Here is a 573,377-nt window from a genome sequence, read left to right as displayed (position 1 = left end):
CCTCTAGGTAAAACAGGTAAAGAGGTACTACAACAACATCTCTTTTACATCTTTGTCATCTTACCATAGATGAGGCCCCTGCCATTTTCCTTATTTAATAGCCTTCTTTTTCTGAAGGAATAAAGAACTTTAACACTTTGCAGTCTTGCTAAGACCGATCTTAAAGGGGGTTGTATTCAGTAATCATCCCCACTAAACTCAACAAAAATTAACTGAAAATAATTGCTTGGGCACTGATCCTTAATGTTTTCCAAAGCAGTACTACTGAGAGCATCACTGATTTTAACGTTATGTCCCTACATCTAGAAGCCACACCCCACTGCAAGAATGTTCTTAACTTCAGGTTTGATAACTCTTCTGGTGCAGCAGAAACTCTGACTTCTTCACTGGCATTTCTTACCTACCAAGGTTACCGTTGCATGGCAGTGAGCTGTGAGGAACAGCCCTTGGCTGTTAACGCATGCCTTCAGCAGCTGGGTGTGGGCAAGATCACCACAGTGCTTGTTTGTATTTCTGAAGTACGGTATAATGAGGGTAATTTCCTGCTCTGTAAGCACCTGTACAGGGAGAAGACAATCTTAAGGTGAACACATAGAAGGACTCACTGAAAGGAGTTGTCAGACATTTTTATTACTGTTCACTTCAGAGTAACCTCTAATAAAGCCAAACACGTCTTAATGGTGCCATCTCTAGTGTACTGTTTCAGAGTAACTTAGTTCTTACGTTCTACCCATCTGAGTCTGTGTGTGTCTTAGCATTTTAGTTCAGATTATAAGTGTGTTTTTTAAAGGGAAACTCTGGGTAATGCCCATGTGCTGTGCCTTAGTTTGCTTAGTGGACCAGTGTGTAAGCTTCTGAATTAAAGTATATACACTGTAATTACTCCAATGTAGTCCTATAACTCTGTGTCCTCAGCCAACAGGACTAAACTAGAGATGGTGTGAAGTAAAACCCTCCAAAAGGCAGGTAAGTTCACTGTTGGGTCCTTAAGGTGAATCACAGAATCACAGAATTTTAGGGGTTGGAAGGGACCTCAAGAGATCATCAGGTCCAACCCCCCTGCCAAAGCAGATTAAAATCCTTCTACTCCGTAGTTACGTTGGGCTGCTTTTCTCACGAGAATATGCATAGGCTGTGATAGAGATACTGTTCTTCCTGTTGTGTGCAGGTGCTGACAAGTTTAACACGATTTTTATTATAGGTGATCTCTTTCCAAATAGCATGTTCCTGTGGAGACAGTGACTTTCAAGGACTGGGGTGGACAAGTTGTTTGCTACTGTATTTTTGGTATGTGAGAAGGCAGCAAAAAGGGAGTTGGTGATGAAGAGACCAGTAGGACATGTTCTTGTGACTCCAGTATAGATGTTCTATAGGCAAACAAAAAGAGTAATAAATAATGGCTTATAAAAATAAACAATAAATGTTTGTATATGTAATCCTTATAATTCTACTTTTACACCATTGTTTATATGACTTTTTTTAATGTCAGACAAATGTGGTAGTAGCCTTCTATTCCTAAAGAGCCTGTTTAGTCACTTTCAATTATATATCACTTCCTAGTGATGCTCCTTCAACCTTGTCTATGCAGTTGGTTCTTTTTGTCTGTTTATATATGTGAGAAAAGCACTTATTTTTATTCTAATATCAGATGAATTGAATGGAGATACAGGTGAGCTGGGATATCAAGACTGAGTTAAATTTTGATCAAAGGTTTAAGTTCCCAAAAATTAAGTTAGGCAACTTTTAAGGCACCTTTTTGCCTGCCCAATCCTGAGTTTTCTTTTCCAGAAATTAAGTAAAGCAGAGTTGAAGTTAGTGGCCTGCCCCAAGTTAGCTCTGCACAAGAAGTAGGGTGGGGGAGTCTCCTGAAAATAACTTCACTGTTCGGGGTTCCTTCTCACAGTGACTTTGAAGAATCCTTCTACATTTCCAGTCTTTTAGCCAGCTATAAGAATCAATGCAAAGGGAGAGTGTTACATGCTGATATATATATATGTATGTATATATATATGTATGTATATGTATATATGTGTATATATATGTATGTATATATGTATATATAAATCATAAAATAATAAACATGGCTTAGTATGAGTATCTGTGGTGGCTCTCGATGTTGGTTGGCTGCTAGGCGCCCACCTCGCCTCCTCAAGAGGACAGGGAGAAAACCGTATGAGAAATCTCATGGGTAGTGTAGAGATGAAGACAAGGCGATTCCTTACCAGTTACCATCACGGGCAAAACAGACTTGACTGGGAGAAGATCAGTTTATTGCCAAATAAAAACAGGGCGGTGAGAAACACAGGCACAGCTCTAAAACACCTTTCTCCCACCTCCCTCTTCTTCCCAGGCTCAACTTTACTCCTTCATTCCTGACTCTTCTGAGTGGTACAGGAGGGATGGGGAATGAAGGCTGTAATCAGTCCACAGCACTTCATTTCTTCTGCATCTTCCACCTCACACTTTTCCCTTGCTGCAGTGTGGAGTCCCTCCCCTGTGACACAGTCCTTCAGAAACCGCTCCAGCATGGGTCCTTCCCATGGGCTGCAGCTAAGAACTGCTCCAGCATGCGTCGTTTCTGTGGGCACAGTTCATCTAGAAAAGGCTGCTCCAGCACGGGTCTCTCAAGCCACAGTTCCTGCCGGGAGGCTGCTCCAGCACAGGCTTTCCACGGCTGCATCTTCCTTCAGGACATAACCACTGCTCTGGTGTGGGGTCCTCCACAGGCTGTAGCACAGAGATCTGTTCCGATGTGGTCTACCACGAGCTGCAGGGGCAGAGCCTGCTCCACCGTGGTCTTCACAGACTGCAGGGCTCTGCTCTGATGGTTGGAGCACCTCCTCCCCCTTCTTTTTTCCTGCCTTGATGTCTGCAGGGTTGTTTAGCTCACATTTTCTCACTCCTCGTCCTCACAGCTGCTGCACATTTTTTTTTTTACCCTTTTGTAAATATGTTTTCACAGGTGCAGCCAGCATTGTTAATGGGCTTGGTGTTGTCCCACAGTGGCTCTGTTTTGGAGCCAGTTGGAACTGCTTGTGTCTGGCAAGGGGTCGGCTCCTGGCCTCTTCTCACAGAAGCCATCCTTGCAGCTTCCCCACTGCCAAAACACTTGCCACGTAAACTCAACACAATATATGTCATGCTTCCCCATACACGATGTTGATTCTCTACAGTTTTACAGCAAAAGCATTATATTGAATTGCCAGAGGGGAACACGTCTCTGTTTCACCTTTTGTGTGTTACAGTCAATTGATTATGAAGTTTTCTTGTTTGGGCTCTCTTCTTCAAAGCTGCCATCCTCTTCAGCTGCTTTATACTCTTCTTTATCCAGACTGTCTACACGTGAATCAGTTTGGGTCAGACAGAAGTGCAAAGTGAAAGTACCTCTGTCTCTGATAAGGTCCAAGTAACTAACTCTGTCTGCAGCGCTTTCAAAATATCCGGGGTTGCCCATTAAACTATTGCATGTGTGACCCTGTTGCTTATGCTTCATAAATACTCCAGTAGTCACAGCAGTCTGCAGGCATTGTCTGCCACATATATTAAATAAAAGCAATAGTAGGTGACTTTTCGTAACAGCTTAGCTCATAAGGACCAGCCCCAGTTGTTCCCAGTTACAACAGTCTGAACACCCTCTTAAGCTGCATGGCTTAGAAAGTTGTAACAGCCTCTTCGTAACGCGATTGCATTCATTTCCCTTGTAACTCCCTCCCCCCAGATTTCATTCAAGTTTAAAAAAAAAATAACCTCACTTTTCTTCCCCACCTGCATGAACTCAAATGCAGATGATAAGCAATACAAAAGAAACATAAGAAAAGCCCTTGCCTACCTCTAAGTAATTATTTGTCAGCAAGTATAGTCTATTTTCTATTTTACAGAGTTCCCTGGGTTGTTACCCATGTTCTTGACACCAAGTTTCAAAGAGACTGTATTCTGTCCCTGTTCTCACAGGTAGTCCTACAGAAGTATGAGGGGCGATGCACTTGAGTAAAACTGCGTCTTCTACAAAAAGTAGAATTTTGCACATGGGTTTTGATGGTCACAACCTTCACTTCAAACAACATAGATTTAGTCTGACTTGATCACGTTTCTTTTGGTCACCTGTTTGCTGTTCAGCATGGAAGAAAAATCATTGCAAGGAAAGAGATTCTTAATGTCTGCCAGAAACATGATTACAAGCCTTGCTTATGCCCCTTAAATATCCCCTTGGGCATACAGTAGATGAGTACCTTCTTAAGTGACCAAGGTCACTTGCCTTCATGCTTTAGTTGCATTTTCTGGAATCTTTTTTGAGAAGTGAAGGGATCCTTTGTGAATTCTTGGGGCTAATCAGCAGGTGAATCTCATAGGTTTCCAGCGTCTGCTCCTTGAGACGTTCCAGTTCTAACCAATTTAATATTTATATATATATAAACATACATGTTTGCCTAATGTAGAATAATCATACATTAAGTAATTTTGTTGTTGTTGCAGAATACCTGTTTTTGATGAGGCAAGAATTAACATGAAAACAAGTATTGTTAGTGTAATTATTGTGGGTCGAGGCACTCTTTTCATTTTTTTCTTCCTGAGTTCTCTTAGATATGTTAGAAAAAATATATTCATTTAAAAAATTCCTGACATTTGAAGTCAAAACTTGAAAAACTATCTAGTTATTCTGAGCGGCTACATTTTTGAGGTGCATTAGAGACCTTTGTTTTCTGAAAATTCAACACAGCTGGATAGTGTGCATCCAAACAGGAGTTGTGCATTGAAAATCTTTGTCTTATTTTTCTTTGCTTATAATACGCAGCAGCCCACTGGGAGTGTATTTCTTATTTCAAAACAAGGTATCAACTTAGCTTCTTTTCTTTTTGATGTTGCCAGTCCCTAGGTGAGCCTTCCTTTCTGAGAAGAGGTTCTGCATGATAAAGCACATACCTGAATTGAAACACAAAATTATGTCAGAACAAAGGAGGGGAGACCAAACCAGCTTTAGTTCATTTAGGAGGAACAGTATGAGTCTTTGTCTGGCAACCCTGAACAGTCCCTTCTGTGAACTGAAGAACAGAACACTACTTTACAATGATGAGATTATTCCAGTTAGTATTAAAACGAATGACAGAACAAAGGCTTGGCTGTAAGGTTAGTTGTAGTTCAAATTTTTCAACAATATATGGTTGAAAAGGAGAAGAGGCCTATTTATACACAATTTGGGGATTTCCTTTGCCATCCCTTTGATGGTTAAATTGGCTGTAGAAGTTTTAATATAGATGTAAGTCTTCATTGCCAGCTGGGAGGAATGAGTGGGGAAGGGTAGCATAGAATGAGCATATGACCAAATGGAAATTGATTAAAAAAAGACTTCCATAAGTGTATGTCGGGCCAAGATCATTAAAGTACTTTTATATATATACATATATATTTTATTTTTATCCCTCCAACACAAACGCCGTGTTTCAGAACCAATTATTTGTGTTTGAAAGGTATCAGAATTCAAACCAGCTGGTGATGACCTTCCCTGCAGTACTTGGTAGATGTTGCAGAGAGATTTACAGTTTCTGAAAGGAGCTGGGCTGATTTGATTTTGATTTTTAGTTGTTTTGCAGCTGTATTGCAGCTGTGTTGCGAGTTGGCTTTCTGGAAGATGAGATACTTACCTATAAACAGTACTAGCAGGTACATTTTCAGAACATAGGGGAAGTAGATTGAGAAGGCGAATGGTAATGGTAGCTTGATGGAGTATGTGCCAAAGGTTTCAAAATAAGGCAGCGATACATAGATTGCAAATGCTGTAACATAACAGAGTAAATCTTTAGTCAAAAGGAGGTGGAAGATCATCAAAAAGCTTCATGTAAAAAAGTCAGTTACCTGGAAGGCACAGATAGCCGTATTATATACCGAATTTAGCATGTTGTTTGTATGCATATGTACATGCTACTTTCTCCTTGAGTTCAGTTTCATAAGTCTGCGATGTTAATTGCTCTTAACACTAGAATTAGCAAAGTTTACTATTCAATAACAAATTCTGCCACTGCCATAGCTGCACTGTTGTCAGTTTGATCTCAGTGGGGACATTTGCTGGTGTAAGTGTGATAAGCAACTAAGCATGGCCTAAGCTGCTAGTGTCAGGTTCAGTGGGGGAACAGGCAGCTTTGCTATTTGCAGGCTGATGTGGTCTGTCTGGAATGGGGAATTTTTCTGTCTTTCAAGGAGCTATTTTGTTTATCCAGAAAGGTAAGTGTTTTCCCGTACTGTTAAAAAGCAAACAGAACCCCAAATAAGGAGAAAAAAAAAAAGTAGAGAAAAGAGGCAGATAGGTGATACAGAGGTTAATAAGACAGTGCATAAACATTTGTAAGTACTTCAGCAACACAAAATATCTTAAAAACACAGATGACAATCAAACTGATCAAATTTTATTGGAGAAGATTAACGAAGCAAGTGGTTGGTCCCCTTCCCATAGAATCACCTTCCCGTAGAATCACAGAATCATTGAACAGTTTGGGTTGGAAGGGACCTTAAAGATCCACCACCAATTCCAACACCCCCAGGGACACCTACCCCTAAACCAGGGGCTCAAAGCCCCATACAACCTGGCCATCTCCTTACCTTTAGCCAGAACTGAAAGGGGATAGAGCAGGATGCACAGTGAGAAGTTCAGCCATGTCAGTGGTAGGTAGTATATTCCTGTCCTTGCTAACATGTTGTAAGTGTACCTGCAGCAACAGGAGAGCAGATGACTCAGAAGGAACAAGCATTTAAAGAATGTTTATTTATAAGCATCTTTATAAGCTTCTTTCTATTTAAAGAAATGCTATTGAAAAATCTGAGGCAGTTGCAGAAGAGCGTGGTGGTGCCCATCTGAGAATCTTTCAGAGCAGATCTGCAGAAATTTTGTTCATGCTGGCTGGTGTTCAGGTCTGAAAACTGATGATTCATTGTTTCAGAAGCCTTGTCTGCGGTGCTACCTAGAGCAGGCAGACAGCAATATGGCCATCCAGCCCAAAGGTGCTCTCAGAAAACAAGAAGATTTCACATCGGTTCACCAGAAAACAGATTTCAGATAGGGATGTTACAACTGAGAGGGGCACATAGAGTCTGACCGTTGCTTGGGATTGACAAAATGCTCATTTACGACTGCTGAAATGGCTAAAGCACTAGTGGAGGAGGCTAAACAGTGAGATAGTAAAAGGTACTCACTCTTCTACAGCACAACAGCTGCCCCTCCTCCAGGCATCAGAAGGGGTCACTGGTTAAAAAAAAAAGCAGCTACAGTCCAATGTATTGCAGCATTTTTATTTTTTATTTTTTAATGTGGGTGTTGGTTTTGCTCACTAGGAGACCAGAATGCCTAGGATTTCAGTCTCCAAAGATGATCTAATGCTAGTGAGCCTGTATGATCTACAAACAATCTAGTGGCTTTCCAGATACTGGAGAAAAAAAAGATTTGTAAGCCACTGTTAGCCAGAATTGTTTCTGACAGATAGAACCAACATTAAAAAAACTTCCTGTACATGCCTTGTATTTGTTCATTTGACTAATATTATATTATTCCCAGATTGTAGAAGAGGAGTTTGATAGGCTGGAAATGTACCATCTTCTCTCAGGCTTGCCCTCCACAACCTCCAGATTGTCTCAATTTTTTTCATTCGTGTTTTTGTTATAAGCAAGAAAGCTCAAATATGGGAAGCTTCACAGTATATGCCCTCAGTATATCATCAGCCATAATGCACAGGATATGTATGTCCCTGAAGAATGAAGAATTTATAATACTTTAAGACTACTATGCTGACAGATGGGATAATTTCCAGCATACTTATAGACATCTGTTGCTTTGGTTGCTGGGGCTCAGCACAGATACTGTAAAATAAACCAGAAATGATTTCTAATTCAGTATGAGTTATTTTATGTGTTCTTGTTTGAATTGTTCATTTGCTGCTTCAGACCACAGTATCTTGCTTATTAAAGAGTCACTGTTATTGCTGTGATGTTGGACCGTGTTCTTTAGCAAAGATGGAAAATAATTATGCATTGTCAGGACTGAACAGCTAATATTATTTACACTTTTGGCTTCTCCGTATCTGCACAGAATGTTTTCATTTGAGATTAAGTTCTACTTTTTTAGCTTTATAAAATTCAAAAAGAAATGGAATGGAATGATAAGTCAAATAATTAAGATGTAGTAATTTATTAACACATGTAGTACAAATAGTCTGAAGCTGACTTAAAACCTTTCTTATCAATCCTAACAGTCATTTTCCTTTTTCAGCTCTCTTTTGTAACACACATTTCCTCTGCTGCCTAAATCCATATTCCCCAGTCAGTCCTGAAAATAATGTATTCAAAATAGCAGAGAGCTATTTTAGCAGGTGGTGTGTAATACATAAAGATATTTGCTTCTGTATGGAGGTTGTCATAAGGGCTGTGTCTTGTTTGAACAGTTCTTAACTTCATATGCCTTCCTTGTAAGTCTACAAACTGAGATCCACAGAGGCTTAAATAACATTTGAAAAATGTTACTGACTGCAGATATCAATGCAAAAATCAGCAAGATAGAATTTTCACCACCACATTTTACCAGGGAGAGGTACTGGTCACCCTCCACTGTACAGAACTTTTGGGATAAAAATCCTGGACTGTGTTCCTATCTATTTTGCCTCATGTGAGTTCTCTCTGTGGTGTGATGTATGTCCAGCTATACTAAAACTCTCCCTCTCTGCAGCAGGTGCTCCTTGGCTGTTTGAAAAGCACAGTGTAATTAACCAAGAATAATCTTTTGGTCTTAGTAAGAAGTTCTGCGTGTGCTGCCTTACCGTGCTGTCAGTCTTGCATAAACACATGATGTTAAAATAAACAGGTGTGCTCTTAAATATTAAAAAAAAAAAAAAAAAGATTGTAAATCAGTTTGGAAAATTACCATTCCTGAGGAGATAGTTGTGATTTCCATACACATTTTTGTTAAGAATGTCAAATCCTTTGAACTAGAAATATTAATGCAGTGATTTACTTGTGTAAATCACACTGTCTCTTAGATATGCTAATTATTCTAAAAATCAATAGGTAGCTTACGAGGTCCAAGTTTTTCTTTAAAATGGATAATACACTTTTCTGACAATTTTGATAGAGTGAAATGATGAGCATGAAACATGGGTGGGGGGGAAGGGGGGGGCTCTGCTTGCAAGAATTAGCCATGTTCCCTTCACAGTTTCACGATTGACTTCTTACCTGACCACATCTAATAAATTCCAAAGGAAAAACAAAACACACACAATGTATTTCCCTTGAACTTCTTCCTGACTGTTGATCACGACAAATAAAACAATTATTCTCTCAGTGATCTGAAAGGGAAAAATAATTGTGAATTCACATGCCATCTTTTGTAGCTCTCATTTTTGTGTCATTTTGGCAAAACAGGAGGACACAGGTGAATCTGATTTGTTTTACACAGGCTCCAATGAACATTTCATTTCTTGTCATACCTTTTGTTCAAGAACCCATGGGCCCCCATCTCAGGGCAGTGTGATCATAGAAGCACAGAATATCCTCAGTTGGAAGGATCATCAAATCCAACTGCTGGCTGTGCACAAAACCACCCAAAAATCAGACCAAGTATCTGAAAGCATTGTCCAAACACTTCTTGAACTCCGGCAGGCTCACTGCTATGCCCACTGCCCTGGGGAGCCTGTCCCAGTACCCGACCACCCTCTGGGTGCAGAACCTTTCCCTAACGCCCAGCCTGACCCTCCCCTGTCCCAGCTCCTCCCAATTTAGTGTCATCTACAAACTTACTTAGTGTACCTTCAAGTTCTACAGTCAAGTCACTTATGAAAGTTTTGAAAAGAATTGTCCCTAAAATGGAGCCCTGCAGATCGCAACTAGTGACTGTCCACCAGCCTGATGTAACTCCATTTACTATAACCCTTTGAGCCCCACCCGACAGCCAATTGTTCACCCCATCGCGTTATGGATTTGTGTAGCTGGATGCTGGATGTTTGGTCCAGTAGGATACTGTGAAAAACACTATGAAAGCTTTGCTGAAATCCAAAAAGATCACATCAACTGGCTTCCCTTGCTCAATTAGTTGGGTAACCTTGTCATAAAGGAAATTAAGTTCGTTAAATAGGACTTTCCACTCGTGAACCCGTGCTGGCTGTGACCAGTGACCGCATTGTCTTTCAGGGATTTTTCTGTAACTCCCAGAAATATTTTCTCCAAAATTTTACCAGGCACTGAAGAGAGACTGACAGGCCTGTAGTGATACATCTACTACGGTAAGGGTGGAGGTTTGCTTGCCAATGGGGATGACTTGGGTTTGTAGCCCAAGAAACCTGTGGATGAGACAGCTGAATTTAAAATAAGGTTAAAATGGTCTTGCTCTTGTGAGCAAGGATGATACCTGCTGTGCCCCAGTGCCTGTGGGGCAAACTGCAGCACTGACCTCCTTGCGTGGGGACTGCCTAGGAGGCCACAGGATGCAGAAGACCCTTGGGCAGACATTATGCAAGAAAGTGGTAGTCTCACAGTCCCAGCCCTGCTTTCCATAGCTTCGAGGTTTGGATCCTGAGGGATCTCTCTCACAGAAGATTTGCAGAAGGTAGGAAGAAAAGTAGACACTCTTGGTTTTCTTCCCTCCTTATTCCTGGCCAGAACAGATGGATTTCAGCTTATCATTTATGACAGTTGCTGCCATAATATTTGTGTTACAACATTTTCCTAGTGGTTGAACCTTAGCTGACCCACAAGGTGTGCCTTTACAAATGAAAAGGTAGAAAGATAGATTAAAAAGCAGCATCCCTAGCTTAAAAAATATTTAGTCAATACTAGAGCTCAAGAATTTAAAAATAAGCATATCTTTTTGCAGCTTTCTTGGGCAAGTTTCATATCCATATTCATGCCCTGTCCTGTAAAACAAATATAGCTGTAGTACTCAGTACTGCTGAGAGTGTCCTGTGAAAGTATCCCTGAACCACTGGTTCAGTCTGATTTACAGTCTGTTTGAAAGTGTTAAAGGGGAAACATGCATACGTTCAGCTGTTTTGCATCAGTATGGCTTCATTTTTTTTTTATATCAACTGGCACATGGAGTCACGTTTTCTTTAACCACCTTAGATTAGAATGATGTTATGAGTAAGACGTCAAGCCTCTGAAAAGTCATGAAATGGAAACCAATTAACATGGTGATTTTTCTAAGTGTGGTCATTCTTCTACACTGGTTTTCCCCTTCCCATCACTCCTTCCTTAAACTAAAACAGGAATCAGCCTCTTAGCAAGTTTGTGCAGTAGTTTTGCTGCATCATGTTTACCAGTTCTTGTGTGGAACATTTGGCTACAGACTATTTTTTTATTTTTATTTTTTGCAAACCACATTTGTCAGATAAAGAAGACACAAAAATATACAGCTGTCACTTCACTATTCAGCAAAATTACGTGAATGCAGTTTTTCATACAGAAAGAGAGCATATCCATCCCCTAAAGATCTAGTTCCTCATCTTGGAAAGAACTGAGAGACCACAACAGATAAAATGGTTTGGCAACCTCTCTATCAAGTCTGTCATCTTGTGCAGCCAACCCCTGTTGGTCCCTAACTCTGGAAGTGAATTCTAAGAAGGCAGGGTGTTGACAGGCCAGGAAACAGAGTGAGAGTTAGTAAGTCCTGTGTACACTGAGGAACCTGGCAAGAAAGTGGGGAAACTGGAAGTCCTGCTGCAGGATCTGAAACCAGTTATAACAGAGATAGGAGAAGCATAGTGGGACAACTGTCACAAGAGGGAAGTTAAAACAAAGGTAAAAATCAGTGTGAGTATTGACTGGGATTATGTCCTAGAGAAGAAAAAAAAAAAAAAAAAGAATCTGAGTTAAAAGGACTTTGGTGAAAGATGGTACAGGAGTGCAGCGCTGGCAGTGGAGGCAATTTGTTACAGACCCTAAATTCAGATTGGGCTGTGGAGGGAGAAATCTGCAATTCCGTTAGTGTTATAGATATTTCAGGGAATTGTCTCACCTGGAGACAAAAGCTATATTGTGATAATGAAAAGGTCAGTGTATTTCTTTGATGTGAGAGCTGGCAGATTTTTCAAACAGTCACTCGCTCCCCAACAGGTGGTTCTGGGCGGAAAAGTGCTAGAAAACTGTAGGATCAAGTGGTTGGGAGCTGATCGTTATTTCAATGAGAAGGGAGGGTGAGCTGTAGAAAAGTAACTACCCTCCGGAGTTTCAAAAGGATGAGCTCTGGCTGATGAGACGGAGCAGCTGTGGAGATCCAGGCTCATGGCCTGGGAGCGGGAGAGGCTGCAGTGTTCCTTCTCTCCCCGGGCACAAGCAGATGCACAAGAGGTGGAAAGTACCGCCTGTCTGGGGCTCTGCAGATCTCCTCTGCCACAGGACTCGTGCTTGGACAGGGCAGTGGTGCAAGCAATCAGCTGCATTAGTTGCACACAATTAAGTCAGAGATCAGACTGTGTAAAGCAGGTTAAGCACCTGCAATAGCAGGGAACACAAAGTAGGTCCCCTGCCGGTCTTTTTGCTCCTGCTAGACTGCAGCCTCAGCCAACAAGACGTGGGATGCACTAAGCAGCCACAGAGACTGAGGCTGAACACCACCCGTGACCTTGCTCCCGAAAAAACTCTCTGGGCAGCACGCAGGCCTGGCTGCCCAGTGCACATGTCATGACTTCACGAGGATGGACCGTGGCATCACACCCCCCTTCCATCTAAATTAGGAGGCTGCCTGCTTGTTTACCTCTATTCGCCCTTAAGACATTGTGACCTTTTTTTTCATAGCACTCACACCTTCTCTAACTCAGAGAAATCAGAGGTAGAAGCAGCTCTTAGTGAGAGGCTGGGGAGCTTTGCAGCAAGGGTGGCAGGCTGTTGCCTGGAGAGGAGGAGATTCCAGTAAACGTCCTTTAGTGTTATGCCCTTAGAGGCACACACATGCAGGCTTGTGTATACACCTATGTTTACATACACATATATATGATCCACTAAGCTGCAGCTCATTTTTTTATCAATCATCTGTCACTTGCACAAATGAAAATATGGTATTATCTGCCACTACTCTCTTGCTTAAAAAAAAAAAAAAAAAAAAAAAAGAACAGAAGTCCAGTGTTTTCATGTTCATAAAAGGAAGTATGTGCTAACACCTCACCAAGCATAAATACAATGGTTTCATTTTTCATTCCTTCTTGATCTTTGTGTTAAACTGGAGTTTCCTTCCCCTCCCAGCACTGGTCTCTCACAGGATACAGCAAGTGCTGTCGAACAGCGTAAATTTCCATAAGGCAGCCGGCGCATTTGAAGCAAGTAAGCGAAACAGAACAGATCAGACTAGCTGAGGCTAGGGCAGGAGCAGGCACATTCACTTCCATTTTTTAGTAACCATGACTGTGCAGTATCATAACTAGTATCAGAAACCCTTATATAGCGTGTGGATTTTGTTCATAAAAACACCAGTCTTGCATCTATAATACTCTCTCCCTTGCAGAAGTACGAGTGCCATAAGCTTTTACTTTCAGACCAGAACACTAAATTTCATTATTCTCTGTTTAGGCAACTGTAATGACGTGACACTTATTCTCTTCTCCTGGCCTCCTCTCAGTCATTCAAGCTGCAAATGCTGTGAGAGTCACACCTTTGCACCAACTTCGTGCCCCTCGTTTGGCTTCCCTTTCTCCAGAGCACCCATCACATGAGACTTATCTTCCTTCTGCGGTGTGACTTGGCCTTGGCCTACCTAACTCTTCTTACAAGTCTGGTAGCCTGATGCTGTTCTTCAATGAGGCTGTCCCAAGTAGGTTTTCCTGAAAACACCTCTGAGCTTGCTTTTCCACTACCTGTTATGTGTATCTCCAAGCTGATGAAGCAAATTCTTCATCCAAACTGTGCTTAAAGCTTCTCTCTGCTACTGTAGCTACAAAACAATCAACTGTTAGAGGGGAGTGCTTGCAGCTTGTTTTATTCAAGGTGCCATTACCTGCATCCCTGTGTTTCCCTGGCATGGCCAGTCACCTGTTCTCTCTTCCTAGTGATCACCTCTGAGATGAACTTCGCTGTGAATGTGCATGAATATACATAGCCCAAGGGATGCATCAAAGGGTTTAATGCCCAGAGTCAGAAAAGTGATGGGAACACAGAACTGGGCAACCACTACCAAACTATTGCTAGTGCCCTATCTGCAGTAGTCCAGTTACCAGGCTGCGGTAAGATAAGCTGTGTCCTTTCCCAGTCTGTTGTTGAAAATGTATGTATTCTTTCCAAGAGACATGGAGGAAGGTGTGGCAAGGCAGAATATATATCCAAGAGCCTGTACGTCTTGCTTGGACAGCATGAAAACGATGATAACATCAAGGTAAGACAGATGGTTTTGTGTTGAGACAACACTTAGGGAAATAACCAAGTAAGGATCCAAAGCTGTCTTTGTTGTGAGGTAAATGGGAGTCGCTGTGCCGAGTCCTTTCCTGACCCAGCTTCTCTATGCTTCCCTTGAGAGCACTGCAGTAGTTGCAGTGCCCAAGACACGGCCTTGTTCAGGTTATCCAGTTCACATCTAATGCCTTTTGTGGTGGCACAGAGCAGTGTTTGTGCAGGCCTCCCTGATCTCTGCTTCTAAAGGCTTAGGTAGGAAAAGTACAGACCACATCAGGGCTTGAAATGCATAAACTCTGCCAGGACAGACCTTCTTTTAGGTCTGTCAGCCCTATTGGGCTGGTCTTCCCTCCAAGAAATAACGTGACATTTGTAAAAGGTTACATTAGATCTAATGCTTTTTTTTTTTTTCTTTCCAAATCCAGATTTGTGTAAAAGTATGTAGATTTAAGCAGGGAAAAAACAGTAAATTGCATTTTGACAAATTTGATACCATACTTGGTGAGCAGCATGAAGAACAGAGATCTCTATTAGTCAATCAATTTCTAATGGAGATTTAAAAAGAGGAACATCTTCACCCCTGTAATATGTCATTTGACAAAAATGGGCTACCCAGAAAACTAAAAACACAACTAATTACTCTTATTCTTCTACTTTCTGACTGCTGAGAGCAACACCAGTTTCACCATTATTCAAATACTAAGGATTGGGAAGGTTTGAAGGTAAATTCAAGTAAACATTTTTACTTTTTCCAATGCATTAATAAAAATACCCAAACCCGTGTTTAACTCCAACAGAAAACAAGAGTGTGGTAAGGAAAAAGTCAGAGAATCATCTTGTTTTCTGCTATAGCATCTGATCCTGAGGCTGGTTTTCTGCCTACAGTTGAACATACACCCCGAAAACCTTTAGCAGCATGAGAACCTCCATATGCAGCCACAATTTGCATACGTATGTGTGTGTGAACCTACAGCAGGAACACGACAATTCTCCTTTCTTCCCCCTCCCAGCATTAATTCTTCTGTCCCTTAATTTCTCTTTCTTGTTCTTAACCAGTTCTTTTCCTTTCACTCTCCATGAACTCCAGCAAACCAAGTTCCCTCTCTAGCAATTCAGGAGGTTCGAGGTGCTGGTGGTTTTCCCACTGGCACGTCTTTGCTTCCGCACAACGAGTTGTCTTGTGCTTGTCTAAAAATAAATATCCACATGTCAGTGAGGAAACAAGCAACATGGAAAAGAACTAGCGAGTAAAACCTAGTCTCCGAGCATGTTGCCTTCTGGCTGCAGACATGTTGGCCGGAGAGGCCATATCCCCAGCCACCTGTGGCACCCTGCATATCCCCAGTACCTGCGGCGGTGGTGGGGCACTCATTACTCGGTCTCGTTCAGAAAGAGTTACGAGAGCAGCTCTTTCCCATGCCAGCTCTGTTATGAGGGGAGAACTCCCTCATATATAACCCTTGCACTTAGCAAACAATTAGCAGGACCAAGCTCCCTGAGGAAGGGTGCGAGTGGACCATTCAGGGTAGTTCAGCCTGGCTTTGTCCCCAGGGCCAACTATGGCCAAAGTGTGTATGTTGTGGAAGGAGGGTCTTGAGAAATGGACATACCTGCAAAAACCTGGGGAAGAAACGGCTTTTATCAATGCCGATGAGGATGTGCAGGATCTCCAGAACAGACAACAACTGACAAAGGCGCATCACAAGTCCTATGGAGTAAAACGTGTCGGCCAATGAATCTACAGAAAAAGTGTAGAAGAAAATTAGAGGGCGGTTATACAGTAAAAGTCCAGACCAACTGCTGAGTTTGCTCTTGCCCTGTTGCCCCTGAAGACAATAAAAAAAATAGAGTTCACAGAGTACTGAACTTTTGGGTAGCAGAAGCAAAGATTTAGGGAGGAGAGGAGGCATGCCACTGTGTGTGTGTGTGCAGCTTTGACACAGGGGCAGGAAGCTGCGAAAAGAACGGGGGTGCCTGTATTTGATGCATTGGCAACCATTGTGCAGGATGTGTTGGTTTAGGGATATCCCTTTAGGATATTTCTAAATATGAGGAAATGCTGAGGAAATGCATGAGGAAGGTATAAAACATGAGGAGCTGTGGCAGTTCTTGCCTGTATCTGTTCCCATGACACTTCCTAAAACAAGTAGATGACAAAATAGGTATGTCATGTGCCTTCAGCATCCCACCATCTGTAAATTATTTTGAATTTCCAGTCATTAGTTTTCTATTTTTGTGCCTTAACTCCAAGCAACTGAAAGAGAAATATGTTGTCATATTTTGGGAGATAAAAATTTGTACTCAACAACCACAAAGATATTCTCTCCTAGTGGCTTCAGTAAGACTAATATTCACCATAATGACTCAACCTACTCACATTTAGGTCTGTGTCTAAATCAAATGTTGCTGGCACACTACTGAATATTAGAGCTCATTAGTAAAACAAGAGCTTCATTTCTGATGCAGTGCAGGCAGAATGCAGGTACCAGCAAATTGTTCAGCCTTTTCAATAAAAGAGACAGTGTTTTTCTCATTGAAATTACAGCCACTGGTGCTGGACACACAGAGCTATGTATGCCCTATTCATAATCCTAACTTTGTCTATGATTTAATGTTTCTGTGTATCGCTGCCTCTTAAAATGTTTAAGAAAAATATAGAAGGAATCCTACCTTTTCCAAATGACATGAACCTGATGATCATATTTGTAAATATCCAGGAATGTCCACAGAACTGCATTAAGTCATACACAAAGAGATAGGTGTTCATGGTAATGCTGTGGAGGTGAATGTGATAAATCAAACTGTATTATTTAATAAAACATTCAGACATTGTGATCTCTAGATATTGCACCTTCTTTGGACTTGTGAATTTATCAGAAAACAAAACAACACAAACAAAAACCAAACCAAACCAAAACAACTAAATTGTAAACAGATCGATGAAAGCTGGCTGTGTCTGTCAATAGTCACAGAACAGTATTCTCCCTCACACATCAAAAGCTCTCTTCATTAGTATACCTAGGGCATGTCCAGAAAAATTTACTGAGCTTCCACCAGTGACTGGGAAGATCTGTGGCCATACAGTGAAATTTGTGTCTCCAGAGGAGAGAGTAACAAAGCAAAGACACGACACTGAGTGATGGATTCGAGCCTAATCCCCCTCAGGTCTTGGCTCTGCCTTGATGGACCGGAGGGATGGGCAGGATCACACCCACCATGGCTCTGCTGTGGGAGCTGGACTCTTGCAGGCACCAGCATGTGGATTTCTGCATCTGGGTGATGTTAATCCTGTTTTTCCCTGAACACATGCCCCTAGCATGTGCTTAGGACAACTTAGAGTACAACACAAATAATTTGCAAGGTCCTCAGCACACAGTACAGATGCAAGTGTTCATAAAAATGCAGGTGAAGAAAAGGAAAAGAAAGCTACATTTCAATCTGTTTTTATTCAATGCAGCCTGAAGGATATCTGATCTTCTGTTTTAACCAAATTGCTCTACAGGTTTTCCCAATGCACATTAAAATGAGATATTTGTCTTTCTGCACAATTCATGTTTCAAATTGCATTTAACAAAGTGCATTTTCTTCTGTTGAAGCAGACTAATTTTTATGGCTATTCTGATTTAATTTTAACAGATAATCTGACTTTCTGCAGAATTCTGTGGGTTCTGGAGAAACTTCAAGATTTCACTTTCCCATGCATATATTTTCTTTTCATTTATTCTGGAGAGAGAGGTTTGCATGTCCTTCAGCTATAAAAAGGCCTGTCTACCTTTTTTGAAAATGAATTTGTTAATTTTGTACTATAATTAATCTCCTGTGTTTCACCAATTGTTTCCTGTCCCAACAAGTAGTAAGATCTCTTTAAGTTGTCCCTTCATACAGTGTGTATGTGTCAGCATGATATGTCTCTGCCACCAACCCTTTTTTCATTTGTATCTGCACATTATCAAACACATCGACTTTCTGTGTTTAGAAATATGTGAATAAGATAAATGCACATACTTCATTCCGAGCATTGTACTAAGACCATGTGCTTTTGCAAATTGACCTAGATAAACTGATCTAAATTTTTAATTGAAATATATGCTAGGGATGTCATAGAAAATGCCTTTCTTCCTCTCTTTCTGTTATGCAGGACGACTGCTATTCGTGTAATTACTTCTATAAGCACAGAAAGGTTTGTTGGCTAATTTACCTCCTAAGAGACGTCAATGCTCATTGACACTATGACAGTAAGACATGAAAACCCTACAAGGGACAATCCATAAAAATTACTTTTGGAAAAAGTATGATACAGCTGAATTGGACTAAAATCCAGTGTGATCTATAAATATTGACCCAAAACTCCATCTACTCTGTTGCTGAACAACATTTTCTCTCTTGTGGTAAAATAACAACAAAAACAAACAACAGCGAAACACCAGATGAGACACTATACATTGCAAAAAGGAAAAAAATAAAAAAGAAAATTGTTGTGATTTATTGCCTTATTACTGGAGCTTGTAATGGGTAGGAAAGTTACAGGAATAGCTGTAAAAATCTTCAGGCTTTCCAGTCAGCATCTCCACCAGCCCCTTTGGTCAGATGTTGTCATGTTGGCTTTGCACTGTATGCAAGCTGAGTACACAGTTTCTCTCTTCTTCTGGAGTCTATTTTGCTACATCTGTCTCTCTTCCTCAGAACTTGTCTTTCAGCAGTTCAGGCTTATTTTCTGAACCCTTCCTCCATCAGCTGGATAGAAAATTATCATCTTTGCAATTCTTAAACTGCTTAATCTTAGCTAAGCAGAGTGTAACCAAGAGGATGCTTGTAATTGTAGTTCATGCTAGTGTTTAGCCTGTTTTATGTTAAAATTCATGATCTTTTAAACGTACTGGTGACTTCTGAAATGGGCACATGATGTTGTAACAGACTACCCCAAACTCTCCATAAGTATAGAGATGTGCTGGCACGCATCATAGAATCATAGGATGGTTTAGGTTGGAAGGGACCTTGTCCTGGTTTCAGTTAGGACAGAGTTAATTTTCCCTCATAGTAGCTGGTAGGGTGCTATGTTTTGGATTAGGATGAGAAGAGCGCTGATAACATGCTGATGTTTTAGTTGTTGCAGAGCAGTGCTTACACCAGGCCAAGGACTTTTCGGCTTCTCGCTCTGTCCTGCCAGCGGGCAGGCTGGGGGTGCAGCAGGAGCTGGGAGGGGACAGACCCAGGACAGCTGACCCAAACTGGCCAAAGGGGTATTCCATACCATCTGGCGTCATGCTGGACAATATATAGGGGTGGCTGGCCGGGGTGGGGGGCCGGCTGCTCGGGGGTAGGCTGGGCATCGGTCAGCGGGTGGTGAGCAATTGCATTGTGCATCACTTGTTTCTTACACATTATTATTATTAATACTATTATCATTATCACTATTATTATTATTATTATTATTGTTATTATTATATTCCTGTCTTAATAAACTGTCTTTATCTCAACTCACCGGCTTCACTTTCCCGTTTCTCTCCCCCATCCCAGAGAGGGAGGGGGGAGGGTGAGCGAACGGCTGTGTGGTGTTTAGCTGCCAGCCGGGTTAAACCACAACAGCCCTTAAAGTTCATCTAGTTCCAAAGCCCCCTGCCATGAGGTGAAACACCTCCCACTACACCAGGCTGCACAAAGCCCCATCCAACCTGGCCTTAAACACTTCCAGGAATGGGGCATCCACAACTTCTCTGGGCAAAATTTCAATATCTTTGCCATTATATTAAAATGCTTTTAAAATTCATGTTTGACAGAATAAAGTACTACATCGTGTTTCTGAAAGGGTCAGGGTTACAGCTGCATGCATACAAATGCATGTTGACTGCAGACGTTTCCTCATACAGAAAAAGCAATCTGTCACTGAATTTGTTCTCTAAATCAGATTGGAGCTCTCTCATGTTCAGAGATGGAACAGAAAGGTTGAGGTGACCTAAAAGTTAATAACTTTTGCTTTATTGTTGTTGTGCCAGCATTACTCAGAGGACCAACTTCTCATACGGTGATGCTCTCCACCATGTGAAGGAGTGGCCGGATCTCCAAATGGGGTTTCACCCTACTGTGTTAATCCTCGCACAAAAGGTACCCAAAACCAAAGAGAGGCCTTTGACAGAAGTGAAGGCTTATGCAGAGAATAAGAGGTGATTTCAGTGTTATCACAGGAAATGGAAGTGTAATTGTCCCCTATGGTCTTTCTCTTCCCCAGTGAGTTATGGCTAGTCCATTTTCGTAGGTAGCCAGGAACAAACTGAGGTTAACCTGTTTCCCAGTCCTAACAGTCTTGCGTCACAACAGAAAGTTCATCCATCTGCTTCTATTTGAAAGGTCACTCCCACAAGAGATGGGCTTTAATTACATTTCCTGCTACCCTCGGCTCACTGCAGGCATGGGTGCACATTTACCTCGCAGAGTCTGCCTCTGCAACACTCTTGAAGGGAAAACACAGACTAGCAAACGCAGCAGCTGCCTGCAGATAGCAGTTCAGTTCACGACCCTGCCCCAGGCTGGCTGGCTGGCCTTGCAAACCTCACTCAGCCTCCCCAGTGCCTGGTTTACAAAACGGGATTGCCGATGACTGTATTCCTTGTAGTGTGATGTGCTTCAGTGCTTCCAAATTGATTTTAATGCCGTTCGGATTGAAGGCATCGCGAGAGCACTGCACACTTTGGTACTCTCCTGGTATTGCTGACAGATGAAAGAAGCAGGCACGGGACTTGCAGCAAAGGTACCCAGAAGGCTGGACTTGCTCTCTGTCATTTTGGTTCTCAGTTCCACACAACTTACTATGACTGATTTTATACCAAAATGCCAGTGGTCAACCTTGCCTAGCAGAAACGCTTCGCTTTACCCACTTCACTTTACTCCCCGAGCTGAAAGACCTAGGCGCCTGTGTCGACCACCAGTCCGCCCGGGTCTTGTACACACGGCAGCAGAGGACGTTCCCAAACGTCCCCTTCTCCCCGTACTCGGCAGCAGCACCACGTCCCCGCGGGCCATGGCCCCATCGCGGGGTGTCCCCGGGCGGTGTCGGGGTGCAGGCCGCCGCAGGCGTCCCGCCCGTCCCACACAGGCCTCTGTGGGCTGGGCGCTCCCCGGCCGCCACAGCGACCGTGCTCTCTGTTGCCCGTCAGCCCGTGCTGGCTGGCCGCGCATGAGGAAGCAGCCCTCACGCTGAAACCAGAGAGCGACGTTCCTTTTTTTTTTTTTTTTTTTTTCTTTTTTTCTGAAGGGCAGGTCTGACAGAAAAGCCCCTCAGCTGACACGGTTTCCTTTTAACTCACACTGGTCTGAACTTCTGCTCCTTCCCCGTCCCGCCCTGCCACAGGCTGCAGGAGAAGAGCTGCAGAGAACCCGCACCAAAGATGTGCTTTTCTCTCACAGGCACATCCCACCCCGCTTTATTTCCCCTTGCTTTTCGGATTGAGCTGCCTCGGTCACCTCCACTCCGGGGACGTTACCTGTTGCAGGGGTTGGATCGCCGCGGCTGCTCCTGGTCTTTCTCCTTTTTTCTCTTCACAGCTGCAGCAGCTGTTTGCTGGGAGATCACCCCTCCTCTTCCCTCTTCCCCCACCCACGACGTCACCGTGTGTAGCACCAAGCAGGAACAGTGCTGCAGTGCCCGAGAAAGGAGTTTCTAACCCCAAATGTCTCCATGCTGCATGACATGCTCCTCACCCAGCCTAGCCTAGCCTGATCTAAGCTAGCCTAACCTAACCCAGCCTAGCCTGACCTGATCTAACCTAGCCTGACCTAACCAAAATTGGTTTCTCGCTTTTGTAAAAATAAGCTAATCTGTAAATCCCACTAACTTTGTTGCTTGAGCCAGTACAATGTTTTGAGGGATAACTGGAGAGAAGAAATGCAAAACTACATTTTTTCCCATTCTGGTTAAATCATCAGTGTTACAACAGTGCTGATAACACAGTATTAAATACTAAGGAAGGCTGGGAGCATAGCATCAAAGAAGCACTTTAAATTACTTGAGATAGAGGAAAGAGTTTTCCACTTCTTACCAAGAAATACCTATTTATTCGTGCCCCTGTGAAATATGGGCACTACTGACAGAGTACATTCTCGCAGCATTCTGCCCTTAAGTCTTTTGGATATTACAATATAAATCAGATGAAGAAAAAAGTCATTGGCAACAATAATACTTATATAAACTGCTTTCTGCCAATAAGTGTTTTCCCATTGACACACATGTTGAAAGCATGTCCCATCTTACAGGAGGTTTAAAATTTAATGCTATGACAGAAATAGTCACCCAGAACATAATGACCGACTGACACGATGTCATGCGAAAGTACAAAACGTCAGGGGGATAAAACATGCCTTCCTGGGTCTCAGCCCTGTTGCAAGTGGCGTGGAGCTCCCAGCCAAGCCACCTTTACCCTGCAGTGCCCTGGAGGGGTGAGACACACCTCCCTCCTGACCAAGTGGGTGATTTGATGATAGAAGCTTGAGAAGTGGGCCCATGTGAACCTCAAGATGTTGAACAAGTCCAAGTGCAAGGTGCTGCACCTGGGTCGGGGCAGTCCCAACCACGAGCACAGACTGGGAGAACTCACTGAGAGCAGCCCTATGGATAAGGACCTGGGGGTTCTGGTGGGCAAAAAACTTGACATGAGCCAGCAGTGCGTGCTTGCAGCCCAGCAGGCCAACTGTGTCCTGGGCTGCATCAGCAGAGGGGTGGGCAGCAGGTGGAGGGAGGTGATTGTGCCCCTCTGCTCTGCCCTTGTGAGGCCCCACCTGGAGTGCTGCGTCCAGGGCTGGGGCCCCCAGCACAAGAGGGATGTGGGGCTGTTAGAGCGGGTCCAGAGGAGGGCCATGAAGTTGATCAGAGGGCTGGAGCACCTCTCCGATGAAGAAAGGCTGAGAGAGCTGGGGATGTTCAGCCTGGAGAAGAGAAGGTTCCAGGAAAACCTCATTGCAACCTGTCAATACTTAAAGGGTGCTTACAAAAAAGATAAAGAGCAACTTTTTGCTCAGGCAGATAATGACTGGACAAGGGTGAATGGTTTTAAACTAAAAGAGGAGAGATTTAAACTAGAGGTTAGGAGGAAATTCTTCACCCAGAGGGTGGTGAGGCACTGGCACAGGTTACCCAGAGAAGCTGTGGATGTCCCATCCCTGGAGGTGTTCAAGATGCTCAGGCTGGATGAGGCCCTGGGCATGTGGCATCCCTGCCCATGGCAGGGGGGTTGGAACTAGATGATCTTTAAGGTCCCTCCCAAACCAAGACATTCTATAATTCTATGATTTCCCATGGTGGGACGCCTTGTTTTTCCTGGCTGCGTCTCTCATGCAGTACCTCTGTGACAGGGTTATGCAGGCACACAGGGCTTTCCTGCTGGTGTGGCACTCACTTCTACAGCTTGAGAGCCATGATCTTTTTCTTGGCTCAGGAACATATTCCTTTCTTAGGAGGAAATAATAAATCAGCACTAAATAAATGGTTAAGCAAACAAACAAATGGTTATCGAAAGGCTCAGCCTATGGCTCTTGCAAAACGTCTCTCAACTGCGTGCCTCTGGGAGGACGACTGGTGTGACTAATCCTGCCAGGAGATGAGCTCATGGCTGTAATAAGACCCAGCAGAACAGCTCTTTTCAAACATCAGGCGAACATGTAAAAGCAACAAAGGCTCTCCCAGCCTCATGATGTGCAAAATCCCTCGTGGGCAGCCGCCAAGTTAGCACTCCCACAGAAAACATGGTCACCCCTGAAGGCTCGGGGCATGGGGCACCCATGTTGGTGCCAACTGCCCCCAGAGCAGAAGCTGTCAGGGGGTGGGGAGTGGCCCGGGACAGCCTTGGCATCTGCAGCCCCCTGCACAGTGAGGCAGGAACTGGGTGCCTGTTCCTTCCTGGATCAAATCTCCTGGTGTGATTGCATGTGAAAGGAACGATATTGTCCTCTGGTGCACTCCGAGCCTGCCCCGCAAAGAGGAACAAGGCATTGCAAGTGGCAATAACTAGAAAATTTTCTTCAAATATGTATTTCTGGCATGAACTAAAATGCTATTATAAACATACGTTTGAGTGGCAATGCATTGCAGTGACAGAGCCAAGGCATGGGGCTCATAAATCCTATTATAAAAACTATTACAGAGAAAGTCAAATTCTTCTTTGGGAGATATAGAATACACACCAACCAGTGGGTTTTAGATCTGGCCAATGAGGCCTGATGCTAGCCCTTAGGATCTGTTTCTCACAAGAAAAAAATCTTCTTTGAAATACAGTTTTCTTCTGTGCACAGCTTGCAGTTGGCAATGTACGTAAGGTCTCTTTAGTTGTGCAATTTGTAGTGGTGTTTATGTAGTGTGATGGCCTGAGGGTATGAAAAAGGAAGATCAGTAGCGAGGTAACACCTTTTGTTAGATGGAACTGGGATCAATTCCAGGCACGCAGGTTTTGGAGAAAGTCTTTTATCCTTAACTCATTCAACGATTTTGTAAGCTGTAAAGACATTACTATGAAACCAAATAGTAAATAATGCTACTGGAACACATGAGCTGTATGTGGGAAGACTAGGTAAATCCCAGAATAAAAGTAGTTTTTATTTTTGGAAAATATTCTTTCTTATCTGCTGTAGCTACTTCTCTTGCAGACAATTTTCTTTCTAGGACCTACTTAGCTGGCATGAAAAAATCCTTGTATAAAAACACCAGCATCTTTTAAAACAAGCTCCGTGACTGCTCAGAATGTGCTACTTCTGCGTCTCATGGATTTCTCAAAATCTAAACAGATTGTAATCGCGTTTGGTTTCTCTGCGTCACGAGGTGGGAAAAACACGTTCTCTCTGGGCACGGTGCTTGTGTGTGCAGGAAAGCGCTTTATTCACAAAGTTAATAGCAGACCTGTAATATTTCATGTGATATGGAAACAGTCGCACTCTCTTTGAATGGGAAACATCAGCAGAATAAAACATCTGCTCCTTTTATGCATAGCTTTTTTTTCCAAATCCTTGCTATAAAAGCAGTATGTAGATGTGCTTTACGGAGAGAAACTGTATGCCTTAGGATTAGTTTTCTTTGTTTGTAGTCATTAACTTTCCAGCTCCTTTCCTTTATAATTAGCACTTTTGGCCACCTAAATTCAAGCCCATGTTTCGGCCCGGGGATTGCCCTAGTTTAAGCACTGGCAAATGACATCTCGTAAACACACAGTGAGCTGGAGGCACACACTCCAGTACTGCTGACCTCAGTTAAAGCAGGCAACCACTGTGCTGCCGCAGGGCTGGTGCGGTGTGGTACTGGACAGCCCTGTGTCCTGCCAGCAGGCAGAGTGTCTGCATCATGCTGGTTTGTTTCTATGCCGCGTGGTCACGACAGAGAGTGAGAAAAGGAAGGCTGTGCGGAGGCAGCAGAGGAAGCAAGTCACCTCCACACCGCACGCAAGTAGTGGGGAAAAGACTCAACGTTGTTGACTATACTCTTGAGCTGGGCAGAAGAGGAAGCAGCAGCCTTGCCAGCTTCATCCTTCTCACACCCTTCTGATTCTGTAAATTCAGGAGAGACCCTGGCTTGCCAACAGGTCCCGCCTCACAGGCTCTGACTCACCGGCCTCATCTAACAAAACAAAATGAGTCACAGCAGGCGAAGTTCCCGATTGCTTTAGGGTGAGAAGAAGTGGGCTGTGTGAGCCAGTGTTGTGCCACAAGGGTCCACCAAGCAGATACAGAGGTGGTAGGAGGTTTAGTCTTTACAGTTTCATCAGGTGAAAAACGGATGATGTTTGGAAATGTATTTGGAGGAAAAATCCCAGCCCATCAATTTGGCTTTGGCCATATAGGAGTGACTTTTTGTATCCACTAACCTTCAGGATGGTTCTGCTCTACTGTAGGCACAGGTATTTCAGAAAAAGCAGGCTGGTGGCTTTTCTTCCCCACTGCCCCGCAGCTGGAGCAGAGAAAGAGGAGGGAAGAGGGAGACCAGACAGGGCCTCCCAGCAGCTCGTGTCCAGACCTCCCAAAATGTCACTTGGAGGAGATGTGCCAGCCTCACCCTCCTTACCTGCCTTTTTTTTGGAGCAGGTGGTCTGGCACGCTAGGCTGACCTTGATACTCAGAACCTTCCCAACAGCTCTGTGCGAATATGTTGACTTGAGGGATTCCTTATTTTCAAGCATTGACCCCCCAGGTGGAGGTGATCAGCAGAAAACTTTTACCTACTCTTTCAGCATAGCAGAAAAATGCAAAACATTGTGTTTCTGTAATACAGTGCAATTCTGTGTTTCAAGAAATTATTTCTACATGGAAACAACTTATTTTTATAATGCAAAAGATGACTTCTTTTCAGGCTGATTATTGAAACCTGTTCTTTCTGTTCTTAAAAAATCTGCATATTCAGGGACAACATCATCTGTTTATAGGGGATTTTTTTTTTAATTTCATTTTCTTACACGTGAGTGTTGTAAGTATCACCCCTTGTTTTACATTTTTTTAAAAATATCCTTTAGCAGGTTTTCCTGTCCTTCTTTCTCATTCCCAACCTGTTCCTTTTCAGCAGAAGGGAAAATTCACTGGTTTTGCAAAGGGAGGCAGTGAAAAGACTAACTGAATATCAAAGACATATCCAGTTTTGAAATAAGCCCTGCTTCTAGAGTCTCTGCGCATCCCAGCTCACTGCACCAACTGCCAGATGAGACCAACAGGCACATCAAATATGCCACTTTGATAATCAGGAGAAATTAGTGCTCGATGGACATCGGGAATTCCCTTTTTTTAGTGTTAGCTACTACTAAGTCACTCATAATGGAAGTTGTGATAATAGTTTCCCACCGTTTTAAAGCAGTTTAACAGTGACTGTTACCCTGCTATGGGGAACTTGGAAGGAAAGAGAGAGGTGCTCTATTTTTCTTATAAAAAAAAAAAAAGAAAAAAAAGAAAAAAGGGTTCAGCATCTTGAAACAGTGCTTGTTAGTGACCAGTCATCACATTCAGCACAAGCCCTTTTTGAATATCCATGAACAGCTGTGGCAGGCCTTGATGCTTGTCCAAAGGACAACAACATGAATTCTGCTACAAGCAGCAGAAATTTATTTTTAGCTATTAAAAATCAGCCAATTACAATAACAGCCAATGTGAGCTTTACCCAAAAAGTAGAGACCAGAACAGAGTACACCTCTAAGGCAAAGACTTGAAGAGGAAGTGTATTAATTTCTCAAAGAGAGAGCAATGTTTTTACAAATATTTGAAGTCAAACAGGCATTTTTGTTGTTGTTGCAGAAGAAAAGCTTTCTGTCTTATATAAATATGTCTGTCAAGATATTTCCTTTCTGGGAAAATGAACTGTACACACAGTACTCCAGCTCGGTCCAGAGGAAGTTGTGAAGGCTCTGGCCTACCCAGATAAGAAACTTGGGGAATACAGCAGACAGTAGGAGCTAAAGTGAGTAGGCATTGTGGTAACTGGTGAGCAGGGGGCAGATACACTGCTTGGAATCTCAGTATTTCTCCTCCCTAGTCTGGTTTTTGACTTTGCAAATGTATTACCATGTTTTAACAGTTATTTTACGGAGGTGAGCATTAACTGTGTTTAATCCCACACTTTCAAAAAACACATCGTTATTTGCTCAGAGTTTTGAATTATTAATTGGCGAAGCTAATATGTGGTTTTAGGACCCTAACTGCATTTGGGTTCAAGAAAGTTTGCCCTGAAGAAACAACCAACCTTGCAGCCTTTCACATGCCAGTTCACATGAGCTGGGGATTTTGGTTTTAATGTTGTAAAACATTAAGAGAGAAGAGGCATTCATCCAGGATGCAACTGATGAGGAGCCTAAATTATGTTTGGAAACAAAGCAGGCTCAGCGGTGTGTTGGTGCAGTAGCAGGGCACCACTGCATGACAGCAGCTGCCCTCCAGTTTGCAGAGCTGGCTCCAGCCCTGGGATGTCTGCAGGCAGAGAGGAGAGATGGTCCTTGCTTTCCCTGTCAGAGTTTGCTCCTATGGGAGCCCTCAGTATCAAAAAAGCCCGTGCGCCTTACCAAGATTTCTTGGTATCAACAGAAGTGTGGAAAACACTGGTATAAATGACTCATCATTGCCTGTATTAGGAATAATAGAAATATTTTTGGGTATCGAAAAGCACAGTCACCTTATTGTAAAGAATCAAATTCAGTCTTACTTTTTCACTTTTTTTTTTTTTTTTGCATTACATTAACTTTCTAAAGCAAAGTTCATCTCCTCATGAGCCGTTCCTGATCCTTTCCTAGCCCACACCCCTCAACGCTGGTGTCGGTCCGCTTGATCCACCACAGCCCTTGCTGCAACTTCCCTACAGCTGCTCCGAAGGAGGACTCCTGCTGTCCTTCCTAGCAGCAAGGGCTAATCGTGGATGACTGGGAAATTACTTCCGCAGGCTTTTGTTCTGTTTTGCATTGTTGTTTTTCTGGTTTGGTTTGGCTTGTTTTTTTCTCTCTCTCTCTTTAAATTTAAAAAAGAAGTAAAGCCAGAGCTAGCAGAGCACACCAAATCCATGGAAAAATTGCTTTGGACAGCTGTATTTGACTGTGACTTGTGAATAATTTTTTCCAGAGTAAAGTCTGGAATAAGCATTCTTTAGTTCTGCTGTAGCTATTGTGAAGGTTCTTGTTGGATACAAAGCTTTTGAACCCAATCCTGTAAATCCATTCCAGAAAACAGCCTCTACATAGATGAAACCCTATCAATTTTGATGAAGTTTCCCTAAAAGTGCAGCAGCGCACATGTAAACAAGATGCTGCGGGACTAGCTATGAAAAACAGCCATGACTGGGACTGGGACTGGGAACGGGACTGGGACTGGGACTGGGACTGGGACTGGTGCATAAGTCTTATGCTTTTTGGTCTATGAGCAGTCCTAGCCCGGAAAGATTTTGTTTTATCTGTGTTTAATTTTCTACTTGGATTTGAGACTCTGTGTTCACTATTTTATTCATTTCCATTTGAAAATAATTTATGTCGAAAATTATATTTTGCTGCATATGTTTTAGTTTCTAGAAAAAAATACTAAGTGGAAGAAATACTGGAGAGTTTCAGCTGGCCAAGGGCATCACATACAGCTAACCTGGTACCACAACGGTGACAAAATACAGCTCTCTCCAGAACATTATAATGGCAAGGGAGAGAGAAGATCTTTACCTTTCTTTCTTTACCTTAAAGACTCTTTATCCTTCTTTAAAAAGTAAGAATAAACCAAAGAAATATTGTAAAGGCTTGCCTGGTATTTGCTTTTTCTCTTTTACTTGTTCAGCACCCGTGTCTGTTCCAGAGTCCCTGTGCTTGAGGGTCTTTTAGATATTGTCTCACTACAAGCAATTTCTACTACCTCACAACTGAAAAGTAAATGAAATCAAATGCTGGTTTATGAGCCATTGTCTCTGAGATCCTCTTCCTTTCCTCAAAAACTGTTCATTTCTTTAAAGTCCCTTCTGTGAACCCAATAGCAATTTATTGATAAGCAACACAGTCATAAAAAAATCATAAAAAGTTGAAATGACGTCTTGCTAAAATATTCGTTTTTATTCATTTATTCATTCAAAACATTCACCTGCAGTTCTTACACTTGTCTATAATCTCACTTTGCCCTCTAGTGCCCATTCTGTTGTTTCCTGCACTGTAAAGTGCCCTGTTGGCTGAAATACTTCAAAACATATTTTCACTTGATGATGAGATTGTTAAGGATAGTTATGAACCATAAAGGAAGTTTTGGGGGATGAGCTTTTCTGAACAATCAGTGATCCGTGATTTAACATCTTCCCACTTCCAGCAAGTGAGGCAGAAAACCCTGGGATCCTTCATGAGAGGGCAGTTGAAAATATTTCGTGTTAAGTTTCAGTAAAAATGGGGCTGTTTCAATATGGGTTTACTGCATTTCAGAAGTCACCTAGGATATCAGAACCAGAAAGCTCAATAGGCTGAATGTCCTTTTATAGCACGGGCTTGCAGAGGTGCAAAAACAAACGAATAAACAAACAAAAAGCCACCCCAAAACAAAAACAAAACCAAAAACCAAGCAGTGGAAATCAGATTTCTAACAGTCTGACAGACGTTCCAAGTACTGTTAGTTACAAAGCACAAGAAATACACTTCAGGCTATAATACGTCTGGTGGGATCTCACCAGGCAGAAAAATGGCTCTGATTCTTTTCTTTTTCCCTTTAGTCTTTCCGGTTATTCTGGATCATGGTGAAGTTGTTATCAGGTTGTCTGGTATTTCAGCTTCAGACCTGGTATCCGTTGCTCTCAACACTTCCTTTACCTCGCATCCATGCTGGCAGAGAGGAGGGCAGGTATACCCTGCAAAAGAGACCTGTGTCACAGATATGGTACATGACATCTGGACTACCATTGCTATAGCTCTTACCAGTCCATTTTTGTATAGATTCACCCTTGCATTATCAGTGCTTTGAATAATACTGCTACTTCAAATGGCTAGAGACCAGGGAAAACTTTAAAGTGGCTCCTCGCTAGATGCTAGAAGCAACCCCTAGCAATGTCAGCCCTTTGTGACTGACATTTCCTTTCCTTGGGAACTATGGCCATGCCAACTCCGCCCTGTTTCTTTATGCTGGAACCAGAAGCCTGTGTCCAGAGTTCATCAGCTTTGGCTACGGGAAATAGCAGCTTTTTTTTTTTTTTTTTTTAAACATCTTTTTACCATAATTCAATTGGTAACACAGCCTGGATGTAACTCTTCTCCCTCTGACTAACAAATAGCAAGAAACTAGGGAAAACACAATCATTTGAAATGGAGTTAACCAGGGACAATTTCGCAAGGGTAAAATCCTGATTTGGCCTTGCAGAAATCAGTGGACTTTTGCCAAGTATAAGCTGGTTATTTCAAGGAATTTGTTTATATTGCTAATCGAGGCTCTGTGGTTTGGGGGGAAAATTTGCTGGAATACATGTTTCTGTGGGTCAGTTTATGAGCAAAGGGAACGAGGCAGTAGATTTCAAGCAACAATAAAGGACAGTACTGAATGGAAGTGAATTGGAATGGAATCAAATTTGAGAAAGCAGTTAAAGTGAATTGGAAACATAGCAGGATGGAAAGAAAGCCTTCTCCCCAGAAAGTTAGATGAAGGAAAGGTACTTTAATTAAAAGTAAGAGTATGCAACTGAGAAGTTATTGCAGAAGCTATAGTTATTGCAAACAATTTATTGTGTGGATAATTCCTTCTAGAATTACTTTACCTCTTTGAACAAAGCAAACTTAGAATGGACCAAATGTATAAAAAGATACATTCTTAGAAAAGAGCATACAGCACTTGAAAGAATAATAAATAGTATCTACCTAAACCAGGCCCATTTAAATAAACAATACACCACTTTATTTTTGATGAGGACTCATTCAGTACAAATCTAGTAATTCCTCTAAAGCGATGATGTGTAGTCCTTTCACAAATAAATGATTCTCTGTATATCAGTGAAATAGAGATGGAAAGGAACAGCACATTTTCACAGCAGAAAACACCATGCAATAACCTTATTTGTCATAATTATCATCCTTTCCTATGGAGTAACCCTCACTGAAAAGTCATACAGATTATTTTATAGGTAGTATATACATCTTGCTCACCAAATAAACTGACATCGAATAATATATTACATTTTCAAAAATAAATATTAGCAGCACAATCATTTAAATATGATTAAAGAGGGCTAGAAGCTTTTACACAAGATAGACCATAGAAAAAATATTAAATGTAATTAATTTTAAAGCTAAATTATAACAGATCAAAATCTTTGTACCTTAGTTGTAAAGCTTCCTCACGACTTTATCAATCAATTGAAGACATCTCCTCATTTCTGCACGGCTGATCTCCCAGGAGCACAGGTTGTGTTGCTTGTCTTTAAGAAAACAGTCTATCTTTTGGAAATACTTTTTCAGTTTCAGCCTGTTGACTTCTTTACTCCAAAAATACTGGGTCTGCTTCTTGGTTACACATGCCTCCAATTGCTCAATTTGATGATAAAGTCCATTTTGGAATTGTTCTAGAGCTGCCCCATCCCAGGCAGCTAGAGTTAGATTTTTGCTAAAGATGTAGAAGATGTGTTGGAAGATCTCTTCAATGGCCATTTTGACAGTTTCTTTCTGTTTGGGCTTTAAAACCTGCTCAGGAAATCTGAAGGACATTTTCTCTCTTAGACACTGTTGAGGAAACTTTTTGCCCATTTTGTCCAAAAGTTGCAGGCTGTTCTCAATCACTTTTCTTTGCTGTAAAGGAAGGTGATTACAGTTAAGACTTGACATGGTGGTGGTGCACAACAGAATGAGGCCAATTTGTACCAAGCCAAAAGTGTTCATGGTACAGATAAGCTGCTATGCTTCTCCTTTCCTGTGTATGAATCCTAAGAGACAGGCTGGATTGCTTTGAAGGTTATTAATAGGCGTCTCTGTTTCTTCAAAATCTTGAAATTTAATTATTCTGTAGGAGAAGTTTTCTTTCATCATTTTTTGGTTTTTAAGGTCTTCCCCCTTGTGTATGCTTTTGACACTTACCACTTTCATTTTCTGCTTTATGACTTCATTGTCTTTTTTTTGCCACTTTCTTTTTATTTCAGCTGGATTATAGAATGTTATGTATATCTTAGGCTGTATGTGTATCTTAGATCCCTCTTCCTCAAAAATTCTGTGGTAACTGTACTGAGAATTTAAAAGAATATGTTAGAGAAATATCCTTAGTTTCTTAATATTTTAGCAATGGGAAAACATGTTGAAACACAACACTGTCAATGATGGGCCAGGGACCTGCCAAGAACTACTGTTAGCCTCTCTCCTTGACAGGATTTACACTCCCAAAATTCAGCTGAGCTTTCTCTACCTATTTTTATTCAGGGAAATTATTGTCTTTCTCTTCACCTTTCATCCGTTTAAATTCAAAGGACAATAGTCCTTTGAATATATCACTAAAAGACATGTATATATAAAAATATGTGTATTAGTATTAATATAACTATATGTATGTTGACACATGTATGATGGTAATTATACGGGGCCTTTCAGAGACTGTAAGTGCCATGAGAATACAAATATTCACATGGAAACATGTTAGATACTTGGATAAGACACACTTTTTTCTCCATATGATCAATTGAGTAATAATATCAATGCCAGTAGTGCACAAGTCTGAATTCTTATGTTAAATGGAGAGAGAACAAACACAGAGACAAAAAATGCTCTAAAATTCAGCCATTCACTTTCTTTAGCCATATAGTAGAATAGGTCAGCACTATCACAGCACATTGTGAAATCTTGCTCCTGCCTTTGATTTTATTTTGATGAAAGCAAGTCTTAAATTAACATTTAGCCGTTTCTCCAAGCCTTCTGTACAAACATAGCTCACTACAAAGGCAGCCTACAAAGGCAAGTGGATCATCTGGATCAAGACGTCCAGATAAACTGATTTTTTAGTCTGAGATCTGGCTCTGTATTTCTGTGCAGCTGTTGCAATGCCACCCATCACTATGTGGCTGGCTTCATTCTTAGTCTGGTAATCACTCTGAGCAGATTTATGGTACTGTTTTAGGGCTTCCTTTGTGTTCAGCACATATGTATTTGGGAGGCTTTGAAATGCTATAAATTAAGATGAACGCAATTGTTCGCATGAGGAAAATCTTTTGATTTCCTCCTGTTACTTTGATTTCCTCCTGTTACTTAAGCAAGCTTGAGTTGGATGTACTGCCACTGTGAAGAACAAATGAATCCCCTGTCATCACTTTGGAATGGCAGTATTAAACAAAAAGGGTAAGAACAGCCAAAGCAGGACATAAAGTGAGTAAAATGGGACCAAATCTTTTCACTTAGTGGGAATGTTCAATACTTGGAAAAATAGGCCTAAAGTGCATTGCTGTCATTAGATACAAAATGGCCATGGTGACATATTACATGCAAAAATACAGCTGTAGAAGTTATGTACATATTAAAATCATCATTAGATCAATTAAAAATGTACCTAGTTTAAGAAAAATGTTTCATACTACTACAGCACCTTCCGTAAGTTAACTCAAGTATATTTTTCAATGCTATAATCATTATATGATCTTAATTCTTCTACTGATGTTAAACAGACAAACTCGTTCACATTTATTATATCTCCCAGGTACACAAGTTCTTTCTTTCCTCTTCCAAAATACTTTTTACAGGTTTCCCTTTGTACGAAGAGCTGTACATGCCGTTCCCATTTTGTATCTTTTATAACAAAAAATTGTTCTTCCCCACTCAGTTTCTTATCTTTTGTACTGTGCAGAGTAACAATATTGCGTAACTCATGAAAGTCTTCTCTAATCATCCATCTTTATTGCTTAATTCAGAAACAGTTCATTAAAAGTAATTACTGGAAGAGGCAGCTGAGTGCTATGAAGCTGCAGCACAGAATGCTTTTGTTATTTCTCTGTGGTTGAAGCAAAGCCCACTCTAACCTAGAATGAAAAGAGGAAATAGGTTTTCAAAGCACAACTGTATTTCCAAGTAGACCTAATAGATCATTCGTGTAAAAAGATTACCTGATCTGTGATTCCATGCAAGCAACTCTGTCTTAAAAGGTCATCTTGCTGCATGTATTCATTGCAGGAGTGTAAGACTAGAGATAAAAAATATGCACAATTCTGTGAATTTCTACCACCTTCAAATTGCCACAATTCACTTCCCTAAAGGAAGTTTGTGTAATGCAATGAATATTTGGGATGACTATTTGCTGTCCCTTATTACATGGGGTCTTTTACCTCAGGCACCAAGGCAAGCGTTAAGTCTAAGCTACATTTATGCTGGCAAATGGAGCCATGCATGGGAACATTCCTGCAGAATAGAAACGCTGATTCTCCAATCAAAACAACCAGTTCCTCTCAACATTTCATCTACTCTCAGTTTCCTTTCTCCTTTACCTCATTCAAAACACACTGATTTTAAGAGGTCAGCATGCCACCAAGGAATCCAAACAGGCTGAGCTTGTCACCACACACAGTATCTTAATAAGGGAATTTTACATGATTAATACCATCTCTGGAGCCGCTGCACAAGGATGGATAAGGATAGGAAATTTATGTACAAAATCTGCCATATGAGGAATACGTTAGGTAGTTTTAAATGGTTAAAACATGGTTAATTTAGCTTACATGCTACAATTTAATTCACAATCAATATCACAGTCTGCATTAAGAAGATAAGATCTAACTCAGCTATGTGACCTTCCCAACTTGCCATACCATGTAACTGTTTTGTCTTATGCTGGAGTAATTCACATAAGTAATTTGTGTAGTAGATGCTTGCTTTTGCAAAGTATTGTTTCATAAAATACGATTCTACAAATAGAGGCATTAACTAATAACTAACAAAAAATACTACAAATAAAGTTTACCAGAAAAGAGATTTAACAGAGCAGTCCTCAATGAAGCAGCAGCAAAGGGAATTATCAAAACCTACCTTTTAGAAGCATGGTAAGTTAAAAATAAAATATTACAATTTCCCTTTATGACACTAAAGATTTGTTGCCCTACTTATAAAATATACTGTGGGTTTGCCAGCATTTTTTTTTTCTGCATAAAGAGGAGCAGGACCTAAACTCCATTTTGTAAGAAACTAAATTAACTGGAGTATATTTAATTTCTTGTGTTGACAACTTGGACACCAGCACTCACCAAGGGTGTCTTTTTGACCTCACTGAGGCTCTTGCATCTTGCTACATGAGCAGTCAAAACCACTGGGCATAGACAGGGTCTTTGGCTGCCTTGCTGGATGTGCCTTGATTTACCAGGCTGAATGGGCATTTGCTGTGTAGGAATACTCAGACTTAAACTCCTGAGTACACATGGCCTTCATTTTTTAGTAAGTAAATTTTTAAAGAATTACCGGACTATGACCAACAGCTGCTTTCATAAAATAGAGGAACTCTCACACTCATTTTATACTGAGAAAAATTACAGGTCATAGAATCATAGATTATCCTGAGTTGGAAGGGACCCACAAGGATCAGTGAGTCCAGCTCCTAGGTCCCCAAAGGACCACCCAAGAAATCAGACCATATGTCTGAGAGCACTGTTCAAACGCTTCTTGACAGAAGCAAATGCACAAGATAAAAACGATTTTAAAACTCTTCTATTTATCACAAAAAGTCAGACACTATCAGAGATAGGTAAGCATGGGAATAGAGCTTTTATTGAAATCTAAACAGAATAAAGGCTGCCCTGGAGAATACCATGACAAAAGCCATAAAAATATTTGAGTATATAAAAGAAAAATGGGAAAAAAATAAATCCATATATAGATAAAACACTGAAAAATAACCTAAAAAAAAAAAAGGAGAGGCAAGTATATAAGCAAATTCGCAAAAATACCTGAGGCAGATGGAATTTTACAGTTACAGAGACAAATAGCAAAATTCAGCTCAGACCATTTTGGCAGGTCACAGGCAGTTTGTTAGCATGATGCATTTAAAGGCCAATTTTTTCCTTTCTATAGCATCACAAGGGTGATGAACACCAAATAGTGTCCCCTGCAGAAAGTTCTGAGGCAGCAGAGCAGGGTAGTTGGCTCCTGGAGGTGCAAGTCTGGGCTGAAGGAGTAAAGAGAACCAGTGTAGGGCATGGTCCTGAAAAGAAGAAACATCTGGGAGAGGAAAGGGAACCAACTGCAGCCTTAAGAGTATTTCCAAGGGACCCAAGCTCCTCTCTCGCCCATCTGCCCTGCTGCCCCAAGCTGTAGCTGACCCTCTGCACAGCGACAGGAACAGAATGATAGCGTCCATTAACATGTGGCACCGTGACTGGTGTCATCGCCAAAATTTCGGGTTCTTTGGCGACAGGAAGCCTTACATGACACCAGGCTTGCTGGCTTCGGACGGGATTCATCTTTCCCAATGGGGGAAGAGGGTCCTTGGTCATGAGCTGGCAGGGTTCATTGATGGGGCTTTAAACTAGATTCGATGGTGGAGGGGGATATCATCAGGGATGCTAGCGGTAAGGTAAAGGATGACATGCCATCCCGCTCACGCCAGCTGAACACCAGAGCCAGCAGAGGATGCCCAGAGCCTAGAGAGGGAACAGAGTTTAACAGGAGAGCTGCTGTGGGCCCACATGGACGAGTTATAGTTGCCCCATCCAGAAAGGCAGATGCATTGGGAGCCCAACTCAAATGCCTCTACGGAAATGCACGCAGCATGGGGAATAAACAAGGGGAACTGGAGGTGTGCGTGCAGTTCCAGGTCTGTGATCTTGTCGCAGTTCCTGAGACAGGACTGGACAGCTCTCATGACTGGAATGTGGCCATGGACAGCTTTATGCTTTTTAGGAAGAACGGGCCAGGAAGGTGAGGTGCTGGAGTTGCTCTTTACATGAGTGAGCGACTGGAATCTATGCAGCTCTGCCTGGGGGGTCGAAGTGCAAGTCAAGAGCCTCTGGGTGAGGATTAAAGGGCAGGACAGCAGGGGTGACATCGTGGTGGTGGGTGTTTACTACAGGCCGCCGGATCAGGAAGAGGAAGTGGATGAGGCCTTCTACGGGCAGCTGCAAGTTGCCTCGCATTCACAGGCCCTGCTTTTTTTGCAACCCTGGATTTCAAGAGAGCAAACTTTGACCTCTTCAGGGACCTAATTGGAGGACTCCCTTGGGCCAGGGCCCTAGAGGAAAAGGGGGCCCAGGAGAGTTGGCTAATAGTCAAGCACCACTTCCTCCAAGCTCAGGATCCATGCATCCCTACAAGGAAGGAGACAAGCAAGGGGGGCAGGAGACCTGCGTGGATGGGCAATGAGCTCTTGGGAAAACTTAAACAGAAGAAGGAAGCGTACATGATGTGGAAGAAGGGACAGACCACGTGGGTGGAATATAGGAACATTGTCAGAGAATGCAGGGATGCAATGAGGAAGGCTAAGGCCTGCTTAGAATTAAATTTAACAAGAGACATCAAGGATAACAAGAAGAGCTTCTTCAAATACATCAGCAGTAAAAGGAAGACTAAGGAAAACATGGGTGCGCTGCTAAATGAGGCGGATGCCTTGGTGGTGGCGGATACAGAGGAGGCGGAATTAGTGAATGCCGTCTTTGCTTCAGTCTTCACTGCTAAGGCTAGTCCCCATGCACTACCGGAAACAAGAGAGAAAACCTGGAGAGAGGAAGACTTTCCCCTGGTTGAAGAGGATTGGGTTAGAGGTTATTTAGGCAAGCTAGACACCCACAAATCTATGGGCACCAATGGGATGCACCCAAGGGGGTGAGTGAGTTGGTGGATGTGATTGCTGGGCCACTTTCTATCATCTATCAGTGGTTAGGATCATCCGGAGAAGTCCTGAATGACTTGTTAATGTGATGCCCATCTATAAGAAGTATTGTAAGGATGAACTGGGGAACTACAGGCCTGTCAGCCTGACCTCGGTGCCAAGAAAGGTGATGGAGCAGATGGTCTTGAATGCAGTCACACGACACATGCAGGACAACCAGGGGATCAGGCTCAGTCAGCATGGGTTCATGAAAGGCAAGTCCTGCCTGACCAATCTCATCTCCTTCTATGACCAGGTGACCTGCCTGGCGGATGAGGGAAAGGCTGTTGATGTAGTCTACCTAGAATTCAACAAGGCCTTTGTCATGGTCTCCCACAGTATTCTCCCAGAGAAGCTGGCAGCCCACGGCATGGACAGGTACACTCTTTGCTGGGTTAAAAACTGGCTTGACGGACAGGTCCAGGGAGTGGTGGTGAATGGAGTGAAATCTGTCTCGCGATCGGACACGAGTAGTGTTCCCCAGGGGCTGGTGTTGGGGCCCATCTTCCTTAACGATGATTTGGACAAGGGAATTGAGTGCTCCCTCAGTAAGTTTGCAGACGACACCGAGCTGGGGGGAAGTGTCAATCTGCTGGAGGGTAGGAAGGCCCCGCAGAGGGACCTGGACACGATGGGTTGATGGACAGAGGCCAATGGGATGAGGTTCAACATGGCTGAGTGCTGGGTTCTGCACTTTGGTCACTACACCCCGTGCAACACTTCCCACCTATCTGATGCTTTGGAGGATGTGTGCAGATCTGTCAGCTGAGACTAAAAGGGATGTAGTTTTGAGAACTGGCCCTGGCTAGTAAGCCATCCTCCTTCTGTTGGCACAATCCTCATGGGAAGGGTGATATAGACATTTAGAGGAGGAATTTTTCCTACTACCAGAAGTTATCTGGACATCACAAGCTAGCAGCAGTGGAAATAAAATGGATGAGGAAATGATGAAAGGGGGACTGTGATGGTTCCTCTTCCTTTCTTAGTTAAGTCCCACTTTGGGAAGCAATAAATACCAGAAATGCAGGGGGAAAAAAAAAAAAGGAAAAAAAAAAAAAGCCCTTGTTAAAGAATTCTTGCAACTACCTTGTGGGTGATCTCTCTCCATGCCATTTGTCATTTTCCTTCCAGCTAACTTGGGGAAAGTCATGTGGACATCCCCTCCATGCACACGCATGGAGAGAGACTTCACCTGTCCCCCTGTGTGGTGCCTCAAAAAAGCTCCACATCAGCTGGGTTCTGCTTCCCAAGTGGTGGTGTCGTGCTGGCTTCCCACCATATACTTGGGTTCCTAGGGCATGGTGGGGGACTCTTCACGCCCTGACAAAATACCTCATCCCTTTCATAACATGGCCAGTACCACCTAACACACCTGGTCCTGGCTAGGTGTCCCCAGGTTGCCATCAGACCATTTGGTTCTCCTGAAACCACAATGTCCCAACAGTATTCCCAGCCACACCACAGTGAGGACTTCCTCCAGTACCTCCCTACACCTGAGGAACCTTGGGCCACCTGACACCTCCACAGTCCCCCATGTCCTGACTGCCCTATCTGCTTCCAGCTACTGTGAAACACCAGTGCCCAGTTCTCAGGTTTGGGTACCCGCATGAAGGTTGCCCACAGCCCTTACACATAGCACAAGCCTTCACATGTGTGTGTGCTTCCACATGTCTCCCACAGACTGGGCCAGAGCACCAGGGTGCCATGTGTCTGGCAGAGCAGAAGACTGTGCTTAGGAGGGCACATAGGACAAGGAAAGGCTATAGCTGATCCTCTCTTTTCGCTTGGTTAGGAGACACCCCTGGAGCTCACAAAAAGTGGCAAGCCTGACAAAGGCCTCTGCTTGAGGCAGGCAGAAACTGGCAGCTCATAGAGGGCTGGTGAAATGACAGCACTCTGTACCACATTAACAGACACATCCCACTGCTCTGGTTTTGTTGTTGTTGTTGTTGTTTTTGTTGGTTGGTTGGTGTTTTTTTTGTTTGTTTTCTTGTTTTTTAATTTTAATTCTTGTTACTAGAATGTCCCGAAAGGTTCCTGCACAGCGGCATTTTTTTCGATTATCTTTCCATGAATCTGCACCCAATAAATGCAGGTATACCCTGCTTTTCCCCAGTTGCTCTGAATGACATATACTTTTTTCATATACTGAAAGGCACTGGGGGTCTTGTTCTGCAAAGTAAAGAGAGGAAAAGTGTCACTCCAGGGCTGGAAAGAGCCACAGTGGTCTACAAGTGTCTTCCTCTGCCAGCCTGGCCCCTGCTCTGGGACCAGCTCCCGCCTTGGCTGAGGAGATGCTTTCTCTCTGCTTCCCTTCTCCCACACCTGGCCTCTAGAGCAGGGTGGGCAGGATCCCTGATACCAAGGGAAACAGGGCCATGGGAATGTTTTGCTGCAGAGCAAGGTATTAGCTGTCCTCCCTGCCACCTCCTGACCAGCTGGTGCTTGATCCCTGTCCTGCCACCCCTTCCCTTCCCTGTGTCCTCTGTGTGGGCCATGTGGCTGTGGACCACTCCTGCACATGGGGTATCTATGTGTGCTACTGCGAACAGTCTCGCCCTGCCTGTCACTGTCTCTGGTTCCACCAGTACACTTCTGAGTTGGATTGGCCCCATGGCTGCTCCAGTGACTCCAGCTGATACGTCCAGCACATTTACACTAATAACAGCAGCAGGTGAATACTCACTGAAAGCAGCTATGACCATCAAGGAGAGGACTGTCATGGTCCTCTTCTTCAGCGTGACAATATCTTACTGGAAAAGGATAGACTCCTGATGTTACCAGTGCTCAAGAAGTGTGTTTGACCCCTTTAGGGGGTATTTTCTCTTACAAACTGAGAATGAGTAATTTTTGAAGTCATCTGCTGTCAAAGAACTGACAGAACAGACCCCAGAGGTGCAGGATTCCTGTCAGCCCGCTTCAGCATGTCAGGCAGAATGGGCTGAGAGGAAATGCTACAAGAGCACCCTCAGAAAAGAGCACCCTCAGAAATTCGCTTTCCTCCTCTGGGAAGAAATCAAACAGAACTGTGAAAACCTAACCAGGGAAAGACACACTTGGGCTGTCTTTGTGGTCCACCTGACTTCTCTTTTGCTAAGGAGGCTGACTGTGTAATATTTGAGAAGAAACTCTTCTTGTATTGGTGTGTCCTCCACAGGGCCGTGTGTAGCAGCAGCCATTTAGTATGCCTCTCACCAGCCTCTGCAGCTCCATACCACCTCCGCCAAGCCAGAAGCCGGTAAAAGCAGTGGTGAAGCCTCCCCCGGCAGGGGCCCAGCCCTGACACCAAACACTCCTTAAGCTACGCTTAAGTTAACTCCCTGGTGGCTGAGGTTTTGGCCAATGACCTATGCACACAGAGATAAACTGCAGCCCTGGCAGCATCCAAGCTGGTGCCAGTGAGAGCCGTGGCCTCCTAGTGGGGAGCACCGCCAGCCTCCCCTACCTACCCTGACCCAACTGGCATCCCCGACTCTATGGCAACTTTGTACAGGTACTGGACTCACACGGTGGAGATGCTGGTGCTGATGCGTCCCTGGAGGTAAACTGGGGCAAGAGTGTGGCGGTAACAAATACAGAGAACCATTCCTGGCAAAGATGCAGAAAAAAAGCCTGAGGATACTTCTCCAGGACACCTGCATGGGAATGAGTCAGACCCCTGCAGGGAGCTGGGCCTCAAGACTCGATCTGGCACTTGTTTTCCCAAGAGAGGAAGACCTCCTCCAACCTCCACAGCACAAAGACTTTTTGCTCCTGATGTCTCTGCCTGGCTGCCAGGGAGGTTAGAAGGACCCACAGCCTCCCCACACAGGCCTGCAGGCTAAGCAAGGGATTTGGGGCAGGAGGAGAAGCGTGGTGGGGAGAGCTTCTTTACACTGACTGGTATGCAGGTAACAGGCCTGTGGGGCCATGGGAGCTCCTGCCCTGAGCGTCAAAAAAGGAATGCTGTGAAACAGCTCTGTGTTGGCTCCCAGGCCAGGTGGCATCTCTTTGCAGACAGCAGGAGCTCCCTCAGTGGCAGAAGTGGGAGATGGGAAGGGCCCCACAGGCGCTTCAGCGGCTCCCCCTCCTGCTGGAGCTCCCATCCAGTGCATCCATGCTACTGCTTGCAGCGGGCGAATACTCACTGAGAGCAGCTGCAAAGGTCAGACAAAGGAGCGTGCAGAGCCTACTCTTCCTTTTGGTCATCTCTTTCCTGAAAAAGGGAAAGGGAGTCCTGGTGTTCCCTGTGCTCAGGTTTTGGAGCAGACCCCTTTAAAGAGGAAATGACACGTTGAGAAGCAGCAATTTTGGAGGTTGGCCACTGACAAAGAACCAGCAGAGCATCCCCCCAAGCACCAGGCTTTCTCTAAGCTACCTTCAACACCATGAGTAGAGCTTGCCAAAAAATTTTTCCAATAGCACCTCCAGAAAAGGCGTTGCAGTAATCCAGGGCAGAAAGCAGGTCTACCAAGGGAAAGCAGCTCTTGGTCAGGCTTTGTAGTGTGCTTTATTTTTCCTCTGCTACGGAGGCAGACCTTGTTATACTTGAGATGAAACACCTCTTGTTTTGGGACATCCTCCACTGGGAGGGCGTAGCAGATGCAGCCATTTACTGCTCCACTACTGCAACTCTCACAGCCCCCCACCCTCACTTCCCAGCCAGAGGCCTGGATGATAGGTTTTGTCTACTGTCAAGTGTGAGTATGAGGACTTGGCTCCCATTCTCTCCCAGGCAGCTGCCATAGTCCTACCGGCACCCAGCCTGCTGCCAGTGAGAGCCACAGTCTCCTGGTGGGGAGCACCGGCAGCCTTCCGTACCTGCCCTAACACACTGTCATCCATGACACTATGGCCACATCAGAGAGGTGCAGTACTCACACAGTGAAGAAGCTGGTGCTGAGGTGTCCCTGGAGGTAGACCAGGGATGAAGTTGGAGTGTATACAACCCAGAAGACCATTCCTGGCAAAGATACAGAAAAAAAAAGTCTGAGGATCCTTCCCAAGGACACCTGTCTGGGAATGAGTCAGACCCCTGCGGGGAGCTGGGCCTATGCGCAGCCTTCCAGGGGCAGTGGCAGGGGCAAGGGCAGGGGCTGTGGCAGGGTTGTGGTTATGTCCTGGAGGGCTAGCAGCCCGGCAGTGGGGCACCAAGGGCCAGGCAGGATCCCCTCACAGGCATTGCATTGATGGCATGTCCTGGGTAAGAGGTCAGCTTGAGGCTTTGGCCTTGCAGCTCCTGTAGTACTTGGGTACCCCGTGCTTGCTGCACCATCCTACAAAGCCTTGGCAGAATGAGGCAGCGCAGAACTTACCCTGAATTTCTGCAGCGTCACAAGAGCAGCTGGCTTGGCCTCGCTGCATCATGCCCTGGGCCTTCTGAGCATATGTGAACCTATAGGAGGAAAATGACAGAGCCCTGCTGTGCAACGTCTCAACGTCATGGGAGCTAAGGCAGGCTGAATCGGCAAGTGTGGAGGCGCTGGCTAGAAAGCACATCTTAGGAAGTCTCCCAGGAGATATCCCCACCACAGTGAAAACTGGCAGAAGCAAGAGCAGCCAGGCAGCACCTCACTCCATGTTCCCTTGGCACCCTGAGCCTGTGCCAGCAGCAGCACCAGTGCAGTTGAGTGAGGAACCTGGAAGTGCTTTCAGCTGAACTTCTTCCCTGCCCACAGTAGGCTTCCTGGGAAGACCCATGGCTGTTGCTCTGCACCGAGCCCTCTTGGCAACCCCGCCATGTCCTGTTCAGCCGCACCGTATCTCTGCTTGTGCAGCCCACCAACTCATGTCCCCAGGATTAACAAACCCTGACAGGGTGCTGACAGCTCCTCTGCTTGCTGGGGATCTCGGTGCCCCTCATGTTCATCCCCTGACACCTGTCAGGGAATGAGTCAGACTCCTGCAGGGAGCTGGGCCTATTCACAGCCTTCCAGGGGCAGGGGCAGGGCTGTGGTTATGCCCTTGAGAGCCAGCCGCCTGGCAGTGGAGCACAGAGGGACAACTCATGTCTCCAGGAGTAACAAACCTCCCTCCTACCTGCTCTGTGGAACCTTGCAGGTCCTGGTTTCTGCCCCTGCTGGGTTGCTGCCAGCTCCTCTCCTTGCTGGGGATCTCAGTGCCCCTTGTGGTCTTGGGGGAGCCTTTCTCCTCCCCAGGGCACAGAGAAACCAAGCTCTCTCCCAGCTAATGTCACCTCCCCTTCAGCTACAGCAATGTTGCTGACCCAGGGCAAAGACACACAGCAAAAGCCCCAGACCAATCCCCAGAAAAAGCGCGCCTCCCACGGGCACACAGCCACTGGGACAGCACGAGCTCCTCCACCAGGAGGAGCACGGTTCATGACACCGTAGTAATTTCAACTACTGCTAAACAATGCAGTGCTTCCCGAGCGCCAGGTTTCCCTGGTTTCTCAGTGTGCCCACTGAGGAACGTAGTCTCAGGGTAGGCAAGAAGCTGGGAGAGGACAGAGCTGGCACAGCTGACCCAAAACGACCAAAGGGCTAGTCCATGCCATTTAATGTCTTGCTCAGTGAGACTGCGGTTTTAGTCCTTCCAAATTGGCCATTGCTTGGAGATTGCCTGAGCAGTGGCCTGCTTGTGGTAGGTGCTGAGTGTCTGCCATCGCACTCTTTTTTTTTTTCTTCCCTGTTTTCCTTCACTCACTAAACTGTCTTTATGACAGCCATCAGGTCGTCTTGCGTTTGCTCTTACCATTCCACCCCTCAGCCCGCGGTGGGGGGAAGAGGGAACAGCTCTGCGGGTGTCCGTTCAGTCTCAACCCCCTTCACCTGTTCAGGCGGGTGTTGGCCTCGTGCTGATCGCAACTGGCAGTGCTGTGGGAGTGCGCAGGGTGGGGAGGGGTGGCGTGCTGGCAGCGCAGGAGGAGTTGGGGGCTGCCCTGAGCCGGTCACAGCAGTGTCCAGCTGGCTCAGCAGCAGACACCACCAACCCACCACTCTGAACGGGCCAGCAGGTTTCCTCCTCCAATGCTCAGGGAATGAATGCCTGGGCAGGTCAATGGCAGGCACCCTCCACACCTCCTTGTGCTCCTGAGGGCCTCCTCACACCTCTCGGATCCCCTCAGTGCCCCCCCCCGCCACCTAACCCAGTCTGGGCCCCCTCCACCCAGAGTCCCCTGTGCGGCTCGGGCTGGGCAGAGATGGAGGCCAGACCCTGTGAGTAGGGAGGGCACCATAAGGTGAGGGTGTGGCCAGAGGAGGGCCTAAACCTGGCCCTGGCCCTGCGGTGCCAGCCTGCCTCCAGCACCAGGGGCTGCACAGGCAAAAGCAGAGCCACGGCGCCCTCTGAGGGGAAGGGGGCATTGCTGTGAGGAATCATGGCCTCCAGATAGTGACTGGCAGCAACGCCATCCTGGGGCAAGGTGGGGGCACCTGGAGTGCCAAAATGTTAGCGTTCATGAAGACACATAATCCACAAAGTGATTATATGAAGGTGCTTTATTAGGCGCCGGAAGTTAGGGGCATGCCTGCCCAAATCTAACTTCGTCTGATTCGTTCTCTTAGTTCTCTTTTATCTCCTAAGATATTGTATATGCATTATGTTTCACAACTCATCTATGCATGTTCATTTCCTAGCTCCACCTAGCCTCGCTTCATATGGTAATTATCAGTCCTTCTGCGCTTGCATACTACTCTCTGGTGGTCGTCCGGGTGGTCATTGGGATGAAGTAAGATGTCTTCATCAGAATTGAACTTTTTAAACTTTTCTTCTTACGCATGCTCTCTGAGCCCTCGGTCTAAGTCCAAACCGCAAGGTTGGTTTGATCCAGTTCCCAGGGTCCAAGAGACCCCAGTTATCTAGATGTCTTGCAAATTGGGCATTCTTTTAATCCTCCTTACTCCTCATCATGAATCGGTTTATTCTCTCATGCTACCCTTGCACATATATTTTGTATCTTCCAAGCGCAGCCCCGGAACAGTACATCGCAAATGTAACATATTAAGCAATATTGTATTATTTCATCTTCTATTACTAACAAAAAGACTAAATGTCTTTTATGTGTCTCTTATGGCAGCGTTGTCTCCTTTAGTTACATTCGGAGAACACTCGGGGTCAGAGTGAAAGTGAGGAATTTCTGTGTCAGGCAGAAATAGGCTGCTTGGAGAAAGCCTACGAAACAGTAGTGCTCTGCATCACATTAACTGACACATCCCACTGCTCTGTGTTTGGTTTTTAATTCTTGTTTCTAGAATGTCCCCAAATGTTCCTGCCCAATGGCATTTGTTTCCATTATCTTCCCATGAATCTGCACCCGACAGACATGTGTACACACGTGAAACAGCTACGTCAGACCCAGCCAGGAGAAGGGCCCTTGCAGTAGAGAAGTACAACCAGCAGCCCCTGGCTAGAGGCTGACCATGTAGTACTTGAGAAGAAACTCCTCTTGTATTGGTGTGTCCTCCACAGGGCTGTGTGTAGCAGCAGCCATTTAGTATTCCTCTCGCCAGCCTCTGTGGAGGACTTGTTAGTGTTAGGTCAGAGGTTGGACTAGGGGATCTTGTAGGTCTCTTCCAACCTAAATGATTCTGTGATTCTGTGCCCTTGCCCTGCAGAGACAGCACTCCTGTAGCTGAAGGGGAGGGGACATCAGCTGGGAGAGAGTTTGGTTTCTCTGTGCCGTGAAGAGGAGAAAGGCTTCCCTAAGATCATGAGGGGCACCGAGCACAAGCCTTTCTTTGCACAAGCCTTTTTTTTAGACAAATTATTTTCTTTGGAACAGTAAAAACTTGCATCCCTCTCTTCAGCTGGTACAAGAACCTCAAGGATATTCTTAGTGTCTTAATTTTGTCTGCAAAATATTATGTCCAGCTATTCATCAAATCCATTAATTGGATCTTAATTAATTGGATTTTAATCCAATTAAATCCAATAAAATCCAACATAAACAAACAGCCCACTATCTTGAAAAGCAAAGAAATGTTTCCTAATGCCTGGCCCTCCCCTGGCACAGCTCCGTGCCGTGCCCATGCACCCTGCCATCAGTGACCAGGAGCAGAGATCAGCACCTCCCTGCTGCTTCCCCTCCTCAGGGAGCTGCAGGGAGCCGTGGGGTCGCCTCTCAGCCTCCTCTTCTCCAGGCTGATCAGCCCGAGTGTGCGCAGCCTCTCCTCACGGGCATGCCCTCTGGGCCTCCTGCCGGCCCTACTGCCCTCCTATGGACACCTTCAAGTACCTGAACACCCTTTTTATGCTGTGGAGACCAAACTGAATTTCATTCCCTGGAATTAAATTAAACAGGTTTGAAACCCCCTGTTAAAATTCCAGCCTACAACCACGTTCAAGGGGAACTAACAAAGAAAATTCAGTGCTGCTTAAGCAAGTGCAATTTCTTTTTTTTTTTTCTTTAATAGCAGCAATGAACTTACGCATGTTGAGCAGCACAGGAGCAAATAGTTTTTAAGTTTGGTTCTATTGAGTTATGTCACAAAATATAACTTAACTAATCCAGAACCCAACAAAATAGGACAATAAAGAAAGAGCTACTTTGTCTTACGCATTCTATCATGGCATAGAGAAAGCTGGCCATTCCAAGACCAAAGTCTATTCTGTGGATGCTAGCTGCTATTTGGTTTCTCTTAGAATTCAGACAAAGGAGGTTATACTAGCAAAACTGAACAGACTCTCCTCATCCTACGGAATACCAAAACATTCTTTCAAAGTTCAGACACCCTAATGCTCCAAGGAGAGCAAAAGCTGAACATTTCTCCCTTTAACTCCATTGTTAACTTGTAAAGGAGTAGTACTTGTTCTGTGTTACATGGCACTTCAGAAAGTTCCAACACCTGCTACTAAAAAATTGGCTGAGTGAAATAAAGCCACATACTGCCAGAATTCTTTACAGACTGGATTCCAAACTCAAGAGCAGGTTAGGAGAAATGGCTCTGTCTTCATTTCTGCTTTGCCACATGAACTCTGAGTCAACCCATCCCTCTACCACCAACCCTCTGGACCACTCTTCCTCCACAGGGAAAGAATAAAAGTAGAAGAAGAAGCAATCCTGAATTTTCTCTCACTCCTACAACAAATAAGGCAAACAGATGAGCTTCACATCAACATTTAGTTTTGTGTGTCATCCACAAAAGAAGTTCTTCCTCATATGGAGATGAAACCCCCTGTGGTTCAATGTATACCCATTAACCCCTGTCCTATCACTGGCCACCACTGAGAAGAGTTTGACCCCATCCTGTTTATATTGTCCCCTCAGGTATTTGTAGACGTTGGTAAGATCCCCTCTCAAACTCCTCTTCTCTGAGCTAAACAGGCCCAGATCACTTGGTCTTTCCTCATAGGACAGATGCTCTAATCCCTTAATCATTTTTGTGGCTCTGTGCTGGACCATCTCTAGAAGTTCTGTGTCCCTCTTGTACTGGGGAGCCCAGAACTGCACGCAGTATTCCAGGTGTGGCCTCACCAGAGCTAAGTAGAGGGAGAGGATCACCTCTCTCGACCTGCTGTCCACACTCCTCCTGATGCAGGCTAGGATCCTACTGGCCTTCTTGGCCACATGGGCACACTGCTGGCTCATGGTTAACTTGTTGTCCACCATAACTCCAAGGTCCTTCTCCACAGAGATGCTCTCCAGCAAGTTAGCCCCCAACCTGTACTGGTGCTTGGGGTTATTCCTCCCCAGTTGCAGGATCCTGCACTTGCCCTTGTTGAACCTCATGAGGTTCCTCTCCGCCCAACTCTCCAGCCTGTCCAGGTCCTTCTGAATGGCCACACAGGCCTCTGGTGTGTCAGCCACTCTGCCAAGCTTTGTGTTGTCTGCAAAGTTGCTGCAGGTACACTCTGTCCCTTCATCCAGGTCATCAATGAGTAAGTTGAATAGCACTGGACCCAGTACTGAGCCCTGGGGGGTCACCTAGCCACAGGCCTCCAATTAGACTCAGCACCATTGAGCACAACTCTCTGAGCTCTGCCATCCAGTCAGTTCTCTATCCACCCCACTGTCCACTCATGGATCCCACACTTCCGGCACTTGCCCAGGAGTATGTTATGGGAGACAGTGTTGAAAGCCTTGCTGAAGTCAAGGTAGACAACATGCACGGCTCTCCTCTCATTCATCCAGCCAGTCGTCTCATCATAGAAGGCTATCAGGTTGGTTAAACACGACTTCCCCTTGATGAATCCATGTTGATTGCTCCTGATCTTTTCTTCCATGTGCTTAGAGGTAGCCTCAAGGATGAGCTGTTCCATCACCTTTACAGGGATGGAGGTGAGGCTGACTGGCCTGTAGTTTACTGGGTCTTCCTTCTTCACATTCTTGAAGACTGGAGTAATGTTGGCTTTTTTCCAGTCCTCAGGCACCTCTCCTGTTCTCCAAGACCTTTTGAAGATGATAGAGAGTGGCTTAGCAATAACGCCTGCCAGTTCCCTCAGCACCTTTGGGTGCATCCCATTGGTGCCCATAGATTTGTGGGTGTCTAGCTTGCCTAAATAACCTCTAACCCAATCCACTTCAACCAGGGGAAAGTCTTCCTTTCTCCAGGTTTTCTCTCTTGTTTCCGGTAGTGCATGGGGGCTAGCCTTAGCAGTGAAGACTGAAGCAAAGACGGCATTCACTAATTCCGCCTCCTCTGTATCCGCCATCACCAAGGCACCCGCCTCATTTAGCAGCGCACCCACGTTTTCCTTGGTCTTCCTTTTACTGCTGATGTATTTGAAGAAGCTCTTCTTGTTATCCTTGATGTCTCTTGTTAAATTTAATTCTAAGCAGGCCTTAGCCTTCCTCATTGCATCCCTGCATTCTCTGACAATGTTCCTATATTCCACCCACGTGGTCTGTCCCTTCTTCCACATCATGTATGCTTCCTTCTTCTAAGTTTTCCCAAGAGCTCATTGCCCATCCACGCAGGTCTCCTGCCCCCCTTGCTTGTCTCCTTCCTTGTAGGGATGCACGGATCCTGAGCTTGGAGGAAGTGGTGCTTGACTATTAGCCAACTCTCCTGGGCCCCCTTTTCCTCTAGGGCCCTGGCCCAAGGGAGTCCTCCAATTAGGTCCCTGAAGAGGTCAAAGTTTGCTCTCTTGAAATCCAGGGTTGCAAAAAAAACAGGGCCTGTGAATGCGAGGCAACTTGCAGCTGCCTGTAGAAGGCCTCATCCACTGCCTCTTCCTGATCCGGCGGCCTGTAGTAAACACCCACCACCACGATGTCACCCCTGCTGTCCTGCCCTTTAATCCTCACCCAGAGGCTCTTGACTTGCACTTCGACCTCCTAGGCAGAGCTGCATAGATTCCAGTCGCTCACTCATGCAAAGAGCAACTCCAGCACCTCACCTTCCTGGCCCATTCTTCCTAAAAAGCATAAAGCTGTCCATGGCCACATTCCAGTCATGAGAGCTGTCCCCTCCTGTCTCAGGAACTGCGACAAGATCACAGACCTGGAACTGCACGCACACCTCCAGTTCCCCTTGTTTATTCCCCATGCTGCGTGCATTTCCGTAGAGGCATTTGAGTTGGGCTCCCAATGCATCTGCCTTTCTGGATGGGGCAACTATAACTCGTCCGTGTGGGCCTACAGCAGCTCTCCTGTTAAGCTCTGTTCCCTGTCTAGGCTCTGGGCATCCTTTGCTGGCTCTGGTGTTCAGCTGGCATGAGCGGGATGGCATGTCATCCTGTACCTTACCGCTAGCATCCCTGATGATATCCCCCTCCACCATCGAATCTAGTTTAAAGCCCCATCAATGAGCCCTGCCAGCTCATGACCAAGGACCCTCTTCCCCCATTGGGAAAGATGAATCCCGTCCGAAGCCAGCAAGCCTGGTGTCATGTAAGGCTTCCTGTTACCTAAGAACCTAAAATTTTGGCGATGACACCAGTCACAGTGCCGCATGTTAATGGATAGTATCCTTCTGTTCCCATTGCTGTCAGTACTGGGGAGAATGGAGAAGATGACTTGCGGACCCAAGTTCCTGATCATCTGTCCCAATTCCCTGAAGTCCCTTTTGATTGCTCTCGGACTATGCTTTGCCATTTCTCCTCCCAGATGTAGGACCAGCAATGGGTAATACTCTGAGGATCAAACCAAGCCGGGAATTCTCCTGGTGACGTCTGTAACCCAGGCCCCAGGAAGGCAGCAAAATTCCCTTAGAGGATGGTCCTTCTGTATGTTGGACCCTCTGTTCCCCCTACCGTGGAATTACCACAACTAAACCCCACCTTTTCTTCCTCCTGTCTGCAATCGTGATACAGGGGTTAGCCTTTCTGACCCTAGCAATATCTCTGGTGCAGGGGAATCATTGCTTTCTCCATCCATCAATTGCCTTTCAGCCTCCAGGGCCTAGTACCTGTTGCTCAGGTGTACATGATAGGGTGAGATGGGTGAAGGCGGATTTCTCCTGCCACCTCAAGTCTGGACTTGTTTCCAGTCGTTCACATCTTTGCAGCTTCTGCCTTGTGTCTGCTGAGGGACGGATACTGCATTCCCTTCTCGTTGGGGAATTCCTGGTGCCTTTTCTTGTTTAGAAGAGGCCAGAGCTTGGCACCACCATTCTATCTCTCTCTTTGTATTCCAGATGCCCCTCAATTTTTGCACCTCTTCTTGGAGCTCAACTACGATGCTGAGCAGGTACTTCCACCTGCTCACATCTCATGCAATTGCTATCTCTGCAGCTGCCCTCAGCACTCCCTGCAGCCTGAGACTGGACTTTTTCAGAAGCTCAGTTTGGGTCCCCACCTTCTTTTTGGCAAGTGTGATCATGCATGGCCTTTTGCCGACCAGTTTCCGTGACCGGTCTCTCACAGAAACTCACCACTGTGACCTAATCACACGAACTGCCACGCAAACTGCCATGCCGTGCTATGACTGCCCCTGTTTATGCACCCTGGTCCAGGGGCTGCCTTTGTACAACAGAGGAGGGGCCCTCCTGGCTCCACCAACACCTTGTCAGCCACCCTTGCGAGAGCTGCCAGGTCCTGGTGGTTCCCTCAAGTGGCCTCGAAGCAGAAACCCCCCTGCCCGCCACGATCCCCCGCTGTGCTGCAGGACACGTCTGCCACGCAGCCGATCGCCTGATCATAAAATGATCGTGACTCATTTTAGCATTCTTATACTCAACCAAGCTATTAGCTACAATCTGATGTTTGCAGTACATAACCATTGCAGAGACAGAGTTGTGATACGGATATTTAGGTGAACCCACATCTAAAAACAGCTGATACAAAAAATGTTTTAATGTCAACAAATTCTCTCGAGTGTAAAAAGGCTTAATGAAAGTCAACTACGGTGAGCAGCCATTTCCTCGTCTGAGATGCATCTATTCCTTTGTTTCAGCAAGAAAATTCTACCCTTTGTACTTTTTAAACAGCATTAGGAAACCATGTTTTCTATAGCGAGTAAAAATAATTTTTCTACAACCTTTTAAGAAGTTCTGTTCCATATAGCAAATTAAGGATTAAAAGAAGGAAAGGGGAGGCAGAAGTTAATATGCTAAGAGCTAAATGTCATAGTTCTGTGTTGGTATTATTTTAAAATAGAAAAAAAATAGATATGATGCTTCAAAACACTACGAAGATATATCAACAGTGCAGTTTTCCAGTTACTCGAATAGCAGAAGACGAGACCTGGAACCGAACAGTGCACTGCTGCAAATACATTTACAGAAGTCAGAGGTTCTAGCAGACTAATGCTGTTCAGAAGAAAATTACGAAACACAAGATTTGTCTAGAATATATCCTTTATTATTTGCAGTCTGTGAAAATTTTAATACATGATTGAATTTCTACATCATTTTCTCAGTTTCAGCACATCCTGGTCTTTTCCAACGAACCCAGTCAATTGCACCTTTATTATGTACAGTCAGAATTTATGACATATTGCATATACATCTACAAACTTAGAAAAACAACACGAAAAGTAAATTGTTGCCATTAAACTGATAAAAAAGTTAGGTAAAAGAGTCAATCCCCCTTTAGTGTGTTATGACTTTGCACAAGTATCAGATGTCAAAATGCACAATTTAAAATGCTTCTTGTTAAAGGCACTTACTGTTCTTTAAATACACTTTCAAATTTAGTTCTATTGCATCAAAAAGTGTATCTCCTGGATCATACTTTCATAACACAGCAGAACAGCCCCAAAAGGCAGCATTAATAAAAGGAAAAAAGAAAAGGTTTTCATCGTGTTAAAATATTAAAATACTAAGAATTAACACAAAGTTTTAAACAGGATTTGGTCCTTGTAAAACAGGCAACAGCATTTAGGCAATAGTGATTTCTTTTCTTAGATGCTAACGAAATAATATCCCCAAAAAACAAAGTCTTCCAGTTTCAGTGTATGGATATGTCTAAGTTGTGTAGCATACCTACTAATGATCCCCAACAAAAACATAGCTTCTCAAGACTAACTACTGCTCCACTTTGGCTGTGAGAGAAGAAACCTCAAAACAGTGTTATACTTCACATACTAGAAAGCCTACAATTCTGTGTCTCTGTATCTGGATGGCTGTCCATAATACCCCTTTATAGAGTGGTCTGATAGCTGCCGGCGGTACTCTTCCTCCTCCTCTGCATCGCTGCCACAACTGCCACGATTCTCTAGGTAAGGTCTGGTAGGAGGTTTCTGTGGTTCTGGAGGTCGGCAGCTAACACAGCAAGACAAGAGAAAAAGAGAGAGAGTGTTTACTTCTATTCTGAAAAGCTGAAGAAAATATATATCCAATATTGATTTTACGGCCACATACAACCTAGAAAGGCACATGGAGCACATGAAGCCCCTCCTAGCCCTTTTCACAACATCATTTGCATGGCCATGGTAAGCCTCCACACAGGGGCATGTTATTTCCAGCAAGCCAGAGCTTCATGTTCTGATTTGATCCACTCAACATGCCTGGAAGAATGACAAATCTAAAAGTATTAACTGCTCCACCCCTCACCCACCCTGTTCAAGAGCTTTACAGTGCTTTATTCCCTGAGCACAGAGGTTTTCAAGCTCCTGCTGCTACCCCAACTGACTGACATTTTCCTCACACTTTTTTGCACCATTCTTTCTATGCCTGCTTCCTTTTTATGCATCTTCAGTCTCCTGTCTCAAGGTCTGAAGACTTCTTGCGTGACATTTCTTAACTTGACAGACTTCTCTCTTCATTCAAGGTTCTTACTAGGGCTCTTATTCTTAAAAAATAAGCAGAAATAACCCGTATATTTGCTATTTATACATTGCGATGCTACCCATTTACTGTGAGACTAAGCAGATATACATAGATAAAATCTGCCAAGGAAGGGCATTTCCCCAGTTTCAAAAGCCATTATTTTTGCAATTCCATGCTGTACAAAAATAATATGTTGCCCTCTTTCCATACTGCCTCTGTGCTCAGACACTTCTTCAAGGTCAGTCATTAACATTTCTCCAACATGGCAGCAGCACTGATTTCTGTAATTAAGCAAATAACTCTGGATATGCAGTTAAAGGTGACTTTTTTTTACTACTTCTTAAAAAACTTGTAAACCTACATAAAAAGCATGCTGTTTTGAATCCAGCAAGAAAACCTGTAATTATTACTTTGTTTTCAATTTTTGCATTTTAAATTATATACTACGACATCAAAGGATTTGACTCTTTAGAAAGAAAATGTCCCACTTCTATTGGTTGTAACTAAGAAGCAAGAGAAACTCAGACCTCTGCAGAGCAGAAAACAAAATCTATCACACAGTGTATTAGCTCCTGCATAGGTGACTACCCAGGGGTAAACTGACACCATGATCAGCCGATCCAGAACTCACTGAATTTTAATGAAAGACTCTCCAACTTTCATGAGACTCCAGTCAGATTCAAAAAAGAGAGTTCTCTCCTCAGCTGTACCTAGATGACTGACTTCAGCAAGGTTTCATCCTTGGTTTCCTTACCCACACAATAAATCTGCAGTTGACTAAGCACTTAGGTAATTAAGCATTAAGTAATTACAGTGTTTCTTCCTAGGTAATTCAAATACTATGAAGAAACTAAAAAAAAATCCTGAAAACAAAAAGTTCATTGAAGTTTTGCCCCACCTATACAGTAATCTTGGAGGCACCACAACAAAGCAATATACCAAAGTAGGATTGTTTTTTATGAAAAAAACTGGCAAGATCAGTTCCTTCTTGCTGGTGAAGTAAACAATTTAGACAGAATACTACAAATTGGATATACCTTACCTCATGGGCTGGGGCCAGTTCTGTTCAGACTTCTGTGTTTTGACAGGGACAGCATAAATATCCGGGTGCTTCTGGGCTATTTCAAGCTTTAAAAAAAAGTTGGAGAAAATAACTGTTCTTTCTTAGTCTATCCATTAAAGAATCCTAGACTGTAGGTCTAAGCAGGTCACAGCAACATCTGAAACAATTAAAGCATAAACTGAAAACTACTCCTTTTCATATTCCTACAGTTGCATGATCTTTTGCTAGAGTACTAATTAAAACTACATGTGAAAATGATGGAGTGCCAAGAGCAGCAGGGTTTTTAAAAGACAGCTTGCTATAGCTACAATAAGAGGCCTAAAAAAATATAGCCTCTTTTTAAATCCAAATCTTTATATTCTATGAAAGAAATGATACTTCTAGTTGTGTGGGTTACCACACTTCTCCCCCCAGCATCAACACAATGCAAGGGCAAGATTTTCATTTTCAGGATGCAGGCTGTTTTGTATGCTGGAAAGTACAGCAAGGGGAGAGTGCGTCTCTTCATACCCTGGCATTCTGGGCCTCTTGTAGCTCTTGCATTCTTTGCATCCTTGCCTTATGACCCATCTCCTCAAATATTTTGACTTTCCTCAGCACAGATTTTGGAGTATTTTCTTGTTCACTTCCTTCCTCTTCCAACTTTTCCTCCTCTTCCTCTGCAGTTGGGACTGCTGGCTGAGTGTTTCTCAGGATGGGCCGTCCAAAAGCAGGTTTCATAGAAACAGGTGGTGGTACTGCTTTAGCTGATGCAGTTGCAGTCTCACTGCTGGCATTGATGCTACTTGTTCTGGAGTCAGAGTTTTTGGGGAAGTCATATTGATCCTCTTTGTTTTGCAACTTCCCCTAGAAGTATTAAAAATGCAAACTATGTTTACAATAGCAATTTCATGATTTTTCATTGCAAATGAAGGCTTTAATCTGAAATTAATCATTTTCCCTATGTATTTAACAGGTCAATTTTCATCCAAAGTAACACTTGAAAAGGTACTTGAACTGCTGCAACATTTTGGCCATACATTCATAAACTACACATCACCCCATAGAAGAGTAGCACATTTAGATTTGTTTGTACAGTTCTACGAAGATCACCAGAACTATAACATGTCACAGAGGACAACACAGAGAATATGGACCTCCCAGGTGATTTGTCCATGCTGCCTAATGCAGAATACCATTCCCTGGAGTTTAGGAGTGCACAGAGCCTAGCCTGTTTTCTGTTCCACCATTATTTTCCATACATGTGTCCAACTCTGCCCAGTCTCCATTGTCAAAGCACACTGAATATATTTTGAATGCAGACTGCAAGGGCACCCACCCTCATAAAGAAAAGACTTTGGAGTAAGGAGAAATCAGGAGTTGAAGGAGTAGAATTAGGACTCCAAGCACTGTTTTTTTTTTTTTTTTTTTTTTTCCATGTATCATTTTGGAGCAAGGTTTGCATAGCCAGTTAATAATTTTTAATGATGGAGACTGATTTAGTGATGGAGATGGTAGATTTTAATTTTGTACTTCACAATAATGACCATCAGATACACTTTTCCTGATGATTAGCTTAGATTTGTTTTTGCTGTTCTGAAAGAGGTGCCTTTCAATTAATTAGCATAAACAAAGAGGAGTGTAGTTCCTTTTCCAAATAGAGATCACATGTATTTGAAGACAACTGTAATCCCTTTTCTTTCTGCTAGGCTCTGCAACCCCTTCCTTCATTTTCTCTCTCTCTCCACACTTTTCTTGTTTTCTAGTATCTGATCATTCTCCTTGCTTTTCCTAATGTGCCACCCTGGAGTTTCTCCAGAAAGCAAACTCTGTATTCAGATCTGGTTCTTCAAATTTACCTTAGGTGGTTCTGGCTTGAATGCTGGAGGTGGACTAGGTTCTCTAAGGATCTCCCTGCTACCAGCTTTCCTCAGCTGAGCTCTTGGTTCCGAGCTAAGTTTCCTTACGTTCTATGGAAGAAAATAAGAGGTAAAATCACAGTAGTATCCAGTACTCAACCATTTCTGGTCTCTCTGAAGTTTACTATTTTGGGAACGGTAACTGAGAGTCAGATGACTGACAGCCATCTGATCACAATCACTGCAGATATAATTGCCAAGTTCAAGGTGATGAGACATCATCAGGAAACCTATACAGTTAGGCAGAAAAGCAGACCTATTATTAACTTTGCTCTACACTAGGTACTTCTGAAACACTACTACATAATGCTGCAGTTTAAAGAAACTGCAAGAGAAATCTCCTTTTTATTCCTACGCCATACATACTGGGCTTTCATGAAGTCCAAAACCCAGCCTTGTTGAAAATCCAGGCATCTCACCTCCTCGTGATGCGCAGGTTCGGAAGACCGGCTAACAGATGAAATCCTTGGTTCGTCCAAGGTTTCATCCAGTTCATTGTCAGTGTATGCACCTCCTTCACCATCTGTATCTTCTAAGTCGCTGATCAACCGACTATCACAACTCAAATAGTCAGCACCCATGGCAGTAAGGTAAGACATGCGATCATCTGCATCATCTTCCATGCCATCCATCTACAGAAAAGTCATTAAGAATTAAGGAATAAAGACTAAAGAAGTAAGAATTAGAGTCTAGTTAGGTCTCAACATCATGCTGAACAGCTCTTTAAAAATGATCTTCCAAAACCAAAAGAAATCTTAATGTAGAATCTTAAAGGAAAGACCTGTAAAAGTCCTCTTTGCCACTTTCCCTTAGCCACAGCATTAGTGGTGAAAGCTCCAAATTATAACAGAAAGAACGATAATAGATCATTTTTGGTTACAAAGACAGACATTAACCCACTCCTTGTCCAATTTATCCAGCGTAGGCAAACAAAAATTTGAACAATTTTTCCCTCAAGAAATTATCTTGAGACACCTGTATTGCTTCGTGTGGACTGGCTGCTTACCTTTCCTTCTGATACCCATACTGCTTCACCTTGCTGTTGCTGAATTGTGTCTTTCAGACTACCGTACCAGCTGTCATTGGCTGAATTCAAATTGATGGTGGCTGTAAAAATTGAACGAAAAAGTATTTATACACAGCAAATGCAATGTGATCGTTTATTTGGTCTTTTCTGTTTAACTTTTTGTTTTAGTAAGGTGAGAGTGTTAAACAGATACTTCATTTAGATCACTGACTTAAAGTATTTTTATTTTATTGTTTGTCCACACCCCAAGCTTATTAACTGACTTGCTCATCGCCTTTGAATGACAGTATGCTGATTTTCAATTTCTTTTGTGTTATAATTTGGCAAAACAAGGATCTCTGAGAAGAAGTCAAAGAAGAGATTGCTCATGACTGTACTTTCACACCCATTTAGTTCCAGCCCACATGTGAGTTAATATACAGAGCAGTACGTGGATGTCTGAGACTTACACAGTTGCATCCACTATTCTCTTGGTAAACAGGTTTGACACACATTCTTCCTTACCTGTGAAGAGGTGGGAACAAGTTTTCTTCAGCTTGTTTGCTTGCTCATAAAGCTTCCTTGAGCTCTTGTTAGATGTGGAACATAACCTTTGTCTCATGATTTTCACACCCTGCTTACTGTCTGGGTTAAAGAAGACTACAATTGGAAACCACTGGGTATAATTTAGGAGATCCACTGCTTTAGGAGTCACATCCAAGAGAGCATGTTTATCCTGTAAACAAGAAAGCTCAGTCAGTGTTCTGCCTGTGGGGAGCAAAGGGCAGTGAATGGCACCCTAGGAAAACTAGGATGCTTTCCTCCACGAGGCCATAACATGTTGGATTTTTTCCCACAGTTACATTACATTCAGAAGCCACAGCAGGCAACCTTTTACCTTCAGCTCCATTTTTCTGAACAACTTTTGCCTGAATGTCCACATTCTTATGTTAATTAACTAACTCTCCTGTTAAGTTAAATGTACATATTCCACCATATATATACATATATTTTAAAATAAGTTGTGAATTTACTAGCTTTTCTCTTTACCTGTCCATACCACAGCTTCCACTGTCACAACTCTTCTGGGTACTTACTGTGGAGTTTTACCTACACTTACTAATTGAGGTAAATCTCATTTTTTTTTCTTTATTAGCCTTCTCAGGTACTTCTAGTGTCAAGATGAATGGGATGTGTGCTGTGGTGGGGCCCAAGCTCTGAACAGACTTCTGTGTGACATTTTAACCCCTTTGGTACTGCTTTTATTGGGCTCAAGGCAATAAGCAGCAGGGTACATTCCTTAGCCTACTTTTTAAAGTGATTTGATTACAACCTACCTATTTGATCTCTAAACAGTATTATTAAAACAGTCAGTGCAGTCCCAGTAGATGTCACTTTGCTTCCCAGTTACCACTGTATGAATTGAATGGGAAGTGATTGTGATAGCTATATAAAATGCTACATTTCTGATGACAGTAAGGCCAGCCTGGCAAATTCAGGAAGCATACAGTACAAAGTAGATGTCCCTCTGCTCAAATTTAGAAAGGACTGAAATAGGAGAATTTAATTTCTAGTGTTAGGTTCACCTCCTCATTTAGAGGACAGCTATCAGAATCATAGAAATTGTTCTTGAACACATTTCAAGACAGCCCTATCGTTAAGCCAACTCTGCTTATCAAAGAAATAGGTGTAGTGAAGATTTGAGGTCTCTCAAGTTTTAGGAGCAAACAAATCAAACAACATGCCTTTAAGTATAAGCATTTTTCATAGAGAAATACTCTACCTGTTCAATGATTTGCCTCACAGTGTTCAAACGCACTACCCCAGTTGACTTCTCTGAACCTGCATCTCTGGGCTCCGTCTCTGCAAAGACAACATTTCAGTTCATCTATAATAGCAGGGAGGCTATGATTATCAAGTTACCCATTCTCTCATTTAAGGATGATGAGGAAGCTAGGAGGAGAGCTTACTTGCTGTCTGGTATAGGTGAGGCAAGTCATTTGACAACTTCTCCATAGCAACATCTGCAATAGGGCCAAATATCACAACAGGTCTCTTAAAACCAGCTGAAAGAAAAATATTTGGAGAAAAGATAAGCCTGGTAAGATTGGTTTGATACCTACACATAAAGCAGCAAGATCCTCAGCTAGTACACAAGGTTAGGAACTCATTGAAGATACCACTAAAAAACATGTAACAGATTTCATTTATTTAGTCTGTGCAACAGTATAATTCATTTAGAAAGCTATCAGCTGAGAAAGCATATTTTAATTTAACAACTTTCTTATTTCTCCTAATGATGACAGTTTGAGAGGATTCTACATTCTAAAAATACAGTGTATCTTCAGCTATCTTTCCATCCAGAAAAATAGCACGAACCTTGACCTAGTGGAATTTGTGTGAATAAAGATACAAATGCTATATCAGGTGCAGAGTAGCCTAAAGAAGCAAAAGAAATGCATAATTCTGTTATATTTATGTCAAAACAACTGTAAGCATAGTCCTTACAAATTAGTGGGTGAATGCCATTCCATTACTCAGTCTTCATCTTGACATCTGTAAGTTTCTTTAAAATGTTTTACTGTGATTTTTTTTCCCCACAATACTATCATGTGCAAATATCCAGGAAATTATCTCGACTTGCCCAACATCACTAGCAATATAGCTAATTTAGAATGAGAGCATCCAGAAGAGATGGATGTCATCAACCTTAATGACATCCGGACAATCTACTAAAGATAGTTGGCTTTTACTTTCTCTCAAGATACTGTTAAGCGGTGCTTATGAGCAAAGTAAAGATGGTGATTCATCTCAGGCACATGGATGGTACTTTCCAAGATAGACACACAGAAGCTGAGGAAACAAACAAAAAAAACCCTGCTTGTTCCTTCCCTTATTTTAAACCTTTAAATCGGCATGTGTAATTTAGAGTCAAAGGAGAACAGCAGTTTAGAAAACCTAGAAAGCTTTCTTCCTAATGTAGTTAATAGCATCCAGAAATCTGCAGTCTGATAAGAACATTATCCCCTTCTGTGGTTCAAATCTAACACTTAAACCTAAGTTGTTCCAAATCACTTATTTTGCTAAGCAGACATTTGGACACTAAAACAGCCAGCAATAAATAGGCACCTGGTTCAGAGCAGTCTCACTTACCCTCACGCAACTGAACTCGCTCATAAGCTGGGAATTTTGTGCTCACGGATACAATAGCTGTCAGATCTTCACGACTCTTCCTCAGATTCTTTTTCACTCCAGATCGCTGGCCACGCGTTCTCCAGAAGTCTGCCCTGTCACTTGAGCCATCTTTTTGAGCATTTTGAACACTGGCCATCTGCTCAGCTCTGACAGAGAAAGCACAGAGCTCATTTGTATGGATCTAGTCAAAAAGGGCAAAGGATCTTTCACTGAAGAGCTGGGTTTTGAACTTGCAACTGGTAATTTGCCAGCCATGAACGGGAAGTAGAAAAATACAAGAATTCAGGTTCTTTTGCCTTGGAACAAACCCAGTTAGAGTCAAAATGATGATCCAATTTGCCGCAGCTACAAGATTGCTGGATCAGCTCACAGGTCTTAAACTGAAAACTCATACAAGTATAAATAAAATACTGCAACAGTACAGAACTGGTGAGAAACTGATGGCCTAAAAAGTTACTGCCATTATTCTCTGCTCCATTAGACCTCTTAAGTCACTGCAGCATAGAAATAAAGGCTGGTTTGGTAAGATCAATTACCAGCAAGGACAGAATTTACTAACCAGGAAAGGGGCAGGGGAATCTCATAAGAAGCATATTTCAGGAACTTCTGTATGACACTATTTAGAGCTTTTATTTTTTTCCCCATCATAAAACCATGACCATACTCAAGGACTGAAAGCCTGCAGTCTAAAAATAGCCTTACTGATTTTTTTGCTGAAGAATTTTAAATCTTTACTCAATGCACAAATTATGGACACTTGTTTTGATCTCACAGTAACTTCTATTAGGAAAGTATCATTTAAGCAAAAACCACTGCTGTGTTTTACTCTGTACTTACAAAAATAAGTACTATGGTTACCAAGAAATAGTAGTTTGGAATACATTCTTGAAACATTTTCCATAAGAATTAACAAAAGAAGTTCAAGCACTAGAAGTTCTTCTAAGAGATTAATTATCAGAGTATCTTTGCAAATACAGTAGTGAGAGCTTTCCTTTTTTTTTTTTTTTGAAAAAAAAGGACCCTCTACCCATTTTGTAGAAGAGGAATTGAAGCCAAAATGGCCAAATGGCCAAAGATTGACTGCTGAATCAGAAGCTCTAGGTCTGTATTGCAAAGATCCAGTCCAGTGTGCAGGCAGCACAATCCTCTCATCTTCTCCTCACATAATACCATGGTTCTAAAATCTACAGTTTTGCAGGCACAACTATTGTGAAAATACAGAACAAGTTCTTCGTTCTTGCAAGGAGGGAAAAAAAAGAGGTATGACATAGGAAGCAAAAATATTTTGTAAAAATATTAACAAAATTATTACTTGACATTAATGGTGACAGACATTAACAATGACAGAATGTTTACTTACCTGCTCTTATTTGGAATGAGGCCCTTTTCAAGTTCATTTCCAATTCTCACAGCTAGCCAGCTTCCCAGTTTGCCATCATACAGTGTATCAACTACTCTAAAGATCTCCCCTCTGGTGAAAGCTAAGCTCTGTGGTGACTCTTTATCACACTCAAAGTGGCTTCTGATGAAGAACGAGTCTCCTCTGCCACAAGCCATGATGTCTCTGTAGACTGAAACAGGAACTCAATTTAGTTTATAATTTTTACACTTGAAAGAAAGATTAACCAATTATTCCAGAGAAGAGTTTTGAACTTCTTCCACTCCAAACAAAAATATGCAAAAATCAGCCTCCACATCCATTGTTCTTCACGAATATTACCAAAAATGTTCTGTATTTGTACACATATAGCCCTTATAGCAGAACTTGCGCCGTGACAGAGCAAAAGGCAGCTAGAGTACTTCAGTATTACAGCAGGCTATGTCTCCAAACAGGAAAGCAAGAGGTACTGCTTGTTCCTTAGCCATTTATCAAATTGTCCATTTGCTGCTGCCTGACTGTGAATACCTTATGACTGCCAAGGCACAGCTGAAAAGGAATGTAAACAGCAGATCTCAGGCCAGCTGCTACGTGCAGAAAAGCAGAAGGAATAAGTACTATGTTTGGAAGATTAAGAAGAGATGCTACTTGCTAGTAACAAAAAAGGTAGAGAAATACTCTGATAAACATATCACGTAGGCACCTCTATGACTCTTGTGGTATGGAAGACAGCTATCTTCTAAACTTCTGAAAAGGAGGGTGACTAAAATGCTACTAAGAATAAGCAAGAGAGAATGTATTTGTGGTTTCAGTGACAAAACAGAGCTTAACATCCTCCTGATGACTGCAGAAGCTTCATGGATATACATACTTTTTGTTCAAAGCACCTACCTTCATATTTGCTTTGAGCCAGAATTGTCACCGTTTCACCTTTGGGAATTTCTAAGAGGTACAAAACAGCATCTTCCCGAACAATGCCTCTGAAGTCTTGAGTGTTTACCTATGTATAAAAGAAGAAAATAACATCTGAAAAAAACCCAACAATTTAAAAGAAACACCCAAAGCTTTGTTTCACTTAAAAAATCTTAAATATTATCTTCCTTTATTTTATATACACACACATTATATATATAAATATTTTCATATAATATAATATAAAGTCAATACAGATATTTTATCCAGCCATTCACAGTAATCTTTCTGAAATAACAATGCCCTGGATATGCACTGCTAGACTGTTTCTTCTACTTGAACAGTCTCCATAAGGCCTTTAAAATAAAACCCATCAAAAGAGAAAACAAGCAGAAGAGAAAATTTGATTAGCCTCCTATTTGAATATTAAAAAAAAAAAAAGAGGACAAAATGGCATACGAAAATAATTCAGAAACTGGGAAAATTAAATTGCTGTTACCCAGGGAAATTAGAGAAAGATTTAAAAGAATACTGGCCTCATTTTTTTCCCTCCAAGACTGGGAGGGAAAATTTATTCTCTTCTATCTTGGGACTTTTTTTTTTTTGATTAATATTTCTCCTATCTCCCCCTTCCACAGAAGCTTACACAAATCTATACCTGATATTTAATTTGAGTTGTCCTTCAAAAGCTGATTTCAGTGAAATCTCTCTACCACACATACACGTATCAAGAAATAACTTGCCTGAGAACATAATTTCTTCCATATTTCCACTAAGAAGCACACCAGAAGAATACAAAAGTGGTCTGAATTCCAGGAACACATACCTTAAGAATCTGATCTCCTTCCTGCAGTCCTTCCTGATCGGCTGAAGTCCCTTCTTGGATTCCAGCAATAAATATCCCAACATCATTTCCACCAGCCAGTCGTAGACCCACACTGTCCCCTTTCTTGAATCTCACCATTTTTGTATTAGGACTACAAGATTTACAAGCCAGAAAAAGGAAGTAAGGCCAGATGTTAGGCATATGACAATACTAGGTTGTCAAGAGCAAAAAATTGCAACCGTTTCAACAAAATCATATTAGTAACATTCTTATCCCCTTTCTCTCATTAGATAGGCTACATTTACTCAGGTAATTCTTCAGAGAACAGAAAGCAGAGAATTTGCATTTTTCAAAGTGGAAACTTAACTAGGAAGAGAGACCAGGTGACACACACAGACTTGACAGAGCAGGAAAATGACTCTTAGTTCCTGAAGTCCTGAAATCATTCCCAACCTACTGGATCTTCTCTCAGCTGAGCAGCTTGGTTTGTTTGGTTTTATTTTGGTTTTGTTTGTGAAAACAGCCTGAGTTATGAGTAATCACAAACAGTTTTTTCCTCTAAGCATCTGAGAAATGTCATACAAATTTACACCTATTTTCTTTGCAGTTTAACATTTATTAGATTACATGGAACTCTTCAAGTTTTCTTGTACAGAGAAATACTTCCAAGTATATTCTATTGCTGTGTTAACAACCATACCTTTCATATTCCAGAGAGGAAGAGGTTACTGAAATAGGTTCAGTGTTTTTCCTGTCAGAAAAGCTGTATGCCTAAGTGACCTTCCAACACAGAGGATAGTACTTATCTGTCAGCCTTTCTCAGTAATACCCTAAGCCTGTATTATAAATTCCCCTTCACCAAAATAATCACTTGATTAATTTGTACATCAATGACAACACATGCAAGGTCCAACCTCAGGAAAGATCCGAGGGGAGAATCTATTTGAGAAAAAATCTTCAAGCTACACAATCTTTAGGCTTTCGCTTACAATCCTAGTATTCCTCTACCTTTAATTTCGGTATTTGGAAACTCTCAAAGAAAACATGTAGGTTGATTTCATATCAATACAGCACGTAACTTTTAGTATCTTAACTCTTATGGAATCAACAGTACCAGATTGAATTTACCCACTTTTAAAAAACATCACATATGCACACCCCTTGCGAGTAATATTTCGTTCATTTAGAGCAGAGATTAGAACTGCAGTATGGCCTGCATAGGCTTGTGCAGAAATGCAAATTTCTGTATACAAGTTTCCAGCTTTTACAGAAACACATATATGTTTGGCCTTCTCTTGCAATAGACTTGTTTCCAAATTAAATAGAGGACATTCTTTTTGTATATTAGTATTAAGAGAAAGAGGAGGGTTGTCTTTTGTGCATGTATAAAATAATGAAGAGGTGTAAAATTCTTTTTATGCATGCCATAGCATTGCGCAGGTTAGAATGGACCTTTACTCAAAGCAGTTTGTGCAGGGCCTTGGTCAAATAAGCTTCTGAGTATCTCTGGTGGTTGACATACCACAACATACATGGGATAGCTGTTCCAGTGGTTAAGCACCTCATAATAAAAAGTTTGCCCCGTTATATCAAGCCAGAATTTCCAGTGTTCCAACTTGGGTCTGTTGCTCTTCATTCTACCACTGTGTCCCTCTGAGAAGAGTCTGGCTCTGTTTTTTCTACACCTATTCATTATGTAGTTGCAGACAGTCAACTTTGCCTTCTGTTCTCTCTTCTCCAGGCTTAACAACCCCTACTCCCTTAGTGCCTTCTCATATGTCATACGCTGAAGCCACTGACTCTCTTGATGGCTCATGGGTAGACTCTCTCCAGTATGTCCATGTCTTTCTTGGCCTAGGGAGCCCCAAAATGGACAGAATACTCCTAATGCTGTCTAATAAATGCAAAGTAGAGAAAAAAATATATATACCATTTTGTCAGTTCCTCTGCAAGCACAAAAGCACAGGGTGTTTCTATGCCTTCCAAGTAGAAGGCAAGTCCATACCTTCTACACAGAAAATTCTAAAATGAAGTTCATCCCAAGTACTGTCAGTTAGAAGGTACATCATCTCTTCTCAGCATTAAACTATGAAGGATATCACTCCAAATGGGCAAAAAAAGTCCAAACATACACAATCAAGAAACGGGTGCAGGTAATGAAGAACACTGAGTGCAAAAGAATACAGCAAGTGCCTCCTTACCCATATATTGCTTCATCTTCAGGGCTGGGTTTAAGAATTGTTCTTGCAACTGGTTTGGGTTGAGACACTGTATATAAAAAAAGCAAATGGAAGTTATTAAGCTATTAAAAACAAGTTATAGCAGGAATTTTTAGTGATCAGATAGCAATCGATCTCCCCCATGCCAAAGATTAATACAGATTTTAATGTAAGGCTTTTTTTTTTTTTTTTTCCCTAGAATTGATTTACTTTCCACCCATCCATTTCCCCCCCTTTTTTTCCCCTCTAATTCTTGAAAATACAAATAGGTCAAGGGAGGAATATAGAACTCTCAGGCAATCCAGATCAGACTTCAGAAATAGCTTCACTTGGCTGTTTAGGGTACCAGGCTACAGCAGAAGAAGATCTAGATGAGTACTTGCTTTTAGAGGTTGTAATTCTAATAGACAACTGCCTTCAGGTAATCTCAGGTGTTCCTTCCTTCTCTGCACCACAAAGCAAAGACAGACTTCTGTGTGCCAGGATGGGATTAACACGAAAACTACACTAAACACGTGGATATGATTGAGAGAATAGAATTTTGTTGTCACGAGATGAAGACAAAGGGGGAAAAGGAAGAGAAGATGATGAAAGTGAAGGCAAAGGAGAAGGAGAAGGAGAAGAAGAAGTAGAAGAAGGAGGAAGAGAAGACAAAGATGAAGGAGAAGATGAAGACAAAGCATGAGAAGACGAAGGAGAAGAAGACAAAGATGAAGAAGAAAAAAAAGAGAAAGAAAACTTCAACTCTGACCTGCTGCATCATCTTGATACTTTGGTTCTTTGTTTGTGTCTACAACTGTGACAGCAGCAGTAGCAATGTCACCAGTCGATTTAAATGGTGTAGGCATTGCTCCCATCCTGGACATCCTACTGGATGAATCATCTTTTGCACTAAATGAGAAAAAAAATACAGTTAAACCAGTTATCAGTGCATGTATTTTAAGCATTTCCTTGACAGGCAAAATACTAGAAAAGAACACTTCTTACTTTGGTTTCTCTTTTAGTTTTTCATTGGATGAATGTGAATCTACATCAGAATGTTGTAATCTGTCATCTTGAGGGGAGAATGATCTGTTTGACTCTATTTCCGAAATATCTATAAAAACAGTAACAAAACAAGAAATGCTTGTATTATCTGCGCATATAATCACCACATTTATTTACAAAAGCTTTCAAATATAAAGTAAGTTGACACTTCAAGACCGTTTCCTTTCCAAGTTGGATTTGTCTAGGATTCAAAAAATGCTGTATGCTTTTTAGTGTTTCTTCCCCCTGGAAAATAGCTCAGGAAGACTTCACACAACTTTTGGTAAACATGGACACACCACACAACACCTATGACCAGAAAATAGCCTGATTAGCTAGCGTTAACAGACGTTTATTTGAGCTCTTCTGGAGATACAGAAACAGAAGACTACATTAACCACCCTTGTTACTGCTTTTCAGTCATGAAACAAAATGGCCCTCAGATTCAAACTGTATCTGTCATCACAGTAAAACCTATGAAGAGTTGTTCTGAGTATGCTGACATCACAGAAGCAAGTATCTTGCATTATTTAATATAATATCCTGCTCCCCCAAACATCCTGAGGCCTTCCCAAAGCAAGATTATGTTGTGAGATACAGCTCATGCACTGTCAGAGATCACTAGTACGGAACAGATCCTGGAAATGGAAACCAGTTGTCCAAGGGATTTAATTTTCTTTTGTCCTGACCATTTTTCCCTCCCATTGAACGCTGTAATGAATGTTAATGCCCTTGGAAGGAGAGACCAGTCCGTTCCATTTGGTTCTGAAACTAAAGCCTTTTATTAAAGCAGCTGATTTGAATGTTATGAGAACAAAGATTGATTTTGCCTGATCACCATTGCTTCTTCTATCTCTGCTCCCACACAAAATGTATGATTACTACAAAATTCTTCTTTCACCTGAAAGGAAGTTGGCTTGATGCTTATTTGGATAGTATTTAGTTGTGTATGCATTCAGTGTTTTTTTATTTTTATTATTTTATTTATTTATTTTTTAAGAATCTCATGTCACTATATCACAGAAAAACACTAGACTCCAATTTATCCCTGTAAAGAGACAAGAACTTTTTATCCCCATTAAACCTCACCATCCATTTCTGAGTCGCTGTCATTCAATGAAGGAATGTTGAGCAGTGTTTGCTTTCTGTCCCTGAGGACAACCAGCTGTAGCTTTCCCCGTGACTTCTCAATCAATTTTCGGGCATCAGATAAAGACATGTTTTCTGTCACTGTACCATTGATCTGCACATAAAAAGGCAACAATAACACTACAAGTAAACAAAAAAGTCCATATTGCACTGAAGTGAACTTGACTATAAGATGACATAATCCAGAGAAGCCATTTTAACAAATAGCTTCTACATAGCTAGCAGTTTAACCAGAATGTACCTTAAGAATGATATCCCCTTCATGAAGGTTGCCGTCTTTTGTTGCTAGGCCAGTACTGGTCATTTCTTTTATGAAGATCTGACTTCCAAGCCGAAGACCATATTCTAGAATCAGGGAAATAACCCGCTGTAGCTTAGATGAGCAAGAATGCATTTTTCAAAACAACACTATGTACATGCAGTATTATACCATGAGAAATGTAAATGGGGACCCATTAAACCTACTTAACCTCAAGCTTTTTCCTATTTTAGCACTGTCACCATAGCACAAAAAATCAGCAGCCCAAAAACAATCACACACGGATGACTAGCCTGCACAGTCAACAGCAAAACAATGCCTTTGTTGCAGAGGTGCTCATAAACACACTGGACTAGATTCTCTCCATATCATATTTTCTATGGTGTAGAAAGGCGTGGTAAAGAGTCAGAAAGTGCTAAAAGAAGGCCTGGTTCTTTTACCAGTTGTTTCATGCAGACCCTCTCCTATCTGTAACAACCCAATAACATGTCACAGTTGTTTCAGGCAAAAGGAAAAAAGAAAGATAACATTGGTTTTAAAACAAGCATGCCCTAGAGCATTAAAGGACAGAAACACAGTCACCTACTTGAAAAAAAAAGTCACCATGTTTGAGAGAATCTGCGAAGTATCCATATGAATGGTAGAAATTATTACAGAAATACTGGCTACATGTTGAACTTTTTAATAAAGACATTTTAAATTTTTCCTTATTTGTATACTTATCTGCATTATCTTTGCAATTTTAAACATTCTGTGCACGGGAAGAACAAGAAGGAGGGACAAGCACCCTTGCCATAGTTGATTAAAAAAATAGAGAATAGCTCCTGTGTACAAAGATTACACCAGCAGAAAATTCTTCCAAATCACAACAGGCACATTTTAAAGGTATATAAAAAAAAGAAAAACAGCAGCACCAACACTCAGAAAAAACAGAAAAGGTGGAACAACCTAATCTCAGATATGCTTTGCAGCACAACAGTCTTTCTTTCACAGCACATTATAAGATCACACTTTTGGCCGCCATCTACACACTCCAACACTCAACAAGGAAAGGCTGTTCCAGTTGTTGCTATTTCAGTAACCATTAATTACACTCTGAAGTATTCAGAAACAAACAATCCTTGGAACCACTTCTTCCCTTCAGTATAATTCAATTAAATGCTCTATTAAAAGCAGAGCCTACTCTTCACCCTTTACAATTACCCCTTTTGTAGATGTGCCAAGTGTAATCTGAATCATGATCAGATCCATGTTTCTCACCATATTCAGAAGAATAGGGAGGAGAAAATGGAAAACCAAAGGACACAGAGGCTCGAAAATACTGAAATTATGTGGGTGAGCAGTTTATTGTTCAAAGGTGAAGTCCACAGTTCTGGGGAAAAAAAAGCACCCAAAACCAGTCATGGAAAACGAAAGAACAACTTAAGCAACCAGTGAAAAAGGCCAACATTTACATTCAGTGCCACCCCTGCCCCCAGCAAAATAACACGCTGCATTGAAAGCCAATTCCTCTATTCCCCTCCTGTACCTACCTTCACTGTGTTTGCCTTTTGTTAAGAGAACACTGATCGGTCCATTCTGATCCTGCGGTCCTAGGTACTCATGTTGATGGTGCATTTCCGGCGAAGGACTACGGGAATGAAGCCTGTCTCTGCTTCGGCTCCTCACCTCCCTTGCATATCTAGGATCAGGTTGAGATCCATGACTGTAACTGGGTGGGCTGTAGTCTCCTCTGTAGTCCCGTTCATAGCCACCATCTCTGTCGATGCTCCTTCCCCTGCTCCGATCTCTTCCATAGTCTCGATCCAAGCTTCTGTCAACACTCCTACCACGACTGTGATCACGGCTGTATTCCCTACTATGGTCTCTGCTTTTGTTGCGCCCTCTGTCTTCATCATCTCTATAGCTCTGATCCAGGCTGTTTCCCCAGCTTTGGCTGCGCCCTCCATTGCCACTACGCCAGCTTCTTTCACTATAGCCACTTCGAGCGCTTTTGCCATCAAATTCTGCATGGTCATCCATTACATCTAAAGCTCTGTCCTCATAGTCAAGGGAGGGGCTTCTCCTCAAAGCAGCAGCCGGCACTTTCCGTGGTCTTTTCACTACCTGTTCAAGGCAGGATGAAACAAACAAACAAAAAAAAACCTCCAATGGTCAGAATGTGACATTTGACAAATTCTTCACACTTCAAACAGAGATGGGGAAAAACAGAGAACCTGAAAACCCTGAATCACTGCAGGAGTGTACTTATCACACTGGAAACCAGTCTATTTACAGAACAACCAGTAGATGAGATTATTTAGATGTACAGAAGAAATACTTACTAACTAGGAGAATAATAATAGTAGGAGAATTAAAAAAAAAAATAAAAAAACAGATCAGCAACCACGTGATTTTACCTCTGCAACAGACACACTACGGATGTTTTCTCTTTCTCTAGATGACTTCTAAAAATGCGACAGCCCCCTCCAAAAGAGATGTAGATGCATCTCTCAGAGAAAGCCAGTCTGGACAGCAAATTCTTGGACAAGGTCTGTGTATGCTGGACATAATTTTACTCAAATAATTTCATTTTTTTCAACTACCACTCATCATTCAGTAAAATTAAAAATTGAAGACAAATTTTATTCTCAGTTTTTCAACAAGATAACTTTGTGATGCTGTAATTTAACTTCCATTTGCTTCACCTGTATGAAGTATGTCTTTGCTTTAGTTTATTTACTCTGTATGTTCTATTGAGCAAATGCTTTGCTTTATGCATTTATAGTCCATTTCATAGAAGAAAACCAAAATCTTGTTTGGTTACACAGGTACATACCACTGTACAGTGAATATATTTGTATTTTACTTACAATGGTGGCCACTTTTCCACTTTTCCTAAGCTGTTGGACTGCAAAAGAATGTGGAACATTTTCCATTGGGGTCCCATTAACTATGACCACCCGGTCATTTTCTCTGAAAGAGGGGAGAGAAGAAAAAATAAAAAATAAAAGTATTTAAGAGAGGCTTTCATGAAAACAGCAAAATGCAATTTTATTTTTTTCTCAGGGATGGGGGTGAAGACAGACCAAAGGATTTCATTCACTTTAGGTAGCATTTTTCACAGCAGCATAAGGATTTCAAGAGAGCTTCAAATTGCTGCACACCATAGTATTCAGACAAATCCCTACAAAGTACCACTGTACCACACAGCACACTCTTCTGAAAGACTGGTATTCAGGCCCCATCTACACTGGAAGAACATGATTGGTCAAAACAAAACCAAACTCCCCGAAAGCAAAATGAAATAAACAGAAAAACAAAAACCTAAAAAACAAACAAAAAACACCCAAACAAACACAAAAAACCACCAAACCACACAGACCAAAAGAGATTACAGGTTCATCTATTCCAACCTCCTGCATGTCTAATAGACCATTAAGACAGACTTAGCCACCCCTAAGAGACAAACCCATAATACATGATAAATTACAAAAAAATGTTTCTTCGCAAAAGGATTTCTGCCCCCAAAGTACAGGAAACTAAAAAAAAAAATAAATCCACCACTCCTCATATTAGTTTGTTTTGGTGATAGCTCAGTTACTAACCTTGCAGTTAAAGCATTAGTCCGAACAAACACTGGCTACTGTGCCTTTTTCTGCTAGGTAAGAGAAATGTTTAGTACCCATTATTTTCTCTTAACTGTAATCAAGTCACATCACAATCTTCTTTTTAAATAAGAAGATTACTTATTTTAAGCCTCTCTCTGTAGGGCATTTTCTCTAACTCCTGATTTTTGTGCGTCTTTTCATAACCTTCCAATTCCTCTTACTGGAAAAGTATTCCAGAACAGCACACTATATTCCAATATCAGTTTAATCTGCACATTATGCAAGTTAAAATAGCTCTCTTCACAGTCTGTGTACCCAAATATAACACTAAATAATGTTACAACACTACATGGAGAGCCCACATGTGGGTTCACTCTACTCTAGCAAGGCTTGCAAGGCTGTAATACCCCACACCTTGAAGGTTGGGCTTACATACCTTAAGTTTGCTGGAGGAACAGCTTAACCTTCAGTTTTCTTTAGAATGTGTTCTGTCTGCATGTCCACAAATTGCTTAGTATTGCCTTGTCATCACCGATTTACTTACGATCACACATAATTTGCGGACATGATTTTATTCCCCAGTCATAGATGATTATGGATCAATATTTATTATTGTGGTGTTGTATAGGAGTCACTGTTTTAGATGAAGGTTTTGCAGGCTTATGTTGAGAACAGTTTGTTACATGCTCTGCAATACATCTCTTATCTAGTCCTTCATTAACTACTCAGTCAGTCTTTTCATTACCACGCCAAATTTATGTTTGGCTAAATGGCCACAACCCACCCACTCTTTTGAGTTACTATTACTGTGGAATTTCATCATTCTTCCAAACTGTCTAGTCCTTATCAAGGTATTCCAGGATGAAAAACTGATCAGCAGAGGACTAGAAATTGTTCATCTCAGCCTACAGATTTCAAAATACTTGTCTGTGATAGATGTTGCCTCACCAATGAATGCACTATCAGAAGGACTACCTATAACCTGCATTTTCATATTTGTTTATTCCAACTATAAAATAAACATTTAGCAAAGGCTTCTGTTTCTCTTCCCTGCCCCATTATCATGCCCAACATGATAAAGGTTGAGACCTGCTGTTGGGCTCTCTATCCAACTTAACGCCATTCTCTTGAAAAGTAATGACTGACCGATACGTTTCCTGGAGGAAGAACAGGAAGAGTGTTTTGAGATGCTAAGTATTTCCACGGTTCATTTAGAAGATATACAATCTTAAGAGAGACAGAGCTGACTACAAAAGCTTTTCAACACCACTGAAATTTATTTGCTTAAAAATAGCAAAGAAACACCCCCATGGCTTTTTTTTTCTTTTTTTTTTTTTCCTCCCATTTAAAACAGACATCTAGGTCTTCAAGAAATTATCACATCTCAGTTGGGTTAAATCAGCAGGATGTCAACCAAGCCCGATGAAGGTTTTACGTATTCTACAGCCATGACCCTCAAAATACGTCAGACAGAGAAAAAAAGACTTTGCTTACTGAAGTAATCCATCTGCTGGGCCACCTGGGAGAACATCTGAAATGACTATCGAGGTTTCACCATTTTCAAAATGTGGGTTATCTCTGCCACCAGAAACTGCAATCCCAAATCCTCGTTTTGAATCCTTTGAAAACAAACAACAAAATTCAATTCCATCAGAAGGCATTTTGATATAGAGAAAGAAGAGCAGCATGATTGTTCTATGATGGCACTCTACCTAGATAGTATTTGAAATATGATAGTTACATGCTGAGTTGCAGAAATAGGCAATACCTCTAGATTTAAAAAATAATGGATTTATGTAGCAAGAAGACATGTTCTTGCGTTCCAAAACCTCAACCTACAGCCTTGTGATGGTTAGTAATTAAGCAAAGTTCTCACTAACTTAGCCTACATTTTGCTACATCATCCCGCTGGTTATTCATGCCAAATTTATTGTTAGATATATGACTCTATTGTGTTTGTGATGCTTGGGGAAACCAGAGAAGCATATTCACTGTCTCGCCTTCATTACAACTGCTATATAGTCTTTAATAACTACTTACTCCTCCGTCAGTATAATCAAGATCATGGCTGACTACAAAAAGCAAGCAGTGAACTTGTGAATGGTCTGTAATTATCCTCTCTCACAATCAAGCATTTTAAATATGTAATTCATGTGCAACCTGCCTTCACAGAAATGTCAGATCTATAAACTCTTATGTTTTGCATTCATAACATTAAGGAAGTACATGTGAAGGAAACATGCTTGTAACACCAGACCTTAAGTGTTAGTACAACAGAACTGCAGAAAAGGTGTCCACAAAACTGCATCTTTTTAAACACAGATTTAATGTTATTAGCTATTCAATATAGACCTTCTATCACTAAAAACAAAACAAAAACATAAGCACAAATTATGCCACATTTAACACTTAAAAAATGTTTTTAACTTACAGATGAATTAATACTCCAGGTTAAAATAGCACTTTTCCCACAACTCAGCATGTTTATGTCATCACATGCTAGCTTGTGCTCCACTAATTTCAATATTAAGTGGGTATTTATTTGAGAAGGTAAAAAAGCAATGCTTCACACTTGCTGCACCTTAGTTTTACAGGAAGCAGACTGACACTTCAAGCCAAAGCAATATAGAATTAAAAATAATGGTAGAACTCATCGGTAGTTGAGTTGGACTTGACAGAGGAAGTCCAATCGGCTCATACTGCGTAAGTGGCAAAGGGTTATCTCTGAAGCAAAGAAGTAGTTTACAGGTTATTCAAGATCTGAAAAGTTTGAAATTACAACAACTAAGATCTCCTTCTGCAGTGTTTTCTCCTGTCTACCTCTGCAAAATGAAAAACAGTTTTTCCTCAAAAACTCAGCACATAAGACAGGTTCTGTAGGCAAGATGACTGTTTTACCTCAGGTCGTGGTCATCAAGGTGATTTCATTGCAGAACGCATAAAAAAATGTTAACAGCACAGGAAAACCTACTCATCGAACCCAGATCATCAAAACAGTTGGGAAGACCACCACTGCTGCTGAAGGACACATCCTGTACTTTGTTATGGTGGCCTAGCCATGACAGAACTCAGAAGCAAGAGATGTACTTTCTTTAACTCAAAAGGACTTAGTATACATTGAGTATAAATTCATCTTTTCTTAATGTAACTGTTAAGGTAGCATCTGTAGCCCACATATTTTAGAAATTTAGATAACAGTAATTTTCCACTAGATTCTACACTGCTAGATATGAAAGATATGAACAAATCAGAGAAAATGTGTTTAGTGATAATTATAAAGCTTGGACATTAACCGCAACTGCTTGATAAAGCCATCTGCTTTGTTTTTAAGGTTATTCAATGATGAATTTGGCTTTGTGGCTGGCATGTGGTATATTAGACTGTCATAACCAACATGAAATAAAAGCAAGTATAGCACTTAAATGGTTAATTTAATTTACTCTTAACATTAAAGAGTCACATTATAGTATGAGTAACTAGCAATTAAGCTTTAAAATAGAAAAGATATCTGATTTGCACAAGACATTAATCATATTCTTGACTCATATATGATAATGACATTTATAGTAAAACATATTTAGACTACTGCAGTAATTGAATATTTGAAAACCAAAAATATAACAGGCGCTCACCTTTTGTAAGGTCACAGTGTACTGTTCCCATATCAGCTCTTCCATGCCTGGGGCCTGTTGCACACAGAAACCAATTAGCAAAACACAAAGCACACAACAATCTAAACTGTGAAATACCCCATTAAAACACAGATATAAATATGATAAAAATAAATATATATATTCTAAGCATTTGGTAGAGTTAGTATGAAGTGCATGTATTTAATGATTATTTATTTAAAAATGGAAAAAAATGTTAATAGACTCAGGTTGGTAGACTGTCTTCAAATTTCACTGGTTTAACAGTTCATTTTCTGGAAACGTTTCATTCAGCGTAAGCAAGTCATTCAGATTACACTAGCATTATATAGTCCTGATTCAAATAACACAAACTCCCTAATGAAGATCTCTGCATACCAGTATACCATTCAGCAGTTGAAACTGGGATCTTCAAAACCAATAAGCCTTCAGATCTGTTCCTTTTAGTACATGTGGATTTAACAAATGCTAAATCCACCCCAAATTACACAATTAGATATTTTAATTCCCCTTCTGAAATTCAGTTTTACAAAAAACAGTTATCACTATATAGCACTGGTATATCCATTTCTATGACACTTCTCAAAAATCCTTTTTTTTCCCCTCCCACGTTTCCAGTTAAAACTGATCCAGAACTGACCAGTTTATCTTACATGATATAACCTGAAATCTTTCCAATATCATAGCTTAAAATACAATACAGAATAATCACCCAGCTGTGATTCATCATATAGTAAGTACATAGCCAGCTTCTGGCCTTTAAACCAGGAGAAAAAAGGAACCACTGTATTTGACACTGAAAACTTTCACAAAGCAAAGCACACTTTTGCAGAAGAAAAATCCAAGCACTGCATGAGTATGTGCATGCATATACTCAAGCCATAGATTTATGTGTTTTTACTGCTGAAAGAAGACATCTTTCTTGATAAGGTAAGAGTTTTGTCAGGAAACAGAAGTTCAGACAGAAGCTTGCTTTTGACTTAACGGCCTTTATAAAGGCTTTAAAGGGATTACTGGCAACTAAACTCCAAAGAAAAAAAAAACACAAACAAACCAACCAACCAACCAAACAAAAACAGATAAGAGATGTGACACAAGAAGAGTATGCCTGTTTTAACAAATCCATTATTTTTCAAGAGTAAATGTTTTCTGGCAGTCAGCAACTATTTAACAAGCCATGGAAGCCATTTATCAAATGCAAGGAACACCACAAAGTATTCTCCCAATGGATTTTGAGCACTCCAAAGCAGAATGAAGTTTATGTTTTCCATTGCACGGTCACCACATTAAAAACCAAACATCAGTGTAAGTCCTGCTTGGAGTTCCTGAAGGAAAATGCAAAATATTCAGCATTCTTATCAGCAAGTTCACAACACTGAATGATGTTAAATATGCATCAATACTTTTCGCCCAGAAAATGGACAACACTTTCTAGTTTCTAGGACCCTTCAGGTATAATTAAAAACACATTTCACATGGCTGTTAAGAGAGGACGTCGTATTAAAATTGACACAGGTAAGTATTTCTAAACTTCTACTTGTCTAGAACAGGTAAGAATGCGTGGTGTTTACAACTTATTAAAACATACATGTCCTGGATATGTTAATTACTCTGTTTGCTGAAGCACATGGTGAAATTATTTCCTCTGATATTTCCATGTTAGCAGCTGACATGTCTGACCCTTCAGCTTAGCTGACACTGAACTGTCTCACTACATACATTCCCTTACATAGAGGATGTCTATGGTAAAATAAAAATAAGGTAAAAATAAATAAATAAATTCCTCCTTAACTACATGCTTATTCTGAGCCACTGTGATAAATAGAAGTGACTTGGATTGCCTGTTTTGCTTGTAAGAAAATGAATAGTTTGCCTACTAGTGACCCTTGGTTACGCCATTACTGTCCTACTTTTCTATATGGTATTTTTAAGCTTTGCAGAAAAACAGTCTGATCTAAAGAAAGGCCTCAGTGTCATTTAAATTCCAGTTGGCTTCACTGAAGAGAATTTTAGAAATGAAAGGATGAAATGATGGGTAAAATTTAAAGGACAAGCATCTGGGTTCAAATTTTGCAGATGCGGGTTAGATGCAAAATCTTTTCCATCCATCTTACTGTACACAAGCCCAAAACAACTTACAGGTGTGACAAGAACTTCACGTGTATTCAATTTGCTCTGCCTGCGGACCTTACCAACACGTAACAACCCAACACACTGAGACCAGCTCTGCGCAGACAAAACAGGGTGCAACAGGCAAGAGCTTGCTGCCCTTAAGGGTGGAGAGCAGCACCCTCACCCTGCTCTTCCAGCAACTCTAACATCAGGTCTTTGATATTCCATCTGCTAAAGGACACTCTGAGAGAAACGACTGCTTATTCAGTACAACAGTGCAGCAAAGGGACTGAGGAAAGCATAGTAAAGATACTGGAAAATGGATTTATAGGTATGAAATGGCTAAGCTGACAAGAATTTCCTCCAAGAACATGATGCCTCCCATCCGTAGTGGCACAAGTAGAACCTTCTACACAATGGAAGAGATTCATTGTGTAGTAAGTCAAAGCATCGTAACCTAATGTACTTAAGTTTATTTTGGTCTGACAAGCAAGTCTTGCGGTATCTGGAAACAAAAACAAGTAAAAGAAAGGAAAGGAAACTACTGCCTCTACGATTAAGAACCTGCAAGATGTTGAGCAGACAGCATCACGCATCTGTACCTTGAAGGAGTTCCTCAGAGTATCATTTATGGTCTTCAAGTACTTCCTTTGCAAATTTGGGGGAGGGGGTGTATTTTTGGCTTGGAGCTGTTAGTAAGCATCAAACAAAAGCCAATTAAATAATTCACTTTGTAATTTGTAAGCAATACATTTTTAGAAACTGCTCCTCGGGAAACTGCCTCCCAGTTGCTGTATGCTATATTACTGAAGGAAAGTACAGGATGTACTTGCAAGCTGATTTTGTGCAACATAATTACCAAGACAACAGGACCAGCTCTGCCATACTGATAAAGCTTTGCAGGCTATGTAACACAGTTCAGAGAACTGAGTGGTCACCTTGGAAGCCCGTAAGGCACAAAACACATCTGTACTCCCTCAAATCTCTAAGCAATAATCTCTTTAACATCATAAAAAGTACTGCTGCTTGCCATTGCCACGATACTAACCCATACTGACAGATTAATGGAGAAGATTGAGAGGGAGGGAGAGACATGTTATAAATCACCAGTTGAGGACTTCATCAAAACCACAATTAAAGTCTCCACCACAGTAACAAAATTCCTGTTATTCCACATCTAATAATGCCTCTCCTCTGAAGGCACCAAGTGGTGGGTTACAAAAACCCCCACACCCTTGCCAATTTCTTCACACTTCATCCGCAGGATAACACAAAGGCATCCTGAGCAGCCTGGATATCCTTCGTAGCATTGCCACTTTGCTGCAAGACTGCGCATCAGAACACTGGCGAGAGAAAGGCAGGCTGAACAGTAAGGATCCCACCTCCAATTACCAACAGTAACTGCTTTGCAAGGTTTCACACAGATAGCAGCTAGCTGCAGCAAACATAAATTACTGCAATTAGCTAGTCTATATTCATTAGTGACTAAAGTCAGTCCACTTCTAATTAGAACACTGTGCTCAGGATTTGCTTAAATCTGCCTAATTCTCCTATACCCAAACGATAGGTACTTTCTACGTGCCCAGAACAGACCGCTTAACCGAATCTCTGGCAGGAAACAATGCAAAGTGCTAAAATCACCCGCGTGCTACGAACAGGCAGCTGTTGCAACTCCCACTGACAGTCGTCAGAGATTTATTTATGCAACTCCTTGCTACTGAGAGATGACCCAAGCCAGCTTCTTTCACAGTGAAAGAAAAACAGCACCAGAAGACCTGCCACTGCAGTCATCTGGCTATGAAAGTGAGTTGGAGCGGGAAGGAGCAAGGCACGGGGTGGGGGGTGGGGGGAGGAGGAAAGACCTGGAGCAAGATGCAACAAAAAGCAACTCACGTGCCCCCTTAAAATCCTCAACTTTTTGACTGCATGTGACCACATTCTCTGCAGAGCTTGAGCCGTCTTCATTGTTGCAGGATATAATCTGTTAGGGGACGCCGTGCATCCCGGTCTTTTCATCTGTTTCTACCACTCAACGCGGTTATGTAATTCTAATACAATAGTGGCCTACATACTCAAACAAATCCTGCTGCCCGTTTCGCACAGAAACACATCAAAAACACAGCAGGGAAATCTGCTCGGAGTTTCACTAACTCTCACTTTCAGAGGCCCCAGAGAAACCCACGAGCATATCCTTACGTTTAAAAATAATAAACGTCATTATTATTTTAAGTGTCAGGAACAGATCAATATGTAGCAAGATATTCTTCTTGTAAGCACATATTGCCCTCCCCCCTCTCCCCCCCAAACCAATCTGAAACTTTAAAGAAACGGGGTACTTGCAATTTCAAGAAAGACGTGTGGAGAAGCACAATGCAGATTACCCGCAAGTTTATATTCTGACTATAGCAGTTCATAGTAAAAATTACTCAAGTTAATGGAGTGAAGGGTATTTTAAACTGTATTTATCAGCCTCTATCAATTCTTAAGACTTCAACTGCTGAATCTGGAAGTCCTTATGCAGAAATAAGTGTAAATGTGCAAGTAATCCCTTCATCTGGACATGTAAAATTACATTTAAACATGGGCAAGACTGGTGACATGGCTCCAGAAAGCAAAAAGGCACAGAGCAAGCAGTTTAAAATGTGAAACAGACAGGAAGCCATGCCAAGTGCACAACACTTCTCCGTGCAAAAACCCATCCACAGACCGCATTTTTTCAAGAGCAGAGGAGTTTTAACTGCTGAAGATGGACAACAGTGGAAAATGTGGAGTTTAAGGTTCTTCCATTAAAAGACCAAATTCAACTTCTGGCATTTCAACTGTGACCCCATTGACCTCTTGCACTTCCTGGCACAAGCCAGCAGAACTGGAGTGTGCAGAGCTTTGTGCCTGAGCACTCGGCTACCGAGGGCAAACACTATTCAGGGAAGTGCACTGACACCGGCCTCTGGCTGGGGGCCCCCGGCTCTGGAGCAAGTGTGCTGATGGAATACCGTCCCGGGAGCTTGGTGGAAATAGCTGACATCATCGCTGTATTGCGTTTACGTGGTAAGGCTTCGGCAGCGGGGGGATCCAGGGGTGGCCTTTGTGAGAAGAATCCAGCAGCTGCCCCATGTCAGATAATGGCCAGTTTCAGCCGGCCCCAAAGGGACCTGCCACTGGCCAGAGCCAGCCAGCAAGTGATGTTGTTTGCGCTTCTGTGAGAGCAGATTTAAGAAAGGGGGAGAAAAAAACCTGCCGTGCAACAGCAGCCGGAAGACAGAAGAGTGAGAAGCAGCCCTGCAGACACCTGCGGACAGTGCAGAAGGAGAGGAAGGAGATGTTCCAGGTGCCAGAGCAGTTCCCCTGCGGCCTGTGGAGAGGCCCCTGGTGGAGCAGGCTGTCCCCCTGCAGCCCATGGGTCCCACACGGAGCAGATCTCCACGCTGCAGCCCGTGGAGGAGCCCCCGGTGGAGCAGGTGGAGGTGGTCTGGAGGATTTTTTTTTTTTTTTTAAATCACTGCCCCAGTAGATCCATGGTACCTACTTCTAATGGTACAACCACCACTGTCTTTTGACTTTACCTGCCTGACTCTTTGCAAAGACTAATGGAAACTATCTAAAGCCTAACTTCACACACAGCACAAGATTACAGTTGTAATTACAAGCCTTTGACATTCATATCCATTTCCCAATTATCTACAAACATTAGAAATTGAAGCTCCTTTTGAAGAAAAGCTGAACTCCAAGCAGTGAACCACACCTTGGTTCTTTGTCTATCCAGAGTCTATCCAGAGTTTATCCAGACAATAAAGCATTTGTGATTCATGTGGGGAGAATAAATTAAAAACTAACCATGATGATCTGTTCTAGAAACCGGGACTGTGAGAAGAGAGGCAGAACTTCGAGAAAACTGCAGAGTAACCTCAGAATGTCACAATGTTCTGGCAATAGAGGCTTTTCCAGTCAATCACATGAGCAGCTGAGTGGAAATATGCCATAGCTGTTTCAAGATGTCAGCAGCATTCCTGGCCCCAAAGGCTGTAGACTGCAGCAAAGGATTGAGAAACTGCCCACATGTTGCCTGCCTGTTTCAAGGCAATTATATGATACAGAACTGGATTACACTAGATTTATGGGCATTCCAAGATTCTGATCCGCTTCTGCTTCTGGAGGACCCCCATGAGACTTCCTCAACAGACAGTGGAGGCTGAGTGAAAAAAAGAAGCAAGCTCTGTACCGGTTTGTGGTATAAAGGTTCACACTTGCTCTCTTTCAGCAGGAATTTTGTAGGCTGTAGCATTCTAGGCTAATTAAAGTTGACTATGAAAAGACAATCAGTTAACACAAATAGCGGATCCAGAAGCTATCAAGCGTTCTGGATTACCACACTGAAAAATGACTGAAGATGAACTGCACCTTCACCAGGCCTTTCATCCTGTTGTAAATAATGGTACTCAAGCCACTTTGAAGTAAGAAGGCTTCAACTTAAGTGTTTTCATTAAGTATCTGCATATTATACAGATGTATGCGTAGGATCTAGGAGGATGAGAAAAATTATTTATCTGTGGATTTTTATAATAAAGGCAACATCTCACAAAAGAAAAAAAAAAGAAAAAAACACTTAATTGAAATATTTCCTACTTTTTGTGTAGGAATAGTGCAACTCCCAAAAGAGCAACGGATTGTACTTAAAAAATGGGTCTCCAGAACAGTGAACAGTTCAGATTAAGGGAAGAGAAGTGTTAGAAGGTGGTTTGCAAAAGATAACCACTAGGAGTAACACTAAATTGCTCTTCATCAAGGCAGAAAACCTTTTTTTTTTCCCCCCCCTATTGTCATGAAAGAGAAACACACATAAGGGGTAACTCCATGTTAGAAGACACTCTGTATTTAGGAACATCAGTCCTACTCCCACATTCGAGTAAAATCAAGATGGCTGCTAGTGTCAAGATGGGTATGCATCAGGATGCAACAGCTAAAAAAGAAAAAAAAAAGAAAACGCAAGCCCTGTCACTTACTGTACAAGTAAGTATACCTACAGCTCAGCACTGGAATGACATCTTTTGAAGAAGAAAAACTCTTTCAAGAGGAAAGAAGCACTGTAACAGTCTCATCTTCCCCTTACCAGTTAAAGCCTATACATTCGATATAGCTTTGCTTTTTCCCAGATTACTTGACAAAAACAAATACTTTGCAACAGGACACAGCAAAGGTAACTTGCTTGTAACAAGCAGACTGATCCCATATTATCAGATTTTTATTTACTAGGAACATGAGCCAGCAGTGTACCCAGGTGGCCAAGAAGGCCAACAGCATCCTGGCCTGTATCAGGAATGGTGTAGCCAGCAGGACCAGGGAGGTGATCGTCCCCCTGTACTCTGCTCTGGTGAGGCCGCACCTAAAGTACTGTGTTCAGCTTTGGGCCCCTCACTACAAGAAGGACATCGAGGCCCTGGAACGTATCCAGAGAAGGGCTATGAAGCTGGTGAAGGGCCTGGAGCACAAGTCCTGTGAGGAGCGGCTGAGGGAACTGGGGTTGTTTAGTCTGGAGAAGAGGAGGCTCAGGGGAGCCCTTATTGCTCTCTACAGCTACCTGAAAGAAAGCTGTGGGGAGCTGGGGGCCGGCCTCTTCTCACAGGTAACTAGTGATAGGACTGGAGGGAATGGCCTCAAGTTGCACCAGGGGAAGTTCAGGTTGGAAATGAGGAGACATTTCTTCTCAGAAAGAGCAGTCAGGCATTGGAACGAGTTGCCCAGGGAAGTGGTGGAGTCACCGAATCACCGTCCCTGGGGGTGTTCAAGGAAAGGTTGGACGTGGTGCTTGGGGACATGGTTTAGTGGGTGACATTGGTGGTAGGGGGATGGTTGGACCAGATGATCTTGGAGGTCTTTTGCAACCTTAATGATTCTGTGATTCCATTGCAGAACTGAAGAGACAAATGGCAACAGTACTGTTCACCACACTACTTGTAACGCTAAGTGACGAACACACATCCCGGTCCCATTTTCAGTGTAGCCCTGCTACTAATTCACACTGCAATGTTCCAGATCTTCTAGTACACAATTACTACTACTTTTTTAAAAGTCAAAGGAGATGAAAAAATTGCATACGTGCACAACATCTCCACTGATCCAGAGCTCTGATAAGTTGTGTGCTTTTTAATTCAAACTGTATCACTTAATCCAGCTCACAGTGTGTGAGTGACATATGAAGCTTAAATGCAATGAAGGATATCACACGATCTGCCCATTATGGCAGTCCCTGCACTGGAACTCTTAGAGTGGTTCACAGTGGTGAAATCAAAATGGTTATCTTCAGCTCAAAGATTTTTTTGCAGAATTTTGCCTGGATACAGTTAAAGCTAGAAACACAGGATTTGAGTTCTGCAGGTATTTAATTACTCTTCAATTCCCTATAATAAAGGGGATAACAAATAGCCTGGATGCTACAAAAAAGCCACTACAGAATGTGGTATTAGAAATCCTTTTGCTGGATTACTGAGTAAAGCACATAATCTCCGAATAGTTTTATTGATTTTAATTATGTATTAAAGAAACTCCTAAAAAAAAACAGGGAGGTTGTACATATAATTGTCTGTGCAATGCATATGTCAGTCTCATTTGGAAAAAATATTAACTGTTTTTTTGTGAAACTTTTTTTTTAATCTGTCAATGTCAAAAAGATACTGCATAGGAAACTTGTTTCCCTAACATTTAAAGCCTGACACTCACCAATTATCTTGAAGACTCTCAGAAAGCAGACTAACCATTTTGAGGGAAAGAAAGAGGAGTATTAAGAATTTCCAAAAGCACTTTGAGTTCCGGTCACTTTAGAAAAAGCTAATAAAACCCCCACAAATATTTTTGTTCATTTGTTTGCTTGTTTTCTTAAGATGATTTCTTCTACTCAGGCCCACCAAGGTTTTTGTTTCTTTGCCTCTAGAAACGAGCATCTTTGGGAAATTCATAGAAGACAAGCTGGCAAGTTATTTCCTCAAAATGTCGACAATCCATGCACGTTGGGAAAACGCAGAGCACAGACTCAGTGACCGATTCACAATTAATCCAGAGAGCCACTAGGTGGTGCGGTGATGCTGTAACAGAGGCCCACGCAGTCCCCCTTGCTGCACAAAAAGTTAAGCACAGCAGTTGTTTCAAGTTCTCAACTTCAGACTATCACTTTCGCACACAAAATGGCAATTGCTGTGAAGAGCTGGACTCATTATTATACAATATCTTACTTTTCAGAATAGTTTGGCATTTGAGCGATTTTCATAAATACAATCTGTATAAATAAAATAAAAAAAATCTTGAGAAGGGCCCAGTATCTTTTTAGGCTGAAATCCTACTTTGAAACTTTTATTTCAGATTAAAAATGACAAGAATCGCACAGGAGAAGAGCACCTGAAGAGTGGCACAAAGGAATTCCAGCCACTCCAGCCAGCTTCCTCCGGGCCCGACTCAAGATGTCTCAGTGCTAACACCTGTAGCACGGGGAGTAAACAAGGAGTTAGAGATGTGCACGCCTGCAGGGCTATGACCTCATCGACATTACGCAGAGGTGGTGGGACGGCTCCTGTGACTGGAGCGTTGGAATGGAGGAATACAGGCTCTTTAGGAAGGACAGGCAGGGGAAAAAAAAAAGGAGCAGCTGGAGTGCGTGGAGCTCTGCCTGGGGATGGGTGAGGAGCTGGGAGAGCTTGTGGGTCAGGATTAAAGGGAGGGCAGGGACAGGTGACATATCCTCTTGGGGGATCTTCTTGCTAGAACACTGTGGAACAAAGCCCTGAAGGGAAATAGGGCCCAACAAAGCCGGTTAATATTCAGGGATTACCTTGAATATTCTGGTGGCCTGTGACAGGGTTACAGAATTGGTGGATAGGGAAAGAGCATCTGATGTCATCTACCTGGACTCGTCCAAAGCATTTGACACTGTCCCCATGATATCCGTGTCTTTAAACTAGAGAGACATGGGTTTGACAGATGGGCCACTCAGTGGGTAAGGAATTGGCTGGATGGTCGCACTTAAAGAGTTGCAGTCAGCAGCTCACTGTCTGAGTGGAGATCAGTAACAAGTGGTCTTCCTTAAGGGTCAGTACTAGAACAGGCGCTATTTAACATCTTTGTCAGTGCCACAGACAGCATGATCGAGTGCACCCTCACCACGTTTGCCAGTGACACCAAGGTGCAGTCAACACTGAAGGGAAGGTATTCCATCCAGAGCAACCTGGACAGGCTTGAGAGGTGGTTCTCTGAACTTCTTAAACTTCTGGAACTCAAGAAGGTCAACAAGGCCAAGTGCAAGGTCCTACTCCTGGGCTGGGGCAATCCCAAGCGCAAATATAGGTTGGGCGGAGAAAGGATTGAGAGCAGCCCTGAGGAGAAGGACACGAGGGTGGTGCTGGATGAGAAGCTCAACATGAGCCGACAATGCGCACATGCAGCCCAGAAAAACCAACTGTATCCTGGGCTGCATCAACAGCAGTGTGGCCAGCAGGGTGAGGGAAGTGATTCTCCCCCTCTGCTCTGCTCTTGTGAGGCCCCACCTGGAGCACTGCATTCAGCTCTGGGGCCCACAGCACAAGGAAGACATGGACCTGTTAGAACTAGTCCAGAGGAGGGCTACAATGATGATCTAAGGGCTGGAGCACCTCTCCTACAAAGACAGGCTGAGGGAGATGGGGTTGTTCAGCCTGGAGAAGGCTTTGGGGAGACCTTACAGCAGCCTTCCAGTCCCTAAAGGGGGCCTACAGGAAAGCTGGGGAGGGACCCTTTGTCATGGAGTGTAGTGATAGAAGTAATAGTTTGAAAATAAAAGATGGTAGGCTTAGATTAGATATAAAGAAGAAATTATTTACTATGAGGGTGGTGAGGCAGTGGCACAGGTTGCCCGGAGAAGCTGTGGATGCCCCATCCCTGGAGGTGTTCAAGGCCAGGCTGGATGGGGCTTTGGGCAACCTGGTCTGGTGGGAGGTGTCCCTGCCCATGGCAGGGAGTTGGAACCGGGAGATCTTTGGTTTGGGTTGGAAGGGACCTTATTCTATGATTCTAAAAAACTAATACCTTGTTTTAACAGATTTTTTATTTATTTATTTAATCTCAGTTTTTAGGAGCACATATTCTATATTATCAGGCAACCATGCTTTTTTTTAAAAAAAATCAGCTTTGTTAAGTCACTTTCTTCCGCAACTATGTCATGGATTAATCGCACAGATTATATAAAAGAAATAGACACGTCCCCCCAGAACATTTATGTTCTGAAAAGGGAGAAACATTTAGTACTCTAGAGATAAACCATGCATATTGCTTATCAATCCTACCAAGACCCCATGGAAATGAGTAGCAGAAAAATTCTGAACAAGAATTCTAAACCAATACAAAATGACTCATATAAAGTTAGCAACACCACATTTCAGTACTAACAATAAAAAGAATCACTGTCGTGTTTTTGGAGTAAAGCTTTTTATTCTAGCCTACTGTTTGACCTGAATGCAAGTAGTTAAGTACCTTTACACTTGCCTGCTCCTACTTCTCATCAGCAGAATGATGACACCTTAAAGGACTTCAGACACAGTTGTAATTTCTTGTTAAACTGGAAAAGGCAAGCAAAACACACACAGGAACTTTCTAAAGTCCATTCACTTATATTCCACAGTATTTGTTATCTCTGCCAGTAAGAATGAGAGTTAATCATTCCAATTCAGTACCTAGAAGCTACATAGGATTATATGGTGCTTTTTAAAACTATAATGTTTATTGCACAACTATGCTTTTAACAACTGCTCCTTCTGTAACTATTAGAAGAGGACAAATGCAAAAACAGCCACCTGAGCTCTTCTGAGAACACGCTACAAAGAGCAGTCCTTATTTAGCACTGTCATAAGGAAAAAAAGATGCGAAGGGCAAAAAGAGGTATATTCCCAGTAGACTGTAACAAATTCAGAATGTAAACTCATGATCAGTTTACAACCTTGGCATGCTACACCAAGAATATACATGCAAAAGTTCTAAAAAGCCTGGGAGGGGGGTGGAAAGGATGAGCAGAGTAGACTACTTTTCTTACAACTGAATTCTGTTGAGCTTAGATACATACACACGCATCAAAGAACAGTACAGTATCTCATTACAAACTAAACAGAAGTCTATTCAAGAAGAAGAAAAAAACCTGATTGTAACCAGAATACAGCTTCAAGATCCACAGGTCATACCTACCAAAAACTTAAAGACTCTCAGAAATACGGCTTAGATCTATTTCAGGAGCAAGTCCCCTCAAGTATCTTTTGCCCAACAACAGTTCTGTCATTACCCTACCGAAATTATGCAGCAATTGTTCTGGTGCTTCCCCCAACAGGAAACAACCAATTGTTCAAAATTTGTGCAGGGAACAGCTTCAATTGAAATACAAAATTGCCATTTTGGAGAAAACATATCCCATTTCCAGGGGGAAAAAAGAAGAGCAAAACTGTATTAAATTATTTTCTTCATTTTTCAGAAAGCGATTTCTGCCTCTTGAGAAATAACACTTTGGAAACTAACATTTTTTCCATCAGTTTTTTTCCCTCTTTTTTTTATTTTTATTTTTTTAATTTTTTCTGTTCATGTTGTTTCAGAGGAACAACAGAAATTGCTTTCCATTAGTGTTCTGGGACGTGCAGCATCGCTCCAGCAGCAGAGCCCTGGAACGTTCACTTACTCTCCCACAGGCACTGCAGGGGTCCTAAAGGAAAGCACAAGCCTCACCCCTCAGCTCAGTGCGTGCTCAGTCTTGCAATGAAGTGTTTTTCCCCACCACCTCTTTTCAAAATAAATGCTTCAGGACATAAGAAGCTGCAAATAGAGCAATTTCAGTTGAAGATCAAAACTAATCTAGGTAAAAGGCCGCTAGATCAATAGCACTTGAGTTTGCAGCATATATATTACCTTCACTTTCCAGGGTGTGTGTGTGTTTATGTATATATGTGTATATATAATATACACACACGCACTGTTTCTTTTTCCAAAGTTTTCCTGCACTTTTGCTTGTAATACCGTATGGAATAAGGTGCTGTACACATTTTTTTTCTGAATTCTACAAAGAAGGTAACGACAGACAGGTCGCTAAACTTACAGTCCCCCTAATCCAAAATGGCTTTAAAGGTTGTCTGACTTCATCACTTCTACTTACTTTAACTGTAAAACCTAAAGCATTTATTTCCATTCACATTGTTGCTGTACTTTCTGCTCCTTAAGATGCTCATGCAAACAAAGTCCAAGAAACAAAATGCAGTAGCAGTTTGTGCACAATCTAAGTTCAGCAGGACACTTTTTTCTTAGCAACCATAAAAAAACTCTTTGTACTGATGCACCTGTGGGATGGGGAGGTAAAGCTCAATAGGCATAGACAACCAGTTTCATTACACTAGGTAAATTAAATGTCTTTTTATTAGCTTAACTGAAAAATGTAAGTACAGCTGCTATTACCCAAGTGTCCCACTTCAGAATCTGCCATTCTGCGCAGCCAAAGTGTACATTTTACACTTGCATGTTAAAAATTTGAAAGAAACAAAACCCAAAGATATCCATCCTGTGGATGGATACAATTTACAATTTTTATTCAACTTCAGTGATGGACCTTCTACTGCTATTGTTTCTGAATGCTTCTGCTCCTGGCACCCATATTAGAACAGGAAATCAAGGCCTAGAAGCAACCGATTCTAGCATCAAGCAACTACTGCTGCAAAAACCTGTTTCTGCTATTCCATGACCCTTATAGACTCTGATTGCATGAATGTCATTAGTTATCCAAGAAAACTCCCAAATTTGAGAAAAACAACCTGGTTATTGGTCTACTGCTTCATGTAACTTGTTTGTTAAAAGATCGATGCATCGCTGGGATACAATCCAATCAGGTCAGCATTTATATTTAATTATCCAGTCATAATGCAAGACAATTCAAACAATTGTACAATTGTTAGCTGTTGAGCTCAGTCCCAAACCACATTAGATTTTCTTTCCCTGTTAAGTTTTCTAGTTTCCTTTTTTCTAAGTCTATTAATAGGAGAGTGATGCACCATATTCTTACAAGCATTTTGCTTTTGTTCAAGCATTCCTGTGGCAGTACAATTATGTATGGCCACATTAGCTTCTTTTCTTGTCTGGCGGAAATAAACTTGAATAAGGTTCTGTATAGTGCAGAAGTTTTGATGGTATATTGAGCTTTAAGACTACATCCTACTACTACCACAACATAAATGTAAGAGAAGGTCACTGTCACACAAGGTAGATTTAAAAAAAAAAGCTGCAACTTCATTTGAATGCCCATAATACTAAGAATATAATTCAGACTTGTTAAAAAATGTTAGAAGTTAACAATTAAAAAACTCAAATCTCTGTAAAATGAATTCAGTAGTTTTGAGTGAAGTTGTATTTTCAGTATCATTCAGATAAATACTACAATGACTTGTGTATCTTGTTTCTTACCTAGCTCTTACAGAGCCACTAAATTTCTTAATCACCACACAGCAAAATTATTGATTGTTCTGCTGCCCTTGTTTTAAAACAGATTCCCACTTCTGATATTCCAGCTCTCAAAGAATTTTTACAGTTCTGTTTTCTAGTCCCACTGCTCAGACCTCTCCTCCTTCCTCTCCTTCTGCCACCTCACTCCTGCCCCCAATGTCTTAAGCAACCCACCTCTCCCTCTCAAGATGTCTCAACAGCTTACTCAGCCATGCCAGAAAACATTGCTGAAGTTCACTCCTAAACTTTAACATATCTTGCTCGTATCCAACACAAGGCCTAAATCTGTTGCAAAAGGAGTTCAGCATTTTTTCCTGACATCCATACAATGTCTCCTGGGATTGCATTTGAAGGGTTGTAAGTCTCACACTGACACTCCTCCCAGTACATGTGGAAGAGGAGGAACAAACAAACAAACAAAAATATCACTCAGTTTTGTCCCAACGCGTCAATTACCATGAGATAATAGGTTAAGCCAGATGCACCTGCTTAGCAAACCACATTCAGAATCCCTTTGCTCACAGCAAAGTTTCCCCCTCGGGGCCTCCTGAGGACTATAATTGCTTTTTCAAACAGTAAAACTAAGCATAAATACTCCCCTCAGCTCTGCATATTTCTGTGCCAATTCCTCCAGCACCCTATGATCCCATACAAAATTGCGTTACACTGAACCTCACCACATACCTGATCACACTCATAGAATACTTTAAGATAAGAAAGCAATAGAAGGGAAGATGAGGATGGAAAAATTTCAAGTGCTTTCCATTCCTTCTCCCCAGTCCTTTGGCAAGGGAGGATGTGAAGCTGAAGTGTCACATGCAGTTATGGACTAGCACATGACATTGCTAACACCCAAACACATTGACATAAAGAACATTTGAACCCTCCCAGCTTACGTAAAATACCGGAGTGATTTCATGACAGTAGTCAATCAATCACAGGAGGAGGGTGGGGAGGGAGGAAGAGTGTGGACTGAAGTCAACCACCCCTTTTTTCTTCAGTATCAAGCAAGTAACTTCCACTTGGCTGATTTGTTCCCATAGCGGTAATCTGAGTTTATCTGCAGCCATTCTTGCTTCACTTGAAAGGATGCCAGCAGAACAATTTGAAACTACAACCCCTTGATGAAATCTTTCTGCCCAGTCAACACTTCTCTTGCATGCAACGTCAGTGTAAGGAACTTCAGGCATCTCTCCAAACGTTAAGTGAAGCCAAACTGTCTCACCCCTACAAAACGGTGTCATTTCCACTGAACTGCACACTGAAGTGCACAAAGGATAAACTGACCAGAACTGAATCAGCTGAGTGACAGAGCAAATTTTATTCCTCCTTTCACAACTACTAGTCTCTCTCATAAATCACACGAGGCTTTGAAAGAACCGGGAAAGAGCGAAAATCTTTCTGCGCATGTGGCTAAAAGGAAATTGCATGGCTCAGAATCGCCAGGATCAAGAAACGCTTCCATTCAGTTATTGCCTAGAGCAAAGCTCAGTTCAGCAGCAACTTCACTCTCAACCACGATTCAGAACAAAGAGTTTTCTTCTTGTAGTTTGATCCACATAAAAGAATATTTTACGCTCAAGGACTTTCTGACACAACAAGCAGGAGCAAACCATGATGAAGTGTTCTGGTTCCTCCCCTCTTAAGAAAAAAACGTTACGTACCTGTCTATAGGCAAACAAGCCTTATAAGAAGGCAAGAAGAATTAAATCCATTTTCAAATCATTGTGACCCATGACTTTTAAGTCCATCCTTACTGCTGCAGAAAACATAAGGAAAGTATTCACTAGCTTCTACAAGGTAAAGCAGGAAAAGAAAACTTAGAAAAGAATGGAAAATGGAGTCAAGTTATTACAAGAGGTGGGAAGTTGGTAAATGAAATTTAATGAGTGCAATTCCATAGTTTAACACCACAATACTGTTAAAATGGCATCATAACAACCTGTCAAATTAAAAGGTAAACAGAAAACAACAAACCATGCACTTGAAGCATCCTTGTGTGTCAGGCTGGATTATAAATATTTCTCATAAACCCAAGGGACAGCAAAGGCTGATGTACCAACAGTACGCTGGTACAGGGTTTTTCCACATTTAATCAGTAGCTTGGCAAGTGTGTCCAAGGCATGTGACAGAAAAACTCCCCACCTTCTTCCTCCATCTTCTGTATCCTTCTACTTTAAGTTCACTGGGCACTGTCCACAAATAACCAGGGGAGCGCAACTGCCAAAGGATAGCTTTTGGAAATGCCAGCAGGCATCCATCTGCAGTCAACGCTCTGCATTAAAAGTCTGACCCCAGGCCTTTTGCAGCCTGACCTACTGTAGTACACCAGCCACGCCGAGATAGAGCACACACAAGTATTTGTCAAGCTGGTCAGCAACTGGAGGGGAGTTGCTGCCAAAGAGCAGGGTCAGGAACAATATCACCCCCTTTGATGCTGAAGAGCAAAACATTTTCAGGAAATGTGAAGTGCTGGAAAACAAAAATTTACAGCCAAACCATAACCACTACATAGGTCCTCAAGCAAAACAATGCTAGTACAGATATACACAGAAATAGGAGTTCTGATGGCACCCTCTAAGGAACACATGTGCACGCATTACCGATCAGCTATGCTACTGCCACTTTGGTTGTTTAAAAACGTTCCCACCCAACTCTTTGAGCAGAAGAATCAAAACCACTGACCATTTTTTCTACTTATGGAACATAAAGTTACGTAGGAAAACAAACCAATTGATAAAGTAAACTGTTATTCATTCTGTCCTGCAACTCTTCAAAAAGCCTCTGAAACACTGTACAGAAGAACCGTCAGCCCTGGCCACTAGAAGAAACGCACATTATCCAGCAGATTCTTGCAGTGCTGGGATGCAGAAATAAGTGCAATCGGTGCCAAGCGCTGACCCTGGCAGCAAGCTCTGTAGCTCAAAGGCCAACAGTTTGTCTCTGAGAGCTCTGTTTGCAAAGCCTGGAATGACAGTCTATCTGGACGTACCACGTTCTCTGCAAAAAGCTCATATGGGCTACATATCCTAAGGAGCAAGCACCTGAAATGCTTTCCTATCATCTACTAGGTATGCATGTGCAAAGGAAAGACATGGCAGGCTGAATAGATACATTAGGAAATCATAAATAATAGGTGTATCATTTCTTGTAGATACGTAAAGATGTCGTTAGATCAGAGCTGTGGTTCTGCAAAGCTTTCTTTTTTTGGTGCTGTTTTGTTTCTTTAAAAAAGAATCATATATTGAAAATTCAGTGGTGGAAACACTAAGCACTGTTAATCAAATCTAGAGACTCCACCAGCAGAGTATGTAAAAAGATACTGCTCTCTGCTTCACAGGACATGACAGAAGGCACAAACATACACACCTGGAAAGCTGCTGACAATCATCTGCCTGCCAAATTAACTGCTACAAGTGCAGGCCTTCAAGGAGCATTTTCATCTTCATTGTAGTTTTAAGTTACTGGATAGAGGTGCCTGGAGGGTTCATGAAGGCATCTCCCTCACTGTTAAGGAAGTTAGATGATACTTTATTCTTGCATAGCATCAAATGTAATTGCATATATGTATTAGTTTCCATTGTACATTCCATCTAAGATGTGTTTGGGAATATAATGCTGCCTTAAGGCAGATACTTGGAGTCCCTGTCTGTGATCAGCCTGGGTCACATAAAACTCTTATCAAGTTCTGCATTTTGATGATAAGAAATACATTCCAAATACAGGTTTAAAATACAAAATGATTTTAAGTTCATTTACATTTTAAACACAGCCTTGAATTCCACTATATTATTTGGCTTGTGAGCCATATACAGCTCACTTCATTCATAAAAGAGTTCTGCAGCATCAATGGCATTAGCTTCCCAAGAAAACACTAACTTAGTCCTTTGTGTAGTAGAAAGTGGTCTTTAAAACGTTTCAAGTGTCAGTTAAATCTGCATGTGCCTTACCTTTCTAATAACCATAAGCTGTGAAAAACAGAATTCCTAGAAATAAAGTCTCAAACTTTGTATTGTTGGAATAGCCTCATTAAAAAAATATAGCAGAAACTAGAAGTCATAGCTGTAGTATCTCGCTAGATCATTTTTCTGTCTTCGACAAAATAATGAAAAAATTGTTGTCTTTATAAAAGAAACAGAATTACGGACTGTAATAACCATAATATAAAGAATATAACCATTGGAGGAGCCACACTTACAATTTCTCCCCACCAACGTTCAGCACACTTAAGAAACTTTAGCTCTTTCACAATCTCTAACAATAATAGGAAGGAGAAAAGATCAGCCAGAGCTCCCTTTTTTGTTAATATAGACACTGCCACTGAATTCACAGCCAAAGCAGACTAATTCCAAACTCTTAAGGGCTTACAGCTACCCCCCCCACCCTGCCGCCCAACATTGACAGAATCAGGTCCAAAAAGCAGCAGCCATTTGGAGGTAAGGAGAAAGAGACTGGCAACAGGTCTACCAACCCACCCTGTGCTGAAATACACTGCAAATCTTCCACTTCGGAAACAATTCCATTTTTCAAGTATTCACTGAAATAAATTGATGGTGAGTATAATTTAAACAATAGCCCTCTAAAGTGTTTATCTGTAAAAGCAAAACTCTGCTGTAGCTCAGGCAGTAACTGCACAGTGTCAGCCTCTCCGCTCACCTCCGGTCAACATGCTTCAACCCCGTTCTTGCAAAACCCCTGCAAAGCAAGTCACCAAAACCTACTGCCGTGGGTATTTCATGCCAAATCTCTCTCAACAGAACCACCAGCACACAGCTACTTATTAGATGCACTGCAGCAACAGAAATGTTCAAGCACCACGGGAACCACATCAAAAAGCCAACAAGATGGATTCAGAAGAGGCAAAATGGATAAACACAGCAGATGAGGAAGACCACAGAACAAGATGGGTGGAATAGGAGTGGGACGGTTACCCAGACTGACTGTGTAAACCTTTCTGTAGGACTTCTTTTGTTCCCCAAACAAACACACAAAGCATTAACAGGTAGTTCACTCCAGGCTAATAAATACCCATATCCCACCTAGCCTGTGTTACAGTTAACACAGAGAAATACCATACACAAGCAGTATACTTACAGTACTAATTGTCCCAGAAGCCACAAAAAAAAAAACCCTGTTGTTTACCGTGGTTTCCACTCACACTTTTGCAGAGTGAACGTGTGTGTGTATGGTGGGCTCTGCTTTCTGCCTGCGCACCATACCAGGTCTGCCGTCCTGCCAGGCAGCCTCCGCTGCCCTCGGGTGCTTTGCAAGCATATCAACTGCTTCCCTTACAAGACAGGTGTCAGAAAGCATGTTTTCCCACTAAAGCACACAGCCCTCTACAGACTATTAGTAGGGGCTCGGGAGAAGGAGAAGAGATTGATTTATTTTACACTGTGGAGTTTGCTTCTCCACAGAAGCAGGATTATTTTTGGTTAAAACGCTGACCCACGCCCCCTGAGCACAACCAACGTCTGAGACACAAAATTCCGCCCTTGCCCTCCCACGGTGCGAGGAAGAAGGCAGCGCCCCATGCCAGCCATGGCACACGCAGCCGTGCCCCCAGCGCTCTTCGCTTCTGCTCACCAGCCTGAACCTCCCAGCTCCGATTTAACTGGGGGTGCATGGAAAAACACAGAAAACGGGATTTCCACGGTCTCTCAGCCTCAGCTGGCCAGCTTGGGTGAAGAGTGACCCAGCAATCCTCCAGCCCACCCTGCGCAAGTCCTCCACGTCGGCTGCACGTGTGCTGCTAAGCGGGACACCACGGCCCACGACAGCAGCTACCAACACCCGCTGCACCCGTTATGTGCGCGTCGGGCGAGGGGAGGCTACCGACCTGCTCCTCCCCTGCAGCGGGCCCGCGTGGCTCTCTCCCGGCGGAGCCCTGCGTCGCTCCCATGGTGACATGGCCGGGCCACCCGCTGCCACAGGCGATAACGGCCGAGCCCACCGCCCCGCACACCCCCGCCAGGAAGGGCTGGAGGGAGCTGAGGGGAGGTGGTGGCGGGGGCGGCCAGAGCCCGGCACGGACAAAGCCGGCACTGAGGAGCCCGCCACAGAGAGACTTTGTACCGCCGGGGCCCAGCCGCCCTCAGCCGCCGGCCAATCCGGCCTGCGGAGGCCCCAGGGAGGCGAAGAGACATTGTCATTCTCCCTGGGATGAAAAGAATTGTTATTCTCCCTCTACAAAAATATTTCTTGTCTTCTTGCCCTTGGCAGCTGCCAGTAGCTGACGCGTGTCACGGGATAAACCAGAGATGTCCTGGGTTCAGGCCTGGGTGGGATTTCTGGAAGTAGTGCAAAGCTTTTGGATGGCACCCACAGACCTGCTTTATCAAGCAGAAAGGCACCCATCACTTCTACCTTTTCGGTCCATATGCTTCCTGAAAGAAAGCCCCCCCCACACCTGCTGACATCCCCAACCCCACAGCCTCCATCAAGTACCCTCCCATCACCTAACAATCTTTCCATATCTGTCCCAAATACAGCAGTGCTGCAGTTAATTCAGAGGCTGGATTGACCATGTTGTTTTTGAGGCCATTGTTACATTTTTTTTTTTTTTAAAACGCATGCTCTTGAGGTAACAGAATTCTCAAGGGCTTTCAGAAATGACTGGGCATTAAAAAGGAGAAGACTGGCAGAAGTTCAGCCGCACTGTTGTATTCACAGACACGGATTCTTTTCCCAGTGCTACTGTCTTCCTGGGGCTGCATTATTTTGGGTGGATGAGTCAATACTTGAATCAACTCTTGGAAGGAAGAAATTAAGGAGGACAAACCATCAGAGAAGAGATTTCTTAAGCCAACACTTTAAAAAAAGAATGCAAACAGCATGTTACTTTGTGTGGCCTACCCTCAAATTTGGAGAGAAAAAGGCAGTAAAATGCCAGAGCATTAAGTTGGCTCTTCTTTCATCTGGTTTCTACCCTCAAGTTTTACAAGTAACTGACACCACCCAACTTCTGTTGAAGTACTAGCAGTCCAGTATATGTGCAAACATCAAGGTCACTAGGAAAATGAAGCACAGAGACCAGTCTCCTCACATAAACAGGGTAGAGTGAGATACAAGAGCAGCATGGGGTAGAGTGAGATACGAGAGCAGCATCTGGCCTCAAGAATGTCTTCGTGAGATGCAGCAGGGCAAGGCAAACCTGCTCTAGGCACTGCTGAGCACTTCTGCACATCTCTGAAATTGAAGACAGCTTTCTGAAAAGCTAGCACAGGCTGGCAGTATCAGCATAGGACATTATGCCACTGCTTCAGCAGGGAAAGCCACTACCCAATACACACCTCCCTGAAATGACTGGACATGATGACAATTATATGGGCTAGTTTTTACTTTGATAGAATACAGTAGGATTTTGCTGCAGATAAGTAGACAGCTTTAAAAGCAAGAATAGTTTTAGCCTGATGGCAATGTATTCTTGCAAAGAAAACAGTTGACAGGCACGAAGTGGGACAGGGGAAGGAGAAGCCACGAGATCACTAACGCATTCTCTTAACACACACATATCAAGTTCATGGCAGCAAAAAGTACGGCACCAGCCACCTGCAACTGCTTCCCTCCACACAGGCTCTGGCAGGGGACGAAGAGCCAGCTCTGCCAGCTCCCCCTCTTGACACAGCCCCCTTGGGAGTGCAGGCAGAGCATGTAAGCCTGTCCCATGGCACGACTGACAAGGATTGCTTCTCATTCCATGCAAAAGCCACGGCTTGGCCTAAAGCCTCCTTTTATCATGTTTTGTGACTATCAAAGCAACATGGTGTTAACACTAACAGTGAGGTTATCTGACTTCACTTCCCTGAGCTGCAAGGCTGCCACCATGGTTAACACACTTCGCTAGCCTGAGGTAAGTGCAACACAAATGCAGGAACTGACCACAGTTATGCAAGCAAAACAGATTTGTTTTTAATCCTTTACCACAAATCATCACCTGGGAAGGGCCTATCGGTTTGTCTCCATTCAATTTCCTGCAATAACAGATGGAAAACAATTCATTTGGGCTTATAAGAATATTTCCTATGTTTGTCCACAACAGTATAGTGGACATGTAACTTTTTCTGCTTTTTTCTTTTCTCAAACCAAACAGCTACCCTGCCACGATAGGCATATAAATTGTCCTGTAACAGCCTGAAAGAGTGAGCAGTGACTCCTAGTGCTCAGGCTCACACTAGAGCTTGGCCAAGTGCCCAGATGCCCATACTGATGTGACAATCAATGCAATCACAATTTACAAGCTATTCATCCTACAATTAGTCCACAGAGAACAGACTTTAAGGCCTTCCTGGGTGCTTTCTTCCCTTTGATGGAGCTATCCTCCCAAGGTGGGTATGTGGTTGGGCCTTAGGAGGGGAAGATGATGCCACTGAAACCAGAAATGGAAGGATACAGTACAGCAGTCTAACCAGTGACAAGAGCTGTAGGAACTACTCCTCTGGCACAAGTTACAGAACTCCTACAGCAGGAAAAGGAGAGCAGGTACTCGAGGCACCCAATTGACCTAACAGCTATTCCACTGGAGGACAGCATCCCCATTCTCCTCCCTTGTAAGCTATAGGGAAGAAAAAAAAAAACACAAACCTAAACCACAGCTCAAACAAGCACATCTTTAAGTGTATAATTAGATACACCTTCTCTTCCTGACTATTTGTACTGAAGGCTACAAGACCCTGCCCATCAATCATGAGTGACTACACAGAATATGTGCAATCTAGTCAAAATTAGCTTGGGACAGCAGCACAAGCAGAAGAGGAGCCAGAGACCCAGCAGGACAGTCTGTTCTGTCTATGCAGGTCTCTGCATGCTCAAGAGTGAGTGTCTGCAGGCAGGGCTGCATTCATCTTTCACTCCTTCTACTTCAAAGAGAATATCTAGGTGCAACTGAAGTCAGTCCTAGAAAGGATGCTGTTTCATGGAAAGTAATGGCTGGTTATCAATACCACGTCAAAATTACATGCATCAGACTAACAATGTGCAGCTCTGTTCTCAGCAGTGTTTAGGACCAGCTATTCTGCATGTGCAACAACTGTAAACGCAGTATTACATTCCAGGGATTTCATGAAATGTTACATAGTTGTTCAGAGAGTTTACTACGAACTTCCATGGAACAACTAATCATTATTAATTGTATGAGAAGCACGGAAATAACTTTTAATGACCACATTTTCCTACTGAGACTTTCAGCTTAAGTAATCAAGGCAGACATTGTTTGCCTAGGATCAGATTCAATCCACAGTCTGTGTAGCGCTAATTTAAAGAGATTGCTTCTGCAGCTTGAGTCATGTAAAACCTAGGATGTATTCCATAAATTATCTAATTTTACTGTGAATGCAGTGGTTGTGCTGCTTCTACCATCAGCAGAGGGAACACCCTTTTACCATTACACGACAGGATGCAAATTTAAAACAAGCAGCAGCCTCCCAGTTACTCCTGCCAACCAAACAAGGCAGTCCAGCAATTTGCCTGCAGCAACCACGAGCGGTTACGGTGTTGTGACATAGGTGATCTCTGCTTCCTTCCCATCCTCTCCACACCTCCAATCAAGCCTTTTAAGTGGCCCCTCTGACAATCATACATATTTAGTTATTTGTTTGTAAGCAGAGTTCAACACTGAACAGTGCTAGACAGCATGTCAAACAAGCAAGCTTAAAGAAGTGGGAACTGTTTTCAGTAAGAGACACTGGGAATGTACGCTGCTAGTCCACCTATTGAACTGTCTGAACACAGACATCAGTTTTGCTTTTGTTTTTAAGCATGATCTTTTTAAGCATGATCTTTTAATGAAAGGCACTGTAGAAGTTTCTAAAAATACCATGTTGCCAAACAGCCTTTCCCCCTTCCAATCTCTTTAGACTGCTTTTTGTCATCAGTCTGCAAAATCACACAAATCAGTCAGCCCAGTTCTACTTAAATGATTCATAAATCCAATTATGCCCACTTCTTTATATAGCGAGCTACGCCCTAACAGATTCAACCTTCAGGATTAGAGGATGTGTAGGTAGGTGACCTCTGACTCTCTACCTGCTCAGGACATACATATGGTTCAAACAGCTCTACACAGCAGTTAAACCACATGAATGGCACAGTAATCTTAATCTGTCTTGAGGGGACGGGAATGCTGCAAGAAATGCTGCCCCGAACTTGTTACTGTGTGTAGGAGTGAATCCAGTGGCATGCCACCAAGGTGGTGGGGCTGAAGAACTGACCCTGCAGCTGGAGGCTGTGGGAGCAGGGCTCGTTCAGCCTGGAGAAAGGATGGCTGCAGGGGCACCAAGCAGCAGCCCATCAGCACCGATGAGAGGGGATCGAGGAGATGCAGCCGGGCTCTTAACATTGCACATGGCTGGAGGACAGGAGACAATGAGCAAAAGCTCAAACAAGAGAGGTTGGAGCTACAAGCTATGCAGCTTGTAGAGTCAGGAATGTTGGCCACCTCTGGTCTACTGTTAAGGATGCAGAAATATATGTGCTCTCCATGTTCCAAAGCAGTAATTCCAAGGCTCTTATTTTAGAAAGCATAGGTGTCCTTGTAAGAAACATTGCCCAACTTAAAACTGCTCCTATGCTCCACATGTATTTTTTCTGAGGTAATAACCAGTACAAAATTATTCGCGGTTCACTAAGCCACCTCTTTCGACCTTCATGTGGGATTTTATTTTTTGCAACCTAGACATACAGACTTAGACATTTTGCAACCTAGACATTTCAAATCAACAAAGCTTAAAAGACATTGGTAAAGATTTAGAGTAAGATGCAGCATCATTCTGAGCTAATGAAGTTCAAGTTCACAAAAATCGGAAAAAAGTACTGTGACAGATCTGTTACGTGATCAACAACTAGGACTAGGAACAGTACTACAATATTTCTTACTGTTAATTTCTGTAACATATAGTATATTTTTCTCAACGGTTTTGAAATCTTGGTCTTCAAGTCTACTAGATGTCACACAAAGATTCTAGAGGTTTATTTTGCTGAAAAACAGCAGAAGACCCTGCTTGTTTTATGTTGCCATGTCTTTGAAAAGAACATGTGAATTAGTAGATAGATGCACAGCACCTTTCACAGGATAAATAAAATCAAAACAGCAAAGGCATTTGGTAACAGGCACTAACAGAAATGATACCATTGAAAATAAACAAATACAGCTTCTATTTGTCCTAAACATGTTGATACAATACATTTTCTTCTCTGCAATGTTTTAAACTGTACAGTGTGTTCAAAAGTATACCGGTAAGCAAATGAAATACTGTGACATAATGCTAGAGCGTGATGCCGGGATGTAGCAGTGACTATCTCAAACCTTCTCTCTCATCCTTTATAATAAAATAAGTTTACCAGTAGAGTAAGTAAAATTAAAACAACTTCCTCTGGCATATGCACTTCGACCTCTATTAATTTAAGAAGCTAGTACTGTTATTCTAAAAAACAAAACAACAAAGTAGTTTAAACAAAGTCAAACCACATAAACACGCACTGTGTTTCTCTTCGAACATCATACAAAAGTGCATATCAACACTCAAAAGAATCTCTCTTCTTTGCCCTCAACTTGCTCATTTTACACAGAAGGCATCACATGAGCACATTCTGGTTGAACACTCATTTTGCTTACATCTCATTTCCTTCCTCTATCCTCCATTTTCCTTGACTGCTCCTTGCAAAGCAGTGAAACAATCTTCTGCTTTTAGCAATTTATCTGCCTTCCCTCACTAGAAGTCAAGCCCTTACAACATCAAAAACTTTACCATGGTAATCAATTCTTATGGCACAAATTAAGACAGCACAGTAAAGAAAGATCCATTTCTCATGCAGCTCATTATACGTATTAAGAACAAGTAAAAAATATGCAGAATGCACAAGACATAACAACATACTCAAAACATTCTTGTCCATTTTTTTCCTGATACAGAGGTTAATTTAAAAAACAAAGCTCCAGACAGCAGCTCTTCAGCCAAGTTCGTTCTTTAGAGCACTAAAGCTCTGCTTCAAAGCTCTGCCTCTCCCTATCCTATTTATACTGGCAAACCTCCTGCCGAAGAGCTCGTTAAGAAACAAAGCAGTTCTGCAGCCCTATTTAGTAATAGCAAGGTCGCACACAGACTGAGGTATTGTGACCACTTTCTGGGTGCCGCTTTTCAGGAAAGACTGGAATTAGCTTGAAATTAGTCCCCCTACACTGAGAGTCCAGGGAAAAAGAGAGAGAAGAACCATCAGTGACAAGGCAGATGGACACAGCCACCCCAGTCATTTGCTTGCCTATTCTGTAACTCCTGGAAGCTCACAAGCTGGGTGGCCGGATGCAACCTCTGAAGCATCTTTTTCTAGGGGATAACTGGTTCTGGAATTCTGCTCAGAGTTGTGCTTACATGTACCCAAATCCCCTGCTGTAAGGCTTGCTTACCATTCAACTTGAAAGTTTTTCGTTTCAAGGGAACAGTGCTAAAGAGTCTGCTACAGAACCCAGCTAGAACATTCCTGCCTATCCATGCTTCAGTGACATTTTCACGTCATATTTTCCCCCACACTGCTCCCTGTCAAAACAGGGCATTGTATAAAATAACAAATAAGCAAGCCAACATCTTATCTTTTTTTTTTCCTTTTTTGTTTGGTCTTTCTATCATGTCTTTAGAGTCTTATTAACCAGCATCCTCTCCCTTTACTCCCAGAACATTAACCAAAGTCACTCATCTGTTAGTTTAAGTATATCACAAATTAGGAAGACCAATTAATACCCACATTTCCAAGTAAGTAACTAAAGGAGCAATAGCTATTCATCTCTCAGGAATGAAAGATAAGTCAATTTTAGCTTCATAAAACCAACATAAAGATCGTTTGCTCTCTTAAAATTGTCATCTGTTAATGACTTACAAAAACAAGCCAAGCGTGCTTGACTGACACATAAAAACTAAGTACGCATTTTATATTCTCTCTGGAAGCACTTGAGAAAACGTTTCCAGTGTAAGATTAAGATGCCAAAAGGATTATATTTACCTTAATGATGTACTATAAGAAAATATGCAGCAAAACAACTCTCTTTGTGTGTGGCTATTCTGTTTCCCAGGACTCTACTGAGTCACTAAGCAATTCCCATTAATATTACCCTCTGTGCTTAAAGTAATTTATTTATTCCCAAACCCACGCTAAATATTTATATTTGCTGAAGACACCACCATAGATTAAATCCATTCTTTACCAATGTTTAGCTAAGAGATGAACTAGTCCAGGCCTGTGCGTTAGTATTTGCATAACTTTAGCACAATATTGAGTTCATTGCAGAAGTCTCTCGTCTTCTGGAGGCCTGTGGTACATCATCAAGCTTTCAGAAAGTGTGCGTGTGCTTGTTCTATGTTGCTACGGAAATCCAGAAGAACTAGTTCTGATTTCAATATATTACTTACTCTAGTGAGTACTGCTTCATAAAACCTTTTAAAAGCATAGCTTAAAGAATGAACGTGACAGACAGAGAATGACAAGAATCCATCATTTCAAAGTAATGACTGGTTCTTACGGATGTAACTTGACCACTACCTTGTGAGGAATGTTGATTTTTGGGAGTCTTGGTCTGCTTGCTGTGAGATGCTTCGGGCGTGATGTACAGCCGTGCTCCCAGTCCCACTCGCAAGGAGATGGCAATGCAGCACTGTGCTCCCTGAAAAACAAAGCCTCATTTTAGTTTTGTGTAATCACAAGAGAACAGACTGAAAGCCTGGGACACTAAAGTCCTTGAGATAAAGAGGATACATTTCCCCGGTTGGTTTGGCATGCTTTAGCTTCCCTGGCAGTCGGGTTGAAGCAGTGCTCGAATGAGGGAGATGTCCATCCATTTTACACTTGCAGCAACACTATGAACTTCAAGTCAAGCACTGTTCCCCATCAGGCGCCCACACAGGCCTGCACACAAGGAAAAAATGCATTCTTGCAAGCTAAATAAGGTACAGACAGGAAGCATGCTTATTTTCCATTTGTTGCACTTGTCTTCTCCTTAAGGCATTTGGGCCTTTTGTTTTGATTTATTCTTTAGTCCGATTGCTTTGTTCACACAAGATTGTACAGAGCTAAGCTAATAACAGCACTCTGTCCTAAGTATAACCTCACTAAAAACAGATGCATACGCTCAAGTTATTTCAGTTGGTAATTTAACAGCTCCACTTGCCAATTGCAACCTCATTTTCTACTCCTTCCCCTCCCAGGACTGCTTAACAGGCCTCCGTTACCCCTCCGCCGCGCAAGCCGTGTGTCAGCTTCCACTCAGCATTCCTGCCAGAGGGCTGCACCTCTCCCCACCCCTCGTCACAGCCCTTCATTATCCTGTGAAGGAGAACTGAAAAATGAGTGGTTTAACTACAGTGAAGGACAGACTTTTGACAGGAATAGAAACAGAAGCTAGCAGTTAGAAATTTCTTTTTCCCGGCACATCTCGATTGCCTTAATTCCTCTCAAAGAGCATCTTTCCAAAGTGTCCCACCTTCAAAGATATACCCAGACTTCCTTAGAAGCATATTGTATTTCAAAAAAAAGTGTTTTGTTTTTTTTTTTGGTTAATAATCCATAGCTGCTTCTGTATAGCAGGAAAGCCATAAGAAATATGATGAAGGAATTTTGCTGAACTACAGTCTACACCACGTTTTATTGAAGTGTCTTCTATGCAGCACCCACTTTTCCCTGAGTACAACCATAATGAGGTCCCAGATTCAAAAAAGGACACTTCAGGCATCTAACATTTTTAAAAGCTACAATTGGTCTCATTAACTTCTTCAAAACCTCACAAATGCAAGCACTTGCCAGATGTCGCATTGTCAAGCTAAAATGTTGTTTTCCATCTCTGCTGACTTTTCCAGCATAAAAGCACCTTTCTCAAAGTAATATGCTACTCTTTTTAATCAAGGTAGGATTTCTGAAGTCACAGAAAAACAGAATGCTTAATATTAATTTCTATTATCACCAAAAAGCAACAAGAGCTACACATTATGAACAAACATCAGCTTCATTGTTCCAGTCTTCATCATTCCAGGCTGTATGCAGAATAAATACTCTTTTGGAAGCAGCAGGAAAGTTACACAAGGAAGCTAAAACTATACTACTATTAATGTTATAATTTGCCTCTCTGTGAAGATGCCAAAACTTGTAAAAAAAAAATCCATCTGCCACAGAAATCACATCACCATTCCAAGCAAAAAAATGGAAATAGGAAAACATACTTTATAATGCCTTTGACACGGAAATGTAAATGAATACCTTAGCAAAATAACGTATTTCCGTTTCACAACTTTCAAGTGATAGCACTGGAGCTGGCGTCACATTCTAATGCTAGCTTTTGTCTTAGGAATAATAAGAGCAGTGAAGGAAAAATTTAAGTTAGGAATGCACATGAATTTGTGCAGTAAGGAGTCAGATGAGGATCTCTACACCTTACATTCAGTATTAGCTTTTGGAAGCCATCTCATGATCTTAATATATGTATAACGTAATTATATATTATTATTAGAAACATATATATGCTTTTAAAATGCTTATTTTGATTTTTATATGAACCTGAGAGTACCTCTAGAAGCTGAATGAGAAGCAGATGTTAACAAAGTGAATTATTAATTTCCTTATTCCAGTTGTATAGAACAAGCAGTCTGCAGCTACAAAAAGATCGGTGTTTTTTTCTTGAACTTAGTTCACTTTGCAGCAATAATTTGTCGCTAGCCTTTAGTTCCCTGAAAGATTTAATGAAAACATAAAAGAGATCCCGATTACAGTCCAATGACAACAGCTTTTCTGCTTTTGTGAAACAGTTGGAATAGCAAATCCAAGTGTAATCCAGATACATCTTAAACAGCTTGGAATTCGAGGCATATATAACAATTGTATCGACTAAACCTCTCTGTGAAAGGAGGAGATGCCTGATTAAGGACGCTGGAAAGAAAAACAAAGATTAACAGGCTAGTGTCTTTTGCACTTTGATACTGACGGTCAGTAGCAGGTGAAAGAGAAGCAACCCCATGTTTGAGTTACAAAACAAAAAATAATGGGTGCCAAAGTTAGCTAGTTTCATTTTTGGACTGCTTGTTTCAGGCTGCGACTCTGGCCAAACAAGCCCACTTGAAAACAAAGAGGAATTCTGCAAGAATGTACTGCTACCTTCCAACACAATTCCTCACAGCATCGAGAGCAGTCATGTAAACCTTTCGTCAACATGCAAAGAGAGGCTGAAAAATTCTAAGAGATTGGCATGCAGATAACTTACATGAAACAATCAAAGGAAGTCACAGACTGGGACACTCCACTGTCCCATGTCCAAATACACTGTACTAAGAATCCCTTTTACCAGGCAGATTTTATATACATATATATGTATACAAAGCTCAACTACTCGTTAATTCAATACCAAAACCCTAGGACAAACTTGCAGAATTCTTGTGTTGGTAAGAGCCTGGAAACTGTTGGCATCAGTGTATTTTCTAGACTAGTTTTTGTGGGTTTGGAGATACAACTGAAAAGTCATACCGTGGTCTGTGTTTGAACTGCTTTTACTGCTGCTGTTACTGTTAGAGGAAGTGCTCTTGTGGAAAAATTACAGGAGAAATCTGAGTTCAGTCACAGCCAAATAATCACATTTTTACTTCAAACTTGTGTTTGAAGGCTGGCTTACACAGAACTATCCCAAAACAGTAGAAACTTATCTAATAATTGGTCTTGAACAAAAGCCTGCTGCATCTTGCACTGTGCCTGAAAAAATGAAACAGCCTTCTGATGCAGAACAAGAATATGGGAGGCTACAAAGGCTGTGACGATGCCCATCCATCGGCGCTACTTATACTGGGGCAAGTGGGAGCAAAATATAATCAACTCCCTTTTCACGCTATTAGTTTTTGATAGAAACAGTGATGAACAAGATAAGTCTAATACTCAAGTTGTGTTGTACAAGAAAGCATTCTATACTGTTACATAAAAAAACAGAATTGTCTGTATTTCAGAGTCAGAATATTTAATACCCTTAAGCGATATATCTTTTAATAATTAATGCTTCCCCCTCAGAAAACCGAATTCTTAAGTATGAGCAACTCCTGTTTCCTAGCAGAGAAGGAAAGTTTTACACATGCAGAAAAATGTTCTTCTCCACTTTTACAAGCTGTTAGTTCTCCCATAGGTAAGACTAAAATACACTTTTTTAAAAAAAAAAAAAGGAATGGGGACAGCAGACGGACATCCATACAGCAGGTTTAGTAGTGCCCAGCAAACACAGAACAACTATTTTGTTTTCTTTCTGATGAGTATATACCTGTTTATCTTTTCTGTTCTCAAGCAAATTCCTGATTTAGAAATAACGTCTTCTCCTGATTATTCTGCCAGCCAAGGACAAAAGGTACACAGAAATCTCAAGCAAAACCACAAAGTTTAACTACAACTGCAGAAAACAGATTGCTTGGAAGCTACAAAAAAAGATTACCTGTTCAATGAACGATATACCTCTTTTCGGATGAAAAGTTTTCAAAACTGCAAGGCAAGCACAGATTTTCCCATTATTATTCCCTGACAGTATTTTAACACTTACCCTGGATGTTGCCACAGGTTTGCATGTCTACCCTCAGGAAGCAGCTCCCTCTTGTTAAGGGGAGTAATTCCTATTGCTGCTTCTAAAATAGTTATATATTTCTTGTACCGCATCCTGCCTCTCTCAGGAGTTTCACCACGCTAAGTTATCATCCAAATGCAGTTTCTGCAACTGAAGTCATGCCTCTTCACTTATCTGAACTGCTGTTTTTCAAAACATGCTGTGAGTTTCAAGCACATAAACAATGCTTTTTCCCCCCTCTCCCAGGCTTGGAGAGTTAGCAGGAGAGAAAAACCAAAGAAAAACTCCCACCAGATTCCCCTGAAACGTCATTGTTACATAATTCGATCTTTGAATAAGACACTAATGAAAATGATTGAAGAGACAATCACGGTTCTAAGCCTGGCCGGATAATGCACACTCTTCAATTGACTAATCCTTTGCTAAATCTCTGCTGCCTATAATCTTCCAAGTACTAATGGAGCCCTAGGTAACTTCTCTGTCAAATCAATCCAGGGAATGAGAGAGATACGCACAGAAAACTTGGGACATTTTTTAGACACTGGAAGACAAAAACAGATTTTTTTTTCAAACTTTCTCCTCGCCACCAGAACTCAATAGAAGTGATATCCAGTCAGAAAAGACACGGATAAGCTTTCCCTTTCTTTACTTGTTGCAGAATTAAGAAAGCTAAAGACTCCATTACAATACCTACTAGTCGTTCAGATGCATCTCACACAATGCCTGTCGCCACTTTCTACGTCAAAACTGTTTTAGCCATGAGGTAGGTGGCCTCAGGTACTAACTACAAAGGCGGATGTGGATGTACAAATCGCAATATTAGTGATGTTTTGGAAGTGCTGCAGCACCGCCAAACGACAGTATTAAGGAGACTTTGTGGATTGCAAGAAGACCAGCTAAGGAACTATTTTGATGCTATTCAGACACTAAGAGAGTAAATATGAATGTTTTGTATATAATTTTAGTGTATTAACTATATTACTACAAAGGTGCATTACTGTTATACAGAAATGTTAAAAGAACAGATGGGACAGGAAGTATTTCTTCTAAAGACTTCAGCTACAACAACTCCCTCTATACACTAAGTTATTCTCTATTCTCTTATTCCTTCAAGGGTCTGTCTTGGGACCAGACCTGTTTAATATCTTTATCAGTGACATAAACAATTGAGTGCACCCTCAGCAAGTTTGCAGATGACACCAAGCTGAGTGGTGCAGTCGACACAACAGAAGGAAGGGAAGCCATCCAAAGGGACCTGGACAGGCTGGAGAAGTGGGCCCATGTGAACTTCATGAGGTTCAACAGGTCCAAGTGCAAGGTGCTGCACCTGGGTCGGGGCAATCCCAGACATGAGCACAGACTGGGAGAAGAGCTCACTGAGAGCAGCCCTGAACAGAAGGACCTGGGGGTTCTGGTGGACAAAAAGCTTGACATGAGCCAGCAGTGCGCGCTTGCAGCCCATAAGTCCTGGGCTGCATCAGCAGAGGGATAGGCCGCAGGTGGATGGATGTGATTGTGCCCCTCTGCTCTGCCCTTGTGAGGCCCCACCTGGAGTACTGTGTCCAGGTCTGGGGCCCCCAGCACCAGAAGGACGTGGGGCTGTTAGAGTGGGTCCAGAGGAGGGCCATGAAGTTGATCAGAGGGCTGGAGCCCCTCTCTGATGAAGAAAGGCTGAGAGAGCTGAGAGAGCTGGGGATGTTCAGCCTGGCCTCTCACTGAGGCCTTTCAATACTTAAAGGGGTCTTACAAAACAGGATGTAGAGGGACTCTTCACTCAGATAATAATGATAGGAAAAAGGGAAATGGTCTTAAACTAAAGGAGGATAGATTTAGATTAGAGAAGGAAAATCTTCACTGTAAGGATAATGAGGCACTGGCACAGGTTGCCCAAAGAATCAGAATCATTAGGGTTGGAAAAGACCTTCAAGATCATCTGGTCCAACCATTGCCCTACCATCACTATCATCCACCAAGCCATGTCCCCAGTCACCATGTCCAACCTCTCCTTAAACACCCCCAGGGATAGTGACACCACCATGTCCCTTGGCAACTTGTTCCAATGCCTAACTACTCCTTTTGGGAAGAAATTTCTCCTAATTTCCAACCTCAACCTCCCCTGGCCCAACTAGAGCCCAATCCCTCTAGTCCTATCACTAGCTACCTTCGATAAGAGGCCGAAGCCCAGAGAAGCTGTGGATGCCCCATCCCTGGAGGTGTTCAAGGCCAGGCTGGATGGGGCCCTGGCCAGCCTGATTTAGTGGGTGGCATCCCCGTCTATGGCAGGGGTGTTGGAGTTAGACAATCTTGAAGGTCCCTTCCACCCCAAGCCATTCTATAATTCTGTGATCTCAAATGAATACTAATAGGCTATCTGTGGGACTAATCTTAGAAGAGCAAAACAAAACTAAGCCTTTTTTAGATTCAGGGAGTACAACTACAAATGACTGACAGAAGGAAGCATTCAGTTTCCACCTACCTACTTGCATTCTGACTTGTAAGAAATATGGAGTCTGAAAATTTGTGATGTATTAAGAGAGATAATTAACATATTAAGTACACAGAAATGAAATTAAGAAAGCAATTAACTTTTGCAGGTCCCAAAAAAGCACTTAACTACAACTTCAAACATCTGTATAGAAAGTATTAAGAAGCTTAAGAAAGTCAAGTACTACTGGAAGTCTCTAAGGACAGTTAATATCATTAAGCTTGCATGCATCCTGGCTTTTGATAGCTTTGTCAGATCTATTGTGAAAGCAGTATTGACTAGGAAAGGAAAAGACAAGAAGGAGGCAGCAATTCCATCTTTTCAAGAATCTTCTAACTGCAGTAATCTATGCCAATATCCAATTTTTACTAGAACACAAAAACAGTTTGATCAAACCCAACCTTCCTTCAAAGTCAGTTTTGTCATCAACATCAGTACTACAGCAATTTCTCCTCTGAAGTGCTGTTTCTTCTTCTTTCTGTCCTCCTCAGCACTTTTTTGACCCTAAATTTTTCCCCTTATAGATCTAAGGAACAGATCTCCCTTACAAAAACTTCCTGAAAGTGTTTTTTAAAGCCAGAGCCATAAGCAAAGTTTAGAAACCATTCAGTGCACCGTTGGACCATTCTTTGACTCGCTGGGGAACTAAATCTGACTAGAACAGGTACCTCACAGTTAGCCTTGTGCAAAGCTCACAACCAGACTCCTACAAGAAGCACAAGCTTCTTCCAAGTAAAGTATCACGAAATCTTCAGATATCTAGAGGGAGTAAAGACTGACTCACCGCTTATCAACTTCCTTCAACTTTGTTTGAAAATAGAAATTCAAAGCTACTAGTACACCCATTGTTATTGAAGGACTGCTTTTGCAGAGCAAACAAAAGCTTTAAAATATACCTTCATCCATTGTTTCCTGTTGAGGAGTTATCATCCACTCCCCTTCTTCTGGTTTAGTATTTTTTTTCAGGAAAAAACATCAAGTTTTATTGAAAGAACATAGCACATTCTTCCTAACTGGGAACATACAAGTGAACAAACTTAATCTAAGAATTAAGCTGTTAAAGAAAAGTATGTGTCAACTTCAAGAACTCATGGTCCTCAGCTATATCCACACAGATAACAGCAAACCACCTCAGAGTTCAGCTAAAAAGATTATTTGCTTACTCAATGTATTTGTACTCTGCCAACCTTCTCCCCATAGATTCCACATTAATTACTTACTAATCAGTTTACAAAATAAAGAAAATCCAGTAACATGCACTTCCATCAAATGGATACAGTGATATATAGTGCCACAGCGCACTGTGGCACTGTATCGAGGCTTGGAGCCCGTCACTGTCTTACCAAGCTATGCTGCTATAGGGAACAAGGACGCATGCAAACTTTAAGCTTTTCCTATACCTGTTTCAAAGTCCCCTACTCTTTTCTGTCCTCCTTCTGTACCCTCTTCTGTGCTTCCTTAGCTGCAGCAGAAAAAATAAACGTGCTGGGGCAGTGATTTCCACCCTGGTGAACTTCTACAGAGGACTTTTGCAAAAGCAGTTCAGAGTATTTTCATTGTATTGTTCAATGTATTTTCAATCATCTTAGAACTGAGTCTAAAATTTTTGCAGTGGATGGTTTGGAAACGAAGACATATTTCAGGGAAAGGGGAAAGAAAGATGAAAGCTCTTTTCTGCATTGAAGAAACACTTAAGACATCAAAGTGAAGGCATCCTTTTACTCTAATCCACACTGGATGAAAACGAGTCATGCTCTCTTAATTAGATGTAGCGCATATTTCTTGCAAAACTGATGACAGAAGCATGATCATATCTTCAGTCACTTCAGACCCAACCCCAAAGGAGACAACAGTTGTCCACTGAAGCCAAAAATTACTTTGGAAAGAAAGAAAATTCTTTTTTTCCTCATCCCTCAACAAAACATCTCTCCAACACCTACAGATCAAAGAATTCTGTCATGAAGAGAGCAAAAAACCAAAGGTCTTCTCCTACGCGCTTATTGGGTGACAAGAATAACAACAACAACAGACAATAAGCTTCCAGAGCAAGTGTTTTGTTTGGGCTACACAGCTAAGAAACAGCAAGAGAAACAAGTCAATGCCTATGTAAAGCCTGATCTGTGGAAACAACCTTGAGGCAAAGGAACATCAAGGTTCAGATTTTGTATTTCTTTTTGGGAAGGGGGTCATAGGGGAAACAGTTTCATGGAAAGAGAAGAGGAGGACTTGGAAGCTTCTTTCACACAGCTTCAGTGGCTGTAACTGCTTTTGGCCCCTCCCTGGAGAGCATCCCTTGCCCAAACAGCCCATATGTTCCTGGAGATTCTCAGAATCAGCTTATACAAAGTTGTGCTAAGGAGGCTAGAGACACCAGCAGTCAAATCTGCCAGCTATTAAGCAGAGCTAGATGATGAATCAGATGTTAGAACAGAGAGAGCATGCTGGACTACAGACAGCCGTGCTGTCAGTGACGTACGGGAGAGATTTATCAGTTTTATCTAATGATCTCTCACAAAAAAAAAAAAAAAGTACTAGCAGGGCAAAGCAAACAGCAAATAGGTTGAACAAACACATGAAACCTTGGTTTACATGAACCCGAAGCACTACTGAGCTCAGGCTCAGTTTATCAATACAAGGGGGGCTGATGTTAAAGAATTAGTTTGGCATGACAGCGAAATGACAGCAAAAAGATTCTGGGAGAAGTATTACTGAGCCTGTCTTAGGAAAAATACAAAGTGGTCCAAAATATCTGATCTCATGCCTGGCTTAGTGGAAACATAGCCAAACCTAAACAGAGATCTGAAATCTGAAATTTCATGTGCATATAGACCACGCCTGAGATAACGTGCATGCCTTGAAGAAATAAAATGAAATTTCTCAAAAGCAGTTCTGGATTGCTAGTCCAAAAGAGGTGCAGGCAACAGTATGGAAAGACAGCAGGCTCTAGGAAAAAAAATCTGAACAGAAAGGGATTCTCAGACAGGCTAGCTTTATATTTTTCCTCACATACCTCTTACTGACCCTTAATATCGCATCACACAGCATTTTTGTCTTATGATGTTATACATGTGAAAATACAACACTAATGAGTTTCATTCTTTCCACGGCTCCAGATTAGGAACTGCGGTTATCTCTGAGGTTCCAACACTCAGATACACAATGACAACCTGACCTAATTTCAGGAAGCCTTGGGTAGCTCATGTTTCCTTAAAACAAAGCATGCAGCTCATGAATATACAGCAGGGTAGATGCCATACAAGATATCAGGCCAGAGCTTCCACAGCTCTGTGATTTTTAAGATCATAAACATTTCAAGTACGCTCACAGCTGCAAGAGTCATGTAATGCTGGACAGAAAGGAGAAGCCACACTCCACATTCTCATTTGAAACAGAAATACAAAATATCACCTAACATCATGCACTTTCAAAAAGCAATTATCTAATTCAAAACAAGAAAACACACACTAAACTATTAATGTTTGGGCTGTTTTTTTAAGTTGTAAAGTGATCTGTAGTGGTCTCAAGCAAGTTATAAATCACAACTTACATATTCACCCCCCCCCCCCCCCACACACACACCCAAAAAAAAAAAAGAAAAAGGATTTACTTCTGAAGTGTGACCTAGCTGTAAGGACATCCTCAGTACTGGTGAAATATACCAACCATTAGAGGAGGAGGAGAAGCTATGGAGAATCTCCGGACAAGGAGCAGACATACTTGAGAAGGGAACTGGCACAAGAGCCTAATACAATGCTGCTCTTTCTGAGGAAGAGGGTAGGTTCAGATAGTTGAAAAAGCAGATGGTGGTTGAACAGTTGTATTACGGCAAAAGCATCAGGGAGAGAAACCTGGGCAGAAACGATAAACGTCAGTACTTCCCTGAGGACTGACAAACAATTCAGAGTACGTGATCATGGGACTGAAACCAAACATTTAACTGTGAATGACGACATGCACCGGTGCACTGCGTCAGCGTGGCCATGCAAAACCAGCAACACCCACTCGGGTGCTGCCGTCTTTATGGGAAACTCCCCACTTCCAGGCATTCTCCACTACAGCAAGATCCACGGCAGAAGACAGACTTAAAAATTATGCCCTATAGTCTCACTGTCGTAAATGTTTGTTTTACAAATCGATTTTCTCATTTTCAAGAAGCCATTCACAGAAATTCACTGCAACGCAGGATTATGATTCACAGGCCTTAAGCTGCTGATCTTATCCAAGATCAACTATCAGATTTAATACATTATTATTTTTTTTCCCCAGGAAGGAGTGTTTTCACACCTGCTTGAAAGTAAGCCAGACCGGAAAATTTCTAACTTCATCAAACTGTACCTGCTATACCATGTCAGTGCTTTCTTTTCCCCTTTATTGGAACAACTAGTCCCAGGACTGCTACAAAAGCATGAAATCAACACAGCCAAAGCCTGATAAAAGCTAGACTGTCCTTGAGACTGTAAATGCTGTTATTTCAGCAATTAAATGAGAACAGTCTTGTAACAAGAGTTTCCTTTGCTGTACAAGGAAGTTTTGGAGACATACAATGTTGGTAACTCAACATACACGTGCACACACAGACGCTTACTGTTGCCAAAATTTGTACCAAGCTGAACGCTGGTTTGAAGGAGTCCTGGAATATTTTGTCATTCCCCACTTGAAGATTACTAAAATTCAGGAACTTTCAGATGCTTTTACGCATCTAGATTTTGTAAAGGTATATCTCAGCTTGTGAGCTATGCCAATGCCTCTATGTTATTTTAACTACTAAGAAAGATTTCCTGGTTGTCCTTACAAGACACTGAACCAGGAAAGGGGGGCAGGGGGAGCTAAGCAATCAAGAAGTATCAGAAACTTAATTACTTTGATGCTTCATTCTGAAGAGCTCTACTGAGATTATAGTTCATGAAAAGAATTGGGATCACTCTAACCCTCCCGCATACTTCCAAATACTTGTCTTTAGTCTCACAAAAGCCCTGCGCAGAGGCGCTGAGTGCAGCAGCGGTTGTTGGCACTGTAATTTGGGGCAACGCAGAACGCAGCCGAAGTTGGATGCAGCTTCTCCAATGCCCTGTCAGCACCTCTGAAGAAGGGGAGACCCTGCCGCTACTTGAACACTAGGCACAGGGCATAACAAGGTGTTTGCATATAACAGTCTGTAAGCAATTATAACTGTAAACTTACCTAAAAGTCAAATACATGCAGAAAGCTTCCTCAGAAGCCTGATGAAAGCCCTCCTAAGCACTAGTTTACACTAAGTACAATCTTCCTGACTGTCTCTAAATGGCACACGTGCTTGCAGCACGCGCAGCAGCTCAAACTCTTCTCAAGAGCCCTGATGTCCTATCGGCTGATATGAATATGCACACACGAGCTTCCCGTGCTTCCTAATACCTGATCCCGTGGATCCTGACAGGCGGTGTTGCCTGGAACAGCTCGCACACGAAGCCTTGGGCTACCAACACTTCAGGAAAAAAAGAGCAGCAGTTTTATCGGTCACTGCATACGTGGTTGTCGCTTTCTTTTCCCCCCCTCCCCCTCTGAATCACAGCCCTGAACAACTGCCTCGGAAAAAAAAACAAACAAACAAAACAAAACAAAACAAAACAAACCAGATTTTGCTGCATAAAAGAGAGGCTAAGCCACTTTAATTTGCCCCGATCCCACCCTGGTAATCACACCCCAAGTTGAAACCCAAGCAGACCTCGGGTGGCCCCTGCTGGAGCCCAGCTGCGGGGCGCTCACGCAGCCGGACCCGGCGCCAGCCGGCACACCGCTCCCGGCAGCGATACTCAGGCGCCCGCAGTCGGGAAGCGACACGGGGTGGGGGGGGGGGGGAAGCGAGAAAGTTTTCCGATACCCGACCCCGAAACTCCTGCGCGCCCGGGCAGCCCGCAGCTGCCTCCCCGCCGAGCAACACACCCGGGGAGGCAGGGCTGAGGCGGGGGCGAGCCGGGGGGCGACCCGCCCCGACGCGGGCACCGGGCGCGGTGTGGGTACCGCGGCAGCCCCGGGCTGGCCCCTTTGTCCCGCAGCTCCTCTCCCTCAGACCTCCCCCGACCGGCTCGGCTCGGCTCGGCAGGACGCACCTGCCCGCCGGGGCTACTCGCCTGCTCGCGGAGGTCTCCCCGGTGCAGCGGCAGAGGGCGGCCGGCCCCTCGCCTCACGCCGCCTCCCGTCCCGTCCCGTCCCGTCCCGGTGCCGTGCCCGCCGAGGAGCGCGGCTCCGGCTCCGCTCCCGCCCCGCCGGGCGATTTCCTGCCGGGGCGCGGGGCGGGCTCCCGGGCTCCCGCCCCGCCGCAGGTGCCGGCCTCGCCCCCAGGTGGGGCGGGGGGGCCGGGCTGGGTCAGGCCGAGCCGTGCCGGTGTAGGGGGGGGGGGTGCGAAGCGCGGCCCCACCTGCGGCCGCCGCCGCCGCCCCTTCCCTCCCCGCCCCGCGCCTGGCGGGGCTGCGGTGCCGCTGCCGCCCTGCCGGCCCCGCGGCGGCGAACAGGAAATACCGGCCCCAGCCCGGCTCCGCGCCGCTGAGTCACTCACGGCGGCGGGGCCGCCCCGGCCGCCTCGGCCCCCGGCCTCTCGCCGCGCCCCCCCTCGGCCCCGCGAACTTCCCCGGCTCGGTGGCCTCTGAGGGAGCCGTGCGAGGAGGCGGCGCGGCCGCCCCACCGCGCGTGGCTCTGAGCGTCCTCCTTGCCTTTTGTCCTGGGAGAGCCCCGGTGGAGGTCCCCCGGTGGCGCTCGTCACCCTGCGAGTCCTGCAGTGCCCCCGGTATCGGCTTTCTGCGATCGCTGCTGTCCTCCTGCAGCGGGAACGAGGAAGGCAAGACCGAACAGCCCTAACTGGATTCTTCGGAGTCGTGTTTCTTCTCCATTGTGCAGCACGAAATGTCACAAAGAATTCCTTATCTGCCCTCTGCCGCGGTTGAACCCCACGCCAGCTTCTCCAAAGTTAAGCCGTGCTCTCCCTCAGTGTCAGATCTGAGGAACAAAACCTGCTCGGAGCTCCTCTGGCTTCGCGTTAGCTGCCCTTGAGAAAGGGCAGATGGTTTTTCTAGTTGCTAAATATTCCAGATTCCCAGAGCATTCTTAGTTCCGACCTAGTTTCTTCCTCGTTAAGCAGGTGAACGGCATGTTTGTGCAGCATGCCTCATACAGAAACCAAGATAAAGAAGGCAAACAGTGCTCTTCGTGAAGGCGCTGGACTTTGGAAGCAGGCCCAGCGAGCAGAAAGAGCCCAGTTTATTGATACCAAATACCAGACTGTGTTCAAATGTTATTTTGAAAAGTCCTGCTTGTAGCTACAGTTAATAATTAACATGCATGCGCATGCTGTAGTCTTTGACTGTTCCAGTCTAAACGCCCTAAACGGAAAAAAAAAAAATAATTAGAAAAAGGGACTTCAGTAACTTGATGTTTTCTGTCAGCTATCGAGAGGATCTGGGATCAGTAAGTACTACAACATTGTGTTCAAGCAACCCGAATCGAGGCTTAAGGAGTGGAAACTTAGTCTGACATCCAGGTATGTGTCAGACTATTTGGTTTACGCTGTGCTCGGTGTCTACTTCCTTAATGAATGTTTAAAAAACTTCATTTGTTAGTTCTATAAATGTTTTCCTTTTCTGAAGACGCTTTTCTAACAGTGGCTTTATGATACTTAGTTAATGGCTCTGAAATGTTCTGAAGAGGAGTAATAATATTATCATACTTAATGTATTCCTTTTTTTTTTTTTTTTAGTAGGACAGTAGAGAACACCGGCGGCTTGTACAAGAATATACATCTGGAAACTAACAGTGTTTACAAAAGTACTCATTGTAATACTGACCACGTAGCATAACTACCATGACACAATTTTTAAAAATTCAGCAAATTGGAGAGGGCAGCAACGACACTATATGGCCTGTTTTAAACATGTATTGTTTCCTCATCTAAACTGTGTCTATCGTTCCTTAAGCTGAACTCCAAAAAAAGGTTTGTAATTAATAACTGTTTGAAAAACTGTGTTTGTTCATAGCTCTGTTTATTCTTCCCCCAGGAAAACAGTCTCCAATGCCTGTCTCCTTTGGTAGAGGTCATGAATCTCGCCTTTGTTTTACGATGGCCAAGAGTACAGTTTACATAAAAGACAATTTGGGATAGAGAGGAACATAACTCTAGACAACATTTTCTTATCTTTAAACAGGAGTTAAATAAAAAGCCTCAATAGCAACATGGACTGGAACATCTGCTTGATTGGTTACACTTGTAAGTAGTGGTGTGCAGCGTGAAATTAAAATATCATCCCCTAAGGTGCCACAACATGATGTCGCTTGCCTCTGGTCTCTTCGCTGCCCTGCCACCAACGTCAGCCAATGTGCACAGTTAATCTCTTCCTGATAGCCTTTTCTTCTGCTCCTCCCATGCTTCCTTTTTTATTTTGAATGTTCTTCCAGGTATTTTGGCAAGCTTCTGCCTTCCTTCCAAGGACTCACTCCTGCAAGACTCCCACACATTCCAGAACTGGTTACCACAATCACAGAGTTCAACCATTAACCAGAAACCAAAAGTAATCAAACACTCCCTGCAATTCCCCTACCCTTACTCAGCTATCAGCTCTTCGAGACCGGTCAATAAATCCCGTTTACTGAAGCTGCTAAAGGACTTAGGGAATTTTAAGGAAACAAGACAGGCTGATTTTGTCATATGGAACAACCTTGCAAGGAAGAGATACCATTGCTTAAGAATTACCACAAGCAGAAAGGAAAATGAACCAAAAAACACCAGACAAGCACTTAGGCACGTAACTCCTGCTGAACACATGTAGCATTTCATGACCACCACAGATGGGGAGCAGTTGCTGTAAGCTTAGCTGAACTACATGTATCTATCAAGATTTCCAAAGAACTCCTTGGCACACAGGAAACAATTTTAGCAAGGTTAGAAATGCTGGGACTTTGGAGCTGCAGGACAGAAGCAGACAAACACAATCACTGACTGCACAAAAGGGCAATTAGGTATTGGTGAAAACTCAGATGTACCTTAAAAAAGAACACGCCTCACTTTCTCTGAGTATCGAGTATGGTTTCAGATGTCAATATTCATCTTTCAAAAGCACTCTGTGCTTTCCTTCACTGAAGACAGAGCAACTGTCTTGTGGGGAAAAAGCCACCAGTAATACACCAATTCTTACTGATATTAACCGTTCATAGTGAGTATCAGAGGATTTTCCTTCAGCTATTTCGCGAGGAGTGAAGCAGGAAGCAATTGACATGATGTCTGTCAGGTTTGTAACTGTGGAGCAATCTGCTACTACAAGTAAGTTACAGAAGTAAAAAATAGTACAGAAGCCCTATTTGTCTTGGGGCAATATGAAGTCTGTCACCAGGATCTGAACTCCTCCTGTGCCTCCACTGCACAAGCATGGTGACTGACGGAGTACTCATCCTTACTTAGGATTTCATGCAAGTATTAGAGCACAAATGAATCATGTCTTACGATTCATTTTGTGTATGGGGATAAAAAAACCCTCATTCTAACAAGCTGATGCTATTCATCTTCCCCAGTTGGAATAAATCCAACTGTTACTCAGCTAGCTAAAACCAGGAAATTGTTTGCCTAAATAGCAGTAGCATTGTGGATGAAAGGGAAGGCACTTCAAACATGAAGGTTGGAGTGCTCTTAAAAACCCACCCTGGCTGGCCAAATTCTGAATAGAATCTTTGCCGTAAGTGCTTTAAGAAACACAAATAATCCAGCAGCACAATACGCCCGACCGCGGTCTTTATTGTCATAGTGGGAAATCAAACTTTACACAATGAATTCAGAACTCTACATGCAATTTTATTTTGGTGTGAACAACTGTGCCAGATGAAAAGGCACAGAGAATGAACCCCAAAATATGAATCAGATGCATGTTAATGAATCAATTGCATGCAAATTTCTTGAAATAATTTTTGGAATTGTCAATAGGAAAAAATAATTACACAAGTTATATATGATCATGCAAAGAAAGAAGCAAGAGGAAGTATCCTTGATTCTAGTATCAGATAATTAACATCTATCCAGATGTATCTAAGTAACTTTCTCAGTTACTAGGAGACTGATTGGAATACTATTGTTTTCCATGTGCTGTAAATTATTTTTACTGTTCTAAATTCAAAACAGCAAAAACATGTTCTGTCTTTAGCTTTCATTTGAGGGGAAAAAAAAAAGCCTCTTTTATTCCTACATTACTTCCTAGTCATTTTATTTACTTCATCCAGTAGAGTATATATTTCAGATAATAGTGACCATGTAAAATTTTGATTGAAAAACATGTAACAGTTTGCACAATTAACATGATCACAGTTTGCGCACTTAATCATGATCTGGTTCCAAGGAAATGGTATTCTATAATTAACAGTGGGAAATAGCTAGTAACAACATATATTTTAAATATAAGTACTGGACAATGATGCTATCTAGCTATTGTTCTTCTGTAGCGGAATTAATCGCACCTGTAATAATTCCAGCTAGCCAGAGAATCATGACAAACTAATCAGAAGTGTCAGAGGAACCACTAAGAAAAGTAATTTGCAGTGAACATCTTTTCACCCCATGATAAAAATATGTTTACAATATGGTATAAGTTATCTCAAGAATCAGACAACAACTTTGTGCTCCCATTTCATAGGCAATTCAAGAATAATCAGTGGCAATAATACGGATACTCAATACAGCAGTGCAAGTGTTAGTGTTCTTGTGGTTCAACGTTTTTAAAACTTTTTGGTGTAAGATCTGGAGTATAATAATTTATTTCATTATCTCTTTCTTTTTTTAAAAACCTATCTGAAAACCCAAAGGGAAATGTTTCTGCATGAACATGGTATTAAGGGAAGTCTCATATAATGGTTAAAAAAGATAATCCAAGCCCACTCACCTAAGAAATGCAGTGGTGCAATTTTTGCTATCATGAAAGGATCTCCATTTACCTTAACTAAAAAACAGGCAATAAATTACATCTTTTTACTCTGTGGAGAGTAAAAACAGGAAGAGAAATTCACAGTAAGAGAATAAAGTATTTGCAGAAAGATTGCTGCACAGCTTAAACATTACACACCAGCCTTTTTGAGTTCATATGATGCTTACAACCATACAGACCTGTTGATAGTTTTAAGTTTAGCTCAGAAAAATATCCCAACATAAAAGAAATGAGAATTTGGAGAAAAGAGCAAGTTCTGCAATACTGAGAAAAAAATTACATCCATCACACAAAATGAAAAGTTTCCATCTGTCACAGTCATTTCCTTTATGACACATTCAATTCGACTCCTATGCCTTATTTACCTGCAGTAACATTAAAATCCCATCAATAGCAGCAACTTTTACTTCAACGCATCAAAGTACCACAGCTTACATCATTGTAATTCAGAGGCATTTCTTGGTTTTGGGCTAATGTCTCAACAAAAAAGTTTGACACTTGTACGCTTGTCAGAACTCACCAGGCAGGCCAGTCCATGCAAAACTACAGACAGTAAGAATCCACAGCTTCTGCGGTAAGAAAGTAAGAAATGCAGTGACAGGAAGGGAGACCTCAACCATGTGTTCAACCATGGGCATAGATTCAAGCACTGACACAGAAACCCAAATGCTGAGCACTTGAGAAAAATGTATTATTTTCATATTGCTGCACAACATGGTGATGTCAGGAAAAACAGTAAGCTCAGGTACTCAGAGAACAAGGAAGGGCTTGTGCTTAAAGTCTTTAAAGTTCCATGAGGTAGAATATCATCAAGTATCTTCTTTTCCAGAATATATTAAGCAGGACAAATCCAATTTAGTTTTTAATGCTGTTGAAAACTCTTTTGATAGTAGTTCATGAAGGGATACTCTATCATGAGAATACACCCAATTCCGTCCAGTCCAGTCATAGCGCTTGGGCCCACTAGAAAGCAAAACACATGCTGTAAGTACAGATTATTCATGGGGAGCTGCTGGAAGCACGTATTTACAATGTAACCCAGAGAGTGCCCACGACAAGGAAAGAGAGTGGAGAAGGATTTGTGTGGGGAAGCGGAGCAGCAAAGGCCAGACCTGCCTGAGCCATCTAACAGACGTATCTGAAAGGTGACACGATCTTTCAATATTGACAAGCAGACACATGCTCCTTTCCTTCTTGCTTTTGGCACTCACCTCCCCACTTTCCTGCCTTACCCCCCTTCTTCCCTCGCCCACATAATCTTCTTGCACACAATAATTACAAAGGATATTTGTGTGAGGCTGAATTAATGCTGTTGATTAGCTGATACAGCAGAGTTACATGCAGATATTCTAAACACAGCAGAACACATACCACCAATCTCACTTTCTTTTTGGATGCAATAAAAGAATTTACCATCTGAAAGCACATACATTGCCATGTGGGAGATTTACATGAAAATTCTGTTTTCCTCTATGCTATCATATAGTTTTTGGCTTGGTTCTTCAGCCTTACATTAAACATCAGGAAATAACTTGAACACCTGGGTTGCATTACAGACCTTTGTATCCACCTAATTCTCCACATCTGAAACAGGAGCAATGACTGACAGGTGCTCACTACTGTTAACATCAGCTACAGAAGCTAAGAAAAGAGAAAGGAATGGTATGTTCAGCAGGGATAAACATCACTCTTATCCTTGAACTTAAACTGATAGGACAAAATGCCTTGGAACTCAGATGACTGCATGCAAGGTCTGCTAAGAAGACAGACTACACGTACACGAGGACAATCTGCAGATTCTCTACAAACATAAACACTAACCTGAACCTCAAATACCCTGAGTTATTCACCGTATTTAAATGACGAACTTTCAGACCACTAACCAAACTATGAAGTCACAGATGCAAACAGAAATCAGAATGACTTCCACTGATGTCTCACTTGCTGTACGTGAACTGGGAACTGTTCTGAATTGGGATTACGTGCTCCAGTCACTTTACCACGCATTTCTCACTTGTCTTTGCAGAACAAGTATATGTTTATACTGCCCTACAGCCAGAGAGCAACGGAATGGGATGCAGCCATTCACGAAAACCAGGCTAAGACAAACCGTTGAATCAACGAAGGCAAAGAAAAAAAATCGGTCATTTGAACTATTTTTAAATGTTACTTAGTAACTATTAGTGATAAGGTCGACATATGAAACACCTCCACAGTTCTCTGACTCTTCAAAATTCTGTAGAAATGCGATTTTTTCATTTACATTTATCATTTAATGATCTTGTGAGCACTAATAAATGCCTTCAAAGGCTAAGTATTAATTTCTCTCTCAGGGAAAGTCTGCATACATTTAAAAAAAATAAGACAGAAGAACCAAAATATCACCTTAAGGCATTATTAAGGTTCAAAATTCATTGCAGTCAAGGGAGCTAAAAGAAATTACTGCAGTTGCACTGCTGGCAAGTTACAGAGGCATCTTTTTTTTTTTTAATTTGTCAACTAAATTAAGCTATGGAAACTCAAGTTCATCTGCATGTATGATACATGATAGCAAACAGAAGGTCAAAAGGATACAAAAAAAATATTTCTCATATCTTCAGAATTTGTCTCCCTTGGGATACATTCTCAAAGACTCAAAATTCTCCATTCACTGTACAAATTTCACAATTATAATATCAACTGCAAGTGATCACTAAGAGTAACGTTTGCTTCTTCCCCCTCCTAGTATATTGCATTTTAGCAGTACGTCACTCCAGATCGTACAGTATTTGCTGGAGTTGCAACATGTATTTTCAGAGGTTAGGAAATAAGTGAACGTGTGATCGTATTTCAAGAAACACTACTGTTTACTGTATTACCAGTTAAGCAAGCACAAAATGGAATGCTCGTTGGTGAATCATTTTTCACAACAGATGCTGAAAAACACCATCAGAAAATTTTCAAGTTTCTTGCATGTATTTTTATTCACCAGTGGAACAACCAAAGATACTAGCACTTTAACACATATTCATTCACAAATACTCTATTCTGGTGCTTGTACATCTTTGCTCACAGAACTCTCTGAATTTTGGTTTCCATAAATGGTTGAAAACTTTGTGTCAGGGACCCGAAAGTCCTCTTAAGCAGAATCCAGATTCAGGAATTGTTTATTGCAAAATATATGAAATGAATGAGTGACACACAGCCCGCATTTGTCTGAATGATACGCTTGCTAGGCCAGTGCCTTAAAAAGTAACATGCCTGTTAAATACATTATTTTTAACAAAAATGGATTCTGGGACTGGAGAGGAGGTTAACAGTAGAGAAAAATGACTAATAAAACGTGCACCAATCAGTACTTAATTACCCTAAAGTGAAATTAAAATTTTATTTAGGTAAATTTTTTATCTATTAAAATAGATTCTCTTGAAATCTTAAATTCCCTTGAGCTTCTCTCTTTTTTTTTTTTTTCCCCCATGCAAACCCTACTACGACATTTTACTACTGCAAAACCATTCCCGGTTTTGCAATTACTACATTCTTTATGAACAGCCTTCAAGAAGTATGCCTACGTAGTTACTGGGTGTGCTCATATTTTCCAGCTAGCTGGTTCCTTCACCAGTAACGGTGACTGACTCCCTCAGTTCTCTCCCTGGGACAGTGGCAGAGGACACATTAGTTTTTGAAGGGGGAATCAGCTTCAATATTTTCCCACATATCTGGCTGCCCCGGCAGGTGAAACCAACCAGAAAACCTACAATGGATCAAAACATAGCATTAGAGAAGGCAGAGGGCACACCTAGCCAAGGCTTCCATGAAGTGCAGGAGCTTGACAAAAACAACTAGTGGGTGAGCACATAAACATATAAAGCAGGAAATCCCACAAGCTTGAAGCGGAAGGAGCCACCCTGTTTAAATACAAAGAGTAGTTTAGATTATAACATCATCATTTCTTTTTCCAACAGAAGTTTTTGTTTTCCTTTTTAATCATGGCTGTGTTATTTTTTATTTTTTATTATTATTATTATTTTTTTCCTGAGTAGCCTATATTCCTGTAGATAATGGCTTTGGACTGGAACAGAGTATGAAAATTCTGTTAAGCATTTCCTGGATTTGGGCATATCAGTATACTACACCATACCCCACACCTCAGTAACAAAATCTTAGTGAACATTTAGATTAAATCATGTTTTGAGTATATACTGGAGAAAAGAGCTATTTATGGCATTACATAATCCATGCAAAGCTAAGAAAAAAGGGAAGAACATTTCTACTCAGTCTTCAGATGTTACATACCTTACACATAACTTACCTAGTGGGTGAGGACAGCCAAATCTGCCGGTTTGGTGTTTGTTTATTGATTACATATGTTCCCATGTCTCCACCTAATTTAACTGTTAAAACTCCACTCTTAAATCACAAAGAAAATAGTGAAAAATTTAAGTTTGTATCCTGTTACTTGACAAGAGTTACATGATCTGCAGTTTGTAAACAGAAACTTACACATCTGTATCACATTCCCAACTATTTTCCAAACAGTAACAGCTTGGAAGAATGATTGTTATGAATCAACAACGTGTGACAATACCTCAGACAACCTGCATATCTTCGAGCCTGACCTAGACTTTAAAACTTCTGGTTAGTTTGATTTAGTGTGTTTGCACCATTCACAATAGCACTACTTAAATAATACTCTTGAGCTTTGACCTGTCATCTTGAAACTGGTAGTTTATTTTGCAGTGACTAAAACATCACTCAAACCCAACTTTTTCTACCCATGAACTGGTGTGGTTCCAAATCAAGAAGATTTATCTGTCGAGACTAAATTCCTGATCCATCCGCTTTTACCTAACTTTTCTTTAAGTAACTGTAACAGTTTCCAAGTGAATAAACACAACTCTTTCTCCAGTAATTCTGATGAAGTGCCTAGATCCTGAATCATACCTAAAAAATGTTCCACTTCTAAACTCCAGGTCTGTTTTGTTTTAGTTATGCCAGCTTCAGACCATTATCCTAGTAAGCATTTCTGTTCTCTATCTTACTCACATTTCTTAGTGACAACATGATTCGTATTTCTCTGACATTTTCACAAGTGTGTTCTGAAAAGCAGCTGACAAAAATGTTTCTGTCTGAAGGAGCATAAAAGAGTAACAACATTTGGACCCGAGTTAACCTACAGATGATTTGAATTTATGCTGGTTAAAAATGGCATCCCTGCAGAACATAATTTTATGATTCAGTTAATACAGCTCCTCAAACACATCACGCGCTATAGCACAAAAAAGCTTCTTCGGTGCATCCATATTTTTCACACCTTAGAATATATTACTAGAGCTACTGTCGCTACTAAGGCTATTACCTATGTAAAAACACTTAATTGTGGGCAAAAACATTTTCATTTGTGACTGCCTACAATCTTACTTTGTAGCCGGTGCAGCAGCTTAGAGCCCCCTTCTCTTACAAAGTAATTCAATGTTACTGATTTCTGACATATCTTGAGGTTTACCAGCAATGAAATAATATTCTCAAGGTCTGACTTTTCTTTACTCCAGTCTCCACGCTCTTACTTGTACTGCTAGATTACAGATTTACAGCTGTGAGCAATAAAATATAAATAAAGACATCCCTGATTAATACTGCCATCAGGTTGCCTTGCTGGTTATGTTAATTCGGAATTGGTTTAGAAGGGCAAGAAGAGCCTACTTCTCTGGTTGTCATCAGTTCAATCTCTTCTATATATCATCAGTCTTAGATCTGTAGATAGACAGCAGAGTAAGAGCACGTTGTGCCCTGAATACAGATATAAAGGTGTCAGTATTCTTCTGTGCGTTCCTTAGTGCCATATATAAGTATTCAGCATGATGTTACGCTGTATGCTACAAAAGCACTGAAAATAAATTGGTTTCCAAAGAGTTAACAAAATTTTATATCATCGCTTACATTACGTGTCAGCTGTGGCAGAATACTGTTGCTCTGTCATTGCAAATTAAGTAAAGGTTAACTTCTAGTGCTGGGTTTTTAAAACTTTTAACCATACATGTGGCAGTACTTTTGAAATACTAGAAAAGACAACTTGAGCTGTCAGGAACTTTAAATGCAAGATACTTTGATCATATTTTAAGAAATTCTACCGCATGTGTTTTTTACTATCATATGAAAGTTTTGGGGCTGCTGGTAAAATGTATATATTCCTTAAAAGAGACTTTTTATTTTTTTTCTCCTCCTGGACACGAATATATAACTTGTGAAGAAATGATAGGTATAGGAAGACCTTCACCGCGTTCGCCACCTTGTGGCTTGCTGCAGCACTAGCCCTGTTTGTCTGGAATTATCCTCGGTAAACCTGGCACTATTTAACCCTTAGCTCTGAACAGAAACTTTCAAGGCAGTATGTCATCGTACAGTCTGTGCAACAAAGGGGTACACGTAAAAGTTAGGATGGATGTACAAACAACTCTTTAGAGCCCCAGACGGAGTCAATGTCAAGCACAAAACACTCTGCAGTGCCTGGAGATAAAATTATGGCAGAAAAGAATTCATAACCTTCAGATAACAAACTGTTTAAAAATACTAAAGAGGTTAATGATAATCTTTTTGCTAATGTTTGTCTTAAGCTCTTTAAATCAGTCTAATAGATGATAATATGCTGAAATATACTGAATAGTAATGGTTAAACAATTCATTGCTATTCACCAGAAAAGTAATTAGACATAACGTTACTACACATTCGATTAAAGCAAGGAATAATATTTGCTAAGTGCAAGAACAGAATCTAACAACACGTTACTGTTTATCTTAGCTATGAAAAATAAATAATAAACATTATGATGACACAAAGTTACACAGGAGAAGGTCTAAAAACTACAGTTGTGGGTTTTTTTTTGTTTGTTTGTTTTCCCCCAACCCCTGTACAACCCAAACCATCTGGTTCAATGTCCTGAGCATAAAACCTTAACTGACAGAGCTGGAAGAAAGCAATCTCCAAATGGTAAGATATGAACAGGGCGCAGCAGTTATGCAAAATAATAATTAAAAAAAGCTTTATGGAAAGACCTATGCTGCAGACAGTGGTGTAGGGAGAAATGCAGTTTCCTCCAAGTCATGTGTAAGACTGCACGATACAACCCATTTCAGGAATTTTATATAAAACTAATAAACTCCTTAAAGAAATACAATGGCCATTTCTGATCTGTCACTTTGTAAAGCAATTTGAGTGGGTGACCTATTAAAGGCTCCAACTATCAGGCTATCAGATACCCAGCGTCTCATGTGACCGGAGCCTATTCCCTGTGCACGCTCACTTCTCAGTTTTGCAACAACCTGTTGAGACATCCTCTGTTGCTCCTCTCCACCACAGGCTCAATCTTCATCAGCGCCAGATAAAACATAATCTGTCATGGCTGTTGAAGGCACATGCTCCCTCTCAGTACTCATGGCCATCAATGAAACTGCTCTACCAGTAACATGATTTACACATACTACACCACATAGGCCTGCCCTAGCATCTACCTTGAGGGAACAGGTTGCTGATTCCAGAAGTCAATGTAAGGTTAGAAAAATGTAGAGGACACTGTCGAATCAGAAATCAGTTTCTATCTCCTCTTGGGCTCAGTCATTATTCTATACTATGCCTTTCCCTACAGACTAAACATTTTAAATCGTCAAATCAGATAACTGCATGTCACTTCTTACCAAAATAGTCAGTAAAAGAGGCGTATTTTTAGCAGTAAAGCTGTAAAAGAAATACTTTTTAAGTTCTGTCCCTAAGGTGACTAGTTTAAAATTCTCTTTCAAAGAAAAAAATCTACAGTAATTAAAAGTATTAACAGAATCTTTAGAACATACCCCTAAAGAGACATCGTAATCTTCTGGGGTAAAAGGCTTATCTGTTAGGTCCTCAAAGAAATCTGCTAAGGAGTCCAGTGTTTCTTCAGCCAGTTTTTCGTAAGTGGTCTCATCTAAAGAGCTATAAACAACATACAATCATATAATTAGGAGGAAAACATGGACTTTTTCATATAATTTTGCATTTTCAGAATTTTCATATAATAAAAAATACCAAGACTGTGTCCCTGGAGGACACGGAAACCACGAAACAATCACATTAAACAAGTAGTTATTTTTCTTAAGGTGATGTAGGTAGGTAACAACACACCTTATAAATGGAGGTGGAATTTTAATATTTGGGTAGTAGAGAACTCCAATTAAAGACCGTGTACTTCTTTTTTTAGTGACCTCAATATTAGGAAGATAGAGTTAGGTGTCAAAATAAGGCATCTTCATAAAAGGACTTTCTGTAAGAACTAAGCCATAGTTACTGTTTGAAACTCTATGGATAGACACAAGACCCTCCTGTTTAGAAGCACAAGTAATTTGACTATAAAGAACCAAATGTAGCTACAAGCAGAGATTTAGGAACATCAATGTCAAATGTCACATCTACATGCAGCATTTGATTTCTCCCCTGGAGTTACCAATGCAGCCCAGTAACTGGATATCATTTAAAATGTACACAGGAACTAATGCTTTTACAATTAACTTCTTCTTCAGCGTCTCAAAACACCCTTGTAGCCATTACATAAGGCTTACAACACTTATGAAACCGCTTCTGTTATCCTCTTTAAGTCAGTAAAAAAAAGTTAGTGGGAGCAGTCTAGAAATGCAATCAAATCACCTAAGTTTTTCTATCTGTGGCAGTGTCAACTTTTAACTGAGTGTGTAGTTGGTATCTCTGTTAACAGACAATTTGGTGAAATCATTTGTTTTGCTAAGAGATACGGCAAAACAGCAGTTACTGTGATCTATGGGGACTCGGTATCTTTCACCTGATGTAGAATGTACTCTTTAAAAACGTTTCTTATTAGTCAATTACCAAAACACACTCCACACCACTTATGTCAGGGATACCACAGAAATACCTAAAGTTCTGGAGAACAGAAGGCCTTAGGATTAGGCAGGACTCATGTACTGAGTCAGGATGCAATTCAGGTACTTAATGGTAAGCGCCACTCTAGACATCTTCACAATAGTTCACTGGGCCTCCAGCTGCAGCACTGTACAGGGAGAAGTCTCTCATGGGTACCGTGTCACGTCCTGCCTGTGAAAGGCACAAATTTCATGTTCCCTGACATACACGAAATGGTGCTAGACACCCACCTTCAGGTACAGGAGTTGTTTCCTTCCCAAACTCACACAAAATGATCTTCCCTAGAACTATACTTTTCCCGTGAATCACCATATCAACATTATATTAATTTGATAGCCGCACCATGTCTACAATTGTTTTAAAATGCAAAGGCAGTATTTTCATATGAATAATATTATCTCAGAATATTCTCGGAATAAAATTTACCTTCTGTCATTCAGAGTTCCTGCATTTCTTATATTCATAAACTGAACAGTCCTGCTCTTCAGCTCTGAAGCACATTGTAACTGCTGTTGAAAATATGTGTAAGTAAAAGGGAATTAAAAGTTAAAATATGAAGATTATGAGTTACATACTGGTCACACAAATTAAATAGGTTGGAAGACCTTGCCATCCTCAAGTAAAATATTTACATTCTGTATTACAGAGCTAATACAGAAAGAATTATGCAGCTTTAGTCCCTGGATGACTGAGCCAATCTATAATATCCTTGTTTTCTGTTACAAGCTAGTGAGAAAAAAATTAATTTTAAAATAGCTATTTTCTATCGCTATAACACAGAATTACAGAGGAGGCTCAGACAACTGGTTTAGGCCAGGATTTCTACACGCATCAACTACTCGGACGCTTCACTGTCAGCACCCTGTGTCCCCCTGCCAGCAGCCACCAGCACATCCAAATGAAATGCACAGGAGCCCCGAGCGCTCCTCGCTTACGGACGTTAAGAGCTGACTTTCACCACTTGCCATATTCCAGATCTCTTCTCTGCAACAAGCTGATTCATTTATAATTTCTCTCGCGTTTAAAGGAGATTAATACAGATCAAAATGACAGAAAAGCTGGGTCAACGTGTGGGCATCCTGAGACAAAAGGAGAGCGACGGGCAGCCGCCCTGCGGCTGAGGAAGGCACACATCAACGCGGGTGTGAGTAACGCTGATCCCCAAGTGCAACACGCTCGCGGGAGCACCCGTGCTACCTGCCAAGAAATGCAGGCGGCATGCCTGCCCCTTGCTTCCCCGCCCACGCCACGACGGTGCGTGTTTTCGGCTGAACGGTTAGGACAGCACTCCTGCTGCCTTTCCACGTGCACGCGCAGGGCTTTGCCGACCACCACAACGCCCTGAGCGGCTGATGATGAAGCTCTTCCTGCACCCGGAGGCACAGCACCCCGGCACCCCTCCGTACGAGGACACCCACCTCGGCCGCCGCGGCCGAGCCGAGCCGAGCCGAGCCGCGCCGCCGCTCCCCGCGCCCGCCCATGAGCCGCACTCGGGCACCTCGGGCTCCAAACCCGCCGGGCCGGAGGAGCCCCCCCCGGGTGCGCGGCAGGCCCGAGGCCGCCCCGCTCCGTCCCCTGGCTCCCTGCCGGCCTCGCACTCACCGCCCGGCCCCGGACGGCGGCGGCGGCGGCGGCCCCCTCCAGCGGGGCGCCCCCGGGGCCTGCGCTCCGCCGCCGCGCCGCCGCCCGCCGAGCCGCCCGCACGGCGCCGGCCGCCCCCGGCCTCCACATGCCGCCGCCGTTCGCTGAGGAAGCGGCCGGGGAGGAGCCAGCACGGCCCGGCCCGGCTCGGCTCGGCCCGGCTCGGCCCGGCGCCGGCGAACGGGAGGCCGCGAGGCCGCTACCGCCCTCCGCCGGCGCCGCGGGGAGCAGCGCGGCTGGGCCCGGCCGCCCCGAGGGGCTGCCCCGGCTCGGGCCGCAGGCCCGGCAGAACAGTCTGAAATGAGAGATACGTGCGAAAAAAACGTTACCCGTTGTCCCGTGAAGGGGAAATGAAGCACGCTGTGTGCCACAGCCGGCGTGTGTTTGGCGGCACGTCTGAGGAGAGCTGTCGGTCTGCTTCAGAAAGGAGCAGAAGGGCTGGTCAATTTCCTGTTTAGTTATTTTGTTGCCGATTATATTGCGTTGTTAACGATGTGCGAGGCTGCCAGGAGTCGCAGCTAGGCGTCTTTTATTGTTACTTGCATTAAAAAAAAAAAAAAAAAAGACTCACCAGGGAGATGAGGGATAAAAATTAACTCTGATGTGAAAGTTTATTAAAAAATAAATAAATCTGTGAGAACACAGAAAAATTTCACTTCAGATCCTTCCGCAGAACAGGACTGTAAGATGCAACAGATTGCAAGTAAAATCATAAATACATAAAATGTACAAGTACTACTGTTTGATTACTGTGTGCTGCATTTTTACATGTCTAAAACTCTCACTCGAGTAAACAGCTGGCACCTCGCAATGCTTTAGGAAATAAGCCGTCAGCTTTTTCAGCAAAACTTAGCTGTTTTTTTGTTTTGTTTTGTTTTGTTTTGTCTTTCACTTTAAGCCAAAAACCCAGAGAATTCAAGTAGGTTGTGCAAATTTCAACTGAGACTTTGAAGCGTGTAGTTAAAAGTGGTTTTACCAAACCAAGTAACTGATCTCTGCCACCCCGTCTCTTTCCAGCAGTGTCCTGAGTGCTGTTTAGTTGCCAGTGCCTTCTCTCAGACTGTATGGGGGCCTGCGTCCTTGTTGCATTCCGCCACTGAAGTTTTTATATGTCATCTAGACACAAGATGCTCTCTTGTTCCTTGAAGACTGATCCCACATGCTTATCGCTACTGGAAGAAACTAGTTGTGTTTTTGCAGCTATAGTGGTCTAAATGTTGAGATAAGGCTTGCAGGGAGAAATAGCTTTTATCAGTCAAAAAAATACGTTAGTAAAATAAACAGTTCCTTTTTCATACGTTGGTGGGGAGAGGGTAAAGCAGCTGGAAGAACGCTTTTGTTTGTTTGTTTTAGTAAAAGATAGTGTTTGCTTACACTTTGCCATTCCTATACAGCATCCTATATAGTTTGCCATTTCTATAAAACATTTTCTGGTGGTTTCCAGGTAGTTTCAGTGATTTCTCTTTAATGGTGATATGCATGAGAGTCATATGCAACTCTCAGTAGGAAATGCCCATCTCTTGTTTCTAAGTTAATAACAAGTCAATAAATTAGAGTAGATGGAGCATTATCTTCATTATTAGCAATCTCACTCTCAAAACTCAAGAAATTGATAACAATGTTCACGTTAATGAACTTCACAGTGCACTACTACCAGAGACAATTGTTTCCACAACTTCGAAAGGGTACGAAGAATGTGATTTTTGCAATGATTCATTACGTTTTTTGTCATGATCCTTGTTCCTTAGATTAACGTTCATACCACAGCACGTTGCTACCAGTACCTTTTTAGGCTGGCATAACACACCCACCAAGCATTTCCAAATGCAAACTGGCTGCAGGGTCAGGCCTTGTGCCTTTAGTCTGCAAAGAGTCAGTGTCTTTCTGTGAGCTACTGCATGCACCCTGGCAAAAAGGGGTCAGCAAATGTCCTCTGTGTAGTATAGCTGGAGTGTATGACCTCTTTTATATGACCTTTATCACTGTCTAGCGTTCTGGGTTTGGGCAAGTAATATCGAGTTATATGAAATGAACTTACCTGAAGCGTAAGGAAAGGCAACAGGAAAACAGGGGATAGGAGTTAGTGTTTTCAAACTGCTGAATTCTAGTGCAAGGACACAAAGTACTCTTTTTTTAATAACTGAGGATGACTGTTCAACGCTACTGGTAAAGGCAAAGCTCAGTCTCTGAATACTATATGATTAAGTTACAGCATCAAATACACGTATCTATAATAACTCTATGGAGTTATTCTCTATGTATCAATAAGCAGGCATCAACCAGTGCTTTTTCTTTCTGGGCAGTTTACAGGGCCAGAGCATTCAGATAGCACTGCACCATGTTTGTGCCCTCATTCTTCAAATTTTGCTCCCCGTGGTGAGTTCCATCTGTTTAGACCTGGATAAATAGTCCAATATATCAATTTAATACCCCAGGGAGCTGACTATTTATGCCTATGCCATCTGTACATATTTTATTTTTACTTGACACGTATTGCCATATCCTCTTCATAGATAAACGTCTTTGATTTTTTATCAAAGTACTACCAATGCAAAATGAAGAGAAATCAGATACCCAGGCATTAAACATACACATCCTAAAAGCCTTTTGTAATCTTTGATGTTTAAAGTTTTACACCATTTCACGTGTTAGAGAAAGAAATGGATTCCAAGTTATTGATCATTAACATTGCTTTGCTGTAATCCCTCTTCCCCCTCCGTGCAACCACAGAGTTCTAAGTCCATGTGCTTTGGAGAAGGTTTTCCCAGTACGCTCCATAGTCTATATAGGATTACTTTTTGCAAGTATTAATTACTGCTTTCACTTATAAATGACTGTTAAAAGAGACTGTACACAAAGGGTAGTTCATGCTCTGAATCATTTAGTACAGGAATACAGACATTCTGTTTTGGGTCAGAATGGTTGCATTTAAGCTGTGTGTCCTTTGGAGTCTTCCAAAGGACAAATGATTTGGACACTACAGACTGCTAGATAACTGGGGAGAAAGTGACATATATTTGCCTTCTGGTGCTTAAACTAGGAACTTTTTTTTTTTCTCCACAAATAAAACTGATCAGAAATATCTACTTTGCACACGGACACCTTTTAACTATACTATACACCATGCATAGTTGAGCAGACACTTTACGTAAATGTACATTTTTTTTTGCCTGTAGGGCATGCAGATTTGTCTCTTGCATTTCTAATGCTGCAGAATTATCTTGCTAAGATGAAGCAATCTAATTTTAAAGCCTGGAAAGGGTGTAACCATGGGACATAGGCTCTAGGTTAATCCAGAGACTCTACATTTTTGGAAAAGAAAATCACTTGACCTCTACGTTTCTCTATTCTGTGCATGGTAAGTGAGTAACACGCCCCTCCCTGTTAAGATTATGGGATTGTAAAAAAATCCCATATGGGATTGTAAAGTGCCAAATTCTGGTTTTGGCAATTCAGCAGGTTTAATAGTACTTATTCCTACAATAAATATTATTATCAGTTACTTCTGCAGTCTTTCAAAGTGACAGCTGTGTAGTTTTCTTTAAAAACACTACTGCATCAAGTCTTGGATTGATGATCACCGGTGCTTGTGATCGTCTCTCAGCCGCCAGGGAAATTAAGGAAACCAGAACAGTTTTTATATTTATCTTGTAACAATCGCTTGTTGAAATGAATGAAAAACGTGAAAAACCGAAGAAGCAACACCTACTGAGTGCATTCCTTTGCCTTTTCTGCTTAATGTTACGATTCCCCTCTTCATTAAAGAGCTGGTAGGAGATAAGTACAGATGCCGTGTTACAGAGTGGTTGTTATATCTCTTGAGATCCCTCTCAAGCTGTTTCATCAAGGTAGAGACGTGCCAGAACAGTAAGTCCCGTACAGACCACGAGCATACTGACAGTTGTGATAGTCTTGAGAACAAAATATTTTATTCATCAATAAAACTATAGTTTACAGTAGTATTTACTAAATAAATTATATAATTTCTCTTTTACAAGAAATAAACTAAAGTTGAAAATATTCCAAAGACAATATATATACACAACATAAGGCCTTGTTATAAATAACATCTTTTCTTCTTTTCACCAACAGTGAAAATGTCTTTAGAGGTTCATTTTCTTCTAGTATGTGCAGAGGCTTACCCTAACCCTTGCATCAATTCCGATTTCCACAGACGTGGATCTAAGCGATTACAACTGAAGGGTGAAAAACATGTGAAATTAATTATATTCACCACTGTGCTTATTTTTAAATAGGTAAAGCAGATAATATATTTTGCTTGTGCCTAATTACCGAATGCATGCAAATGAAATCACTAGAGAGCTGATAAGAAAATATTACTTTCAAGTCGAAAAAAGGTGATTGGCAATATAGTAGAAAGCAGCTCGAATACGCAGGTCTTCACAGTTCAGCAAGCAACAGCAGATGATAGTGGAGTGTGGAATGTTTCACATCACTTTTGCCAAGTCCATCAATCCTTTCTATGGTTCAAAGATCCTGACATTTCTTAGAAAAAGTTCAGTTGATTATTATTCTTTGACTATTAGGCTCAGCAAATTCCTCCTTCTTAAATCAGGAGTGCAGAAAGTGCTCTTCATTAACCACGGTCACTTCTCTGTCCTGGTTTTATTCTTCATGTATTCTTTATTACTGCAAATACAGAAATAAGAAGCAAAATCAGGAGTTGTGTTTATTTGCTTTCTTACAGAATTATAAATTGGTAACATTTTTATTCACCTAAAGAGGATACAGCACAGTTCAACAACGATCCTATATTTATCTTGCCCCCTAAAAGCAAAAGCATTGGGTATCTTTTTTTGAAGGCAATCCAAACTGAGGGCACTCAGCAGTTCACAACAGCTTTTTTACCTTGCAGAAGTGACTGGGGCTCAATAGAAGTGTTAGGGGACAAAAGTGCAGTTTTTGTGTGTCTTCTGTAAAAGTCCTGAGAGCTCCTGCTGGATACTTTCCCCGTTGAAAAACCACACCTATCCAAAATCTTTCAAGAACAACTAATGTTCAAGATCATAACCAACTTCTATTCACCATAAATAAATAAATAAATAGATAAATTGACTTGCTATTAGTGGTTTAGTTTTCTACAGTATCTTCCACAGAAGCAGCTGTTAAATAATACAAATAGTTGATCACTTCTTAGTATATCTATTGAGTCAGAGATTAATCGAGGAGAGGCTGTTCTTTGATGAATGCTTTATTACTACTATTTAAACTATGCATAAACTGACAGCTGAACAAAATCTTGCAGCAAATTGAATGCATCTCAGCTAACGTATCCAACACGGGGGAGGACACAAAAGCAAACTGATAACAACTGCAGTGACCCCACTCTAAAACCTCCTAAAAACATAAAGAAGCTCTCAGTCCCCATTTACTAAGCAAATTTTTAAGGTCAACTTTAAATTGTACTTTTACATGCAAGGTTTTAACTAACCTTCAAGTAGTTCAGCAATAATTTAATCTTGTCTGGAAACAACAACAAAAAAAGCTCTGAAGGCATTTTGAAAGCTCATCTTGAAAGTGAACACCAGTAGATTTAAATCAATATTTTAATTATGACTTCTAGCCTTAGACTTTGAACCTGGAAGAATGATACTAAAATGTTGTAAGCTTTAACCTGCCCCTGTATTGTGCACCACTGTTATGGTCAGGGTGTTCATAACCTTTGATGGTTAACAAAGTGCTAATTTCTCAAAGAGTATTCTCTCTCTAGCAATGAAAGACTACACGCTGCCATATTAGCACCTGACTGCCTGCAGATAGAAAAGTAGTCAGTGGGTACTTACAGGATGCAGAACAATTGAATATGCAAAGGGAAATTGTTGGACAAGTGAGTAAAACTAAGGTAAGAAGAGGATGATATGAGGCTAACAAGAATTAAAAAAAAAAAATTAAGATCAGTTTGGAGAAAAAGGTTGAGAAGCACAGGGTAAACACAATAATCCTTTATGAAGCTGGCATAAATTACTCAAAATTTTCACTGGTTGCATCTAGTTTGTGTCTGAAAGCTCATATCCTGAATGACTGCAAGTCCATTTCTGACAGATATAATGGTGATTCAGCACAACTTCAGACCCTCTGGCTTTATCACTGCTTTTCACTCTCTAAGGAGATCAGCAATATTATTGATGCTAGCTTTTTGCTATTCCACTGGTACAGTTTTGACTAGATTATTCTTGTTGCCTTACCTCTGATCCTTCCAAAGCAAAGGGATTACGGATGCAAAAACTATCTGCAAAATTTGAATAACAGAATTGGAAAAGATTGCCCCGACAGAAACATATAGCAACTGCTAACTGTGTGAGTCAGTCACAGAAATGCTGTGTATGTGGTGGGATTCAAATGATCATCTTTGTGTCAACTGCAATCCAGTTCTGTGCATATTATCGTGGGAAAACCTCCATCTACTGCAGTGCACAGAACACGAACCTCTGAGAAACTCTGTCACCACTGCATATTGTATGGGTTACTTTAACCACTGGTGTAGGAAACTGCACTTTCTGAAAGAGACAGAGTTTGGCCACAGCAATCGGGTCTGAAACAATAGTTAACGTACAGATGACTCTACCAGATGCATTCCTGCAATTACTGTCTGAGATGTCTCGCACTGCTTCTGTAATATATTTACAGTATTTGAGCCTTTTTCTGTTCCAATTCTTTTTTCACAGATAAGAATAAATTGATTTCTTCATATGGTTGACTTTCTTCATTAAAATCCTCAGGGCATGAGAACTTGTAGTATAGCAGCAATATACACTGTCATTTTAGCACTTGGCTTACTCCCGTAATGTATTAATTGTGATATGAAATGGTATGTTTTTAATCTAATCAAGCACATAATCCCAGTATCTGATTTTCATGGAAGGGAGACTGAAGTGTTGCTTCCTGCATGACTTTGCTTCTGCAAAAACACTCCTGCCAAACTATATTCCAGTGCTTGGTTGTTGTTTCACCTTACAACAGCCTTCAGTTTTATGAGAGACAGACTCTTTCCCTACTCTATCTAAGATGATAGGTGGATGGATAGAGGGATAAAATCGGTAAGAGAGGAAAGGAACAGTTGCCTCACTGCATGGAACAACTAGGTTTTCCACTTTCAAACTTAAATAAACTCTACTTCGAGGGATAACTGCTTGATTAGTTCCAGTATGTGCATGTAATATATTAAGGATTATTCTGCTCTCAGGGGATACTCCTTATAAGTGTCTGTAAATGAGGAGGCCTAAATTCTCTTCTCACAGTCCCAGAATTAACATTCAATCTACCATGCTTTTTCACCAATATCTTCAGTGGAGATGGTGAGGCAGAGAAACTGAAGGAACCAGAAAGACAGTAATATATCTTAAATTGAGGTATGCATCACAGTGTGACTGTACACTTAGTACCTTGTTCTTAGATGTATCCTGCTTAGGAATTGCTTTAACTTCAGGCACAATTGTTACTGCTTCACAGCAGCACTCTGAAGAAATCTACAACATGATTGGAATCAAATTAAATTTTATGAAAGACAGAATCAAAAAGTTCCTGAATGAAAAATGCCTTGTCAAGAAGTTATGGTAGAAGGAGAATCCCATACTTGAAGTATCTGATGAGAATCATAGAAAGGCTTGGTTTGGAAGGGACCTTAAAGATCACCTAGCTCGAAACCCTGGGCAACCTGGTCCTGTGAACAAAGCCCCATCCAGCCTGGACTTGAACATCTCCAGGGATGGGGCATCCACAGTTTCTCTGGGCAACCTGTGCTCCAGTGCCTCACCAACCTCAGAATAAAGAATTTCTTCCTTATTAACTAATCTAAACCTACCCTCTTTTAGCGTAAAACCATTATTTCTTGTCCTATCTGTACACACCCTATTGAAGAATCCCTCCTCATATCTCCTGTAAGCCCCTTTTAATAGTAGCAAGGCTTCTATTAAGGTCTGCCTGAAGCCTTCTCTACTCCAGGCTGAACATCCCCAGCTCCCTCAGCCTTTCTTCATAGGAGAGGTGCTCCAGCCCTCTGATCATCTTTGTATCCCTCCCAGGTGCAGCTCCTTGCACTTAGACTTGTTGAACCTCATGTAGTTCACATGGGCCCACTTCTCCAGCCTGTCCAGGTCCCTTTGGATGGCTTCCCTTCCTTCTGTTGTATCGACTGCACCACTCAGCTTGGTGTCATCTGCAAACTTGCTGAGCGTGCACTCAATGCCACTGTCTGTGTTATTGATGAAGCTATTGAAAAGCACCAGTCCCAAGACAGACCCCTTTGGGACATCACTTGTCACCAGCCTCCACCTGGACATGGAACCATTGACCACCACTCTCTGGGTGTGGCCTTTGAGCCAATTCCTTATCCGTGGGAATGGTTTATGCTTCAAATCCATATCTTTTCAATTTTGAGATTAGAATGTTGTGTGGTACTGTGTCTAAAGCCTTACAGAAGTCCAATATCTGTTCTACCATTGAATTACATATTTATACAAGCAAGAACCCTTTAACGTTTTAACTCTCTGTGGAGTAAGATTTCAAATTCCTAACTGTTTTATAAAATCTTTTCTTATCTTTCTGTAATATTTAATTAAAAAAAATAAAGTAACTGTTTTTATAGTATTTTCCACTGTTTGGTATTAGAATATTTGGAAATAACTTAGACTGGCTTGCACTTACTGCTCAGTGCAGATCATGTTTTAACCATGTTTTATTAATAAAAACTAGAATGCTTCATTTAGGATCTGGGTTAAAAGATTTAAAATAAAATAAATCAAAGGAATTTTAAAGTAAACTTGGATTTACTGACATAACAGTGCTGCTTAGAGTCATAGGTGCAGTAAATGCTGCTTTGCTGAACCTGGTCTTTATTGACAACTGAGGAATTCTATGCCCAGACTGGCCTTTGAGTTGCAAACTCAAGATGTCTCTCTGTGTCCTAGAAAAAAAATTCTTGCCACTACCAGATAAATTCTCAATTTTGACATCAGCTGCGGAGTGCAAGTCTGCATAGGTTTCCCTTAACATAACAACCCCAAACCAATGCCCTTACCTGTAGGAGGAGTTTCGTTTTTTACAATCTCTGTTCCCCTTGCCTTAATTTACTGTCTGGATTGGTATGCAACATTGTTCAGACAAATGCCATTTTAAAAGTGTATTTATAATAAGTTATGACAATGCCATTTAACTACTTTTTTTTTTCTTTTTCCATTTATTGGATCAAAAAATCATAGCTCTTAATTTACTTTAGGACAAAAATCTGTCCAAGAACCTTAGCATTTCAAAGCAGTAGACAAACACATCAAAGGATTAGTGGAGTGATAGAAATTAAGCAAATTAAGATGTTTTCCATTATAATACCTAGCAGGTAAGACTACAGCAGCTTGCCTTGTAGTAGAAAAACAGAGAAGGATTACTAACTAAAGGATTAAAGGAAAACTGTGAATGCCACTTACAGCTATGTCTTCACCAGTGCTTTTAAAATGTCAACATGTATCTGGTAATGTTTTTAATTGAGGGTTAAAATCAGCTAATGTAAACATAATTGATTTGCTTTATTTTTGATACATATATTAGAAATAACTGACCTGTTCCTCCCGTTCTTGAAAACATGCATCTTTCCCTTCCAGTGTGCATTTAATCATCCTCCTACATAAAAACACAACTGCCTCCTGCCTCAGCAGCAGTGAATAAAGCCAGTAACGCATCACTAATCCTTTAGTCTCAGACTCTCCCAACCCATGACTGACTGTTGTTGCACTGTCTGCTGAAGGATATCAAGGGGCCTTAGGAAGTAAAAAGCGCAAAAAACAAATACCTTATTCTATTTCTTTCCACACACACCTCGGCATGCATGCTGGGGTAGATATGATAAAGTTACAGCTCACTTCCACAGTAATCTCAGAATAATTAAGGAGACAACAATATAGCGCATGAGACAGAACCAAGACGGTAGGGAGAGGGAATTTCTCCAGATGGGTTTGCCACCAAAGAAGTAACATGTGCTTAGCCATAGTATCTAATTTCCTTGAAGTGGTCAGCCATGGCATACCTGGAGAATCTACATTGTCTAGATCACTGAGTTTCAGGTTTGTTTTATTTAGGATGCAGAGAAAGGGTGAAGCTAGGACAAAAAAGCATCTACGGTTTTCTCCACTTAAGACCAATGTATTCTTCCAGACCTTTGCTCATGGGAGTAAACACTGGATGTTTGTATAACCTGCAGAGTAGGGTTTTATTTATTTTTCTGTTGATACTGATTAGTGGAATATACATATACTTACTGCTGTCTCCCAGACATAACAGTAATGAATGTTTTACAAGTTCCAAACTATCTAGAGTTAGTTTCACTATCACACTTGTAATGTGTAAGGAGGGTTTTACGGAAGGTATTACCTATGCTTGTAATTAGAGCTTTCAGAACATTCCACTATCTGCCTGATAGAGTCCAAACTTCAAAAAAGTTCTTCCCAGTGCTGAGCAGGGTTAGTGATCCTTGTTTCCAAATTGGCGAGACATGGATTTGATGGATGGACCACTTGGTGGGTAAGCAATTGGCTGGATGGCTGTGCTCTAAGAGTTGTGGTCAATGGCTCACTGTCCAGGTGGAGCTCAGTAATGAATGCTTGTCCTCAGGGGTCAGTATTGGGACTGGTGCTGTTTAATGTCTTTGTGGGTGACATGGACAGTGGGATCGAGTGCACCCTCAGCAAATTTGCCGATGAGAGCAAATTTTTTGCTCATGAAGCCCCACCTGGAGTCCTGCGTTCAGCTCTGGGGCCCCCAGCCCAAGAAGGACATGGACCTGTTAGAGTGAGTCCAGAGGAGGTCCATGAGGAGATCAGAGGGCTGGAGCACCTCACCTATGAAGACAGGCTGAGGGAGTTGGGGTTGTTCAGTCTGGAGAAGAGAAGGCTCCAGGGAGACCTCACTGTAGCTTTCCAGTACCCAAAAGGGGCCCACATGAAAGCAGGAAAGGGACTCTTTGTCAGGGATTACTGTGATAGGTCAAGGAGTAATGACTTGAAACTAAAAAAGTGGAGATTTAGAGTAGATATTAGGAAAAAATCATTCACTCAGAGGGTGCTGAGGCACTGGCACAGGTTGCCCAGAGCAGCTGTGGATGCCTCATCCCTGGAAGGGATTCAAGGCCGGGTTAGATGGGACTTACAGCAACCTGATCCAGTGAGAGGTGCCCCTGCGCGGGGGTTTAGAGCTAGATGATCTTTAATCATCCTTCCAACCTTTCCAACCCAAACCATTCTATGATAAACAAGACTGTTATAAACCAAAATCAAAAGTTTTCAACAAGTGGTTTCTCTGTTAAGTGGGGCCAAGGAGTTAGGCTGTACCTGATTACTTGTCCATTTCCTGAACATTTCAGGATTTATTGTCTCTCTTTACAGACTATTCATATCATCATCACATCAACACCAGGCCCACAGGAATAGGCTGGTTTAATGGTCTACTTGTGGTCAGAGTTAACTAAGTGGTTCTGTATCTAATTGGCTGCTAGTACCTGCTACTGTTGTTCCAGCGGAGGCAGGATAGACCAAGAAGTTTGTTGGACTATTAAACTATTAGCTATGAAGTGGGTACTGTATAAACTCAGTTGTTGCTGGCTAAAATGAAAAATACATCAGAAGCACAGCCAACAGAGAGCAGAAGGGAGATCAGAAACTAATGTGATTTGGGATCTCATAAAAAAAAAACAGGAAATTTTAAAGACAGGACAATAAAGAATGCAGTGAACTTCATCTAAAAGGAAAGCAACCATGACTGTGTGAAATGCTTGCTAGAAACTAGTTAAAAGTCTTTGCTTTTCTCCCTTACTCTCTAGTACTATTTTTGTCACAAAAGTCACAGACGTTTTTTCATGAAAGCAGAAGTAAAATATGACTAAGATACCAGGATTGTTTAATTTGTACTCGAGGAAAACAAACCTTCAGAAAAGAAAGGCCAAGCTTAACACACCTCTGTCCTATACTTACACTGAAATTTTCAAAAGGGTCTAGAAGAGCTAGATGCATAAAACTTCAGTCAAATACAACAGGCATTGGGTGTCTACTATCTGTATGTCTGGGGGAGAGTGAGTGCACAGCTGTGTGGGGGTCAGCTGCCCACCAGGATTAAACCACAACAGCTGCAGATAACAAAAAATTTTAAATGCCATCACAGATGATATGAAGACAACCAAAGATTCAGACTTAAGCTTATTGCTCATCTTTCAGCAGTCAGATAAACTGCTCATTAGGAGCCAAAGCAGCAAAGAAAAGATCCTTTTCTAATTCCAGCCATAGCAACTGGAGAGCCTTTCAGAACAGAAAGGGGAGCCATTAACTTACTTTATATTGAGATCTGCTTCACTGTCTTTAAATTCACTTATGTAAATACAGTACTTGTCTCCCTGGGAAAATTTACTCTCTCCATTGTGGAATATTCAACGTGAAGAAAGATTTTTTTCCCCCTCATATAAGCATGAAAAACAAGTAGTATGCCATTCCCCCCTTAACATTAGAAAAAAAAAAACTTCATTATTAACACAATAATTAATCGGCACATAGATTCCAGAAGGATTTGCTTTGGCAAGGTATTTAAGCATGTGTCTCATTTAAGAAATATCTCAGTGAACCTCTGGTTCTTTAAGTTCAGCATTTATTTAAGTCCCTTGCTAAGAGTCAGTCAGAGGAATTACAGAAAAAAGCCCACCAGAAACAGTTTGACAACTTACTAAGTAGACGTCCAAAACTGAAGCATTATCATTTTCCGTCTCCAGTGTGCTCTGTTCTGAAGTCAAATAGATGGCACTGTCTTCTAAAGTATATGTTGAACTTGAAGGCAACCCTTTACTGGAAAGAGAAGGGAGACTGCAGTTAACAAGCAATACAAGCTGCAGAGGAGCTCAGTCATGGCTGAAATTTTAAAATTTCTCTCTTAAACATACAAGCTTCAAATACTTGAAAAGAAGAAAAGCAAATCAACAAGTATAGGTATCTTGACAAAAGCTAGTTAATTGGGGTCTCATAAATTACTAGCAAACAAACCACGCAGTTTCCACTACAGAATTAACTAAAATGTTATCAAGAAGTAATACAGTTCCTGAACTCTACTGAAAGAATTAAACTACGCCACAGTCAATGTGGGATAATTTCATTAATTTCAAAAGAAGCTACTTCCACATTTAGCAGCATTTTAAAATTTAAAATAGGGGGAAAAAAAATAGATTCAGTAATTAAGCAAAGTAGCATTGGACTTTCTCGGGTAGATAAGGGATCACCTGCAGCCAGCAGTTCAGATATGAAAGCAGGAGATTCATGGAGCAGATACACTTTATTATCTCAATCACAGATATGATTTCTGTTCTCTGCTATGGAGAAAGGATGTGAAACTACAGATGGATCTGCACAGTAATCTTGTTTTGCTTTGTAAACACTGAGAACTACAAAGCTGAAATTGTCAAAGGTGTTCTAATGGAGTTAGGCACCCATTATCACCCATCTACTAGCTGCCAGAAACTAATAGACTCCAGGCTGCCTTGAAAACCCAACTATCAGTTTTGCAGACCCGTATTTCAAATGGTGGTCGTTACCTATTTACACATGCAGGAAAACAAACAATTCAGCATTATAACTGGATATCAAAACATGGTTACAGCCCATAAATGAGGAAAGGAGAATTAATTTTTCCCTCCCTTTGGAGTACTTCATACTTAAGATATGTTTCAGATTGAGCATAATTTCAGAAAGAATAAAGCTAGTATCCAAAGTAGAAAACAATCACAAGTGCTCAACAAAATAATGAATCATTAGTCATCCTCATGTCATATTAGTATTAAGTGCACAGCACTACATTTACCACATCATAAAGCTCCTTTTACTATATAGCGTATTAAGCATCTTTTCCATAGCAAAGATATTTCTTTCGTCCGAAGGGTGATCCAGCTCCCACTGACTTGGTACCAGTTTTCTAACGCTCTGTTTGTATTCTATTAAGCAACATTTCAGTCACATCAGTCTTCTGCCAACACTCATTTTCCTGAAGGGGAGGGGACAGACAGGAAGGGAAAAAAGGGTCTGTTGCCAAATGGTGACTATGGTTTATCATCTCCCACAAAATAAGCGCTATCATTAGGCATACTATTGGTAAATGAAAGAAAAAAAAAACAACAAGAGTCACTTTTGCTTGCAGAATTTTGACACTCAATTCAGGCTTCAGAAGGTGCAAAGGCACCATATATGAAAACCACATGACAGAAGATGAATGTGCACAGAGCAACTACTACTGCTATAAAAATATGCGAAGCCAATGGTCAACCATTCTTTCTGGAAAACAGTGTTCTGCATTACTAAGAGCTAGTCAGGCAGGCTGCAGTGTATACCTGGCTTTCATTCCTGCATCATTTCAGGTTTAAAAGGAAAAAAATTGTTGAAGTAGTTATTCACTTCACGTACATATTAGGCCACATCACTGCTACCTTTACTGCTATTATTCTTGACTTCCTGCACTTGCATAAACCTTTGCACTCAGACTAGGTGAGAGATTCTCCAATTCACACCATTGCATTTTATTTTATAACCTTTATGTATCAGAAGAGCAAGAACTAGTTGACCTATTCTTCTGTTTAATTCACTGGCTTACTGTTACACTTATTTTTCTTTCTCCCTTTCCTATTTTTCTGTTAGAAAGCACTGTGCTTCCTTTGCTCCTAGTTTGTTAAGCTGTAATGTCTGTTGCTTCACAGCTTGTTCTGGACTGCAAACAATAGCAAAGTGCTCAGTTTTGGGATTGTTAAACTACTGGCTTTGCCTATAACACATAATAAAGACCATGCCAACTGCCCTTCCGGCTGTGCCTCTTTTTTATGGAAAGCAGTGCGTCATGCTGGGTCTGGCTGCTACAGAAATCCACCATACAGCCAGGCAGCAAATGAGGGTTGACACAAAAAGAACATGGAAACTGTCAAAAGCAGCTCCTACTAATGTCACTGTTTGGTTATTCACTAGTGAACTTCCTAAAAAAGAGACTTAATATATAGAAATAAACAAAAAATATTTTTATATTAATATACAGAAAGAGAAGGGAGAAGAGGGAGACAAGTAGGTACAGAGTAATCTTATGCAGAGAAAACCAGCAGGGACTACAGCCCCTTGAACAAAAGCAGGCATGAATGAAGAGAATGGAATAACAGAAATGCCACTCTATTTTTCTTACAATCAAATCCTCACAACTTATTTGCGTATAACAATCCTCTTGCTACTGTCACTTTCACACTGAATAACTAGAAATCAATTCTACAAGTAGGGAAGACTCATTTCCTCCATGAAGAACTATTTGCAAAAGAAGTGTAGGAAAACTTTCAGGGCAGAGTTTTGTTTCATATACCTTAAGTTCAATAAATGGAGACTTTCAGAAGATTCCAAAAATTTTCTAAGAAAAATCTTAATTTTATATTTAAAAGAACAAATACTGTTCTTTTTGGGAAGCCAATCTATTATGCACGTAAAGGAGAAAGTAGTAATTTGATGAAACTGCCATCTTAATTTGCACCTGGAGTTGGTGTCAGTCTGAAAACAGTAACTGGACAGAGTTCAGCTCTTGGTGCACAGTCGCAGTACAGTGCTTATGTGTAATAATGTAATAACACCTTCTTAGTTAAGCTTTTTAGTTATAAATCATTTCCATGTCAGGATACCACAATTATTTTGTTTATTCAACTTGCCTCGTAATGACAACATGAAGAAAATGCATCCCAAGTGGATAAGTGACTATGAAATACATAAAGATATGCATAATAACAAGAGTTCCAATTTTCCTATGAAAAGGGAAAAAGCAAGAAGCTTTATTCTTTTCTTTTTTTTTTTTTAAAAAAAAGGTCTCACTGTTAGTTTTAACTTGGATCCTCTTTTGAGAAACACTACACATTTTGACCTTATGATGAAGTAAGGTGAAAAGCCATACTTTGACGCTTCTAAATCAGCACACTTCAACATATTTAAAGGCTCACATTCTCTTTCTCTTGAGCAGAAAATAAAACAAAACCTTCATTTTTCAAAGTCCTTCTAAAATGCTTTCCTGGACACAAAGTGCAAAATATTAACTTAAAACGTTAAAGGTGGTCAGGGATTGTGATTTACAAATATGGAAAATCAGGGTGTTCTTAAGCAGGAACAGTTAAATTAGACTGATTTTCTGTGGATTTGTAGAGCAGTGTAATTCTCATACATTTTAATCTAAGGATAATACATGCAAGATCCTATTAAGTTTCTAAGGCATAAAGAAAAAGAACTACCCTTTGTCAAGAAACTAGCATAAGTATGCAGGATTATCTAAACAAACAAAACCCAACCAGCCAAAAGACCAACCAAAAAACCCTCCCAAATTTTAATTGCTGTTTCTGTCCTTCAGCATATTTTACTTATACTAAACTGTAACCAGTTCCTGAAGTGACAGCTTTAGAAATGAAAGAGTTCTGCTCTCTTAATGGAAAAGAAAATCTGCCTCATTACAATGTGTCTACTTCTAAGTCAGCCTGCAAGACAGGTAGGAGTCTTCAGTCTTCCTTACCAGTCTCCATGGCCTTTGAAGAATGAATGGCAAAAGCTATGCCAGGTGGTCACAACTGATGGAAGCAGAAGTTCGAGGTGTTTTTTTTTTTTTTTCCCCCCTCCTGCACTGTGAAGAACAGCTCATGTATGAATATAATTATCAGCTTCCTTCAGATGGGCCAAAATACACGAGCTATGAATTAGAATGAGCCACTACGAGTCCTGTTGGGAAGAGTTATAATAAAAATAGGCTTTGATGTCTTTCGCTGGATGTCAAATATCCTTTTCTGTCACACATCCCACAGAATATTTATGCCCTAAAAGCAGCACATTTGCAATGTCCAATGTGTTTGAAAGCTGTTATATAAGCTTTTGAGAAAATTATCAGCTCATTGCATCATGACCTTTATAATCTCTTTACAGAAGCTACTCAGAAAAATGTTTTGTATATAAATGGGCAGTAAAACTGTTGTTCTGATGTACAGCTCAATACCAAAGACTGCGGAAAATCTAGCCTGCATACATATAAGTATGAAAAGGGACAACAGGTTTTTAAAAGCCTGTTGAACTAAGTGCATTAGTCTAATGTTTACAATGTAAAAATCACTTCTAAAACACAACCTCACATTTAATTTTTTATACATTTCATGCATCTGAAAAAAAAAGTGTAATATTAAAAAAAACTTTGTCAGTCATATTTTAATAACGCTGTTTACAAGCGTGAAAACCATAGACCTGAAAAATCATAGAATCATAGAACGGCCTGGGTTGAAAAGAACCTTAAAGATTAGTTTCAACCCCTCTGCCATGGGCAGGGTTGCCAACCACTAGAGCAGGCTGCCCAGAGCCACATCCAGCCTGGCCTTGAATGCCTCCAGGGATAGGGATAGGTAGACATGACTGATATTCTAAATGTTGTTTCTGTATTCCAAGTGAAAGAGCATGACAATGAGACTCCACGTTACTAAACTTACACTAATGGCAAATCATGACATGCGAATCAGTAAGCATCCCAGTTACATGAAGGTGAAACATACACTCCTTTGCAGTTGCCAATTAGAATCCCAAGACCTGTCATTTTTGCAGCTGACATACATATATAGTTGAAAAGCTTGTAGGTACACGCAATTAGAATTTAGGAACTCAATCTGTATTTCAAAATCCTGAGTAACCACGGTGAAATCCACTGGGCAGTGCACATCAACACATACCAGCTCAGGGAGGGATCTACACATGAAGTCTGTTCTAAGATGTTCCTTTGGACCCTCCTCACCAGAAAGAATTAAGGTCATGAAATCAGACTTGTAAGAATGAATGTGGAATATGAAAGGCAGCATGCAGAGGGACAAATTATGCAAGGAAACATTTGCTTTTGTATTAAATAACTGCTATTACCACATGCTCATCTGTGCATTTATCGGAACAATAATTTTAAATTTCAAGTTAAAAAAAAGTACAGGCTTTCTTTTCTACTTTTTAACCACTAAATCATTTCCAGTAACATTTCATTTAATCATTTATAAAATATATATATATTTTTTTTCTGTGAAGGAAAGCATCCAGATCTGATTTTCACTTCGCATTTTAAGTCAGAAACTGAAATTTTATATTTCGGTATATGTCCAGGACAATCATTTACATGCCTGAGACAGATTCCCTCTTCTATTTCCACAAACACTTCATGAAACATCTCCAATAAATCTAAACATTAAATTTTGACATCACTGGAGGGGGGGAGGAAGTCAGTTTGCTTAGATGACATAGTTCTTTTAATGCTAACGCATATAATAAAATAGACTGTAGGATTAAATGAAAAGTATATTCGTCTTTAGTCCAACATTGCTTTTTGATGCTACTTCAAGATTGCAGATAGCAGTGTTCTGCCCTTTTAACCAATATTTTTCAATCTGTTTTTCTGCTAAGTTTTTTTTTTTCTCTTTTAACCTTGTCACAGTATTGTTGATTCAACAGGACATAATGGATAAGCAGGTAAATTGTTTATTTGACTAAGTACCCCTGAACTTAAGTCATTATGCCTTTGTATCTAGAAGTGTTATCTGCTGTAGCTGTAGTTCTATACTAGGATGTAAACAACAGCAACAAAAAATGGATGGTGTACCTTAAAGCATACAAAGCTCTGCGGATACGACAAAATACAGCTTCTACCAGCACACTAATGAGAATTAGAAATTAGTCTTTTCACAAATTAACTGACTGAGCTGCAACCAACATGTACATGGAACTTCTGCATGAGTGAAAAAAAAAAGAATATAATCTCTTAATGCAACATACTTGCTGGAAACGGTAACTAAAAGTTCAAATTACTGCAACAGCCTCATCATAGCTGCATTGGTGATCATTCAGTTTCAATGCAGACTTCTAATAGGGCATTCAAAGACAAATTGGGAGTGAGGGGACAGAAGAAGAAAATAAGAGAAGACCCTATATACGTGGTGTATCAGAAAGAGCAAATTAGTGGAACACAGGTTTTGTACAATTTCCATGATGCACTCTGTTCTCATCCTTAATTTTTAGACTGAAAAAGAAAAGCCAAAAAAAAAAGTTACTTTCTCCCATTCAGTAATGATCATCCACAAGTGTGCTCAACTCTGCTGTTGCCCTCACCTTCCTAAAGCAGTCTATTTTATCTTGGTTCTTAATAAAAAAAAAAGAGAGAGAAAAAGAAAAAAAAAAGAAACCAGAAAGAAAAAAATAATGCCATCACAGCAGAATGGGGAAAGCCTTATTTTTCTTTCAACTACATATTACATGTTGCTTCAATCATAGTCAAATTTTCTTTCTCTCCCATGGGGATTCCCCCACTGTCTCAGTGCATCTGTCCACGAATTAGAGCTTTCAATTCTTTTTCCTCCACTTAGTTGCTTATTTACATTCAGTTTGCAAGAATTTAATTCTCTTTTAATCAAATTCAAGCAATTTTTTCTAAGCTTCAGAAGCTAAAGGTGGTGGGTGGACAGACAGAACATTTAAACATAACACAAAAATTTGCCTATATAGAAAGGCAGATGCACAAAAGGTGTGTATTTCTAACAGCAGGAAAGTTAATACTTACAAATCCCTTCCAAAAACAGCAGAAGCTTTTACTCTTGTTTTCTGAGCTGTTTTAGAAAGGGTTATTTGATAAAATGTCAAGTCTTGGGATATATCAGTTCAAAGCTAGGGAGTTTCAGGAAGTTTTGACGGTGTAAGAGAAAAAAAAAACCAATCCCTTAAAGACTTCCAAAATTTCCAGTGTTCTGCAGTGAAAAATAGCAATGCAAACAAACAAACAACAACAAAAAAGAAACCTGCAAAGTTGTTACTTGAAATTGAAATGCAGCAAAGAAGAAGAAAGAGAAGGCAGAAGTCCATTCTACATATACACCTTACACAAAGAAGGTACAGAATACATGAACAAGAATTATATTTCATATAGGTTATTTTCCTAGGCTTAAACACATCAGGTAATCCAGTAATCCTCCCTATATAAACCACAGGTTCTTTGTGTAGGTCTACAGACAGAGAGGCAAAGTAACCCTTTATGTATCGTGGGATTTTATTTAGGTTTGTAACTGGAAGCTGTGAGACCTGCTGTAAGATAGACTGGAAAGAGAGTTTGTTGTTGTTTTCTTAAACAAAACAAAAAAATCCTCTTGTTTAAAACATGTCTAGAAGCACCTGTAAAAGCATCAACCTTCTCCAGTTCTTTGCAATTATAAAAGCAATGTTAACTGAAACAACAGACACAATGCTCAGGACATTCCAATTTATCTGTAATTTAATTCATCAGTACTCACTATGAAAACTTTACCTTCAGAGAAAAAAAAAACACATCTGGTATCACTTCTGCTATAGAAGTAATGCCAGATATGATATGTAAGAATTGCCTTTCCTAAAATAAAGCAAATAAACCCTTTCAATTAAGGGTATTTAGACTCAAAATTGAACATATTTTCTTGTGGAAAACACATCTTTTAAATCTTTTAATTACTGAAATAGCTCTGTGCCACATATAAATTTACTTGAGGTGGAGTGGAAAATCTTGAAAGCCTACATTTGCTGAATAACTTTTATCACATGATGTTTGTTCACTTTCTCCTTTTTACTAGATGAAGGTCCTTCTGTGCTGAAAAATACAGCCACCTTCCCCCCCCCCTCACTTCTCCTTCTTTTGCCACTCCTTCTTCACACTGCCAGGGTAATACCTGAAATCTCCTCTACCTCTTCAAGGACTGAGGAATAACTTGGTGAAAAACAAGCAGCTGGCAGCCTGGACAAACACTCCTAATAAGCTATGGGTCTATGACTGCTGCTCAGTCTCCCTGTTTTGCTGAAATCTCAAATCCCTAACCACTGCTCTGTGTTATCTAACAACTGTGACAGTTCTAACCCATACCAAATCAGGATTATATACATGCTCCTCAGATGATAAAGCCTCAGAAGCCAGCTCCAACTCCGCAAGTCACCACTGGATAGCCACACAGGCAGCGGCTCCTCACTCAGACCACAAGTGCTAAGCACCCTCAAGGTGATAATGAGATCCTTTCTTGGATAAAATGCCATGTGTCTCTCCTTGGAAAAAGATTACATTCATGGCCGATAGAAAGAGAGGGTAGTTCTGAAAAACTGAGGTTACAAATGCGTGTCTCAAGGTATTGAGATGTGTGCCTCAAGGTATTCAAAAGTATCATTGCTCTTTTTTTTAATGGGGCATACAACAGCATCTGTCTTCTCAATGGTATCGGCACACACTGCTTATCAGCATTAATGGCAGTCAAGGAGCCATCCGGACACTGTACTGTTACTACATATGCAGGACTATTTCCTTTCAATATCATATAACAGAGATTTTTAAGTGGTTATGAGGAAATTGTTGTACTACCTAGTTTGTGCTAGGACACTCTGAAGGAGGAGGAAAAAGCCTGAAAAAGAAGATGCCAAACTGTGGTTCTATTGAAGAACTTAAAGCAGAATTTCATAGTCGATTACACAGTTAAAGACTGACAGCAGGCTTACATTTGTAAACAAATCATTCATTCAGGCTTTGTTTCAAAGACTGCTCCAGGCTTTACAGTTTAAACAGCAAAGTGCTGAGTCTTGCAGCACAGCGTTTTGTAATGCTCAAAAGAAGAACTCTAGTGAGAAAAAACTAAGGCATGTAAAACTGGAGGCATCATTCTGGCTTTTTTTTTTTTGATTTATTTTCCTACCAGTTTTTCTTATTGTATGACTGAAGTGCCTCCAATATATAATAAAAACAAACAAAACTTCAGCTGTACATATTATTAGTAGCATATTTCTTAAAGTTTCTATAGAGGCTTTTTGGGACAACTTGTCATGGTTCTGTAATTAAAAAATCTTATTTTTTTTAGACCCTAAACCATACCTCATTCCAGAATTTCTTTTTTAGCAAAACATCAGACCTATGGAATATGCCACATTAGTGAGATTTATTTCAACTTAATGAAAATGGTACCTGCAAATATCATTTTGATCAAGCAATGCTGCAAGTCATTTTACCTCTTATACAAAAGCAATTGGTCAAATTTTAATAGGGAAGTAAAATTCTACTGCTTCAAGATTACTTGTAAAATAACTTGATCTTTTTGGACAAAATGCAAAGTAAAGGACTACATCTCAGTACATGAGTAAGCTTACCAAATTTATATAGATACTGTGTAGTGCAGGATTCCAAATTACTACAGAGAAATTCACGATACTTGATTTCACAAAAGATACCCTTCCTGACAAAAACAGATAAAGAAACACCTAGTCTGTGATACCGCATATCACGGCAAGACAGCACAACACAAAATTTCCTTTCAGGCACACTTGGTAGAGTACAGGTACACACAATCTCCCAGAAAGCTTTACTGGCACAACAATGGTATTGGGCAGACATGACTACAAGACATTCAAACACAACTCAGATCACATCCAAGCTAGATCACAAGTGTCTACACTTTCCTTGAGACCTTCTTGTTTTCATCTGTCTTAGGTTAAAATTAGACAGGCTCTCATCACATCCATTGGAGAAGGCTCATAGAAATGCACTTCAGAAATGGTCACTTTGAAGGAATGTAAAGAAGGTCATTCAGCACTCAACATTCAGAATAAATATCAACTTGAAAGCAGTTCCCTTTTCCTAACACATCAAAGTTTTCTGCAGGCTTTTCAGGCTGCAGCCAAGTTACAACAAGTATTTCCTACCCTGATCTTAGTATACATTGACTTGTGGAACAGACTAAGGCCTAAGCAAGTTTTCAATGCCTAATTTAGTTTTGCAACATGACAAAAAATCAAAGGTGTACTGTAATATTTATGCAGTATTTATGCATTTTATTTTGTGAGCTCAGTGCAAAATACTTAACAGGTCCTATGGCGTAATGACACCCCTTCTTCACTGGTGATGGTCAATATTGATCTACAGAGATAGTTTCACATTCTGCATTTTCTTTTGCAGAGCCTCCTCCCATTGCATACATTGTCAGACTTTAACCAGAACAGTGGGGAGTATTATTCCATATATACAACCTTTACCTGCTAGAATAGAGCATAGATTGATCACGTTGACAACGCTCATCTGCATTCAAGGAAGAAGAAGAAAGTGTGGTTGCCAAAGAAGCTGCTTCAAACAGAGAAGGAGTGCTTGGCACTAGATCCGGTCGACGGCGCGAACCTAGTACTAAATTCACAGAAACAAAGAACAATATTAACAACTGTCATTTCAAACTGGATCAAAGAATCTTTATGCAAGTGTACGGAGTCACCTGCTGCTCTCACCAGTTTCTTTAAGCTTCTTGATGTGTTTGAATTGATAAGATAATGATACTCATGTGCCCATACCCACACTCTTTCACACTATGGGGCAAATTACAGCTGCTAGCCAGTACATTTCTGCAGATGACAGAGCAAACCCATGGGCAAACATTAAACACTGGTATGAATATCTGATGAGTTCATCTAAGTTCCAGGACTGGTCTCATGCTGTGAGGGCCTGGTTTTCAGATGGGTTTAGGTGGTTGGTTCTCCCTTGTGTCAGGCTGCAGATGCACTCTGAAAGGGGCATACTCTGTGTATCTCTTCAGAAAACCCCGGGGGAAAATGAACTGAGCTCTAAAACACTTCACATGACATGTTCATTTAGAAATCACAGAAAAGAACAGTACTGGCTCTGGCCTTAATCTACCTCCTGTGTTGAACATATTGTTTTAGGTTTCCCTGAAAATGAGGAGAACACTAAAATTATATTAAAACCTCAATTCTGACTTCCTCTTGCTCCTGGAGGTCTATTGCGACAAATAGATCTAACTGCTCTTTCCCTGTATTAACCAAGAATAACCCAAACCTCAAGTTTTGAAAGATCAGCCAAATTGGAGACCTTCTAGTTCAGGCTTATACTAAAATTGCTTTAAAAACACTGTTTAGGCTGTTGATTTGAAAGTCATTACCTTCCTCATCAAGGCTGGAGTAGCTTTGTCCTTCAGTAATAATGCCATGTTTCTCATCCTTCCAGTCCTGGCTAACAGCATACACTATTTCTTGCGATGTTGCCTTTAGGGCCGTGATGGAATTGCACCGTTTCTTGGAAGGAGAAGATCTTAAAGCTGCATTACCAAACAAACACAGGTGTTGAATGAAGTCATCTTAATCAACCTGCCTACCTTTAACAGCATACAGAAAGACAAGCCATCTATAAAGCTAGAGTTTCTGGATACAGACCAAGAATCCAGATAGACTGTATCCATTCAAATACAATATCACTTATCAAATAGCTTAAACCAAGAGCCACAGGCATTGGCTATTCATCTATGAGTGAAGAACTTTAGTTTTTTTCTGAAGTTCCTTATTGACACAAAAAAAAAAGTCAAGTCAGTAAACCAACTTTGACATCAATAAGATACAAATCTACTACGTAGCATCAACCTGTGTAATTAGACACAGAAGAAAACACAAGACAGGAAAACTGAAAAGTTTTGGAGTATTCTGAGAGGTTATGATCACTTCCTTGACCTGTGAGAAGACACGAACACTCCTATTTTATTTTTGTGAAAGAATGATAATGCATTTGAACTATTGATCTATATAAAAGTAGATTAATAGCCTTGTATGCAAATCAATGACAGTGGGATATTAGAACAGGTTAATAGTCTGGAAAAACGAGACAGACAAATTAAGATCAGAGAGAAAATAAGGCATAGTGTCCTTAATTTTACATTGTAGTTTTCAAATACAGAAAGGGTTGAATCTTGTGCTTACATAAATCTAGAAGTAAAAAATAGAAAGAACTGAAAAAAATACTCAAATTTTCAGGAAATGTATATAGCTACAAGATAAATTTAGTTTGTTCAACAGAGAGAAATATTGAGCTCTGTACTGTTTATTCTCCATCAGTATGGAAGAGTTCCAGGTAACAAGGCCTTTGGAGTATATCTCAGACAACACAGCTCCCATCAGCTCTCTAGCAAAATTATTCTATGGTTTAGGAGATCTCAGTCTCAGGAGCCTCCTTCTTCCTTTCATCTGAATTTTGCTTCGTTTTTATCACATTAGCAAACAGTGGATTAATACCATAAAATTATCATAAAGTGGTAATTTTAAGTTCATATACTACATCATTTACCCGTTCCAAAGGTTTTAGTATTTAACACCTTAAGTTGTTAGCTTGTGCTAGTATTTGCAGTAATTCTCCTTTCACTTAAATCTCATTTAGTTCTATCCTTTATTTGCATTTTGTTCTACTTCTCTCCGCGTGGGCTTCCTTCTCACTCAGATAACTATTGACAATGTTAAAAGAGACCAGCCTCACACTGATCACAAAGGTGTTTACAAAACACCTTTCATCAGTTTGACACAATGCTATAGCCTCAATACTCTTCCTGTGGCATTTGAGCCAACTGTCTGTTCCACGTATCAACATTCACCTCCAAACCAAATACACGTACACAAGATAAGATTATCATAATGCTAACCAGGATGTTTCTAGAGTATACGCTTCTCTATCAACTACATAGTTCTAGCCAATCAATCTGTATTTATTTGTCAGGAACTGTGCTTTATGAAAAGCCATGAAACTTACAGAACACTATTTCCTAGAAGATAAATGCCTTCTTTTACCAAATGGGAAAAAAACAAGTGCAATGTCAGCACCTCCACAGATTTAAAAAATAGTTTAGCAGTAAAGCAGTAAGTTAGTAATGGATGATACCAACTGCTTTGTTTGTCTTATATATTACATTTTTTATACCACCTGCCACGATTGCTCAGATAACCAGGACAGCTTTTCCCCAGACTGCAGCTTGGGACACAGTGAAACCCAAGCACTCATCTGTGCCTTGCTGGTATATTCATCAGGTCTTGCTTACAACTTTCATTACTGCACAAATGTTGAGCACTTCTCAGCAGTCACCACCATTCTTCTCTGCATATTTGATACTTCAGACTGAACATCCTTCCAGTAGCATGACCTATTCTATTCACAGAAGAATTATCCATTGACTCATTAATAAAAGACTCTCCAAAAGTCTTATTTTCCTGAATACTTGTCACAACGTAGCATGTATATGTAAAATCACTAGGGTTAATTCAAGTTTTCTCTACTTCCTCTACAACTCCCTCACTCTACTTAAAAAAAACAAACAACAACAACAAAAACACAGTTTAAGTTTGGCTTCTCTCAGTTTTCTCTTTTCTCCATAAGTCCTTTTTCTCTTATTTAGTAATTTCACAAAGTACTTATCATCTTACTGTTCTTATTTCTTGTTGTTCTTATGGTCTGCAGAGGATCATTTTCCCCTTCAACCCCAATGCTTAAGAGGATATACAGTTGCATGGTCTACTTTAAGTTATATTAATAATTCATTTTATTTCTGAGAAGTTACAATAATCAATAGTTAATTTTAACAGTAAATTGTTGCTGAAAATTTTAAACTGAAGTCTTAGGACAGCTCTTGGTAGGTAGTGGTATCCTTTTGTTGTGAAGGTGGGTGTCTATCGGCATTCTCCCTGTTTTTTTAACCCGTACCTAATAATGGTAAAGTATTAGGCAAAGTACTTAATAATGGTATGTAATTTACCCTTGAGAATGAATTAAAAGATTAAGGAAAGGAGAAATGGATAGGAAAAGCATATTAATAGTGAACTTCCTGTTTTTTTTCCTGACAAAGCACAGAAGAAATCCATATCAAAAGGAAGAATGGCTACACTCAAACATGCTAGAAATGGTATTTAATCAACTAATGCAAATTAAATAAAGTGAATGGGGGCATTTCTCTGAATAGATGAAGGATTGGGCACATAATTAGCTCATGAGATTTATCTTGATATAAATGCCAATATAAGGGAACCTGCCTTACCTTCAGATACCCCTGATAAGACAAAAAAATACATAGCAAATAATTCTCCATAATTCTAATAGTAGGATACAATCCCACTAGACCCAGTGAAGAAACTCAGCTTCTGGTAATGTAGTTACCATGTGATCTTGAAGAAAGATTTATTCTATTGTCAAGATAAAAGTATTATGAAGTAATGATTATAAAAAAGTGTCTAGAAGAGCAAAAACAACTTTCTTACCTTGAAGTTTCTTGAAAACTCTGGTACTCATAAATTTTAAAAATCTGTCTGCATAAAAACTTGGTCTGTGCACTGAAACTGTGTCCTATAAGATTGAAAAAGTTCTCAGTCACATTTTCCACTTGAAAATCAAAATCAAATTGTCGAGAGAAAAGCTCTACACCTCTGGTAAATTCTATCATATATTTCTGTCTTACACAGAACAACAAAACCACATCTTTTTTTCCTTTAAGGAAACTTGGCTTAGATGAGACTTACCTAAGTTAGACAATTTCATTTATGAAATTTTGTGTTATGAATTATACAGCCACATTCTGTAAAATCTTTCCAGAACCTGGAAATGCTATTTTTCACCTTACGTACTTTCTTCAATGTCTTGCTACATGACTATTGCCCTGAGTAAGTTATAAGGGCAAGATCATTTTATTTGCTTTTTGAAAGATCAACAACTAAAGTAAGAGCATTAATTGGGAAATGGATCTAAAAAACTTCAGCAACACTCTAGATGATGTAGTGATGGCAGACTACAACTATACCAGAGCTAGCTCTTCCCTGGTCAACAGAAGTCAAATTTCCATTACCTAAATATGAGCAATTAAAAATATATATATATATTTACCCCATCATAAACAAGAGCTTTCCATGAGTGTTCCAGCTTCTTCATTAACCTAAGCACATAAAAACAAAGTCAGAATTGCTTTATAAATATTCCATACTTGTAAGCAATTTTCGAATATTTTATTCAATAAAAACATGAAATTCAACTGCCACTTACCTGTAAGACTGTAGAATATCAATAATACCCATAAATAGAAGCAGCTTTTCTCCTTTATGGCTTTTGGCTGGAATACCTCCCATTCTGACAAAAACAAAACAACATAGTTAGATTGTCTTTTAAGAGATCTCTGATTTTGTCGCTTAGCAGGTGAACTGTACCTACTTAAAAATCCAAAGAGGTAATGCACAACTTTAATGCCAGATGTCACAGTGCAAAGTCAGTCAGATGTGGGTCCCTTAGCAAGCAAGTGATTTTAAATGGCAAACTTAAAGTGCCTCAGATACACTGGTAAATATCCATCATAAACAAGGAATATCTTGGGATGACTTTTAGATAGGATTGGAAATCCATGGAAAGACCCAACTGCTGCTTTCAGCAGCAATACTGCATTGCTCATGATCTTGGCAGCACCACATTATCACTACTGTTACATGATACCCAGTCTTGCATATATAATAACCACGGGGACTTTCTCAGATGACCTGTGTAATCAGTCTTAGCTTTTAGTAAATAACAAAAAACAAAAACAAAACAAAAGCAGAACCCCCCCCCGCCAAACCTGCCAGTGCAACACCTCTACCACCATACAAGGGCATTCACAATGATCTGTGTGAATGTTATACTGTAAAAACTCGTTGAAATTCAGCTCTAACTTATATCCTAGACCTCTGAATATTTAGAAACTCTATTAACGCTAAGTATCATAATTCTCCCATTTGTTTGCTCTAGGTTTGCACACACTTCTGTATCATCAGTTGTATTTACTAGAACAGCTCCCTTGAGAACCATGAGAAGAGTAAATCCTTTGAATGTGAAATTAAACCCTTACAATCAAGAACTGACTATATAGAATCGGAATGGTGATCATAATGCTCCCACTAATATGGGATGTATTTCAAAAGAAACAGGAGAATAATTACTGTCTATATACTTAAATTTCTACTGCACTTTTTGCTAGATAGAAAAAAAGAGAAAAGCAGCAGTTTTTAATCTCAGGAAATATCATATGCTGATAATGACTGTATTACAGTGGTTAATTAATGATCCAGTTCTACACATTGAGCATATTACTTTAAGATGAAAGTAAACACTGTAGAAACATTCATTTCAATGCTAATAAATAGTTTTTGCTTATGGGCCATCAGGCTGTTTCTAGTTCAGATAATATCCGGGACTCCTGTAATGGCTGTCTTATAACATCTCTTTTATAAGTGAATGCATTTATGAAAAATGCACCTAAGTCACCTGGAAATAAGCAAATTTGCTTTCATGCATTTAAAGACAATCAGTCAACAATCGAGATCTTTATATCTTGGTCTCCAGCAAATCTTGATGGTGTACCATTGAAAAAGTTTAAACACACTATCTTTTAATTCCTGAAATGCAGTGGTCTCTTGAATGTTTTGCCAGTCAGTACCAATTGGCACAGACTGAAGAAAAATAATGTACAATTTTGATAGCAACCTTAAGAGTGCGTTACGGCACTTACGTGTTTGTTGCCTCTGTGACGACAGAGTCCCCTGACTTCCCAGGCCCCTGTATAGACTCCATGGCTGTGGAATAGAGAACCTTCTGCCCTCCAGGACGTTTTGCATCTGATGCATTCTGGGAAGTCTCACCCTCTTTTTCCTTCATGTGACTGTTCAATATGTGGATTCCCAGTAGAAGGCTGTAATCCATGATCTTGAAACTTTCTAGAACCTATCAACATAGAAGAACTAGCTGTACTAAAACAAAAAGGGCTATATACAATGTCCATTACTCATCAGTATTTTGAGAACCTAAATAAAAATAGGCCTTAAGAACACGTTTCTTTGATTAGTAAAATGTGCACATAAGTCAAACACCAGTTACCTATTTATCTCAACCTTCTTGTAACAAGTGAGGAAAGAAAAAGATACATAGCTGAAATGTAACACAATATCCACAATTGTTTTTATTTATAACAAATAATAAATTAATAGTTCCACTACGTATTTATGAACTACAGTTTTTTTTTGTTTGCTTTTAAGTCACCTCTAATGCATGTTCCAGACTCCTTATTGAGTATTTTTGCCTGAACTAAAAAAAAATTACTCTCCCTCCACCTCCTGTTTATAACCAAAAGAGCATTCTTGGAGAATTTTCAAATGTCAAAAAAAAAAAAATTTGCTATCTCTCTCATTCATTTCTTCTTTCATGCTCATGTATCATGAGTTTCTAGCCAGTTACATCAGCATTAAATCTGGCATACTTCTATTAAAAGTTCAAGTCAACATGTAAACATGTGAAATAAAACAACCTGCAATCACATCTAGCAGTATAAGGAAAATGTTAGCTGACACAGACTGAATTAAATGTCCTGTAAAATGGCAGTGCTACATGGAGAGAGAAAAATTGACAGCAACCAGGAAAAATAGGCTGTGCCATTCAACTTTCCTTTACTTCATGCATCTCTGCAATGCTTTATGATATGATTTGACACACAATACCCAATGATAATGGTGTAAATTTTGGCACTGAACCAAGAGGCAGTAGAACGTCTTTTTACCTGAACAAGAACAAAATGTGACTTCATAGTGATAACAAAGACCATTAACTCCAAGTACGTCAGCTGAATGAAGGCAGTCAAAGCATAAATATTCTTACACAGAACATTGAGCTGGTTTCTGAACTCTAAGACATATATTGCAAATCTAAAATGAGATTTCTTGATAATCACCAGGGAAAGTTTAATCACCTGTGAATTTGTATAAGGAAGTAAAGGTAGTCTACTACTTAACAGTCATCTTCAGAGATAATTTTAACTTCGATGACCAAATATATATGCAAAGAGGTAGGAAAGCTCTGTTCCACTCCATTTGTATTTCTTATATACTTGTCAAAGTAACTAGAAGCTGAGTTCTTTCCTGTCTCTGGCTCATCTTCCATGAGGAACATAGTGGCTTAATTTTAGCACCACTGTTAGTATGTAAAGCGAAGAAAGCAAGTATAGCACAAAGCAACGTAAGTGTGGAAAGGCATGGACTCATCCCAATTTCCAGAGACAAAGAAGACTAAAAACCATGGTAGGTTTGATCTTGCTCAGAGTAATTCTGCACCGAGGTAGGATTAGAAAAAGGCTGCTATTTATGGCTGTCAATACTCCAGAGCATCCTTTGATAATGGAACCCACCCAGGGTTTCAGGACACAATAAAAAAGCATATTCTAAATTATAACACGACAATGTAATGAAATGTTATTACTAATTGTGTGTTGGTGGCTAATAACTTCCTGTTTTATGATCGTGAATTGCAAGACTAGCACAGCTAATGTATATAAATGCAAATACACTAGTGTCAAATAAATTCTGTAACTTCCCTTACCATTTGCTAGTTACTAACCTTTACAAAGGCATTCTCAAAGACATTATTACATAACGCAGTCACTAAAAATACGTAATCAGTGGATATCTGCCACCACATACTGAATTAGTTTCTGGGTTGGCTGAAAAAAAAAAACAACAAAAAAAGCAGGCCCAAAACCCCCAGATCAGATCTCATCCTCTATAAAAATGATTAGCTCAACAGATCAGGTAATAACACTGTTTATGCAAAGCCAAATTTCAACAGCTAGCTGAACATGAAAAAAAGTTTAACCACTTTTATTTTACAGTTATAAACAATCTCTGGAAGTTTTGCACTCAACCTATTCCTTACTCTTACTTATATTAGATATGCTACGATGTAACTGCATTAATTAACTGCATAACCTACATTTAAGATTAGATCTAGCCTCATGGAAGGCTATGGTATAATATGCTGGATCTTCTTCCCCAGGGACCTGTTTTGTGATAAAATGAATCTTTCTGACTACATCAACTCACCACTGTCACTTAAGCCCATACTCCTTATATAGTACAATGGACATAAAATCTCTATTTATTACTTTGTTCTAAAATCAATGAAGAAAAACACCATAAAAACAAGAGGCCATTTTGTTATTCCAATTCATTATGAAATTGAAGCATGCGCACATCCAATGGATTACTGAAAAAGACAGCATATGAACTCCCACCCTTGTCCCCCATAAACCTTATTCGTGGTCCTCTAAAGAGGCATGACTGTTTAGTCTTCAGGATATTGTAATATGATTTGTCTCTTTGACTGTGAATGGGCTTGATACACATTTCTGATTACTTCCCCTTAAAAATTTGATAATCAAAATAGACACTCCTAATGCAAATATACATCTTTTGACCAGATCTAAGCATACCTCATTGACCTGTCTGTGTCTAAGGAAAATGCTGGTAAAAAATTATTACCCATAATAATAGGAAAGAACCTCAAATATCAGTGCTGAAGAAAAAAACGTCAAATTCTTCAGCCTGCATCAAGACAGAACTTTTACTTCAGTCAAGAGGATTTCTAAATGAAGGTAACTGAAGGGTTCTCACATACGTATCATTAACAATTTTTAAAGTAACAAATCATGGTTATTTGAAAATGTGTAAATAACATTTTGCAGACAAACCTGCACAAATGAAAAGGGAAAAGTCAAAAAATGCAGCACATCAAACTATTTTTGAACATGCAGCATCTGAAGAACACAAACAGGTATAAGCCTTTTCCTGTGTCAAGTGTTGCTTGCAAATAGTTCTGCTGATTTTAGATGAAACTGCTTTGATAAATGGTATCAAGTTTTTGCTATAAAGGTACTGAAATGAGTTTCTAATCTATTGGGAAAAAAAAAAAGATCAACACTCAAAGAACTCAATCCTATAAAGGCATATACGTATAGCAAAATGAGCAAGCTCTTTAAAATACCTGATGTCATCCATGTGGGATCACTGGAAACCAACGTTAATGCTCAGAAATGTGCCCCTTGTGTAGGTAAAGTGAGAGAAATTCAATCTTTCTTCTTGTAACCCCTCTGAAATGCACCTTGATAGCAAAATAGCACTAGGAAATTTCAGCAAGAACATTCTTGTTCGTTTCTACAGAGCATGATTGGTGTATTTGATAATGACAATCATAGAATCATATATATATGTGTGGGGTTTTTTTTCACTAGCTACAAAGATTCACACATTCAGCAGTGTCGTCACCTGGTCACCATGTGCTGTTTGCAGGGCTGGTTTTAGCTGCTGTGACTACTTCCAGGTGGCAAGCCTCACTCATTCTGTTCTAGTCATATGCACTCACTACTTTGCGTTCACACTATATAAAAACCCCGTAAAATGGCATCACAAAATACGTTGTTTTCTGAACAGGCAAAAATAACTCCTTGAATCAGATTTTCCCTTCTCTGTGCTAATCAGATGTTAAAGTGTTCTGTGAATCATCTTAGACATAGCCACATGGAACAATCTCAGCCAGTGACTAACAGAACAGAAGCACGTACTTCTGCCACATTTTCATTTTTATTGGAGACGCAGCCCAAGGTGTTTACTGTCCGACAATGAAATCTGCATTCATGCAGTTAACCACAAAAGGCAACTACATAAAATTGAAGAAAATATTACTCAAAAAAGGCTAATTTCAAACATTCAAGAAATGCTAAAACTTAAGAGGATAACCATGTAGGGAAGCATTTCCACTCCTATACACATTTCAGAAAGGGACCATAGGAACTAATCTAGCAGAAACAAGATGAATTTAACACCTAATCAATAATCATTCTCCAACATAAGGAGATATATTAAAATAAAATAAAATAATAATAAATATGGTCTCACAGATAAGCACTTAGAAAAAAGTGTGCGAATGTCAAATGTGTAGTGATGGGACAGGTTTAGAAGTAATTTATCCCAAGAAAATAAATCCCCAACCATTCCAAAGCATTATGTGGAATCCCTTCCCATTTCAGTAGAAATATCAGAATCACAGAACATCCAAGTGGAAGGGACCCACAAGGGTCATCAAATCCAACTCTTGGCCACATATGGGACCACCCAAAAATCAGACTCTGTGTCTGAGAGCGTTGTCCAAACACTTCTCGAACTCCAGCAGGCTCAGTGCTGTGAACGCTGCCCTGGGGAGCCTGTCCCAGTGCCCGGCCACCCTCTGGGTGCAGAACCTTTCCCTAACCCCCAGCCTGACCCTCCCCTGTCCCAGCTCCATGCCGTTCCCTCGGGTCCTGTCGCTGTCCCCAGAGAGCAGAGCTCAGCGCCTGCCCCTCCGCTCCCCTCGTGAGGGAGCTGCAGGCCGCCATGAGGCCTCCTCTCAGCTCTGGGCTGAACAAACCAAGGGACCTCAGCTGCTCCTCATACGTCTTGCCCTCTAGACCCTTCACCATCTTTGCAGTCCTCTTTTGGATGTGCTCTTATAGTTTTATGTACTTCTTATATTGTGATGCGCCAAACTGCACGCAGCACTCAAGATGAGGCCACACCAGCGCAGAGCAGAGCAAGACAATTCCTTCCCTCAACCAGCTAGTAGTGATGTGCTCAATCCACCCCAGGATACAGTTGGCCATTTTGGCTGTCAGGGCACACTGTGTTGACTCGTGTTCAACTTGCCAAACCAAAACCTCCATATCCTTTTCTATGGGGCTGCTCTCCATCCTCTCATCCCCCAGTGTGTAGGTACAGCCAGGGTTGCCCTGTCCCAGGTGCAGAATCCAGCACTTGCTCTTGATAAGCACATTGCTGGTGATTGCCCAGCCCCCTAAATCATCAAGATCTCTCTGCAAGGCCTCTCTATCCATGATGGAGTTGATCACTCCTCCCAACTCAGTGTCAGCCACAAACTTACTCAGTATACTTTCAAGTCCTACATCCAAGTCATTTACGAAATTGTTGGAAGAGAACTGGCCCTAAAAGAGAGCTTTGTAGAACCTCACTGGTGACTTTCCATCAGCCTGATGTAGCACCATTTACCATAACTCTTTGAGGCCAACCTGTCAGACAATTGTTCACCCATTGTGTTATGCATTTGTCTAGCTTTATGCTGAACATTTGGTCCAGAAGGATACTGTGAGAAACTGTATCAAAAGCTTTGCTGAAATCCATAAAGACTACATCAACTGGCCTCACTTCGTCAACTAGGTGGGTGACCTTGTCATAAAACGCAATTATGTTCATTAAGCAGGACCTTCCCTTCATGAACCTTTTTTGTCTGTGACTGATGACTCCATTGTCCTTCAGGTGTTTTTCAATAACTCCCAGAACAACTTTCTCCATAATTTCACCAACTATTGAAATGAGACTGACAGGCCTGTAATTACCAGGGTCCTTCTTGCCCTTCTTGAAAATTGGAACAATGTTTGCCAGCTTTCAATCAACTAGGACCTCTCCAGATTCACAAGACTGCTGAAAAATAATTGAGACAGTTCTCAATAATGACATCAGCCAGCTCTCTGGGATTCATCACAAGATACTCAACGGGCCCCATAGACATGCATGCATCCAGCTGGAGCTGCAAGTCCTGCACAAGTTTGAGGTTGGCTGGGAGTTAATCGTTCCTGCCGTCATGGAACTCAGGGTAACAACTCAGGGCACCTGGGGTCCCAGAGCCCATCATCTGTTGAAGACTGAGCCAAAGAGGATATTAAACATCCGTGTTTTGTTTATGTCCATCTTTGTGAGGTGACCATCCTCATCGAGGAACAGAGTAATGTTTTCTCTGGCCTGCTTTTGCTGTTAACGTATTTAGAAAAACCCTTTTTATTATCGCCCACAGTACTAGCCAGCTTCAACTCTAATTGCTCTTAGGCTGCACAAATTTTCTCCCTATAAAGGTAAACAGCACCTCTGTAGTCCTCCCATGTCGTCCAACCTTGCTTTCAGTGACCATACACTTTCGTTTTTCACCTACGCTCTAGAAGATCCCTGCTCAGCCAAGCCAACCTTGACTGCCCCACCTGCTTGACTTCTGACATTTTGGAACTGCCTGTTCCTGTGCTCTTAAGAGATGGTACTTAAAAACTGACTGGCACTGATGGAACCCAATGCCTTCAAAAGCAATTTCCCAGGGGACCTTACCAACTAGTTCCCCGAGTGGTCTGAAGTCTGCTGTCCCCAAATTCAGGACTGAAGTTTTGGTGGCACTTTTCCTTCTGTCACCAAGGATTTTAAACTTGACTGCTTCAGGGCCACAATCGCCAAGATGGCCAACAATCGCAATTCAACACACGAGACCCTCTTTGTTCACAAGCAACGGATCTAGGAGAGCACTTTCCTAGTCAGTTCCCTTATTAGTACCTGTAACAAGAAGTCATCATCGAGGTGTTTTAGGAATCTCCTGGACCTGTTTGTATCAGCTGTGTCATATTCTCAGTTCATTTCTGGGAAGTTGAATTCATGCATAAAAACAAAGGCAGCTGATCTACAGGTATCTCTTAGTTCTTTAAAGAATATTACATCAGTGTCATTATCCCGGCCAAGTGGTTTGTAGTAGACTCCCACAATGACATCCCCTTTATTTGCTTGTCCCTTAACCTTTATCTTGTAACATATTGCTAGCTAATACTTTTAAAAATTACAATCTGGTTTCTTATTTTCAAAGTAGAAGAGGAAATTTGAGGCTTCAACTTATACTGCATGTGAGATAATATATAAAGACACAAGACATCTGCAGTATCATTCTACGCACATGCTCCTCAAACTACCATTTCTGCCCTAGAGGCCCTTCATCAAAGATTAGGGTATCTTCCACCTCCATGCCATGACATCTATATTTTCATAACTGCTCTTTGCTGCATTTTAGTCCTTCAAGTAGTACTACTCTTTCGAAGGACATGCTGTAAAAAGGGTGACTGAAATGATTTGGGTTAAAGAATAATCTGCATAAACCCTTTGGGATAGAAAAAGAGCAAGAAAATCAACAACAGCAACAACAACAAGGAAAACTAAGGGTTTTGGAAAATCCTGTGAACAAATTTGATCATACAAGGTCTCCTATAGTTGCTACAGAACAAAAGAGGTGTGCATTTATGCAATAAAGCTTCAGATTTTTGCAGCAACCCATTAAAACTGCAGTTATGAAAGTATTAGCTGGATCGGAAACTTATAAGACCCTCCTTGTCCTCAACTCTCAATTTCCTTGTCTTTATAGGCTTCTTAGTTAGTCAGGTTACTAATAGGGGATGGTTGGACCAGATGATCTTGGAGGTCTTTTCCAACCTTAATGATTCTATATTCTTTGTTTATGTGGTAAAGGAAATATGCAGACTTTAAATAACCATTCAACTGTCACTAGTAAAAACCTTTTGAAATGATTTTTTTTTGAAATTAAAAGCCACATGAACACAGCTGGAATAACTGTCGTTGCTTCTGTAGTAGACGTTTTACAATGCAGGTACTAATATATTAATTATTCTAATGTTAACTTAAAAATGAAAAATAGGTAACCACATATATTTGTTTAGAACATTCTCTAAAACTTGCATAAAATACTTATAAATGTAGAGAGCATCCCTAAAAAACTATGCCTGTTGCTTTTCCAGCAATCAGATCATTTCCAACCATTGTTACTGAATGCTTGAAGGAAAAAAATAAAAACAAACAGAAACAAAATGGTTTTACATCACAACAAGTAAAAATATTTTTGGTAAAGTGCAATTTTGGAATAAGTAGGCTCAATTTCCACTTAAAATTATCAGAAGGGAAATTTGTTATTATAAAAAGCTGAACTCAGTCATTTGGTTTGCAATTCTACTTTAAAGTCTTAGCAGCAATGCATTTTGACCCTTATATCTTGAAAAATATTAGGTAATGAGAAAGAAACAAACGTGACTTGAACCCCTATTGCTACCACCCAAAAATGGCATTCAGAAAATCTAAATTTCCAGATAGCATGGTGATACTAGCTAAATAATACTCACAAAACTCCTATAAGGCGCTTAGTTATTATCCCTTTTTTTTTTTTTTTGGATGCAAAAATATGGTATGGAAATTAAGGACTCTTCCACAGAGGGAACATTGACTCAGTCTTCATACATCAGGAAAGGTTTTCGTTTCCTCATCTGTAGTATGACTTCTTAAGGAGAGGAGTGAAGAAGGCAGAGCAAAGATGACTTGAATCTCACTCTCAATATAGCTAATTTACAGAGGAAAAAAGAAGGTCATTCTTCCAGCCTCATGAATTTGGAAGAGCTATCCCCAGTGAAAAATCATAAAACATGAAACATCTCCAGGCATAATTTGCCTATTCATAAATCATTAAGCACTTCAATTGATAACTTGAAAAAATCTCTTCCTGTTGAAACAGAAAATCTAATCACTTAATGCCAGACAAAACCCCTTAGTCTTACAGTGAGCTGGCTTATCTATTTGTGCAAAATAACTTTTGTCAATGTAGTTATGAATGTGATAGGTGTCCTTTACCTTTCTAAGGTTTGAGAGAAGACCAGGGTTTGAGTTTATATAGGCATTGAGTTTATAGTATATAGCATATTATGCAATGTGCTTCATTAAGAAAAAAAAGTCCTTGAGTAACAAATGAAGATCACTAGTGCTCTTATAAATTGTCTCATTTCCTGCCCACCTCCTCTCCCCCCCCCCCTTTTATTTTTTTTTTTTAAGTAAATGGAGAATAAATCTTAACTTCAGTTTTCAGAATATCATGTATTTGCAATTTCTCCAGGGAATTATATCCCAAACCTTAGGATAAATAAACACTGTTCAATTTGCACAGACAGTGTTTCCATCTCCAATATTTATATACATCAAAAAGTGTTATGCAAGAGGAGGGAAAAGCACAGGGAACTGCATACTTTCAGATGAAAATAGGTTATCAGAGCGCACACAGATAAACATCTTACTGAGCAGACATTAATAGCAAAGTAAAGAGCAAAAGGAATACTATTTGTAAAAATCTTTTCAATTTGTCCAGTTACTACAGCAAACTGCATTTACATAAACCCTTACTAGCCCTTTTCAATTTTATTTTGTTGGATTCAGCAGCAGATGGAAATGGAAAACACCACCAGACTATTTTTAATAGAATACTCCAAATTCCTGCATGTGACTAGTTGACATTCAAGAACATGCTTCACATACTCACATATATACAGCAAAGATTTACAATAAAAAAAAAAAATCCTGTAAATACCTGTTCTCCTAAAATTAATGTTTACTGTTTAAAGTTGCACTAATGTACTTTGTTGGGTTACTATATGAGTTTGTAAAAGAGTATCTCTGCACAATCATGACACTGCCTGTTTTTAAAGGTACTTCCTTCTTTTTTCCTTTTGATGAACAGTTACTAGTTCAATAGTTTTTCTGCATTTTAAGGGTCTACAGGAAAGAAATTAAGGGTGGACCAAATCCTGATGAGATGTTCTAGTGAGCCTTTCCTACAGTAATTTTGGCATGTACATCCATAAAACTCCTAATTTTTATATGTGAACATCAAAAGACTACCTTTGTTACATGTGTGTTTGGACTGTGAATTCTCTGTACCAAAGGACAGTCCTGGTGTCTTCTCCTATGCTTTCTGTCCAGAAGAGAGGTAATTGGTATTTATGAAATTGCTTAAGAGCTCTAGTAAAGATCAAGCATATAATAATGGATGCCTTCAATTTGGTAACACCTATGAAAAATAAAATACTAGTATTAATTCACTTCTAACCTTTCTCATACAAACTAAGTCATGCTCATGTTACTTTTACCTAAAACTACAGTTAGTGACATAGCTTAGCCTTTATCCATATTTAAGTATTACTACGCACAGAAAGAATTTCTGTGGGATTAGGTGTTTATAAGAAAACACAAGAGAGGTAAATTCGACGTGGAGTTGAATTTTCTGTACCTTTAAAAAAATAAAAATGCACTGTAAACTGTCTTTAATACCTTTATTGACTTTAGTTTTGCTTTGTATTTGCTTAGTGATAAAGCTTTTATTTCTTTGTTTCATTCATGAGTGGAACAGCTTCTGTTATTATTTGTAAGACTAGAATTTTATTTGGAAATTGGAGAATCTGCCTTGTTTTTTAATAATGTTACAAAATGATCAGAGTAACTACAGCAGTATTGTTAAAATAAAGTACAGATTAATAGCAGAATAGTTATAAAGGTAGTTTAAATCACTACCTTTCAATACTCTCAATGTTTACCATTGTACAAAATACGGGCACATTGGCTTTAGAAATTAAAGCACTCTGAAGTGAATAAGGCTTTAAATATAACATTTTCAAAAAAGGTGTTCAGGCCAGTGAAACATTTATTACTAGTACCATTTGGCTGTATTCCCTCCCTGCCCCCAGTAGCTACAATAGTGCCTGCTCACAAGAATATGATAGCTATATGAAGTTTCTATGATAGTCTGAAATTTGAAAGCGAGTTCAAATTTTCAATTGTATGACTTGTATTGTACCATAAACTGAAGAATGTTACATCCTTATGAACACTAAAATGTTATAATTCTTCATTTAGATATGCTTCAAAAAGCGCAAAAAAGTATGTGAGTGAAGCTTTCAGATCCCTCCGCCTTGAGTGTGAACATGACAAGCAGGGGATGCAGGAGCTGGATGGAGAACACTATCAACCTGTACTTGTCCCAAAGCAGAGAATCTGGAGTGGACGCTGGAAGCAGCAGCCTGCGGCAGATCACCGCAAGCCCCTCAGCTCCATCCTTTAAGTGGACAGGTCACACACATCTCCTCATCAAAGCTACAGAGAGCTGTGACACATGACAGCTAATACTCAGCCATGTCCCACCAGTCCCTTTTCTGCTAGTACAGCTCCGGGGTACTGAGCTCAGGGTCTTCCAGCAGCCCAGCTGAGGAGATGTATCGGGAGGCCAGCCTGGCTAAGCAAGGAAGCCACAGCGTGGCTTGAATGTGAAAAGGCAGTACACAGGATGGGGAAAATGGAGAGGCTACAAAGGAGGAATTGAGACATACTGCCTTGGCTTGTAGGTACAGCAAGTATTGTCAGAGAAGCCAAAAATCAGCTAGAGGTGAGACATGCAAGGGGTGCCAAGGAAAGCAAGAAGAGCTTCTACTGCTCCGTCAGTGCTAAAAGGCTGACCAAGGAGAACGCAGGCTTGTTGCAGCATGGGGTGGGTGATACAGTGACAGCAGACCCTCATCACCTTTTCTGTTGCCACCAGAAGGGTCTGCCAGGACTCTTGCTTAGTGATGCGGCACAAGGAGAAAAGGAGTTACCAGTTGGGGATGTTTATATTAAAGAAGCAAGAATAAAAAGCATCGCTTACTTATTCTGATTGTAAATTCGAACGTGAAAATACAGCCTAAACTTAAGCAACAGAGAAGACAATGGCTGAGTGCTGAAATACTGGAAAGATCAATAATTTCTTCCCTTCAATGAATTCTTAATTCCAATGTCTACACTAACTTTCTTTCTTTGAAGTACAAGGAAAAGTAGAGATTACTTAAAATTTTGAAGCTATGAAAAACTAGGTCAGTTATCACTTGTGCTAAATAGCCATCCAAATACCACGTGGGCAGAAAAAAGCAGTGGCAAAACTTTTCTCGAAATGCACAGAGTGCTTCTAAACTTGCTAAAGGCAGCAGTACAAGGCAGGCAGGTAGATCCAACCTCATTTGTTAAGCAAATTCAGCTATGTGAAATATGCTCCCTTTGTTTTACAACACAGAGCAGGGCTTCTTTAAATAGAAAATAAAAGTTGGTTTACATTTTATTTTTTGTATATACATACGTATATAACATTATATATGTACACACACATGCTATATGTAGCATATATGTGACGTATGTATTCATGCATACACACTATTTAAGGATAATTTTCTTCTTTTCTTTTATAACAGTAACATTTAGCTGGGCCTTTAAGAACCCCAGGCTAACATTTGAGTTATTGATTTAAGATTGCACACTAATCACACTGAAAAAGCTGATGTTTAGTTCAGCACTCAAATAACACATGCCAAGATTTTACAAACACTTTCTAACAAAGAAGCTGTAAGAGTCCTCCTTTATATGCAACAGTTAAATGATTGATTCTTGCTTTTACAATCACATTCCCTCTTCTAGATTCTTTATTATTTTCCACATAATAGACTACCTCCCATGCTTTCACTGCATAAGTAACCTTTGACAAGTTGGGGAGAATGCACAAATGGGTGTCCAAATCCCCAGATGTGAATTACTGATGCACTCTGTATTATCATACGTGGCAGGAGCTCAGGAAATGCTCACTGCAAGAGGCTACAGAAAGAACAATGCTTGATGTTAGATAAATGTCTCACGCTGAATATGCAGCTGAATGTTAGGTCACCCAGCTTTACAAACCTAGCACAAGACATTGCAGACTTCTGTGTTAATTAAACAAAAGGTACTACTCATGCAAAACCAACACTTTCCATCTTACACCACAGGTGGCAGTGAACAACAAACTGACGTTCAGGATTCCTCTTCAGTGTAATGAGTTCAATCTACCCATTCTGCTGTTTTATCACCAACTTGTTAGAATTCCCTTAGACAAAGCTGGATTTTCTTTCCACATCCCCCTTTGAATCTTGTGAATCCCTGAGAGACCTGGATAGCTCCCCTTTTTTCTTACTTTGTATTTTCTTACCTTTGCTTTTACAGAAAAAAAAAAAACTGCAATTTTTAAAACTATTCTCTGTCTACAAGAGACACTGATTTCATTCACCAAGTTCCTCCCAAAGGATAATGGCAGACATCCTCTCCTGCCTCAAAAATCTTATGTGGACATCAAGCACTACCTTTCAGCTTGGGAAGAAATTACTTTGCTCCAGAACTAAGACTGCTGCCACAAGACACCACTTCTCCATTCAGTTTGCTAGATCCTGTCCACTTACAAAGAGACAGACTTACCAAAGCAATACAGAGCTTGTAGCTCTAAATACACTTCTATCATACATCACAACAGTCCTACTGTTGCTGTGCATCAGAAAAAAAATCATTAAAATCTCTAAATTAATGGAAAACAACAAAAATAATAAAAATTATACAGAACTACTTTCCCAGATTAATCTGTATTTCCATGAATAGATCGTAGGTAATAAATTTAAGTAAAATACAGTCTTGATCAGTGTTTTGACAGCCATAGTTTTTCTAGTTAAATTGCACGGAAAGGGACTTGGAGGTTAAAAAGCACGGAAAGGGACTTGGAGGTTAAAAAGCACAGAGAGCCATGTCTTGTTCCTTGTTTTGCTGAAGTAAGTCTAGAACAGATGTGAACACAAAAATTTAAAGTCAATATTTTTACTCACTCGACAATCCCGCTGTAGCGTTTTCATTAATGCGCTGTGAGTTTCAGAGTCAAAATACAACCCTTCATGCATGTCTTGCAAGAAATCCAAGTCTTTGAATGTTGGGTTGGACTTCTCCCTCTCTTTTCTTGATGCTCTCCTTTTATATGTGGAGCCTTTCAAGTCGTATGTGAAATGCATTTTCAAGGCTCGTGGCAAAACATTGTTCATTACAACAATTCTAATATTAATGCCGCCTGACTGAACGCAGTACAGCCCGTAAAATTTGGGTAGGAGAGTCCTTGGATTCTGGTTCAGATTCTAGAACAGAAAGAGATATTGTTAAGTATGTTTATTTTAAAGAAACTTACATGCTTGAGAAAGTGATTTTTATGCCAAAGGACATTAACAAATAGCAAGAAAAAAGGGCATGTTTCCCTATTCAGTACAGTTCCTTTGACCAATTTATTTTCTTTGTGGGCCCAAATTTCAGAAAGCTAGTATAAACACAAGAAAGTAACTACTCTGAGTTGAAACTGAAAGAGAGGTCTATAATAGGTCAAATCTACTGTGAAGCCCAGAGCACCACATACCCAGGCTGTCTTTCCAGTGTGAAGGGTAAATAGAAGTCTTACAGGAAAAGAAATAGGATTCTGCTACCACCGTACACTGTTTCCTGCCAGGTGGTTCCAACCTAGTGTAAACTGCCACAATCATACTCCCTGACATGCACTGTCCTGAAAAATATGACTGAATCTCTGATTCCGCTTGTATGCCAGATTTCACTTTTCCACGTCCCATGAAAGCACATACTGGGCCAAACCTAAACATATCCCAAAGATTTAATTTATTATTCTGACCTGAACAACCTTTGCATTCCACCTGCTGGAAGAAGTTTGGGTCAAGTAAAGTTCTCATTGCTTTGACCTGGATTCTGAAAAACAGAAGCCCTGTCTCCATGCTTTTCACAATGAGGGTGAGTGCCAAATGACCAGGTTGTCTCCACATGAGTCTGAGGTCATAACAGAATCATGACTGACCATCAGAATAGAAGGTGTGAAATTACCCAAATTCCACAGCAAGTTAAAAAATAACTAGAAGGTGGCAAGAGAGATGAGAACAAAAAACCTTCCTTCTGAACACAACTACTCTCAGTTTTCGGCATGAAAACCAAGAAAGGGAAAAACTACTTCAGGTTGTGCATTATTACTAAAGTCAAAACATACAGCTACAGGAACAAAGTACTGTCATAGGAAACAATCTCAGTGATTAAGGTTTTACACTTTGGAAACCTCTGCATATGTTAACAGTGAGAATGAAGACCTCAGAAAAAAAAATAAGGTGGTCTTACATCTACTTGTAATAATGATCAATTCAAACTTATGCTGAGATGATTATTCTGATTATGAACAACAGAAGTACCTGCCATCTTTTTTCTTTTTGATGCTGTCAGTGCACTAATTTTTTTTAAACAAACACTGAATCCAATTTACATTACTGTAGTAATGATGATATTCCTCATTTTTAGTGCAAGTGAGAGGGTAACTTTTCAAGTGTTTACTTAAGAAAGCATAGAAAGAAAAGAAAATCAGGCCAACAGTAACAAGCCTAATACTTCAAAGTTCTGTGTACTGCCCAGAAGAATCTCTGTTTACATGTATGTTGAGTGGCCTTATTTTTAAAAAAAGAACATATTAGTTACATTTATTTGGGATTTATGGTCTCCCTTTCTGATACCTGATGAACATAAACCAAGACAATCAACTTAGCATTAGCTCTCAAAAAAGCTCTACTTCAAAATTAAGTTCTGAACAACTTATAGTTTTAACATCACTGGTTTAATACATGAGAAATGGAAGCAGTCCAGAAACAAAAGTGAAACTGACCGGTCTAGTTTCTTTGTCCACTCTGAGTGAAATGCAGAGGGTAGACAAACACAAAATGGAGAAAAAAAGTTGAATTAGAAATTTAGGAAATCTTTGTTTAACACTAACTTATTAGAAAAGCAAAGTTTGGTATCAAGTCAGAAGATGATATTCTGCTTCATCTTGAATGCTAAAGAACAACTGTAATCTTAAATTTATTCTTGATTTATATCTATTCTTTCTATGGATGTGGGAGTACAAAGTCAAAAGGTAAAAAATGTCAAAAACATATGACAAATATGGATAAAGTTACTGAAAGATTTGAAGACATCAAATGAAACTGAATCTTTAGAAGTGTGAAATGAAACTGGAAAAATACAGGTAATGATTTATAAAGATAGGAAAAATGTCTTCAATTACTTACCATATAATAACCTGGCAAGAGCTTCTGAAGAAACTCAGCCTCTTTGTGTTGAACTGTTTTGATGATGAACTCGTCATCACTAGTTACAAAAAATAAGGACCCACTGGCACCTGGATTGGATAACTCAATTAAAGGCTCACTGCAGATTGAATACTGAAAGAAATAAAAAATGGTTTTCATTGCCAATGCATGCACTACTTATACACAAGCTTAATACAAAGAATTGCAGGTGCAAATAGACACGGGATAATTGGGGAGCTCTATCCTTTGGGCTTCAACTGCAACAAAACCACTGTACGGCAGGCTGGGTCACAGTAATCTGTCTGAGGACATGCTGCACAGCTGTGGAAGAAGCAGCTGTAAGCTAAGCATACAATCCTTTTCCATGTCTCACTTCACCAGCTGAATTCTCACAGGAGTGAAGTGGGCGAGTGAGGTGGAAACAATCCATCCCCATACCATCAGCACTGCAAATGCAGAAGCCCTAAGATGACATTTTCTTTAAAACCGTTCACGTTTCACATCTGTTTATGAAGCACATGTGGGAAGTACATTACAAAAAGCCACAGGAAGTACAGGTATTGAACTTCATGAAAATAGGCAAGTCCTCTTCTGTGCAGCTAGGGCTGACACCATTAGCATAACAATCTCAGTAAAACTGCCAATGTAGTTTTCTGATTAGTTGCCTGCTTGAAACAGGAAAACTAGATGTCAGCAAGTACAAAAAATTGCTTTTTGGAGGACCATTACTTTGGATGTTTAGACAGGCTCTCTCTTCCACAGGGAGACAGTAATATTTATGATCACATTACGGAGGAAAAAGTAACAGAGGACTGTTCTTTCCTAGTAGACCCAGACCTCACACAGAGGCTCATGTTCATTTATTAGACCTCCATTAATTCACACTTTATGTTCCATTCAAGCTAAGTGGCGAAGAGATATTTAGCTCCAAAACCATAGAAAAATCTGTTTATATTAAACTTGAGAGTTTATTTAAAATATAATAACATTAAACTTTGATTCACACAATCTTTTCCTCTGTTATATATCAGCAGCTTTACACACGGAGATTTAGCACACAGTCCAGTAATTTAAGATTTCAGTCTCTGAAAGAAACAAAATTACACAGGCCCTGAATTGTGAGCAATGTAAGCACCAGGTAATTATTCTGTGCAGAGCAGTACATCTTCTGTTCTTATCAGAACAAAAGGAGTAACTGTTTCAGTAACAAATACCTGGTTTATTGGGTCAGTGCCTGAGATGAGTTGAGCAATTCCATGGGAAAAAAACAACTTACCAACCAGTTTTGTTTGCTGAAAATGGCTTTCATTAAATTTAACCAGAATCTGTCCCATGATTTCAGAGAGTTGTGATAGCAAAGAAAATTGACCCACAAAAATGTAACAAGCATGTTTTTTTTTTTTTTTTTTTAAACCTTTATCTAAGGAAGCACACTTTCTATCTACTCAAGTTGCTACTTCATGCATTTTCCTACAGTGGCTCTGGCTCAGTCTTTTCCCACGCTTGGAATTTTTAAAACTTTTGCATGCTATAAAATTTTTGCCAGTTCCTCTCTCCGCTTCTGCGGTTCACAGTTCCAGTTCATAACAGAGATCTTCCCTATTTATCCTGGCATTGCAGGAGGAGTCTAAGGATAGAACAGCATTACTGGTCTATACTGCCACAAGCCTTCAGAGCGAAACATCAGTTGCATAACAATCTCTGAGTTTTTCTTGCCAAAATATAAAAAGCTTCATTAACAACTTTCGTTGTTGCATGCATTTGAAACCAATTATCTTAAACATTAAAGTTCGACAACACAGTTTAGCATAAGCAAGAATTACTAACCTATAGTGTCTGCTGGTCATTTTATGGTTTAGTTCATTCCTATAAAATAAAAGTCTACGCACCAAACAAAGAGCCCACCTAATTTTGCAACTGGAATTGCTGGAGAGTAAATTAAATTAAAAATGAAAAGTAACAAAATCCCTCAAACCACAGCACTTAGGGACTTTATGATCAAAAAGTTCCTGTATAAAATGTCAGCACTACATAAGGTTTCCAATTCAAGGTGTCAATTTCATTCTGTAAGTTGTTCAAATGCATTGATTATTGCCATCCAGTCTGATTCTTACAATGCATTACAGCTCAACCTCTTTGCCAAAGGTAAAACTGTAAATCTCTGAGCTCTGTCATTCCAAGTTAACCACGTAAACCTTCTTATACTTGTTGTAATTTATCCTCTCCCCTATTTAACTTTACTTTCTCTTCAGCCCCAGTTGGACAATCAGTTTGCACATTGTTACTGTAAAGTGTATTATTTTAGATACTGAAAGCGAATTGTGGTCACTGCATGACAGACAGATCCAGATTTCACTAAAACAAGTGGGACTGTTCAGGCAGGATCCTGACACGTGCTACTGGGAGCAATAGTGTGGTCACAATCAATAGGGAAAAGGGTTCCAAACTAAAAATAGTTTTATTATTTGATTTTTGATTTATGGCTTGGTTTTATGATTATAATGACTTCTCTGATCACATCTGCCTCTGGACCACAAAGGACTGCAACCTGCTCTGATTGCAGTATGATGCCCATTTAGTCAGAAACAAAGATGAATTCTAACTTGGTGTCAGAGCAAGTATAAATGTAACAGCAACCTGCATCAGTTACAACAACACTAAAATTCCAACTATATTTCAAAAAAAATACCTGTTTGTTGAAGGAAACATGCTTCTGTATTTTAAAGAAAAAAGGTGGCACTTAATATTGAAACTGCTTAACTCTTAACTCTCTAGAGTACTGCACTCAGCCTTCCCTTAACCTAGGTAGGAAAAGGGGAACATACAGCAACAGCACAAGTGTCCCAGACACATTGACCCAAATGCACTGTGCCGACACTGTGGTACAGAGAAATTTAAATCTCCCCTCTCACCAAAAATCAAAAATACTTCCTGAAGTTTCTTAACAGCTGCCCAAATTGAATGCCAGTTTGGAAATAAATAATAATTTTAAAATGCCCATCTACACTGTCTGCATGGAGACAGGAGGATAGATTCATTCAGCTTTTGACCACTGAAAAACATGCTTTCTCCATTTCTCTCTCTTCTGAGAAAGTTGCTCCTTTTCTTTGGAAACTTATCAAGGTGACAAGCTGTGCAGAGAGCAAAAGGATTCTAAAACAAGTTGGAAATTTCCATCAGGAATTACTTATTTTGTAGCTAAGCAGAGTGGCACAAATTTCCATCAATAGCAAGTATGGTCTTCCTGTAATCTTTAATTTATGCTACTGCAAACAGTTCTTTAGATGTAATAGAAGTTGCAGGTGACAGTAGCTTTACTCTACTAAGTACAGTCTTTTCGAGCAGCTGGTAACACAGCCTGAATACTTGGTCTTTCTCCAGGTCCGTAAAAGAAAATAGAACATGTTACATAAAGACACCTTTATAAAACTCCAACCCAACATTTCCTAGCAACTAACATCTGTAATTCAAAGGAATGATCTGCTTTTACACATAAGTATTGCTCTGAGGGCTAGTAATACAAAATCCATACACGATGCTATAGAGTTAAAATCAGATGCCCACATTCAACCTAAATAAAAGCAAAAGCAGCTACATTTTGCTTTTATGTTCATTGTCCACAAAGGGAAAAAAAAAAAAAAAGCTTATAATGTACTCAAACACACTGAAGTCAATGAAGTAATATGTTAAGTGGTATTTCAGCATCATTTAATACTTTTTTAATGCATTTCTTTCAAATTCCTTTGGTTTAAAGAAACTCATTTATGATTAATACCAAAAAATATTTAAAAACACATTCTGAAGAAGTAAATAAAACAATAAAACTGATGCACAAAACTGCTAACTTGTACAGGGACTCTGATTTGCTGGGTGGACCAGCATGAGATTGACTGGACATGAGACAAACATCTAGAAAACAATCCAGCTGTTCCCTTTCACCATACCCTTTGAAAAGCAGAAATATAGGAGAAGCAATGTAAGTGGATCCTTGTCTCTGGCAGTGCACAATCTGGTTCCACCAACTAAAGCCTGCTCTTATGACAACAGCAAATACTTAATATTTTTCTCATGTAAGCAGCTGAACAGCAAGGAGGAATAAGTCTGCAAAGTATACCGATACTGGAAAAAAGAAAACACTAGACTATTTCTTTCTCAGGCCCCCATCCCACTTTTCTCAAGGCTAGATGGGAACGTTTGCAGACAAGTATGTATTTAACAGAGTGAATAAGTTAAATAACAGAAGAGCACTTGCACACAAGTATTGATTATAACTTCTCCAGAAACAATGACCTGAATGAACAGTAATACTCAAGTTACTTTAGTCAACTAACGAGGCTTTTTTTTTTTTTCCAGGAATCTTCTCAAAGACCAAGAATTAAGATTTTTGTAAATCTCTAAAAATATTCACTTATTAAACACTACACACACAAAATCTATACCCATTTATGCACCATTAAAGCATCCTCCTCTGTCAGTACAAAACAAGTATACATTATAATTATTCGTAACTCATTGAAAAACTACAAGCTCTTACCAAATAATCATCAGGCTTGATACCAAAAAGTTCTCTGAAATATCGGAAGGCAAGAGGTGCGTATGTCTTAAATCTGAAGTCAGGGTAATGATGAGCAGGGGTGAGATTGCTCCCTTCACTGAAAATGAAAATAAAACAAACCCAGTTATTATTGAGCAATTTTTAGCAACTTTCTGTAAATCTCGTCCTTAAATGTAAAGCTATCTCAATCATTGGCCTTGCTAGACAAGAGTCATGAACACAGACAAATGTGCATTTATGTATCACCACTCATCAATGTAATACAAATATCCGTGAGAGGCAAAGCATTGCCAGCAAATTCCTTTTTCTCTCCTTCAAGTCATTAGTCTTTTCACCATCATTTCCACATTCATAAAGACCATGTTTAAGCTACTGCTACAACTTCACACATCCATCCAGGGTAAGCCAGTCCAATAGCTTACTAACACAGAAAGGGTCACCCCATTTCATGTAAGGCCTTCCAAAAAGCTTGGAAGTTAACCCAGAAAAACATAACTTCACACTAGCTTGGTGACCTGAACTGGTTCACAGGGGAGTCAGATAGACAGATACTGAAAACACTAAAAATGCAAAACAGATGAAAATATACTAAAAAATGAGACAGTACAAAAGAATACTGAAGCACAACAAAGAGGACAACACTGCATTGCCAGAGCAGTGCTAAGGAAGCAGGTCTACCTATCTTTTTTTGGTGCCAGCAAGCTTTGACTATTTATGAAACTCCATCCCAAGCATTAATTTCTTCTGCAGGTTAATTACAGTTATGGTACCTCTCTCTTCCTTGCTAATGCAATACAGGATTGGAAAGACATACTAGAATTGCTAACCTTAAAGTGTTTTTTCTGTTTGCCTGTGACATTGCATTTTTTTCCTGCCTCAGTCTAAACCACCACTAGCTTACATGCTCAGTTAAATAAGGACACAGGGTGTACACATTGTGGGGAATTCTGGAAAATGGTATGCAGTTATACACAAGATACAGATTCAAGCTAGAAGAGGCATAGAGAAAGACTACTGTGGTGACCAATCTGGCAGACAGTCTTTCTTAAAGGAGCACATGAGAAGAATGTAGCCCTCTTAGATCTTTTCCTTGTTTTACAAATACACTTTCACTGTGTGTTTAGGTTGCAGTTGTATGATTCTTGAGATGAACACTATGCTATTTAAGCTGAAGAACAAGGCAGGAAGATGTTGCCAGAAGGAAAAAAAATATATATTAAAAACTGCCTGTTTTTATTTTAAATTTTAATATAATTTTAAATTTTTATTTTAAATTTTAAAAAGGCTTTAAACAGAAGAATAATATTCTATACTATGATTTCAACACAAGCAAGAACAGCATTAAGACAAGGCTTGGTCAGTCTGCACAGGTTTATAAATAGTTGAGAATAAAATCCATAATACTGGACATGGTGGCCAAAACAAGCTCCTCTGACAATGCTTTATCCATTTCGTTTACCCTAATTAAATTATTCAGAGATGCAGTATGTACCTATATGCTTAGCAACAGGAATATACAAAGAATTCAAAGAAAAAAAAAAAGACTCCAGGAATTCACATAAATGTGAAGAGGAATGAACTCTCAGTAAATGTCCTACAAAGACTGACTTACGTATCATGAACTTACCATCAACATATTTAAAAGCTTTGGTTCTGTACAATCAATGGTTGTCCTATGAACTTGTCACCTACCAAATAACAATGTGATAACAGAAGCCTACCCCAACCCACTTAGCTGCCCCTGCGTGCATACCACCAAAATCCACCAGAACTGAACTGCTGCCAGCTAAAGGGTTTGAACTGGACGGGAAGCTTTCTCAGGCTCCAGAAATGCACTTTCTTTAGATTTTTGAATAGGAGACAGATAAAGGAACAAAACTGATTTCTGGCTGGAAATCACATGTCAAAAGATAGCCATGGCTGAGCAAAGATGCATACAAAGACAATATAATACCGGTATTTCTTTGATTGCAAAACCACATGGTTAAGAGCTGGCAAAGACTGCCTAGTCCTAATGAACTCATTTGCACGTTTTATAGTCTAACATATAACAACTCTAAGGTATTAAAATCAAATCCATCTATATTTTATTGTTCCATGATATATTAAAAAAGAGAAATCAATAAGCTACTAGGCTAAATGTGGTATTTTTCCTTATAGTTAAGACTGGCTAATGCTTTTTCTTACAAAGGCTTACTTTCAGTATGCCAGTCTTGCCTGACATGAAGCTTTGATTGACACTGAATTTTTCTGTAATATGGGGATGACAAAGGATAAATATATAGTTATATTGAGAACTTGGGGCCACATTTGTAAATGTATTAGATTGTTTTAAGATGCAGACAAGAAGAGAACAAAGTGTTCTTTGATGAAACATCACATCCTTGTCACAGAAGATTTATCATCTAAACTGTATAATGAACCTCCTGCCTTCTAGAACATACCTTTATAAATCTGCTTCCTGTAGCTATAACTTAACAGTGTCTTTTGTGTAAGTGCGGCAATAAATATATTACATGTCCTTCCTCTACTAGAACATGTCCGTCCCATTGTTGAAACTTCACTAGGGTAGGAATGAAGATAGGATGTTTTCTATGCTAATATCATGGGCCCAAGCCATTTCTTAAACACAGTATAAAGAAAAATGACGACTAGTCAAAAAAAAAAAAAAAGGTTCTTAATAGCTCCAGAGATGGACTGTAATGCATAGTACATGGAAATTTGTTCCAGAAAAGCTGGAAAACAGAGCAACTATTTTTGTACAGCACTGACACAAAGAACAATTCCACGTACCTAACAGCACATAAGCTTACTTTATTACAGATGTGGTAGTCATTTCACTAAGCAGATAAGTTCCTTTATTCTTTGTAAAATTATTACTAAAAAATTCTTTTTTTTACTAAGGATCTGCAGGGTTTGTTATCATACGCTACAGTTTCTGCTGATCATATTGAATAATTTCAGTTTCTTTGCCTAATAGAATAGATTACAAGATGCCAATAGTAAGCTTGTCTCTGATGTAAGAAGCAAGCTTGACAAAAACGTAAGATTTCTTGGTTAGCTTTCTGGATGAATGTTGCTTTTAACAGAAAAAGCACTCTGACTTCAAGTAGTTTCCTACAATAATGAAAACTTTCGAAATCCTTGTGCCTAGGTATGCCCTTGCTCTCACCTGCAAAGGACAGTTTCCAGTGACAGTTCCATACTGTTCTGTTCACTCTTGATGTAAATACATCTCTACCTTACTTTGACATGAAATTGTCCACAGTGTATCCTCTAACTACCCAAAAATCACTTGTAATAGATAAGGATGCTATGCACACTATTTGCAGGCAAAAGCAAGCCTCCAGGTAAGTGCATTAACTCAACCCACCGTAAAAATTGCAATAATAAAATAAGAAGATTCCTCTGTTTTCTCTCAAGAAATAAAATACACCTCCCACTCTATTAGTTCCCAAAATGATTTATTCTGTGCTTTCTGCTTGCATTTTGCTGGGGAATTCACTCATTCATTCATGTGCATTTCACTCTGGCTGGATTAAAGAATATGTGCAAAGTACTTCGTATTATAATTTCTAATCAGGCTAGGTAGTTCCCAGGGTATGGCTATGTCTGTATAGCACATCAAGAAGAGTACCTGAGATTTGCTGGAGAAAATCTAATCTACAAAATGGAGCTTTGGACATAAAAGAAATGCACTCCATAAAGAAAGAAGGCAATCATATAAATTTCCTCTCGTGTAGTTTAGAGCACACATCTACCAGGAAAAAGAAATGACTTTTAATACCAGCTTTGATTCCTGCAACCTTGAGGGAGTCTAGTCTCTGTACATGAGCTATGACAAATAACACAGGCTTTGGAAAGTTTATGAATCAATTGCAACTTATGAGGTAATTTAATAATCTTTCCTGAAGACCACACAAAAGTAGAAGACTGGTAGTTAGAACAAAAAGGAGAGATTCATTTTAACCTATGCAAGTCAGATTTTAATATCTAAAATAAAAAAAATTAACATTTTCTGGAAGGAAATAGGAGAGCTGGTCACCTGGGATATGGAGAAGGCTGAGGTACTCAATGATTATTTTGCCTCGGTCTTCACCAACAAGAGCTCCAGCCACATGGCTGAGGCCCCAGAAGGCAAAGGCTGAGACTGGGAGAATGAAGAACCACCCTGTATAATAGATGATCAGGTTCAAGACCATTTAAGGCACATGAAGGCGCACAAGTCCATGGGACCTGATGAGATGCATTTGTGGGTCCTGAAGGCAGATGTAGTTGCTAAGCCATTCTCCATCATACTTGAGAAGTTGTGATAGTCCAGTGAAGTTCCCACTGACTGGAAGAATGGAAACATAACCCCTATTTTTAAAAAGGAAAAAAAAAGGGAGACCTGGGGAATTACAGGCCAGTTAGTTTCATCTCTGTGCCTGGCAAGATCACGGAGCAGATCCTCCTCGAAACTATGCTAAGGAACATGGAAAATAAGGAGATGATTGGTGACAGCCAACATGGCTTCACTAAGGGCAGATCGTGCCTGACGAATCCGGTGGCCTTCTGTGACAGGGTTACAGCATTGGTGGAGAGGGAAAGAGCAATTGACATCATCTACCTGGACTTCTGCAAAGCATTTGACACTGTCCCCCATGACATTCTTGTCTCTAAATTGGTGAGACATGGATTTCATGGATGGACCACTTGGTGGGTAAGGAATTGGCTGGATGGCTGCACTCTATGAGTTGTGGTCAATGTCCAAGTGCAGATCAGTAACGAGTGGTGTTCTTCAGGGGTCAGTATTGGGACTGGCACGGTTTAATGTCTTTGTCAGTGACATGGACAGGGGGATCAAGTGCACCCTCACCAAGTTTGCTGATGACACAAAGCTGTGTGGTGAAGAGGGAAGGGATGCCATCCAGAGGGACCTGGACAGGCTTGTTAGAACCTCATAAAGTTCAACAAGGCCAAGTGCAAGGTCCTGCATCTGGGATGGGGCAATCCCAAGCACAAATACAGTCTGGGCAAAGAATGGATTGAGAGCAACCCTGAGGAGAAGGACTTGGGGATATTGGTGGATAAGCAGCTCAACATGGGCCAGCAATGTGCGCTTGCAGCCCAGAAAGCCAACTATATCACATCAAAAGCAGCGTGGCCAGCAGGGCGACGGAGACGATTCTCCCCCTCTGCTCTGCTTTTGTGAGACCCCACCTGGAGCACTGCATTTAGCTGTGGGGCCCCCAGCACAAGAAGGACATGGACCTGTTGGAGCGAGTCCAGGGGAGGCCACAAAGATGATCAAGGGGCTGGAGCACCTCTCCTGCAAGGACAGGCTGCGGGAGTTGGGGTTTTTCAGCCTGGAGAAAAGAAGGATCTGGGGAGACCTTATTGCAGACTTTAAGTATGTAAGAGGGAAGACGGGATGGGACTCTACCAGGGAGTGTAGTGACAGGACAAGGGGTAAGGGCTTTAAACTTAAAAAGGGTAGGTTTAAATTAGATGTAAGGAAGAAATTCTTCACTCAGTGGTGAGGCACTGGAACAGGTTGCCCAGAGAAGCTGTGGAACACCTCCAGGGATGGGGCATCAAGGCCAGGCTGGATGGGGCTTTAGGCAACCTGGTCTGGTGGGAGGTGTCCCTGCCCATGGCAGGGAGGTTGGAACTAAATGATCTTTAAGGTTCCTTCCAAACCCAAACAATTCCATGATTCTATGAAATACATATATTTTTAAATAACAGTATGTGCATCTTAACCTTTCTTCTAGTAAATGATGTGGGTTGATTTAAATGTAGGTGGTGCAATATCAAACTAAAAATGAACTAACACCAATTATATTTTCAATGGCTAACCCTGTGGCTTGCAAAAATTCTGCTAAACAGGACACCCACGTGTTCCTTGGCAGCTTTTCTTTTCTGTGGCCTCTCCCTGGTGGGAAGTGCTCATGAGATAGCACACTTATCTGAAGGTGCAGGGAAGATGAGCTGCATCTCTTGACAACAAGCATTCAGCAAAGAGCAGCGTTAATATTCTGTGATGTAGCTGTTTACAAAAGAAATAGTCATAGTATAGTTGTGGATCCACACATAACCCTTCTTGTATATAAAAAGGGTAAAGAGAAGGAACAAAAGAAGAGAAGAATATCAGTTCTCTCATGTGACAGTAACTTTTTTTTCAAATCTGAAAATCACAATAAAACGTCTAATATTAAATGCTCCCAGCATTAAAAACTGGCAAAGAGTATCCAATCTCAGTGCTACTGTTCTTGGAAAAAGCTGCTCATTTATAACCCATCAAAATGTGTTCAAGTGCTACTAACTGTATACAACAAATACATACTCATAGACCAGTGCTAATGTAGTTCAGGCACAGCTTTGGCATATTCATTTCCTACATACTATTTCAGGGAAACAATTGTTTCCCATATAGTAGAAATAGGTATTATGGCTACCTGTACAAATAGGTGTGTGTTTGCTTTTTTCACATTGTGGGATAAAGTCCAGTGGTAATATCCTTGCTTCTCACTGTATTTGCTATATTTTTGGTTACTATTTACTCTATGCTAAGCAGTCCCCTGCAAAGGCAGCTGTAAAGTAGACCTGTGAATTGCAAATAACTTCAAAACAAGTCAAGCCAGTGGTATCTGTGGAACAGCTGAATACACAGACATTTTCTTATGATGATGATATGACTATTTAACAAACAACTGGAGATGCATTTAATGCAAGGGATCTCAGAGTCCTTTAAGAATAGGTAAGTAGGTCTATAAGGTCATGTAACCACACAAGTATCCAGGATATCTCAGGTTTACCAAGAATTTGATACTAACAGAAGTGGGCAAGACCAGTAGTTCACAATGAATGTGGGTTTTGCTTTTGTTGCCACAGTATCACCGTCTCAAATACTATTTGTTTTGAAACAGGAAACTAACTGCTTCCTCCTATTTTTGCTGTCACTCTACTCACAAACCATGAAAAGTGTGTCGTAACTTGGGTCATCCTGCATATCTCTGTGACTGAAGCACTAAAAAAAGAGTATTTCTTTATAAAAGGTGGAAGGCAGCCTTCTTAGTTGTCTTGTGAAACTGCCCAATTGGAAACAGATACGCTCACATAAATCACACAACAACTAAGTGTTGATACGAACATTTGAATCTATTCACATGTAACTTTCAGAGTATTTTATGCTTCGTTAATTAAAGAGACACTGTTCGGCCCATCACAAAACCTATGATACCTGTTTGGTACAAAGACACTTCCAAGGCCAAGTGTCAGTTTTCCTCATTTTCACAAGAAAAAAACATACCAGAAGACAGAAGACAGTCTCTGAGGCAGGGTAAAACCCAGACTGCCTAAACATTGCCCAAGCTTTTACTTTTCTTAGTACTTCCCACTACTGATTTGGGCTGTCATTCAAATGCTACTGTACCACCGTATTAACCTTTGGATATTAAATAGCAGAAAGCACTGAATAATCTTTTCATTAGCATCAGAAGAGAGCAATTTGCAATTGAACCAGTTCCTCATACAGATGACTGTAGCTGCAGGGCACATTCAGGTCAACAACATGTAACAGACTTAATATTTTAATTAGAAACCACAGCAAGTGTTCATAACATACAGGGTCTAGATCCTGAAAATACAGCATATTAGTGAGGGAAGTGCACAAGACTGATTAACAGCTTGCTGCAAAAAGGTCAAAGACACAGCTGTGCTTAGCAGTGGCCTGTATCTGAGAAAACAAGAAGAGATGAAGCCTGAAACATACTGCTTTTTTCCAAATGTTCTGAATTTCTGAAGCTGCAGACTACTGACTAGCCAAAGTTGGCTGACAGTATGGAGTGGCTCGTCAAACCACTGCAGAAAATGTGCCTACCTATTAAGTGTCTGCTGGAATTGCTTAGCAAACTGCCCACATTCCCCGCTCACAGGCAGCTGCACAGCCACATGGCGCAGCGACCAGCTTGAGCCACCACTGCCAGACACAGCTGGGCTGGTTAGCTTGTCACCAAGGCTTTCCAACCATGGCCACACTACTTGGAACTAGCTCCGAATTTAAATTAGATAGCTGTCAAAATACTGCCGTATCCACTTTGCACAAATGATTGATTTGGGAACAAAATGTGACACCAAGAGATGAACTGGTTCCAGCAGAGGCCAGGGGCACTGAGCATAATGCAGGAAGACAAGAAAAAGCCCCACACAGCTGAAATATGGGACGGAGGAGGGAGAAGAGAGAGCAGGCAGGATGCACAGCTTTCCCACTGAATCCTCCAGCCATTGTTGCTGTAGATAAGCACATCCCTGTTATATTTTCAAAGCAGTATTTAAAAGCAGTTTCCCCTGTGGTTTCAGCCTATGCAGGGAGTTAGGCTGAGACTTCAGATGTCGTATCTTCAGAATCAACTGGGTCACTGCAAACTGCATTTGTTTCTTTTTTTTTTGTGGAAAGGGCACATTTGCATAGTGCCATTTGAACTCAGTCTGGACCGTAGTTCTAAATACACCCTTTTATAGCAACCCCTATTAATACTTCACTTAACTCCCAAAAGCAACACAGTATAAACTCCCTATTAAAAAAAAGGAAAGTCACAAAAGGGAAAACATGAAGCAAAAAGTACCAAAGGCACTTTCCCACCTCCACAGTTGCCACAATGTACAAATGAAAGCAAGCAACTTTGCAATTTAAATCCACTCACTCTGCTAAGATACCCATACTTCACTGAGAGTCACTTCCTGAAACAAACATCTAAATGAATCTGGGATAACCTATAACCCAATTAAACACAGTTACAAAGTAACTCTGAGCCAGGCATAACTTGCAATCTGTGGGTTAATCCCGATTTACAACAGCTCCCACAGTATGTAGTGCAATTATATTCGATTCTGAACTGACCATTTTTCCCTGCCTCTTTCCTCCCTCCTTCACTAACTGTGAACTGTGTTGAAAGTGTTTTCCTATGGTTACCAAAGCTGGGCTACAGACAGTACTGATGTTTACTTCGGGGTTGAGGGAGATGCAGAGACTATTTCTCTTTGGTCACTTATTGAGTTTATAAACAACTGTTAGCTTGTTAGCTATTTTTCCCTAAAACAGCTCAGATGATATTGTTTTGCTCACTGGAACACAGCCTGCTGTTTCGCTGCATTTCTCATAGGTCAGGCCTATTTTATCACAGGCACTAAGACAATGTTCATGTTGCTGTTAAAACAGCAGGTGTGCCTGCAACTGTGCAAAACAACTGTTTTCTCACTTCTCTTTCCAAATCACACCTGCCAAATCTGGATGTCACTGGGGAATATCAGGTAATACCCTACCTGGAGTTGCAGCTAAATTATGTATACCCCAAGCAAGAGTAAAAATGTTGCTTCTTGCTTGGTTACTACTTTCAGCACCATGCTTGATGCACTGCCTTGACAGGTTCTCGTCCAGCTGCAGGTATTGGGCAAAAGGATTACTTCACCTCAGCTTGCTCTTGGATGCTCACCACCTTCCAACAGTAGTCAGCCCACTGCATCTGCTGATGTAACTAATTTGAACTTACGTCTTTCAACCCTGACCAGTCCAAGCCAAAAAAAAAGAACCCAGAGAGGACATGTAACCTTATCTTTTTACCTCCAACTATGGTAATGAAGCCAACTACAGATATGACTCAGGAATTATCCATATAATGCCACCGTTAAAGACTCAAAATGCCAGCACCCTTGGCCATCAGGAAAGAAGCCTGTATCATTACATGTAATACTAAGTTATTATGATTTATGCAAATTAATACCACCTTGGATCAAAAATGCTTTAGATGAATGTGCATGTTATGTGAAGACAAGAGAAAAACTTTAAATGTGAAATTTGTTTGTTAGTTTAAGAAATGAAGTGTCATGGTTGTTTTTAAGAGACTGCTATGGATAGCCAATTCTTAGTTTTAGAGAAAGTATTACCAGCGAGGGCTATGTGTAGAAAGGCTCTTTATTATAGACAAGATGAGTTACTATATTACGTACTCCTGCTTACTAGACAGCTATTCAAAACCAAGAAGTCAGACCACTTGCTGATCCAGCCATTTCTTTCATTCATATCATTTTCCTTCTTTTTTTTCATGTATCTGTCTAGAAAGGTGCTACTAAAGTTTTTATGATAAATTTCATGTTACTGCAAACAGGCTATTACTTCAGTCTTTGTTCTCTTTCTCAGCCACAAGGGATCACTCTTAGTTCTCCCTTAAAACCAGTACCAAACAAACAGAGAAATCTCTTTTCTGAGTGTACAAGCATGAAAGTTTCATAGGTGACTACAAACCATTTTATCTTACTTGGCTTTTGGAACAATGTTAAAAGAGATACAGATTAGACTTTTTTTTTCCCAAAAAACTTGGCTATATAATAAAACAGTTTTATCATGTATATCTCATTGTGTTTCATGAACAACAAAGTCAGTATCACAGCCAAACAAACAACCACAGAATCCTGCACAGCTGTCACAGTTGCATAGTTTACAAATATGATGGCTCATTCCATTTTTCAGAACAAAGAATACACTTATTTACATGATATGCAAATTTCTCAGTTGAAATTTGGATTCTTTAACAAAGAAAAAGTTGAAGTTACAGTGTATGAAAACACATGCACACAGACAACATATCGATGTTTATCTAATCCCAAAGAGAAAGACTACGAAGTTGCATACAGACATTACAGTTAACAACAGAACACAGGATATGGGATATCCTTGATTCCTACAAATGTAATGTAAATGCTTCTTTTCACATAAGAAATGCCCCTACTCCTTAAAAGATATCTCAGTTCAGAGGAAATCAGAAGTTGAAACTAGAAAATATACTTCAGCGGAGATCAACTTCAACCTACTACAATTACTTTGTTCATTGTCAGTTTAAGTTCCTGTTTAGTGACATTAATAATCTCTAAACATTATTAGGAACAGTTTATGAAGTAACATTCAAATTGCAAATGAACCAAACTTCAAAAAAAAAGATTTAAAATATTCCCAAATTCAGGAATTACTGCATAGATACCATCTCCTTAAAAAATAATGGACACTACTAGTACTTAGTAATTCTGCAAGTCCAGACAACACCAAATAGAATACATCCTCCTGGTTTTGAAACATATGTTTCCTATTTTCCTATATCTGCTTTATTTGTTCGTACCATATGTAACTTGGAAGTTACATGACACTGTACATCAGCTTCCAAACCCACCAAATGAAGATGACCTTGATTTCTCTTATCAGTGTAACTGTATTATTACAGATTCTGCATCATCATTGCTATATGCAAGGCAGTAATGGTGCACAACTTGCAGTCTGCTACTAAGAGCCAAACCTAGTCATAGGCTAAAATCCTGGTTAGAATGCTATACTAAAGCTAACATCTTATGTTACTCTTAACCCTGTGGGACTGGAATTTGCATCAATTTTGATAACACCTCAACAAAATTGCAAGTACTATCCTCAGTTTTTAGAGCCCAAACTATGTTTGTGAATGCTGGACATAATACTTGCTTGTGTATAGATCCATCAATCACTTTCAACTGTAGTTAACAACTCATTTAGTTGAAAGTGTAACAATTATTTTCCTTCTCTAGATAAAACATGCCTCAACTCTTCAGTTGAAGTGTGATCTTCCCAGTTTTCTCCCTACATTTATTTTCAACGACAACATGAAGACAGGAGCATTTTCAAGTTCTCCTACCTCAAGCTTACTCCAACCCCATTTTGTCAGAATTGTAAACCAATCCTTATTTGAAATATTTAGGTAGAGTTTCATTATGAAATTCTGCAAGAAAGTAATTTGAATAGGCTTGTCCTTACCTGGGTAGGAAGACACTTTCCACTACGTAGAAGTCTTGCATAAGAACATCTCTGTCTGGTTTTGATGTAAGGTTTCCTACTGTGTATCCTATTCCCAGCTGGATAGCACCTTTAATAGCTGAGGATGCAGTCTGCATAGAAAGTAAGAATTCAAGCATCAGTTTGCTACAAACAGATTTCTGTTCTTTACCAGTAATATAATACACTAAACATGTAATCGTTATCACAATAACAACAATACTACATCACCTTTACCTCCTTGCCTTCAAGAGCAGAGAACTCTTATCCAGAGATTTTTTTTTTTTCCAATTACAAGATTAAAAAGAAATACTATGCTGTAGCAAAAGCCACAAAAAACTACTCTCTGGTTGTACAGACTGAGAGCTTTAAAACTGTCTAAAGAATGTAGACATCAGGTTCTAACTTGGACACTTCCAATATAATTAGACATCCAAACCCCTTCCGGAGTCTGAAACTGCATGCATCCTCTTCTGGAAAAAAAAAAGTTACAAATTCCATGGAAACGTACACACATGCCAATGTGTAAGTCATAATGCTGGCTGCTGTTCTACATACAAATTCTGGATACACATTTATTTACTAAGTTCTGGTCAGCAGTCAGTACAAGAGGTGCACTGACTGGGGGGAATCCAGAGAGAAACCAAAGTGATGAGGAAAGAAAAATCTCTATAAAAATCTATGCACAGAGGATGAAAGACTTAAGTGACTTAGATTCAAATAACAAGGTTTGCAGGGGACAGAAGGGTTCAAATGGGCAGTGCCAGATTGTTTTAGACACTGTATACGCAAATTGAGCTCATCTCTGAAATTTTCTCATGCTGACTAGACAATCCTGCTTTGATGGATAAAAAAAAGTGGTAGAAGTGAGTCAAGATAAGAACTTGCCAAAGAAAGGAACTCTTAAGAAAATATGGAAAGAGTGGCTAAAGGAAATTCCTGGGAAGGCAAAGAAGGTTGTCAGGAAAGAAATATCTTCCCTTAGCATCGTATATTTTCTCTAATTTGAAGACACTATTTTGATGCCTGTTTTCAGGTTTTATCTCCCACTCACCAAACCAGAGATTGTATCAGCAAAGCAAAAAACACCAGAAGCTCCATGATCAGAACTATTGCAGCACTTGAACAAAAACACTTCAGAAATGAGTGGGAATTACATAAGAAAGAGTTAATGTATACAAAACTACTTTTGTTTTAGTTCTCAGAACAGCTTATGCCAGAGTCACTGCTTATTTTTAGAAAAGAAAAGATGGAGATGTGTAGTTCCTCATTAATTAAGACTGCACACCAAGCAGAACTTGCACTTTTATAACAGTTCTGAACAGGCAATTTGGTGGGAACAAACAATGCCACCATTCTTAGACTGATACTTTGACTAGTAAAAAGATTTGGCTTGTGTTGTAAGAAGATTCACATTTTTCCTTCCTAAAAAGGCCTCTATTCATGAATGATTAATGACCAACAAAAGCAGTAATTACGTAACTTTGATCAAACCAATACACATACAAAAAGAGTTTGTGCTTCATAGCTGGACCCCCATCCTGTTCACTGCCACAGTGCGGGACTATGTCTGAAAACACAACATAGATAACCCAGTGCTCTATTTTACTGATGAGACAGGACATTCAAAAAAACAAACAAACAAAAAGGCAGGTAACCCGGTAATGTGATTCCAAGAGGACAGAACTGGATAACCATTCTGGCACATAAAAAAATTCTGTAGGATTTCTGCAAAAAAATTTCTGCAAAAAAAAAAAGACCTTATCTACAAGGTTATTTTCTTGGGAATTTTCACTCCTATTCAGGGGTGACATTAGTAATCACCCATAATCACATCACTGGGTTTAACAGAAAATCAATGTTATTAATTATTTAGGATATTTTAAAAACTGTTTTCAAACAAATTGATAGCAGTTACAGCATGCTGAAGTCAATTGCTGACCCAGGTCAAGTGCTTATGAACTACTGTCATGAGTTAACAACCCTCATAAAGGCTGGTCAACCAAGACTCTTACAAAAGGCTATTTTTTGTTTTCACAAGCCTTAAAATGAAAACAAAACAAATCCTGAAATTTCTCTCAATACAAATGCTTGTTTTGGTCTATTGTTTATTATTATTATTATTTTGTGGTTAAGAATGGAATCCAAGGAGGAGAAAAAGAGCTGCTCCTCAGGCCTTAGGGGAAATGTTCTCAATTAATCCATTTCACTGCTAATATATATATATATATATATAGGAAGTCAGTGTCTACCAATGCAAATGGCAAATATCCACTCTCAGCATTCATTTTTCCTTACTCAGGCACCTCTTCCAATGCCTATGAAAGCAGCGAAGTCTAGTTTCAAACCCAAAACCCTCATATCTTTCAATTCCTCTTAAATACTCCCTACTGTAGAGAAAGCAATAAAGTTTAGCAATCTTCTGTGCCAAGAATTCTCCCTTGTAGAGACTGAAATATATATATATATATATATATATATTTTATACTGGTCTCACGCAGATGTTCACAAAATTGCCTTGGGCTCATGTATCAGCTGTAACTGTGCAGCGACTCTTGGATCATTTACCATGTTATCATCACCTTCTGAAGCTCTAAGAAACCAAAGAATGAGAATAATCAGGAAGATGAACAACTTCAGTTCATGAATTAAATAAGCTGGAACTAACTGGATTCGTAGCAAATAATGTATGCCCTGACAACTATCTTTGCTACCCAAAGTGGCATAACAAAACAAATGCCTATCATCCTCCTTTTACTGATTAGGGTATTACTACCTACTGCACAGGTGCACTCAATGTTGGGTTTTGTACTGACAATGAGAAAGAAACCCATAAAAATATTGCCAGTTTCAAACTAGACTATCTTCTACTGACCCTAATACTGCAAATCCTAACATGTCAGGCCTGAATTTGTCCACCTCTGAAACATTAACAGCATAAACTTGAATGGGCATAAGCACATTCTCATTTTTCTCAGATCCTAAGTGTTATTGACTTATAACAATACCTACTTCTAATGCTACTGTTGAAAAAGAGATTTGCTGTCCACTCTCCAGCCCACAAAACATATGCATGCTACCCATCACACCGTGCCAACAACAACATCTATGTGGCCAGACAACAAGTTACAAAAGAGCTGATACAACAGCAAGTTTTCAGCAGGATCAGTTCCCTGATTCACATAAACAGTTATGTCAGCTGCCTAGCTGAATGCAAGTATCACACTCTCACAGCCTAAAGCAAATTTATGCTATTTAAGGTTGTCCTTCTACTGGCTGAGGGAGTGTAAGTGAAATCTGAACTAGCAAAAAGCCTACCTCTTCAAAATTAACATGTCATCACTTCGTGAATACATCCTAATAGACACTGAATGGCACGCTAGCTCAGTGCTTTGTGTCATATGGCAATCACATTCTTGACTTGGTAGTGGGACCCCTGGGCTTCTTTTCAATCCACAATCAGCATCGGGTATAGTTTCTCCCCAGCCTAGGTTTTCAACAAGTTATTTCAGGAGAGAAAATGTTTTCGCATAAATTCAGGTTAAATGTAGATACTAAGACATAAGGCATGCAAGTATATCAGTAAGGATAACTATAATTCCTGCTGCCACAGAAACTGAGAAATTGCCCATTTCCTGTACTTCTGCCCTTACCTCCTCCACCTCTCTCTCCAGAATGCCAGTGATTTAAAGCAGGTAGGGACAGTTCTCTTCCACCTGCCACCAATCGCCTGTTAAGTGGGAACAGTTCAGCAAAGGAGAAAGAGATACATTTCAGGAAGCGGTACAATGGTGATAAAGTGCTCCAGGATCCTCCCATGCAGAATTCACCAGTCCCATTCAAATTAAACACAAGTGGAGTCACCGTATCTAGATTACTCTATATAGAACCACAGACTTGTGGAATGGTTTGGGCTGGAAGGGACCTTAAAGGCCATCTAATTCCAACCCCCTGCCATGGGCAGGGACACCTCCCAGCAGACCAGGCTGCCCAAAGCCCCATCCAGCCTGGCCTTGAACACCTCCAGGGATGGGGCAGCCACAGCTTCTCTGGGCAGCCTGTGCCAGTGCCTCACCACCCTATGAGTAAAGAATTTCTTCTTTATATCTAATTTAAACCCACCCTTTTTAAGTTTAAAGCCATTACCCTTTGTCCTGTCACTACACTCCCTGGTAAAGAGTCCCATCCCATCTTTCTTGTAGGCCCCTTTAACGTTCTTGAAGTCTGCAATAAGGTCTCCCTCTCTACTCTGATCATTTCTGTGGCCCTCCTCTGGACTTTCTGGTCCATGTCTCTCTTGTGCTGCGGACCCCAGAGCTGAACGCAGTGCTCCAGGTGGGGCCTCACAAGAGCACAGCAGAGGGGGAGAATCATCTCCCTTTGAACAAGTCAAGGTAATAGATTAACAAATAATAGTGGAACTTATTGTAATGCTTTTTTTTATTTTCTCCTCAATCAAGAGAATACCTTCACTGTGTCTCATAACGCTTAGATAATTCTACCTTAAATATTCCCATATTTTTTATTTTAGTCATCTGCCTGGCTTTCCATGATATGAACATACTGAAAATGAAACTTTACTCTTCCACTGCTGCCTACAGCCTCTCCACAGTTTTATCCCTGCATATAAAAGATTAAAAAGTCTTCATTCTGATGAAATGTTATTTTTGCCCCTTTTTGTCACAACTAACCATATCTTTACTCTGTATTTGTCCTATATCTTTGCTAAAAGGCCCATAGAGATGAAAATTGATATGCAGAGTCAAAAAGCATAGTGAAAGGCTACAGGGTGATAAAATATACCACAGTACACAGTTCAGAATACAGAATATCTGCATCAGAAGTAAATATTTTACAGTAAATTGTGCTGTTACATGAAGTATTGTTCTGTACAGATGGGTCTTCTACTCTCTCTACATGACTCCAAGCTGAAATTGTTTCAGACTAGCAAAATAAATGAAAACTTAAATCCTTTCAAATCAGGTATTAAGTTTGAGCATGATCCCATAATCAGGACTTTTATACTTCTTTTCCTACAAATATTCTTTTTCAAGCTAGTACTCTAAAATTTATATTTGTTATTTTCATTAAAAAAGCATTAACCAGATAGATATAACGTGTAAAGGCCATTTACGTTCAGGGAACGACAACAAAAAAAAATAATGAACTGAAGCTATTTAACAACTGGGTACAGGGCTATTGAAAAGACTATGAAAATATGTCCTTTAAAAACAGGGAAAAGAATTCAGGGATGACAATAATACAGGTACTACAGTTACTAGAAAGTATGTTACATGTTGCCAGATAATTATTTCCATTACAATTTGAAGGTCATTGCAGCTTACACATAAATGGCTAGCAAACCTAACTAGCCACTGATTTGAATGGCTGGCAAAGCTAACTAGCCACTGTGTTCACAGTGAACAAAGAGTTTGGATACGGTAAACATGTTCATCCTTTTAAACATTTTTTCTTACAAGTTCTCTGTAACTGAATGGGGATATTGCTGTCAACAAACAAATTATTTAAAACAAACAAACAAACCATGAACAAAAAGCAACTCTGTGCGACACAGGCTTCATTTAATTTTATAGTAGTTCCCCTTACTCTTATTCACAAAGCTGTTTTCCCATTCTTCTCCCACAAGTAGCTCGTGAATAATGTAATTCTACATTTTTGCTTTCTTTAAAAGTAGACATCCTAGGAATGCCATATAGGATTGCGTGGATGTAAACTTTGTCCTTGCTTATCTGTTTGCCATTTTTATGACTCATTTTATTGCAGCTGAAGCTTAGCCTATGAACTTTCTGGGTCAAAGATGGTGATGCCTGGCTTATTGCAGGTGCTATAAAGCAGCTGCTATAATGGTCATACTCTTTGCCTCAGAAACTTCACCCCATTATCACTCTAGAAGGCAAGATATTTGCTTTCTCCCACCCTCTGTACTACTGTAATTCAAATAAATACAGGTAAAACAACACAGGTTTTTAAACTCTGCTTAATGAAATGATAGAGATGCCTATTTATGCCACTTCTGTGAATGAGACTGCGAGCAGACAGCATCTGAAGTGAAACCACCATTGATTAACACTGTTCTACAGCTATGCTTCCCACACAGTGGCCATTAGTTCATTTCTTTCTACTACTGTCTGTGGAGAAAAGACTGCTCTTATCTCTCTCACCAGCCCACTCTGCTGCTTGGAGGGACTAGATCAATAAACTGGTTGTCTACCTCACATTACCTTGTTAAAATACTAGCTGGTACTCATCTTCATTTAGTTGGAAAACTTAGCTCATGAAAGAGGTCACACTCCTCCCCAGCTTAAGATTCTAGAGCTTCAGTAGACTTTAATTCTTTAACACCAGTTATTTCGTAACACTACAAGAATGCATTTTCACTTTGAACCTTATAAATCTATTACACTAACCTGAAACCACAGAGAGAGGCATAAAGAACCTGAGGTTGGCAGTAGAGGAAAAAATTCTGAGGAAAGATATTCCTTGACTCGTTATTTAAATTAAGACACAATGCACACACCTCAAATTGTCAATTACTTAGATTGCTGAGACCATAAACATTGCTCCCTTGTAATGGTACTTCAGAAGGGGACTGGTGTAAAGTAACTGCATATAGAAGCCCTCCTGCAAGCAGCATACTCAGTGAAGTAAAATAAATAAATAAATAAATCCACAGGGCTTCACTTCATCAAAATGATTATAGCTGCGTGGATTTGGACAGATCTGAATTGTCTACTACAAGTAAGCATTTGTTCTTCAGTTACACTGGTTACCGTAAGTACCAGAAATCTGCACATACTACAACTTCTATGCAAACACGGTTTATCTTTTAAAGACCCCTGAAAAGAAATTAAGCCTCCAAAAATAGTGTCAACACTTAAGCCAAACCACCTGAGGAGGGTGCCTGTTGAAAAACAGTATGTCTTCTTCAAGCAATATGCAAAAAAAACCACCTTTTTTAACATTAAGAAATTGCCATTTGATCCAGGATGTATGGGTAGTAATTGTACAGTCCATTGCTTTTGCACTAGAGCTCTCTTGCCTTTGGGTGCTTCCTGCACTTAAAGTCCCATTGACAACACTTCTTACATCTGCTTCTGTTGATGCTTCTGTAAGTGGCTACCATATCTCAGCATGCTCTCTGCAGCTGCCACATTTGAGCTACGTTAAATTACAGACAGGGACACTAAAATAGGACTACTAGAAAACTAGTGACTGAACTGTTTTTCCTGTTTCTCCACACCTTGGAGTAACATGGTACCCCTTCACTCACCCTTAAGGTTACACTGCCTATCTCTCTGACAGCTGCTTGCCCAGCTGCTACTGGTCACATTTCATTAAACTGGACTTCCGTCCATCCCCCTCACCTCTGGATCTTGGTGCTGGGGGCAGAGGTTAACACCTATTCCTAAACTGCTCTTCCTACAGGAAAAGTTACCTTGTGCTGCTAGTCTGCTTTGCAAGAAGCAGCTGGGACCTCCAGATGAAAGCTATGCACAATGTTTTTCTTACAATAAGGCAATTCATAACTCAAAATAAACAGAAAAACAGACAGGCATCCAGATGTAAGCAGAAGTAGTGTCACAGACCTAGCAAAATAAAAGGCTGCAGCAAAGGGTAGAAATATCCAGGGTACACCTACTCTTTCAGAAAGCTATTCATTATACTGGTCAATGCCATATTCTTTGGCCGTTCTTCTTCTTTGCACTCTAGAGCTGTGCCAGAGTACAAAGTAATGCAGCACTACATGCTGCTCTACAGTGTTGGCTGTGCTTTCTATATTAAACGTATCAATAGCCATGATCGTAAAATATAAATAATAGAGCAAACCTTTATCTAGTTACTGTTCAAAATTGGCAAAAGCTCTTTTCTTGCCTTTTTTTTTTTTAATAATGTTAATAACTTTGCTGGGGTGTTCTCCCAGAAAAGAAAACACACCTATGTTAGATTCTTTCACTTCCAGCTCAATTGCTATCAGAATGATTTTATCACCCAAGATGAATATGATCTTCCTTCATATTTCAAAATTGGATTCAGGTGACTTCATGGTTTTCAGTTAGTTATTTCTCTATTTCAAAACACCTATGCCAAAGTTTCAGAAGTAGCCATGAATCCAATTGCTTTAGTTCCCCTACCCCAGGCAAAAAAAAAAAATAAAAAAAATTGAGTACTGTAAGTTTGGTAGTAGCCATTGCTACAAGCAAAACCATTACAACCAATTTCGTCAATATCTTTACAGATGTACAAAGCACTCAAAAGTATGCCATTGAAAGTATACATTCCAGTGCAGCACAAACTCCAGGAGGGAAGTTTCATTGTCTACAACAGCAAGTATTCTATCTGTACACATCAGACTCAGGACATAACCCAATGCCATCAGTGATGCAGCAATGCTACTTGTACACGTTTGCCAGCTCTAACAATCAGTAGCTGACTTCCTTTATTCAGATAAATTCCCTCTGCTCCTGGGCAAAGTGACTCACACATGATGTGCAGTTTTGAACAGGTTACGTAAGATGCTTGCTGTAATACACTAGAGAGTAGAACTGTAAAATATGTAACAACAGGAAACAAAGTCATGCCACACATATATGCATGTGCGGCAGCATTCAGATTACAAGCAGAGATTTTGGTAAACCAGTAGCAGGTTTCCACAAAAAGAGCACTATGTATTCTGGTGTGATTTTCTTATACACACTTAACATGCTCTGACAGACCTGTCTGTGCCTCATTCTTGCTACCAGCATATTGCTACTAGCATATAAATTTCAGAATACAACTGAAATCTCATTTGCCAGAAAGCAGATTAAGGAACAACCGTGTGATTGAAGACACTGAAATGCAAAAGCTGCATTGTGTGTCAGCAGATTCTCACAACTGAGTCTGCAAAATATCAGGAGGAAAATAAAAGAAGTGGCTATTGCATACTTGAGATTTCAGTGACAAAACTGTGATGGATATCCACGAGAAGCTACACTCTGGTGACTACATTTTGCTGCCAGGTCTCCTTGCTACTTTGCTTAAGATCTTCAAGCATCAGATGATGCAAATAATCTCAACTTCTCAATTGTTTCTCAGTTTCTTTCAAAAAAACCCAACAAACAAAAACAACAACAAAAAACAACAACATCCAGTAAAACCAATCAACCAACCTCTCTCCACCCCGCCCAAAGCACCTTCAGAGTTTTCATACTTTGAGATTTCTTTGATCTCTAAATTATTTCAATCCTGTACCCTAAAAGCTGCATTGAACACACAACTGTGAAGCTTCTCTTCCTTTAAATGTATTCTTTGATTAGAATTATTGAAATGTTTTTATGGTATTCACAATGTAAAATCAATAACTTCATGAAATTTACAGATGCAGAGAAAACCCAGGAGAAGTCCCACAGATACGCTTGTAGCAAATGTCTACAGTTGAACAGACCTACAGATACATCTTGAATAACACCATTTTAAATAGAGGATACACAAGGAAAGGTTGTGGTTTTCAAAAGGAAAAAAAGCAAAACAAAACAAAAATACAAGGTTGTGTCATCTTTCAAGGACCTTTACTAAATAATATTAGACAATTAAAAGGTAGAAGAGCTTCTATGCCAGACTGAGGTGGCAGAAAAAATATATTTAAAATATCACCTGAATGAGTAAGAATGATTCAAAACAGAAACTGTCGCACTGTCTTCATCTACTTATGGATTTCAGAATCTGTACAATTAGGATGTTTTTATCAATGGTTGTGCAAGGCCCTTCACAATGTTTTAGTAAACTAAGACTTTTTTTGGAGCTCTGAAGTATTCACATTCGTGCAGCTGGCAAGGAACATTTTCTTCTGCCAGGGACGTGGGCCAAAACATTAGTGTTGTAGGAAACTGAAGAAAAACATGCTTCATGAATTCAGATAAGGACGTTACCTACCTCTATTTTAGCTGAGCTAAACAAAATCAAAAAGGAAATACTTCAAGAATCTGACGTCCCAGAAATACAACTGACATGCCTACAGGCTACTTATTCTTACAGAAAGCTTTATCCTAGATAAAGTCAGAGATGGTCTGCCAGAGAAAGATTCTTTTACCTGACTCAGCCAAACTTAAAAAAAAAATATATTACCGATGTTTGTAATAGCTCTTATAACTAATCTACATAGATTGAAGACACATTTGGAACATACTGGTACTGCACAGCAAAGATACCACAGAAACAAACTTTTCCATTATTAACAAGATTCCTTCAATACTGGTTTTGTCTGGGACAGAGTTAATTTTATTCCTAGTAGCTGGGATGGTGCTGTGTTTTGGGTTTAGGATGAGAATAATGTTGATAACACACCAAAGTTTTAGTCGCTGCAGAGCAGTGCTCACACAGAGCCAAGGCCTTTTCAGCTCCTTGTGCTGCCCTGCCAGTGAGGAGACTGGGGGTGCACCCAGAAGGGAACAAAACCAGGACAGCTGGCCCATGCTGGTCAAAGGGAAGTCCCACACTCATGCTCAGCAATAAAAGCTGGGAGTAAAGAAGTGGGTGGGAGGGGATGTTTGGAGCGATGGCATTTGTCTTTCCTGGAAGTGGCTGATCATCTGCCTGTTGGTGGGAAGTGGCGAATGGATTCCTGGTTTGGCTTTGCTTACGTGTGCAGTTTTGCTTAATCTAGTAAATTGCCTTTAGCTCAACCCACAAGTTTTCTCAGTTTTACCTTCACGATTCTCTCCCCCATTCAGCTGCAGAGGAGTGATGGAGTGGCTCCCCACCAGGGTTAAAGCACAACACCTTCTTCCCCCAGGATGAACAGGCTAGTAATCCCTTTGTGAACTCTACTGAGGCCAAACAATACCATAAAGAGTTACAGCGTGCCAAAGTATACTGATGTATATACACATAGAAAGGATGATCACTTTTTGAAGTGTTCCCATTTTCACCAGTGAACGATTCAGATGCTTCTTCTTAAAGAACTACAAACTAATTTATCACTGCTAACCAGTCCTCTAAGCACTAGATGAGAAGACCCGCAGCAGTGCGCAGCCTGACTGCATGAACAGGATGCAAAAGGCAGAGTTACAGAAAGGAGATGAAACAACAGAAAAGACAGCAGATTAGTCCTTAGGTTCAACTCATCCTAGAGCTGCTGCAGCAGTTGAGTCCCACATCACTAGATACAACTGTAGCTGCATAGCCCACTCACACTTCAGTCAGTCCAGTTGCTGCTTAAAGCAATATCCACATCAGCTCCAGAGACTTCAGAAGGTTAAGTGATCCACAAGCAAAAGGTAGTGAAGGTTTTCTACATGCTCCAGCAGGAAGTTGTTTTTCTTCAAACAGCAATTACAAATACTTTGTTCTCTGATGGAAATGTGTTTTAGTAAGCCATCATTCATCTCTGTGTCAATTAGACTGACTGTATTGTGCTAAGGAAAGCAGTGCAATTTACATTAGAAGCAAGCTACCTTTATCTCCAAGATAAAATAATGATATTTAAAACTTATATAAAACAGGTCAAACCAAAAGTCAACCATTTACAATTATTTTCTCTAATTTTCCTTCATGTTTTACTTATGATCGTAAGGAATACCTGCATTTTCAGATCAAGCAATGAAAACACTGTTTAATATGTATTGATTAGTTAGGTTTATTTTTCATTGGATCTGGCAAATGGAAAATGCCTCTAAAGCTATGACATTTATTTAATTTTCTCTTATGGGTCACTGAATTTTACATCGGACATTTTCCATGCATTATGTTTCCCATTTGTATGCGCTTATATATATATATATATATACACACACATATAATGCATTTCTATATATATATATATATGATGAAAGTTGCACAGACGTAATCCTTGCATGCTATTATGAAAAATGGACACAAGATATAATCAATCAATATATAATTAATCAAAATGCAAAATGGTTTAAAGCAAAGTCAGTTTGCTTTTTAGATGAGATTGAGAAATGCCCCCTCTCCCCAGCCAACATGCAAGGAAAACATAACCCTTCAGTAAGGCAGTATCAGCACATTACTTATCCCTACAGATATCATTTTAGTTTTGGCATTACAGTCATTCCAACATACAGTTGAGTATCTTCCCCCCCCCCCCGAGAAGCAAGCTCCTTTACAACTGCTGGGACAGAGAGGCTGAAGAAGCACCCTGGGGCATTTTGCTCTGTGAGAAGACGAAGCTCTCAAGGAAGACTTTAAAGTTAAGACCAAACCACACAGCTCATGAAAGAGCTGCTGCTGAGTTCTCATGTGCAACCATGTGGCCAGGAAGGCCAACAGCATCCTGGCTTGTACCAGGAATAGTGCAGCCAGCAGGATCAGGGAGGTGATCGTCCCCCTGTACTCTGCTCTGGTAAGGCCGCACCTCGAGGACTGTGTTCAGTTTTGGGTCCCTCAGTGCAAGACAAACACTGAGGCCCTGGAGCGTGTCCAGAGAAGGGCTACGAAGCTGGACACAAGTCCTGTGAGGAGCGGCTGAGGGAACTGGGGTTGTTTGGTTTGGAGAAGAGGAGGCTCTGGGGAGACCTTATTGCTCTCTACAGGTACCTGAAAGGAAGGTGTGAGGAGCTAGGGGCTGGCCTTTTCTCACAGGTAACTAGCGATAGGACTAGAGGGAATGGCCCCAAGTTGTGCCAGGGGAAGTTCAGGTTGGAAATGAGGAGACATTTCTTCTCAGAAAGAGCAGTCAGGCATTTGAACGGGTTGCCCAGGCAGGTGGTGGAGTCACTGTCGCTGGGGGTGTTCAAGGAAAGGTTGGACATGGTGCTTGGGGACATGGTTTAGTGGGTGATAGTGGTGGTAGGGGGACGGTTGGACCAGATGATCTTGGAGGTCTTTTGCAACCTTAATGATTCTATGAACCTAAGCAGTGCAGCCCACAGCAGGAGATGTGGGAGAACGATATTGACTCTTCCTTCACTATGCTCTCTGCTTTGGAAGCACAACCTTTTACCTGGGGTAGTGTTGAGACTGAAATTGTCAGCACATTTCAGGATGATTATCTCCTAGTATTAACACTAGAAATCCGTTCAATCACCCATGTAAATCTTGGCATTACAACACTTTTCTTATGTCGGTGTTTCTGAACTACCTGCTAGTTATCCATTCTGCCCCCAGTTATCCTACCGGTCTGTGAACCCCCTACACCCGCATCTCATGATACAACTTCTTTGGCTACCAGACCAATTACTACACTGTCTTTCGTGGAACACTTCAGTGGTACAAATAGTCAAGGTCAAAGACATACACCCAGGTCTAATGTCACACAGCCCTTTATGAGCTTACTCAGTCCCATCTTAACAGCAGATACACAGCTGCCTCTTGACATTAGAGGTCAAAGCAGAGCAGATCTAAAGCCCAAACTGTCACAATTCAAGCCAAAAACTGTATTTTGCCCATTTTAAGATGAAGAGCATATGCTTCTTCACCTTTAATATGTTTTAAAAAAATATGGAAGGGAGGCCTCTGAGAATGAGTTAACAAGCACGGTCTGACCTCAGATCTACACGAGTATCTTGTCTAAGCATTCCCACTGCCATCAAGTCCAGTGGTAGACAGGAACAGGAACTGCCCAAGTAGCTGAAAAAGCATCAGCTGAGGAAACAAGCTTGTCCCCAGCCCAGATTTCTGGAGGAAGTGGCACAGGAAGTCACAGATCAGAATGGCAAGAATTTTCCAGCCAAAAAAATGGCATGAAATGCCTCTGTCAACTGCACGTCCTGCCAGCCTCATCTCACAAATAACTTTCTAGGCAAATGCAGTTGATTTATCCGGACTTCCGTAAGAAGTATGCAACATAGGATATCTGAAGAAGGTGAGAATTAAAAGAAAGTGCAATGTTTGTAAAGAATTTGGCTTACAAGGAGAGAGATATTATCAAAGCAAAAGCATAATGAAAAGACATGCTACCATTAAGCTCTTTGTGCATTGATTATTGAGTCACACTGTTTTTTATTAACATTGGCACAAAAAGCAGAAGCATAATCACAACATTTGGTGAAAACACTGAACCATAGGGTATCCACAAAACAGGATGTTGAACAGAGAACAACTGGATATGTGAATATCCCTGAAGGAATTAAACTGGCGTAAGATGCAAGTACAGACAATTGGCAGCTCAGGGGAAAGGACAGAATTTGGAGATGACAGACTGTGATCTCCCAGTATTGTTTTGTCAGAGATGCATTTCTAGTAAAAACAAAAAAGAATTGTTGCCATATCAGGAAATCTTTTCAAGGCTTACTCTGGAATATTTTGAATTTAGAGTTGAATGGGAAAAAAGTAGGGCATGTAGGATGACTGGGGGGAATGGCAATTCTCCCTTGCTGGGACTACCAGGTTTTGTATTGTCTAGTCTAGCAATATAAAACTGTGTAAATGTCCACCTTGGGCTCAAGAGCTTCTTTTTCTTTCCAGTACCAAAGTGTCAAGAGCAATTTAGACTGCGATATTTTACGGTTATAAGCAGAGGAACCAAACATAACCTGTATCTAAAAAGAAAAAAAGCATTTTCTCAAACACTATTTTCTTTCGTTTCTGAGAAAATTACCAGAATGTTAAGGCCAGCTAGATACTTAAAATGCAGATGACAACAAAAGGACTGGGAAAAGAAATATAGCTTAATATTCTCCTTGACTTCACCAGCATTGCTGTAGGCAACATTCAGAAGAAAAAAAAACAAACAAATGAAAAAAACACCCTAACCTATGGTATATACTCTAGGACCATGCAGATCTCAGTGCTACATTACAGGAAAAAAAAAAAAAAAAGATAAATCACCACTTCGAGATAATCTGTCAGGAAAACGATCAAATCCAGCAGCCAACAATTGGTTTATGTAAATATGTACACGTACATGTGTACATATATCTTGCTTTATTTACCAACATTTCTAGGTGGACATAAATAATGCTGCTCTCAGAGAACCAATGAGAGAAAAATCAAAACCAAAACCAATACCACTTACCATTACAACATCTAAATAGCCTTATACTCCTACTCTTGATGCATACTACTACATTAATTATAACATCTCTTAACATCTCTTTTTTAAAATACAAGTCAAACAAAAAGAGCACTCTTTGGAAAAGCACTTGGAGGTGGTAAGGCAAGTATGCAGTTCAGACATATGGCATAGATGTTCAAAGCATTAGCCAACTCACCGTACTACATTTCTGACAACTGTACATGTGCCCAGCGTTATCTCTGTTGCTAAGAGCAAAGAATTTCCACCAATCTAGCAAGAATATGTATTTTAAAACCTTATTGAACTAGCTTTCAAACAGTCAGCTCAGTGGGTAGAAATGTTTTACAATTTCACAAAAGGGGTAAAATACTTTCAAATAATCCACGGAACATGCTTTGTTTGTTCTTGTTCTGAAGCATAGTTCACTCACAGTAGGCTTAAGTTCTCAATATGAAAGGAAAAGAATGTAAGGAAAAGGTTGTAAGTCTTATTTACCTTTTTGTATGTTTTCTCTTCATTTGGCTTTCCAGCAGTAACATCTCCATTTTCAGTAACAGACGACATCTAATAATAGAAGCTTAAGTTATAAATGAAATACTTGCATAAGTAAGCATTCAAAAAAGATCATGCAATCTGTTGTTGAATTCTTACTAATGTCAAACTTTTTAGAGGATGGCAAGTCACTTAGTTACTGACAGTTCATGAGGATTCTCCTCTTTTGATGTTAACTTAACCTTCCCTTTTTTTTCTGGTCACTTGCTCAAAACAACGTCCAGAGTTGCAGAAAGTAAGTATTTTAGTTAGGATCACCTCTTTCCCCCTTTATAGGGGGAGCTCAAACTGCACTGGCATAGCCTATTTGCCCTACTGCAACTAAAATTCACTCTTCATTTCAATTATTGAACTAAATGTTAATTCACTCATTTTGTTTTACACTATTTTGTATCTTTCTCTTTGAATAAGCAGTATTCTTTTAAGTATACAAGCATACCACCTATATTCCTTGCCTTATTTTTTCCTGATTAATTCTTGTTCTGCTCTCTTTATGCACTTCTCTAAAACTTCTCAGCTCTAAGTCAGTGGGTCCCAGACTTTGTCAGTTAGGTAATGCCATCAGCAGCAAAATGACGTCCCAGCTGTGAGCAGGCCACTATCACATTCAGCAGGAGCCACACCTACCAGTTTCATCCTCTCTTTACCAAAAGGGTAAATATTTTTGCTGTGCACACTGAACTACTGTACAACTATCAGCTACTCTGTGGCCCTCCCTTAAATAAACCTTCACTTCCTCAGAAGCAAACATCCTAACGTACCTTGCCATCCAGGTGTGTGCACTCTACTCTCACCTGACCTCTCCCAGCCCCACCTATGGCCTGACCCAGAGACAAAGCAACAGTGGCTTCCCACATCAAGGGGTTATCAGATGCCAGGAACAACAGTTCAAGCCCTAGATACCTTCAGATCAACCCATTCACCACCTGCCTCTCACCGGCAGGGTTGGGACTGCTGTTATTGCTGCCACTGCTACTGCCACCAGCACGATCCTCTGCCACTGACCAGTAGACACTGCACTGGGTCTTTCATGGTACATGCAACACCTACTCGTTTAGCTCCATCAGTGAATTCAATTACTGTCATGTCAATGTTATCTTTTGGATTATTAAAGAAATACTAACTAACACAGGGACTGACAGCAACATTACAAGTTACAGGACAAGTGTTTTTCACCATCTCTTTTCTGTGAGTACTTGACTTCACATCTGAACAGTGGCAGCTGTAGTTTAAGTCAACTTTCCATTAAATTGTCTTAGTTTCTAAATTGTTTGACTGGTAAACTCTTTAGAGAAGAGTGATGTCTATTTATTAGATGCCATAAGGTGGCAACCAAAAAGAGGAGCTCCTAGACATGCTGCAATGAAAAAGGATAGGGTTTGGTAGACTGACTAGATGCAACATTTACTGAAACTCAGTGGAATTTTACTTTCCATATTTTTTTTCTAAGTTATGTCAATAATGCAATCCTCTCCCAAAGCAAATGTACTTTCTCATTCTGTTTCCTACAGTTTGGTCACTGTACAGTTTCAACAAAATCAATATGCTGATCACATTCATACTGTCTGAAATTCTCATTTTGAGCCAGATCTCTGAAATTCTGATTTTCAGAGACAACATTTTTTCATGACTCTTTTCAAAAAATCACATAGATAAGAGAGGCAAAATTTCCTTGTTGCTGAGCCACTATGCAAGCACCTTACATATCTGCTGTGCAAAACCAGTACTCAGAAGGATCCCTTTGGGCGGGATTTTCCAGGCAGAAAAAGACAACATTCTCTCAGGCCCATGTACGGCACATGACTTATTCAACATGAATGTCTTTTTCTTCACACCCGTGTTCAGCTCCACAGGAAGACTCTTCAGCAGACTGCATGGGATGAGCTTGAGAGGTACAATGATGGACAAAACTAAGAGGCTTGTGAGCTACATTTTCAGTGGCACATCTCAGAGACTCCAGGTCTTTGGCTGCACTGACACTGTATCTCCCCCAAACAGCAAGGAAGTATTTGACATTACATCTTGTCATGGTTGTAGAGCAACATTAGATCAAGAATAAACCAGTAAGCTAGAGATCACCTGGGTCAGGCACTCAAAGTGTGGCTGTCAAATTAAAATAAAATTTAATAAGCAAAACAAAACAAAAAGCACATACACACACACACAAAACAACTCAAAAAGCTACAAGAAAATGTTTTAAAATCACCCTAGATTTCACTAACACTTTCACAACGTAAGTATACATACCCTTATAAACACCAGGGAAAGTCATCTGGAGCTGAAAGTGATAATCAAGCCATTCATCGGCGTTGTTGATGTTTTCCAGAATCTATTAAAAGAAAAATCTGTTACCATCTGTCTGCCATGACAAACGTACACCTCACAGAATAGCATTAGACTTCCTTCTTCCATTCTTCAGACAAAATAAGGATCTAGCTAGAAGCAATGCTGTTCAAGAACTGTCTCAAATAGCTAGGTCACTAATATGTCAATAATGTACTTAGGACACTAGCAATGTTACAAAGAATAAAATCATTGCAGTTCAACTTGCCTCTGCCCTAGAGATGTCACTACTACGGCACCAGCATCCCTACTACGAAATTTATATAGAGCAGTTGACATACATGCTGTGAAGTGTTGTGAAATTACATGCTGTTTTCCATGAAGAGTTTCAAAATTAAATACTAATCTGTATCATCCTCTTTCCCTGGGGATAGCCCAAATTCCACGAAAAAGATAAGCAATGGGAGTGATGGTTTGCAGGACTGGATTCCGAATAGTTGTAGATAACAAGTAAACCCATTTTGGAATTTTTTTCACAATGGTAGCTGCTGTAAGCATAATTTCTGAGAACGATGTCGAGGTAAGCAATTTCATATTTAAAATTATTTGAATAAACATGAGACATATTTAATAGTCAAATATTATTCAATACCTCTTTGGAATGAGCTCATCCTCCCATCTTCTACATCTGTTTTAAGCTACATCAGTAAAGCTAGTCCTCAATTTAATTTCTCAGCCACATCGGAAGAAAACAAATCTCATTTGTCCTTAATCAGTACAAACTGCATCTTGTATGTAACTAAAAATTGATTTAAAAAAAAATCCACAGCCCTTCTTCACTGAATTTAATTTTCCAATAATCTGAAAAGTATCCATAACACCACTAGAAAGCCTTTTCATAAAAGACTTCAAAACAGTATTTACCTCCCCTTCAGTGATGCAGAATAAAAATTGCTCTTGAGATTAAAAACAAAAACAATAAATGAAGGGACAACACAGAAACATAGGTGGCTGGATTCTCTGAGAATAAAGGCTTCTTTAGAAACATCTTTTGTAAGGTCACATACCAGTATTTTCCTACTACAATTAGCTACATTGTTCTTTTTAGCCTTCAAGCAATTAATGTATCTTAATCAATAATTTCTTTACTTGGATAGGGACTGCCATCATGGTACACATGAAACTTCTACTTAAAGACAACTCAGTCCTGATAGCTATTAAAACTGCCTGTAGTTTATCTAGCTTACCTATTTATAAATTTTATGTCATTAACTGACCAGCGTTTGTAACTCTATCAGTACACAAACACAGACATCAAGAACTTCTGTTAATACAACTTCTGTAGGAGGAGGAAGACTCTTTATTATACTGATCGCTGGGTAAAACTCTACCTAAATCATTGTCCTCCACACACACGAGATTATCAATACAGTATCCTCTACTACTCCCATCACTTCCTAAAATAGGATCACACATACTCAGCATAAGCCAAACACAAATGCAGCAGGGAAACTTTCTTTCAGTAAGACACTGGCTGAAGAAAACACTCAAGCCAGATATGGAAGAAAAGCTTGATTGTCCTTGGTACAGTCAGATAAATTATTTAAGAACGCCTCATCCATGTGAAAATACACAGCTATAATACTGACAAAGATAGAAAAACAGACAGTGAGATCCCAGCTGCAGCAACTACCAAATACAAAAATTCACACACCATGAAGAAAGTGATTTTTTTTTCTACCTACGCTGGTTTATTTCATTCCTAGAGGCAGCTAGAATTTTTTCAGTTCCTAGTCTTTCGGAAAACAGATCACACAGTTCTGACTTAATTGGCATTGTGCTAAACACCTTTCAAGATCTTCACACTTGGACAATGATCTCATATTTCCTGCAAATAATCTTTGGAAAAGCCACTGTAACTTAGAGTGTTTTCTCCCTGCTCTGCAGCAACTTTGTGTGCTCTGCGCTGTGTGTATCAAGAGCTACTGTTTCAGTTCTGCTGAGCTTTAGCAGTGCAAAGATGGGCTGCAACTTAAGAGTTTTGGAACCCACTTCCAGGCTGAACTACGACTGATTGATCGATCGATTAACTACAAGAGCAGGGAACTGCCATAACTAAAGCATCAGGTCTCTGCATGCATCTGACAAAGGGCAGACTCACAATGAAGTATGGCTGGGCAGGGGGTGAAGAAGGAAAACATCTAGTCAGAAAAATAAAGTGGGTATTCAGAGAAAGACTGGGCCATGCAGATCTGTTGTTGAATTTCTCAGACATCACACATCCTATGTCATGGCACAAAACAGAAACATTAAAATCCAGTAGAAATTTAAAGGGCATGAAAGAGCACAGAAATACACACTGATGAATCCTCCACTTAATAGCACTATTTGGTTCTGTGTATTTCAGATAATCTGCTTATTAGAAATAGATACTTTCTAATTGTTACAAAGTTGTCTTCCAGAAAGACACAAAACCCCCAGAATGGGGAAGTTTACTCCTTGAAAGAGCATATATAATTTCATATTGTATTCACTACAAAGATATTAAGTCAACACCAGACCAAAAAATGAAGATAAGAATAATTGTTTTATCCACCCTTAGCAACTGCAAGTTTTCAATTTAAGATTGCATTTTTGACAATGGCAGCTTGCCAGAACAACGTGTAAAGGTTTTTTCAGACATGTCTGCATCTGTAAGCAGCATTCATAGTGAATTCTATTAAAAAGAGTAACCATTACCACAGTTAATACTTTGCTAGCTTTTGTCCCTCCTTTGCTGCTTTAAGGCAGCATCTCTTAACACAATTAGGAGTACAACACCCATTTCATTTACCACAAAACTCACTTTTACTCGTAACATTTGCCCAGTCATACTTTTTCTCGTGGTGGTAGCTGTGAAGTAGCTTGTCAAGTCCATTCCTCAATTCAATAAAGACTTGCGTATCTATCTGGAAAAATACTTCACCAAGCCACACGGAGCACAGAGTCAACGTGCTGCCAGGTTTCAGGTACAGTGTGAAAATGGAAATCTTCATCATGCAATGATGTAGGAAACGGAAAAATTTCCAAACCAAGAATGCTCCACAGAGGAGGAAATCCACCATGACTTATTCATTAATGAAAAGCTACTGTCTTCCTAGGTGCTTTCCTCTTGAGATGCACTGATTCCCTTTCTCATTGCCCCCGGCAAACAGAGAGCAAACAGCACTGTAACATACTCCTGCCTCCTCATACTGCACTTTCCACTTTCAAACCTTTTTCACTCTTCTTTTCCTTTACCAAACCCTCTAGAGTTTTTAAAAGTAAGATTCATTGACCAGACAACAGGCATAATAAATGCAGCTGCCTAAAGCTTTTTCATTCCTCTATCTCTCTGTTTCAGAAACTGACATCTAGTAGGCAGTGTGGTCAGGGCTTGGAAGTTTAAAAAGATAGCATAACGTGGATAAAAGACTTTCATTAACTACCATATTCTCACATCACCACAGGAAACAAAAAAAATATGAAAAAAAGAGGAACTCCAAGAGCAAATGACACTAATAAAGCTAACTCTCTTAGCTTGGGACAAGGGGGGACTAAGACTGCAATTACAAAGCCTCCCTCCTGTCTAGATTCTCTGGTAACTACTACAGCATATACATCAGTAGCAGTATTCCCTGTTAGGTGTCATCTCAACTTGCCTATTTTTCCATGAAACTTGCTGCAATCCTGTGGCACTGTAATATTTTGTTGACACTGGTCAATTAGAGCTGACAACAGCTTTCCCCCTTCCCTCCGCAGTAGAATTTGAAGAGTAAGATTATTTTTAAGATTATTTGTAAAGGAAGAGACTTGGGACACACAAAACATCCTCTGACACATGTACAACTTTCATGCATACATCTTGTTTCCATAGGAATTTAAGTTAAAAATATCAGTGTGCTTCTGGGTGTCCCTGGGAACAGGAACCGAAGAGGGGACCTCGAAGGTTTTTCGTGTTATGCTATTTTCAGAACACTCAGGAGGTAGCTGAATATTTAAAATGAGGTGAAAAGTGTGACCTAAATTGTTAGAACTTGTCAAAATCAATACAATCCCCAGGCAGAAATTACATGCTACCTCCTTTCCAGAGTTTTTCTTTAAGCTTTAAGATACTGCTAACTATAACTTTCATGATTTAATTGCCTCTGTTCTAAGGTGAATGGACAATTCACGGTGGTGCAAGAACCTGCAAGCAATGCTAGCATTGTGCCAATAAGCAGATGTAAATAAGAGAAAGGAAGCATAATGTATTCATTCATGTAGAGAATTCAATTCATGTAGAGAATAAGAGAAGAGGTATTACAAGAGACATAATATAGCTTTCTCAATGGTCATAATAAGTTAACCTCATCTCCAAGAAACTCTTAATTTTAGTTAACGTTCTTTGCACACGAGCAGCAGGACAGTTACACAGCTCTTAAGGAAAAAGTGAGGTTTTTCATGTGGCCACTTCGATATAAAGTCCATAAAAATCATGTTCCCCCCCCCCCCCCCCCCCCCCCCTTTTTTTTTAAAGTATCCCAGACACTAGTCTGTGAAATGGACTCACTTCCTTATAGCTTCCTTAGCTTCCTTATAGCTTATGGTTACAATCATGTAGCCATCTAAGATCAAACATTCTTGCATGTCCACATACCTGAAATATCCCAAAGCTGGTATCTACAAACCAATATATCCTGAGAATTAAGTCAGTGTTTACACACTTCAATGCACATGACAATCATTGTAAGTTGACAAAGCTTTAATTCTGAAAAGCTCTATTTTCCTCTTTCAATTTTCAGATTCAGAACTTCAGTCATAGTTGCACAGCTATCTGGTCCTAATGCCTGTTTTTAATCTCTATTGCCAGCTGCCATTTCAGCTCTTCCCGGAAGCACTGAAGGATCTCCTTTTGTCTTTCCAGACACCAGCCATGAAAGTAAAGGGAAATTTTTACTGCATCATATATACCACTGATATACCCTGCTAAATATGTGTCAGAAAAATATATTATATGAATTGTGAGAGAGGGTAGGAAAGGAGCTAAAAAACAATTGTTAGGTCTGTTATCCTGGCAAGTCTACCTCCTGCCGCCAGGCTGGTTATGGCAGTTTTAAGTGTGATTAAAAGTCAAAACTTTTCGGTGAGATTTGTGATAGTACTGTAAAGGTTTGTGCATTAGTGAAAACTGGAAAAGGTTTCCCTTTTAATTCAAAAAAAAAAAAAAATACTCTTCCCGCACCCCTCCTTCCCCCCCAAAATGGAATTATTCCTAAAACAGCCTAGCTTATTTTCTGCAGTTTCAAGCCCTGGCTAAACTATAAATCTTTCTAATTACTTTTTCTATCTTGCCTGAAAAAATTAGAGGGACATGCATATAGCACAGAAAGCAAATGATGAAATGCGTATCTGAAGTAAAATGGAAAAAAATGAAATTTGTTTCTTCTCATGGTCTGCATGATAATGAGAGGGCAGCAGAAAGGCTACAGAGAAAAACACAAGCAAAAAGCATCATAAAGCTGTGATTCAGATAGTTTAACTACGTGAACAATCTCATCTGTTCACGCCACATTTGTTGACATAGCTTAATACCACACATTAATTTCAATGGTCTGTCAGATTTTTAGGCTCACAGTAACTAACCCAAGCACAGTGCTGAGATTCTGATACTGTTTGATTCTCTTGGCAATCCCCATTTCCAGGAATATAGGATAGCATTTGAATTAAAACAGACAGGAAAAAAAATGTAGCAATAGGAGAAACAATCTTAGTTTGCAGGCTGAATTTGAGATTTATCTGAGTAATTTGAGCTTTAAAGCTATATATGTTTCTATCGCAATTCTTTGATTCACTGTTAGAAGTATCACATCAACTACCCCCCCGTAGCTTTCAGAAAGGGAAAACACATTAAAAGGTAGAACATCAGCAAATATCACCTCCATCCAAGTTTACAAATACTCAGAATACAGTTTAATTACCTGGGAGATTTGACAACTTACAAAAGCCCAGCCCTCCTGCACTTAAGGTGATATTAATTGCACATTAAGCTGTTCTCTGGTTCAAAACATCCTGCAAGTGCAATAACCACAGAATCACAGACCACAACAACATCACAAGTTATAGCTGCATATTCTATTTTTCACAAAAAATCACATTATTCATTTTGAAAATAACCTGCTGTGGTTTTTCATGGAAACTTGCTTAAAAGAATGGAAATAAAACTTTAAATTTGTGAAAGTAAACCCAGTTTACAAATCCTTGGAAAAAGCTTGCAGTCCTTCTACAACAAAGCATGCCTCTCTCCATTTGTAACTTCTTTGTTTTTGAAATTCTACATCTCACAGATAACTTGAAAGCCCTCTAGAAAGTATTATTTTTTTCTCCACAAATTATCATATTCAGATCTTCATTCTAAGTCTTAAATCCATCTCACTACCCCGATGCCATGACTTCACTCTTCCCACTGAAGTATCTCTTACATCTTTCCAAACACGACCTGTAAAAGCATAGCAAACTTTCTACTGCATAGTAGGTGGTGTTCATGCATTAAGAACTACGGGACTTTTCCAAATCACTGATACTAGACCAGCAATCAGAAAGAGCAAACATTTGATCCTTGACATAACTGACGTCACACTGTGTATTTTGCAGAAATTGCTAACAAGGCCTCCTTTTAGAGTGGAATGGCTTCATTAATTTCTCATTATTTTGTAACAGACCAAAAGCACACAAAATAGAAAGGCGTATTTGTACATTGCCAAAGAAGGGTTCCCAATTTGTACTCATGTTTCAATAATTGAGATTTCATATTCCAACAGTAACATTTAGGAGATTAGCAGCCTTTTTAACAGCCAACTGCAGTGGCAAGGTAGAAGTATCTCAAAGTCCAGAGTCAGAGCTCTGCTCCATTATTTTGGGAACTTCAATATGACAATGGTCCTAATGCTATTAGCACATACCAGACACTGCATTATTTTGAAATAACATTACCATGCAAGTGCATACTCTCCAACTAATTACTCCAGCATGCTGGGACAAGTGATTGATTAACAAAGCAAAGAACACAATCAGAGAAAAAATTCTTCTACATTTGACTTTGCCTGTACATGGAAAATTGAATGGCAGGGATCACATGCCTGTGGCCATGATGTCCGGAGGGAAAGCAAGTCAAGAAGCATCACTCAAATAATTAGGAAGTGAGATCCAACAGGAATGATGTCTCATTCAAGGGAAAAAGGAGATCAGTTGAAGTGTTACTTATTTTCTAAAGGAATGAGACAAACACAGATGCAAACAATCCCAGCTTGCTGGATGGAAAATATCTATGAAAGAGGAGTTTGGCCAAGCCATCCACTTTAGTGACCTCAAACTCCAGAAAGAGTTGTACAGAAAATGGAGAATAGGTCAAATGCCTAAGGATAAGCACACACAGTGTAGAGTGAAGACATAAGACCAAAGGCAAAAAGCATGAAATGAGACACAGACAACCAGAAATGAAAGAAAAAATAAATAAATGCAGCCAATAATTTTTGAGACACAAGACAGAATTTTTCTTGTACTCTTCACACAGGCTTGAAAAGTCAGCCATCACTGACACCACTGGACTTCGAAATACACAGTATACCTTTGTAAAGACTTCACAGGCATTGGGCATGATAAATGGTTGCAAGCTATCAGCAACCACAATGTGGTAAGTACTCATGCTAGAGACACCACAGGAACTTTTCAACTTTTAACAAGGAAGTCCCAGAAACAGTAGACGCATCAAAGATAACCTGATAACTAGCAAACACAGGGAGAACAAGAACCAATTGAGTCCAACACTACTTCCTTCTCTATCAAGTTATCATGTGGAGTGTTCAATGGATCTGAAGTAGAGGCAATAAGAAGGCTTCAGTCAAGTTTTCAACAGCATCCCATGAAACATTCTCAAAACTTGCTAGAAATGATGGTCAAGGTGGAGCTCTTCCAGAGCATCAGTAAGGTTCAGCTGGAGTACTGCGCCCAGGTTTAAGTACTGTACTTTAAGAAGGCTGGAGTAAATTGGAGATCATCAAGGGGTAAGAATGAAAATGGCTAGAGATTCAGAATGTGAGCTATGCAGGGAAGTGTAGAAGAACTGGAATTCAGTCTAAACAAGAAAGAAAAAAAGACTGAGGAGAAACATGATAGCTAAACACAAATTGATGAGAGAGGGAAGGAACAATCCTGCACTCAGGACCAATAACAAATTACTATTATGAGAAACGTGTATGAAAGAACAAGAACTTGATGTTAGTTGTAATGCTCTATTTCAAGACATTTATCTTTTTCCACTCACCATAACCTCAACAAAATGTCAGCCGTAACACTTTTCTTCACCAACTCAAAATTACTGCGCAAACATAACCACATAACAGAAACATATAATGAAGAAAGATAATAGAAATTAATTGTTTATCTATCACGAACATTCCCAAAAAGATTGTTGGCAGACAACATGCAAAAGCTGTGGTTAAAAAATTAACATGCAGTAATACAGGCTGCATAATTTGTTCATCAGTTTTCCACAGGTTAGTCACAACTTGAAAGTGAAATGCCTCTGGGAATTACTGAGTCTTTTAGCACATTACCACATAATCAATCCTAATAGTTTGCAGAAGTAAATGCTGTGGAAACCTGGTACTGATGTTGAAGTGCATTCTCATGATCTTGAAGTCACCTACGTCTTCTCACCTGGTTCCTGCAAGCATATCTTTTTTTTTTTTTATATACATCTTTAACTGAGTGTTGGCTAAGCTTAGCTTTTCTGAAGCCACATTATCTAAGAAATGCAAGTCTTTAAATTCCTGTTTTAATCTCCATTTGAGGGCCCATCCATACAGCTGCAAAAGACGGTTGAAGAATGGAACAGATTGCCTTTGAGGATGCACTGGTAATGCTGGAAATTTTAGAATGGATTAGACAAATATCTTAAATGTAGTTGATACTGTCGAAGGAAGGGAAAGGTCTTGATATCCTTTCATGGTCCCTCCTAGCATCACCACATAACATTTAGACTGTATATCTGTAACAGTCACATTTGGTGTTCCTATCTTCCTGCCTTCCCAATATGCATTTGCTAGCATCCTTATTATAGCACCAGTGCTCCTCAGGCCTCAGAAAAACTCACCTAGACAAAGTAAGAAGAATGTAAGCTATCAGAAAATAATAATCATAATGGAACTCCTTATAATTACGAGCACAGTTCTCACATGAACTCCCATAAGATAAGAAGAAACTGTGAAAATGATGAGGAAGGTGATGCAACAGGTCACATGCCCTTGGTCCATACTGAACAAGAGATCCATTGTCTCAATTATTTCAATCACTTACGTACTTTAACACAATCTCATAACTGCGTTTCCACTTGTGACAAAACTGGGAAGAAAGTCTGGGACAGATGAAAGTAGTGCTAAAATCAGCATTCAAGAGGCTGCGCAACAGCACCAGAACAAAGGTAAAAATTAATTTAGAGGAAAGATCTGCAATAACATGTCTAAGCTTAGGTTCCTAAAGGTACATTTACACAGGTGCCTAGCCTTCCTGAAAACCAAAGTTGTTCAAGAATGGATATAGAAGACTGAGGTAAGCACCAAGTTTGAAAATCACATCTAAATTCAGATGAGAGACGCTCATCATTAAGTCACTCTATGGAACAATAAGTTTCATTATGACTAATTAAAAAAACACTGCTTTCCCTCAGGAAAGTTAAGACTGAATTAGCAGAAGCTTTCCCTGGACTCCGCCGATTTAATTTTAGTTAGAAATTAAAAGAAAGCTGACTATATTCTCAGAAAAAAAGTAAAAAAAAAAAAAATCGAACCTCTTGTACCATTCTCACTACAGAACAACTGCTACATCACTGAAATTCCTTTGATTAGATCAAGTGTTCTCAGTTTCCTATGGAGCAGAAGTTGCTCAGAGACCATTCAGAAACATATGCAAACATATGGAAAGGGAGAAGATTATCCCATTTTATGAAATAATTTATAAAATACAAAGCTGGAGCCTTCTTCGGTTGAATAGGCCTTCCTGAGTGTTTCATTTTAAACTACAGAGAAAACTTCAAGGGAGAAAAAAATAATCTGAGAAGCTGCCTCAGGTAAGAGGCAACAATAATAATAAAACAAGTAATGCAGTAAAATCAAATTCTGAAAACAATTAAAGAAAGAATTACTCAGCATACATGGAAATAGCTGCTATTTTTCATGGCTGCTGTCTAGTTGTCATCAAACTGAGACTGAAGTTTTACATCCATTGGAGGAGAACTACACCTTTAAGTGCAGAAAAACAACTTTTTTTTTTTTTTTAAATGTTATGCCACACTCTGACCACCTTAACTGCTTTAAATGTAAAGGTTACTACTATCTACAAGTATTAATACTTACGGATACTTAAGATATAGTAGCACTATAAGGAACTGTATACTTTTGTTCTCTTAGTCAGTCAGACTTACATTGGCAGACGAGAAAGAGCAACTGACTACATTTTTCCTGACAGCCGCCTGACAGTATGCTGAGATTTGGCACTCCTCTGAAATTACAAATACACTTGTAATGTACTTTAAGAAACAATAACACATTAGTGTACACATGCAACCTACTGACGTTGAGAAACACGGTATACTTTGGCAAGGAATACACACAGCTCTTTTAAGGTATGGAAACAGCCACAGAATTTTTAAATGGCAATACAAACATTTTCAAATAAACATTTTAAAATAGTTATTTACAGCCAAGTGGTATAAGGGGACTGTTTTCCAACAGTCTTTCACTTGCCAAATGTTGTGGCTTAACCTCGCAGGCAGCTCAGCACCACACAGCCATTCACTCACTCCCTACTCCCCCAAAGTACGATGGGGCAGAGAACAAGGAACAAAAAAAAAAAAGTAAAAACTTGTGGGTTGAGATAAAGACAGTTTAACAGCACAGAAAAGGGAGGGATAATAATAATAATATAAAGAATGTGCAAAGCAACTGAGGCACACAATGCAATTGCTCACCACACACTGACCACCAGTGCCCAGCCTGTCCCCGAGCAGCGCGTCCTCTCCCCTCCCCAGCAAGCCAGCCCAGTTTATTGTTCACCATGACATTATATGCTATGGGACATCCCTTTGACCAACCTGGGCCAGCTGTCCTGGCTGTGTTCCCCTCCAACTTCTGGAGTGCCCCCAGGCTCCTCACTGGCAGGGCAGCACAAGGACCTGAAAAGGCCTTGGCTCTGCGTGAGCGCTGCTCTGCAGCAGCTAAAACATCGGTGTGTTATCAGCATTTTTCTCAGCCTAAATCCAAAACACAGCACTGTACCAGCTACTAGGAATAAAACTAACTCTGTCCCAGACAAAACCAGGACACAAACCCAAACTGACTGACCCTGAACATTTTTGTCAGCAAGAATATGAAGTTATTACCCTACAATAATTACACCAATATGAGCATTATTGTATAAGAAAAAAAAAAGACAAGTTCATAAATGGTATGTAAGGCACCATCATCATCTCCTTCCCTGCAACTGGCTAGCTGCATTGTTGCTTTTTTCATATTATGGGAAAATTCAAAATCTTAAACTATAACAATTAGCAAAGGACACATTTTCACATAAATCAGTATTTTAATAGCACATGGGAGATAGCAAAAACAGCGAGAGAGGGATTTAACACAAAAATGAGACAGCTCTCCAATGACCACAAGCGCAAGTGGTACAAGCACTTTGTAGGAAAACGTAGCCTGACACTACTGAATTTTAACAAGAACGGACCAGAACCTGTCAGATTTTCCTAAGGAGAATGTGTACAAGTTTTCCCACAAATGAAAGAGGTCTCTGACTTCTTGAGAGGTCTAAATAAGATTTTTTTTGCTTTACACAGAAGCCCTCTGAAGAACTAACTGCACCTCTCAATGCATCATTATGAATAGTTAAGAAAAAACATACACTGTTATCTGTAAGTCTGTTAATAACCCTCACCACAGTTTTCAAAAGGTAAAAATAGAGCTTGCAGCATTTAGAAAGAAAAAAAAAAGCATCAATCACACTATCAGAACTCCATCCCTTTTTGCCTGATCCATATCCTTTTAAGAGTCATTAACTAAAAAGAGATCAAAATTCCAGCAAGATAAAATAGTCACTGGCTATGAATATTTATGATTTCCATAAACTAAAGTGAAAAAAAAGAGATCAAACAAATCAATTGGTTCTTCATAGGAACAAAGTGATCTTATGATTTAATGTATGCAATATGATACTCCAGTTTCTGATATGCCTTACTTGACATTATCAGCTGGAATGTCTAATTAAATAAATTAAGTACCCTTTTCAGCCTAGAATTTGTTACTGGATTGTTATTTTTTTAGTTCAAGGTGACAAAAAACAGTATGCTGAGCATTTTTGCATGTATTTATAGAAAACTGACTCTTTATAATTGCTGTTGCCAGTGTGCACTTATCATCCCCTAAACCTCTGATGTTTGTGTCCTGTTCGTAGGGGAAGTAGCCTGATAAGCTAGGTAAGTGGAAAGGGACGGTCATGAATATCTGGGATTGTCTAGCTAAGCTTTTGTAAATAAAGAGGCTGGATTTCAGTTTGCTTGCAATATTGTAAGATCATTGTACTGCAGACCTGAACAAGTTACTAAGGACCACCAAATAGGGGAATGAAGAAAACTGATATAAATAAAAGCAAACCAGACGACTCTGCATGCTTAACCCTGCTCACCATTCTGGCAGGAAGAATGGACGTAAAACAGACAGCAATTGCCCCTCACTGCAGAAGCAGGCACAGCAGAGGTTACAAAAACAGTGATGGCAGTGTGAACAGTTTTCCTGCAAAGCACAGGGTCATCCAAACGTTTGTTAAAAAAAAGCCATTAGTTCAAGAGATCAGCTAAAAATCTTTACTGAAGTACTGTATCTGGCGTGTTTGTGTGTGTGTGCGAGTTAGCGTATGCACATGTGAGAGTGACACATGTAGAGGAAGGCTAGACACTAAGAGGCCTCACAAAACCAGACTGAAGGTGCTAGACCACAAAAAAGCTGCTGTTAGCTAGCAGCGTCATCACTGGTCTGGTAAAGAAGCCAGAAAAGCTTGACACTACCCATACCTCACTTCAAAGCAAATGGCTTTCAGCAGAAAGCACTGGTTTAGAGAGGCATGACTTGGCTTACAGACACAGGACCAAACTTGCGTTTTGGCTCAAGGATGAAGGAGTTGCTGGAGCGATGCTAAGTGAGGCTACGAAGGACAGAGACACACAGCCTTAGCCTGGCAGCTGGTAGCAAACCGCTGTCCCCTCACAGACAGACAGAAGCACTGCATGCTTTTCAGTTGATTCTACACTTGGAAGTTTATTTATTACTTCCACGATTTGGGTAAAATAATGAGCTTGTCTAATTAAATAACCCATGATTACTTGCTCTATTAAACAATTTGCCTCTGTCGGTACACCTGCCTGCCCGTGAACAGCCTCTTGCACCACAGGGGCAGGCAGCTCCAGACGAAGGTTTGGAAGGAGCTCCTTCCACACCTCCCAGGGGTTGTGGAGCGCAGGGACCCTGCTCAACAAACAGCTTCCAACCTTCCGAGAGCTGACATTTGTCAGGGTGGGTGGATGGCAGAGGAATCAATACAGGTATTTCATACCTGCATGTCATTTATCTTAACGAGGGAGTCAACCATCCACCTTTCTTTGCTCAGAACGCAACGAAGGCTACTGAAACTCTGTTGTTCCGTGCTTGCCTTCACCTTACTCATTTCCTGTGCAGTGTTCATGTCCTCACAGCATGAAGAAGAAAAAAAAAAAAAACAGCCGAGGAACATACTTTGTTTTATTTTGAAGATTCCAGACAAAGAACAGACAAGAAGGATGCAAGTGAACAATGAACAATTTGGGATGGGGAACAAGAAAGGAAAAAAAAGAGAAAAAAACAGGTGAAAAGGGCAGGGCAAGACTCAGTAAGAGACTCTGCAACATTGAACTGGGAGTAAAAGAGGAATGGAAAGGAAAGATAGCTGAAGTGCAAGAAAGCCAGAGTAGAAGAGAAATAAATGCGGACAGGCTTTCTACTTCGGTCTATTATAAGCAGACACGCAGTGCCATTAACTTCGTGTAGTCAGAAAGAATACTCAGGGGAGGGGGAAAAAAAAGAAAAAATCAGTAAGTATCTTGTAGCATAGAGTTATGGTGCAGGGAAAACAGCAAAGAAAATTTGATTTTATCCCCATGACAATATAGGTATTTTTGTCCCAACATGCAGAAAGTTCAGTTCATTGTGAAGCAGAGATATATATATTTAGCTCACAGAATAGGCTTTGACATATTCAGTCCTACCTGGTTTGCCTATTGTCAGGTGATTACTATCTCTACAAAACAGCATCGATCCACAGTCAAGATGAAGGAGGCAGAACAACGCAAAACAACCAACCAAGCTCAAAATGCAGTAGAGCTTTGCAGAGGCAACTGCTCCAACTTGCTCCTGAGTTGCAGAAAAGCTCACAGAAACCTATTTGCAGAGGGCCATTGGAGGAGCCTGTGCAAAAACACCAGCACCAGCTTGTGTAAAAGCCTGTTACTGCTCAGCAGATGTGAGCAGCGTGCTATATTAAATCTCTTCTGCTCATACTGAGCTACTGTGAAATGACAGGATTGTGTCTCCTTGGCTTCATCGCATTCAAATATCAACTGTTATTAGGTGGAGGTGGACAAGAAGCTACAGAGAGAAATTCAGCCTTCACATTCAGCAAAAAGTCACACACACATGCACTTTTTTTTCCCCCTTAATCTCCTCTACTACTTGGTAACCTGCAGCTGGTATACCTGTGTCATATGTGATGTTTATGACCCTTAATAGTGCACATTGGTGCATGACATTGTGTTCTCGAACTCTTCAACAGGATTTTTCATTTCAGGCACAGTTTCTGTTGTTTGAAAATGGCCACAATTTCAAACAGCCAAGTCAGAGAAAATCAGGGTTCCACACACCTCTCCTGAAAAGTTACAAGTCTTTACTAATGTTTCACATCTCTGCTGGTTATCAAGCTTCCTCACCTTCCTCTGGTAGGCACTTGAGCACCACTGGCTTGAAGACAAACACTTACCCTTTCTTGCTGTCATTTCTTTATTAATAATAATACATTTATATATATATGTGAGCCACTGCAAAGTCTGAAGTATCTCAGTGAGGAACATGTCAAGTAGAGAACTATTTGCAGATGGATCAATATAAACTATTATCCACATGTATAATTTTGGCTAAGACGAAAGCAATCATATGAAGAATTCTGGCACCATACAATCAGAGCAAAAGGAAAGAGTGCTTTAATTCTCTAGGTTGACAGCCAGATGTAAGCTTTATAAAAAGAAATAAATGTGTGCAAGAGTTCAGCAAGATATTAAACACTATCTCTACTTTTCACAGTACATACTGTCAATAGGGGAAAATACCCTCCTACACTGTTATTTCAAATGCATTGGTTTCTAATAGAAGATGCAGGTAACGCGTGCTTTAAAAGCTTGTACCACACAGTTTCTTCACTGCCCACATTTGTGATGGCCTTCCAAATGATGTTTTGCGATGCAAAACACAAGGAACTGGAAGTCAGTGTGCACAATGTGCTATAGCAGAAAGTAACATCTGCATGCAGAGAAGAGTCTTTACTTGCATATTCTCTGTGCAGGATAATTTAATGGTTACAAATGGAACCTTTGAGCTAAAGGGAGCAGTCAATGGGGCAAGATGTGAACCCGACATGCTTGAACCTGTATTCATTTTGCAAAAGTTCTGTGCTACACTGTAATTGCAAACTAGCTACAAATACATCATTCATCAGGCTCATTCTTTTATGTGCTCACTGAAATTGTTAAAAGGCTATTTTTCGTAATACTGTTTCCTATTGAAAACCTGGACTGTACTGTCATTTCAACTGAGCTACACTCCTACTAGACAGCTTCTGTTTTGAAGGGTATTGACTACCCACTCTCACAACAACAATCTCTAGATACCATCAAATGGTCCTAATGCTCTCAGAATAACTTGAAACAAATTTCTTTTTCCCATTTTGCAGTTAGTGGTTTTAATTCTTACCAGGAGAACATGTATTTGATAATAAGGGGAAAAATCCATCATGATTTTCTTTGCCATCTCCAACACCATGTGTCAAATTAAATTTGTTAATATTTTTGAACTTGAAGATAGTCCGTAAATATACTGAGTAGGCTTTTTGCAGAATGCACCATTTTATCAGTGTTATATTTGAGATACGAATCGAAGAACTGTCCAAGTTAAAACAACATCATTTTAACTGTAGTGTGTGTGATCTTCTACCAGCAAGCTTCACCACTACATTCTTACACTCAACTTTGTCACTGCACACTGCCTCAATATAGTTTCCTCCTATCACTTGGCACCATGCAACGTTATTTCCGCAGGCCTGTAATATCAGTAAAGGTGCAATGATTATGCCAAGACTGAATAAGTGAATGATGAGCTGTTCACACCCACTTCTTCGAGGTGTCTCTCTGGACAACATTTATAAAATAATTAGGAACAAGGTTAAGCATCCCGAGAGGTGGATCAAAAATAAGAGGATGCTGTTTCTGAAGAAGTATGTCCTCCCTAATTCCTGCACCGCTATGGGCTTAGTTTGGATTACTTACATCAACATCAACACACAGTGTTTCCCTGTAAGAAATCACAAGATGAGACAAACAACGGTGAAGGAGCCTGTCAAACCACAGCCATTTTACTCAGATTTGATTTACAAAATCGTGAAAACAAAATTACTCCTGTGCCTAGCAGCTTGCAGAAGTAGGCCCTATTTAAAAACAAAACAAACAAAAAAACGCAAGTGGAGGTACCTATGTCACAACCTGAACAAAGATGTCAGCTGCAACAGCTGCAGAAGTATCCACACAAAATGTGATCAGCAAGACCTATCCTAAGGCAAGAAGAGGAAACCACCACCTTCCTGGCACTCCACAGTTCAGAGGTGTCTAACAGGAAACTACTCAACTGCTTAAGTTAACTGTAAATGTAAAGACAGTCTTACATGTGACACTTCCCATCAACAAGAAATTCTCACCTACTAGGTCATCAACACTTGCATCTTCAGCTAAGAAACAGGCCCACCTCTTATAGGAAGAGATTATTTTAGTCAGATAGTCAGGAACCTGCAGGACAAAAAGATCCCTCTAATCATGGAAATGCAGATTCTCTGACATCCTTACTTCCTCTGCAGAAATATAATCCTCCTGCCACTTTCCTTATTCCCTGCGTCCAAAACCAAAATTACATATCAGCCACACTGCTGCAAGGATCACCTGTTTAAAAGCTAAGTTTTAAGTTTTAAAAGCACCATTACTGTTGCTATTGCTTGTTTTGACTTTGCTTTGGAAGAAATTGGAGTGCCAAAATTAGGGTGCATTCTCAACTATTCAGAATCACTGAATTCACAGATGGCAGCTGATTGAATCACCCCGTTTTGTACCGGGACTTTGCAGAATTGCAGTTTCACTCCTTCAGACTTTTGTAAACATTTGTGTAATAGAGAATGGCTCCAAAAATACTATCAGAAACTCTTCCCCCTACTGTATGTGTATTTGTTAACTCTGCTGGGTAAGTATGAGAACAGATGCCTTACCAGTTCTTCCCTTTTATCCTAATTTTTCAAATATCCATTTCTATCTCATCAGCTCTTAGGATGTGGAGCTCAACTGGGTTACTACTTCTCATGCAGTAGATGAGAGCAGCAGTGAAGACACCAGCAAAACTTTCATGTTATTGAGTTGATGAGATGAGTGTTGCAGAAGAGGTTTTATTTATTTGTTTATAAAGGTCCATAAAACCTTTAACACATACTCATGCTTTATTTTTTTCTAGGTGGAAAAATCACGCAATATATACAGGGTACAATTAATCCGATTTTCCAATTTAAAGAATTTTGTAATAGTCATGAACTTAGAATGAACCCCAAACTGTGAGACAGGTAGCTAAGAATCCTACACCGTTAAAATGATGTCCTTGTTTCTAACACCTATTTGATGTTCAGTACAAATTTTGCTAAATGTGTACATTCAATCTGATTTTATTTTGAATACAATGATATCAAAGAAACCATGTAGCATGTGACAGCTTACTGTTGCCCGTTAGTTAGCAGTGTGCTTTTTAAGATTTATTTAGAACACAGAATGACCTGTAATAAAAATATTCACCTGAAAAAAACGTTCTGATCAGGAAAAAAGGATAGTTACAGCGAGCTTATGGCATAAAAAAATGCTTGGATTCAGAAAAAGTAGGAGGTTAGCAGCAGTAACAGCATTAGAAGCGTGCTGGGAGAAGAAGGCCTAAATCATGAACAAACAGAAAAAAAAAGTTTTTGAGCTTTCTTTACAACTAAAAACATGGTTACAATACCATGTAGTAGCTAATTATAGTCTGCCTATAACAACAATATTTACATTTCATCAGGATACCTGTTAAAAGAAAAGAAAGAGGTAGAGTTTGAAGTTGTGAACTTTTCACAGGCTTGGTTATTTTTCTCCCCATGATATATCACTTTGTTGATAAATGCACTTCTCAGTTTTGTTTCACTAGTTATTAAGAACACATTAAGGTAATATCAATTCAGTGTCTTCTAGTCTGACAAAATTTGGACCTCATTATTGTTTTTAAAAGTTAATGTTATCACTAGCATTTTTTCTCGTACATATAGCATCCTATATGATCCCCAATTTAGGGCATAAAAGTCCAATGAACTTCACATCTAACACAGGTGCAAGGCTACAGAGAACTCTGTAAATGTTGCGTCAAACAAGTGTATTATGCAGATCTCAAGAGAATAAGGAAAACATGAAGAAAAACAGAAGACAGGAGAAGTAGGTCACCACTCTAGATGATAGCCTTGGTGGACATAGAGCAGGCAGGTGACTTATGGATACACCCTGCCACGGAGAAGAACAGACAGAGAAACCATGCGTGGGCCTGCAACAGACTGCAAAATGGAAACTTTCGCTTACCCAACCTGCAGCTGACACTCTCTCTGTGCTCTGAGTTGCTCCAATGCTAAAGCTCTTTATTGTCAGATGATTTGCATGAGTTACCTGTTCTGCACAGGCCTACGACAGTTGATTCATCTCCTATGAATCAGCTGGAAAAGTAAAACCATGCAGGGTAATAGGAGATACTATGTAAGGAAACACTACAAGAAAGAAAACTTGAGCTTTCTGACATGAAAACATTTTAAAAATGATTTTTAGTTGCACTAGTACTTTTTGAAGCTGCTTGTAGCACATACTCAGAAGCAAAGTCCTGTTGTTAAGGAATGCTGTTTTGAATGGCTCTTTTAGTTGAAAAAATACACGGCCCTTACATCACATCTGTAATATACCATAGGTCAAGAAAGGACTAACCTGTACCACTTTCTATAAGAGAGTCCAGTAATAAGCATAAAGGAGGCATATTTACACTTACAAAAGCAGCTCAGTTTCTTACAGACCTGTATGAAAATACTGTATTTTGACAGCTTTAAAAACACTTATTTGAATGGTTTCAGGAGTTACTAGTGCTTCCTGAAACATTGTAAATGCACAAGAATCTTTTTTCCTAATTGTGTTTGCAGTCTGTCTGCATTGCGGGTTGGAAGAGGAGTGGGAGGGCTGAAGAGAAGTGAGATGAAAGCAGGCTTTACTGAAAATAAACCAGCTTGGTATTCTAGGTCACTGTTCTCCTCAACCCTACAGTCTGCTTCAGTTTTTCATTAAGCTAACACGTAGTCTAACTTTGCAGGTAGATGGCAAGGATCAAATGCCAGTCTTCTCCATCCATTGGCAACACAAGTTGCAGATCAGTCAGCAGAGAAACAGACAAGCATATCTACCACCTGTTCATTGCCTTTGCTGGTAAGAGAGAGAAGGGGGCAAAACCACCTTACAAACAACTCCACCCACCTACCCCACCGAGAATCCATACTCCAATTCATGATCTAGAGGTATACCACTTCAGAAAAGTTGTGGATTGTAAAGCAAATTGCACTTGACACTGGACATATGTCCCTTGTAGACTTTCAACACCCCCCCCAAAAAAAAAAAAAGACCAGAGACTGAACACCCTGACAGGCTTTAACCTTCCCACCTCTGCTGTGAAAAACAAATTTTCATCAAACATCAGCAGGAAACAAATTGCTATTGGTTTTGGCTTCTCATCATTCTGCTGGACACTGACTAAAGGTAGCAGAAAGCAGAAATGTAATGGTGTACACTGCTCTTTCTCAATAGTTCACACTTAGCCAGCAAGATAACTGAAACAATTTCCCTTCCCCTTTTTCCCTAGCATGAACTCTGTTGGCCAAGCAACTCAAGGCTTAAGCAATGTTTGCAAGCACTGAGGGTACAGCTTTGCCCACTTTACTTGATAGCCAAGAACATTGCAGAAGAGGATGCTTATTGGCTTCATGACAGCATAGCGAAGCTCTCTTTAGTGCTTCAAAGGTGACTCGATATCGTATTTTTCAATTCCAGTGTCTCAGTTGCCCAAGAAACACATACAGTGTGCAGTTCACATGCTGTTTACAAGCTCTCTCAAGTTAAAACATCAAGAAGGTCCTATGCACTTTAAAGAATATCCTCTAGGTTTCCTTCCAGCAATAGGATGAGCAGCAAGAGACAGAGTCACTCCTGTGGACAGCAACAGACACCTACAGCATAAGCAACCTGTTAAGCATCTACATTCAAAGTTTAAATCATGCAAGACATATCCAAATTCTTACAGTCATCATAAGACTGTGGAAGAAAAGAGCCTGCTTAATCATTCTTACATTTTGGAAGAAAATGACAAAGTTAAAATTGCAACAAATGGAGTTACCTTTTTTCCCCTTACATCTAATAGCTGTTGCATCTGAACATCTGAAGCGACAGTTCACTGCAGTATCTATTTTCAATGCAGAGAGCCCTATGCTCTTGAACATAATGTAAACGAACAGATGGAAGGACCAACAATGACCTTACAAGCTCCCAACCCACTGCTGGCTTGTCTAATTATTCAGTAATTGCCAAGTATGATTCTCAGACCGCATGGGTCAATAGAACAGACACAGCAGAATATAACATATTACTTTATGGGGACAAATAACAAGTCACCTAATAGAATATACGGCATGAAATACATTGACAAGGTCCATCAGATAGCACAGGTGTTTCACAGCAACAAATTTAACACCATGCTGCAGGAATTTGCCACAGAAGCTACAGCAGAAGCAGATGCACAGCCAGCATTTGCCTACCATGCACACAGACAGATACCACTGAGCACCCAGCCCCACTTACAACCTCAAGCTCACTGGAACAGCCATGCAGACAGACAGACAGAAGCCCTCACCATAAGACGGTACCCTTTCCTATATTCAGAATGCTGTATTTATTTCTTCTTTTTTTCAGTTAGCCCTTAAAAGCAGATCTCTTACAACTTTTGTTGTTTAGTCCTTAAGAGTCTCTCAAATAAAGGGGTGAACCCTTGCACCCTTCATTTCCACTCTAAGAAACAGGTCCCAAGGGGTGAGCCCTGGTTTTCTTCTCATATCCCAGACTTTAAACTGTAGCTCGTCACGCGGAGTACAGAGTTGAACTTCACAATATAAGCACAGGCTTTAAACAGTAAGTGAAAACTTATTTTTGATTAAGGCTAGGCCATGTTAATGAGCTTTATGAAATGCTTTTACACTCAGTGCCTTATAGAATAAACCTACACAAACAGAGGTTACAAGAACCATTGCAGCTTGCTCAACTCCTCATTCCCATGTACCAACTAGCTTTAATTCTTCAATAAAATGCAAAGTTGCATGAGGTGTGCTCTATAAAATTTGTGTTTGTAAACTTCATATGTATTTATTTTGCTCCTGCAAATCCCACTTCCACTACATTATCACCATAATACCATCCTTACTTTGCAGATGCACACTTTTACACAGTATTTTGCAGTTTGCAAAACACTTTGTAAATATCATCTACAGCTGATAGGTGGAAGCAACAAATTCACAGAATTAATGTTTATACTAAAAACTGAGGTCCCACAGAACAACTCTGATCCTCCTCCTTCCTACATCAACAACTGCCTCGTTTCAGTTTGCAGAAATGCAAAACACCTAAATTCAAAATTGTTTGCTCCCAACCTTTTCAGCTTTCTTGCCTCTAAATACAATAGTCCCCACTGTTTCAAATGTATTCTGCATAAAAACATAAGATAAACAATACTAAAAAAGCGCTGCAAGGAAACACAGATATTTTTGCTACTACAAGAAAGTTTTAATCCAATTATTGAATTCATATCAGAGGTTCTTCCCTTTCATCGATAATTTGCCTAGACTTCATTGCAAGTGGAAGAATTAAGTATCATTTTTCACTATTCCTACTTACTTAACATCCCTCAAAATACTTTATAAAAACATTTCTATTTCTAGTAGTTTTTATATAGTTTGTGATGCTTTACCACAGTATTTCAATGTTGCGAACACTGAGAAAAATGTTCACCTTTTAACAAAAAAGACAGAATTCCAAAAGAAACCTCCCGTCCCTGTTGTGACAGTTTCAAGTTAAACTCTGCTATTAAGGTCTGTGTAAAAATCAAGACGTTGCTCAATAGCAGCCAACAAAAGTATCCTAAGGCATCTTTTGCTTTTAACTCAATTTTTGAGGCACACTCCCTCAATTCAAGGAAAGAAAGATGGTATTCCCTCATGTCCTTTACCATCATTTGCAGGTATACCAAACCAGAGCTAATACATTCTACTAACATCACTTTCTGACAAAAAAAAAAAACAACTCATTAATGGTTTCCCACCATGGTCTGTTATTACACCTCTAGCTTCAGTTGAAGGCAGATGAAAGTGCTACTGGCATCTTCAGCTACAGTTTAACTATTCTGGACAGAGAATGTGCATGTATGCTTTCATGTTTGTTATAGCTAATGATGCTATCCCGACAATGCACATTAAACTGGGCATTTACTGGAGATTAAAAAGATGGATTAAAAAAGATTGGACATCAAAGCAAATAAGCCCACAAGGACATATAGAGTAAAAGATTTGAGGGAATTTCAGATCTTATTTTAGTTACATAAATTACTTTTAAATCAAAGTTCTATAAAATCTGAATGTACAACATATGAATAGACCAGTTAATGCTCAATTAAAATAAACAGAACACCCCAATATTAAATTCAGGCTCTTCTCTGAGTCCCACACAACCAAGGGGAAATCCCTCTGAGTTTTGCAAAGTCTTATGAACTGTTTGATGTTATTGTCTCCGGTTGACATCTCCGATCAAGTCTGTCTGGCACAGGGATGCGGCCATAAATAGGCAAGAATCAACTCAAGTAAGAGCTAGTACAGTGTCATGTATGAAAAACAGATTTAAAGAGATTTTATCATAATTGCTGTGGTTTGTATTTCTGAAATAAATCACTATGCTGTTTTATTTCAAGTAGTGTGCCTCAGGGTAGGAAAAAAAAGAATAAAAACAGATTAGTCTGCAATATCTCCCTTTTGAAAGGCCCATATACAATCAAGGCTGGAATATGACCTGGCAATATAAGTTATTATTCAAAATAATGAAGTTAAGCAATTTTGCTTCCAGTATACAATTAATACAGAAGTTTGTATTATCCCTACAGTTCTCAGTAAATGCCTTTATTTAATAAAAAGATGTCTGTTCATTAGCCATTTTTTTTCAAACTGAACTTTTAATTACTCAAACGCAAACCTTAGAAGAATGAAATATGCGAAGCCACACTTCGTTACACAGTAATACCACATCGTGACCAAAGAGATCCCAGTCCTCCAAACGTGGCTGACTTCGACAACGCAATTCCAAGCCAAACAGAGACCCAAATCAGCTGGGGATCAGGCAGGTGCACCAGTCCTTTACGGTAACATGTGACATACCCCGACACACATTCCCCTGCTGCCACGCATGAGCATCAAGACAGGGCTGGTGTCTCACCTCCGCCAGTGGCTCCCGGAACACAGTTGGCCACGGCGCTACACCGGTCACAATGCCCAGTCACGGCCACAATGCTCAGCTATGGCCACCGCCTACACAGGAGACATGCCGACACGTGCGGAAAAGCTGTGTCTGGGTGGGAGCTCCGTTCCCTGCAGGGCACGCACCTAGCAAGGGCTTGCTAGCAGAAACGTGCAGACTCACATCCCACCTCCCCAGTACCTGCCTGTGCCACGGGGAGAGCGAGGGATGAGACGGCCGTGAGGCAACGGGAACAGCGTGACGGTGTGGAAAGGCCTGGTTTAGGTTTCAACACCCTGTGTTCACGAATGGTCCCTTCACACCAAGCTGGAGCTGTGACCGAAGTGGTGAGATGCAAAGGGCGCTCCTGAGCAACAGGCAGTCTCTGTGATGTGCGCACACCACCTGGGAGGAGTCAAGGCGAGTGCTAAAGGTGACTGCACTTAGTAATTGTACAGATGTTCATGACTACCTACCAGTTAATGATTGACCTCCAGCTAAGGTCAAGCAGCTGTTTGCAAATTCTCATTCTTAAATCACAGATAAATAAATTCTAGCAACAAAAACATAAGGGTGGGCACTGACGATGCACAACTGCTTAGGGGCTGCACTGAAGCCACAGTCTAATCATAAATGTGCTTAAACTATGGTGATGTTTCTTGAGCAGGTTCAAAGACGAGTTCTGTGGCACACAGCCGCTGTAGGGATCCTTACACAACTTTTCTTCTGGAGAAACGAAGGCAAACAGGGTATTGCTCTCTAAGAAGAGGTTGGCGTATCGATCTTCAGATACATTTTCCACCCTTTAGAGTTCCTGTCACCGCCCAACATAAAGCACATGAAGCAGAAAGAAGCTGGGTAGCGCCAAACATAGAGAAGACTTGTCAAAATAAACTCAGAGGTGCGAACCATGCAATGCTGTTTGAGCTTTAGTACAACAGAGTTCAGATCCCAGAGAAATGCAGCTAATTCTACAAATTGGAGTCCTTAAAGACAGAGCAGACCATGACTCCTTCTTCTTTCTAAACCAGATTGCTAATGCCTCACACAGTTAGAAAATACCATTAATGCTCAGTCTGAAAACTTCAAGGTAACGATTGCCTCTCTTAGTTTTGCAAGCTAAAGTTATGTGCAAACACATTCAGCCTTTCTAAGGCAAGCACAGAATCTCTTAAAATTAAGAGCAAGGTAAGTGCACATTAGTGCCCCCCCACCCCGCAAAAAAATTTATACAGAAAAGGGAAAAAGTGAGAGTGCTAATTAGCAATGGAATAATGACCTACTGGATTGCTATTGGGAAGATGAAAGTAATTGATCAGTTCAGCTGCTAACAGAAGACAATAGTCCCAATTTGAGCTGCAGCATGAAGAACCAGTACCTGTGAAGAGTTGTCTGAAATGCTCCTTTTTTTACACTGATGTTTTGGATGCCAGCTCTTCAAGAACCAATACCACGAACCAGTAACTCAGAAGAGTGGTTTGAAAGTCAAAGCTTTTACACTGAAGCTTTGCATACTAGCTCTTAGTCAATTCGAGCACAACAGGAGGGCTTGTGCTCACTTAATAATAACCTAGTTAGCCGAGGTAAGGAGACATTAATGAGGACAACACTGCTTTCATTGCAGGCTATATAGGCTGCACATGACTCAAAGTATTCATTCACTACTCAAAACCTCAGGTTTTGCTCATCTGCTACAAACAGATAGTCAAATAAGGTAGACAATGCTAGGTGGGGTCTGTCTGTCTGCAGAAACATTTCAGGCTCCAGTGTAAGTGTATACAAAGTACATGACAAAAGTAATATATAGGTACACACCAACACACAACAAGAATTGTTATGCTCTCTAGCACTACTGTAACCGAAAGGAGCAGAAGCAATCTTGTAAACCCTAAATAAAGGCATGGGACAGCCTTACAAAACATCCAGCCTAGTTAAGTACTGGTATGTTTCTTGGCTCTTTTGCATGAGAAGACTACAGTATGCTAAATCTGCTCTTTAACATATGCAAACAATTAAAATGTTGCTCCACAGCTCAAAATTAGTCGCCTGTGTTCTACATAATTCCAGGCAGAGCGCTTGGGACTCAGAATAGATGACAGTTTACAGTGCTCCAAGACTTAATTAACATTTTGAGCTAACAAGTAGGACGCTTCTCCGACTGTTGGAGTTTCCTTTTACAAACACTGAGGCATAAGTTTGAATAAAGCATCCTTCAGAGTACATTTCAGATGTGAAACAACACATGAACCATCTTAACCTAAATATTTATAGCTACAAACTATTTGTTCTTTAAGTCCCAGCTTTGAAACTTGACGTTTGAATTAATAAATAAATAAAAAATGAACTTCATAATGAACATTTTAACAGGTATTCCTACGTAAATGAAACAAAAACGATTTACTATTTATATTTCTATTTAAGAGGTTCTGCTGAATTAGTACGACTTATTTTATTGAAGAGGTCTGAAAGTTTTGGTAAGCTTTTTGCAAAATTAGTTTAATTTTTGGTAAAAAATATCAGTAAAGCTTCAGCTAACTTCACTGCTTTATCTAATTACAACAGAATTTTAAAAGGTATCAAAGTTACACAGGCATTTGTGTTTTCATTCGGGGTATTTTTAGTATCTCATAGTTGAATTCCATTATCTGCACACCCAGCAACCATATTTTCTGTATTCTTCTGCCTTGACATGACTGAAGTAGTCCCAGCAGCACCACATCTCTGTAAGAGATGACCACCACATATTTCAGCAGAAGTACAACAACCTGAGAAAAAGCGATCCTGAAAGAGAGCGATCCTTACTCATCCACAGTCCTGGATGAGTCCAACTATTTCTTGTATGAAGATTGCAAAGCCCTGAAGCAAAGTAAGGTTTCAACTCAGATTTCTATTGCTACTCAGAAATATGTAGCAATATCATTTGCTAATAATTCCGTGTCCTACTGTAGTGATCTATGAATAGCTGGCAAAGGCTTTACAGTATAAACAAAACCCAGTAACATAAAATGTACAAGTATCATTATTTAATAAGATGACCTGTTACATCATCATGTTTGTATTAAAAACAAAACCAGAAGCTGTGGACACCCATGAAAGGGTTTTCTGTTTCCTAGCCAAAAACCTCTTCATAATACTTCTTTGTTTCCGTGTTGAACAGAGTGACTGAACTTCATGGGTGTCTCTCTGCCCTTCCAGGATCTTCCACTACCACTCTGAATGCAAAGTTGACTGGGGAATAAAGGGCAAAAGTACCAGTCCCTCAAAGGTTTCTGTGTGTGCCTGTCCTCATGTACCACAATGTACCTTACACAATTAACCATACTGACTTTCACGTGAGTTAAAACCAAGGAGAGACAATAGCCCTGGCAGAACCTGGGTGCCCAAGTTTGACCTAAAGGCATGCTCCTCAATGCAAGGTAAGTCACGCTCCATTTTCTTTCCAGACTACTCAGCCAGAGCACAAACAACACCCTCAGAGCCACAGAAGTACCATTTTACCTCTGCAGAGCTGGGTGGACTCTGTAGGAGACCCCCACACCCCACAAATCAGAACCAACCCCTCTTCTGTCTGAACAGACTCACACAAAATATACCACAAAGCAGAGAAGGTCGTTAGGAGTACCCACGGGTGTAGATCTGCTGGTTATGCTTTGTACTATGAAGAAGATGAGGTGCAGTCATCCTTAACTTCAGTCATGAGCCAGAAAGACTACACTGCATGGAAACCCCTCCAACAGCCGCAAATATAAATTTCTAAGTCTCTTCTAATATGGGAAGCAGACACCCTGGGGGAAAAAAGCTTCCCTAGTGAATCACTGAATAGGATTATTTATTGCCTTAGTGACGATTTTTTAGGATTATTCAGCAAAAAATATTCAAACAAACCAGTACACCAGCCCTCTCGAATCTGTGAGCGATTAGAACAAGTAAGGTCTCACTGAAGCCTAAAGTCTGTGACACACTTGACCCATCTCTTACTCGAATTCTGAATGCCAGAACTAACACTGAAGTAACTTTAAATAATAAAGTGATCCAAAAAAAACTTAGCTCCAATAACAAAACACTGACAACAAAGTTCAGCGTTCTTACCTGAGGTTGTTTTGGTTCTTTCACAGAAGTTTAAAAACATCACTGTCTTTCTATTGCCAAATACTGGCAGATAAAGTGCATACCACTGAACCCGCACGCCTCTACAGAGGAGGAAGCACCAACAAGCTACATAGCACAAACTGACGTGCTATAAACCTGGGCATGGTCTCATACAAAGATTACATCGCTCTCAGGCAAAAACACCTGATGCATGACACATCAAAAACAAGACAGAACTCTAATTAGGTACAAAGGAAAAGAACATCTGCAGAACCTTTCAATGTACAAATCCACAGAATCCTACAATCTTTCTACTTAATTCAATCATCCTCTGAAGATTTCTGTATAAAGCCATACTAGAAAGCACATAAAATTCTAAATTCCCTTTTAAAACCCTACACATTTACAGCTTGGATTAGGGAAGGTACATAAACATGAAAATTCTCATATTGACACCCCCCCAGATGTCTTCATTAATCTTCTATTTGGAGATTGGCAGTAGTGGTGGCTGCATGGGATTTTTAAGTTATCCAAACAAGAAGCTGGCTGCCCCCACATTTCTCTGGGTCTGGAACGCTTAGGATAGTTTAACAACAACTGAGTTTGCTGGAGAGAGAAAAAAAAAAAGGCAAACAATGAAAACCCATTTCCCAAATGTTGTAAACCAACAGATTGCAAACCATGCTCCAAATCACTTAGAGACCAGCAAAAACTTTTAGTGAGCTAAAGAAAAATAAAACCATTTGACATGCAGCCTGTGACCCTACTTGTCGCCTTAAAAGTCAGCAGTAATTAGCACACCACAGTTTGAGACACGCAGTTAATCCTATTCATTACCTAAAAAAACCCAAACCACCAACTTGAGACCTGAGGAAAAAACAGCAGTTTGTAATGAAGCCAAGAGGACCACTCTCGCGGTCCGTGTGGCTAATGGCAGGAGACTTCATGAGTTACGGGACTGTTACTCCAGCACTGGGAAAACAGTCAGCAGCAGCAGCGAAGCCGCAGGGGCCAGAGCCTAGCGCAGGGCCCCAGCCCCAGCCCGGGGCAGGTGCCCCCACCAGCTCAGCACCCTCAGCACCACCCTGCTCCCCCAGCTGCCAGGGCTAGCTAGGCTGAGACCCGAGGAGTGATAGGCACACCCCTGCTACAATTAGGCTGTCATTTAGCTGGCATTCAGCTGACTCACACGGGTACCCCGGCCAAGAACTTCTCGTGAAAACAAACTCGGCAGGAGAAATAAGCAAATGACTTTCCCAGATAGAGAGGGACGGGAAGTTCTGTGCACACAGCGGCCCAGGAGAATCCAGCCCGTCCACTCCCCTGCAGATACAGCTCTGCCCAAGGCCTTTGCTACGGTACAGTTGCTGGCAGAGAAAGTCCCAGCAGGTGCACAAAGCGAGACCCGGACCGTGATGCAGGCTGGGCACCCGGTGTGGGCAGCAGCTGCTGCAGCCAAGCACATTGCCTTCTCTTGACTGGATTACAGGAGGGCTGACAGAAACCTCACACGCGGTTTTCTCAAGAGCTAAAGAAGCTGAAAGGTCTCTACCTGTTAATTCCACATCTCTACCATGTCCCCACTGCTGTTTGCACACCCCTCAGTTCATAGTGCAACCCTGCAAGTGGCCATACCAGCAAACTGCACCACTGAAAGAGCTAGCCGAGAAACAGCTCTCCTCCACACCAACTTCTTTTGTTCCTGCAATTATTCTTCACTCAGATCAGCTCAGTGATCTGATATTATCACAAAGCCTCACCAACAGTTGTGCAACCACAGCCAAAAAAGTGGCAAACTGCCATAACAGCTGTAGTATTTTATGTCAGCTCTAGTGCTGAAGGCAACATCCCATTACTGCTCATCAAACTATAAACTTAAATGCTAGCAGTTTCCTCCAGTTCAAATGACATTGCCATGTTTTGGGAGATGTAAACAAGATTTAACAATTGATTTTGTAAATTACAGCAATATTTCTATTGCTGAATGGTATTCAATTTTTCAACTATTTGTGTAATCAAACCATCTGTGTATTTGCATCCATTATATTTAATATAATTGTGATCATGTTCTGAACCTCCATCAAAGGACACTAAGTTAGGCCTTCTAAATTATAGTTTCAAGTGCAGGAAACCTGCAACTCAGTAATTCTGTACAGTAACAAAATCAGTCAAGTGGAACCAAAGTCCGGATCCCCAGGCTGAGTTTTATTATGAACAGTGAAGTGGTCACCACTAAGAGAGGACAGAAATCTTCTTATTAACACTGGGATGTGATCTCCAGACACACACTTCTTACATAGCACTGGTTGAACGTGGGGGATCAGCATTTCAGCCTCTGTGCTTACAATAAAGATATTCCTCAGCCCCAAAGAGACACTTTAAACAGTGTATCACTACCAATTCTGTCTACAGAATTTCAAGTACTGCAGTAACAGAGAGGACATCAAAAACAAAGGGTGCCAAACACAGGGGGGCTGGATGGATGGTATGCAGTCAGACAACACATGAATATTGAAGACAGAACTAACAATAAAAATGAGCAGTTAATAAATGGCAATCATCCAGCACTTGCTTTACTTGACAGAACTGCCCTGTCTGTGCACGCACACAGCACCACGCAGTCAGTTTTACAAATAACTTCCTTCTTGACTATGATATAGATCATAGCCATGTCACACTGAAAAAAAACTAACGCTAGCTTACCATTACCTTTAATTGTAAAAAATCTCATGTTTCAAAATTAAAAAAAAGTGCATGTCTGGACAACGGGGAAAACACAGAAGGCATACGCAACATCTTCAACTTCCCCCTACTTTGCTGATCACAAATAAAACAGTTTTACAGCAAGGAGGAGATAACAGTAAAAATGGTAGACATTGTACCTTGCAACAGGATGATATAGTTTTTTAGTTCACAACTGAAGAATGAAGAAGGAAGATAAAAGATAGGGTTTCCAGCTCCCTGTAGGAGGACTTGAAGTTTCTTTCCCCAAAGAAGGAGTAAAAGCTCTTTCTGAACTGTACAAACGTGAAGAATAAGAGAAGATGCATGACCTCATAACCACAGCAGGAATCTGCGATGACACATCGGACACTTCATCTATTTAGGGAAAATAAAATTCAGAGTATCAGTGGCGCAGGCCCACAACAAGCAAGTATAGTACAAGAGGGATTCAAACACAAATGACACCTAGAGGATGATGAATGGCCTGGTCTGTAACTTAGACCAGATGGCAGGGAAGGTACGAGGAGCCCTCTTCCCAATCCCTGCCTAGCACTGTCAGCGATCCCTGTGGGTCCCTTCCAACTCAGGATATTTCAATGACTCTACAATTTAGAGCAGCATTTCATTGCATTTAACTCACGCTGACTCTGCTACTCAGTTCTAAGCTATCGGGGGCTTTGAATATTACAACATCTACCAAATTGCCCATCTCTATGCTTCTAAGTGCACATTTCATTTGCCCTGATCTGTGAAGTTTGCACTTTAGCTTCTGCCGTATATAAATTTCAACTACAGCACCATGCAACCACCAGCAGTAACCAAAGGCTCACATTGCAGCAACAACCAGTACACATTCTGCAAGAAGAGAAACGCCCTGAGTAACACTTAGCCCGACACCATGTCCTGCAGGATGCTGAAAACTGCACAGAAACTGCACCGGCTCTCATCTCCCCTCAAAACCCAGCAGAAGAGTTGGGGGAAGAAGGGGAGGCTGCCCCTAATGAGCAGGTGCCCCTGGCCTAAGGAAAGGCTGTTGCCAGCTTCTGTCCTGTAGCCTCTGAGAATGCCAAGGCACTTGACATGCCTTGGTTACAGGGACTGTAAACACACAGAGCACACGCCGTATACATGAAGCTGCAAGAATCAACAAGCGCTTTCTCAACAATATATGGACCACATTATGCAAGCTGCAAAGAAAGTATTTTTACAGTTTCCATCCCATTCTGCTGGCGTCAAAGAACAAAAATATCCTTAGCTACCTCCAGGCTTGGTAGGAAAAAATAAAGAAAGATAATCGATACCGCTCCATAAACATACAAACACTTTACAGCAAAACGTGTAAGCATATGCTTATTCTTAAATGCTGTGGTTTGGTTCTCCCGATACCAGGAAGACCTGACTACATAATTAAGATTACGAACAGTTGGTGCCCTAAACTAGCACCAACTGAAGTCAGTGAAAGAAACACCCCACTGTTTTTAACAGCTTAAGGATCAATTCCTAAACTTAGAACATGATTTTCCACTCCATGCTTTATCTAACTGGGGGAGGGGAAGAATCCAGGAAAGAGAGATTAAATATGTTGAATAAGAAGAGGGGAAAGGAACGTTTTTGTATGCACACTTCATTTTTTCCAAGATATATTAATTATCTTCTGATAACTGAATTTTAGAAACAAAATAGATTTGAATATTTGTGCTCAATTTTTTCATCACCAATTCTGAGATAGCTACAAGGCAAAGGAGTACATTAAGAATGGGAGAAACTATCTCAGTGGAGGAAGAGAAGTTAAAAGCTATTTATTTTCTTTTAAAGTGCTGGAAGAGTCAGAGTAGCAACTGTACCAGGCATTCATCAGACCGTGTATTCTCTGCTTTGAAGATCAAAGAATTTTGAGAGACCATTTAACGAACTTTATTACAAAGCACCTCTATCATAACCATGGGACAAACAACATATAAATTTACACTGGGACTTAGAAAACGTGGGTTCTACCATTTACATTCGCTAACTCCCAAACTGCCAATGCTCATTACCTAAGGTTCAACTTGAGAAGAGTTTCTGTATTTTCTCTTTTGATCCAAGCCCTCCTCTACCTTACATCACCCAAATGCCGGCTCAAAACATTTACATAAATACATAATTCTCTATCAAACCAGAAGAACTGTTCCCTCACCTCAAGCGGTATCCTTTCAGGAGCAACATGAAACAAGTATATTTACATTTCCTCTGGGAGAGCCAACACAGCACAGCACAGAGTTTTCCTAAAGCAACAGCATGTACCAACCAGTAGCTCAGTCTTAAAGCAGCAGCACCGAAGAGGAGGGAAAAACACACGATCACCTAGGCAGGGTACTGGAAGCACTGCCATCAGAGGAAAGCCAGCCTCACGGTGCTAAAAGGTAAGTTTACCATTTAAACAGCTCTCTGCCGCCGGGCTGCCAGCATCTCGGGGAGGTCTCGGTCCGCCCGCACACGCCGAGGGCTCCCTCCGCGGCTGCCGGCAGGGCTCAAGGCACGCGAGCAGCCCCGTCCATCGCGGCGCAGCCCGGCCCCGGCCGAGCGGTGCCCGCCGCACCCGCACCGAGCCCGGCGGGGCCCCGCCGGCTGGGACCCGCGCCCCGCTAACGGGGGGCGCTCGCTGCGGGCCGGGGCCCGCTTCGGCACCGCGGCCGGGCTCGGCGGTGCCACAGAGACACAGCCGGGGCTGCAGCAGTTTCAGCAAATGAAAACGAAAGGAGAGGGACGATGTAAATAAATAAATAAATTAATAAAAAGCAGGCGCCCCAGTGCGCCGCGGGGGTCGGGGCGAGCAAGGGAGGAAGGGAAGGGGAAGGGGAAGGCGCCCGCCTCCCGCGGCCAGCCCCAGCCCGGCCGCCCCAGAGCCCCCCGGGCCGCCGCGCAGCGCCCTCACCTCCTGCTCCGGTGCGCGGCGGCGGGTGGCGGGCACGGCAACGGCACCGGCAACGGGTACCGGCATAGGCCCCGGCCCCGGCCCCGGCCCCGCCCGCGGGCCGGCTCCTCCCGCCCGCTCCGCCGCCGGGGGCCGGGGAGGCACGGAGGGGCCGCCTGCTGCTCGCCCGGCGACCCGAGGGCGGGCGGAGCGCCCTCCCCGGCCCCCCTCGAGCCCTGGCTGCAGGAGGGGCCGTGGGGCGGTGTGGGGAGGTGTGGGGCGGTGTGGGGTGGTCTGGGGCAGCGGCTATGCGGGGCCCGGCAGGGCTGCGTGGCACCTCCATGCCGGAGGGCTGAGGTGAGGGGTGAGGGAAGGGGGTGTCTTGCTGCAGGCACAACGCTTCTGCAGGCCGGCCTGCCGTCTCGGGCCAAGCCTCTCAGCCTGGGATGAAAGGCTGGTGGGTTCACCAGCGCTCGCGGTCCTGCCATCGTTCTCTGGCCACTTGCCTGTCCTGGAGTTCTGCCTCGCACCCAACACTGCTTTAGGGCAGGCCACCAGGGAGCCTGTACACCCCGGGTGAGACCACGTGAGAAAAGTCCCTGGAAAGTCATCCTACGGGGTGACAGAAGTCCTGGTTGTTAATCCCCATAGCATCACGTACTTGCCTCATTCGTGTTTTGCAGGCCTGACAGCGGCATAAGTGAGGAGGATGGTCAGGAAGGCTGTAAATGTGTAGATCGTGTTTAATCAGTGTAGATGAAAGAATGAGAAAAGGAAGCTGGGAGAATGAACACACAAACAACGGGGTATTGGGATGACCATGGCCTTAACACTGCTGCTTTCAGGGAAGCATCTCTGGTGGCTGGCTTTCCTGCTTACCGGTCACGGATGGTGACAAAGCCTTAGCATCTGCTTAGGACCTTTCCATTCCTGGTAGAGTAGACTACTCCCAAGCTACACAAGCTGAATGCGTAATAGCTGTGCATTTATAGCTGTAATTACTGATATCGGATAGGCTGACTCATGCGCATTGAATTCCAACTGCAGAAGGAACTATTGTATGTATGCACATTGAAGAAAAAAATCACAGCATTTCAAGGTGCTACTTCCATTTTGCTCATGATTCTTACTCCACTCTGGTTTTTATCTGCTACGGTATTTATAACGAATGATAACAGAACAATTACCTTGTATGTTTATTCAAACCAACATCCAATAGTCACACCATTTCAATGACAATGGCTTCTCCAAGAGCAGCAAGAGAGGTTTCTGGTAGTCTCATTCCCTGATGCTTCATTTTCTACTTTTCACACAAGTAGCACGGTGGCTCATAGACACCGCAGTCAGATGTGCCATCTGGCTCAGCTCTGCGCTTTCGGAGTGAATGACACTTTCTTAATGTATGCAAAATCTGCAGCACTTGACTAGCTTGTGGTGATATGAGTGTTTGGAAGATTAAGGGTGAATAATCTAATACAGTCAGGGCCTCTCAAAATTTCCGTCTGGTCTTTAAGGTGGACTGCATACAGCAGCGACACTGGTTACATGTGGAGAACAGGAAACAACAAGACCCAAGCCCAAGAAAAAAAGCAGACAGAACTCCTAACTCCTCTTCATGCAAGAAGGCATCCTAACGTAGGAGGGACTTTCTTCCTTCTTACTGCTTGGGGCTGAACCAAAGAGGTACCTGAATGTTTTTCTCCGTCCTTGTGTATACCCAGTCACGGTGTTATATTAAGTAAGAAGACCATCAGTGAATGACAAGTTACGAATCTCAATGACCATGTTCTTCTCCTCACACTGCCAGGGTAGTGGCTAAGTGCCCTGGGGTCTGAGTGTAGTATTCTGCACAGGTATATGAAAATCAGCCTGGTATGGGTTGCCACCAGCTGTGGTAGTAGAGAGCTCCTTATGATCCAATGGTCTTCAGTTCTAATTTCAGCATAGTGCCCTGCACCAAATTCTGTGCTTACATTATATGCATCATTATGCTGCTTACCTTATGTGAGCTAGCTAGGTGACTGCAGAAAATCTGCAACCATACGTGGTAGTCCAGAACATTTTTCTTATTCATACAATCACTCTCGGATGGGATTGATGGTGATACTTATGTAGAGGACTTATGGCTTTGAAATATTAAAGACAGTCACAGTTTATTTATTTCTTCCACAAAATACCTGAGATGAGAGAAATACCATTATTTGGTTTTGTAAATGGATGACTGAAGACATGTATTGACAACATGCTAAAGTCACTTTTAAGATTCATAGTTCTAGATCAAAAGTACTGTGGCAGAGTGATGATCTAGCATAAACTCACATTGATGGCTCAGACTCCTTCAGACAAGCACCATGCACAGATATTGTTTTAGGCCCACGTTAGTAACTTCATTTATAAGTTCCTTTTGGCATTCCATACCCAGTAACCATAGACTAATTCTTGAAGAAAAGTCACAGAGAGGAAGATTTTGCTCTCCTCAACATTCAGAAAAAAGAAACTAAGAAAGGATGCCTAGAAATCTGAGAATGTAATAATGGGGAGCTTGGGCCCTTCTGAGAAGCAATGGGTAACAAAATCTTTTGCACCAAAAGTTTTCCTCTTGATTGTGATCTATATGGGGATTAAAACTCAAAGTGCTTCAAGACTGACAATTCCATATGTTAATTTGGAAAAGCTTTTTTTTTTTTTTTTCCTTCTCCTAGAAATGTTTAGAACTACAAAGACATCTATTTCTTCTCTTTATTAAAATAAGCAATTTTCTTCCCTCTACCATGTTTCTCTCCTGCTATGTCTTTGAAGATTCTGCAAAGGTTACATTTAAAGAAAACAACACTGTTTTCCAGTTGTACTGATCTGATCAGTTTATGAAAATAATTGCAAGGACTATATATTAAAATAACACTAAGCATGCTCATTAAGTATGCACTTTCCAGGAAATTGAAATTTATCAATCTCTTTTATTTGTCTAAGCATTCAAAGGTGTTTCCTCCATTCTGTCCAGTAACTTCAGATATCAATAACTTCTTACATACTTATACGCTGCCAAGGAGATGTGAGCTCTGGCATATCAGGGTGTCAGCATTAAGCCTGAATTTTTGTTCACTGGAAACATCTGGAGAGAAGGCCTTATAAGAGGCCTCTGAATACTTTTACAAAATCAGACCTTGTTTAGTAGGAATTACCTAGTTTGCTTATGACTTGCCTTCAGAAGAGCAGAAATCTTTGGTAGCTAAGAACTAATTGCTTGTTTTCCTAATTGTTTTGATGCTAAAGGAACATCTGAGATAACTGAGCAGAACTAAGCACTCAGCTGTGCTCTAGAAATGAGAGTTCCCCGTACAGGTATTTACGTGAGCCACTGTAATTCAGACAGCATCTGTCTACAGGTTGGCAAATCAGTCATCTTGATGTCTTCCTTAGAAGAAACCATTGATATTTGTACCATTGAAATTATTATTCTGAATAGAACAAGCACACTTTTATGGATCTAATGCTATAGGAAACTGACTCCTGCTTGAGTCACTTTCTGCAATCCAGACAAGTTTACAAATAAATTCATTTTTTGGGGGGATTCTTCATCTAAGACTCTCTCCTCTTAGCCATCTATGTATCCTTACCTTTGTCCTTGTTAGTGAGCCATTCTGCTACAAGCTGGGTTTCTTTGGTCTAACTATGAGGCTGCAGACCACGTGTATATGGTGTTGACAACATGTAGACAGGACTTCCAGTCTAAGTGTTGGCCATTGTTTACTACTTTTTGAAGACAATCATATACTCTAGGCCAAGTCCATAGGGGAAAATGTGTATAAGAGAAAAGAGGTTGTAAGAACTTTCAAAAAAGTGAAAGGGGGAGAAGCATCTGGGTGATTTAAAATGCAAGCACTGCCAAACAGAAAAAATTCAAAGTCCTAGCATTCATTGATTAAATATCATTTTGCCACATGTGCACTTGAAAACAGAGCTCTCCTAGCTGTCAAAAACCAGGTGACATTGATTCTGTTTCCCAAGTTCAGAAAATGTGTCGCAAGTGGTTGAATCCCTAGGAAGAAGAGTCATGGAGAAAATCCAAAACAGTATTTTCTTTTTATGTGGATTTTACTGTTCAGGGAATATAGATGCAAACTGAATAAAATCTTCAGTGGAGGGGAATAAATTAATAAAATACTAGAGTAAATGTCTGAGCTTTTTTATTCACTAGTCTTCTAGTTTCATGCTTTTTAAAATAACACTGAAATTAATGAAAAGATGTGATTTTTGGTGAAAGGATTATTTGAATTCAACCTTTTAAAGATCCTGCAGATTCAAACTGAGATTGCATTAATAAAGATTTCACATGTTCACTAATAACACATTCATTAATTTACAGTAGTCTATGTTATGGGTTATAAAAATCCTACTTCATGTGTGAAGCAACCTGAAAAATGAAAAATTAATTTGAACACAAACTATTATAAGTTTGCACCTTTATATTCTAACAAAACAGGAGTTACACAGAACAAATGAAAATGCAGGTACTAGCCTGTACCATGCACCATGCTGACTCCTACTGTTCTCTGTGGCTTTCTCCTTTATAGACCTATATCTTCTCTTTGAGATACAGAACCTAAGTATACTCTGGTGTGAGTGCATGCCTCAGGTGTCTCTGATGGCAGAGTATAAATCTCTGTTTATTCTGACTGGTTGAAAAAGATCGTCTGCCAGGGAAAGCTAATGCTCATGTGCCATCTTCCACATTGAGAGATGCCTGCTCTCATGCTTGGGATTCTGCTCTCTGTGATAATGAACTATTTGTTCTTACATTTTTCAATGCAGTTTTATGCTTTTTGCTTTAAAGGGTATCTCAGCTTTAGAGAAAAATATGTTCAGAATTGGTGTCAAGGACTTCAACCATGAAGTGCAGTGCATTTTCTATGTTTCTGGTGCTATTTAGCTGATAAACTCTTGATCTTGAGGTGCTATGCACATGGGTGTAGAGCTGTGCTCACGTGTATCGGTGGGGAGGAGAAAATTCAGTTTCTAAGTATTTTCAGAAGTGCCTTATTCATGTGTCGGGGTGATATCTTTATGTTTCAAAACAAGAAACTGCATCTGGATGTGCATGTGCAAACAGTTACATTCAAGTTTTACGTGAACACACTTCAGAAATCCTTTGAAAGTGTGCATCATGAGTAGCTAGTAGCAGGTCAAGAAATCATGGCTTAGAACTAAATAGGAGCTCTGAACTCTGAGGCGCCTTCTGTACCGGATGGAGGTAAAAATCTAGCCCATGCATTTTTTCTATTCACATTCTTTTATAATTTGTAATTGCACAGGAACAGAGTTCCAACATATTTTTCTTTCTATTATACTATCATACAATCATATGGAAAAGCAAATGCTGGTAAATACTTTTCTTCTGCTGAGGCTAGCTCCTATGACTTATATGACACAGTACAGTGCTATGCAAATATACTAAAGCAAACTCTGGCACCAGATATGATAGAGTCACATTAGCAACTTTATTAGCCCAGACAAAGGGCCATACTAACATACTTACACAGCTAGGGTTACAAGAGCAATGTCTTCCAGCACTGTCTCCAAATGGTGATAATCAGGCAGACCGTGGTTTTGTAACACTGCACAAAGTGCTGCATTAGTCTATGTGTGAGCAATCAAGCAAATGTTCTGTATACTTAACAAGCTGCTTCTAAACCTGACATGAGTAAGCAAGCAATACCGTGAATTTTCTATTAGTGGAAAATGCTAAAAAAAGTATTAGTAATTGTCTCCAGTCACACACAGACAGAGAGACAGAAACACACACACACAAGAACAAAATAATAAGCATAACAGAGAACAAACAAAAGCAGGAACACACAAAACAAGCTTGTAAGATGTTCAGTGTTCCTTCTTCTCATCCACCCTCAAAATCCAACATATTCAGGAGAATTTCTGCCAGACTGTCTGAATCTTCTTGTGACTCCACTCAGTGAAATAGGGTACATGGAATACTTTTAATTGCAGAGAAACATATCTGTCATGATCCTTCAAAGGTTTTTACAAGGACTGTGTTCCTCAGATAACTCTCTGCACTTGGATCTTGATGTCTGAACAGAACATGGTCAAAGATAACGAGACACTGTGCTGAAGAAAAGATGTCTTTGAGTAGAGGTCATCAATGAGCTGTTGATTATTCATCCATGTTCCTGAGTTCCTGAGTTGCACGTATTACATAACTGCTAACATTTCACATACTTCTGGCTGGGATATCTCCTGAAAACACTGCTATATAAGATTATGCTAAGATAAAAATGTATCTTTAATCGACTACTTTTACAGTAGATAATGGCGTCATTTCTGCCTCAACATCTGTGCTGAGCTTCTCTGTGTTATTTATCACTGTATATCAGTATTCAGGTATGACTTAGGTCCGACGTTGACACCAAAACCAAGTAGTTGTTTTATGATTGCATGGAGATGTGGAGAAAGTTTCCAACCTGGTTTCCCTTCTTGGGTGTTTATTACAGTCATGACTTCATTTCTTCTCTTTGCTACCTAGTATTGAAGAGGTATTTTTACAAGTAGATGACTTTGAAGAGTGGTTTTCTTCTTTCCTGAAGAAACAGGAAAGCTTTATAGGGAATAGGTCTGCATGTCTGTAAGAGCTGACACCTTTGACCTAAAAACACCTGGGTCTTAAGGAACCAGCATCTCTTACGTTTGTTGCAGAGTAAGGAGAGAAAAAACATAATAGGCTCATATTCTTGTTAGTGCATGTGCTTTCCAATTTTCATTGGGTTTTTCTTTATGCATTCAAAGAAAAGCTGTGCATTTTATGTGTGTTACTTGATTAGGAGTAAATAGAAACTAGGGCAGTAAGAGACAGTCATTTAAAATAAATCTGTAACAGAACAGAAAGTGTGTTTCTTTCACCTATATGTATGCATGAGGTGTCTAGCTTTCTTAAGCTACACAGAACTAAAATAAGAGCTCTCTTACTTACAGTTGGCTTGGTTATAGTAAGTAACTTTTTTTTTTTTTTTTGGTAAGTTTTTCACCTTTCTACTCATTATTTCCTGTTAACTAAACATACAGCCTCAGCCCCCTGAGAGTTGAGGTACCCATGATACCACAGGGCAAGGTTATTTTGCCCCAGAAATTCTTTCCTAACAAAGTGGCTGGTAGCAATGAAAAGAACATTTTCTGCTTCATTCTAATGTATGATTAGCAAACTTTTCTGTACAGTTGACTTCTGGTCTGTTTATACAGCCCCGCAAACTTGGTGTGGGCTTCTCATGGAGATAAGATGAATCCCTATGCATGGGTTTGCAGGAATGTTTCAAACTGTTTATAGCTGTCCCTGAGGAATACAGTTGTCATTATGATCAAATACTTGAGACTTATTAATATTAATAATCTTGCACAATCAAGATCCACCAAGACTTTGCTACTGGGCTGGAGACGATTATGTTGCAAAAGCCTAAATTTTCTAGAATTTATGTCTGTGAATGATTTTAAAGATAGCCTTTTCTATTTGGACTGAAGTCAAAAGTGGACAGGAAAGGAGAGAAGTACACTTAAATTCCAGGTGTTATCTCAGCACAGGTCCTGGTTTATCACAGAATCATAGCATCATAGAATGGTTTGGGTTGGAAGGGAAGATCAACTAGTTGATCAACTAGATCAACTAGTTCCAACCCCTCTGCCATAGGCAGGGAAGCCACCCACTATATCATATTGCTCAGGGCCTTATCTAACCTAATCTTGAACACTTCCGGAGTTGGGGTATCCACAACCTCTCTGGGCAACCTGTTCCAGTGCCTCATCACTCTCTGAGTGAAGAATTTCCTTCTAATCTCTAATCTAAATCTCTCCTCTTTTAGTTTAAAACCATTCCTGCTTATCCTGTCATTATCTGATTGAGCAGAGAGTCGCTCTCCGTCTTTTTTATAGGTCCCATTTAAGCACTGAAAGGTCACGACTAGGTCACCCTGGAGCCTTCTCTTCTGTAGGCTGAACTACCCCAGCTCTCTCAGCATTTCTTTATAGGAGAGGTGCTCCAGCCCCTTGATCATCTTTGTGGCCCTCCTCTGAATCACAGAATCACAGAATGGCTGAGGTTGGAAGGGACCTCTAAAGATCATCTAGTCCAACCCCCCTGCCCAGCAGGATCACCTAGAGCACATTGTGCAGGATGACATCCAGGTGGGTTTTGAATATCTCCCGTGAAGAAGACTCCACAACCTCTTTGGGAAACCTGTGCCAGTGCTCTGCCACCCTCAGTAAAGAAGTGCCCCCTCATATTCAGCCAGAACCTCCTGTGCTTCAGTTTGTGCCTGTTGCCTCTCGTCCTGTCACTGGGCACAACTGAAAAGAGACCGGCTCCAACCCCTCGACACCCTCCCCTCAGATATTTATAGACATTAATGAGGTCTCCCCTCAATCTTCTCTTTTCCAGGCTAAATGGGCCCAGTTCTTTCAGCCTGTCCTTGTACAACAGGTGCTCCAGTCCTCTAATCATTTTAGTAGCCCTCCTCTGAACTCGCTCCAGGAGCTTCATGCCCCTCTTGTACTGGGGAGCCCAGAACCGGACACAGTACTCCAGGTGTGGCCTCACCAGGACTGAGTAGAGGGGGAGGATCACCTCCCTTGACCTGCTGGCAACACTCTTCTGAATGCACCCCAGGATACTCTTGGCCTTCTTGGCCACAAGGGCACATTGGTGTCTTATAGTCAGCCTGCTGTCCACCAGGTCTCTCTCTACAGAGCTGCCCTCGTGCAGGCCACCCCCAGCCTGTTCTGGTGCTTGTGGTTATTCCTGCCCAGGTGCAGGACCCTGCACTTACCCTTGTTGAACTTCATGAAGTTCCTCTTCGCCCAACCCTCCAGCTGGTCGAGGTGCCTCTGAATGGCAGCACAGCCCTTTGGGGTATCAGCCACCCCTCCCATCTTTGTGTCGTCAGCAAACTTGCTGGGGGTGCACTCTGTTACATCATCCACGTCACTGATGAACAAGTTGAACAACACTGGAGCTGCTCTAACAGATCAACACACTTCTTGTGCTGGGGGCTCCAGACCTGGACACAGTACTCCAAGTGAGGCCTCACAAGAGCAGAGTAGAGGTGGCCAATTCCCTCCCTTGACCTACCGGCCACTCCTCTGTTGATGCATCCCAGGACACAGTTGGCCTTCTGGGCTGCAAGTGTGCACTGCTGGCTCATGTCCAGCTTTTTGTCCACCAGAACCCCTAAGTCCTTCTCAGCAGGGCTGCTCTCAGTGAGTTCTTCTCTCAGTCTGTGCTCATGTCTGGGATTGCCCTGACTCAGGTGCAGCACCTTGAACTTGGACTTGTTGAACCTCATTAGGGCCTACTTCTCAAGCTTGTCCAGGTCCCTTTGGATGGCATCTCATCCTTCTTTGATATCAACTGCACCACTCAGCTTGCTGTCATCTGTGAATTTGCTGAGGTTGCGCTCGATCCCACTGTGTGTGTCATTGCTAAAGATATTAAACAGTACCGGTCCCAGGAGAGACCCTGAGGGACACCACTTGCCACTGGCTTCCACTTGGACGTAGAGCCATTGACTACCGCTCTCTGGGTGTAGCCTTCAAACCAACTCCCAATCTGGAGACCAGGATGTCATGTGGGACCATGTCAAAGGTCTTGCAGAAGTCCAGGTAGATGTCATCGGTCGGTCTCCCTTTGTCAGCTGATACAGTCACTCCATTGTAGAAAGCCACCAGATTGGTCAGGCATGTTTTAGCTTGGTGAAGCTATGCTGGCTGTCTTGGACCACCTCTTTGTCTTGCGTGTGCCGCAAAATTTCATCCAGGAGATCTTTTCCATGATCTTGCCAAGCACAGAGGTGAGGCTCACTGATCTGTAGTCCCCTGGGTCCTCCTTTCTACTCTCTTTAAAAATGGGAGCGATTTTTCCCTTTTTCCAGTCACCAGGAACTTTGCTTGACTGCCAGAACTTTTCAAATATGATGGAGAGAGTCTTGGCAACTACGTCAGCCAATTACTTCAGGACCCTGGGATGCATGTCATCAGGCCCCATAAACTTGTTTGTTTAATTTCATAAGGTGGTCTCGAACCGTCTCCACTTACAGTGTAAGGGACTTTGCTCCCCCGGCATCCATATATGAGTTCAGGGAAATTAAAGATTTGGGAAGCCTTACTGTCAGTGAAGACTGAGGCAAAGAAGTTTTTGAGTACCTCAGCCTTCTCCATGTCTGTCGTTACCAGTTCACCCTTCTCATACATCAGAGGGGTACACTCTCCAACCACTTGCTTGGATAAACCACAGTGAATACACGACCTGTGTTCAGTGAAATAATATTGAACTTCTCAACATTAGGCATCACTTATGCCTACAGACTCCTGAAGTTTCTCTTTTAAATTAAACTGCTTTTATGAAACAGAAAACAGATTAATCTTTGTGGTTGCTGCAAATGGAAGTCTTTGAAGAAAAACCGCAATCCTACTCACACATGCACAGCCCTGGACACTTAATTTTTATTAGAAATACTTCCAGAGGTGTACAGAAAACCCTGGAAAATGTATATAATTGTGTTATTATTATTATTATTATTGTTATTATTATTATTATTTTATTCCTGTATTATTCATTAGTATTTCAGTTTTTGCAATGAATTCCATTTTCATTCTTTTTTTTTGCTTCCTGTTCTTAATGTTTTTTTGTTTGTTTTTTTTTCATTATTGCTTTTCATTATTTTTTTCAATTGATTCCTTTATTCTCCTCATGTTGTCCTTGTAGGGTATTTTTAACAGTAAATATTTCAGGTTTTGTTTTAGTTTGAGGAAATACAGTCTCTCAAAGCTAGGTATTGTGGTTTCCCTCAGCTTTTGCCTATTCCTCTTCAGAACACAAACATTCTTTTCTCTAGTTAAAGGTGTGCAAATATATTTATTTTACTAAAACTTCATAAACCTTGTTGGTTTTCTGGGTGGAGCTAGAATCAACAGTAAAACGAGAGCTAGCCAGGGATTTGTTCATAATGACTCCCTTCTTTAAATGTTGCACTTAGAAACACTTCCTGTCAGTATTTCACTTTCTCATTTAACTGATGCTAACAATCAGAAGCCAACATACTCATTACTCTTACTATTAAGTAGAGCTCACCAACTTCCACCTAACATAAGACTTACAACAGGTCTTAAAAATCCCGGCTGCTAAACGCCAGGCACTGTGTGAAAGCAGGAATTCGTGCAAACAGAGGAATTCCTTGCACAGACAGCTGCAAACTCCTCAAGTGGCAGCGGTGCAGCATGCCTGTTCTTCCCAAAGGCAAAGAGCCCCTGACACGATTTCTTACTTGAAGGGTCATGATCTGAACCGGAACAGCTGCAGCTTTCCATATATAGGAATGCTAAATGTATAGTAGTGTGTGTATACCAAGATCTCACCAAATTTTTGGGTTTGGCTATACAATCACCCTTATGCTCTGTGTTTATTCAAATGGATCAGTGAATACAAACTCATCGTTTAACCTTTGGGGATGTGCTTAACATTATGTTAGGTTCTTCAGTATTGCTTTTTGTGTTGGAGCTTTTGTTTATCTGTCTGTCCGTCTGTTTATCTGTTTGTCTCTCTCACCTTTTTTTTTTTTTTCCCCCAACAAAGTTATAAGTTCACTTAATGCGTTTATTTCAGTGTTACCATAAATTCAAATTCCACATTTATAAGTTACCCTTAAGTTACCAACCATTTAATACTAAGTTGGGTATATCAGGGAAGAGATGAGGTATTTTACTCTCAGCTCTTTAGTGACAAAGGCAACAGGAATTTAGTCTTGACTGTGGTCTACAAACTTACTACAGTGTACTTCAGAACACCAAGTTGTTATTTTTTTTTAAATATTCTCAGACTATTCCAAATTATAATTTAAATTTACATTTCTCAAGATAACACTGACCTCATTGCCCTGATGTCTGCTGTCACTAGGATGATATTCATTCCTATGACAAATGAAAAGGTTAAAGGTAAGTTATAGAAACTATATTCATTATCACAAAGTACCTGTAATTCTTGCTAATATAAAGCTAGGTAGTAAATATTTAACCAGTTAGTATCCCCCAAGAAACATATTTAGGAAGTTTATTTGATTAAACACAATCGTTCCTTAAATATTTTTATGGTAGTCCTTTAGCAAAATAATTCAATAAAACCTTACCATAAATAAACTTTACCATTAACTGAAAAACAATACCCAGAGTCAGAGTACTGTCATAAAGTTTTATTAATGAGCACTTGTGTTTCAAAAGCAATTGCTGAAGTAAGCAATGGCTTAAGTGCTTTAGATTGTTGTTTTGACCTTGTTAGAAGTTATTTCACTTTCACAGTGATTGTGAAATTCCTGTTATCATTTGTAAACTACCCTTGTTAACTGTGTTTGAATTGCATCACCATGTTAAATAAAAACATTATTTTAGTGTACCCGCAGTGTAATCTAACATATTTTGAGTCAGCAGCTTTTTGGTGGATGGAACCTTTTTGGTGACAGTTCATATTTGGCACACTGACAAATTCTTTTAGACCCTGGCTCAACAAAACCTGTGTTTTCCAATTTTTTTGGCAAATGTCTAAGGGCTAGAACAATGTTATGTGCTGTAGCATTTGTTGCAAACCAGAAAGAACATATTAAAAAAAAAAAAAAAGATTTGAGAAATTGGAAAATTTCTTATTCTCCTGGTAGAGAGACCATTCAGGACCTTAAGGTTTGGGTCAAGATGCTGTTGAAATTGATAGCAAAATCCTAAATTATATTCACTGGGTCATAATAAACAAACAAACAAACGAAACAAAACAAAAGAGTTCTGTGAAGCTACTAAAATGATAACATAAATGTAGCAAATATAAGCTATGATTAATTTCCTTTTTTTTTTTTTTCTGGTTGGTAGCTGAGCACCTTGCATGTGGTTTTATGTATCTTTAAGATAAACCAGAGACTGAAATGCAAAACCCATTGTATAGCCTTATTACAGAATTTGTCACAGTTGAATGTCTTGAATACAGAAATAAGGGCACTGATTACTACAATCTGTACATGTATTTTCTACCATTCCCCAGACGTCTTTTGTGAGAGATACTAGTCTTCAAATAAGTCTTTGAGGGCTGAATTTACAAGATTGCAATCTAAGCACACAGTAAGTTTCCATTTGAAAAAATTTCAGAAAAATTGTAGGCCAGAGTTGTTACTATTTGTTTTTAGAACTGAAAGTATCTGCTGGCTTTATGCAAACAGTCATAGATAGAACTTTTTGTTTATTCAGGAAAAAATGATGTTTTGATTTTGTCAGGGCAAGCAGGCGATCAGGCCCAGTCAGCATGGGTTTATGAAAGGCAGGTCCTGCTTGACGAACCTGATCTCCTTCTATGACCAAGTGACGCGCTTGGTGGATGAGGGAAAGGCTGTGGACGTGGTCTACCTTGACCTCAGTAAGGCTTTTGACACCGTTCCCCACAACATTCTCCTCAAGAAACTGGCTGCTCGGGGCTTGGACTGGCGTACGCTTCGCTGGGTTAGAAACTGGCTGGATGGCCGGGCCCAGAGAGTTGTGGTGAATGGAGTCAAATCTGGTTGGAGGCCGGTCACTAGTGGAGTCCCCCAGGGCTCGGTACTGGGGCCGGTCCTCTTTAATATCTTTATTGATGATCTGGATGAGGGCGTCCAGTGCACCCTCAGTAAGTTTGCAGATGACACCAAGCTAAGTGCGTGTGTCGATCTGCTCGAGGGCAGGAAGGCTCTGCAGGAGGATCTGGATAGGCTGGAGCGATGGGCTGAGGTCAACTGCATGAAGTTCAACAAGGCCAAGTGCCGGGTCCTGCACCTGGGCTGCAACAACCCCAAGCAGAGCTACAGGCTGGGAGATGAGTGGCTGGAAAGCTGCCTGGCCGAGAAGGACCTGGGAGTATTGGTGGATAGTTGGCTGAATATGAGCCAGCAGTGTGCTCAGGTGGCCAAGAAGGCCAACGGCATCCTGGCCTTTATAAGAAGCAGTGTGGCCAGCAGGTCGAGGGAAGTGATTGTGCCCCTGTACTCGGCTCTGGTGAGGCCGCACCTCGAGTACTGTGTTCAGTTTTGGGCCCCTCGCTACAGGAAGGACATGGACGTGCTCGAGCGAGTCCAGAGAAGGGCGACCAAGCTTGTGAGGGGTCTGGAGAACAAGTCTTATGAGGAGCGGCTGAGGGAGCTGGGCTTGTTCAGCCTGGAGAAGAGGAGGCTCAGGGGCGACCTCATCGCTCTCTACAGTTACCTGAAAGGAGGCTGTAGAGAGGTGGGGGTTGGTCTATTCTCCCACGTGCCTAGTGACAGGACGAGGGGGAATGGGCTAAAGTTGCGACAGGGGAGTTTTAGGTTGGATGTTAGGAAGTACTTCTTTACCAAAAGGGTTATTAAGCATTGGAACGGGCTGCCCAGGGAGGTGGTGGAGTCACCATCCCTGGAGGTCTTTAAAAGACGTTTAGATGTAGAGCTTAGGGATATGGTTTAGTGGAGTACTTAGTGTTAGGTCGGAGGTTGGACTCGATGATCTTGAGGTCTCTTCCAACCTAGAGAAATCTGTGAATCTGTGAATCTGTGATGCTCTGATAGTCAGAGCATCATGTACCGGTATTGTTCTATTTCAGTGGCATGTCCTCTGAGGATTTTAGGACTGTGTTAAATGAATCAATCTTTTAGACTGGGCAAAGGACGAGGAGTCCATCATACAGCATCTCTACAGCAAGAACCAGAATCAGGGTGGCTAGCACCCATTAATGCAGTAGCCAAAAGCTGTCATTTATTTAGGAATGAATTTGAACTATTGACCTAGAAAGACATTCTGTCCCATTACTAACCCCATGACCTCATTAGTTCCCAAGATTTCTGATCATTGGAATTAAGAGGAATGAGGTCAAGGGAATTTCACATGATGTGTGCATGTTGAGGAAAGACTCTTTTTACAATTAAGTTAAGAAAAAAGCATATACAGAAAACTAAATCAGTACACACATAGGAATTTAGCACTGAGAAAGCCTGAGAAAGTATGCAGATAATGCTATAGTCTTTAGTTTGGGGAAATTTTCATGTTGATTAAATTGCAGTTATGAAGTCTTAGGCTGCACATATGAAGGAGAATAATGCTTGCAACTGCTTTTCCTAAATAATTTGTTACCAGTAGCACAGTTTTCAAGAAGCAACCTTCATCTGAGCACTCAGAGTATACAAAAGTATGAATATAGTTATATATATCCCCATGTTACCCCATGTATCCCCATGTTACCTTCACCAGAGTACAGAAATGACAGTCCACAAACAGTAAGCAGAAAACGTGAAAAAAATGTGAAAGAACTTACTAGCTGCAGCCACTGTTCTTGCACAATGTTGGTTTCTTTTCAGGCTAAATGCATTGTCTGTTTTTAAAGAAAATACTAAATAACAAATGAGCATTTTTTCAATGTACACACATATAATATCAAAGCTGCCAAAAAAAAAAAAAAAAGGCTCTGAGTGAATATCCATAACAGTCTCCTTCCCAACAAGCTTTTTGCCAGGTCCTCAACTGCACAACTTGCCTTAATAATCACTTGGGAAGAAAGATGGAGCACATCCTACGTTCATTAAGTGTCTGACTCCAAGCAGCCAGTTAAATCTTCTGACACTTCAAAGTACCAAAATAAGTGAGCTCAGGCCAACCTGTTGTTCCATAAGAAGCCCAGTTCCCTGTCATGCGCTCCCTCACCTGTCTGCTACAGTGTTATATGAAATAGACAGAAGGAAATCTTGTCATAGGACAACTTAAAAGCTCACTCATATATGGAAAATCTTTCAAAAAGCAAATCCCTTAGGCATTGTTTTGAAATGTGTACACATTTTTTCTTCTTTTCATTTTATCTTTTATTGCTGCTTTATCATCTTAGAAAAAGCGTGAAAATGGAAGAGTTTTTCATGGTGTTATTTGAAATAGTATGAAAGCAGCCATTTGTCTGAATGTCAGTTATATCCTATTGTACCGTTAACCCACAGTTCGTGGTACTTGCCATGAATATTAGATACAACTCTGTTATAGACAAAATGGAAATTGATGGGGGGGATAGGCAAATAAATAAGAGAAAAACAGTGTTATATAAAGTGAGAATGGAAGTAGAACAGAATGAGAAATAGAAAGAAAATGATACACTAACAGGGAAAAATAAAAGCAGAAACAGCGTATCTTTGCACTTGCCATTCATGGTGTCGTGCATCCACCCTACAACTCCTCAGCTGCAGAGAAGAAGGAATTATTTCAGCGAACTATTTCATATCTCCACCACTTGGCAGGTATTATTATTAAATTTAAATTAGCATGACAAAGGAAAAAAACAAAGCAAATCACAAAACTTTATTTCTATATGTCCAGGCCTTTCACAGCACAGATACAATAGATATATATGCAAATAAATTAAGAAAATTAAAATGAACTAGAAAGGCTGGAATGATTGCTGTCAGCAATCTGATTAAAGGCTTGAAACTGCTCATTTTGTACATGTAAACTTGTATCTTGACTCAGTTTGAAACTTGTCTACATTTAAAAGTTATACAATTATATAATTAACCAGAGTCTTGATGGTGCTCATGCTGTGTACTCCGTAGCACAGTGTGAATTTCATTCCAGTTGCATTTGGACAGCAGGGGAATGCACCCAGAGTCCCAAAGTCAGACCGTGCAGGCGAAGAAGTACACTCTTTATAATGCCATTGACAAATTCCAAATAAAATTTAGAAATAGAGGAAGTAATTCAAACCAATCTATTTCTCTGATAAAACAGATCTATTTCTCTGCTAACCCGTTTGAAGGATGTCAAAGAGGGTTTTCCCATAGTTTTATATACTTTTTTTTTTTCAGATACACAATTTTTTGTTACTTATGTGGCAGTTGCTCTTAATGGCACAGATACGCAGCCCTGAGTCTTGTTTTCAGATGTATTATGCAGTATCATTTTACAGTATCATGTAAACTTTCAGACTCTCTGGCATACATACAAGCCAAAACAAAGGATTTTGAGAGTGATTTATCAGGAAAGCAAGATTTTCGTATTTGATATGCTCATGGCACTCCCAGTGGAGTAGAGGGAAATTATGTATTTACATCTAAGGACATAACCTCAAAAAATGTATTCCTCCCTCTGCTTATCAATAGCACCAAAATTAACTCATCTCAAACTGATGCCCTTTTAGTCAAGTGGTATTTCACTGTCACACATTAAGATAAACACATAATTTCAAGTTCGCCATTTGGAGAAACATGTGAAGGGGATTGAAAGAAGCTAAAATTATCATTAGTTTTAATGATACAGCTTGTAAGTCACAGTATCTTGGTATCCAAGGAAACAACTCCAGGCTGTAACTTGTGGCTGGTTTTCTTTTCCATTCCTTCTCCTGGGACCATAAACTGCATGGAAGATGGTTGTGAAGATTGTTTGAATGAGGTGGTCTTTACATCCTTCTTTGCATGGGTGTGTGGGAGTACCTAGACTATCAGAAGAGAACTACCTGAACAGAGATATGAAAACAAAGTGAGCTTTGAGAAACCCAGAGCTTGTGCTTCTTATTGCCCCCAAACCTTCCCTCCCCCCCCCCCCCCCCCCATTTTTTTCTCTTTCCCCCTGGTCTTGGGTACAAATTTCAGAAGTATTCAAGGCCATATTACATTTTCAAGATGCTCAACAAATGTAATTGCCACAACATAAGTTTACTAATTGATACATATCGTAATGTTCCTGAAATATTTTGTCTACCACATTTAACAATAAAATTCACAATTGTCATATCTTAATGGGCAAAGTACTGAATGTCACGACAGAGAGTAGCAACTTGCTGTCAGAGCAAAGCTTTGGCAGAGAGGAGAGCGTATCTTCCTGACACTGACAGGAAACATAGCTGTGAAATGAGCAGAAGAAAAATCCACTGTTACTCCTAATACTAGCATAATTTAATGTCCTCTGCAAAAGCAACAGACTCTGTTATCCCAGTCATCAGGTGCAACTTACCAGCAGAGGCTGCCCTACTAGTATAGTGACATAGTTTTAGATAATTTGAAAGTATTAATCTGCTTGTAGTCAACATTTCTGGAATAGCACTCATGTAGCCTGGTTACCTGAAGATAGAAGGGGCTACTTATGAGGCCACCAAGCTCAATTCTTTGTGGTAAAGTGTGAACTTCTTGATTTCTAAATGTGCTCCTTAAATATCCAGTTAAAGGTCAAAACACAGTGTAATGAGCTACCGCAGGCCCTTGAGCAACACCTGGGTTATGAGGATGGTGGTTCTGTAGTGTTGCCCAATGCAGAGTGCCCTGGACAGTGAAAGCACCACATGGGTGACTGCAAGAACCGTGGCGCTGCACCCATGCTCCCAAGTGCTGCTGGTCCTCTTGGTCCTCTGCAGAGTCCCAGCGTGGCCGCCAGCTGCTCTCGTGCACCCACCACAGACTTCCACCTGCCTCAGCACTGCTCCTGTGGGCAGCCCACCCCATAGCCCACCCAGCCCCTGCTCTGCTACTGGAAGCAAACCTTTCAGTCATGCTGCTGGTGCAGATGTTTAAGAGAGGGAAGGATGGCAATTTGTAGGGCAGTGATTCATTTCATTTTTCCCCGTGCCTGAGGTGACAGATTTGTTATTACTATTTTCCATGGGTCCCCAAGTGTGTAAGAATGAGATTTGTACAGTAAATTATAGGGATAAGCTGCACGGGAAGTTCTGCGTGATGTGCACTGAAGCTCCATGAGCAGAGCAGTGGGTGTTCTCCGGGCATGCATAGCCAGCACAAAATCCCACAGCACGTTTGTGTTACGTGGCACTCTACAAAGAGGCAAGGGACAGGTCCGCAAGGGAAGAGAGGGGTGAGAGACGTGAGGATGCCACACTTTGTGCATGATGAGAAGATTGTTCTTGCTGGGACCAAGGCTGATGCGGGAGCATTAGGCTGAGACTAGGTGCAGCCAGGATTTCTAAAGGTACCTGTCTGCAGGGGAGTGCTGGCTGCAGCCTCTCTCTGCTGGGGGATGCAGAAGGCTGCTCATCAGCCCAAACCCTAGCTGTAGTGGGGGCAGACCAGCACTGCACTGAGCCCAGGCTGATACTGCCTCTGGAGACATGAGGCTTTCATGGCTAACAAGATAAGCAGAAGACATTTATGTCTGCAAGAAACACAGGGGGCATGCATTTGTACTTTTACCTTGCTGCTTACAGTGGGGGATCTGTGTAATTCCAGCAAAGCATGCTTCCCGAATAGCACCGCCATTCTGTCAGCAGTGCTGAGGCGACGGAGAGCCCTGGTGGCATGACAGAAACAGGTGGACTGTGCTAGGATTTACCAAAGGATGACCCAGCTGGCCTGCAATCTGCAAAGCAGTTGTAACTCTTACAGTTTATAACCCCCTCCAAAAATGTGATAGACAATTACCCCTCTCTCTTGTGGTGGAAATGGCCTGTTGTCTGAAGCAGTCATCATCCAAAGGTTAAATAGCTTTTTGGGAATCGGGTACTATTCATAACAGGTTTATAAACAATAAGTGATTGCTACAGCTTCCTTAGTTGCTCAGCAGAGTGGTGTCTTGCTGTTGCAAGGTGTTTTGCAACTACAATGAATTGTCTGTGGTGTCACTGTAATTAAGGATTTACTGTAGTCATCACAGGGTGAAATTGCTTGGTCTGTCTAATGGGAAATCTGATTAGATGGCTGGAATAATACCTCTGACTTGTAAACAGCTAACAACCTCTGCACCCACTTCCTACACACAGGATATTACTTCCAGTACGTCCCTTGGGAATCTGTTTCACACAGTGATACAGTATTGCTTTACTGTTTAAGATATTGCATTTAATCATTTATTGGATTTAAACACTGGATATTCTCTGTTAATTCTTGCCATCTCAGGTTGGCTGTTCCTTTCCTTATGTGCCACAGGAAGCACGATCAAAGAAGGCATAGCATGTCCCTAGATGATGCCATGACCAAAGTTGTAACCAAAGTGCTGGAAAATCATAGAGGTCTTGGTAACAAGAGCTACTGGTCTGCAAAAAATTTCACCATTACAGTCCAAGCAGAAGGCTTGACATTTTCCCCTGCCACTTATTATAACTACTCATTGCTGAAAGTAATTCTGATATATAATAAGCATGCAGGTCTGAGGAGAAACAGCTGGATGCCTATTAGCAATGAATTTGTTTCAGAGTTATAGGTTGCATTCCACAGCCTTTATCCTCCTCCATTAAAGTCAGCAGGGTTTTTCTTTTACTTTAACAAGTGCAGGACTTAGTCTCTTGTGACTCTTTTCTTGTTTTCTAATTACTAAACTACCTCCTGTGTTGAGCAAAGCAGTGCTGTTACGCCATTACCCTGCCTGGGTAAACTGTGGGGACAATTTACCCAGAAACTGCTCAGTGAGAAGCTGTCAAATGAATTCCTGCTGCTTTCTGTTACAGTAAAAAAAAAAAAAGGCGGGGGGGGGGAAACCCTCACATACTGTCATTAGCATCACTGGTGCCATGACTGCTGGTCTCTGCTGTTCTTACAGGAGCATGATTGCCGCAATTTGATTGCTGCAAAGTCACTTTATGAGAAGCACGATGGAGCAGGGTATTTGGCAGCTTACAGCATGCTACTTACTTCTCTCTGACACAGAACAAGACAGTAGTAGTGGTGCTATTAGTGTTAACACAGCCATCTCCAATAAAGTGGTTAGCAGACCTGGTGCCCAAGAATTTCCAATTTAAGGTACACAAGCAAATAAAGCACAAACCAGGGAAGCATCTGTTCACAGGTGGAGTGCTTCCTGTAACAGATGGGTTTTCAGGACCATTTCAAGGAAGGAAAGGAAATTGGAATAAGCTTTTATTTTTTTTTTCCTTTCTTCTTCTTTTTTTTTTTTTCCACATTTTGTTTTTATTGGTGTGTGCAGTGTGTTTATGAACAGGGGAAGAGACCATCAGGTCTGGGTAGCTTTTATTAATCTTTGACAAACCTGAGGATATGGAAAAAAATGAATAAAATAAACAAGCAGATGTATGGTGGCAAGTTGCCAGGTTCTGATGAGCTCTCATGTGAATATGATTAAACTTCAGCAGTGGCTCTGGTTCCCACGCTTGCTGGTTTATTTAGCAGTCTCCTAAATTGCTCCCAAATTCCAAAATTGAGGGGGAAAAGTATATTTCACTGGCTTTAGAATGAAGAAACCCCAAACTGTTAGTCCTTGCTGTAGATCTACTTCCCTAACAATCACTCACTGAGGTTATGGGGTGCTTCTAATCACTGAAGGGTCACGCAGGGTTGTTATTTCCCCCTCCCCTCCTCCAAGTCAGACAAATAACAAACCTTCTACAAAGTTTTGAGTATGAAGCACCTAGACCTGTCATAATGAGAACATATTTTTTCAGATAAAAGGATGGGGGGGTTCACAGCATTTAGCTGGGCTGGGAGGTCAGAGGTATCCAAGGAATATTGAAAATGACCTGGGGCAAGGGGCTGCATGCTCTCCTAGAGGAGCTGCTGCAGCGTGGCTGTGCCTGTGGCACAGGCAGCTGGGGAGGAACAGCCCCCACTCTTCTTTCTTTGGGCATTGTGGCAATCTCAGGAAACAGTCCGTCTCCTGCCTGTGTGCCCTTCTACTTCATCACAGCTTGAGATCTGTAAGCACAGAGCATGATACTTTAAGAACTGTGACAAGTATTTCTATTGCTCTTTATATTAGGTGTTGCACCTAAACATTTTTAGTGCAAAGTAAGCACAAAATATCTCTAGTATCTACTCAAATTCCACAAAGAATAATCCTGTTCTTTATAATTGAAAATCCAGCACCTTCCTGAAACATTAGTTTCATAGTCATGTTTACTGCCCTGTGGAAAGCAGGGATTCCCTGGGAAACGGTTATCTGCTCAGCATGATGTTTTTTCCGTATTTAGCCCATAGTTATATCTGGAGAGGGGGGGACTCAGAATAGGCACAGGAGAAAGGGATTATATATTTTTTTTCTGTTTAGTTTGTACATCACCTTTTTCAAAGCCATTCATCACAAACATGATCTCTCACAAATAGAAAAAAAAAAAAAAAAAAAGATATGACTGAAGATTTCAGCCATTTTCCAAAAAAAACCCTGTTTAATTAACATTCATGGTTCTGCTGATTTTCACAGAAGCAGCAGGCAGTGCTGACCAGTTAACCAAGGAGTAAAACTCTATACATGGAGGTGCATATGAAGTTTTTCCACATTTCCTACTGAAACCTTATCTCATGGCTTATCACACAGACCAAATAAAAGTGGAATTCAATTGACGTCACTTCATGCTACAATATTAATGGACCTAGAAAATATCTGCCCAAGGAACTTGCTGATCTTAATGTCTTCTGTGATATCTTATCTAGGGAAGAATTTTATACTTGCTCACACCATAATCTGAATAAGTAAAATAACAAAAAATAAGAAAATGTTAGGTCATAAATTCCAATTATAATTTTGCCAAATCAAAGTTGTATGTATGGAGTATGAATAATTAGTCATATTTTCTAAGGAAGATTTTACATGAAAAGATGGTCATCCTATTTATTGCTTGCCAATTAACTCCTCCCTTGTTTGGCACAATTTTTAACATGTTCATGTGCTTAACTAACCAGGTTTTTTGTTGTGAAATATTCAAACCATTCTTAAAGTTTACAATTGCCAGGAACATAACATAAAATACTTTATTGTCACTAAACCTCATTCACTCAACAGTACTTCTTACTTGATCCTTTATTCCTGTGTACAACTTCCGATTACAAATCCCCTAGTAATATACAAACATAATCGACTTTGTAGTGTGCAGACCACAGGAGACCTCACATCACCCTCAAAAACTGGTACTTGATGCTATCTGTCTCAATCCTCTACTCAGGAAAAACACTGCATCTTCATGGCTCAGGCAGTTCAGAACTAGGAAGAATGAGATATTTTGGTTAAAACACAATCCCGTACACACTTACAGCCTAATATTCAAACTTGTATCAATGTGGCAATATTTCTCTTTATTTTTATTGTTTATTGTCAGTCACGTCACTGTATTTTCTTATTTTAGCTGAGAAGCAAAAGTACCAACAGAGCCTGAGAAAAATCCCTTCTGCCTTTGCAGGCTGGATGGGAAGCACAGTCTCAAGAGAGATGAGTACTATTTTGGTCTTGTAACCAGAAACATTTAAATAGGTTGGGAAGAGACTCAAACCTATGCATTGTATTTCACAAAAGCAGAGAATGTTTGAGTTTGGAAGTGGCCTTTGGAGGCCATCTGGACCAACCTCCTGCTCGAGCAGGGCCACCCAGAGCAGGTTGCCCAGGACCATGTACAGGTGGCTTTTGAAGATCTCCAAAGAGGGGGACTGCACAAGTTCTCTGGGCAACTTGTGCCAGTGCTTGGTCACCCTCACAGAAAGAAAGTGTTTTCTTGTGTTCAGATGGAACCTCCTGTATTCCAGTACGTGCCTGCACCCTCTTGTTCTGCCACTGGGCACCACTGAAAAATGCCTGGCACAATCTCCTGTGCACCCTCTCTTCAGTTATTTATATACATTGGTGAGATCCTCCCTGAGCCTCATCTTCTCCAGGCATCACTGAGGAGAGTCTGTTTCCTTCTTTCTATCTTCTTTACTTCTCCCTGGCAGGTGTTTATACATGTGGATAAGAACCCCCTGGGCTTTCTGTCCTCCATGCTAAACAGTACCAGCTTTCTCAGCTTTTCCATACAGGAGAGATGCTCCAGTCCTTTAGTCTTATTTGTAGCTATTTGTAGCCCTTTACTGGACTCTCTCCAGTATGTCCCTGTCTCTCTTGTACCATGGAGTCCAGAACTGGACACAGGACGACAGGTCCTGTGCTGAACGGAGGGAAAGGATCACCTCCCTTGGCTTACTGGCAATATTTTGCCTAATGGAGCACAGGGTACTTACCGTCCTTCTTCACAGCAAGGGCACATTGCTGGCTCATATTCAACTTGGTGTTGCTCTGGGTCTGGCTGGGATGGAGTTTACTTTCCCCCCAGCAGCCCACACAGTGCTGTGCTTTGTAGCTAGAACAGCACTGATATTGCTCCGATGTTTTGTCTACTGCTGAGCTGTGCTGGAACAGCATCCAGGCAGTCCCTCTATCCCCCACTGCAAAAGCCAGCAGGCTGGGGGTGGGCAAAAGGTGGGGAGCGGATATCACCAGGACAACTGACCTAAACCTACCAAAGGGATGTTCCATGCCATATGGTGTCGTGCTCATGAAAAGCTGAGAAAGAGGAAGAAGAAAGGGGGGTCTCTCATTATGAAAGTGTCTGTCTTCCTCAGCAGCCGCTACAAATGTGAAGGCACTGCTTCCCACAATGTCCCCAAACACTGCTTGCTGGTGGGTTGTAGAGAATAATTGTTTTCTCCTTTTGTTTCCACTCCACCTTTGCTTGTTTTGTTGTTTGTTTGTTTGTTTTGTTTCATTTTTTTGTTAAACTGTCCTTATCTCAGACTGTGAGGTTTTTTTTTCACCATATTTTCTCCCCCTGTTCTTTTGTGGAGGGGGAGTGAGAGAGTGGCGTGGTGGAATTTAGCTGCTCATCGGTGTGAAACCACCACAGGTGTCCACCAGGACCTCCTGATCCACTTCCTGCCTGGCTGTTCCCCAACTTGCTGGCCTCCAGCAGGTACTGGTGCCTGGGATTGTTCCTGCCCAAGTGCAGGATTCTGCACTTCTCCTTGCTGAACTCCATGAGGTTCCTGTCAGACCATTTCTCCAGCTTGCCCATGTTCCTCTGGATGGCAGCACAACCCTCGAGCGTATCAACCACTCCTCCCAATTTTGTGTCATCTGCAGACTTGCTGTGGGTGCACTCTGTCCCATCATCCAGTCTGTTAATAGAGATGTTAAACAGGACTGGACCCAGTATTGACCCCTGGGGTGCACTGCTGGTTCCTGGCCTCCAACTAGGCCTTGTGCCCCTGATCATCACTCTTTGGGTCCAGCCTTTCAGCCAGTTTTTAGTCCATCTCACTGTCTGCTCATCTAGCCAATACATCAACTGCTTGGCTATGAGTGCCTTGTGGAGGATTGTGGCAAAGTCCTTACTGAAGCCCAGGCAGACAATATCCACTGCTCTCCCCTCCTGTCATTTCGTTGTAGAAGTTCATCCAGTTGGTCAAGCATTACTTCCCCTTGGTGAACCCATGCTACGTATTCCTGATGATACCCTGAGGGATACTGTTTGTCACAGGCAAAGGCAGCCAGTCCCCAGCTGGCTGTATATATATTGCTTCTGCAGAAAATTAGTTCCTAGGACCTAGTGATCTTACAGGAATCTTTCCAAAAAAACATTTTTAAAAAAACATTAGTGCAAGGACCGCCCCCCCCCCCCCCAAAAAAAAAAAAAAAGTTAGTAATAAAATTGAAAATAGAGCTAGTAAAAAGAAGGATTTTTTTTTCCTAACACATTGTGACATTGTGACTGCAGAATACAAGAATGATATATGTGAATCAGAGTTGGATGTGATTTTAAAGTTGGTCATGGGAATAATTAGCCCAGCAAGTTTGAGCCTCTTTCAGTAGGTGTAGCTCTGCTTCCCTGAGAAACAATAACAGAGTTCACCACTGACCAGCCAGCTTTCATTAAATATGCCACTGTTGACCTGGGATCAAAAGCATCATATTTTACAGTACTGCTAAGCTTGCCAGGCATACAATACCCTAGCTGTGTAGGTGCCAACAAGTACATTATGTGAGAAGTTCTGTACTTCAGTGAAGTAAAGGTTTGCCTGATACCCAAATCACATCTTTCATCAGCTGAGGCCTTCAAAATGCAGTTTCTACAGGGGACAAAATTTTAAAAAGTATGATGTTTACATTGTTAGCGTTAGGAATTTGTATTACCTATTTTTTCCAGTGTTTATTAGTTTTAAAATACATTCTCTGCTGCACCAAGAAATATGTTTACACTGAGATATTTACACACAAGACTTCCACCCATCACTCCAACATACTCCCACACCCTGCTGCAAAGCCTACATTCATTCATAATTTCGCATTTCTCAAAACTGGTCTGTTACAGGCTTATGTACACATTTATATGTTTGTGTGTATGTCTAAATAAAAAAAAACTGACTCAAATGAAGACAGGAATTGAGAAATGTTAATATTACATTAGTAAATCAGAGCGGATTGAAAGAAAATCTGAATGTCCCATAAGCTCTAAATATGACTTAGAAAAAGAAAACTTCAGTTTGGGTCGTTTAAAGGACAATTTCTGTATTCTTGTTATCAAAAGATAAAAGTGAGATATAAATAAAAATAAACTGTATTCCCAATATTACTTTATTTAATAAACACTAAATGATCTGAGACAAAAGTTGTCCTCAAGAGGACAGGTGAAGTATATGATTTCTTGAAGTAGTCTTAAACTGTAATTGAATATGTATATATACATATTTTTGAACAAATACCCAAAATGCAATTGTTTGGCACTGTTAATAAAAATCTAGGGCCACAGAGAAGAACATATTGGATCAGATCAGTGCTTCAACTCTGAACAAGAAATGCTTCAGGTATCTGAAGCAGTTGTTCTGGGATGGGTATTTTTGGAACAAATTATTATAGATCACCTTATTCAGCATCTGATTTGTGACCCAAAATAATGAGAGTCCTTTTAATGCTAAATTATCTGCAACAGCAGATGACCACTTTTATTTATAAGTGCATAAGATACACTGAATTTATGGCATAGTCTGGACAATCATTCTATTCAAATCATCAGGTCTACAAGACAAAGTAAACGGATTACCTGGCAGAAGTACCTGAATTTCAGTTGCTTATTTCAGTAAACAAAATTTCAGAAACTCAAATTCAGTAACTTAGTTCAGCTACTTTCACTTACTGAACTGAAAAGTTCAACGCTTTATGTCAGTTATATTCCTAATTCGACTTTGATAGTCCTTCTGATCCTGTGTTTTCCACCTGACCTGAAAAGTATGGGCTTACCGGACCTTGTGATGATTTGTCAGGAACATCTTAGGATGTCTCCTATTCCTGCTATATTCAGTTAGGTATGGGGTGTCTGGAAACAATAACAGTGTTTCCATGTAAGAGCACATTACTGATGTTAACAAGAAGTAGTGGCACTGGTGGTGTTTCTACTGCATAATGTGCTACTGCTGAGTTGTATGGGCTGTGCACAGTAAGCTACAGACGGTACGTAAGTGCTGTGTGATGCCCAGCACACCAAGGGCCATTGCCATTTTAAATAAAAATTTGGGAGAAAGCTTTACAATTTTGCCAGGTAACTTAGTTGATTCATTGTTTTTAAGCAGTATAGGAGTTATTACACAGAGTAAAACAAGCTTCCTTCTGTTTCCTCTGTATAAAAACTGATATGTAGGTGGCTTTGCTACCTGTCCTCACCATGGGCAAATGGAGGTGGAGGCACAGCCCCAGTGCTTTTTGAGCACATGATTCTGTTTCCAGCCCAAAAGGTCTGCTGAGACATCTGGAAGCTGGGGGGAGAGGAAGAAAAAAAATAAAAAGCTGTTTTCAAAATCAGTTTTGAGAGAAGTACACTTATGAAGCTCAGGAACTTATAAGAACAGGTGTTTGGGGTAAAGACTTTCTTCCTCCTGAAGAAGAAAATGTTTCAATGATGACCTTGAACCTTTAGAAAATGCATTATACTGAGGAGGAAATAAACCATGGAAAAGGTTTATAAGCAAGTACAAGGAAAAACTTGCACTCTTAAAAGTTGCACAGCTAACATAAATGAGTTCATCTGTTTAAGTATTAAACTGAGTACTTGTGTGTGGGGATGTTTATTAAAAGAACATGAGAAAAAAAGCGTAGGGAGATGTGTCTTTTTTTCCTGCTTTGCTGTATTAACATAAACTGCCCTTTAGACGGTACTCCTGAAATCCTCCTGTGTCCTGGAGCAGCAGTCTCCCAGGCAGGCTGTGCAGTCCTGATATGTAAGATGGAAGAGCTCCTTTCCACACATACCATCAAAAAATTCTTCATCATTTCCAGCTTTCTTCTCAGATAGCTAGAACAGTCTTTAGTGAAGACACTTGGCAGGCTTTTGCATCAAGTACCTCGCTTATTGCCATCTTTCTACAGTGAACAATCATTACTGATGTATTTCTATTGCAAGACTGACTTCTTTCCCTCTTCCCATGTTGTTAACGCATAGGGGAATAAGAGAGTCTGGAGACAAGGAAGCAAAATAAAATACCTCTGTGCCATGTGGTGCTATGCATGACCCATCTCTGAGTTTCTGATTGAGTCCTTGGAAGCTGCCTTATCTGTTTGCTGGATGGAGAGAAAGCAGGGGTTGAGAAGGAAGAGGATAAGCATTTATCTTTCATTTGAGTGCATTCCGTTTCTAAATTATCAGTAACATTTGCTGTGGAAAATTTACTTTTTCTGTAATCACAGTTTTCAGGATTATCTACTTTTTGCCCTCTCACTTTCTCAGAATAGGAATTCACATGAGATTTGAATACGAGTGGATAGCTTTTCTTGCAGTGTTCTCTGCACTTCCTCATACTGCTGTTATATTGCAAAAGCAGGAAGTGTCACGTATGTACAAAGGGTGTAAAGATACAAACACAGTTCTCTGAACGCTCCCGGGTTTGTGAGAACAATAGCATTTCTCAAGACTGCAATCATGTTGCATGTACACAATGCTTTCTCTTTCTGCTAAATGCTTAAGAAAGAAAGAGAGTGAACTGTTTATTTATCAGCTGAGAGCATTTTCCTCTGGCAACTAGCTGCAAAAGATAAGTGTTGATATAGTCATTTTTTCCAGAACTCTAACTGATGCCACTAGAAACAAACTCCTGCCCGCACTTGCTAAGGAAACAGCAACTCCCTGGCCCAGAATAAAGCCCCAGGTTACACTTTTCCGGCATGTCTCTGTGGACCAGTTGGCGTCAGAAGTGCCTAAGAACTCGTTAGCTAGAAGATGTCTAATTCTCCTGGTGGGAAAGGGCTTCATTCTGTCTACATGTGGAAACAGCAACGCTCAACTCTACGTCATCCCACAGACATGGCTGTGTCAGGAGCATAACACCCCTTCAGCACCCCTCAGGACCAGGTTGCGCCTTGCTGGCCAGTTGGTGCTGCCCGAGGATGGGCTGCTGCTTTCACAGCACGACTGCCCCCCTCCCAGGGCCATGTCCACGAGCTGTCTGCCAGCCCAGGCCATACCTGTGCTGCACGGGTTGGGCTGAGCACAAGGAAAGACACTAAATGCTTTGAGATTTTGCCTAGACCTTCATTGTATTCATCTAGCTCCAGGTTCCTGAAAGGAGCTTGATTTTTTGAAAGTATCTTCCAGACCTCCCTTCAAATCCAAAGAAGGAGAATAAACTGCTTCACCTCCTTCTGTGTAATTTTCAAGTATCAAAGTGCCTCTGTGTGCTTGTCACCCTCTCTTTGACCCACAAAATTATTTTTCTTTCTTTCTTCCTTTCTTCCTTTCTTCCTTTCTTTCTGCCTTTCTTTCATCCTTTCTTCCTTTCTTTCTTCCTTTCCTTCTTCTTTCTTTTTTTCCTTCCTTTTCTTTCTTTCTTCCTTCCTTTCTTTCTTCCTTTCTTTATTTCTTCTTCCCTTCCTTCTTTCCTTCTTCCCTTCTTGCTTTCTTGCTTCTCTCCCCCTCCTCAGTATTGACAGACATTTAAGTCAGTAAAGATTTATCTGTTCAGATCAATTTAAGCTGAAAGTGCTTGTTGTTTGTCTTTCTTGGCCTTTTTTTTTTTTTTAAACAACCCTGCTCTGACACACAGTGGCATCCAACATGCTTATAATAACAGTAGAGACATTTTCCAGCTTGTCACATTTGTCTCCCTTGGTGTTAAGGACTGAGCAGGTCTACTTACTGAGTACTACTGGGAACTTCTTCCTCATCTCTGGGATGCCTTTAATTTTTTTTTTCATGTTTTCTTTCCTTTGCTGATCAACCCGCACAGCTAACAATTTGTTTGCAAGCACAGTTCTAACTGCACTTTAAAAACAGGATGCACGCAGCTAATTTTTATTTTTATTTTAATAGGATACGACTTTTCTTCATCACAGAAAGCTTGTATTTTCAGGTGGGACCTCTTGTCTCTTGCCTCTGTCTCTTCTTGGTTAGGTCAGGAGCCACCCCTCACTGCTTGCAGGTGCAGGTAGCACCCCGTGGGACAGCTTGGCCAGAACAATTCTAATCCCCTGCAAGGCTGGGCACGTGCCACAGTAATTCATCTTTGCTTTTATGCAAGTTAACTGAGAAAGGACTTGGGCTCTTCCCAGCTTCAGCTTCCACATTTTTCTCAAGGGGTTTATCATAAAAATTTACAGCCTTTTTAGAGGGGAGTAGACAAACATCTCCAAAGATTTAGGGCAATCATTTAACCCCTATGCAGGACTGATAATCTGTGGCCTCTCCACAGCTTCGTAACCTCTGACCCAACATCATATCGCTTGTTCCAGTGTACAAGTGGTTGCTTTCCTTCCTGATGAGCAGATTGCTAAACCCTCCTGCTTCCCATCTGCTGATTTTACCTCTAGAATTCTTGGTTCCAGAGAACCACAGCAGAAGAAGCATGGTGCTGTGCTTCTTGACCTTCGGGCCTGCACATGAAGCACTTTGGAGGTGTGGGTAAACAGTGGCCTCAGTGAACTGGCAGTTCTCCAGTCTGAGGGACATTCAGGAAAGCTTTTGTTCACACCACCCCATTTGGCAAATGGGTTCAGGCTTTCAGCTTTGTTTTAGGCAAGTCTGCCTGCCCCTTAGGCCTTGTTGTGGCTGTCCTGGACTGCATTTCATAGCTGAAGTGTGGTGACATATTTCTCCATTGTATCTGCTCAACTGTTACTTGAATTTTCCAGCCACAGTCAGGAGACAAGGATGCTTTTTCTGACTTTCTAAAAGGGCCTGAGAAAAACTGTTCCTTTGCTCAATAAAGTTTGTATTTGAGTATTGTCTCATAAAGAGTTGCATTACTCATAAACAAGGAGATACTTCCTGCAGAAGACCTGTTCAATGCTTCTACCAATTCTTATGTCTATACCTCAAATTACAAAAGGTCATCTACTGTACGGGAAGGTCTGGAAGCCAGACTTTGCTCCTGACCCCTTCTTAGCTGTAAGGGGAGCTGGGATATACTCATGTAATTAAAACAAAACAAAACAAAACAAAAAGCAAACAAACAAACCAAACCAAACCAAACCAAAACAACAACAACAAAAAAACACAAATAAAATAAATAAATATATGCAGAAGAACAGTGTGATCATTTGCTTTCTCCTGTCATTTCCAGACTAAGAGGTGTGAAATACCCCTATCTGATGCTTTATGATCAAATGTGTTGCAAGGTCTTTCAGATGGCAATCAATATACTGAATTCAGATGTTTTTTCAAAAGGCTGTTATTTCCATGACATAGGTGTTTTATATCCTTCAAGACAAGTTTTGTGGGTGCCTGCTTCATCACACATATGACAAAACCCCTAACCAAGTATGGCTTTATTGAGTTCACTAGTGAGTTCACTAGTAATGTATTGGGAACTGTTAGAGGCCAGGATGAGCCATGCTGCGAGATCGTGGTGTTATCCTCATTTTTATTTCCTAGCATTCACAAGTTAAATCCTGCTGTGGAGATCATTTTTAAATCTGTTTGAAGACTGTGGGAAATGTATGTGCAGTTGAACTAATTGTTTTATGAGCTGTCCTGTGCAAAGTAGCACAAAACTGGCTGTTTCATCATATCAATGAGATCTTCAGCATTAGTAAAATCCTAAGAAAGCTGCTGTTCACCTGAGAAACCTTCTCAGCAACTTACTGATGGGTTTGTTATCCAAAAATAGTTTTAACTGCCAGTTTTTTAAATACACTAAACTCCATTATATGAAAAAAATGTTGAGTTGTTTACCTTTTCAAAATAGGTTATGTAACTCTCCAGGCCTTCAGTGGGAAAGTAATTAGACCTTTAGGATGTGATGCAAGACCAACCAAAGAAATGTGAAGATTCTTGTTATTATCAGTGGACTTCAGACCAGGGCTATTGCCTTGATGGTAAAACTGGTTTTCTGATCTTAAGCCTGAAACAACAAAAAGTTTCTGTGTATTTATTGCTTTATCTTGCTATCTATTAGTAACAAACTCTTCCTCTTCTATTTTAAAACCTTTCCTTGCTGACAGCAATGACTTAGATCTTCTACATGTTTGAAAACACAGATAGCTTGGTAAACCAAGATATCACTCTGACTTTCACAGATTTGAGTGCACAAGGAAGAACATGGATTTAAAATAATGCTCATGGTAGCATTTAAAGAGATTAGAAGTTTATTTGGAATATAAATACAAGTCTGTTTTTAAACAGTACAAAAACATTCATGGGGGCATGACCGCTAAGTACAGAGGCCAAAAATAAGAGATAAAGATAATACTTTACATTAGACCAGAGCAAAACATGAACTGAGAAAATTACCCATGAGGTAAGGGCGTATCTACAAACTAATGACCTCTTTAACAGGATGTACATAGTATGTGTGAAGTAAAAGGACTTTAGTTTGTAGTAAGGTAGAAATGAAAAAGAATTTGCCTTCTCAGAGAAAGAGAAGAAATATTTTCTGGCATGTTTAAATTACCAATGTGGATGAAGGCAGATCTTGAAAAATTATTAGTTTTCAGTCCCTGGTTTGTGGTTTGAAGTTCCACCTCTGTCTAATTAGTAATTCTCTCCCTGTCTTGCATTTCTCTTGAAAAAATACCTCATTATATCAACCTTAAAAGGAGCAATGAGCAAAGTGTTGGGGAAGCAGATTGTGTCATAGAGCTAGCTAATGATAATAATTTTACAACAGTGCAGCTGGAGTCTTGAGGACACAACTGAACATCTTCCAGACAACTGGAATTCAAGTTGAATTCCATGAATCCCATGAAACTCTGGGAACAAACAAACAAACAAACAAACAACAACAACAACAACAACAAAAAATACGAAGGACCAGGTGATGGGGGAAAGCCCTTTACTTGAAGCTCAATACTGAAGGAATTGCTTTGGAAAACTGCTTGTTTACCTGTGTAGTCTCTGTGGGATGCTACACTTAATAGGGACAGGGGTTTAACCAGTACAGTTACCCCACCTGCCCTGGACATGGGGGCTGTAGTGTTGGTATCTGCTGGGAAACAAACACCAAACACTAGTGTCCAGAATGGCGTGCTATGGTCTTTTTTTTTCCCTATGTACATCTGTATTGGATCGCTTCCTTTGCATACTAGGGTGCGGAGTGATTTTTATTGTCATGGTTTCTCTCTGAGCATCGGGAGGGAAAGAAACATAACACATTGCATGGCTGTGAGGATATGTGATGCACACCCTAGCCTGTGTGCTACGTGGGACTAGGACAGAATAAAATAGAGCAGAATAGTTTAAGTCAGAAGGGACCTACAAGTCCAACTGTCAGACTACTTCGGGTTTGACCTAAAGTTAAAATATGTAATTAAGAGCATTATCCAAATCTCTCTTAAACACAGACAGGCGTGTGACATCAATTCCCTCTCTAGGAAGCTTGTTCCAGTGTCTAATTACCCTCTCGGTAAAGAGGCTTTTCCTAATGTCTAGTTTGAGCCTCCCTGGATGCAGCTTTGGGCCATTCCCACGTGTTCTGTCACTAGATACCAGGAAATAAAGATGAGCACCTTCCTCTCCATTTCCTTGGGACGTTGTAGAGGGCAATGAGGTCACACTTCGATACCCTTCTCTCCACGCTTAACAAACCCAGTGTCCTCAGCCTCTCCTTACAGTTTTTACCAGCTTAGTTGCCCTCCTCTGGATGCATTCAAGTATCTTAGCTTTATTTTTATATCATGGAGCCTATAAATGTACACAATACTCCAGGTGAGACTGCATCATTGCTAAATACAGTGGGATAATCACCTCTTTTGACTGGCTGACTATGCTATGTATAATATGCCCACAAATGTGGTTTGGCCTCTTGGCTGCCCCTCATAATGTTACGTTAATGGTAATTCTTACATTAATGGTAATTCTTGCTTCCCTTCTCCTCTGTGGCACACTATTGGAGACAGAGCAGATTTTCCTTTTTCTGAGCAAAGCAATTTTCTTTACAACAATATGCCTTTTCCATATTTCATAGATGTAACAAATTCTGCTAACGTTTGAAAAGCGTAAGGAAAGAAGAATAGGCAGATACAAGAGATCTAAATCTCATTTGCACTACAGCTACTACATGCTTATTGTCTGCAGGCTGGAACTTCAAAGAAAAGATAGCTAACGCTAATATTAAGGTGTTTTTCAGCTACTTGATTGATGTAGATTCTTGATTATAATTGAAGTAAATGCTACTTACTTCTTTAGAATTATTGCTGCCAGTGCTTTCTGAAAACAAGAGCAGCATGCTGAGATGACCTGTGCCTTCCCCAAACAGTCACAGATTGTGCTAGGCACACACAGTGAAGGGAAAAAAAATTGTCACTGACAATCCAGTATGGAGACAAAAGGCCAAATGTAGCTGACATCAGGGCTGCTTACTTGATAGAAACAGAGAAGTGATGGGATTCCCTTACAGTGTCGATGATCTTTTCTGTACTTAGAGCTACTGAGAGCACAATACGACTTAACCGTGCTCTGGGAAGCCAGAGACTTACTATTCTGGCAGAAGACACCACCAAGTGCTGGAGCATAGGCACTGCATGTAGGCTTTGTTAAAGGAGAAGAATCTGCCATGAGACATACTACCCTTTATAGTTTTTTTTTGTTTGTGTGTTTTGTTTTGTTTTTAATGTAGATTAACTTGAAATCCTGTAAAACATTTTTAATGTTTTCTAAAATAGAATTGAAAAATTGAATAAAACTGAACCGAGTCTTCAGGGATAGAAGGACTCAAAATTAATTCCAACTTTTAGGTGACTGTTTCAAACTGAAGATGATCCTGATGATGATAGTGCAGAACGAATGTGCTGGGGGCCACACAGCTTGAAAGGAGACAGGCAGAAAATGGACCAGGGATCCTAGTGAACAGAAATTTGAACATGAGCCAGCAAAGTCCCCTTGCTGTAGAGAAGGCCAATGGTATCCTAGACTGCATTAGGCAAAGTATTTCCAGTGCACAAAGAGAGGTGATCCTTTCCCTCTGCTAAACACCAGTGAGTCCATTCCTGGAGTTCTGTGTCTAGTTCTGGGCTCCCCAGTACAAGGGGAGCTACTGGAAAGAGTCCAGCAAAGGGCTGCAAAGAAGATTAAGGAACTGGAGCATCTCTCCTATGTGGAAGGGCTGAGAAAGATGAGGCTGCTCTGCCTTGAGAGAAGAAGGCTAATGTGGGATCTTCAGAATTTTGACATGCAAAGAACAGGACTTGGGAAATACATGGATAAGCAAGAGTGGTGTAGCCATAGGGACCAAACAGTTCTGTAGATCTGAGACCAGAATAGGCTGGAATGAATAGCAGCAACTGTTCTTATCCTGACTTGCTCAGGAGAGTGATTTTTCTCTAAGAAAATTGTCCCTGTCTGTCTTCTTTAGGCATACTTCTCCAAAGTTGCCAGAACCCCTGGGCAGGGATCTCAGTAAAACCTACCTACGCCAGAGAGATTTCATCTGAGTCTTGCCCAGCAAGTATCTCATAGCAACAAAGTTTGGTCTTTATGATTGCGGCACATAAAAACTGTCTCCAAAGATCTACTGGTATATAATTAAAAAGAGATATTATTTCTTACCTCCCTCTTATCAAACTCTCAGATGATGAGAGAGGTTACCTTCCCTGTGGGATGGCAGAGGTGGTGGAAACTTTGGAGAAAGAGGCTGTGGGAAGGGCAGAGCTTGTCTGTTACATCTCAAGGAATATTGTTGGTTCTTAGCTGTTTTCCTCCAGTCAGATCAGATTCCAGTTACAGGTTCATGAAGTATTAAGGCAGCAGATGACATTCTAACCATAACTTCAAGTGCCTAAGACTTTCTGGGACTTTTAAAATATTTTGCATTTCAAAAATCATTTCAATGGTGGAAAACTGTGATTACATGTATATATGGAATTGACGCTGAGCTGAAATAATACAAGTGTCAGACATACTACCCTACTCTCTTTGCTGGCTTCATACTGTTTCTGAGAAGGATTGCTGTCAGGGGCTGGATGCACTCAGCAGAAGTGAAATGATTGGGTTACTGATTATTTTCCTTATCCTGGTCATCTGTATTCGTCTTGTGTCATACAGTCAACACTGTTCTGCCCTTTTTGGTCATATTCCTTATAGGATATGAAAAATACATTTTGTTTATACAGTCTAGTGAAAGGCTTTGAAGTCACTTCTTCTAAGCTTCATCAGCTACAGATTAGGACATTCATTCAAAATGAAAGGATGAGAGAAGGATAATTCCCTAGGTGCAGTATCTGACAAATCCAGACGGCCTCTTCCCTTTTTGCTGTTCTTCCTCCATCCACCCTGGTTCACACCTCCTCACCAACTTTGAGTACATCTCACCTCTTGAAGTTAACCACAAAACACGTACTGGGAAATTACGGTTCTCTCATTGTGTCACTTAGATTAATTTTTGCTACTATGACACAGTTAAAAAACATGACTTGATGATTGCACTGTAGAAATGAGAAGCAAGTCTGGCATTAAAGTGACTGCCTGGGAAATGAATGACTTCTTCTCTTGCCAGCATCTGTAGCAAGAGCGATGAAAGATGCTTCTGGTATGGCCTGGAAAAGCCTGCATTTTAAACATGAAGGGAAATCTAAACAACGAGGGGAATCAGTCAGGCTCTTCCTGACACGCTAACAAAGCTTCCTAAGTCCCACCTAATTTGGTATCGTCTGCAAACATACTGAAGGTGTGTTCAATCCCCTTGTACAGACCATTGATAAAAATGTTAAGCACAACTGGCCCCACCATTCAGTCTTGGGGCACACCACTGGTGGCTGTTCGCCAGCTAGGTTGAACTCCATTTGCTGTGACTCTTTGAGCCTGTTTGCCCAGCCAGTTCTTCACCAGCAAGCTGTACACCTGTCCAAGCCACAGGCAGACAGTTTCTCCAGGAGAATGTGGGAAACAGCATCAAACAGTTCACTAAAATCCCGGTAGGCAACAGCCTTTCCATCATCTACCATGCGGGTCATCTTATCGTAGATCAGGTTTGTCAGGCAGGACCTGCTCGTCATGCTGGCTGCTTCTGATCACTTGGTTGTCTTGTATGAGCCATGTGATGGTACGCAGGGTGATCTGCTCCATCACCCTCCCTGGTACTAAGGTCAAACTGACAGGCCTGTACTTCCCTGCATCCTCTGCGCCCTTCTTGTAGATTGGAGTCACATTCACCAGCCTCCAGTTAACTATGACCTCCCAGTCAACCAGGACAGCTGGTAAATTACTGCCAGTTAATTGCAGGCTCCTTCTGAAAGACTGCAGACTTTGTCTCTTCAATGCTATGCTCAAGCCTTTCATTTGATTTTCTATGATTTACTGACTGTTTCAAAGCTTTTTTTTCCCATTTAAATTCTAGTTTAATTTATCCTGTCTCCTTTAATTGAAGATATTTTGATGTTTAGTTTTTATAGCAGAAAGGAATAATTTCACAATAAACTGTGTTATATCCTCGTGTTTGCATTTTATTAGATAAACATATATTTTCTTTATAAGTGATTAAACTCATGTGACCTTCTACAAGATGAGCAGCACCTTTGATTTAGTAATAACACATATATTTTTACCCAGTATTCTGGTTCTAACCTTCCTATTTACTTTTTGATGATGTTGCAGAGTTCCAGCTTGATGGTATAACGTATCTAGATAATATAATTCCATGCAATATTCTCTGATATTGCTACTTTCAGAAAGGAGGAAAAGAGAATCCAGTATTGTGAATGCAAAATACTTAACGTCTCACAGGCCTTTGCAGGACTCACAAGGTTAGTCAAGAAACACCAAGTAGTTAAGAAACATTTGCAGATAGTGGTTTTGCCAGTCAGCACAATTTAATTAGCAAAGGAGCAGATTATTCATAAAATGAGTTGATTATTTGTTAAAGGATGTACTATCTCGAGCCTTCTTATCTGAGGGATTTCAGTCAGTGTTGTTATCTACCATACCCTGCTTATCTGACAGTTTTGGTGAAGAAGGTGTTGTATAACCCAAAGGCGTATGAACTCCGTAATCGCCTCATTTGGGCAGAGTTCACAACAGCAGCCTGTCACGCTGCTGCTCTTTCCCTTCTACAGCTATAGTAATAAACCACATCTGTTCTGACCTGATCTAATTTGTAGTCTGTTATTTCTGCAACAGTATCGACACTTTTTTTTTTCCCCCCAGCATATCCAAATAGCTTTAATGACAGTGTAAAACGATGGAGCTGACGCTCATTTTGATATTATTAACATTCTTAACATACAGAATTAGACTCTCATCTTTATTTTGATCTTTCTTTGTCATCAAGCTTTCAACTTGGAATATCATCATACCTTTTTTTTTTTTTTTGTGACATGGTGAAATTTTGTCAATTTTCTCTGAAATTGGCAGCACTTTTGTTAATTTTGATTTTTCACTATGTGGTGCTTTTGCTGTACCTGGCCTGACTTTGTGGGATTCTTGTTTTTATAGCAGGGTTACTGGGATCAGTAAAATACTTTTCAAGAAGTCAGCTATTTTTTAGCAAAATTTGTCCCTCTAGGCAACCTCTCAGTACACCACCTTCATAAACGTACTCTCTACATTATTCCCAAGTAATTACAGAAATGATAGAATACCTTAACTCTGGGAGTTCTATTCTATTACGTCAACTATGAATAACATACATGGACTAATATTTTCCAGTATTGTCCTAAATGGTTGCTGTTCTGCACTTGGCTGCAGGAGGTGACAAAGAAGAGTTCTTTCAGGATCTCAGTAAGAACAGCACAAGAAAAGGCTTAATAAAATAGCTGTTTTAATAAGATAATATAAAAGAGGAAAATATTGAGTAAACCTTATGTCCCCACAGATGCAGGGCACCCCACTTTCAAGCAGCACCAGAAGGAACAAATTCTGTCCTTGGAGTGGACCCGCCTCCCTCCCATGCTGTGGTGGCCTTTTTTTTTTTTTTTTTCCTTGTGTGTGTGTGTGTGTGTGTATGTAAAACCAGAAACATTTATCATCTTCTGACAGGTTGCAAAGTTATCTCTGTCATAACATCCACACCCACACAGCATAGGCCAGCATGGGTCACTCTAGCAGGTTTCATTAGTGTCTACTCATGTTTTCAGCAAGACACCCAGCACGGTCACCTTACAGAGCTGGCAGTGCTGTAAGACGTGCCCTGCATGTGTGTGGAAGACGTGTTGGCAGGAATATTATAAACGTCGAGGTCCTTTCTACAGTGAGAAATTTTCACAGAACCTGTCCTGGTGGTTCAGTCATTGCTTAATGTGTGAACAGGGCTGGAAGGTCAGCCCTTGTCTTTCCAGCATGCTGCTCAAGGTCTTCTGGACAAATTGAGGTAACGCTCAAGGAAGGTAAGAAGAGAATGATGTTAATGAATAATAACACACAAGCAGGAAAAAATATTGCCGACATATGCTTTGCTACCTCCTTCCTCAGTCTCCAGGACCACCATTTTCATCTTCTCTTTCTGATGCTGTTGCTTAGGTGCTGCACCTTTCTACCTTGCAGCTTGAAAATTAATGAGGCTTTTTCAATCTTCTGAGAAGAGAATAGAGGTGAGGGGCCATGCAGCCTATTCCTGGACAAAAGAAAGCCTGCACTGATGACACATGACACCTGCTCTCTTTTCTTTATTCTGGTTTCTATGGTTACGTGTACAGTAGAAAAATACTTTGGGACTTTTCACTAGCGACAATAGCTGTAAAAATACATTATCAGTACAAAGCAGTTCTTTTTCAGCTCTGTGAAATAGTGCCTGAGTCTTCTAACTGCAGGTATGAGCTATCGAACTGCTTTTCTTGAAACATATTTGTGACTAAAATTCAACTGTACTTCTTGAAGAAATACTTAAAATTTGAATACAGGTGATTAAATTCTGCTTATGTAAAATCCACCTTCCAATCTGAACTAAGTACAATTTATATCAAAAGAAAAATATGCATCAAGGATTAATAATTTATAGCTGGATCACAGTGACCCATCACTTCTGAGAAAGACTATTAACATAACAATTATTTGACTGGATGAGATATAAGTCACCAGTTATACTTCCAAGAAACTACTAACCATGTGATTCTTAAGCAAATATTTACCTTATTCTTAAGATCTGTTCTATTGTGAACATTGTAAAATGTATGCCCAAACCTGCAGATATTGAAAAAGAAAAGATCGGAGGATGGCACCTTGTGGACATCACAAGAACATAAGGTTTTGTTCTGAAAAGTTGTATTCGTAAAACAAAACAAACTAAAATAACAAAAGAAAACAGAAGAACACAAGTGTACATTTGCTTATATACAGACAATTACCAAAGCTACAATTCATTATTGCCTGGAAGAAACAAAACATGAACAATATAAACATATCTGCTTCACATGTTTATTTTGCTGTACATCTGAAATAAACTAAAAATTCTGTGGGCCAGAGTGTCACAGTGTCAACTGTTATAGTCCACCCTTAGTTAGGCAACTAAATAACACCTTCTTGATTTGGTCTTAATACCCAAGATACCTTCATTACTAAATTCACTAGACAAAACTTTTTGTAACATTTTCTTCTCCATGCTGTCAGACAGAACAGAATGTATGCACCACTAGTGTATTATTCCTTCCAATTTCCCTTCTTTTATATATACTACCACTATTATTTTTTTTTCAGCTGCAGTTACATAAACAATGATTCTGCAAGTGAGTCAGAGGTACTCAAACTGAAGTAATGAATTAAAATGTTAACATTAAATGCACAGTGGGGGACTGGGATGAGTGAAAAGAAAATAGGAAGATGGGTAAATTTGAGGTAGAATTGTTTTTTAGAATAATTTTGGCCTTAATCCTATGAAGCAATTAGTGCCTACAGAGCCTACGCATGCATTCACTGTTTTGTTTTGTGAGAGAACCAGTTTGTCAAGAGAGTTCCCCATCATCAGAATGCACTGTTTACAGGCTGCTTAGACTGCCATTAGGTATGGGCATGTCATAAGTACTTAGCTGATTTTTTACATGGAAAAGCCACCTACCAGATTTCGAGCTAACTCTGGAGACGTTCTTGTAACTAGGTATATAAAACTGGCAAAACTAGTAACTGTGCTCTGCATGAATTGTGAATTCACTTTAAGGACTCTGGTGATATTTCAAAATACACATGCACTTTTACATCAATGTGGTTGTGTGCACTGTAGCCGCCTTGCTAGAAGTCCAGAACCTATTTAGCATACATACCACTGATACAAAAAGACAAGCTTAGGCTGTCCACTACGTACTGAAGGGGAAATATGCACTTCCATCTGCTATTTTGAATAGAACACCAGCAATTCAATCTATTTCACCTGGATAAGAAAATAACGTTATTCAGCTAAGCGTATAAAAGCAGTTTAGCAACAAACCTACAACATGAAGAGGAACTGGAATCAGCAAATGAAAGTAGAGAAATGCCGAGTTGGCCTGTGCGTTCAGAGCGCGGTGTGAACACAGGACGGGCATCTGTCTTAACGCATTTTCCAAGAGGAAATGCCTACAGTGGAGGGTGATGCATCACAGGAGCAGAAATGATTTCCTTTTAATAAGCAGCAACAGCTTGTCGTAATTACGTAACAAAAATCTTTTTTTTTTTTTTCCACAGATTTTCCCAGGCGTCTGCCGTATACTGACGCAAGGCGATTTTCTGAAAGAAAAAAAAAAAAAAAAAAAGAAGGGTAAAAAAGGAACTGCAAGGGAAGAACCGCTCGCTATTTCGTTTCCAAGCGCCGGTGAGGAGCGCACGGCGCAGCTTTTCAGGTGGGAGGGCGGACGAGGCACCACCTCCAGGGGCTGCCGCCGATGCTTGATTTTTGGGGTACAAAACCCGGCCGGGCAGAGACGCCCCCCCCCCACGTCAGCAGCCCGCTTTCTGGGCGCTACTTCCCCCCGTCAGGCCGCAGGGGGGCGGCGCCCAACGGCCGCCCAACGGCCGCCCAACGGCCGCCCAACGGCCGCCCAACGGCCGCCCAACGGCTCGGCGGCCTTCTGAGCATGCTCAGCAGTGGCGCCGTCCTCGGTGAGGCGGCGGCGGCGGCGCGGGCGGTCCCGGCATGGGGCCGCTGCCGTTCGCGTGCCGCGGGGAGGTGGTGAGGGGCTTCGGCAGGGGCTCCCGCCAGCTGGGCGTCCCCACCGGTGAGGGCCGGCGGGCCGCGGGGCTTTTCGTCTGGCACCTTTATTTATTTGTTTTTTTTTCCTCTCTTCTCCCTTTTCTGCGTTGTTTAGAGCCTCGTTCCTTACGTTTACTCTTCTGTTAAACTCTTTTTTTTTTTTTTTTTTTTTTTGGACTTGCTGAAAGGCGACCACGGGCAGCGAGACCCCGAAACAACGCCTCCTGTGGCGGCCTCGGTGGCTGGGGGCCCCAGGCATCTGTTAATAGATCAATCTGTTAATAGAAACCTGGCCTTTCTGTTCTGTCTGTATGAGATGCTGGTGTCACCGAGCTTGCGAGGGAAGTTGTTACGGCTTGTGAACTACGACAGAAATTCACTAGCTGAAACCTCTCTAAAATCTGCTTGAAACCTTGCACGAAGAGCTGTAGCTAAGCGTGAAGGAAGTTAAGTGGGACAGCTGTGATGGGAGGAGAGTCTTAGTTTCATTCCCTTCAGTCAGGAAAAAAAAAAAATTAGATTCATAATTTTCTAAGAAAAACCCCAATTGTGGATACCCTAAAAGGCAGCCAGAAAATTTTGACAGGTGACTAAAATCATAAAAATTGTGCAAACAAGTTACTTACTAGAAAAATAATTACACATAAATAATTCTAAGATGCCACTTGAGAGTGCAGAAATAACTTGATTCATCTGCTCTTCGACCATATAATAGCAGTGACATTTCTAATAGTGAAATGCCTTCATAATGGCTATTTTAGTTTATTTTAACTGTAGAGTAGAACGGATATAACAATAAAATAGGAGATATAATGACTGGTATTGGTACAGGGACTACGTTTTATGAAGTTGTTTTATCATTTATAATTTGCAAATGGCACATTGTATCACAATCATCATCGGTATTCTGTTCGCAAGTAGCATGTTGGCGGAGCTTGGCTTTTAAGTGTTTGAGAATTCTGTCATGCTCACATAAATGTACACTTTCTAAAATTTTTGCAGCTAACTTTTCTGATCAAGTAGTCGAAAGCTTTCCATCCGATATCCCTACTGGTGTATACTATGGATGGGCCTCTGTTGGAAATGGAGATGTGCATAAAATGGTTTTGAGCATAGGATGGAATCCTTTCTATAAGAATATTAAGAAATCAGTGGTAAGAATTTTGCTTTGTGTGGTACTTTGATTATAATAAGGGAACCAGACATTGACTTTGAATAAGATGAGCAGAATTTGGTCCATAAACGAGCCTTAGAAATTCCGTTTGCTGTTAGAAATGTATTTGGTATCCATCTCATGTATTTGTATTCTGAAAAGCAAGTAGTCTCAGTAACCAGAGAGCATGCATCTGTAGATAAATAAAATTTATTATACGTTGTGTCTTCCATCATTACTTAAATTCTTCTGAAATGAATTTGTATTTCCAAAGTGGTGGTTGCTTATTGTTTTCATAGCTAGATAAACATAAGTTTAAAATACAGTATCAAATTTAATGGTTATGAGAATCTTAGAATGACCTAGGAAATACTAATATATTGTCCTCTGCAATCCATCCACATTTTAAATAAGAAATTTGGGGTCATCTTAATTTGTAGTGGTTTTTTGTTAATCTTTCTCTTAAATGGTAGAAGACATAGATGTGCTATGACTTAATATACAGAGTCAAGGTCCGAAAGTAGTAACAGGATGGAATTAAAATCCTGAACTATGCCATCTGTGTTCTTCTTGTCAGGTTCTTGTGCTTTTCCTGAGTCTTGCAGAACTTGCTTTTAATTGCTAATTCTTGGAAGCAATTTTGTTTCAATGTGAGTCTCTGCTTTACTGTCCTCACTCCTTTTATAATTTTAACATTCAGTTCCTTTGAAAGCTAGCCGTGAAAGCTTTCTTTAAACAATTTCAACCAAATTCATTACAGTTATTTGGAATCATTAGTCTAATGATCAAATTTAAATGTTGTTTATGATATGTGGCTTTCAAAGCCTTACCTCTGTGATAAGGGATGGAATGTTTTTCCTGAATGTTTTTGTTGTTTTTTAACATTCTGTTACTAAGTGAATAAGTTTTCTTAAATGCTATACAAAGTACAACTCTCCCTCCTAACATAATCAAAGTCTCTAGCCTCTTAATCATTATACGTGTTAGACTATCTCAGTTTTCCTGATGATGTGTGAGAGAATTTGAATTAAAGATGTTAGATGAGCATCCTTGCAACAAGGGGAAAAACTCAATTCTCCATGATAATTGTCAACGTATTTTTTTTTTTTTTTTAGGAAACTCACATTATCCATAATTTCAAAGAAGACTTTTATGGAGAAATTCTCAGTGTAGTCGTTATTGGATATATTCGATCAGAAAAAAACTTTAACTCTTTAGGTCAGTATTACAGGTTTCTATTAAGCTAATGTTTTATTTGTCGTATTCTAGCATATTGAAAATACTGTACCATCATTCTCTGTCTTGTCTTCAGAGTCAGCTGTTTTATGTCTTAATCTTTAACGTTTCTGTAAAATATTTTTTGTAAGCTGAATCTGCTAATATATCCATTGAATATATATATAATTTAAAAAGCAAATCAAATTCAATTAAGGAACAAAGCTGCAATTGTATCAATACTTACGTGTGTGTAATGACTATTTGACTCGAGCCTGATAACTGTGTGATCTTGCCAGTTGTCTGAGGTTTAATTCTAAAGTGATGTGGCTGTCATAAAAGCATTTGTCTAGCACGTCCATTCCTTTTTAAAGTGGTTTGTGAAATTCTGTTGACTTTTTTGCTAAAATGCCTTGAAACAATGGAAGGGTAGTGCTTGGAGTATTGAAAAGTTAAAAAGTTAAAAACAAAGCATTTTAAAAACAAAGATAATGTTGCCTTTATTACTTTGTAGTAGTAATTATGTATTGCCTCTGATTATTTTCTGGTATTCTGTGGTGCGCCTTATTTTCACTTGCTATTCTATACTCAGAATCCAGATCAGCTTTTAAATATTGTTATTATGTGTCTTTTTTTTTTTCCTTCCCCAGAGGCACTCATTTCAGCAATTAAGGAAGACATTGAAGAGGCAAAAAGACAACTAGATTTACCAGAACATCTTAAACTCAAAGACGATTTCTTTCATCTGCTAGAAGGGAAAATAGTAAACCACTGAGAAAAACTTTTTTTTTTTCTCTCATGGACCTCGTTTCTTTGCCTGGCCATGTATCATTTGATATATGACTTAGACCTGTACTAGGTCTTCCTGGGATGAAGTTAATTTTCTTTGTAACAGCTTGTATTGTGCTGTGTTTTTGATTTGTGACCTAACGCCCTAAAGTTTTATCTGTTCCCGAACAGTGTTTGCACAGTGTCAAGGCCTTCTGTTCCTCACTCTGCCCCCTCAGTGCATCCGCTGGGGCTGCGCAAGAATTCGGGAGGGGACACAACCGGTCAGATGACGCAAACTAACCAAAGAGATATTGCATACCATGCAGTGTTGTGCTCTACCATAAAATGGAGGGAGGGTGGAGATTCAGGAAGGTTAGCCATCTTTTGCTTGGGTGCTGGCTGGACATTGGCCTGCCTGTGGGAGGCAGTGAGTGATTAACTTCACATCATTTCATTTCTTTTTCTTATTCCACTTCTTTCCTTATTAAATTGTCTCGACCCATGAGTTTTCTTGCTTTTGCTTCTCCTTTCCTCCTCCTCTTTGCGCTTACAGCAGTAGATGGAACTGAGCGAGTGTCTGTGTGGTGCTTGGCTGCCTATTGGGGTTAGCCCACAGCTGCCTGTTTGGGTGATTGTGGTCAGACCTGAACACTAAAACCACACAAGATTTAAGTTTTCTTGTGTTGAATGGTCACTGAACTAGTCATGCAAAAGGAGAAAGCTATTGTAGTAGGTCCTTATAGATAAATTGTTAACCCGTTATTATAAGTCATTTAGAGATCTTAGCCCATGTGGAGCGTGACCAGAGTTAATTACCTCTACTGACTCTAAGGTGTGAAGAGTTAAAAACATCAAAGAAGATTGTCAGTTTTCACATAAAGAATATTACTCTAAATTTATTTCCCAAATTTATGTCTTTGTATCTGGCTTTTAGCTAGCAGCTTCGAAATATGTAATATTGAGACAAATGTTGACCTCTTGTGCCTGAAGCCATTGATTCTATAACAGTAACAAGAATGATTCACAATTGCTCTTATTTTTTGATATGCTATATATTTCATAGTTGAAATTATTTATTGTAGCCTTAATTGAAATAGAGGAAGTCTTTCTATTACTGAGTTACTGGAATGTCAAATAAAAGCTTCTGCCTAGTTGAATGTACATGTGGCAATGCATGACACGCTTAGTTTTCTTCTGAGGAAGTATTTCACTAAAGTTCAGAGAATGAATGACAGGGAGAAAGTTGATTTATGTCAAAGGTTTCAGGCTCAAAGGCTAAAGAACCAGTTTAACAATATTTCTAAGGCAGGGAAGGGAACCAAAGGCAACTGCATTTTAGTTGCTGTTGGTAGCTACTTTAGATAAGGAGAGTTCTTGGGTTCATTATACTGACAGCAATAGGGTGGGCTTAAAAGATGAGGTTAGAAAGTAAGGCACAGGAAAGTCCCTTCAACCCTCTCTGCTAAGTGCAGGTATAATCCAAACTTTTCACTGTAGATCAGTGAAAGTCTTTGGAGATTCGTAGACTACTGTATGAACATTTCAGTAGGTACTCAGTATTTATTACAAGTCATGGTGGCCTTTCCCACTCTGAAATGTTTGTACAAGCAAGTAAGTGCAGGGTATGTTGTCAAAATTGGTTGTAACTTGGAAAAAATCTGTTAACACATACACTTACTTTGAAGCGCCCACTGTATTTGGAAGCCTGTGCTTCTAGATCTACTTCCCCCACTCTCTAGCAGAACTTCCTGAATTTCTTCCTTGTCCCACCTTACTTTGATCCTGTATTTCATTCTAACATTTCAGAGAGCTTGGATGAAGTAGACTTAGCAGGTCTCTGCTAGAACCCTGTCAGCGTGCCAGGGTTCTAGTTCCACTTCATAGTATTTAAATTTCAGCCAGTATCCTGGGATATTTTGGAAAAGACCTTGAGCAACTCAAGGAATCTTTATAGCTGTGTAGGACTTAAGCAGAAGCTTCATCATTAAAAGGAATTGCTCATCAGTCCTGCTGATGGCAAGGTAGAAGGGACACACCTCTTGAGGGTGGAAAGAATCATTTCCATAAAAGCACTTACTGCAATAAACAAAGCAGCATTTTGGCCTATGTTGCTAAGGTTGTTTATAAATTTAACTCTCCAAAGACACTGACAATTTTGTCTTAGCTGTTGCCTGGACGTTTTCAGTGCACTTTAACTTTCTTAGGAGGAAAATGTTAAAAAAAAATAAAAATCTGCTGTCAGAAATGCTTTTTATTTAAAAAAAAAAAGAACAAACAACAACATAGATTTACTGTATTGCATGTTGGAAATCTCTACAAGAATTGTCTTGAAAGTGATAGTTGTTTTTTTTTCCACTTTAAAATAGAGATGTGATGAGGGAGAATTTTTTTTACCACATGTAGGAAGATATTTTTGAGTTTGTAACGATGCCAAGGTCTTATTTTACGTTTTACTTTCTGAAGGAGCAAATAGTAGCCATGCTAATCAATGAAATGTGTTGTCAAGAACATAAAGAATAAATCTTTTTTCACTGTAGTATTACAGCTAAGCTCATAGCTGCCTTTTTATTTTTTATTTAATTTTTTTAATTTAATTAAAATCAAATTTTTAAATTAAATTTTAAAATTAAAATGATTATTATTAAAATTAAAATTTAAAATTATTTTTTAAAATTAAATTTTATTTAATTTTATTTAATTTATTTTTTTTGCCACTGATTTTTTGTGTTTATGGTGGAAACCCTGGTACCTTAAGCTGGTTGTCTTAGTAACACTATTCTGTAAGTGCTAATGAGTGCTACTGTACAAAATTCATTTCATCATTTGCTTTCAGAGAGCAGTCCCAAAAGGAAGGTTTGAAAAACTTAAGTTGCTCGCAGCTCTCACTTAAAGTATGAAGAATGTTAACAGTGAACTAGTAAACTAGTCTTTGCACATTTGTCTTCATGTTAGAGAAAATGTAATTGCATTCATTTGGTTGAATATATATATCCATGCATTATTTAAGATCAAATGTTGTATTCCTGTTCAATACATGATCTCCAGTACTGTATAACTTTATGAAGGGTTATATTTTTCCACTGTGTGCAAATAACTATTTAAATTTATGTTGTAGCGCTGTACTATTAATAAAAGAATGTAATTAAGAACCTTGTAATGCTGCTTATCACAGATGTTCTGATTGATTGTATTGTGATGCAAATCATTTCTGCATATTCTTTAGCATATACTGAAAGAGGTGCTGCAGAGCTCTTTCATTATGCTCCTTAAACATCTTCCAGTGTCAAGGGGGGAAAAATGTTCATCTTGCTTATAGGCTTGCTGCTACAATATTTATGTTTGAGATGTTTGCAGTTTTTATATATAAGGTAATACACGAGCACCAAGTGAAACATAAGGATCACTGAAATTGTTGGAGTTCAAGCAATACAAGTATTTCTGTAGCTTCAAATACTTTTTTTTTTTTAAAGCCTTTTTTTTTTCCTGCATTTTAAATTGACTGTTGCCTCCTGAAGTCTATTCCTGTTGTGAAATTGAGTTGCTAATCTGGGAACGTCAGTATCAGAAGTTTTTTCAAATGTACATGTGAGATAATGGTCTTACTTGGATGACTGTGGCATTAAACAGTCTGAGGTCCTAACAGCCTAAAAACCCCAGGCTTAGCAGTTGTTAAATCGGACCATGCCTTTGTGTTTTGAAGAAAATAAGGGAGCAAAGTCTGGAATAGTTGATCATACAGGCTTCTTGTATAGCTTGTATATTTTGAATTGGGAATTTGAGATCCTTGAAACAGGTATGAAGCCTGTATTCAGCTGGTATCCTTTTTACTTTGAGAGATTCCCTATGTATACGGTATGACTTTGTCTAAAACTAATTGAAAATGAATAAATCATATTTATGTACTTATTTTAAGGTATAAAAGGTAAATATTGTGTTAAAATTATTACTAATCTGAATAACATGCATTTTCAATAACTGTTACACAAATGTTGTGAACATAGAATGTCAAACAGTTTTCCAGATGAATACAATGAATTAATTCAAATGCTAGAAAGTATCATTAGTAGCGTTCCCGCTAGAGAGTGATACTTGTGATTTCTCATTTACTGAAATTTTTGCAAGCTCTTTTGCCACATCTGTGTTGATAAATTGTACTGAGCCGAAGGAGGTGGGAAGTTAAAGATGTGTCTCATAACTCTGGTTAAATACAATAATCACAAAACTGCAGTAGGTGAACTTCGAAAGTTTGCCCCAAGAGACACTGTACTACTTTGATGTCTTTGATACCTTGATATGTTGATAACTTTGGTATCCTTAGACAGCTGTTTTTAAAGGACTATATGGAGCAAATAGCTTTTTGAATTCTTATTTTGCCTCCAGCAATTCTTAGAAATAGTTTATTCAACTTCTAATCTGTAAGAATCACTGCTGTGGTTTATAATAAAGGTTATTGCTAGTATTGCTGTTAAATATTTTTTCTGTTTAAGGAGGCTTCTGACAAAAACTTGGCTCCTATGATGTGTTCCTGTGCCAAGCCTAGCACAGTTACGTTTCATAGTCCTCTGTAAGTCCTTGTAAGCGTGATTGCCTAAAAGGTTAGACCAACGGGAACAAGTGTTCAGAAATTATTCAAACTAGTTAAAGTGTCTGAAAACAACCCCTCTTTTTTTGTGTTCTTTATGTAGGACTTAACGGAGGTATGTCCTCAGAACGCTGTAACCTCAAAATAGATTTGTCTTTATCCTTTCTTTCAAAATTTAAAACTGCTTGGTTCTTTTAGAAGTCAGATGGAAAGAGTTGAGTCCTTTTCTTACGTTCTTGTTCACTTGTTTAAACATTCATCTGGGTCAGGGCAAAAGTCCATTGCTACAGTTGAAACCTCTATCTTAACACACATCAATCTGTCTCTGGTCTCTTGGGGAAGAGTTCCTCTCATGCTTTTATGCTGTTAGTATGTAGACCTTTATTTAACCTCTGTGTGACATCCCTGCATTCCCATCAGAAAAGAATGTAATGTGGTATGGGTGTGCCATAAGGATTGCTTTTTGGATTAGATGCAGGGGAGTTTTCATTGTAGTTTGGTATATGTCAGGGGTTATGCTGTTCTACCAGCTCCGTGTGTTGACCAGAGGCATGGATTTAAATGTTAAATCCTTAAGCACCTGCATTCAGGTTTTTGTTTAGTACCTGAGCAGTGTAATTTCAAAGCATTCAGTTGTTCTACTAGTCATTTTCTGGAAATGAAGTTTGAGATTAAAAAATATCAAATTGCCTTCAGAATTATTTTCCAATAAAAGTGGTCTATATAGTTTTTGTTGTTGTTGTTTTTTTTCCGCCCCGATTTGCTTGTATTTTTCTGAAGGGAGAAGAAACACAAGGTTGTACTTGATAGTGTGATGGTTAGAAAACATGCATTGTCTACTGCTCCAGGAGAGTATTTGGATAGACTTGTGACCTACTCACTGCTTTTTCTGCTTTTTCTGCTTTTTTTTAATGGACTAGGATCTTACAAACATTGCTGACAATGGCAGAGACTGTATCATTAATTACATAACTTAGGGTACTGACTTTTATGTATTTATTGGTTATCTTCTACTAGGACTGAGAATTTTTTTTTTTTGGTGGATCAGAGTATCCAAGTGCTCAATATGTTTTTCTGCAAAATTTTTCTGAGGTTTGTGGTTGGCTTGCTTTCCCATAGTGCTTTTGTAGGTAAGTAATTAATGAAGTGCTTTTAAACTGTTAGAATATTTGTCTGTTCCTCATCAGGAGCGTCTTGTTACTCAAAGTTCAGGCTTGAAACTCCACATACACATTAAGATGTTACGGGGAGATGAAAAATCTGTAGTTAGTACTGGTCTATTCTGCCTCCTGACCACAACCCAACTTCTAACAGTTACTTATGTGATTGAGTTTCTTGTTTTCATTTCTATCTTTAGCTCAAAATTCCAGTGTGAGTCCTCAGCCAGTTGTGCAATTGTCATGTAAGACCCAGGAGTAAATGTGTGGTATACCATGAAAATGTAGTCTGGTCAGGGAATAGCCTGTAGAGAAGGAGTCTTGGGACCTAAGACACTTGAACTCCTCCAATCCACTTGCCTTCACTTCCATTCTAGCAAAAAATCAGGATGAAGTCATGGAAGAGAAAACTTTTTCCTATTTACATGTACTCTGTGGAAAGGGGGTGGGTAAAGAACACTGGTAACATACACCTTCCTTTGAAATCAAATTGCTGGATTACATGAGGGGTAAGTGGCTTGTAAAACTATATAGGAGATACAATTTTTACAAGGTCTTGTGGAAAGAACTTTACTACTGATAGAGTAATGAGAAATAGTTGCCTAGCAGAAAGGCAAATAAAATACAAGTAATCAGAGAAGAGTGAAGGACTTCAGAAACTCCATGGATGAATGAGAAGGGCAAAGAAGAAGGTAGAGAGAAAACAAAGGCCTTGAGAAGGAAAGAAGGCTTGAGAAGCAAGAAAGAGAGAAGTTTAAGCAAAGATAACAGAATTGAGGTGGATTAAAAGAAAATTAATTAGGGAAGAGTTGGATGAAAAACATCCTGTAGCAGCTTTGTGTTTTGAAATATATTAGTAAGAAAAATGTTCCAAGAGAAACTCGGGTGGAGGAGAACATAGGAGAAAGAGCTGGCTTTGTGGTTTATTTGCATTTTTAACCATTCAGGATAATTTTAAATAAATGAAACTTTTCTCATAAAAATGATAGAGATGTTACTGAGATCCTGTGCAAAAAATGCTTGCTATATCTAGCAGAGTGATTTCGAACTGCTCAGGTGTAGTTAGGTTTAAGCCTTTGAAACGTGATGGGGAAAGTTCAGGTATTCAAAGCAAATTCCTACAATTGTGTTACATAAATCATTAATAATAGCAGCATATTGTTAATCCAAACAAGATTAGAGAGCAGGATTAAACAAAGTTTTTCTTTTAATGTGACCTTTCAATCTGATTTTTCACTTTTTACCTTTTTTTTTTTCTTCAGAATTTCTCCAGAGAAAAACTTAACTTCAAGTGACAAATAAGATGCATCTTTCTAAAGTACCTTACTGTTGTAGAACTTTTGATAAAGAAAAGTCCATTTTTGGGGGGCTTTTGTGAAAGGACATGACTTTGAATGCCTCTCTCTTACTGAAGGTGCAATGATTAAAAGATTAAATTCAAAGTGGAGACAATCGACCTGTCCTTAGAACCTTGAACTTAGAGATGGAAAGATCCTGGGGTTTTTAGAAATACCTTCTACAAAAAATACCTTTTAGATATCAATCCACAATTATTAAGTATTCTTGCACAATTCATTTGTAAACACTAACAGTAATTGAATTACAGATCTGGAGCTGATTCTTACTGGAAGTCTAAAGGAGCTCAGAGAGAGAAACTTGACAAATAACAGCATTTTCAAGATGGTTTTGTTCAAATAATTTATTTTTTCACAGTAAAGGGCCATGAAGAGCATCCTTTTCTCTAGTACAATGCATCACATTTCTGTAGTGATTGAAAAAAAAAAAAATCACATTGCTGTGTTACTTTAAATTACATTTCTAAATAAGTACGAATTATCCCCTTTGCTATTGTCTGACCGTCCTTGAGGCATTTACAACAGAAATGGAAAAGTTGCTTGACTAAACAGTTTAAATCTCTTGTAGCTGAGAAGTTAGATGAAAGACAGAAGGAAACCTATTTTGTCTATGCTTATAGACCATATTTCCTTTTGCAGTAAACCAAGAAGCCTGTGTGTACAACAAATGATTATTTAACAAACACTGTAGTAAAGATTAATCAGAGGTTGATATATAAAACATTTTAGGTTTTTTTTTCTCCTCATACAAACTGCGACTGCAGTGAAGTTACCTGTAGTAGTTACAATTGCAAGACTTAAAAATCATGTTATAGATGCACAGTTTCACTGGGAAGTATGTTCCAAGATTATAAGGAGAAACGTGTTGGCTTTGAGCAGTGCAGATGTACCAGATGATATCAGCAAAGAGAATCTGGCTAAAATCAGGAAACTTGCATATGCTATTACAGATTGCTACACAACTACAATCACAATGTAGTAAACTACTGGCACCCTACCACAGTGACATTTGTCATGTAGATAAATAAGACTATCTTGTTCATATCTGCACATTTTTAGTAGAGAGTGGCAAAGTTTGCAGAAAGTGTGTATGCACAGTTTGGATGGGTGTTTGTGTTTGTTGTGATGCGCACACATACACATTGGGAAAGGATTTGCTGTCCATGCAAATGCACATAAATGTAATCTCCTCACCAGCCTACATCTGGAGTGTTCCTTAAAAGCCTAACAAGAATTTCTGTAAAGCTTCAGGAAAAAATGTTTTTAGAAATCATTCTGCTCTCACAGTAATTGTAAGCTAAAGTCTTAAGATCAGCATGAAAAGAAGTAACTAAACATACTTAACTAAAATGCTGTAATTTAATAGGAAAGGCAGCAGAGCAGAGCAGAAAATCTGTAAGTTAGTAGAGAGTTATCTAAATGAATAACTTTCATCATCATATTCAAGCTCATCTTCATCGTCCTCCAAAAGTCCATATTTAAATTTACGATACACTGTGCCATCCTGGCCCATATATACAATATCATCTTCTTCATCATCATCTTCAAAGTCTCGATCTCTGTACTCAATCACTTGATCTTCCTGATAGCTCGTGGTCTCACGGTAGTTGCTCATGTAAGAAGGAAGGACTTTGGAGTGATTTGTCAGCTTCTCGTACCCACCTTTCTTGGCAGCATGTCTTTTGGATTTTGATTTTCTCCAGATGACTACAATGGCTCCAATGACAAGGAGAAGCAAAATTGAGGTAATGACAAAGAAAGAGGTTTTGCTTTTGCTTGCAGGTGGTCGAGTGGTCCGCAATACACAATCATCTGACAACAGCAATAAAATAAAAAAGAGTAAATGAAGTTGTGTGTGTACATGTGTAACGGGGTGGGGTTGGGTATCTCTTTTAAAAGACCCAGTACAACATTTAGGCCTGCTTACATTTTAAAATGTGTTTGGCTAAATACCTTACCTTTTCAGTACCACAATTATGTTCTTCTAGCTGTGATGGTATGAGGAGGTAAGTAAGGCTGTTGGGACAGCTATATTTCTTTATTAGATTAGGAGTAATCAGAAAGAAGCAGAAATGCTAATAGGCACACAAACACAAACCTACTCCCTAAGCCTAGGCAAGAAACATAGCACCCCCCTGTTATATTTATGCTTTTTAACTTTCTGGCAGCTAGGATGACTTAATGACAAGTTGTGTACCCTGACTGTTTTTCAGAATTGTATCAGTTTGGTCTAGTGAAAACATTTTTCCAACCTACAGGTTGTCCCTTGTATGAAATGCTGTAGCTATTTAGAAGTCAACGGTGTGATTTTGATATGATGAGCTTAGAATGGGTCCATGCAGTTTGCTATCCACTGAAGGAAGCATGTCCCAGTCAACTGTTTCATGAAATGCTTGGCCATTTGGCACAATAGGTGAGAGTAACTCCCACGCCAGTTGCAATTGCTGTTATTTGGGTAAAGCATTTCTATTCTAATGATGGAGCAGTAGAAATACACGAGGTAATTACAGTGCATTTTTGCTGTTTTTCACTTTTCATTCTAAGCGTCAGTCTAAATTTTTTCCATTTCTAAATGTCCAAATTAAGCACACGAGCAGCACGGCTGCCCTTCGGGATGGTCCTACCTTGCGTTTCGCTGCAGTCACAGCACTCTGGGATGGCTTCTGGGTCGGGGTCCCTGCAGCAGGGCAGGCAGCGGCCTTCCTCGAGGTAGAGCTGCGCACCGGCTGGGCAGATGGTGCAGTTGAGAGGCCCAGGTCCCTTGCACTCTGTGCACGTGCTGTCACAGCTCTCACACTTGGGCTCATCCTCCTTCAGACACAGAACACAAGCAACACGCCTTTCTTTTCGGCTCCCTTGGACCTCACCTGACAGGTCTGTGCTGTCATTCACTGTCTGGGTGGTCACGTCTGGACACCAGGGGTGTCAATTGTAAAATTGAGTAGGGAGTAGGAAAATTGAAATTTGGTTCATACCTCCTAGGTTCTCAGTGATCTGCTTGTAGGGAGGGGGGATAAAGTGTTGTAGGAGCTTAGTTAGGGATCTGACCTAGCTAGGCAGCTAGCTAAAATTCATATGGACTATAAGTTTTCTGGTCAGAATGTATTTTATGTTTTGCTAGACCCATACTGGCAGATTTGTGGTTCTTTGGCACTAATGATTTTAAAGTAGCCTTTAAGAACAGTACTTAAGAATATAATTAAAAATAACTGAGGTGCAAGAAACCAAACAAAATATTCGGGGGGGATGAGGGGTGGGGAATGATGAGAGAATAAATTCCCTTTGCGGCGTGGGAAGGAGCAGAAATAAGAAATAAAGCTGGGTGGAAAATTTCTAGCAAAGCAAATTTTTATTAGATTGCATTGGTTCTGTTTCACAGAAACATCTTAGATTCAAAAACTCGTCTCAAATTCCAGAAAGGCTTCTGGGAGCCTCTGTATACAAAGACAACTGGAGCTCATCACTGTCATATCTACTTCTTAGTAAGCTCTGATGTCAGGTAATTCAGGGCTTCCAGTGTTTGCATTTCCTGGCCTACTGGGAAAAATTAGCTGATTTTCTGTCTTGGGGCCAGGATCACATACTCAGTATGAGGATCTGGAAACACCAATAACCTTTCATCAGTCTTGATCTCTGCTTGCTACAGAGGGCTGCTTGTCCTGAATCTAAGAGCTTGGACAAGTTGTGGGGTCATAGCAGTAGGTCTGGAGAGTCAAAGCCTTTCAAAAACTGTGGACCTCTGTGGTCTTCAGCTCTTAGGCTGTTTTTTCAGGTTGGCAGTTATGCAGCAGTTCTGCTACAGGAAACTTCAGGCCAGAGACTTCAGAGTATGCAGCATCTCAGGCCAGCTGGCTTGCCATGCTGCTATATTCATGAATAAACAACACTGGAAGATAGTTGGTATGGAAGTCTGAAGCAGGAATGCCCAGACTTGTGGCACAGACTCAAACCTAGCCATGGCCCTATTCTGCTAAACATATAGGTCTGTCAACTTCAGCCTTTCTTTTCACTAGAGATTTCTACTAGCATTGCTGTCAATCAGGAATGTGATGTGATTTCTTACAAACAGAGCAGCAGAAATCCCTGGGTAAGTCTCAGTTATACTTGAAGAAAAGAAATGCTCTATTACAAATGTAGCTGATTTTGTTCACTTAGCTTTGGTATCATCTTTGGCAAAGTAGTATCTTTGTATTTACTGGTAGAGAATTACTCTGTAGTAGAAAGAGACCGAAAGAGAAACAATGCTTCCCTATCAACGGAAGAAAAAAGTAAGCAAATTTAAAGACAAGAAATCTTGAAAACTCAGGGAAGAACATTCTGTGTTTGTGTTGTGTTCAGAAGTTGAAGTTCAGCATGCTAATCACAGGAAAAAATGCCTACAAATATTACCTCTTGTCCTGATGCATCTTCGACTTTGTAGCTACCTACAAAACAGTCTGAGTTGCACATTCCACCTAACAAACTGTAGCTCCATACGCAAGATGTGCAGCTGAATGCTTCTTTACCTAGAAAGGAAAATAAACCAACAGTATTAGACCAGGAAATATTGTCATTTAACTTCCTTTTAAAAATATTCTCACCACCACCACCACCAAAGAAAAGGGATACTTGTCATCTTCAAGAATCAGCAGTAGGGAGTACTGTTTGAAGAAGCTGGTATTAAAATGCTATTAAAGAGCTTAGACCTAGTGCTTGAAGTGTATTTTTCTTATGTGTTTTGATATTCATGAAAAGATGACTAGGGAATCAGTTGTACAGGGAAGCTCAGGTGCTCAGTAGGATCAATTAGATCAGTGTTCTAAAGTAAAGTTGTGGGAAACCTTAGCCAAATGCTCTTTGCAAAACCAGTAAGTATTAGGCCTACTAGCTAGCCCTTTTCAAACCACAATGAATCAAAGTCCATTTATGTTTAAATAGCAAAACAAATTTTTTAGTTGTATAGGAAAAAAGTTCTTCACTAGGTGCAAAGAGATCATCACATGCACTTTGTGTGTCTTTTGTGAGTCTTTTTGAAAGCAGATGCTGCCTGTAGTGTTTCCGTGAAACACTGAAGTGAATGTTTTTTCATATGTTAAGATTCACGTATTAAAATGCATGTGTCCAGTTCCCTGCAACTAAATGTTTTCTACCACTGTCTGAAAGGAAGAAAATGTACATGCTGGTAGTTCTTGTCAGCAGAAGCTAAACAGGTGAAGTTAGCAACCTTCCATGACCCAGCAAATTTCCTGTGTGTTCTTTTCCTGAGCAATATAGGGTTTGCCTACCTGGTTTTGAGAAACAAGAGACACCACATCACTTTTTTGCCTGTATCTCAGCAATGCAGATGCGTTTCAGAACATCTAATATTTGTTGTTTAGAAGGATAGCCTTGTTTTTCATCTTAGTGTCTCTTTAATTAGAATAGAAAATCTCTTCTGTAACATTTATCATGAATAAAGTAAAAGTCAATGACTGGAATTAGTCTGGAAATTAAAATGACAATATTTTTACCCAAGTCTGAGCCACAATTTTTCTGTTATTTGTTATAATGTTGTTATGCAGTTACGCTTTGATAGTTCTTGAAGGTGGCTTCACTCTTGGGAGTTTTTTCCGCAATTTTAAATATTGTTATGTAGCCGTCTATGCTATCCGATTGATCCACTATCCAAAGCAATTTTGATATGTTGCAGTACGGTGTAGTCTGAGCTGCAGAGTGGCACATGCTAGCTGTCATCTGATGATGCTCATGTACAGTAGTCCAACAAATGGGTCCAACGGGATTAATGCTGCCCTGTTCTGAATCTGATGCAGTATAATTTAGGGAAAAGAAGAGACTGAATGTGTAAGTGTGTCACAGAGCAAAACAGATGGTCTCCCAAAGTAAAGTTTGAAAAATACTTAACCTTATTAAAAACAGCAGACATCACATTGCTTTTTTTAACCCTGAAGATATGCTTTATGGCCTTATTCTTATTTTAAGTGTTGCTAGCTTTTGATTTTCTTATCTTTCCTTTACAGTCTGTAAAGGTCTGTGGTTAGACATAAATTACTTGGCTTTCACAGAGTAACACATAGTAGGTTAGCTCAAAGAGTGAGATATTATTCAGTGTTTGTGCAAGAAACAGGGAGGGCCTAGCTCTGTATGCAACAGAGCCCTTTTATTTTGAAGTGGATGAGCATCTTTGAGAGAGGCCTGGCTGACTTAATAGTTAATTACTGTTGTCGGTTTGTTTCCCTTTGCTGGGGACTCAATCCCAGCCCTCCCGTCGTGTGTCTGCTTTCACGCTTGCGCTCTGTGCCTGCAGGCAGCCCTGTAGGGAGCTTGGTGGGAATTCATATCCTTGCTTTGATCTTGGTCAATCAATACATTAAAGGTAAGGTGGCAGCATGGAGCCTACAACAAAGTGAGTGACCCTGGGGTCTGGGGGAACTGGTAGCCCCTGCAGAGGGCTTTGCCGCCCGCTGCAGCTACTGAGATCATTGACATGTTGGTAGGTATATGCATGGCACGCCTCTGCATGGCGTGCTTCCAAATCTTGGAGCTGAGGGAGAAAAAGAAAAGAGATGGCAGGTGCCTTGATAATCCTTGACAGTGGTTTCAATAATCCCTTTTTTTGTCAAAGCAGAATGCGTGTTTTTACCTTGACAAGTTCGACAGGATGGGTGGCATCTTTCACAGACATTGTCGTCCTTGTTTTCATAGTAATATTCAGGACAGGAGCTAACACATTGGTTCTTGGAGCGCAACAGGTAGAAATATGTATCACAGAAAAGGCAGTCAGTCTGTTGAGGCCCCATACACTCCTTACAGCCCTTGTGGCATCGCTCACATGATCCAGTGGAGTTTTGTGCAAAATAGCTGAAACAGATCGGACAGATCAACTCAACAAACAGGCTTAGCCAGACGATACCAACAGAGGATCAGTTGGTTCACTGAAGCTATGCAGTCTAAGGAAAAAGAGCAATAGCTGCACTGTGGCTGTGTTGAGATGGTCATTAGAGTCTTCAAGTTTAGTGGGATGATAACCGAATTTAACAGACAGCACGATTGCACTTACTGCAGAATGAAATGGACCTGAGCCACAAATCATACCTCCACATTCCAGGTTTGAATTTTCATGACATAGCCACAAGAGCTCAAAGAATTCACATTTTTAAATTAAAAGGATTCATATTAATGAAGTTACTACCTAGGATTTTGAATCCTCAGTTAAATTATGTTTTAATCATTGTTTTTATTATGATCTATTAAGCATTCACTTAATGCAAAAGTAATCTCGTCCAGGTTAAGTGGAGCCTGCAAGCATGCCTGAAGCAAGTTGCACTTCTTCCTCTGCTCAAGCTGACTTGAGGGGATAATTTAGCATATTTATTCTGCTTCACACTGTTCTATATAACCTAAGAGCATCCACAGAGTGTGAGAATGCCCACATCACATCATACTGCTCCCAATTTAGTAACAAACTTTCTAGTTTTAAGCTGTGAGGGAACGTTTTCTACCACCTCTGTACTGGTACAATGCAATAAATTTTCACCCAGAAATGTAATTCAATTCTATGTGACTCTAAAATAGAATGGGGTAGAATGATCTAATTTCTCCAAGTACTCTCTGTGATGTAGCTCTTAGGTAAAGATCTAGGACCTTACCCCGATGGACATTGGTTTACACATCCTTTTCCTTGTCTGTACCAGCCTGGTTTGCAGGAAAGGCACTGCGAGCTGTGTTTTCCACTGCAGGTGGCACAGGCGCTATGGCACGGGGAACACCATCCCTCGTCACTGTCAGCATAATATCCATCTGGGCATGTTTCAACACAGGTTGTATCTGCACAGACAGCAATGCAAAATATCAGGTCATATTCAACATTTGCTGGTATGAATTAACTTACAGCTCTGCTAGAGCAAATTCTCTAGCAGGACATGCTGTTAGCACTTGTATGAGAGCAAGAAAAGGGGACGCTGTGACATTGTAACAATTTTTTGTTCTTCTAAGCCTTGTCAGTTCGTCCTCATTTCTGTGGTTGGTGTAAATTAGCAGGCTCTTCAGAACAGAAAATTACTTATCTTTAGGCAAGATAAATGCATAATCATAATAATGAACAGCTGTGATTTTGTTCAGAATATGAAAAAGAAGAAATAATAATGAAGAAACTTGCTACTGGCATAACCATTTTCCCTATTTTTTTCACTCTTAAGTGTCAGCCTAATTGAATTCTGTGTATATGATTAATCTGTTGGTAACTCTAAAGTGGCATATGTTCATTGGTCTTTACACCTGTGTGTAACTGTTGCTTTGTGTTATGGGAATAAATGCCTCCAATACTGCCAAATGTACCAGGCACATCTCATTGTTTCACTGAGATACCAGAGCATCATTAGCAGGATAGAAATCTGGGATGAGAAGTTAGGGCTGATTCAAATAAGTGCAAGTGCACTATGCTAAGAGAGATGTGATTAATAATTGTCTAGCTTCTCCATAATTTTGTTGCTTAGGTTATAAGTGGGCACAGAAACGTGCTTCCTAACATACTCTTTTCTTCTCTCTCTCTTTCTTTCTCTCTTTGTCTCTTTGTCTCTTTGTCTCTTTGTCTCTTCCTCTCTTCCACTCTTCCTCTCTTTCTCTTCCTTTCGTTTTCTTTCTTTCTTTCTTTCTTTCTTTCTTTCTTTCTTTCTTTCTTTCTTTCTTTCTTTCTTTCTTTCTTTCTTTCTTTCTTTTTCTCTCTCTCTCTCTCTCTCTCTCTCTTTCTCTCTTTCTCTCTTTCTCTCTTTCTCCCTTTCTCTTTCTTTCTTTCTTTCTTTCTTTCTTTCTTTCTTTCTTTCTTTCTTTCTTTCTTTCTTTCTCTTTCTTTTTCTTTCTTTCTTTCTCTCTTTCTTTCTTTCTTTCTTTCTTTCTTTCTCTTTCTTTTTCTTTCTTTCTTTCTCTCTCTCTCTCTCTCTTTCTCTCTCTCCCTCTCTCTCTCTCTCTTTCTTTCTCTCTTTCTCTCTTTCTCTATTTCTTTCCACATGTTTGTACAGTCTACATTGTTTATTTCCATATTTCCATTGGCTTTTTCAATAGCAATGGTATAAAACTGCGGAGTGTGTTTGTGTAAAAATACGTCTGATATAAGACCTCAGAAATTTAAGAATGCAAAACCTACATCAGATTAGACTCAGCTTAGAGTCATCTTCGCTTCAGGCTTTCTTTAGATTTTTCCCGCATGGAAGATCATTTAAATTAGTTTTCCTCACAATTTTTTCTTTGCCTTTTTAAAAAAAATATGCAAATAAGTGAAGTTTAAATTCTGGTATCTTATACTTTCTACCAATTTGTTCCTGAAACAATAAAGTTTTTTCCCCCAAACTCAGAAAAGGAAAGTAGTTTTGTATCTCAGCCATCCACTAGAGACTGTTCTAGTGATCCAGGGACAAATTTTTAACAGTTCTGTTTAATTATTTCTTTGTTCATCAGGTATCTACAGGGATTCAACAAGCCAACACGAAAATTGTGAGCTTACAAAAAAAAAAAAAGTTATAAATTTGTCCCTCTGGACTTTTTAATTCCCTTCTAGAAAGAAAGAGTGACAGTAAATATGGAGTGATTAAAAAAAATGGTTTGTTTAACAGTGGACTTTGCTGCTACTCAGACTTCCTTTGGCCCCAGTGAGTGGCAGATGCCAGAACGACAATATTTTCCATTTTTTTGAAGAGTTTCCAGGTAGCTCTGCAAAAAGTAGTTGCCACTGCACAAGTCATCTACTTGTCAAGTCAACTTTGGAATGTGTAGATTGTCTCAAGCAAATATGTCTACATATTTCATGAATGTGATGGAAACTTACTTCATGTTCTTGGGGTAGAATGAAGTCTAGAAGGAGGATCAAGACACTTACTGAGAAGGTAGCGGTTATTTGCACAGCCAAGACACTGGTGTTCAGTTGGTCCTGAGCAACGAAAGCATTTCTTATGACAAAGCTTGCAGGTCTGAGTGTTCTGGTCATAGTACTCAGTATGAGAACAGTATCCAGATGCCACACAGTGCCCGTTGTGGCTCAGGATCAGGCCATTTCTGCAAGTAAGGCAGGCAGTGGAAGACGAACAAGTCTGGCATGTCCTATTGCATGCTGGAAGGGACAAACAGTAGGAAAGTCACCATTTCTTGTTACATTTTCAAATTATTATTTCAAATTCAAGGAACAGCCTTCATCTGAGGGTGAGAGGCTGAGGGAAATGAGAGAAACATCAGCTCCTATATAGTCAAACCATTTATCATTTTCAGACTTATGCAGCCAGTTCCTAAGATTTCCTTTTGCTCTGGCACTGCTTTTGCAGAGCAGTGGTTTGCAACATACCGTCTCCAACTACACTCAGCATTTTACCAGAATAGTTGCTTAGTTGCTAGTAACATTGAACACATCTAGTTTTGATATCTCCCTCTCTGGATTTTCTCTCTCTCTCTCTCTCTTTTTTTTTTTTTTTTTCCTGCCTTTGCTATCCCCTCAATTGCCAGGACACTGACAGCCATAGCCATCGCTCTCAGGTCCTTTAGGAATCATCTTTAGCCAGTCTACTTGTATCTCTGTGCCATTCTGGAGAAAACAACAGCTGCCAACCTTGACAATCTTCTGTCTCTTTTTCATAATAAGTCCCTTCGGGGCAGTCTTCAAAACACATGCCACCATAGAGGACGAAGTAGCTGATGGCACACTCAGTACAGTCATCTGAGTCTGGTCCATCACAATCCTTGCAGTGTTCATGGCAGGGAAAGCAGTGTTTCTCTTCAGCATAGAAGTGGGAAGGGCAGTCCTCCACACACTTCCCTTCGTGCAGGAGGAACTCATCCATGCATTCTACAGAGAGCAACAAACATCAGGTAAGAAAAAGGGCGGATAATTCTGACTTCAGTAAGTGAGGGAGTGGAGAAATCCTAGGAAACACCAAACCCTGCAGTACTTGTCACAACAGGACATAAGTGGACAGTTTGGGAAGGTAGTGCTTTCTCTTCTAACTCCTCCCCTCCAACTTGCCCATCATGGCACAGCCTTCATGAAGTATCTTCTGTGTTACATTAAGGGTCTGAGAAACCAAGTCAGCTGTTTGGCTTTGCTCATATTAACTAAACCATGCTGCTGCTGTGTACAGGTGGACTTCTGCTGCAATACTATATCTGTATTATTAACTTCCTGTGAAATCAGGGATGTTCATATCTGAACTTGTTTTTTTGTTAAAATATGAATCTCGCTGGAATAGTTGACCAGGAGTTTTGGCTTTGCATAAAGGTCGGGTTCAGCTGCTAATATTAGTATGAGTACTTGATTTAGTAATGTTGTTTATATTTTTCTTTTCCTTCCATGTTTATGTTTCCAGAATGGTTGCTCAATATTAACTATCCTGGAAATTTTTGTGCGTAGACTAAGATTCACCAGTATATCGAAGCTTTTTCTAATCATGCATTACTAGATATGTTTCGTTAGAGAAGTTTCATTCTCCACCAGGAGTAGTCATTGGCAAAAATGGCAAAGAGATTAAACATTCAACCAAACTAGGAAAGAAACATTCTTATTTCACTGTGGTGTATGTGTGTATGTAAGTATTTAGGCATGGATACACTAAATCAGCATCAAAAAAACATAAATCTCTGATGGACTACAGGAACAGGGAAAGCGTTGTGAAACAACTTTACTTTTTTGTTTCTTTTTTTTTTTTTTTTTTTCTTCTTACAGATCCTTTGTCAGGTCTGTGTTTCCATCAGTCTGCTTCTAGACAGATCTAGATAGATTTAAGCCAAGTCACAAACAGTTCTTTGTAATACCTTTGCACGTTTCACTGTGAATGCACTCCTGACACATTTCGGGGCAATGTTTACAGATTCCATCAAAGGCAAAATGTCTCTCTGAACAGGTAGGTTTACATTCCCACTGCTCCAGAAGCAAAGGACTTTTACAGGACTGACATTTGGTGGCATTTCCCATGCATGTCTTACAGGATTCACTGCATTCCTTGCAAGTCCCAGAGTCATTAAAGTATCCCCTATTGAGTGAAAATAATCACAAAACAAAGTGTTGGTCAGTGTACATTTATCAAACAGTCCAGGCTGTAATAATCATAAGCATTTGTGAGACTATGTGACATTCCCAGCACACTCATTTCAGTGGATCAAACAGGTTTCTCAAGCCAGTTGCCTGTTCTCTACTCGATTACATCCCCTATGACTGCAAGCAGAAAACCTGCATGTTAGTACCATGAAGGGAGGCCTTCCCTTCATTTTGTACCTACTCTAAGGGATGCTGGACTTCCTTTCCCACTGTTTTCTTGGTTTGTCCCAAGAAAAAACAAACAAAACCACAACAAAACCATAATGTCTAAGAAACACCTGTATCTGGTGGCAGCAAGCTGGAGACAGGGAAGAGAGAACACATTTGATGGCATCGGTGGTGTGAGAGCTGCTGTAGACAACCCATGTTGTGACTATTAGCCATAAAGAAGACTTAAAAAGGAAGTCGGCCCGTGTTTTAGGAGACGAGGAATAAAAGAAAAGGCTGGATGCAATCCAGTCTGCCTACACCGTCAAAACCAAAAGGTTAGAAGATAGAGGGAGAAGCAAGCCTGTGCTTTCAGATGATTGTTAATCCATATGTATACAGACTTTGATTAAAAATACAGAAGAAGTTGACTTAGAATGCAGAATATGTATTTCACATTAATAGCCCTGGCTGGGCGGGAGAAAGGGGGAAGAAAGTCCTCTCCTTTCCAGAGGTGACTTGTGACTTTCCCAAAGACCGGCTGGGGAGATGTGTTAGGAGAAAGGCTAGAGAAAAAATAGAAGAGCTGTTCCTGCCATCTATTCTTATCTTACCTCTTTTTTACTCCTGACCTTTTTCATAATTCTGCAACTATTTCTCAGCCTATTCTCTTGTTCCAGTCTCAAGTACACATCTAGCTCAGTCTTTCAAAATCCTCTGTCAGAAGTTATCAGTGCAGCAAGTCAACCCTTTCCATCCCCTACAATATGCTCAAAGTTCCAAACAAACACTAAAAAAAATCCTTCCTTAATCCTCTGCCCCAGTGGAGAGTAGTTAAGCCTGAAGAACTTTGTCAGAGGCTGAAACCAGAGTTTAAGTCTAGTAAACTTTGCTGAATAATGCCTGGAAAGACGTTATTTATAGCCTGGAATTTGGAAAAAAATGGGGGTAATAGCAACTGAAAAGAGTGATGATATATGAAAAGGTTTAATTGTGTTATATTGAAACTGTGTGGGGTAAAAGAAGCGAATGAATACTGAAAACAAACATATTGCCACCAAAATACTACTTTGATTTTTTGACAGAGTTTTTGTTTTATATATATATTTTTTTCTGGACTAGAGTAGATTTTAGTGTAGCTACTTTGCATTTGCCCTGAAGCACAATGATCAGAATCTGCTCCAGTGGCCCTTATTGACTTATGTGATAAAGTTAGCAGGAAAGTACTGCCAAAGAATTTGTTTTGGTAATAAGAAAAGCAGAAGCTGGACATTTTTCTTAAGAGAAAGAGTAACCAAGCAAGATCTTCATACTGCATAGCACAGTTTTTATGTATATATTTAGGTGTGATGAATGTTAACAATGAAAGCACACACAACAGGAGAACCTGATATAGTCAAGTGCCTGATCCAAGCCATTGCAATCAAATGGGAATCTTTTTGAATTTAATTTGTTAGAGGAAAAAGCAAGGGATGTAAGCCAAGGAGAAACATCCCTCACTAGGCACTATATTTCCATATCAGGACTCTGAGACATCCACCCTGTGGGTTCACACCCGTACTCTGAGAAAAGGACTGGTTAGGAGAAGAACTAGAGGCTTACTGCCAGCCACTTCAAAGTATAGCTGAAAGCACTGTGGCCTTATTGAAGTTAGTGGGACCATCTGTCACAGGATTTCCTATATAGTTTTACTTTTGAGTTTTCACTTCTCTAAACCGTAGAAAATGCTGTTTACTCAGGCAAGCTGAAAATGACTTTTACCTTGTGGTAGTCTCTCCTAGGTAAGGTTACATTAAGCTCCCCCTTGAAAGCTTAATAATGGATCAAAGCTATGATGAGAAGCAGCACAGTGAGGAAATAAGGAGCAGTCGTGACGGGAGCTACTTACTCAGGGCATTCCTGTAAGCATCTGCCTTTGTGGAGAAAGAAGGGCTGGTCTTGTTCAACCTGACACTTCTGGCAGTGCCAGAGGTCGGAGCACACCTCGCAACTGTCCATGCACATCTCGCACTTTCCACTTTCAACATTGGCAAAAGTTTGTTGAGGGCACTGGGAGACACACGTGTCATGGATAAGAAAATTTCCTGACAAAAGAGCAACCCAGGTGGGGAAAAACACCAGTTAGAACTATACCCAGAAGATTCCTGTCTTGGATGGATATAAAAAATACTTTCATCTTCCTGGAAGTTTGGATTTTTGGTGCCTAAAAAGATGAATAAAACATTCTCTAAGCCATTTCCCAAAGTATTTTGCTCATCCTTCACTGAAATTTAAGGTTAGGAAGAATCATCAGGATTATCTAGTACATCTTCCTGAATAAATCCCTGTTCAGTAATTCCTGCATCATGTCTACAATACAAAAAAGAGAGAATAGGTTCAACTTCCACTTCACTTCCCCCCCCCCTTATTTCTAAAGGCATGTGCTTTTTTCCTAGCTGATGCTTAACTTCAGCTCCTGATTATCTGATTACCTATGCTTTAAGCTGCCAATCAATGAATGAATGACAATAAATGAAAATATTCCCTTGAAGTGTGTAAGACATAAAATATTTTAACCTCTTGCAAAACCCAAAGAAGAGGAAGTCTCTTACCTTCTGGACATGAAGTACACACTTTAGCAGATTTGTCACAGGTCCTGCATGAAGGATCACAAGATTGTAACTGTTTATTTTCATCTGGAATGAAAAGAATAAAAGTTCTGTTTTTGACAGTCTTACAACAATTTTTGTTGTTTCTGTTGTTGTTGTTCAACAGGGAGGGAATCCTCACCTTGGAAAGGCTTTCTTATGACTTTTCCTAAGCTGAATTTACAATGTATGTTTGAGTTTTTGGAATTCTGTAACTTGGACAAATTGATGATTGTGTTCAGCTCCACACTCTTAAACAATAAAATAGGAATTGTAATAGATCAAAACATAAATATTATCCTGAGATTCATTAAAGCACTGTTCAAACTACTCACAGCAAACAAGGACAACAATTTAGCTTAACGTTATTAGTTTCAGAGTAGTGCTCCAAAATCAGTTTCTGATCTGTAATCCAAAAAGACTGTGAGCAGGAAGAGGAGGAAAGTATGTAAATTTTTGGGACTTGCTGTAGCAAGGTATTTTCATGGAGACTTTCTACTAGCTGGTTGCTGAACACCCTCACTTTGTATCTAAGGGAGAAAACTCTGAGAAGGAAAGGGAGCAATATCAATATTTGGAAAGATGATTGGTGAAATCATTCTGCCCAGTGTTATTGCCTCCTATTTCCCTCTAAAAGAAAGACTCTGGCTGTGTGTCAAATTAAATTTTTATGCCTGCGGGAAGCTAAGACCCTGGTTATGCTTTGAATATACTTTATTCAATGCCAAGGAGATTTGAGGATTGTACTAAATACACATAAATTTTGTTGTAGAATATGATAGGTCTCACCATGCAATTCTGTACTTTGATCCAAGCAGACATAATAATGGGATAATGAATGTTTGATGAAAAATTAATAGTGGGCCAGTGGACTGAAGACAGTAACCTTTTAATTTTGCTGGAAACCAAAAATAATAAAAAGAGCAGACTAAGCTTAGCACCTCAGCACACCCATCTCATCCTGCCAATTAAATACATGTAATTTCTATAAGTTGATGGGCTGGTTGACAGTATCCCTTAAAAGTGTATAACATATCACTCACTTTTTTGTTCTGACTGTCATGACAAAAAAAATTTAAATGCTGATATTTTGAATGAAATTCATAAAAGCAAATGCTTTGGTTAAAAGGAAGAGAGAGGAGAAATGGAGTCATATGTGGATCCCTTTCCTACAAGGGGAAACACTGAGCACTTTACTCAGCAGAGAGTCACTTGGTAGAAAAGTGGATATGTGCATAATAACCTGGCACAGAACAGAAGGAGAAACAGTAATAAGAATAGTAACGATAATTGTTATTATTGAAAATAATAACTGCTAAATGAGCTGAGCCATGTCTATCTCAATAAAAGAGACTATTCCCTAGCTTCCTTGAGCTTTTTCCTCAATTACTGAAAAAATCATTAACAAGTGTCCTTCTTGATGTCATCTGTAAGAATATAAGGAATATTCTGGAAAAGCTACGTTCGGTCTTAATTTTACTGAATTGAGCAGTACTTAAGTTTTCTTTTCTCCTATTGTTATGAATGCAAACCTTTGCCCTTTTTCTGCTCTTTAAAGAGGTTTCCTACTGATCTGTATGTCCTAAGTTTTTTACTTTCAGAGACTTTTGGCAATCTTTGAAACAGAACATTGCTTAATTGATGATATATTGAACAGGCTTGTAGTTTTTAGTTGATGTTTTTCATTTTGACTCTAAAACTGTGGCTTACCCTCTGTTCCTGATGCCTGCGAGCAGTTCTATATCATATGCTGCTCTATCAGTCACTTTGATAAATCTTCAAGATTTTCCTGCTGAAAGTGTCAAAGATGTTTTCTAAATATGTAGCAAATACAAATTTTCATTTTCCTCCTCAACAGCTTTACATCCAGCTACCTTACTATGGCTTATGTTTTATTTCTTTGAAAATCCCTACTGGGCAGTTTTAAGTGCTGTAATTTAGTACCAGCTATGTGCAGGAAGAAGCAAGCCAGAAATATCACTTAAGTATGTGTTGCCATTGAAAAAGGACCTTGATCCTGGCAAGAGATTTTTGTAATATAGAAAATAAATAGCAGTAAGATAAAGTTAAGCAGACAACTTGTTAACTACCGCTAAAGAATGTTTAAGCTAGCTCATTGTTTCAAAACATTTCACTCCTTAAAATTAAAAATAAAGATAATTTTTCAGTGAAGTACCTTTTACTTCCATTTAATATTTCCCTTTGGCAGCATTTGCAGCTTTCTGCAGTATGTGCAAGTCACCACCAGAGGGGAACGTACACAAGCAGTTGTGCTTCTGACATTTTGCCAGGGAGACAGGCTTTAGCTTTTCAGCGAAATGTAAGTCCTTAAAAGACCCAGGTGGGCAACTGGTAGAATTTTAAAATTTTAAAATTAATTGATCTACCTTTTATAAAATTATTATTATTATTATTATTATTATTATTATTATTATGTATTTATTATTCTGGACAGTTAAAATTAGTTTTTCCTGTGACAGTGTTCTTACTGGCTCTTACTGGCTGGAAATAGGATTTCATTTATTGAATAAATAAATAAATAATAAGAAATTATTAAATATATTTTTTCTTGCATAATAAATGTTCCAAAACATTTGTATTTTGCTACAGAAACCTGTGTATGCTACTTCCAAGAACAAGCTTTACCAAGAACAGCCTTGCAAAGCTGTCAAGAAAATTGGTCATGCAAAATATATTTTCTTGGCCTTTGCACTGGTGATAAATGAAAGATTCAACTGACATTTTTAGGCTTAAAAAAGTCTTCCACTTACCAGCAAAAAATTCACTCAGCAGAGTATGACAATTGAAATTGCCTAATGAAGCAGGAAAACTAATTAAATAACTACTGGCAAAATTGCCTCCCTTCAGGGAAAGAGTTTGGTGGCTACCAGAAAGAATTGCCAGCTCAGGGACTTCAGCCATCTGCTCTGACCTGTCACTGTTCCTTACACACGAGCAAGATAAGGACAAATAAAAGTCTCAGAGAAGGACAAACAAAATTCACAGCTCATTGTGAGCTGCTTGACCTTCCCTCCCCAGCCCCCAAAAGCTACCATTATGTACCTGGGAATCTTAGAAGCTTTCCTTTAAATTCTTTTCAGTCTGTAGCTCTTATGGTTGGTTGCAAATGAAACTTCTAAATGTGGAAGTTGTCGATCTGTGATGTAGAATTGCTAACAACCAAAACTCTAAAAATGGGATGTAGGGATTGGTCTATTCTCCTGTGTGCCTGGTGACAGGACGAGGGGGAATGGGCTAAAGTTGCTCCAGGGGAGGTTTAGGTTGGATATTAGGAAGAACTTCTTTACTGAAAGGGTTGTTAGGCATTGGAATGGGCTGCCCAGGGAGGTGGTTGAGTCACCATCCCTGGAGGTCTTTAAGAGATGTTTAGATGTTGAACTTAGTGATATGGTTTAGTGGAGGACTTGTTAGTGTTAGGTCAGAGGTTGGACTAGGTGATCTTGGTGGTCTCTTCCAACCTAGACAATTCTGTGATTCTGTGACTCTGAGAAAACATCATATTCTGTTATTATACTGTTCTGCATTTTTTAAATTTATTTTTTATTAAAATTTATAACCTTTTCAGATCCACCAAGCTAGTTTTATCCTTATGTTTACAGTCTTCCTTGGGTTTTTCAAACTAAAATGCCTTCTATTTAGTCTTATTCAGGCCAGAATCTGACTCAGTGTCACACTGATTCTTGTTCCTTTGTCAGAATGAGTAACAACTTTGACATATATCCAGCTCAATCTCCCTTATTCCTTTATGGAAACTGAGAAACTGAATCTTACTGTGCCACTACTTGAGCTACGGTTTACTGTAGCTCTGCAGCTACCATAGTGCTCTGCCCATTCAGTCTAGTCAAGGGCATATCAAACTGAAAGACTGCGGGAAAACTGATATATATATATATATATACATATTCTGTATACATATATCTATATTCTGTTTTTGTCCTGGTTTGGTTGGGATAGAACTAATGTTCTTCACAGTGGCTAGTATGGTGCTTTTTTTTTTTTTTTTTCTTGTGATGAACACAGCGCTGACAACACACCATTTCAGTTGTTACTGAGCAGTGCTTACACTAAGTCAAGGACTTTTCTGCTTCTCATGCTGCTCCGTTGGTGAAGATGTTGGGGATGCAGCAGGAGCTGGGAGGGGACACAGCCAGGAGAGCTGACCCAAACTGGCCAACGGGATATTTCATACCATATGGCATAGTACTCAGCAAGATAATCTGGGTGAGTTGGCATTACTCAGGGATTATCTTGGTGGTGAGCATTGCATTATGCATCACTTGGAGGATTTTTCCTTGTCTGTGTTCTTTCCCTTTCCCTTTCCCTTTCCCTTTCCCTTTCCCTTTCCCTTTCCCTTTCCCTTTCCCTTTCCCTTTCCCTTTCCCTTTCCCTTTTCCCTTTCTATTTTTTTTTTTTTGTCTTTCTTATTAAACCATCCTTATCCCACCTCATGAATTTTCTCCTTTCTGATTTTCTCTCTCACCGAGCTGTGGGTGAGTGAACGAGTGGCTCTTTTGTGCTCAGCTGCCTACTGGTGATAAACTGTAACAGTTTTCTTTTCTCATTTGAGTTTGTAAACGGGACATGAAAGACACAATGACAGAGTTTCTTGAAAACTAGTGCTGTAAGATGTTAACTGTGGTCTCCAAACTGAATTAATGAAAAAAAATGAGTGAAATTCTAGCTCCATTAAATTCAATGTCACCATTTTCCCCTTCTTTTTACCGAAGTGGTTTTACTTTGAACTGTATCCCAGAATTCTTCAATTTGATTTTAAAGAAAGATTAAATGAGTTCTCAAAAATATTCAGGGTGAAAAACTTAGGTCTGTGTGGAAAGAAGTGGTTGTTCTGGAAAATTGAAGGCTTATTTAAAAGAAAACAAAACAAAAAAACATCAACACAAAAAGCCCTCCAAAACCTCAAGACCAGAGGTCAAACCAGAGAAGTGGACATATCTAAAGAGTCACGGCTTTAAATATAATGGCATTTGAAACAGCTTATAGTCCATCCTTTAATCAGTTTAAAGCCACAACTGCATTGTAAGGGTTCTTGCTAGGATATATTCATCCTCTCTTTACTGTTCATCTTGTTCTCTCTACCCACTCTTTATGGACAATGTACTTAATGACAGGTAGTGCAAGCAGTAAGTGTTCATATGGATAAAAGTTGGTTTGTTTTTTTTTTTCCATTTTAGATCTTATATATTCATGCTCTTCTCTGAATAAATGGGGGACCTAAAAGCTTATATTTTTAAGTTGTTATCAAAGTAGCTACTTGTGCACATTTGTAATTGCAATGCTCTTATCTTCTAGTTAAAAAAAGACATTGAGTTCTACAAGGAGAGTATTTTTGCAGTGTAGAACCGTGGCACAGTTGCTGCATTGAGGAATGCAGAAGGAAATGTGCATCCATATTCCTTTTAGAAGGTGACCTGTCTGACTTTTACACTGTGTAGCGTGATGTGATTTGAATATCATCCAGTTGAGATACTACCTAGTTTGTTAGATTTTATTCTGCACATGGCACTGGCCTTGAAACACTGATACAGTCAAGAATAAAAAGAAAACAACAACAACAACAAAAAAATGTCACATATATCCAGAAGGTAATTACAATTACATAGACACGATAAAACATAATGAAAACAATATACTTATGCAATAAAATACTAGCCCTATCCCATTTCAAAGGCTTATGTGAACTGTAAATTTAAGGAAATTATGGGAGTGCTGAGAAGTAAATCACAAACTGCAATAAACATTAATTCACAATCTAGTTATCTTGTAACAACCATAGCATTATTTTACAAACAAATAGCTAGAATATGAAATCGGCATGCCTAAGAACGTATTGGATAATGAATCATTTTTTCTTGCCTCTAGCAACTTGAAATTTCACATTTGGATGATGCTTAAAAAGGTCTTCTAACTCTTCCCATGGTATTCTAATTATACACTCCAAATGTCGTAACATTTTCTCATTTGTAAGACTATGACCCCTTCTCTTCTGCTTCTGATTTCTCTACTATCTTCTACCCACCCCATTCCATTTTTTTCCTTACCCATTCTGAGACCTTCATATGTATATCTGCATATCTGGATTAAGGTCAGAGAACCTTAATAATCCTTTTGAAGCCTGAGTTACTGTTTTCTTTCAACCAGAACTCTTCTAGCATGATGCATTTTTGCTGTTTTTGTTTTACTCTATATTTAGGAAAAGGAAAATATGCAAGATTGATGCAGTTGGTCAATGGCTGCTTGTGGGAGGTTGCGTTCATTATTGGGGGTGGTATGTAATAGTAAACAGAACCAGCTGCTATTTAACTGCATAATTTACTACAGCACATATTATCTGCATGTAAAGAAGTACATGTTCCGTTTCGTGTTTGCATCAGAAACAGACCTCATTCCACATCCATTTTTTTCATTTTGTACTTTTCAGAAATATGTGGTAGACTAAACCATGTAACCAAGGAATGAATGAATTTTTAGGAAGCAGTATTTACAGTGAACAGGCAAAATGAAGACCTGACTGTAATTTGCAAAACATCTAATCCAGTTGAAAGGGTGTGTGTGTTCACTTGATGAATAAAGCTTACACTAGTGTGTCTCCTGGCTTCCAAAGTCATTTCATCATCTGGTACATGAGATAAAATACAGATGTTTCATGCTAGAAGCACAGAGCTCAATATCTTTTTTTTTTTTTTTTTTTTTCCCCTTGGCTTGCCCTGTCTTTTTAAAAGCCTATATACCAGACAAGGTCTGTTTCCTTATTTCAGACCTGGATATGACTTATTAATGAGTCCTGATACGAATCAAACTGTTTGACCAGCAGAGTATGCCCTCAAAGTTGATATCATTTTAGTAAGTTGTTATTTATAGAACATTTTGGGTTTTTGTGTATGCTCAAAAATATTCAAAAGACCGGTCTATCATTTATCCTTGCATAAATATATATATATATATATATATATATATATATGTGAAAGCTTAAACAGTGAAAAAAAAGTAAAAAAGTATTTTATATCCACAAAGGTTTAATCCTCCCTTAGATGGACCAGTCTCTCAAATTGCAAAGAAAGTCAGACCGTGTTGTTTTCACCATGGCAGGCTCTGTTGTCCTGCCCTTGAAATTATGTTCACCCCAGAACCAAACAAAACTATAGCCGTTGTTTCCCAAAACTCACTTTGTCACATATGGTAAGTCAACACAATCACTAAAACCACAATGGAGCCCACTGAATCCATGTGGCTGGAAGAGCCAAAGGAAAATGGCTTCATTGTTTGTAAACACAGTTCAGGGTCTAATGCCTCAGCTTTCTGTTGTAACATTTCTGAAGAAAAAGAGTAAATAGAAGACTAACATGGTAAAAGCTGACGTAAACTACTGGATTTGGAAATTTTGGCTGTCTTCCTAGCTGTGTTTTCTTCCTGCATTGTCTGGAGTAGGGTATATACTAAGGATGAGTTTGGTGTGATTTCATCCTCCCACCCATGACAGGGGCGAGGTTGTTTATTTCATACTTGTTTCCCCACGCACAGCTCAATCCCCCAAAGTGTGAGGACTAATAATCGTCTGGTCCGTATTACTTAATTAGAACAACTCATCAGGCCACCAAAGCTCAGAGGCAGCTGTGCCATGCTGCTGCACTGAAGTAAATGTGTCAAGGATACCAAGCACCTAGTGGAAAATATATATTGATAAATAAGCAGAGAAGATGAGAACCAAAAGCCAAATCTCTGCCACAGTCTTGCCCACATCAGACTGGTGAACAAACGTAGAAGTATTTTTATATCACCTGAAAAACACACAAACTTCATGGAACATGCCCATGCTGCATGGCAGGCTTCACTTTGAAACTAAATTTGACAACAGAAGACAATGTTTTACCAAGAAAAATCACCCTGGAGACAATCAAAGTAGCTGTAAAACAAGTTAAAGACTAAAAAAAAATAAACTGGGATAAAATATTTGGGGATCCGCCCAGAGGAAGAAGTGAAAAACTGGGGAAGTTACCACAATTTTGCATCCATCCAAATAAAAAAGAAATAAAATTCTTAGTTCCCATAATCCCCTTCAAAATATATAATGGAAAAGAGGAGACCCTATGGAAATGTTTAAGAAGACCTGGAGAGGAACTGTTGTCCCAGGAGCTTTTTCCGTATAGTTATGCCAGCCCGAACCTTCACTGACTGTCAGTTTCAAGATGTAGGTTTTCATCTTACCTTTTCCTGTACTGAATATACTGTGGCACATTGCTAAACATGGTGGTAAAAGACAGTGGCTGCCTCAGCTACATTTTATTGGTTTTCAGAAAACTTTAGCCAATAAAGGAAGACATTCTAAAAGATACTGAAACTCTGTTAAGTTTTTTTTTTTGTTATTTTGTTTTTGTTTGTTTGTTTTTCTCTTATAAAATTATCCAGGTATTTTGAACCCTCATCCGAGTGTGAAATATAATGCAGTTTCTAACTAGGAATCACCTTATTCAAGTGATAGGAATCTAACTAGGAATCACCAGGTATTACTGGTGTTAAATAAACGTATTTTGATCCTTCCTGATTCCTTCATTTTTGTTAAGGATCGTAAGTATGGATTTTCAAATATAGACGACACAGTTGGAAACCTGGACTCAGCTTATAGCTGCCTCTTGAATGTATCAGCAAAAGAAATAAGTGAAAGTGTGATTTTCTAGCCAAAATGCCAATCATTTAGATTTCATTGTTAGTTAGCAATTTAAAATTAGTTTTTTGGGAGAGGTGATCCTAGAGTATCTGAGCAAGAAACTTCATAAACTGTTGATAAATTTAGTTATTCAGGGTGTAGCTTCAGTAAGACAGTGACATCATCATTAACATTTTGACTTGAAGGGTACTACTGTTCGAAAACTTTCCCTGTTGAGAAAAGGCTCAAGATATCACCAAGTTCAATGTCACTTTTTTAGCAACTGTATGCCATAGCTGCTGCCACGCTGTAGAGTCTACCCAAGAGAAGGTGAAGATCCTCCAGCCAGGTTTCCTGGACTCCTGTCACCAACTACATCAGGGAACAAGTGGCTTTGGATCAGTCATTAATGCTCAAACCAGTACAGCTCAAAGAGAGATATATCTTGAGGTATGAAATGCCCCTAAGTAAGTTTAGCTTTAACTATTGGAGAGAAAATGAAATAGTAGGCAAGGTGGAGATAAAATGTTTCCACTGTACAGTAAAGCTGTGTAGAGACCTGCATCAGCTGCTTGCTCAGAAGAAAACAGCTGACAATGAATCACCTTATTTGACAGTGTTAGAAGTAGACAACCAATAGCTAGACCAAACCACAGATGTGTTCTTTCCATGACACTGATTCAGAGTGTCTCAGATTGGGAAAATACCCATCTGGATGAAATACAATGAAATGCATGGAGGAGACAAACTTTTTATTAATATCTCTTCTTTCTAGATCTCTCTGATCTTTTTCTAATGTGAAGAAATATTGTTTTTGATGCAACATTTCTCCATAGATAAGCAATGACTAGAAATGGTCAATATTTTTTCTTTTTCTTTTTCTTTTTTTTTTTTTAACACTATATTAATTTTTGATTCAAGTCCATAGAGATCTAAGGATAACCATTCTTTGAAGTGTTTGAGTCAAATAAAGGCATAGGAGTCGGAAGAAAAATTGTATTTGATAGAAAAATAAATCTGGAAGGGACCATAAGTAAGATAGTCTCTCACTCCACTCAATAATCACCCCGTCAGATGTTTTTTATCTGTTCTTAAGGAGCTGTAGTGATGGAAATTCCCAAATGTCCTCACAGAGTCTACTTTTACTCTATTATTCATTCCATTTGGAAGCCTCATTTTTTCCAAGGCCAATCTAATCTCCTTTTCGCCATTTTAAGTCCTCTTTACTGCACATAAATAGACCTGATCTCTTCCACTCTTCTTCGTGATTATGTTCCTCTTGGCCTCCCCATTCAGTCCCAAGGGTCTCATTTGTCTGAGTTTCTAATTTTAAACATATATGCACACACATGTATATACATATATATATATTATTTTTCTGTAGACTTCTGTTATTCCTCACTGTTTCCTGATATATTGACCCACTTCTTTCTTTAAACATTGTGCCCCAAACTGAACCTATTATTCCAGCTGATGCCTTATGACTGTAAAGAGTGAAAGGATTATGTTGGTTACTTTTCTCTTTGTTTATTGTGATCAGACAAGTAGATATTGAAACTCTGGTGGAAATTTTACTCTCTGTTGGAGGGTATGGTGTACCTACCATTTTAAGGTGTCACTTGCAAGCCTGTCTAGATTCACTGTGGTGCACAAAGTTTCACTTAAAATGAATTAATTTACCTATCAAATGAGTTTTAATTTGCATGCTGGGTGATAAATTCACCATTAGCATGGCCTCATTGGGTAGCGTAACCCATTCAATTGTACTTTCCATAACTTATATAATAGGAATGACAAATACTGTACAGTGGACTTTTCATTTAATGCTTTCTTAACAAGAAATAGATGACTGCACTGGAATGCACTTGCAGATGTTTTATTAAAGGAAAATAATTTAAAATATAGTACAAATCATCCTCATCAACAGCTTTTAATTTCAAAAGCATTTTCCTTCCAATTACATTATTTTATTTGAGAAGAAAATAATAGTTTTCTCATCCTATAGATGAGCTAACCAAGAAAGAACTGATACTTTTGTGAAAGTATGGAAATAGTCAAGGTAGGACAAGAACTCATAATGCAGTTTTACATTGTGTATTCGATCTCTTAGTGGTGCATGTAGAAAGAGGATTGAAAACAAGAAATGTTGCTGTTAAATACGCACTATACACACACATTTGATTCTTTCTAGTTTCCTTCAACTTACATTCACTAATGTGTAGAGAATCGATGGCCAGATAGCTGTTCTAAAACATAACCTATAAGTCTCCCAGTATAGGAACTCCCAGTTCCTTATTTTTATAACTTTTATTTTTTAAAATATTATCTTTTAAACTCTTTTCTGTGCAGATAAAATAACTCCCAGTATTTTAGAAAAGGAACACAGAAGTTATATTAAAATGTTATGCTCTTTGCAAGGAGATGAATTTCAGTCTGTGATCAAAGCAATATTTTTAGTCAGTACAATTGTATGTACTGATGAAAGTGTATTTTCACTCAGACTGCATGATCTTGATGTCCTCTTTCTAAAGTTCTTAGTAGTCTTCAGAGAAACAGAAAAGATTAAGAGGTCTCTTGCAACTTACCATCCCAGAATTTCCCAGTGGGTTGATAATTTCTTGGATCCAGGCACTGTCCATGAGACAGCAGGAAATCTTTTTTGCACCCAGTGCAGTTCTTGTAGCTATACCCAACACAGGTTTTGCAGCTCCTATGGCAAGGTTCACATTCTCTAAACATGTCATCATTGAAGAAGCCTTCTCCACACTCAGCCACACATGTGTCACCTGCAACAGAAACAGAATCTAGCATCATGGTGTCAACTGCTAATCATGACAAGAAGATACCTCACCAGTAGACCTCTCTGTCTCCAACAAGGAAGTTTAAGACAAACTAATAATATATAAGAATATCTGAAACTTTTTTTAGATATATAAACTATATTTTTAATGTGAACCCTAAATTCAGTTCAGCTGCATACACAATGCTCATAAAGTCTTCAAACCAATCTGCACTGAAATTGGTATCTCAGGTGGGTTTTCATCCATATCTTATACCCTGCAAATACATATCTTATGAAAGTCCAAATTCTTGAACAAAGTTCTCTGGTTAAATCCCAGTTTTTCTATTGGCTCTCTATAAAACCTAAGTCCAGAATTTCCTAAAAGTGTAAGATATATGCACATTTTGAGGTTTGGCTGAATCTCCAGTTGCTGGTGAATATAAAGACAAACTCAGGTAAGCCTGATTCAGCTTAAACGTCTGTATACTGTAGCAAAGCCCCTAGAAGTTGTTATACTTTTTTTTTTTTTTTTGTGCTTTCTTCAATTTCAGTTAAAAGAAAAACAGACCACCATATCACCTCAGGTTGTGACTACAGAGTTTTCCATGCATGTGATGCTTTTTTAGTCCTCTGTTGCACCCATGCAGTAGGCAATGCACAAGAACACCTCAAGATTTCCTGTGGTTCCTATTTGGCACCATGTCTGAGCCAGACCTGCTTGATTCATGGCTTCCTAATAAAGTTAAGAGATTCTGAGTCTTGTGTGAATCTGATGTGAAACTTTGTGGTTTAACTAAATTATGTTTAAAATGTTTAAGGCTCATTACTTTATGTGGACCTTAAAGTCAAAGTAAAAATACACCTAAAAACAGTAAGGAAATGTTTAAGTGTTTTTCTGTGAGATAAAAGCCTCTCCTGTCACACAGTCTGAATCAAATAGATTTTTTTTTTTTTTAATTTGACCAAAAGTGTGGTAATTCATTAAAACAAAACAAAACAAAACAAAACAAAACAAGAAAAAAAAAATCTCCCAAGCCAGTGGATATTTAGTGCCAAGTATTTGGAGTTTTTGAAACAAATGGCATCTTATTTTAAAGCAAAGGACCTGATTCTGCGAAGTGTTAAATCCCTCCAGCCTCTTCTGTTTGCCATAGGAGAGTTGTGAATTTGAGAATTTGAGTCCAGACTAAAAAGGAAAATGTCTAAGATACTTCCAGGTATATGCCATACTTGTTACTTTGCTTACCTGAGAGATAAAAGCCTTCCTTACACAAGTCACACTTATCCTTGTCACATCTATCACAGTTGCTAGGACACTGTCTACACTGCAGGGAACTTTCATCTCTGTAGGTATCTTCTGGGCAGTATTTATAGCAACGCTGTTTATACCTATAAGATAAAGTAAACATAAATGGTAAATTTCTTTTGAGGTTAATGAGTTTGTTTTCTGTCTGTTTCTAGGTGTAATGGCAAAGCTCTTTTCTCACCCCAGTGAACAGAAATTATTTGAATTATTTGAAGTGCATTTGTGGTTAGCTCTTCAATTTTAATAAGTCATATTTCCTGATATCAGAATTCTTAAGTATAGCAAATTTGATATTTTTTTTAAGTGTATACACAAAAACGAATGTTTGCTTAAATTACTATATTGTGGGTCAAAAGAGATGACCACTTGTGTAAATGTATAATCCAGTGCTACAGCTGACTGTCTTTTCAACAACATTTCTTCTGTCACAGTAATTGTTACAGAGATATCTCTTAATACTCTCTTTGAAAAGCAGTAGGGTTCTTTCTTTCCCTCCATTTAATTTTTTTTTTTCTTTCCTTAACCTCCTTAAATTTTTAAGTGCCTGCTGAGCTGCAAATACCAGAATTGGGCACAATATACTAAGAGCATACTAGTTCCAAACCCAGAGGCACTAATTAACTTGTATACATTTTCTGTTCAATATACCTCTCTTTATAAATGCAAAGATCAAATCAGTCCATAAGGTTTAAATGATCTTGATAGTGTATGATTGGCTGTTTTTTCACCATTTCCCAAGCTTTTTTCAAAGTTACTGTTCTCAGATAGGCAATACTTAAAAGGAGTGGGACAACATAAACAGCACAGATTTATGTGGTTAAGCACACATTTTTGCATCAGAAAAAAATGTACAGGCATGAAGAGCTATACTCACATGTAATAGTTCTGAATGCATGCTATGCAGATTCTTGGGTCATCTGAAATTAAAAATGTGAAATTATGTAAATAATATTCAGAGATAGAATGAGAATGTTAAAAGGTTACATTGTGACACCATTTTTATGTTAAAATTTCTTACATTAAAATCACTATAGTCATAATTATAACATGATTTTCTCTGAATCTCTGCTTACATTTTTTGGACGCAAGCTCCTCCACAAACAAGTTCTAGTTTTTTTGTTTTGTTTTGTTTTGTTTGTTTGTTTTTCAGTGACTGGTTACTTTTGAGTCTTATTTTTGAGCACAAGTCACCTAAAAAGTGATGAGTAATTAAGAAGTGCAGTTCTGAATAGCAGAATCTTCCCAGGAGCTCAAGTTGGACAAAAAGTCTAACTTGTAATACAAGGAGACAGTGAAGTATCCAAATCTGTAATTTCAACCTATTTGTTCATTTTTGGCACGTCTAAAAGCAAACTTTAAAAAAATATGTAAGCAATCATTTAATCTTAAAAGTTAGACCAACACTTCTCTATATAATGGGAAGGCAAGGCTTTTTATTAAACTTTTTCATCATAAAATTAGTTTTTGCATTCAAAAACTTTGTTAAATGAACAAAAAAAGCGCTTTATAACTTCTTAAAACTGTTACAATGATGGGTATGGCTTTATGCCCACATTAAGGGAAGAGTATTTTCTGTAACCTTCCTCTATCTTCTGTTAGCTTTCAATTTCTTTTACCTTCTCAAGTATCCCAAGGGGAACAGAGTAGAAGGAAATGGAACAACCTGGCCAAATGTATTTATAAACTATGAAATGTCTATAAATTATTTTTGATATTAATAGTACTCACAAGACAAAATTTTCACTGAGTCTGTTTGAATTTTGTATACAATAAATCACTCTTTACACATGTAAACTTATTAGGCAACTTGCATTTGGTTTTGTAAGTAGTTCTAGCAATTTATTTATGAGGTGTAAAGCTTTTCCCAGAAATGTTGCAGATCTGTGAAAATATTCTGTTTGCTGTTTAGAGCACAATCAGAAACAACAATCACATAATCTAGTGTTCTTTGGATTAGGTTTTATATTAAAAGAGGAAATACTCTTAAAATATGAAAATATTTTCTATGAAGTCCTCTGTTACTTCCAGATAAAATACTTTTGGTTTGTCCACGAGTTCTTTTAATGAGATACTTTTTTTTTTTTTTTTAATTGCAATTGAAGACAACTGCATTTTAAGCTGGTTTAGGAACTAAGAGAAAACATCTAGAAATGAATCAGTAAAAATAGTTTGTTAAGATTTCAGACTAGGATGCATGTTGATGAGAGGGAAAAAAAAAAAGGTATCACAAACATCTAGAAGGTGCCTAATCACTCAGAACCTTCTTGTACCCTGCTGCTGACATACAAGCGTAGGCAAAATTGCTGATAACAAATAACCTACTAGAAGGCCACAAATATAGTAATAGCTAGTTTGCTGTATTTCACTTGGGAAAGCACTGAGTCTTTCTTCAAACCTAAGATTTTGGAGGAGGGCAGAATTCCTTAATAATTTTGAAAAATGAAAATCTCAGAAAGTTATAGAAGCAAAGCGAACATGATGAAAATTTTGTCTCATTTAAGTTTTCAGCAATAATGAGAAAAATATTTTTTGTTGACCTTTCTGATGACAAAACCAAGGGGACTCTGAAGTTTCTAGATTGTTTCTGAGTGAGTGGAAGTAATGCGTTACCCATGGGCCTCATATGCTACTCGGATGGTGAAAGAACACTCATGGGGTGTTAATGCCAGTCTAACCATGGCAGGTATCAGGGATTTGTTTGCTTATTGCTGCTGATAGCTTTGTGTAAAGTTATACATCTGTCTCTTTTCTGATTCCAGTATGTAGTCAGGAGTTAAAATGGAATGAAGAAATTTTACAGTTTCTGATTTATTATCCAATAAACTTTTAAAACAGTGAAGGATTGCAGGGGGCATACATCTGGCTTTCTGATTAGAAACTGTGAATTTTCTGAAAATACTTATGTTTTAAGATATGTTTTTTCTCTGTCATTCAGAGTGCAATTGAGGTTACAGTGTCAAGGAACATTGTTCTTGTTATGTCTCTTACTCATGTCAAGACCAGCCCATAGTCTAATCTGGTATTTGAACATACAGCCATTGGGATTGTGAAGCCTAAATCCATTTGCATATTTGTCTACTATATTGTTTATCAGCCTTTACTGAACATTGCTCTTTCTCTTACAGACATACCCACTAAATGGAAGCTCTACCACCTCTTATATATAGTCTTAGTTTTTGAGTTTAAACTGTTGAGGAATAATGCAACAGTTTAGAAAGGAATGCAATCAGGGAAGATATCTGAAAGCAAGCAGACAGAAGGCTAAATATATAAGTATTCCTTCAATAGCAAATTTGATATTTAATACATGTTATGTTTCCAAAATCTTGGAAACAAATTTTAAGAATGAACTATCTGGGGAATTTTAAGGATATTACCATACAGTTCCTCAGCAGTAACTCCTTTAAAATCTGCCACAGTCTGTTCTTGGACTAGCAGTAATAAATACCTGTTGGGGCTGAAGTCAGCTTGTTCATCCTATACTCACTTAGAGCTCACTTGCTCATGAAACAACTAGATTTCTGTGACATGAAATGGGTTGATTGATATATCATGCTCTAAAAGATTTCTTGTCAGGAGAATTGCTAATATTTTATCTACACACAATAGTTTCCATTTGCATTGATTTCCATTGTGCTGAGTCTCACCCACTTTTTGAATACAGAAACAAAATTAGTCTTGATAGCACTGGAAACAGGATTCAACCAATTTTAAAATATATGGCCTCAGACACAACCAAAATCCTCTATGACTTTCTGTTTTTATTGTAGCTTTCTTAGATAAGCAAAGATGATCTGGAGTTCATAGAAAAAGTAATTTTGTTCCTTTCCTTTTCTGTACTAAAGTGATCGTCCTGTACTCTCCCTTGCAGCCCACTTTTCATAAGTACAATATATCTGTAGCAGAGCTCTGTTCTAATTTAGAAAAGGGACATGCAAAGACTAAATACTGGTCCAAGGACAAAGAGACTTACTTCTTCTTGAAGCTCTCTGGTTTGTACAGAATTAGTGGTACATTTTTTTTTCTTTTTCTTTTTTTTTTTTTTCCCACTACTCCGTGAGGGAGTATGGGCATTAGTGTTACAAGCAATGCATTGCTGTGCTGGAAGGGCACTTTTGTTCTTTTGTCTGAATGTATAAGAACACTGCAGGTGATTTTTGTAGTATTACCTTAGAGGCTTAATGAAATATTTACCGCATAAATCCATAGTAAAAATGAGCTCCAGAGCATTTTGAAAATCCCTGTCACTGTTTCACTGTATCTCAGAGTTCACAATATTTAGACAGATCCTAATTCTGGAAACATTGTGTGGTTAGTTTACTGTACTTATGAGTTGGCCTTAATCAAAGTATCTTGTCCAGATCCAGATCTTGCAATGACTGGTATGCATATTTAACTTTATCTGCTGTATACAATAAAGCTGTGAGTTGAAACTAAGTGCATGGGTTTATTTTGCAGTATCTGTATTTAGATTGTAACTTTTATTTTAGCTTTCTGATTCATTTATGAACCTTTTTTTTTTTTTTTAATTAAATATTTTGAAGTATTTATTGGCTCAGCTGTGAGCCTAGAATGTGCTGAATACACTTAACTCCTCTTGCACCCAGGAGAAGCTGAGGATATTCTGTGCCTGTGACTTGATGCCTGGTTTACCTTTCTTTTCCAGTTTAATTAAATGTAATGAATGAAAATGATTTTATATTACATTGCAGTTCTTCTTTAAGGGCCAGCCTGTAGTAATTGTTTAATTTCAGCAGTTACTGCTAGATTTTATTTGCCTTTTACATTCCTCTGAACAATAATTTACAATAATGTAAAAAAAAAAGCAAACAAAACTATAAATGGTAATATATAACCAACAAGTGTAATTACATATTTTAACTACCTCTAGACAATTTTTGATTTAGTTTTATGGCTTCTCAATTAAAATAACTGAAATGTACAATCCAACCACAATGGGATTTGGACTAGACATAAGCCTAGATGAAAATTCCAATTTCACTAAGCCTTGCAAATACGGGAGATTTCTGTTCTGGAATCCAGAACTGTGATTTGAATCTTCTACTTTGTGTGTGAAAACTTACTTTTTTGTCAGTGTTTTTTTTTTCCTGGCTTTTTTTTTTTTTTTTTTCCCCCAACTCTTTTTCTTTTTAGAAGTTTCATCAGTAAATTTGCTTTGTCTTCTTTCTTAATTATAACATATAATTCATTTCAACAAGTCATATTACCAGGAAGAGGAAGAAAAGTGAGAACGATAATTTTAACCATGGAGTAAGCTGGATTCTGTAGTCAGTGAGACTTAAATGGGAAAAAAAGTCATCAGTATTTGCTGTGGCCAAAAGCTATAACTTTGGTTTGATCAAGATAAATGAATTAAAAGTATGTTCATTTTTAAGTAAAAGAAGGAAAAATATTCTTCATCTTCTTGTTTTCAAAACATCCCAATCCTTTTACAAAAATTACCTCTATTTATTTCTTTTGTAACTTTTATTGTTTAAAATTTAACCTACATTTAGTTAGTAGAAAAATAAGGATAGTGAAAGCAGAAAATGTTTTGATTGCTATTCTTGTTGTAAAGCTGGTTAACTTAAAAAAAATCATAAACTCTAATCTCAATTATATTATTCTAAAAGAGAAATAATTTCATTTGCTGTTACTGCATTTCATTGAAAAAATAAAAGGGAAGAGGGGTATTGAGGATTTTAATATACTATAGTTAAAATCAGTAATGACCTGCAGATAAGATGAAACGAAAGCAATTATATAATGCATTATGACATGCATTACATGAAATAGCTCCATGGTTTGTATGACGGAAGTTAAATGTTGAAAAATACATCAAAGTTTGTTTGTATGTTCATTAATAAATGCATTACATTTTGAGAGAGATTTCACTGAGGGAAAATGATGTGAACCTTTAAGGAACAGAAAATTTAACAAACTAGTTTTAAAATGTGTATATCTGGTTGGAGTACTCTTGTCTGTAAACAGATGTAGTGGACCAATGCTGAGGTGAGATTTACACCTCAAATGAAACTCCAAAACGTGATAGCAACCAGAGAAATTCTTACTTACAGGGCTAAAAAGAAGAATGAGTGTTTCATTCATATTCCTATTAAAATTAAAAGTATGTGTACTTCAAGAGAAATGAAATCAAGACATAAGCAGTAGTATCTAACAATTAAGTGAGGGTGTTTGGTTTATTTTTCTTAGAGTTTATTCCAGCACTCAGCTGATGTATTATCTTTTGCTCTTTTACTCTGCTGACCATCTTCTCCATGTATGTAAATCCTGATGTGAAGATTTAAAGCAATATAATAGCTATGTATTACAAAAAAATGACCTTTCTGTGTGTTGAGGTGCATTTTTGGAACAGACCAAGATAGTCACTTATCTTTGAATTGTTTCTTACTACACAGGTAATTCTTCTGGGTGAATAGCACTACCCGAAGAGTGCTGGAATGCAGACTGTGGGCCAGACATCCTAGCTTTGCACCACAGATATCAATGCAGGTTTTGCCACTAATTTGAACAGCTGGAGTCCATTGACCCCCCGATAAAAAAATATATATATATAAAAAAAAAATGAATGCAGGCAGGAATCATAAAGGAAACATCTCTGTATGGAGATAATCCTAATTTGCTCTGCTCCAGTCAATAAATTGTTCTTTAAACTCAATTCCTTATTTGAAAGGTCAAGGCATTCTGCAAATCCAAGTAATTGAAACAAGTACATATTGAGGTAGAGTTACTTGAAATGGTTAGATTTTATTTTGTTTTAATATATTTGTTCTGCAGTTATTCCAGCAGAATGATTCAGCAGCAAACAGTTCTTTACTGATTTGATTAGCAAAGCTCCTGAATTTCAGATTGCTGAAGGACTAGCAATATATACTTTCTTTGTCTTTGTAATTTTAACAGTATGTTCATTGTTTCACCACTGGTTACAGAGCTACATGAACTTTTGATCTAACACCAATATTGTTCTTCCATGCTGTTATTACACATAGCTCTAAACTGGAATCTGGAGTATTAATACCTTAAAGAACTAAACAGATTACAGACATTACAAATGCAGTATAAGGAACATCATCTTAACATCAGAATAATGAGATGGTTCAAGAAAATTAATAGGTTCCTGAAGACTAGTTTTTGTAGCGTTTGATAATCAGATATCACAATTCTGCTTTTCAGTCAGTGAAGTAATCTTTTTCAAGGAATTTGGGGGGTGGGTTGTCAAAATTCAGTAACCAAGACAATGCTCTTACTATTTATAGAGGAATAATCTGTGCAACTAGTAAGAATTCAAGCAGGCTGCATGCCTGTGTTCACAAAGCTCATGATTCAATCTGAATTTCTTCCATTGATTTCCAAGCCTGGATTTTGCCAAAGAAGTTTTATTTTGTTTTCTGAGAAAAATAAAAATTTCAAAAACAGTTTTTTTATATATTTATTTTTAATTCAAATGTCCCATATCTTTATTGTGCAAGGAATTACCTTCGACCTATACTTTGGGAAAGACAACATCTTTTAATGTAATGTTCTGCCTACACTGAAATCTCAGTACTGAAAATCAAAGAATTGTTCCAGATTTTTTGGACATTCTTTTTGCACAGATTGCATATTCTTACTCCAGAAACCTGTGGAAACGAGTCCTATTATCTGCAAATCTAAAGCCCATCCTGCAAGATTAACTTCTTGAGGAAGATTTACTCTGAGATAAGAAAGAATCCTTATCATAATTTTCTCTGGTATTTTGAAATCCATGGTCTATTCATCATCAGGGAAGGCTTGAAGATATGAAGTTTTCGTTTATGCTACTTATGTTGCTATGGTAACCAGATCACTTTTCACTCATTAATCATGAGCACAACTACCAGAATCCTAATCTGTACCTGTGAATTTGAGTCTATTCACTGTCTCTTCAGTGTCAGTTTAACTGCCTCATATGTTCTTTAGATCTCCTCCAGATACCTTTTCTCTCACTCACAGTACCTTACACATCTTACTTGGTATTATAGAACTTGTGGAACATTTACATGTCTTTCTGTCTGCCCCTCTGCCTTTACAGATGTATGTTTGTTCCCTTGTAGCCCAGGCCAAAAAAAATAGTTAGGTTCTGGATGAACTTTGAGAGTTGCTGAGGCTTTACATTGTTTAACTGAAGAGTCACACTTGGGCCTAAATGCCTGTTTTATAGGCTTTTATTCTCAGGGTTGCTGCTTGTGTTTTCTTGCTGTTTATATTTTTGTAAGGTATCTCGTAAGGAGAAAAGTGTGATGGCTATACTGAACGTCCTTATCTGCACCACTGAACACTCGCACTGAGAAACACTTTATTCTGTGTTAGCCTTTGAAAACAGTCCTGATGCAAAGGTTGCAAGAACCACTTTGTGCTTCTCTGCAGAAAACTGAAAGGGTCAGAAGGCGATGGAATACAAGGTGTTTTGTTACACAGAGATGAGGTAATCTCCAAGAAACCTTGAGAAGTATTCATATCATAACATGTTATACTTTCACAAGTCTGGTGAGGTGAGTGGAAGTGAATAAGCAAATAGTTGAGCAGGAATTGGATCAGGAATATGTGGCTCCATGGGAGGACAAAGTCCGAAAGGAAAACAAATTGGGTCAAAGCCTGACTTTTGCAGTCCCTCCTGAGAGGAAGAACTATCCTTCAGTTGATTGCTACGAATTTTTCAATGATACACTTGAGCTCTCTGTCTGCAAATATTTAGCTCTGTAATAAACTAGGTGCTCGTATTTAGCATTATTGGTTAGTGCTATGGTGGTTTCTGCTTCTGAAAAATACATAAGTCAGTAGATATTGCGTATCAAGGAAGTTCATAATTTTTCATCTTCATAAGTACTCATTTTTTGTGTCTATATATTATGCAGGTGCAAAAGGGCAAAAACAATTTGTATTATTAGAAAGAAAGATGAAAGTGGTTGAAAGAACACTCCGTTCCATGTGTTGTATTTTAGAACACATTGTTCCATGTGTTGTATTTCAGGCACAGCACATAACAGCCAGGATTGTTATATTCTTGAATTGTACTGACTCTGGAATTCTTTTAAAATAATTACATTAAATGGCTCAAACTCTGCAGTTTTATCTTAGCACTTTTCTCTTGTCCTAAGTGGGCTTATAGCTGACTATTTTTTAAAAACTGTAAGGTTGACTCTGAAGAAATTTCCTGATTCTCATTACAATTTTAAGAGTTTGGAGAAGATATGGACAAGATTCTGAGGTGATTTTAATATGGGAGTGAGAGAACTTGTGCTGAAGGGTGGAGTGTAACTCCAGCAACAGCACATAGAAAACTATCCTCCCTAATGGCATTGCATCAGCAAAACTTTCCTTTTCAAATTATGACTCTGTTGAGAAAACTGGATTTAATTTTATAGATTTCATGGTGCTTTCTGGTGCCCACCAGAACACAAGTCATTTACATTTAGTCATGGATTTATGGTCAGGGGTGATGAAGACCTGAATTTCTTGTGGATCTCTCTGAATGAGAGGGAGCAATAGGTCCAGGTCCAGGTTCTGGACTACAGGTCCTCAGTGTCTCAAACTAGGCTACCAGACCTGAGGTAGCAAAGCCATAAACATAATCTTGACAGTGTGGACTTGAAATTTGAATAAATTTCATACTTTCTGAGCCACTTTGTCCAATTCTGTGTTCTTGTTTACTTGTCCCTTTTCGACTTGACTTGTCGTTGGCTCTCACTTCTGATTTCAATGCCTGTGCAAGACTCTGTCTTTCAGATTTCATGGGATGTGATGTGTTTGAACACACCAGTTGGGCTAGCAGGCAGCAGGCACAGTCAGATGTGTTCAGGAGCATGTGGGCAGAAGAAGGTAGGGAGGTGAGCCCCGCCATGCATAGCTATTTCTTTGGCACAGTGTACAAAGCCATAGGTCCTCTGGGGGTTAGTGAAATCTAAGGTAATTTTCTTGTAACATATTCCAGGACTTGACTGTCTGCAGGCAGAATGGTGTCTGTCAGTTTTAAAGATTCTTTATCTCCTTAAAATATGATCGGCCTCAGAATTAATGAAGTGAATCAGAAAGAGAAGTATCCTCTGAATTTAAAAGAAAGCATCACCTGTATTTAAACTACCTTTACCTGATTTAATAGTTCTGTCAGTCCCTATCTTCACTCTTAGACCTGCAGTGTAGATACTGTGAAGACTTATAGCCACACAGTAGTTTTGAAAACAAACTGGGTCCTAACTTGGAGGAAAACAAATGGATTTTACATTGTTCCTTGAGGATCCCAGACAGTATTACAAATACTGTTAATCTTTTACCTTAACATCCTCACTGCTGGTGAACACTGACCTGCAGCATAACTTATATGGTGGGTTTTGCAGTCCTATCCAGCATGTCTGACATGGGGTTTAAAGTATCAAATCAACATAAAAGTGATAGAAGTATGATATCTATGTTCTAATCTGTCCATAGGGTTGCTGTTAATCGAGAAATTTCTCACACAATCCACCTCCATTAAATGGTCTGTTCTGCTGGCACCTGGCACCATGACAAAACAAGAGTAGATCTTATTTTTATGCACTTGCCTGAAAAAAGACAGACAGCATTTTCCAAGACTGAAGGCAGTAGTTCAATCTTTTCCCTGGTGCAAGGTGAAAAAATATTTGGCCAAAAATTAATTGTTCTTCAGGCTACTGAAAGCAATCAGTTATCTTAATTAGCGTATCTATCTCTACTTAAAACTAGATGTGTTTCTACAATAAAGAAAAAAAAATCAACCTTTGTGATTTGTAGACAGTAAGTGCGTCACTGGCATTTTGTTCCTCCATTGACAATGTGATAATACTGTGATCTGAGATTCCCTTTTTTAACTCATACGGTTTCTATAAGTGATCCTGCACTAAGCATAAACTGAAGATATTTTTTTTTCTCTTACAGTATGTATCAAAAAATCTCAAAGCACTTCAGAAAGAGCAGGTGCCTGACCATTTTTTATTTTTTATTTTTTATTTTTTATTTTTTATTTTTTATTTATTTGTGAGAGAATGGTCTTAAGACCTTTGCAGATACATATGTATGCATGAAATGGATTTGTATTTGTATATGAATAACTACTTTTTGGTCTGTGAACTATATAATTTTGATTCCAATTGCTGTGATTATTACATTTAGCTTCCTTTCTCTCTCTCTCTCCCTCTTTTTTAATAAAGCATTCCCCAGAGCTTCCTGCTGCACTTCTAAAAGAAATGTTCATTGCATTGGAATGTTTTTCTACTCCTGCTCTACAGTTCTTACTGAGATTAAATTCCTCAGTGCTCCTGAATGGAAGATAAGACAAAGTGAGACTTCAAAATCGTTCAATATTCTCTTAATTTTAAGAAGACATTGTGCAGAAAGGCCATAAAGACGTGAAAATAAATGTATCACATACCATATTTCCTGAACTTGAAATTATACTAATTTTAATTATTTTTATGGCAGTGTAATTTCTTTACAGCTTTCAAAATAATCTATTTCTGTTTTCTAAGAGACAGGCAGTTCAGTTGTTTCTTTTTACAGAAGTCTCTAAATATGTCAATTTTCTGATAAGACAAGAGAAAGCTATTACTGTCCTCATCTTACCTATGAATTGGTATTGGTATACCAGAAATCTTATTGACTATTAGGAGCAGAAATGAAAAAATGGCATCTCTACCTGATTCATTTTAAGCTTGAAGTTTACAGGTCATGCTTTATTTCAGGAACACACGGTAATTTGCAAAATCTGTCTGGGATCTTTTATACCACTGCTGTGTTTCTGTTCCAAATAGAGCTAACATTAAACCAACGTATTTAAACTCTCAATAATATATGCATTGTAACTGCCAAGGAGTTTTCTTAACAGCACGCCCCTTACCAGGCTCTGGCATCCTAATACTTCTGACTTCACTAAGCACTGGAAGTTAACTCAGTATTTGTTTTACTTGTATCCATTCTGTTGATCTTTGAAGCTTTTGAAAAACAGTTTTTAAAATTAGAACTCTGAGTGCAATAACCTGAGAGTTAATATGTAGTGGATATTATGACTGATGAATATTATGACTAATATTTAGGAGATGATTTACAGGATGATCTTCTGAGGATAGAGGTAAGTTATTTAAATGAGTATAACTCCTTTCTCTGTACTCCAACGAAAGGTCTTGAAGTTTCCTGATGCAGACTTATTAAGTTCACAGTCAAATAAAGTCAGTTCCTGAGTTACTAGTAATGCCTATTTTTAAGAGAGGTTGCTATTCACAGGGTGTTCTGCACTAGCTCAAACCCAAGATTGGCAATAAATTGTTGCAGGAAAGATAAAACGGATTTTAAACCACAAGAGTCATGAAGGCACCAAAAATATGAACATAGCCTAGGAGAGTACCATCTATAACAGCAATGAAAATTGGTATTGGAATAGATTCTTTCCCTTATCTTTTTTTCTCTCCATGACCAAGCACCCACCTGACATGAAGCTGGATACCACACCATACAAAAAGGACCATGGTGTAGTTGCAATCTTGCTAAAACTTGATCCTGCCACCTATTCATTCAGCAATATAGAAAGCTACAGGTATAGTAGAAAGGTAGAAAAGTACGTATAGACAAAAGCATTAGGCTTGATTGCACTTTTACAAAATGGCTGGTCACCAGAGTTGTTAGTTTTATAGTATGACATATTAGAGCAGAAGTCTGGTAGAAAGAAGAAAGTAGTATGTGCTGCAAAGTTAATTAGTTAAATTAATACAAATCCTTATTCTTATTTGTGCTGGTGATAGAATTTATAATTGGTGTTAAAAAATAAATGGGAAAAATACAATTTAGCTGGTGAGAGAATACAGCAGTGGTTAATTGCTCACAGGCAAGAAAGGAAGGAGAAATAATTACTCCCTAACTGAAGAATAAGGAGAAAGGTTTGTAATGGGGCTACTTACCCAACTGGCAGTTCTGGCATCCTTCTGAACAAGGTATGCAATCTTCAGAGTCAGGATCTTCCACTTCACCTGTGTTTTGAAAGTCACTAATTTAGGGTTAATCCTAGGTAATAGAAAGCCAACATTTGAAGGCTCATAGAATTATACTTTATGCAAATCTCAAAAGGAGAAAGATACACAGCAATTTCTTTGCTCATTTGTTCTTGTGTAACCCCATTCAATTTGAGGACAATATTCCTATTTTGCATTAACACAGCATTAGAAGAGAATCAGAGCTGGAGTTTAAGGAGTTCAGGTTCAGTTGTGATTGTGTATTTCAGAACAGGAACCAAAATGCTTAACCACTTTTCTGTAATGGATTAAATAGAATATTTGTTCTAATATATAGAATATAAGCACTGAAGGATGCTTACCTTTTCTGCAACTGTGTTTCTGACATACATTTTGGGTAAGGTAATATCCTCTGAAACATTTTTTGCAGTGTCTGGAGTCCAGACAAACCTCACAGTGTCCAGAGCAGGGGACACAAGTGTGCTGTGAATGGTAGTGACCTGGAGGACAGCCCTCTTTGCACTCCCCTTGGTACAGAAAACGCTCCATCCCTCGTCTATCTGTGTGGCAGACAAACAGGGAAAAGAAGTCAGCAGCAGAGGACATTTTAGCAGAAGAAGCGGCATTATTAATCCTCCAGTGCTTCATCTGATATGAATTGATATTGAATGCAGACTACAAGATTTGCTCAGTTTTACACTGCATGAGTGAAAATGTACAGAAGTTTCAGGATCTCTGATCTTCCACACACCTGAAGATCTGTGATATAAAAATGTTATGCTAGTGAACCATCACTATCTATATCCATCAATCTAATCAAATAAGGACCACAAGATTTCCATTATTGGGTTCCAAATATTCCCTTACAGTGACCATAGAAGTACTTGTAGTGTGTTGTACAAATAGAAGTAAAATCACCATTATGAAAGCAAAGTTGCCCACATCACCTTTCAAAAGGATCAGTATGTTTCCATAACAGATGAAAGTGTAATCCTCACCCTAGTCACAGCTAAACTCTGGAAAATTTTAGATTTGAATCTGAATAGCGAGTGTGCATCTGTTTGCTATCAGAGCAATAACATTCTGTAGTGTATGGGAGCTGACTTCTCAATGAAACCCGTGGAAACTCCTATAACTCCATGTGCCATGTGCTGCAACATGGGTAATCCTCTAATGAGCTACCCTACAGTTTAAATTGCATACAGTATAGTGCTAAGTGTATTTTATTACTTATCTGTAGAGCTCCCTAAATATTTGCTTATCATAATTTACTTCTGACGCTGCAGGGAAAGCAGCTGTGTTAGGGAATAATTGTTGCACCACAGAAGAAGAAACAATTCAGACTTTTTTCCTTTCCTTTTCATGTCTGAATCTTCACAGTGATCTTTGCTAGCTTTCTCAGGGTGTGACTCTTGTCGGGGTCTCCACTGCTTGATACAGAAATTCAGAAATTGATATTGCTGTACACCGCAGGGTGTACAAATTGAGCAAAAAAGACAATTTCACACCACTTACAGGCACTTGCATGTAATAGGTCTCAAGTTCTTTATGAATCAGGCATTAGAGATGTGAGAGGGAATCATTTTTATGCTTCAGACACTGATGGAGCTTCACAAGAACAGGTGTTGCTTCTTGGAACGACCACATAGTTAACTACATAGTCTCAACCTAAACTCCATAAAAAAGTGTCAAAAAGACAAGTTTCTGTGTGTGTTAGTGGTTATCTCTCTTCAGACCTCAGTTACCCATCTGTAGGGGCATGGTGGTGGAAGCTACCATGCTGGCTTCCTAGTCTTCCCCAAGGAGATGTTTTGGAGAGCCCCCTAGATTCCCTGCCTGTTTTTGCAGCAAGTTTGTTCCACTTCAGTGAAGCACACACTGTGTAGAGGTTGGTGGAGGTAGGCATGGTACTTTCTTTTCTAGACGCTTTTCTAGAGGCTTTTTTTCTGACTTTATTTTACTTGTTACTGTTTCTGTTTCTATGACCATAGCTCCTATTCAAAATACACAAAGGGGAACACATAAAGATGGAAAGACAATGCAGAGCCATGTTTTGTTACACTTTTAACAAAAGCAGTTGAGCTCCAAAACCCTTCAAGGTTAAAACACAGTTATGAGGCAGGTAAGTAGCAAAAGCACTGCTTGTTTTGCTGGCTCTAACAGGTCCTGAGAGCAGAGAAGAAAGGAAACTTGGATGCCAAGCAAGGGGGAAAAGCTGCAAGAAGAAATCTTTCTCACCTGTTCCACAAGCGGTGCATTTGTTAGGTTCACTTCCACTGCAGTCCAGGCAGGTGTGATGGCACAAATGACATTGCCTTTTGAATTCAAACTTTCCTCTGGGGCATTGCATAACACAGCGACCATCATCAAAGAATCTTTTGAGGCACAGGGAGGCATAATTACAAATTCACCAATAACCTGTTCTTTAAATTTAGAATGTACTGACAAGAAAAACAAGATATACTTCCTTCACTGTATTGACAGGAGTCTTTGCACTCCACTCCTTCATTTCCCTGATCTTATTGATAGTATTTGTTGATTAGAATGTCAACCATGCGTAGAACCTGGACTTCAGAGATGAGTTGGATTATTTTCCCAGAAAAATCATCCTTTGGTCTTATACTTAAATTTCTTTCTACTACATTCTCTGAAGTGGTCACCTAATGGAAAGCAAGACTAGGTCTTTCTCTGTGAAGCAATGGTCTATCTGTTAGTTCAAATGCTAGCTGTGAAAAATACTGTGGCTTCAGTGCAATGACTAAGTATATGCAGTCAAACACCTCTTTGAATCTTGGCCCTTAGGATCTGTCTTTTTAGACTTGCATATGTGCAAATACTTAGAAGTTTTGCTACTAAATGTTGTCCTGCTGCATAACAAATAATCTGCTGCAGAATCCTTATATGTAATGAAAATCTCTGGTCCATTTTCACCACTATTTAGTGTCTAATGATTTTATTCTTTCTGGATGAAAAGGAGAAAAGCATCAATACAGATATGACTATTAAAAGAGTATAAGACAAGTTGGCTAGAGTTGGAACGTGTTTTCAATATTTAGAAAATTAGAGAGAAGAGACTGTTATCTCCCACTCTCAACAGTTTTTGTCCTCGATCAGTTTGGTTTATGAGGATTTAGGACTCAATTTCTAGAGAAGTTGAGCACAATTCAGGATCTTAGTACAGATTTCAAGACCATCAGGTTTTCTGTACAACTAGGGAACAATAGGCTTTCCACAACATGAAGATAGTGCATGCTTCCTTGTAGCCAGGCAGTGGTATTGAAAATGTCTGCAATAGGCCTTCATAAATTTGAGTTGCTATGGTCATTGTCAGATTTATTCTGAAAGAAGGGGAAAAAAACATCTGCAAAGTTTAAAAACAATTTTTTCAAATTGTCTTTGAAACCGTTTCAAATTTACCATGACTGGAAATGTCTAGACTTATGAAGTGTGGATATGGAAGAATATGCTATAATGCAAACAGCCTTCCTGAAGTGCACGCAGAACATTAGTGTCTAAGCAAGCTTAGGAATTGGTTATAAAGACTTGTGAGGCTGAAGTCAGGCTGCTGCACGGAAACAGGGAGAAGCTCGTAAGGGTGGATTCAGCAAAGATGTGTCTTTGCTCTGGAGTCTGACAGACTGTTCGTAGAACACTATCTGTATTGCTGAAGACCAGTATTCATCTCTTCATGTGGACCACAGCCCACACTGTTAGGTTTCTGTGCAAATGGGACACCATGTCAGAAACACTGGAGTTAGTGTTACTGTATTCTGTCACATGTGCTAGCTGTAATGATAGCTATCCTCACCAAAACAAAAAAAGAAAAAAAACCCCACCTTTTATAGTAGTAATATACTTTTTTGTTTGTTTGTTTAGCTGGACAAAAACTATACTACCACTACTACATAATTTTTATAAAACAAGTAGCCACATTTTGAACTTTCAAATAAGCAAATGAACTAGCGGTGATTTTATTATGAATTATTGTGACATTCCCTGCTGAATTTTCAGAAAGAACAGGGATTGATCACTGTTTTCATTTTCAGGGGATTTTTGGTAATTACCCCCCACCCCAAATCTTTTCATCCTTTTCAAAGAGGACGGGTGTTTCCCTGTAGGAAAGCAGGATTGCTGAATTTTAGTCTCTAATATCTAATAGCCACTCATTACTGTCTTCAACAGACACCATCTAAAGCTCTAAAGAGCTACAAAATTTAGGATCCTGTTTCAGTTCAGTTGGTCTATTTCAAGCACATAACAAATAATGTCCATTGGAAGGACTTATTATTTAGCTTTTGGTTGAAGTTTTCCATTATTATTATTTCTTTAATTGTGACTGTCCAATATTACTTTTTTCTAACAGCTTTTCATAATGTTCAAAAAGAGCACAGAGAGCTCTTGGAAAACTTAGATGAAAAACCTGAAAACTGATGGAGAATTATTTACTGGGGAGACAGCAGCACCCTTCCAAAAGATCACAGAAACTTCATTGCTCCAAACTTCTAGTGGCTTTGCCTTATGGCATTGTAACTAGTTTGTTCAGCACCTTTGTTTTACATCTCAAAATGCATTGCTAGGAAGCACAAACAACCTAAGTTAATGCAATTGTGAATTGGAAAAATCCAGTTCTCTGTCCAAAATTCTGCCCAAAACCTGTGCTAATGCCGTGTCCAACTTCATATGCATTAAATCCATACTGTTTCCTCAGCTATGAATTTGTCTGGACTCCACTGATCCTTGTGTATCCTATAGTCTTAACATAGATTTTTGCAGTGTAAATTGTAGCATTGCTTGAGGATTGTTTTTCCGTGCCTTACAGGACCAGATTTTGATTTCATACTACTTAAATACCAGCTGGCTGCAATGTAAGGGAACCAGAGTTACTGGTGTGAGGACAGAGCTATTGACAGGACATGAGTTTAGAAACAACAGGCTCCTGGATTAGATGCTAGAGCACCTAAACTTCAGCTTCTCTTCTGCAGTGATCTCCTGTGGAGAAGCTTTGTTTTAGATCTGCTCACGCCTTGTGAGAGGTTAGAAAAATAAACTGCAGTTAGAAGCATATGTTCAGGTGTTATGAGCATCTCCACCCTGTTGATTGCTAGCTTCAGTGTCCATATTCACTCCTGTGTCAAATTCCATTGCTGTGTATCACTGCAGATTGCCTTGCTGTTTATCACCCTTGTGACTCCAACAGTTATGATTTTGAATGGATGACAATGAAAGAAATATTATTTCACATTAAAATATCTTTTTTCTCTAGCTGTGGGAATCATTTGTTTAAATGCTGAATGTCTGTGTAACAAACAGTTTTGTGCACGTACTTGTCCTCTCAGTTTCTCACACTGGTTTTGTTGTTTGCCATAATCTTCAATTTGTTTGCCATAATCATCACTTGTCTCTTCATTTGAATCTGCAAGATAGTGCTAAAGTGACATCTTTGTGTTGCATGGTGCTAGGAGACACATACCTTGTGCTTGGGCAGCTGATGCAGTTGTTGGGCTCAGGTCCAGTGCACTTGTCACAGAATGTGTCACACAACTGACATTCTTGAGACTCATCAAGATATTCATCTAGTAGGAAAAAAAAAAGATTGCTTATTTCAGCTCAACATCTTACACTAAACAAACTAACGCACAAAAACAAAGTGCCAATCCATGTTGGTAAACTCAGTGAGTAAAAGGAATTAGACCTGGTTTGAATTATTGAAATGAGCACATTTCCCCAAGGTGTCAAGAAAAAAAATACTTGCTCCTTTGGTATACCAGGATATTCAGACTTAGAAGTTTGTAGTCCTAATTTATTTGCCGGCTTGTTTTTATTTTTATTTTTATTTTCCATATGAACCTGACAGGCGGTGATGTTTGGGTTGAGGCTATTACTTTTGCATCAGTAATAATGATATGTAGGATCATTCGTTACCTAATTTCCCTTGCTGCAGGTGCAATGTGTTCCTGATTACAAGCTTTAATATAAAGGGTTTACTCTCATGGCTGTGACTTGTGTTATGTGTGGAGAAGGACTTGAGTGAGCCTCCATAGGTCAGAGACATGTTAGTGCTACCCAGACCTCTAGCTGTAGCACTTTTGTCTCCCTCTCATGCTGCTACTGCAATAACCCACTTCTAAAAGACCAAGGCTCTTCTTTAAACTGACTAAAAATTTGGTGACCAAGTGTCCACTTGTACTTGAGGAAGAATTATTGAGTGATTGTCTAAAATCTGAGATGTAGATATAAACACTTCATAATCATGAATACCATAATATTACTATGGAGCTGAAGTGCAAATTCTGCTGTTTATTTAATGAATATTCGTTGAAACACTGTCACAAACTGGTAAGCTATACGTTTCCTACCTCTCAGAGCTGAGATATTCATTTGGTAATTAACATGAATACTAGATCTGCGTGCAATATAATGTGGGAACACTAAATGATTTTATCAAACAGTTTTGTGTTTTATGTCAGTTTGTTATGGGAAAATTTATTCTAATTGCATCTATATAGTTGATAGACCTGGCTGTTCCTTCATTCTTAAATAATGGAAGAAGTTTGACAGAGAGTCCTGTGTAATACATACACCTTGCAATTTCTCATACCTAGAAACTCTTTTCACTTGTGTTGCTGCTGGGAAATACAGTTTTGGCACACACAGTGAATTTTAGAAGTCAAAATACAAATATGTAGTGACTTGGTTTTGGCTCACAGTTGCAATGATTTTCTTGCACTGAAGAGCAAGAGCATTGTCTGAGCAAGTGCTGCTGGATTAAAAAATGTAGGAATGAAACATTGCCTAAAAAAACCCTAATTATGCTCTCTGTCCCTTGTCTTTTCTATATCCATGTTTATCTCTTTTAACAGAATTTATAATATTTGAAGTCCCTGGTATGAAATATAAGCTATATTACATATATGGTGTACATAGTAGTATAGTTATTGTAGTATAGGGAATGGTATAGTTACAAATGCAAAGCATGCTAAAACAGGAGTATCCAGCTAACCATGGGCCAAAGCTGAGGTACCGAAGTGTAGGTACAGACGTAATTTTAATTTTGTAAAGGTTCGTATGTCTCCTGGAGAAAGCAAAAAGGTCAAAAATGAGCCATAGACCCATATGAATCAAGAAAATAGTGCTCCTCAAAGGCTGGTCTGGTGTTGTTTCTAATCAGCAAGAAATCCGGAGCTAGGAGAAAATGCTCAGTCTCTTGATGAGATGAGAGAAACAGATTTTTTTTTTTTTTAATGTAAATTTGTGCATCAGACAAACATATAAACTTTATTATTTCTGCTGATAATAGGAGCCACCCACACTGCAAATTTGGTTATCTGCTCCAGTTGAAAGGATAATGACACAATGTCAGAAAGAGACAGACAGCAGCAGAGGTCATGTACTATCACAGTACTGAGTATTTATAATCCTCACCTCTTAGAAAAAAAGCTGTGGCCTGCTGCCTAATAGATCTTTGGGCCATTGTTATTTTTTCTTAGTGTAGGACTCTTTACAATTTCTGATTTGTATTCAGAGGGTGTAACATGGAATCCCATAATCTCAAATGTCTTTATGAGATTTTATAGTATAATTTGATACTCATTACAACAGAAAAATTGCCAACTTCCTCAGTCTCAATTTCTTTCTTACTTGTTTTTTGCTAGACAATGCACGGCCATGAAAAAATGCAGTATTTGGAAAGTCTTCTGCTTGCAGGTTTGGTGGCTTGGTGTTTTATACTACTGGCTTTACATAACTAGGAGATCTGTCCTTGCAACGTTATTAAATATTTGCTTCTCTCATATTATTTTCCAATGTGTGTAATAAAAGCATTTTGTTTCTTCAGTTCTTACTACCTTCACTTTATTTGCCTATATGCTTTTCTGTGGGACCTGAGATACTAATTCACACACCCTGGCTATCCCCTTTCATAGCCTTCCCACAAGGTAAAAGTGCTGAGTTTTAAAAGGTTTCTGTTATTTCTTCGTTACTTCTTTCATTGGAAGTGCTGTAATTCATTTCAGCTGCCCTGGAATATTGCCAGGAAGACCAGCTCTCTGCTGACTCTATTGTCTCAGTCGAAGCATTTCAAAGCATACAATTATAGGAATGCGCATCAGAAATTGCTTACATATTAGGCCCTCTGAATTGCAAGTCACATCTAAAGCTGTAGATCTGCCAATAACTGTTAACAGAATAGCCTTTTTTCCTTTTTTCTTTCTTTTATTTATTTTTTCCCTTTTTTTTTTTGGGGGGGGGGGGGGGGTGGAGGAGGGTAGATATTCGAGGAGTTAAGACAGAAATACAGCTTTAGAGAAGAATTTTAAACTATTCCACAGGGTGGTTTAACTGTTTGCCAGATTTCTTGTGGGCTAGATAATACCTCTTACCAAACCTTGACTCTCTTTTTTTCCTTTCTTCTATATTAAAATTCTTTATCTGCCCAGTGTACACAACTGGAGAATACCACTACCAAAGCATCCCAGCTCTGCCTTAATTCAAGCAATACCAGTCAATTACTTTGGGTCTTCCTAGATTTAATTTTCACTTGTTTGTCATTTCTGTTACCTTGTCACCTTGCTTAAAAACATTTGTCACATTGTTTAAAAAATAAGTGAATGAAGTGTTAACATACATAATACCTCATAGCTGGAAGACTTCTGTGTACAATTTCTTGTGTCCCTTAGCAATGTCTCTTCATCAGGGTCATGTCAAGCTGTAGGCTGTGCCTTTAACTTCATACAACAACCTATACTTAAAACAAGTTCCTATCTGTTGATAGGTGCATTTTAAAATGGGGCAAGAAATATACCCATTAAAGAGGCAGAAAAAAATGAATTGCAGTAAACTCATCGAGTCAGGTTAATGGTATAACAGCAAACCAAAACCTGTCTCTTCTGAGTCCCAGACTAGAGCACTGTCACAGTTTCCAGGAAATTGCTATGTCTTCGCATAAGCAGTTTTAAGTACATGGCCCTTATCTTGATTCTGTTTCCCTCCTGATTTCCAAAATCTGCCATTTATTCACAGCACATGGTGTTTCAGTAGGCCAGTTGGATGAGGGTGTGAATATCCTTGTAAGCCAAGCCTGGAGTCACACAGAATTTTATATGCAGGTAGTCATAAATCAATTTTTCTCTTGTAGCCCCCATGAGACTTAGTCACTGAAAGTGACGTACTAATTCCCAACCTTTCTTAATCAAAAAATCACTCCCTCTCATTTAAAAACATTCACAGGTTATCTTCTTTAGCATTACTAGCGACATTTTTGTGTAACCTTCCAAAAAATGACCTTGTTTCCTCCTTTTGCTTGTTTACTTTCACAGAAACTTGTATATAGATTTTGTACTTGGGCTTCTGTATGCGATCTTACGGGTTACAAAAGTTTCACCCAGCTGATAAAGAAACACTCATCATAACTGTTTTTCACTGATCAACAATAAGAACCTAGAAAATTCAGTGTTAGGAAGAGTTGTGCTTTTCCCATATTCATCCTTGACACATTTTCTTTTGGCTGGCAGGTGGGACTAGCTCCTTGAATTTTGCTAAAGAAAAGTTTATCCATGAAGCTTAAGTCCATGAGGAGCTTAGACTAACCTGTGTGTAACAAACCATTAAACATCACCCTGAGGATTCCTCTTGGGGTTACCCGTCAGCTTAGCCCAAAGACTTAATGTTTGATAGATTACTGCTCCCTGAAAGGAATCTTGTCTTAACCTTGAAAATTTTTAGGCACAGAGATTGTGAGATTGTGGTATTTCCTACACTTTTCCCCCCACCCCACCCCCCGACACGATTTTGGCTAAGCATATGAAACTTGAGCCTGCTTTCCAATTCTGATTTGTCTAGCTTCAGCCTCCTGTTAATTATAAGCCTCCAGTCAGTCATTTTACACAGTGACCACATCCCTGTCTCCCTGTTTGGGTGACAAAGGGACAAAGGGGACATCCTTCATGAATATTGATGTGATATGATCCAAGGTGTTGAGAGGTATTTGGGATGGAAGTCTACTCTTCAAAAGTGATGATCATGAAGGCTGAGGTTAAGATGCTGGCTCCTCAGCCACTGCAGCCCCCTTGTGCCAAGGGATGTGGCAGAACCTTGGAAAGGGATGAGGATATCCCCCATGAACAGCAGTGTGTGGAGCAGAATGAGATATAATGATTTTAGGATGAAAGACCCTTTTGTTTCTGGATTAGCTGAGATCACATAGAGCCTCAGGTTAGTTTTAATTGTGAGAGGCAACTACCTTTATCAACTGCATTATTTTGCACAGCCCCCTATTCTTTTCCCTACTGAATAAAAATATTTACATCAACCAAAGGTGCCCTTTCTGCTGACACAAAGGGAATTTTTGTCATTCTATTTTTGGTGTAATGCCCTAATTTCTATGTATATAAATTCCCTAATTTCTACGTATATATGTATATTGCATATTCTATGTATATATGTATATTTCTATTTATATAATGGTTGTTAGAAGCCCATTGAAGAGCCAGAGCCCTAAGGGGTACTGAACAGGTGTAAACAGAGTCCAGAAAGATGTATTAATTGTTTTAAAAATCTGCTTTAAACCTCCATTTGTGCTAATAATGTGGATGACTGGACGCGTAAGCTGGCCAGGGTTTCCTCCTTGTCTGTGTAAGCACAAAGGTCAGAGACTGGTAGGGTTTTCTGCTGTTCACTTGCAGCCTGAAATTTGACAGCCTCACGAGAAAGTGGAAAGGGGAATGGAGCAGCCGCTGTCCTTATTGCTAATATGGTGCTCTGTACCCTTCTTGTTTCTTGAAGGAGAGGGAAATACCATGTCTGTCTTTCAAAATTTCGGAACTACATTGGTAAAGAATCTGTTTAGCTTCTCCATTTCTGGAGCTTCAGATTCCTATTTTTTTGGTGAAGCTCAGTAGCCAAGAATGTCCAAAATGGCAGTGAAATGGAGACACTCAAATCTCACTGAAATTTATGTAATCTTGCTGGTAATTCTGTGTTGGAAATCCAGATAGTGTCTTGTGAAATATGGAAAAGAAAGGTAGGGGCTGACTGTATCATTAAGTAAAGGTGGTGTTATTTGCATCTGGATACATTTGCGTATGTTTAATGTACAGTTAAACATAGGATCTTTCCATGCTGGAAGAAAACTATTCATAATCCAGAGGCAACTGTAGCAGCATGGTGTCTGTCTCTTATGTTTTACAGTGAGCTGTACTTAATTGGTATAAACAAAGCCTTCCCTGACCACAGGATTTCTGCAGATAGACATAACCCCATGGAGGAAACAGACGAACATCTCAGGGCTGTATTTAAGTGGTTGTGTCCATTTTAAATAGAGCGACCCTTTACTGGAGATCCTAAACTTAATCGGGATATGATTTACTGAAATAACCGGGCAGAATTTAGCAGGGAAACTCTTGCCCCAACAAGACCACAAAATAGATTCGTACTGGTAATCAATTTCACATTCTATTCTACTTCACTTTTCTCTTCCTGCTAGAGGTAGGTATCCAAAAATACTGGGCAGGATCAGTGTACTACCTCCTAGTTCCGCAAAGCAACTTTTCAGTGTGTTAGTTTTCACAGAATCACAGAATATCACAGAATCATCTAGGCTAGAAGAGACCTCCAAGATCATCTAGTCCAACCTCTGATCTAACACTAACAAGTCCTCCACTAAACCATATCACTAAGCTCTAAATCTAAACGTCTCTTAAAGACCTCCAGGGATGGTGACTCAAGCACTTCCCTGGGCAGCCCATTCCAATGCCTAACAACCCTTTCAGTAAAGAAGTTCTTCCTAATATCCAACCTAAACCTGCCCTGGCGCAACTTTAGCCCATTCCCCTCATCCTGTCACCAGGCATGTGGGAGAACAGACCAACCCCCACCTCGCTACAGCCTCCTTTAAGGTACCTGTAAAGTGCGATAAGGTCGCCCCTGAGCCTCCTCTTCTCCAGGCTGAACAACCCCAGCTCACCCAGCCGCTCCTTATAAGACTTGTTCTCCAGACCCCTCATCAGCTTCGTTGTCTTTCTCTGGACTCACTCGAGCACCTCGATGTTCTTCTTGTAGTGGGGGGCCCAAAACTGAACACAGTACTTGAGGTGCAGCCTCACCAGAGCCGAGTACAGGGGGACAATTACTTCCCTAGCCCTGCTGGCCACACTGTTTCTTATGCAAGCCAGGATGCTGTTGGCCTTCTTGGCCACCTGAGCACACTGCTGGCTCATATTCAGCCGACTATCAACCAGTACTCCCAGGTCCTTCTCCGCCAGGCAGCTTTCCAGCCACTCACCTCCCAGCCTGTAGCACTGCTTGGGGTTGTTGCGCCCCAGGTGCAGGACCTGGCACTTGGCCTTGTTGAACTTCATACAGTTGGCCTCAGCCCATCGGTCCAGCCTATCCAGATCATCCTCTTGCTTAAAGTCCCCCCTCATTCCTCGTCTCCACTATAGACACTGCAGAAATACCCAAAAGGTAATCACTTCTGATGATTTCCCAAGCAAACAGTCCAGGACATTCCCTTTAATGACTACATATTCTTTGCCAAGGGTGCAGAAACGGGCAAATGATACAGCTCCTCTTATTCAGGTACAGCTGGAAAGAGGCTTTGTAGCACCTTTTGGCTATGTGAGCTCCTGGACCCCCTTGGGATTGAAAGCATTCAGGGAGGCTGTGCTGGAAGTAGACCCAGTCAGAGCAGCGTTTACACACCTTCAATATGGCCTTGCTCTTGGAGTAGGAAAAGGGCCTTTATTTGGGGAATGAGTATTATGAGTTATTTTTCTCTTTCGATCATTGGCACAATGACATGGTCACAAGCACTGGGGCTGACAGCAGTGCAAAGTGTGGGGACTTGGAGACCTTCTGACCCACAGCTCAAAGAGCATCTGCACCCACCAGGAGCAGGGCAGTGGGTAGGACAGGGACAATTGTAAGTGGAAGAGATGGATATTATTAACTAAATCAAACTTGTCAAGCTTGAGTGAGCATTCAGTGCTTTTGTTGAATTTGCATGATGGAGCCATTAATTCTCCTTGGGTAAATAAATACTCACATCCTGGCAATGTTCTAGCTTCTCCTCCCCAGGCTGATTGGCAAAATGGGTACTTAACCAGCTAATTTTGTAACACCATAAAGCAAAGATGTCCACTGTGTTTTGTGATGGGATGGTATTATTTGCTTTGAAAATTGGTGTTGTTTTCCCAGAAGACCTTCAACAAATCCATCCCCAAACACTGAGAAACAGTGATAAATAAATGATTGTATAAGGGGCATCAAAGCTGTGCATTGCCCATCTTTGGCAACAAATGCATGAGCTGCTCAGAAAAAGATATAACAAAAACCAGCCTTTGGTATGGCATGGACAGGCTCCATTTGTTGCTTACTGGAAAAGTTTTTGTTTTTGTTTTTCTAAACGCTTAGAGCCTTCTTGCCATTGTATGTTTTTTTGTGGTGGTGTCTGCTACTCTTGCACAGCAGGTGAACATACCTGCAATCTCCCAGCCTTTATCCTGAGGATTTCAGTGAGACCCTGTATTACTCTGCTCTGAAATTTTGCAGAAATGTCCCCAGACCACAGTAAGTTTGAATCCTCTTGGCTCACCAGTGTGCAACCAACAGAAGGAGTGCAGATGTTGATTGCACTGTCACAGGCTGGATGTAATCCTAAACTCTATAGCTTTAATTTGATCTCAAGGACACTGTGTTGCTACATACAATTCTTTGGTCCTTGCTAGTGGACTAAGAGGAGGATTTAAGCCTCAAAACACTGTCATGAGTGATGGTAATAAATAATCAGATAATCAATTTAAACAAAATTGGAATCTCCCACAATGATTTAATACAAGTAAAGAAAAAATTTACATCAAACGTTTTTTCCCTCTGTTAAACAAAGTGTTCATACTTTTTCAACCTTATTTATCATATATTGAAACTGCAGATTCTGAAAATTTTCATGTAAGTTCACGTTGGGGTCGGTTTCTTTTTGATGCAAACTCGACTAGGACTTTTTTTGTATGTTGTAAAACTTTTTTAATGCTCGCTTAAAATATTTTGCACAAACATTTAATGACAGAACTTTTCTTGATTCATTCTTAACCAATGACATGACAATGGCATATGCAATATAAATATAAGGCATGGTAATGGATCAAAGACAAGTTACTGTTCCATGAGTTGCACTGCAGATTGAAAACACTGAATCATACAAGCTGTCACTTACATGTCTTTACAGGAATCTTGAATTTATAACAGGCCTTCTCAAAGTCATTCAGTTCATCAATTTTGTTTTGTTTTGTTTTGTTTTGTTTTGTTTTTAAGTAGCAGATAGTTACCTAAAGTGGCCACTGATACAGGTAATATTCAGTCTGGTTGCAATGTGGCTACTAAGAGAATTAACTTGGCCATCACCAGCTGCAAGTTCTATTTAGGAATGAAGTTGCTGTAGTCAGCTCTAGTATCTCTGCATATAAGTTTACTCATTTTAAAGGGTCATAGGGTCATGCCTCTTATCATTACCTGACAACATGCAGCAGCCTTGGTATTATAGCATATATTCAGTAACAGGGTTTTCTCAGAATTTCACAGGACATTGGAAGCTTGTAGTCCAAATAGGAACTGGGGTAATCTGTATAGTCTCATAGGGAAGTCTCTATTAGAAAACTGTGTTCTCCACAGTGAGGGACCTTGCAAAGCCTCCCAGAAAGAGATGAGATATATCAGTGGAGATTGGTGTGTGGGTAGATGGGGTCTAACCCAAGAGCCACGGAAGCTACTGGTCAGAAGCATAGTTTCCACTGACACAACCCGGTGTGTCTCTGATTTGCTGATCCCACAACACTGGCGTATGATTGAGATGGACAGCAGCAGCTAGAAAGGCATACGGCCCATTTACAGAAAGAGAAATGCATCCTCCACTTACAAAATGGTGCATTCATACAACAGTCAGCAGATATTCTGCTTGTCTATGGCATGCTAACTGTTCTGGTTAAAAATAGTGTTAGCTGATGCATGCGATTTTTTTGACCCACAGCTGCCATTGTCTCTGAGACTTTTAGTAAGGAAGAGGTCTGTCTGAGTATTCATTTCACTTTTAAATCAATGATTGAATAAGAATTATTCTGAACATACATGAACAGGCAAATAGTTTGCCATGGAAGTGACATGCCTTAAAAAGAAGATTAACTTAAAAATCTGTCATTGTTTTTGACTTGTGTTATAAATAAGGCAGAAATCAATGAACAGATCTGGACCGACATCATCAAGTGTCCTTTCATACAGGATGAAAAGTTGCATTTTCTTCAAGCTTAGCAGGTTCTGATCTTCCTAACAAGGTCCATATCTGTTCTGCATGCTAACAACAAGGTGTCAAATAATGAATACTCCAAATATGTCCAAATACTGTCAAATATGAATACTCAGCATTGATCAGAGATCAATCACTTAAGATAATTCTGCAGATGGGGACACACTAGCTTCATTCAATCACAATCCCATTGCCGCAGTGAGCCTCTTGTGCAAGGACTAACTATAGTGCTGTTTACTAATTCTGCATCTGGCCACTGCTGTCAATGCATCAAGAAATAACAATATTCAAAAAGTCTGAACTGACACCGGAGATTTCTCATTTTCAATCTAAAACTCTGTCTAGGCTTGCTTTTCTGTGAGGCTTCACAAACCAGCATTTAGATGTACATCCTCTAGGGCAGACTTATTTGGCCAGAGCTGTAAAGAATGTACTTTTTGTATATTTCCCACCCAAAGAAGATGAAGTCTTGACATTGTGATTGCTTGAATTTCTCATGCCAGTTTGAATATGAAGGTGGGATGGGACCTGAAAGAAGCAGCTCTTCATACAGCATCAGTATAAGGGTTAGGCCAACCTTTTTTCCTAGTGTGGCTTAATGAAACTATTGCTGAACATGTGCTGTCCAAGAACTGACAGGAAAACTGAGAGATTGATGACCTAATTCCATATTTTGAAACCAAGTTGGTGATACCGAGATATTTGAGGCTGAAAGCCAGTGGCTAAAAAATATTTTTTCAGGATCTTCTTTACATGTCCTCAGTGAACGTGCTTAGAGCTTCATCTGAATATACAAATTCTGAGGATGAGTTGCCACTTTGTTCTCCACTCAGGTTGTAGGACTAAGTGGAAAATGAATGAAAGCATCAGCTAATGTCAGTGGAAACTCTGATCCTGCAGGGATCACAGATAAGACTACAGGGAGCCCTCTTGGTTTAATGGAAAGGAGAGACAGCCTGCTGCTCTTAAGTGGTAGACCAGGGTTGTGACCTGAGGTGTGCAGAATGTGAGTATTGGCATATAAACAAGCATCAGTATTGTACTGTGCAAATGGCCATGAACGACCATAAAACTACTACGCTCCTCCCAAGCCTTCTGAGTCAAAAGGTATTTATGCATGCAGCTTTTTAATCCAAAGAATGCAAGAGACAAACTCTCATGGGGAGAAGGAAGCCAGCACTATTGCCCATCAGGGTTTGGACACGGCTGAACTGATAGCACACAAAAGGTGTCCTCCCACAGAATCCAGACATTTCTGCTTTCACAAATTTCATCACTCAAAAATTCCACAAAAAATGAAACATCCTTACCCTCCCCCAATTCATTTCAATGACTTGCATGTAGTATCTATAGGATAAAGCTACCTGTGCCCTTCAACAGAGATATTTTACATATAGATTACCAACATGTTTTTCCAGACCAAAGGAACAGGAATTTAGGTTAATTTAATAGAAAAAATAAAATATGGAATAACATTGATTTTGGCCGATATCAATTACAACAGAACTACCCTATTTTACAAATAACAACTGAACATTTTACACATGTACAGTATTTTTTTCAGTAAAAATGAATTTGGATTTAACAATGTGTTGTTTTTTTTTTAAAAAAAAGAAAACAAAGATATTAATTTTTTCTCTATAATAGTGTTAGAGGCATTTGTAAGTATCCAAACAAACTCTTTACAATCCATTACATAATTAAATCTCAATTATGAATATATATTTATATATAATATATATATAATATTAACTTAAACTTTGAAAGCATTATGTTCTAGTTAAAAATGTTATATTGAGAAATGAGGCAGTAACAGACTAGTAGTTAAACTAGCACATATTCAATTCTTATAACTTTGCATGTTTAGCAGGAAATCTGTGATGGGCACCAAAGGAGCTTCACAGGCCCCCTGTCATACAGAACCAGACATGGGTTGTAATAGTTTATCTGCTCTCTGGAAAAGCGGGCTTATTACTTCTATAGATTTGTATCCATCATTTGTAAAACTTCCACAATCATTTTGGTATTTAGAAAGGAGGTTCTCTTTATTTTCTAACATTTACATGCTTAAACACCTGCAATACATTTTCTACTTGTGTGTCCTGGAAAGAAAACAGAGAGACACTTTGCATGTTTTAAGTATTTTCCCCCCAAAACAGTATCTTCAAAGTTCAATTTACTATTTTTCGTTAAAATTAATGGCTTCCAAACAGCATGCTAAGTGAAGCTGATGAATACATATTAAACAGAAATTTGTACTGACAGCTGTGTACCTGGGTAAAGAGAGAAGGCAGAAGCCTACTTCTCTTACCACCCAGGATGGGTTTACAATGAGGTAACTCTATTGGCCTCAGCAGGATTATTCCTGCTGAAATTTGTACTGTCAGCAGTTAAAAGCAGATTCAGGCCCATCAAGACACGATTGTTACATCAAGAAAACAGTTGATTTATTGCCCTATACGTAATTACCCCTGGAGATGTATTTGGCACAGTGTTACATGCTCAATTATAAATCCAGTCCTGTAAACACATTCTGTCACATACAGTCACACTGGCATTTCTGTATGGGCACTATGAAATATCCCCACATATCTGCATGATAATATCCCCTTTTTGGTGAACATTACAAGACAACAATAATTTATGACTACTCCTTACATGTTAGCAAAGTTTTGATTTCCATGTATACATTACTCTTGCTTACACAAACCAAGAGTAGTTTCTTCCGAACTTGTTCACAACAGGAACAAAGTTTTTTTTAAGTTTATTTGAAATAGCTTTTACAATTTAAAAAAATAAAATAAAAATCCTAGCATATCTGTTAATAAGCTAGCTGTCTAAAAATGAGATCTATATGACCAAAAAAACCACTTTGGGCAAAACATATATACACACTGCATGTGATACAAAAAACAGCACACAGCAGAGGAAGTAGGAAAGAAATGTGTGCAGAAATGATCACTTTTCTTTTTTAAATACTGGTGCGAAAGGGACAGAACTTAGTCCTGCAGCTGATGATGTTTCTGATTCCCTTAGGGACTCATTTCCTGAAGTTCCCCCTGTCAATTCACATAGCACAAAAAAGACTAATGCAAACTTTTTTTGTGTTGTTTAGTTTTAATCCGTGTAAACGTGTGTGTTCTTGAAACACTCTTTAAACTTGAAGGGGAAACAAGCAGGAAAAAAAAGGGAAGAAAAAGGACCTTCAAAAAACAGGAATAATCCTAAGGTTGACAAGAAATCAAATCATGAGTTAAATGTTAATTTTGGCATCAAATGCTTTGGTCACACAATACTGACTCTGCGATCCTGGATGCTCAGCTCTAAACACCCAGTTATGAAAGGTAGGCGTGTTGTAGTTTTTCCATTTAAGTTCCAACAAACAGTTCACCATCTCCCCAGACAAAGAGGGGGGAGAGAGAAAGAGGTGGCTTTTTTTTTTTTTCTTTTTTCCTTTTTCAATAATACGGATTAATCTATAAGTCTACAGGAGCAGGAGGACTCTGGGAGGTGTCAGTTCACCCCTTGTGTGTACATGTTCTGCAACACAGTTGCTGAAGCACTTTCCGCTGGCAGAGATTGTTCTTTTTCACCAGCATACAGAATCCTCCCTCGGCCCAGGACTCTTCCGTGGCTTCCGGAGGGCAGCAGCAAGAGAAGAAGGGGAAGTTGAAGGTTTGGAGAGCATGGTGTGTACAATGGAGGGAGGTTTAATTGGTCAGACAGGCAGATTTGGTTGAAGAGACCATTCAGGAGCAGGTAGCAAGTAGGAAATTTGGTCCATCAGAAGGAATTTCAGTCAACAGCATTTTTTTTTTTTTTCAGGAAGAGATATTGTGTGGTCCAACAGGGAATGATTGGTATCCATTTGTGAAAAGGAAAAAAAAGATTAGAAAGAGAATAATTAGAAAACAGTGATATTTACAGCAAAGGAATTTGTTTTCGATTCTCATGATTCAAAAGCATAAAACAGTCAAACCATGGAAAAAGAATAAACATTTTCAACAGAAATGCACATCCTGCAGAGTGAGTTAGACACGTACCCAGTGCTAATTGTCAGGTAGCGAAATGAGGCCCTCCATGCTTGGTAACTTAACAGAGGGAAAGACTTCTGTACTTTCCTTGGCTACCCTGGGCTGTGGAGAGCACACACCATGTGGTGGGATCCAGCAGGATGCACTGCAATTACCTCATGGCCCACATGCCCAGGTGTTGCCTTGTCATGGCAACTTCACTTGAAAGAACCAGGGAGACAGGACCGAGGCAGGGTGTCCCCAGTCCTGGGCAACTGTATGTGTGTACCCAGCTGAAGCTGCATGTGGACAAATGAGGATGGATTAACCCTACCGTAACAAAGACCAAACTGTCTGCGTATGTATATGCATGTACTACTGCACTTTATATCAGGTATCTTTCACGCTGCTTAACACTGGGCTTTGTTCTAGTGTGATTTTCCTCTTGGATAGCACTTGTTGGGTTGTTAACTACAAGTAATTCACATAGTAATATTTTAAGAGAAGCATGATGCTATCCCAGTGTCTCTGTAATTTTGACTTTTGAAAGGAATGAGTATTAGTGAATAATGAAGCCAATCATGCAATAAGAACGATACCTTCATTGCTTCAGAGAGCTTGGAGGAAGTTCAAGTCTCCATTACAAGTTGGCGCCCACTGTTCTTCTTTTTTCTCATTACCCTTTCACATAATTCAAGTAACACTACAGGTACTTAAGACCCTTTTTACTTATCAGCATTTTCACGGTTTAAAGTGGTGAAATAAATAAATGTGATTCTACTGACAGTACGCTAGGGTCCTCATACAAATTTTTTTTGAAAGCAATGTCTTTTGAAAAACAGAAAAGGAAGCAAAAGTAGGTTGCTGCCAGGGGGGGAACTATTTTAGGAAAATTCAGGTGTGTATATGACTAATCCTATTAATGCACACTTATGTGGCTTTCTCCTTTTCACAAGCCTGAAAAAAGTAAAAAGTAGTGTAGAACTCAAATTGAGAATTTGACAAATAAAAAGAGACCAGCCGAACCCAATACATGTAAAAGAAGCAGTAATGGTAAAACAGATCTTTTCAGAGAATTGCACTTACCATCCTTGCAGACTGTTCCCACTACGCAGACACCAGAGTCTAGGTTGTAGCCACTTGGACAGATCGTACAGTTTCTGTCTCCTTGACCACTGCAGTCCAAACAGCTGGCATCACATCTGAAAGACAGTGTTAGGGTTGGCCTTATGGCCTCACCAAATACAAGAGTTCCCAGGAGGCTGCTTCTGCACTGCAAAGGGCTTGTTTGTTGTTTCCAGAGGTATCAGCTGTTCTAACAATGGTAATAATTAAAAAAAAAAAAGACCTCCTTCTGCAAGTCAGTCCTGTTTCTGTCCTCCAACCACTTTTTATTCACATTTTTTTGAAACTAAATATCTGCATTATTCTAGTATTTAGGAACTATGCAGAAGTAATCAACAGAAGTATTAAGCTGATAGTGCATCCATACACCAGCAAGGGATGAACTCAAAGCCACAGGATGGAAAAGAATGAGCTGCTTCCCGGTCATTTCATCGCCCTTCTGGCTGTTAGATTTTCACTGTGTATCGATTGCTTTTTTTTTGTGTGTGGAAGACTGGAAAACTGTAACACATGGTGATTCCCTTCCTGCCTTGAGCTCAATGTGAGTCAATAATAAACAATTCCAAAGGGCAACAAGTAGTATTTGTTTAACAAAGAATGAAATAGAAAAGTATGTCCCCTCTTTGCACAGCACAACCTTCTCTGAGGCTTATCTACCTATTGGTACACTCAGATGAACTATGCTGGACAGTAAGTCTGTTAATATATTTATGTCATGTTTATGTCTATACAGCTGAAGAACTGAAATGTTCTTTATTACTAGTAATTAACCTGATATTAAAAAATCATAGATTCTTTTTTTTTTTTTTTTTGGCTTGTTATTGGGAAACACAGATCCTCTGCCAGATTTATAAATTCTACATTTCTATGCATATATACTCAGATTTTCACTATAGGCTTTTTAAAGTGAAGGACATGTGTGATTACTAGAAAAATACTTTCAGATGATCTGCATGAATATAACTCAAAATTTAAAACAAAATAAAACAAAACAAAAACCAACATTTTACTTCATTTGCTTAGTATGCAGCACATTTTTCCTATTTTTTGAAATCAGCAGTGTTTTCTGTTCTCATAAGTATTATCTTTCTCAACACAATAATAGCTAACATACTACTGAACATCAGACACATTAGCCACAGATCATACCTTTTGCAGCTTTTGTATCCACTTTCAGTGGAGTGATCAAGGTAGTAACCAGTACTGCAGGACTGCACACATCTCCCATCTTCCATAAAATAGCCCTGTGTGCAGTTTATACAAGCGTCTACTCCACCACCTTAAACCCCAGAGAAAATACATTATATTAGTGGTTAGTTCCTCCTATTCTGTAACAGACATCAACTCTATCTGTAGCAAAACCTTATCTTAATTTTAGAGACCATGTTTTACTTGCCTTACTTTCTTTCAAAGAGTAACATCAAACAATAAAGGTATATGGTTAGAAGAAAGCACATTACGTAATTTCAGTATTTTTCTGAAAGAAATGTATGTTGGTAGTTCCATACATGCCATAAAATCTATCCAATCATTCTTCCAATCCAGAAAGAAAATGGAAGGCATTACTGGAAATTAGAATGAGCACTATTACAGTGAAAAAAAAAAAAGAAAAAAAAAGAATGTATGCACACCTTCAATTAGATTTCCATGTTAACTGAAACAAGTCTGCCATATTTAAGATATATTAAAGAACTATCAAAAGAATTAAGAAATTACATGTCAGCAGGCACATTATACTGTAACTAGAATGTAGTAACAATAAAAAGATAAAATCAGAGCTAAAATTAGGGAGGAAAGGAAACAATGCAGATAAATGCTATTCAGATACCTGCACATGTTGCACAGGAACGGTGACACGGTTCACATTCCCTACCATTATGGTATTTTCCATCTTCACAGCGGATAGCACATTTGGTGCCATGCAAACTATTGTAAAAACGGAAAAAAAAAAAAAAAAAAAAGCACAATGTTTGAGCAGATGACAGCACCAAAAGACAAGAAGGTCATTCACAAACCAGCAGTTCTCTTGTAAAAAAAGTGCAACTCATAGATTAGGATCCATTGCTTCCTTCACTGGTCATATTTGTGTAAATTTAGAGTCAGCAATCACATCAAGTGGGAATGAAATACAGTTTCATCTATGGTGAAACACAGACGCTGTTTACAAACTCATTGTATGTACTACCAAGTAGTAGAGGACAGTAAAATATGAAAGATGCCAGAGTCCTAAAAACTCAGGCATGTAAAACGCAATTATCCATGAGGAATTTGACACAGGGTCAGCACCACTGCATTAAAAAAATACTAAGGGACTTGTTAACAAGACCTCATACTTTGTTTGAAAGACCAGCAGCATCTCCTGATACCATTCTACAACACAAACCAAGAACAGATTCTCAAACAAGGAAATCACCACCTCTTTCTGCCATAGCAGTTTCCTTTAAAATCTCCTAACTGAATAGCAGTTATGCATGACATGGGTGATTTGTCTAGATTACAGATGGAGGTATTCTGCCTGCAGGTACTTTTGAGGAGCACAAGGTACTGAGTAACAGTTTTTTGTTTGTTTGTTTGTTTTAAAGGTAGGACTTCTCTGCCATGTTTGCCATCTGGTGTGGAATCTCAGCTTTCACCGAATTGAGCTCTTTCTCTAAAAATGCTCTTCAGCTCTAGGGATTATCACCTTATGTGAGAGCTATTGCTGTTTTATAGATTGGATAAAACAAAAGTTTTGTGTGCTCAGCACTGCTGGAACTTTTGGAGTGTCTATGATCCCAGTTCAGAAAAAAATAAATTAGCAATTCAACAAATGTAACACCTCTTTTCTTACTATTTTTCCTCAGCCACACACCTCAAAGTGCTTTACAAGGCAGGTAGCATTATCATATTTTTACAGATGGGAAAACTAATCATTTGCCTGAGTTTAGTTAACGGGTCAACAGCAGGATCAGAACTGGAATCAATGTCTTCCAAGTCCCAACCGTAGATACATCCTGCCCATAGACACATCTCTGCCAAGAAAATGCAGGAAGTTTTGAACAATGGGAATCTGAAGTGCATGTTCTGGGTCTTGAGACTCCACTTATTTTTCATGCCCAGACAGATGGCGTTCTTTGAAAACGTTACCAAAAACCAGTCTGAGCTTGCTAATATTGCCCAAGAAAACATGAAATATGTTTTTCTTTTTTTAAAATTTTTGTTGCTCCTTCTTTTGTCACACAGAATAAATTTGTCTATTTCTTCAGCGGTGCTACAAGCTGATATTAATGGACATGGAAGTATGTAAAGTTAGTTCCTGAGAAATACAGAAAACGAGACATAGCTTTTCTATGGAGACTGTGTCCTATAAGGTCACTAATATGGTTCTTCTGACGTATTTGCCAATTATAGGAACTTCTGAACTGCTACTTTACTAATTTAATTTCACAGATACACAGAAGGTCATGTTGATTCTGTTAAAATTCTCCAAACTCTTAACATGGACTGCAAATTTAATTACTTTTTTAAATGGAAGCAGATACTCATATTTCACAAAGAGTGAAATGTTCAGATTTGGTCCCATGCTTTCCTTCCCACTAGATCACACTTCCTCTTCAAAGGGTCTGTTTTTTTTTTTTTTATAAGAGATATCTGTAATAAAAATTGTGCAAGCACTTGAAAAATATAAATGCAATATAAATACACAGAAATGAGAATTCCTTTACAAAATGTAAAGGAATCTAGCTCTTGATGTCCTGGAGAAAAACAACTTTCAGCTTATACTACCTGAAAGACAAAAATCCACTTTGACAAAATGTAAAAGCTCAGTGTTAAAACATTTGCAGAACACCATATTCTGAAAGAAGAACCCCTACAGATACTGAATATTGACTTCATATTTTTTGTGGCATAAAGCCAACATACACTCCTTCATGAATTTTGAAGGATTTTTGACCTTAGCTGCTTGGATCAAAAGGTCATTCATTCATAAAGGAGCTTGAAATGTGTACTGATGCTTTGTGGGTTCTACCTATCAGTTTCAGAAATGATTAAGTCCTCCTATGAAATAAAAATATCCACTGCTGTTCAAAATAATGTGCACACTACAGTGTAATAGAATTGAGCCTGAGGTACTTGAGATAAGTGAGTGGCTGGATGTACGAAGAAACACAATAAAGATAAGAAAATAGTTTCTAACTATCACAAGAATGAATCAGAAAGATTAATATGATTCATCAGGTCTACCTCTAAAATAATCCTTGACTGCCACACTGTAGGTCAAAAAAAAAAAGACAAAAAAAAAAAAGCCAGCTTTCCACATGACTGTGACTTTTATTTTACATGAAATGAAAGGTTTTCTAAAAACCCATTGTTGGCCAAACCAGCACACAGTAGCATAAAAAAATACTATATTACTGCCTAAACAGCAACGGAACACATGAAATGAGGGCCACTCAAGGTTAAACAGCTATCTGATGTTCTTCATTGCATACCCACAGACTTCTAAGCCTCTTCAGCTATTGCGTTTAGTGATATCCATCATTTCCTTACCTTAGGCCATGTTTGCATTCTGTGCAGATTTGGAATTCAACACATGTCTTACAGTTTTCACTACATTTTCGGCAAACAATCTTATCTACAAAGGAAAAAAGAAAACAGCCCAGAAAACTCTGGTCAGTTATATTTAATAAAATTATATGGACATAAAACATGACTTACTGTTTTGTAGCTTGACATCTGGAACAGAAGCAGCTAGCTAGACTAAAATGGCTGAATTCTGCCTGTCATTAGCTTTTTCCATCAGCCATCAGATGGTTTAATTTATTTTTAAACATTTGAAGTTATAGTTCTGCCCTTACAGAAATAGCATGCTTTGAGGTTGTTCAAAAATCTTTGTAAACATTTGATATTTAAATTCACTATTTTAATATGGACTTAAATCCTCTTTTCATATTGGGGGGACAAGCAGTAATGACTGCCATATGTTCCAGAAACTATCCTGCAATTTACTTCCTATGCCTTCCATGCAAACAGCCTGTCGTGTCTTACCTGATTTGGTATTCAAGGACACACCTGCACAAACACTTCTGATCGTAACAAAGCTGAGATATAAGTTACTGACATTTGCCTTCACATCTCAAGAGTTCCCTACTTTAAGAGATGTCTCTTTCTCTCTTCAGACCTGCCCTTTTGAGATGCAGTGCTACGTTCCTCTCTAAGAATAAAAAACCAACATCTCCACTTAATCTTATATTTTCATCTACTTATCTTGAAGGGGTAGAAGGGAATTCCCTTCACTGTAGTTCTCACCCAGTGACAAATGGAAAAATTAAAGTAGTACCTGCTTTTACTAATCATCAAAAATGAACACACAGCTTCATAATGCAGGTAATAAAAGGTTAAGTATCTAGTTGAACAAAGATCTTTGAGCACATATTTGTCTTCTAAGCATGTGTTTAAACCCAACTGAAGTCAGTGCAGTTTAAGCACATTTGAATATATGTCTAAGTATTTTTGCTACGCAAAACTAGAAATTAGGTGTGGCAATCGCAGAAGGAAATGGAAGCTAGGTATCTCACATGGCAGGGAATTACTGCTCTTGGGTCATCACATCATTGCAGGTACTTAAGCCTGTCAGAAACGCCAACTGCAATTACATTTTACATCCCAGGAGCCTATTTTCCTCAGAGCTCCAATTCAGTGACCATGGTTAACTTCTCAGCTGCCTTTTCTACATGGTGTCACAGCATCCAAATGTGGGAGAATGGGAAAAGGGAATGCCTCATGTTCATGATCTGCCTGTCTTTTCTGGAGTAGTGATAACCTTCTCAGTCCTGCAGCTGACTTCGCTCTTGAACTGCCATCATTCTGCTACCTACTCCCAGCCACAAGCAGAAATGACATCTTTCCTCTAAGCATGATTTTTAAAATCAAGAAAGATTCCTAGGTTGATTCTTGAGGAGATTCTTAATGACACTTAGCAACAATTTAATAAGAGGAATAGGATAAGAGATAGATGCATTCAACATACTTTTCCTGCTTATAAGTATTCCAGCAACCTCCCCAGATCCAATTCTGTAGCCCACAATAAAGAAACAATAAGAAATACTGACTCTTATCCAGGTAAAACCCATCGGGGCAGCTGGTAGTACAGCTATTGGTTACTTCATTCAGGTAGTAGCCAGATTTACAGGTCATGCACTGGTCACTATGGCCTCCAACACAGGTTTCACAATTGGGTGAGCATTTTTTACAGCGTTTCTTGTCTGCATTGTAGTGACCAGGTGGGCAGGTCGAAACACAGATCCTGCAGACAGCAGGGAAGAGAAGGCAGAGTCGTTAATGAAATAACCTGCCACCACATTCCTGGACCATGACTGCAAAGCAGAAGTATTTCTCAGCATTGATGCTTTTCTAAAGATCACATGTTTTCTAATGATCATGTAACCCTCCAAAGCATTGCATCAGGCTGCCTCAGCTTTTTTTTTTCCCTGCAGCATATGTTATCTCACTGGCAAATGCCTTGTCAGACAGTCATACAGTATCATTTTTGACCATCTACACCTCTTTCTATCTTGTTCAAATTCAGTCACCAAAGCTGTAGTAGCTATCACACTTATATATATATATATAGCCTCTTATGAAAAAATATCAAGAGATGGGGAAATAATCAGGGAATCTTGTCTGAATGCTGTACTTGAAATTCTGATTAGCTCTTTTTTTCTCAACTCCTAAGAAAATTTGTCAAATTCAGAGGAAAATTAATAATCCATGACTGCAGCAAAGAGATGAGGAAAGGAAGTTAATATACATACTAACAAATCTGTGAAGATTTTTTCTTTTGGTCTTACCGTGTGTTGTTCTTGGATTTGTAGTAGTAGTGCAGACAGTCAGTGCAATGATCTGGTCCTGGCCCATCACACCCTACTTTACTGCATTCTGCATTGCATGGACCTGTAAAAAAAAACAAACAAGAAAACCCCCCACAAAATACAGGGTGGGAATTAAAACTTCTCATTTAATACTTAGGACCCCTTAAAACAATATTTTAACACAGAATACAATTATTGTGTTTTCCTATTTGATCTTAGGTCTGAGTAGTAATTTGGCTCAACTGAAAAGAGATTTTTTTTAGTATTTGAACACCTTTGCAGATCCTTGCCTCAGTATTTCTTCACAGTGATTTACAATTTTTAGCAAGTGTGGCATCCTCTGTAGAATCTACCAGATACTATTTCTGGATCCAAACAGATGACTTCCTTTTGCATAACAAATCATTTTGAATTCTATTTAGAAATGTTGAAAGGCCTCTGGAATTCATAATAAGGAATGATTAGCAACATCACTTATCACAAGTAGGTCAATGTAATCAGCAGCTACTCTGGTTATCAAATGGGCAAATGGTCCTGGTGCTTGCCATAACCCAAGTGAACAAGCAACTATGGAGCAGACTCATCTCGTTCTGTGCTGCTACATGCTGCAAAAGCATTGGCTAATGCTTGTTAACCAGTCCTCCATCTCACCCACACTCATGTTTACAGTTTTCAAATAGTTCCTTCCAGCTCAGGGAGGAAAGAACCATCAACTCCTGACTTTGTCTAGGGGCCCAGGACTGAAGTGAGTTTGCTTCATACAACAAAAGCTAAGAAGTTAGTGACCTTTACAGCAGAGATAGTAGCGTTTCATCACCTACCAAAACAAAGAGTTCAGCAGTTCTCAATCAAAAATAGGGACTGCGTGTCTGACATGCTGGGGCAGAGGAGTGCAATGAAAGTTCTAAAGTGAACATGGTCCTGCTGTTGGCTTGCAGGAACTATACTCAAGATTCATCAGCCATAACCTTCTACATAATGCTCATGACATTGTTGGATTACAAGTAGGAAACTGGCAACTTATTCTGCAGCACCAAAAATTTAAATCTACTGAAGTCTAATGAAAATAATGAAAAATCTCTGTGGGAATCAACAAGAAACAACACATGTAGATGTAGAAGATAATGTTCTTCACATATATTTGTGTGCATATGCATATATATATTTTTATGAAAAGCAGTGCATTCTTCATAGCATGCTAACTGCAGCTTAAAAATATAAAACTGTATAAAACTCATATGGATGAAAGGCATATGTATATAATTTTAAATTATGAAAAAAATAGTTCTGATCTTAAATTAAGAAACCAATTCACTGAACTCCCCCTACTTCCATACCCTGAGAAGAAAATCCGGATGGAGCCCTATTTTTGCAAAGACATGCTGTCAGCATCTTGTTCTAGCCTCAGTATTTTAATTTTCCCATTTATAAATACCATAAATCCTCATAAATCCTGCATAATTATTATCTGTTTTGCCATTGCACTTCTAACTAAGCACATGAAATATAAATATAACCTTATTCTTCTAGTCAGAGAAAGTCCAAGGAAGGCTCAATGTATTGATTATGTTTCTGTTTCACTATTTTTATTATTATTATTATTTTTCTGGTAACTTTCAGTACCACCTAATTGTTTCCCAGATGTGAAGGGCCACAGACCCTGCTGTGGGGTCAGAATCCTAGTCTTCAACTAATGCAAAAAGACTAAGAGACACATAACATAGAAGAGAGCACATACTGAGTAAACAAGCCAGGAGCCTTAGCAATGTCTGGCCATACATTAACAATACAAAGTCCAATGAGAGAAATATTTTTATATGCATAGTTTTGCATCAGTAAATGCACAGAGCGAACGAATATACACACCTGAATAGTCATCTGTTCCATAATCTTCTGTAGGATCTTCAACTGGACTGGACCGCACTCTTTCCACTTTTGGAAAATCATTTCTTGGTGAGTATGGCTGGATGGATGTTCCATAGAGTACCAAGGACCACTCTTTCAATTTGCCTAGAAGTATTTAAAATCTAGTTTTAGAAACCATTTCTTATTTTCTCTGTCTTAAAAAACATATCACTTGTGAACATGACCTCTGAGTAGGTATGGAAGACTTTGTTTTTGAAGTCGGTTTTCTTAGTTTAATATAGAGAGCGCAATCTCTGCTTCAGTATAAACTGATAAAGCATACTTTCTTCAATCAGTTTTATACGGTATTATTTTTTGCACTCCTCTCTCTTGTAAGTCTAATAAAAGTTTGCACAGGTTGAACTCAACAGCTCCTGAGTTGGAAGGAACCTACAAGAATCATTGAATCCAACTCCTGGCTCCACATGAGACTACCTAAAAGTTAATCCCTGTGACTGAAAGCGTTCAAACACTTCTTGAACTCCAGCTGGCTCGGTGCCGTGAACGCTGCCCTGGGGAGCCTGTCCCAGTGCCCGACCACCCTCTGGGTGCAGAACCTTTCCCTAACCCCCAGCCTGACCCTCCCCTGTCCCAGCTCCATGCCGTTCCCTCGGGTCCTGTCGCTGTCCCCAGAGAGCAGAGCTCAGCGCCTGCCCCTCCGCTCCCCTCGTGAGGGAGCTGCAGGCCGCCATGAGGCCTCCCCTCAGCCTGCTCTGCTCTGGGCTGAACAAACGAAGTGAACTGAGCTGCTCCTTATATGTCTTCCCTCCAGACCCATAGCCATCTTTGTAGTCATCCTTTGGAAGCTCTCTAATAGTTTTATATTCTTCTTATACTGCGGTGCCCAAAACTCACACAGTAATCAAGGTGAGGCTGCACTGGCATGGGCTAGAGCGGGACAGTCCCTTTCCTTGACCAACTAGCAATGCCGTGCTTGATGCACCCCTGGATATGGTCGGCTCTTTTGTCTGCCAGGGTACACTGATGACTGATATTCACCTTGCTGTTGACCCAAATCTCCAGATGCCTTTCTGCAGGGCTGCTCTCCAGCCTCTCATCCCCCTGCCTGTACTTGGCCTGTATAGCCAGGGTTGCCCCTTCCCAGGTGCATAATCTGTCACTTCCTCTTTTTAAACTTCATGTGGTTGGTGATTTCCCAACTCTTTAATTTGTCAAGATCTCTCCACACCAAGGAATCTCCTTTCACTGAGGAATGTCAGCTATCTGACGAATAGTAACTGAATTCTTTTAAGTGGTTTATATTGGGGTGAAAGATGGCAATCTCTGTTATCTGGTTGTCTCTTGCCAACTCAATTTAATCTTTATGTGATAGAATTTTCTACATTCCATGTGAAACCTCTGTTCTATACTCATTTTTTAAGAAACTGTAGTAAAGAGTATATCACATAATTGTTTCACAGAGTAACTTCCAAATTTTTTGTAGCTGAAGCAAAGCATTACTTTTAAAGAGAAATTCAATCCCGATTTTAAAAATTAACCGATGAAGAATCTACTATGCTTGCTGCCCAACTACTGGTTAATTGCCCTGGCTTTCAAACTCTATGCACTTTATTTTCAGTTTGTCTTATCCCAGCTCTAGCTCACAAACACGTAGCAATTTAGTCTCCCCTAAATTAAAAATGCCCAAATCATCTATTTTCCACCTGTTTAGACACATGGGGATCAGGCTACCTCTCAATGTTCTTTAGAGTGATTCAGCAGTGTTCTTAAAGGCATTTTTCTTTTTAGCACGGGATTCACATAGGGAGCTGATGTTTAACAGGACATGCAGTCATCTTTACAGCCTTTTCAAAAATATAGCTTCTCCATATACAGTCTCTGTCCTTTCGGTATTTTAACCCACTCCCACACCATATTGACCATAATATATTGGATGAAATCAAAAAATGTGTGTTTTGCTTCATTACTCTAATCTTTTCCTCCTTGTCCTTATTATTCTCCAATGATCACTAATGTTTCCAAGTGTTGATTTTATATTTCTTCCAGAACACTGGTAAAGATACTGAGTACTAGAAAAAAATATTTGCAAGTACCCACTAAAAATAACCTCAGGCACTGATGCTTCTCAGGCACAGTGTATTGCTGTGTCTGGACTTACACATATGGAAGGGCTTGCGTTAACATATCCGCAGGAAGGATTGGAGCCATCAATATACACCTAATGCAAACGAGCAGCAAGGGGGAATAACACAGGGTCTCTCAAGAGATTAGCTGCCTTTTAAGAATGGTTCAGTAAATAAAGAAGGAAAAAAATCATGTGACTTGCCAGCAAATAAATGAAGTCCGCCTCAAGGCAGGTTTAATTTGCACAATGAAAATATTTCAATAAATAATTATATATACATACACACAACTTTTATAATGAATAAACAAAATGTGCACTTTTAAGCCAAAATCTTTCTTTGCCCATTTTTGGCTGCTTCCATCACTTAGTTTGGCTAGAATAATACCTTATTCTGCTTGTATTTAGTACGTAACAGAGGTTCCACATTGTGTGCTCGGGAGAAAGAGTATATCACAGTGTTTCACAGCAAGCACATGTCCTCCTCCATAAATTCTACAGAATTAAATGCAGAAATCACATGCACTACATTTATGAACTGGACCCTGCATTTCTTTACGGGTAACAGATGTGGCATTACCTTGCCAATGCAGGGATATGATGACATGTTGGCTCTTTGTTCTCAATTTGATTACAGGAAAACTGCAGCTCTTAATTATAAGACCTTTCAATAGCTAAACAAACACATGCACACAAAGAAACAAGAAACAGGCATGATGGTGATATTGATGTGATAAACTGCAGGCTACAGTGATAAACAAGAGGCACCATAAACTGTGTTTAAGCACCACTTGTTTACTACACATTCTGTTGCTTGCAGAGACCAGTCCTAACATGAACAAAAATCTGAGTTTATCCACTATGAATATGTCAGGCACTTTCAAAACTTTTTGAATAGAAATGTTATTGGACAACTTTCATTATGAGAGAAGCACAAATCTAGAAAGCTGGGTGACAAATTATAAAGAATATTCAATGAACCAGGATCCAAATTCACAACCAGCGTGCATCATGTGAAATACAAATACATGCAAAAAATCTAACCAGTTTAAAGCAGTATTTCACATTGAGGTCAAAAGAAAGTAAAGAATAAATTCTCCAGCAAAATTCCTTGAGCATAGCAATTTCCTCCACCACACTTGACTGGGAAAGTGTGCCTTCTCCACATCCCCTGGCCTTACTGTCCCTTTTCTTCAGATGTTGGATCTTTAGGCTTTAGTCCTCACAGAGCAAAAGAAATCAGTCCCGTATGATTAGTCACTGTACCACTGAGAAGAATATATATAAAGTATAGAAATCAATATATCAGTAAGACCTATACAATGACTCTCATAGAATGTGATGTGCAGGAACAGGCTTTAAAGTGTATGGCTGGAAATGTAGCTGGTCTCTTTAGACTGTCCTGGTGACATAAAAGGGCTATAAAAATGCCCAGAGGATAGCCCAAAGGAACAGTTCACAGGATGGCTCTGTGTTACCTCTTTTCTAGGCTTCAGTACAGGGAGTGTGCCAGGGCAGAGAGAAGAGATTAATAGCTGAAATGTGTTGCTCTTTGGCTCTCCTTTATGCCTGTTGGATGAACCACTGGGTTCTGGCACACAAAAAGGTGAATCACGGAATCACAAAATGGTTGAGTTTGGAAGGGTCCTCTGGACATCAGCTATTCCAACCTCCATGCTCTAGCAGGGTCCCCCGAAGTACATTACCCAGGATTGTGTGCAGACAGCTTTTGAATATCTCCAGGGGAGGAGACTCCTGTGGACAGCCTGTTCCAGTGCTCAGTCACCCTTGCAGTAAAGTTTTTCCTCATATTCAGATGGATCTTCTTGTGTTTCAGTTTGTACCTGTTGCCTCTCAGCCTATTACTGGGCACCACTGAGGAGAGTCTGGCCTCATCCTCTTGACAATCTCCCTTCAGAAACTTATCCACATTGATCAGACAGCCCGAGCCTTCTCTCCAGGATGAACAGGCCCAGCTTCCTCGGCCATTCCTCATATGAGAGATGCTCCAGTCCCTTAATCATTTTAGTAGCATTTCTCTGGACTCGCTCCAGGTGCTCCATATCTCTCTTGGACTGGGTAGCCCAGAACTGGACACAATACTCCAGGTATGCCCTCACCAGGGCTGAGTAGAGGGGGAGGATCACCTCCCTTGATCTGCTGTCAGTGTTCTTAATGCAGCCCAGGATAGAGCTACCCTAAATCGTCCTTCAGGCCAGAGAGGTTCCTGACTTCTTCAGGAATACTAAGTGCAAAATGGAGTTCAAAATCATTGATTTTTGTCTGTTTTCTTCTCAGTAAATAATTACATTTAAATTATGTAGTAGCTGATTAATACATGTTCTCTATCAAATTCAAACGGACTGAAAATAAAAAACCTGTGCTGGGCTGTACTGTCATTTGGGGGACCTAGACAGACTAGAGATTTGGGCAAAGAGGAACCTTGTGAAGTTCAACAAAGGCAAGTGCAGGGTCCTGCACCTTGGCAGGAACAACCCGAAGCACCACCACAGGCTGGGGGCTGACCTGCTGGAGAGCAGCTCTGCAGAGAGGGACCTGGGAGTCCTGGTGGACAGCAGGCTGACCATGAGTCAGCAATGGGTCCTGATGGCCAATGAAGAAGGCCAATGGTATCTTGGGGTGCATTTGGAAGAGTGTTGCCAGCAAGTCAAGGGAGGTGATCCTGCCCCTCTACTCAGTCCTGTGTAGGGAGTCTCTTGGAGTGCCATGTCCAGTTCTGGGCTCCCCAGAGCCATACTGGACATACTGCAGAGAGTCCAGCAGAGGGCTGCGAAGATGATGAAGGGACTGGAGCATCTGTCATATGAGGAGAGGCTGAGAGAGCTGGGCCTGTTTACCTTGGAGAAGTCTGAGAGGGAATCTTCTGTATAGATATCTGAAGGGAATGTGTCAAGTAGATGGGCCTAGACTCTTTTCAGTGGTGCCTGGTGACAAGACAAGAGGCAACGGGCACAAACTGAAACACCAGAAGTTCCATCTGAATATGAAGGGGCACTTCTTTACTGTGAGGGTGACAGAGCACTGGCACGGGTTGCCCAGAGAGGTTGTGGAGTCTCCTTCTCTGGAGATAGTCAAAACCGGCAATGTGCAATGTGCTCTGAGTGACCCTGCTTGGCAGGGGGCTTGGACCAGATGATCTCCAGAGGTCCCTTCCCACTTCAAATGTTCTGTGACTCTGTGATTCTGTGTAACCTCGGTATACTTCTGTTCTATGTAGTCTGTATCTACTTTCCCAATTACCCCTTTAATGAGCACCCCTTTTAGTGCACTGGAAAATTTGCTCTGCATTTTCTTGTTTGATTAATGCCACTTCCCTAACAACTTTTCACCACTGTAAAGCCATGGTGAGAAATGATCAGTGCAGATAAAATTAAGTGAATATTGAAGTACTGACAATGTTGTTATTTCCTTTCAGATCTCTAGAGGATGACAATTGGAATTTGAAAAAGCTGTGCTTATAAGTTAACCTCTTGAGTACATAGTTGACATTTAGGTGATACCGGCCACGCTAGAGTTATCACAGACTTTAAAAAGAAGTTGTTTGCTGCTCAGCTATTTTGAAAATAACACTGATTATCCTGGTCTTCAGTAGGGACTTATGTGGCTTGTATTACATACCAGGTTTTAAAAAAATTGGGTTATGATGGCTGGTTTAGCATCCTGGAAAAATTCAGATTATGCAGACAATTTAGGCAATAAGAGAATTTGATTTGGTGGCCAGATAAACAGAGAGACTTTTTTAAAAAGCAGAGATTACCTATCTGACTATCTGTTTTATTTAACAGAATACAATTCAGCTAATGAAGAGCAGAACCAAAGAACCAAAATTCTCATTCAATTCCATTGATTTCAACTGCAGTTGACTGAGAATGATTTGTGTTAGAATTTTTAAGGTAGAAAATCAGCACTTCCATTTTGTCATCATATTGAAATGAGAAGGTTTACTTTTGTACAAAGAAAACTGTACAAATCCAGTTAAGTTTGGCCTATGTTCCACTTGGAATAGGAAGGAGACTGGACAACATCATGTTTCCACATTATAATTCCTCTGGTGCCCTGGCTTGCTCTAAGTTGCAGTGGAAATAGTTCTACTGAGTTTCTAAGCTGCAGGAGAGCCTGGACAAGCTGCCCTCCCAGCACGACTAACTCCTCTGAGAGGTATGTTTACCTTGAATAATTGAACTGCACATAGCCTTCAGTTCAGTCTGAACAATTCAACAAACCAAACTTCAACCAAGAAAGTGTATTCCATTTACTTTTCTGGTTGCAGAAAAATTAATGGGCATTTCTTGGACAAAGCAGAATTGTCACAATTAGCATTCTTTTAGAAAAGGCAAATATATGTATGTGTCCCATCGCACCAGTGTTTCTTATTTTAAAGAGATTTTAAGCACTTCAGTTTACATTTTAGTCAGTGTTTCTTTATTTGTATATACAAAAATATTTTTCATGGCTTCAAGTACTTTAAGTTAACATATATGTCTTAAAATTCAGACATGATTTTTAGCAAATCAATTAGAAAATCCCGAATGCTTTTTGAGTTTTTTGAGTAGTTCACTGAATTATAAACTAATTATATTGCTGATGTCATTGTAGTCCTCAATATAATACTTTAAAGCAGAATTTGTCACTTCCAATGTAATATCATTACATTCTTACATGCTGCCCAATCAGAGTAGGTTTAAATGTAGATTTAGGGGAAATAAATTCCAATACATTAGTTGTATTTATCTCTCTGACATATTTTAATCTATATGACTTGCTTAAGTGATATTTCCCCTTTGATTGTTTTTATTAAAGGGTTTCCACTTACTTTGATGTGAGACTCTAAAGGAAGGACTATGCTCAGTATCACGCATAAACACCGCAATTTTTCTCTGTATATAATGTATCTTTTTCCTAATGGTTTTAAGGTTGAATTTTTCAGTAGGTGCAAATGGACATATATACTCATCTCTCAAAACCAGCAAACAGAAATAATAATTTACTCACGTGGGTCTCTCTGAAAGATCTTCCCTTAATCTCTATTTCTTTCAAAGTGCTTCTACTGAAATACGTTAATGAAACTGACCAGCACAGTGGAAATTAAAATCAGAAGAATGCCTGTAGCGTTAAAAAAATCACTACACAATACTGTAACTTCTTTCAAACCTGGTACTTGCAATTTCATGCAGATTTTTTTTGTTTGTTTGTTTTTTTTCCCTTGAAAACTGTGACTAGTAGAGTTTTGGTTTTCTTTAAAACACTGATTCTTGTAACATTTCAGCTGATACAGGAGTCATTCTCTGCTTGAAGAATTCACAGCTGGTATGATCTAGCTCTAAATGTTCAAAGTATCTTTTCATACTTTGAGGCAACATGTCTGAAGGCAAAAAAGAGGGCATTTTACCTTTGAGAAGATGAAATTCTCTATGGAAACCAGAAGAAAGTTCAGAATATAAGAAAAGCATGTCTTAAGTGGCAAACAACAGCAACATAAAAATGAAGAGTACACTAATAAATTAAGAATAATGCTCTTCACAGTTCTGCTTTCACACTTGTCTTTATATAGTCAGATGTTACAGATTTAAATAAAAGGTGGAAAGCAGTTGAGGCAGTATTAGAAACTGCAAACATTCCTCCAAGTTCACTGAGCTCAGATAAAGACTTGAGTCATACCTGGGGTCTTGAAATTTCTCAGCTGAGATGGAGTGTCACAGATTTCCAAGATCCAGTCACCTGCTGCTTTTTCACTCCAGCAATGAGTAGTCATAAACTCCCAGTTTTTGAATCCTTCCATGGAATGATCAAATAGCCTACAATAAATCATATTATTTTAAGTGAACCATTTTATTTGTGGTGCTAAGCCTCCAAGTCTGCAAATTCTCGAATGATATGCTATTTAGCCCACTCATTTATCTGTGCCTTTACTTAACATTACACATGATGGTTTTCCCACAAATAGTTCAAGTACATTCAAGAGTTTCCTTACTTTTTCAGTGGAGGAGATTATGTGAGGAGATAATGTGAAAGAGAATAGAAAGAGAAGTCACTACAAAAAAAAAAAATCACTAATGTGATTTAATAGAATGCATATCTATTGGGAAAAGTGCATATTCATTGCTTTAACAGCAAGATGTAAATATAAACAACTTTTAAGTTGGAAAATTTCTGTAACATTCATTTTTGGCATTGGTTTTGAACACCTAAATGGGATTTAAAAATAATAAAAACTATTGAGTGACCAAGACAAATTAGCAATTCAATACATGCAACTGCTTGTGAGGAAATCGAATGTAATGGAGACATTGGTCTCAAATCTCAAATGACCAAGCTACTATTCTTTTCAAACACTTGACAGGATGGAGTTTGTGTAAAACTGAGAGTTGATGGTTTCATCTAAAAACACTGCTATATTTTAATTACTTAGATCTTGGGTTGGAGCTTAGGCCTGGATTACAATACTTTCTAATACAGGGGCCCAGTTCAGAAGCTGCTATGTGATACTGATCTGGATGGGAAAGGAGAAGGAGGACTGGGCAGACATTTTATTGCCTAAAACTGGAATTTATTACTAAAACTTTGGAAAGACACAAGAGAATTTACATTTTTATTCAGTGCTCACCGTATGTCTGCTTGGTACCCCAAAGCTATTGATGGGAGCTATAATCAAAGCTGTTGCCTTTATTAAAATGTCACAGCTCACCTTTGAAATATATATATATATATATAAATATATATATAAATAAAGGTGCATATATATTTATGCATATGCATTTGTCACTATTTTACCGTGGCCTTAAAACATGTGGAAATTTCACTGGTGAGAGCAATGTTTAAATATTTCTCATTAAAAACAATATCTATTTCTTATTAAAAATGATATCTACGGTAGAAAATACCTTTAAAACATTTTTATTTAATTATTTAAAACCTTTTCTATAGGATATAGAAATATCTAGCATTAGACTACAAATATAATAGGATATTTTACACTCACTTGTTTCTTTATTGTTATTTTCTAAGTGATTTTCAAACTCTAGTTGTTCTAGAAGGTTGTGAAGTTCAGCAGGCAAGCATTGGGAAAGTAAGATACTTTTGTAGCACTGTATGCATCAAGTTCTTGTAAAAGCATTTGGACAGGATATGAATAAAATACTGTACTTCTAGCTGAAAACTTTGGTCTGTCAAAAGCATGGGGCCAAATTTCCACTGCTCACTTCAATAGGACCTCTATGGATTTGTATTCGTGAATCCCTTTGTAGGACTCAGCACATACCTGATTTGCACTCTTTCACTTGTGCAAACTTTTTCCATTTGAATAGATAGATACCTACAAAAAGTACTCCTTTTTATTACTGTTGAAAACATTATACTGAAACCTAGATACACCTTTAAAATTAGACTCATTTTCACTGATAATCAGGTGAGACTTTCTTCTCATGTAACTCAGTGTATAAATATTTTATATTTATAAATACAATATATATATATGTACATATAACATATACATAGAATATTTATACATATTTTATGCATATATATGTGTGTATGTTCTCCCATCAGAATTGGCCTGTTTCATGTCACTGTTAATTCAGCTGCTTGAATACAGCAAATTTCACAAACACATGGCACACATCATTTACTGAAAGGGTAGAAATTATTATCCAGTTACTACCCAGTGTTTGCATGTGGGTATGTTCAATTTAACTTATTATGTAGGTTATTTCCAATAGTTAGTCAAATTGTCATACAGTGCTTTGCTGATAACTAATTATTAGTTTCTGAACATGGTATCATTGAGTTAAAGCAGCAGTATCCCTCTCTGACATTATAACAAAAATATATAGTATTGTGTAACTACTGCACAATTATATTGTAAATTCTGTATTTATTTAACTTCCATTCACACGTATAGAAACACTTTTTACTGTAATTAGTTCAATATTTCCCATAGTATTTTGTGTTTCAAGTTGTCTGTATGCCAACTTTTAGTATTTTAAAATGCTATCAGATTCCATCACTCCTTTAAGACATTTGGGGAGAAAGAGACAAAAATTCTTTATGACTTCATCTAATGAATAAAAAACACTTCTACCTAAAATATGCTATGGCTGAAATTGTAAGCTTTCATATCTCCATACATGGAAACAGGGAAAAACTAATATTATTTCATAGACAGTGGACTAGATTTTGGAAAGTATACTTCCCTAAACTTTTTTGGGAAAGATTTGAATTTTATGAAGGTTTAAGCTTTTAATGTATGAGTTTTGTTTCTAAAAATGAGTCTGTAAATGAGTCAAAAAACTACAGACAGATCAAAAGAATAGATAAAAATGTAGAAAGGTAGTGATTCTGAGGCCATCGGCAAGTGCAAGGTGTGTGAACTCAATGATCCAAGTATTTTTGTGTTGCTCTGCATATGCACTAAACTCTCAAATAAAATATCCTGAATTTCCCTTTCAGTGGTGTTAAATGATAAAATGATTTAAATAATTAAAAAAAAAGTTCAGTTTTTTTTTTCTTATTCAAAAAGAAATACATATGGAATAACATCTTTTAAGGAGCCTGGAGCCAGTCCAGATGGGTAATTGATTTTAATTGTTATTTGTCAGATTGATGCCAAGTCAGAATTCATAGTAAGGACACATTTATACATAGCTTCTCATGGACAGTAAATTTTTAGTACATAGTCTGATTAATTGTTATTTATCTGTTCCTGGTTATTGTAGATTAAGATTTTTAGTTAAACAAGACACTTAGAATACTCCAATAATTTTTATGACCATGCTCATATATGTCTGCAATACCCACACTCATGTATGTAACAAACATGCTTTTAAGGACCAAAGTGGGTGACAGCATTTGATTCTTCATAACTTATTTGTTGACATAACCACAACAGAACAGATATGTTATGCCCAGGTGACCTTTCTCACTAGAGCACATTCAAGTTAGGGTGGGTGTGATTCCATGACTGTCTATATCCAGAGAAACTAATTTTGGGCTACTGCATATGGTAAATAGCATCGCATTTAAAGATAATGACTCTTGTCTCTGAGAAATTTTTTGACATACTCATTACACACCATATGTAGGTCTATATGAGAACATATATTTTACAGAGTGCAGAGTAAAATACTTATTTCCTTAAAATAAATTTAAGTCTTGGACTCTTCCACTACCACAAGCTCAGCCTAGAAATTGCATTACCTTTCTGCTTAAGAATATAACTTCAACCAGAAATATTCATTTGTAATTAAATTTTAGACACAATGGGGGACAATTAGCCACTTTTAGGAGATTCCACAATTAGGAACACAAGGCTAGAAAAGAAAAGTGTTTCAGTTACTTAGCAAGGAATCTCTACACTCCCAAATGCAAAGAAAGTAGATTTTGTTTTAATTTGTAAAATTGATTCCTTTTGTGTGAGAAAAAGCATTGGAAGATACATTTGGGAACACCACAATCACCCATCACAAACAATAAAACATAAATGTATATAAGAGTCTCTTTTTATTATCTAGATCTTCTTCTCATCCCAGGATGTGCAGCTGCAGATGACTGACAGCCATGCTATGCATATTCAACTTACCAGAAGGAGAGCCAGGACACATATACCCTGCACTGGCTGGTGGCTGGGGTTGCAAACAGTGGAGTAGCTAGCAAAACAAGGCTATTTTCTTCTCTGTAACAGCAGAGAAGCTCCAGAAGGAGCTTTAGTAGGCTCCAGCCTACTAAATTGGCAGCCTGACAGGCAAGCAGTCCTTGCCTACTGGTGTAATTGGCCACAACATTTAAAGCGAGCTTGTATCTTGAAAAATGAGAATATCAGGAATACAAAGCGTATTCCTGAGCTGTGCACCTGCAAAGGCTTTAGTCAACTATTCTCCTTGAAGCAGCTCTTTTCCACATGGTTCAACCACCTGCCACCTGGGAGATGTAACCCCTGAACAACTGCAGACAGCCCAAACTGACTTAACCAAAGCATTGAGTCAGGCAGTACTGCTCACCTGCATTTAAGTATTCAGGAAAAAAAAAAAAAGAAATGGTCAGAGGGCACACAGGCACCTCAGAAGCTTTCTCACCTACATATGTCAGGGATGATCACTTAAAACTTCTGGATATGAGATCTAAAGATTTATTTAAAACATATGCATATGCATTTTTTTCTTAAATTTACACTTTAAGTTTTGTTATTGCAGTTAATTTTATGAAGCAATGGAGTCCTCTGTCGGAGCTGACATGAAGAACGTGTTTGTAAAATAGTATCAGCAATAGGGTACAATGTCTGCCATCTGAGATGCTGGAGAAAACAGCAGCCATCATCTTTAACTATGGAGAGCTTGTCCCCAGGGACTGCACATATCATCATGAAATGCTCTGTCATGACCTAAAGACCTGTCATGCTGCTGAGCTACATACGCTGTACTACTCAGACAGCTGTGTGCCTGATGCTTATAGATGTCTTCTAAAAAGCTGTGTGTGCTTTCCTATTAATACATAAATCTTCAGAAACCTCACTCTAACTAAAGTGAGAAGAAATGCTAATGCAAGAGCATGAGTGAACTTGGTTCCATATATGGACTTTTCCTATCCTGATGAGTCAGGTAGGTTGAAAGGGATAAATGATTAGGGTAAGGACATCAGTATAGACTGACTCTCCATCACACAATGCAATTTATCCAAGTGAAACTCAGCGCAATAAGTGCTATTATAGTAAGATTGAGGTTGGTCTAGTGTTTGTATAGCTAGGAAAAGATTCATTTTTTCTCACCATAGTAGCTGGTGCAAATGCGTAAACCCTAGGCATTCGTCCTCTTGTATATTTTACACTGCTTCTCTTCTTCATTTAATACAAAACTCAAAAGCTAAGACATTTAGCTGGATCCTAAATATGTGCTCACCCATTTTTCCTCACTTCCACTTCTACTACAGAAAATTATTTCAAAATTTTAATTATGTGTTCTAATTTTCTGCTATAACTGAACTAGAAACACTGAATTCTACAAGCTAATATATGCCTAATATGCAGAACCCTCTGATTAATTATTTACTACTCTCAGTCATGAAAGAAAGGCATGTGTCATTCTAAATCTCAGATATATTTGCACTTCATTTTTCTTCCGTGTTCCAGGATGGATTTTAGACTCACACAGAGGATAGTGTCACTTAGATGCATTCATGTACTGCTTTGCACATTTAACCCCATTATTTGTTCTTGCAGAGGTGGACAAATCAACGGTAATTTTTCCTCTTTGGTACAAAAAGAAGCTTAACTTTTTTTTTTCTTTTTTTTTTTAAATAAAATAAAATATTGGTGTTGGGTCTCTAGAGTTCCCAGAGCTCTTTAACCTATATAATGCTAACACTGATGGTATAACAAAAGAAGCATTCTAATATTTTTTCAGATGGATTTATGTTGCAATTAAAGGAGTTTGAAGAATGGGTGGTAGAAAGGTAGTAGGATGTCAAATCAAAACTAAAAAAGATAAAAGATGTAGACAACCTGAATGAAGTAAAATATAGTGGGTAAGAGTTGCAAGACAGTTTTCTGAGAACTGCTTCACCCCGTAGACATTGTACAAAGGAGAGGATTATTGTTTACTCATCCTGGATATAATAATATCACCAGCATGTCATTTTCAGCTACTCTAACAGTAAGACTCAGTGTGAAGGTTGACCCTACCCTTTTCTTTGTATTTGTTGTATTGTTTTTGTTATTAGGTTATAAAGTGTAAACTTCAGATATAAGATATAAGATGGGCTGGTCCAGAAATCAAAATGTCCTCCTATAAACAAAGGTTTCCGCTACTTCTGTTCACCAAGATTTTTTTATGGAGTGATCTAGCAAGCAAGATTAGACAAGAATACCTCACTTTTGATCTAAGAGATTTCTGCAGGGAGGGGTATTATTAAAATTTACTGATTATCTAAGATTTCATTATAGGAAAAAGATGGTCATGAAAATACTTCCCTTTGTTTTTGAACAGAGGTATTATTAATGTCAGTGCCATATAAGCATAGGAAGCTAGTGGCCTGGAAAGTTGCCACCACGTGGCTAAAAAATTTCAGTTACGCAGTTCGAATGGCAGCAGCTGCTTTAAATTTAAAGGGCAGGAATTAAACAAACCGAAACTCCACTGGGAGACAAATGAGCCCCAAGTTTGCTTCTTCTGCCCTTTTTCTATTTAGCTTCTCCTCCATGGCCCCTCGTACTGAGTGTACTGATCTTAGCATGTCTCAAAAACACTGAGAAAACAATGCTGCCAAATCCAATGGCCAATTGTTTTCAGAAAGGGGATACTGTTCCCCTTTGGACTTAACTGTAGCCTCATCCTCACAGCAGCCAGCACTTTCCAAGCCTGTATTTTGCTCTGTTGCAGTACATCCAATGTAATCATGTTTAGTACTTTCCAAACAACAAAGCAGATGTTCCCTGTAATGCAGTTTTTGAAGAATGCACATGAGGCTCAAGCCAGTGACAGTGTAATCCACCAAATGCCTGCGAAGGAATCCACATCGCCTCTGACTAACAAGTTTTCTTACTGAAGTCATTTCAGGGGATGCCAACATTAAGGATAAAATATGCAGAAAAAAGGCCAGATATTGCCTTGAGGGATCTGCGCGTCAATGCACCAGAAACTACTCAATGACTCTTCTCCCAGAATTGGTGCAGAAGAAGTGCACATGTGTAAAATATACCTTTTGCACTTTAAGACATTTTACCAGCAAACTGTTTCAAATTAAACCCAGATGAGTAATGGTAAAGCAATGAGGTTTTTCCTGGGTTCAGTAAAAACAGCTGGTATTGCTGCTATTAATCATGTACGTGTGCATTAAAAGGTCTTGTATGTCTGAGAAAAGCATCTCAGTCAGGTAGTAGCAATGTACAGCAGCCTCTGGGACCTTGGCCTATAGAATAAAACCCACCAGACTGCTTTCTGCCAATGCATCTCTTCATGCTACCTGTACTTGCATCTTTATTCTAATGTCCTCGTGATAAATACTTTAGTAATCAAATGTCTCAAAATTAAATGCATTCTCATGTTAGCAAATAACAACTCTTCCACTTCACCATAAGAAAGGGCTTGTGAAGTCTCTAGGTATTTCAGACCTAGAGTTTGCAAAACGCCTTTATTCCTTAATATTATTACCCCTGAGCTGTGAGTTTGTTTCATCCATATGTGACTGACAAGTCAGTATACCTCTGAATCTTGCATGGGAAAGGAATTTCTGGTGTGACGGTACAAGTATTTGCTTGTCATTAATAATTCATTTTTGCAAAATGGCAAAACACTAAAAGGTCTTTCAGGTTTCTTTGTTTTCTGGTTAGCCTTCTGATAGTATAGGGTAAGAAACAGCTGAACATCACTGTATTTTAATAAATACCTTTGCATCTTTCTACCACAGGTACAGAAAAATTACTTTCTAAGGTTACAAATAGACTGAATTAGGCTTTGTACCTATTCCACATAACAGTCATCACCAGAGGTGAACTGTGAATACTGGAATGTCTTTATCTCCCACTTGCTGTGAGTCAACTGCAAGACATGAATGTCTAGAGCCAAAAGCTAGCTGTGTTAAGACCACTGGGTTTACACGAGATTGTTTTGTTTGGATACCTAGGTGGAGGAGTTTTAGACTTTCTCATTTTGAAGCACGGAAGAATGGTTGCATGAAAGATGGAATAGAAAACTAAACAGGAATTTATTCAAAGAGAAAACAAAAGCCTGATTCATAACTGTTTTGAGGGTAGAAGTCTGCCTTGGCACAATTAGCAAAAGGCAAGGTTTTTTGTTCAGGGTAGCAGTGAAATACATAGATATTTATGCTCGTGTTTTATCAGCAAGGCACTGATGGCACTCATAATGAAACACAGGAGTTATTCTTGAGTGCCCCAAAATTCTGGCACAACTTGTTCTCTATTTCATACATTTATGTCTATAGTTTGAAGAATATTTTCAATGAATCTTTCCTTTTAAATTAACCTCATCTCCAATGAAAACGTGGGTTTACATCTCTGTCAGAACCAGATCAATTTGAGCTCCACCTGTCTCAGAAATAGCTCCTTCCTCTCAAGAGGAAAGATAGGTCATTTTACAGCTGAGGGTCAGGAAGACATGCAGTTCTCCAGAGCTTTACAGTCACTGTATTGACAAATTTGGCTGGGATGATATGGATATGAATGTGGGGCAGTCTGGAAAGCTAGCAAATTCCTATTCATTAAAAGTCCTGAAGAGGGTGGAAACTGGCGACACCAGGAGTCATAGCTGTATTCACAAAGCTTAAAGAAAATAGGAGTAGAGAATTACTATTCTATCTGATTTTTATTACTAGTGAACAAAGGATAAGAAAAGAGAGAAATGAAAAATAAGTGCCAAGAGTATGGCAGAAGCACACATCCATTCAGCTTCAGTTTCCTTCTGTAACACTAAGCCTGTTACTATTTTCTTCAGAATTTCCAGCCATCGAATAATTGGTGAGCCACACAAGGCTCACAAGGCACAAATAGACTAATCTTTGTTTTAAAGATGATGATCTTCAGCAGATTTACAGCTTACACATCTATTAATGAAGACAGAGATTTACGTATTTGAGTTCATTTGCACTTCATTTTCTCCATCTTTCTCTGAAAAAATGATTAGCCTGTGTCTGTCAGGAAACCTATGGTAATGGCTTGACAATTCTTTGCTGATGCTGCAGTCTCAGTGCAGGCTCTGCATGCTGACTTGACTGTGAAGTTGCGTTGTCATACTGTACCTGTTGGCCAAGAGCTGTGATCTAGTTCCGGAAGGAGAGGTTAGGTAAATTGCCAAGTCTCCACGTCGAGGGTGAGTAATGGTGATGCGCACAACAACGTGCTCCAAGTAGATCACATGGTGGTTAGGATTATCTGAACAGCCAGTGGCTTTGTAAATTGAACGGACAACGCTGTCGGGTCGTATTGTTCTATAATGTAAGCATATAAAACAACATCAGCATTTCTTGCTCATTCTGTAGAATAAGACAACCCAATCACTTTTGCATAGTAGTGAATGTCTTTAGTTTTAACACTTATTTGCCAGCAGAAACACACCACAGTGTAATTTTACTGCAGCTCCTGGCAACTGCCCGGCTTTCTGTTAAGGGCTATGCTGATATGTCCACATGTTAAAAGAGGGTTGTGAAAAACCTGTAAAAGGAATAAGCCTTTGGGACAGAGCATTTTTGAGGATTAGTGGCCAGCTGAGAATTGTTGGGATTGTCATGGGATCACAGCTGCTTGTTAAGCCCCAGGAAATGCCTGGCATAGCCATAGTCCTTGCTTACGTAATAGCAAGTATTACATGTTATCTGTAGCAAACAGTGGGCAACCAGCATCTGACTCAGCTGGTTTAAACTGGCACAGTGTCCTTGCAGACTATAACAGTTATGGGTCAAGGCTGTCAAGTATATTTGTCAAACAAAAAGTATCCACAATGACCTTAATGCTTTGGAAACATGCCTTGTGTCTGATGCTCTCTGTGTAGTCACAGAGTGCACATACAGAACTTTGCTCTTAAGCCTGGTTCTATGGAAAACCTATCCTAGCAAGCAGACAGCAATTTAGTCTTAGCCTCTAGACAGGCTCTCTTGAGACTGACTGAGAGATACCATCATGTAAGGTTTTAATGACGAGTATTTACCTGTCAGACCCCCAACAGATAAGTTTGTACTCATCTTACAAAGGTGACTGCAGTGCACTCGATTGGACATTATTCTTCTTAGACATTCTTCTACTTCTATACCAGTATTGATCAACATCCAACCTGGCTTGTTTTGTACCTTCAACTTCTGGGGCATTCTTTAAATTAGGGCCTTTTTTCCAATCGCTATGGGGAACAACCTTTATAGACAAATGACCTGTGATCTGTGAAGGTGACAGAGATCCCCAGTGTAGCTTTCAAAATCATACATTAAACACAATGCAAGGGAGGGGTAAATTATACCCAATTTCTTTCCACAAGTTTATGCCAGCAAGAGTTTTGGCAGCGGGTATTACTTGATTTGCCGATCCGTGTTCTCCACACACACATGCTGTGGAGGGACCGTTGTCCACTTTTCTGCCTCTATCACCATTGCTTCAGCATCCATCAGTCCAAATCCATAGAGGTGGCTCACTGCAAGACACAAATAGAACAGTTGCAATTATAGCATAAAACCTTGATTTTCATCATAGGCTAATTCCAGAGAGTCAGATCCTAAAAGAAACTGCTTCTTTACCACCTATCCCTTGCCTTCACAGAAAGCTCAAAAATCTCCTGGCCTGGAAAAATAATGTCTAATTTGTTCACTGAATCTGTTCGCTGCTTTATTAGAGAGACAACAAATGACCAGCACAAAGCATGGACAAGAACTACAGAATGCCAGGCAGTATAAGTGCCTCGGATTGCTCGTTGTCCACGTGCCCTAATTCAGCCCAGGCCTCTTACATGATGTAATGTTGAAAGGTGTAAAGAAGGTGAGGAGGGCTATCTTTGTTACTCAAATAGCAAGCACATGCATGCACATAAATATTGAAGGTAACTGAGACAGTGTATTTAAGAAAGATAAGGCTGTCTTTTATAGATGTGGTATGCTCTTAACTTTCTTGTGTGTAAGCAGCATGTGGATGGTCTCCTATTCCTGTATGCAGTATGCTTCCCACTGTCCAGCCAACCAGCTAGACCCAACCTTTCCCAAAAGTTGCCTGCATGATGAGGGTGAGAAGCATGGCATCTGAAGTCCAGTGTTTTAAAGGTAATCTTGTTCTTATGCAACGCTTATGTCAGGAAGATTCCTCCCTCTACCTCCTTTTCACATCTGCAGATGAAGGACTGTTAAGTTACTGCTGGAGACAGCTGTTTACATTGTTGCTGCCCTCTGATATTACCTACTGCATGGACTGCACACACACTGGCACTAAGCACTCCACTAGCACCCTGTTAACACTCATTCCGAGATGTTACTACCTCACCTCTACCTACCCTTCCTTCATGCTATGGAGAACCATCAACGGTTCCCTTGCAAGAAACTTAATGTCTTTAATGCCTGAATGCCCTCTACTGAAAGAAGCAAAATGCTTTAAACCATCAGCTTTTTAGGATACAAAGGACTGAACTTTCAAATGTTCAGCAACAAGACAAGACACTTCCTACAGACTTGTGCCAATCCTGTATCTCTAACTTCTTGCTAATTTTTAAGAGTACTTAACTTCATGTAACTGTTTCAGGCATTCCAGCAACTCACAAAGACTAAGAAGATTCACTTACTGAATCAGCTGTGTTTTGTTTGTTTGCATGTTTGTTTTGTTGCTGGTCCAATCAAAACAGAAGCTTGCAAATGGATGTTGATGAATTAGAAAGAGCTGCTAACTGTGTTGATTTTTTTGTGACAAATTGGTGCTCTTTGTAAAGTCCTGATGGGAGGAGGTGAAAGAAGAAAAGCTACCAGAGGAAGGAGTTTAGATCACAAATAACACTGTATTAATACATCAGTTTCACTTGCTTCCACAGTGCTACCAGAAAACCCTCAGAAAATCCTAAGCACTATTTTAATCAGTAATGTGACAAGGCATGGTGCAATTTTTCCAAGTGCACTTTGCAGAGGCTTTCAGAAAGCAGTCTCCATTTATTGCCAAACCAGAATTCACAGGACTCTCTCCAAAAAAAACCCAACCTTGTCAAACAAGTAACAGTTCAAAGCATGAAAATAATCAGTGCTTAAGGATCCTATCTTCCAAATATGGCAGCATCTAATACTGTCTGGAACTACCAGCCAAAGAGGGTTCCTCAATGGAAAATGGAAAATCCTGTAAGGTGCAATGACTGTGTAATGAACAGTGTTTTTTTATTGTTTGTTTTTGTTTTTTTCCACCTCCTTTTTCCCTCATTTCCAAACTGAAGTGCATATAGCATGGAAATGTTCATTCTGAAAGAACTGAGCACAGCTCTTCTGCCAAAGGAGACAGGTACAATTTTCAGAAATGAAACACAATTACTAAAATATATGAAAATAATTAAATTCAGCCTTCCTTCAGAATGCTGAATTCTCTTTAATATACACCACAAACAAATTGACAGGGAAAAAGATGTCCTATTTTTACATGTGTGTGGAGACATCCAGAAAAAGGGCAAGGAAGGCTTAGATAGAGAAATTGTATTGTGAAGAGGGTTTCTGAGATGGAAATCACCTTGCTTATAAACATCATCTTGTAAAAACTGCATCTGCATGTTTATCTATGGAGTCACTTGTCTATCCTTAGACTGCATCTATTGCTTTGCTATTTAAAATTTTAGTTAATAATCATTGTCTGCTCAGAAGGACAGTGGGAGGAGCAAGAGTATTAACTCATGTGGTCTGTAACAGTAAACAGTTGCTCTGTATAGTACCACATTTTGACAGCGAGGGTTTAAATTTTTATGAATGGAAGGAACCTTTGAGCTAGTCCACAGAAAATACACTTTTAATTCCTGAAAGGAAACAATCTACTTCAGTGCTTGGGATGTCTGTAGTGCTGTAAGTTGCTGTGTGTTCAGCCGATATGTTGACCTGAAAGAAGAGACAAACTTCTCCTTAACTCCCTTTGCTCACCCAGAAATGAGGTCAGAAGAGCACCTAACAATGCCACCATGACAGACAGTGAGCTTCTGACTAAAATTTAAAGTGGCTTTTAAGCCAGCAAACACTAGAAATGGCCTTTTAGCCCTGATATGCACATTAAAAAAATAAAAACAAAATCTAGTAAGTGAACTTTCTACCTTTCTAACCCTAAAAATTACTTTCAAGATAGTAGTGCTCATTTTTCATTCAGGAGAATTTTTTTTCACCCGAAGTTATAGGGTTGTGTTAATTGTCCATGACAATTATGACATTCAATGCCTGAACTCTCTTGCATGAGAACAGAGGTGGGAGTAAAAAGTTTTGCACCTGCTGGCTTTTTTTTTTTTTCCACAGTTAAAACAAAAATACTTTTTTTTTCTTTTTCTTGAAAGGCCTTCCAATTCGAATCAAAACATCCTGACAGTCAGGGGCGCTCCTAAAGCCTTCCATGGCAGAAGCTTCCAGACAGCTAACATTTGGCTGTCTGCAATGTTTGCACTTCAAAGCCCTTGGTCCAGTGGGTTGGTTAGCAGCTGCAGGTACCAGGAGAGGCCCATCATTTTCAAAGACTAAATAATAGCAATTTAAGAAACCATCACAGAGTTAAGAAAAGTAGCTGATCCCCCGTGTCTCAGAGAAAAAAGCAGATTTTGTCTCTTACTGCCTTCAAATTGCACCCCTTCGTCTGTGTATGTGATGGTACTGCTGTGAACTCAGTGCCAGAGTGCCTCTCCCAGAGGGAAAAAATGACCTTGATGGTCTACAAAGGACCATAAATGTCTTCTGGTAAGCAACTGGAACAGCCATTGATTTGTATGCAAATGGTACTGAGCTCACTTCTATTAACACTGATAGGAAAGCCATATTTGAAAGGTACTGATCACCGCAGAATGAGATAAGGTGACTGCAAGTGCAAAATGCCCCAGGACCTTGCACTGAAGTGCTCTACATTATCACTGCTGTGATTTAGTACTAGGCTTGATTGTTGCTAGGAGTCATTGACCATGTTAGAGGGGGTACAGGGCTGTTCTGCAAGAAGATATTTTGCTTTCAGAGATGGAATTGGAATGTGAAACTGGTGTAATGTAAGCTGGTGGTTAAGAAATAGCTCGCTTCTCCTGTTGAACTTGAGGGCTGAGAACTGTGATCTCCTGGTGCTCAAGGTATCGGTGGGCAGAACTATTCTTGAATCCTCTCTCTACTCACACAGCAATGCAAACTGACCTATTTCTATTTTTGCAAAATCACAGTCATGCACAGAGCTTTACAGATGCAGGACTAGTTTCAGAGAAACTCCTGGAACACAAAGTAAATATTGAGTTTTAGTTGATCTCTTTGCTCTTCTTATCATTACAGAAAATAACATTTCCCAGAGCTAAAGTCCATTTATTTATCCCTACAGCAGTTCCTCTATTAGTGCAGCATGAAACCAAGGCCTGCTCAGCTGCTGGATAGACTTCCCCAGCTTTTCATAATCCCTTTGTTTTTGTCTGAATCTGCTATTGAAAATTCAATAACTTTCTTATTTATGTACAAAGAAGATGCAAAGCTACCCCCAAATCTAAAGGCAAAATGTATATCCCACTTGACTGAGAGAAATATGAATGGCTGGAGCTGATAAATCATAACACAGCATCATGCAAACTGCAGGAAACCTGGGCCCAGACACTGATAATACAGCACTTCCAGTGCTTCAGTGTAGCTAAACTTGATTTGTTAGGCTGGAGTTTCATTGCCTGTCATCAAGATCTCTCATCAGTAGCTTAGATGCTAAGCCTTCCTTGTTATTTTGCTCATCTGATGAAAAACAATTTAGAATATTTTCTCCCCACTATAATTTTGTCCTTTAATTTTCTATACCATGAAAGCAGCATCGGAAATATAAGCATTTCGTACACACACATCAAGTACTTAATGATTCTGAAATGTCCATAACTTCAGTTTTCAAATGAGGATATGCAGCTGTCCTCAGCTAGATTTAGCTATTTGGTATGTAAATTATGGTCTGTTCATTTATGCTACCTTAGGATCTTGCTTCAGACTCATCCAAAAAAAAAGCTGCAAAATAAGAGTCTAAAATGCCCCTTATACTTTGATTTTCTTAAATGTTGCTTAGCAAGACTAGAAGATGTGAGACTCTTACGTTACTTTGATCATATATATCCTTCAAGTCAACATACAGTAGCATGTCTTTTATGTTTGATAGTTTATTTGCAGATATAAAGCTCTAATTCTATATTACTTTAAGTTTCTGTTGTTTGCTTAGTATATTAGAATGCTTCACATTGCAAATGAAAAGAGAGTCTGAATAAAACTAATGGACAAGAAAGGAGAAGTGCTACAACGGGACAATGCTTAAACTATTTTCATTTTGTTTTGTCTTGTATTAACTTGTATTAACTAAAAGAGCATTGATCTTGAATGAGAATTCATCTGTTTTGGCCATCTCCTTAACTCTAAATTCCCTGGTTTGTGTCAACCTATGACCAGTAATTTGCGATAACTGGATGTGATTTCTGAAACATATAACTGCTTTGCAAGCCAATAACACAGAAGTGCAAGAACATTCTTTTTTACTCATTGTTATAAAATCAAATCCCTCATGATTTTTACATTAAGTACAAGATTTGAAATTTTATATTTTATAGAGAACCAAACCTTAAATTTTTCTACTTAAGGACAAAACAAATAACAAACCCAGTCCCCCCTTCCTGTATGATTCCCTTAAGTCCAGGTATCTTTAAAGACTCAGCAGGGATGGAAGAAAATTGAGTTCTTAATCTTACCGTCACACTACAGGAGGAATTAAAGGACAGAAAATTGTCCAATAAATTTGTCTTAAAAGTAGCAGCTACAAAGATGCACAATGAGAAACTGAGGAGACTCTGTTAGTAGACAGAGGATAGCAGAATATGTTGATTAATCTCCTAGTTGTGTTCATGTCGATTACTGATTTTTGTATCAGTACAAATGATTCCACCAATAATATAGTAACTGTGGATCAACTTGACAATTGATTTGCTGCCCCCTCTCCCCAATCCCCTTCACCCCCCCAAAAAAAAAACACACCACAATCACTCCTCTAGATTTTACAGATTTGTCTGATTGAAAGCTCCTATTCACTGATAAGTAAATTATGGACCTCCCAGGAGCACTAGTGGAACAGCTAGTAGAAGCTAAACCTCTTGCAGCCAGTGTACCTTTGTTTCTGTATGCAAATCTGACAGTACATCACCTGCTGAGACTGCTGACACAAAAACCAGACCTAAAATACACAACCTTAAAACATCAGGGAATTAAATCTAAGATCACATTAGTATTCACACTTTGGCAGTATTTATCTGCTTCAGGAATTTAAAACGTGGTTATTAAGCATAGCTACTGGTTGACAAAGAGGACTAAGAGCAAATGGCACTTTTGGGGCACCACAGTCAACCTATACTAATACTTATAGCAAGTACCACCCAAATGTTTCCCTCTCTCATGAATGTTAGCAACCTCAAGGCAGAATTCTCTAGTCTTGGGATTCAGCCATCTCACAGTCAGTGGTCAGCACTGGGCACCCCTGGGTACCCAGCATGGCCCTGCCAGGTTCTCCCCTGCATACAGCAAGGCCCAGGCAAGTATCTGATTCGCTTCTCAGAGCTTGCTTAAATATGGTTAGATCATGTTAATGTTGTCCTTAGAGCACATGGTATCTACTGTGCCCTGCACATGGGGACATTTTCCCGAGTGTCAAAGTACCCGTGTACTTTGCTGAAAACCTCAGCAGAGTGACCAGGAAGACTGGTTTAATTCTCTGCCTCTAAAGGAGCAGGGTTGTGACAGAAGAGGAAAACTGACTATTGCTGGCCGGTGATGGCTAAGACAGACAAGCTGCTTCTTCTCTGATCAGCATTTGGTCATGAATCATAAAGCCTCTACTGAAGACATTCATTTATATTGCCTAAAATGTGCCAGCTTACGTGAATAGAATAAATCTAAGGATTATGTGCATTTAGAAGGGGGAAAAAAAGTTTGCTGAAATAAAGTTGGCTAGGGACCACCTACAGTAAAAGAAATTATATCTTTCTAACTCAGTGATAGTCTTTTTTATGTAATGTTTTCTTCTGAAAGGCACGAGGATCCATTTGCAAAACATGGCAGCTTGCAAGTTTTCTTTAAACAAAACAAATTAGTTTGGGATTGCACCATGGAATACTTTTTAAGAAAATGTATTAGTTTCCTTTATTAGGAGCAAATTTACCCTCAGAGGTACATTTAGGATTCCCCAATAACTTAATAAAAGCAGCCAAATGTCATTTTACTCTATCAAACAATAAAAACACATTTTGGTAAGAGCTGCTATGCTAGGCCGTGTGTCAGAACAGATGATGACAGATAAGGTAAAGAGACTGTAAGAGGAAATGCTGACAGACTGTTAGCAGGAGACACAAAGACAGCAATTCTGTGCTGCCAGGTGTATCAGACACATGGTGCAGAACATCCTCTTCCTTGTTCTGTCTTGCACAGTGGCTGTGTCTGTTCTGAAGTATTGGTGCTCCAGAGGGACATTTAAACTCAGACTCATTCCTGACTAAGCATAGGGCTGCAGCAGATTTCAGCAGAGGAAGGACACACACAAATGTGCAGAGTTTTATTGAAGTATATTGCAAATTATTTAATAACAATGATGGTGATTTTTCTAACTTGAACAACACTAACTTCACCCCGAAGCAGCGAAAATACTAATTTGCTAAGAAGACTTCACATGGTCACTATAGAAATATGTGGTAGGTTTTGATCAATAACCCAAAGCAAAAGGAAGTTAAACGTTAAGCCAATTTTATGCACATTTCTGGATCAGTAGCACTGGTAATAGGCCTTGTGGGTGAATTTCTGTATCTGTTGAGTTAAAAGCAGCACTGATGAGCTGATTTTTCCAGAGAGAAAAAATGCTGTAGTTACACACAGCTTCAGACATCTAACTGATCTCAGTTGTCCTACGGTAGCATGCATCTTTCCCTATTAATACTACATGTTCTAGATCCTGCTAAGATGCTCTAGATGCTTAAAAGACCAGGTAGCAGATGGCGTGAACTGCTTCCTAACCAGCCTGAATCCTTGGCCCACTGAAGTAGAGACACTCTGATAATAAACAACTGCCAGTTTTATCGTTATAGCAGAACACTGAAGCAATGCAGCAGCAATGAAGAGCTTTGGTGATCCCAAAGGCAAGTGTTGTTCTTAAAAAAAGATAGAATTACCCCATGCATAAGATGTTTACCACTGCCATGGATGTAATACAAGTACAGCTAGACTATTATCTGGAACATCCTCACAAATGTTCTGTTTCAACAATTAGCATGTAAATGGTTCATGCAACTGCATATAACTTTTAGGGGTTTTCTTTTAAAATGCAGTCTTCATTGTATATAAGTGTTCTACTCTGAAGAATTGTATCAGTTTATCATTCACTTATTAAATTCATAGGTCATGGCTCTTCTTTCTTAAGACTGTAAAATGGAAATCTATACTTCAAATTAAGTGGTAGACTCTTAGGTTATGAGTCCTTAGGGGAAGACTTTGTTCCTCTATTCTCCCTACCTCCCTGTCCCCCAAACCTTTCCAGAGTTTTGCTAAAGGTCTGAGTTGGGCTTGCTGAAAGAAAATAACATCAAAAGTTATAATTCCCATGGTATACATCCTGTTAGTGCTGACAGTCCACTTTGCAATGTCTGGAATATTAGGAGTTGCAGAGTATAGTAGTTGTACATAGCTTGGTATCTAGGACAGATGGACATCAAGTCTGTCAGTTGTTCAGCAGAGGTACTATCTTTTAAAATTCTTTGTCTATTGAGCTGATCATGGATTGGTGACAATTCTGAGTGCTATTATAATAGAAATTTAAAGCCTAATTTTGCCTTTTGCCTGCTGTTACTCCTGTTTTAGAACCATTTCATTTACATTTTAAAATAGGTGTAAATTGGACTCACAATATATGATTCCAGGAAAGCAACCAACTGTAACACAAAATGTCAATCTACTTTTTCTTTATGTATCCCAGCACAGGCCTGAAGTTTCTGATTATATTCTATTTTAAATTCACAGTTCCTTTCCTTGCTTTTCAGAGCCAGCAGGGAACAGAGTGCTTCAGAGCAGATGAGTAATGAGAAGCTTTGACAATGAAGAGTTTGAGGCTGGGAGAAGTAATGACACCTCCCTGGCTTCTCTCAGAGATTCCTTCTCCTACTTTGTACTTCTCCATCTCTGGAACTTACAGATGTATTTCTGATTTTACACATCTTTCAACTGAAAGCAACATTGGGTGGATCTCACTTTGTGCTAGGTAAAAAATAATATATCCAACAACTGTGACTGAGGATGCAGAATCCAATATATTTTCCAGCTACCTTCCCCAAATCCCAAAGAGGTCTTTTAGGTCTCACTCAAGACCAGCATAGTTTGGATACACTGCTATTTGTTTGGGTCTAACATATGAAATACCGAAACATTCCTAATGCAATTTGAATATTACATTTTCAAAAACATTATTTGTAGCTGCCAGCTGAACTGTTACATGTGGAAAGGAAACAAAAGCCATCATAAAAAGTTGCAGTGACCATTAAATAAAAAGCATGAATCATTTTAAACTTGCTGCTAAAAAAACAAAAAACATGTTTTTATGCTCTTTTTCCTCCACCATCTTCATTTCCAAATCCCACCACCCCATATCTTCTCTAACGACAGCAATGGTCTTTGTTAGAAGTCATGATAAACTTTATAGTATTGACCTCGTGATTCCTGTGATATTTAAAGATGGCTGTGGGATTCCTGAGGGCACAGACCTTTTTCTGTCTCACATATTCTGTCTGCTGGGGTGACACTTCTGCTCGCTGTTAGACTAGCTATTAATTTTAATTCCCTTTTGCTAAACTAAATGGTGTCCTGATGACAAACAACCTCCAAGCATGGCAAAAAGCATTCAAATGAATGTAAACAGTTCAACTAATGCAATACTAATGCCTGTCTATGTAGGTAAGTGCTAGTCTTTCTCTCAGACGTTACATCTGCCTTTGCTGAAGACTAGGTCATATACATGTAAGATAAGGCTAGATTGTCTTTCTGAACACACATTTGCTTTTCCAGAACTCTTGCTCTCAGCTGCCTATTCAAGATTCTGGTTTGTGGAACCCTTTGTAAATGGTATGTTATATTTTTGTTTCCATTCAACAATATTAAAATCCTGTGGCTTAATGACTGGTAAATAGGACTCTAGGTGTCAGGTTCTTCTGATGTTACCTTTACACTAGTAGTTTAGAGAATGGCAGTACTGAGCTGGAGCTTTTTTCAAGAACTAATGCATTTGGATGCAAAATCTGACTTAACGGGATTCCCTGTGTGGTGGATAGTTGCAGAAATACATCTGCGGTGCCTTGGCAATGAAGCCATGGGCCTCTGGAGAGGAGCAGGTGGTCAGAAGACAAGGTGCTAAGGGTATTCCTGGTGAGGAAACAAGTGCCTTGAGCCAACAGAGCCCTCGGAGAGCAGGATAAACATGTCACATGTGAGAGAGTTTGCATTTGCCCATGCTCCTCAGCAGGTTGAGCAGGTAATTTACTGACAGCATTCTAAGCTGTCAACCTGAAAATATCGGCTTTATCTTTTGAAAGATTAAAAAAAAAAAAAAAAGAAATCATTAGTCTAGCTTGCATAGGATATAGTCTTCTTCATTCCTACAAAGTAAGACCAATGCAATTTCATGTGTTTGTTGTCAGATTGCCATACCACCCCAACCTGGGCCCTTACAACAGCCAAACTCAAAGCCCATGTTCGGCATGCTCCATGCACCATGTGTATGGTGTTATGGCTGGGTAGGAGTTGCTATTGGCTACTAATGCCGTATGTAAATGTCAGCTGGCAGATGTAAGACTGAAGGCCTTTTGATAGATGAATGGCTTTGATTGGTTGACATACCAGCTCATGAAATGCTTTCTGTTTTTCAAAGTCTTAAGCCAGCTTCTAACAATGATTTCAAAATATAATTTAAAAAATATTTAAAATATGCAGCAGGGTATTTATGAATAGCTTGTCTTCTCTGAAATATGCATACTGTTGTGAAGACTTTCTCACACAAATCTGAATTTCAGCTTGGTTACTCATCATCCTACAACAATTCAAATCTGGGCAGTCATAGGAACACAGATAGTCTCATCTCTTCCTCATTCTCAGCACTGGTAGTGCCCTGCTCACAACAAGAATGATGACTAGTTTTATTAAAATTTATAATTAAACAATTATATTAAAAGGCCATAAACCATTAAGTGAGCACTTTCCTAAAGCAGCAGAAACTTTGATTAATCTAAAATCTAAATGGATGAGACTTATCTCTACTAGTCTGTCACTCCCTGGCACAAGAGATAACTCAGTTTCTGTAGAAGAGTAACTCCACTGGGCTGGGGAATGGCCCAAAATGAAAAAAAAAAGGGTCTAGAGTTTTGATTTTCCTTTATCTTTCAGTAGCGTTTTATTTCACTGTACTGAAATGTTATTATCCATACTTTAGAGCCATGAAGAGTGAAGGATGTTCTCTAAAAATCTCCCCACAAATTTGTGCTATTCCTTCACTCCAAATGGTCTGTTTCCCCAGAGACAGTATTTGACAGTATTTGGAGCTTCTCTTACATATAAAGAATTGTTCGGATGATTTGATCATTGTTCATAGAATTGCAGTGTTTCATTCTGTATTTTTCAACCTAGAGACAAGTTGGCATTAACACAGCATTCCCTTTTTATGAATGCATTTGCATGCTCTGTTGTTGACCAAACAATAGACACAACAAGGAGCCTTTGCATACCGATCTGCCATAGCAAAACCAGACCAACTATTTTGGTATCTTCACAAAAACAGATGTTCTCTAGTATTTTTGCATATAATCAGTTAATTAACTGTTTTAGTTATAAAAAGTAAATCTGATTTTGAAGTGAAATAGACCATTATGTATCTCTATCTAGTGACAAATATTACACACAACTGACTAGACCAGAGAATACTCCAAAATAAGTATCCAAGTCTTTCTTCTTAAGCCTGCTAGGTAATAGGTTCCTGAGTAAAGATGCATGCAGGTTGGCACCAAAACAATAATAAAAAAAATTACCAAGAAAAAATTCCTACACAGTTCTGGCTTAATTCTATTGACATGCATTTAATGAATGCTGTTTACTTGCCAGAAAACTAAACAAATATGGGCATTGCTTTAGCAAATCGACTGGCTGGCTCAAGTGCTTTTCATGAATTAATCTTTCTTTTTATGAATGTAAGACGTAAAAAAACAGAGATCTTGCAACCAATAATGATTGCTCCTTCTGTGTGTTCTGCAATGGAGAAGCACTGCAAGGGACTACAGTGAGGGACAGTGTTGCCATGCAGCCCAGCAAAGCAGTCCACTGAAAAGCATGCTGACCCACTTTCAACTACCAGCTCTTGCTGACCCTTTGTTGAGAGACAGGTTCTTCCAAGTTTTTGTTGTTTTTACCCTTTCAGCTCTTCTTTCTAAAGGAGCAAGCCAGTCCTTCTCTTTCTCTTCATTTTTTTCTTTCTTTTCCAGACGCATAGAAGAAAGGCAGATTGTTTCTTGTGACTGCCTTTACTTTAGTTAATTTAGAAAAAATCTTCCGCCCCTTCTCCTGTTAAGAACATGCCCTGGAAGAAATATGGATCTTGCCATCAACAAAATTATGATACAATTCCTTGAGGAACTCAGTCTGATCAGAGTAATTCATCTATGAAAAACCATACTTTAATTGTTACTCTTGGCAACAGTGAAGGATAATAGTGTAATATTATACTAAATATTGCCACGTGCAGTAGTAAAAAAACTGTTTCAGCCTTTCCAGCAGCGGTGTGCAAACCCCCTTTTGAGTTCAGGTTTGGATGTTGTGATTTAATCTAAATCTTTTGCTTCTCCTTCTTCCAAAAGCAACAGAGGTTTAAAGAGAGCTGGATTTTATTGGAACCATTTGCTCAGCCTAAGTTGCCAAAATAATTTAGTTAAAACTGGTGCTTTTATTTGGGTTAAAGTTGATTCCTGAGCTCCACAGAGGTCGAGGCACTCCGTTTGTCTTCCTCTTTTTCAGTTCCACCATGGAGTCTACAGCAGAGCTCTGCCAGGTCAAGTTGTATTTCCTGAGTCCCAGTCACCCATCTGAGCTTACCTATGTTCATGATTTTGCAAAAGTGGAGCAGAAAACTTTTTCAGCCCTTTTCCTCACAATTTATCTGCTACAGTACATAGAAAAATGTGTGGATCGAAGGATTCAGAATAAGCAGGCGCTAGTGGTGTAAGAGTGCAAACCCTGCTGCCACTGCTGCTACTGCTGGTGCATTAGTGTGACTTCTCCTTAGCTAATGAGTGACAGCTGCTGTGAAATGCCTTACAGGGTATTTGGCTCTCTTGGGCAACAAGTGGAAAAATATAAAAATATAGAACTTTGGAAGTGAGCTGGGGGAAAAAACATTCTATTTTATGCTACTTGAAAAGCATTGTTTGAATTTCAGATAGTTCCAACAAAATGATAATACAGTCACAAAGTCCTGCCAAAACTTTTTAAATCCTGGGATATGTTTCACAATAACAAATACTGTAATGTTATTGCAATTAAGGAAGTATCTATTTCTCACTGTATGCGTTTCTGCATGTGGGCATGAGCTTGTTGTAAATGGGACAAAAGCAGGCTCTTGAATGTCAGAACCTTTGCTTGGTGAGGGGGCTGGAGTCAAATACCCATTTAAAACTATCGTCTGTAGTTAGAGTCTGGTTTGGATCCAAAAATGAAAGCTTTTTTTTTTTTGGTTCCTATTCAGTTGCAGAAGAAATGTCATAGGTCAGAATGATATATTAAGGATGCTCTATGGTAGCAGTGACTTGTTCTGGAATAGATTAATGCTAGGCTTCAGTTTTAAAGTGAAACCAGGGTAAAGATTTGATGGTTCTTTATTACCTTTTTTTTTTTTTTTTTTTTCAGGAGATCCTAGCACAAAACAGTTCAAATCTCAAGACTTCTACTCATCTTAAAAGAAGTACTGCTGTCTTGGGTGGAATTCCCATAAAAAAGAACCAGAAATAAGCCCTTCTGGTTGTTGGTATTATTTTTTTTTTTTAAAGCAATCCAGACTGAAAGCAGTAGGAGTTTAGTGAATGGAAATCAGAAGCCAATGCATGTTGAAATACAACACTGGAGGGATTAAAGGGCCAGTTTTAATCCACCTTGCAAATGTATTTATTATTTAGTTGATCAACCGAGAAAGCCAGTCCTTATCCTTGACTACATCAAGAATGGCCAGCAGGTCAAAGAAGGCAATTCTCCACCTCTACACCACTATTTTTAGACCCCACCTGGAGTAGTGCATTCAGCTGTGGGACTCCCAGCATAAGAAAGACATGGACTTGTAAGTGCAGGTCCAGAGGAGGGGCACAAAGATGATCAGAGAGATGGAGACCATCTCCTATGAAGAGACACTCAGAGAGTTGGGGTTGTTCAGTCTGGAGCAAAGAAGGCCCTGGGGGGACCCGATAGTGCCCTTCCAGTACTTAAAGGGGGCCTGCGGGAAAGATTGTGAGGGACTCTTTACCAGGGTGTGTAGTGATGGGACAAACTAAAAGAAAGTAGCTTCAGATTAGATGAAAAGAAAGAATTTTTTACTCTGAGGATGGTTAGATAATGGAACAGGTTGCCCAGAGAAGCTGTGGATGCCCCATCCCTGGAAATGTTTGAGGCCAGGTTGGATGGGGCTTTTAGCAACCTGATTTAGTGGGAGGTGTCCCTGCCCATGGCAGGGGAGATTGGAACTAGATGATCTTTAAAGGTGCCTTCCAGCCCAAACCATTCTATAATTCTATGATTCTACACTTCTATGATTCTGTGATTGAAGAGTACGATTTTTGTCCAGTTACAAATACTAATAGTTCTGCATTTAATATTATCTTAAATCATATAAAAAATGTAAATATAAATAATGTAGAGTGAATAATATAAATCAGAAACTTAAAGATAGTGTTTCACCATTTTTAATCAAAGCATTTAATGCTATTTTGCCATTTTAAAATTGTAAACAATCCTAAATGAGAACACGGTCTGCATCCAGTAACTGCTGTAACTTGACTTTATTTTATCAGAATACTGTCTATATGAGGAAAAATTTTAAAACACCTGATTTACTAAATTTTCTCTTAGCAGTGCACAAAATAGGGCTGAAAGGGACTAATTGGATTTGGCCAATGCATTTTGTAGCTGCCATTTTTTATTTTAGTAATTTTAAGAGCTTTCCTTTATAAAAAAGAAGATAGGACCCCTAAGCTTGAGCCTGTAAAGTCTCAAAGCTATGCACAACACAACAAACAAATTACTTGAAATTGGTTCTTCTTCATAAATGTCAAATAAGATGTTGTCTCTGATGGCAAACAAGAAAGAAAGTTCTCACCCTTATAACCAGCTGCGTTGGTTTTCCAGTCGTTAGCATTCAGATGTCCTGCACGAGAAGTCCTGACAATAATATGCTGTATGTCTCTCCATGTCAGAAATGGACTAGAAAAAAGGGGAAACATATAGTCACAGATTAGATATATTTTATTGGAATGGAGGAATACGAGTCACGAAAGCTAAAAAATATCCAAAACCAAAACAACCCTCACTTCTCTTCCCTGCTCTCCTTTTCCCCATTCAAAATAGCATTTCCTAATCTTACAGAATTACTACATGAAATTATTTATACAGCTAGGAGGCTTGCATTAAGCAGACTATAAAGATATATGATACTCCATTGCACAAACTTCTAGTGTTTTGCTAAGTAAGGGAAGATGAAGGAGTACATTTCATCCAGACTTAATTTGTATGACCACCAACCACCACTGTATGTTATGTACCTTGGCTAGTATAAAGGAAAAAAAAAAAAAAAGCAAAATGTTGGCTCACTGAAAAGTTTTACTAAATCTTAATAACTGTGTGCTCAAGCTGTCAGTTTCCTTAGACTTGCAGCTCTGACTGAAACTATTTCACATGCTCTGTTATTCGTTTGACTGTTATTTGCCTGGTCTTGGTATTCAGTGAGGCTCCATGGGTACTCTTCAAAGATGACCAAACAAACAGCACAGTCTCTACATAGCTATAGAGCAAGTGCCTGATGACACAGAGTTGTATACCTTTAACACACTTTTAATAACCTGACCACTGCAATGGTGAAAGAAGATGCCATTTTCATTCTCATTATGAAAATAATATCCATTTATCTTGTATGAATGGAGGAAATCTAGGGAGTGTAGTGTTCTTGTTGCTCTTAGATCCACGTCAAGGAGTATTTCTTCTCTCAGGAGATCATTTAAAGGAGTATGATCATCATAGGGGTATTTTTTCTTCTCATTTCTGTTTGTTCTGTTTTCATTTAAAAACGTGGTTAAGTAGAGAGAATGAAAAAGTGAGTAATTAAATAACAAAGAGAAAGTACTGCAGCACAGAACACTAGTCAAGTATCATTCTCAGAGAATCATTATTTACCCTTACTCATTAGCACAACTCCACTCTGTTGTAATAATGAAGACAGATCAGCACTAGGCAGTCATTGAAAACCTGGGAAACCTCAGTTCCTTAACACATGCTCTGTGTTTCTCTGACCAAGAAGTAACCCGGCCTGGCAGACAAGTGACTTATTCTCAGCACTTATATTTAAGGCTTGATGAGGAATGCTTGTGCTCTGCTTGCACTTGCAGGTAGAAGCTAGAAAAAAGGAACAGTCAAATGAGTGTGGGAAAGCTCAACCCATGAGTGATTGTGAGTGGGTCACTTTTTGGGGTAGGTAGGACATTTCTATCACATGGAGTTACCCTTTCCTTTATATCAACATATAGTTGAATTCCTAGAAATTTTGATGACAGATTTCTTCGGAAAGCAGACACGGGGTAACAACAAATATGCAGAAATATTTGATTCTTCTGTATTGAAATACACAGAAAAATCTCACTCTGCTCTCCATCTGAGGTACATAAATGAATGTTGTGTGGGTTGTCATACCATTCACAGTGTTTCACATATTCCAGTACTTGTTATCTCAAAATAATACTCTTTTCAAAATACTTGAGTAATCAATGCGGTGAGGCACTTAACTATAGACGAAGAAGCTTGCTTATCATGTGAGCTGAAGTCAAGCTATTAAGAAGCAATCAGTAAATACATGTGATAACCTATTAAAAAATGTGTACTTAATTTTCATCCAAACTGCATCCATTTAGGTTTTCACGTGATATATTTCAGCTTCAACAAGCTGTACCTTTAGCAGAAGGTAGTAGGGAAACAGAAGTTACTGCAAACCTGCAGCATACTTGTTTATAGAAAAACTAGCGCCTATCCTATCCACATACAGACATATATTGATGTGTACTAACTACTGGGAGTTCACCATTCTGGGTAGAACTACCGAAAATGAAAATCAATTACCTTTCAGAACCATGGTCCATAACTCTGTATAATAGATAAAAACTTGGGATGTCAAGGCCATTCACTCACATAGAACTTATTCTTACACATTCTAAGTTCCAACAGTCTTATAATTCATAAACCTGAAAACAAGTTGAAATTGCCTAAAAATGTCAGACATTTTATTCAAAGTTGTAAGGAATAATCCAAAGACAGGCACAAAATCATTTAACCATACATTTTTTTCCTGTTTATTTTGCAGTAATATGATTTTATTTCTGGGTATATCTTTTCTATTACAGGACATTTCCCAGTGTGTGTGTGTAAACCATGGGTATGCTAATGTAAAATAGCACCTTTCTGCTTACAGCAGGGACACCACAGTATTTTTCTAGAGTCAACACAGAAAGTCCTTTTCATGCTTGCCATTAGAAGAGGAAAGAGATGGAATAATCTAAAGACAGATGATGATTTTTAAGTGAACCTCTTATTGACTGTAGACAGATTTTTCTGTAATTTTTTCAAAGCTGTATTAATTCATCATCATTTAAATTCTCTATTTATTTATTATTTGTTTATTTATTTATTTATACGGGACACAAGTGTGTTCCTGTGCTTAAATTATTCTGTTGTTTTTAAGAACAGCTGATGCCTTCTGCCCCTAAGCATTCACTAAAACATTAATATGCTCATAGATGCAGGTTTTTTAAAAAAATTTTTAAAGTAGAATTTCTCACGATAGACAGTTGGACTAGATGGCTGTAGTTGTTTATTCAGCTGAACTGGTAAGAATGAATGCAAAGAAAAAAAAGTCATGGAATGTAATGAGCATTCAGGGTTTGTAAGATAGGGTATGCTTGGACAGTCACGTAACATGCTTCAAGAAAAAGAATCAATATGATTTTGTACCAGCTCAGGAATTTCACTAGGAGGCTGTGTAAAGTCTTAGAAAAACATGTTTCAGGCCGTCAGGAAGACCTCCAGGAATCCCATGAGCTGCATTCTTTATAAACTGGAATCTAAACAATCTGTTGTTCCATAAAGCAAACCGTCCATGCTACTGGTGAAAAATAAGGCACTAAAATACTGCTCTCAACTTTAAAAGGAGACATTCAAGATACAGCACCCTCAGCTGATTATTTAAAGTGGAATGATGAAGCTAGTGGTGGTGGATCCATCTGTCTTCAGACAAACAATTTGAGGCTACAGTGGACTTCACTTGATGACATTAACCTTTCACAAATTGGAATTGCTTGCTCAGTCAGAAAATGAGATTATGTCTTAAAATTATGGTTTACTTTTAAAAACATAAATCATGGCAAATCTCAAAAAACGAGCCATTCACTGTTGTATCTACATAATCACGTAACCATAAAAAGTTATGTAACATTTTCTGTGGCAGAAAACCTGTGACCGAAGTTCCAATTTCCAGGACACAGCAATATACATAGCCAAATCAGTCTGTCTGTTGTACAACTTCCACATAATTTGATTACTGTAAAAGTCATAAAATTTTATGTTTTCTTCTTAGTGAATGACATTTTGGGCATATGTATATCAAAAAGATTTAACAGCATAAGAACAATATTCAAATCAATTTCTGTAACACACTACAGAACCTTCACTATACTAAAAATTGAGCTATTGCCAGTTAGAAATTTTTTCTCTATAATAGACACCTCATTTGAACCAAAATAGGTCTGCAATTGTTTGACTTTTTTTTTTTTCTTCAGAAACTTCAACCAAAAGAAAAAGGAAGAAAGAAATTGGAATGATGTCAAAATAGCAGTTCATTTGGAGAAAGAAGAGGGATTTTTTTTTTTTAATTTTTTTTTTTTTTTAGAAAAGACAGTCTAGCAGCCAATTTTGAAGCATCTGGAAAAATCTCAGATTTTTCAAAAATTGAAGGTAAGTGAGTAAACAGTTGTTTGCTAGCCACGTGGGCCCCAGATCCAGACAAGATGTCACGGATGTTAATAGATTTACCACTTGATTTATTTCATAAGAATTAATGACTAAATATCTTGAAATGAACAAATGCATGAACAAGAACAGTACTAACTCTACTTGATAGTGGACTGATTTCAAAAACCGGTCAATTTCCTTCCAGAAAAAAAAAAAAAAATCATGTCTCATCTGAACTTGCCTTGGGATTACACATACCAGACAATACTCAAAATCAAACCAGAATAAGCAGAAGTGAGAACACTTACATACAAAAATACTTGTACAGCAGCCAAAAAATAATGGATGTTGTGTCCTTAACCGACTATTTATACTCTAAGGTACAGCCCTTTTCTTTCAAGCTTCTCAAAATGTTTATAAAACAAGGTAAATGGGAAAAAAATGAAACAGGACAAGTATATAATCACATTATATTACAGTAATATTCATTTGAAATTTAACTGTATCTTTAAACAGGAACAAATATCATTATTCAGACTGCTTAGAAATAGTAGGCCATCATTTTTGGACAGATTTGATTTCTTCATTCCACAAGTAGTCTCCCTAGTGACAATTGGACTAATCTTGGAAAAAGTAAAATATTCAGGCTCTTTTTGCATAATGACACAGTGCCAAAAATAACAGTTCAGAATAAATAATTGGTGCAAGAGAGTAATTAGTAAAAATATCACTCAATATAATGCTGATAGAAATGGGGTGAAGATGCTGTTTGCCTTTTTAGCAATATGATAGGGTTAGCAAGATGAATAATGATTGCTGTATTATCTTAATAACCTGAATTTTGAATGTGACACAGGTGTCCTATCCAGAAAAGATATTTCTTGCCAAAACGGCGGAGGCCTAGGTGTCAAGGAAATCAAGGAATCAAGGAAAACAAACAAACAAACAAACAACAACAACAAAAAACACTTTATCATGGGGTAGATTTAGAAAAATGATCATCTTTCAATTTATAGCTATCAAATAACCTCTTTGGGAAATCTTCACTATGACAGAACAGACATGGGTAATTACTGCTATAAACCACCCAAAAAAGTCTCTGTGCCCTAGACATCTTGTAGAGCAGTAGGAAATCATTTTCATCATGGATATTTGCATAATGCCAGCCTTAAGGGCCTTATGATAAATCTATAAACAAAACATAAGAAATGCTTTCTTGGTTTATTCACACATTCCCATTACTTACAAATCCGCCAAATTGTCCCATGATATCTACAACCCTATTACCCATCCTAATGACTCCTATTTATAGCCCCATGGACAGGAATATTAGCTGTGCTAATGGGCGTCATTTCTCTTTCCCAGGTTGCACAAAGTGTGAGTGTGAAGATGCCAGATGCAATACAGAATTTTAAGATGGATGAGACATGAAGACTGCCTCTAATTGTGGTGCTTATCCTGTGCTTAGGTGTCTAAACAGTATACACCATAACCATTTAATTCCTGAAAATTGGAAGATAAAAAACATGGAGCTCAGTGCTTAACAATCCAGTTGCACATACACAGAACACACAAAATACATGCTTTGGACATGTCTGACACTCCCAGGGGTTCTAATTACCATGTACTCTCTAAATAATTCCATTGAATGTCTGCTAGAAGAGAAAAGGTTATCATGTGTTTGCTGATCAACATGTAGCTCTTTCCCTGTAAATATATATAAATTTTCTGCTCTAGTGGTCTTTTCTTTACCTGACCAGGTAAACCAACATTTATTGAATTAGTATATCAAACAAAACTTTATTTTACTTGGTTGCTGTGAAGTTAGCTGTCAGTTCTCTGCTTACAGCTGCTTTCTGGGTATCAGAATGGCGTATCAAATATTTATAATTTCTCCTACTAATTTCTGATTCACATTTAGTTTCATCCAATGAAATCCCTTTGAAAGAAAGCCAGAACAAACTCAAGCCTGGCTAAAGATGAAACTTCCTTAAAAAAATGAAAGACAACCAAAAATACCATAAGTCTAAACAATTAAAATAGCATTAAATGGCATACACAACAGATCTCTGTATACAGCAATGTGCAGTTACTGAAATTTTGGGAAATGCTTTTTTAGGGTCAAAATTGCTGTCAGTAGCCTCTTACATTAATTGTCATATTCCTCCTCTTTTTCCGTCAATACCTTAGCTTAAGCACTGGACAAAGAAGAACAAAGCATGTCTGAAAACTAAGTGCTTACTGAAACTCATTAAAAACACATAATTTAAACCAACTGCATTCTGAAGTGTCCTGACATTTGCCAAGTTTTATTGTTGAAAGACACGCCAGACCTATCCATTTCAACAGCAACTATCTTCAGTAATTTTAAATATACTAAACTTAAATATCTCATGCTCCCAAGTCCTACATGAGAAGGTTTCTGTTTAAAGCTAAAGCTTTTTTGAAGATCTTTTCAAGGTAGGGGCATTTGCCTTCACAAGATCATCTTTACCTGTTTATGTCTGGCTTTATAACATTCACTTTCTATTAGTGAAGCGTCTTCACAGTTTCAGAGAGTATCATTTCTACTAGACAGAGAAAAGTGCTAACTAGAAAACAATCAATGGCCCAACTGTAAGGTCGATAATGATGACTTTCTGAGAAGAAATCTCTTAAGACTGCAGGGAGACTGTAATCTAGCAAATCTGTTCTTCTTCCACCTTCCATGTTTTCCTTTTGCTGTAAGGACACAGGCAGGGAAAAACAGAAGGGCTCCATGCTCTCAGGATCAGTATCTGGATGGCCAGTAGCAGCCTGAACAGCAAATTCAGAGACAACCCTAAGCTGAGGCTGGGGAACACTTAGCGAACCAAGAAACTACAGGGAACGGAGCTGCCAAACTCTTAAAACAGAGAGCATGCCAACTGAGATTTTTCAAAAGCTTATAAAAGCAAAAGGCATTGCCTTGGCACCAGAACAATGGCTATCCACTCGGTCTATTTCTAGCTGTCGCTGCAAAGTGTAGACAGTGAAACTCAATGAAAAATTTATAAACAATCACAAACACTTTTACTTTAACATTGACTCAGTTTGAGAAATGTCTGGATGGAATTTTCTTAAAACTTTTTCTAAAGAAAGTTACACGGAAAATTTCAGACCAAACAATTATTCTTTGGCAAAGTTATACATAACTGAAAACGGGACCTTAAAATGGCAAACTCTGGGCAACCTGAACTCGGGGAAATACTTCCAATTCAACCTCTACATAATAACTAGAATTGCAGAAGTGGCACATGTGGTTAAAGCTCAAGAGAAACGCAGGTTCTAACCACAGCATTTATTTTAGTTTACATTTTTCAAATACTCCACCATTAAGAGCAATACTTTAAATTTACTCCAAAAAAGCAAAGATTCACAAAAAGATTTCTAACTTACACACTCAAACATTCCCTTTTATAATAGTCAGTTAGTCAAAGAAGCTAAGGCTGATGGACTTAAATGATAACTTCTCTTACATGGGAATCCTACATACAGGTCACTTGACAGTACTTCTACAGTTTGCCTCAACTGTCAGAATCACCTTTAGCCTCTGACTATAGTTATGAACAAAATCCTCATAACTCTGATGACACAGAAACATCTTTTCTCTACCCAGAACTGCCTTCTCGAGACGTTATATTGCTTTTCTCCTTTGCTGATGCGGTCTGAAAGAAAATAAATGAATATGGGAAGTAGTGCAAGTATCTGATCAGTTTTCAGAAATCCAAAGTCTCTTTCTCTGGCACTTCTGAATGCTGCAATGTGAACTCCATTTTCTTTTCATCTTAGTGATTATGCTCAGTTTTACCTTACTTTTAGAAGCATAAAGTGCAATGTCACTTTTCTGAATTGATCAGTGGTATCAGAATTCACTGAAAATCTTTATCTTTTCCTAACCCTGCCTTGTTCTAGCCTTGGCTTCATATAACTAAAGACAAATGAAACATGTAGGTTATATGAAGAGAACCATGGGAGAAGGCACAGAATCTCTCCAGATCTATACCACTGAGAAAATGTAAAAATATAGCAGATTAATACTTGCATTTCAGTTGCAATTTCTTACATAACTGCAGTTTATTTATCATGTACCAGAAAACATGCATTGGCTTTTAGGCAGTGGTACATTCGGTTTACTTGGGGATGTATAATGGTTTGGTTTTTTTGGCAGTGCTGAAGCTACATATGTTTTTTTATTATTATTATTTGGCTTTTCCACAGGAACATGGCACAATCCCCACTGGAATCAATGTGTCATATTATCTTCCTGACTGATTCACACAAATCCCAAATTCAGACCTTTCTTCAGTGAGAGTATTTCTGATATCAACAGTAGATGGTACTATGTAACACAAATAGTGTTATATCATAGGATCATAGAATCATAGAATCAAAGAATGGCTTTAGTTGGAAGGGACCTTGAAGGTCATCTAGTTCCAACCCCTCTGCCATGGACAGGGATGCCACCCACTAGATCAGGTTGCCCAGGGCCCCATCCAGCCTGGCCCCATCCAACACTTCCAGGGATGGGGCATCCACAGTTTCTCTTGGCAACCTGTTCCAGTGCCTCACCACCCTCTGAGTGAAGATTTTCCTCCTAACATCTAATTTAAATCTCCCCTCTTTTAGTTTAAGACCATTCCCCCTTGTCCTATCATTATCTACCCAAGTAAAGTGTCCCTCTCCATCCTTTTTATAAGACCCCTTTAAGTATTGAAAGACCTCAGTCCCCAGAGCCTTGTCTTCTCCAGGCTGAACATGCCCAGCTCTCTCAGCCTTTCTTCATAGGAGAGGTGCTCCAGCTCTCTGGTCATCTTTGTAGCCCTTCTCTGGACCCACTCTAACAGGTCCACATCTTTCTTATATTGGGGGCCCCAAACCTGGACACAGCACTCCAGGTGGGACCTCATGAGGGCAGAGTAGAGGGTGACCATCACCTCCATTAACCTGCTGGTCACGCGTCTGTTGAAGCAGCTCAGGATGCAGCTCAGGATGCTCGACTTCTGGCTCACGTTGAGCTTTTTGTCCACCAGACTTTTGACCCCCAAGTCCTTCTCTGCAAGGCTGCTCTCAATGAGTTCTCCCAGTCTGTGCTTATGTCTGGGACTGCCCCAACACAGGTGCAGCACTTTGCACTTGGCTTTGTTGACCATCATGCAGTTCACGTGGGCCCACTTCTCCAGCCTGTCCAGGTAATTTTTAGTAATAAGATTGCTACCACTGTTGACTAAATCCGTTATGCTTTACACCCCTAACAGCTCATTTACAACTAGCAAAATTCAGCATTACATACTGACTAGGAATTGCAAAATAAAAGCAAGCATTTATTCATTGAGCCTGAACAGGATACTAGATACACTGGAAATTGAACAGATAAAAGAAATGCCATAAGAAAACTGTAGAACAGCATAAGAAAACCATAGAACACGAGGATTAAGAGAGAATTTTCTTTGTGTGACAGTTACTGCATATCTGAGTTTCTGCATTATGACCTTGAGGATTCCAAGGAAACACTCTCAAACTCAGTTATACTTTTTTGGTTCCTGAATGAAAACATGCCACTTGATACTTAAATACTGGACCAACAATGCAATTCATAAATAAGCAGGCCACCGTCCCAAAACCGTTTGCTGCCAGGATCTCAGGAGCAGATTTCAGTTGGAAAAGCCAACTACGTGGATTGTTCAGATCAGTAAGCAGGTAAGAAGTCCTCCATCAGCTATTTGCCAATACTTCCATATGGGGCTTATCAAAGAAAGCAAGTGGCAGGTTGGAGCAGAAATCTGCCTTGCTCATTTTCCATTGGTTTAATATACCTTTGCGTGTGAGCTGAAGCAACTTCTTGGCTGATCTAACTCATATCAAGGCCAGACTAGTGCTCTAGTTGACTCCTGACGTCTCTCAGGAACAAAACTTGGCTTCTGGGAAAAAAACGACCTCGTAGGCTTAAAAACTTCCACCATATAGTTTGTGGTGTTTTCCAGCACAAAATGGAATAAAACTATACATTATGACAGACATATTCAAGAAGTGTTCAGAACTAAGTGCTCCAATTTTTGAACAGCTTGCTGTATGAAGAGTATAATTAACCTTGCAAAACCCCTTTTCAAGTAATCTTTTTAAAAAAATCTCATATAAACACTTGTGTTTTTAACACAGGCTCTAACATGGAATTTGAGGAAGAAACTATGTAAATGAAAACTCTATCTATATGCAGACGAGTCCCAGTAAGCCCTTATGCTAAGCTATAAAATCATGTGCCCTTTACATGCTACGTATTTAAAAAATATTGGAGAAAATGCTTAAAATGGACTTGGAAATTCTTTTTGCATATTTTCCTTTATTTTTTTCCACCAGTTCCTAGCATTTATTTAGAATCACCTAACTCTGCAGATATCACAGGAGAGAAATACAACCCTAATATTAAGATCATATAAATAGATAAAAATTAGCATTCAGAAACTGCTTAAAATTCTCTGTGTAGATTTCATAGAAACAAATCCCAGACTTTAAAACTGAATATATTATGACATAATCTTCCTGCAGTAATAAAGGCCTTATTTCACAATCTATAGCTTCACAAAACCAAATGTTCCCCCAGTCCTAGACATGAATTCAGTTTATTTTATGGGAGAAAATATAATGAAAACTGGAAATAAACCTCACCCCTGCCCCTGGCCCCCACTTCTCCCTGCCCCCCCCCCCCCCCCCCCCCCCCGCCTTTTTTTGGGCACTTCTTAATGGTGGTTGTGTTTAAAAAATTGGTTGTTAAGTACTCATGTGAGAGAAAGTTAGTGAAGTTTCAACAAATGTAGAAACTAGATTTATACATTTATCCTATTATTAATATATACCCCTTGCATTTAGTCAAATACACAGGCTAAGTTTTGGAAATAAGAATCTGAAAGAAGACAAAATCAATACATTTTCACCCTGATTCTCATTAGCACCATGCAGCAGAGTACTACAAATACAAAAAGTGATTAGGATTTTCATTCGCTGGCACATTTTGTCTTCAACACCCCATATGAAACCGTTATACACTCTTTCCTTTGTTCCTAACGTACCTGTTATCATAGCAATTATTAACTCAGGAAAAAAAAGATACTGGTCCATAGGGGGTAACATGGATTTCCCTTTGATATCATCACCAAAGTATGCATTCTATAGAAAAAAGGTAGTGCAAAGTGCAAGCTTCTCAGTGTGTGTTAGGACACCACAACAAAAAATAGCTCAATTGTAGGTATTATATACTATAATTCCTTGAGACTTTCAATTACAACAAGTGGTTAGAAAATGCATAAAAATATCATGTAAAATACAAATTGAGAATTACAAAGAACGTTGTTAAGAAGTAATTATAAAAACTTTCAGCAGAATGGAGTTTTCGTGCATGCAATTTTAACTGCATGTGCAAATTGTTTAGAAAAAAATAAGGATTTTAAAACTGAGAATAGGAAGAGATTGAAAATATATTTTTTTTCTGAATGAATAACATAATGTTGACTTTTCAAAATAGCTTTGTTTCTAACGATTGAATTAAGAAAATCTAATTATAATGATACAAGTGCTACACTAAAGATTATATCAGGTTTTCAATTACAAACTCTTATTTTCATGACAATAACTCAACAGTGCAAAAGTATTCCGTGCTGAGTATTGGCCCATAGTTTCTTCAAAAAAGCAACATTAAAAATGGAAACATAATCCTGCTGCTACGAATTACACACAATTTGAAATGATCCTTGTACTCACATTTTTTACTGCCTTGAAAGGAACTGATTGCCCCCAAAGGAAACTGTTTTTCCTTAGAATTTAATAGAATCAATCTCGTGGCACTTAGAACCATTTGATTTCAAGCAAGATTTGGGGTGGAGCATTACACCTTAGACCTGGAAATATTATCCAAGGGAGTCACAGTAACACAAAAGGTTTTGAAACGTAGTTCTACCTGATAAATCTCCAGTCTCTCGGCTTTTCCATTAAGCACATTAAAGATACATATTAAACACAAAGAACAAAATCCTGCAGTTCAGAAAAGGCTTATAGAATGGAAAGTTTTCTGAGCTCAAGGTAGAAGGACTGTGGAACTACACTATCCACGATTTTTACATCTCTGGAACTTAGTACATCAGAAAAGACAGACTTTTTTTTTTTTTTTGTTCCGGCACACAGAGGTTAAGAATTTTTATTTTCCATACAATATTAATTTATGTACCTTGTAGCTTAGTGCAGTCCTGATACTTTCCTTGCTGTTTAAGAATGGACACTGCTAAAAGGAACCTGATGAACGCAGAAGGTGAGCTACAGGGGCCTGCAGAGTACAATGGACCTGGACAGCTGAGTGAGGGTACTGTAAGGCATTGTGAGGATACCAAAGGTCATTCAGTGGAAACTACCTGCATTCAACGCCATTTCAACACCCTTTGTAGTCTGCTATTTTTTCCATGGTGTTAGCTTTCTGGCATATGAAATGAGCATGCTGATCATTCCTGCTGTTGGAAAGGTACTGCGAATTACTACAACAGAGTTTCTAAAGCACTTTGAGATCCCTAGGTAAAGGTGCTGAGAAAGATCAATCTGTATGTCTTTTTTTTTATTATTATTATTTTTTTTTTCAGAGTATAACTCAGATCTTACTTTGCTTCCAGTGCCAGTGCAATGATGCCTGCAGCCATAGGTGCAGAGGCTGAGGTTCCAGTATGGCTGTCTGTGCAACGCTGCCTCAGGTCTGTGGTGATCTGGAAGAAATTGAATGTGTGAAATTTAGAACATAGCTTCAGAAATCAGAACAGATTTAATTTGTGCAAATGAGTTGTATGTACGTGGAAGGTATTTCCTTCTTTCATTGCAAGGAAAGAAAAATGTTTTCTGAATACATGACCTTAGATGTCTACATTCTAATCTGAGCTTGAAGTCCTTTGTGAACTTGGAGAACTGTTACTGTATTGCACTGAAAATGTGAGTATCTTTTTTTTTTTCTTTTCACAGCATGATCAACAAAAAGACATGCAAATTAGAAAAATGCCGAGGGTTTTATAACAGCACAGTTAGAACTCTGCCCTTCTTTGCACTTATAGAGCACTTCCCATCCAAGAATCTCAAAGTGCTTTACAAACAGGACTGAACTAAAGCTCACAGTCCTCCTACCACAGTGTGGTTATGCCCATTCTAGAGACTACAAAACTGAGGTACGGAGGTGTTATCTGGGTTGCTTGAAGTCACATTGGAAGTATGTGATAGAACAGTATACCGTTCTGCTCATGTAAAGTATAATGTTTAACCCATGGTCTGTTTTTTCATGATTTATGCAATAATTCACATGAAATTAAGCAACAATTCATCTGAAAGTCCTGATGTAATCACAAATTAGGCCCAGAGACCATCAGCAAATTAATAACTTGTGGCTTTAAATTGTTATATATTGCTCAATTATGTGCTGCTACATACTTTAGTATGTAATCTAAGTGGATGTATTAAGCTATAATGTGTAATACCAACCAAAGAGACAGAGTTGCCTACTTAGCATTGGGATGTTCCCATCTTGTAATATATTTTAGACAAGTATTTTCTGTAAGATAATAAATCACACATAAAAATGTGTTTATTCTAAAACTACTTCTTTCAAACAATATTATTCTAAAGTGATTCTGATCTACACTCTTCTTTCTGAAGAAATAGTTCCTAGGAAAAGTCAGTAGAAATAAGAAATCACTACTACCTAACAGAAGATCAAGCAGAATCCACATGGAATTAAAACTGTTTGCTAGTGGACAGCAGTCCACAGCACAGAAACTTCCACGAAGGCAGCAAAGCCAATGACCTCTGAGGTCAAAACTTATTCTCAGCAATTCAGTTGATCCTTGAGGTTCAGTCACAAATAAAGTATCTGCCTGAGGGGCAAAGAAGAAGTTGCTCAAACAGTTTCTTACCCGAATATGCAGAAATCTTGTGTCTCCATTTCATTTAATTCCCTATCATCATACTTCATTTGTAACATGGATGTGCACAAAGACATGTGAAGTAGAGGATCAGAGGATCAAAATACCACAAAGAAGTAAATGGCATGTAAAAATGCCTGTCTAGTTTTGACACTGGAAGATATGTCAGGAAAAAAACAGCTATGTTCCATCTGGGCACAATAAAGCAATTACATGTAGAAGGTATATGTTTCACATATTTGCATTAGAAATAATCAGTGGTATATATATTACACAATACATATAAGGCTGCTGAAAGTTTTCATGATGTGTAAACATACACAAGCTAACACAAAGCTTACAGTAGAAAAGAAGCTAGCAGAACCTAGGGATCATTGCTAAAAGCAAGTAGTGAGCAAGTGAAACAAAATGGAAGGTTCTAGAAATGGAAAAAGAAGGATTAAATAATTTATAATGTCATATCCTTAAATCAGTGAACTTACCAAAGGCCAGATTCAAGAATAATGAATTCTAGAAAGAACCTCTTTTGCCCTATTAATATCTTTCATAAATGCACACCCATTCTTTTTAAATAATTTCTTTTATTATCAGCTAAAAGCTGAACCCCATAAATAGAATGTTCTTATCATTTCTTTATCTCTTGCCTTCCTTCCTATTGACTGTGCATTAACTTAAAAAATGAAAATTAATTGCACTCAAAAACCTGTATGCATGCAAATTCCATAAATGCCCAGACAATATTAAGAGACAAAATTGCAGCAGGAACAGGCCTAACACCATATTGCCTACACGTGCAAATACAAGCTGTGATTTTGCAGCTGAGATGAGACAAAGACCACGAGGACCAACAACTACAGGGTGACATACAAGCTTCAGGTATCCTTTTTGGAAAAACAGCTCTCAATGCAGTGTCTGGTAGTGAAAGGGTGGCCAGGAAGCAGGGCAGGAAAAAAAAGTGACTAACACATGCTTGTCTCTTCTGCATGCTTTTTTGCAGAGGCCTTGTACCTTTTTCCATGCCACAAGTCATGGAGCAGGCATATTCCTCAGAGGACTGAAGGTTAACAATGCCTAAAGGAGGTCATGTAGGGAGAAGTGCCATCACAGCTGCTTTACCTTATGAGAGAGCCTCTCAATACATTGATAACCATATTGCACTGTGCTATCTTCGTTTCTGATCCTCTGAAATAACAAGTTTCCAGAGCTTTTTATTGTCCTGTAGCTACAGATATCAAGCACAATAAAACCATGACACCTCTTTATTTAGCAATGTTGTCTCTCATGTTCTAAGCGGATGTTGTGGCAGCAGTTTGAATTACAGCCCTTATCTCTCTCTTTCACTGAGCAAATATTTCAGCAGAAAATGTGTAAAGAAAGCTTCCTAAGTGGAAATCCCATTTGAGCTATTTCAAAGTGAAGTTACTGCCAGGAGCTGAGATGTTTTGGTTTATATTCACTCCAAAATCTAAAGCATGTTTTTCAGCACTATGGGTTCACTGTCAGAGAAGTATTGTGTCCACCATGAGATAAATAAGAGTACAGAACCACCAACAGGTGAGCAATTTTCAAGAAGAAAAATGGTGCTCCAAATTCCTGAACCACATGAGGGCAACATCATTAATCACAATAGAAGGATATGGTATTTGACATCGCCAAGTAGCTGTCATTAATGTATATTAGCTGTCATTCTCTTCAATAGGGTGGGGAGGAGAAGAAATTTTTCATTTCTGTCATTGAGTACAGCATATTTGTATGCTTCAATTATCTTTGTAACAACTGCTGATCTACGAAAACGCTGATGGGACTACCCAAGATAAGTCCACATAGTATTTCTAAGGTCTTGATGTATAGACACTTCTAACTCTTCTAAATCAACTAGATTTCATGGAAGAAAATGACAATGAATCTAGTAATGGCCTAGGTTAACCAACATGAAATTAGCAACCTAGGATAAACCCTAGTGAAAGGCAGACAAAAATTCAAGTCACTACAATGTACCATATTACCTGCCATACATATAAATCCAATTTACATTTCAGTAAAGGCACAGATTTGTTAAAGAAAAAAACTCTAGACACATGGTAATAGTTTTATATATAAGCAACTTGCCCTGAAGAGTCAAGGAGATGTCATTTCTGTGCAGTCATTTAAGACTGCATCATCAGTCTTCCCATAGTTTCACCAACTGGGAGGTTAATGCCTCTGGTCAGAAATGGGATTTTCCTCAGCAGAGAAAGTGCTCACTCTTCCCAAGTCTCTTTATTTCTTGCCGTTTTATATTTCATGACAAGAGTTGTCTGAAATGATCGAACCATTTTTTTACTTTCTGCTACAATTCCTCAAGATATGTTTGTTTCTATGAACGTCTGTCCCCAGGATTGACAAAGGTTTAACAACATTTTCCTGTTCCTTCTCACATCCTTTGTGTATCTGTATCTACCTGAAACAAAAGGTATCTTGTTGTATTTTGATACTTTGAATGAGAGTTTGTGAACAAGAGAAGGTTTTTTTTTTGGTTTGCGTTTTAAGAATCGACAGGAGTTTTTTGTTTGTTTTTATTTCAAGTTCTGCTTAATGCAAAAGATGGTCATCAAGACAGAATCATATCACAGAATGTCTCAGGTTGGAAGGGATCTTAAAGATCATCTAAAGATCGTCTAACCCAGCCATAGACAGGGGTGTCACCCACTAGATCAGGTTGCCCAGTGCTCCACCCAGCCTGGCCTTGAACACCTCCAGGAATGGGGCATCCACAGCTTCTCTGGGCAACTGTTCCAGTGCCTTACTACCCTTACAGTGAGGGTCCTAATGTCTAATCTAAATCTATCGTCTTTTAGTTTAAGACCATTCCCCCATGACCATTCCCAGAAGCATGCCTTCAAAGAGAAAGAAAATCAGGAGAAAAAATGGCATTTTTTAGGAAACAGAAGTAGAAAATAGTAAGTAGAGGTATTTTTTACAGGGTAAGTAATTTTAAATAATTTTTACAAGGTAAATTTTTACAAAGCAAGTCATGTAACAGGTTTGTAAATTATATCTATGAGGGACTTTCATATGCAAATTTATCTGTGCTTTAAGAAGTTATTTGAAAAAAGAATTCACATGAAATATGGTTAATTTGCACAACCTGTTATATAAATTAAAGGCCCATCTAAGTAACCATAGTTATATGTGGTGCTTAACCTATCCTAGCTGCATGGTCCAGAGCTGGGAAGCTCTGTTTAACATTCCAGTGTTATTCTTTAGCATTCAAAGTATCAGAGAATAGGAAAAATACCTTTACAACTGTATATCATTAGCCAACAGTTCTGTGTTCACTCTTTTATGAGAGAGAACCTATGAAGAAGTACATTTTCATGGTATTTACCTAGTGTTAATTTGACTTTGTCCCAGAGTATGAATTTCTATACCTTTGTGTATGCCCGTATTTTGCAGTTGCTCCTGAAAACACCTAAAAGTAATTCTAGCTCTTTTCTCTAAGAATCTTTGTAGAAGACATATACCTAGCTTTATCTGTATTCCTTAGGAATGCATCCAAAGGTTGGAAACTTGGTCCTTAATGGGCTAACATTTACTGCAATACCAAATTTGGTGCAGCATAAAGTCAAGTACATTTTGAGTACCTTCCCTGAGCAACAAGGAACTCATTCAAGATGTAACATCCGTGTGTGTTTAACTGTGACTATTAGCTCAAATTATTTCAGACCAGAATTTGCTGCCATTTACTTTAGTTCAAAAGTCAGTAAAAAAAGCTCCACCTGGGATACAGATTTGTGTAGATAAAATTAAATTCTTGTTTACTAAGCCATGACTGTACAAGATTGAAAAAAATATAGGAAACCTCCTAAAATTATGTTACATCCCGTATTTGTTGCAAGCAATTATAAAAACGTATAGTAACGAAAAGAAGAAAAAAAAAAGTTTTGGGTAGTTGTAAAAGTATGGGTGCTTCCATTAATCTATATTGGAACTGAAGATTTTTATAAGAAATTTTATGTATCTCCTTCTAGATCAGAAAATGAGTTATTAATATTTGGTTATAGTTTACTTATCTACCTTATAATACATTCTTAAGCTATTAAACTGCAGGATAAATGGAAAAAATATGAAGGAACAGGGTAATCTGACGCTATAAAGTTGTAGTCATGCATTGTCCCTTAACTGGGAATTCATATCTCTGTTCTACAACCATGCAGTACCTTACAATATCTGAATTTGTTCTGAGTTACATCACAATAAATAAAAAATGAGTTATTTTAATATTGATAGTAAATCCCATGTCTGGTGACTTCTTCCTGATCTACTGCAGTTGTATATACTTTTTTCCTATTTTGGATATAGTAGTCTCACTCTCACAAACCAGCCAAACATGTATTGATCGAATTTGTTCTTCTTTTTGTGTAATGGTAAGAAGATGAGCTCTTAATGGCTGATTTGTATATTGCATATAAGTATATATGCATAAGAAAATTTGGAGAATTGATATTTAGCAGTTATATTTCTAGTCTTTGATTCTATTTTTCAGTTCTATTCTTCTAGCATTTTGTAGAATCGTGGAATTATAGAGTGGTTTGGGTTGGCAGGGACGTTAAAGATCATCTAATTCCAACCCCCCTGCCATTGGCAGGGACACCTCCCACTAGATCAGGCTGCTCGGGGCCCCATCCAGGCTGGCCTTGAACACCTCCAGGAAAAGGGGCATCCACAGCTTCTCTGAGCAGCTTCTCTGAGCTTCTCTTTTCCAGTGCCTCACCACCCTCAGAGTAAAGAATTTCCTCCATCTATCTGATCTAAACCTACCCTCTTTTACTTTAAAGCCATTACCTTTTGCCCTATCACAACAACCTCTGACAAAGAGTCCCTCCCCACTTTTCCTGTAGGCCTCATTTAGGGACAGGAAAGCCACTATGAAGTCTCCCTGAAGCCTCCTCTTCTCCAGGCTAAACAACCCCGACTTTGTCAGTCTGTACACATAGGAGAGGTGCTCCAGTCCCTTGATCATCTTTGTGGCCTTCATCAGTCTAAACAAAAATGTGCAATGTGATGCACTGAAAAGGATGTGCGATTCAACAGTAAAAATGAACACACGTCTTTTTTATTCTACACTCTTTTAGCATTTTATAACAGTTGAAAAATTTTGTCCTCAAGTTTTTCAGTTCTGTCTTCTGTTTAGTTCATGTTTCATCAAGACATCTTTCCAAGGTACATGGGGTTTAATAGGTCTTTTGTTGTACTGGATTTTAACAAGCTGGAGAAGAGAATGGAGATGCTATATTATCTTTCTCAGAATGATTGTTCAGTCTATGAGCAAGAGAACCATACAGGTGAGAGCAATGTCCATGAGTGCACGTGTTGGAAAAAATTGCTCAGTACTCTTAGTTTGAAGAGCTGACTCCACACTTTGATATCTTTTCCTCGAGGGGTCTGGCATGGCAGAAGTACACAGTTATTATCCTTATGGGGGTAACTGCTTTATACACAACACAAACAGAAAGCTATTTACTGCATCTACTCCACACTGTTCTGCTTTGCCACTGAAAGTGTCAGGAGGTGGAACAGACTTGTCTGGCTTTGAATGCCAAGTACCAGCAGCAAAATGCTCTTAGATAGGCTGTGAGTTTCAGAAGCTGGTTGATAATACAGTACAGGGAAAAGAGTCTTGGATGGAATATTTACGGTCTGATATTCAAGCATGTGAGATCAGTGAATATTATGGCACATGCTACTGAAGTAGCTTTGCATAATAGTAGTTGGGATCCAAATTATGTTCTAGTAAACAAGGGATCAACAGATGGGTTAATTCTTACGGCTGCTCAGTATGCTTATGCTTTTATCATTCAGTGTGCCCAGTGATGCAGTTTGTAGGAATAGTCTAAAATTGGCATATGCAACTGGATTGATCCCAGAAGAATGAAGAATCTGATTAGTAAAAGCAATCAGTATCTACAGAACTGATGGAATTCAATTTAAGGTTATTTTTGCTTATCTCTTGATAACTTGTCTTAGATCTCAAACAGAGACTCCAAATTAAGGATATTTTTGAAGAAGCCTATCTTTAAATCTTTTCAATAAAGTTAATGTAAAATCTCTTAGTTATTTCCTTAATTCTGTGATAATATATGTTCATTTTATATAAAATTAATCTCTCATTTGTAAAATATGCCTTTTTAAAAAGCCTTACAATAAAATACAAAACTGCAAGTATAAGCATAGTGTCATAAATTCTAAAACTGAACTGTATTACTTCAGTCAACTAAAAAAATTATCTGTCTTAACTCTTGCTTTTGATTCTAGCATAAATCAAAAGTGAGAGATGTCAGAAACAAGCCATATTCTTTTATTGGAATAGTAATTCTACAAAAGCAGAAAGTCCATGCTAATTGAAAAGAGTGAAAGACAAGTATCAAGAAAACTATGGCTATTCAAAAATCAGAGGAATGCACAAACATTAAATCAGTTAAGCAGAAAACTACAAATGAAGACTGACAAACATAAAGACATTTTGCTAGATTAAAAGAAAAAGAGCAATGATATATTGGTCAACAAAACAAGTATTGACAGATACAAGAAGTAATAAATAAATAAATAGAAGTGAATAAAAGACAAAGTGGGTAGCAATGAATAAAAAATAGAAAGTGCATAGAGGTGGTAAGGAAAGACAAAGGACAAAGAGTGAAGAATGCTGATGAAGAGCATAGAACAAGAACAGAATAAAGATGTTTTTAAATTGATCAGAACCAAAAGAACCCCAAAACTGATATCGTTTAATTGTATAGAAATAATAGGATAGTCAATAGCAGTTTATAGTAAATGACTATTTCACTGAATGTTCTCATTTTGGAAAAAAAAAAAGAAGTTTTCAGAGCATACAAGAATGATAAAACATCTTCCTATTGATAGCTATTTTAAATAACAAGTTTAAATCAGAAAATTTGGAAGCACTAAAGATTTTTAAAAGAGCTTGAAAGTGAACATGTTAGACTGTATTGATTTTATCAAGTCTTTGAACTCTGGAGATATTCCAGGATATTGAAGGAAAACCAGCACTGTGTCAATATTTTGAAAGGGCAAGCACTATTGCCCTAATAATTCCATCTTTTTTGCCAAGCTTTTAACTGGTGTAAAACAACTGATACGGGATTTAAACTAACTGTTAATTGATTAAACAGCAGCATATTCAATGGTGAATAACATAGGCTGTTGGAAAAAAGAGCTTGCCAAATTGCCACAGTATTTTTTTTCTGGTCAGCACTTTGGTTGAAAGTAGTATTGTTAGAATTCTGATAGACAAATAATGTGATACTGCACATTTTTTAAAAAAAAAAAGTTAAATTTAAGAGATGATACATAATACATATATTTTATGTGAGATAATTACAAAGTCTCAAAATTATATATATTGTTATGATGAGATAAATTATATATATGCTTAAAAGCACATATCAGAAATGAGGTTTGTTTCTAATCTGGCCTTCCAAGATTTGGTTAACCTTAATATGGCCTAAAGCTTTTAGGTGAAAACACTAATAACTTTTGACGAATGCTGCATTTGTAGAAACACTGGAGAAAGTGATGATGGGAGCTAGTTGGGTTGAGTATAGCCAATTGAGTACAGCCAATGGCAAAAGGTGCAATAAAGAGACCATAACCACCCTCTCACCTGAACTCCAGGCAGCAACTCTGAAAAAGACCAGAAGCAGCTCTGAAATCAACTTGGTTGTCACACAGCAATGAACACGTAATGTGACAGTAAGGCTAACAGGTCTAAGTGAGGCTTACTGTATAAAGAGAGGTGAAATGAACTGGCCGTCACAGATGCACATTTCCTGGTCCATCTGGCACTCATTCCATTACCACCTGAGTGGTGTGTCCAGTCTGGGCGCTCAAAGCTGAGAGAGGGTTCTTAAGAAAACATGCCTTAAGCAGAATGATGCAAGAAGCTTAAAATCGTTTATCAAAATGGATTACCTAACCATGCTACATGGCTTAAAAGAAAGATGTTAGACTACTAGAGTGGTCTTCATAGAATCATAGAAACATAGAACCATAGAATCAGCATGGTTGGAAAAGAGCTCCAAGATCATCTGGTCCAACCATTCCCATGTCTCCCCCCCCCCCCCCCCCCCCCAAATATCACCCACTAAACTGTGAGTACCACACCCAACCTTTCCTTGAACACCCCCAGGAACAGTGACTCCACCACTTCCTTGGCCAACCTGTTACAATGCCTGACTGCTCTTTCTGAGAAGAAATTCTTTATGCTAACAATAATATCTGTGACACAATGTAATGTCGAGAAATTGAAGCTAGAAAAGCTCAGACAGCAAACAAGATTATTTTTTTTAATAACAATGCATAATTAAAACCACTTACCACTAGACTTGACTGGATTTTTTTTTGTCATTAGAAACTTTGAAGGGAAGATTGTGTGTATTTCTAAAGATTATTGTTGAGTTGACCATAGCTACTGGATTTGAAGGACTCAGGGAAGTCCTATATGTTTGGCTATGCAACAGGTCAGAGTGGAGAATCACAAGGTCTCGCTGACCTTAGTATAGGTTTCACTTAAACATACATAAGTTAGTGATGGTCTTTTAAAGGACAGTAGAAAGAATTTAATTACAGAATTAATTTCCCAGAGGACTGCTGGGAAACAAAGTAATTTCTGTCCTTTGTTATTATTTGTCAGGGAGAACAAGAAACATGCCAGGAACAGAGATAAGGTTTCTGTGGAGAGAAGTAAGTAAAGAACAGGAAAACTACTGGAATGAAGCGGCACCACTGAACAAGTTTAAAAAAAAATTAGATCATCTGATAATAAGGAAGAATCCAAGAAGGGATGGTCAGCATCCCACAGTCCTGAAAGGCAAGGCAGACACTATTGCAAAAAATAGCTGCAAGAATTTTTAACTCTTCACTGGCACCAAGAGAAGATTCTGCTAAGGACCAAAAGAAGGTAATGTCAGACTGGTGCCTAGGAAGACAACATCTGGGGAAACAAACAAACAAAAACAAACAAACAAAAAACAAAACAAACAAACAAACAAACAAAACCCAAAAAACCACACCTTCAATTATCAGGAAGAAATTAAGATACATGTTATACACTAGAATAAATATGCTGGGAGGAAGACTATTAACAAACCTAATTAATAGCAATAGAAATGTTTAAAAAGCTAGATGGAGTAGTGTAATTGAATATTGAAAAGTACATTGAGAGCACTCAATTCAAAAAAGCAGACAGTATTGACAAATCAGACTAACAGTAACACAAGAGTTTAAAAGGCTGAAAGTTATTTTGAATACTGAAAAGTATATCTAATGCACTCAATTTTAAAAAGCAAATATACCATAGTGTAAAAATACTAATGTTATCAATACTTTATCAAACAGAATTAAAACAATTGGTGAGTTTCCAGCCAAGATGAGAACATAATTGAAAATGGATGCACAGCCTGTTTAGGAATGAGATGAGGAGCAATACAGGAAAGAAGAGCACTGAGCTTAATCTTGCTTACAATATACCAGAAACTAGGAACTGGCAGTAATATGAACAATTTGTGTGCAGTTTTGGGTGCCATGATATATGAAGGACATAAAACTATTTGAGAGTGTCCAAAGGAGGGCTACAAAGATGGTGAAAGGTCCAGACGAGAAGACATACGAGGAGTGGCAGAGGTCCCTTGGTTTGCTCAGCCCCGAGCAGAGCAGGCTGAGGGGAGGCCTCATGGCGGCCTGCAGCTCCCTCACGAGGGGAGCGGAGGGGCAGGCGCTGAGCTCTGCTCTCTGGGGACAGCGACAGGACCCGAGGGAACGGCATGGAGCTGGGACAGGCTCCCCAGGGAGGTGGTTCACAGCACTGAGACCACCAGAGTTCAAGAAGTGTTTGGACAATGTTCTCATACATATGGTTTGATTTTTGTTCAGTTCTGTGTTGAGTCCAGGAGTTTGACTTGATAATGTTTTGGGGTTCCTTCTAACTTGGGATACTTTGTGACTCTATGATTCTGATAAATGAGTGCCAATGAATGTAAAAGAGGAATGATACTGGATTCAAACAAATCTGAGAAAATAGAGGCATGTAGGAAAACTGCTAATACCGTGTATGTAAAATATGAAAACTATGGTAACTAGATTAAAAACCAAAAAGAGGATATATTCCTAGGCCTGCTGATGTTAGGCAGGATACTGGTAATGAAACAAATTGTTTTGGTGGCAATGGCAACAGGATCTTTAAAAGTATCACTCAGAGCTGGCAGCAACTAGTGAGTGGAAAAATCTACTATGAAAAAGATATACCCGCACTGCATCAGGCTGCACAATGCAAGGATACCCACGCTGGCTTCAAATGAGCAGATTTGAAACTGGAAGCAGTGTGGTGTCATCAATCAAGTAAAAAACTGGGGCAAAACCAACTTGTGCTCATACGCTTGTTTCCAAAAGCAACCCATTAATTAGAATAAATCATCTGTCTCTCCCCATCCCCACAAAGTCACTAGGCAGACCACAAACCCAAAACCAAAAGACATACTATTTTCCTGTCGTAGGATTCTCCACTGCTGTATGTTGTAGCTAGTGTGGATGCACATTCTTCTAGGTACCATGGCTTCTTCCCACTTTCAGCTGTGCTGCTTATGGAGATAGTGTAGATGCTATTGGTGTAGCCATCACAGGAGCAGTGGTCTCGACTCCTTCCACCATTTCCAGATGCCCAGACAAAAACTGAACCTAATCCTCTTCGTCCCTGTTTGGAAAGAGCACAAAAGATTTGATTCATAACTCTTTTTTCCTCTCACCACCCGCATAATAAACAGGTATTTGTCCCTAAGAGACATCTGATGAGAGAAAAACAATAAAACAAGCTATCTCACTGAGAAGAATCTGAAATAAAAGCAGGATTTAGCAGAGTTCAGAATGAGACATCCCCCCCCCCCAAAAAAATAAATCAGAAAATGAGTGTGATGAACACAACTTTAGAAATGACTTTTATACAGTGTCTGCTGCTCAGCATCTGTACTGTCCAGCCTTACTAAGAAAGAGGTGCTGAATACAGACCAGGCATTAAAATATCATGCTGAGTTGTAACAGGAGAAGAAGTATTATACTTGAAAATAAAATCTTTTGTAATGCATGGTACCTTTTGTTTATTAGGGCTCTGTCAGCTGTTTCTTCTTGAATTGCCTGGTGACACTAAATATAGTTTGGGTAGCATTATATACTGTGAATCATGGTGTCATGGTTTCACAGAAGATGAAATTATGTAAGTTTCACTATAAATCACAGAAACACAGAACATCTGAGGTGGGAAGGGACCTCGGGTCATCTAGTCCAACCCATCTAGTTCACTATAAATACTAAGTACACAACACAATATATGAACAAAAATGGACAAAAAGAAGATACTTATAAATCTATATGATTAAGCACTAATGCATGAGTTCAGCAAGACATTTTAAACATATGAATAGCTGGACAAATTGCTTAGGCATATTTGTAATTTGAAATGAGAACTTAGAATTAAGTAACTTTTTGACATTTTCTTAATATGCCAAAGGTACGTAGTGTTTAAATAAATAAAAGCATATTTTTTTGTGGTGCTAGTACTCTTGCATTGATGTGAAAAGTGAAAAAAGTCAGTAATCTCTGTTGCTGATACTTGGGAACTGAGAATTACTGATATACGGTCATGGGAATAGGGCTGTTCCTGATTTATATTTCACTTTTCATAGAATCATGGAATCATAGAATTATAGAATCATAGAATGGCTTAGGTTGGAAGGAACCTTAAAGATCATCTTGTTCCAATTCCTCTGCCAGGAAGGCCACCCTCTAGAACAGGTTGCCACCCTTGTCCTACTTGGTCTTGAATACCTCCAGGGATGGGTCATCCACTAGTTCTCTAGGCAAATTCATGCTGGTGAATTAAATTCAAATTCATGCATCTTTCTGATCTGCATTAATTATCAGCAGATAATATATACTGTTCATATAGGAATGTTTACCAAAGGTTTAAACTTGTCTTTGATTAAGCTAAATTGTATCACCTTTTCTTATATGACATTCTCTCAAAGCAATGGAACATCCCTCTAAGTTACAGTTAAACTAACAGTGTCATTTATACCTCATTAGTCTGCAAGTCATCACGTAATATCTACCTGGGTTCTGTAAGAGGTAGCTCCCTCTCCCGCTCTGCCCATGTGTGATAAATTAGTGTTATATGGTGTACAACATTACTTTTTTGTGCATGAATTAATTGCTTGGCCATGTGGGGAGTGTTCGTTTTTCTAAACAGAGTGCAGTTGTGTACCACAAATAACATAAAGACAGCTGTTGGACATCTACTAGGTCAACCTTAAACAATTAGCAATTCAAAGATTCATTTAATCCAGATGTACAGAGAGGTTTCATTTTGGCATTTTATGCTGAGAATCTAAATCAATGTAAGAAAAAATCTCTCACAGTTCACAATCCAAGCTTGAGTTCTCAAACGTTGATGAATTTCATTTTGTGAGTTTAATAAAGGCATAGTACCTGAAGAGACTCTTTTCTCCAGCAATATGAGTTAAATATAAAATTCTCCTCACTAATGTTTACCTAAGGTTATGTCTCTGACATGCAACTTCTCATTAAAAAAGAAAACATCTCAAGTGAAGAAAAAAATTCCAGTGTGCCAAGTTAAATGTATTACGAAATCCACATTCTCCAGACAAGATTAGTCTAACCAGCTGAGAAGTACAACTATTTCAACTTCTTTCTCTTCCTTTGGTTGATCTTAGCCACTATGCAGATAAAAAAGATGCAAAATAGAAACATTTATTTTTGTTTTAAAGACAAATTTTCTGAAGTGTTCTATCCCTGTCCTACAGCTCTCCTTCAGCACATTATGAACTCTTGTCAAGTCAAAACCCCTTTTGGTTTTATTTTGGGGTTCTTGCTCTGCTCTTCTCAGCCATCAGTGTCTGACTCAGAGCTGCCCAAAGTCAGTGGGATGTGCTTTGCAACTTCACGGGACTGGAACAGGTTTGCAAACCATTTCTCTTTCATTCTACTTTATGGTCATCCCTCTTTGCGTATCTTTACTTCATACTCCATTGAAAACATTTGATGAGATGGATGTGAGAAAGGATAAACGGAAAGATTATTTCATGCATATTCATTGATTTATTATCCCAGCACGTCAGGAAGCCAGAAATTAGGACCCTCTGCATGTCTGAAGGGAATGGGATGGAGGTTTATGCTAAAGATATGATGCTTCTCTACTTTTTACTCTGTTCCTGCTTGATTTTTACTGTTTTTGTTTCAGTTTGATCCCATAATCTCTTGCTATTATATAATGCTTTCCAGACATACATTATTATTTGCTTTCTTCTTCTGTCTCCTAAATGGTCATTTTTGGCTTGTCTGTCAATCCTGACATCTGCTTCAGGGTAATTTACAGATTTCTATGTAGTGTTACATTGCTCTTACAAAACAAATTATCTCTCCTACATACATACACGTCAACAATATTATACATGGATAGGTAGGTAGAAATGACACTGCAAAGCATATCACACAGATGAACTTCTATCGCCACAACTAGACAAAATACTTCATCAAAACCTTTTGATGAATTTTCGAAAGTGTTCCTGAAGAATTTTAGATTCAGCTTTTTTGTATGTGTTTCCTGAAAACAAAGTATTATGTACAGCAAAGTATTAGTATTTTTGGCTAAATTGATACCCAATTAGAAATTCAGAGTAACCCACCAACACAACCTAAAAAGAAAAAATGAGAGTTCAGGATAGTGTAACCAAAGATCCAAGGAGGAGAAAAATGGAAACTAAATACTTTACTGTTTTGTCTAAAAGTCTATCTCCCACATTTTTATATATAAAAAAAAAAAATCTGAAAAATGTATGCATAGAAAATTAAAAAAAAAAAAACAACTATCATTAACAGTCCACCTTTTTTTTTTTTTTTTTTTTCCCATCATCAGTTATTTCTGGCTGAAAAGTCTGCAAGCAGCAGTATAACATGATTTGTCCCACTCACACAATGAAAACCATTTCACAGCAGGATAGGACTGTACTTTGTGTAAGTTTTGCAGACACAAGCCTTGAATTATTAGTTTCTCTGCACAGAGAATGTGTCTATACTTCTTTAGATGCATACTTATGCTGCTGTTCTAATCATGAAAAATGAGCTGCAGAAAAAGATATGTTAATACATTTTTGGGCATAAAATTTAGTCCTACTGAAAACATGCCCACATATACTAAAAACTCTGCAATGCAGTATTTAAAAATAATAAAAACCCATTTACATTTTAATAGTAATCATTGGGCTTTAAAAATAACAGCCATTTGCACCCAGGTTTACCTTTACATGCTCATTTTTTTGTAAACAACTGATCAAATATTTCTTAAAAAACTAATGCCTCCTGCAAATATATTAAGTATCAATATCTCTGTCATTGCACCGCAAAATAAGAACCAGGTGCACTGATTAATGGTAAAGGATATTTTCTAATACATACAAAGAAAGAACTCCCATTCCCTAAAACACTGCAATATAGCATGTTTAACAACTCGGCATTTCTCAGAAAACAGCATTACCTTCAGTCTAGAAAACGTGCTAAAAATCTCATTCTTAAAAGCTATTTGGCAAAGAAAATGGTAACCTTAAAAACAAACAAACAAACAAACACACAAACAAACAAAACAAACCTGTACTTTATGTGTGCATTAAAAAATTGACCTGAACAAAATAATATGTCAAGCAAATAAGTTCTGGTTTACATTTACTGACTATTGTCAAACTACTATTTGGTTTCCTCCTCCCTGTTTCCAAACACCCTATTTTATTTCAATAGACCCAGTCATGCTCAGGAAATTATAAACTTGCTAGCAACTATACTAAACAAGTAATTAGAGCAACAACATCAGCTGTCCTACTGTATGCGAATGCCTTTCCCAATTGGTCTCCTTTCAATACATGAAGTTAAATAACATTTGGACTGTGTTACAAAGCTAAGATAAACACACATGCAAGGCACTCTGTAGCTTTTACTGTTTGTCTAAATCTATCATATGTCATCTGCCAGATGCCCAAGGGTGTCAAGATGAAAAGTCAAGCCTTGAGCTGCCAAAGAAGTCATGTGTCATTTATTACTGAAAAGCAAAGGTGCATTTACAAACCATATGGGTACAACTTGGACAACACTAAAAGAGTTACTGAATTACAGCAGAGGCATGGACCAAGGTGGAATGGGTGCACAGCAAAGTGCACTCAATGCTTGTCCCATGATTTTAAAAATGCACTGCCTCACCCTGTAGGCACATTGTTGTGTCTGCTCTGCAATTTGCAGTGTTACCAGCTTACTCCTTCTCACAAACTCTGCAAGGTGTCCATAATTGTATTTTTGCATCTCAGTGAACCAGACCATTATTCTTTTATCTGCTTCCTTAAATGGCATAAAATGTCACATAGTTAAAGGAAAATCACATGGTCCATTTTGAAATGAAAAAAGGTTTTTCACTGACAGCTAAGATTTGCTACTGACCTGTTGTCTCAGTCCAATTTTCTAGCACATTTCCTGGGCAAAGTTAGTGTTCTCCACACACAGCTGACCTTGAATGAAATGGACTCAGGTCATTGACAAAAAGGCCCCAAGTCAGAAACTGCACCTGTAAAAGCATGGCACAAGAATCTTGGGGCATTCACTTTTTTCTGCTAATACTTTGTTTTCCTTGGTCAGCAAGTTGTGAGGGGGGTCTGTGATATGAATGCTCTCTCTTTTTTTTTTTTTTTTTTTTCCAGTTCAACAGCATGGAAGAGTTAGTCTGCCAAGAACCAGAGCCAATATGAACATTTTCATAATGACATCTGCAGAATTTCCTAACACTATTAAAAGAACATTCAACGCTCCAAGTGCGTGCGTTTGTGTATGTGTGTGTGTGTATACCTATAAAACACATCTCACTGGGCGAATGCCTTACTGGTACTGGCAGGTACCATTATAAGGTACAGGTCTTCACACATTAAGCTAAGGACATCTAGCAGACCACATACTTGCAAGTTGCTTCCAGCATGCTTCTATTTAATAAAAACAGTTTCCATCTACCAGCTGTAGTTTGAGCCAGTAGAGCAAGATTTATTCACACTGTTTTACAAAGTTTATACTGGCCATTCATTCTCTGCTTTACAAGTCAAGCTGCCTTAATCCAGCTTCAAATCCTGATGCTTTCCTGCCCGTGATGTAGGACAGGAACTGATTGCCCCAATTGCCCTCCCTGTCTATGTGGTGAGTTTTGATTTCTCCATGGAAGTGATTAACAAGGGCCAGGAAAATAAATCTGAAGGAGCAGGAAATGCAGAAGACAGAACCAATGACCTGGAGTAAGTAGAGGTACAGCGGCTGCAGCCAGGGAGAGGTAAATTGGCAGCAGTATACTAGAAAACCCACACACATGAGCACAAAACAAGTCATGCAAATAAAAAACAAAGAGAAAAGGAGGGACACCCTATCCACACCTGGAGTGTAAACATTTAACTTCCTCTGTTCTACCTAATAATGTTACTTAATGCTTCCAATAACAAAAACTAATGCTGGGAAGTGAGATTGATCCTGATGTGGGAAGTGGAAAAAGTAGCCCATGGTATGAACTCTTTCTTAAAAACTAATTCTTGAAGTGGAAATGTTCAGATCTGAAGTTCCAGAACACTGGTCCATACTCTGGTGACCTAGAAAAAGTACTATGCAGGCATGATTTTAAGCACAGCCACCACAGGGCCAAGCACCAAGGAACACAGTACCCTGAGATGCACCTGTGAGAGACAGCATCTCCTTTCACAGGTTCCTCAGATTCCACCGATTTTTGCATTCCCTGAGAGCTGGATGCCATTGCCCTGTGTAGAGGCAAAGTGCTGCCAATCTACTAACTGGCAGCATTTTTCTTTTGAGAGGCAGCATCTCACAGATCCTGCTGAGTTTCTACCAGCACACTTAACCTCTAATTTGAAAATGAAAAAAACAGTCTGGCACACCACCTCAAAAACTATCTGGCTCTTCTGTAAAGTGCAAAGCACTCTCACTCTGAAGCAGGTGTCTGTCCAAAAGAGATAACGGCAAACTGAGAGCCCCAGGCAGCACCTCTGAAGTCCTATCACAAGACAGTCAAATGGAGTATTTATAATTAAAATATCCTCTTTGGGCATCAAAAGAAAAAAGCCGTAAACAAAAGAAGAAATTTCTGATGCCATGAATTCTCTCGAAGTGTCCACATTTTCAGAAAAATTCATGTTGGGGCATAAATTCATTAAAAATGTATGCCTAAAATCTCTATGACAAAATGAGTAATAAGCCTAACAGGAGTACATAAATAAAGATGCCCATTTGAGGGAAATGCTTAAAAAGTAGGTTTCATGCTTGCATAGTATCATTCCTGTTTTTACTTTTTTTCTAGAAAACTAGAAAGTCAAAAAAGAATTTTGTATTGCTGGAACAAGCATATACAAAATACATATACAATGCAAAAATCTATCACTACTTATAATAAGAGACAATTATGTTCCTGAAAAAGCAAGTTGTTCCTAGCACAATTACACTTCTTGGTCACTTCTGAACCAACTTCTTTACCGAGGAAAAGACAAAATAATTAATCACAACAGAAAGAGGGAAAATGTATTTTATTAGTTAATATGATATGACACATTTAAAATACTGAAGTGTGAAAATACTTTATGTGTGCATTAAGAAGAATGTATTGAATAACCACAAGCATCCATACATTAACACAGTAATTATTGGGATATATCAATGGAACATTGCAACATACATCCTTGCATGTTGTATATATTTTATTTTACTCTTCACTAGAACAACAGCTTAAACAGCTTCAAGTTATTCCCCACAGAGCTGTAATTAGTGCTTAAAGTGCAACCAAAAGAAGTGTTGGCTGAAAACTGAAATCTGAACCTGTGGAATGCTGGAATGAATTTCCCATTTTCCTAAACAAAATAGAGCCAGCTAAAGGGCTGCGTGAATTGCATTTCTGGTTTAGACTCTCTCTCCTTATTATCATTACTTTTGTTGTTGATGATATTGTTACTGGGATAAAGTAGATTGTGTATTTTAAATAAAATAAGATATAGGTTTTCCAAACTTTCTGTAACACAAGGCACCTCTAGTAAATGATAGGTTACCAAAGATAATGCACAAAGATAATAGGTAATGGGCACTGTGTAAGAAAGAAACCTGCTTTAGGACTAGATAAGGGATGTATTTCACACGCAAACACCCATTCTGTGGATAAGGTTTAGGCAGTTGCGGTTACTTTTGTACTATCATCTGATTAAACACTGGAAAGGAGACTATGTCTACCAGAACCATATAACTGTTGTTTCACTTGTTAAATTAAACACTTCCTTACAGAAGGCTTCAGGTTTTCAATATAATTACTGAACTTCTTCCCACATAACACACAGAATTGTGTAGACACTGCTGTTGCTCGAGTCCTTAGAAGTACGTGAAGAAAGGGGATAAGCGACTACACTCATATTTCAGAAAGTCACTCTGAAATGCATATCCTTCAAGTGTATGAAAAGAGACCCATTTTGCCAAAGCTGCTTTTGAGTATTGGCAATCCAAACTAAGATTTATTCCACATCATGAATGGTGTGTTTTTTCATGTTCAACTGCATCACCTGTTTCAGGTTGGGCACCCAAAATCAGAGGCCACTTTTCACAACTAGTCCGAAAACAGTAATGTTATTCTGCCTTGTTACAACAGTTTCCATATATGTGTGAGAATGGATGAAGTAACAGTTTTGGTTTCCAGTACACTTTGTGACATTGTAAGGAAACTGGACATTTTGAGGTATATTTTCCTGTAACTCTCATTCCAAAGTTTCCTGCCCTTTAGGATTTGTATATTCCAGTTAATGTAATGTAAGAACATTTCTGGTACATTATTTCTTTTTCTGCATTTTTTTTTTTACTACATGTTAACTTTCTGTAAAAAAGCTCACTTTCCCCATAAAGCAAAGATGAATTTTAAGATTAGTTTTGATTATATATTTCCAAAAGAAAACAACATGCATAGTATCATAATTCATTCAGGTATCACTGAAGTAAAGACCAAACTCTACTTCATTTGCTGGAAAGTAATATCCCTAATTCTACTTTTACTGAATGCTGGAAGTTGCTAACTGGGTGCAAACTAGGTAGGTCAAAGAATTATTATTAGCTTAACTATGTGTTGAGGTTGTCACCTAACCTGATTTTTGCTGGGCAACCTCAGTTTGGAAAAGACTAAATCACATCAAGTATAAACCACACTTGGAAAAGCATTAAGGCATCCTGATATAAACCTATTAGCTGCATGCAAGGAAATGAAGCCCGTAGGTAACAAATACATGATGGTGGACAAACTCCTGGAAAACGGTGACTCTTAAAGGCAGTTTAGGGTCATGGCAGATAACCAGCTGGCAATGAGCTTCCCTAAAATTTAGTCTGATTTTTGGATCTCTAACATGAATGAGTATGAACATGTGCAGGGAACAGGGAAACAGTACTACCCCTGCATAGAGAAAGCTACAACTTCCGTGCCACATTCTGGTATCCACATTTGAAAAAATAATGCTGGGAAACAGAAAGTGCTTCAGAAAAGAACTACAGGAATGAACAGTGGTTTGGAAATTCTGACTAACAGAAGGAAAATGAATATATAAAACATTATTGTTCAAGGCTTTAGAACAGATTTTGAAGGATGGAGTAATAGGCACCAAAGTCAATGGAATGCATCACACACTGAATTTAGAAATCAAGATAAACCTTTTAAGATATTTTCTGATAACTTATTTTATGCAGATAAATGAATTAGAACCAGTCTATCTGGTTTCTACAAAACATGTAATAAACCCTCAAGAATCAGTAATGAAACAAAATAAAAGTTAATATAACAGCAAGCTGGAAGTGGAAATGTTTGCACTGGAGATGTGGGCTGTGCTGGGGAATCAGAATCCACAGGGTTGAGGAAGTTATGAGTACAGTGTTTTAAGAATGAAACAAAGTTATTAGGTGATTTTGAAATTAAAAAACAAAAAAAAAGAAAGAAAAAGAAAAAGAATGTTAATAAATCTACCAATTACTATTACCCGCATTCAAGAAAAGAATTCAGGCTGAAAGACGTGGAGGGAATCACCAGTATGGACAGCAAGGAGATGGACAGCTTAAATGTTAAGAAGTTAGAGTGGCTTGTTTAGCACAGCAAAACGAAGTCTGAGAGAGGATGTGATTGTGTTCTATAAATATGTCAGATGTAAAAAAGATATGGGAAAAACTATTTAAGTTGAAGAAAAATTTTGACACAGCAACAAATGGACAAATACTGCATGTGAGAAAATCTTGCTAAAATTTAGAAGAAAGTCTCTAACAAATACATTAGTGATGGCTGTGAAACAGTTACCCAGCAGAAATAGAGGGGAAAATTTTTCTAATTCATTCTAAAATAGAAATTGCTGAATGTATTTACAGGACATGATGTCTGTGATAGTAGAGGACTGTAATGGATGACCTACATGTCCATTTCCTTCTTTATGTCCCTATGTTCCAACTTAATTTATTCAAGAGATCACTTGGCTAATATTTGTAATTACTTACAGGTGGAGATTTTTAACACCATAAGATGAACCATAAATGTAGCAGAAAAGGCAATGTACAGTGGAAAGGAAAATAACAAATTTAGATGAGCAATAAGTTACTTATTTTAATAATGAAGGTACGTAGTGACTTCCAAAGCTGTGGATGTAACAGGTTTAATAGAATCATAGAATCATTAAGGTTGGAAAAGACCTCCCAGATCATCTGGTCCAACCATTGCCCTACCATCACTATCACCCACTAAACCATGTCCCTAAGCACCACGTCCAACCTTTCCTTAAACACCCCCAGGGATGGTGACACCACCACCTCCCTGGGCAACCCATTCCAATGCCTGACTGCTCTTTCTGAGAAGAAATGTCACCTAACTTCCAATCTGAACATCCCCTAGAGTAACTTGAGGCCATTCCCTCTTGTCCTACCACTAATTACCTGCGAGAAGAGGCAGACTCCCAGCTCCTCACGCTTTCCTTTCAGGTAGGTGCAGAGAGCCATAAAGTCTCCCCTGAGCCTCTTATTCTCCAGACCAAACAACAACCCCCGTTCCCTCAGCCGCTCCTCACAGGACTTGTGCTCCAGGCCCTTCACCAGCTTCGTAGCCCTTCTCTGAACACGCTCCAGGGCCTCGATGTCCTTCTTGTACTGAGGGGCCCAAAACTGAACACAGTCCTCGAGGTGTGGCCTCACCAGAGCTGAGTAAAGGGGGACGATCACTTCCCTGGTCCTGCTGGCTACACCATTCCTGATACAAGCCAGGATACTGTTGGCCTTTTTGGCCATCTGGGCACATTGCTGGCCAGTTGAGGACTGATAATTGTCTTTTCTTATTTCAGAAATTCAAGTGTTGCAAGCCAACGGTACAGCATCATGTTATCAGAAGGCAGAATTACAATAGTAAAACTCAACATCATTTCTCCAGTTTTGGTACACAGTCAATCTGCCCCTGTAGTACAAAGACACCCAAAGTTTAACTTGTTCTGTTGAAGTAAATACAACATTACATGCTGGATAATAGATACAATAGGCATACACAGCATATGTGCAATACATGTAACAGGCCAATGCCAGGACATAACATCAAGTTACATGAGCATACTGGAAGTCATATCTTTTGCATCCTTAATCCAAGCACAACACTAATTCTAACCAATCTTCAGTGAGTATGTTTTTGACCAACTAATTAGAGCTGTGCAGGAATGCTTGTGTATGCAGAAGTTATCTATGTATGAACCAAGTTTAACATACAAATAGCTACGTGTTCATTCGGTCGTAGACTACTGATGTACAGGGTGAACAAATACAACACACAGTTTAAAAAATATGGCATTAACTTCTATGAATCATAATATTTCAGTGTATTAAATGATAGCTATTTTGTAAATTATTTTGAGAAAAAATTTTTTGAAGTTCCTTGCAGGAATTTGTCTTTGATTTTTACAGTGCAATGCTCTAGCAAAGCAGAACGTAGTAACTCCTCTTTTCATAGGCAACACATCCTACTCAAAATGATGCAGAGATGTGATGACAGGAGAAGCCAATAGCCTTTTCAAATAAATGTAAGAGAAATCTATCTGTGGCACAACACAGGCAACAAACCTTGTTCTGAACACTTGAAAAATTTGAACAATCTATTCCATTTTTGGAGTAGAAGCATTTATTAATAGCAGTAATAATAATAAAAATGTGAATTTCAGTTTTTTTTTTTCTCCTTTGCCTTCCCTTCTGTTCTTTTTGCTTCCCTTCTCTTTCTCTCTCTTCCATCAGGGTAGGAGGCTTGTTTAGTGATTGTAAGTGAGCCTTCCACTCCCAGCAAACACTTTGAACACACTCTGCAGCCAAGGTTGGTGAAGCGAGAGAGATGAGAAGGGGCAGTGATGATGGGAGGGAAGGCACCAAGCCGAGTTCTCACAAGAGGTTCAGCCACGCAGCATCTGATCATTAATGTCCATCAAACATTTTGGCTTGTGTCCAGCTTGCTAAACAGAATGGTGTCATGGCAATAAGATGAAGGCCCCTTTGCTGATGCAGACAGAAAGCCAAAAATTCCCATGTAGATTTCACTGCCCACCCGCCCTCTTAGTTTTTATTAAGGATGACCTGCCCTGCCACTGATTTTGACTACCTTATGCATACCGCACAACAAATAATGGTAAGCATGCAGTTGGTGGGATGCTGGGAGAGGTGAGATAAATAGCTCTTTGAAACTCTGCTCCATAAAACATAAACAGAGATCACATTCTCCAGAAAGTTAACTATTAGGTCCTTGTCAAACAGCAGTGAAAGAACAAGTTAGAATATCTGAAGTACATTACTCCTCAAATGATGTTGAAACTGATCCTAGAACAGCAGGCTTACTTGTAGGAACAGAAAATGAACTAGTTACAATGCTGTATCCTGGAGCCATGAATCAGAGAATGTAATCTCTAAAGTGGTTATAGCACTGGGCTTAAAGCCTGTAAGATACAGGCAGATACCTTAAATTTTAAAGGTAATTTGGTTTTATCTATTTGAATCAAGGAAGGGCTTTTGTGTTCTCCCTTTTGTCCCAGACCCAGCAAAGTCTTATTACATGACTTGGCCACAATCATGTTTAGTCATGCTAAGCATTTTTGTTCTTGAACACAGGGTGAGATGTGACATCACATACCTAATCTTTTCTTGAATATGTTACCTTTGGATATATTGACCTTTGTTCTGCTGTTCTGCATTATTATGGGGGAATTGTTTCTGAGATTATTAGGTCTACGACTTCTTAAACATCAGTATTTAGGACACAAGTCTCCAGAATTTTCTATCCTTATGAGTACACCATTTCCAAGAAAAGAACATTGTCAACTGGAAGCATAATATAAAGGGAGCTTTTATATTTGCATAGAAATTGTTTGATTGCAAAGTCTCCAAGGTTTCTCTTTGAACTCAAGTATGTAAATTTAATAGAATTAAAGAAAATACCCTGAAGATGACAGAAAGTAGTGGTACTCAAGACAGGTTTAAAAATTGGCTTTCTCTTCCTTTATCTGGATCCTAGGCAGAATGTTAAAAGCATATTTAACTTGTGGTTTAGGTTTTCATTTCATAAACTCAGTTATTACTCAGTATCCTTTCTTTAAATAGATTTGTCTGTTTCAATTTATGGCATGTGCTGTCTCTGTGGAACTCTGTGGAAAAACTGTACAGTCATTTATCTTTGTTATTTTGTACAGGATTTGGAAGAAGTAATCATATTAGCTCAGCAGATTTAAAAATAATAATAGTTCTAAAACACCCTGAATGAGCTGTTAATTGGAATAATGTGCACTAAAGATAAACTATGGTGTTTTTTTTGTTGTTTGTTTTTTTCAAGGATCCTAGACTCCCATCATAATAAAAATAAGAAACTGTGGCTGTTGCATCCATTTCATTTTCACTTTATTAATACAATAAAAAGATCAGTCAGTTTAATTATATTCAAATCAAAGTTATTATCCAGCATCACCTTTCTTTTTCCTAATTAAACAAACTTAGCATAATTTCCTTTTCAAATATTTAAAAATCCCGATCTTTTTCTTTTCTGTTCTGTTTTTAAATATCCAGTTGTCTCTGTATATGCACAATAAATGAAGAATATCAGTTTTGAATATTTGTGTAGATCTGATAAAAGTTCTTGACAACTTATCCTGTACCAATGTTACTTTAATTTACATCACAGACACTGGATATAATAATGTTGTTGTCCAGATCAATATTTCTAAAAGAGAAGGTCAAGATCTGTCCAAATTGTAATATGTAATTTTGTCTGCCTATTTTTATTTCCACAATTATTGTGACTGCTTAACTAAAGAGAACAAGAGCAGATTCATCCTGAAGTCATTTTGGGTCTGGAAATTAAGCCTATTAAGGAAGGTGATAATTGATCCATACACTTACAACCTTTCAGTGTATATTATATTTTAAAGAATGAAAATTAGAAATTAACCTTAAGCATTTAAAAAAAATATATCAGTACGATTTTCAAAAATATCTGAGTTTTGTATGTCTTAAAGAGAATACTTATGTCCTTTAAAAAGATTAAAAAGTTTTCATAATCAGAACTAGACAAGATTTCCAAATACATGGAAGTACTCAGATCTACGTTTTTGGATGATGCCAAGCTGTGTGGTGTGTTTGACACATACAAGGGAAGAGATGCCATCCAGGGGGATCTGGACAGGCTTGAGAGGTGGGCCTATGTGGACCTCATCAACTTCAACAAGGCCAAATGCAAGGCTGGGGCAATCCCAAACATGAATACAGGCTGGGGGATGAATGGTGTGAGAGCACCCCTGAGGAGAAGGACTTGGGGGTGTTGGTGAATGAAAAAATGAACATGAGCCAGCAATGTATGCTTGCAGCCTACAAAGCCAACACTATCCTGGGCTGCAGGAGAAGAAGAGTGGCCAGTAGGTCAAGGGAGATAATTCTCCCCCTCTCTCAAGAGACTCACTCTGCTCTCAAGAGACCCCACCTGGAGTGCTGCATTCAGCTGTGGGGTCCCCAGCACAAGAAGGACGTGGAACTGTTAGAGAGTGTCCAGAAGAGGGCCACAAAGATGATCAAAGGGCTGGAGCACCTATCCTATGAAAAAAGGCTGGGAGAGTTGGGGCTGTTCAGCCAGGAAAAGAGGAGGCTTCATGGAGACCTTATAGCAGCCTTCCAGTATTTAAAGAGGGACATGCAGGAAAGACAGGGAAGGACTCTTTATCAGGGAGTGTAGCAACAGGACAAGGTGTAATAGTTTTAAACTAAAAGAGGGGAGATAGATTAGATATGAGGAAGACATTTTTCACTAAGAGGGTGGTGAGGCACTAGAACAGGTTGCCCAGAGAAGCTGTGGATGCCTGGAATTATTCAAGGCCAGGTTAGATGGGGCTTTGGGCAACCTGGGAGCCCAGTGGGAGGTCCCTGCCCATGCAAGGGGGGTTGGAATTAGATGATCTTCAAGGCTCCTTCCAACCCAAGCCATTCTGTGATTCTATGATTCTGTTCAACTCTGAATGGGCAACCTTGCGCAGAACAAAAAGTTGATAAAATTAAACATAAGGGAAACCACAAAAATAATAACAATTTGACTCACATCAAATATGACTTCTACTATTTCTTACATTAAAAAAAAAAACAACAACAACAACAACACTTGATTACCATTGTAAAATGAAAACCTATGTTTCGACTATATACTGGTATTCTCTCAAATTACAGCTGCAGTAATAACAATGGAACAATAATGCTTGTAGGCAAGATCCATGCTCTAGGCAGATTAATCCACATTTCTTATTTATACTGGATTTATCAAGATTGAAATTCTAATAAGGAAATGGCTGAGTTCTGAGGATACAGAAATTTGGGCTAAACTTTCCATGGAATATGAAATTTAAACTAACACATATATACGTTTAGACATTTTTTTTTTTTGTTGAGTATGCTTCAACAATTGAACAATATGTTTGCCCCTACATCCTGCAGTTCCTTTAGTCTCACTTCATCACTTTATTGTTTTTCTTCTCATGCTCATTGTCAAAAACAGTAGTAAACTTCAGTGGGGTGACAGGGAGAGTTGTTATTCCAGCTGAAAAGAGGAATGATGATGCATGGGAAGCAGCAATGGAGAGGTATTTGGCCTTCTCACATACTTGTTGTATTGCTCTAAGAGTATTTCAATAACGGATAATGATTACTAATTACATCAGAGCTTTCCGGGGACAAACTATCAGTGTCCCTAAATGTATTTAACAGCTAAGTCCCTGCAGTTTCTTACAGATGAAGGTATATACTTGACTATTTTGCTTTCCTATGTTTCACACATTAAATATTGTACTAAAAGTAAAAGCACAAATTTGCAGCTCCACACTGAACGGTCTTCAGATGACCTAGTGAAAGGAAGGCAGTGGTACGTTGCTGCACGGTTATTTTAGAGCATTTGTGGTACTGAGCTTAATGAGAGATATTTTTAACATCATATACCATGGGAAGCACACTGTTGTTGTTGTTAGTTTACTACTTCAGTAATTGTTCTTCATAACTTAGGTGCGAGGTAGTTGAGCATATGTTGTTACCTACATATTAGGGCAGGAGAGGGAAAGGGTGAGACTAAACAATTTATGCAACTTTGTAGAGGAAAAGAAAATGAGTCAGGGATGTAGCTGTGATTAGAACTGAAGAATTCACAGCTCTTGGGTTTGAGCGGTTAGGCAATGTTTATGGTGATAATGGGTATCGATTTAAGGTTGTATTAGTCAAGTATATTGTAAATCACCTGAAACACTGAACTGTGCATACGGACCGTCAGTGTGGCTGGATGCCCCTGTAAATTTGCCTGTTTCCCCTATGCACCCATTGCCTATTTCCTGTTACGGCTGCATTTGACGGTATATTTTAAATTAATATGATCTCTCAGTGGTAGACACTGTCTCTTACACATGGCACAAATTTTCTAGGCTGCATGTTAGCTGTAGTTTGCTAAAATCATCTTGGTATACCTGGTAAAACTCTTGCCGATTTAAATAATAGCTGCACTTTCCAATCTTGCTGCATAGTGTTACCGTGTTCCAGTAATTATGTTCCAGTTCCACCTTGGTCCAATTGTTTCAGACTTTTTAAGCAAATGTTTCATATTAATCCCTTCTCTGATTGTAGAATTACTCATCATTGAACTAGCAAGTCTCCTGCTATGTTCAAAATAATGCTCAGGCCTTCAAGCACAGAGCTTTAAATTCCTTTCCATCCAGTCTGCTACAGTGGAAAGAGGTGTGAGCACTGGAAAACTAGGCATTTCCTGATCTGTTTAACAGACAGGAGGATAAAAGGAAGAAGTAAAAATTGGCTTCTGACATCAGAAGTTCTTCTAACTACTAGCTTCCTTCTGTGGTGTTATTTGTTTGACAGTTGCTTATTAAAGAACATTGAAACAGTCTTAGATTTAGGGTATATAGATATATTTAGGGATATAGGGATTTTGGGGATTTTGTGCACTGTATTACTTAAAATTTTTGATCTATATCACAGAGAAATTTTAATACTACAAACTTGTAGAGAAATTTATACATAAGTTATAGAAAGAGTGTAAGTTCTCTGAGACCAGAGATAAACTCTAAAAGAAACATGAATGTAGACTTTTTTTAGCTTCCAACTTCCTATTAAAACTATCAAACTTCCATTAAGAAAGCAAGTAAAACAAGGCAACAAAAGAAATGAAAGAAGAAGGAAAAATAGTCAAAGGTGTATACTTTAAAATTTTGTTGCAATTTTGATTTGATGACTTGGCACTGCTGTGCAAAATAACATTTTTCAGTCTCATTTTTTTTCTTGCAAAATGACATCAGTACCTCAGGGCAGTTTTAAAGGACGCTGAGGATGATGTATTCTGGTTGACAATGAACACAGCTAGTTGATACATCAGGAAGGACTGGCCATCAAGTCAATGAGAATGTATTTTTAGATTCATACAAATTAAGCTTTTCTTCTTTCCCTCAGAATCCTTTTCTCTTCCCCATGCAGTGCACTTGGATGTACCAGGCATGTGTACCCTTACAGTTTCACATGACAACAGATCCAGAAGATACACTCTGATGTTCACCTACCATTCTGATGCCGTTCTCAAAAGCCTGACGTGCTAGAGAAGCAGGTCCATCCACAGTCTTACCATCGTCATCAGGCCCCCAGCTGGCACTGTAGATGTGGATGTGCTGGGGATTAAGGCTCAGAGACTTTGCTTCTACCATGTCTGTCACATCTCCATCCAGCATCCGTACACCTTCAGGATGAAAGATACAACAAACAGGACAACAAACTCAATTTTATTTACTTTTTTTTTTTTTTTCCCCCCCAGAGAGAACTGTTGTGTAGGTTATTGGAATGAACGACCATAAGGATTTCTAGTGTGGAAAAAAAATCTCTTTGGATATTTGTTTCTCCAATGAAAAAAAATATTTCCATATGAAAAATACAGAAAGGAAATAGTATTACAGTCTTTCTTTGAGTTTTAAAAGCTATCTACTTAGTTTATCCACTGTACAACTTTCGAACTTTAACATCAAATTTTTATGCTGAAAACTTCTTTTAAAAGAACTTGAACAGTGAAATGTTTGTGTGTTTCACTTGAAGATACAGTATATGATTTTCTTTCTCCTTTTATATAGCAGTGAAACTGCAGCATTCAATTTGAGACTTTTACAGTCCTGCGTATGCTAACAGGCATAAAAATAGGATCTCTGTTGACAGGTAAACATGGAAATGAATATTCCTTCATTTTATGAGACTGCAAAGAAAACACTGGAAAGAAAGCTCATGTGTACAGATACATAAGTATACACAGGAGCAAGGTGACTTCAGGAAGTCATTATCAAATATCCAGTGTGCCACATTATTCAACCTGAAACTACGATATTGTGAACATCCTCCTCTATGAAGAAGCTTTTGTATGGTACTGTCTGAAATTTTTGTGCTAAAAAAATCTATTCACATGGATTTTGACAAGACAATGTTCCAGCCCCTTCTAAAGTGAATGGTATCATGATATTTTAAGATTAGTAGAATAAGTAAGGCTTAAAACTGGTAACTAAAGAAACTTTTGACTATGATTTTGACTGAGGTTAAGCTCTGACTGAGAAAACCACCATAACCAGTCTTACCCTGAATAAGGAAGAGCACCTTCATACAGTTAGTGTGACATTTGATGAAAGAGATATTAAATATTACACCATAATGAGCATATAACTGTAAAGAGTAATGATCACTTCCACAATTAACTAGTTTGAAGCTTTTTCCCCTTTAAAAGACAACTGCTATTTTAAAGCCATATTTACATATTTTAATGACAGACACATTCTACTTTGGTCATGAGTTCAGACTGCAGTAACTTGAGTGTTTATCAAGACCTTAGCTTTCAATTAACAAAAGGTATAGGGGCTGCTTTGTTGATAGAGGGTCTTTTTTTTCTTTTTCTTTTTTTTATCTCTCTCACTCTAATTGACTCAAAAACGAAAAGTGATCATATTTCTAAGTTCACACAAAAGCTGCCCATGTTTTGTGAGATAATAAACTTGTCCAAACAGTGATCTCACTATGAACTTTACGTTATGAAAAAGCCATTAAAACAACTTTGGGAATCTCAGGTTTTATTTTTCTTCCTCAGCTTAATCTCAGAAAATTAATGATGGGTGGAAGCTATGTTCTCATTTCTTTCAAGCACATTAAAATATACTTCATTCTAAATAAAGACAATAAAAGGTACACCACATTTGAAATAAGGAAGATAAGACTTCCCTTTATGTTTCTGTGACTATGTAGCAAGCCCAAATCATACAGCATTCACTTGGTGAACAGTAACTCCTAATGCTGCCATGGCATTTGAAATAATTCATACTAGTTTTCTTACGTGATGGCGAAGTGGTCAAAAAAGCTATATAGACAAGGTCGTGCCTTAGGTCTTGCTCTGTTCTGCCAACAACTGACAGACATGTTTCAAGTGTAACTTTGATCAATGGGTGGCTCATTAGCTATTAAAAAAAATACTTTCTCTCTCTCTCCCCTTCATTTCTCCTCCTCCTCCTCCTCCTCCTCCTCCTCCTCCTCCTCCTCCTCCTCCTTCTTCTTCTCCTTCTCCTTCTTCTTCTTCTTCTTCTTCCCCCGCCCCCCCCAAATGTCTGGAGGAGTTAATTTTGCCAATCATAGAACCTTCAAACTGCTTTTGGCATGTGGTGATAGCGCAACAAAAGCTGTCCAGAAGGCAATTAGCAGACTGTGTTTCCAGACTGTTCCACCTAAGACTTTAGAGCTCTGTAAACTTTTTCCATTATTTGCAGTAAGTGCCAAAATGTAAGTGGCATTTTAGTCAGAACAAACTTTCAGCAAATCGCAGGAAACATGCAAAACTGAGCTGAAAGAAAGTTTTCTTCTAAAATGTTTGTTTTTAATCAGAATCTGACTTAAGCTTAAAGAAACAGCTGAACTAATTCCTCGTCAGCTGAAGACAATCTACATCTGTTGTGCTGTAACTCAGTGTAACTGTTTTCCCGTCAGGATTCCAGCCCAGCCAAGTAACTAAGCACCCAAATCCCTGCAGATGCTTTGCAACTTCCACAACCAGTCTGCAGCAATAACAACAGGCTAACCATCCCTTCCTATGAAAAGCCTCACGGGCTCTGTAGGTGGTAATTTGTTATATGTGAATATTACGGAGGGTCACACATTAAAAATCTACCGCCTTTGTGCATTGGTTTGTCTTTTAATGAAAGGGGCCTGTGGCTGAGCTAAGCACAAACTACAGGCACATTGCATAATTTTTTTACAAGAAACATCCCACAACCTATAAAAGAACTGAAGGTCCAAATTGTATTTTTTTCTCAGATTTTTGTATCTGCGGATTAAGTCCCCACTCATACCATTTTAAGAGAAGGTTTGGACTTTTAAAGGATCTTCTTTTTGACATCCTTTGTGGTCAGAGATTCTTAAGTGTGTGGAAATGAATCAAGGAGTGCAAATACATTTAGAAGAAAAGTGACCATTACTGGTGGATAACTTGTTAATGACTTTCCATCACAGAGGTCATTAATTGGATTTGCTCAGCTGCCAGTATTTGATGGAATATTGATGGAAAGGATTTATTTTTCCTTTGCTTTATTTCCTTGCTATCTTTTATGTCTCCAGAGATGCAGCAACTCCCATTTTGATTTGAGGTAAAGAATACTCATCTTGGCAGAACAAATTCAACATCACCACTGGCAGGTGTTACTTTGTGTAAGAAAAATATAACTGCGTTACCTTGACTCTAATTTCTTCTCCAAAAAGGCCAAAGGAGGGTCTTCAAATCCATGAGAAATAAGTGAGCTGAACACTAGTTCAGCATAATATGATTAAACATTTTTACACTCCATCTGGCCTGTGGAGAGGGAACACAACTGCTGCATATTCACATGTGTAGCTTATGGCTTTTGTGAGGGAAGGAAGAGAGGCAGGCCAAATACAGGTCGGCAGCTAAACTCCTACATATAGGCACCTAGTGGAAGGGAAAACTCAACCTCCCTTCCCAACATGCTGAAACTCCCTCTGGCCTCTGATTTTCTGCAGATTGTCTGCTGAGGACTTATTTTCAAATGCCAATGATTTTTAAAGACAGTACACTACCACACTGCCACTCTAGTATTTTTTGTCTCTCTTTAAAGAATGATGTTCGTTCTCACTGTGGAGCGAGTGCTCCATAGAGTTATTGGGCTGAACAGAGAGAATAAAATTTTTACTCAAGTTAGAACAGTGAAATTTCTTGAAGTCTATTATATTCTTAGCACAAAATAAGTAAACACATTATGAAAAAGGCACTCAGTCTTTGCTCTTCACAGAAATTGTGTTCATACCATGTCCCTCTGAAACACTTTATACTATATTTAGAAAAACCTGTGATTCTGCTAATATGCCTGTTGTTGTTGTTGTTGTTGTTGTTTTTCTAAAACATTGTTATTGGGCATTCCTAATGGTGAATAAATAATAGCCTATTAAGAAGCCACTATTAATAATGGAGAGTTTCCCAAGCACATGCCCAGGCTGTCGCAGGCTGTGTGAATATCCAACTCACAAGTTAAACTTTTACTCCAGAAGTCACCTTTTATTTTTATCATTTCACTAACTCTCCTCAGATGCTGGTTTGAATGCAGTAAATCTGTTCATAGCTGCTAGTACATGACTGAATGCCATGCCAACATGAGACAATCTGTTCATCTGCCACAAGCTCACTTGGCCAGTTCAAATTTTTTAAAGCCTTCTGACAGGGTAACTTCGTGCAGGAAGGCTACCTGTTCATCTGCATCATTCTAGCCATATGCTAGATAAGGTATTGTCTATGCTCTTGAAGCCATCAGGAAAACAGAAAGGTGGCATTAGGTTTCCATTGTGTGCTTTGGTTAATCTGAAATGCAGTTATGATCACACTTGATTTGAATCAAACTTTTACCAATTCAGTGGAGAAGAGATACAGTATTATTAATTGTGGAAACAGCCCCAGCCCTGTCTGCTTGTATTTTTTAACTGTCCTCTACTGTATATTTAGGTAAACACATTTCTGTTTTCACACATGGGCTCTATTTTAGAACAGTAAATCAACAATTAATGAGTTTGAGCTGTAGGTCTTTGTACTGAAAGCCAATATACCAATATCATGTTTTCATCAAAAATACAGGATGCAACCTTACTTGAAGCATTACAATCTGGCTCAGGCAGCCTACAGCCTAGAAGACATGTAGATGACATCTTGGCAGTCTTTTCCAGTTGCCAAAGGTGTTGACCAGCCATTGGTTTAAGAATTGATAGAATTGGAACCTCTTGGCTGAACAGAGCAAAAAAGCATTACCCGATTTCACACTTTAGGCAATAATCTGACTGGTCACAGGGATCAAAAGAAGATTCTCTCCAACCACAGCCAAACAACACAACAAAGTTTTAAGTTTTCACATTGTTTTCTTTGAGAGCAACATGCAGATATGTGTACTTCTGATTTGTCAAAGCTCATTACTTGGAGCTCTCGATCTGCAAGAAAACCCAGATGTCAAAGTTCTAGGTTTTGTGTTTTCATGGAAGGTCTCACTTCCTATGTTCCTGTGTGTATTGAGGGGCAGTGTTCCCAGGAGCACTGGAGAAGTGTCACCACAGACAAACTCCTTCAGTACTGGTCTTTAACTACCACCCTAAAACTGAGATTTCCTTGTTAACACAGCTAAGTTTGTTACCCATACAAATCTCCTTCTCTTGTTGAGAAAGGTCTGTATGTGGCATTTAGCACAAATGGCTCTTCGGTTACTTTTTTTTTTTTTTTTTTGTTTGTGGTGGGAGATTGTTTCACATACCTCCAATCTTGGCATTAAAGGCGATTCCCACTGTGCAGTGTGAGTTGTTTGCAGTGGCTGCCACTTCTCCAGCACAACGGGTTCCATGCCTAGAGTCAGACAAACATTTTTTCAAGTAAGCACAGACTGTTGGGATTTACAGGCATTGGCTTTGCTCATCCTCAGGTGCTAAAAGTGCAACTATCCACAATGTCCTGCACTATTTAATGACCCATAGTAATTTATACTCACATTACAATATTCCTCTGAATGCATTCTAACATTATTATTACGATCATCTTAACCTGCTCTAGGCAGGGTTTCTAGCTATTGGAAATGCACACACTTTTGTAGCAAATTTGTAATTTTTGCAAATTTTGTAACACAATTTGTAGCAAAGACATAAAAAGATGATACATAATCCCCTGTAACAGAAGGAAGTCTTGGACACCAATTCTTAATTTTGAACCAATACTTAGGTTATAGACAGAATTTTTGTCCTGCATTCTCCCACAATCTCCTCATGTTGCTAGCATGTATATTACTATGCACTGTCCAGTGAGCACCCTCAGCAGCCACAGCATGTGCCACACTTTTCCATGAAGATGAGACTGTTACAATGTCCATACAGCTCTTCACAGCCATGCCTAAGACATGTAAGTCAGGTATGCTCAAAGCTGCCATATAGGTATGTTCTGGTCATGTCTTGGTCTAATCCTGCAAGCCTGGTGTCTTCCCAGGACCTGAAAAACTGGCTAGCAGCGTAGTTATACGTAAGATCTATGCCCTGTGCCTGGGAGTTGAGCTGAAGAGGTAGCATCTTAACAAGCAGCTGAAGGTGAATGCAAAACCTCTGGTGGTTGCTTAAACCCCTCCTCACTGTGCAAGGCTAGAGTGGGATGTCTTGCCTAACCTTGATCCATGCTCTCTGCAGTATGAGAGGTGGTCATTCATATGGCCGCTATGGTAGGAAAGCTGTCCCTGCTTTTTGGGGTTTTTGCCTGCAATATAGAATTCACAGGGTGATTTCCATGAGTAAATTTTCCCTCATCCTTGTGCAATTAACCATCTCCATTGCATAAATGTGACACAACCAACACAGAACAGACAGGGAACTTTAGATTGTTGCTGTGGAGAGAAGATAAAGAGTTTCAGACCGGACAGGAAAAGAGATGGGAAGTTTATGAGATGAAGACAGATAACGCGGCTTGGGTAGCCACAAAGTAAGAAGTTTAAAAAGTCAATGCAAAAAATAGATAACAACATGGCTAGCACTTCAGAGGAGGCAAAGTGAGGTCAGTTGTGTACACACGCACTCTTCTGCTAGTGGTGGTTGACAGACTGCTTACATAGACATCTGGAGAACATGGGTGTTTTTGAGCTAAGGTTGACGCCCACGTTACAGACAAGAATCACAGTTGCTTTCTCTTGGTACAGCTTGTTTTCAATAGAGTCATTCCTTATTTTCATATTATTAGTGTAACTTTTTCCCCTTAACCTTTCGAGACATTTAGATGAGAAACACTATGACAACTTGTTTGGAATGGCTTAATGTAAACCAAGAACAACAACCAATAGACATGACTAGGAATTAAAGAGAGGAAACAAAAAAAAGAAGCAATAGAAGTGATCAGCTCTAACCTGTTAGAATTTCAAACAAGACAGTTCAATTTAATTCAATTTATCAGGTAAGTTATATATATATATATATTCTATGAAGAAAGTGTAATCTTAGTTACAAAACCTAAGTGACAAGTTGCATGTTGATGAATCCTAATGCTGGATTAAGGTTTCACAACTCTACGTATATCTTCTCAAATCTCTTCCTATTAATCTATTCACAATTCATCATCTAGTTGCCAAACTCGATCAGAGGTTTCTTTTAAGACTTAATTTGAAGTTTACTTTTCATAAGAAGCCTAATTTTCAAGCCTGATTTTCAGAAGAAAGCTGGTCTAACTGAAATTGATACAGCAATTCTTGTAGATAACTAGCAATAGGACTAGAGGGAATGGCCTCAAGTTGTGCCAGAGGAGGTTTAGGTTAGAAATTGGAAGACATTTCTGCTCAGAAAGAGTGGTCAGGCATTGGAACGTGTTGCCCAGGAAGTGGTGGAGTCACTGTCCCTGGGGGTGTTTAAGGAATAGTTGGATGTGGTACTCAGAGACATGGTTTAGTGGGCAATATTGACGGTAGGGGGACCAGATGACCTTGGAGGTCTTTTCCAACCTTAATGATTCTATGATTCTATTATTGAATTATTTTCAAAAATCTGAAGTCAATTTGGGAATCACAGATAAAAGTGAGTTTTAAAAAGATCCTTTTTTATTTTCAAGTATTTTCAAATAACATTCAAGTAGTGTTTCAAATATTTTTCAAATAATGTATTTGAAGCAGCATCCACCTAAAATGAATTCCTATTTAAAGGAAAATGTTGGTCTTAAGAGTTACCTTCAAGACACATGATTCCCAAACTTCCTCGTCCTGCTTTATGACTTTGTTAGGTCTCACAGGTAAGCTTAGAGGTGTTACAACTCAGACATCAAAGCAGAGATTGTTTTAATCACTCACATCACTCTGGTGCATATGTTTTATTAACAAATCACAGCCTGCCTGATGAAATGCACATGGCTGAGATGCTACTTCCCAGAGAGAGGCTGTGTAGGCAAGAAACCCCTCCTGGCTACCAAGCTTGGGAAAAGCATGAAAGGGAAGTTATGGGAGGAAGGTTTTTCAGCTGAGAAAGGGGACAGGTAAAGCCTACACCTGAAGGAGGGAGGCTGCCTGAAAAAGAATGGAAGAAACAGCTTGAGTTTCTCTGTGGTTCACAGAAGAGTACACGGATACCTGCTGCTTTGTTAATCATATCCACAGAGCACCAACAAAAGTTTAAATTTCCACCGGATCACCAAAAAGACCCTGTTCACTCCAGGGCCAGTTAATGTTTATAGATGGAAACAGAGGGCATGTGTGGTAGGTGTGGAGGGAGCAGAGCATAACTGCCCCTTCAGCAACCCACAGTACCATGGGATTAACTGCGATGTGAAACCATACCACAAATTCCATCCGAAGTGGAAATGGCCGCAGCGGTAGGCATACTGCTAACTTCTGTAAGAAGTAGCCAAGGCTTTAAGAGTGGCATGGAGGTATGATGACATATACTTATTGAATTAAAGAACAGTATGAAATCTCATGTAAATTTCTGGTAGAATAAAGCATATTCCAGAGAGAACTGTGTCTTTGGACAAATATGCAAGTTAAATTAACTTTGCTGAATATTTCACTCTTCTTCACGCATTGGAAAATCCTTCTTTTTATCATATCTTTAGTACAGTAATGGTAAAAAATTATTTTGTAAGCAGATTTTTCTGTTAGACCCTTGCTCCTCTGCCAAGATTATTGCTAATTGCCTTCCACATTTATAAGGGAAATGACAAAATTAAACGTTGTTTTATTCATTTCAAGGTCATATGTATAAAATTGCATGTCTCACAATCCGCTTCCCACTGTGTGAATTAATCATATATGCAACTCAATTTATTTTAATATGTTATCTTTTATGTGTCCTTTAAGTAATATTTCAATTATGCTGTGAAATGAAAGACTTTCTAAAAATCTGCATATAATAAATTAGGTTCTTTTTGCATTGCTTTTAGCTTTCTCTGTCCTAGGTTTTGCTTGAGGTCTACACTTTGGCATAGACCCTCAAATCTGCAATTAAAATTAGAAAAGCATTCTCATTAATCACTACAATAATTTGTTAGTTAGATAAACAATTATGATGAAACTTATCCTTAAAATTGATTAGGTCTGCTTTTAAGTTATGAGAACTTCTACTGAGAATGAAATCCCCAAAATTTCAAATTACAGACAGGTTATGGGGTAGCATGTTACAGGACTTAATCACTAACTAGATGTGAAACACTTAAGGTGCTTTCAAGCTAGCATTTTTTATGAATGTGTATATTTCAAAACACGGCAATCTCCTATCTTTGTGGGATGTCTGCATCACACACAACTTCTTTAAAAAGTTGATGCAGTCATAGAAGAAAGCATGACTACTCTTCTACAAAGGCCTATCTCAATAAACTTTAAGGGTTGATGCTTCTTTTCACTGGTTCCCTTGACAGCTTATGTTGGAAGGAAATAAGTTCCCAGGCTATTAAACCACACTTTGAAGAGACACTCAGCTGAAAGGTTTTGTACTTGTCCTTTGTGTTAATGTCAGTGTGATGTAGTATCACAGAATAGAAACATGAAAGAATGCTTGGTTATGAGACATTCTGCCCATCTACAATGGGGTCTTCTACCTAGAGTATGTAAGAAAAGGAATGGAAAGAAGAAGAGCTTTCTTTTGTTTGTTTCATAAGGAGAGACATGAAAAATTGCTATTCAGACAAGATTTGGGCTCAAGAGGCCATCAGGTAAAAGACAGAAGATGTCACAGATGTTGTCTTCAAAAAAAAAACACAACACCTGTAGTTAGATGCTTATAAAATTGGCTAACACTTCCTACCATAAAACCTATTCCTTATATTATTCTGATTAGGTTTACATGCTTTAGATAATTCTTCCATTCAGGCAACTATGTAAAACTTTTTCAAAAATGTATTTATTTTCACTTTTGTCTGTGATAGACAAGACACAAAGAACAAAGGAAATATATAAGCAATTCAGATTGATTTTCATCTCTTTTTATAAAGGGGAAATTTGTCAGTCTGTCACTAAAAACAAGTCAGTAACATGTCAAAGACCTGTGCAAGAAGACCTTAGTAAAGATGAATTCTCTACCTTATGATGCCCTCACTATTACAGGGAGAACTTGAAATAAATTGTCAAAGAGGTACGCTTCTATGAATAGATGTATGTCACTTTTTTATGCTGCATGCATGAATAGTGCTAGAGCACCGGTAGAGTAAAGGATCTTTTGATGGCTCTCTAAGAACAGGATAAGCAAGAGAAATGTAATAGCTACACACGATAGTGTTACACAATGTGACTTTTTTTCAGCACCAGATTTTCTCTGAGACAGGAACAGGTCAATATTTCAGGCAAGGGATGAAAAGAGAACAGGTGCATGTTCTGTGATTAACTATCACTCCCCATCTCACCAACATATTATTTAAACATAAGACATCTATCTTTCAGTTATCAGTCTTGATTTGCCTTTCAAAAGAGGAGGAAGGTGTAAGGCACCAGGAACATCTTTAAGATAAAAGTTGATTAACAGCTTGCCTTTGAAAGTTTACACTAGGCAAATATTCAGAGTTAGTGAAGACAGCTAACGGTAATTTGAAAATCCCTTTCCACATAAATTGGCTCTGCATTTCAGAGTCTCCATCTCTGACAGCTATTCACTGAACTCCACAAACACTCTGACCATGAATATATTTGCCGTATTTTATTCTTCTGGAGTTCACCAAGTATTTCAGAACACAAAAAACTCAGGGGACTAGAGGGTTTAAAGCCCTTCTGCTTTTCATGACGCTAACATTACAGTCCAACCCACTTCAACCTGTCACCACTGAGTCTTTTCAGAATGGGAACTTATGGAAAAAAGAGTTTCAGAGAATTTCAATGCAAGCCCATCACAAATATCCCTGGACATACCAGTAATTTACTGAAGTTTTCTAAGAGATATTTCTAAGAGCACAGGAATGAGTTTGTAAAGAAATAAAATAAAATAAAATAAAATAAAATAAAATAAAATAAAATAAAATAAAATAAAATAAAATAAAATAAAATAAAATAAAATAAAATAAAATAAAATAAAATAAAATAAACAAACAGTGGTTTGTTTGTTTCTATCAGGGGGAATGTTGACAGAAAACTGCATGTCCTTTGCAAGTTCTGTGCGGCACATACTGTGAATGGATATCAAATAATTGTAAAATGTTAGAATAGATAGTCTAACAGTTTAGACAATGTAATGTACATTTTAATGTGATGTGCTTGAACAGTTGCTCCTTTATTTTTGATAAAACAGCTTCCTTTCTCAGCATAATTACATACTAACCATATTACCTATGCGTGGAATCGCAAGGGTGGAACATGTAATGTGAACTAAACACCAACCATTAACTAGTCAGAGATCTTCTCTTCTAGTTAACAAAATTCTAAACTTTACATGGAATATATTTTAAAAGAAATGGAAAATTACAGGATTAAATTAACTTTATGGGTGCAGCTTTATCTAAATCTGAAGTTTTTATCCAGTGAAGTTCTGATCATATTACTTTAGTGAGGTATTGCTGCCATAAACTTGAAAAACTAATTTACACATGGTAAAATGGACTGAAAATTGTAATTACCATGAAGTGTCAATATGAACTACATAGTTGCCACTATTTCCAGCTCTAACTGCAGGTAATCTATAACTTTCTGAAATCTAAATGTCTATAGTTACGTTTGCATGACTGACAACTGAATTCAAACCTCTGTGGAGAGAGAAGAATGGAATTTCAGGTAGCCACTGTTACGGGTAAGAAAATGTAGAAATTGATATTTATTTATTTTTAAATATTTCTTAGTTGAAGTTTCAAGTGCTTCCAAAGGCCTCTCTTACATTGGAATATATCTTTAAATGAGAATATGTGATATCTGAGACACCGCAATGTATTTTAACAACAATCGTCAGAAACGCATTGTATCAGAAATGAATTTTACTGCAGTCTGGAGTAATGTCTTATGTAATGCAGAAGAAATCCTAGGTTGGGATGTTGTTCTGGGAATATCTAAAAAAGAGATATAAAGGTATTTACAGAAGTTAAAAGTATGGACATAGAAAACCCAATCTTTAAAACACAATCTGCTACAACTGAAAAATAGTAAGAATAAAGCTATTTCATGAAGGGGATATATTTGGATATTAACAGTGGAGAAAGAAATGAAAGAGTAAATGTGAAAAACAAGTTACAGACATCTTCAATGTGAGATATCAGGAGAAATGCCAAAGACTTGGGTGTTACATCGCACAGACAGGATCCTGTTTGTGAGCATCAAGCACGGTGTTGTAATGTGGTTACAGCACAGGACTGGAAGCTGGCTTGAGTCAGGGTCCCAAGGCTACCGACTTTTTGCATGAGTATGGGAAGTTACTTAAAGAGTAACTTGAAAATAACTTATCTATTTCTCACAAATAAATCAATGATGACAGCATTAAAACAAACCCATGGAACACTTTGCATCTCAGACACTCACATCTTAAATTTAACAGCAGTGATCCTGCCCTGCTACTCTCTCTACATTTGTTTTCTATTAGCAGCAGACAGCTAATTTGTCGTAAGTGTGAAGTTCTGATGTAAGCCCAGCAAAGGACTGTTGTTCTACAACATTAATTACCATTTTACAGTTTGTTTATGTGACTGGGCAGATGAATCTGAATGTATAAAACAAATATGTTTTTTTTTCTTTTTTTTTTTCTCTAGTAAAGACAAAACAAACAAACAAAATCAGTAACTTATGTATTTAGCGCAGTGTGTAGTTTTACATATTAAAAAATTTATATACATATTTACTGATGTCTGATGTTTTAACCCAGGGTAAACACAGGGTATTGGAAAGTGAAAATGAATAAGAAAGCTCAAAAGCCACCAAAGAGAAAAACCTTTTCAGACAATTTTTATTATTATTATTATTTTATTTTTCATACAGACTTACATATTACTGTACAGTAACTTTCTTGAGAAAGGGAACCCAATTCTTTTCTCATTCATTAAAGCAAATCACAAGTATAAACAGTGCACTTTAGTTACTGTGCACAGGAATTAAACCTCTTTAGCAGCAACATCAAAGCCAATACTCTCTTGGAAGAGCATATTGCTGCATAGCTATACCTCATCAAAAGGACAATTTCATTTGCTTTTGAAACAGAAGAATATGAGGCTGTTTAAACTTCAAGGCTCCCCTGATGCATAAGCAAAATGATCATTTTTTCACCTAATTCAAGCTGTTTGAGGTGTTGTAGGAAGAATGTTAAGTCACAAAACAAGTAGGATGTGCTCCAAGCAATTTTGGCAATCATTTTAAGCATCTCAGGTTAGTCTGTCCCTTTTGTACTCAGCCCAAACAATAAAGTAGCATACACAATTAGGAAGAACTGCTTATCTGCTTATACTGTCTCCATCCTTAATCTGAGGTGAAACAGTTTCATCACTTCACTCAGGACGTGCGGAAAAGAGGACAAATGAAAGCCCAAATGCAAATCTCTTACATATGGAACACGGCTAACAAAAACGGCATTGGAACTACCATATTATACAACTTAATGAGGGAAGGAGATGTACAAAGTCAGTCATATATTTTTACACAATAAAAACTCTTGTAATCATGTTGTGAAAATGATTATACATTTTAGCCAATTCTTTAAAAAAATTAGCTAATTCTTTAAACTTGGATTTACTGTTTCAATATAATGGTAAACTGTCTCTCCCCTGTCTGCAACAGTGTCAGTGAACAGAATAGATTATTAACAAATTTCTAGAGCTTAAACTCTGTACCCTTCCAGTAACCTGTGCTTTTACAAATGGTTAGGTAACACTGTACTCTTGTATAAATAAAGGAATCTTTGAAACTTCACTAAAAGTACAGAACAGAATAAGCCACACTCACAGTGCCATATCCTTCATGGTTCAGATGCTATCCTCCTCATAGATATTAATATTGCCAGCAGATGACAGCAGTAAATAACCTACATAGGGCCATTCATTGTTTCAGATATCTCTTGCTGAAGTCCACTTTGTCTCCACAAAGTAGAAATACCCTTGTTTATTTGGGAAGAAGGGGAGAAGAAAGAATGAGTGTAGGTCTGCGGCTGCCTCTCTGTGACTTTCTGTGTGAGGTTGGACAAGGCTGGCACACACCTTAGGTAATCTATTAAGGAGCAGTTGATAGCAGCTCCTACATATGTATCTCATTTTTCAGTTCAGTTTCAGCACACAGATAATGCAAGCTTATCTGTAAGCTTATCATCCAATGAGCTGGGAGATAAAAACTTTTTTCTTGGAAAACTGCTGTTATCTAGCCCATTGTTTACCAAGAAATTACCTGCTTTAGCATCACTTCTGTGCTGAGAAAACTTACTTTTGATCCTCTGCTATCTGAACTCAAGCACTCTGAGTATATGCACAACTACGGAGCACTGTTTCTCTCTTGCCTCAGCTGTTGCCAAAAGTATAAACTATAATGTCCTATGATTTGAGAAATTATGAAATGTGCTTGAAGTATTAAGTTTTGGGCATGTTATGCTCTCATACCAATGTGACTCTGATCCTGAAGACTGAGCTATTAGATGCTTGACAGGAGTAATTGTTGGAAAGCAGAGGGTGGGGACACAGGAAAAACACGGGCCAGATGACCTTCATTTCTCCTTTATCTACACCAAACTGTCTCTCAAAGAAGCACTTGTGAGATGCTGCTGAACCCCTGAGGTTACTAGGAGAGAGTAATACCTGGAGAATGATAGAACTACCTGTGGAAATGATCATACAATAAATCCTAAACATGGAAACTGTAGCAGAAACAATGTCTCTAACAGTTCATACTCCAATGCCACAACCAATGCAATGCCCTCTGATGTTTTAATTATGCTTTAGTCAAGTTTAAGTCTGCAAAATGATGCTTCCTCACATCAAAGAAATGCTGGTGGGATATTTACACATCCCAGCTGAGTAGAAAATAACCTCAGCAGGTGCCCCTGAGGCACCCTCTCTTTTTCTTTCCACTTCTTATCTCTGTGCAGAAGAGTTTTAAATGTTTGAAAAAAAAATGTGACGCAGAGATAATCTTGTAATTTCCAAAGTCAATGCACTACACAGATGTGACAATTGAAAATACAAAAATACCCAACCAATTAAACAAACAAACAAAATCAGAAACATCCTTTTGTCTTCATAAAAGGTGACTGAAAATAAATGTGTCTCAACAGGAAACCTCAAAAAAATCACTAGATATATTTTTAGATGTTGTTAGCAGATGTGTTGCTTCATCAATACCAATTTTACTTTAAAATTGCACTGATTTAACTGGAACGATGTAAAATTAAACATGATTTAACAAACAAGTAAAAACTTTTGCAGACAGATTATTACAGCATTTTAAAAATGTTTTATATCATCTTAATTAACCCTTGTTAATTACAAGAATCAAATATTTCAACCTAGAATAAATATATTTAACAGATGAGACTTCAAAACAAGTCTTTATACTATTTTTTTTCATGCAACTATATGAATAATGAGCATAGTTTAAGGTTTTGTTAGTGTTTTTGGAGTCTAGAATTAATCCTAATTTAGGAACAAGGCCTCAGATTGCAAAGGAAGTTAGTGTCATTCCCAATATTACTTTACACAAATCAGAAACTCTTGGTATGCTTTATGAATGTTCCTATTAACTTAACTTAAGCTGCAGGTTTATTTACTAAGTTTCATTAATGAACTGCTACCAATACTTCTGGGTATTTGGCTATGTAAAGTTGATGATATTATTATTATTTTTAAAGCTTCAGAGTAAGAACTGGAATACTGACACAATGAGTATTTTTGGCTAGGCAGTGCATTTGCTATGCCTAGGAAAATCCACCCATATTTATCTAAGATACTAGCCTTAAAAAACATGGTCATAGACACAACGAGTAAAGCTTGCTAGAAATTCTCTGCTGAAACTTCCAAACATACCACCTAGAGTGAACATGCTTGTCCTTGAGAAGGATACCTGTGTACTAGATATACTATGCTATCTATACAGTAGGTACAAAGAAGAGCTTTGGATGAGAAGAATGCAGGTGAAGCCGTCTGTCATCTATTTTTTGAGCTTAAGAAAAAAGGTGATTAACTAAAAACTGCAAATGTGCTTCCCAGCTGCTTACATTTCAGCAACTTAGCATAAAGCCTGCAGTCTTACAATTGCAGTCTTACACACTGTTTGATATAAGAAAATACTACTATTCTCATTCTACTGAAGAAGTACCACGATGTTAAAAGATTATATCTTGCAAATATGAAACTATAAAGAATACCTCTACTAGAACAGCTGCAGCTTAATAATGATGATTTTCAGAGTAACAAAGCACTGTAAACAAAGCACTTTACAAAGCCAGGAATAAAAACTCAGACTATATTTTTTTCAGCATTCCTGCATAACCCAGCAATCTGTGTGTAAGGTAGAGAGAAGGAGGAATGTGTTGCTCCAAACAAATGCGCAGTAGAAATCTGCCCTGTAAATTAAAAGACTGTACATTGCAACTGAATGGTGCATAAAGAAACAAAGATGAATTTAAAGTGATTGAATTCATCTGGTTGTGTTTTTCATTGGTTTGATCTTATAGCTGGAAAGCTGATTTCTAAGATTTTCGGGGGATTGTCAGCAGATTTGGTCATAAGTTTTCTAAGAGTGTTGTCCAAACACTTCTTGAACTCCGGCAGGCTCAGCACATTGACCACTGCCCTGGGGAGCCTGTTCCAGTGTCCAACCACCCTCTCGGTAAAGAACCTGCAAGTCTTGCACAAGTTTGAGGTTGCCTGGGAGCTTATCGTTCCTGCAGGAACGTTCCTCCAACCCAGGGCCCATCACTGGAGTTGAAGACAGATGCAAAGAAGTAATTTTTAAACATCTGCTTTGTCTATGTCCCTATGTTTGTGAGGTGACCATCCTCATCAAGTAAAGGAGCAATGTTATCTCTGTTCCTGCGTTTGCTGTTAACATATTTAGTAAAGCCCTTTTTATTGTCCCCCACAGTACTGTCCAGCTTCAACTCTTATTTAGGCTTGGCTGCACATTTTTTTTCCCCTACAATGGCAAACACAATCTCTGTAGGCTTCCCACGTCACCCAACCTCACTTCCAGTGGCCATATTCTTTCTCTCTCTGCCTAGCTCTAGAAGATCCCTGCTCAGCCAAGCCAACCTTCTGCCCCACCTGCTTGACCTCGGACATTTTGGAACCGCCTGTTCCTGTGCTCTTAAGAGATGGCACTTAAAAATTGACATGCACTGATGGAACCCAATGCCTTCAAAAGCAATTTCCCAGGGGACCTTACTACCCAGTTCTCTGAGTGGTCTGAAGTCTGCTGTTCCCAAATTCAGGGCTGAAGTTTTGGTGGCACTTTTCCTCCTGTCACCAAGGATTTTAAACTTGACTACTTCAAGGTCACTATGACCAATATGGCCACCAATCACTACTTCACCTCCTCTCTGTTCACAAGCAGTAGATCTAGGAGGGTACCTGTCCTAATTGGCTCCCTTAGTACTTGTACCAAGAAGTCATCATCAAGGTGTTTTAGGAATCTCCTGGATCTGTTTGTAATCAGCTGTGTGGTACTCCCAGTTCATGTCTGGCAAGTTGAAGGCACTCATAAGGACAAGGACAGCTGATCTACAGGTATCTCTTAGCTCCTTAAAGAACATTTCATCGGTGTTGTCATCCTGGCCGTTCGGTCTATAGCAGACTCCCACAACAACATCCACTTTATTTGCTTGTCCCTTAATCCTGACCCGGAAGCTCTCAACCGTGTCACTGCAACAGCTAACTGCAAGCTCCATACAGCTGAGACCCTCCATTACATACAGAACCACCTTTCCTGTCCCCCTGCTTTGCCTTCCCTGCCTATCCTTTCTGACATCCGTTAAAACACACCAGTCACAGGACTCTTTCCATCAGGTTATCAGGTTTCCATCATTATGCTCATGATATCATAGCTCTGGGAGTGAGCCAAGTCTTCTAGCTTGAAGTGTCATAGCATATCTGACCTCTGCAGATATCAGAAATTTCTGTCAAGTGTATCTGCTGTTGCTATATGCAATACCTGAAATGATATAAGTTAAGAAGTAAATATATTTTTCCATCTTTTTTTCCAGTTGTTTTCCACCTGCATTAGCCCACACTTCTTCCAGTCACTTCCACTGCTTCAGGTGTCACCTACATGGTGCCTTCAGGGGCTGAGAGATCAGCCCAGCAATGGTGGAATCAGCAGCTCCACGACAGCTCTGTGTGTGGGTACTCCTCTGGAGTGTGAGTCCCTTATACATGAACACATCTTCATAAGCAGTGAGTAAACTCATCACAAATCTTGTTGTCAGCTTCACCATGAAGTCAGGCCCACAGAGATAATGATTCAGATGTCTGTGACCATAACAGATCCATCCAAAGCTATTAAAATTACTCCTGATTCTAGTACATTAATTAAGGTTCAAGTATTAACAGTAATATCCTGATAAAAAGACTTCAATGAACATCACTTTCATGGCATGAAAACTTGTCACTTTTTATAAATCATATCACGGTATTTTGATCATTTTGCAGTAGACACTGGTTTTTCATTGGTGTTGCTTTTTTTTCCCCCCCTTAATTTTTAAAAAAAATATCATGTGTGCTCTCAAAATTACATGTGGACAGGTGTATGTGGAAGAAATGACTATAGGAGAGAGGTAAAAAGGGACTCATGAATAAATTTTTGTGCTTGTTAGGCAGGTTACTTGTTACTTCTAAAGCAGAACATTCTGTTATTTTCTAAGCCTCAATTTAATTTTTTAAATCCTTTTTGGGTAGAACAAAATGTACAGGTAAAAGTAAAAAAAATACCTTTTATTAGAAATCTGAGTGGTGGGTTGACTATGGCAGGCAGCTAAGCCCTCATCTGGTCCCTTGCTAACTCCCCCGCATTGGGCTGAGGGAGAGAAATGAAAGGGCAAAAGCAGGAAAACTTGTGAGTTGAAATAAAGATAAATTCATAAATAAAGAGGGGAAAAAAAAAAAAAAGTGATGCAAAGGCAGTCATTCACCACCTCCCACCTGCAGACCAGTGCTCAGCCAGTCTTTGAGCAACAGCTACTTTGGAAAAACACACCTGCCCCACCAAGTTTTACTGCTGAACATGATATTATATGTCACAGTTCAGCCCTTTGGTCAATTGGTCCCCCTGCAAGCCTCTTCCACACTCCAGCTTCCTTGCTCAAGGTGGCACAGTAAGAAACAAAAACCTTGATGCTGCCCAGGCACTGCTCAGAAGTAGCTAAAACACGGTTAGTTACCAACACTGTTTTGATCACAGATCTACAGCACAACAGCATAGTAGCTGCTATGGAGAAAAATAACTGTCCTGTCCAGACCCAGTACAACCTGGTATAACTAGGAAAAATAAGCCAAACTAAACCTTTTTTTCAGGACTGCCAACATTCCTGGGCTGCCATGGCTAAAACAACGTAACACTAATGCCTTTGCTCTTTATCACCTTAAATTTGGGGCTGCGAGCCTTCTCTGTACATTCTGTACTTAGTTATTTTATCTTCTGTTCCACATCTTCTGTTCCACAAGCTTTTGTATGACACTGTATTATAAGGCACTGTTTATCCTGATTCATGGTTTTCATCCTCTTGAGACCCCACCTAGAGTACTGTGTTCAGCTCTGGGGCCCCCGGCACAAGAAGGACATGGACCTGCTGGAGTGTGTCCAGAAAGGGCCACAAGCACGATCAGAGAGTGGAGCTCCATTCCTATGAAGAAAGGCTGAGAGAGTTGGGGTTGTTCAGTCTGGAGATGATTAGGCTTTAGGGAGACCTTATAGCAGCCTTTCTGTACTTACGGAGGGCCTACAGGAAAGATGGGGAGGGACTCTTTGTCAAGGAGTATAGTGACAGGACAAGGTATAATGGTTTTAAACTAAAAGAGGGGAGATTTAGATTAGATATGAGGAAGAAATTCTTCACTGAAAGGGTGGTGAGGCACTGGAACAGGTTGCCCAGAGAAGCTGCAAATGTCCCATCCCTGGACGTGTTCAAGGCAAGGTTTGATGGGGCTTTGAGCAATGCAGTCTAGTGGAAGATGTTCCAACCTAAACCATTCTATGATTCTATGATACAAACTGACAGAGATATGTAGCAGCTGGAAATATCTTGGGTACTAGACCTATCTCCTTTTACCTAAAAGCCTCCACATTAAAGCCCTATCATTTCTGGTTAATGAAAAAACAAATAACAGGAAAAAAAAATCTAAAATATGCAGCATCAGTTCTACTGAAATCACATACAAACAGAAATTACAAAAATCTGATGGATACAAGAATGCAGATCTGAAGTTTCAGTTTAGGCATGCTTTGCAGCACAAGCAGTCCCTTGAGCCAATGAATAGCAGTCTGGGGCAATGCTTTTGGGGAAAAAGGATATTTATTGTTTCATGCAAGGAAGCTATTGACAGATATTCATGTTTTCACAAAGGAACAATACAGTGATGTGCAGGCAGGACATGGACAGCTCTTTACCCATTTTGCATACTCCATTTGTAATTGTGGAAGACTGCTTTTGCAGTGCGACAACAGTTTGAAGAAGTTAATATTTTATAACTCTAGTTCTCCACTAAATTCCAGCTTAGAAATATAATTCCCACTTATTTTGAATTCTGACTGCAATTTCAATTAGATATGCACTGTGCTTAATACTACATTCCATTTGATGATGTTGTGCTCTGAATGGACAACACCTTTCTCCCATTTCTCTTTAGAGTTGTCTATATTTGCAATTGTCAAAAATTTGTTTAATTCAAACCCCACTTTTTTTTTTTTTTTTTTTTTTTTTAAGTGAGACCCTCTGATTCAGCAGGAGCAAGGTTTGCTCCTAACTGGAAAACAGGGTTTAGAGTAATAAGGCTAATTATCACACATTCACTAGGGTGGGAAACAAGTTAGTGGCTGTTCATCTCATGTTTATACAACATTAAAAATAGTGCAAGGAAGCAAGTCTGGGCTGAAAAGAAATGTAAAACATACCTTCTCATTATCTTCTCTGTGGTACTTTGACCTCTATCCACCAGACATGCCATCCCACGTGCTAGAGAAGTAAACAGGCCATGGCCTGTACCTCAGTTTAATAAAATCAGAGATTTGATGAAGCTTTAGCACTTTATAGGAATACAAATAATTTTCAAAGCATGTTAACTTCTTTAGTATGGATCTCAGCAGCACAATCTGCATTTATGATGGATACCAATTTCTTTACTTCTGCATCTGAAATTCTCTACCTTGATTGCCTTCCTTCGGGAAAAAACAGTATCTCGCCTTCAAGAGATCTATCTCACTTTGCTTGAAGTGTCAAACGTAGTAATGTGACTGTGTATCTTTAAGAAAAATTACAAAATCACAGTAATGTAAAACAAAGCTAGAAATAAAAAACCTGCCTACAGCAATAAACCTACACAGATGCATACTTTTTCATTTGCAATAAAAAGCTACATCTGAAAGTTTTATCCTGAAAATGTCTTACAAAAACATCTATTAAATCCATTAAGACATTTGCTTATAGCATAACTTTGCAGAGCTCATCTTTTAAAAGCATGTTATTTAGAAAAAAAAGCTTGAGTTAAAAAGCTTTTGACACTGGATTCAAAATTGCTTTATCAAACTTGTAATTAGAGGTTTGCTTTTAATGCCACAAGTATTAAAAGGGGAATCAATCCAATATTTTGTCTTTGTACATGCTGGCTGAGAAGTCTCAATGAACCACGTTTTGCACTGCTCCTGACTGAGCTGACTATTGTGAATTTAGCTGGCAAAACCAATTACCTTACACACAATACAGATTCACTCCAACTTTCTCTAATAACTACAATGTGAGAAGGGGACTACGTAAAGAAATGTGGTTTTGCTCTCAAATTCTGCTTGGTTGTAGACCTCTAATGTACAAATGCATGCAACCTGAAACTTTTAGTGATTTTAATGAATCAAAACTTGTCTACCGGACTCTCTCCTCCAAAGTTCAAAACCTCAAAATATAGACACATACTTGGAGGAAATACCAACTCCAGGAAAAAGACCTTCTGTAAAACAAAACAAAACATAACACAACAAAAAATTCCATTTCTAACTCTTTGTAAAATTCAGAAAAGAGAGCATCAGAAATACAATAAATATGAAAGCTTATATCCTTCCTATTGTTGACTTTGAAATAAAATAGAAGATCTGACTTGTTGCTATCAATTATTTACATACAAGAAGTAGAAGGAATTGCATAGTGATTCAGAATGTCATTTTATTTGTGAGCTCATGGTCTGGTACTTCAATAATTAGAAACAGGAAAAAGGCTTTCCTGTAGAGTCGTGGTTGAACATTTGAGATCACGAGAGTCTTACACATTCTGAAAAGGAACAGCACTGCTCTTCAAACACCAGTTATGTGATGAGAAATACCACTCAGCAACCTATACCAAGGTAATGAAAAAGGATGAATATTTTCTTCTGTGAACAGTTGGAATTCCCATTGAACTTTGATTTTTGTTAAAAAACCTGGTTTAGATTAAAAGAAAAACGGGAATTCATTTATACAACATTTTTCGTTTAAGGAAAGTAAATTTTCTCCAGAAAGTTTTCAGATGTGCATCAAGTTTCTCCGTCCTCATCTGAGGAAAACAAAGGATGCATGAGGATTACTTCTCAGGTATCGCCATCTAAATGACAGGACTGTTCATTTGGTAACAGCATACAGGGACTCCAAACAACAGTTAAAACAGGAAGGGAAGAAAAATGTGCTCCAAATGAATCTGTAAAGTAAGCCTACTTCAGCACAGAGTGATTCTGCAAGCTGAGTGTTAAGACAATGTTTACCTCACTTATTCCTACAATAACTACACTGGGACCTTTAACAACGGCAACTGGCAAGCAACACAGATCTAATATCTCATGATCTTCATGCTGCATGATGCCCCTAGGCATTTGGTTGGGTCACTAGATCATAATTAACTTGGAGGCTAGCTTATGAATCACAACCACTTCTCCTTGTAAAATTTGTCAAATCTCACTATAAGCTGACACGGATTGAACTCTGCTTCATCATTAACATCTGCTAAAATTGGAGTGCAATAGTATATTGGTCATAAGGATAGAGAGTTTAAAACCAAAACATGATGTAGCAGGACTGCAAGCTCTGACTGTAGCTTCTATACCATCAGCCTCTGTATTAATTCGCTTCACAAATGAATACTTCACCAATTCATGGGAAAAAGAAATCCAAAATCTGCACTTTCCTGAAAATCCTGACTGATATCTATTAAATAAGCAGTGACAGTGCATATTTAGATACTAGATACCTGACACTTAGTCATTGGTACTTGAAACTCCCACCAAGATTTCCTGCCCCAGCTGGACGCACAGAAGTTTATGGGGCCCAATGGGATTCCTCCCAGAGCTGGCTGATGTCATCATGGAACCTCCCTCAATTATTTTTCAATGGTCTTGGGAATCTGGGGAGGTCCCAGTTGCCTGGAAGCTGGCAAATGTTCCAATTTTCAAGAAGAGCAAGAAAGAAAACCCTGGTATTTAAAGGTCTGTCAGTCTCACTTCAACGCCTGGTAAAATTATGGAGAAAATTATTCTGGGAGCTACTGAAAAACACCTGAAGTACAATGGAATCATTGGTCATAGCCAACACAGGTTCACGAGGGGAAGGTCCTGCTTAATGAACTTAATTTCTTTTTATGACAAGGTCATCCAGCCTAGTTGACCACGGGAAGGGAGCTGATGTAATCTTTCTGGATTTCAGCAAAGTGTATGATACTGTTTCTCACAGTATCCTTCTGGACAAAATATGCATCATACAGCTAGACAAATGCATAATATGATGGCTATGAAAAATTGGCTGATGGGTTGGCCTCAAAGGGTTAGAGTTAATGGGGATACATCAGGCTGATTGCCACTCACTAGTGAAGTTCTGCAGGGCTCCATTTTGGGGCCAGTTGTCTTCACTGTGAGACTTAGCTCCCAGCCAACCTCAAACTTGTGCAAGACTTGCAGGTTCTTCACCGAGAGGGTGGTCAGGCACCGTGACAAGTTTCCCAGGACAGTGGTCACAGCATCGAGCCTGTGGGCCTTCAAGAGGTGTTTGGACAACACCTTCAGACATGGTTTGATTTTTGGGTAGACCTGTGTGGAGCCAGAAGCTGGACTTGATGGTCCTTGTAGGTCTCTTCCTACTCAGGATATTCTACGATTCTGAGATTCTGTGAACAGTACCACATTACCATGTGGTAATACTCTAAATCACCTCTTTTTTGAGGAAGGTTTATCTCTTATCAGTGATGCTTTGCTGTAATTGGACAGAAGACATTCTGTCAGATGATACTACCATGAATTCTTCGGGTTTTAAGCCTCTAGAGGCTGCATGAGAAAGTCAAGTTGAAGAATCACAGTACACAAAAACAGCAGACTGGAGTTTCTCTCTGAAATCTTCAGCCCTATCCTGAGAGATGATGCATTGTTCCAAATTATCCAGAGTTCAGCCTCTTTGCACACCTTAAACACCGGGTTTTCCAGGCCTTGCCTGTAGGTGTGAACCTTGGTATCTGCAGTTCAGTGCTTGAAAGACTTGAGCAGGCAGAAGCGAAAAAAAAAACAGCAACTAGTCTAAGTCTTTGCTGAAGTCTTTTCTGTTGTTGTGACTAGTCATTCGACAGCGGCCTTTTTTTTTTTTTTTTTTTCACACAAAAGATAGAGCACAAGGCTGTGCAGCAGTGCTTCTCAGTACCACTTAGTTTCCCCTCTTTCCCCATGTTTTGACTTCAACACATGGTACAGCCGGTGCAAAACAATAGCAACAGCTGCATACTGGCAATCAAAGTGTATAAACTGTACAGACAGGTACCCCCACTTGTTAGCACCCTTTTCTGTTACACTGCTATGATGGGAACCTTTTCTGAGATGATCTTTCCAACCAACAGTGAGAGACGTCAGGCTCCCCATGTTTGACTGTGCTCTTCAGACACCTGCTCTGACGAGTGTCACAGCAATCAATGAAGCTTTTTACTTCTACTTTATTGACCATCCAGGGGACAACAGAAGCTGATCTGCCTGTCTAATATCTAGTGTCCTTTCTGATTAAATGATTTAGGATGTACTACAGGTCTTTCACATAAGCAGCTGGTATAAACTATCAGCTTGTCACTGCTGGAATAAAATTAAGCCTTTGGCATTTTATCGAGCAACTACATTCATTGATGTGACTGAGAGAAGAAAGTAGTAATGAATTGGAATGGATGTATTGGTCTGCCACTGAAAAACAATGTCAATATGCTGGATCAAGCAGGACTGAAACTCATTAACTTTTTTGCTATTGTGAGGTAAGATGTAAAGCTGTCTGCATACTGCAAAGTTTAGAGAATAGTACATCAAGTAAATCAAGGAGTAGCTTGTGTTTCTTATAATTTTTGAACAGCAAAAATTGCTATCTCCCAGTGTCTTACACTCATCAAAAAATCATTGAGAAGGTTATTTAAACATGTTATTTATGTAATGGACTCCACTGCTGAAAAATGCTGAAGAGGCATTCAAAAGACTGACTCAGTGTATCCAGAACAGAAATGACAGCTTACTTTTACTCTTTCTTACCTAAGTTTAATACAAACTGCATCAAAGCCAACTGATATTATTTACTGGAGTTTTTTAAAAAGTCCTGTTTTAGAAAGTACCCGTTAGTAGAGCAAGACCTAAGCTCTAAAATATCAGCATGAGAAATTTCTCATGAAAAACAATTTTTTTTTTTTTATTATTTTTTTGGTCAAAATAAAAAAGCATTTTAATGCTATGAAGATTTCTGTTTTCTTTCTGTAGCTGTGGGCATTCTACAATTCCAGTGAGCCCATCTGCTTTCTGTTCAAGGACCTGTGACTAGCAATGTGCAGTGTTTTTTTTTTAACATAGGTGTTTAAAGGTAATGGTGGGATAACAGAAAAAAGAATTAAGCAGCAGTACTCAGCAGTAAACCAAAACAAGATGCTTTGCATAGCAGGAATGACTTCATCCACAGCTGACTGCTGTCTCTAGCCTCTGAGCAAAAGGAACTTCTAGTATAGGCCTGTACCATTTACAAGCTTCATGATTTGCTGCCAATTTGTAGAAACCAAAGTAAACTTCTGGCAGTACTCCTACATACCATAGTAGTTAAAGAAACTATCGTCCCACCCTGATTTTGACTACAAGCCTTGAAAGATTAATCTAATGTTTCTTTCTAGCCTCCTATTCTCTTTAGCTAATAGAAGATTTAACTTAAAACTTAAAAAAAAAAAAAAAAAACATTTTGGAAAGTGCCACTCTGGTTATCAACAGTCTCTTCATAAAGCCTCAGTAATTTTTTTCTCATTCCATTTTCCTCACTAACAAGCTTTGGCAACAGAAAGCATTCACTACTAATTAAAAGTGAAAAGCTAGCAAACAGACCCAGTACCCCAATGCGTACAGCTCCATGCAATGCTGCCCAGAGACACCTGCTTATTCTTTACAGAACTTCTTTTCACTCTATCATTCCATTCCTTAAAGTTGCGTTACAAAATGAAACAGAATAAACTAGACCATTTCATGATATGATAGTGCATTTATATGTCCCCACCTTTACTGGAAGACACAAATGTCCATTACGCAATGTTATTCAGTTGCTATAGCAGGAGGCAGGAATCAACTGAATTGATCCTGCACATTGCAAAGTCTTTGCAAAGTATGGCTTTCAGAATGCTCCCTGGTTGTGGTTACCTCAACTTCCAGGCACAACTTGAGATATCTAGTGCCAAATGACCACATACACTGGATAAGCAGAATTCCTGTCCTGATATCTAAAGACACTTTAGACACCTAAAAATGTAGACAGGCTCCTATCAGGGCTTTTCATTGCCTATGTAGATATTTAATTTTTGCTGGGTTCAGTGGGAATTAGGGAAGGATCAACAGACCCACAAGCTGAAGGTAATTATGTGCTGCTTTCCAGGCTAAGTGTACCTGATAATTAGAAATACTGAGCCTCTAAGCAGTTAGGCAGCCAAGTAACCTTATACTGAAAGCATGTTCTATGTCACCTCTGTGTCCAGCAGCGGATTCTACACTGACACCCGTGGGTCCTGAAAAGGCTGATGAAGTGCTGTGTCTGCCCTCCCACCATCACATCTCACCTCAGAACCTAGGGTCTGAGTGCTTTCACCTGAGACGTAGGGTCAGAAAATTCAAATCCTTCATTCCTAGGAGAAATGAATCTGCCCAGTTTATTTTACATATAAAACTCTAACTAGCAACAATACAGAAAGCAGCCTTTCTTCTCTGGATATGCTTTGTAAAAAAAAGTGATGGCTTTGGTACTTAGCTAAATGAAAAGATTCATCTGACTCCCAGCTGGAGATCATGTCACTCCTTGCAGTGCCAAAGATGGTGAATCCCTGAAAAGGCACCTGAACTGGGAGACCTCTGAGTGCACCCTCGCCACGTTCCAGCTCTGGGGACAGGAGCATCATCATGTAGATGAGCCAGGGTGAGTCCCCAGAGTGTGTTTGTAGGGGATGAGGCCAGCAGTGGAGAGGGATGTGCTGTGATGCAAACTGGCAACTCAGCTGAGGGCCAGACTGACTGTCACATCTTTCCTCAAAACTCCTTGGTGGTTACTGCCAGCAACTGCCCACCCATCACAGTCAGTTCTGTGGACAACAGTTGTAGCTGGTTGGGGCATTGTCATACTGTCATCTTATCTCAGTAAACCTGGCCTTTACAGTGAGAGGTTCAGGCCATGCTTCATTTTCCCCGTTTGTGCCTGTCTAGTTCTCCTCTGACCTCAGGCTGAGCTGAATGAGGTACCTGCTTGACCTGGCTGAAAATGAAATTCGTTGTTGTTAGCACAATTTTCATCTTGATTAGTTCCTTACTCTGGAGAACTACATGATGATTTGGGAAAGAGAGGAGGAATGAACGAACACGAAGTAAGGAGTAGAGGTCACCAGCCAATTGAGGTGACCATGTAGCCACAGTTTTGCTCTTCCAGCGTCTTTGTATGGGTCCATAATTCAGACAACCAGTTCAAAGCTAGGGCTGATGCTGAAATGGTCAGCCACACAAATTAGTTGTTGCAGCAAAATGAGTCACAATGCCTACAGGCCCTGTGCTGCAAACAGTTTACAGTCTTATGTTCATACTCTATTTTAAGGTGACTCATATGCTTAAAAACCTTGCTGGCAGTCCTCAGACTTATCATACACCAAAACAAAGACTTCTTTTATTACCTACCAAAACATTTATAGCACATTTGCTGATTCTAACTTTTTGACACCAATGACAGGCCACTCTAAGGCTAAAATAATAACAGCACATGAAATTCCTCAATTAAAAAAAAAAAAAAAAAAGCTTTTGAAAGAGCAAGAATTTATAGACTTTTTTATTAATTCCTCTGTTTCATTGAATGTGGGTCTTCAGGATATGTCCTAAAAACTTCGATGTAGCATGAGCATTTTCATTACAAGCATTTGGTTCTTAAATCTTTGGTTTGTCACTAACTTAACTGAGTCAATACAGCTACTGGGTCTTTCTACCATTTGTTCTACATCAGTGTTTTCTTCCTTGCATAAACTTAAACTAGTCTACACGTGCAGAATGTTTACACATTTCAAAGCAAAGGGTGTTACTGAATTTATCTATATATTCTCTCATGGTACTCTTGCTTCAGGAGATTTCTAGTGAAGAAGAGGCAGATACGATTCAGTAAACTGAGATTCTGTATGAAAATAGGATGAGAAAGATAAGCCTAAGGGGCAAAAGGGGAAGAAACAGTTCTTGCATGTACTTGTTTCTACACAAAAATATTTGGCAATAAGCAAACAGCATCAAATGAGAACAACTGAATAAGAACAGATGCTGATTGCAGTCCCAAATAAATAAACTATTATTACTATTCAGATTAATACCAACATAATATTTTGTTATGCTAAACAGGATTTCTTGTCATGTATATATGTACGTTTATTTATATGTTTTGTAAAGAGTTAAATCCTCACATATTTCATATCTCAGCCTACCAGAAAGGATCAGGCTGACTAACCAAGCAAGTATTCAGCACAATTTGCCTTAGTTTTCATAATTATTTCATATAATGAAAGTAGCTATGACAGGTCCTTGAGACTCACTGTAAGATGAGTGCATGTATATGTAACTGGCAGCTATGCGTGATAGGGTCCTGTTGTTCAGCATGTTTATATATTTTCCCTCCTATATTGACCAGAAGAGCAATCTCCCATCAAAATGTGGTTCAGGGTTGCTCCAATTGCTTCCTCCAGTCAAGCCAAGGCTAAGTTTTCTGTTGACTCCCAGTGAGTTAGCTCACACCTGCTGTATTCTTCTGGAAAAAGTTTGTGGGATTGCAGGGGAAAACAAAAACAAAAACAAACAAACAAAACAAAACAACAACAAAAAAAACATGTATGCAAAAGCATTTGACTTCTGTAAAGAACGAAGTTTCACCTCTTGTATTCTCTGTTCTGTAGGCAGGTAATATTAAATGCTTTCCACAATAAAGTACCCCCAGACCTCCAGAAAACAATATGCACAGACAGCATGCTGACAACTAGAAGGATCCCCTTCCTCTAATACATGCAATTCCACAAAAAGGTATTTCTTTATGTCAAGTCGTCATGGCTTTGGTTGTGACAGCAGTAATTTTCTTCACAGAGGCTTGTTTGATACTGTGTTTTGGATTTTTGATGAAAATGGTGCTAACACACTGATGTTTTCAGTTGTTGCAGAGCAGTGCTTGCACAGAGTCAAACATTTTTTTGCTTCTCGTGCTGCCTTGCCACCGAAGAGACTGGGAATGCAACAAGAGGTGGAAGGGGACACAGCCAGGACAGCTGGCCCAGACTGACCACAGGGATATCCCATATCATATGACATCATGCTCATTAATAAAAGATGGGGTAAAGAAGGAGGAAAGGGGGGGGATTGGGAGTGATGGCGTTTGTCTTCCCAAGAAGCCATTATGCATGCTGAGCCCTGCCTGTCAATGAAGCAGCAAATGAATTCCTTGTTTGACTTTGCTTGTGTGCCCGGCTTTTGATTTGCCTAGTGAACTATCTTTATCCCAACCCATGAGTTCTCTCACTTTTACCTTTCCATTCTCTCCCCCATCCCACCCTGAGAGAGTGAGCAAGCAGCTGTGTGGTACTGAGCTGCCTGCCGGGTGAAATCACAGCACAAGTACCTAGTAAAACAACTTTACCAGCTACACTCAGAAATACCTATGGGGACAGAATGGTGGCCCCCTTCCTGAGCTCAGGTCTCCCTCTGAGTTTGTCCCCAAGACTTCACAATAGCACATCCAAAGAGCAGAGCTAGAATGACAAATACCAGGAAGTGCTCCGAAGGAGAAACATATCACTCATGCAGATATATTCAGCCAGTCACATGACACAGATATCATAACTAGGCAGAATTGCTGTTCCTGGGTTTATATGGTTTCCAGCAAACTTCTATGTGTAAAATCTCCATGAGGTTAAGATTGAAAATATTAGAAAATATTAGAAAGTTAAATCACCATTAACTTTTTTTTTTCTTCTTCTTCACAAAGTCTATGAAGTTCAAAGAAGTCAGAAGCCAAGACAGTTGTCACACTTAACAACCTGCCAATAACTCACTGAAGTAGTATCTAAGAAAGGTAAGAGTCACCACCTTGTATTCTGCATCCCAAAGGGACTGAAAATGGTTCATTTCACACACCCAGAACTCTCAGACTAATTTTTATGTGGTTTTGGATTGCTCCAAATGCATTCAAAGAGTAAGTGTCATGCAGTGTGCATAGAAGAGACATAAATACATATTTCACAAAGATTTAAATACAAATCATGCTGCCTTATGAGGATTCAAGTTTTCCCGGCTTTCACAGCAGAACATGTATGCTCTGCTGGAGGAACTAGATTGAAAGTGTCGTGAGTGTCATAGTGCCTTACTTGTTCTCGTTGCTGGCATCATATCGAGGCATAGGGTCAAAATCATTTCCATTGACATCAAAACTGGCCTGCGAGTCCTGTAGCCAACAGGAGAAATAAAACCAGTTTCTCATTAATTAGTCATTGAGTCATGTAGCCTATACATTCTTCAGCAGGTTTCTACAAGAGAGTAATTAGGTTAACTAACATTCCTGTGGTTTTATGATGATTGCATTTTTTTAGGAAAGGATTATATATTTAATAATTACGGGATTTACAGATTTTATTTAATCTTTGGAAAAGGGAAGAGAATAATGAATGCTCTGAAAAGCCATAGTTCAGTTGCATAGAGGAAACAGAAAGTTCTGTTTCATTAAACCAAAAAATTACATTCCTTCTAAGAAACTTTTGGAACTTAAGAGAGTTCATTTTCAAAACTGGGATTTCGTTAAATGTTTCAAGATTCAAGAAAAGTTATCTGCAGGATGATGACTGAAGTTCCAGTCATAGTTTCAGGAAACAATATAATTTTCTTAAGGATATTGTTAAAAAAATACAGCTTGAAATGCAACATACATTGAATTCCTATTTGTTTCAGAGTGTAACTGTTTCAAATATATCTCTACTTCAAATACATTTCTACTTCAAATTTTACCAAGATTCTTACAGCTGAAAATAGTTTATAGAGTAAATAGCTGATGGTTTGTATGGCTTCCATTAATCCATGTGGTAGCATGCAGTGTGTTGACATGGCAAGCAGTTCTTTTTAATCTCTTCTTTTTTCAAAACCAGTTACCACATCCACCTCAAATATTCCTTTTTGCAGCCACACCAGCAATAATCTGACATATAGAAGGCATTTGTCATCAAACAGGCAATGCGTACTGCTTTGGGGGAATTCCTTCTTGGCATGAGGAAAAAGAGAGGAGGTGGTAAGGGAATAAATAGCTGCTTTAAATTCAGTGGAAGGACAGTACTGGGATGAAGTGACAATCTGGGTCATTCAATGAGGGGGTAAAATATTTGGTTTGTTTAAACAACTTTAAAGATTAAAGGGAAAGATGTGGCATGCATTAGGATCAATCACATACTGACAAATAGGGCAACAGCCTGTCACTTCTATTTATGCAGTCCTCATGTATTTCAGATCTGAGTTCCACATGCAGCATGGGGAAGGATATGGATGTAAGTGTGGCTAATTTAAAATAAATGGCTTTAAACTGTGGACAAGACTGTAACTTTTGATGGGTTATTAATGATATTATTGTTGCCTTCATGTCTTAAATGTCTTGTCAAGATGGTATGCTACCTGGAAAAAAGCCTGTGTTGAGAGTTTTTTTACAAGGCCTATGACCCTAACAGGACTAAAGGTATATGCATGCCTTGTGCTGGTCATCTTCACTGGTTGTACTCAACACATCTGTATTTGTTTGTTTCCTTATCTTGTGTGAATATTCAGCTCACACACGTCATTTCAGAGAAATAATAAGGTTGCCAAGGTCTTGTGCTTTTGGATAATGCCTATTCCTGAAACTCGGGAAAAATCACCCCAGCAAAGCATGGTCCTGACACTCTGAGCAGCTTTAAGCTCAGATACAAACACAAGAAGTCACCCACTAGAGAAGCAGCTTCTCTTCACATTATGCAGTCCTTCCAAGGTATATTAAAACAATCATTTAAACATGATGAACCACAAGCAAAAAGAAACCTTCTGAGGGGACATGAAATACCGGACATGGTAAACAAAGGACACAGATCTCCTCTTATTGAAAACTGGGAAGGGGCTCACTGGAGTTTAGAGAGACTTATTATAAAGACCACAAAATATTCTACACCTCTTTTTAATTGAGTTATAACCTTTTCCTTTAATATTACTTCCAGCAATAAGATAACTAGCTTTAAAAATAAACACATAGAACAATACATCTAACATTACAGCCTTCAAGACGAGCTACTTTCTTGCTAGCTAAATGTATTTGTCGAAAACAGACTTCAGCTGCTCACATTAACTGAAAAGCAGGGTATTTCCATTCCTTAAGTTCTGAAAGTGTGAAGATATTAAGTAAAATAATTATGGAGAAGAGGAAAAAAATATCTGTTTATTGGTCCCAGTTCTTCAGAAATGCAGGACTCAGCTACATGAGGCATCTAGATACTAAAGACATTCTGGCTGAATATAGTCTTAACTAAAAGAATACAGATTACCAAAATCCATCTCTTTTCCTTCCAATTTGAGGAAACCCTTGTATGAATCTTCTCCCTTCCCTCCTCCCTCCCTCCATGTTTCTAGGGGCAGCAAATTTATTGCACAGTAATAATGCAGCAGCAAATCAGACTCTAGCAAACACTCACATAATTCTGCATCAAGTCTGGATGGTTTCTTTCAATGCCGTCGTCCAAGATGGTGACCACAACATTTTTTCCAGTGTAACCTCTCTTCCAAGCACCTACTATATTCATATCTGATTGGCAATGATGGGTGTTATCACTGCAGTGCTGTGGAGAGAAGAGGAGATAAAAATGTTGGATGTTGCAGCTTAGTGAGCAGTATAGGGTTGAGATATTATCCTACTTACATCAACATTACCATTTAAATTAGCACAAGAACATTGATTTGAATAGCAACTATAAAAGATCAACACCTTCATTTAGAGAGAAATGAATAATTAAAAAAGAAATGTCAAATTGTATGAAAATTGTTTGGCCTGTTATTTTTTTTTCTCAGATTACTTTTCATGCTAAGCAATAGAAAAAGGAAGCAACCAACCCCAATAAACCACTAGGATCTGTGTATAAAATAAAATGACTATTCCTGACTGTTAAGTGTCCTTATTTGAAATGTACATTTGAATTATTCGAATTTTTTCAGAAAAACAAACCATATGTGGATAAAAGGAGACAAAAGCCTGTACAGAAACGGCCACGAAAACAAGTACTGCTTTTTGGAGCTTATGTGCTGCATAATTTCTTGACAGAATGTCTGGAAAGTAATCCAGATTCAATTCTATCTACAAAAGAAGGCTTTTGGCAGGTTTTGTGCAGTATCAGCAGGAGATGAGCAGCAGTTAAGAACCTGTAACCAAAAAAGTGAAAAACTTGCAGCTGAAGGTGTCTGAAGAATTGCAGATAGTTAGACAGAGAGCAGTCTGTGATACAGCTTTCAGTGCGTCCACGTCTGGAGAAAAGAAAAGTTTAGGGTACTTTAAAACCAAAAGCCTCTTTCCTTGACACAAATGCACCCAGATCACATGAAGAGATCTGGTGTGCCGTGGCAGTGAGACGTGACCCACGGCTGTCCATCTGCCCCACCAGCAGCTCTGGCCCGCAGGCAGAGCTGTCCCTGGCGAAGCAGGCCCATCAGCTCCCCTTCCTGTAGCCCCTTCCAGGCTCAGGCAGAGCAATGGGCACAAATAAGAGGGGAAAAGCAAAGGGTGGGAGTAAGGAAGGAAAACAGAGACTGACCCTGAAACTTGTATCATAGCAACAGCATCCACGCGAGTGTGCTTGGCCCTCACACCCTGCTCCATGGCCTTGTGCTCTCATCTCAGCCTGACATTTTGGCACCCCACAAATCGTAAGCAGTATGAACACATCCAGGGGGGATGCACTTCACCTTGAGCTGGCCCAACCCTTTCCTCCTGCACATGAGCGCACTACAGGCTAACATGCAAACTGACATCAGGTTGCTATCACATCCTACTTTTCCTCCTTTGTCTCCCTTTTCCTCCCTCCCTCTTCACTTTCATAAAAAAACATTGGATTTAAGAGTGGTCATTTGCTGTTACTAAATCAAAACTGCATTATTAGGTACTACATACACATACATACAGCATACAGTCTCCCTTGCCGTCTTTTCCTTGTGCATGCAAACATCCACCTGCCTGCCTGCCTGTCTATCTGTCTATACATCCACACACAAAGGCACTTGAATACTTTCAGGGCCCTGTTCCAAGGAATGTACAGGCCTGACTTAATGCTTTTGTTCTGTGTACTGCTTGGAAATGTTCACACTGCTGGATTTATGGAATTAACTACAGTCTAAACTTGCCATCTGTACACTGAATGTAACAGTTGTACACGTCGGGCTTTCTAATGTACAAACAGCAACATCAAAAGCATGTTGTGTTTCCAGGTGCCTTTGTGCTTTTCAAAAGTGTTACTGAATTAAACATCAGAAAATGCCCACAAAACTGGTATCATTATTCACAATCTATTGGTGTGAAGACAAGGAGACAAAAAGTGGAAGCACCTGCCCCCAGCCACAGAGCAAGCCCAGGAGAGAATGGCAATGTGCAGTCAGGATTCCTGGCCCTGGCCTCCAGTCAAAGTAACTGGGACACTACTTCACACTTTCATCCCCTTCTCTGAAATTTCAAATGATCCTTTGGATGCTATGCTGCTCACTTTGTCCTCTCTTCATGTGGGATAATCTTGTTGTTTTGCTTCCCAGCCAGTCAAACCAGGCAGGATGAGCAAGCAAATGCTTTTTAATCCTGAAAGGGATGCTGGCTCTCTGAAAGCATGCTGGCTCTCCACCAGAAGATGACTACTTCTTCCATTAATGCTGCTGGCATGGCCTGTTGCCCTCACTTACCTCTCCTGAACTGCTGTTTGTGGTGGTGGCAGAAAGGAGTTAATTCATCTGCTGCTTTGCCACACACATGCAGGCGAACACAATGAAAGAGACATTGCTCACTTTACCGTGTGCTCTGTTAGTGTGCAAGAGATGTACCAGATCAAATTGATATTCAAATTACCTTGCTCTGCTCCAAGACTGGGCAGAAAGGTAGTCTAAACAAAATCTTCCTGCATAAAAGAAATTCCAGGGGTAAAGCAGGCATAAATGTGTGTGCCCACATAAAACTTTGGATCACAGCATACGTGACATACAGACAGAGAATACAAAGGCAGTGGAGATCCATCCAACTGGGAGTAGTTCAATAGCAGATGAGGTGTTCGGTTCTTACTGTTAATATATGTTACTTATTCTCAAGTCTTATTAATAATAGCACTTTTTTTTTTTTCTTTTCAGCTCTGTTCCTCACTGTTCTTTCTGCTTTCTCCTACTATTTTATCTACGCTTTTCTCTCCTTGTTCCTAACTCTATTCTTCTCTGCCAATACTATCTTTTGCCAATTAATTTTTAGTTTTGTTTGATTCAACATCTAATTTCAGCTTCCCAAATTGTGCATTACCTCTGTATTAGGATTAATCTGACTGTGCACATTTCTCTCAAAGCAGTCAGAAGATTTGGCTTTTATCAGGAACATTTCACATTTTAGAGAGCAATTACTCTTCCAATACTATGTAATATAGTAGAGATACACCGTTTCACATGGAATACCCTCTAACATGCTATTACTTGGTTTCACTTGCACTCTTTCCTGTCACTTTAAATTCCTCTTTCCTTCAAAAACATTTCTTGTAAGGGATTTTCCACTATTGAGTTCCATTCTATTATTTTTTTTTAACCATGTGCTGCTTCTTTACACCTATCCAACTTACATTGTCAGCTGCTTACCAGAGAGCTGTTTTTAAAAGGATTTGGAAGCACTGTTTCAATTTATAGTGTTAGCCAAATAAAAAAGAATAAAATAACAGTCATGATAATAAAAATTATGTGATTCACAGAGATTGGATTTTATGTCAGTGGGCATTTATTGAATTTTCAAGCTCATTGTCAATTTTTTCCTGTTCTCTCTTTTCAGAGTTAAAAACAAACCTTGTCATGTTAATCTACAAAAGCTGTGGGTTTGCAAGGTTTCTATTAGATCTTTTAATCTTTGAACTGTTGTTATTTAATTTTGAAGGGAATAGTATAAACCGCACTTGGAATATGGAATTATGGAATAAATTTGTCTATGGAATTTCCCCCTACTCCCAGCAGATCAAGTAATTCAGAAATTTCCTGCATTGGTATCATGACTAGACAACTGCAGTAAACCAGCATCATTTCAACATATGTTGGTTTCATCTATTGCCTGGAGGATACCATCAAAATGAATAAACAACCTCTCACCCACTTACACAGAGTAATTTAACTGAGATTTTTAAAAGGCTCTCAAAGGATGGTGTTTTTCTTTAGACTGTTTAATTGGAAAATGTTAATGATGCTACCGTTGGTATTTAATAGAATCAGTCTGCAAGGGTGAAAGACGGTTGAAGGACACATAGGAAGGGAGAGGGCTCTAGCAAAGAAAATGTCAGATTTGGAAAATTTCTCATACTTGAAATTCAATTACTATGAGTGTAAAAAGACAAAATAATCACTTAGGCATCTTTGGACAGACAATTTGAAAGCCTGCCTCTGCAATTAACAAGCAGACAAAACATTAGAAAGTTTTCTGTTTTGACGTATTAGATTCCAATCATTTGCACAGTGCTTTCAGTGTTAGACATGTGCTTGGATTCTCTTAACTATTTTGTGAAATTATGTCTAAAAACTAGCTTGTAGTCATTATCATTATTTTAACATTGCCTGTGTGCTGCACTAATTTTGGTGGGCTTGGGGCTTGGTGTATGCAGTTAGGGATCAATAGCAAAATGGAAAATGGAAAATTAAGAATCATATTAATGGCCAAAACCTTTTGGAATTCCAGAACTTGAAATCAAATTAAAAGAACAGTGACTACGAAATTCTGCTCTCTCTTTTGCCATGCCTATAAAAACAGTGTAGAAATAGAAATATCTAATCCTGTGACATGAATTCTTTCAGAAAAGATCTACTGTGCTCTCTGTAAGTCTTCAGAAGGTACATTACTTTGATTTCCTATAGTTTTTGAGCTGCCAGGAATTTTTTTGACAAAAAAAAATATATATCAATACATTCATATATGCTCATCAATATAGTAGGGGAAACATAAACACAAAATGATAAGCAGAATAAGACAATTTTCAGGACCAATTGTGAGCTGGCAGGTCTTGGATCTAATTTAGTGGCACATTAAATATGCTTCTGATCCCAGGAAAGGTCTGAAATACTAGTCTCTAGTGAGAGATTAGAAAATATAGACCCTTTCTGTATTTAAAAAGTTAATAAATAAGTAAGAGAATAGGATAAGAATAGTAAATAAGATTAACTGAGCATAGTAAAGGAATAAGTAAGTAAAAGAATAGAATTTCTATTCTAATCTTGTTAGAATAGAAATTAAGAGGTCTTTGGTGCAGACATAAACAGACTCTGCAGACTGTGGCCATGCTGTCTGCATCAACAACCCAGTGATGTCAGCCACAAACCTGTGGAGAGGACATGGAGAGGACAGAGAAGTTTCCCAAGATCTCACACAGAGGAGGAAGGACAGTCAAGTGCCTATGCATTTACCTTGATCAACACAACCAGGGAGAACGAGGGCACAGGCAGTCGAGGAAAGGATCCTGGCATCAGAAAAGAGAGGCCATCTACCTGCTTTGTGAAGGGCACATAATATGGGGTATTTGGCACTCATAGATGGTCCAGGCAAATGCATAGGCAGCAAAATTTAGCAGCTTTTAACTTTAGTAGAGGAGACATCCTGATGCTATATTCAGCTTTTTGAGGTGCAGTGTTCTAAGTTAAAACTTGCCAATTGTTCCTGTTTCCTGGAAAAAAAAAAAAAAAAAAAAAGAGAGAGAGAGAGAGAGAGAGAGAGAGAGAGAGAGAGAAGAAATAATCTGTCTATTTTCTTTATGCTTTTGATGTGATCCAATTTTTAAGGGAATGAAAGAAATAAGCAGGGAGGTAATCAGGAGACATGGAAAGGCAGGATACTTATTAAAATGGCTCTCGTAATGTTACAGAAATCATGACAACATGCTTTGAAGAGCATTATAACCTGAAGAACTGAAATGATTTACTGAAATTACTTTTTGGTTTCTCTAGAATAAGCAGTTGAAAGCCACACTTTCTAAGATGACTATTAAAATAACATTTCTTTTTGGAAGTATTTCTCACATCTTTTATTCTTTCATCACAATACACAAAAAGGGGATGGATTTTTATAAGCAGAATGTATACTTGCATAATTTTTAAAATTTTCCTTAAATATAATGTGATATTTATTGCATGATACAAAGCAATTGCTAACTGTATAGGAAATGATTTTCTTCTTTGTTTCACCTTTAAATCATTTATTTTTACAGCTGCACACAAGATTTGAAGATCGATCAGGAGCAGACAGATAATATAAGGACTGATTCATCTCAAACACAGGATTTTTTTTCATTGAATTGTGTCTGACTTCTGGAGCCATGTGTTTACTGAATTGTTACTTTTTTCTTTTTTTTTTTTTTAATCTGTGTCAGTATAAATAGAAATATTCCGAAAGTGCACCATGTTAAATATTTAAAAACAATTTATTGCTTGTGCAACTTGAGAGGGTTTAGTTAATTTACTTCAGAGATGAATTTCATTCTTAAGCTTTATTGATTCTTTAGGTTAACAAATAAATATACAATTGGAGACCCATAAGAACAATCACAGGCATACATTATTTTACGCCTGTTTAAGCAATGAAGGAGAACAGGAAATCAGTATAAAAGGGCTTCTTGTATTCATTGGAGTATCCGATGGCTACAGTCAGACAAGAATAACATACAAGGCTGTTTTTATGTTTTTTTGCAGTGAAAAATATGGAGCTCGTAACTCTTATTCTTTGTGATTACGTTGCTATTCTTTCCAAAAATAGAGTAACTCATAATGTATTAAATTTGTATTCAAGACAATTCCATTACTTTTCCATCATGGGCACTTTTTGAAGTCAACACTGGTTTCTTCTGTAACCCGTGTGCTGCCTCAAACATGAATTAATTTAGGAAAGCCCTGCATGTCCATGTTCCATAGGCTGCCAGGCTGATGACAACTTTTTAGGAGTGGAAAACTTTCCCTCTTTCTAGCTCTGCAGATGGCAGAATTTCTCTCCCTGTTGCAAGTTCTGGAACCTGCAGAGGAATAGCGTGCTTCTAACATTGCCTCTTTGTTCCATGTGGGGCATGACTTGTTGCTCCATTAGGATGCCTGCCTCTAGTCCTATTTCTTTCCCAAGTGGAGGGCACTACAGAGACTACTTCAAGGCCAAGAGAGTTGTAGCTAAAACTGCATTGTGGTCATTGTGTGTGTTCTGCTACCTCCACTAAACAAATGAAATGTGAAAAGAGATATTCACATAAATGCAAAAGGCCCACCATATCCTCCACCAAACAGCACAGACACATAAAGACACAGAAAGAAAAGAAAGTAAAAAAGGAAAATGTGAATTAAAGCAGCCAGGATGTGTCCGCTTTACTTTGGATGTACAAATTGTCATATGACTGGCATACTATAGACCTGGTGCAACTGGTATACCTTGAATCAGTGCTAACGTTGTAAGATCTATATCAACGTCCAGACAGATTTCTGCCTGGGAATTGCTGGAAAAACCTCTTGGGGAATCAGCAAATGATAGACAAAGGAGGAGAGAAATAATTTCCACAGCTTGTGGCTACTGCTAAGGAATGAAGGAAGAAAAAAAGCATGCATAGAAATACATCCCTATATGTAGCAGTATTCTCTCAAGATGCCTGTATGATGACTGTTACTACTAATGGTGCTGCTGCTACTACTGATGTTGCTACTACTATACAAATAGCTTACTTATCAAAAAAAGGCCAGAAAGTGAACCAAAAGGTAATGTGTACTTTTACCTGCCTAAAATCCTGTTTAAGAATAAAAATAATTATTTTATTAATCAGAGAGAATATATGAAAAGAACAGCTGCTCCCTGGCCCCAGCTGTGCAGCATCAACCCTGGGGATCCAGTATTCACGAAGGATGAATAATTCCTCAGAGAGACAATTCTTTCCATTCTGCCATTTTTTGTGGCCTTTGCTTCATATTTTTATTTGACCTCCTCTAAGTCCCCAAAAAAGAGAGAGAAATAGGGCAGTTTTACACAAAGTCCCAAGATGCTTTTTTTTTTTTTTTTTTTTAAATGCATCAGTTCATGGAGTCCATATGACTATATGACTGCTTGAGTGTTCACGCTTTTAAGAGTCTTTTTTACTTCTCTTGGTCATAAAAGATTTTGAAAATGGGAACAGTCTCAGATCACAAAAGCCAAATAAAATAAAATAAAAAAAATCTAAGCTCTTGATTTTATATGCAAATTCAAGACTATATTCTGGCATGACTTGTGAGTTTTGAATGCTAGAGGCTTGTAATACTAATCTCCTTAACTCCCTAACTTTCTTTACAGCCTGAGAGGTCTCAAACAAAGCTGTAGATTGTGGTTATCACTGTAGATATGTGATATTTAAACAGTGACATGAATCAAAGAGAACCAGCATCCAGGTTAAATGTTGATTCTCTGAGTTTTCTTGTTCTTAAGTACTGTAGCCAGGCTAAAATCCACCTAATTTCCAGATTTGTGAGTACAGAATGGGCTAGAAAAAGCCTAAAGGTCATCAGAATTATAAAAATAGCCATATTGTTTGTATGTGCTGTTTATTCGGCATGTATATTGTGAGGATTTAACAAATGGTAAAACAGGAGCATTGCAACATGAAAGAAAGTACAAGAAAATTAATATTGGACAATTAAAAGAAGGTGTTTCTAGCTAGCTTAGTAAGATATTTCTGGTTTTATTATCATCTGCTTTCAGTGATCAGTTTACATCTTTTGATAAAAAAATTCAGAGTTCCTAATCTTTCAGTTAAAACGTATGAGTAAAAACTAACCCGAAGACAGTTTGCAGTCACCTAGTAGACCGACCTTTGTTATCTCTCTCTTTCAAGCTAGACTTGATGTTTTTGTTATTTCTAAGATGACAATTAAACAGACAGATAGTAAGTCTTGCTTCAAAATAGTTTTCATAACTTTCTAGGGATTCTCTCTAAGCTATAAAAGACACTTTCTTCACAACTTCCTTTTTAAGCCATTTTGAGGAGAAAGACTACTACCCTACTACCCCTCTACCAACTTGTTAAGAAGCATGGGAGAGGAAGATCATTTTATTCAGACTGTGTGAACATATGTGACAGAATCAAACTCGCCATACAGAGGGAAGTCTCTGAGCAGATGGCTCCAATTAATCATTAACCTTCCTAATAAGACTGATGAGAGTGGGAGGAGACCAGGGCTTATACAAACCCACTTCATTCCCCTTCCTCTATCTTTTTATTTTGCAAGGATAAGAGTGATGTTTAAGAAGGATCTGCTGTTATGCAAATACTGGGGTAGGGAGAGCTGATTTAGGAGGGAGGACTTGTGAGGAAACAGATGAAGAAAGCTCTGAATACTCATACCCAAATTTTTAAGGACTTTTGCATTACTGCAGTCTTTTTTTTCTCTATTTTACATTGTGGTCAGATCCCTTTGATCCATGAGGCAATAGCTTGGTGACATCTGGTGTTAATGGTGGTGGGATGTCCTGAGGGAGAAGGAGGGAGAGAGGGACAATGAGAGGGAGGGATGTGAGACAACAGGACTCATTCAGGAGTCTGAAGGAAAGATGCACGTCCCTACTTTTTCCTCAAGGGACAAAAGAGGGTAGCAGAAATGGGGAACATGGAGCTCAAAATATGGTGACAGTCCCATATTCCATTATTAGGAACAGAGTGGGAGTTTTTCCACATTTTCCTGTGGGCATATGGAGTTCTTGGGGCTGGAACTGTTTCACATTGCCTTTACTTCTGCAATAAACATCTATGCTACTTGATACCTAGAAGTCTTTTTCCCTAAGAGCCATAAAGAGCCATCAGGTTATTGTACCCTTGGTCCCATTATTTGCTTGGGTTGGTATGTCAGAGGAGATTATAACTTGCCAGAGGACAAACTTTAAGCTCGTGAAACCATTCTCTTGAGACAGAAGTATAAAAATCACTCTATACCCTCCTTAGACAGCCTTATAGAAATATTTAATCTAACTCTGAAATGCATGCTGTGAAAATTCATTAACAGTGCAGGATCAGACTAAGATGAATGGCTGCTATTTTAGTTTGCCTATAGGGAAGTAAGTACCATAGGCACCAATGGGCTTTTCACCATTTGAACATGCTATGGTTGATGAATGCAAGGCCCACTACGTATTATAAGAGAAACCTGGGAAGATAAGGCCAAACCACTAGAGGGAGTGGCTAGTTATATTTTGCAGATGAGATCATCTGGCAGAAATGAGAAAACTAACCCTGAGAAATCTAGTGAGACACGGGAAAGAAAAAGTATTCAAGAAATGAAAGTTTTGGATAAGGCAAAAAAGTATTAGAAAGTTACTCTTTCTACTGTCTCAGAAAATTTGACTCAACTGACTAAATGTTAAAGTCCTTCTGAAACGCTGAAGGTTAGTCCAGAAACATATGACAGCTGTGAATGAAATACTGTGCAAAGTAGACAAAGAATGTAAAAATGCTGTGAAAATTGGAACGGGTCTTAAAAGAAATCTCAATATAGTGTCAGGATTCAAGCTGTATCAGAAAATACAAATATTGCAAAAAGGTTCTGGAGAAGTGCAATGTATTAGCAGGCACTGATTTTATGGAGAACTAGGCACAGACCAATGTCTACAGAGCTTTCTAGTAAAAAGATTTTAAGGGTCTTTGGGAGCTGCTGCTAAACTAAACACTCATCTTTATCACTAAAGACAGATAGATTGTGTTTACTGCAACAGTACTATGAAGGAAGTTCCCCCAGTTGCAGATAAAGTAATTGAGTATTTGGAATGATGCAAACTGAACTGAGAAGTTAATTTTGAATTGATACTAGGAGAACATACAAGCTCAGTATAAGCACCTTTTATGTACATCAAGGACTAGAAAATGTAATTGGTCTAACTGGAAATGGGAAGAAAATCACATCCATTACAGTCAGGTTTACAGAGTCTGTGTGTAGACCATGTCTCAGCTTTGAAATGCAGCACCTGTCGATAACTGCCTTACCATTTGCAGGTACCTCAAACAAAACAAAACAAAACAAAAACACAAAGCAAAAACAAACAAACAACAGCAACAAAAAACAATAAATTTGCAGATGGACAAATGGCACACCCAGAGAAAGCAATAAGGAAAACTATGGTAAGAGCATTGCAAGTGAAAACAATACACAAACAGATATAACTAAGGGTAAGAGTTATTAATGTTGTGATTGTTGACAATTCTTCTGCATCCATCATTTTTCCTCATATTTCAGCTATAAAACACTCTTAATGGCTCCTCTTCTCTGCAGTTTACATTCTTCCTTGTCATTCCTACTGTCTCTATCAGTCTCTTCTGTAATTCCTGTCTGTCGGCTTTCTGAATCTCAGCTTTCCCAATATTCAAATCTCTGTTGTAAATATATCTTCTTTTCCAATAGTATTGTCAAATACTATTTTGACATGAATGTGTGCCCAACACAATTCACAAAGCTTCACGAAGTCTTTCATCTAAATGGAGGAATTCTCAGGGAAATATAACATTCATTCTAGAAACTAATTATTTTTTTCAGCTGTTATGTTCTATCATGTAAATGCATGAGGCATTTACAAGAATACTTTTATTTACTTAGAAGTGTAATGAGTTCTTTGGATCCATGAGAGACGTAGCATGAATCCGTAAGCTTTTAATAACATAGCCACTCATAAGGAAGTTAGCAGAGGGCTTGACATGTCAGTTTGTACTTTGAAGCCATATGATGACTTTACAGATATAGAATCATTCAGGCTGGAAAAGACCTCTAAGATCCTCTAGTCCAACCTTTAACCTAATACTGACAAGTCCACCACTAAGTCATGCTACTAAGTTCTACATCTACACATTTCTTGAAGACCTCTAGGGATGGTGACCCAACCATTTCCTTGGCAGCCTGTTCTAATACCTCACAACTCTCTCAGTAAAGAAATTTCTCCTAATATCCAACATAAACCTCCCCTGGCGCAACTTGAAAATTTTGCTTCGTCTCATCACTTGCTGCTCAGGAGAAGAACCCAATCCCCACCTTGCTACAACCTCCTTTAAGGCAATTGTGAAGTACAATAAGGCTCCCCTGAGCCTTCTTTTCTCCAGGCTAAATGACTCCAGCTCCCTCAGCTGCTCCTCCTAAGACTTGTTCTCTAGATCCTTCACCAGCTTTGTTGCCCTTCTTTGGACACAGTTATAGTTAAACCCATTTTGTTTAAGAAAACATTAGTGACCATGTGCAATTATTAAGTCTTAAATCTTAAGAGGCTACCATGCTTCCTTGTAGTATAGGAAAGATGAAGTTACATACTTGTACAGCATGCTTTCAGATCTGATGACAGAGATGTGGAGTGAGAAGTAATGATGGTCATAGAGCCAGCATGATCTGGATTATTTGTGAAGGTGAACTTATTTAAACTGTGTGTTTGTAATATATTTTATACATATAAAATCATACAGTTAAGCATGGGGGACCAAGAGTGCAAGTAATGAAAAGAGCGAAAGTTTCCAGAAGCAGAGTAATAGTGAAAAGGATATAAGGAGTAAGGTAGACCGTAACATCAAGAAGATGTTCTATGAAACCATGTGTTATCATTTGATGGTTAAGCAGTGGGATAGCAAGAAAAGTGGGTTAATATACTTTTTAAAATGGCAGTAACTGACAGAGACTGTTCCTGGAATGACATGCGCATGTGTCTAGTATTAATGTTTCAAAAAGGACGCTCGTATAAAATGAGCAACTAGTCCTTGCTGCTTGTTTTCTGAACCAAGTACAGGAAAAACAGTTTACAACGATTCTTAATAAGCTCAATGTATTTATTTTATCTAAGAGAGGGTGAAGACATGACTTGATTGCAGCATGCAAGTAACTCAACATGGAAGAAGTTTTTGAAGGGGGATGCTCCTATAATCTATTAGGGAGAACAGCCTAACAAGAACAAGATAGAACAAGACAAATATACAACTACAAGGTGTAAGTTATTTTAATAGTTAATCATTAACACAATGCTCTTACTGGTGTGACTCTTGTACAAATGCAATCTTTAATGTAATATATGTATGTATCACTGAAAGCCTACCACAGCTCAAAAATTCTGAGCTTGTGATTGTAGATTACCAGTTGCAGCGACTGTTGGTCAAACTAAATGATCATGACAATCCTCTGCCCTATCTGTGAAATGAATCAGCCAAAGTAGTTCAGATCCCGATGCTAGCTGCTATGAGACTAAAGCAACGTGTCAGGAACTCCACAGAAACCTCAGCAGGAATTAGGGTCTAGGAGAAACAAACCTTTTTCTGCCATTTAACTGCCCTCAAATACTTGGAGATGGAGTTTTGTTGTCTGAAGGTAGATGCTGCTTTAAATATATGCATATTCTGAACAATTCTAAATGCTCTCAGAAACATTAATTACTGTGAATAAAATGATCTTCAGTATTTAATTAAATAAGTAAAACAATAATGGTAAAAGAGAATTAATATGACACATTCAAATGAGGTGATGTTTTGCTTTTTTAGCCTATTTGGCCTTTAGACTATGAGGAGACAAATTTTTTAAAAACATTTTTTATTACTTCTGGATAAATTTGAATACAAAAGCACCTCTGTGCATGGATACAGACCATTTTAAAAAAGAAAAATACCAGTGTATGTGATTGTTGTGTTATCTGTAATAAAGACAAGATCTTTCAAGGCAAATGAACAACTTGATGCAGCATGACTGAATTCATAGTGCTTCTATGGAAAGAGAAAGTGGGGAGAAACATGCTCAAGGCTGTCATTCCATGGCTTACTTTAATTTCAACTTTCTCATTTGAATCAAATCATGTAGCACCACCGTTCACAACTGTCTAGAAACAAAAATGGTGATGACAGATTTTTTTTAATCCAAACATATATACAGACATGTAAATTGTTCCTGTTCTTCCCTATACTATGTCACTCTTATCAGGAGATCTCTGCTGCTCAATGCCTGTATGGAGGCAACATGGGTCACAACTTGTTTAATTCACCATCACACTCACATAAAACTTCTATACGTTAAGCAGCAAAAAGAGATGAATGGCTCAGCATCAGGTTTATTTTTCCTATTAGATTGTGGGATAAATCTTAAGTATGTGTGTGAGACTTTCAAATGCTGAGACAATCTAAGACTTTTCTAGGGCTTGGCAAAGTAACAAAACAAGCTTACAAAGTGGTTTTGGCTACTCTTGTAGATTCATTCATTGAAATTATCTACTGAATTAGTGCTCAAGATGTTTTGGTGGCAATACCTTACACAATGTATAACATGATCCTGGGCTATGTCTTAAGTCCCAAACAAGATCAGCTGTTTAATACAGTGTGGTCAATACTTCAAACTTTGAATATTAAAGAAGAACAAGCAGCCAGACATAGTGAAAACAGACTGCAAGTCCAATGTGAGCAGTGGTAAAAGGCAGAAACCTTTTAGATTTTTGTTTTCTCTCACTTGGTCAGTATGATACAACTTCCCTGTTAACCAAAGGGAGGGTCAATGTTATGCTATGTTTGGGCAAATATGTTCAAAGGACAGACGAATAATACAAAACAATTCTTTCACTTTCACAATACTTTTATTTTTTTAAGTAGTATTTTATTACCACTCTAGAATGAGAGCAGATAGAAACTACATGAGATTGCTTTAAAAGAAGGAAAACCATACCAGGACAGCAAATACACCTAACAATGAAATCAAAACCAAGAATGTTGTGATCATCAAGAAAGTTGAGGAATCTAACCTCTCAATACCATCAACAAAGATAGTCCTGCCCCCTTTTATTTGATTTCTTTGCTGTCTGCTACACTACTTCTCCTGGGTTTGTTCATAAGAGATGAAGCAAGGTATGGGGGCATGGTTGAGAAGCTGGGGCAAAGAGACTGTAGATATCAGGATGTAATGATCATCAGAGAGCTGGAGCACCTCTCTTATAAAGAAAGACTGAGAGAGCTGGGGCTGTTCAGCCTGGAGAAGAGAAGGCTCTGGGGTGACCTCACTGTAGCCTTTTAATACTGAACAGGGTCTTATAAAAAGGATGGAGAGGGACTCTTTACTCAGTAGATAATGACAGGACAAAGAGGAATGGTCTTAAACTAAAAGAGGATAGATTTAGATTAGACATTAAGACCCTCACTGTAAGGGTAGTGAGGAACTGGAACAGGTTGCCCAGCAAAGCTGTGGATGCCCCATCCCTGGAAGTGTGTAAAGCCAGGTTGAATGGGGCCTTGTTCAGCCTGATTTAGTGGGTGGCATCCCTGCCCATGGCAAGGGGGTTGGCGTTGGATGACTTTTTAGGTCCCTTCAAACCCAAGCCATTCTATGATTCTATGACTCTGCGTGAGAAAGGAAGCCTTGAGGCTGTCTTTGGTGTCTTGAAAAACTTCATATTCAGGTCACTGAGGAAGTTTTCTGAGGAATGAAGTGAGTGGGCTACAAGAATTCAGGGCTTTCTTCAGAATCACATTTTCTGTGTGCAGACTGATTCCATTGCAAATTGTAAGGGCTATAAGACTTGTTAAGTAGGCTGTATTAATTCCTCTATCTACATTCCAATTCACGTAGATAGGGCCTTAGTTAATCAAGGATAGATAGATTTCAGTGTTGCAGCAGCTGGGATCGTATAAAGCCCATGACATGGGGGGCTGTTCATTCAAACACGGTGTCTGAAAGCTTATACTTCATAAAGTTTCCTTTGCAACCTACTTGTGGACAGACCAGAGACTTATAAGGAAAAAAGTCTCCTGATTCAACATTAAATATGGGGGGGTACATGGAAGTTGAACAAAAGGGAAGCTATTCAACCTCTTCATGACCTCAGGAACATTTTTTCTTTGCTTAAAATTGTATTTATTTTTCTCTAAATGAGTCCTCTGATTCCCCGATATAATCTTGTAGCCATGAGTTGATATTAATAAAAACAAAATGTTATCTTCCAAGCAGTAGTTTACTGTTCATTAATAAACTGTCTTGTCCTAAAGACACACAAGAGGAAAACCACACTGTATATTTAAGGTGTAGTCTCTTATGTATATTTATATTTGCCTCTCCTTAGGCTTCTGTGCTTATAATATTTGGATTTAATGTAATTTTGAATTGCTTTCAAAACTGGAAATAACTTCCTCATTCTGTTGGAAATTCACATCAAAATAAATAAAGACAGGGTAATTATATTTTTAAATGGCATGCTACTCACGAATTAGTGAATTCTAATGGAATAGAAAGGTCAAGACAAAAGTGGTATCAACACTGTAAAAGATTCACACTTGTATCCCTTGGGGCTGTATGAGGCTCTTCCCTCCCGCACATTTCCTCCCTCTGGCTACCATGAATTTCTGCTGTTTGTTAGAAATAAGTTTATTTTGAAACAGCCAGTCTTTGAGTTTTCACAGAATTTATAACCTCCATAGCAAAAGACCAAGCACAGATATTGTCCAAGTTGCTCCTACCCTCAGAATCAGCTTATTTTTCCAAAAAGCCCTACCTGTTTGAGGAGAACTGGGAATTTGTGCTGACAAACTCACCTGTATGCAATGTCTGAGTTCAAAATGATCACTTAGTTTAGGTTAGCTTTCACCAAATCCATATTTAAAATACACTAAGGACCTTTCCCATTTGCTGGACTGCATTGTGCAGGACTTCTCTCCAAAACGGTGCCATTAGAGCTACTCTCCTATGCTACTTGTTTCTTCTTTAGCTAGATGAAAATCCTCTTCACGGAGCTTGAACAACAGCTATAACTCACACCACAGATTTTTTGACATTAGATGTACCTGCAGACAATGCCAAGGATGTCCTGCATCCCCTGAAGTGATGTAGAACACACTCTTGAAGAGTGTGTTTCTCACTGTATTTGCTTCTTTATTTTTTATTTTTATTTTTAAACATGGTTTAAAAGGGAGCCTTAGGGTCAGCAAGAATTAAGGTCCTCTGCATATTTGTAACTATTCAAAATGTTTGCTTGTGTGATACATGGAAAGAGAGGTTAGGGCACAGATTCTGATGGTATCCTGAGTCAAATGATATTTGTTTTCATTAAAAGAGTGGCATAATGATATTTCAAGAATGGTTTGAGACCTAAGATCGTTGAAAGCTGAACAGTAGTTCTCCTATTTCTTAGTAAAGGAGAGATACACTACATAGATCAGGCTTGCTTGGGTACAGAACGGTTAGGGAATTGTTGTGTAGAAGCAAAATACTAATTTCCTGTTCCCTGACTGAGCAGTAATATAGCTACTATTTGTATTAGAAATGTGTACAACTTTCATAGGTTACAACTTTGTTTCTGATGAGAGTGAACTGAGCATGTCACAACAGTTTGTTCTGTAACAACTGGACCATAAGACAGGCAGGCAAGCTTCAGCATTGATTGTTTTGTACACCCTGGCTGTGCAATTCTGGTCACTTTGGAGTTCCTGATGTTTGTATAGCATTCTTTATGTGTAAAAAGCTATAACATATTAAATATACATCATATTTATCAATACTTTTCCTGAAGTACCTGCAATTTTAGTAAGCAAATGATAGCCAAAATACATAAATTGTTTGAAGCAAAGCAGCATTTTATACAGTCAATGAAATTACCTCTTCCATTTTTTATGGAACAACAAACTAAATTGTTGTGTTCCTTCTGTTTTGATATTGATTACTTGATTTTGACTAAAAAACAAAAGCAAAACAAAAACAAACAAACAAAAATTAAAAGTGGATGGATAACTAAGTAGTTGTTCTTGGAAAGTAACGGACAAATTCCTTCTCCTTTGAAATAAATAAATAAATAAATATATAAATGTGCTTTGAGATAAATATGTATCTACAAATTTACAGGGATGTTTTTTTCTGTTGAAGAGCTGAGAGACAAAATGTAAAACACACCAAATTGCACCCCAATATAACACATTTTGCAGTTGTTAATGTTAGCAATTTTCTGTCCACTTAATCTTCCATGTCATTTATTGTTAGCTGTTTATTTTGAACTACAGCTAAAGAGAGATATTATGTCTCATTAGAAATTCAGCACAGATTTTGTGATACTATCATTTCCTCACTATTTACAGAAAATACCCAGTAAAAAGCAGTTGAGAAAAATGCAACATTCTACAGAAACGGTATTTCACAGAAGAAGATTACATGGAAAAGTACCTGTAGTTTCTTAATGTGGCTCGGTTGCTACTCAGAAAAAAAAATATTTTAAATAAATTCTTGAAAGATAAAATAAAAGTGGATACTATCCCTCTGAAGATGAAATCACTGTAGTAAATCGGCAGAGGAATGTGTGCTATTGCTATATGATTTATTACCAAACCTTTGACACCTGGGAAAAGCTCTTCCAAAACATGTATGGAAATTATTTCTGTATTTCTGCTTCTTGGTTCAGTGAAAATACTGGCACAATCCCTGCACAGTGCTAACTTCCATTTCATGTTTCCTGGACATTTACAAGGTTGCTTAACTTGAAGTCACAACTGCATGTCCCAAAAGAACAGATCAAGTAGCCTATCTGTTCTTCCTGTCATTAGATATTTGTCAATCTTGCTAAAGTAGTTGCATTAATAATATATATTTTCTTCAGTAGATAAGGATAAAATCACTTCTTCAGCTTTCTGATTACCCAAAGTATGCTGCTGCTTTACAAGAGGAAATGAATTTAGGTCAAACTGTGTATTACATGACCTTACACTATTAGTTTTACCCTGTCCACAGAGAACAAGAGGTATGTTTCCATACACAGATTTGCAAGGTAATATTTTGACAGGCAGTTTGATTCTTTCTATTGGCACTTTCACGGACGCTATGTCATGGATGATTGTCTTCTTAACATTCTGAAAAACGAAGGGCTCGATGTTCTCATGTAATAAAAAAAAAATACAAAAAGCACATGCAAAAACCAAACCAAGTTACAAAATATGCACAAAACTTAGAAAGATTTCATGCCACTTCATAAAGAACAATGATTTGGTATCAACTGCACAGACAGAAAGAAAGAGAGAATAATCGTTTGGAAAACAGTAAGAAGAGAGTGAGGATTTTCCTTAGCTGCCAATGCCTGGCATAGGTGGGTCTGAAATAAACTGTTAGGAGGTAGTAAAGGAAGATGATATGTATTCATCTGCTGTGGTGCTACCATGTGGCAGGTGAAAATCTGTCCCAGATTCTGTTTCCTCTGTGCCTGGATTTGCACTTGGACAGTGTGACCTCTCCTCCTCACTCCACCTCCCTCCAGCCCACTTCATCAGGCTCTTGTCACTCCCTCTTTTGTCCCCCTCTGTCTCCTTCCACAAGCCCACTTGCCTTAGCTGACCTCATTAGGGGCCACAAGACAAGCCAACTCCCCACAGACATCAGCAGCAGCGCAGAGGAGGCAACTGGCTTGTCTAACTTTTCTCCCACACGTTATTTCAGGGCTGCAGGATCTTAAGACTCACATTACTCACTGGTGGTAAAGGTTTAGCAGCCCTATTCTGGCTGCCTTCTAGCGTCAGCTACTTAGCACCAGAGCAGGACTGTCTGTCCCTTCCTGTGGATGCTAGAGTGAGTCACCTGGGGGCTCACAGATATAGCAGGACATCTATGATCTGCTGATGTAGCACACTGGAAGAGCTTCCTGAAGCAACAAAGCTGGGTTTGCCAGTTCCTTCACCAAATCTCACAGCAGTGCTCACTTCAGAGTCCTTGTTGAAAGTGAAAAGTAGCAGCTTTTCCTGGGTTTTGCTTTCAGCATCAGAGCTGAAGGCAGCCAGCTCCAGATGGCACTACTAGAGAGCTCATCACACTGTATAGACTGCTCTCAATTATGGTATAAATGACATTTCATCTGTCTGCACCAAAAATCTTTTTGTGCAAGTATAAAAAGATGACTGATAAATACTGGGAGGTAAGTTAAACTCAGCAACTCAGTGTGCTGAACAACACCCAGTTCCAGCACTGATGCTCCCTTTACAAACTCCTTTCAGTGCTAACCATGTGACCATATGCTGTTTCTGTTTATTTACCGACTTTTCATTCACAGTAAAATTTGTGCGTCTGTTTGTCCCTTCAGTTCAGTTTTGGAAACTGGGAACGCTTTTCCTAAAGCCCACAGAGTTAAGTCACAATATAACCATTTGGAGAAGCAGCACATTCAGGAGTTATATCTTTGTTTTGTGTTTACAGATTTCTGTTACGAGCATTTTTTTTTAATAAAAGAAAAATTGGCTTTTTCAGTAACCAAATTGCATTATATCTAATGGATTTTAATTTATTTTAATTAAACATAACAATTTAAAATAATATATATATTTTTTAAGGTCATGTTAATTAGTGTCTGATAGTGCATTTCTGTTATATTCCCTCTTTCAGAGAAAACTACACTATAGAGAGGTACAGCGCAGCTTTACAAAGTCCTTCTTCTGGGTTCCAAATGGAAGACTATTAAGTTCTCTGCTTACAGCATTTGGTGTTTCACCAACTCACAAAGCATGTTTTATATTTAGAAAGAAGGAATAATGAGGAATATATGGGAAGAGAAAATAAAAGCTGATAAAAGGGAAGAGATTCAGAAAAAAATAATAAAATTTTTGTCAAAAGAGGAAGGACTTAGTTTGGAGAAATGCACAGCAAAAATGGACCTTAAAAAGATTTAAGAAAGTTGGTGAGCTGACACCACTGTGTGCCTAAGGTTTATATAACGCAAAATTGGAGTTTTCCTTTGATAATGTTTTTAACTGTACTTAATATCAGTTTGGAATGTGTTTAGCAATGGCAATGAAAACACAGTGTTTCTTTGGTTTACATACATAGTTAAGTGGTGTGTTTCTTTCTCCATTCCAAGCACCTTATGAATGTGACTATCTCACTCATTTTCTATCTGAGAAACTGGCAGGCAAGTTGATATGTTCCACTTCTTGCTGTGGTTTACAGCCCTAGTAATATTGTCAGCTATTACCTAGGTTGTTAGGTAAGGTTCACTGTTATATAAATTTTCACTATGACCCCTAAGTATGAATTTTAGGGACCACAGCTAGCTTCTTTAAGAATAACACCATTTTTAAAGTTTTATTATTTACCTTTGTGGGTAGCGCAGTTATCTTATGCTGTAGTTTCTCAGAGGAATACAATCTTACCCCTGTGATTTACTGCAATTGGCTTTCCAGGTTTGCACTGGTTCTCTCTGACAGTGCCATGACTTCTCCAGATATGAGGAGTAACCTCTGGATACACATTTAGTGTATCTGGATGCCTTTAGTGGCATCCAGTCATAAGAAAAAAATTGGCTTATAAACTTTAACTATCATATTTATTCTTATGTGCTCTAGAGAACAGTGCACCTCCCTCCAGCCTCACATCTCAAAACATTGTATCTCTCTTCCTGTAAAAAATTTCAGTTCTACAAAAATACCCCATAATACGCTCAATTCCTGTCCAGCAGTAACTAGGACATACAGAATAGAAAGAACCTGGTAGGAAGTGAAAAATTCTTTTCTAAACTGGAGAATCCTGTCAGCATTAGCAGTTATTATTAACAATAGAAGGGATGATAACAGTACTGGAGAGGATTAAACTCCATCAATGTTGAAAAATACTTGTTCCTGTCTGAACTAACTGCAAAGACATAGTCCATGTCTTTGTAGTCTAACAATGGCTTGTTAAAAAATAAACAATGGTTAAATTAAATTCTCCTCGTTACATTCTATTTTACAAAACTATGCAAAGAGGCCCAGCAGAGCTAGACTGCAGCTGCAGAAAACAGTTCTTGTATGTCCATATAACTCCAGCTTCACCTGACCATTACCAAGCTTTTCTGAAGCAGGAGGGAAAAAGAAACAGTCAGCAAGGAGAGTCTTGTGATTGAAGTCTAGTAAATTTCTTTAAAAGTGAGTAAAAATTAGTTTTATTAACCATATCTTCCCATAAATATATATTTATCTTCACCTTCTCCACTTTTTATTACCATTTCTCCATGCAAGCAAGATGAGGAAACTCATTAAACCAACTGGCAGGAATGGTGAAATTGGTTAGGCACAAAGTCCTCTTAGTCATTCCAAAGACATTGTTTGCTGTTATTACACGTTAAGTAAAACGGTTTCAGATAGCAGTAGGATTTTAGGGTTGACTTCGACCTTTTTCAGTTATGCAAACGGATTGTATATAGTCCATCCAGTTATTGACAAACAGGCTACTTTGTCAACACCAGTGAAAGAGAATAAATTTATTAGATAGAACATGATGGTACATACATAGCTGATCTCTGGGTATGTCATGCAAGACTTAGCTTTCTCCTGACTCAATATTTGGAAAGGGATGTTAACTAAGGACCTTCCTTCCCTTTGATCTTATTTCTTTGCTATCAGTTCTAAGCAAGCTGGACCCAAGTCTGTAGGTCATTTTCAAATAGTATTTGAACAGTGACTCTTATGTGAAGTTTCATGTGTTACTTGATCTATAAAAAGGTTCTATTTTACCCTTTAAATACAGAGGTCTCAAAAATCAGAGGTCATGATCAAGCAGGTACTTTTTTTTTTTTTTTTTTCAGCTCTCATTGCTTTGAGTGAGGGAAGACATAAGAAAATTGTCTTTACCTGGGTATTAGAAAGCAATGGAAACAGTAATTTCTCAATAGATAATCCTCTAGCAATGAAAAAGTACAAGCATACCTGTTTAGGTGATGAGTGGCTCTGGAAACTCTGTCTGCTTTGGCTTCTACTGAACTGTAAAGTGTTAAATATCTATATTTCTAATCTCTCTACTCTTTCTAGGAATGTGTTTAGAGTAAATGGAGAAAAATAGAGCAATAAAAAATACCTTTCAATTTGTTTACAGAATAGTTCTTGAGAGATACTTTTAACCTCTGTGATGACCCAAAACAGAGAGAAGGCCTGAATCACCTTTGTAACTTCTTGCCATGGATCTCACACAAACAAAAATGTATTATTTCTAGTCTGGACTATTAAAATTACAAGGCAAGGTACTTGTGAAGATGAAGATGGGGGAGAAGAACATTAATCAGATTTTGTTTGACAAAGTCTTTGAATAAAAGGTCTTGTGTCAACAAATCTGAACTACATTTACAGCTCTGTTAGAGATTATACCAGTTCAACGGCCAAAGGTATCAATCTTAACCACAACGAAGTTACTTATTAATCAAAATGCAAACCTGTACATGATAATACCTTATTACTTTCTCAATAACATGTCTGCTGCCAGCAACCTAATAACCTCTTTCCGACATAACAGTGACTGAAACCATTAACTAACCTCAAATTCCTTTATTTTCCCCAACTTATAAAGATAAACAGGATTAACAAAAGTAGCTATGGTTACAATCACAAATACAGTCATATGAGGATATCTGGTAATGACCCAAGTCAGTCCTGAAGTCAACTCATTCACGTATTTTTAGCTATTCTCTCTGTTGCAATAGTGTATGCACTAATACTTCCTGATCACTCTCAACAAAATGGCATCAAACCACTACCACTAAAGATATTGCAAAAATACAAGAGTTATTCAATAGAGGTAAACGCAATCAGCCAGGGACAGTGCCTCCCCAGAGAGCTTGTATATGAGGATACCTTTTTTTCAGATAAAGAAATGAAAATATTCTGAAAGTTGTACATGACCAGCAGTACAGATCACTTGTTGTCCTAACAGGTTTCCCATGATAGGCTGACAGTGGTGAGGAAGCCATGAAGCAATATGGGTAGGCAACACAATTGATTAATTAACAGGAGACTGCTACTTTCCTGAACAAAATTACAGGCAACTGCTATAAGCACCTATTACTGATTTGAAACAAAACTAACCAACCAACCAACCAAAGAAACAAGCTAATTCAATTCCATTAAAAACCTATGTTGACACTAAAAAACTTGTATGCAAATCAAAGAACACAAAGGAGAAATTACATAAACTACTGTAAAACATACTGGTGGGCTTTTGCTCACTATTATTTTCTTGAAATTTGTTTCTTTCTATTCAAACACAGAATTGAAAGTTTGTAACAATAAGAGCAGGCTACCTAAGGTTAAATCACTGCTATTTTCTAGTTTTAATTGAAAAAGCTGAAATTAGGAAAAAAAAAAAAAAAGAAATTTGAGAGGACACTGTTACAATCTACTGCCATTTATTGAAATCTGTCTGTCACCTTGTGCACATATTTATAGGATAGGTAGACTGAAAAAACACGTGTTAGAGAAGATAACAAGTACACTCATTAAAATCAACTGGAAAAAAGTCCTGCTATGATCGAATTACACACAATAATACAGCTTTCACAAAGAACTTCTGAGAAGTATTACATTTTGAATAAAAGCTGTTTTCAAGGTGGACAATGAACTGCTTAAAAAACCCTCTGCTGTATCAACACAATGCAGCAATAAATGAAGTAATTTCTACTGTAGGACAGAAATGTAGGATAGATACTGCCTCAAACCCTGAGATCTCCAATAGCTCAGAAAAAGTATGATGGAACCACTTTTCCTTGGGAAAAGATGAGTCAATAGTACAGTTCTTTAATAAAAATGAGAGGAGTTTTGGAATTGAAGTTATTACTTTGCCTTTTATTAAAATGTAGAAGTTCTGGAAACTGAAAAGCAAAGCTACTATACTTTTTGGCTGGTGACATGCTCGTATGTGAAATATACTTGAAGATGAGGACTTACGACTATCTGCATTTATTAACAGCAACTGTTTAGAGTTAGCTGCAAATTTTTGTAACCCTATTTTTTTTTTTCTTTTAATGCATTTAACAATGAACTACAAGTCAGAATGAAATGAATATAAAAATGCTTCAAAATATTCGTAATGCTGTGTTAGGACAAACTCATTTATTTACATAAAATAATAAACTAATGCTTTGGAATTAACAAAAAGTCTGAAAAGACAATGTCTACTTCCAGGAAAATTATCCTTAATATTGTTGCCAGAAAGGCATAATTTCCTCCCTGTCTGAAGAAATTAAATCTATCAAGTCATAAACCTTCTGAGTGTCCTGCTGCCGGTGTTGACGTAGTAAAAAAACAAGATGCAAGGACTTAGAACTACAACAACAAAACAGCAGGGAAAGGGTTCAAGTCCACAACAACATAGATGGGAAGGTGTCAGCTGGAGGCAATTGCCTAACTTGTTACCCCCCACACACACACTTTCTTGAACTAAATATATGATTTTTTATTTGTCCATTTCTAGGTAAAATGAGGATATTTTAAAAAACATCATGACTAAAGAAGTTTCACTGCAGGCTTTAACTATGACTACCAGGCAAAAAGTTAAAAAAAGTTTGCTCAGAAAACACACAACTCAAGTCAGATGCGCAACAGCACAAACAATCCATTTATTTTAACAATGCAATTGTTCATTACTAAAAAGAGTGTAATTATAACATTGAGCAGACAGTGTTCTGGGATCTTTTCTCCTGTTTCAGGACACAAGACATTTGTATCACATTAATGTTTGAGACAGTGAATTAGGCACATTGAAAACAAGTGGTTTCACCGCTCTCACAGATTGTGGCTAAGTTCCTTCCCTTCTCACTGCTGAAAGTTTATCCTCTAATAAGTAATTCCCAAGACATCTTGCAATAGGAAGCATTCATGAATGAATGCATTAATAAAAGTTTCCTATTGCAGGGCCCACTGGGAATTCCTGTAATACTTGCAAGGAGTTTACAGACCTTCATTAGTTACATACAAAAAGGAAGTTTGCTTCTTCTGAACACAGTATTTTCCCCTGTTTTAAAATATCACAGCAGACAACTAAATGCTGGCATGAAACAAAGCCAATGACTCTTTATGTACTTACCATGTACCACATGCTTGGCCACTTGGGATCATTGAAATAAGTGGATTGGGTACCTCCAGGTTTATAATCCCTCTTTATCCTTCTTTTAACCACCTGCTGTTGTATCCACTCCACCTGCCAACCAGGAAAACATTTGGTAAGTGTTAGGGTTCCATGGAGATTATCAAGAAATGTGTGAAATCTTGGGAAGTTTCCCATTACCATCGTCCAAGACATATTTCATGTTAAAGAGTTCATTTTGGCAGTGGGAATGCACAGCTCACCTTGGCATATGGTTCACTAGGGAATACGTCCAATTTAGTTAGTGCTACAAATCTCCTTGAAAAACTACTTAAATCCCCTGCTAGAAAGATCTCATTGGCGATCATCTTTTGCATGCTATTATTATTTTTCATTATTAGGATAGAACCGTTTTCAAATTTATAAAACCAGTTACTTTTACAAAGCATAACAGTACATCGCAATGAGAAATGAACTGAGTTTCTGATAGTTGTTTTATTTTTTCATTTAAGTCTGTTCCTGAAAATAAAAACTTTCAGTAAAATATTCAAATGTTGTGCTTAACCAATATCTAGATCACCTTCATCACTTGGAGTGAATAAAACAAAATTAAACTGTATTTTTAGTAGAGCAACTCTTTGTCAAGATTCTCTCAGCCAGGTGCTCTGGAACTTTGTTTGAGGCAAAGTGCCAGTACAGGGAGAAAGAGATGGGTATGGAGCACAAGGGCAAATTAAATGACACGAACAAAAAGTGCTTGAAACAAGAAAGCAAAAATAAGGGTTAAAAACCTAGTTCTGAAAATCATATTCTTGTCTATCCGATTGCTCTTCAGAGATTCATCACACACTCAGAAAGGGCAACACTGAAAGTGACATCAACCTTAGAGCAGATCAGACTCTGCAGTCATTTCTGCATTAGCCAGTCTAAATGGGAGCTAGTTTCTATAAATGCAAATAGTATAACGATTCACAGAGAAACCTAGGTTATGTTTACACTCATCTAGCTTCCTGACAGCTCATATTTCTGCTGAATTGTTTCATGGGATATAACTATAAAAATTCAATTCAGCTCTCCCCAAGCAAGACAGCCATTTCCTCCTAGCACCCAACTCTGCACCTTTAACTTCTACTGTTCATGAATATCTGTGTATGTACACACACATACATATAAAAGAAATTTACTTTCAGCTTACATATTTCTCTTTGTCACTTGTCAGAGATGGTATTAATATTTTCTGTATGCAGGCTAATCTCTACCATGCATTCACAATTCAGCTTCAAATCATGGGGTCCTTAGAGAGACATAAGTCCACTATGAAAATAGTGGACACAGGTCCAGAAATTTTGCTTGAGATCCATACCACCTTCACCTCTATCACCCCTAACATATGGTTTTGATTGTTTTCTTTAGAAAGAGGAACTGATTTTCTTCTCTTCTCAGGAATTAACTTCAGGGTCAAGACTGTTCTTCCAGAGAAGAAGTTGTCCAGTTTAAGAATACAGGATTATCACAAAACATTCACACAGAAATCCATTTCTCTAGTCTTCTCGTAACAATTATAAATCCTTTTCTACTTCAAAGAAAGATTCTGCTCCCCTTTCAGCTCAAGTTGAAATCCATCTTGGTGGACACCCTCTCAAGAATCTGAGAGATGACTGATCCCATCAGATCTTACATGACCCTCTTAGAGGGTCCCTTCAACAGAAGTGGGCAACTAATCAGTCTTAGGAATTTGATGTAGCAAAGTCTGGAGGCCTGTGAAACGTAGAGTGTAACTGGCCAGAGGACAAAAGAGGGAGAACCAAAAGACTTTGGTAAGCACTAAGTCTTAAGACTGATGAGACAGCTTTAAAATGGGTTCACTATTCCTCTTAAGTGAATCTCTCCTCCATGAAAAAAAATCTTATAACTGACCTTTAATGAACCTTACTTCCTTGTCACCTGCTGCTAATGTACGCTTTCTTTTCTGGACCCTCACAAAAGAAGCTTGTTTTTCTACAGCTTACTTCCTGCAGGTAGTCCAGCCCTCCCAATGCATCCAAAGCCAGCTGAGACCATCCTATGTACCACTTGATTTCTGACTCAGTAGCTGCCTGGATTGCCTTAGACCACGGACCTCTATTCTTCTATTACTAATATTTAGCAGTCAATAACTAAAAAGCTTCAACAGGTCTGAATAAGCAAACTGGTCTGAAAAAAATGGTTTTCAGAGCTTACACAGATCCATCTTCCAAGCCTTACCATGAGATTTGACTGTTAGTGCTAGAAACATTTTCAACTGAAGGAGAGGTCCCAAGATTTCTATGCTGAAAGAGTATTTATTGTTACCTTGACTCATCCTTTAGCTGAAGGAATGAGTCATATGAGCATGTTACCCCATCTTTAAAAATTACAGAAAAAACTGTTTAAGTCAACAGATTTCAAAGTGGCACAAGCTACGAGCATACAGAGCACACCATGACATGTATGTTAACTCTTTATGAAAACTTATCCATATCCGAGTCTGAAGGGAGGAGTTACAAAGGCCAACCACCAACACAATCTGAGGATCAGATACAGATGTGAAAAGGCCCACAAATTAAAAAGAATGAGATAGCAGAAGAGAATTAAACTTTCTACTACTGCAAACTGACTCAGGTGCACGAACATTAATGGAAGAAGGTAGTCACCAACACTACTATTGCCTGTAAGTCAGAGACACAAGGCATTTAGTTTGGCATTAGGGACTCCTCTGCATCAAAGCTCCTCTAAGAAGTACTGACAGCAACTGTGAGAACTGTGAAAAACACCTCTCTTTTGTAAATGAGGCCAGAGGAGTATGAAATGTTCCAGGAGGCAGCATGACCCACACTAGTTAATACCATTTCTATATGGCAGAACCAGAGGGGTTTTCCTGACAAGACAAATCACAAAACTCCTTACTATTCACTGTGAAAATATATTTTCTCCATTTATTTACTCCCTATTCAGCTGCAAATATCTGCTGATCATTAAGAAGACTGAATGTAAAGGCATCATAGTGCATATGGAGACTGATACAACCTTATATTGATGCCTCAAAAAAAAAAATCAATTAATTCCTTTTGTCTTTTTTCCCTTTATCCAAAATGACATTACTGAGAACAACTATCAGATAGTTCTTCAGTTCAAGCAATCACAAACATTGTCTCACTGTGCAATTCCAGTTTATTGGAACAGCGACTTGACACATAAGGAACTCTGTATATGCATATATGTTTGTATTTGTGTACATGCTGTACAATAGCTTGTATCAACTGAGTTAATATGCAAGCCAGTAGCATAGCTGATGGTTAGCTTTGAGTGATACATGGACAGATATTTTTGGGATCTTATTTACCACTTTTTAACAAAAATTGGACTGTTCTTCAGAATATGTATTTGTTGCAGGCCCTGCCCCTAATACATTCTGGATGTTTTCCATAATTCCTATTTCCTCAGCTCCTAGAAAAGTTAGGGAAAACACATGAGAGAGTAATTTTGCAGAAGAGCTGTGCAGCATGCATGTTCAGACCCAAAGCCAGAAAAAGAAATGTAACTGCTTGTCTTCACGTAAGACCTAACAACAATTTCATGTATGCATAAAATTACTATAAATAAAATAGTCATTTGATTTTGTTCAATACAGGGAGAAGCAAATGGCATGTCTGCATGGAATGTGTGGGGAAGATAACGCAGGTAGCTCTGTAATGACGGATATGATGTAAGGAGGGCTCATCTTGGGCATCTCTGGATATCCATGTAAATGGAAGGGGGAAGTCAAAATGACCATTCACAGACAGCAACTGTGGACTGTCTTGAGGGAGACAGGATGCTTGACAGTCACCCAAAACAACACAGCATTCTTGATCACGCTCCTGAGTATAGCCTTGTCTGTAATATTTTTAGCAAACGCTTTCTGTTGGAAGCTGCTTAGTAATTGTTTTATACTGAGTATACACTGATACACTCACCTACAATATAATTTAAAACATCCCAGAAAACCCATATTCTCATTTGAGAAGCCAATGCATAAAATGTACTTTACAGAAAATACCACTGCTAGAGAAATATAACACTTTACTCCACTAAACCCTAAGGTTTGTTTATTTTCTCTAAAAAAGGGAAGAGAAAAACTTGCCAGTAGTCTTCAGTCTAAGCTAAATTGTACAATTACTGGGTTATATTAATGAAGACCAGGTCAAGACTCAGCAGTTATTTTAGTATCTCCTTTGAGTATTTTATGGGTATTCATGCATACACCACTGTGAATGCCTGGTATATACTGGATTTCTTTGATTCTGTATGAAAAGAGCTCATTTGTATAAAAATATTTTCTTTAAAAAAGCATCCACACTTTTTAACCTATAGGCCTTGAAGGAAAATCTCTGGAGTAATTGATTATACAGATTCCCACCTCTTGCCAAAAGGAGACTGTATGCGAACAATGAGGTGCATTTTAACATTTCCATAAAGTCACACTTACTGAGGGGGAACAGTGCACATTTTCCCATTGACTTCAGCTTCGAAAGTTCCATTTCCTGAATGTCTAGAAATCAAAGCCAAGCCAGATTGGAGACCAAACTATTTTTTTTTAAAAATCATCATTTCCAGTCTCCTCACTACAGCACTCACAGGCTTGTTCTGTACACGATGCAGTTCTTCTTCACAGACCTGCACAAAACAATGCTATAGAATAAAAGCTGCTCTGAGCTCATTCTAGCACGCCACTCTTTTATCCTCTTTAAATGCTAAATAATATAATGAAATATCATCTCTATGTGAAACAAAACTATTTTCACTTTCATTTATTGAAAGTATTACTTTTTCATTCATTGAAAAAGTAGCCCCATATAAGAACGCTGCATAAGATCTCCACTGTAATAAACTATGACAAAAAGTTTGAAAAGCAAAGGGGAAAATTTAACATGCTGGAAAAAAAAATCCACCCATTTATCAAAGCACTGTGATTTTTAAAATACAAACACCAGACAATCTTGTGAAACAACATTTACTTTGTTTTTCATATATGTCATGAGGGGGTCTACGTGAATAAATATTTTCAAATTGATTAAAAATATGTCAAGTCCAACGTGTGAAAATGTTATTATCAAAAAGCAGAAGATACAAGCAAGTTGAAGGCATACTCCTTTGCATTTTGAGGAAAAAATGCACAAGGAAAAAGCACCCTAACTCTGAGGTAATGTATACATTTCATAATAAAATTTCATAATTTCATAATAAAATCTATTATTTTTATGTTGCAGAGTTAAACATGAAGGTGTGGGTCTTCAGTCTATGTAAAAGAGTTGCTGAAGGTGCCAATCCCAAACATAATCATGGCTTTATTCCTCATACTGCCATCATTCACCACACCATTCTGCCACATGAAGAGTATAGATTAAAGAGAAAGAAAACCAGAGAAAACTCAAGTAGGGAATGTGTAAAGTATCATTGAGCAAGCAATGAATCTGTATGGAGTCAGGCTGGATGAGCAAAAGGGGCAACAGTTATGTAGAAAGCTGGACAGTATTCCAGCACTTATACTTAGAATTTGACTACAAAAGGAATTGCCCTGGATGAGCATCCTGCCTCTCTGTAGGGACAGTCTCAGGCTGCACCTGGCACACCTCACCCTTCACACACCTAAAACCCTGAATACTGACCTTTGAATGAACTCCAGGCTGAAAAAGGACAGGAGTGAGCCTGGCACTCTCAGAGACAGAAAATGAGATTACGCTTGGCCCATACCAGGCCAGAAGAGAAAAACTGTTTCTACTGCTCATGGGTAGCAAAAACAGTCAGTTATGTATCTTAGTTGTGCCATCATCATATTTTCTGTGACACACGCTATATGTAAACATACCATTTGACAATACTGTCCATTTGCATTTCACATTCAGTTGAAGACAAGAAGTCAAAACATTCAGGATCAAAGAATATTGGAGGATATACTAACATCCAAGGGACGTAACCTGGCAGTGGAACAAGTGAGACCCAAGCTGTTACTCAGCAATGCAGGAGGGATGGTTGAGACTGCCGGAACACCTCCACTTGCCCACTTGCAGAGTCATGAAAGTGAGACTCCCACAGTTGGATTACTCTGCTTAAGAGGAATTGTGTGTTTTTTAAATAATTGAACAGTAGGCTATTTTCCTAACTTATCAGTGTTCTCTGACTTGCAGTAGCAGCAGCCGCTTTGCACATAAAAATAGATGAAGACAGTTGGATAAAGGAGCTGTTGACATAGGTCAAAAGCATGGAAAATTATTGCAGATGTCATTTCACAAACTGCAGGGGTCTAAAGTTGGATAAAAAGTCAATGAATCCAGCAGTGCTAAGTGATGAATTCTTGCTGATTGACAATATGCTTCTTCAGCAAGGGTCAATGACAATCCACAATCAAAGCAGTTGTCATAATTATGCTACACATAATCTTAAAAAAAAAAAACAAAAAAAAAACAGATGTTAAGACAGGCTGGATAGAGAAAGAGAAGGCAGACAAGAAAAGAAGGCAGCAGAGAACACATGAGATTACTACTTAAACCCAAAGAAACACATCTCGCACAGCAGTAGGAAAAGCTACAGCAGTCTGACCTGTGGAACAAAGCCGAAATTCAATGCATATTTTTCCATCTTATAGCTACAGAAACATGAGTCAGTCCTGATACGAATTAATTGGTTTCTTCCCACTTTGCAACATACGAGTAACCCATTATAGCGCTACAGGCATACTTCCACATCTATGAGGTACACTGATCCACAGCTGTACATGCAAACAGATCTGAAACACCCACTGCCTTTCCTCTGCACCCTTCCCATCTCCAAATCTCAGAGCTCTTCACATACGTCAACACAACTCCTCCTCCAACTGTGTGTGGCAGCAAAGTCTTCTGCATGCTTCAGGAACAAGACCTGGGGAATACACAGGGAAGCAACGCAAGAGAAAAGGGCACAGCCTGGCTAGAAGTGGCGCTGCACAGTCCTGGCCTCAAGGAAGTTTATTACCAGCTGGCCCTGCTGCTAGGAGTGGCACCATACTTAAATCTTGGAGAAGCTCAGTGTGTGTGGCCAGAACTCATGTCCCACTGGAAAGGCAGGGAACGACAGTGGCAGAGGCAAAAAGACCCACATTATCTCTCCTTGGGGAAGTCTCAGCAGATATTCCATTCACAGGTGCAACTGCAGCAGTTGCTGAGGGAACTTGACCGTGACCTCCACCACACTCCCTTCTTCCACGCTGTACCTCAGCAGACCACCAAGCAGCTCAAAATTGCACAATGCATATCACAAGGCAGCTTCGTGGCAGAGCTGAGAATAAGTCCCAGGGAGCTTGGTGGCTTCCAGCAGCAGCAGCACCAGCTGTCCTAGGCAAAGTGTATCTCAAGTAGCTGGGGATTTTTCCCTTCTTAGGGCTGGAAGTGCCCTAGTCAGCTCAGATACTTCTGGTTCTGTTTCTAAGGTAACTCAGCCTTGGAAAAGTCGGGAAAACTCTTTGCTGCACCAACCAGCTTGAAAGCAACTCTTATGTTTATACAAGGTACTTTATCATTTATGACCCCAGGTCAGACAGTTCACCTCATAACAACTCAAGAGCTACAAGGGAACACAATTTTTAAGAACAAAACCAAAAACCACTATAACTGATAGGTCTGTTAGGTACAGTACCTAAAGTTCTGCTTACACCACTACATACAATGCTAGTGTATCTATACTTGACATAGTATAATAATCTAGAATTTCAGTATGTTATGAAGATTAGCATTAACATCACTCCAAATGTAAACTGATATGTTGCAACTTCATCTAATTAGGCCTACAATTGTATCTTCTTAATAAACTGAAAGGCTGATGCTGAACCCGGTATCCACAAGGGAATAAGTCTTCAAGCTCTCTAAACTTAATTAGCTTTGGAGTTTAACATCTAGCAGTTGAAATATCTCGAGGTTTATGTTTATATTACTGTAGCAATGATGATATATATATATAAAGTAGAAATTTTTGATGGATTTTTTTCTTTCCTTAGGCTAGTCATACGATTCATTATAAATGATGTAAGTACTTCAGATATCTGCACATGCTAATTTCAGATGGCTTTAAATCATTTACTAAATGACTTTTTAGGAAGAGAAATCTTCCACTGAGTCAAATTCAAAAACACCAGTGTAATTCCAAAGATGCAGATTTGGTCAAGGGTTTGCCATAGATTCTACTGTCACAGATAAAAGCCACAGCAGTTTAGCAAATCCACTGAGAATTTCTGAGATAGTAGAAACATTCCATAATTAAATGATAACAATATCCATCAGTGGCATACCAGTCTTGCCAAGGCAAATACAGGGTGTTTTACCTGAGTAGTCTCCTCATTGACCAAAATCCCATTGAAATCACCCCTGTACAATATTGTTGCCCTCTACAAAAGATGAAACCACCACCTACTATTCAGTGCATTTCCTGCCATTTTGTTTAATGACACTTTGCCAACATGTAACTCTTTGTCATATATCCACCATGTAAAAATTCAGTCACAGAGCATACACCACATATCAAATCAAGCATTTGTTTGTTTGTTTGTTTCTATCAGAGTACTTTAAGCCACATGACAAGTTGATCCTTTTTTTTTTAAATTGTGTTAGTATCACTACTGTTTAGTATATTCCTAATCATAAAAAAAAGATCTTCCTTCCTTCCTTCCTTCCTTCCTTCCTTCCTTCCTTCCTTCCTTCCTTCCTTCCTTCCTTCCTTCCTTCCTCTTTCTTTCTTTCCTTCTTTCCTTCTTTCTTTCTTTCTTTCTTTCTTTCTTTCTTTCTTTCTTTCTTTCTTTCTTTCTTTCTTTCTTTCTTTCTTTCTTTCTTTCTTTCTTTCTTTCTTTCTTTCTTTCTTTCTTTCTCTTTCTTTCCTTCTTTCCTTCTTTCCTTCTTTCCTTCTTTCCTTCTCTTTCTTTCTTTCTCTTTCTTTCTTTCTTTCTTTCTTTCTTTCTTTCTTTCTTTCTTTCTTTCTTTCTTTCTTTCTTTCTTTCTTTCATTTCTTTCCTTTCTAAACCCACCCTCTTCCTAGCATATACTTAAAATGTTTAGAATTCAAAACTGGGGGAAAAGTACATATCTCAAGATTCATTTTCAAAGTTTTGAAACACTAAATAAAAAAAAATTGAGTTTTGCTCTTTTTGGAAATATCCATGGTATATTTTACACCATTCCATGTCACTAGTTCTTTGACATTCCAAATCCTTTGTGGCACAAGTTGACGAATATTCCTATACTTTTCATGGCCAACCTGTATGTTTCTGATCTACCTCTCAGATCAAGAGAAGGGACTCTTGAGGCATTGCCTCTTCCAGAACAAGCTGTAGTGAATAATAATAATAATAATAATAATAATAATAATAATAGGAAACGTTCTGTGCCCTTTAAGCCATTGCTGGTTTAATCTCTCTTTTTCTCTGTGTGTGACCCAAGCTTCAGCACAGTTCTATCTATCCTGAATTCCAGTCTTGCAGCTGGCAGTGAAGTGTGCTGCTGTGAAAATACTGATTGGTGCAGCTCTTAAACATCATCATCACCTTCTGAAATAATCTGCAGAGCTACCCGTGAAAGACACATGCAGCCAGCCTGAGGAAACATTGCAGTCCAACTGCCCAGCAAATGAAAAAGTTTCCTTTCCTACGTCCAGTAGGCTGAAGAAAAGCAAATGTTGTTTCAACTGAAGTACTATTCCCACACCTCAAGAACTGCTGACAGTGCTTCCAGCGAGGTGGTATCTCTCAATTTCTGCAAGTCAGACCACATAAAAGCTGGAGTGATGCTTGATTAATGAACCTGCTGGTTACTGCTTTGCTTTATTTTAAAGCCCTGAGTGAAACATGGGCAACATCTTGGCTCGGTAACTCCCTGACAGTCCCTGTGCACATTCTGACATAAAAAACGTGCCAAGAGCAGTCACTTAGTTATGGATTCACTTCTCAATGCTCATAATTCACAATGCTCTTCATATTAAAAAAGTGAGAAAAAGAAAACAATGAGCATTATTTCCATGGCTCTCACTTATGGGACAGACTTTCTAGTTGTATATACCAAAGCTTTTCAGTCTCCAGTCAGACCATTCACATAAGGTTGCAGTGTGGTCTGTACAGTCTTGCCAAAATTTCTGTTATCTATGTTTATGTCATTTGAGAGCTCATAAAGCTCATAAAACAATGAGCTTTATGAGCTATTTCTACTTTGTCTTCTGTTACAATAAAAAAAGTTTCAAAAGGGCTAATATAAATGTGATTCTTCATGATTACAGGGTATGAATACTTTCTGTACCAATGCAACCTTTTTTTTTTTCTTTTCTGACAAGACAATCTTAAGTGTGCAAACATGCGTCTTCTGAACTATACAAACATAAGCTTTTTTTTATATCATCTGGGATGTGCTACAGAAGATGTCTCCTTTTGCCAGGGCAGACATTTCTGGAACTTCAAATGATGTCCTCTCCAGACTATTTCATCAAACTATATCTGGGTTCATAAAATGACAAGCAAGTTTGCCCTACGTGTACACTTAGCAGAGTTACAGATCTCACTGGCAGCTTCCTGCACCCAAGGCAAGGGAAGCATGCTGACACAGCAAGAATCCAGGAAAGAGGCACAAAATGATGAAAGGAACAGAAAAATAGATCCACAATGAAATGGTTCTTGGAGGTTTTCCTAGCAGAGAGGAAGTCTAGGGGTGTTCAGGTCATAGTGTCCAAACACATATGAAGGTCACCAATTGGCTACAAAGGAATATTCTTCAAACTCACAGTTACAGCAATGTCAAACGGCTAGAAGTTGTTAAGCTGGATAACCCCAGATAAAGGAAAAATAGAACAATCTAAAGACTTCTGGAAACTCTCCATTGCTGGAAATATTTTAATAAAAATTGGAAGATTTCTAAAAGCTACACTCTGCTTCAGATAAAAATTCCAGGGACCCATATGACATCTGGTCAAAGATGGTTCGACTGGATGACCACAATGTTTCCTTTTGGTCTTACAGACTGTGAGTCTACTGGCAACCGTATTTTGGAGAAATAGTTTCTTAGGAACACCCTGGAAAACAGAAACCTGTTTAGAATTCAGAAATTCTGACTTTATTATACTTTCCCATACAGTTGTTGTAACTGCTATTGACCAAACAGTGGACTGACTCTGAGTTTGGTAAACAGACTTAAAAATAAATTTTTAATTAAAATCATCTTTACTTAAAAAGTGAACATAAACTGATATTCTGGCCTGTATATTTACAGAAAAATTCAATGCTAATGGGAGTGACAGAATTTACTCCCCCTCAAAAAAGTGGAAAACAATAATCTAGGTTAAATACAGCTTATGCAAGCAATAGTCAACACACCAATGGATATGACTGCTTACAGTGGATTATAGGGAAAGGATTTAAAGTGAGAGTGTTTTGTTTTACTAAGATATTGTGTGTATTCATACAATGCTCTATGTGACACCAAAAGCAATACATTTCCCCAGAATAAAATACAGAGTTCTCTCTTTGCATGTGCCATTCACAGCAGTTTTCATTCAGCTGTCAGCACTGTCCCCATTTCACAGGTAGGGAGTGGAAGCACGTGGAGTGAAGCCATCTGCTGACGGCCACACATGTTCAAGCCGCACAGCTGCATGCAGGGCACAGCTCCTCTGAGCAGCTCACGAGATGATGAAGATCTGCCAGTCTGAACAGAATATCCAGCCAAGGAAAACGACTGGATTTCCAGTGACACTGACTTTTCAAAATGATCCTAGAAAAAAAGAAGGTTGTTACACACGCGAAGTTTGGGGGGAGGAGGGTGGATTCTTTTTGCTTTGTCTTGGGAAAGGATGTCTTTCCAGCTCCCTGTCCCTGCTCTTTATTATCTGTTAATAACTCTAGATATGACAAATTATCTATGTGTATCATCATTATTTGCTGTTCACCATTTAGATTATCTGGGTGAAAAACTGCCACTAGAATTGAGTGAGATTGTTTTGTCTGTCAGAAGCAGGCAGAGAGATGCATAAAAATGTTGATGCACTCCATCAGGAACATATATTGCTGCCAGAAAATTTTCCAAATGCAAGAAAAAAAAAAAAGAAAAAAAAAATCTTTAATCCATTTTCTACGAATATCCTGCACTATAACCGATATCATCAGTATCAGACGAAGCTGGATCCCCTCAGGCAATAGTGTGTAAAAGCTGCTCTGTCACATTCCTACACATTCTGCTCTGAGATGCTCCTTTCCAAAGCATGTTTTCTTTCAATCTCTCTCTCTCTCTAGTCTGACATTCTGGCATTTGGCCCTGCAGGATCAGCTTTTTCCAGAATGGTGCATCTTTCTGTAGTTCAAAAGTAGGATCTCTTCACTTCCTCCTCTTCTGACTCTTGCTGATATCCAGCAATTTTATACCCCAGCAGCCGGAGCAGCAATTTGCTAACTCTCTGCCACTAGCAATGCAAACTGACTCTAATGACAGCAAAAGCGCATTTTGTATAACACAAGACCATTGCAGCTGTCAGAGATGCTGTCTCCCCTGGCAAGCTCCTAGAGCACAGATTAGGAATGAAAGGACTAATTCCTCTTGCCTATTTTTGAACATTTAGTTTCCCTATCATTTTTCACCTATAGACCCATTTCGCTGATAAAAAAATGCAGGAGCATGTACTAGAACAGTAGAGAAACTCAAATGTAATTAACAACTAATAGCATCCATAGACTAAGGATTGACAAGTGCTTTCCTTTTTCACCCTCTGCTATTTCAGATTTATAACTGCTATGATGAAATAGTTATTCTATGGATTTAAATTTCTCACACACAGACTTATCTAAAGAGTTTTTGTCATCTTTAAGGCTGAGCAAAATCCTTTAGCAGTTCCTGAACTGTGAGATGTATGTAACACCCATTGCTTTTTTAGGCTGCAAATGGATCTTTTTTTTCTCTTCCTTTTTTTTAATTTAAATTTTTATTTTTTTATTATTTTTTACTGTATCACTTGCAGTGTGTGATCTTGCTTTACGTGCATTGCATGCCCCTCATTAAAGGTCATTTTTGAATGAGGCTGAGCACTCCCAGCTCACACAGGGAGAGCCGACCAGGCAGATGTGCAGTTATGCAAGAAAGCAACAGCCACGTGTTTAGAAATCCTGACAGAGAGATGCTGAGACAATCTCATCCCTGAATGCAAAGATTTTAGAAAGCATTTAGATAACTTAAGGCACACAAGAGAACCTAATGATGCTGATTAACTACATGGCATGCCTCATATACCTTGCATGCTCTCAGCAAAAGTGGCTGGGACCTCTACTAGTCCCTGCTCAAATCATTCGCCAGCTAAAGACTCCTAAAGCATGCTGCACTGTACCACAGTGCACACTGCCCAGGTAATTTCTCCACCCTTTACCCATGCTGTGAAACCACCATGCTTCTGATATCAAAGGGTCTTCTGATGAAGCAGCATAGTGACAAAAGTTTTCCTGCCTTGCTTTTAATGTTTTTTTAACAAACATTCAACTTCGCAATTATGATATCCTGAAAGGTTATAATACCTAAAGACTATGGGGTTATGAGGTAGGAACTAAAGCAAATATTCACAAATAAGTATTTGTGCCCCAAGTACTTTTATATTTTAAAGATAAATGTTAAATGCTAAAGCCAATGTTAAATTTGCTGTTAGGTGTAGTATGCACTGGACTTTTTCCTGAATCCACCCACTGTTTGGGTCAGCACTGCAGCTCCAGTAAAGATTATAGACTGGTAGAAAATGCAGGAGCATGTACTCCTTTACAACAGATATAAAGGAAAGGCTACACAAGGTGACTGTAAAAAAATATCACTTTTAAACAGGTTAGATCTAGGTTTTAAGATACCAGAATATAGTTCTTTGTTGTTCACTTCTATGGGTGATCGTGAAGGGAAAACATCTACAAAACTGTTTTCCCTGATTTGTCTCCAAAATCAAAAACTTGAGAGGGACATTATATTCTGAGCCTTAAATCTGACCAATTGTGAATGTATCACTGTATACTTTGGAAATATGTATTCCCTATATAGCAATAGTATCCTCTGAAGGGAGTTTTCCTCCTAAAGAACATTTCTATGTATTTTGAAGGTCCTAAACAAAATTTTGTAACAAGATTGAGACTACAGTCAAAAATACTGCCACTGATCCTAACCTCTGCTCTACGTATTTACTCAAGAGACAACGGATCTTAACAGCATAACACACCTTGAAGCAAAAATGTATGAGTACAGTAGGCATGCGTCCCAAATCCACCAAGTGCAGAGAGGTCAAAGAACTCCATTTCTCAAAAGAAAAATGCTTTTAAACAGCTCTGAGCTTAAATCCTGCCTTTTTTATTTTTTAACTATTAATGTTTATATTTTTATTATGTTTATGTTGCTTTGAAAATTTCAGAATAGGTTCCTTCTTTTTTTTTTTTTAAATTTTTTTTTTTTTAATTCCTTAATAGAGTCTCTTGCAAAGCACCAGGCCACAGCATACATGTTTTGTGTTTTGATTTTGCTACTCCAAAACTAGAAGGTTCTAAATTCATCAGACTCAAGAGACCAACGAGATCTTCCTCATTTTGACTACTCTTGTCTCAGGAGAGCTTAGCTACTTCTCTGAGAGACGGCTGAGCTGTTGCCTGGCTCTTCAGGGTCAGTCAACACCTTTCTCATTGATGATGAAGTGCAGAGAACACAACAGCAGATCTACCACAATCCCCATAGACTATTTCATGCTGGAATTGGGTATTAGCCACCTGGTCTGATGCTGGACTGTGACACTGGGATAACTTGATAAAAAGGGTGAAGAAGCACTGCATTTTTTCACAGCACATGACTGTTCAAAATCTCTACCCAACTCCTTCCCAAGCTGTGGTCTTTCAGTTTTCTGGCCCATCTCAATACCAACTTATGAAACCAACTATATGCAAATAGCAAGAGAATGACATTCTGCTGAGTTTTTTTGTTTTGTTTTGTTTCATTCCTCAAACCATTTGCTACACTAATTAGGAAGTGAGCCAGTTGAAACCTCTAGACTAATCTCCAATTCTTGCCCAATGGGTAACAGTGAGATTGACATTGCCAAGGAGTTCTGTAAAATGACCTGGTAACCAGAAAATTACTATGTTCTGAAATCTAACATTTCTTTTTAATGCACAAGCAATTAAGGAATGGAGGGGACAAAAACCCTTTGAGGCAGGTGCTAACAACTGCAATAATTATGATGAAACTGAAATATGTGTATGTAATCAACCAAGATCATTTATGTCAAGAAACACTTTGATTTTCTCTGAGACTGGACATTTTTCTTTCCTAAAATTACATTACACTGAATTCCTATTGGCCATTTTTCTGTTTTTAATAGAAAACATCAATAGATAATTCCCCTAGGTAGTTTCAGTAATTATTTTTGAGGTTTTCTTTAAGTGCTAATAGAAAAGTCAGCTATCTTATGAATATCATAATAGAATTAGACATTAACAAAGCTTTTATTCTTCACAAATAAGTCTTGGTCCCATTAGTGTTATGATTATCTTCATTAAATATTTCTACCTGTTGTAGACAAATGAAGAGAAATTGCCATTATATGACAAAATTTGCTGATTGAAGAACATTATCTCCTGTTACAGCCACATTGGATTTGGCCTGAACAGTGCAAGGGTGCAACCACATATGTGATATATCCAATTCACACTTTGTGAATGTACTCTGGATTAAGCCTTTCATCTTTAGGTTGCTGTCATTCAAGGTTCAGGTTTGAGCTGAGTTTGTATCATCCATAGGCCAAACATGTCCCACGTGTCCAAAAGGAGCACCACATTTTAGGTTGCTATTCTCTAGCTATGCCTGACCTCTTCAGTTGGATTAGGTGATCTTTGAAAGTCCCTTCACATTTAACTCTCTCCTCTCCTCTCCTCTCCTCTCCTCTCCTCTCCTCTCCTCTCCTCTCCTCTCCTCTCCTCTCCTCTCCTCTCCTCTCCTCTCCTCTCCTCTCCTCTCCTCTCCTCTCCTCTCCTCTCCTCTCCTCTCCTCTCCTCTCCTCTCCTCTCCTCTCCTCTCCTCTCCTCTCCTCTCCTCTCCTCTCCTCTCCTCTCCTCTCCTCTCTCCTCTCCTCGAGTCTCCTCTCCTCGAGTCTCCTCTCCTCGAGTCTCCTCGAGTCTCCTCGAGTCTCCTCGAGCCTCCTCTCCTCTTCCCCAGAAAGATAAGGTGTTTCACTCTACCTTCCCTGGTTCTTCAGGTGTCATGCTGGTACAGGCAAGGGAGAAACTTGCTACAAAACACAGCTACAGTTCCACTCCAGCACTGCTCTCCTCACTGGGATTTGTCACTGTGCTTTTCCTCCAGATCTAGGCACTTTGCAAACTGGAATCCATTCCATGGTGGTTCAGAAATGAAAATGAGCCTTATGCTGTCATGCAACCTCATCACAGCAAAATTGACCTTGATTCCTGCTGAAGCAATGCAGGCTCCCCTGGGATTTTTCCTGATGGAGAACATGATATAAGCTAAGACTAATATACCAGGCACCCCTATAAGGAGAGATTTCAATCACCATTTCACAAACAAAATACCAACTGTCTTGTGCAAACTTTACAACATGATGTGCACTAGAGCAAAACTAATTAAAGCAGGATCTGAAGCAGTTGCTTATCAGTGAACAGCAACTTCATAGCTCAGAAAACTCCACAAAAAGATCCAAGCTGCAGGTTGAATTGCTCATGTTTACATGAAACTTTTTAACACTCTGGAGACAGGTACCAAAGGGAGATGTTGCTGTGCCCTCTCACACATTGTGATTCTGTTCATGTTCCAACTCACTGGCAACAGACTCCTTGAAACAGCAAGCCTGATTCTTGATTTTGACTAAACTAAAGGATTACACATGTAAAAGCTCTTTGAGGCAATTAAATTAGGAGTCCACAGTGGTAAATATTTCATTAGTTAACAACTAACTTAAGCCCACCAGTCAAACTCTGAATATGGAAATCAGTGTGACAGTTCCTATTATTTCACTACCAAGTCGTATTGATTCTTTGTCCTCTGAGCTCTCATGCAGATTATGGCTACCTGGGCAGACTTCAGTAATTCACTTGGTCCGGGTGTTTAACACTTCTGTTACTCTGTTTGGCTAACAAAATCCTCCTGTTCACTAATGAGGTTTAACAACGTAGCAGTTAGCACTGCCAATATGAAACACAACCTTACCCACAACAGCATTCTTGTCAGAGTTTCTCTAAGCTTTCAGTCCATGATGTCAGCTCTTAAAAGCCCAAGGGTTTAGTACTGTAATGAAATTATTCATTCCTGCTGAATTTTGTTCCTCCTACATGAAATACAAATTATTTTAAGCTTTGTTTTCTCCTTACTCAACCTCTCACTCCAATCTCAGCACATTTAATCTCACAAATAATTGGAAAACAACCTGATGATGTTCATCCTGGCATTGAAAATTTTGACCCTCCTCTCTACTTGCAATGAACATTCTGATCTCTACTGATTACCTTTGGGAAGTAATACAGTTAATCTCAACAAGCAGTGGCATAATCCTTGCCAAAGCAAGACCATCACCTTGTGGTGAAATCCGTCCTCTCTCCTGCTCTTTAGCCCGCTATCTCCTGCATCAACACAGGATATTATTTAGCAGTGTGAACTGGTGCAAGCCCTGCTGCAGAGCTGCATGATAAAATATTTACTGCTGCTACTGTTCTGTTCCCTTTTGACCTCTCACGAACAGCCACAATGTCCTACAAGTATTATGAACACGATTCTGCCATTACCTTTCCAACCTCTGAAGTCAGCCCAGACCATTTGCTGTTGTCTCCTCAGAGATAAACTTGCTAGCGTTTTACATGCTGCAGCCACCAGTCCCATTTGGCTTGTTTTGGCAGAGATAAGAACGCCACGCACACACACTACTAACAGCTTTGCAACACCAAGTCATACAGATCTGCTCTTTGTGTGGTTTGGTGAGACTGGGTGAAAGTAAGTGTCTGGAGCAATGTTTCCACCAGGTATTCTGATCCTGCAGCATAGGTGGCAAAGGCATGACATTTCTGCACAATCCAGCTCAAGCAGGGTGCCTTGCTGAAATTAGGTAGCTTTCCTTCTTATTTCAATGAAAGTGAGACTGGTGATCTTTCAGCTTTTAAAATGTGAGAGTGAACCTGACCCATCAGCTAGGAGTTCAAACCACAAAGAAACTTATCTGAAATAAATTAAAATTAAAAATATATGAGATGTCATCTCAGTTCAGACTGACAAACAAACACTAATGCTGTAAAATGTTTTCCCCATTAGTAAATATGACATTTTACAAGAAGTCGAATTACTAATTTTACATTTTGAAGCATTGTTATGGGCCACATTTCTTTTTTAGATCTCTATTGTGATGCAAAGCACTGGGGACCTTCATAAGCAAAACAGAACAAACTTAAGTTTGTATGTACATAGATTTGAATATTTATCAATGTTAAAACTGCATTTTACTACGTTAAAAATGTATTCTTCTAGGATTATTGCTTTGCCATTTATACTGCTTGATTCTAAGGGACATTTTTCTCCATACAAGTCCCAAACTTCATTATCACAGCCCTTCACTACAAACTCTTAATTTCATGTAACAGTTTCCATTATGAAAAGACAGCTTTCTCATCTAACTGTCCACTTAACTTCTATGTACCATTGCTATGTGCAAAGTGCTTTAACTATCACATTTCATTGGAACTGTAATCTCTTCAGTGATAGAAAATCTCCATTGGATTTTCTTCATGTTTGTATTGATGTAAAGTGACTTACACGTCACTTACAAGTGACATGTAACTTACATGGTGAGGTTGCAATTATATTTTGCATTTTTTTCACCTTGTGTACCTTCATTTCACCACTGGGGCAAAACTAGAGGTGCACCACAGCTTTTAATTCCCACTTCTGGAAATGTTGTGTTAGTATGACTTCAGTAGAGGTCCTACTAGCAATAAACACATCCATTCCATATCAGAATTAGAGATTTATGAACCTTTTCAAGTATGCACTGACTCTGTCCATCTTCCCCCTTCTGTTTTGCTCCCATTGATTCACACACCACCAAAATAACTTTGTTGAGCAAATTCAACTGATCTAAAAAGGCTCTCAGTTCATGATACGGTGCTTTCAGTGATCCATGCCAAAAGCCAACCAGAAGTATCATATCAGTTGGAGAGACTCTGCTCTGATTCCACAACCTTCTTTCATGCCTTTTGTTTTGCTAACTACTCATAAGAAACAACTATGCAACTATAACCAAGACTAGAAAAGATGTTGTGGAGAAAGCTATCTTTCAAATTTTCTACATGACAATCTATGTTTTGGACATTAAAGCCACACTTGGGCATCTCTTCTTAAAACTATTTGATTCATTTCTCCTCTAGGCAAGGATGTGGATGAAAACAGACAGTCATGTTACACTGCATATTCTTTATCTTTCCATCTAAATAGAGAGTAGTATTTGTTTAATGTTGAAACAATTGTCAAAATGTGTAATACACTAATCAGTTTATGCTCCCTGTTGGACTTATTCATGTAATATATAATGGTGTCATGAAGGTTTTCTAGGAAAAAAAAAAAAAAAAAGATCAAGCCAAAGATCATTAAAGTGATTCATTAATTGAAATCCACAACAGCAGTTTTTTACACTACCTAAACGTCTTTCCTGTTACAGTCACACAGTGAAATTAAACATTATTCACACAAGTAGTTTAGAAATACCAGATTTCAAAATGGTTCTTTCATTACATAAAGGTAACTTATGTAAGGAATTTCCCCTCAATAAAAATTCCAACATTTAAAATTTTATAAAGCAGCAAATTAGTGATCTACATCTGAAGCAAGCACAGATCAAGCAATTGTGTGTACATGTTACACAGAGAGGATTTTAAGCATTAACCAAACTACCATTAAATGATTTTGAAAGTACACAAATCTTAGTGTTCCCTTGTTCACAAATACACATGCCATCTAATCTGCTGCAAATATTGGCATTAGATACAGTGACACTCATAAATATAATGACAAAAATACTGGTATTTTAACGTTCTCAAAGCCACGTGACGTGCCTTTCTTAAGATTAAACCTTTTGTTTTTAAAAGGTCCAGCTTATACAATACAATTGAATTTCCAGCCTATTTTAATAGTCATGAAATGTTATAAACACACAAGCTGGCCTTTATGCTATAAATACATTTGTATTTTGACATGTCTACATCTGCACAAGAATTCCCAAACCCATATTCTGTGGAGCCATCACAAGATGAATCACAAACACTTTTACCAGAACACAGTATTAGACCGCCAGCTTTCTCTTCTCTTTAACGTATAGAATCATTAACAGGGTTGAGTACCTTGCACAGCCCTCACTAGAGCTTCTCAATATTTCAGTGATATTTAATAACGATGCAGAAATTGGGCAGTGAGACTCCTGTACCAGCAGCAGCACAGAATACTGCATATGGAACAAGACCTAAATGGTATAACATGAAAGGCACTAGAAAATCAATTATTGCCCTGATTTTCTGCTGTGCTCTGCCATACAGTCTCACAGTTCACGGCATAGTAATCAAGGCCAGCTGCCAACAGTGCAGAAGTGGTATTTGGAAACTGGGTAAAATAAAAAAGTTCATGGAGGTATGTGCATATGAACTTGCATATTTGCATGTAAATTACTGCACCTCCATGCGCGTAGGAAACAGAGTAAGCTGATGCAAGTGCAAACACTTTTCCTTACTCTTGCAGAATGACCTATTGCAAGCACAGTCCCTGCTGTCTGAATGGTGGGTCTCTGCATTTGTGGGAACAGATAAGGGTACAGTAGTCAAACTGCTTTTTCTTTTACTTTTACTATTTTTTGAATAGATCAAATAGATCTTAAAATTAAGATCAAGGGGAACTGGTAAAAAGACTACAGAAAATAATATTCTTATTTTAATCTCTCACAAACTCTTAAGTCTAGAAAAAGACCAGGAAAACCAACAAACAATCGAACAAAAAAAACAAACAAACAAACAAAAAAAACTTTCCTCTAAATATTGATACCATCCTGTATTGCTCATCTTCATTTCAAAACCTGGTTGATTTACAGAAGATTTGCAGACATTAATGTTACACATGGTTTTGTAGAGAAGTGCAGCATGGTGATTAGTACATTAACAAAATTCCTCTATTTCTCCATGAATAATATTGGACCTTATGTTCCAAGAATAGCACATAACTTAATAGCATGGTATTGTCTTCGCCTCATTTTAATGGGAAGCAGAACCTTAGTGAACAGACAGTGTGTCAGTTCTTGTAATGCTATATGCCATTCAGGTAAACACCTCATGGTATGGTATTTCATATAAAAAATGCAAAGGCTTTTGCCTCAGATACTTTGATGGATTTTCTTACCTTTGGTTCCATTGAAATGAAGCTGTGGGTACCTCTACTTGAGAGAACTGACCTTTTAATTGTTTTACTGTGGTAGAAGTGGTAGTAATCCTTCAGTGTTCCAATCTGTAAGGGGAGAAAAGAAAAAAAAAAGAAAAAAAAAAAGAGAGGGAAATTTAATTTATGGAAAGCAGTTCTCTGTTTTTCATTTTTAAAGGTCTATAAATTATGCAATTTCCTGCTGTGCTGAAATGTTACTTGAACCCAGTGATCATCTTTCAAAAGAAGGACATATGATATGAAATAGATGGAGTGTCCTTGAGGCAGTAACTGCATAACCAAAGATTATAATTGAGCTGCTTAGTCTGTCTGTATCTACCTTTTTAATGTTTAATTTATATGCAGTACTTTAAGTAATTCTGTATCAATCTATATCCAAACTGTCTTCAAATGGCAAGTATAAAAATCATCAAATGACTATATGGTTATTAAAAAGCATTCCATCTAGTTTGCTTAAGGAAATGTACTGCAAAATGCACTAGATTCGTTTATTTATATAATTAACTTATAAAAAGTACGTTCACAGCATCAGACTATACAACAAGAATAGGCTTCTCTTTCCGCCAAAGGTGGGCAAGAAAGAAGTAGAAAAAAAATGGAAATGTTAACCTCACACAGAGTAATGACTAGTTCAAAATATAAAATCAAATCATGCAAAGTGCAAATTTCACAACAGCAAAATAAAATCTCTACTTGCTCATCCCATCACGACGCAGTAGCAATGTGAAACTAAACACAGATATGCTACCCAATTTTATAAAGAAACTTTCCTTTCTAGTCTCACTAACCTCAAAAAATTCATAACATGGAACTCCAGTTTCACACACCTATAAACAAACATTCAGCCTCCTTGTATTGAGGGCCAACATCTCACCAAGTCATATGAAATTTGACCCTGTTTTGCACTGTAAATCTTGTAAGACATTCAATAATTTAGCTAAATGTTCCTTAATGATGAGTAAAAAAAGGGAAAACTGAGCTTACTGTTATTTTAAGATGAAAATCAAAGTGACATCAGAAAATAGGCATGGTTTTACAAATAAATCACAATCACAATTTACAAATAAATTTACAAATGAGATCCTCAAAGAGGGTGGAGCAACACTGAAAAACTGTAATCTCAAAGATCCTGTATTATGAATCTTTATCTATGAATATATACGTAGGAAACTTGAGTGTCTAACATTAAAGGGTCAAAGAGAATGGGAAACAAGCCACTGAAGAACTCCAAGAATATGCTTTAGAATATTAGAAAATAAAAATGTTGAGAAAATATCAGCATACACTAAGAAATATTCATAGAAATTTTTGTTCTCATGGAGCGCTTGTATATTCCAACTTAAAGATACAAGTGACATGGGGAATGAGGGAAAACTTTTTTTGTGAAAAGAAAAATCTGTAATTCGAAAGAATTAATCTAATTGGGAAAACTGCACCAGTGTCTAAGATATTCATCTCAGTCTGTTGAGTATGTCCATCAATGTCTCCCTTTCAGGAAGAATGACTTATGTTTAGTTTAAGCCCAATATCAAAACATTCAGTTATACGAAGTTGGTTTATCATAAATTAAATAGGAATTAGTTTGACTAAGGTATAGTCAATTAGTTTGAATAAGGTATATTAGCACTGTGACAGTAATCTCCATGCTGCCTTCTCTTTGAAAGGTGATTCAAGCAGAAGTGGTGTGATTCTGCCCCATGGAGAAGCCTGATCTCATATCTGTCCATGTCTGTGAATAACCCCCCTTTAAACACACAGGGAACAGTCTTTTGATGGACATCTCAAAGAGCTGCAGGATCCTGGGGGTGCTGAGACCACCCAACACATGGTCCTCTGTGGGCTGAAATGTGTTGCCAAAACAAGTGCCAGAGCTGGTTCTTTGCCCAAAGACTACCACACTCTTCTGGTGCATAGGAGCAACACCACCCAAAGTCACAGAAGGCAAAGGCAGGGACTGGGAGAATGAGAAATCACCCACTGCAGAAGACTATCTAAGGAACCTAAAGGTGCACAAGTCCATGGGACTCGATGAGATGCATCCACAGGCCCCAAGCGAACAGGCGGATGAAGTTGCTAAGCCACCGTCCATCATATTTGAGAAGTCAAGGCTGTCCAGTGACATTCCAGTGAAGTTGCCACTGACTGGAAGAAGGGAAATATAACCCTCAGTTTTAAAAGGGTAAAAAAAAATAAGACTCAGGGATCACAGGCCAGTCAGTTTCACCTTTGTGCTTGGCAAGATCATGGAGCAGATCCTCCTGGAAACTAAGCAAAGACACATGGAAAATAAGGAGGTGATTGGTGACAGCTAACTGTATCAATAGGGGAAATCATTCCTGACAAATCTGGTGGCCATCTACGATGAGGTTACAGCATTGGTGGATAAGGGAAAAGCAATTGATGTCATTTATCTGGATTTGTACAAAGCATTTGACGCTGTCCCCCATGATATCCTTGTCTCTAAACTGGAGAAACATGGATTTGATAGATGGACCACTCAGTGGGTAAGGAGTTGGCTGGATGGTCACACTCAAAGAGTTGCAGTGACCACTCAATGTCCAAGTGGAAGTCAGTGACAAATGAAATTCCTCAGGTGTTGATATTGTGATCAGCACTTTTTTTGGTGACACAGTAAGTGGGACTGAGTGTACCCTCTGCAAGTTTGCTGATGACACCAAGCTGAGTGGTGCAGTCAACATGCTGGAGAGAAAGGATGCCATCCAGAGGGACCCAGACAAGCTTGAGAGGTAGGCCTGTGTGAACCTCATTATGTTCTAAACGCAAGGTCTGGCATAAGGGTAAGGGCAATCCCAAGCACAAATATAGGCTGGGTAGAGAATGGATTGAGAGCATTCCTGAGGAGAAGAACTTGGGGGTGTTGGTGGATGAGAAGCTCAACATGAGATGGCAACGCGCACTTGCAGCCTACAAAGCCAACTGTATCCTGGGCTTCATCAAAAGAAGCATGTCTAGCAGGTCGAGGGATGTGATTCTCCCCCTCTACTCTGCTCTCGTGAGACCTGGAGTGCTGCCTTCAGTTCTGAGGCCCCCAACATAAGAAGGACATGGACCTGTTGGTACAAGTCCAGAGGAGGGCTATGAGGATGATCAGAGGGCTGAAGCACCTCTCCTATGAAGACAGGCTGAGGGAGTTGGTGGTGTTCAGCCTGGAGAAGAGAACGCTTCATGGTGACCTTACAGCAGCCTTCCAACAACCAAAGGGAGGCTACAAGAAAACTGGAGAGTGACCTTATACTTTTTACAAGGGCATGTAGCAGTAGGACAAGGGGTAATGACTTTAAACTAAAATGGGGTAGATTTATATTAGATGTAATGAAGAAATTCTTTTTTATGAGGGTAGTGAAGCACTGGAACAGGTTGCCCAGAGAGGTTGTGGATGCCCCATTCCTGGAAGCATTCAAGGTCAGGCTGGATGGGGCTCTGGGCAACCTGCTCTAGTGGAAGGTGTGAGAAATAAAGTTCTGTCTTTGCAGTGGAAAATTTCACTAACTTTGCATATTCTAAAGTGACTGTGCAGGCATAACAGTGGGGAGTGTGTTAAGCAGATATGGGGAAGGTTCCCCTGTCCCAAAATAAGAAGAATAGCTAAGAAAAACAAGACAAGCAGCATAAAATCAGTAAAAACAAAAAATCACAGGCCCTCTAGTCACAAGTGAAGAAGGAAAACAAAACAAAACAAAAGAAAAAAAAAAAACAGGAAAAGAAGAAATTAAAGGTTGGTCAAATAAAATTGTACTTATATGGCATAGTAATAAGCGTTGAATAGTTTGTGAACCTCTAGTATTCAGCCAATGAGGAAACAGGAGGAATCAAGTGTTGGGTAATAGGGAATATAAGGTTATACACTTTTGGTGTGAACTCCTGCTTGCAGGATGCCCACCATTGAATAGCGAATAAAAATGCTACTTCACAGATCCTCACCTGAGCCTGTGTTACTGGCTACAGATTGTTTCTCCCAAAGGTGTCTCTGCTTTTAAAGAGATGTTCTTTAAGGTCCTTTCCAATCCAAACCATTCTATGATTCTAAGATATAGCTTGAGTTACATCAAAAATCAGTTTCTGTGCTGATGTTAGCCCAAAGGGAAAATAAGGATATTAGTGTTTATGGTTATATCACTTGTGACTGTATTAACTAGAGTTTATTTTCAGTTGAACAGGCTGTAGGACACTGAATGTCATAACAAAGGTTATGGACCTTTTAAGGACCTTGTCACCACCAGGAATCATGGACCTACTGCTGTGTGCACACAATAGTATGTGTATCTATGCGCAAGAACACACATTATTGAAAAGACACAGCTCAGGCAGGTAATTCAGGTAATTGTATTTTACTGCTACATGGCACTGCCTAAACAGAAACTTATCGTATTTTAGGGATTTTATATATATATATATATGTATGTATTTTGTGCTACACAAATCTCAACATCACCCAGTTCTCCATGCTTTGTCTTGTATAAGTTTGGAGATTTTATTTATTTATTTAAGGGCAAACCATAGCTGAACCCTTTGAGGGCATCCACAACAGCAGAATTAGGAGATGGCCAAATTGGACTCCTGGAGGTCGTACAGCTTAGCAGCACTAGCCACCACAGAAGAGACTGGAGTGATCTGCATGCTCTACCTTCTAACCAAAGAGGGAAAGTCTGAAGCTTTCTAATGTCCGATGGCTGTACTGCCTCAGAGACCTTATACTCAGGAGACAGAAGAAGCCTGTAGAAGTAAGTGTGGTAATTGTAATGCCATGTCTTTGAGGTGTGGCCAGTTTTCACATAATAGCAATTAATAAACATTAATTAGTAGTAGTAGTGGTATTAAAATTATTATTATTAAAAATAGTGAGATCTACAGCTTTAGTTCATAACTGTCAATGAAATAAAGGAATCTCAAACCTTTTAAATGAAATTTAATTCATATTCACTAACTGCCAATGCCTCTCACAGTAAGGTAACACCAGTGTTATTAAAAATTTTATTGCCCTCTTTTCCCTTAATGGGAATTTACTTAGACCTTCCAAATCCTTGGACTACTTGGAGAATAGTTAAACTATGGAAATATAGCACAATAAAATTTATCATTATGGATGTTCTTGTTAAATTGTTTTTTTTATAATTTAACTACCAGATCATAGAGGCACCCTCAGAGGAAAAGCAATGCAAAGACAGAAACACCAGACTGCACAGCTAACCACCTTAGAGACTGATGGCAATTTAGCTGTTTTATCCTTGGGAAATCTTTGTAATCTCCTTTTTGACCTGGGAGACCTGATCTCTTTAAAATGAGATGGAGAAACATTCCTGAGGAATTGCCTGGTGAAAAGCAAGGAGAATGGGTGGCAGTGGCCGCGGAGACCCACTCTTTTTGGAAGTAAGCTTCACCACTGAAAACTAAATGGATATACACCTAAATTTTAAAAGTACCATGCTACATTTATTCAAGAATAAAATAATTCACAGAAATTACAATCCTACAATATAATACTAGAATCCCAGAAAACAAAAGCATCCACACATACAGATTAATTTCATATTTATTAGGCCTGGTTTTCTTTTTAAAGTTGAGAAAACGGATACGTTGAAACAAGAGAGAAACTTTGTCCTTGGATTATATTTGTTCCATATGCAATTTCATATTTTAAGGCAGTATTAAGATAATCCAGGACATAATTACTAAATGAATTCATCTAGTTCACATATGTTCACATATGAGTGTCCTCACAAACTCTATGAGGAAATATAAATGCTAAAGTTGCCAGATAAATATACCTTAAGGATGTATTTATGATCTCCAAACTGACAGATATGATTAAGCTCTCTGAAACTTCTATGCATCAGAGCATGAGCAAGGAAGTTCTTCAAGCTAATGGAAAGGAGCACAAGAAATACCTTCCCAACGGTTTCTTATCTAGTGAATTAATACACTGATTTGTATTTATTTGATTTTGTTTTTGAAGAGAAGAATCACCTGGATGTCTGGCCTCAGAGTACATTTCTCCCAGGATTACTGTCATCATCTCGTTTTGAAAAAAATTACCTCAACTCTGCTGCAAATTTTAAAATGTTTAAAATGTCATTATACAAAGAGGAAATGATGTTTTGGAGCAAAAATGAACACATTTCAGTCTAAGAAGGTTGAAACAATGTGTTGATATCATAGCTTTCATCCCTGTTTCATATGCTAGTGAAGCTAACTGAGTATTACAAAGCATTTTGACAGAACCAAATATTGACACAGCTTGCAATACAGCTTATGCTCCTTTGATGCACATGACGCTATAATGAACATGAAGGAGCTGTGCTCACAGCCCTAAATTCTGATCCTTCTTGGCCCACCTTTATCCACAGGTGAAAACAGGTTCAATGCTACTACAGAAAACTGCTGTTTCTTTTCCTTTTTTTGTCCTTACAGACTTCGGATATATTTCATAGCCAGGATTCTGATCTAAGCATTTAGAGGCAAGAAAGCCCTGCAAATGCTGTTAGCCTTCATGACCCTATGCAAATTAAAGCACTCATGTCTTGAAAAGGCATGTTCATCCAAAGCCTGGAACCTCAACTTCACTCCAAGCAGTGAAATTGTATAGTGCTTTTTTGTTGTTGTTGCCACTTGTTTTCCTGTAAAATACTGCACTAGTGACCACATTTTCCTAACATCCATCTCTCTTACCTAAAGCCCCACTGTTGAGACAGCACTCCACCAAGCTAAGGCTCGAGGAGCCACCACCATGAGAGTGGCTGCAGAGCTGCTGTTTTGTCTGGCCTGTAGACTGAGATGGGGGTTCTTTATCTCCCATATTTAACCTCTAATCAAAAGTGCTGTTTGTTTGTTTGTTTTGTTTCATTTGTGTTTGTTTTATTGTCAACAGAATAGGGAAATTTCACTTAATTATATATCATTCATAAGAAATAATAGCAAGGTTTATCCACATATGGCACACCACAGTGAGGTGAAACACTGTCCCCCTTTCAATTCTGGACAATTTGGGGCTCCAACACAGATCAGAACATAAAACATTTTAGAAGACAGAAAAGGCCCTCAGGACGTTACTCGGCCTAAAACCTAAAATTCCAGTTTGTAAAAAGAGGTCTCCATCCAAATATTTAAGCTGTCTGCTAGTTCCCTATTGGGCTGATATCACACACAACCCTGCATGAGTTAAAACAGATTCTTGAATAACAGTAAAAAACAATCAGAAACTACCAGCACTGTTTAACACTATGGTCTCGTCTTGAGCTGAAGAAGCAAGCAAGGTAATACTACTCTGATGACAAGTTTAAAGGATGGAAATAATGATGATGAGTCTCTGTATTACAAGAAATATATACATTACAGGAATATCTACTGGGTGGGGGGGAAAAGTGCACTTTCAATGTTCCCAAACTTGTCTATCCGAAAGAGTTCGAAGCAGCATCAGAAGCAAGGTGATGTTGGTATGAACACACATCACCTCAGACTCAACCCAGGCTACATTGAAAGCATGAACTCCAGCTATGCTCAAACACACAAGTAACCCAGTTCTCAGATCTATTTTAAGCCCAATTAGCTAATCTAAATTCAACAGCCCACGTTGTGCAAACAGCTCTGTATGTGCTTGAGGTAATCATAACCTAACTTGACAGTTCATATCTGTGCTCCTCTCATGTTCCTTTCCTCTCAAGTTTACTGCAAGGGGACCTGCTGCATCTGCAGATCGCTGCTGTTTCTGAGCAGTGACACCATGAACAAGCTGGGCTTGACCTGACGCATCAGGTCTCCTCCATGGAAATTCAGATACAATGAAACACTAAACACCACCAGCTCAATAAAAATGCTATACTGTAACCAACAGTTCTTTCTCAGTTTCTTAAATCCTTGGTCTCTGGAAGACAGAAAAGGTCAGCCAGAAAAAAGGAAAATCCCTCCTGGACCACTGGCATATGGAAAACAAACAAAACCTCAACGCAGGCAGATAAATTAAACCACATAGCTGTTGTAACAGAAACATCACATTTCCCATATAAATAAATCAGGTTATATCTCTTCACATGCTAGGAATGTGCCAAGACTTTACCCTTGAAAATTCCTCTCCTTTTCAGACAAGTGAAAAAATGCATAACCTTACTGAAATAATATATGCTACTCCTGACTTCTTTTGTATTTTTCCTTTGTGTTTCAGCTATTTGCCTGGGCACTTACCTTGAACTAGAAAAGTACCATTTGGATTTTTAAACAGTGATGTCAAAAAGGAATAACAGAGTCATTAAAATAAAGTAGCTCTACATAATGTTCTCTCAGATAAGAATGGTACTGCTGTTGCTTACATCCTGTTGCATTTTACTTTAAAATTAATGCAGCACACTAAATCTTTTACTGGAAAATAAATAAATAAATATATAAACTCTATAGTATTTGAACTTTTCATGTGCCTTGCTAATAGGATAAAAATCCTGAAGTGAATTTTAATTACTGATACCATTCTAAATCAGTATCAAGGCTGAGTTTTTTTCTAAGTTACTTTGCAAATTTTAATGTGAATTTGAATCTTTATGCATATGTTAGGAAGCTTTAAAATTCTCAGATTAAAAAGAACATAAAACATATCAATTTGCAGTGGAAATTCTTTACATAAGTTCATATATTCCACTGTGGACTACTGCTACAAAAATATTCTTTTTAATAGATTTTCTTGTCAAGGCTTTTGGTTGGGTTCCAGAATATAGTCTAAATATAAAGTCTAAAGTATCAATTCTAAACAACAATTAAAATTTAATTCAAATTAGAATTTAAATTTAAATGTAAATTCTATGTTCCTAGTTAGATTCTCCACAATATTTTAGAATTTCAATATTCTATTTCTGTAAATAGAGAAATGTCCTACTCTAAATATATTTTAACATACACTTCACAATATAAAGCAAAATAATTTTCCTCTACAACCAATAATTGATTCATAACTTCTATGAAATTGAGGTACATTGCACAAAGCTTCCTAGACCATACTTTCAGCATACAGGTTACTTTCCACATCTGTGTTTTAAAACAAATATTGTCAAATGAAATTCTGCTTTTGGCGACTGCAGTACTTAATGATTTCTTGGTAACCTTATTTAGTATTTGGAATTCATTGGAGGAAAAAAAAAAAAGAAAAAGAAAAAAACCACTAAAAAACAAATAGCAGCATAAAATGTTTTGTTTCATCAAAAAATTAAATTTTTATTTTTTAGTTTTAGAATGTAACACAACTAAGTTTTAGTACAACTATATTTGCAAGAATGGGAAAGCATTGATTTATAGAGAGGTCACAGGTCTCAGAAGTATTATGAACCATAAAATAAGTTCACGTATTAAAAAGATATAAATTAGAACTGCATGATAGCTTTATGTTAATACACACTTAATCACACTAAGAATAATTGATTTAATCTACCCTACTAAAAAGGATGAACAAACCTTCCAAAGAGGATTGTGGTAGCATTTTTGGATTATATATTCATTTACATCCTGTAAATTTGGGAATCTCTCCTGTGAAAGGGGAGGTAGGTTAGCTGCTTTTATTTCAAAATAAGACTGTTTACACATTTGATCATATTTAATTACAAACAACGCTACTACTAAAAGGAAAAAAAAAAAAAAACACGAAGCCAAATCACACACAAAAAAATCCCGAAGACATCAGTCAGATAAATAAAACCAACAGAAAGCTGCCTGAATACATAGCAGATGAATATGACGTTTGAGTCTTACATGGATGAGACGTGAAAAGAATGGTACATTATACACCACAGGTCATACAAGACCCATCTATGGTAGATTCATATCACTTCCAAAAATGATGAAAGAAACAGATTCTGAGGCTGGCCCCCTACCTTTCTCAGCTGCAGCTCCGAGAACAAGAACTTGCATCAATGTTTAAAGGAGGGCAAGAGCTAGCAGCCCTCCATGAATCTGAACTGTGTTGCATATTGGTACCTTCTGAACATCATCTTTGCTACGTGATACCACCTCCCAAGAGATGAGGACATGAATAAGTCCTCAGTGAAGCTAAGAATGAATATAATGCGGTAAGTAGAAGGTATCTGGACACCATGTTGATTATTCAAACGCCAAATCACAAGAAATTTGACCATAGTACTTGAAATCTTTTAATGTCAGTAAGGAAGAGTTTCATCCACCTCCTCGCTAGGACTGACCAACAGGTTGTGGCTGTAAGAACGATGTTCAAATAAGCAGCTAAAAACTAATGAACACAGAGCCCCCTCCCCATTATTTTTTTTTTGGTGAGACCCCTCAAAGCAGGTCTTTGTATGAAGCACACGTTTGTTCTTCCACGAGTCTAAAAGAGTTGTTGGGAGATAAAGAACAAAGCCATTTTCACATCTGTCATGAAATTTTACAGTCCAAGCACAACTACACACCTATGGACCTTACTAAATTATAGCCCCAGTGCCCCAGTGTGCTTTGCCTAAGGAGGCATCACAGCAATTGGAAAATTCATGTCCCTATCAAATAAAGTAAAACAAGGTTGCTCAGCAACCTGTGATCATGAGGTTTCAGTTCCAGGGCAACATTAAACATTTCATGAAAATTCTCAAAAGGAAATCAATTACTGCCCCCTTTCCCATTAATCTTTTCTATTGTTTCTTTTCAAAACACAAAGCAGTGCAATGTAAACTGATAGTTCATGCCCTTCTGTGAAGCCCAATGAGTCACCACCTCAATTTCTGTAAGTAAAAATGAATGCAACAAGCAGTGTATTTATGTTCAGCTGAATGAACAAACTTGACCTCTCCAACATTTAAGTGACTTCAACACAGTTATATACCATCATCCATTGCAAGTTCAAGCCGTAACAAATGTTATTTGTATCTGCAAAGCTGCTAGGCAATATGGTAATGTTTGTTTCAGTAAACCGCCCCCATAATGAAGCCATCAGATAGGAAACAAATACCTTTAGAATCTCGAGGGGTCCACTAAATTGCCACTGCATTCTGAAATCTTTTTTCCTCTTTACCAACTCACTACTCTGTAATATAAAATAACTAAATGATATACTGCATTGCCTGAAATGAGCTTTGTTGCTATTTTATTGACTTCCAATCTTATTTCATGTTATGTTACTGAACAAACATAAAATGACAATGAAAGAAATAGGATAGATTCTCATTCTATATCGCGAATGTTTACTTAAGTAGCAAACAGAACTGCTATATTCCATACATTATTAGCTACTCCAAACTGTAAGAATTATTGTTTTTTCCTAATCTTTACTCTTTGATATGCAATTATAATACCGCAGAATAATGTGATTTGACAAAGTTCTGATACTGCTATTCCAGTCATGCAAACAGCACAAAGGGTAGTTAAGAAATACGTTTTACTTTTTTAACAAACTACAGCAAGAGAAGTTTCACAGTAAAGAATGTTCATATTCCTTTTGAATCTTAATCATAAAATATTTAATAAGCATCATCCCTGTCCTGAAACTTGTAAACATCTGACCAGTCCCAATGGGATCAAGTCCCTTCTCATTTACAAAACCATAAATCAGAAATAATTCTGTTGAAGCTAATGGAATTTAAGAGGCACAAATCAAGGGAAATCAAATCTAATGGGAATACTTGTATGAGTAAAAGATTTAAGAACTGGGCACCAAGTTAGATATGCCATTATATCTCTACCCAGTTGTTTAAACATCAGTATAAAACTCTTAAGCACATTAATAACAAGAGAGTTTATAACATTCAAAATGACTAATGCAGTGGCCTACAGTAGTCATACTGTTTCCAGTGAACATTTATATTGCCAGCAATAAACCTTTTCACACTGTACTTTGTCTTGCAAATCTGAATTCAGGTCTTATTGGTCCTAGTAAGTACAATGTTTTCATTTAACTGACTTTCTCATGAGACTTGATTTAAGTAATTTCCTCCTCTATCACCAATATAATTTACGGAAGAGTAATAAAGAAGTGACTCATGGGAATATCTAGGACTGAGTTAAGTTCATCTGTGTGATGTGTGTAGGCATTAAATCCAATGCTCTTTACAGTGAACCTACATCACACTTTATCACTTTGTACTATATTAAAGTCTGATGATCTACCACTCTGTACAGCAGGCTTAACTGAACACAAATAAACACGCAACTTGTCCAGAACAAGGCATGATGCTGATACATTCATCTATCTTACTTTGTCAGTGCTACAACTGTACAAAATGTATAATCTTTTGTGTAACAGTCAGGTTTGCCAGTAATTGTTAAGTATATAACAATCTCCACACCCACAGATAATCTCATGGATTTTGATAAAACAAATTGAGCAACAACTTATTCATATGAGTAACAGTTTCTGGAGAGAATCTTTTTGTTTCCGAGGCTTAGTAATTCAGGAAAAAAAAAAAATATCTCTTTCTGACAAGATCTACAGGCACTTAAAAAGAAAAATCAAGTAAAAAAGTCAAAAAATAATTATTATATTATGTACTGTTCAAACCTCATAAGAAAGAAAACATCAACATCATCATAAGTAATGTGTAGCGAGGATTTTTTTTTTTTTTTAATAGAACTGTTAATTCTAGGCATAGGCAGGTAAGTTTCCACTAAGAATAGCTATCTCCAATTACAACAGAGAAAAATGTGACGTATTAATTGAGAAATATACAGGTCTCTCCTGCTATACCAGCTTCCATTGTGCTGGAACAGCTATAAATGTTCAATTCAGTGTTGACTGGAATCAGTGGGATTCTCCACTGTATTTAATGGGAGCTGCGATAAGCACTTAATGAAGAAATTTAATTGTTTTGAATCCAGACCTCAATGAGGAACATGGCCTATATTTTAGGTAAAGTTATCATCCCAATGCCTAAACCTGTTTACCAGCTTTGAACTGATTTCATACTACAGATTAAAGTCAGGGAGATCTGAGAGCAAATTGTAGCTTATAATGAAATATCTAAATTTTATATTTAGAAATATCTAAGCTTTTATATAAAGTAAATTTCACACATTTAAAGACTATTCCTTGATGGCCTTTTTTTTTTTGAGAGTAGAATTGTAGGACCTGAAGGCTGAGTGAAGGCTCAGCGACATACCTCAGAGTGAATTTCCTGGTGAAAGGAGAAATGTCCCTGCTGTACATCTCTTATATTGGTAACAAAATACTGAAATAGGGAGAACTTGGTCAGCTAGAATGGTAGCAATGAATTGCATAAAACTATGCATTACATTTTATAAATGGATTTTGATTTCCATTTTGAAACATCTTTTTCTGTGGTGTACCAGTCCTACAAGGTCAGAAACATTAAGAAATCAACACAGATTGCAGTCACCACTAGAATTGCACACAGTGCAGTTAAATGTGTCAGATTAATATTCCTAGTTCCCAGAAATTATTCAGATTTCGCAAGATGGGAATGGTATTTATGTCTAAGAAAGCTTCCAAAAGAGCAGTCTGTTGCAATGGTAAAACCATTTATTGATAAGATGCATGTAGTTGCCCTTTCCAACACAGTCCAGAGACCCCTTAAGCCAGAGGATGGTTCACTCTTTTAGAAATCAAGGCTCAGCAACCCTGCTTACTCCTAATTATCATTTTTCCCAGGTGATGTCTTCGTGACTTTTCAGTTCTCCATGATCATCATGCACTGGCCGAAGAACTATCAGGAGGGGTCTGCTCAAACACGAAGGATATTCAAAATTCTGTGAGCTGAAGCGAAGGTTTGCTTGACCAGAGGCAGAAAGGTGTAATGACAGTAATGCATGGGCATGTGACAGAGCATCAAGGAAATCCCAGATATTCTGATATGTGTCTTCTCTGGTAATGACCTTGTATTTTAAATACAAGGTGTGAACAAAATCATACTAACACTGTGCTTTATATCCAAAGGAGGGGACTGATCTGGTTTATAATGGAGTAGTGCAGAATCTTTCAAGAAGCAAACAGTATTGAAGTTAATGCTGCAACACTAGTTTGGGCTGAAGCTCCTGTTGTGTGGCAGTGATGGGACACCTCTGGTCCATCAGACACTCTGGTACAGTCAGAGCATATGCAAATACATTTCTAATATTCATGCTAAAAGGTAATTGAGGCCTTTACACACTGCAAATAATTTCTTTGCTGAGCTAAATTTCAGAGACTCTCTTCCAAGTCCAGTGAGAGGAGTGTTTTCCTTTAAGAGCATAAAAATCTAATCTGAGCTGGAAAACCACAGTTCAGGTATCTGCACTGGTTCCTCTCCGCTTCCAGCTGGTAAAACTACTGCTTCCTGCACAGGATGGGGGTTGGTTGGTTGGTTGAGAGAAAACAGAGCTCATTCCGTAGTCCATTCCTGCAGGGAAGCTGTGCTACTCATTTCCAAGAGAGGTAGAGGAACTTTCTTAGCTTAAAACCCTGCCATTGCTGTTCGTTCACGCTTGGCTCACTGGACGGAGCCCAGCATGTTCACAGAACATTAAAGATTTTTCACAGTTGAGCATTAAATAGTTTTGTTTATTTTGGTTCAGATCAGATAGACTACTTGAGATATGACAGTTTAAGTTCAAATATTCTACAAGCCAGAGTTTGGAAGGAATAAGGATGACACAGCTGAATAAAAAAGCTCAGTAATTTAAAGTAATCGAAAGCAATATGAGTATTGGCATGAAATCTCTCACTTGAAAAAAAAAAAAAGTTTTCATATTTTAGGACAAGTGAGTGACCAATTGATGTCAATTTTAAAAGGCAATCTGAACCACTTTGGACTTGCAAGTCACTATGAGGTAAATGAGCAGAAAACGTAAGAGACGAAAGAATTAATAGTTGGAGAAAAAAGGACCTCTGAAAATAGTCAGAGGAAACTTCTGCCATAAAAAACTGTTAGTGTTCTTTGAAGAGGCCGAGTGTACAGAGAAAGGTGGCCAGTGAGCTATACCCTATTTGGACTTCCAAAAGGCTTTCACAGCGTCTCTTACCAACAGCTTTTAGGAAATTAAGAACCCATGCCATAAGCTCCTTGCAGAAGCAAACAATTGGTTAGACTACGGAAAACATAGTTTAGGAGCAACTTGCTATTTGTTTATTTAAAAGTAATTAGCTTTCCACAATGGAAGGAGGTTCCTGCTGGAGTTTCTCTGGGATCTGTGCAAGAACATTTTCTGGGACCTATGCTATTTCATGAAAAACTACATGGAAAAGTGAGTAGTAGCTGTCAGCTACTGTCAACAATCACAGATGTAAAGACTGCAGCTGGCTGTACATGAGCTGCAGAAGGACCCTGCAAAATCCAGTGACAACAACAAAACAACAAATTAAATCCAGCATAGACAAATGTAGATGAACTGGTGCACACCTAACTTCACATTAAGATGAAGTGTTCTGAGATGCCCAGTACCACTGAGGAGTAATGACCTTAGGGTTACAGCAGGCTAGTCACGGCACCTCAGTTTGGTAGAAATCCCAACAGCACATACTAAAGCACATACTAAAAATGATCAATAACAATACTGAGAACAAAGCAGAGAACATCAAGAAGGCACTGTGAAAACAATCCAAGAGTTTGCCACACTGAGTGCTCTGTGCCATTCTGATCCCCTCTATTCAAAGAGGAAATGGAAGAGCTGGAAAAGTTTCCAAACTGGAGAAGAGAGACAAACCAAGATACAGAACACCTTCCACATGGGGAATAGCTAAGTAAGCTAACAGTCTTCAGTCTAAAGAAGAGACAATTTAGGGGGAAATTTCTGAAATCCAAAAATTCATGTGTGGCATAGGAAGAGTGAACAGAGATCAACTTTCACTGTCTCTTTCAATTGCCATCAAATGAAACTAGTAGGAGTCAGGCCTAAAGCAAGCAGAAGACAGGTGGTTCTTCATACAATGAAGTAACAAACAAAATCTATGCCAAATAATACTGTGGATGCTGAAACTTTACTTCTAATTGAGACACTGGACAAGCATTTGGACATAAATAAATAAATAAATAAATAAAAATCAAGAGTTTCTAAGTATACAGAAATCATATCCACTTCAGGCAGCCTCCTGAGCTGAAAATAGCTGAAGTGGCTATGAGGGAGAAGGATCAGATGCTTGTTTTGTTCCTTCTCTCCCACCAACAGAAACGTAACATCACTGCCATAGGCAGGCAGGCTAGATGGATCTCCCGACTGACTCAAAGTGGCCTTGCAACCTTACAGGTCTGTTTGAATAAAGGCTGTTGACATGAACAAAAACATTATAGGAAATATCTCTCTATGCCCTAGATGCCATACTACTGGCCTTAGAGTTATAACACAGTGTGCGTTTTCGTTGCTGTTTGTTTTTAAGACATCAGGTTACTGTGTTAATATGCTTTATAAAGAAAGAAATCTGTAAAAGTAAAAAAAAAAAAAAAAAAAAAAAAACACCATAAAAAACCCTACATTTATCCAGAAGGGAGGCTACATGCTACTATTGATTAAGCTAAATATTTAAAATAAGGAGAACATTATCTAATTGCAGGCTTGAATGTCAGCCACACAGCACTACTCCATAACGTGTTCACCACCCACTAAGCACTCACTCTTGCACAAAACCCAGTGTTTTTATTCCAGTTTGAATGAGTATGGAAATGTAGCAAAGGTTTTAAATTTAACTTGTAACATCTCTGTAACTTTGGATTGGCCCTGAAAACAAACATAAATGAGGCCTATTCCTTGCTAGCACAAAAGTGTCTCTAAAAAAGAAAAAATAAATAAATAAATAAAATAATAATAAAAAATAAAAGGAGAAAAGCTTTAACTCAATGAAAAAAAGGCCCTTTGCTGATGTATATTCCTCACTTATAGACGTGTCCTGTCACTCTGGGAGCAGAATCCTTCTACATAGAAGAGTCTGTGCTGACAATTTTTTTCTTTCCTGATTTGTTTAGCACTGTATGATCCATGATTATGCCTGGCTAATGCGCCTTTTACAATCTCATCTCCATCATGCACTGTCATGTAGTTAGCAAGAATCCACACAACAAGCTATTCTGGCTACATTTCATGGTGTAGTTCTGATACTCTTCTGGACTTGCCACCATTTTTTTTCCAAAGAGTTTTTCATTGTGTAAATATCAATCAAATTGGGTCCAACATGTTGCCAAATAATCACTTACTCTCTTAAGATATATCTCTCTGGCAAGTAAGCTTCTGTTTGATCACGTTATTTCTTCTGTTTGGCAGGTGACAAAGAGCACCACAGCTCCTCACTAAGGGCCATATAATTATTCAACTCCATGGTTGACATATGCATCTCCCTATATTGTGATTTTACAATTCATCATTTGGAGAGGAAGAGAAAGATATAATGGCCAAATACAAAACCAGAGAACACAGCTGCAAAACATGCAAATGAAATATTGGAAACATCTTGTCTGACAAAGTCTAGAGAATTATTTATGACATTGTACAAAGCAGTAGGGAGGCTGTGTACAAGCTGGGCGTCTTTTCTGGTCAAGGCAAGCAGATTTCATTTGAAACACTGCAGACAGGATGATCATGGAAGTACGAAGCCAATCTTCTAACAGGAAACTAGAAGCTAGCAGCAAAACTGAAGACGGGTTCCCCCACAAATGTACTTGAGAAACAGACAAGCCACTTAAGTACAGGAACAAATAGATGTATGCTGGCCATGACTAAGTTCCTGCCACAAGTAACTTAACCACTTTTAAAACTGGTTAGTTTTAACTTGTTTGAAATGCAGGAAAAAAATCAACTTATGAACCCTGTTAAGGTTTATAATAGCAACGGCTGATGAACTGATGACATAGTCCTATTAAATATCCCTGTGATTTTCACGTTCATTTTGGGGCAATGCTTTGCAAGTTACAGACTGTATCTATCTCCAAGTACAACTTGATTAACAGTCCCTGTCAAATTCCTGACGCAGGGCCCAACATTAAGCTATGGAATAGCAGGTCAAAAGTTTGTAAGTAACGCTGATACATTCATTCATTGCAGGGGAGCAGCAAATGACTGCCTGCTAGAGTTCCTCTAGAAATGGGTTTTGGTCAATATTTTCACTTATAGACGATATTAACATAGACGAAGAAGCAGCGAGGAGCTTAAAGTACATTGCGGGGCAGGAGGATAATTCAAAATTGACAAATTGTGAACTGAGGCCTGGAAAAAACAGGGCGAAATTCAGAAAGGGAATATACGCAGTGCTACACCTAACCAAGAATTAACAATTGGACAAATTCAGGCTGGAGAAGAACTGGCTAGGAATTTGGCAGAATCAGTCCGTGAGCTATAGCAGACCACAAGCTGAACTAAGTCAACAATGTCATACGGCTACAGGAAAGACAAACACCATAATGGGCTACACAAACAGCAGTGCTGTCCTCCAGACACCTGAAGAAATCCGTATGCTATTCTCAGCTGTAAAGCTGTAACAGCTTGTTTCCCAAGAAGATGTTCTCTTAGAAAGAACAGTGAATCCATGACCTATCTGAAACAAGGGAAAGAACTGGGCTTGTATGAAAAAATTCAAAAATAGGTGTCAGGAAGAATGAAATGCTACAACTTTTCTGATTTTGTTACTCTTTACGTTCATGGAGAAATAAGAAAACCAGCCTTTGAACTGCAGGAAGACTCTTGCAGCTTAGAGTTCAGAGAAGCAATTGGCTGTGGCCTGGCACTGTGGAGCTTCTTCAGGGAAGATGTCTGAAAAGTGGTTAAATGTCTGCTATGAAACAGATAGGCATAGATGGTCCTCTTAAGGCCATGGCAATGGATAAGGTGATCTCTAGAGATCTCCCCCCATCCCATGACTTCTACAACTGTCAGCCATTATGTACCAGACATATGACACACTACTGATTTTCATTACTATGTTTTACAGATTTCTTCCTCCTCTTCCATTTTCATCTAGCCTGGTCCACTTCATCTTGCTTGAGAGGAGTAGTTCCCACAAACACTGCCATCTGAAAATTGGGCTTGCAACTAATTGCTATTCTTAAAAGTATAATTTAGTGTGTGTTTGCCTAAGGGCTTTAAATAAAAAATCATCACATAATTTGTAGCTTGACTACTATGCTGTAAAACCAGATTCTCATCTTCCCTCATTTTACAACAGCATATGAAGGCTATTAGATTGCCTTTATAACCAGAACCCATTTAGCACATCCTATTCTTCATCCACCTCCTAATGAAAGCTCACATTTAGTAGTAGTATGCTCTGTTCTCTTTCCCTCCTCCCTCTCATTTTAACTGCACTGACAAGAGAATTACTGCTACGTATGAAGTAGTTAGACATGGCATACCCTTTGTATTCTCCAATACATGCTGTTTTTCTGTTTTTGTGTCATGTACACATCTGCAAGAATGTTGTTTCAGTGTTGACATTTTCCAAAGATCTGTCCATCTAGTTATTCTCCAGCAGCCCCCAAATGTACTTTCTGCTACCACAAGTAGGAGAGAATTTAATTTTCCTTATAAACCTACCTTTCTCTGTAAACCTACTACACCTGCACATGCATATAGTCTGGACTACACCTCGCTTTGATTCTTCCAATACAGTAGTCCCAGTACTTGCATCTTTAGTTCTCAGGAGGTCATTAAACTTATTCCAGCTACTAACTTAGGTAAGAGTAGACTCTGTATCAATGTCATGACTACACTGGCTTTTAATGGGCTTGTCTATACCATTAACTGTCTATTTTACTATTCCTGGGTAGCTGAAATTCTTTACATGTAGAGATAGACCATCCTGCTTTTTTGAGTCACCCATGTGAGAAGATGGAAATTATGGTAGAAAATTCCAACCTCTGCTGTAGACAGCAACCTTACTTTAGGCTCTTCATCTTAGCATAAGCTCTGTTTTTTCTCAGCTCGATGCTTTTTCTAGTCTATCAATTTCAGCTACTTAGTTTGCAAAATTTCCTTTTGCTTCCCATTGGGAACAGATTTGGAAAATGGAAAACAGACATTCCTCCTATTCTTGCTAATCAATTGATTTTATTGCACAACATCTCCTCTGTGCCATCGCTGGTAAATCAGGTTTGAGATGGACTAATATTCAGTAACTCTTTGTATGATTTGCTGGCATTAAGTCTGTAAACTCCCACTAACACCTTTTGACAAATCACATCAGTATTTGCATTATCTAATAACGAAAACCTGTACATCTCGCAGTGGCTCTTGGGCTACCCCTCAACTTAGCATGCTTAGGTGCCTTTCTGTAAACAGTATGTATTTCTCACAGGCAGAAAACTGGAGGAAAATGGTATTCTGTCACTTGCCAAGGGTAGGGAGTAGGACACTAGACGCTGAAAGAGATCAAAAAAGAAAAATTACTAGGGAGGAAAGATGTGATTTGGAAAAGTGTTGACCCATCCACAGCCCCTGCCTAGATCTAAGTAAGGAATATGAATAGAAGGATCTAAAATTTATTCCTATACTAATTAATGCAGCATTTCACTCCCTTGTTGGAGGCACAGATGAGGTATCTTGATCTCTCTCATTCTTCTGTTTCTTTCGGGGTATCAGCTGGTGGCTTCTCATACTTTCCTGCACCTTCAAGGAATGACCCCTGCCTGAATGAGAAACTCCTGGCTTCTGAAAATGAAGAATCACCAATTTCTAGAAAAGCACAAGCCCAGAAAATCTTCCTTATGTTGAAGCCCACATCTTTCATATGACAAGAAACTTATGTGCTCAGTCTCTTGAAGCTTCTCTTCTTTCATCTATATAAATGAACAAGTCAGGGGAAAAAGCTTATGCCAACAGCTCAAGAGCACAAAAGCCTTCAGCACTGGAGCCAGGAGTAACATTCCCAGCTTCTCAGATGCTTTAAAAGTCATCCCTCTGTAAGCCAATGTACCTTTACCCAGGCCATCAAGAATATTTTAGCATCTAAACACAGATTTATATCCAGTGAGAAGCTGTGTTTACAAGGAATGAGGAAAAACATGGGAACCAACATGACAAATAAGTATACCTTAATTTTTATATCTGTATCAAAAGATACAGATATCTTCTTTCACTGCATAGTAACAAATCTCCATGATATTAGCACAGTCATAATATTTATGCCAATTGTAGAAAATGCTATACATACTATGTGCTTCAATATATTTAACCCTCAGCAGCTGCCAACAGTGGAAGAAACTTTGTAAAATGTCAGTGACCAACATTTTGCTCCAAGACAAATGTCTGCTTAGTACAGCCACTGCAAGACAGAAGGGTAAAATATGTCAGCAAGGAGCTGCTAGGGGACAGGGTGTATCCCAAATTGCTCCATCCAGCATGTAACTTAGAACAACTCCTTGGCTGCTTTGCATTATACTACCTTATCACAGTCCCAGAGGGACTGCCAGTCCAGACTGCTTGCTTGAAAGACTCATGCAAAAGAAGCGGAGACATTTTTTCACATGAGACAAGAATTCGCTTGTTAGAGAAACTACTAATTGTACTTCAAGGGCAGGCCAGAAATGTCTGTAATAAATGGTAAAAGAAAAAAAAATATATATATACACACATTTAAGTCACGATGTTACCGTTTGTGCTAATCTAAAGTCCAGTCAGACACAGATGGCCTTGGACTGATTCTTTTGTAGTTTATACTGATGCTTCATCACATTTGCTTCATTAGCCTTAACACAGCTGTGGTTGTCACAGAACTTACATTAACAGTAAGCAAGTACTCAAGTCTAAAGTCTTGGGACAAAAGTCTATTGATTGGAGTGTCTGCTCAAGCAGGACCCGCTGTCCAAATGAGAAGCTCCACACTGGTGGCACAATCATAATAATCACCAGCTTCCAGAAGGCTAACCTGCTTCTTTGTCTCAGTCAACAAAGAGCTCTACTACCTCTGTTTTCATGATACTTAACCTCCACTCAGCCACAGGGGGAAGAGAATCTTGCAAAAGACACTGTGTAACAGCTGATACAATGACAGGTCGACATTGCTGCTCTATTTTTTTCCAAGCCATAGATGAACAAAGTTAATGACAGTCTCACTAGGCTCACTGTAGGAATTCAAGCATCTTTGAAGAACCGGCTTCCATGTCTACTGCCAATTTCACATTGTTAACGGTCAGGAAAACGCAGGATAAACGAGCAGTTCACTGGACCAATTTGCAGGAAACAAGAACCAGAACATGCAGCCTGGAAAAGCACAGTCTTCTATAAGTTAATGGAAAACTCCCCGTTCCAATAAGCAGAGATGGTGAAGCTTCAAATTTCTCTTACAAGAGATGAAGACCACAAGATAAGTTTGACAGCAAAAGGAGTTTACCAGAAGCTGTGAGCTGCAGGAGTTCTCAATTGCTCACCAGCAGGTGATCTCTAGACCTTTTTTAAAAATACATCTCATCCATCAGTTTATGACTGACTGGTACAATCATTCAGATAAGCCTTGTAGCTTTTCTGTCATCACCATGGCAATGAAAATGAACTTAACAGATATTTCAAGACTCGATGGACATTCTCCAGATCACACAAGCACCAACAAAAGCAGAGACCAATTCTGTCTATTACCAACAGAGTGTACCACGTAACAAAAAGTGGGAGAAGGGTTGTCATCTGGTGCTTGTGACTTCTGGGTCTACCACCTTGTTTGCACTGACCAATGTAACACACCTTTCAGTGCCACTTCTCTACAAACACAACCCGAATGTTTCCTCCTTTTAACCTGACCTAATTGCTCTCTCTCACTCCCATAACATCTTAAATCTCCAATCATCCAAAATTAACAGGCTGGCAAGAATAACACCTTCAAAAACCCTCTTCTGTTTTCCACTACTCCCTTCAGCTCTGATCTTGCAATTAGCTGCTGTCAGAATCCTCCTGGTTTGCTTCTTTGTAATTGTCCCCGCTTGACTTTCATTTTTGTACACAACTTTGCTACCTTTTCTCTAGAACATTTTAACTATGTTATTCTTCTGGGTCATTTGTGCGAAGTCAGTTCTTTGGACCATCTGTATTTACACCTTGAGTTTAGCTTTTTGCACTTTCTACTTAAAGGTGAACTTTCACATTTAATTAAACCAGAAGCATTATGCTTAGTACATTACACTTGTTTTTTTCACCTATTTCAGATTATTTATTGATGTGTGCTATTATGAGACCTGCAATTACCTTCTTCAAGCAAAACTAAACTTCTTACTGATGCATTCAGCTTTAATCATATTATTCCAGCTTACCTAGAAGGGATGTTATCTGCAAAACCAAAGTTTAATTGCCTGGCCTTAGCTGCTACAATACACAGACACTGAGCACGGGAAGTCCTGCCTCTAGCAAAGAATTTTGTTTACTGCTTTTCTCTTTCAGTGTTTTGGTAGTGTATTCAGCTAACAGAACTCCTTTCAACATCTCACACCAAATACAGATTTTTAAATTACTTGCAATTGTCTCTCAATAATAAACAGGAGATTTTTACCCCTGCTCATACTCTTTTGCACCTTCTGTTCTATGTCAATTAAGTCCCCACTGTTCCAAACCCATGCAAAAAACCTGTTACAATAAAATCCCACTCGCTGGTCCTGACTTCCTTTCTTTAAAAGGAAACTACCTTACTCCCTTTTACCTGCGTCTATCAAGTGATTTACTCTACTCTACATAGTGAATTTCTATGACCTTCACAGAACAGGACCTACTTTTTTTTTTTTGCGTGTGTGTGTGTATGTGTGTGTATTTTTTAAGAAATACAGTTACATAATTATTTCACATACACTTTGAAGCATATATTTACGTGTTTATGTATGGCCAGACCAGAGTCATTCTGATTACTTTATGAACTCTCAATTCTCAAATTGTAGGTCCTCAATTGTAGTGACCAGGTCAGTCTGATGAAAGTTGTATAAGGACCAGCTGGGAACAAAAGAACAGATTCACTGCAGACATTAGACTGACCAGCCACACACTAATAACCATGTTGTCACAGAAATACCACTTGGAGATGTTTTTGCATGGTATTACCAGAAACTTAGAACTGGCCATCCTCGAAAGATATTTATGAAAGGAAATTTTTGTAAGACTTTGTGCAAATGCATAAAAGATTCCTCAGGAAACATAACAGTGCAATGGCAGAGCCCCCAGCTCTGTGTTGGTGGGACACAATGACATCAATCCAAAATAATACAACAAGCTCTGTGGAATTTCTTCCCGTATGTCCACAGCCTGCTTCTTGTGCTTAAAGGCTGGTTACAGACAGAAGACAAGGAGCCACCCATCAGTAGTTTAATATTTAAGTGAAGTTTCCTTTCTCATACACACATCATTTAACATTCTTATATTTCTCTTCTACTTGCTTTCTCCCTATCTGCATAAAATAACTATTGACTCCCTTCACATATGCTGTTTTAATCTGCATATCCCGTAACGTGTTTTCCAGTTGTTCATTATTTATAGTCTCTATTTTCTCTCCTTCCTATCCGTACACCTGATCAGTAATGTATCTATTATTAATATGTCATAGGTGTGTACATGGCACTTTGCTGGCACATAAGAAGGCAACAGTGGCTTACTACATTCTTTCCTTAATTCAACAGGAGGTTTGGATGTGCAAGTTACAAAAAAAAGCAGGCCTTAAGTTAGGCAGTTGACCTGGCAAAAGACAAAAGAGGGAAGAAGGGAATCCTCCAACTGGCTAACTGTTGCTTATTACACCACTAAAAAGGCCCAAGAAGGAATATGTGGACTTCACCCCTGGATTCCTTCATTTCACAAACAAGGCAATTTAAAGGTCTAGGTTGAATTTTGACACCAAAACTCCCTTTCTGATTTCTATGCCTCTAAGAGGAAGCTACACTTCCTACCTGCCAAAGAGCACCACAAGGGAAGCCGATACTCAACCTGCCTAAGTACCCGCATCTTCATACATCATGTTTTGTGCTGCCTCGGTGTCATTTTCGATCTTTTCTTATGTAAATTATTTATCTTAACATGCTGCACAACTGTTTCATTCAGGCTTGCTATGACTGGGAACAGCTGAGATGCACGCTTCAAACTTTTGAGTCAAGGATACAGTATGTGGGGACTCACAACACAAACAAAAATCGGGTGTCACTTTGATCTGGCTGAAGTAAAAGGCCTGCTGTGTAAACTCGGCTGCATTTTTGTGAATCTCACATACAAGACGAACCCTTCTCTACCTGTAAATGCTCACTCCTAAACTTTCGATTCACGTAAACTACTGTCTAGAAAGACTGTGCTGGGATGTTCGCACACAGCCGTGAAACAGAATTATTTTCCAGGCGCTCGACTCGCTCAGCCCTACGATACGCGAATCCTGTTCTGTGGCTAATGGCCAGGAAAGCCGAGGCTGCCGGCCGCAACCTCTGTCCGAAAAGGCGATCCCGGGACATTTTGAGCGGCAGCCGTGCCTCGCTACGGCAGCAGGGCTGGGACCGCACCACGAGCGGCTGCTCCCCGCTTGCACCTCCCAGCGGATCCCAGCAATTTTCTCACGGGGAGACGTGCCGGGACCCAGTCTCTTCCCAGCCCGGCACCCGCGGGCTCCGCAGAGCCCAGGTGCTGCCGGGCCGGCGGCGGGGCAGCGGGCGGGGGGCCCCGATGGCGGCGGCACGGCCGGGGCAGCGGGGCCACCGCTGTCACCTCTCCGCGCCGCGCCTCCAACCACCCGCGGGGTCGGGACGCCCCCGGCGGCGGCCGCGGCTGCCACGTCCTGGCCGCCGGGGACACGCGCGCTGGCCGCGGGACGCGCTCCTCTTTGATTCCGATTTTTTATTACATATATATTTTTTAATTTTTTTTAATTTTTATTTTTCCACCCAAGCCGGGGGGGGGGGGGGGGGGGGGGCGGCAAGGAGTGCTAAGTTCAGCCCCCGCCGCCTCGGAGGCCGGCCGAGCCCCGGCAGGGCCCCCCGGCCGCCCGCCCGCCCCCGGCCGGCTCCGCGGGGCGCAGCCCCGCTCCCCGCTCCACACCTGGCCGCGGAGGGGGCGCTGCGGCCGCGCTGGCGGCCCCCGGCCCGGCCGCTGCCTACCTGCCCCCGGGCATCACCTCCGCCGCTCCCGGTCCCCGTCCCCGTCCCCTGGCCCGGCGGCGGGGCGGCAGCGGACCCCGCGAGCCCCTGCCCGGCGCCCGGCTCGGAAGTAGTTGCAAGGAGGGTTACCTGTCCTATATTGACGTATCCGTATTTGCTAGCTATCCTGTTGGCCTCCGGCAGCCCCCCAGCTATCCGCACAGCCCAGTGGTTGGTGTACAGGCGCGTCCTGCAGGCGGGCAGCAGGAACCCCAGCACCAGGGTGAGCCGGCAGAGAAGGTCCCCGCCGCCTCCGCCTCCCCAGCAGCAGCGGCGCTTCCAGCCCATCTTCTCCTCCTCCGCACGCAACCCCCACAAAACTTCTCCTTCCTTCTTCCGAGGCTCTTCTCCTCCTCGCCTCCCGGCGACACCGGCGGCGCGTCCTCCGAAGTTACCCCGAGGAGGAAACTAGGAAGAGCTTGGAATAGTGCATTGAACCGCCCGCGGGTCAAATGGTGAGGGGCTGGGGATAGTGATTATGAGCGGCAACGGTGATTACTGCTGTCCCCTCCTCCCTCTGCTCCTCGGGGATTAAGTAACTTGCTGGGAAAGCTTCTCGCACAGTTTCTGAGCGCCAGCCTTCTCCCTCTGTCCCCTGCTACATGGGAAGTCGTCTCTCGGCGGGGAGGAGGCTCCTTCCCCCCTCTCCGCGCTTCCCTCCTCTCTGACCTCCCCCTGCCAAGGGTCTTCTGCCTCCTCTCCCGCGTCTCGCTTTGCCTCGCCTTCCCTCCTCTCCCCCCTCTTGCCCGGGGTCCGGGAGCAGCGCGGCGGCGGCAGGCAGTGTGTGAGTGTTGGCAGCTGAGCGCCTCACTTCACTCCGGCTCGGCCACCTCCCTCTCCCCTCCCTCCCTTTTCCTCCTCCTCCTCCTCCTCCTCCTCCTTCTCCCGCCCCCGCTCCCGCCCGGCAGCGCCGAGGGCCAGGAGAAATGGCAGCCGCGCCGGCCCCGCGCCCCGCCGCCCCCCGGGGCCCGCAGCCCCCGCCGCCCCCTACCCGGGGGCTCCCCCATCGGCTCCACCGGGCCGGGCCGGGCGGCCGCCGCCCCGCCGGCAGGGCCGCGCCGAGGTGCGAGGCCTGCGGCGAGGCCTCCCGCCTGCTGGCGGCCGCGGGGCCCCCCCGGCCGTGCCCCCGCCGGTGCCGGCGGCGAGGAGAGGCAGCGGGGAGCCTGGGCGGCCCCGCACGGCCGGGCCCGGGGCTGCGGGAGCGGGGCGCGGGCAGCCCCGGAGCTGCCTCTCCCGCCTGGTCCCTCCTGGGGGTCCGCTCGCCGCCCCTGGTCGGCGGGCACCATTTGGGGTTGGGGCGGGACGGGGCCCGGGGAGGCGGCGGGTGGGGAAGGTGGCGCAGGCCGGTGGGGTGGGGTGGGGTGTGAGGAAGCCACGTCTGCACCGGCCCGGGCTGTGTGGGTTGTCGGGCCGAGCCGGGGAGCCGCCGCCGCGGCGGCTCGGAGCCACCCACGGGTCTTCTCTTTGTTGCTGGAAAGTTAGAGCGAGTCTCAGTGAAACGCGGCGCTGACAGACCTGCTGTGAGGGCTTGCTGCCGTTTGTGAAGGGTTTTGAACGCGAGGAGTGCTAGTAGCCTTTTGAGATATTGGTGGGTCTTTATGTTTTTTGTTTTCTCTGAGGAGCCTAAGGTGTCCTACAAAGGCAGCCATCGTTCTCCTTATCACCGGGTCCTGAAATGTGAGAAGTTACATGTTTTGCAGAAAATCGTGCAGTAACATGGTGTGCCTTTTCCCCTCCCCGAAGACTTGTGCCCCTACCTTCAAAAACGTTGTTTTCCTAATGTAGAAATAAAAGACAAACAACCAATACCATGCATTCCACTTTAAACTGTTACTGGCTTTAAGATCATTTTCATAGAATCACTGAGGTTGGAAAAGACCACCAAGATCATCTGGTCCAACCATCACCCTACTGCCAATGTCACCCACTAAACCATGTCCCTAAGCACCAGGTCCAACCTTTCGTTGAACACCCCCAGGGATGCTGACTCCACCACCTGCCTGCCTGGGCAACCCATTCCAATACCTGACCACTCTTTCTGAGAAGAAATGTCTCCTAATTTCCAACCTGAACTTCCTCTGGCACAACTTGAGGCCATTCCCTCTAGTCCTATCACTAATTAACTGTGAGAAGAAGCCAGCCCCCATCTCCTCACACCTTCCTTTCAGGTAGTTCTAGAGAGACCTTGTTGAAGGTCACCCCTGAGCCTCCTCCAGAATAAGAAACCTCCTCCCATATCTTCTAATTGCTTTTAAAGGGGAGAAAATGGAAAACCCATTCTCTGCTTGCCTGTTTATTCTAAGTATGCAAAATTAATTTGCCAGTTCTTGCTAGCTTTTCCTTGTTAGTATTTTTTCCTGTAGTTTGCATTATCATTTGCTTAATGTATTACAACATCCTATTTACTCCTGTTAATAGTTTCAAGACCTTGACATTTTCAAGACCTTGTAGTTTTCAAGACCTGGGACGTACCTTTCCCAGGATTTCACAGGTAATGGCCTTTGTTTTACGAATCATACTTCTACCAAAACCACAACACTCGCTAGATTCAGTAGCAGCAGTGTTAGGCCCAGACAGTTACACCTCGCAGCAAATATAAATATATGTTTATTGAATGTGACATTAAATATCCTCTAGCAATTAGCCCTCCTTATTGATTGGTTCAATGGCAATTATGCAAGCCAGTTCTCTTCCTGTATCTCAAGTGTTTAAAGTATACTTAATCACGAATAGCCATCTTACTGAAGCATGAAGCAATCTGTGGATCATAAAACCTGAACATTTTGCAGATTTGGTATGTTTTATTTTAAAATGATAAATTACAAATCTATTTTCTGATTTTTTCCCAGTGAATTTTGTTGAAATTTGTGAAAATAGTGAAATTGCTTTGATGCCTTGTGACCTGACATAGATCTGCTTGCTTTCCTTTCTTTCTTTCTTTCTTTCTTTATTTATTTTTTTAATCTGGCACAAAAGGCACAAACTATAAGCAAAAAACAAAGCCTCCCTGTCATTCCAGTATCTACTTCCAGTTTTATGTGACAGAGTATCTCATACACAGGTACCAAAGTTGTTAGGAGTTGATAGACTTGATAAAAACACCATTATTTTCCTGAGAATAAATGGGCCCAAGCATCTCTTCATGATGCTACCTTGAACGGTATAGCCTAACAAAAAGTTTGACAAAGTTATGCCATACCTTAAAACAGCCTTTGAAGAAGGAGTGATATAGTCCTCAGATGCATTTTCTATATGAGCAGAGCCCTCTTTGCTGAGCCCCCTGAGGCAGCTGGCAATCCAAACATGGGAGCATTTGCACATTGGTCATATACGGAGTCATATACGGAGTATTTGAAACCATTTCAGTGTGTACCCCAAACTGCAAAGTTTTGCAGAGTACCTTGTCACAGCCAGATCCCTAGATGGGATTGCATTCCCTCCCAACGAGATGTGAGAACTGCATCCCTAAGCTGTGCCATGTTCTAACATAAGATGATTTTTTTTCCAACAGGGCTAGGAGATAGGGGCATGGTGAGAGCACCAATGGGACTATCAGCAGCGGTGTAGTTTTATTCAGCATACCTGCTGTATGTGAGCTTGCTTCTGTACTCTGTGAGAGGCCAGGTAGCTTCTCTGTACACACCACACTCCAGGGAAAGGTTTTTCTCCTCCAAGCAAGGGCAGAGGAGAATTGATCCTTTTCATCACTATCGTCACAACTTGTGCCTTTTATCTCTTTTTTTCTCCACATTCTTACCCCTCTGCTTTGATCAAAATCAATACCTGACTGCTCAAAATGCAAGTTTCTATGCGTCTGCCTTGTCCTTTACTTATTGATACAAATCCCTAGATGCCTCCACTACTGTTAGTTCCAAATGGTCAAATGGTTGTAATCCAGGATCCAGCCTAAGTCTCTGTTCTCACTTTCCTCATCTGATCTAATTGCCTTTGTTCTCACTGTTTTGCCTACCTGCTCCTGAAGCTCTTCTTCTCTCTGTAGTCCTTCCCCAGCTCTGAAAATCCCTCTGGCTCCCAAGCTGTAGTGGTCTAGGCTGTGGTTGATTTCAACTTTTCAACATTTTTCTGTTTGAGTTTCGCAGATCAGTGCTCCGGAGATGTGTTAGTCACCCTCAGGTTATAATTAAGAAGGAAAACACCATTCAAAGCAAATGACAGCCCAGAGTCCTCCAAGAAGTCCTACAAGCCGACATGCTGGCTCCTGAAGACCTTGCAGAACAGAGAACTACTTCAGAAGGAACTGGGAGTAAACGTTCATCAGATTTCGGAGTGAGAGATCACGGAGCATGGTAGGTGAAAATACTCTTCAGAGAAGAGAGGAGAAAGCTTCAAAGAGTGAAGGTTGTGTCACAGAGTGGTTTAGAGTTTGCCTTAGAAAGATGGATACTTCTGGAATCTAAAAGTGCATTAAGATTTCCTTGTTTTCAGTCTTAACTGGTTTCACTAACAGTGCAGCTGGGTCACTTGACACTAGCCATCACATGATCCAATTTGCTGATACACAGTTCTTTGATCTGCAGTTTTCCATGCTTCAGGGTTGCCCTTGATTTTATTTACTTTTAACTTCAGCTGTTTTAAAAAGAATAACAGTTGTTTACATAAAACACTGCTTTTGCACATGATGTAATAATACTAGCCGCTTTTCCTTGGCAAATACCTGTCTCCTTATATTTTGAAACAGGATGTGATCCCTGTTTTGAGTGCATCGCTGTTCTCATGAAAAGCCACCAATGTATGGCCAAATTCTAAGTGACAGTTTTCACCAGTATGTTAGACACTTTTCTGAGTTCAGGAGCCAATACCTCAAGTTTATCACCCTCACCATTCCTGGTGCGTAGGCTGTAGGGTCTGTGCCCCTACCCCCGAGCAGTCCACAGCAAATTATGGCGCAATTGCTGTTCCCATTTCTTCTCGGTCAGTGTGGGAGTGAGCACAATAACAGACAGCAGTCTTTAATGACCCTTATGGCAATGCAGAGGAGGAAAACCTCCTGCCCTGAATGTAGATGATACGAGAAACAGAGAGGGTGAAGATAAAGAGTCTGGGACAGGAGAAAGGGACAGAAAGAAATTGGGAAGGGGATTTGACAGAGGAGTTCTCTGCACAGGGTGTGCTCTAACCCACACCTTGCATTTCCCTGAGCAATTTAGTGTCACAAGTTCAGTGTTTCAGGAAGGAAAATAAAGGCCGGATTCCTCGTTGGGGACATAAATGAGATGCTGTCTGTTGGTAGTGAGAAAAGAGAATTTGGGTCTGGACGTTGGAATTGGTCTGGGCTTTTGCTGATCAGTGATGGTTGGACCGATGCTGTTACGTGATCAGCAGAGAGGTTCTTTATTCAATTACCATGTGGATTTCATTTTATCTTTATGAATAAGGCTGCATTGCATATTTTTCCATTCTGTTCACCCTGTGCTTTCTGTTACCTTTTCTTCTTTGATTGTGTTTATTGTCTTTTTGGTGGTTTGGCTCCCACCTCATTCTAGTTCTGACCTTACTGGCAGGCATACTTTGAAAAGATGATAGCTTTAGTAGCAAAACTATCTGAAGAAACTCCAACTGCCTGTACTCATGCCTGTGCCAGCATGCTTATGTTTGCCATCTTCCCATTTGCGCAGCCCTCTTTGGGCTGAAATCTAAACTGTGTCATTAAAATCACGTTAACAAAACTTACATCATTCTTTTTTTTTTTTTTCTTTTTCCTCTCTCTGTCTTTTTTTTTTGGTTTTGTTTTGTTTAATTCTGATGTCTGATTGACAGTGCAAAGAGCTTTACTAGCTTTTCTGGGAAACCATAGTGCATAGCTAGGATAAATGGCTAAGGCATGGAGAGAAAGAAAGAAAGGATAGTGGAAAGAAGGGATCTTTTTCAAGTGGCTTCACTGCCTGATCCAGCATCCTGTGACATGAAATCTGGAGTTCTTTTCAGAACTACACTTTCCATCTCCTCATCGGACTGTAAAGTTTCAAATATAGGATCACAAATACATGCAAAAAATAGCCATCAAAGTGACTTTTCCAATGTGAGGCTCTGAATTCCATCTGTAGAAGTTACCTTGAGCCCCTTTCATTTAGTGGTGGAAAGAGAGTTTATCTGAAGTGACTCATCTGGGTGAATTCATCCACATGGAAGAATTTCATTGTGATTTTTTTGTTTTGTTTTATTTTGTTTTGTTTTATTTAACCCAAGTTCATTTGAGTTAACATTCCAGTTAACTTGTTTCTCAGTCATTCCCTGAGTCAGAATTATTAGAGCAACACTTTTCTGTTAAACTGACTCAGCTGTACTGTAGGTAGATAGATAATTTTTCTCTTATCATTCTATCGTAGCAGCATTCTATCATAGCAGCAAGTCAAAAAGCATTGTTCATTTCACTGTTCTTTTCTTAAACCAATATGTTGTTGTTATCGTTATGTCTGAGGTCATATTCCTGTTAAAAAGAATGGTCCAGTGGCAAGTGAAGATCTACTCCAATGTTCAAACTGGAAACATTATAAAAAAACAGTAGGTATTTGCACTTAACTGAAGAGAGAAACATAGTACTTCCTGTGTCTTGCAGCATGGCCTACCCTCATTTCCAGAGCTGTAGTTGGGCTGGCTCCGTTTGTGTCTGAACCCCACTATCATAGACCCCTCACCAGGAGAGGTGGTATTAGCTGTTTCACATAAATATCTGGTACCTTCTTTCATTGTGGGATTGTTTTCTTAGTTCTTGCTCCTTTTTCTTTGTTCAAGTGCTTCCATGAGACTCATCTTGTCATGATATTCATGTGCATGCCTAAAAAACTAGGTACATGATGGTGGAGTGATTATACTTAATCTTCATTGCCCTCTTCTTGTTGCTTGAGGAAGTCATGTCTTTAATCTGTAAAAGAATCTGAGCACCTTTTCCACTAACTAATGTATAGAAATACTAGTTCTAGAGCATCCCTTTCAACTTGGGGCTCTCCACTAGTCCCGGTAAAACTCCTGTGAATTATATTCCTGACATTTCTTTGCATAGGACTTCAGTGCAATTGTTGGGCCTTGAAATAAAAAGAGCTTCTTCACTAAAACCTGTGTCTAACAGAAGATACATCTTCAAAGTGCTGAATATATTAATGGGGAAGGAAACTGAAAGAACACAAATCTATCATTTTGAGGTATGGCAAGTTTTTGCACACTCTGTGTTCCAGACAAGAAAGAAGTTGGGTACAGGTATCTTAAGACATATGACCTCTAGCTGCTGGTGGTTGAATAAGAAATAATCCTGCAATAATTCTGTCTTCAGGAAGTGGAAGGTCACAGCTGTGAAACATCCTTTTCTTTTAAGATACTGTTCATAAACTTTCTTGCTCTTGAATAGTGAAGAAGACAAAGGGTTTACTGAAATAGAAGGGTACTGTGACCACGTATAGAACTGAATATTCTCTTCCCTGTTGCATAGTAGTTATCAAGCCAATGCCAAGAATGCATATTTATTTTTAAACAAAATTGGGAAATTATTCATTTCTCTCTGATAAGTCCTAGCAGATTTGAAGTCTGGAAGAGGAGATGGGGGACAGAAATGCAGGCTCCCATTAAGAATGGCCCAGCTACAAAGAGAAATGCTGGGAGTGCAGTGTTTTTCTCAAGGTGATGACACTGTTCACTTACCTTGGATAATCATTTTGCTATATGGATTCCTTAAGGAGACAATTCTGGCATTTCTGTGATAATGGATGCAGAAGGTGCACATATCTGCAGACAACTCTGTGCTCCATATGCTGAAGACAGAGGTGCTGAAGACAGTTTCTGTCAGAGCCTCTTTGGTGTTCTTTGATTTGGCACAAAGGACAAAGTAATCTATCGATGAGAGCTCTTTCCCAAATTCTCTCTTTCACATCCTTTTCTTTAGACAGTCTTTGGTCCTTTCTTCAGCCCATCTGCCTTTTCTTCTCTGCTCATCTTTTTGCTGCTGTGAAGATTTTCTCTCTCCTCTTTGTCCATCTCATCATTTCTCCACTTCATTCTTACCAAGACAGCTGTTCTGTGTCCTACTCTTGGGATGTTATTCTCTGTGCTCAACTGTGTTAATCACGAAAAACAAGAGCCACAGATGAAAGTTTTCATCAATGATAATGACCATGATGATCTATTGTATCTCACACAGTATTGCTGAGAGGTTCTCACTTGAGGTATCATATCTTTGTGATAGATAACAGCCTAATGCTCCGGAACAGGTTGTCCATGTTCAAAGTACAGAGTCCTGCAGAAGTGATAAATGGCAACTTTGAATTATAAGTTACCACAGTGGTGAGTCTTCAACACAGTAATATGTAAACCAGTACTGGAGGAAGCAACCCATGAAAGGAGAACAGGGATCTGGATGAGTTAACTGCTCAGTAATTTGGACAACTCATTTATCTCAGAAGGTTCTAGGAATATTGCATATGATTATGAACCTCCTATGTGTCCATTTGTCCTCAGCTGTGCATTTATAGTCTGAAAGGTTGTTGCTGGAGATTAATGATAACTAAAGAATGAAACAAACATGTTTATAGCCACAAGCATCATCTGAGTCTTAAGTTTAGCCAAGTTCTTAAACATTTGTCTGCAAATCACTTTTGTTGGATTTTAGTTTCTGCTATATTTTGTTATATAGCAAGAGAGAAGGGAATAGTAAAGAGAAAAGATAAGGAAATAACTGAAGAAGGAATTAATAAAATAAAAAAATTAATTACCAAAATGAGAGTTAGAAAAGTTAAGCCCATGGTCAGAGTTAAGGCCAAAATAGACATTTTATTATAACTGATAAGAATACTATGCAACTTTACTATGTGGGCAATATATGATTTACGATCTCCCTAAGTATTCATTTCCTTGCTGTTAAATGCCCCAGCTTTGTAAATGATGTGATACTGACAATAAAGTACATTTTCTTGGGGGCTTAACTGTTTTTAAAAATGAAAGTGATTTTGGTCAGGATTTATACTGTGAGTGACGCAAAAGACAGTTTTTGCCACCTTTCTCTGCTGTTAGGAAATTAAACTCCCACAGTTCATGAGGAAATTAGATTGCTCCCGGAAAGGTTTCACTCATTCTGGAAGAAATATAAAACACTGGTTCTAAATTACGTCAAGTTCTTCCACTCCTATTAACACTCTTTCTTCACTTCTGTGTCAGTCTTACCTCCCCTCTGTCTGTTCTTTGTTGATTCCTCAGCTGGATTACTGGGAGCCAAATATTTGTGTTTTTAAATTTTTAATTCAGTAACTGAGCATTTACAGAGCAAACGAAGAAAGTGAGAACATTTGCCAAGATACCTGTTCAAAGTCTGGCACTTTTCTGTGGCCTTTTGCATTTACATCAGTTTTCCCCATGCTTTAAAATGCAGATTAATACATTAAATAAATATGGTGCAGGGGCCAGTTTAATATATGGAATCTGTATTTGTAATTGTTAACAGTTAAAACAAAACAAAATCAACAACAAAACTTTCAGAATCATCATTGAAAAGAAAAGAGCATGTATGCAGAGCTACCCTGGAAGTGATGTTTGCGCATTGAAAAGCGTTATCCTTCTTGTACTCTGAAGAATTACTTCCTCAGTGTACATGTACCACATAATTATTTGCTGAAGAAGGATTTGTTTTGATGCAAGAAAGGATTTGTTTTAGTCAGTTCTGAAGGTCAGTAGCCCTAAACTTCAATATTCACAATGTAAGACATATATCTACAGTATATAGATTATCATTCAGATCCGGTCCCCCAGTTCATTATCTTCTGTGAACCTTTCATGAGAGTCTCAGGAATGCAACATAATTGTGCTCACAGATAAAAACACAATGTGAATGTGACATTTAAAAGTTACATTTTGAAGCTCTACTCAGCAAATAAATCTTATAATCAATTTTTTTTTAATTTTTTTTTCTGGGAATGGTGCCTTGGGCAAGGCCTGTGTGACCCAGAGAGAAAACAGCTTAAAATGTTCATGCTAGCTCTCCCTGAGAGAGGAAGAAGACTGAGCTTTCTCAAGACCTCCTTCTGATCAGCAGAGTCACACTTGTAGCATCAGAGACAGAAACAATACCCTCTGATTTACATGGTCAGTTAAAACTTGCCAGCACAGATGGATTTTGGTATATCCTGTGTCAGTTAGTTCCCTTTTTACTTCATCTATGCATCAATAAAGTAAACAAAGCCAGAGCAAATATAATCACTCCCATCACTCAAATAATGAATAAGAAATGTCAATTTAAAAAAATATATATATTTTTTTGTTAGACATTGAATAAAAAGAAAAAGGGACTGTATACTCAATCTTGTTACTTCCAGTGAAGTAGAGAAATCCAGCGACACGCAACAGACTCCTAAAGCCAGTGTCCTGTACTTGCTTAGGCAATTTATATTTTGAGTTACTTGTTCAGCTCTAGTTCTGGCCTGTTTTCTGATCAGGTTTGCAGCTGTTTATCACTCTCTGTTGTCATCAGAGGAAATACTCCAGCTTTACATTAGAGTAACAGAGAGCTGGGTCCAGCTCACTGAATTAGCATGCTATGTTTCCAGCATAATTGGTGAGGGCACTGACTCTGATCACGCAACTGTACAATGCCAGCTGAATATCTGTGGGCTGGGTCCCAATGTATATTCATTCCGATTTGGCTTCTCTGGAAGCACAGACAAATTTTGTTAACTTGGCTGTGAAATGGTCTCAAGATGACAAAGATGATGCAACCATTTCTGAGTAATATTGTTACTGTTTCTTTGGCTACAGGAAATGATGCTTGAACACTGCTGCATGCATTAGGAAAACAAGAATTCCTCCTCCAACAGAACATGCTTTGTTCAGCACCAGTAATATCACAGGTGAGGACCAAACGGAAAACCTTTCAACATAAACAAAGAAAACAATATAACACAACTGGCAAGCTTTTCATCTCTAGTGTCACAGGGAGATGCTGTCAGGATGAGAAGTTAACACATGGAAGCCAGCTGTAGCAACTAAATGTCTCAAGGAAACTTGTTCTTACATAATGAAATCCATTCACAAGGAATATCACAGAAAGTTGGAGTGACCTGATAAAAGTCAGAAGAGATTACCAGATTTATTCTTGGAAAGGCAAGAAAGTAAAGCTCAAAGCCTGACAGACTCTGAAAATGATGAAAATATGACTGTTAATTCAAAAGTTTTATTTCCAGATGTTCAAAGAACTGATTTTTAAAGATAACATGTTGCATAATATGTTGGAAAACCACCTGTAAGTGTTCATAAAACAAACTAAGAAAAAATAAGACAAACAGTTATGTTCAGAAATATAGCGGGATATGCCATGAAAAACTAAAATTATCTGGGCAGGGTTCTGGCTTTGTCGTGAACTCATTATTAAGAAAACCATGCTGCTCTGCTGCCCCTGGAGCAGCCAGGGAAACTAATTTGAGAGAATGGTGACTTACAGAAAGAGGTTATTATACTGAGTTTATACCAAGTGTGTAGTACCTCAGTGCAACAGTGCAGGTAAGTACAAGACATATTTGATATGTGGTATGACATTGCTCCTTGCCCCTTCTCACCGGTGTGCATTGCGAAGAAGGCCATGGAAACAGCAAGGGGCAATGTGGGGTCATCTCATAACACAGTGTTTATTGGAGGAGCAGCCTCTCATACCTGCTAGGCTTGCCTGTGTGAGACTATGTATTGCAAACGTAACTAATATTTTCCTGCTGCTGCAGAACCTCTAGTTGTTAAAATGTGTTGGAAGCTCTAGCTAACATTATACATTTCATTTATCTGAATAGATAGAAGCTAGAATTAGATGAAGTGCTTGTTGTACTTTAGAAATGACAACTTAAAAGCTTATGCTACCCTTCCCAAATGTTTACAGTAAACTGATGTCCTTAATTGGATGTCAAAGTAGCATAAATGTTTAAATCATTTGAAGTCCTTAATAGAGCCTAATTAAAGGTAAAATCATGGTTCTATGCATTTCACATGGGCTTTTGCTCAGGTCAAGTAAAATTCAGATCTGAACTCCAACTTTTAGGAAGCCCTTAATAAAATGAGTCTCATTAATGTCAGATGGTTTTTAATCAGGTCCCAAATCAAGCAGTTTGACATTAATGAGACTCATTTTATTAAGGGCTTTTAAAATCAGGCCTATACACAGACGCAGGTTGAGTTAACAAAGTCTGTACGTGTGTAATGCATTTGTCTATGAGTCCTGTGCTGTTTGCGCAGTTGGTCTGCATAGCGCATGATAAGGACACACTGAAGACTGACCTTTAAACTTCATTGATTTTACTGCAAACCTCCTTAAATTTTTTCTTTATCTTATAATGGTTACTTTATTTTATACTAGCTGCAAATTCTCTTAAAAGTCAGACATGGGTCCCCAGGTTGTGAAGATGTAAAACTGCCTATATTACACATTTCTTGCTAGTCTCATAAGGAGAATGAACAGTGAAATTTGAACCTTCTTGGATCTGTTTCTTCCAGGAAGACAACACAAAAGAGCTGTACTGTGCCTGAGATTTTGACAATGTGAGTGCAGCAGCTCGTTGTCAGACCTTCGTAATTAGAATAGTCTTTCCACATTTGGATGTGGATGTATCCCTATCTGTGATTGAGGGGAAAGACTGCATAACATGCTCACACGTGTAAGAAATATATTTTTGCACAATTAGAACTAACAAATACTAAACCCAATTTTGCTTAACCTCATACATATCTTCATGCATACATATCTTCTACGAATGTCTACAGGCAAAAATCCATATATCCAAAAGACAATTTGTTCAAAGTTTTTTCTTATTAGAGAAAATTGTTGTTTAAAATGTTTTACAAACTTAAGTAAAATATTTACTGCTAATTGAGCTCTCACATGAAACCAAGTTGTCCCCAGGAAAGAGAAGATATCTGTGCCATCAGATTTCCTTCAAGAATATGCTTGGTTTGGTTTGAAAGTTTGTCTGGAATTAAAAAATGCAGTTAATATGCCAACAGTTCTTTTTCATGTTACTGCGTGGCCTTTGTTAGGAGTGGTCAATTGTCTGACTCCATTTTGTTTGTGTGTTTAGCAGATGTTACACAGTAAATTATTTGTTTGTAAAGTTACCTGTATGATTTTGAAGCCTGATATTTCTATTTGTTTTACAGACAACTTGAGAGATTTCCTTGATAGCAAATCAGTAAAGTAGGAGTAGAAAGGCATTGCTGACAAGCCAATAAACCATCTTACAGATGACTGTCAGAGTCCTTAATTTTCCTTTCAGTTAAGTATTTAAGGGCAGTTGTCTGATTTTTAGGCTTTTAAGCATTTCTAGGTCTGGAGGACAAGAATTATGCTCATAGCTGTGCCTTGCAGGACAGCAGTTTCTTACGTCATTCACACTGTGCTTTGAAGGTCAGGCTGCGTAGAGCTGTCTGGTGTGACTGAGGATAGATTTTTGAAAGATACCCTGTCAGCCTGCAGTAAGTCAGTGTGCCTTTTCAGTAAGGAAACCAGATGATATTGCGCTGCATGTCTTAATTAGTGACCTGGTTTTAATTTCTGAGGTGGGGCTAAATAAACAGGTGCCTGAGATGAAGAGCTTTTTTCTTCTTCAACTTTTACAATGCAGGCTGCTCTATATTTTGTATTCCCAGTGCTGTTTTCCCTCTGCTTCATAGTTTGGTTCAGTTTTCCACCCTAAGCCACTTCACAGAAAACATAGGTATATCAGTGTTTGCAGAGTGTGCCATCCCCTTCCTGCCTGGGAAGCAGGAACAGAGCATGGGGTGCTGTTATAATGATGACCTTTGGCAAGCTGAGATGCAAAGCACCCGGCAGGAATTTCCTCTAGCACAAAGGTATTTAACAAATTCTCCAGTTCCGTGGTGGAACCTAGTCAGTAGGTGGTCCACTTGTCTGTCTGCCTTTGCTTATCCTCCTCTTTCACTTAGGGAAGCTGCAGTAAGAGAAGAAAAAAAACAAAACAAAACAAAATAAAACAAAACAAAAAAAAATATTAAACTAGAAAGATGTGTGATCTGCACAATTGCTCTAATTACAGCTAGTTCTGTGATGAATAGTCCTGCTGTCAAATTCAACAATGACTTAGGGGAAAAAATATCTACAAGTTCTTTACTATAACATGAAAGACATGAAAAAACTCTTACGATCGTTGCCATTCAGTTTAAAGGGCCAGTGACTAATAAAAAAGGAGGGGAAACAGTGCCATTGTTGAATTATTAAACTAAAGATTAAATTGGCAAGCATAAATAAACAGAATTGAAGTATGCACCTCTCTGGCCTTTTTGAGGTGCACAAATTGGTATTATCAGTCATGCATGACAGAGGTAGTGGTTCATCAGCAGCTGGTATTTTTAACATAATTGTAGCAAATGGTGTTTCAAAAGTAGAGTACTCTATATGTTTTGCTGTCTCTGGACTCCCAAGGAAACAAAGAAAGAAAACTACGTGGGCTGTTGACAGAAGCAAAATGTCCTTCACAGACCTGAAGGCGGGGTTAAGAGGAAGGAAAGGCCCCAGCCCTAACCCTGACACCAACTTTCTGTGGCCTTGCACTGATCACCCCATGTCTTTTTCTTGACTTCTTTGTCTTTAAAATAGAGCGTGCTTACCCATCTCTTTCTGGTGTTGTAACACTTAATGTCTGGATGATGCATTTTCTATAGAGGGGTGAAAGATTTATAGGCTTCTTTTAAAATTTGTTATTGAGACATGAACAGTGTGATAAAACTTCTGCTCATATGTGCAGTTTTATAGACTAGAAACATAATCAAGGTATACAGATCTGATGCCCAGTAAGAAAGAAGTGGCACCTGGGACAGATGTTTGTTACATTCATAAGTGTGGCCATGGAGTACACCCCTTTGGCTTGAAAATGAAAAGTGCCCCTCCTATTTCATTTCTACTTCCATTCTGTAGAGTTAGCACATAAATTATTTTATTTTCATTTCTTCCCTTTGAAAAAGTGTGTACCTTCCTGTTTGTGGTGGGTTGACCCTGGCCAACAACAAAGCACTTGCCAGCTGCTCGTTCACTCCCTCACGTCCGGATGGAGGAGAGACTCAGAAGAGCAAATGTGAGAAAGATATAATGGGTCAAGATAAAGAATTTTAATAAATAAAGGGAGAAAAGGAAAAAAAAAAAAAAGTGATATAACAGCACTCACTTAACACCAATCACAAGCAGACCAAAGCCCAGCCTGCCTCTGAGCAACGACTACTTCTGAAAGATGGCACACCTCTTTTATTGCTGAGCATGATGTTATCTGTCATGGGATACCCCTTTTATCAGCTGGGGTCACTGGTCCCTGCTCTGCCCTCTCCCAGTCTCTTGCACAGCCCCAGCCTCCTTCCTCAATGGGGCAGAGTCAGAAACAGGGAAGGCCTTGATGCTGCACAGGCACTGCACAGCAGTAGCTAAAACGGGTGAATTATCAACACCGTTTTGGTCACAGATCTAAAGCACAACACCATACAAGCTGCTGTGAAGAAATTTAACTCCATCTCAGCCAGACCCTGTACACTGTTGCATCATCTAAAGTGTGGTTGTTTGGTTTTGTTGGTTTTGTTTTCTTTGTGTGTGTGTGTGTTTATGTTTGTTAGGTTTTTTTGTTTTCCTGGGATTTGGGCTCATTCTAAAATTCTAAAGTTTTGTCATCTCTCTGTATGTATATGTTGGGTTGAAATGACTTTTAAGTGTAGTTCCAGGCACCTCAAACACTGAAAAACAAATGGCATTCAGACTAGAGGTTATTTCTGTCAGACCTGAACCAAATCCTTAGATTCAAACATACCAAAGTCAGAAAGGTTAAAATTTGCATATGAGCTTTTTGCCTGGTCACCATATTTCATTGTGGAAGTGGGTAAAGTAAAGGAAAACAAGGTAAAATAAAGTCAAAGGCTTGCCCAAATGCAGTGGGAGCAGTCCTTTTAAAAAGTTTGAAAACACTGTGTGATTTTTAACGTTTTTATTTTTGTGCATTTTTGTACTTCCTTGTTTTTTTCCATGGCAGAAAGCTAAAAAGCCTGTTCTGGTGAAATATCTGTCCTGACTGGAAGCAGGAAGTACTGTAAATGGCATAAGAAAGCATATTCTCATGACATTTCCTGTCCAAGTTTGCTGACTGGATATTCAAATGCAATCATATTCAAAATGTCAACTGATTTTGCCTTGTTCCATGCCTCTCATCACATCCCTTTTCACATCCTTTATCTTCTGCTCCCTGTTTCTCCATGGGGTACATTTTGGTGCCTGTTTCATATCTTCTCACAGAAAAACTTTTCTCTGTTATGGATATATATGTATGTATACATATATATATGTATGTACATACATATACATATGTATATTTTTCAGCCAGGGTAGCATGATTAATCAAAATTATTGAGCAGAATGGCTTTGAATATTGGCTACTGATACAGATTCATTTTAGTGTACGAGCTAATGCAGAACAGGCTGCTATTTTTAGGCATCATTGAAAAAATACATGCACATGAATGGCTGGTGGAGAATTCATCTATCTTCATTGGGCACTTTCAGTTGAATCCAGGCACCAAATAAACACATTCAGGAAAAAACTGCTGGTACTGGAGAAAACTGAAACCTGAATATATAACAAATTAAAAAAAAAAAAAAAATCTGGGAAAAGAACTGAGTAGATGCAAGCAGCTTTAAAAGCCCCTCACGCGTTAAATTTTCTGTGAGTGAAGGGGATAAACGAGGAGATTTAAGTTGTAATTCAGTGTATTTAATTATGATTGCATTCAAAAAAGGGAAGCAACAAGGAAGAAGACAAAAGTTCTCATAATTTCTGACAGAAAGTGGGTTCAATAATTCTGAGTTCAACCATTTATTTAAGCAGAACAGAATACCAAGAAAATTTAAGTCTATTTCAAGAGTATTGGAAAGTTGAAAAAGTACACGCATATGAATGGCGTAATTTTAAATACTTTAAATGAGGTCATCAAGCATGAGATAAATTAACAGGAGCATTCATAATTTCTGTACATAAGGCAGAATTATTTTGAAATTTTGGGTGCTGAGTCCCTTCAGGAGACCAGATTTCAAACATTCCTGACTGCTGGCAAGACACTGGGAGATACCTGCAATTTGTGAAAGAGATGCCCCCTTATCCAGATGAAAATTATGGAAGGTAGTCCATATTCCAGTGAAGCGCAAAACCTAAAGATTGTTGCACAAGAAATATGTAAAGAAAGAGAGAAGCTTATATATACCGCAGATTTAGAGTCCAGCATTAATGCTAATTGCATTAGCGTTGTGGTGTATGAATATGGAACACACCATAGACACAGACAGTAACAACAGTACCATTAATCCAGAGGATTTTCTCTGGGAGTGTTGAACAATATGTGAGATGATTAGGCTATTAATTTGAAAGCAATTAAAGTATCTATTAAATTACTTTGGACATTGTTTCTAGCAACAAATTACACAAAAAGCAGTTTTGTTTACACTGAAGAGAACCAGTACCTCTGAAAATAAACAATTAAACTGAAGGTTTCCACTGCTAAGCTTCTACTCACTGCAGGCACAGGAGAATAAAATGTTTGGATAGGAAGGAATTTGCTGTGGTACACTGTGCTGAGCTAAGCCACAGAGATTGTCAGTAGATTCAAGACCACAGAACTGAGGAAGGAGTTGAGAACTTCTTATAAAAAACTACACAAAACTAAAAAGAGAAAACAATCCCTGTTCCATGATTCATGCTGCTAGAAATCCCCTGCAACTTCAGGTAGAGGATTAAAAGAGGATTTAGTAAGTTTTATTGTGCTGGCACTAGGGTTCTACATCCAGAAATACCTGATTGGAAAACCACCAGATCACCTCCTGTTACAAATTTCATCTGGATCAGACCTGAATATATGACTACATTTCTGTCAAAGTAGCTAAATTCTGTCAAATTAAAATGTACGTGATACAGTATTTTTTTTCTGGCTTCTTGCTGACTACAAGAGGACTGCTGATATGTGATCTGGCAGAAAATCTGCTAGGACAAAGTTAACTTTTAAATACTTTTGTTTGAACAAATTTGAATCCACAGAGTGAGTGTATACTAGCTCAACTATTTTGCTTACGGGTCTACAATATTTTGGATCTGTCATATGTGCCCAAATAACTCATTCTCTTGTGGAAGCATGGCTGAGAAATCACAGGGCCAAGAAGAGAAGGTGTTAAAGCACATGGATGTTCATCACTTGCATGTAGATCTCATCACCAAATAATAAATAAGTAGGAAACAGGAAGTTATACTTTACCAATAGAAAGTTGGGTACCTCCTTCCTCCTTGGAAGGACGAACCCAACCCCATATTTTTTTGAGTGTTTGCTCAGACAGGCAATAGATATTACAAAGTGAGTACCCCAAGACCTTGTACAACCAGACACATGCTCCAAGGAGTATATTCAGCCTGTCAGGGAAGCTGTATGGTTCCTGTCAGCATTTCGGGGAACTTAGGTTAATTTATTTATTTTTTTTATTATTATTTTTTAAAGTTCAGTTGGTAAGTTTAATTTTTGTGTTCACGCTTTTTGCTCATCCTATACCAGTTATGGTCTAAGAACCAATCAACAAACAAACAAAAAAATTAGAGTTCTGTGTATCGATTATTTAAACAGAAGTGAACCTTTTCTGTGGAAGTTGAACATGGCGGGAGTTCCGGACTCTGGTAATCAGTGTAGTTGAGGCAAAATCTTTTGCCAAACCTTGTCAGATCAGTAGGAGTGAGTGGGAAAAAAGAGCTTTGGAGTGAGACACTCCTCTGTTGCCTCTGCATCCTTTGAGCGCAGTTTATGCATATCTTTATCTGTATTTACCTGTATCTTTACCCTGATTTAACTGCAGGCTGAACTGAGTGTCCTTTGTCCCACTACACACCACCTTCCCCTTCCCCTGTTCTTTGTATCAGATCTGGCACTGCACACCTACAATGTACAGCCTGGTGAGAAGGTAGGACCAATAAAGGTGATCTGATGTATGCCATGGCCAAACACTCATGAGATCCAGCAAGAGACAAGGGAGAATATCATATTTGGTGGCATCACACAGTCAGATTGGATTGGACATTACATGAAGCAGCATCCTCTGGTATTGTAATTCCACAGATAAATTAAGCTGATGTGACTCGCGACTGTTGTGAAAAATTTTGTTGTGACTGCTCTCTTCCCATTAGGACTATTTTATTCTTTCCCTCTTCCTCCTCCTTGAGGTGTCTTCCTTCCTTCCTTCCTTCCTTCCTTCCTTCCTTCCTTCCTTCCTTCCTTCCTTCCTTCCTTCCTTCCTTCCTTCCTTCCTTCCTTCCTTCCTTCCTTCCTTCCTTCCTTCCTTCCTTCCTTCCCTCCTTCCCTTCTCTCTTTCCTCCTTTCTTCCTTTCTTCTTTTCTTTCTCTTTCTTTCTCTTTCTTTTTCTTTCTTTCTTTCTTTCTTTCTTTCTTTCTTTCTTTCTTTCTTTCTTTCTTTCTTTCTTTCTTTCTTTCTTTCTTTCTTTCTTTCTTTCTTTCTTTCTTTCTTTCTCTTTCTTTCTCTCTCTCTCTTTCTTTCTTTCTTTCTTTCTTTCTCTCTCTCTCTCTCTTTCCCTCTTTCTTTCTTTCTTTGTCTCTCTCTCTTTCTCTCTCTATTTCTTTCTCTCTCTCTCTCTTTCTTTCTCTCTTTCCCTCCCTCCCTCCCTCCCTCCCTCCTTCCTTCCTTCCTTCCTTCCTCCCTCCCTCCCTTCCTTCCTTCCTTCCTTCCTTCCTTCCTTCCTTCCTTCCTTCCTTCCTTCCTTCCTTCCTTCCTTCCTTCCTTCCTTCCTTCCTTCCTTCCTTCCTTCCTTCCTTCCTTCCTTCCTTCCTTCCTTCCTTCCTTCCTTCCTCCCTTCCTCCCTTCCTCCCTTCCTCCCTTCCTCCCTTCCTCCCTTCCTCCCTTCCTCCTCCACCCCCCTTCCTTTTTCTCTTTCTTTCTTTTTCTCCTCCTTTCTCTCTTTTTTGTTTTTCCCCTATGCAGCTGAGTGTATTTCAGCCTTGATCAGTTTCCCAATCCACTGCACTGCATGGACACAGAAGTGCCGTCAGGACCAATTTGGGGACATTAAGATTGGTTTATGCTGATTTAAACCACACAACTGAGTTAAAGCAACTATCTCAGCCAGGGACAGAGAGAAGAAAAGAAGGCCCAAAAGACTTAATTTTCACTGCTAATTAACATGCTCATCTTAAAATGGTCCCTGTTTCTCACAGATAGGTTCTTCTCAGATAAGCCAGTGCACAGATGGAGTAAGTGCCCATATCATACTATAAACATAACTGACTGCAATACGCAACTATAAACTATCATGTGTCTACATGTAGACAGCAGAGTTTGTGTGTTTATGAGGTTGATATAAATCTGTCTGTTTTGTTTATTTTGTACATTTTTAAATGTTATTCTTTTAAGATTCCAGAAGATGCTGTGGCAGTGGGGACTGTGCCTTTAAGGGCTGAGGTTCTCAGGCAGAGACTGTGGGCAGGGGGCTGTGAAGCCCCTTTTGTTATTATGCACAGCCAATTAAAACCAAATAGAAAATAAAGCAGATCCTTTGCAAGAAACTTAAGCCCTTGAATGATCACCGCAGGTGTCATCCATCATTTCTAAAGAGCTTGTAGTGTTAAAAGAAGGCAGGAGGCACTAGAAGGGGACAGAGAGAAGGCAGCAAGTTTACCAAAATAAGACTGAGCTGCGATATGAGGCAAACAAGAAAGAGCAGAAACGTTTTCTAAGTCATTTGAGCTCTGCTCTTTGCTATCCAGACAGAATTTGCTGCAGGAACTTCCCTTTCCTCAGCATGGCTGTCTGGAATTGGCTTTGTACTGATGGCAATGACAAGCAGCTGCAGTAAGAGAGTCATCATGTCCAGCTACTTGGTCCATTGCTTTGTTTGGCCAGTCACTTTTGTTCTGTTTCTCCTTTTGTTTCCTTTCAGGGGACAGATGCTACATGTGTGAGAGTATTCTGAGTCCTCCACAGACTTTTCAGTGCGCATGGATAACATCTCCTTAAAAACAGAATGTTATTAGGATTATTTTTTTTTTTATTTTGTGTAATAAAAAAGGTTATTTATGCGGGTTTGGGGGAGTAAGAAAGAGGTAGTTAAGAGCAAGCCAATAAAGTTAACTGAAATGTTGGAGGAGAAATAAAGTATCTCCTTCCTGTCTTCTTAAAAGCAGATTGGAAGTTGGTGGATTGAATGATACTTTGTTGATTTGACTTTATGTATTTTCTCTAGGCATTCATGTATGGCCACCAGTAGGGACAGGATGAGTAGGCTGGAGAAACCTTTTACCCAACTCGATATGGCAGATCTTGTTTTCTCCTGTGCCTGAGAGATGTGGGGTTTTGGAGAATAAACCATTAATAATTCAGTTGTGGCAAGCTAATGCAGCTCCCAGGGGACCAGAGACATGATAGAGTTGGTTTAAGTGCACAGCAGGTATGAACAGCTGAAAGGAGAGGTCTCTGTGACGCCAGCTCTTTCCCCATCTGCACACTGCAGGCTTTGCTGTTCCATAGGCTGTTGCCATTTGTAACAAACCTTTTGTTATCCTTGCTCTTCACTTCTTGTGCTCATGTTGAGGTGCTGACAACTGATACTGTTGGTCATCCAAAATACCTGTCCTCAGTGCTCATGAGATAAACTGCAGATGAAAAATGTCTCAGATAAGAGATATTACTTTACACTATGTTGCCCAACTATCTCTTGTTCTTAATCATTTTTAAGAATTTGAATGCTTAAGAAATAGAGGATACGTTCTTGCTTTCTGTTGTTAGTTCTTTTATTCTCCTCTGGAAGCCATAAATGTCAATATTGCCAGATGTATTTCTTTTTCTGGCTTTTGGATCGATTAAGAAGAATGAGGGAGAAAAGACTAATCATAGTGGAGACCGCTATTTTTTTCTCCTATTATATGCATAAATTTGGTGACATTATAGCTGTGGATTGAAGAAGGTGAGTGCATTAACTCACAAGAGGAAGGACTACTGCAAATTCACTTGTTGAAAATGCAAACAAGGATGTTACAATCAGATAGGAGCTGGGATTATAGAATAATAAAATTGTTCTCCTATTTCTATCTGTGGGTATGTTCTACTGTCAAGAAGTTCCATACATAAATAGATGTAGAGATAAAAAGATGTTTAAAAAAAATGAAGCAAGAAAATTACGTTTTTATTTGTTTAATAGCACCAAGAGTTATTACTTTACTGGTTTCCATTCTTTCAGTGATTTAAAGTATGTAAGAAGGTTGATTGTCAAAGTTGTGATGTTTAACCTTTCTTCCAGTCACCTGCCTTAAAGTTATCTGGGACTGTCAGTAGTTTCTATTTGTATTTTTTAAAAAAAGGCAGCAAGGTAACTTCACAATACATTACACTCTTATAGACACTGACAGATTGTCATCACTGCAAATTTCTGTAACTTTACATATATCTAAGATTAGAGGAGAGACTGAGACTATAGCCCAACCTGAGCATTCCCCAAATTATGATACTTTGGCTGTAGATAGGGACTTAATTTTTCAACTCATATCCAAAATGTTTGTCCCAGGAACCATAAATCACAGACTACAGATCAATTTAGCTCTGACAGTAACAATAGCACAGATGTCTGCCAAAGGCCATCACATTTTGAAGAAATATTCAAAGTGCTAGAAATGTAAATCTTGTCCCTGAACTGTAATTTTTTATGATGTAGCTAGCAATTGCCTCTAAAGAACCAACTCTTTCATGATTCTTTACTGCAGGAAAACTATTACTGAGTTATTTCAATTTATCTTTTCCAGAAGTCCAATAGGTCTGAGGAAGGAGATAAAGCACCACTTCCCATCCTCAGAATGCCATTTTTAGCCTTTATGAATGATCCAGAGATATCTCTAAGTTACAAGTGTGGCTGTATAGTGTCTAGGGCCCACAGTGCTCTCTGACTTCACTGAGGAGCATAAGGCATTCAGTACTTTGCAGGATTGGGCTCAAATCTAATAAGGAAGAAAACAATGACTACAGAAATATTTAATTCAATTTTCTTTGGGATGTAACTCACATCTGCTTTAGATACCATTTTTCTCTCTTTTCAGAAGCTTGTCAGAGACTGAGAGAGCTTTTGTTTTCTTTTAGTAGCTCTTGTTTATGGTCTAACACCAAACAAGTTAGGATCTTTGATGCTTGCACCCAATGACTAATGAACCAAGAGGCTTGTATAGAATGAGAATGTAAAGTACTGGAGGGAGCAAACCTCCTCCCCGGGCCTCCCTCTAGTTTTACAAGGTAATTCACAGCATTAATGAGAAGCAGGATGAGTCAAGGTTATGTCAGAACCTCTTCTGATGGTGGTGGTGGTTTCTTCCATGGGTGAAATGTCCAGCAAAACCACACCACAGTTACAAAACAGAATAGTACCCTTTTCTGGAGGAAAACAAACAAACAAAATACTGGCTGCATTGAAAAGCAGCTATGCTCAAGGTCCAGACAGTTCTCTTTTTACATCTGATATTTTGTAAAGAACAAGTGGTTAATAGCTAATAAGCACAGATCCTCCATGCAGAAATAATCAGTCACTATTCTGGATATGCCTCACTACAAATTGAAGACATCAGGTGCTGGAATTGTAATATGGAAGGGTTTA

At 39.4% G+C, this 573,377-nt stretch overlaps 7 protein-coding genes and 4 long non-coding RNA genes across 30 annotated transcripts; 3 read left to right on the top strand and 8 right to left on the bottom strand.

The window, feature by feature from the left end:
- Positions 1-2,248: 2,248 nt before the first annotated feature.
- HACD4 (3-hydroxyacyl-CoA dehydratase 4) lies at positions 2,249-22,019 on the bottom strand. Its single transcript, XM_013194025.3, has 7 exons — positions 21,825-22,019; positions 17,017-17,120; positions 15,957-16,084; positions 9,208-9,320; positions 6,592-6,698; positions 5,640-5,771; positions 2,249-4,920 (listed from the first exon to the last, which is right to left on the bottom strand). The coding sequence occupies exons 2-7, from the start codon at positions 17,111-17,113 to the stop codon at positions 4,838-4,840; spliced, it is 660 nt and encodes a 219-aa protein (XP_013049479.3). The 5' UTR covers positions 17,114-17,120; positions 21,825-22,019; the 3' UTR covers positions 2,249-4,837.
- Positions 22,020-30,372: 8,353 nt separating this feature from the next.
- Positions 30,373-32,837, bottom strand: LOC106044139 (interferon alpha-2-like). The gene is made up of 2 exons (XM_013194016.3): positions 32,102-32,837; positions 30,373-30,646 (listed from the first exon to the last, which is right to left on the bottom strand). Exon 1 carries the CDS (start codon positions 32,655-32,657, stop codon positions 32,103-32,105), a length of 555 nt encoding a protein of 184 aa, XP_013049470.2. The 5' UTR covers positions 32,658-32,837; the 3' UTR covers positions 30,373-30,646; position 32,102.
- A 20,421-nt stretch (positions 32,838-53,258) lies between these two features.
- TJP2 (tight junction protein 2) lies at positions 53,259-117,855 on the bottom strand. Of its 5 annotated transcripts, none has more exons than XM_066988260.1 (24): positions 117,584-117,855; positions 104,980-105,100; positions 76,843-76,896; positions 74,705-74,829; positions 72,473-72,575; positions 71,153-71,726; positions 69,603-69,706; positions 69,302-69,455; positions 68,174-68,282; positions 67,938-68,077; positions 67,169-67,235; positions 64,968-65,118; positions 64,121-64,229; positions 63,212-63,422; positions 61,810-61,997; positions 60,627-60,722; positions 60,440-60,519; positions 59,182-59,392; positions 58,657-58,757; positions 58,070-58,282; positions 57,591-57,701; positions 56,263-56,598; positions 55,732-55,817; positions 53,259-54,182 (listed from the first exon to the last, which is right to left on the bottom strand). In XM_066988260.1, exons 3-24 carry the CDS (start codon positions 76,885-76,887, stop codon positions 54,014-54,016), a joined length of 3,483 nt encoding a protein of 1,160 aa, XP_066844361.1. In that variant the 5' UTR covers positions 76,888-76,896; positions 104,980-105,100; positions 117,584-117,855; the 3' UTR covers positions 53,259-54,013. The 5 variants fall into 5 exon arrangements, with proteins under 5 accessions (XP_066844361.1, XP_047929475.2, XP_047929477.2 ...); XM_048073518.2 differs by lacking the exon at positions 117,584-117,855 and adding an exon at positions 108,992-109,137; XM_048073520.2 differs by lacking the exons at positions 104,980-105,100; positions 117,584-117,855 and adding an exon at positions 97,292-97,493.
- A 3,368-nt stretch (positions 117,856-121,223) lies between these two features.
- On the bottom strand, positions 121,224-133,174 carry FXN (frataxin). 7 transcript variants are annotated; one of them, XR_010827699.1, is made up of 7 exons: positions 132,933-133,174; positions 131,757-131,839; positions 130,250-130,370; positions 126,717-126,814; positions 126,204-126,312; positions 123,984-124,066; positions 123,372-123,388 (listed from the first exon to the last, which is right to left on the bottom strand). XR_010827699.1 is itself a non-coding variant. In XM_066988268.1 (6 exons), exons 1-5 carry the CDS (start codon positions 133,059-133,061, stop codon positions 126,204-126,206), a joined length of 540 nt encoding a protein of 179 aa, XP_066844369.1. In that variant the 5' UTR covers positions 133,062-133,174; the 3' UTR covers positions 121,224-124,066. The 7 variants fall into 7 exon arrangements, 5 of the variants coding, with proteins under 5 accessions (XP_066844369.1, XP_066844372.1, XP_066844368.1 ...); XM_066988268.1 differs by having other exon boundaries at positions 121,224-124,066; XR_010827700.1 differs by lacking the exon at positions 126,204-126,312 and having other exon boundaries at positions 123,242-123,388; positions 123,984-126,158; positions 132,933-133,172.
- A 3,704-nt stretch (positions 133,175-136,878) lies between these two features.
- On the bottom strand, positions 136,879-246,367 carry PIP5K1B (phosphatidylinositol-4-phosphate 5-kinase type 1 beta). Of its 5 annotated transcripts, XM_066988264.1 has the most exons (16): positions 246,216-246,285; positions 243,631-243,676; positions 212,428-212,509; positions 210,124-210,192; positions 194,637-194,767; positions 182,801-182,918; positions 178,246-178,398; positions 175,978-176,277; positions 162,343-162,554; positions 160,851-160,934; positions 160,695-160,743; positions 160,076-160,160; positions 156,952-157,107; positions 156,041-156,185; positions 145,687-145,804; positions 136,879-137,621 (listed from the first exon to the last, which is right to left on the bottom strand). In XM_066988264.1, the coding sequence occupies exons 4-16, from the start codon at positions 210,190-210,192 to the stop codon at positions 137,619-137,621; spliced, it is 1,623 nt and encodes a 540-aa protein (XP_066844365.1). In that variant the 5' UTR covers positions 212,428-212,509; positions 243,631-243,676; positions 246,216-246,285; the 3' UTR covers positions 136,879-137,618. The 5 variants fall into 5 exon arrangements, with proteins under 5 accessions (XP_066844365.1, XP_066844363.1, XP_066844366.1 ...); XM_066988262.1 differs by lacking the exon at positions 243,631-243,676 and having other exon boundaries at positions 246,216-246,367; XM_066988265.1 differs by lacking the exons at positions 243,631-243,676; positions 246,216-246,285 and adding an exon at positions 245,714-245,973.
- Positions 236,783-237,404, top strand: LOC106044157 (uncharacterized). The gene is made up of 2 exons (XR_001212144.3): positions 236,783-236,921; positions 237,156-237,404. It is a non-coding gene; the product is annotated as an uncharacterized lncRNA (long non-coding RNA).
- Positions 246,368-281,816: 35,449 nt separating the features above from the next.
- LOC106044169 (uncharacterized) lies at positions 281,817-288,270 on the bottom strand. Its single transcript, XR_007166862.2, has 4 exons — positions 288,129-288,270; positions 287,714-287,991; positions 286,425-286,476; positions 281,817-285,910 (listed from the first exon to the last, which is right to left on the bottom strand). It is a non-coding gene; the product is annotated as an uncharacterized lncRNA (long non-coding RNA).
- On the top strand, positions 288,147-296,906 carry LOC106044168 (riboflavin kinase). Of its 2 annotated transcripts, XR_010827701.1 has the most exons (5): positions 288,147-288,363; positions 289,457-289,608; positions 290,185-290,257; positions 290,723-290,825; positions 291,473-291,504. XR_010827701.1 is itself a non-coding variant. In XM_048073528.2 (4 exons), exons 1-4 carry the CDS (start codon positions 288,398-288,400, stop codon positions 291,595-291,597), a joined length of 462 nt encoding a protein of 153 aa, XP_047929485.1. In that variant the 5' UTR covers positions 288,217-288,397; the 3' UTR covers positions 291,598-296,906. The 2 variants fall into 2 exon arrangements, 1 of the variants encoding a protein (XP_047929485.1); XM_048073528.2 differs by lacking the exon at positions 290,185-290,257 and having other exon boundaries at positions 288,217-288,479; positions 291,473-296,906.
- A 2,110-nt stretch (positions 296,907-299,016) lies between these two features.
- On the bottom strand, positions 299,017-550,064 carry PCSK5 (proprotein convertase subtilisin/kexin type 5). 2 transcript variants are annotated; one of them, XM_066988258.1, is made up of 37 exons: positions 549,836-550,064; positions 523,725-523,829; positions 502,291-502,404; positions 476,967-477,110; positions 474,636-474,712; positions 448,943-449,031; positions 443,690-443,862; positions 425,983-426,195; positions 414,151-414,251; positions 401,603-401,706; positions 386,564-386,681; positions 385,303-385,491; positions 376,219-376,355; positions 368,418-368,561; positions 366,531-366,633; positions 365,793-365,986; positions 364,231-364,315; positions 361,529-361,626; positions 360,850-360,979; positions 359,662-359,777; positions 344,744-344,846; positions 341,512-341,648; positions 339,636-339,833; positions 339,223-339,291; positions 327,156-327,198; positions 326,222-326,364; positions 324,779-324,979; positions 313,475-313,558; positions 312,772-312,967; positions 310,454-310,671; positions 309,255-309,491; positions 308,535-308,765; positions 306,313-306,490; positions 305,307-305,524; positions 303,077-303,192; positions 301,312-301,498; positions 299,017-300,499 (listed from the first exon to the last, which is right to left on the bottom strand). In XM_066988258.1, exons 1-37 carry the CDS (start codon positions 550,031-550,033, stop codon positions 300,099-300,101), a joined length of 5,592 nt encoding a protein of 1,863 aa, XP_066844359.1. In that variant the 5' UTR covers positions 550,034-550,064; the 3' UTR covers positions 299,017-300,098. The 2 variants fall into 2 exon arrangements, with proteins under 2 accessions (XP_066844359.1, XP_066844360.1); XM_066988259.1 differs by lacking the exons at positions 299,017-300,499; positions 301,312-301,498; positions 303,077-303,192; ... (12 more) ...; positions 341,512-341,648; positions 344,744-344,846 and adding an exon at positions 353,540-358,196.
- LOC125183968 (uncharacterized) lies at positions 455,397-474,625 on the bottom strand. The gene is made up of 2 exons (XR_007166864.2): positions 466,986-474,625; positions 455,397-466,100 (listed from the first exon to the last, which is right to left on the bottom strand). It is a non-coding gene; the product is annotated as an uncharacterized lncRNA (long non-coding RNA).
- LOC106044164 (uncharacterized) lies at positions 550,051-562,964 on the top strand. Of its 4 annotated transcripts, none has more exons than XR_010827703.1 (4): positions 550,061-550,200; positions 552,164-552,236; positions 553,846-554,052; positions 560,498-562,964. It is a non-coding gene; the product is annotated as an uncharacterized lncRNA (long non-coding RNA). The 4 variants fall into 4 exon arrangements; XR_010827704.1 differs by having other exon boundaries at positions 553,838-554,052; XR_010827702.1 differs by lacking the exon at positions 552,164-552,236 and having other exon boundaries at positions 550,051-550,200.
- The last annotated feature ends 10,413 nt before the right edge of the window (positions 562,965-573,377 follow it).

The sequence above is a fragment of the Anser cygnoides genome, chromosome Z (genome assembly GCF_040182565.1).
Source record: "Anser cygnoides isolate HZ-2024a breed goose chromosome Z, Taihu_goose_T2T_genome, whole genome shotgun sequence".
Lineage (NCBI taxonomy): Eukaryota > Metazoa > Chordata > Aves > Anseriformes > Anatidae > Anser > Anser cygnoides.
This window is presented reverse-complemented; position numbering and strand designations above follow the sequence as displayed.

Excerpts from the sequence above, each read along its gene's own strand:
- HACD4 (XM_013194025.3), bottom strand. The coding sequence starts at position 17,113 with ATGAACACCTATCTCTTTGTGTATGACTTAATGCAGTTCTGTGGACAT. Across the intron at positions 9,321-15,956 it reads TCTTCCCCAGGTTTTTGCAG|ATCACTGAGAGAATAATTGT; the intron begins GTATGTCCATTT and ends TTTCCCTTTCAG. Across the intron at positions 6,699-9,207 it reads AATTTATTAGATGTGGTCAG|GTACACTTACAACATGTTAG; the intron begins GTAAGAAGTCAA and ends CTGTTGCTGCAG.
- LOC106044139 (XM_013194016.3), bottom strand. The coding sequence starts at position 32,657 with ATGAACACTTTTGGCTTGGTACAAATTGGCCTCATTCTGTTGTGCACC.
- TJP2 (XM_048073518.2), bottom strand. The coding sequence starts at position 109,104 with ATGCGGTACAAGAAATATATAACTATTTTAGAAGCAGCAATAGGAATT. Across the intron at positions 69,707-71,152 it reads AAAAGGCAAACACAGTGAAG|AATATGGTCTTCGGCTTGGA; the intron begins GTAGGTACAGGA and ends CCCTGATTCTAG. Across the intron at positions 60,723-61,809 it reads GCGAGTTCAGTTGCGTGAGG|CTGGTTTTAAGAGACCTGTT; the intron begins GTAAGTGAGACT and ends TTTTTCTTTCAG.
- FXN (XM_066988267.1), bottom strand. The coding sequence starts at position 133,061 with ATGTGGAGGCCGGGGGCGGCCGGCGCCGTGCGGGCGGCTCGGCGGGCG. Across the intron at positions 131,840-132,932 it reads CCGCCGTCCGGGGCCGGGCG|CAGTTACAATGTGCTTCAGA; the intron begins GTGAGTGCGAGG and ends TATTTTCAACAG. Across the intron at positions 126,815-130,249 it reads ATTACGATGTCTCTTTAGGG|AGTGGAGTTTTAACAGTTAA; the intron begins GTATGTTCTAAA and ends TTGTGATTTAAG.
- PIP5K1B (XM_066988261.1), bottom strand. Across the intron at positions 162,555-175,977 it reads CGCTACAGCGGGATTGTCGA|GTTCTAGAAAGTTTCAAGAT; the intron begins GTGAGTAAAAAT and ends CTATGTTGATAG. Across the intron at positions 160,935-162,342 it reads GTCACAGAGGCAACAAACAC|AATGGGAGGTATTCCAGCCA; the intron begins GTAAGTGCCGTA and ends TGTTTTTGTCAG.
- LOC106044168 (XM_048073528.2), top strand. The coding sequence starts at position 288,398 with ATGGGGCCGCTGCCGTTCGCGTGCCGCGGGGAGGTGGTGAGGGGCTTC. Across the intron at positions 289,609-290,722 it reads AGAATATTAAGAAATCAGTG|GAAACTCACATTATCCATAA; the intron begins GTAAGAATTTTG and ends TTTTTTTTTTAG. Across the intron at positions 290,826-291,472 it reads AAAAAACTTTAACTCTTTAG|AGGCACTCATTTCAGCAATT; the intron begins GTCAGTATTACA and ends TTCCTTCCCCAG.
- PCSK5 (XM_066988258.1), bottom strand. The coding sequence starts at position 550,033 with ATGGGCTGGAAGCGCCGCTGCTGCTGGGGAGGCGGAGGCGGCGGGGAC. Across the intron at positions 401,707-414,150 it reads GCACTGGCACTGGAAGCAAA|TCCATTTCTGACATGGAGAG; the intron begins GTAAGATCTGAG and ends CCTTTTTTCTAG. Across the intron at positions 341,649-344,743 it reads ATCAGCTGCCCAAGCACAAG|ATTCTTTGATGATGGTCGCT; the intron begins GTATGTGTCTCC and ends GTGCCTCAAAAG.